Source organism: Euleptes europaea, chromosome 12 (assembly GCF_029931775.1).
Source record: "Euleptes europaea isolate rEulEur1 chromosome 12, rEulEur1.hap1, whole genome shotgun sequence".
Lineage (NCBI taxonomy): Eukaryota > Metazoa > Chordata > Lepidosauria > Squamata > Sphaerodactylidae > Euleptes > Euleptes europaea.
The window spans coordinates 52,983,376-53,560,091 of NC_079323.1; the positions used below are offsets into that span (position 1 = coordinate 52,983,376).

At 40.9% G+C, this 576,716-nt stretch overlaps 1 protein-coding gene across 1 annotated transcript; it reads left to right on the forward strand.

The window, feature by feature from the left end:
* Nucleotides 1-62,650: 62,650 nt before the first annotated feature.
* On the forward strand, nucleotides 62,651-334,148 carry NCAM2 (neural cell adhesion molecule 2). Its single transcript, XM_056858381.1, has 18 exons — nucleotides 62,651-62,717; nucleotides 186,938-187,012; nucleotides 189,848-190,054; nucleotides 191,308-191,451; nucleotides 194,045-194,182; nucleotides 198,972-199,089; nucleotides 203,592-203,752; nucleotides 205,734-205,879; nucleotides 237,045-237,195; nucleotides 252,556-252,743; nucleotides 253,944-254,040; nucleotides 259,399-259,572; nucleotides 270,336-270,455; nucleotides 272,926-273,047; nucleotides 292,093-292,273; nucleotides 327,150-327,354; nucleotides 330,704-330,823; nucleotides 333,304-334,148. The coding sequence occupies exons 1-18, from the start codon at nucleotides 62,666-62,668 to the stop codon at nucleotides 333,413-333,415; spliced, it is 2,511 nt and encodes an 836-aa protein (XP_056714359.1). The 5' UTR covers nucleotides 62,651-62,665; the 3' UTR covers nucleotides 333,416-334,148.
* The last annotated feature ends 242,568 nt before the right edge of the window (nucleotides 334,149-576,716 follow it).

Consider the following 576,716-nt stretch of genomic DNA (forward strand, 5'->3'; position numbering starts at 1 on the left):
ACAGCTGGAAACAATAGAGAGTAAATGACCCTCCCTCACATCCTTAATGAAGCGCTCCAAGCAGACACATAGAACTGATAGTCAGCACCTTAATCCCATCAGCAATCTGGGAACTATTCAGCTAACTCTGACTAGTCCTTTTGCATATCAGAATCATCCTCCAACCTCATCTAGCATGCAGAGTAGATTAAGCTAAGATATCTCCTGCCCGCTCCTCCCTTCCTGGGAAAACATCTCAAACATCTTCACACATCTGAAAATCTAAACTATAGTATTTGCCGGTACTTAATCAGGCAAACTAAGGTATTCTTCCATGTTTTCATTACCTCATACCGTTTCATACTTTAATATCCCAGCTATCGGAGAAGTAATGAAACCTTTTGACCCTGGCAAATTCCATTGTATTTCCAGTTACCTCATGCAGCCTCAGGGCCCATTTTTCCTATAAGTAGTGGCCTTTTCACCATTCAAACCTGTGTGTGTGTGTTTTCTTGGATCTGAGACCCACGCCCCTTACTTTTGTGTAAGCTCCTTTTATTCCCGAAAAATGCTACTCCATTTGGACATTGCATTCTTCAGGTAAATATCACCCTCAACTCCTCATATCCTTGTGTCCAACTCCTCTTCCCTTTTATTTCTTAGGCTGTTGTGTATATCTGGTGTGTGATTTTGTTGCTGTATGAGTGTGCATTTAAAATTATTTTCAATAAAACCATAAAACTTAGAAACAATGCTTCTTTATTTAAGAGTTTTCCAAGGAGACTTGCAGCATAAAAGCTAGTAAAAAGATCCTGTACCCCTCCCTCTTGCTAAGCTTAGTCTCCAGAACACTAATTCCCCCATATAAAAATGGAGACTGCCTACTAAGGATAACAATGGGGCCACAGAAGTCCACATCAGTGAAACCAATCCTTCACCAGGGATACCATGGTTAATCTCTGAACCCTTGGAGAGTCAGGGTAGAGGTTCAACTCCAGCAGTGGAATACCCAAGTGGCTGCTCAGGACCGCTCTTCCACCAACAAGGCTTGTGGCAATCAAGATCCATCATGAGGTTTTGCAGGATGCTGGACTATGTTGAGCAGCAAGTACCTGCAGTAGGGTTTCTAGGTACCCCCTGGCAACCAGCCCGGGGTGGTGGGGGGATTACTAGTTCCAAAGGGAGGCTGGAGGGAGGCCGGCACCAACATCACTTCCAGTGCTCTGGTATTTGGTTAAAAACATTATGGTAGAAACCGTTTTAACCATAAAGTTTTGCTCAAATACCAGAGCATCAATGGAGGATGGATGGAGGCACCCACTTTGGGGGCCCATAAAATTGGATCCCCTGACCCAATCTTTATCAAACTTGGGGGTTTCTGCAAGATCTATTCTGCAAATTGTGTGCCTCTACCTTAAAACAAAGGCCTTCCAGAGCCCTGGAAAACCCCCCCCCCTTAAAAAAATAACCAATATGGGTGTGGGAAATGGGGAATATTTGGGAATCCTGAAAATTCTTGGATTCAATACACCCAAATCCAAATTTTCCTGATTTTTTTTTTTGCACATCCTTAATTCAGGGGCTCATGGAATTCAACCCCTTGTTCCAATTCACTTGAAACTTCAGGGTTCTTTAGTAGACAGCACTCATTTAGCTGTAATTTTGGTGTCATTTGGTTGAAAACATCCACTCCAGCTCCTCCTGAAAAGTCCTCCATAGAGCAAAATGGTCTGTTGCGCTAAAACAAATGACAGGAGTGCCCATTGGAAACTATGTGAGATATCTGAAGGCCCACTGAATATAATTGGGGCCAGAAATGCCTATAATCTTGCATAGTTACAGATCACAAATGTTGCAATGAAAATGCAGAATGGGTTTTGAAAAACCTGTCCTGGGCCAGGAATGACAGCCTTTGCAGTGGAATGACTGTCCCTCCAAGTAGAATGATGGTCCATGTGGGTGTAATCAGTGCTCCAGGACTGGAATGACAGTCTCCAGAGTACTGATTCCAGTCCCAGGGACTGTCATTCCATTCCAGATGCTGCCATTCCAGGCCCACAGCAGGTTTCTTGTAATCCATTCTGCATTTTCATCACCACTTTTATGCGCTGTAATGTATTTCAGTGGAGTCTCTGCAATTCAATTAACATTCCTAGCTCCTTTTGTAGACTCCCGCATCCCTTTCTGTCAGCCTACCACTATGGAGCTGTAGAGAGGAGTGCAGATGAGCAGAGAGTCACCTACTTTGGGGGTCTGTCAAATTGAACCCCTTTGTCCAATCTGCTTGAAAATTATGGGTCTTTACAAGGAGGACTGTGTTATGTGCAAATTTGGTGCCATTATCTTTAAAAACACTGAAAATAATGGTCCCAAACTCCAGAACAAGATGGATTTGAATCTTGAACAGATAATGGCCTACTTGAAAATAAGCAATCATGGTAAAAAAAAAAAAAAAAAACCCAGCACAGATCTGAAATTCGAGCAATTTCTTTCTTAGCACACTACCTGTATGCCTTTACCAAACTGACAGTAATACCTGAAGTGTAGACTTCACCTATTCAGTTACCATACTTTCCCAGTCCAGTCACCCTTGGACTCAGACTCGGGAGATAAAGTTATCTCATCTCTTGATCTTCTCACACATTCTCAACTTACTATCTCTCTGAAATACCCTAAACAGCCTAGCACGGGATCCCTATTTCTATATCATATCTTTGTCTCTATCCTTGGCTAAGCCTTGTCTCTCCCTCTAACTCCTTTCCTCCACGCTCTCACAGAGGACCCACAGCCTCTCATTGGCTCGAGTCTCTAGGAATCTGCATATGTACCCTGGGATCAGGGATTGGCAGCAACCCCTCAAGGGTGGAACTGGAAGCCATTCATCACATTACCATATACAGACTCTTACATTACAAAATTCTGATATCAGCCACAGCTCTGGATCACTACATAACTTTGAATGAGGACTCTGGTTAAAATGCATATAGTTTCTATACTATATATATTATGTATGTATACTATTCACATATAATTTCTCTACTATGACCTAATAATGGGTGCCACTATCAGATTATCAATATGATAATTCTTGAGAACATTGCTCAATCATGACCAGAATGACTCTTATGGACAGAAATGATATAATCGCATAAAACAGGCCTGTGTGTGTGTGTGTGTCATATGACAAAGTTAAACAAAATGAAACCCAGATGAAAGATAAATTCTATAGGAGACCAATGATATGTTCTGTACTTTTTTCTCATGTTGAATTCAGAACACTATTGATATGTTTCCCTGCTGAGTGCTTTCCCCCCTGCCCTTTATAGCAGGTGGGGTATGGCCTGAGGCAAAAGTAAACTAGGGAAATCAACTAGCACTCAGAAGAAGGAAGCACAATATATTGGAAAATGTTCACATTTACAGCTTAAATCTGATTGGGTTTTTTTTAACAACTGGGACTGAAATGAATATCAGAATAAATAATTCATTTTGAAAATTCCCTGTATAAAACTGCAAGAAGCATTGTTTCCACTGTCAAAGTACAGACAATAGTTTTTTAGAGCATTGAGGTTGGTATAATGGAGATCTCATTGCCCATTGTTGCACATGTTCATTATTTCTGTCCCATGCAGGTTTTCAAAGCATCACAAAAACCTACAATACCTGTTTGACCAAGAAAAACATGTGTACATGAAGGCAATAAAGTGGAGGAAGACTCAGGATTACTCCGATTAGACATGGGCTAAAATTCATGTTAAGCTTACTCCAGGGTGGTGATGGCAGCAAATAAATACTTTACTGACACCATGCATCTGCCTGGTGTAGGCCAGCAGAGCTGTTCTGTGTGGTCAGAGGTCTGTTGGGATATGACCTGCAGGAGGAGGTGGACTTCTTGGTGGCTCACTGCAATCATATTGCTTGACATTTTGCAGATAAAATCTCTCACATCCTTACCTCCTCAGATTCTATATTACCAGTGACAGGGTCAGATTGTGTCTGGGTCCCAACTTGTGTTTGGAATACAGTCTGATGATGTGGACAGGATCCTTGGATGTTTGAGGCCTACCACCTACTTATGTGATTTTTGCCCTGGTTGTGCTGAGTAGTTGTGTCTGAGAGACAGCTGATGCCTTTTTAAGAGAGAGGGAGGGGGAGGTTGCCACAGCCTTGAGAGCTAAGGTGCATCCATTACTAAATAAATCTACTCTGGACCCAGGTGATTTCCATAACTATTGACCAGTCTCAAATGCACTATTCTTGAGCAAGGTGATTGAACAGGCGGTGCCTGTATAATGTCAAGGTTTCCTGTATAAAGTGAACTATGTGGATCCTTTCTAGTATGGCTTCAGGCCTAGATATGGAATGGAAACAGCTTTGGATACCCTGGTGGATGACTGGCGCCAAGAGATGGACAGGGGGAGTGCAATCCTGTTGATCCTCCTGGATTTCTTAGGGGGATTTGATACCATTAACCATAGTATCCTTTTGGATTACCTTTGAGGTTGGGACTGGGAGACACCATTTTGTGGTCGTTTCCATCCTCCCTCAAGCATAGGATGGGTGAATGTTGCTCAGCTCCTTGACTTTCAGCTTATGGAATCCTGCTGTGTTCCATCTTGACCCCCATGCTCTTTAATATCTGTATGAAGCTACTGGGTGATGTCATCTGAAGATCTGTTCAGGTCTATGACACCCATAGATTTGGGTGTCACCAATCTATGGATGACACCCAAACTTTATCTTCCACTTCTAGCAGATCCCAGAGAGGTCCTATGACCCATGAACAGGTGCCTGGAGGTAGTTTTGGCATGGATGAAGGTTCATAAACTAAGGCTTAATCATGTCAAGATGGAAGGGCTACTGGTGGACAAAAGGACTGACGAGGCATTTGTGGTGTCTCTTGTTCTGGGTGGTGTTGCACTCCCCTTGAAGGAGGTGGTCTATAGTTGGGGGTGCTGGTGGACCAGGGACTACTGCTGGATAGCAGATGGTGGCAGTGTCCAGGGATACCTTTTACCAGCTTTTATCAGCTTGTTAACCAACTGCAACCTTTCCTGGAAGAAAAGATCTGGTCTCTGTAGTACATGCCCTGATAGCACCTAGATTAAATTTCTGCAATGCTCAATACATAACGCTGCCCATGAAAAGTGGTTGGAAGCTTCAACTGGTACAGAATTATGCACACAAGATGCTGATCAGAGTGGGTTATAGGAACCATATCACTCCAGTCTTGGTCCATCTACACTGAACCAATTTTCTCTTTAAAGCCCTATATCGTCTGGGACCAGCATATCTTTGATTACTTTGGTGCAAACCTACCTAACCCCTACAGTTATCCTCTGAAACCCTGATCTCCAAGGTCAGATGGGTGGCAACCTGAGAAAGGACCTCCTCAGTTGTAGTGGTAAAATCATGCAACTTCCTCCCCCAGGGATATTTGTTTGTCCCCTTTGAACCCCATCTTCTGCCAATGGATGAAGACTTTTTCAAATTTGTTTGGTCTGTCATTCCCTCTGTGATCCTTCCTTCCAGCCTCATGTTTAATTTTGCTATATTTTTATCACTGTTTTTAAAATTGGTTTTATTATGTATATATTAGCATACTTTTTCAATTGTTAGTCACCTTGGTGGCCTAACCCCTGACTGTGCAGAAAGGCAAGATATAAATGTTGTAAATCAATCAATGAAAAGAAATAAAAAATAGCTTTTAACATAGTTTCTCATGGCTATGAAAGCCTATCACCTGTATCCAGCCTTACAAGCCCCCTGGGAAGTTGCCTCTTTAATCTCAAGGTAGATTCCCAGAACAGAAAGCAGAGGGGTTACACCTTATATTCTCAGCATATCGCATCTTGTCCACTCAACTTTAGCTTTTAATAGGACTAATAATCACCAGATGATGTCCATACAAATGACATTATTTTCTTCTGGGTCACAATGTCGGATATTTGTTTGTCTTCTCTTCAATTCTAGGTGGCTCCAGGAGCTCTTGTCTCCCTTGTGCCTTTTCAGGTGCAAATACAGCCCCCATGGCTTTTTCAGCACTTGGAAAGGTACTCCTGAACCCCTGGGGCTGCTGTGCACCCAATCTGGACTGGGGCCTTGTGGCAATTTTAAAGGACTACAAATGCTTTTTAAATAGTATAGGAAGCCACAGGGTGGACTTGTGCCATCAATTATAGTTTAGCCCTCAGGCCAGAACATTTCTGTTCAACCCAGTGTTATTACAGTATTTTAAAACTTTATTAATGAACTATCGAGAGGGAAGGTGGCATGGTGTAGCCCGATCTCATCAGCTCATCAGAAGCTAAGCAAAGATGGTATTTGGATGGGAGACCACTGAGGAAAGCTCTGCAGAGGAAGGTAATAGTGTAAACCAACTCTAGTCCTCACCTGCCTTGAAAGCCCCTTGCTGAGGTTGCTGTAAGTTGCTTCTGACTTGATGACACTTGCATACGTATGTAATGAACTATCATCCTTAATGCAGCAGCTAATATTCTAATGTCAGTATACAGAGCACTTTAAAATACTCTTCATGGATTCATTCTGCCAAATTCAGTTACATTAACTTAACAACAGATAGTTCTGAGATTCTTGGCTGAGAAAACTTAGACTTTGACAACTCTTTTTAATGCAGTAGTCATTTAAAAGTGTTTGGTGCATTCCAAGTGTTTCTTGTGTCCTTTAAAGCCCTTGATAGAAATTCCTCCACGGTAGTAAAGATAAGCCGGAATACAGTTGGTCTAGGACTGGGTTTAAATATCCCATTGAGATTGCCCCTTTGAAATGTGCTTCCATCCTTGGCAATCAAACAGCAACCTAGTCTATTGACCTTCAGCAAATGGTGTGCAACATATTATTTCATGTTTAACATTTGATTTTTTTACATCTGAATGCCATACTTAATTTGTATTTTAATCTTTGTAATTCAGGTTTGGGTGACATAACTGATATCAATAATAAATAGATAAAGGTTTTCTTATTTTATCATGCTTCTCCTACATATAGCAGTCAAAATTGTATATGTGGCATTAAAACAAACATTTATTTGTTAGCTAATGCATTTTTCTCAGTATCTATATGGCCCTTTTTAGTGCCTGAATATGAATTGTTCATTCCAATTTGCTTATGATTTGAAAATGCTGGCCATTTTTGAGTGCCTTGTATAGCAAGCCTTTGATGAGGAAGCTTTGAAGTTAATATAGAGGATCTCATCTTGCCCTGTGCACATGGGCAAACTTAAATCAGAAAGAAATTGCATGCCATATTTTACAGAGAAGTAGATTGGAAGGTCAAAACCAAGCTTCAGTAGTGGAAACCTCGCTGAGCTTTTGGCATCCTAAAGACTAACAAATTTATTGTGGCATAATCTTGTGTAACCAAGTACTTTGAGCCATTTTATGCTTTGACTAAAGTAGAGCTTTGCCTACAAAGACACATGCCACAGCGTATTTTTTAAAAAAATCTTTGAAGTGCCACATGATTCTTTAGGTTGAATCCTAAAGGCAGAATGGATAATTTTATAGTGTGGAGAAATGTTTCACCAAGGAAACTATATCATAACCAATCTGCAACTTCACTAGCACAAAATGTTGCACAAGAGAAAATTAGTGTTAGTGCTTGCGCATGAGTTTTAGAACAATGCAAAATTTTGATTGCATTCTTTTGGTGGTACACTGGATCCAACTCTTTGTGCAGGGGGTTGGACTTGATGGCCCTGGTGGTCCCTTCCAACTCTATGATTCTATGATTATTGTTGTTTTTTAACCAAAGGCTTACGTGGCTATTATGTACATAACATTCATTATGTACATAATCTCTGCATGGAGCGATACTTTTTTCCCAAAGTTTCATCAGTTTGGATCACTTGCCTATTCCAAGCCTAGGCAAAAAGATTATCTTAGATCTTTTTGCCTAGGCTTGGAAAAGGCAAGTGATCCAAACTGATGAAACTTTTGATTGTCTGGAAAAAAAGTATCGCTCCATGCAGAGATTATGTACATAATGAATGTTCACTTGCTGTGATATTATAGGACCAGAAATAAACAAAAGCATTTGTTACCAATGGAAGTTAGATGAAGACTGTGATCTACATTATAGTTAAATTGTTTTCTTTCTTGCAGTATTAAATGGTCATAAGTATGGTGCAAAACGCCTAGCCTTCCATAAAAAAATAATTGATTCTGAGGGGAACAACTAACAAAGAACATGCTCTTCTTGAGGGCTGGGATTGACTCTGAATGTTTACTGTCAAATCTTAGAAATATGTATGTTAACATCCCCATGATCGTGTTCTTAAGGTACAGAAGGTACATTTAAAATGAATCCAGATGCAATATTTGCAAGCTAAAATCAAGTTGTGATCGTCCAGGTGCGTGGAGAATGAGTCATCCAAATCATTTCTATATCAATCATATCAATTTGACTTGTTCTGTTGATATGATAAATTGGTAGTTCATTCCAAATTCTTTATTGGAGCATCCAGATGGATGTTATATTGATCTGTTTCATTAAGAAAAAATCATGGACAGAAAACTAGTCAGTTACAGTAGGATTGCTATCTGATTTTTCTGGTTCAGGAGCTAAAACAAAGCTGTTTGTTCTTTAGGTGAATTTGATCAGACCCAGGCAACTTTTCTAATGCTTTAGAAGCATTAGAAAAGTCTAGAGACAAAACCTTTTTTAACAAATCTTTTGTTACCATGTCTTGGTTTAGACAATGTGTTCTCCTGATGCTCCAGTTCACACATGATGATCTTCATAATCGGGGAACATGTATAATTAAGCCCCCCCCCCATGGGACAACCAATGGATCCTGCCACCTCTGAAAAGTTCATTAATGGCCACTAGGGCCAGGGATGTTGTTGCCTGGCCTCTTTGAAAGCAAAGGAGGCACAAGGCATTGATTGGCTGGAGCAATTAATGGGAGAGCATAATGTTGGTTCTCTTCCTCCTCTAATCAGGCTTTTGCCATATTCTGTTGAGAAGTTTGGTGCAAGTTCTACAGCTTTCTATTTTAATTATATGTTTAAAAACAAGAAAGAAACAGGGTGGAGAGAGAGATGATATATCTATCCCTGTGTGTGACAAATGAATTAACCTTTAAGTGCAGCACAGCAATGGCAGCAGAAGCTTGGGGTAAGACTAGGGCTGTTGGAAAAAAAAATCAGTAAAATTTGGATTTGGCAAAATTTGGCCCATTTTTATTCGGGAAATGCCGAAGTCCGGACTCCCCTGATTTGGATCCATGGAATTCGGCACTAAGTTCGGAGTTCGCGAATATATTTGGCCATTTAAAGCCATTAAAAACACATTCGTGGCTTTCTGCGGCTCCGGGGGGGGGCATTTTTGGAGGTAGAGGTCCCAAACTTTCAGTGTCGCTTGAGGGGACTCTTCTTGCATGGACCCCCAAGTTTTGTAAAGATTGGATCAGGGGGTCCCAATATATGGGGCCCGGAAGCCCCCCCCCAAATCGTCAATTGGAATAAAGCCATAAAAAACACATGCGGCTTTCCACGGCTCTGGGGGGGGGGCATTTTTGGATGTAGAGGTCCCAAACCTTCAGTGTAGTTTGGGGGGACCCTTCTTGCAAGAACCCACAAGTTTTTTAACTTGGGTCAGGGGGTCCCAAGATATCGGGCTCGGAAGAGGTCCCCCCCAAAATCGCCAATTGGAATAAAGGCATTAAAAACACATTCGCGGCTTTCCACGGCTATGGGGGGGCATTTTTGTACCTAGGACCTTGTACCTAGCCAGCCTACACAGCTGAGCTGGCTAGGTACAAGGTCCATAAGGCTTTGAGAAGGAGTGTTCTCTATTCAATCATCAGACATTATTTGCCATATCTGTGCAGGGAGTTGAGAATGTTAGTGGTCACCTCTCTTCTGAGAGCTTTGCCATCTACCTTGGTTATGCGTCTCAGGATGTTATAGTCCTCGGGTGGGGCAAGGGCCAAGGGTATTAGGCTAACCCTTTTGTGTGGCTGGAATAGGGTGGGTTGCTTATTATAGGCAGGGTGGAGTGGTCAGAACTCTGAGATATTATGTAATAATGGGAGAGGGGTAATTCCTGAACCTCCCATCATTCATTCTATGGCAGGGCAAGTTAGGAAAGAAACACATGGGTGCTGAGCAACACCAACCAAACCCTCAGTTTTCTGTGTGGCATATTGCAGGAGGGAGAGGAACCTGGGCACTCTTGGCACAGTTAACATGCAAAGGAGGATGACTAAAGCAGGCAACAAATTGCTGACTGCATTTGGAGCCAGGGTGGTGTTGCTAAAATGGGGGTAGCCATGAAAGCCATGCATTGCTTAGAGAGGTCTACCCTTAAATACGCATTATGATAGACAGGCCATTTACCCTTGTTCCTGACTAGTGCTTGCCCATCCGATAGAAGAAAAAATGGTGCAAAATCTATGGGATACTCATGCCAGCACATGAAGTGGGGCGAACATCAAATTAAACTATAGAGTTTGCCAAACAGTGTCACCTCTGACATAATGATGTCACTCACAGTTTTTGATTCTGGTGTGCTTGTCCCTACACACTCCCACTGGGGGGAGGGAGGGAGGGTTTGCAACCCTCTTTTAAGATGCTTATCAACTATTTCAGTAAATCAAGTTTAGATTTTTAGATGCCAAATTGTATCCAATCTCTATAGCTTCAAAAGGAATGATGACTGAAATACTAGTCCTCCATCTTCTAGCTTACGCCATGCATTTTACTCATATTGACTGGCTAGTGTACCATTAAAAATTATTTTCCAGTTCTGAAAATATTAAGTTAATTTTGTTTCATCTTCTCTCAAATTTACAGACAGAATTAGGAAAGAGTCTAATAAACACCACCCTTTGCTATTTTTAGAGATAAGTCATCATTTCTTACACTACCATTTTTTTGAAGAAAAAATCACAAGAAAGCATGAGATATATTTCCATAAAACTGCCTACTTTTTCAGCCCAGTAAAATCACTTGAGTCAGAAAACACAAAAAATAATTGCCAACCACTGCTGTGGCTCCATGGCAATTGGAAAGTAAAGTATTCCCTTGGGCTTCCCAAGCACGTCAGTTACAGCTTTGACTTCTGTCACTTGCTAGGAAAAAAAAGGGGGAAGGTAGAATGGCCCCATTTTCACTGCATATCTGTCTTCTCATTTTGCCTTCTGTCTCTGAATTGAGAAGGCTTAGAGGCTCAGGTTTTTTTTTTTTTTTAAATAAAACCTGGGGATCCAGGCCACTTAATAGACCAAATGTGTACAAGGTGACATAAAAAGATTCCAAATAAAACCCAGCCAACCAGACAATATGGCAACCCTTACAAAAATCCTTGTCTTGAACACTCCTGTCCCTTTGTCTATGAAAATCTTACAGATAGATATTTTTTGCCATGAGGAAAGGGTGGTTCATACATCCAGAATTAATGGTTATCGCAGTCACCATTGTTTAGATGGAACAAAAGATGAGTAATTGTAATCCTACTTATTATAATCACTTACTGTTTCCAAACTGTGGAAGAGAAGAAGCTGTTCCTGTCTCTGGGCAATAATTGAGGAACAGGCAAATGATGGTTGGGCCAACAATGGTTTGATCCCTACAGCAGCAATATTTCTGTTGAACTGTAATTCCTCAGTCAAAAGTGTGGCTCTACAGTAATAGTAATTTTGCTAAGATTAGAAACTCTTCACTTTTTGAAAGTGATTGTTGAGGTGTTCAAAAGAGGTATGGGTGCTGATATTCCATTCAAGCCACCGAAAAGTCACAGGCGCAAACTATGGGAGAAAATGCATGGTCACTTTATCCTCCTTTAATCCCTGTTTCAGCCAGGATTGAGCCAGGATTGAACGCATGCGTTTCGCCTAATGTGCTTTCGATCCTGGCTAAAGCAGGGATTAAAGGAGGATGAAGCGACCATGCATTTTCACCCTATAATAATAATAATCTTTAATATGGTCCAAGACCAGCAGATAAAAAATATATACATAGTAGCAGTATAGCAACTGTATACACCAATAAATATTTGACAAAAATAGTCGCTTACTCACGGGGGAGCCATTAAGAGCATGATTTTAAAATATGGTACATAAAATATGATACAAAATTGCAGTCAATATAAATAAAAATCGCTCATCTATTAAGTTCAACCCAAGCTTGCCTAGTCTTCATAGCTCACCATCCAAATTTGGCCACTTTAAAGGTTAGCTCCATGTCCTTATCTGAGAGCATGTTAGAGAGGCGGATTGCTCTGGATCTCCCTGGGAAGCCATCTATTACAGAGGAGAAGGCAGAAACTAAATGTGACAGTGTCTACCTATCCCACCCATGGACAGTGCTAACATTTTTGTGTGTTTGTAAAGTGCTGTCAAGTCACAGCCGATTTATAATGACCCCAGCAGGGGGCTTTCAAGGCAAATGATTAAGCGGAGGTGGTTTCCCACTACCTTCCTCTGCAGAGTCTTCCTTGGAGGTCTCCCTTCCAAGTACTGACCCTGCTTAGCTTCCGAGAGCTGATGAGATTTGTCTATACCATGCTGCTTTCCCTCCTCATACCATTTTCAAGTGATTCCTGATCATGCCCACAGACCAGTAGACTGAGGCACTCTTTCTCTCCCCAACCCGCATTTCTTTTTCAAGTGCATCCACTTTGATTCCCCACTCCTCCACATGAGTGGTGGAGGCTAATCTGGTGAACTGGATTTGTTTCCCCACTCCTACACATGAAGCCAGCTGGGTGACCTTGGGCTAGTCACACACTCTAAGCCCCACCTACCTCACAGGGTGTCTGTTGCGGGGAGGGGAAGGGAAGGTGATTGTAAGCTGGATTGATTCTTCCTTAAGTGGTAGAGAAAGTTGGCATATAAAAACCAATTCTTCTTCTTCCTCACAAACCCTATATCTTTCCCTGCTTCTGTCCTTCCCACTCACCAAACAATGGACCATTTATCTGCTCCCATCTTCACTTTGATTTATTATTACATTTATACTCTACCTTTCTCCACAAGCAGCTAACATCATTCTCCTCTCTTCCATTTTTTCCTCACAATAACCCTGTGAGGTAGATTAGGCTGAGATACAGCAACTGACCCAAGGTCACTCAGTGAGTTTCCATGGCATAGTAAGGATTAAACCTGGGTTTCCCAGATCCTAATCCAAAACTCTAACCACTAGCTTTTGAGGTACCACTGCTATTGAACAGTAGCAAGCAGCTGAACCTGGGTGAATCATGCAAGTTGTGTGGTAGGAAGTCACCTGATGGTTGCTGCCATGCCTAGCCATGTTCTTGCTCTCCGAGGCAGATTGGCCAGCTTGGGCACCAGGAAAATTCTTGGTGAGCCATTGTTCCCACCTAGCCTGGGCCAGCCCTGTGGTAGAAGGATTGTGTCCAGCCTGCCCAACTCTGCATGGTGTGGGTGAAGTGGCATCAAGTGAGGCCAGTAGTACTGCCTGCCCAAGCCCTTTATCATGTCAGGTGAGGGAAGCAGTGCCTAGCCTTCTCAAGCCTTGGACAAGAACAAGGAGGCAGCACCTGGCCAATGGTGGATATCTGGTCTTTGGGGAGTGGGGCAAACAGGCTGCCTTTTCACACTTCCTTATTTGGGGGGGGGGGGCATAGCCAAGTGGCCTGTGGTTGGGTCCCATTTCCAGGGCTGTTTTCACACTGCCCTTACCCTCTCCTTTAAATTCCAAAACAACCCTGGAAAGAACCCTTGCCTTTTCCTGACATAAACCAAGGTTTTAATACTATTGTGGTTGCCTGAGGGCATCTGTCTCTTAAAGCTACAGGAACTCATTTTGTCATTTGGGAGCTGTTGTTCCCCCATTCATTCATTGTGTTGTTTCAGGGTTTTTTGTGTTTTTATTTTTTTTTTGCAAACCTGGGATTTTTTCATGTTTGTAGTAATGTCTGAGTTGTCTGTGGCCCTGTCTCCATATTTAAGTATCCACAGATGGGACCACATTGCGAATTAGACATATTGATGAAATAGTAACATTTTATGCACCAGATGGAAATAAATGGATTCTAACTTTTCCTCTCATATGTTGAAGCTTAGCAGAAACAATTTAAGAATTAAGAATTGTTTTATTAGGTGACTACTCTGGAATGTTAATGTTTCCTTGTATGGTTCTTTAATGGCAGTTTTATATGCTTTTGTGTATCTTTGTCAGATGTTTCAGTAACGAAAAAAGATTAGACACACAGAAATCTTTGTTCAAAACAAACATTAACATGGAACATCTACAAAAATCTGTGCCTGTGGTACTTTAGTTAAGGTGAATAATTATTTGCAGTCTGGAGTTTGTTAGCAAATGAAGTACATTTGAGGGTGTGAAATGTTATAGTGCTTGAGCTGCTCATTCTGAGAAAATTGTTCCCTGTAACTGTGTTCCCTGTAACTGTGGGCCCATACATGCTGGGAAATACCTTTCATGTTTGCATATATCTTCACATTTCCATTCTGGATGAATTGAAAAGTTGGTCCATAACTAAAATTGCTAAATTAAAAAAAAAAAACAACAACACATGTTGGTTGAAATTCTGTCATGCCTGAAATTCTGTCATCAAATTCTGTCAATTCTGTCACCCTACCAGCCAAATATTTGTGTAAAAATATTCCCCAAAAACTATATCATTGCAGAATTATTTTGGTGCTAATCTTTGCCATAACAGATCAGATCGAGAGAGAGAGAGAGAGAGAGAGAGAGAGAGAGAGAGAGAGAGAGAGAGAGAGAGAGAGAGAGAGAGAGAGAGAGCCATCATTCAAACAATTAGATTTTAAAACATAAATAATACTCATCAGCTTGGAAACCCAGTCTGTTTCCAACCAGATTCTGTTGAAAGACTTTTGCCATACTGCACACATGCTGGCTTTCATTTGCAGATGGCTCTAGCGATGAAACAGGTGAGCTACAAAAGGTGCAGGAAATATTATTTCCTGAATGCCACTGGGTTTTAAAAAATTCTCTAAACCTGTGCTTTTTGAAGGAGCATCAATAATGTTAGTTTTACACTCTGTGCCATTTTGGGTGCTCAGAAAAAGCATGGTGAGAATATTCTTCTGCTAGTTATTTTGAATACCAGACACACACACCCCTCTTGTAGGGAGCTCTGTGTTCACCACCTGTGCATCTATCTCCATGGTTTAGGCTTTCAAATCTTTTTAAACAATGAGAGAAGAGAAAACACATTTGTGCTTCCTCCCTCACTCTTCTTTAGCTTGATCCAAATATGCAAGCCAATTTAAGCCTTTTGTTCCTCAGTTCCTGATGTCATGAATAAGCATTTTCTTTCCATTAGGAAATGTTACTCACTTAATATCCCACAATTACTTTCAATGCCTTAATCTGAAGATCCATAGAAGCAGGTTGGAGCTGTGTGTGTCACTGGTGTGGTAATGTCTAATCGATCCACCCAAACACATTTCGTTCTCCATACTGCACCATGCCAATTGCAACTGTACATTTCATACCCATTTTCTTTCACATAACCACATTGTTATCACATCTTGCTCCAACATCCACCCAGGCACTTAACTGTACCACCCTTCCTCCTAGAATCTCAAGCCAGTATGTATGATTCTCAAAAGAGCTAAGGGGTTTCCACTCTCTCATTCTCATAACTAGGGCTGTTGAATTTTAAAAAAATCGGTATAGTTCAGATCCGGCCGAATTCGGCCCGTTTAGATTCGGGATATGCCAAAGTCCGAACTCCCCCACTTCGGATCCGTTCAATTCGGCGGGAATTCAAAGTTCGGAAAAAAAATTTGGCCGAATAAAGCCATTAAAAACACAATCGTGCCTTTCTGCGGCTCTGGGGGGGGGCATTTTTGGGGTTAGAGGTCCCAAACTTTCAGCGAGCTTCAAAGGACATTTATTGAAAGACTCCCCAAGTTTTGTAAAGATTGGGTCAGGGGGGGCTGAGATATGGGCCCTGAAAGGGGTCCCCCCCACCCTTAATGTGCATCTCTCAGCAGAGTTTGCTGCCCACGCACAAAGCTCCCAGCCCCGACAACAGTTTGCAAAGCAACACAACCTTGTAAAACAACACCTTTGCAACAGGGAAAACCAGAAGACACACAACTGAAACCTCCCCCCTCAAACCAGGGAGCGAGAGACTCGAGGGGGAACACACACCCCAGGCAGAACCGACGAAAGCCCCCTTTGGCTTCCCCCCCACCCACAGAAACTGCTCCCTCCCCACACACACACAGACTCTGCTTTCCCCCCCCACACACACACACATACACAGGAGAAAAATTATAGATTAAAGCCCCCAAAGGGGTCTTACTGTGGCTGTCTTCTGTTCCATCAGGAGGGGCTGGGGAGCACTTGTAATCCAAGATGATTCCAATTAGGCACGGAACGTTTTGCTCTGGAGATGCACAGGATCGGCTGATCCATTCATCCCAATAGGGAAAAGGGGAAAGAGGAAAGGGGAAAGCCCATATCTCGGAACCCCCTGACCCAATGTTCACAAAACTTGGGTGGTCTCTTAAGAACACTGGTCTGAAACTCCGCTCAAAGTTTGGGATCTGCACCCCCAAAAATGCGCCCCCTGCAGCCACAGAAAGAGAAAAGGGAGGGAGGCGATATTTCTGCCCCCACTGAACCCATCTTTACAAAACTTGGGGGGTATCTTAAGAATAATTGTGTGAAGCTATGCTAAAAGTTTGGGGGCTATATCCCCAAAAAAGCGCCCCCTGCAGCCACATAAATGGAAAAAGGGGGGAGGGAAAAGGGGGAGAGCCCATATCTCGAGACCCCCTGACCCAATGTTTACAAAACTTGGGGGGTATCTTAAGAAGCTTCATCTGAAGCTCCACTGAAATTTGGGGTCTGTACCCCCAAAAATGCACCCCCTGCAGCCATGGAAAGAAAAAGGGGGGAGCCCATATCTCGGGACCCCCTGACCCAATGTTTACAAAACTTGGGGGGTATCTTAAGAAGCTTCATCTGAAGCTCCAGTGAAAGTTTTGTGTCTGTACCCCAAAATATACGCCCCCTGCAGCCACAGAAAGGAGCGAATGTGCACAAGCACCCCCCCCCCCACACACACACGAGGATTTCGCTCTCTCTCTCTCTCTCTCTCCCTGGCCGGGCCGCACATCAGCTGATTCCTCCAGTACTCAATCCTGACTGATTGGCCAGAAGAAGACCCAGCTTGGCCACCGATTGGCCGGGGGAGGAGAATGCTGCTTACTGACGGTTATGCTGCTTACTGACGGCCCCGAATTTGCCGAATTTATTCGCGAACTCCCAAACTCGCTGAATTCGGGGGCCCCGGTTGCCCGCCAGTTTTGAGTTCGGTTCCTCCCGAACTAAAAACCACCGAATCAGGGGAAATTCGGCTGATTTTCAGTTCGGGCCGAACCGAATCAACAGCCCTACTCATAACCCTGTGAAGTAAGCAGATAGGCTTACTGACGTGGCATTACAGCATGGGTCTATCCAGACCTAAGTTTATGTACAGAATTGTACATTGAGAAGGATAAGGTACAGCACAAGGGAAGAGGAGATGAAGGCTACCAAGAAAGGGAAAGAAGAAATACTGGGATAGGGGGAAATGAGAAGCCTCTTGCAAGTCCTTGTCTGTTGGGCAGAATGGAATGGGTACTACTGCCCAAGTGAGGCAGCAAACAGTCAGGATTTTGTGAGCAGTAGAATTGGCGGGGGGGAGGGGGCTGCTGCCAAGATGAGTGCTATGGATGGTGGATAGGTAGTAGGGTTGCCAACCTCCAGGTATTAGCTGGAGATCTTCTGCTATTACAACTGATCTCCAGCTGATAGAGATCAGTTCACCTGGAGAAAATGGCCACTGTGGCAATTGGACCCTATGGCACTGAAGTCCCTTCCCTCCCCAAACCCCGCCCTCCTCAGGCTCTGCCCCAAAAACCTCCCGCCCATGGCGAAGAGGGACCTGGCAACCCTAATAGGTAGACAGAGCTGCAAAGATGTAGGGGGTAGGTAGGCAGAATAGAGAGGGTGAGGATAAGGAGTCAGAGCAGCAAGAGTTGACGGGGTAAGTAGGCAGAGCAGCAAGCGTGAGGTTAGTAGGCAGAGAAGCATGGGTGGGGTAGGTAGGCAGAGCAAAAAAGGTGTGGTGTATTTTATTCTTTTTCCTTCTTTCAAAAAAACAATAAAACACAAAGAAAAAACGTAAAAAGAAAAATATGTATGCATAAAGACAAAAATATAACAACAGTGAGAGTGGATCTACACATACATTTCTATAAATATTTACAATAGTTTCCAAATATCTAAAAATAAGTCCATATGCAATTGCTATCTATATGTCATGTGTTCAAATATTGATAGAGTTCTAAGGTCCTCAATTCATGGATTTATCAGAGGTGGGCTTTTATCTTTCCAATGGTGTAAAATGAGTCTTTTAGCTGTCGTAAGGGAATAAAGAGTCCATTTTTGTTGACCATCAGTTAGCCTCTATGGGACAGGCAAATAGTTTAGAACATAAGAAAAGCCATGCTGTATCAGACCAAGGCCCATCAAGTCCAGCAGTCTGTTCACTCAGTGGCCAACCATATGCCTCTAGGAAGCCCACAAACAAGACAAGTGCAGCAGCACCATCCTGCCTGTGTTCCACAGCACCTAATATATTCGGCATGCTCCTCTGATAATGGAGATAATAGGTATGCATCATGACTAGTATCCATTTTAACCAGTAGCCATGAATACCCCTCTCCTCCATGAGCATGTCCACTCCCCTCTTAAAGCCTTCCAAGTTGGCAGCCATCACCACATCCTGGGGCAGGGAGTTCCACAATTTAACTAGTTTAAAAGTACACAGACACCCTCAACAATGAGTGAACATTGTAATACAAAATTGATATGAGTAATAACGTCTTCCCAGAAGAACCGAATGACTGGACATACCCAAAGCATATGTTTAAGGGACCCATCCTGTGAGTTACAATGCCAACAATCAGACATTTTACTCAGTCCTTCGTTGAAGAGTCACTGTGGTGTCCAGTATATCATGGACATTATTTTTTGCTGAATAAGTCTCAACTTAAGATCCATGGAGGTATGCACTTTAAGGCTATATCCCATTGCTTTGGCAAAATAGAGTAATTTAGCTCCTTATTCCATTAATTCATAAAACTCTGCATGCCATTTTTATGAATTAACATCAAATATCTATAAACAAATATTGTAGGTTTTGTTTTCTTCCTTGATTCAATTAGAGTTTCCGGGAGCAAAGGGGAATCAGACACTTAATGCCGCAGGGCCATATTTAGATACCAGCAAATGTTGCAAATGTAAGTATTGCCATTCTACATAAGGTAGCAAGTCATATCTAGACCTCAGCTCAGAAAATGACAAACATTCATCATCATAACTTATCAATTGGTCCAATGAACAAACCCAACATACATATTGGTCCAAGCCTTCTATAAAAAAAGATTTTCCCTCCAAGTTTTATGTCTGGATATTAATTCCATATGTGAAAATTGATCAAATTGATATTGTCATGCCATTATACACCATTGTACTCTAGTTGAGGAAATTGCAAGAGGAATGGGATACACTGTGGCATCAGTAGACCCTAAGGCGTGCCACTTAGAGAGGGGGCACCAGACAAGAGGCCTCCAAAAGAGCCAAAGATGGATAGTCCAACTGCAGGAAACAATCCCAATAATTAGTACAAGTTAACAAATATGCCAGATGTTATAAAACTAAGGTCAGGGAAATCAAATCCTCCTTCATTGATTGGAAGCTGCATCCTGTTTAAAGAAATCCAAGGTTGAAACAGCCAGCCAATGGGGGAGCAACAGACAGAAGATATTTATTTGCTGCATCACCCTCACATGTCAGCTTTGCTGCCTGCTGCTGACCCACCCACCCTAGAATATCATGGGATTAGCCAGTCACCATTTGGAGCCAAGCAGGAATGTTTAGGGCTTTTCTGCTGATTGGCAAAGGGGGCAGAGCCCTTTCTCATGATGTTTACATTGGTGATAATGATAATGTACAAGTAATGATGATAGTAACTAGGCTTGGTCTCTGATTGTTTAGGCCATAACTCATTTAGCAGGGATAAAGTGGGTTGCTAAGGTGAGGCAGGAAAAAGTAGCAAGCACTCTGAGACACTGGGTGTGATGGAGGGCGTGTCCTGATCAGACCATCACTGGTGAGACAGCAGACCTGGAAAAATATTAAAATGCTGAAATTCAGAAAGGTTCAGGGTAAGTTCAACTGGAGAAGGGAGTAAAATTGGAACTGCTTGTAGCCGAAGGTTCCCAGGATGATACAGGATGAAACGGTAATTGGATGCAGTAGATCAGGAAGGCCTGAGATAAGCTTTAATTGGAAAGAATGTTGATTAACACTGGCCAAACTTTAACTCTTACATGTAAATGAAGCCTCCAAACAGAACTGTTTTGAACCAAAAGATTGCTTGAAATGTAATATAACAGAACCAATGAGATCTAAGTAAAATGTTGTATAAACCAATGGGTGAAAGGTATATGTTGTATATTCAATAGAGAATAGAATTGTAGAATGAATAGATAATGCATCCTTCATTATGAATAATGAATAATAATGGACCCACTGAAAGTAGATAAAAATGACACCTGTAACGTTTAGAGGGACTCAGCTCTTTTTATGCTTACTGAAAGCAGGGTTGAGTCTACAGCTGTAATAAATTGTTTTTCTCGAACTTAGGTCTCTGGGTCACTGGGTTCCAGCCCCTATTTTTGCTGCAACACTGGCTTTCCAGTGGGATGGGGGACATGTGAAGGAGCGGCCCCTGGTGCTAAGCAACATCTCTTCAAACCTGGTAGCAGCTTTCCAGCACATCAGGGTAGGGGGCCGGACACCACTCAGCACTTTAGGTGCAGGCTGGATAAGCGAAGTTGACAAAAGCTGCTGGCCAAGTTTGGAGCTGGGGTGGATTTTCCAGAAAAAGACGTAGCCATTGGTTAGGCTACCTAATGCATAATTGATGACTGATATCAGCTGATTTAAATAAACAATTAAACCCATGACATTGTCTCGAGTATTTATTTGGTGTACTGCTACATTATCAGGGGGGTAAAACCTTTTGACCAGCAGCTTTTTCTGGCCGGCCTTATCAAGCCCTTCTGAAAGACCAAGGACACAAAGGTTAAATCCATGAGTATAACTCTTGGGCTAGGATATCTGGCAGGACAGGACATTGTACAAAGTGGAGACTGCTGTTTCATGAACCATGGTTCAATCTTCCAAAGCAGCTATGTAGGGCCCCATCTTTTGAACCCTTGCACCAATAGATTCAATTGACCCCCAAAGCTGTTGAATTGAATTGCCGATCACCTTATCGTTAGCAGAAAGTTGTTTTAGTTCTTCAGACTGCTGTTTTGGCTTTTCAGATGGGTTTTCCAACTGAGCAGCCATTGTTTTTAGCCAGACAGTTACCTCTTCTTGACCATCAGTGGCAGAAGGTTCAGCAGCTCTTAGTTTCTTTTCCTTTATGGCTCATAGTTTTGAAATTATAAGCCCATTTATTGGAAAAATAATTAGGAACAAAAGTAAAAACAAAAGTAAAATAGCCCCAATATCACACAAAACAAGTCCAAATCAAAGCATGGTATGCAAAAGAGACAGGAGTGGCACAGAGTTGCTTCTGATTATTCCACCATCTTAACTGGCAGCAAGGGTGTGGTGGTGAGTTGAGTGCCAAGGATGGGGGGCGGGTAGGTAGACATAGCAGCAAGGTGGCACTGAGAGAAAAGGGCAGAGAAAGATAGCTGGGATGTCAGAAACAAGAGGACCAAGCAGGAACCAGTAAGAGAATTTCCCCATGAGTTTCTCGGATGTCCCCAATTGTAATTACTAATTTCATAATCCTAAAACCAATTGAATTAAAGTAAGTGCACTTATATGTAAGAATTTAATTTAGTGCAAGGAATATACTTAAACCTCTTTGCTCAATGCTTTGGCAATAGCTGGGCCACATTACATGTTACATGTAGTTGTGTGTAACTTTATATTTTAGATGTGTGTGCTTTTTTAAACAAACAAACCAGTTGCTAGAGGCTGGAATCTTGAGTTGGACATTGGCTGGGCAGAGTGGGAAAGGTTTTCTTAGCACAGATATTGAGTTTTATTGCAATGAACAATTTTGGTCTTGACACATATAGCGCAATCCTAAACATATTAAATGAGAAATCCTAATGGTTCAGAGGGATGTATTTATTGGTAAGCATGCTTAGCAGTTTATTGAAGAAACAGATCCTTGAAGATTGAGGTACAAATTCTGTTACCTATAGTGTATAACCTTTATCCATGTATCTGTTGGTTTATCAGGGATTAACCTTAGATAGGAGGTCAACACTTTCCAATACAGATAGGTTGTCATGGGCTTTGGGTATCCTTTTTGCAAGAAACAAGAGATAAGGCCCAACTGCAGATTTGAAGGCTAACAACTACAGTTGTTTTCTTGTATGAAATTCTGTTGAATTATCAGGGGACAAAAACAATGAAAACAATTTATTACAGTGCTTGTTACTCAATTTTTAAAAGATTGTGTTATTCTTATTTATACGTTTCAGATAATAATTGGACATTGTAAATTTGGTGAAAGGTAATGGTATTTCCTGGTAACTGATCATTTAAATGGGTTTAACAAATTAGGATGGGCATTTTGCAGCTGGAGATAAATGATCAAATCACATAAAAAGAAATTACAAAGCTTCCTTTAGTGGAAGCCAAATAAAAAGTCGAATCAAACTGAGATCACTATGATTATTATTTATAATTCAAAGCAGTTTTTCCAGCATTACCATGTTTAAAGCAAAGAAAAATCTGTTTTTTTTCCTTTTACAAGAACATCCATTAGGTATGACATCAACATCAATTAAAATCATGATACTGTGACAGATCTTATGTAGGTGATACATATTTTTAATACCCAATGTCCTACTTTTTGCAAGTTCCTTCTCCAATATTTCCACATCCCAGGGATAAGAGACTGCAGATTTATTGTACTCTGCAAGTCACATTAGTTTAGTTAACAATATGCTGAATCAGGTTATAATTACACTGTGCTGCTTCACGAAGTACTGATTATCAATGCAAGTGATGAAAGATTAGAGCACCCAAGTCTCCAGTCAGGTGGAAGACATCCAACTAATTCCTAAGAAGGGGACATTTCAAGAGACAGAGATTGGGTATCAGAGGCTGAAAACAAGATGTCAAGTACTAATTACTGCAGATATATCAAGATTTAATCAGTGGTTCTTGGCAATTCTAATCCTAAATATTTGCACTGGCAAATATTCTTGTGATGCCGGAGTAGCATCCTTGCAGTGCCAGCATAATATCATATCAAGTGTTTATTTGCTGGGACAGAACTATCTATCCTAGGACTATTGATAGGGTTTTACTTGGCTCACTGCATCTAAGATATTTTCAGTAGCCTGGACCTATAAAGGACTCTGGCAGTGTATTTAATCTTTAATCACACTGATACTTAGTGGTAATTGTATATATGTTGTATGGAGGAATGAAAAGCAAAAAGAAAACAGTAAGGGGTCACAGAATTTCTTTTAGACACAGGGAACTGAAGACCTTGTCTCTGCTGCTCTACAGAGTCAACACTGCAAACAGACTGCAATATTAAACCCAGCAGGATATGATGACTTGAAGAGCCATTAAACTCCTATCTGTCCTTATGTAATTTCTATCCCCGGCCTGGAACCTCAGTCCAAATTTTTTCTCTGTCCGGGTACAACTACAACAGGCACTGTAACAATCATGCCTGAAACTTAGCTTCATTTTGACCTATCTCACATAGTGTTTATTTACATGGTAGTTCCTTAAAATAAAATAATTAAGATGAGGTTTCAGTCAATGAAGCATCTTACACAACAGAAACTCAGTTCCTTTTCCTCTTAAAATAGCTGTCCCTTGAATAGACCCATAACACAGCCAGGCAATATGTCCCAAGTACTGATCTGTATTTTTGGCCATGACATATTTTCATTTGGTATCCAACTAAGCCACAAATACACTTGCTTTAGGCTGCTAATTATGCAGTTTTGCATTTATCATTGTGATTAGAACGATCTTTCACATCCTTACCTCTTTTGAAGGCTAACTTTAAAATAAAAATACGGCCTTAAATGTTTGCAATTATGAATGTTCTTACTTAACTTTGTTCTTTCTGTATTAATGGTGCAGTATGTTCCAACAGAGGACTCTTTATGTAAATGTAAACTTGACTGATTGACTGATGGTTTTAAAAAATCCATAGCTAGATATTTACATAAGTAGAGGATATTGTGTCAGTGTGTACGCATTTCATTTCCTCACGGCACTGTTCTTTGCCAGAATTTTAATGTTATGTAAGTATTTTTCTTATGCTGTTTCATGTGCCAGGACTTTACATTTATTGTAAAATTAAAAGATCATGTAGTCAAGGCTAAGGGTGCCTTGCATGATGCAAAGAGGCAGAAATAGAAAATATGGAAATAACACCAGCAGCTCTTTGAATGAAAAGGAATACAAAGAGCCTTGCTGTCCAACTCCCTGCTCTGAGGCATTACAATTTATACCTAGTGTATGTATCTACATACACACACCTCTCCAGTATTTTCTTTGAAATATATAAAGCTGCCTTATATTGTCAGACTATCATCAATCTATTGCCCCTTTTCAACTCTAATTGGCAGGGGCTTTCCATTGATCTCACACAGAGTCTTTTTCCAGCTTTGACTCCTGAGATTTTTTCCCCACAGGAAAATAAACCTGGAAATGCAAACTATGTGCTTTACCACTAGGCTAAGTCACCTCCCCAAATGGCTATCAAAGTTGTCCTCATATTAGCAACTTGTTGTGTGTATGTACATGTACAGAAACAGGGAAGAATTTTTTTTTCCAAAAATCACTTTTTCTAAAAATATGGTAAGTACTGTATTGGCCCAAACTCAAATATTCTGAGCATAGACATGGATTCTTCTCTGGAAAATGATATAACAAATGAACCACACTGAATTCCCATGATAGAGTGGCTAGTATTAGACTTGCCTAACTCAAGTCATCACTCATCTGTGAAGTGTGTAGGATGTGTCTGAAGCAGCCTTACTGGACTCACAGGGTTGTTGGGATGGGAAGACACTTGCCTTGGAGGAAGGGTGGAATGCCAATGAAATAAATATACTTAGATTGTTTGAGCAGTTCCTTGACACCAGCTAATAGCAAATTTGTGTGAAACTTTCAGAATGCTTTGAAGTTGAACCAAATCTTCATGTATGTTTCCATGTAGATGATGCATGAAACACATGGAGCATGGAGGCAGTAACTGATTGCTTTCCCATGTCCATCTGATTGGGAAGGTGAAGTGAAAGAAAAGGGCAACATTAAGTTCTTCCTCCACCATCTAATTTCAGCTGGAAAGAGACAGAATTGTCAATGGAATGAAAGCAGACCTGGGAAAATACTGCATTCTCAAAACAAGGTACTACCGCCTAATTTGCCTTTAATTGACGGTATTGCCTTGGCAACACCTTAAATGAGACATGGTTAAAGTAGAGAATATAAGGTGCTTCCTAGCTCTCAGCCTGCATGGAAACTGTATTTCTTGTTTAGCATTTGAGATTATTTTAGGGTGGACTTAAGTGGTTTCTGTATTTCAGTAAGAGAACAAGGAACTAAGGGCTGATTACAGATTCCCAGAGACAATGCTCTAATTCAGATGCCTATGTACCAGTGCCCAAAGCTTAGGAAAGAAGAAGAGCTTGAGCTTCTAATGCAGACAGAGGGATACGATTTAGTAGGCCTCACAGAGGCTTGGTGGGATGATGCCCATGACTGGAATAGTAGTGGATGGATATGAGTTGTTCAATAAAAACCGAAAGGGTCGAAGTGGAGGTGGAGAGGTGCTATAATGGGAGAAGTGGGTTTGCTTGTCAGAAATACTGGAGGAGGCAGGTGACATCCCTATGGAAAGTATCTGGGTGAGGATAAGGGAAGGAAGGACAAATAGTATTGTGGTTGGAGTCTGCTATAGACTGCCTGACCAGAGTGAGAAGGTGGATGCTGCTCTCCTTGAACAGTTTGACAGTGTATCCAAGCAACATGACCTTGTAGTTATGGGTGTCTGGGAGACAAACTCTGCTAAGTGTCCAGAGTCATGCAACTTCTTGATCTGGGTGGCTGACAACATCCTTTTTCAAATGGAGGAGGAGGCTACGAGGGGCTTGACCATACTCGACTTAATATTAACCAACAGGCAAGAGTTGGGTGAAGGTGTTGGGGACCTTAGAGGGAATTGACCATGTCCTCCTATAATTCCTTTTGATGCAGGGGACCAAGAAAGATTTTAGTAGGGAAGACTTCAATGAACTCAGAGGCATGATGAGAGTCATTCCTTGGGGAAGACTGCTGGAAGGTAAAGGAGTAAGTGAAGGCTTTCCTAAAACAAGAGCTCTTGCAAGCTCAAGCCATCACTATTTCAACAAGGCAGAAACATGGTAGGGGGTTCAAGAAGCCAACATGGATGAACACAGAACTCCATGATGAGCCAAGGAAGAAAAAATGTTCAAGAAATGGAGGGAAGGACATAACTCTAATGAAGAGTATCTGCAGGTTGCTAGGCACTGTAGGTCAGCCATCAGAGGCCAAAGCTCAAATTGAACCGAGGCTGGACAGGGAGGCTCACTACAACAAGAAAAGTTACTTCAGATATGTGAGTAACAAATGCAAGGTAAAAGAGGTGATAGTCCTAATGTTGGGTGAAAATGGAGGATAGAGAGAAAGCAGAAAGGCTCAGTTTTTTTCCCTGAAGAAGAGAACAGGCTCATCCAGAGATAGTAGTAAGCAAGGCACGATGTTTTGGTTGCTGGTTGACATGGACAGAGGAGTTACTGAGAAGCACCTGGCTGCATTGGATGAGTACAACTCATTTGAGCTCGATGGTGTGCACCTGAGAGTGCTCAAATAACATTCTAGAGAGCTTCACGACCTCTTGGAGGACAGGAGATGTGCCACAAGGGAGTTAATGTTATCCCAGTCTTCAAAAAAGGGAGGAGGGATGACCCAGGAAACTACAAGCTACTCAGTCTGTCCCAAGATAGATACTGGAACAGTTTTTATAGGGGCCAATCTGTGAGCATCTAAAGGATAAGTTGGTGATGTGGGTAAGTCAGCACGGATTTGTCCCCCACAGGTCCTGCCACACCAACCTCATTTCCTTCTTTGATTGAGTGACAAGCATACTGGATTGTGGGAATGCCATCAATGTTGTTTAACTTGATTTCAAAAAAACTTTGGACAGGGTTCCCAATTATATTCTGAATCTGATAGGTAAACTGGAAGATGGCAGACTGGACTCTAGCACAGTTAGGTGGATAGGGAACTGGTTAGAGATCCACACTGTTGTGGCTCAGTCCTCGCCGGGCGAGGAATCATCAGAGGAAGAGCCATGCCAGGAAGAACTAGACCCCCCTGAACCTCAGTTGGCCAATAGTCCAGGCCAAGCTGAACCCCAACAAGAAGAACAACACACCAGTCCTGCTGAGGATGCTAGAGTAGATGCATAACCAGCTTGCTTCGATGACTCAGCCCCAGCTGTAACTAAGCAGAGCTATAACCCACCCAGCTCACCTGAAGCAGTTAAACATCATAGGCAATGAGGAAGAGCAGAGCTTCAAGCTAAAAGGTGCAGTCCCCATTTAGAAGCCCTAAGGAGAAGGCTGGAAGATTGCGAGTCATCAGAGGATAAAGGTGGCAATGAGCGGAAACCAGTTTAAAGCTTTGCCTAGGACATTCCAGCTTTGTGAAAGCAACTCTGCAAAAGAGCTATTGACATTTGCTGCTGACGCTTCCCTGAGACAACTCCCTGGACATTTGACTTTTGGACTGGATTCCTGACCTTGCTCCTGCCTGCTGACTACTGACGCTTCTCTGACTCACCACCACAGATTTCAGACTCTCGGACTGGACTCTCGACCTTGCTTCTGTGAGCCCACCTCTAACTCTGTTTCCTAGCTCCAGGCGAGCCTCAAACCGGATGCTGGTTCCAGTGTCTGCATTCAACCTCCTGTGAGCTCCAGCCTTTGGTAACCTGAGACTCTCTGACTAGGCCAAGCTAGCACACACACCTAAAGAGTAGTTGTCAATGGCATTTCATCTGATTGGAGGGAGGTGTTCAGTGGGGTGCCACAGCAGTCCGTTCTGGGCCCAGTACTTGTCAATATTTTTAAATAAATGATCTGGATGAAGACGTGGAGGAACTACTCATTAAATTTGCAGATGACACCAAACTGGGAGGAGCAGCAAATACACCAGAAGATAAAGATAGAATTTAACGAGATCTGAACACACTGGAAAAGTGTGTGGATGTGAACAAGATACAGTCTAACAAGGATAAATGCAGAGTCCTTGCAAATTTCAAGATGTCATAGTCCTGCTGTACACCTCATCAGTCAGGCTGCACCTGGCATACTGTTTGTAATTCTGGGGGGCTCACTTCAAAAAGGATGTGTACAAAATGGAGCGGGTGCAGAGAAGAGCAAGGAGGATGATCAGGGAGCTGGAGACCAAGTCCTATGAGGAAAGGCTAAGCGACTTGGGAAGGTTCAATCTGGGGAAGAGGAAATTGAAGGGAAACATGATTGCTCTATTTAAGTATTTGAAAGGCTGTCACAGAGGAAGGCAGGGGGCTGTTGCTGTTGGCAGCAGAGGATAGGAGTCACAATAATGGGTTTAAATTCTGGACAGAAAGTACCAGCTGGATATTAGGGGCAAGGTAAAAATTGGATATTATGGGTGGGATAGAAATTGAATAAAATAAATAAATAATAATAGTTATTTATTTATCTATAGAATCAGCTGCCTAGGGTGGTAGTGAGCTTCCCCTCACTGGCATTCTTCAAGGAGTGTGTAGATGAACACTTGTCAGGGAATCTTTAGGTTGATCCTTCATTGAGCACGATGTTGGACTAGATGGCCTGTATGGCCCCTTTCAACTCATTCTGTGATTTAACACCTCAGCAATACAGTTAAACTAATTGCATGCCCTCCCTCCCCCCATGGCGCAGAGTGGTAAGCTGCAGTATTGCAGTCAAAAGCTCTGCTCACGACCTGAGTTCGATCCCAACGGAAGTCAGTTTCAGGTAGCCGGATCGAGGTCAACTCAGCCTTCCATCCTTCCGAGGTCGGTAAAATGAGTACCCAGCTTGCTGGGGGTAAAGGGAAGATGACTGGGGAAGGCACTGGCAAACCACCCCATAAACAAAGTCTGCCTTGGAAACGCTGGGATGTGAAGTCACCCCATGGGTCAAGAATGACCAGGTGCTTGCACAGGGGACCTTTACCTTTTTAATTGCCTATGCTGCATCTCACAAAAGATGTAAGCAAGTTCAGACCCTAACATCATGCCCTTAAAAATCTGCCATCTACTTTTATGCCTTTTTATTGTTATTGTTTTTTTTATAATATCCAGTATGATGAAGAGTTTTGGAGAGCTCAAAAGCTTGCACAATACTTTGATTGGTCTTATTAAAAGGTATTACATGGATTTCATTTTTCTTTTTTGATTTTGCAGAACTAGGCATACATAACTGGACTTCCTTTTCAAGTTAGATAGGCAGACTTTAAATAATGATCCTTTTTCTAATAATAACCAAAAAATGCACTGGATATTAATGCAGCGATTATATATTGTCTTGTATATCACAACATTCTACCCAGGCAGAAGCTTTTCTATCTCTCTCATAATTCTAGATCTCGGGGTCACCCTATGAAATTGTTTGGCTGTAAATACAATGAAAACAGAGCTGAGTCTCTGGACAGCAGAATTCTGTACTTTGGTACTTGAGGAATAAGTTCACATTTCAGGCTTGTTACTTAGAAAATAAACAGAAGTTCTTTATTGTAAGAGAACTCCTCACTGGGTAGGGAAGGCAGAGTAAAGGCTTCTAGCTATCTATCTAAGCTAGGACAGAGAGAAATTGTAGAAAGCATGTCCGGCCCTCATGGTGGAGAAAGGGAGAGAAGAGAAGTGACCAGAAGGGAGGAACCCCTGAAGGTAGCATTCTGGATAACAAAGGGATAGCAGCAAAGTGGATAAAGGAAAGGTCAAAGAGCCCCCTATCTACCAGTGTTCTAACTCTCCACTTCCCTCCCCTGAGGCTCCAAACTCTGTGCTAGCATTAAGCAACAGAAACAGAATTCTTGGATTGTCTGGTGCTGGCAAGCAGTCAGCAAGTGAGGGGTGCTGGCAGTTTGTGGTCTTTCCTGTAACACCGGACTGGCCACTGCTGGAGACAGGAGGATGCTGGATTAAATGGTTCTAGCATGGCTACACTTATGTTCTTAGATTTTTGTCTGTGAGAAATCACTTAAGAATTTCCCTTACTTTCTCATTTATATTCCACCCACTTTATAATGAGTACATAGAAAGTTCTGCCTCTCTCTCTCTCTCTCTCTCTCATCATACTGTGTCCTTGATTTGCTTTAAAATCTGCATTCTCTGTAAAGCACATTAAAAATATGCTCCTAGTAGGTAATATTTTGCATTATTATTCCAATACCAAACATGCTACATTTTCCTTTTTCTGGTCTGAAAAGTTTTTCCTGAATAAACCTATACATATCTCACCGACATGTGGCTTCAATATGTTTTAAGACCTGTGAGCTTTATGCATATAATAGTTGTACTAACTTATTGGCCTTTTGCTTTGCTTGCGCTAACAAAGGAGCTTTCATTATTAATGTTCTTTCTGAATGCAACAACACATTTTAACAGATGGCAAAATAGAGGGTTACCCTCTGGTGTCACTGTGTATGACGGGGTACTTGGCACTATCCTTGCAACACGGAACAGATGTTCTGGAAACTGCCAGGAAATAAATGAGTAGCGTAACAAAGAGACATGTCGCAGTGCTGCATAGCACATTCTTGATTAATAAGGACCCTAGGCATATAATAATCCAAATAATAATAATAATATTTAGGCACAACATTCTGAAATAGGCATAGCATTTCATACATGGGGGGAAGGCAGGAGAAAGCAAACTGGGTGTCACTAGGCTCAGACTCCAGCAAAGGTCACAACTGCTACAGCATCTCCATTTAGGTAATTTGCCTTTGATATGAGAAAGTGACAGAATTGGACCAATCCAAAGCATAATGATGTATTCCCATAGTCCAGGTCATCAAAGTAATGGGTCATTGAAACCCAGCAGTCTCTCCTCTAACCCACACACTTACCAATTTTAAGCTGCTCAAGCCTAGTTGTGCTGTTTATATCTAATGCTGATGGTTCACAGCTCTCCAGACTAGTCCCCATTCTTCTATCTTTCCCCATAATAATCCCATCAAAAATATTCACCAATATCTGTCCTTACAGATCTAAGTTGATCCTACACTTAATTCCTCTCATTATTTCCATGAATTGAAGATGGAAGATATTGCATAGTCTGCAAAAAGATAGACAAAAACATAAAACATAACAAAAGAATAGCCCTCCTGATCAATTATGTTATTCCTTTCTTTTAGTAAAGAATGCATTGTTAAGAAAATTGCATGTATATAAAGCCATATAACTGCATGGGAATATGCAGCATGGCCTATGTGCTATTCCTGGAAATGTCATCTTGATTAGGTAGGAAGATTATGATGCTCACACTAGGGATGCGACTGCAATAACTATAGGTAAAGGCTATGTTCCTTTGCATGAGGATCTAACAAGATCAACTTCTAGCCATTGTACTTGACAAAAACAAGACTATATGAAATACAACTGCAGAGAAGTACTTACAAATCAATGCCTCTCCCCTCTAGGCATAGTCCCAACTTGCACAGTACACATCCATGACTGGCCACTGGGGATATAAACTGCATCATCAAGATAACTGTGATTAGAGTGGATACGTGTGCTGGAATCCTCTGTTTCAACCTTCAAGGCTGATCTACAGCATTTCTCTCCTTGCAGAGTTTGTTGTTAAAAGCCTTCCAAACACCCCAGGCTCCAGTAGAAGTTGATTTAATTCAGCAGGGGGCACAGAACTGAGGTGGGATGGGGAAACAGCACAAAGGACTCTCATGGGAAATGACAGATTGACAGTGCTGGAGAATGTTCTTCCATTTACAAAAAAAATTGAGAGTGCAAAAGACTGTTCCAGTTTCATCTGTGAATATGCTTCTTGTCTTTAAAGAAAGAGACACTTTGAAAGATTATGTAATTTTTGAGATGCTCAGCACTCTTGGAGTCCTCATCTTCTTTCTTAAGGGGAAGAAAGAAATAGAATCCAGTTGATGATACTGTGCAATTCCATAGAAGTAGCTCCTGCTGATGGGTGAGGGGCTTTGTCTTCTGAATCTTTGTTCCCGCTTATTTAGAGTGACCAACTCATTTTTATAGTCTGCCAGCAGCTCATTACTTCCAACAAGTAATGAATTAGGCTCTGTTCTGAGTCATGTTAAGATTCAAACCACTAATGCTATATCCCATTACGATCATCTCATGCCAGTCTTAAGGGGAAAAAAACGCTATTATATGGAGGGACAAATCTTGACTTAAACTAAGGTATGTGTAGAACAAAGGGGGAAAATTCTTTGAAGATTTTCTGTTAAGGGCTTTAATCTGAGCTGTACCAACCCAAGCTTGGGAAAAAAAATCAAAAGCAGCAACCCCCCCCCCAAAAAAAAAATAACCAGTCAGCCCGAAGCAGTACCTTTAACCAAGCAGTAGAGAGTTTGATAAACTCTAGCATCTGATGATCTAGATGAATGGAAACAAAAATGTCTTTCTAAGGTTAGGCAATTGGACTCTTACAATAATTGTGATATGCCACAAGGAAAAGTCAACCTCTTCATAAAAAATGCCTGTTGCAGAAAACTACATTACATCAGAAGAAATATCCTTTTAAAACAATATAATCACATGTACTCTATAGCCTTCAGCATGCAGATATTCTTGCTATAAATTTTTGTTATTAACAACAATTGTGATGGGCAAAGTATTTCTGTGAAAGACAGAGGGAGAGAAATGAAGGTATCATTGTGAACTTAGTGCACAAATACACATTGCACTTACTTGCAAGAATCCTCATCAGGAGGGGGGTGCAAAAAATCTTTTTTTTTTTCAGATTTGGGAATATTGGACCCCCCAAAATGGGTATTCTCATTATTCCCAGATTCCAATATCAGTATGGTATTTGGATTTGGGTTTTTTGGTAAATCTGAATTGGGGGGGGGGTCTATTTTTCCTTATGGGAAAAAATTCTGGGTAGCTGGAAGGAATGTTATTGAAGGCACAGGCACCAAAATTGCAGTGGAGCTGCTGGTGCCTGAATAACCCCCAAATTTCAAGTAGATTGGACCAAGGGCTGCCGCCAGCTGTCCTTCATTATTTCTTATGGAGACGGGGAAAGGGAGGGAACCACCAAGCTGCTTCCAGGCAAAAGCCATTCCTGCAAGCAGCATCACTGGTGAAATCATGCCTCCCATGGAAAAACCAACACAACAAACTCAACAGAACCATTACAGAGCCCAGTAATCTTAGCAGAACCATAAGCCAATGGGCCCTACCCAAACAGAACCAAAATCAAACCCGAGAATTTCTACAGTGGAAACTAAAAGTTTGCAAACCCAGTGGGCTGAATGGCAATGTACAGAATGCCCAGGTGAACCCACTACTAGTCCATCAGTGCAAGATCAACCAAAGTAATGTCAAACCAGGGAATCTCTGGAGTGGAAACTGAAGGGGGGCGGTGGATTTTGCAAGCCCAACAGAACCAATGACAATGTACAGAATGCCAAACAGAACCCCAGTGCCAGTCTGGCAGTGCAAGCTCAACAGGACTAATGTTCATCCAGACAGAGAAGAAGAAAGCCAAGCACTGAGTGGGCAACAGTGTAAATACCATGAAGGAAACACAAAGCAATGCAAAGAAGAAGAAAAAAAATACACCTGAAACTTACAAAGAAACCTGAAACTGACAGAAACAGCCCTTCAAACTCCCCAAGGTGAAAAATAAAGGCAAGGCAAGGACGAAAAAAAGGGGGGGACAGTCCCCAGGAGCCTGCAAATGCTGGGTCCCAATCATCCTGAAAATACTGAGCATTCTCAGGATTTTTCAGGACCTCCACCCCCCCCCCGCAGTTTTCTGAAAAATCCTGGTAATATGCAGGAGAGCCAAAAATGCCCCCCAAATACCAATAAGGTCTTTTCCAGATATATTTTTGACTCAGTTTCACTGGAATGCACAACCCTACTTATCAGTGTGAACTGGGTCAGCTTAGAAAGACAGGGGGAAGGCATTAATTCCATTGCAGTGGTGGTGCAGAGGGTTATTTGTCCTTATAGGTTCAAATGGCAACCATGCATTATGTGAATTGAGAAGAACAAGGGTGTATTCTGAGGTTGGATGAAACCCAGACTCTGCCCCTGGATTTCCCCAGGCTTCATTGTTTTCAACTGTTTCTTGTCATGCTAGAAAATGATAGAACCTTGAGACCTGACTTCTAAGTACATGTACAATTCTCATAGCACATTTCAAAATCTTCATAAATCCATACACAAGGTTACCATCCCTATTTTACACAATGAACTAATTGTGAACTAAGAACATGCCAAGGCCAGACAGTGATTCTATAGCACAGGTAGCTGTATGAATCTCAGGTCATTCATGTCTTTATGGAACGTGGCTCTTCTAGCTTTGCGATTTGGTGAACTTTAGAGTGCTTTCTGATCATGTGGTAGCCACATAAAATGTTTGACATTGCCATTTAAAGCATGTGGAAGAGCCCAGTGTCACCAACACCAGAATCATGTTTCGTTGGGTTGCTGACTGGCTATACAGCACTTAGGAGGATACAAGTGATGTTACTAGAGGCGTTCATGGCATTAAAGCCATAGATCAATTTGTCCCAGCCCCTCTTCAAATAAGGCCCAAGCCCCCAATTGGCCAGGTGAATGGTGGTCATCCATTGGGAAGGTCAGGGAAGGGGTTTTAAATTCAAGTCACTTCTTTCTGATAGACTTTTGCCACCTGCTGCCAACCCACTCACCCTTCCTAAATATTGTGGGAATTAGTCAGTCACTATTGCAGAGCCAAACCGAAATTTTGGAGATTTTCCCTGATTGGCCATGGGGGGAGTCCCCCCTTTTTCTGCCTGCTTCTGATACTTGGGGATAACAGTATAGTTTAAATAGGCCTGGTCTTTATTTAGGCCCTAGCTATTTTGGCAGGGATAGTTTGCTCATGATTGGTAGGGATGATCAGCAAGCACACTGCCATGGGTCAGCCTATTGACACCCCCACAGACAAGGAAAAGGCGGAGGAACTCAGTCCCAGCCCCAGGCTGTTAATAGAAGAACAGTCACAGGCAGAAGTTATAACAGAGGAGCAGTCACATGCAGAAGCTGCTGCACCTGGCCCCCAGCCCTCAAGCTCAGGAACTCAAGCTGTGCCGGAAACCCAGCAACCGTTAATCTCACCTTTAGGGTTGCCAGAACCTTTAAAACAAAGGAGGAGGCATTTACAAAGGGAACTCCAGGAGAGACAGAGAAGTGCTAGAATGCTAGATCAATCCCTGACAGCAGTGCTGAGACTATGCAGGGCTGATGAATTACACCTGGCTTGGAAGGCTAAATTAACTACAGCTGCCTTATCTGTCCCAGCAAAATAATTCCCTATTTAAGCAGCATGGGAGCAATGCATCACCACCCCTTGGGTGCCTGCCTTTGTAGCCTGACTTTTCTGGATCAGACCTGACCACACCTTTTGAATTTGCCCTCTCCTGCTTTGATGCTTTGGACTTGGAATTACCTGTGTTTGACCTTGTACTACAACCACTAACTATGTCTCCTGTCATAGCCAGCTACCTGACTCTGGACCCACCCTGAGATATTGGGAGTAATGGGAGGGGAGTATATTGAACAGCATATCACTGGCTTTACAGCATGATGAGGCTGGAGAAGGAGCATCTTTGGTGCTGAGCAACATCCTTCTGAGCTTGGCAGTGGCTTTACAGAGCAGGGAAGGGAGATGGGCTTGGCACCTCTCAGCACATTATGTTCAGGGAAGGATAAACAAAGTGTGCAGATGCTACTGGCTGAGTTTGGAGCCAGGGTGGATTTGCCAAACAAAAGGCAGCCATAGTTAGACTGTCCAGTGCAGCCTGTCCAATTGTTAGCATATTTAATGTACCGGTAGATCAGCTATTTTAATAAACTTTTAAAACCTATGTCTTTATTTGAGGTGCTGGCGCAAATAATGATATCACTATGTGACTAGGGAAGTCATAGGGTAATTTTTTGTTCAGATCCTGTCTGGCTTGTTCTTTGGAAATCTGACATGATTCTTTTCTTCTTGGGGAGTCATTACAGTTATCACCAGAAGTATTGGCAGTAGACCTTCTCTAATCTAAACTCATTGCTTTCAATCCTATGCAGGATTGGTGTTAGACACTTTAAGGAACAAGTCCTGAAGATCTCAACAGGATCCAATCTAATGTTGATGAAGGCATTCACAAGAGGGAGGAGAGCCAATAGAAAGGAAACCTTTAAAAATGTTTCACAGGAAAGGGGGGGAGGGACTGCCAACCATCACAGTTTCCATCATTGCTGCTTTAACTTCAATTTATTTAGGCACAGTCCTTAGTGATATTTCCCTGAATGCTTGTTTGTGCATACTCAATGGTATGTAAAATAGGCCCAGATATGCTTTCTCCATGGGTTGCTGCTTACTTTAAAGGTGTGTTTCCATCCTTAAAATCTGTGAGTAGTGCAATTCACCACCAGTTGTTTTTTTCTTTAAAAAGATTAATTGCCTATAACGTATTGCAACAGCAATGTCTTAAAAGAAAAAACCTCATGTTATATGTAGGTTGGCTAGAAAATAAACCTCATTAGTTTGTGAAACTGATAAAGTAACCTAACCAGATTTTCCATTTCTAATTTCTGCAATTCAGTTAACTGTGATAATGTGGCTAATTATTCCATTTTAAACTGATTATCCCATTTCAAACTGCTCACACCTGTAAACATTCTTTGATCAGTGACCTTATGTGCTCATGTATTTTACTGACAAATTTAATGGAGCAGAAGCAATTGAAAGAGGGCCAATTACTTAAATGAAATCTATTTCCATAGCTTTTGTTCCATCATTGAGGGTTTCTTTCTTGTAAGTCACAACTATATAATTTTTATATGCAAATCTCAGGGTTTGAGCAGTGGGGCATTTTTCTTCAGCTTTTAAATTCTGATAAGGTCAATAAGGGTAAATTGTCCTCATAACCAAAGAGATACTGAGAGCATAAAAAATGGGAATCTGGATCTGGATCTTCAGAACTAATGCCACATGCTATAATATGAGAAGTGAAAGCATTTCACTTTATACAGCATGGAGAGAGTGTGCCTGTATAAACCCAGACTGGAGAGGTTTTTTAAACTAAAGTTTGCTTTTATGTGTATAATTCCACTGAAATTCCAGCAGCATGCAATTTTATTGAATTGCAGTTTATGAGCAAGGCATTTACAAGAATTGCTTAGTTACTTTGTGAGGCAGAGAGAAAGCAATTGAAGATTCATTATGGAGAAGAACAAAAGGAGATCGTTTCATGTTTTGTGAAGTCCTGGGCAAGGCAACCTCCAGTGGGACTCTTGTATGTGCACATTCATGCACACTCTCACTCCTGCAGGGAAGAACAGAGTAAAGTTGCAATCTGTTCCTGCCCCCACACTCCTGCATTAGATGGACAGAGAGGGGAAATGGGGGGGGGGGATGATTAACACTATGATGTCACTTCCAGGTCATCAACAGCACCACTCTAGGAATTTCGCTTCATCACTATTGTCTTTTCCAGAGGCACAGGGGAATTCCTAGAGCAGGGGTGGGCAATGGTGATCCTTGACACTAACCCTGGGAACAAAATTCTACACTTCCAATATATGTTAGTCTGATAGCTTTCAAAAGTTGGAGAAGGTGTGTTCAAGTTCACAAGTCGCACCTTTACCCAGAAGTAAGGGCTGATGAATTGAATTTGTTTGAATATCTAATAAGTGTGTTTAGGATTGCATGTTTGAATAGAAAATGGCATTCTTTCTAAAAGTGCTTTCCAAAGCATATCTCCTTCCTGAGACAACAGGTTTCTTCACACACAGAATGAAGACTGCAAATACATTAGAAAATTCAGACCAATACATTCAGTTTGTAGTGCTGATAAAAAACATGTCCATCAAAATCCTAAACTACCTAATGAAAATTTGATTTTATTTCTTGAAATATTTGTTGCTTTGAAACAATTATCCTGAATCAATAATCTTTTGTTTGTTTAAAGTACAGTGAACAAATACACAGTAAAAATATGGATTGGTTATTCATCCTTAAACGATCAAAGTTAGTGGTAAATGCACACAAGAGTCTACAGTTCCATTGGTTGTGCGGTAATATTGTGAAGGCTATGTATAGACATAGTTGCTCTGAAAGGTAGAGAAGCTGATGGCAAGTTTGGGGGTTCACTGTTTATACATGTCCATCAATGATAGGCCTTGTTAATTTATACACATCAGGTCACAGCTTTTCTGGCTTACCCCTTGTTTGAGATCTAATCCTTGCAGGTGCATTTAACTGATTAGAGTATTGCTTTCAGGGCACACAGATAGGCAATCAACATTACCACAGGAGGACTCTTGGCCTCTACAACTGTTAACAACTTTCATCAAGGAACATTGTGGACTCAACTTTTGTTTATAGTACATCATTGGTTGGCATGTACACCTGCCCCAGATATAACAATGATCCATCCATAATATGTTAGGGCTCAATCATATGAGAGACACACCAAAGTAAAAATAATAGCTTATTTCCAAACAAACACAGTAGACTCCTAGCTTCCATGAATAGACTTCCTAGCTTCTAAGTCCTACTGCCTGTAGTTGCTCCCTCCTAGCCAGTAGGGATACTTAGTAAACTCCCATTTTCTATGTTTCTATAAGGATGTGTCTGTAAATTACAACCATCACTATACCATCTCAGTGAATATGTGGTCTGATCTGGATTAGATTATCCATGTATAAAGCAATTTTCAGTCAATTTTGCATCTGCACACTTGGTAAGAAAAATGCCATAGGCGGGAGACCAAGATGGCTGGTTGTTAGCCAAGAAAGAGATGATTCATTTGCTGCTCGGGCATTCATCATTCTGCCCTAAACTGTCCGTAGAGGATTGGATTCAGTGGACTGAGAGGGTGAGTTATTTTCCTGCAAGAAATGTAACATGATGTAAGGCCAGCGAGGAGTGGTTAGAAAACATTTTAGGAATCCTGATTGGCTTGTTCACCACAGAATATCTTGCAAAGATGAAGTGTTGCCACCAGGTATATTATGCCTTATCGTTCCCGCAAACTAGTTTACAATTTCAATTTAAAACCATACACAAGGTTCCATTCTTGGGAAAGGTGATTGAATGGGTGTTGGCTGTACAAGCCTTCCTGGATGAGGCAAATTGTTTAGATTTCTTTAAGCCTGTTTATGAGGCAGAAAGGGCAGAAAGGAAGGACATAAATTTTGTAAGTAAATAAATAAACAAATAAACAATATATGCAGTAGGCTCAAGATTATTCAGGGTTACTCATCAAATCAATATTCCAAGTTCCTCACTTGCCTTAGAGATAACCCCCTACAGGATTTCCCTGGGCATCCCAAAGCTCCCTTTAGGCCTCACTGGCTGGGTAGTCACTGCTGTACAGGGCCCATCGCAGAAGATATGATTAATAGATATCTAGGTTGCTTTCCTACTTATGTAAACATTGAAATTAACAATTCAATGTAGATTCATGCTGTAATTTATTGATAAAGTTGTGGCTGCAAGTATCCCAACAGTTTGTGTTCTCTCAGCTTCCTGGGATCCACAGGAAAGCTGTTCCTACATGAGTCATCAGACTTGCTTTTTTAGGAGAATTCTTATGCTTTTGGTTTATTAATTATGCACTGAAATGGCAGCAGCTAATATTCCTATGCAGATGGGCTTTCATATAAAAATCCTAAGAGACAGTTGAATGGGTATCGGGTATTTGTTTCAAGTATTTATAAAGCATTTCAAGAATGGAAAAAGAAAATATACTGAAAGGCCCATGTCTTCTAATCTTACAACATGATAAAAATCTTTCAATCTGATATATTGTCACTATGTTGTGTTGCATCCATTATATCTTTGCAGGGATATTTCTGGCATGCAGCAATCAACATATTTGTTTACATTTTTATGTTGGCAAGTTGTGGCTGAGATCAAATATCTTTCTTTGAGTGTCTGCAATATCATAGTAGCATGCATGTTGCTTACCGTGTACAAATATTAATGAACTTGATATGCAAACAAATTGGAGTTTGGCAGTGTTTTATGATGTTTCTCGGGCAGATCATCAATTAATAATATGAGTATCCTGCTGTGTTTAAATGGTAATCATTTAAACTACCCGTTTTATTGCCTTTTTTTTTGCTCTAGTGTATAAACTATGACTCTCATGTCACTGAGCCTCAGGATTTTCAAATGCAGTTTTCTCATTGTACTTCCTAATTAGTCTATTGATAAAATGACATATATGAACTGGCAAATGTTAAAATTGTATATCAAAATGATAAAAGGGTATAGCAGTTAAAGCATTTTTAATTAGCTGGGAGAAAATGATGTAGATGAACTATGACCAGAATGCAACCAGTCCTTAGATTTTTGGTAGTGCTGCTATTTTCTAATAAGCTAGTACAGAGCCTGCAGCAGTCCTGCAGAGATCTACAGGAGCAATGAATAATGACATTTTCTCCTGGTTTGTTTGTTTGTTCCCAAACAGTTGCCTATCTAAATAGTTCTGAACTATAGATAGTTTCGCTCTTCTGTATGGAAAGAGCCACCTTCTCAGATACTAGCAATGGGTGCCTGCATTTGGGTTGTCTTCAGATCAGTTTGAGGCTGTAGCTACTTCTAAAAGTGTGCATTTCTAAATCCAAAAACTTAAAATACCGTTGGAGAATATTGTCTACATCAATGCAAATATTGTATCACAGGGAAGTGATACCCTGGCTGCTTAACAAGCATACAAATAGTTTAGCATAGGATAACAGCTACCACTGGGAGTGATTGAAAACTAGTTCCATGTGCGAGATGCCTCATTCAAGATGGAACCAAGAGGTGAGAGCTGAGCATTCTCGCTCCCCTCTAGGAGTTTATTTCAAGTTTGTTTTGTGTTAATAAGTTGACAACACTTGATTGAATTGCCTGGGACTGTTCCAGCGTTCCAGCACACTAGCATTTAAACTGAAACACAGAACTTAAAAAACGTACCCTCCGGGAGGACTCTAATGCTCAGTTTGGACTAGTACTGTGTTTTGGAAACTACAGTGCCTCAGTGAGTGTAATTTCCATCATTTGTTATTGTCGGGCTGCGGACTTGTGGATTGTTGTGGGCCAGGGATGCAGAGGGGGACAATGAGCAAGACAGCAATGCTGGCAGAAGCATACATGAGCCCCAACAACCGAGTGAGTGACGGGAACTGGGCAGTGCAGTTCCAACACAAACCGGATAGCGGTATGCTTCAACCACCACCTGAGAGCGTCAGGCGGCTGAGTTTACAGGTGGGAGTGGGGCCGGATGGGCCCTACCACCACCGGACAAGTCTGGAGGGGGGTGAGCCTCTATCGGCTGGATCACCTAGGGAATGCCGCTGGTGTCTCTTTGAACAGCAAGGAGCCCTTTGGGCCACTTTAGACCTTCGACTTGTCACCTTGCTGACACGGCAGATGTAACTTCTACCAGAAAGAACTTGAAAGCCAACGGAGCAACCTCGTTTGGTTTCAAAAGGTTGTGGGTGGCCCGGGAACTTAAAAGATGGTGGCCCGGTTTCTACTTGATTCTGATTATTACTGCCCTCAGAGCAGGAACACCGACTGCGCCTATATCAGCAGGGACATTGGAGACCTTAAGCAGGTCTTTTTATTTCATCTTTGGTCTGCCTTATAGCCATCTTTTTTTATCAGAGTTGCTTTTATCTACCTGTGTGCTTTTGTAGTGCTGAGGTACTTATGTTTTGTTGAAAGAGCACTGGATTATACTTGCTGTTACCTTCCTAGGTTGGGGTGTTTACACCAGCAAGTTAAATTAAATTTATTTCATGCTTGGCATGTTTTAGGATATTTTAGCCTATATATCTAATATTGTGAAGATAGTTATTTAATTAGATTATAGGAGGGTTAGGATATTATTGGATTAATGTGTACCATTGCAATTATTGCAATTATTGCATAAATTCATAAAGCTGCCATAATTATTGTAATTTGTTTAAGTATTGTTGTGTTAAATATGTATGCAGGAAAGATTAGGAAGATCTAGGGAGGCCAGCATGGAGCTGGGGATCCCAGTCATCAGGGGCGTGGAAGGTATGGCGGTGGAAGCAGGTATTATAAAGGAAGGAGCCGGAGATATGGATATGCTTGGGTTCCTTCCAACCTGCGACCCATCCCAAGAGATGATGGTAGAGGTACTAGGTTTTACCTGACTCCAACATTGCTGTTGTGTAACACCAGGTCCATAAATAATAAGAGCCGCACCCTGCAGGACTATTTTACACTGCAGGGTGTGGCCCTGGCTTGCGTGACCGAGGCCTCGGATGCGGGAGGGTGAGACTGTCGCCCTGAAAGAACTGACCTTCCTAGGTTACTCAGTCCTTCACCAGTCTCAGCAGTCGGGCCGGGGAGAGGGGTGGCTATGTTGGTCCAGGAGGCTTTCTCCTTTAGGGTCCTTCCCAACCCAGAGATCCCAGGATTTGAATGTGTTGGCCTTGTGTGGGAAGCCGAGGAGAGCTTGGCTATCTGGCTGGTGTACCGGCCACCCAACACACCAGCAGATGCCCTGTCGAGCTTGTTAGAGGTAGTGGTAGGCTGAGCCTTGAGGTTCCCAAGGCTGATAGTCTTGGGAGATTTCAATGTCTATGATGATGCCAAATCTTTTCCACATGCCTCAGACCTGGTGTCATCCATGGTGGCACTAGGGCGCTCTAAATTTGTTTCGGGTCCTACACATCAGGCAGGCTGGATTTAATCTTTGGGGTTCGGATAGGTATAAATCTGATGCCCAGCAAGGAGGTCCTATGGTACGATCATGTAGTCCTTAAGGCCTGGGTCGACCTTCTGTCCTGAACCAGTTTGGGCAGTGAGGTGATTTATGCTCGGCCGTAGAGACTCATGGATCTGGCCGGATTCCAGAGGGCTCTGTGGGATCCTATTACCACTGGCGATTCCCTCTATGTGCTTGTTGGAGACTGGCATGACTGGCACTCCACTGCCATCGATGAAATTGCACCCTGGAACCCTCTTCACCCTCACTGAAATTGAGGGGTTTTGAGGGGTATACTGAGGGGCTTTGAGTTGTGAAGCGGGAGCTTAGAAGGCTAGAATGAGTCTGGCAATGAACTCACAATGAAGCTACAAGAGCATCTTATAGGACATTTATGAAAGCCTATGAAGTGGCAATGAAAGCTGCTAAGAAGGAGTTCTGTGGTTCAGCTGAAATGTGGTGTTGGAGAAGAGTTTTACCAATACCATGGACCTGCCAAAAAGACAAATAAGTAGATTCTAGATCAGATCAAGCACAAACTTTCCCTAGAAGCTAAAATGACTAAACTGAGGTTATCGTACTTGGGTCACAATATGAGAAGACCACACTCACTGGAAAAGGCAATAATGCTAGGAGAAGTTGAAGGACGCAGGAAAAGAGAAAGACCCAACATGAGATGGTTTGACCCAATAAAGGAAGCCACAGCCCTCAGTGTGCAAGATTTGAGCCATAAATTCATAAAGTTGCCATAAGTCGGAAGCAACTTAAAGGCATTTAGTTAGGAAAAGGGTTATTGAATTTGACCACACTGGCACACAGGCCTGTGCAAGGTGTATATGCTCTACCTTTTCAGTCGGGATTCCCCCCTTTGACCCTCCATCATAGCTAAGCCACCTGAATATCGTGCCAACTACAATGGTCAGAGGGCACTTCACCTGAAATCCATATTCTGACTACTACTGCTGCTGTGCATCTGGAGTAATAGACACCATAGATCATCTTCTTCTGTGATGGATGGATGTCATTCAGAGACCTCTGGATTACACCTATCCTGAGTAAATATGAGTTGCCTGTCAAATCTCACATGATCTGTTTTTGCTGGCTGACACCAATCCAGAAATTACACCTTTTGTTGCCATATTTCTAGCACTTGTGGTTTCTTTATGCCATTACAGTGTTGGGTTTTAATTTACCATGCTGTATTTTAATGCTTACTGTTTTGCATTTTATCTTGCATTTGTTTTTGACTTTGCTCAAGACTTTTGGACAGCGAAGCATAACAATAAAAGTAACTTTCCTTAAGCTTGCACTAAAACAGTACTTGTTTGGTTTGCAAAGAGTATTCCTTTGCTTCCAGTCACCTTATGAGTTAATATAGTCAGAATGTGCACATTGAATATATTGTTTCTGTTTGTTCAAAGACAGAAACTTGCAAATTTGGGTGGAAACCCCTCCTCAAATATGGAATATAAATTCATATCAACTTTTTTTAAAGTGAACTATCTTTTCTGAGTTGCATTTGCAGATTCTAGACACTGTTCCACCTTCAATGTTTCTATGTTTTGCCTCATAGTAATTATTTGTTCAGGATTATTGAAGGAACTCAATTAAAACAACCATGTTCTGTTGATTGTTTGGAATAAAAAATAGTTTCAGAGGGTAGCTGTGTCGGTCTTGTTGGCCTGTGCTGCTGGATTCAAATCCAACTGCAATAAAAATGCCCTTCAAAGACATATTTCAAGGAGGAGGGCCATCTGGGCTTTCCTCTGAATGCAGACTACTTCTGAAATTTAACGATGACTTGAGCATGATGTCTTCCCATTTGTTGGCAGCAAGATAAAAACATACTGTGCTCTGTGAAACACAGGTGGGGAATAATTATATTTAAGAGAGAATAACTTGGGAAAATCTGGACATAGTTAGAGGAAATGGAGAAATATTTCCTCATTGACCACATTGTCTTGGCCAATGACAAGCTTAAAATACCATGCCACAGTTGATTGCCTTTTGTACCATTTTTTTCTGGTATTGCTAACTGAAAAATTAGGTAACACAGTACATATGGATACCATGCCAATGCCAGTGCAGTGAAATGGCACTATTATAGCCCATTCCTGAGCTGAGGAGTACGGGGACGGCGGGGAAGAAGTGTAGCGGCGCCTCTTCCTAAGCCGCTCCCCGTATGCCGTTAAACAAACAAACAAAAAAAAAGCCATTTCATGGCTTCTTCTTTTTTTTTTTAACTGGGGCCTTTCACCCCATAGGGAATAGTGAGGCTGCATCTGATAAAACGCAGGTGCAGCACCACCATTCCCGGCGCCGGCAGAAGTGGCCAAAAGGGGTAGGGAGCCGCCTGTTTATTTTCAGCCGGTTTATTCCTGGGAATCTTCTCTTTCTCATAATGAGAAAGAATTCAGAACCCCAATATGCATCAGATATAATTTTGCCCAACAAAACATGTCTGTGTGTTTGACAGGCAAGGGGGATATTCCAAGCTTAAAGGGTTATGCACCTGGTGGCCATTTGGTTAACAGAGCCAGACTGAAAGAGATCTTGAGGCTATAGAGGGTTCCCAGCTCTGAATTGGGAAATACTTGGAAATTTGGGGGGTAGAGCCTGGGGAGGGCAAGGTTTGAGGAGGGGAGGGGCCTCAACAGGGTACAATGTCATAGAGTCCACCCTCCAGAGGAGCCATTTGATCCAGGTGATCTTTGCCACCACCTGCAGGTTGGCAACCCTAAGTGGATAACTTGATGAAACCATTCACTCAGTGTGCAGCTCTACTGAAAAAAAGGCAAATTCCATGCTGGGGATTTTAAGGAGAATATTGTTATGCCCTTATATAGAGCCACAGTGCAGCATTTGGAATATGGCATACAATTCCGGTCATTATATCTTTAAAAAGATATTGTATATCAAATAAGATATTATATCTCGGAAGAGCCGGAAACTATTCAACATGTTCTTCTTCAGTGCCCTCTGTAGCACAGATTACGATTAAAACTCTTAAATACTAGTCTGATTCAGTTGGAGGGATTTTCTAACTGTTCAAAAGTTCTCACCCTTCTTAATAACCAGGACCCTAAAATCATAGAAATTGTGGCTAATTTTTTTGTTGGTGTGATGGGAATTCGCTCTTCCTTTTAATAAGTTATGTTATGTCCTTACTGTACTTGGATGAATGTTGGATATGCCAATAAAGGTATCTGAACTGAATATTATATCTCAAAAAGTAAATAAGAGGGCAACTAAGAAAATTGAGGGGTTGGAGCACTTTTTTGATGAGGAAAGGCTAAAGAGTCTTTGACTTTTTAGTTTAGAAAAAAAAAAAGAAAGCTAAGTAAGAAGACATGATAGAGGCTTATTAAATTATACATGCAATGAAGAAAGTGGATAGAAGGAGCTTTTTCATCCTCTTCCAGAAAACTAGAACTCAAGGGGCATCCAATGAAGCTGATGGTCAATAGGTACAGGACAAATAAAAGGAAACACTTCTTTACTGAATGAGTAATTGAATTGTGAAATTAAATGCCAGTAGAAGTAATGATGGCCACTAATGTAGATGGCTTTTTAAAGGGATTAGACAGGTCTATGGAAAATAGCTCCATGTATGGCTACTACCCACAGTGACTTGAGGAAACTTCCATATTCAGTGGTAGCAAACCTCTGAATACAGGAGGCAGCATCATATATGGCCTCTATATTCCGTTTGTTACTCATTAGTTGCATGGAATCCAGAGATGTCTTCCTTCAATGAAGTCCTTCTGCAGTATGGGTTGATATCACATTTTTGAAACTGCAGTTTGGAATATGGTTGTGCAAGTGAAATGTTCATTGATCAGATAGTGCTTATATCCAACTAATCTTGCAAACTCTTTATAACTGCTTTAAAATGCGCACTGCATAGCTATTCTAGTACTCTAACAAGGATGCACTTCTATTTTTAATGGCTGTGATCACAGTCAACAGTGCAACCCTAATCAGAGCTACAGTTTACTAAGCCTATCGACTTAAAGATTATTACTTGTCCTGTATCAACACCCTGTAAGCTACTAAATGTTTATCTTTAAAAAAGAAATCATAGAATGCATAAAAATTATAATGCTGTTCCTCTTATGCTAAAACACAAATGTCCCTGGATTTTTTTAAATAGCAATACACCCTCTTTTTGCAGCAAACCATGATGTTGGGATAGGATTTTATGCTGCTAGTATGGAATCCATACTACCACAAGTATAGGGCTGAGACAAAAAGTGTGTAGATTTTTAAAAATAAAACAAAACAATCCTGAGAGACCCTTGATGTGATTGTTAGTTCTAGCAACACTCACCATACCTACAGTGCAATTTCTTCAGTAGCACAAAGAAGGACATCAAAAGACTCAAGTAGCAGAAAATCTAAAATCAATATCGCTGACAATGAAACAACAGCTGCTTTAGTTGCCAGTACTTTCTCTTAAAAGGGGAAAAAACTGCTCGTAATTATGGAAGAGCAACTATCATTACAATGTAGCAAAGTCACACCCCACAAGTGACAGTTGGGTATTTCTGATTAATGAAAGAAGCTATTCACGGATATTGAGAAACCACCCATAGTTGTGCAATGAATGAATGGATTAGAATCTTGAGATTCCTGGGGATAGCACAATCTCTGGTCTAACAATGTTCCGTTTTGTTACCAATAATGAAAGAGTTACATATTGACATTATTGATACCATGGCTCATACTTAATTGTTGGAGCAAAAGAATCAGGAGTCTAATGACATTTCTTTCCTGCAGAGTGATTTTGAGACTAGATTATTTTTTGAGATATATATAAAAAAAAGAAAATATTTTCCACGTTTCATAACTTCCTGACGAATGATCACATTACTTTACCTGCTATCATTTTGATGGACAGGTTCATATCACTACCTCCAAGCTTCGGGGGGAAAATTATTGTTTGTAAATTAAAATGTATAAAGGAACAAGTGACAAATACTTTTCATATCCTGCCAGACAACCTTTTAACGTACCAGCACCACATGGACTACAGCACTTATCAACCGATTAAATGGTTGTTGAGGTTTCATGAATTTCAAACAGACATATGCTAATTATGGTTCACAGAATCATTCTGAAGCGAACCAAATTCTGCTCCCATCATAGGCTTTGCTAAAGTTTTAATGGGAGTACAGTTGAGTTAAATATTATAATGTACAACTTGCTTGCTCCCTAACTATCTAAGGCCTGCAGTGTAGATTTTGGATTTCAGATTCACTACATTTAACCCAGTGGGAATAGGGTATCTTCAGTCTATGGACTGTGGCTGAATCAGTTTGTACATTAGGATGTAATTAATGTATTTGACTCGCATTTTAACAACAAAGATAATTATTAAAGGCCTTGTTTAGGAAAAAAATTTTTAAAGCAGTTACTAACAGATATGCATTTTGATTTCTGTTCATACAAGAATTGCACATCCACTAAATCATAGAATCATAGAGTTGAAAGGGGACATATAGGCAATCTAGTCCAACCCCCTGCTCAAATCAGGATCAGCCTAAAGCATTATTGACAAGTGTTTTTCCAACGGCTGCTTGAAGACTGCCAGTGAGGGGAAGCTCACCTCCTCCCTAAGCAGCAAATTCCACTGTTGAAATACTCTCACTAATAAAAAAAATTCCTAATGTTGAGCCAGTACCTTTCTGCCTATAATTTATAACATCCTCTAAGTGACAGCGCTTCAAATACTTAAAGAGAGCAATCATGTTTCCCCTCAACGTCCTCTACTCTAGATGGAACATTCCCAAGATCCTCTGTCTTTCCTCATAGGGCTTGGTCTCTAGGCCCCTGATCATCTTTGTCACTCTCCTCTGCACCCGCTCCATTTTGTCCACATCTTTTTTGAAGTGAGCCCCCCCAGAACTGTGCACAGTACTCCAGGTGTGGCCTGACCAATGTGGTGTACTGCAGGACTATGACATCTTGCTATTTGGATGTTGATACACCCTAATATATCATTAGCTTTTTTCTTTTGCTTCTGCATCATACCGGCTGCTGATATTTAGCTTACAGTCCAACCATACCCCAAGATCTTGTTCACACACACTGCTACACAGAAGTGTATCCCCATGTTTCTCATTTTGTATCCCCCAGCCAGTATGCATGCTGCTCGTTTTTGTTACCCAGATGTAGAACTCTGCATTTATCCTTGTTGAATTGTATCGTGTTCACATCCACCCACTTTTCCAGTGTGTTCAGATCCCACTGAATTCTATCTCTACCTTCCAGTGGGTTTGCTGCTTCTTCCAATTTGGTGTCATCTGCAGATTTAATGAGTAGTCCCTCCACAACCTCATGCAGATCGTTTATAAAAATATTGAAAAGTGCAGGGCTCAGAATCAACCCCTGGGGCACCCCACTGGATACCTCCCTCCAAACAGATGTAATGCCATTGACAACCACTCTTTGGATGCAGTTCTCCAACTAGTTCCTTATCCACCTAACTATCCTACAGTCCAGTCTACAGTGGAGTGGAAACAGGGTTATACTTGCTGCCCCTGCCTATGCCTTCTAAGCAGGGGCAGTCTGGGAGGAAAAACAGTTGTGGAAAAGGGCCCCATCCCTTGGCCCACCCAGGCTCCACCACTACAAAGGAGGGAGGGAAGGAGGGAGCGATAAGGAGCAAGATTGTCTGAGCAGAAAAAGGAGGAGGGGACAGCTAGTTGGAGAATGAGGCAGAGAGAACTGGCAGCAGTGGAGAAGGCAAGCTGGAGCTGATGGAGGAAGGTAAACTGGCAGCGTACGAAGAAGCCAGAGATGCGGCCAGTAATGAAAGGGATGCAGTAATGGGGCCCTGCAAATCTTCAAGTCTTCCTCTTGTGTGGGTATTCTTGTGGAAAGTTGCAGGGTCTATCACCACTGGGTTGGTGTGGGTGGAATAGCTGAAGAAAAAAATGGAAGCACTCTACTTTTTTATTTATTTTTTATTATTTTTATTACAAGGTACAGAAAAATGGGGAAAAGGGGAAAGGTAATCGGGCTACATTCATTTTCATTTCACCAGCGTACGGGCTTTCTTCGTCATCTCTATGTTAATCTTTATTTTTTCTATAATTACCACTATTTCATTCATACATCAGTTCTCTAATATCAATATTAATGTTTCTAATGTTTCCCTTTAATCTATTGAAGAAACAAATTTCATAAAAAACTCTAATTAAAATACTTGTTTGTTAACTACAATATGTATCATTAAAAGGTTGTCATTTCTGCTTGTGTTTTTCAATCATCTCATGATGTAGCATGCTCGAGAGTTTTGACATCATTGCATATTCATGCATTTTTGAAAAAATGGAAGCACTCTTGATAGAAGCTCAGGAGCCCAACTCTATGGCCGCTTTTACATTGCCACTCTAAACCGGTTGTTATCCATTGTTACCCAATTCCAAGTAAACAGACATTGGGATGAAGGTTTCATATAGCATATTAAAATCCATTAATGAGCCATGTCTGAAGCGCATTTAAAACCGTTAATGAGCTGTGTCTGAACTGTGCTGCTTCTTTCTCCCAGCTTTTTCGTGGCATGTTCTTTTCTGCCTTTTTTTTAAAAAAAAAATCCAACTTTTAAAAAACAACATTCCAATGAATTGTGATAGTGGTCTAGCACTATAGCGTAAAAATTGGAAAGTTACAAAAAAAAATGCTTTGTGAAAAAGGCAGGAGGGAAAGAAGCACTTCAGAAGCACTGCAGACATTTCAAACAACACACTATTCAGAAGTAGAGATTTTCAAAGATTATAATACATAGCTAGTGAGCTGATTTAGCTTGGTGGGTCTCAAATTGCCTGTTTATTGATTCTTGATTGGATGATGCCATTTAGGGCTTTGTCAAGAATACATGTAATTTAAATAATGATAATATATGGTTTATATCTAAAAGTTGCATATTACTGAAGAAAGCAAGATAAATTAAATAAAATCTACTTTTGGCTTTTTTTTAATTAGTAGGCATCTATTTCGAACCTCTCAGAACTTTCATTCTGAAATTAAAGCATGTCGATAATCAGGAAGAGTATTCAGCTATCTTCACAAAATTATATTTGGTTATGTCTGAATATAACTGTTGGGTGGCAGTAAAGTCTAGAGTTACAGAACCATACTGATGTGTCCACTCCAGGAAAACTTCCACAACTTCCATCCCCTTACATATTATTCATTATACTGTCTTGGGTTATTGCAAGCCATTGTTTTGTTGTTCATGCACCTCTGTATGCGTGCACATGTACCTGCTAATTCTTATTTTAATTAGATTCTACATCCTTCTGATTAGTTATTGCTGTTCTCTAGTACTGTGGCTATGCTTGTGAGACCGAGGCCCTCTAGGCTTTGCAGTACAAATTATGATTATATTCTGATTAGTATTTAGAGTGTCATCATCATCACTTCAATTCCAACAAAACCTGGAAGCGACGCCCTACTATCCAAGAAGACAGAAAATAAAATAATAATCATTATAATAGACCTCCGTTATAATGACAATTATACTTTGGATGTTGCCTGTGCTACATTAAACAAAATAAAAATTCAGTCTCTTCCTTGTGCTATACCAATAGAAGTTTTTTATTGTTATCGATTTCTGTGTAAATGTAGCATTAGGTTTTTTTTAATATCTAATACATTTGAAAGAGTCAATAATAACTGTATGACTAGGGTTGCCAGGTCCCCCTTGGCATGAGTTTGAATAAATGTCAGTATTTAAAATGTATCTTTGCCCTCTTTGGCAGTGCATAATGAAAACCAAAACAATTAAAATAAAACAAACTTCAGTTTCAACAATCTGCAAATCTTGACATGTGCCCAGATAATTCTGCAAGAATGCAACTTACCATGAGAATGAAGCTCTTTGTTTAAAGAATGTTTCAGCAAAGTGGGGTGAAACCTGTTTTCTGTGGAGTTTATAGTGTGTGTGTAAAGTGCCTTCAAGTTGCAGCCGACTTATGGCGACCCCTTATGGGGTTTTCACGGCAAGAGACTAACAGAGGTGGTTTACCAGTGTCTTCCTCTTCACAGCAACCCTAGTATTCCTTGGCGGTCTCCCATTCAAATACTAACCAGGGCTGACCCTGCTTAGCTTCTGAGATCTGATGAGATCAGGCTAGCCTGGGCCATCCAGGTCAGGGCGGAGTTTATAGTACACACAAGCAATTTAAATCTTTATGAAATCCTTTGCAGGATGCTGTGAGATAGAAAAAATAATTTGTTCCAATATCATACTTTGTATCATTGCTCCTGCACTGTAATGCTGTTGCTCAATGCTGGCTAATTCAAGTTGGTGCTTACTTGATTGTATTTTTAATTGTAAGAAAGCATCCCGTTTGAGATGATGACTCACTTTGGCTCATCAACATTTAGTCAAAATATTTGAAGATGACATCTTAGTAATTTCTACTTATTGTGCAAAAATTAGTACTTGTTTCATCCTGAGGTATGAGGCTGGGTGCTTTGACCTTTTCTCTTTAGCAATTATACAGAATGTTGAAGCATATAGCCTGCTCCAAAAGTGCTTTCATAGTCTGTGGAATCACCTCTAGGAAACATCAAGTACTAAATATTTAAAAGTGCCCTAGAGGTGTCAAACTGACCTGTGCTTTTAGCTTTCGGGTGGGGGCGGGAACTAATAGCAAAACTATACACATGAATTTATCCTCTAAGGTGAAGTGATCACACTTACTTTGGCTATGCATACATAATGATCAGGATAGAATAATAGTTTTTTTTTTTTTTTCATTCTCATACCCATCAAAATAATGCTGGTTGTAACTCTTGTTCAGAATATTTCTTCTTGGAGTCTGTGCATTTGTGTCTTATATCAAGTGCCTTACTTTAGAGTCAGGGTCTGCCAGACCCTGCTTTTACATTCACAGGAAACCCATGAACAATTTGTGATTACAATGGTGTTTATTAAGGTTTAACAAGATATTATATACATTGTTGGTAGGTGCACAACAATGCAAGTTCAAGCAAAGATGAGCTTACTACATCCCTCTCTGAACACTGGGGATCCCTGCCAGTCCTCTTCAGGTATCAGTCCTTGGCTCTAAATGCTGTTTGCACGTTAACACAGTTTCCAATCAGCAAACAATGTATAAGGCCTCGCGGCTTGCCTACGTGTGTGTGTAAAGTGGCAAAAAAATCATATTCAACTTAGAAATTTAGTGTGCTGGACCTGGCGGCTTCTAGGGAGTGTCAGGTTAGAGATCCTGGTCAGAGGAAAGGCTGCAGCTGGCATTTAGAAACATAGAGCTAGAAGTGATCCCAAAGGTAATCTAGTCCAACCCCCTATACAATGAAGGAAATTCACAGCCATCCCCCCACTCCCCCAGTAACCCCTGCTCTATGCCCAGAAGAAGGTAAAAACCTCCAGGGTACCTAACCAATCTGGCATGGAGGAAAATTCCTTCCTGACCCCGAAATGGTGATTGGCATTACCCTGGCCATATAAGAAAGGGCATCCCTTTCTGCCACCCCTATCACAATTGGCCTATATTCATAGTGAGTCATACAACCAGCATTGGTGTTGGATGGCCTTCTCTGTGTGTGTAAAGAGCCTTAAAGTCGCAGCTGACTTATGGCGACCCCTCTTGGGGTTTTCATGGCAAGAGACTAACAGAGGTGGTTTGCCAGTGCCTTCCTCTGCACAGCAACCCTGGTATTCCCTGGTGGTCTCCCATCCAAATACTAACCAGGGCTGACCCTGCTTAGCTTCTGAGATCTGACGAGATCAGGCTAGACTGGCCCTTCCAGGTCATGGCTGGATGACCTTCTAGCCTTTGCTTAAAAGTCTCCAAAGATGGACAGCCTAATAGGGGTGTGCATTCACATATACAGTTTTAATCTTGGAAACATTTCAGTGTTTGATGCCTTGGGGACCCCAAGTTTGGTGGAAAGGCAGCATAGAAATGTTTTCAATAAATAAATAATAAATCACATGCTGCTGTAAGGTGCTATAATGAAACCTGGTCACCCCCTATAAGGAACTCTGAAAACGTGTAGATTAAAGAACAGGGAATAAAATTTGGGTTGGCTGGATATTCTAGCCTCCAACATAGGATTCAGTGCAGAAAGGACCAGCTTGGAAGGCTTAAAACTGTATGTAAATACAGAGGGAGTAGGAGGGAAGAACCTGATGATGAGATGAGTAACCCCGGTTTATCAGAAAAAAGTTAGAGACCTGAGAATGTGATAAACCCAGGAGCCATAGCTAAGCCTCTGTTCCCCTCCCACAACAGTTACTTTGAAGTCAACTAGGAGGCGGGTATCAGCTTTGGAAACAACATTTTTTTTAACAATAAAAAAGAATCCCAATAGGTCTGGAGCATCATGCAATCAATGAACAGCATATTGTTGATCGTGCTATTTCTGCTGTACCTGCACATAATAATTTAATCAGTAAAATGCCTCACTGTGTTGCTGTCATATGACTGCATAGTACATAATTAGCCCAATAGTTCATAAATTACATTCTTTTAGTAGGTATATATAGTGCAGCATTTCCATGGATGCAAGATGCCCACACGCAGCAGCACAGAATGAACACACACACACCCAGATCTTGACCTTGGGCTGCAGCAGGAGTGTGTGTGTGTAAAGTGCCGTCAAGTCGCAGCCGACTTATGGTGACCCCTTTTGGGGTTTTCAAGGCAAGAGACTAACAGATGAGGTTTGCCAGTGCTTTCCTCTGCACAGCAACCCTGGTATTCCTTGGTGGTCTCCCATCCAAATGTGGCAGGAGTAGAGAGCTAAAAAAAGTCACGTTCTATGGGCAGAAGTCCTTGTGCTAGTGGAAACACTGTTCTGGATCCTATCAATATCTACCTGTAAAGGATTCCCCCATTCATATCAATGAAATAGACCTGCATTCACATTCCTTTTCAGGAGCTCCTTCTGCATGTGGGACTGTTGGCTAGTAGATATAGTTTGATTATAGGTACACGGCAAAATATTTAATGAGCAACATTTTCTGAACAGAAAAGAAATAATGCAAACTTTTTTCTTGTTACACTTGTTACAAAAGCATGAATTTTATAGGTGCCATTTTTTTTCTGAAGCAAAGGTCCTTCATAAAATTGCTTTGACTGTAGCAACACAAAGAGAGACTATATTCATAGCAAAGGAAAAGGTTTTTTCTCTTTGTGCTAATAAAGAAGCCCAAACCAGAAATTTCCTAGACAAGTAAATGAATAGGTATAAGGATTTGTGACACTTTCAAAACATAAGGAAACCTCCCAAATGTCCTCTTTCCTAATATTACTAAAACATTTTATCACATGAAAAGACTGGCAAGAGAAAGAAAGTAAACACAGTATTGTGCAAAAGGATGAAATGAATCATACACACACACATATACACACACGCACTTATAAAGCTTTGCAATCATATCATTCCTTCAAAAATTGTCTGATTCTGATAAACATTGGCTAGAATCCAACAGCTAAGAACTGTGAGCTCCTCAGTGAATTCTAACTCTCCTGAGGACTGGTAGCTGCCAACAAATTGAATACCAAATACCAGTTGGGGAACAGGGAACAGCTCTCCAAACAAATTTCCAACTAAGGGACTCTAATAACACTGAAAGAAATGCTTACTGAAATCCAAATGCAAACACATCTGAAAAAAAAAAATCTATTGGGAAAAACGAAACGATAGGCATCAGTGGACCTCTACAAAAAGCATAAGGGTCTTAAAACAATAAATGGAAGTGCTGGTCACTTGCATTGGAGTCCCTGAAATATTTGTAGGTGTCTATAGGTTTAGTGGAACATGCCAATAAAGCATGCCATCAAACACCATTGAGAGGATTAGCAGAAGAAGAATAGAAAATAACAAAACGTTGAGGTACAAATTCACATAGAGTATTAATAGACAAATAGTACTGTAAAATATTGATGGAATTAGGCCAGCCAGGTTGGTACGGCAGAGGTTTGCCACAAATGCTGAATCAATGACAAACATAAACTCATGGTGGATCTACCCCAAGATCCATCTAATGTCAGGCCTTTGCCTTTTAGCTGGAGCAAAGGCTCTTGACATGAGTTAGGCCAGGTTCTGGCCACACGTCAAGTCCTTGGTTCTCATGCCTCTGAACGTCTGTGTACAGTTTCACTCATCCTGTTTTTTGCAGCTGTGATAATGTTTAGTCTGCCTTCCTGGGAACTGCTTATCTCGGGGATCCCTAGCAATGTTTACTTTTCCAGTCCATAGTGTCTTAAGCATGTAACCTGCCTGTATTCACCATTACTGGCCTCACCTGCGTGTAGGCAGTCAGTTCTTAAATCTGTCTTTTTGCTCCTAATAAAGTATTACTGCTTCAAAGCTACCTGCCTGGATGAGTTTGCTTATGGGATGCTAGGGACAGATGCCTGATCCTGACATCTAGTTCAACATCATCCTGTTTCTCACAGGATGCCAGCCCATAACGATATCTTGTCATTTTGCCTCAGTCCATATAATTCATGGTTTGTTCTGTTCTGCCTAGGAACTATGGATAAGCAGCCACATTAGAAATGGACGTAGAGTAAAATCTCGATCAAAAGTCATGATGTTGTATTTGTAAAGTTGTTCTTTTAATTATGTGCACATCAAGCCTTAACTGTCACCAAATCTATGAGTTCCTTGGTGACACAGATGCAAACAGCCCAGCTTGAACATGGCTACACACTCTATTCCACATCCTCCATATACTAGTAAATTCAGATTAGGGCTGCCAAAAGCCACCATAAGCTCTCAGGCCCCTCTTCTGCCATCAGCTCAAGCACCATATGGAAACATATCACACAACATGGCCAGCTGCATGGGCTCCCAGAGAGATCAGCCCCCCTGGAATTTTGTCCTCCTTCTCTGGCCCTGATTTGGATTGCATTCTGTAAGCACAGATTTTGTGCACTGAACTGCCTCTGAAAATTCTCCCAAAGCCAATTAAAGTGTGTGAATAAAAGTTGGATCTCCATCAGGTGTTCTATTTGGCCTTTTCCATGCTGTTAAAAAAAACCCAACATTTAGTGCTTTCTAGTAATCAGATGGTAATTGTGTACAAAATTTCAGCTTTCTAGTTTAATTGTTCTTGGTATTACAATATATCACTTGAACAACCATCTCGAGTTCCTTAATTCTGTTATTGTTTCAAACCACATTGCTGTTATGAAACTTTGCTAGCCGGACTTTTAACACACACACCCCGAAGAGACAAATAAAACTATTTTAAGTTGTACTTCAAAAAGCCTCTTGAGTGCCATATATTTCTGACCTTTTATTAAATCAAATCAAATCAGACCTTTATTGGCATAAAAAATAAATAAATACATATTGAAGTTAAAAGGAGGTTTTAAAATTTGGAACATGTTTCTTCCTTAGATCATATGCGAGGTTTAATTTTTTAAAAAATAAGTCCCAAGAAGCTAGCAACCCCTGCAGTAACCTGAGGATAGCTGTCATTTAAAAGAAATCTGACTAGCTCCTTATCGGTGCCACCAGGGCAATCTTTCCAGAGGGGTTCAATGATCTGTTCCCGTAAGGGTGAGCCAAGCTTACAGTGTAGCAATACATGGGCCACGGTTTCAACTTGTCCAGCGGCACAGGAACATAGCCTTTTCTTGTAGGGGACCTTGGCATATCTGCCCATGGTCCAGGCCGTGGGGAGGAAATTTAGGCGAGCTTGCATAAAAAGGCGTCTCAAGAAAGGGGAGGTCACAGTATAAAAGTAGCCAGGTAAAGAGCTCAGGGTCATATAGATACCATAGGTTAAAGGTGAGCAAGAGCTTGTAGCTCTAGCAAAGAGCATTTGTTTCCCAATGTCGGTGATCCTTAGTTCTAAAATTCTGAAGGCTTGCGCCTCATTTAAGGGGAGTAGCGCCTCAAAGGACACCCCTATGGATTTAATTTTATCACTGATGGTCTTGCAAAGAAAATAAGGGATCTGGCATTACTAGCGACAATGGTTTCATAACAAGTTATAAGTCTCAACAGAGATAGTGTGGGTTGGTATGTGCGAGAACAAAACAAATTAAAAAAGGAGGAGTTCCATCATAGCATCCTTCTGTATGTTGTGTCAAAAACCTTTGATAGAGGCTTAATATGTGGAAGTGGGAAGCTGAAAAAGCATTTTATTAATGCTCCATTAAAGGGGCAGGACATTTTCCCCCTCCAGGCAGTTAGCAATGCTAATTCACATTATGCACTTTTTCTAGGCCCATATGCTCATATTCAAGTATAAGCAAGTTCTTCTCCCACTTGTCATTTCATTCCCATGGCTACTTTTTGTCATTAGATGCGGTGACAAATTATTTTCTCACCATCCCTCATGCTTTGATGACCTCCAGATTACACTATTGTAATGAGTTCTGTGTGGTGCCCCCCACCCCCAAGATAGTTTGATGATGCCAGCTGGTCCAGAAACTTCCTGACAGGTACATGCCAGTGGGATCATATTGCATTATACTTCTTGCCCTGTGTTTCTGGTCCTAATTCAAGGTAAAGAGCCTATTTTAGGAAACACTTCCTACATAATCTCCCAGAAAGATTGAAATCAGCCAAGGACACCCTCCTAAAAGCATTTTAGGTGGATGTTAGCATGGACTTCCCTAGAATCCACTGACCCTTTCATAGAATCATAGAGTTGGAAGGGACCACCAGGGTAATCTAGTCCAATCCCCTGCACATTGCAGGAAATTCACAACTACCACCCCCACATCCCCAGCGACCCCTACTCCATGCCTAGAAGATGGCCAAGATGCCCTCCCTCTCATCATCTACCTAAGGTCATAGAATCAGCATTGCTGACAGATGGCCATCTAGCCTCTGCTTAAAAATCTCCAGGGAAGGAGCGCTTACCATCTCCTGAGGAAGTCTGTTCCACTGAGGAACCGCTCTGTTAGAAAATTCTTCCTAATGTCTAGATGGAAACCCTTTTGATTTATTTTCAACCCATTAATTCTGGTCCGACTTTCTGGGGCAACAGAAAACAACTCAGCACCACCCTCTCTATAACAGCCCTACAAGTATTTGAGGGTGGTTATCATATCCTCTCTCAGTCTTCTCCTCTTCAGGCTAAACATACCCAGCTCCTTCAGTGACAGACCCAGTGGTGTGGAGAGCACTCAGCTAGAAACCTCACTTAGCATCATCTTTTGTTTCCTTTCAAAGGCAAGAATTTTTTTTCCTGTTCTTCCAGGCCCCTGGAAGCATCGCCTACTTATTTTTGCTGCTGTACGCACAGTTTATTGGGTTGATCATAACTTTGCAGAAATCGTTCAAACGGATTTAACAGTTTTTATCTACATGTCCTCTGTGTTGTAAAGTTGCTTGGGAAAATGCCATCTTGAATACTGACAAATAGAGAGTGCCTGGCTGGAGCGATCTTTCACAGCCTTTCAGCCCCATCCCTCCTGTTCTCTATTAGATTCCCCCCTTCAGCATTTTCTTTGGACCTATCATTCTGGTGTCATTCGTTTCCAGGCCCTTTGGATCTCATGTGTTATTCCAGACACCCCTATCCCCCTCCCTAGCCATTTTGTTTTCTGGTATTCCTTTTGCCCCCATCCAGAATATATATATGCAGTTCTACGAAGAACTCATCCCACACTTGGGGAGGGGCTGTGGCTCAGTAGTAGAGCATCTGCTTGGCATGTAGAAGGTCCCAGGTTCAATCCCCGGCATCTCCAGTTAAAGAGGCTAGCTGAGTAGGTGATGTGAAAGACTTCCGCCTGAGACTCTAGAGAGCAGCTGCCAGCCTGAGTAGACAATACTGACTTTGATGGACCTTCACACACACACACACACACACACACACACACACACACACACACACACATTCACACTCACACTCTCTCTCTCACACACACACACACATTCCTAGCATATCTTCTGGTGCAATCCAGCCTAAGCACGCAGTGCCTTCAGTATCCGCCTGCCCTGTCTACAACCTGTCGCGCTGCACATGCATGCCAGTGGGACGTACTAAAACTAGGAACAGCACTCGCCCGTAGACAATACATAACTGCCCATAGAGAATGTATGCTTGCCATTGGGAATAGTGGAAACCACGCTTGCCAATAGGGAGCAGTGAGACCATGCTTGCCAATAGGGAATAATGACACCACGCTTGCCAACCGGAAAAAGTGAGACCACGCTTGACAACAGGGAATAATGGGACGCCGCTTGCCAATAGGGAATAATGAAACCACGTTGGCATGCGTGGTCTCAATTTTCCCTATTGGCAAGCGTGGTGTCATTATTTCCTGTTGTTGTGCCTGAGTAATCACATTCAGACATGCAAGCTACACACATAAACCGTACAAACAGAACTCACAGAGGCCACTGCCCAGTGGCCCCCCGTTTCCTTTAGCAAGTAGGCATACACACACATGCCAAAGGCTGGAATCTTTCCTCTCACATAAGGGAACAGCCTCCCTCCCACCTATTCCCCCTTTCTGATACTTTTGCTTCAGCCTGCAAAAGAACACTCTGACCATTCATTAATGTAGCAAGGCTCACTCAGGCTCTGTAGAAACTTATGGCGTTGCATTAACAAGCTAACATCGTATGTTAAGTAATTGTATCAATGTTGTATTGGAATATCAAAAGTCTATAAAACCTCTTGCATTGCCCCTCCCTCGGTGTGACAGGATTGCAGAGCTGTTCGTCTGGATCCTGGCTCACCCGGTTATGCCTTCTTGGCCAATAAAGCAAGCTGTAAGCTCACACCAGCCTCCTTGCCCTCATTGCTCCATCGGACTCTACATTAATGGGGGAGCACATCACTATTAGCAAGCGAGGTGTCATTATTCCCTATTGGCAAGCATGGTCTCACTGCTCCCTATTGGCAAGCGTGGTCTCACTGTCCTCTGTTGGCAAGCATGGTTCCCACTACTCCCAATGGGTAAGCGTGCATTCTCTATGGGCAGTTCTGTATTGTCCATGGGCAAGCGCTGTTCCTAGTGCATCCCCAGGCCAACCCCCACCCCACCCCGCCCTGACCCAGCCCCAGCCCCAGCGCGTATCCCCTCCGTATCCGTGCGCCACATCCGCAGCCCCCCCCCCCCGCTGCGCTCCTCTGGAGACCAGCCACTTCCCCGCCTTTCACATCACCTACTTGCCCAGTCCCTTTGACTGGGGATGCCGGGGATTGAACCTGGGACCTTCTGCATGCCAAGTAGATGCTCTACCGCTGAGCCACAGCCCCTCCCCTAAAAGGTTGGTGTTCCATGTTGAACACATGAAGCTGTCTTATACTGAATCAGGCCCCCTTGGTCCATCCAAGTCAGTATTGTCTACTCAGGCTGGCAGCTGCTCTCCAGGGTCTCAGGCGGAGGTCTTTCACATCAGCCCACAGCCCCTCTCCTAAAAGGTCAGTGTCCCATGTCAAACACATGAAGCTGCCTTCTATTGAATCAGTCCATCAAAAGGCCATTTATTCATGGAAGGTTTTGCATTGGATTTGCCACTCTCTAGATGCACATTTTCCCCATCTGAATTCTCAAAACTCTGCATGGCGGATTATTGTTGAGTTTTGAGAATATGGATGGGGGGAAAGTGCATCTAAAGAGTGGCAAATCCAATGCAAAACTTTCCAAGGAATAAATGGAGAAAGTCAGTATTGTCTACTCAGGCTGGCAGCTGCTCTCCAGGGTCTCAGGCGGAGGTCTTTCCCATCAGCCCGGAGCCCCTCTCCTAAAAGGTCAGTGTCCCGTGTCGAACACATGAAGCTGCCTTCTACTGAATCAGTCCATCCAAGTCAGTATTGTCAACTCAGACCGGCAGCGGCTCTCCAGAGTCTCAGGTTGAAATCTTTCCCATCACCTACTTGCCCGGTCCCTTTAACTGGAGTTGCCGGGGATTGAACCGGGGACCTTCTGCATGCCAAACAGATGCTCTACCACTGAGCCACAGCCCCTCCCCTAAAAGGTCAGTGTCCCGTGTCGAACACATGAAGCCGCCTTCTACTGAACCAGTCCATCCAAGTCAGTATTGTCAACTCAGGCTGGCAGCGGCTCTCCAGGGTCTCCGGCGGAGGTCTTTCCCATCCCCGACATCATCCGGGGGGGGGGGGAGCCCCCTTCGGCGCCCCCGGGAGGCCACCCGCTTCCCCGCAGCCTCGCCTGGAGCCCCGCAGCCGCAGGCCCCCTCCCTCCCTCCCCCCCTCGCCCTCCAGCAGACCCGCGGCCAGCGGTCAGGGGCCGGAGCCTCGCCGGGGCTCCCGCAGCCAGCGCGGCGGAAGAATCCCCGCCGCCCTCCCCTCCCGCAGCAGAGCCGCAGCCGCTCCCGTGCGTTCGGGCCGGCGGAGGGATCCACCCCGTCCCTGCGCGCGTGGAGCGGCTCCTCCTCCTCCTCCGCCGCCGCCGCCTGCTGGATATAGGCAAGCGCGGAGAGGCGCCGGCGCTCACTCGGGCTCGCGGGGCTGCTGGGCTGGCCGGGGCGCGCGGCTGGCCGAAGCGCGGCTGGGGGCAGAGAGCGAGCGAGCGAGCGCGCGAGCCAGCCCGGAGCCCGGAGCCCTGCAGGGAAGGAGGCGCGGCCGCGGCGGCCGGGGAAGCAGCGGCCGGAGCGGGCTGGGCGCCCCGAACCTGGGAGCTGTCCACCGGCCGCAGGTGCTGAAAATGAACCTGCCGACTCTCTACCTGCTGGGATTGGTCCTGGGGAGCGGGCAAGGTAGGAGCCCGGCTGGCTTGGGGGTTTGGGCGCGCCTCTTGGCCGTGTTTCTCCGGCATGCAAAGGAACGGGGAAGAATTTTTTTTTTTTAAAGCAAAGATAGATAGATAGATAGATAGATAGATAGATAGATAGATAGATAGATAGATAGATAGATAGATAGATAGATAGATAGATAGATATTGATATCAAACAAATTAACATGCCAAGTCTTGGTGGGGAAGCCGTTGCTGGGGCTCCCTCTGAAATGCAAATGAACGGGAAAGATTTTTTTTCTTTTTAAAAAAGCATATATATATATATATATATATATATATATATATATATATATATATATATATATATATATATATATTGATATATATATATTGATATATATATTGATATATTGATATATATATATTGATATATATATCAAACAAATTAACCTGGCAAGTCTCGGAAGCCGTTGCTGGGTGCTGGGGCTCCCTCTGAAATCCCTCTCTCCGTGGGGAAGCAGCCCTGCCGCTATGTATTTATTTTGAATGGACCCAGAGCCGCCCGAAGGATGCTAACTGCAGTTCTCTTGGAGCTTCTCTCTCTCCTGTTATACGGAACAATGGTTGTCCTTGTTTCTTGGCGTCCGGTTCCCTCCCCCCCCCTTCGTGTGCAGTGAAGGGAAAGGGGTGAAATGTAAAATGCATTCATTAAACTTGGCGTTCCTTAAAATAAAGGTGTGTGTGTGGGGGGGGGGGAGGTGGATGGAATAGACCTGGTCCCCGAGACATTCTTGGGGGCTTTTCATCCCTGCCAGGACGGGGAATTTCTCTTCCTCTTGCTGGGTTTCTGTGTGGAGAGCTTTCTTCTGTTTGCTTCCCAAATTGCCCTGAGCGGACATTTGGTTCTGTTTTGTGTGACACGTCTGTGTGTCTACAGGCATGCATACGGCAGTTTTGATGCAAGGTGGTTCTTGGCAGGTATGGATTCTGAAAGTGAACGGCAGTTGTGTGGCAAAAAGTGATCAAAGGCAAGGGGTGCCGCTGTATGCTGGCGGTGTTCATATGTACAGTGCATGTGTGTTCAGATATATATCCGAGTAGCCCTTCGGTCAAAACAGAAACTGGGCTTGGCTTTGGATCTGCGCCTTGATCCTAGGTTACTTCAGGATTCTGGGATGTTTTGGAAGGGGGAGGGAGCTGTGCGCTCTGTGAATGTGACACGGTGACAGTACTTCTTTGTGCAAATTAATTGCAGCATTTCAAACTGTTCAGACAAGTTTTTGGCATGAAGTAGAGACTGAGTTAAATTGGTAGCGGTTCTTGCTTTCCCCTTCCAGCGGGTATTTCATTGTAACTCACTATGTTCCATTTCATTAAAAAAAAGAAGAAGAAGAAGAAGAAGAAGCAAAGGAGATGTCGCAGAGAAGAACATCTCTCTCTTTCTCTCTCACATACACATGTGTGTGCGCACACACAAACATATAATTAGAAGAAGAAAAATTCCATCAGCCGACTTGAATGCATTTTCCAGGATGCTCTTTTTACTGAGTTATTCTGTCCGGCAGGGGGTGACAGAGTTCCATTGAATCGCTAAGTTTGTTAATTTTGCGCTGTTTCAAGGCAAGGCTTTTACATAGCTGGAGAGAGAGAGAGTGTGAGTCTGTCTTCTATCATTCTTCAAGCACAGCTTGACATTTGGGATGTGACTCCTTCTATTCTCTGTTCTCATCTCAACCCCCACCCCCACCCACTAGAGGAAGTAAGCCCACACAAGAAGATGCAAATTAGGTGCGCGGGCCGTTCCCCTGCATTTTCCCTTCCCCACCCTCCAAAAATGTTACGATTTCAGAGCTGCATATGGACTGTTCAAAATAAAATATGGACTTAAAAATGCCAATTTGCATACTGTTGCATGTTTATAAACCAGTGACAAGAAGCCTTCAGGACTTCAACACTATGGAATTATTATCTATCTCAAGTCCTTGGAACACAAGCCACTGAATACTATTGTCTTATGCTGAAATGCAGCTGTGTGTTTTTGCCATCTTTGGGTGGGCTCCGGAGCAACTGCAATTAGTAATTCAGCGACAGCCGTGAGGATTTTCAGCAAAGCTACAGATAGAGCTGAGCAAAGGAGCACCATATCAGGGTATTCATCAGTCTGCATCTGCTTAATAAGCTGGTTTGTGTGGAAAATGTTGAGAATCATTAAGATTAAGATCTGTGCAATAGTGCAGCGTTGTTATTGTTCTTTTGGTGTCCAGAGAATATTGCAGTATCCTATAAACTGCATCACTGCAAGCAGCACATTATTTATTTATTTACCACACCATGCCTTGCTATTCTCTGGAGAGTTCAGAGGAGCAGCAGGTCTGGTATCCAGGACTGTATCTGGTTTGCTTCAGCAGCAGAAAAGCATTATATGCCTTCTAGACCAACCCTCTGGGCTATGTAATACTGAGAATGAAATTTACCATGAATTAACAACTCTCAAGAGAAGCTAAATGTTATTCATTTCTATAAGCCTGTTCAGTGTGCAGAGTACTTTATTCGCACAGCAATCCATTTTTATTGATTGATTGATCTTTTTATTTAAACATTTCTATTCTCCCCTTATCTCCTCAAACAAAAGACTCAAGTCATTTCATAAGGACTTAAACCTTGCCCTTCTAGCTTTAAATGCAACATGATGTTCTTATCCCAGCACCACACTACCCCTTTTAAGTGTGAATGTATGGGCATCTTCTACTCAGCATCATCTCCCATAACAACACATACAAATTGGATTTTGCCTAGTAATTTTCAAATGGTTTTTCTGGCAGTGTCAGGTTATCTATAGGTACAAGCTTCCCAAACAACGGTGTAATTAAAAGAGGTCAGGGAAGATGCATCAGGAATTGCTGTATCTCTTCTACAGCCTTCCTTGGCAAGAAAAAGGAGGAATATTCATTAGCATGAAACTAAATATGGAGAAAAAAGCATGTCTGAAAAAAGGAATTAGGAAGGAGCTGTTCTGGAAAAAATATGAAGAAAAGTGTAAGGGTTTTTTTCTGCTAACCACCACAGGGATAGGCTGTTCTGTATGCACCTTTAGCACCTTTGAATGCTTTCTCGCTCTCTTGTTATTTGAAAGGAGTGGGAGCACATGGGAAGCACAAATAAAGTAGGCAGTAATCACTGGGGTCATTTGCTTTAGATATACAAACCCCCAAGGTTCAGGTTTTATGTTAGCAATATAGTTGGTATGGAGTTTATGAAGCATGATTGAACTGTATTTCTTTAGGAAGTGTAGCATTGTTAAACTGGCAAAAAAGGAAAATGTATTTTGTTCAAAGCATCAGCAACCAACGGCTTAAAATGATAAGAGCAAAACACTGACAGACTTAAGTGCTTCCCCCCCCCCCCCCACTTATCAGTTTTCCCACTTTGACTTTCTATTAGACTGGCAATTTTATTGTACAATTCATATGTAAACTTGTAATTAAAGATTTGCGGGTTGAAGAATATTATTTTTAAGAAATTAATTAACACAAATTGTAGGCAGTGGTATTGGTCCATCCAATTCTATTGTTCTAATTACATTACTAATAGGCTGCTGTTATAATACGGTGTTGTTGCTTTTAGGTAATCAACATAATTGTAGAAAACCTCACATTTAATTGTATGTAATTCAAGTCCAGAACAGATAAGGTTAAACCATTTATGGAGGATGGTAAGATTGCACACCTAAGACCTCTTTGCAGTGCAATCTTAAACAGAGTTGTCCCCTTCTAAATTGGCTGATATCTGCTTAGAACTACATTGTTAACACCTTATCTTCAGTTACAGCAAACAATTGTTTGAGGTTTCACATTTTCCATGACGTTTTTTTTGTTTGTTTGTTTCGTGAGAGAACTGGAGTGTGGTTTCTGTAGAAAGGTGAAGCTTGTGCAGGAAGTTTGGTTTTTCTTCTGTGCCCGGTATGATATGAGTAAACCGAAGTTCGTTTACTGTTAAGTTTCCTACATAGTTATCAACACAAAATCCTTCCCTGACACTTCCCCATCTCCCCATTCAAAATTTGCTCTCTGGACATTTGTTTAAGAATTTACCAATTGGCAGTTTTCAAAGCTACACCCTTCCCCCAATATTTAACTAGGAAAAATCGATCTACACTGGAAATGACATTTAGTTAGGGTCAAAGGTGTCCTTCTGCCTTTTAAGGATTTATTCCTGAGTGGAAGGCACACCTTGAGATCCTATCCATTGTTGCTAACATCAAGAGATTAAATGTATGATTCTTATGCAGACATCTTTCCCCAAGTTAAAAGAAAGCATGTTTTCTAGTTGATTTTTCAATGAACACAGATTGGAAAAAAAGACAAAGATACATTATGGTGTAATTAAAAGAGGGCCTTTATTCCTCCTTATTACAATAATCTAAAACAACAGCCCAGGACAAGCAAATAGTCTCCCAATCAGCTTCCTGAAGAGAGAACTGGGATGCTGTTGAAAGAAAATCACAGAAAATGTTAGTGTGCCAAGTCAAGAGCACTCCTTCGGCTAGAAATAAGAACATTATGCCCTTTCTTTGAAATCAAGGAAGTGTTCACTGAGTGGCCAAAGAAAGTTCACATTTGGAAGGAGAAAGTTATATTTAAAAAATTAAACTAGCATTCAGTACCATTCCGCCCCTCTTTCCCAAACAAGTATGAAAGGATTTTCTTTACTAACTTTTAAAAACAGTATTAGAGTTGAATATTACCATGAAGTCAATGAGATTACATGGGCTTCAATTCATATACATTGGTTTAGTGGGCTTGTTTATAAAGTCTGAGAAGAAAAGATAGTATTAATTGTGTTACTTTCCTGGCTGGAATGTTTGTGCAGTTGGTAGGATTCTTTCATTGAATGCAGTGAGAGACCTACATGAAACAAAAAAACACCTCTTCAAGTGAATTCATGACAAATTGCACCATGAATCATGTTTTTGTTTATTTAAATTATTAATTAACAACATATTAATGCTGCTCTGATCCATAATTTCAGAGTGGCTCCCCCTCCTTTCTCTCTCTTTCACACACACATGAAACAGTCCAAAGAAAAATCCAAAAATGTCTAGAAATTCAGCTAGGGGGGTACACTCATGTACATGCAAAATTCAGAGTCAGAAGATACAAATCCTTATTTTATCTATGTGAGCACTTCTAAATGTTCATGGTTGTAATCTTGCATATACAGTATAGCTGCCAGTCATTTCCATAATCATAGTAACATTTTTTTCCGGTTGTGAGAGATGCAGCAGATTATATCTACAATAATTGAGGATATAGACCATGTGGAATTGTGTAATCATCAGGACTGTTCATATGAAGAAATAGGCATTGTGAGAAGTAAGCTGAACACAAGCAGGCCAGCTGTCATACCTGAGTCCCTGTGCATATTTACAAAACAGAATATGAAAACATGGACACTTACAGTAAGTCTCCCCCTTGCAAAGCCATCCAATTTCCTGAGGACCCAGATCTTTGTTGCTGTTGTTGATGATTTCTGACCACCACTGCCATTTTATATTACAAAAGTTTAGATGATATATTCACAAGGGGTGATCTGAAATACTTGTTGTTAGGCCCATATGATTTTCATATTAACTTGTCAGCATCAGCTATTTTAGATACGGTAGTTAAATGGCAGTCAAAACCAACATGGTGGGTCAAAACCAACATAGGCAGTGCCTGGAAGTCTGAACCATCCTTAAGAGAAATGAGAGTTATCGAAGTCATATTTCATGTAAACAATCCTTCTCTACACTAGAAAAAGGAGGTGTAAAACATGTGGAAAAAATGGGACACAAAATATGAGTATGGAAGCAGTAGATCTTTATTGCCAGCAGGAAAAATATTGAAGAAAGAACCATCCCCTTCAGTAGGGTTGCCAGGTCTCTTTTCTCCACCGGCAGGAGGTTTCTGGGGCAGAGCCTGAGGAGGGTGGGGTTTGGGGAGGGGAAGGACTTTAATGCCATAGAGTCCAATTGCCAAAGTAGCCATTTTCTCCAGGTGAACTGATCTCTATTAGCGGAAGATCCGTTGTAATAGCAGGAAATCTCCAGCTAGTACCTGCAGTTTGGCAACCCTACCTTCTAGTCCAGCCACTCACTTATTTTTACATAAGCCCTTGTGATGACTGGGACCAAAAGTGAAAGGTAGAAAGCTTCTAATCATTGCTGTGGCTGGAGTGCCTTGAACTGAGAAAATGAACTTAACATGCCATATTAATTACCTGAGTCCAAGACAAGCTTCCACAATGGATTTTGGGGATGAAAAGGTATTATTATTTCGTTTATTTCTATTCTGCTTTTCTTCCCAAGGGGGGACTCAGAGCAGCTAACAATACTGATAGAAAAGCTAATGGGTTCCAGAATTAACTGGAGTCCCGTTTTGCCAGGGCTAGAGGTAAGGGAAGGAGCAGCAAGCAGGCAATAAGAAAAAAGGGGGCGATTGTGCTCCTTGATGCTTGCTTGGCTGGGCTCTCCGGGGGTGGCCGCATCGCGCCCAATCAGCTCTCTCCCAGCTGGTAGAAAGGTGGGAGAGAGTGGTTGGTCATGTGCGGGAACGGCAGCGGCTCGAGCGGACTGAAAGCAGTCTCTGAGTCCGACTGCGGGGAATAAAAGGAGACCCAGCTGCCAGGTAGGTCAGTCCGTCCTTGGGATTCAAACCACCCACCCTCCTTTTAGTGGTTAGGCTAAGAAATAGTTATTATGTTAATTTTGAATGTTGTATTGAACTTTGTCACAACTTTGGCGGGATGAGCATTGGGCAGAATCCAGTCTGGTGAAAATGGTTTGGAAAGCCCCCTCCTAGGGGCAGGTAACTAAATAAGGGGTCCGGGGAGAGGCATGGGTGTAAGAGAGCCAGCGATTGAGCGGCTAAAAGGCCTCTCCCTATGTGGCAGAGGAATTTACATAGAGGCTTATGCCCGGTGATTCCCAGGCTCTGCCATCCCTAGCCACTTCAGCGGGACCACTGGAGTTGGATCAATATACAGCCGCATTGGGGTCAGCATATATTGTCAGATTCTGCCCAGATGCCATGCCAATGCTTACAGCTGTTAGCTAAATTGTAAAAAAGTTGTGGCCGTTTTATCCATAAACAAATTTTCTTCTGAACTAAGTGTGTGGTGTGGTTATTAAGTTAGAAAGGTAAAGGAGCTCCTACCCCATAATAGTCCTGCACTGGCAAACAAAATACAGCAGAAACAGGACAGAATACAACAGAAACAGAACTCCCCTACAAGAGCAAGAACCCACTACTTTTGAGCCAGAAATATACCTTGGAATGCGGCCGCTGCAGAACTTCGGTGACTAAGCTCCATGGAGCTGGCTGCATGGACAGCTGATGTCTCTGATCTCGCCTTGAGGAAAGGATCTGCAGTAGTGATGGTTGTTCTTGTATCCAGAAATCCAGGAGGCCTGGTGTCCTTCAGTTTGAGGGGCTACAGCAATGAAGATGTTCCATTGTGGTTCTGTGGAGACCTGCTGTGAAGCTCTCTTGATCAAGTAAATGAGTTTCAGTGGTTTCCCTAGAGCCGGCTCCATGGAGCCAGAAAGTATAGGTGAGAAACTGAGAAATAATTTAGAAGAAAGAAAAAATCCTCCTTGCTTGTCTCTTCCTTTACTGCACGAGGGATTTTCATAAATAATAATTTGTGATTTCCATATTAAGCAAAACGAGTGGGGAGTGAAAGTCGTTCTACACATGCTGAGATACGCTTTCTTCTTCATTATTATTATTGCACATATGCCAAGTTTCTGCCCTACCATTCAACACGGATTTTGGAATAGAGTCCAGGGGACTCCTGGCTCAGTTTATGGCCTGTGTTCTGATTTCATTTTTTTGTCGCAGAGGTCAAATTAGAAAAAGACATGCAATGATCAGCATTACAATGTTCTAAATGTTCTTTGTGTTAGCTATCCTCATAAACACATCTAAGTTTCATGCAATAACTGTATAGAAAAGTTATATTTGTGCTAACAGCCCTGCCAATTAATCTTCCAACGAATAAATTAAAATACATTTAATTATTTTCCAGTGCTGTCTTCTTTGTTGTCTAGTAGAAGCGACAAATATTACCTCAATACTACTTATATCTACTTGATTGTTAATAGTTTGGTTTGGAAAAAAAAAAAACCCCAACAACAACAACAACCCAAAAACGTTTGACATCTTTCTTCATGAAGAAGGAATGATCTTTTGACGAATATTGTGAAGCAATCAGCCCTCACTTATAGAACATATTACATAAAAGAGAAACACTCCTGTTTCCAAATGCTTCTTATCCCTCCAACTTTACACGCTCTTCTGCCATCATTTGAAGATACAATCATCTCAAGTGCACTAAATAGGAGTTATGAAATTCAGCATTAGCATTATCTTGAAGATGTCTCATGAAACTATGATCTATTTATGGTTAGTGTCATTCAGAGCTGTAGCAAGGGCCTCCTTTGCCTGGGGCGGATAAGCCTGAGGGGTGCAGAAAAATATATAAAATATGCATCTACTATCCAAAGCTGCCTTGCCATTAGAAAAGGGTACATTCCTATAAATTCAAATTGAACCAACTAAGGAGGGACATCTGGTCCATTAGAGCAAAAGAGGAAGTGCCCACCAAGCTCAGCTCCTTCCCACTTGCCTCCTTAACAGTAAAAGTAAAGTAAACCAAAAGCCTTGCTGAACTTACTACCAGTCTAGGGCGTGCAGGCTGTCAGCTCCCTCCTTAATCAATCTTTGTCTTCTCATTCGATTGTCTTTCTGGGCCTCAACCAAGTTCCTCCCTACGATCAAGCTAGAAGGCTCCATGTGGTGTAATGGTTAGAGCGGTAGTTAGGAGCGGTGGACTTTAATCTGGAGAACTGGGTTTGATTCCCCACTCCTCCACATGAGTAGTGGGCACAAACTGGTGAACCGGGTTGGTTTCCCCACTCCTACACATGAAGCCAGCTGGGTGACCTTGGGCTGGTCAAAGTTCTATTAATAACTCTCTTAGCCCCACCTACCTCACAGGGTCTCTGTTGTGGGGAGGGGAAGGGAAGGTTGGCAGCCCTAAATACATAAATGAGTGTGGTTTTGCTTTACTGTGCTTTGCTGCTCAGACAGGGCCTGACTTGGTTAGGACCTTCATTGTGACATGTTGCGCTGCTCTGAAAGGGCTGGGTTTGGCTCGGCTCATCCTCTCTCGGCCTTTGCTGTGCTGTGCTGTGCTGTGCTGGAAGGGCCTGAATCTTGGCTGTGCTGTCTGGTAATAAATAAGGGGGAAATTGAGGCCCACATCTTTAAAACTATCAAACAACATCTTTTGGATATGGAATTTCAGTGGTTACATCCCACTCAACCTTTTGTCTGTTCGTCAGCAATGCTGGGTCTCTCGACTAAAACTGAAAGTATCCCCCAATATTTCTATAATTTGGATACTCCTTCCCTTCGGAGAGCATTTTCTCTTGCCAGGATTAATGCCTTCCCATCTCAAATTTTGTATGGAAGGTTTCACCAAATTCCTATTCAGGATTGAATTTGCCCATGTGACTCTAACTCCCTGGATACGCTTGATGACATATTACTTGACTGCTCTCTATATGTATCACCACATGAGAAATGGTTAGGAAATAGGCTACATGCCAAGTCACACTTGCCTAATAAAATAAAATGCCAATTCTTAATGAATGATGTAACTCCAGAGATCACTGTGGATGTAGCCAAGGTTTTTGGTTGAAGTGACGAAAATCCAAAACCTTAAAATCTTTGATACTTATGGTTCTCAGTTTTGATCTTATTGTACCGATTTTAAGATGTATGTTTTCTATTTGTGATATTTGTCATAATGTCTATGCTATTAAAGGTTTATGGAATGGAATGGAATGGAATAAGGGGGAAATGGGAGGTTGCTGTTGTTGAAGATGATCTGCGGAGTTGATTGTTTCCTCCTGGCTCATTTGGCCTGATGAGGGAGAGAAAGATGTGATTTTTATGATAGTTGAAGATAAGGGACACTGAGTTGATGCAGGGCTTGGTTATGTGGGGCACATAAAAACAAGTGATCCATGACAGTCTATATAGGTCTGATTCCCTTTTTTGTATACTTTATCTAGAAATATGGTGAGAAGCCCAGGCTCCTGGATTCACCCGGGAGCCTGTTTTGCTGACATGGGAGGGGGAAGGTAGAAGGAAGCCGGGCGGAGAAGAGAGGAGCGGTGTGTGTGGCTTTCCGTACCGATGAAAGGCCTGACGATCAGCTGTTTGTTGGGCCTTTCATGCATGCCTTTGATAATGGCCGGGAAGGGCTTAGAACAGCCCTACCGGCCGACTTGGGGGAGGACAGTTGCTTCGGGGAATGGATGGTAAGGAGTTTTCACTCCTGTCCATTCCCTGAGCAATTAAGGGATGGATTTCCCCTGCCTCCTCAGTCTGCCTTCGCTGCTTGTCCTGCCTCCCCCCCCCCCGTTCCCTTGTTTTATGGCTCTTGTTTATTAATGTTTAGTGTTATTGTAAGCGGTGTTAGCATTGGGCAGGTACAGGTTGGAGAAAGGCAGCCTGCATGCCCCCTTTCTCAGCAATGGGGATCCCAATAAGGGTTTTTTTTGGAGGAGGCATGGGGAAAGGGCATGCCCAGCTTTGGGATGTCCAGATGCCTCCTTCCAAGTGGCAGGGAACACCTAGTGGCTCATGCCCAGGTAAATCCCATGGGCGCCATCCCTGGGCTCCTGGTGGCTGCACCGGGAGCAGGTGTGTCACATCTACCGCATTTGGGCCGGTCGATGTTCCTGTACCTGCTTCCATGCTACGCCAAGGCATCTTCAGCTTTTGCCAATGAAACTGGCCATTTCATCCAAACAGTGTGTTTAAAGTTATTTTATGGTTCATTAACACCTTCCATCTACATTCCCACATTGCCCCTGGGTCAACAAGAGGTTGGTTTTGTTTTTCTGCTGTAATCAGGCATATGTGTGTGTCCCATTTAGGGTTGCCAGGTCCAGGTTGGAAAATACAGAAGATTTTGGGGGAGGAGCCTGAGGAGGGTGGGGTTTGAAGAGGGGAGAGATTTCAATGCCATAGAGTCCAATTTCCAAAGTGGACATTTTCTCCAGGTAAACTGATCTCTATCAGCTGGAGATCAGTTGTAATAACAGGAGATCTCCAGCCACTACCCTACTTTAGCAGCCCATTCTTGGTGGGAGCTATTTAAAAAAAATTAAAATCAGCAAAAATAAAAGATTATACTAAAAACTTAATAATGATCATGAGGAAATAAATATAAACCTACTAGGCTAACTTGAATAAATCATGGGCTATATCCTCTACAATTGAGGCTGATGAAAGCTATGCTTATGGTGAAAGCGCTACAAGTATCCGGAATAGCGTTTCCTCCTTTACTCTCCAACTTTGGAGCAGTGAACCTTACATTCCAGACTTTGGGTTCATGTATCCTTACCATTGATTTGGACTTCTTTAACTTCGTCTACTTGGAGACAGCCATTGAGCCTTTTGTAATGAATTTTGTCACATTGTGGACAATTGTTGTATAGACTTTGTATGTATATTTTTGTTCCACTTGTAATGTCTTGTTGTTGCACTTTCATATAGTAATTTGAATATAGAATTTGATATTATAGAGCCTGCACTGATCTTTATTGCAACTACCTGGAGGTTGGCAACCCTAGTCCCATTACATAACTTTCTCTCCAGATGTAGTATGTAAAGGCTTCAATCCCTAAGCACCCCTCTAGTGAGTATGCCCAGTTGAGCTCAATTGGAGTTAGGACTGCATTGCAAATCTGTCTAACCTTCCCCTATTATACAGCCTGAGAGACTTTCTCTCTCTTCCCCACCTCACTTTCTATTTGCTTTTTAACAACCAGCCTGTTGAAGAATTCTGAAGCTCTTGAAAACATGTGTACTGTGCTGGATTATTTTGATTGGCATTAATAAAAAGTATTGCATGGCTTAGACTGAAGCAACTCTGCATAGGAATGTACAGTAATGACACTACATCTCCTTCCAACAATATTCCAACAAAGGAATTCAGCTTCCTTATAAACAAGTCTTTGCAGATTTTGTATTTTTGCACACACGTTTCCTGTTTCTGTAGTTGTTTAAAGAAGCCTACCATCTCATAGGCAGATAAGAAACTAATATTACTAGTGTACTATAAATGGTACTTAACAGCGTAAAACTCAGCAGACAAAATTAAAAAGTCAGGCCTCTGCCCCAAGAAACAAAGGAAGTGCATGAAAAAGAATTCAGATTTCACTGTGTGCATGGGAAAACTTTAAAATATTGCATTTAAAAATAATAAAAAAACCAAAGTCCACTGAAATTAATGGGTTTAGGGTTGGAGGGTTGGTTGTAGGTAGAAGTGGTTGGAAAGGATGGCAACAACAGCATTTCCCCCTTAATTTAATTCAATGTGACTACCAAGAGGCCTACTGAACCAAGGTAAGAGACTCTTCTTAAATTCATTTACATGTTATATATTTAGGGTTGCCAGGTCCCTCCTCTCAACTGGCAGGAGATTTTGGGGGTGGAGCCTGACGAGGGCAAGGTTTGGGGAGGGGAGGGACTTCAATGCCATAGAGTCCAATTGTCAATGCGGCCATTTTTCTCCAGGTGATCTGATCTCTATTGGCTGGAGATCAGTTGAATTAGCAGGAGATCTCCTGCTACTACCTGGCAGTTGGCAACCCTATATATATTGAGAAACTAAATACTGTTCTTGAGTGTTCTTAGTGGGCAAGGAACAAGGATTGGGACAAATTAGAGTTAATTTGCTCTGGCTCTGCCCACCATTTGCTGTTCTCTGCCTCATCAGCACCAACCACACTGTCACCAAGCATTACAAATTCCAAACTTCTCATGGTATTGTGTATTTTCATGGTTTAGGGTTGCCAGGTCCCTCTTCACCACCAGCGGGAGGTTTTGGGGGCAGAGCCTGAGGAAGGCGGGGTTGGGGGAGAGGAGGGACTTCAATGCCATAGAGTCCAATTGTCAAAGCGGCTATTTTCTCCAGGGAAACTGATCTCTATCGGCTGGAGATCAGTTGTAATAGCAGGAGATCTCCAGCTAGTACCTGGAGGTTTGGCAAACTAAAGTTAGTGTGCTGACAATAATTTGGCAAACAAAAGACAGCAACTTATGCGAAAAATACAAGTGGTATTAATTTATCATATCCACTGTTGCATAGGAAAATTAATTCTATAGAGAGGCAACCTTGCCCATTACAAAAATTAGTACAAAAATAATACAGGTATAATTATTCAAAAAGTACACTGTGCATCATACCATGTGTAGCTCATCACTTTGTCCAAGAGGAGTGTTGCAGGTTCTTTCTTCGACAGGTGTCCGGTAACCATCTGTTTCGGCTTATATCAAAGCCTTCCTCAGGGACCAACGCTTGCTGTTAGTAACTTGCTTGCACGTTGGCCTCATGTTATTGTTCCTGGTTGTCTGGCAGTAAGTAGATTTAAATTTTTTAAAATATATATATATTAATTTTGTTCAATATTATTGTCACTGGAAGGACAAAAAGTGTACAAATGTAAAAAAAAAAAGATTGTGCCTGACGTAACTTAAATTTGTATTTTTATACATTGTGTATGCAGATCTTATGGTTTTAAAAACGCTGTTATCTTGTTTCTTGTTATTTATGTATTTATCTTTTTACCAAAATAACTATTATGAACATATGGGGGGGCACAATTTTATGTTCTTGCTGCAGGCGCAAAATTAGCTAGTTACAGCTCAAGTGATATTATCTGAATGCATTTAAAATGCAGGCGCTCTCCTGAGTGTGGTTAATCAGGGCTTTTCATATCAGCATCTGAAAGCAGGATCCAAAGCTGATTTAGTAACCCCAGTTAGAGTGTGGTTTCATATGATGCAGATATCTGCTTAATCCTATCTTCTTCTATGGCAACAGCATCTCAGGCTGCATTTGTTGAGGTAATCCAGGATTTGGATGCTTGCATGTGGACAGAATCCTGGCTTCATAAACTGACAATAATTAAATCATGATTTCATATTAATTGTGAACTGAGCCACAATCTTGAATATAAGGATAATTTTGCTATTAATCATAACATTGAATTTGTTTATAAATAATTTTGATAACTTGTAATTGCTTGCAACTATCTTTTCAATATATTTCACCAGTTTTTTTTTCCTTTGGCAAGTTAAGAAAAAGTTATTTCAGAAAGAAAAAAAAACTTCTTATTAAAAAAAAAAAGAATGACTTTTTATATGTGTTAGTGAGATAATGGAGCAAACGCAGTTTCCTGTATGTAAAAATAAATGCTGCTGTAGTCCTGTAGAAATATCTTGAAGTACTTTAGTAATTGCTTATTTAACAACAGATGACTTTTGCCATAAATATCATAGAGATCACCATTTTTTTTCAGCCTGCCACCATCTCTAACAGTGATTTCTATGGATCTGCATAATCAAGTGTTTCAAATAGTGATCTGGCCTTTGGAAGTATCCTCATGATTGGTGTGTCTCTGAAATAGGACAGAAGTAGTAGCTCTATCCTATCCTATTTTCTCTATGCAGTAGCAGATGTGGCTGGCAAAGTTTCATATCATCCTTGAAGATTGTTGTAGAAAATAACTGCCACATAGGAGCCTGGGGAAAAATCTCTAGCATATCAATAGTAAAAGTATCCACTATGCTGACATTTATAGGTAGGTGAATTTCTAATCCTGGCACAAATGGTAAAGGTCAATTAAGAGGCAAGTTGATTTTGTTGCACCTACAATTTTCTTTTGTAGCACCCAGTGTGGGATTTAGAAAAGAAAGCCCTTTTAGCAATACCACCTGGCATCAAATATACAAAGGCAAACACAAGCAGCAACTGCTTCATATTTATAAACTTTTGGAAAATAACTAGCATTGCTAGTGTGGTGTAGCAATTAGACTAGAACAAGTGGGGGACCTGCAAGGACTTGAGGGGGGCATCTCATTTTCCCCTCACTCACTACATTGCCCTTCCCTTTCCTGAAAGTCCCCATAGCCTCTCCCCTTTTCCTGCTTCCTTCTCTCTTTTTCACCCACCAGCAAACCTACTTTTATCTGCCCCCCCTCTTCAGTTTTCCTTTCTTCCCCCTGGTAGCCTCTTCCCAGAAAAAAACTGTGGCCCAGTTGCACATTACCAGCTGAACTGGGCCTATTTGCATTGGGGGGGAAACCTGCAAGGACTTGTGGGGGGCATCTCATTTTGTCTAGCATCCCCTCTCTCTCATCCTAAAAACTACCATATCCTAACTTTTCCCACCCACCCACCAATCTATCTTTTACCTGCCCCCCATCTTCTTTATTTACATCATTTATATCCTGCCTTTCTCCACAATTGGGACCCAATGCAGCTAACATCATTCTCTGATTCTCCATTATATCCTCCCAACAACCTTGCATGGCTGAGAATGTTTAACTGGCCCAAAGTCAACCAGTGAGTTTCCACAGCAGAATGGGCATTCTGTACCCAGTATGCAGAGGAAGGCACTGGCAAACCACCTCTGTTAGGCTCTTGCCATGAAAACTCCAAAAAGGGGTCACCATAAGTCGGCTGCGACTTGACGGCACTTTACACACACACACACATGAAACTCTAACTACACCACCACACTGGCTTTCATGGGTTGGCTGCTGTTGAAAAGTAACAAGCAGCTAGGGCGAGTCATGCCTGTGGTGGATGCATAGCAATTGCCACTGAAGGCGTCTCTTTTTAAAGCTACAGGCACTCTTTTTATGATTTGGGGATTTTATAACTCCCATTTTTTATTTTTAGATTTCAAGTTTTTATGCAAACCTGGGGTGCTTTTCAGATTTGTCAAAAGATTTGTCTTGGCCCTTCAAGGTTTTCATCTCCAGATTTAAGAAACCTCAGATTTGGCCAACTTCGCAATTAGAGATTACAAGTGGGAACCTGCAAGGAATAGTGGGAGGCATCACATTCCCCATGCCCTCCACTATTTCTTCTTTCCTTTTCCTGAAAGCCCCAATACTCTGTTCCCTTTTCCTGCTTTGTTTTCTCCTTCTAGGGTTGCCAACCTCCAAATTGCGCCTTTGCACTGTAACTCCTTATCTCTCCTCAGACCCCTTACTATTATATATAATGCAGAAAATAATACTACTTATACACTCATGAATTCATATGCATGTTAATATTGGAGACTGACATTTTCCAGGCTGTCTTAAGCAGCACAATCATATATTGTATCCTAATCATTGTTGGTTGTGGTAGTAAACAGATGATCTACTGGCTAACTATGAATTGGAGCCTATCCCATTTCCAGGAAGGAGTTTTTAAAAACCCTGAAGGCAAGGGCATTTCTGTTTGTTCTTGGGTTGAAATTTTGTGTACCATGCCTTTCATAGTTTTGCAGCAATGATGAAATTGTTGAAATAGGAATTGTATGGGAATCAAGATAGGAATCTGTCTGACATGTACAGTCCCTGCATAATGGAACTGTTTCTGAAGTACGGCTGAGCAGAGTCTTAAATTGAAGCCAATTAAAAACTTGGCTGGAGAAAAACTTATGGAGACAAGAGCCAAGGCGGCACAGAACACAGAATGGGAGCCACTGTGGTACAGTGTTGCAACGTCTAGTTTAGACCCTGATAGAATACTTCTTCCAACTGAGATCCTTCTATGGGACAATGCAATGAAATTGGAGCAGCAGTTAGTTGTGATGGGGCTGAAATCCACATATTGATTTGACCAAACCGGCCAGGAAAACTGATCAAGGCAACTTACAGCAATATTATTAAAAACAAATACATTAAAACTATAACCAAACAGTATTCAGATTATATTTTATGGTTTTTAATTTTAATCAGACTTTCCCTTTCCCTCTTTTTGCATTTTCATTAATAGTTTTATGTGCATATGAAATAGAAACATGAGGGTTTTGCTCAATAGATGTCAGCTGTTTTAAATTTAATTAATGAACATTGTTTAGTACCCAAAAGTTTCATTTTCAGAAATGTTTAAATATATCTATTTATGTTTCAAAACTTGGAGGGGGGTTAGGTGGACCCTAATATAAAATCTTGGCTCAGTCTACACAGAAGTCAAAAGTGGCTCCCAGGGGTAATTACCTCTTAGAGACATTACTCACAATAACACTGCAGCAATTAGATTTTACTTCGTGAACAGGCTGATCCATGTATGATGTCTGTTGTTAACAAAATTAGATTCTGGAAAAGCTGTTAGTGCATAATACATGTTGTAACTTCACCTGTGAATATTTGATGCCACTCAATGACATGTGAAAGAAAGAAATGTTGGAAAGCTGATGGCAATATAATTGACCCTGGGCTTCAAGGAATATGTGAATTGCTTTGTATATGTCTGGAGTTGAAATACTTTTTTTTTTACTGTAGATTCGTGATGTGAATTAAATCTAACAATAGTTGAGTGCTAAAATTTCAGGCTACCTTCTGCATAGTGCTTTTTATTCAGCACAGGACCTCTGTGGTTTACTGTGAATAGGGTTCTCATTAAATTATCACAGTTTTGGATACATGCCCATTCTACCACAAAGTTAGATCAAAGCTTATTTTCCCCCTACTTGGTAAATTCCCTGATGAGTCAGTTGAGCTTTTGGCAAAGAAGCTCCTATTAGGAGAAGACCCTCAGCTTACGCTCCAAACTGCCAAGTTCTGTGCTGTTGCTATTAAAATACACAGAGCTTTATTAGAGAATGATTGTTAGAATATTTTACTATTTTATCAATTTTATTATGATAATTGTAACCAGGGGTTGCTTTTATTGACCTTATACCTTTATATGTACAGGCAGTCTGTGATTCTGCAGTGCAAAACTATTGTGTCTGGAAATTTTGATGTGTTGGCATGTGATTGGTCAGTCGACCATATTAATAAACTTAACCAGTTTTGGATACAAGACAAGCAACATCTTACTAAAGACAGTTTTAGATACAAGGTTGATTTTATTTATTTTAGAAATTTTTACAAAAGTGTTCTAAATTATTTTATTTTATTAAAAAGGTTGAAAATTCCCGAGTTTTGTAGTGTTTTTGTCAACATAACCAAGTGTGCAGGCAAGCACATTGGTTTGTTAGAAGAAATATTCTAAAAGTAAAAGAAGCAGAAGACCTAAGATCTGAAAACCAATATGATAAGATTGAGCAAGTATTTCCAGATACCACTGCCTCACAGCCTTCCTGTTATAATTTTATCATATACTGACTGTTCCATTTTTCTGTGAGTAATTTCAGTAATGAAGTTAACAATGTTAAAAGATGGAATAACTTCATAAAATAAATATTTATAAGGCATATTTATGAATAATAATGCAATAATATTTCAAAATAATAATGGCATGCTCGTTAACTGCCTGTCATTTCACATTATAAATAATTGTGTTTGTGTAAAGTTCCGTCAAGTCACTGCTGACTTATGACAACCCCAGCAAGGGGTTTTCAAGGCAACTGAGAAGCAGAGGTGGTTTTGCCATTGCCTTCCTCTGCAGAGTCTTCCTTAGTGGTCTCTCTTCCAAGTACTGACTCTGCTTAGCTTCTGAGATCCCACAAGTTCAGACTACACCATGCCACCTTCCCTTTCTATAAATAATTAGATTTGTATATTTCTCTTATTGTATCCTCTTTCAAGAAAATGTCTTGTTATGATAATATAAATAAATAACTCCTGTAAAAGAAGAAAATATGCAGACGGAAAAGAAATTGTTAAGTTTTCTTAGATACTCATTGAGTGATTTTTTGTTCCATCCCTTGATATAATTTCATCCTTGGAATCAGTGTTCCATTCACTGGCAAAGTACAGGCTGAATTTGTCTAAGTTATATTTGTCTCCATGTCACTTCCTTTAGCACTCCTCTGGAATGTTACTTTGCCTCTAGTGACCTATAAACAAGCTTTAAATCAATGAAAAGGAGAAATAAGATCAACTAGCTGGTACCTACAAGGCACTATTTATATATCTTATTGGATCCTTCTAATGTTCCAGAGTCTATGTAAGAGACCTAGGGTTGCCGTATCCCAGTTCTTTCAATCTTGATGGATCAGTGAGCTTTTTTTTGATTAACTCTGTCAACTCTGTCCAGATTTTTAACTCCCATACTGCAGCATGAGACCTACTGAGTTCCATGCATATGACTGGAAATCATATGGCTTCACAGTCAGATGAAAACAGAGTAATGTGACAGAAAGGAGGGGTGTAACCAGTCAGTAAGAGCTTGGATCAGCACCCATGAATGTAACTGGGACTCCTCCATAGATCCTCCAGAAGGGCTATGCATTCTTTTTATTTACTTCTTAATTGGGCCACATGTGAGCACTGGAATATTAGGAAGGTAAGTATCTCATTAATCTGGGAGGCAGAAAGGGAATCTCAAAGCAATGAAGCATATTCTCTACTTCAAAGGGAGGAAGTACGGTAATTGACAATTTGCTTGGGAAAGAACACTTTCACTTTCATCCACTCATCCCCACATCCTTCCTGAGTAATAGTGGTGTCTCAGTTAATTGATATTTTTCATTACCTCAACAGCAACAGGATCTGCCCAAGATTTAAAGGTGTCATGCAAGCACATCCATCTCCTAGGCTGATATTTTTATTCTCTTTTGAAATGTTTGCCCTGGAATTCGATCCAACTAAATGGCAGATAAGTTTGTTATCCTACTTGGGCTATAAATCTCATTAAAGAAGCCATTGGCGTTTCTAATTTTGCCCTACTTGAGAGATATTTTCCTACTAAATCATTATTTCACCCTATTTACCAATAAAGTTTGAAATTTTTGGTTCCAACCCAATCCCTTTGAGGGCCGTCTTATTTCCCTTGCTATCTTAATACTTCTGTGGTGTAAAGACAGTTGTGAGAACCCCAGCATGTTGTTCCAACTGTTGTGTCCCATTTGGGATCCAGCAACTGGCTCCACCCTTTTGTGGGTCCGTGTATTGGGAATGGTGATGTGAATCTGTAAACCTTCATGGATACCACTAGCCATACAGGCTTGTATATTTTCCTCCTCCTTCCCTTCCCTCAACTCTCTTTATATTAGTAACTTTGCTTAGGTTAGGATTTAGTAGAAATTAGGGTTTATAGACCTGGATGGCCCAGGCTAGCCTGATCTCATCAGATCTTAGAAGCTAAGCAGGGTCAGCCCTGGTTAGTATTTGGATGGGAGACCACCAAGGAATACCAGGGTTGCTGTGCAGAGGAAGGCACTGGTAAACCACCTCTGTTAGTCTCTTGCCATGAAACCCCCCCCCCCAAAAAGGGGTCACCATAAGTCGGCTTATAGGGTTTATAGGGTTCTATAAACAGGGTTTATAGAACTGTTAGTGTGTGTATGTTTGTGCATGCTCCTTTCTTTTGTATTCTTTTGGCTAATTGTCTATCTTTCTTAATAAACATTCAACTTTAAACCTATGTCTGTTCTTTTCCAAGGATCCACACATTTTGTAGAAGGCATTAAACCTGATCTTGCATCCTGGCAGAAAGTCTCAATAATAAATGACCTGGATGCCCGTGAATATGGGCTCTTAACACATTAAAGGGCTTTTAACACATTAAAGGGGGACACGTTTCTTGTCAAGGTATATAGACATGTAGGTAAGTTTGGTAACAGAGATCTTGAATTATGATATTGATTATGCCAGACAACAAGCAACAGACCAAGAGAGTCAGGGACAGGAAGTACAGGCCAACCACCAGCATAAACCACCACAAGGAATAAGCCAAGGGTCAGAACCATGGAGAAATTATCTCCTCCAATGAGTGATATTGCCTCATCCTTATGCGGCTTCTTTCAGCATATGTGGAAAGAGAAGCAGGAGGTGTCTACCCTTGTTCTCTGTATGTATACTAGCAGAAGATTCTTCCAGAAATTGGCCAAACTGTGACTGTTCTGGGGCTTTGCAGAGTAGGAGACTATGTGCTGAAGGCCACTGTTCTAAATTATTAGGCAGACTAAGCATTTGAAAAAAAGTTTTTGAAGGAGCTGAGTCTAATTCTCTAGCATTGCCTCAGTTTTGGAAATTCTGCAGCTGGTTAATGATTGAAAAAACTGATTATAGCAGTAAGTTAATGTCCTTTATTTGTAAGCATAGGCTTTACAGAGCTTCCTCAGTCTGTAGCCTTTCTTTCCTCTAAGGTCAGATGAAGTGGGTGATTCTCTTAACGGGTTCTTGATGTATCTCAAAAGTACGTTTGCCAACTGCCTGGAGGAAAAAAAAATGTCCTGCCCCATTAACAAAGAATTAATTGGATGCTATTTACCAGGTGATGTTATTTATCTCCATGCCATTAAAAGCTTCAGCTGCCCTTTTCCACACGATAAGCCTCTTTTAAAGGGGCAGGAGCCCCGTTGGTGCAGAGTGGTAAGCTGCAGTACTGCAGTCAAAAGCTCTGCTCACAACCTGAGTTCGATCCCGACGGAAGTTGGTTTCAGGTAGCCGGCTCAAGTTTGATTCAGCCTTCCATCCTTCCGAAATATAGCAGGATGCATTTCCTTATTTGAATTCTTTCTTCCCCAAGTGGGAAGCTTTTACTTGAAAAGCAGTCAGATTTAAAGGTTGGAAAGCTATGGCAGGCAAGAAACATGCGCTCACAGGCAGGAAGTGCTAGTTTCAGAGCAACACTGGTTATTTTCCAGATTCCAAATATAATCCATTTTCTTTCCCTCTTTTTCAAAACCATTGAGCCACATAGCCTGCTACTTCTGGCTTAAATGGTATCTTTTCACGTCTGCTTCTTATATACTTGGACTTCAGAACAAACTGGATTCCTTTCTGTTGTTTTTAGCTCCCGGTCTGGTAACTATAAGATTTTATATACTGTACCAGGGATCAGCAAGAGGGGCCCATGGCCTAGAACTTGTCACCAAATGTTAATCGAAGTGTGGTTGATAATTTTTGAAGCATGAAACCATGTATATTTTGTTGCATTGCTATTTCATGTTTCTTTGGGAAAGGCAAATGACAACTGCCAGGTTTCAGAAATTTTGGCTGGCCTTGATGCTAGTCATGACGTAGCTGAAGAAGCACTTTTTTTGCCTCTGATGTCAAGCTAAATGTGACCTCAGGGCTTTACCTGAAATACTTCTTAAGTTGGGTATAAACTCAGAAATCATCCCTAGTACCCTTCCAAGATCAGGAGAAGCATGAAAGACCATTCTTTGGACACTGTGTTTGGCACAAACTCTCTGAATCTCTGCACAGCATGTAGGATGCTTGATATAGGTGGACTGCTTCTGCTGCTTTCTTCCTGCCATTACATCTACTCATCATTGCTGCAGTTGCTTCCTTCTACATTCCCTGCTCATGTTTTTTGCAGCAACAGCTGATGCTGAGCCCCAAAAGCAACTCTGTATCTTCTCGGGACCTGCCAATATAAGCCACTGCAAGATGCTATTGCCCTTCCACTGGGATCAGTCTGGGTTGGAAAACTGAATTTATATGGGTAGTAGCAGTTCTTGTGCCAAGTGTTGGTGCTGGGAAGGGAAATAAAGCCAGCTGATTTTGATAAGCAGAAGGACAGAAATGGAATTGTCAAAGATCAGTATGTATAGGCATTTTGGGAGAAAGGAATCTCGTTATCAGAAAGGGAAAGATACTTGCTATGGCATGAGGAATTATGGAGTCATGATCACTACTAATTTGCCTCTCAAGAGACTATTTCAAGAAGCACATTCATTTCTAGGGTTGTGCAAAAAAAAAACAAAATTCTGTAAATTTCAGGTTTGGGTTTATTGGGCCTGAATTTTTTGGTAAACTCAAAATAATCTGAATACCCATAGCGGTAAATGGGCTTTATTTCTGGGTTTATTGAAAAAAAATTCGAGTCCATTATTATCTAAGGATATTTTTTGAAGCTCCCACGGGGGCATTTTTGGAGGTAGAGTTCCCAAATTTTCAGGTAACTTCAAGGGACTTTCCTTGCATGAACCCTGAAGTCTGGTGAAGATTGGGCCAGGGGGTCCAATTTTACTGGCCCCCATTCCCCATAGGGAATTGCAGAGTTCACAATGTTTTCCTATGGAGAACGAGGGCTACCCCTTTGGGGGCCCATAAAATTGGACTCCCCTGGCCCAGTCTTCACCAAACCTTAGGGTTCAGGCACAGAGACTCCCTTGAAGATACCCTGAAAATTTGGGAACTCTATTTCCAAAAAATGCCCCCACAGGAGCTTTGAAAATAAATTCCATCCTGTAGCCTATGGAACTTTATTGGTAAATAGTGAAATAGACTGGACCAATTGGCTTTGCAGCAATGCAAAATACATTGCTGCCATTGGCCACATGGGTAGCTCCAGTGAGCCTTCCTATTGGCCACTTCAAGATGCCTGCTGCCTCCCTGCTGCTACTCTGGAAACCAGACAAGGGGCAGGAATATGAAGAAAGGAGATAGTTCTGCTTTAAACACAACAAGGGCCGCAAAATGGAGTCTCCGCAGAAGCCAAATAGCCAAAACCCGAATAAAGCTGAATTATTAGTCAGCTTTTTGGGAATGGTGTATTCAGCTTCTGGCAGATTCCCATGTTTTGATATTCTGCCGAAACTAAACCCAAATATTGCCGAAATTGTTAATTTTGGGTTTATTTTCAATTCGGGTAGATCGATATGCAGACGACTGGGGAAGGCACTGGCAAACCGCCCCGTAAACAAAGTCTGCCTAGAAAATGTCGGGATGTGACGTCACCCCATGGGTCAGGAATGACCCGGTGCTTGCACAGGGGACCTTTACCTTTACTTTTACTGTATCAATATACACAGCCCTATATTTCTCATACTGTTCAAATACATATGATTCATTTCTGTGTGATCCTTATTGTTTGCTTATGCCAATGTTACCAAAGAGCCTCACTGTCTACGAGTGTCTGATGGTTCCAGTTGTCCCCTCTCAGCACTGTTGCGTGGATCATTTGGATCATTTTGCCATCCTGGAAGCAAATTATTACTATTTTAGATGAACTAGTCCCTGATGTCGTCTATTATAATAAAATAATAATTACTTATAAATATTCCTCTTAAAAAGCATAATATGACGTGTACACTGAAGGTTGTAACTCGCCACATACAATTTGTGTTTTGTTTCTTCTCATTGCATCGCTGTTTTTACCCCCTAGAACAAATCTGTCTTTTTGGCAAGAGGGGCTTTTTCTAGCACTTCATAGAATCTGCTGAAAAAGGCCCTTTCTAATTAGGAAAATCTTTGTTGTCATGTTGCCGCTGTTCACTGCTGACCAGAATGCCAAGTAGTTAGAATCCATATATCCCTTTTATCTGTATGAGGTTAGTTGCCAAATATATGTCAGCAATTACCTTTGGAAGATTTTAGCTATAAAAATGTGGCCAATAAATAGTTAGCTAAGAAAAGGAATTCTTTTAATAAAACATGGTTGTTATATAGTTTTGAGTTCCCAAGAATGTTCACATTGTTAAAAACATGCAAGAAAACTCCATTTTTATTAGGTCATTCTGCAGAATGATTTTGAGTAATGATTTTGAAGAATGATTTTGATTAATTCTTCAAATTACAGTAGTTGGATCATTGTCTACTAAAGATAAACTATAAAATTGTGGTAATCTTCAGGTGCTATTTACTGAAAGTGCACTGCATGAATATTCCAAGCTTTTTGATTTAAACCTTTCCCTTTCATTCCTGTAAGAAGGGTAAAACTCTTAGCTAGAGTGATTACAATAATGTTATCTGAGAGCATGAGTAGAAGGAAAGTACTATGTAATTGACATATTAAAATTATAATGGGTCTTATAAAGTATGATCTCTGACTCAAGTAGCACACCACCAGACTAACAATAATCTGTTGAAGAAAATATATCTATCTTTACTAATGTTCCCATCAAAAATCTTTGTGTAACTTTCCACAAATAAAGTATAGCATTTAAATCTCATTAATGTCTCGATTCAATATTACAGTAGATGTATGCAAAAGCAGAAAATCTGTCTGCCTCAAGGTTCAATGTTTAAAAACACATCTTAATTTCTATTAGGGGCACTTCATAGTTACTGTCCAATAACTCTCCCCCCCGCCCCATGACAGACACTAGTCTAGACAGAAGGAAGGCTTGGATTTCTGATTTCTTTTTCTTTTTATTTGAATTTGAGAGTAAGTAATGTGTTAATATGAAAGTTCCTTTTGTATTTTGAAACAGCTGTTCCTTGCCCTGATTTGAAGCAGATGATTATGTGTAATAAGATAACTTAAAAATAAATCAGTGCAGAAAATCATAATGTCCATTTAAGTCATGCAAATATATATTTGACTCAAAGGAGGAAGCTTTTTAGCTTTTTATTGTAACATATTTTATTGTTCAGATCATGCCAAATATTACAAAATGAATATACTGAGTAACTGGCTTTTTCCTATCTCTCTCTCCCCCCCCGTCCCGTGCTGTGGCAATCTTTGCATATAATCAGAAGAGCTACCAATACTGATCCATGATATGTTGAATTGATAACTGGATTTTGTAAGATCTCTACAGTGCAATCTTAAGAACACTTCGCTGGGAGTTATATTCTATCTGTTGAAGGGTGCAATGTTAAGCATAATTTGAAGTAAACATTATTGAAATGAATGGAACTTTCTTCTACATAACTGGTTGGTATTGCATTCTAGGCTGCACTCCTATTTATATATATATATATATATATATATATATATATATATATATATATATATATATATATATATATATATATATATATATTTGGGAGCAGACCCCCTGAAATCCATGGGATTTAGAAGTGGATTGTATAAGATTCTGAGGATATGCCATTTCCTCCTATCCAAGGCTAAATGCTACTAGAGGGAATGCTTTGCTTTTAGTATATGATTGCCAAGAAAGGCTTTTGGAAAAAACAAAAAGATCTTCTTATAGTTGGAACTTTTATTTCCACATAAATTGCATATCAGATATAAATAAAGATGTTTGGACACCTGTCAGTTCAGCTCACAACCTGTTGACCACTTCCGAGCAGAGAACTAATTAACCAACCAGTATTCATAATGAGTTTGTGCCATTTGGCACCAACCGTCTCGTTGCATTTGTCTTCCAGTTAACCCCTATCTGCTGGAGGTATATTGTTCTAGCAAGCTGGCCACAAAGTTCAAGGTTCACAGGCAAGCAGGTAGGCAAGAAACAAGCAGGGCAGGATATGACACAGGTGAGTCCCCTGCTCTGGGTGGTTGTAGGCACGGGGGGGGGGATCTCATCTATCTGTGACTGCTCAACCTGCTACCCTTCCACTGCCTGCTGCTTCAAGGTCCTCCTCGTCTGAGGAAGCCTCAGCAGGTTGCCCCTTGACACCAGGCAAACTGCTCCACCAAGTAAAGTAGGACAGTTGCCAGACCCCCCACCCCAAAAAAAAAATCACTGGTGAGCCTTGAAAACATTCTCCTCTCAAGTTTGCCTGGGAACTTTCCTGGGATCTTTTCCTATTGCATGACAGGGACAATGGTGCCGGGAGACCATAGCTCATGTCGTCCCTGCACGAACACAATGCTGGACTTGAGTGTGGGAAGTGGCATAAACGGGGGGGGGGTACCTGGTTTCATGCAAGGGGAATGAGGAGGCAGGTTTGAGTTCCCCACCCTTGTTTACCTGTCACTGCATGGTCAGCCCTTTGAATTGATCCTTAAGAGATGGGGTAACCATTAAGAAGATGAAGAGTTAGTTTTTATATGCCGACTTTCTTCACTTAAGGATGAGTCAAATCGGCTTACACTCACCTGCCCTTCCCCTCCCCATAACAGGCACCCTGTGAGGTAGGTGGGGTTGAGAGAGCTCTAAGAGACCTGTGACTATCCCCGGGTCACCCATCTGGCTTCATGTGTAGGATTGAGGAAACCAACCCAGTTCACCAGATTAGAGTCCACCATTCATATGGAAGAGAGGGAAATCAAACCCAGTTCTCCAGATTAGAGTCCACCACTCTTAACCACTGCGCCATGCTGGCTCTCTAGCATGGGTTCTGCAGTGAAACATGTTAGCCGCACAGTATGGACTTTACTCTCTCTCTCTTGGGTGTTAGCGCTAAGTGCTCATTCGGTAGTGCTAAGTGCCCTCTCTGTGCTTTTTTCACCACCAAAGTGCCATGCTGCTTGCTCTAATTCAGGGGTGGGGAACCTTTGGCCTGCGGGCCGTTTACGGCCCGCGGGATCATTTCATCCGGCCCCCGGCCCACCTGCAGAGGGCCACCTGCCAAGCCCCTCCCCGCTTGAACCCCCGGCTGGCGTGCGCTTCCCGAGCGGCTGCCAGAGGGCCCCCTGGCCAGCCCCTCCCCGCTGGATCTACCAGCTGGCGTGTGGTTCCTGTGCAGCAGCCAGAGGCACCCCTGCCAAGCCCCTCCCTGCTTGAACCTTCAGCTGGCATGCGCTTCCCAAGCGGCCGCCAAAGGGCCCCCTGGCCAGCCCCTCCTGGCTGGCACACGCTCTTCCTACGCGACAGCCAGACAGCCCACTGCCAAGCCCCTCCCCGCTGGATCTCCCGGCTGGTGCGCACTTCCCGTGCGGCAGCTGGAGTGGCCCCTGCCAAGCCGCTCCCTGCTTGAACCTCCGGAGGGAGTGAGCTTCCCGCTTGGCCACCGAAGAGCCCCCTGGCCACCCCCTCCCCGCTGGACCTTCCGGCTGGTGCGTGCTTCCCTTGCTGCAACCAAAGGCCCCCTGCCAAGCCCCTCCCCACTTGAACCTTCAGCTGGCGTGCGCTTCCCGTGTGCCTGCCAAAGGGCCCCCTGGCCACCCCCTCCCGGCTGGATCTCCCGGCTGGCGCACACTTCCCGCGTGGCAGCCTGAGGGCCCCTGGCCAGCCCCTCCCTGCTGGATCTCTTGGCTGGAGCTCTTCAGTAGAGCGTCTTGGCAGGGGCTGTGGATCAGTGAAAGAGCATCTGCTTGGGAGGTGCTGTGGATCAGGGGGAGAGCATCCACAGACCCTGCCAAGGAGATGCTCTCCCCCGATCCACAGCACCTCCCAAGCAGATGCTCTCCCTCTGATCCACAGCCCCTGCCAAGGAGATGCTCTGCCACTGATCCTCTGCCACTGAGCACCTCCTTGGCAGGGGCTGTGGATCAGTGGTACAGCATCTCCTTGGCAGGGGCTGTGAATCAGGGGGAGAGCATCTGCTTGGGAGGGGCTATGGATCAGGGGGAGAGCATCTCCTTGGCAGGGGCTGTGGATCAGTGGTACAGCATCTCCTTGGCAGGGGCTGTGGATCAGTGGTAGAGCATCTGCTTGGGAGGGGCTGTGGATCAGGGGGAGAGCATCTGCTTGGGAGGTGCTGTGGATCAGGGGGAGAGCATCTGCTTGGGAGGGGTTATGGATCAGTGGCAGAGCATCTCCTTGGCAGGGACTGTGGATCAGAGGTAGAGCATCTGCTTGGGAGGTGCTGTGGATTAGGGAAAGAGCATCTCCTTGGCAGGGGCTGTGGATCAGTGGTACAGCATCTGCTTGGGAGGGGCTGTGGATTAGGGGGAGAGCATCTGCTTGGGAGGTGCTGTGGATCAGGGGGAGAGCATCTCCTTGGCAGGGGCTGTGGATCAGGGGGGAGGGGGAGCATCTCCTTGGCAGGGGCTGTGGATCAGAGGGAGTTCAATCCACGGCATTGCTGGCTCGGGCAAGAAATGAACAGAGGTGGGTTGCCATTGCCTTTCTCTGCATAACGACTCTGGTATTCCTTTGTGGTCTCATATCCAAGTACTAACCAGGGCCGACCTTGCTTAGCTTTTGTGATCTGATGAGATCAGGCTGGGCTGGGCCATCCAAGTCAAGTTCCAGGCAGCATGTAAAATTTTGCATAAGATTGCACTGCTGATCACTTTTTGTTTTATATATATACATTTTATATGTATAAATTTTGTATGGCCCCCGAATAATGTCCAAGATATCCAAATGGCCCTTGGCAAAAAAAAGGTTCCCCACCCCTGCTCTAATTCCACACAGCAGGGAAGAGCCCTGTTCTGCACACCCTACCTAAGGGGTTCTGGGGCTTCCTGGCTGGTGTTTCTGTAGAGATGGAGGGGCAATGTTTGGGAGGGGTTTTTGATGCTGCTGGAGGGGAGATATTTCGGTGGTACCAATGGATGCATAAAAATGTATATGCAACCAGGATTCATTAGAAACCACTGAACATGTCCTTTTTGAGTGCACGTTATATGATCATATACGCTCAGGCCGTCTGATTCCCTTGTTTCCAGACCTCTCAGAAAACATCGTCTAGAGCTCCTTTTGTCAGACACAACACCGAATTTATGGCTAGATTTACCTGGCTGGCAACTAAAATAAGACAAAATGCACTTAAGGCCCGGGAATAACCAATCTGTGATTAGAATCTCTACTGTTTTATGCATATCTTGGAGGATTTTATCCCTTTATTCCAGTTTTTAATCTCTACTACATTTTTATCTTTTGTATTATCGGTCCATAACTATTTATGTATGTATTTATTTTCAAATTTTTAAGGATATTTGAGGGTCTATGACTGCAAATAAAGCCTGTTCTGTTCTGGTTGTACCTGTAATTGGCATCTTATGCTCCACCGGGTCTTTTGGGTGTGGCCGCACCATGGGGGGCACTCCAGTTTTTGGTTTGCATGAACAGCTATGGGCTGCACCATGTTTTTGCTGGTGTAACTTCCTGCTCCTGATGGGGGCATCCCCTGACTGAAACAGCTTAAGGAGCCAACTATCTCCCGCCATGCCCCTAGCCCACCTACTTCCACACTGGCAGTGGGACCTATGCCAATGGCCCACGGACAGAAAGATGCCTCAGGTCTGCAACGGTGGCCAAGATAAGCCAGCGTAATGAATAGCCGGCTCTTTGAGCTCTCTCTCTCCCCCCCTCCCCAGTATTGCACTGTGTATAACCTAGATCAGGGCTGTCAAACTCAATTCTTATGAGGGCCGGATACGACCATGGGCACTTTCACATATGCCAAATAACGCACTTTCAATCCACTTCAATGCACTTTGCAGTAGAATTTTACTGAGCGGAATGGCAAAATCCACTTGCAAATGATCATTAAAGTGCATTGAAAGTGAACTGAAAGTGCATTAGCAATATGTGCGATTCTTCAGTATGTGCGAAAGTGGCGACTGGGGAGACCTTGATTCAGTTCCAGACTGAAACTCACTGGACGATCATGGACCAGCCACTATCTCTCACCCTAACCAACCTCATAGAGCTGTGAGGATAAAATTTGTGGAAGTAGACCAAGTATATGTTGATGTGAGTCTTGGAAGGGAGGCAGAAATAAAAATGAATGCAAATTCTTACAATTCATTTTTTTAAAACTGTAAATGCTTATTATGGGCAATTCTCACACCAGGGGAAACCTGTTATTTGTCATATATGATAATGATTATTGCTACCAGCTGGCAGGAACATATTTGATATGAGGAATGAATTGCATTTGTAGTTTGTAATGTGATGTTTATTTGCTCTGTAAATAGCATATTCCTGTTTCTGAATATTAAAATAAATAAATTATATTTAAATATGACATTCACTTGAACAAAGAAGAAACAACAGAAAAAAACTCAATTGGGCAAAGAAAAAATGGAATTCTATTATAGTTCATTTCTATAAATATATCCATGTTTCTAATTTTGATTTGTTTTTGTAATATTGCAGATAAAGTTTTCTGATTTTTTTTTCTATTTAGTGGTAGGGGTGGTGCATTACAGCTTGTGATTAAGAAACAATTAATGAGATCACCATTTAACCAAACATCCTTATCTGAGAAGTGGGGTAAAAAAATTCTAACCATCTGGTGTGTGTGTGTGGGGGGGGAGGCAAGGTATTGTGGGGCATTTGACAGTCTCTAAGTTACACGGAAAATTGGAATCCTAATTTATACAATTTTTATTTATTTAGGGCATTTATTTAGGAAATTCAGGTACAGGAATTTATGATGCACCTAGCTGGAATCCAAATAGTTTTCTATATGCATCCTAGTCTTGTTACACACAATGACTGGGATTTGAGACTCATGGCAACATGAGAAGCTAGCTATTGTCCCTCTCTCTCATATTACTGTTGCCATATGCTGATGGGAGTGGGAGATCTGCTACTCCCAGTGGTTGTTGTCCATTAGCACTCCAGTGGCCAACAAGACAATTTTAAAAATTGTTAGCTACATGATGTAACTTTTAGGGGGGGCAGGAAGTGATGACATGCCCCTCTGGGAACCACTGGAAATTCTATGGTAAAACCACATTGTTTTTATTATTCCTAGAGAGAACCAACATCCCTTCCAGGTTTTTCCAGAAGAAACATCATGCCATTAACAATGGCCACCACCCCATTCCTACCCCCACCCCTGGCCGAGTATCCTGCTGGTTGCCAGGCTGGGACTGGCAACCCTATCCAAGGCCTTCCAGTAAAGGTGAAATCCCTTTAGATTCTGGATTGTATAAATAAGTACTACAAAGGGTGATGTTCTTGCTAAAGTCTCCATTAACAGAGCTGTATTAATAGCAGGGTCATTTCTAATTAAAATGAAACATGAGTAGCCAGTTTTGTAATCAAAAACTTTGAAGATATTTTACATTTTTAATCTGGCTATAAAATATAGATTAGGTGGCTGAAATATTGCCTAATGCAGTACCTTCAAACAATTTTGTCAATGCAAAGAACGTGAGAACACTGGAGTGTGTGATAAAAGGCTGAATGGCTGTGTTGCTCCAAGCGAAACAAGATAACAGTTCTAGACAGTGAGTGTAAGAAAATACTTTTCATAATATTTAGCACTGATATGGTACTTCTAATGTGCAAAGCACTTCTCATGTCTTTATGTAATGGCCCTTTAAAGTAGATCACTACTATTATGTATTACAGACTGGGGCAAAGACAGAGGGACTTGCTTAAGGCCACTCAGTGAGTTCTTGACAGGCAAGATTTGTACTGGGAATGCTATTGCATAAACTGTATCAATCTCTAGCTAATCTTTAGCAAGAGGTGGCTGCCAAAATGTTCACTTCTGATTACCACCTTCACTGTAGGTTTTAATGGAAGATTTTCTTTCAGTAAAGTTGTAAACACTTTTTAATGTGTTCCCTATTCCTATAAAATTTTATAATCTTATTCCTATAAAATCAGTGGTAAAACTACCTTTCTACAGAAAAAGACCTGCTGGATTAGACCAAAGGTATATCTAATCCAGCATTTAAATAGTTCATGGTCCCCTCTCAACAAAATATTAATATAAGAAATATTCTTACAGTTCTGCTGCCCTCCTTGCTCCCTCCCCTCCCCAAGTTATGCCCCTGTTTACCTGCTATTGACATTTATATGACAGTGCCATTGGGTGTCTGAATTCACTCTTGTCTACTTAAGGGGTAAAGGGAAGATGACTGGGGAAGGCACTGGCAAACCACCCCGTAAACACAGTCTGCTTAGAAAATGTCGGGATGTGACATCACCCCATGGGTCAAGAATGACCTGGTGCTTGCACAGGGGACCTTTACCTTTACCGTTACTACTTAAGGACAGATGCTCTAACATTCTAGTCGTATCTGAAGAAATTAGCTGTTACTCACAAAAGCTCATATCCTGCCAGAAATTTTGTTAGTGTTTAAGGTGCTACTGGAATCTTGCTCTTTTCTACTACTACTAGGGTTGCCAGATCCCTCTTCGCTATCGGCAGGAGATTTTTGGGGTGGAGCCTGAGGAGGCGGGGTTTAGAAGGGGAGGGACTTCAATGCCATAGAGTTCAATGGCCGAAGTGGCCATTTTCTCCAGGTGAACTGATCTCTATCAGCTGGAGATCAGTTGAATTAGCAGGAGATCTTTTGCTATTACCTAGCAGTTGGCAACCCTAACTGCTACAGACAAACTAACACAACGACCCGTCGTAACTAATTGATCTATAACTCACTTATGGTTCTTTTAAGACTCTGACGTATTGGCACCATATTGAATGCAGTAAATTTTATTCTTTTAAGGGAAAGAGCACAAGGTATTCTCACTGTTTTAAGACCTTAAGCAAGGATTAAAGTGGTTTATGGTTTCACGATAAATGGGTCAAAAATTCAATCAAAGAACTGAATATTTTGGTTTTGCCTACCTCTGTGGTATATTGGTACTGTTGCTTTAAGGACAACTCCCAGAGTCTCTGGTCTTGTGACTATAACTGGAGGAGGAGTTTAGAGTTACTGAGGCCTAGTTGTGGCCTGTTTAGTTAGTTGGCTGTTGAGAAATACATTAAACACAGTTCTTATAACCACTACTGCATCCAGCACTGATTAGGGTTACCAGGTCCCTCTTTGCCATTGGCAGGGGTTTTGGGGGGCGGAGCCTGAGGAGGGTGGGGTTTGAGGAGGGGAGGGGCTTTCAATGCCATGGAATCCAATGGCCAAAACGACCATTTTCTCCAGGTGGACTGATCTCTATCAGCTGGAGATCAGTTGTAATAGCGGGAGATCTCCTGCTAATACCTGGAGGTTGGCAACCCTAGCACTGATCCTATCTCTAAGAGGGTGTGAGATTTATTTTGTTTTATGTAGAAAACAGCTTTAGCTAATGAAGAATAGTTTTTGGCAACCTATTTATTTATTTACTTCATTTATACTCTGCCTTTGTCTCCAATGGAAACCCAAAACAGTCTACATCATTCGCCTCTCCTCCATCTTATTCTCATAACAGGATATGCTAGGCTGTGACTGGCCCAGGGTCAGCCAGCAAGCTTAATAAACATCACCCTCAATTTATGGACAAAGTTCTAAAATCTTCAAGTTGTCTTAGAGTACATGGCATTTTGAAAAGAAGCTTGCAAGTCTTCTGAAATTTGTATATCTAATTATTTCTTTCACTTACCCTCAAGAGTTTCATCTCATCATTTTTATTTTATTCATCTCCATCAGATTTTCACAAAAGGGCAAAGGGACTTTCCTTCTCAGCTGTTTTTACATATTACTATTTGTCAAATATTGGACTTCCCAGTTTTTCATCTTCAGTACTCTGCTGCTAATAAGATCCATCTGTTGGGCTGATGAGAATTTTGCAAACAAGATTAAATGAAATTGAAATCTGTTCTACAGAATTATGTTATATATTAATATGCCATGGCTGTTATTCCTTAATCATAAGCATCAAAGTCTTTGGAGCTCTCATTTTGTTTTAAGATGGCATCACTTTCCTGTATCATTAAAGATTTTATTTGTAACTAGTTGCTTCACAGAAGAGCACCTACGTAGTCACAACATATCAATTCTTCACAAATGATTTCAGAAACATCTTATTAGTTTTTGGAAGATGCGTTGGAATATAAAGTAGTGTTTTTACACAGCTTTCTACTGTAACGAAAAAGTGGTTGCCTCACCATATCCTATGTAACTGGGAAGTTTAAGAGAAGCCTTTCCTTATAAATGAGAAGAAGCCCTGGATATCTGTAGTATCTTGGTAATGCTAGCTTATCTACTAAATTCCTACAGAGCATAGTAAAACCATACATATCCCTGCTGGACACAGTAAAACTGATCACCTGCTTCAGATTCTCAAAGAGCAACTGCATACCAGGTTGTGTTAGTTTTAGATCTCCTCAAAAAAGTACCAACTTTCCATTCGGTGATGGAAATGGAGGCAAAGAGGAGCAAAGCACATTCAGGATGGGAAGAGAACTATCTCTAGGGCTGCATCTGGCAACTGGCAGGAGACTTACCAAGGAAGGCCCTTGTCGACAGCACTGTGACTTTGCTTCCAGCATTACGCAGAAGAGATGTCATGATGTTGGGTGACACTGACAGCCCATACCTGAAGATTGGACTGAAAGTGTAGTGGAGGCAATGTGACCCCACTGCCAGCGTAAGTGCCCTCTTATCACAGAATAAGAGGCACTTAGTCTGGCAGCAGGGGCTGCACGGTGCTCCTCCGACACCGCAGCCTCTCCAGGGCATAAATCCCGGAAGAGAAATGCGGGGCTGGCATGAGGAGGGCATTCCTGGGGTGTTCCCAGGGGCGGAACTGACTGTAGTCAGCTTCCTAAGTCCCTCCAGCCCAGAAAGTCCCCTCCAGCAACAACATCGCTGTTTTCAATGGGACTATTTTCCCCATTTTCGCTTTTTTGTTTTTTAAAAGGCCTTTTTTAGCCTTGCAGCAGCTGGGAAGCCTCTTTGGAATGAGCTACAAGGTATTTAAATAGAAGACAAAACAAGCAGTTTTATACCTACTTTATACAGGAGGAACAGGTCTGCTCTGCCTCTTCTTTGTTACAGTAGAAAGGCATTACTGTGATTGACCAATATTCTTCTTGCACTTTGACTTAAGTAAGTAATATTAATGAAAAGTATCTCATGCCTAATGTAAATTTCCAGATTATTCCAAAACCCAGCAGTAATATAAGTAGGCAATTATGCGGCAAATGAAGTTCAGTGTTGATAAGCAAAAGATCCTGACTTTGATATATGGTTATGGGATCTGAACTGGCTGACACTGGGATTGAAAGATCTTGGTGTTGTGGAGGAAAATTTGATGAAAATGTCGGCTCCATGAGTGGCAACAGTGAAAAAGGCAAAATATTTGCTGGGGATTATTAGGAATGGGATTCAAAACAAAACAACCAATATTGTGAAATTAATAGAGGATAGGTCCATCAATGGCTGCTAGTTATGGTGAATAAAGGGAACTTCCATTTACATAGGGTTGCCAACCTCCAGGTGGTGGCTGGATATCTCCTGCTATTACAACTGATCTCCAGGCGATAGGCCTCAGTTCCCCTGGACAAAATGGCCGCTTTGGCAATTGGACTCTATGGCATTAAAGTACCTCCTCTCTCCACACTCTGCCCTCTTCAAGCTCCGCCCCCAAAGTCTCCAGGTGTTTCCCAGCTTGGAGCTGGCAACCCTACATATGCAGAGGAAAAAAACCTCTGAATACCAGTGCTAGGAGGCGGCATCAGGGGAAGGCCTTGGCATCTCTGCCCTGTATGTTTGCCCTTCCAGTGATAATGGTTGACCACTGTGTAAGACAAGATACTGGACTAGATGGACTGCTGGTCTGATCTAGCAGGCTCTACTTCTTATGCAGTAAAAATGTAGCCTGTTCCTTTAAATATATAAAGGATTGCATTCGTCAATCCCTTTCTTAGCTCTACCTGTAATGTTAAGAGCAGCAGAAGAACAAAATGATCACTATATTTTCAAAACTGAAAAAAATAATCTTAAATGGTATGCTAGCAAATCAAAATGAGCCAGTGTCTAGTAGACTGCCTGCCTGAAATTAAGTCTAGTCTTTCAGGTGCCAAATTATGGGGATGTTTTTACCTTTGTGAGGTTGGTTGGCTTAATTAAATGTTTTTTTAAAAAAAAATCCAAATGAGTAGGGTCGTTTTTTGCATGGAGTCTGAAGATCAGCACTTTCTGTATAAAAGGTGCTAAGGCTGAATCATACTGGAAGCCCCGGTGCTAAATCCCACATCTGCAGGGCCAACATATATTTAGAGAATCCATTTCCTTCATTGCTAATTCACTTATTGCAATTCTGAGATGTGTCTGGGAACTGTGAAGATTGAAGCCAATTTTAGTATGTCTAAAATCGAAGTTATTTGCTTGTAATTGTTTTCTTTTTGCCCTGCTGAGTTTCAAACTTTTTCGGGAGGGGTGGTGGTACTTCAGTAACACTCTAATTTAGGGGTGCCCATACCTTTTTGAGCCTGCACGCACACTTGGATTCCTGACAAAGGGGGGGTGTAACCACAAAATGGCTGCCACCAGAGGCACAACCAACCACAAAACGTCAGAGGTTATGCATAAATCTAATAGTAACTCTTCAACATTTCAGGCAAATTTCTGTTCATCAGGATGCCTTTTAAAATGAACATAACGGCTCTAAAATAGTTTCTTGCATACACAAGCTTACCTTTAGTCACACAGTGAAAATCCTTGTGCTGTGGTTGCAGCTGCTTCCAAGGCAACATTATTATTATTTTATCATTATTTATACCCAGCCCTTTCCCGGCACGCCGGGCTCAGGGCGGCTTACAATAATAAACCATACACACAGTTAAAACACATAATTAAAATCCCGGTCCCAGTCTAACTAATACAATAAAATGGTGCCCTAACTACACTCCTAATGTGGCAATGGTGGGCTAAAGATGGTAAACAGGGAGCCCAAAATCTAAATTTTAAAATTTGCACAGCCATTCAGATCTCCAATGGCCAATCAGAAGCCCTGCTGAGCAAGGGGTGCCTCTGGCCCCAGCTACAGTGAGGGAAAAAAGCATTTGATCCCCTGCTGAATTTGCCCGTTTGCCCTCTGATGAAGAAATGACCAGTCCATAATTTTAATGGTAGGTCTATTGTAGCTGTGAGAGACAGAATAACAACAGGAAAAACCCCAGAAACCCAGAAGACAAAAGTCAGAGATTGATGTGCATTATAATGAGGGAAATAAGTATTTGATCCCCTATCAACCAGCCAGATTAGGGTTAGGGTTCTGCTGTCGACAGAAGCAACCAATCCATACTTCCTTAAAAAACACTTGGCAGGCATACTTGGTAGTGTGGCAATTAAAAAAGCATATTCAGGTTCTTCAAACTTCGAATGGGAATAGCAGTATAGCCTTTTCTGAATAAAAGGTCTGTGACAGAACTTCTAAGGATTCGTTTAACTTGCTGAAGTGATGGAGTGATAGATTTAAATTTTGTAATCAATTTTGTAAATGTTTGTGTAAAAAAACCCACTTAAGAGTCAATATTACTCTGTGTTGCTGAGTGATATTTAAGATGTTTAAGGTTGCAGTACTGTGCACACTTGCTTGGAAGCTAATCCCATTTATATGGATATGGTTTAGTTCTGACGGAGTTAGGGCTTGATGTAATATATAAGCATATTCACATTCCATTGACAGTATGCCTCCTGGAAACCAATGAAACCCCACTGAAATTAAGAAGGGGGGAAGTGTGCATAGAACTGCAGCCCTCATCTTAAGATGGCTATAAGGATTTCCTTTGTTTTCCCTAGGGCTAACTTCTACAACCTAATCATGTGTTTGTGTGCGTGCCTGTAGTATTTAACTGTCAAAGGTTCAAGACTTGGAAGAGTAACAATGAATAACCTTGCCACATGGCAAATTCTGCTTGAAGATTAATTGAACAGATAAAGTGCCATCTACTGCTGGAGCAATAAAATCAAATATCAAAAACCAGAGCTTGGCTTATGACAACTAAATTCTGGTTGAGATGGCATTTCAGGTCGGATTCAAATAGCCTTGTTTACCATATGCTATCCGAATCGAAATATTCCAGTTGGTTAAACCATACAGAAAGCAAAATTAAACAAATAGGAATCCCTTTGGATTCGCTGTACTGTCTCACAGAGGAAGCAGCTTATGCCCTGATCAAGCACAGATTTCTAGACATAGAACAACAGGACCTTAGGAGATTGGCAAACAGCAGGTGCTCACCTCTCTACTGGGGGCCTTCCCTCAATAGCACTTCTAAACCCCAATATTCAACATGCCTAACTGATCCTAATCAAAGAAGCGCCTATATGCTGGCTAGACTAAATGTTCTCCCTTCTGCCGAGCTGCAAGGGAGATATAATAAAGTCCGTTTTGCAGAAAGGGTATGTCCTTGTGGGGAGGGTAAAATCGAAACAGTCTCCCACATTTTAATCAACTGTCCTCTATATGCTAGAGGTCGTTTTCAATTAATAGACCCAATATTCGCGGACAAAGAATGGCTACCTGTAAGCATTAAGGCCTCCATCCTGATGAATGCGCAGGATCCACTAATAATTGATGTGGTGGCAAGATTTTTACTGAGGGCAATTAAAGTGTGTGAAAGCTTGTGCAACCCATGAGGTACTTTAGGGCTGTGAAGTAACTTCTAATGTATTTAAACCTGTTTTAGTGTCAATTTTATGGAGATGATTCTAAACTGTTTTTATCATGTTTATAGAGATGTTGTATAACTAATGCCAATAAAGGCTTCGTATTCGTATTCATAAAATCAAAGATGAGAGGGCACTACTCTGCACCATCTTTCATTCTCCTAGACAACTATTGCTGTAGTCTCAGAAAAGATCCTGAACAAAGGGAACAAAGCAAAAGGTAAATATATGTTCCATCTTCATGGCTTCTTTGGATGTCTCAGGGGCCTTGCTGATCATCTCTACCTGTCATGATCAGCCTGCCCAAACTAGTTATAGCCTATACAGTCAATGACCAAGCATATTTAACCAACCCTCTCCCTGACATCACGAAGCAGTTGAAAAAAGGCACCCCCAAAGCCAACTAGGGGGAACCCCCAAAATTCCTGCTTGGCCCCATTGGCGCTCGGCTAATCCCATGATAACTAAAGGGAGGGCAGGTTGGCAGTAGCCAGCAGCAAGAGCATGCTCTGAGGAGGCACAGCCAAAATAGAAACTGAAGACTTGCACTCCTTATTGGCTGCCAATCCTTTTCGTGCCCAGTGAGGCTTCATGCTGCCTTTGAATTCCACCTGGGCTGGGGCAAATTGCTCCCTGGCATTGATGCTAGGGTATTCTAATTTTGCAATTCTATCTTGTTCCAGCATAAGTCTTGGCTCATCTCTTCTTGCTGCTCTGATCTCCTTATTGTCAAAACTTAGCAGTCACTTAGGAATTAGCTTAATTGTTCAATTAATGCACAGTTTCCAAAATGTTCAAAGGGCTTATGCAGAGACACCATGCTGTATTATCTTGCTGCAACTCCTTCAAGTAGGCCGGTATTATAATAAAGAAAATCCCATTCCCTCTATCTGTCTGACTGCTGGCAATTCTCACTTTTAGTTCATCTTACCATTGGAGGGACCTGGCCCAAAACCTTAGTTCTGTTGCATTCAATTTCCACATAAGTTGAAAGAAATCTGAGCTGCTGCTGCCAAAGTAATGATATCCTAAACTATTATTCCAGAATTCTTAATTATACCTACATTCTATGGCAGTGTAGATTGTGGCCCAAATAACTTATTTTCTAGGATTCAGTGTTTGGAAGGCAACTGATGATCTCCCAAGGTTTAAATGCAGAAGAATTGAGAGGTAAATGTGCCCTTTTTTAAACAGGGTTTTTATTTATTCCTATACAGACTAAAATGTTAATTATGGGTACGTGTAGATGTCCTCTGTCTTCTCAGTGAATTTTCCATTCTTAGTTTTCTCTTAATATTGCTTTCTTTTTTAAATCTCTGAATTGGATAATTCCAGAAGACCCCCTTGTACCATTTGTACCCAAACGTAACCCCAGGCATTAGTCCCATCTAATTGGTTTACCATCTTCATTCAGCAGGGGGGCATACAGACATCTTCATTCAGCAGGGGGACATACAGACATCTTCATTCAGCAGGGGGACATACAGAAAAAAAGACAAAAAGACGGTATAAGCGTGAGGCTTTGCTTTGGGCAACAAATATTTTTAGCAGTCTCAAACCACACAGATCAGTTGCCCTTTACTCTCCCTATTTTGCAGGTACAATTAGCTCTGCTTTTATTTAGAGAGTGTGTAGTTTTATTTCTGGAAACTCTGCTAAGAGGAGGAAAAATTAACTTCTGACTACAGTAAGACTCCTCGTGTTCTCATTTGTAATATTGAATGTATTACCTTTTTGTTTACATAATTATTCAAATTCTACAGGCAGCATATAGAGTAGATGTAGGTGGCTTGTTTTATTATATTATTATTTAAAGAAATTTCTCACAATTTTAGTTTTCATAGACAATTGTGTGAAGTTTATTTCTCTTTCACAGCTGAATTTCTTTAAATTAATGAAAGGACAATAGCGACATCTTTGTTGTATTCTTTTTTTAAAAAATCAACATCAGTTTTATGGCCCTTATACTGGAATTTGCACAACATTAATGATACCTATCAGTACTTCTGTGTTTTTTATACGAGTGCTATCGAGTATCCTATCTTAGGGTAGAAACCATAGTATTACTACTTTTTAATTGTGTGTCTTATAGCTGAATATAGGGTTGCAAGGTTCCTCTTCACCACCGGCGGGAGGTTTTTGGGGTGGAGCCTAAGAAGGGCAGAGTTTGGGGAGGGGAGGGACTTCACTGCCATAGAGTTCAATTGCCAAAGCGGCCATGTTCTCCAGGTGAATTGATCTCTATCGGTGCTTGGAGCACTTAGTAATGCTGTATGCAGCTCTGTGAAGGAAATTGACAAGAGGAACGGATCACGGAGACTCCGATGGAGAGCACACGGAGAGCACACGGACTTCCCTAAACCATTGCAAACTGTGAATGAACTTTGGATATTGATACTGTGTAACTACAGAACAAAGTACTGTTTTTCTTTAACGTTTTTGCATTTGTTGTAGGCAATTTATATATCTCAGTATTGTGGACATGTTACGCTAACATTCCTAATTACTTGACTGTATGATTCAGTTATTGTATATTTCCTAGTCTGAACCTTAATAGATAGATTATTTGATAATTTGATATTTTGAAGGTGAAGCAGGTGTGCTGTAATTTATATAAGAATAACTATTTTAGCACCTATCGTGGGTAAATTGAAGTATACTTATTAACCTCCAGGTGATAGCAGAAGATCTCCTGCTATTACAACTGATCTCCAGCCGATATAGATCAGTTCGGCTGGAGAAAATGGCTGCTTTGGCAATGGGAGTCTATGGCATTGAAGCCCCTCCCCTCCCAAACCCCGCCCTCCTCAGGCTCTGACCCAAATATCTCCTGCCAGTTGCAAAGAGGGACCTGGGAACCCTATAGGTTGGGGACCCCCAGTCTAGAACAAGTGGAACCACACTAGTTGCAATACAACTTTCCTGGCTCTTCCCTCTGCTGCAGCCTGCTGGCCCCCCAAAACTACATCCCTGAGGCCAGTGGACCCTGTATCAGTATGGAGGTGAAATTGGAGTGTCTTGTTTGTGAAGAGCGGGGATCACCAAAAATCACAGCATAAATGGCTTTGGCAAGATAAAAAAAAGAGATTATGACTATTGCTCTGGAATTTGTCTTTATTGTATTATAGCGATAAGTCACAAAATATTTTTCTTTTACATTAAACAAAGTTGAACTACAACTTTAGGAATCAGATTATAGTTTATACTTTAAATTGCAATCTCTGTTCAGCACTATGCTTCTTTATGCCAGCAGCAGTTTGAAATGGAATTACTTGGTTCCCCGTTTTGAACTTTCATTTCTGGAATAATTGACATAAATGTATTTGTGTGGGAGAACATAGGTTCCAAGATACTAAACTTTCTTCGGTTGAGTGGTTTATAATAATAAAAATTTGATATATAGACCTGTACCATGTCATAACACTGAAACTCAAATGCACACTAAATTACAATGGAGTAGTGGTCTTCATGAGGAAGAGTGAGCTGTAATGCTATTTTTATAATTCACTTTGCTCGATTCCTATTATTTTCTGGACACTGTAGAACCTATTAAATAGCTTCCCTTTTGGTGAGCACTTTCACCAGCCCTCCTATAATCTTTCATTATTTCAGCAGGAATGCTCACCATTGTGACTAAAATGTTTAAGATTGGATACTATATTGGCACACAGCAATTTGTGACCTCCTTTTAGTCTCATTTCTAAAAACCAGGAAAAAATTGCAAAACTTAGACTTCGTATCCTATTCTTGTGTATTATATTCATAATCATTTGTATCATAACATATGATATGGGACCTATGGGTGCTAGCCTATCTTTATTTAATAATAGTCAAAAAGAACACGTAATTCCTCTGTTTATCTCTTCTTAATCTGTTTCCTATCCTCTTTATCATCTATGGATTGTAAGCTTCTTTGTTTTGCTCTAAAATGCCATGTGCATTCCTGGGGCTATATAAACTAATTATAATGTTCACATGTGCAAGGACATCTGTAAAGACAAAGCAATTTGCAAATATTATCCATGCCTGTGGACTAAGCTTCTTTCAACATGCCCAGAAATTCTCCTTAGTAAGTATTGTGGCAGTATATAATATTTGGAATTAAATAGTTTTTTTAAAAGAAGTATTTGAAATACCAAGTGTAATGCTTTCAACAGATATGATCTATCAGAACAATACACTTGTTAATATCCCGAATGAAAATACTTTGTCATCCTTTGTGTTTATTTATATCTGTTGGAGCAATAGAAAGAAAACAAAAGCTAACAGCAAAAAAAGTCTTGATGGAACATTGTCTTTTTTGAGGCATGAATTTTTCATCATATAAACTGCTGACAGAGAAAGGAAGTATTTGTATTATCCAAACGATGGTAGCTGAATGAATCCCCAAGGTAACATATCGAATATAATTGGAGTTACACTGTAGAGTGTTTTCATTTGATCACTTAGTTTGGTAGTATCATTTGAACATAACATTTTTGTACTTCTCAGCACTATTTTACATTTGTGTTAGGAAATCTGTATGTAAAATGAAGGCACCATTAAGAAAGGATAGTTGTCTCTTCCCAGTCAAACTTTGCAATGTTTCTCTATGGAGGGGAGCGACCCCATAAAATCAGACCCCTGACCCAATCGTCACCAAACATCGGGGGTCATGCAAGGAGAGTCCCTTCAAGCTCTGCTATGAATTTGGGGGCTCTACCTCAAAAAATGCCCCCCCCCGGATAATTTTTTAAAAATACTTACATTTTAGACTTGTAAGTAATGGCCACCGTCTGCCTCCTCCCTCAAGACACTAATTTTCCCATGGTTAATTGCAGGGTTACAATCAGTCATGGGAGATTGAGTTTTCCCAAGACCCTTAAGAAAGGAAGGAAGCGGCCATTACAAACGTGGCCCCCCATGGCCAATTATTTTCAGGGAACCCAAAAATAAGCCAAATGCCCATATTTACCGATATGGGTATTTGGCTTATTTCAGGTTTCCTGAAAAAATCAGGCCCAATAAACCCGAAACCGAAATTTACCATTTTTTTTTTTGCACAACTCTAGTGGGGAGGGGTGTTTGCCAGTGACGTATTGACGTGGCTGGTGATGAACTAAAGCATCCTGGTGAGGAGCTGACATCACTTCCAGGTGTACGGGGAGTGATATCAAAGTGTTGGGACACTGCCTGTTTCCCCTGATTTTCCTGCTTACTTTACTGCTAGAGCACTGTCCTGTCATGTGTAACATAAAACAGTTGCAAGGGCTCAAGTTACAAAATAGTGCAAAAGAAAAAAGAAAGATGAAATCCTTCTTTTAAAAGGGAAAAAAAGAAAATAAGAAGAATTAATGGCTGTATTTAAAAAGTGAATTTTAGAAAAAAAGAAATTCCCTTCCCCAGAACAGCAGTTTGTTCATGTACCCTTAGAACTTGAAAAAGTGACCTCCTAGCATGGCAAAAGAATTGCAGGGAGTGATAGGGGCGAAGAGCGGTGAGATGGGTAAATCTAAGCACTTTGGCTGAAGGGTTTCTTTCACCAGAGATTTGATTTAGGATGATGGATGTACTGGCTTGCAGCATTGCCTTTTTCCCTCCACTGGTGTTCTCTTTGTATATATGTAAATACTACATAGATGTTGTACTCTCCAGTGCTTTCTAATCTAATGAAGACAAATGCGATGCTTTGGGAAGTGGGGAGCATGTGACACTGATCTCAGGTGTGGGACAGTGCTTCTTAAAAATGGAGCTGTTGTGATTGAGCCATAGTGAATGCAGCAACATTCCTGAAGCACATAAAATGGCCATTGCAACAGCAAAACTAGCAAGCTTCACAACAAAGAAATAATTTGAAAGATGGTCTTGAAGACTCATGGAGACCATGTTTCTGCAGACAATATAATTTCTTAATGTAAGTCTTCTCTGAAGCAGAGTCTTGATTCCTTGTTTCAGGAGATGTTGGCTCCAAAGCTACAAGAAACAAACAATGACTTGGAAGTTCAGCAACAGAACACTCAGCCGATGTGGCCAAAATTATGAATGAGGTGAATTTAAGGGTTTACTGTGCAATCAGTATCTGAACATCATGACAGTTTGTCCATCTATAACTTTATCAGCAGTAAGAAGAGTGAAAATCGGAAGGAACAGCCCAAAATTAGAAAATATGTTGTGAAAACAGTTTGTGGGAGGTGAATGTCCATACTCACAAGCAGACGAAATTCGGCCTGCTGCCATAGAAGAGGAACTTTTTATAGTGCTCTCATGGAACAAAGAATGCAGGAGAAAAAGTTGGAATGTGTGGGCCAGAACGAGTCCAATTGCATCCTGCTGTTATGTGTAAACAAATCTATAAGCTTCTTTCAGGTTTTCCTGGAGTATATACATTGTAGTGAGAACGATCAGGTATGTACAGCTGGAATACCAAGAGGTAGTAAGAGGAATAATCTAAAAGCCTGTGAGTTATGGAGCAGGAGAGACTGTGAAACATATTTTCCCTACCGTGCCGCTGTGAAATGGTGTCCAGAAAGGGGTAAGGCAGGCACCCAACCATGGAGCCTTTTAGTCAGGCTACAAACGTAGTTCTGCAGACAATATAATATCTTAATGTAAGTCTTCTCTGAACTACAGAACTACGTTTAAGAGCTTATGGAGCATCTTTAATATGCTCTGACTTGTCTGTTTTAACTATATGTTTACTTATATGTTTCAATGATGAATTTTTAATTATTTAAACTATCCATATCACCTGCCTTGGGTCCTGACTAGGGGTGTGCAACCAAAACAAATTCGGTATTTTTCAGATTCAGGTTTAATAGACCTGACACGAACCCCCAAGTCTGGTGAATGGGGTTCAATTTTATGGGCTTGCGTTTTTTCTCCATTTGGGGGCCCATAAATTTTTAGCTTTTTTGTGATCTGCTGCTAATGTGAGGACAGTTTTATAGATTTTTTTAATGCTGCTTTATGTTTGCTTTATTTTGATGGCATTGGTTTGTATTTAATATTGATAATTAACTTGTTTATGATTTCATGGTATTGTTTTTACATTCTCTAGATCAATAATAAGGAAGCTAAGGTGGTTTATTAATTTTAGTATAAGTGAGGGAGCTGAGACAATTGTTGAAGGTGAAAATGGTAGATGTCTCTTTATGTTGATAAGAGTGTTAGGCAAATGAGTGGCGCAGTAATATTTGAACAGTCAACAATGAATAACCTTATATGTTTTTCATTTCTTCTAAACTGATCCGTTTTCCTGAGAGGGTTGCTCATCTTTTAAAGCTAGCCTGGAGACTAGATATTCCTTTTGGGTGGTCATAGTTTTGTGGTTGTGCTGTCCCTTTGCTATGAATGGCTTTCCCTAAAGGGACTGCAGACAAGGATTATGAAAAATGAACACTAATGTTACTTGATGGCTAGGGATGGTTCTCCAATATGTACTAATTATCAGGAAACTGTCTCCTTAGATCTCTGCTTCGGCACCCATTAGTGCTTGTTGAACGTGACACACGCTTTGGGGAAACACAGGAACTGTGCGTTATGTATTTAAAGAAACAGACAGTTGAGTTTAATACACTTGAGTTTAAGCAGATTAAGAGCAGCCATGAGATGTCAGAAAGTTAAGTACCTTGTAATATAGGGGTTCTGTCTCTTGGGAGCTGATATGGGAGCATTGTGCTAACTTGTATCAGGGACTTTTTAGTTCACCAGTGTTCTATATTTGTAAATAATGCAAAAATTGCAAAGAAACTATAAGTCTGTGGTGACAACCTAGCTGTGCTTTCCTAGGAATCCATCATCGCATATGGAAGAGGGGAGTGTATAAACAGAAAACTTGCTAATAGGGCTGTTGAAAAAAAAATCGGTATAGTTCGGATTCGGCAAAATTCGGCCCGTTTTGATTTGGGCCGTGCCAAAGTCCGAACTCCCCTGCTTCGGATCCCTGAAATTTGGGCGAGTTCCGGAGTTCGGGGGAAAATTCGCCCCCTGCGCACCTTCAGGGGGCTTCCCTGAAGGCGTGCGGGGGGGAGGTAGAACAGATCTGTGCCTCCCGGCTGGGACTCCCGGGAAGAGGGGTGGTGGGTTGTCAAGCCCCTCTGCGCTGTCTGCGCAGGCAGGGCAGAGGGGTTTAAAGATCCCGCCCCTCTTCCCGGGACTCCTTGGAAGAGGGGGGATGGGTTGTCAAGCCCCCCTGCACTGTTCATCATATTTCTCTGCGCTGTCTGCGCAGGCAGGGCAGAGGGGTTTAAAGACCCCAGCCCCTCTTCCCGGGACTCCGGGAATGGGTTGTTAAGCCCCTCTGCGCTGTTCATCATATTTCTCTGCGCTGTCTGCGCAGGCAGGGCAGAGGGGTTTAAAGACCCCCGCCCCTCTTCCCGAGACTTCCCTGAAGGCACGTGGGGGTCTTTAAACAGATTTGTGCGTCCCGGCTGGGAGGCACAGATTTGTTTAAAGGGCCCGAATGTGTAAGAGAACTGCTACTCTGCAACTGAATGTCCTGGAAGGTTAAAATGTTCCCCCAGTAGTTTCTGAAAGTTGTGGTTTCTGATGTCAGACTTATGTCCATTCAATCTTTGTTGCAGGAACTGGCCTGTAGAGGGTGGAATGGCATTGCTGGCAGGTGATGGCATAAATCACACTAGAAGATGAACAGTAGTATGAACCTGAGAAAGTATGGCTGACATTGCTACGTCCAGGGATGGTGTTGCTAGGATCTATATGAGAGCAAAGTTGGCACCTTTATTTGTTGCAGGCCTTGGTACCAGAGTCCATGCTACTGTTAAGTAGTTTATCATCGTGGGTGAGAAATTGTTTTAGATTTAGATTAGACAGCCTGTGGGAATACTATTTGCCTTGCTGTACCAGCATATGTGTATATGTATGGAACCCACAATGGGGCAAGTAGCACTCCCAGGGCTGTTTCAGTTGGTTAAATGGTACTGGGGGAGATAAAGGGTTGCCAATTCCAGGTTGGGAAATACCTGGAGATTGTGGGGGAGGAGCCTGAGGAGGGCGAGTTTGGGAAAGGGAAGGGAGAGAATTCAGCGGGGTATAATGCCATAGAATCCACCTTCCAAAGTGTCCATGTTGTCCAGGTGAACTGATCTGTCACCTGGAAATCCAGTGTAATAAGGGGATATCTCCAGCCACCACCTGGAGATTGGCAACCCTAGGGAGAGACAAAGATTTCCTTCTCTTCACATGCCACAGTCCTGAATCAGTTTCCTATCTACTTGGGAATTCACAAGTTCCCATGTCAGACCTGAGGACTTTGTAATGTATAGTTAGGTCACATTCACAACAGTCCTCTTTTTTAAAAAAATTAAAAACTTTATTACATACATAAAAATTACATAAATACATAAAATTGGGGGAAACAAAAAGAAACAAAAAATAACAATCAAAATTACATACCATTACAGATAAAAGTAATATTATCACAACAGACCTCTTGTGTAGGTTAGCCTAAGTGACAGACTTGCCCCAGGCCATCTAATGAACTTCACAGGTGAGCTAATGATTTGAACCAAAGTTTCCTCCTTCTAAATCCAGTACTCTAGTTATTGACTCCTACTAATTGTGAGAAAAAATATCATCCTGAATTTTTAAATGTGACCATTGGTCATAAAATATTTACGGTGTGTATATTAAATATTTACATTGGGGTAAGGTATCCCAGGTTCATGATCTCCCCTCCCCCTCCCTGTGGCTTCAGCTTGAAAATGGAGGGGGTTTACAGCAACCCTTCCATCTCTGCTTCCAGGAGCAGAAAGTTGAGTGTCTTTGTTGGCCAGCCTATCAGCCCCTTATGAATAGTGGACCACATCTTGAGCAAGAACCGTAAGGTTCCTTGGTGCCATATGAGAGTTTCCTTCCTTGTGACTGGTTGGATTCTCACAATGTGGCCAAGATGTGACTACTGTCATCCAGTTGAGGAAGTGGTGTGGCTTCAAATACTGTGACATCGTTTTCTCTGGCCCACAGCAGCTACCATTCAGGATGGATGAGTCTCTGTCCCTGAACAGTTGTGTGTTTGGTTGGAATATATTCACCGTGTTCATTTATTTCAGTCAGTCTAACTATCCTTCAGGGTAATCAGGGCAGCTAACAAAATTTAAAAACCATCCTTAAAAAAATCATGCAAACACAATATAAAACTAAAATGCAAATCGGGAGAACAACTCATAGTGAAGGAGTGAAAGTCAGCAGTCTGATTCACCCGCTTTCCAGTTTCCCCCCCTATGTAATTACAAAACAAGCTTTTGCTACTCCAAGTTGCAGTGTGTTAGCTGGTTTAATTTTTGTCTGATCATTACGGCCTGTTAATTAAAAAGGTGATGTCTGCTTATGTTCAAGGGAAATAAATAAATGCATATATAGTAAGAGCAATCAACTGTTATTTGCAGGCTTACACAGAATATCAGCCCAGAATACAGTTAAGTGCTAATCCTATTTTCAAACACCAAAGGATGAGTGAACTGAGAATTTGGTATACTCATTCCTATTTAATATTCTAAAGTAATAATGCTTACATTCAGAAGCATTTCTTATTTCCCAATGCAATTCATAGCTCAAAATCAATCTAGTAATTAAGCCTTTACTTAGGCACTTTTCACAGCATGCAATGAATAAACTTCCATTTTTAAAAGCATACCCTCTTTTTTAAAGTGTGTTATTGAAGTGGAGGCTTTGGAAACATTGGGCTCAGACTAGGGATGGCAGACTCCAGGTAGGACCTGGGGATCCCCCAGAATTACACCTTATCTCCAGACTACGAGATCAGATCTTCTGGAGAAAATGATTGTTTTGGAGGGTGAACTGTATGGCATTGTACTGCACTGAGGTCCCTGTCCTCCCCAGGCTCCATCCTCAAATCTTCAGAAGTTTCCCAACTTTGATCTGGCAATGCAACCCAGTTCCCTCACCAGTGGCCGAGGGGGGAGGGGACCTGGCAACCCATGCTCAGACACTTCTGATGGACCTGAAACTTTCCCCATCAAATTAGAAACATAAGGATTTGCAAGTCAGCACGGGTGACATCTCCATGCGTAAGTCAAAGTGCAGGACAGGGAAGCTGCAGGGGGAGGGGGTGACGTTTTCCTCACAGTAAGCACTTCAGCCAGTTACAAAGCACCATTTCAAGGGCATGGAACCCCAAGTAAGACTCCCATGCATAAGCACCCTTTATGTAGTACCTGGGATCTCTTCATTTGGGATCCGCAGCTCAAGATAATGGAAATTCTTGTCACCCAGTAGCCCAATTGTAACCTCCCAATGTTAGGGGCCAGACACTGAGAGGTCTTCTTCTTATATGAGACAGAAGGGGGGGGGAATCACCAGAGCACACTTTTCACATCACATATCAGCAATGATGGGGGGGGGGAGACTTGGAATTTCATTTTTCGGAAGTTTAATTATAACTTTTTTTCCAAGTTGAGACATTGTTGTTGTAATTTCTTTCGCTCCGTTTCCTGCTTTCTTTATTAAATGGCTTTATATTTAGAATCCTATCTTACTTTCTGTGCTACGGCTGCTTAACTTGGTCATTAATCTCTGATGTCAAATACTCTCTCCAGAAACCTTAATGTACTATAGATACTGAATTTTCCTTATTTATCATGGGAGTAATTTTTTAAAGAAAAATTCTATCAGGTTAGTTAAGCATGACCTCTTCTGCTTGAATTCATGAGGTTTGTCATTAATCAAACTACACTTTCTATGTATGTTACTATATCACTAGATAGAATTTCAAACTGAGCCTCCATACTGGTTAATATTTCTCTTTTAAAGTATGGCTAGTATTCCCTTAAGGGCCTGTGTACATGAACCAACATCATATAGAGTCCTGTGGCTGCTACTCTATACAACAAAACAAACTATTATTATTCATAATTTTGCTATGTATATACCTGATGCTGTTGTTGTTTTTGCTTTAGTAGAGATTATGGTTTTTGGTGTCATCGGTACAATCATTATATTAATATGGCAAGCCACAACATATAAACAACCTGGTATAAGGGTCATCCATAGATAGTAAATAGCAATTTCCATGATGACTAATTTTGTTTTATGTAGTAAGTTCCAGGAGCAAACATAAAAGAGCTGGTAGGCAATAAAAAATCATTGTCCTTGATTTGCATAAATACAAAGGCATTCACACAATAAGGCTGCTCCAGTTTAGTCAACTGGAATATTACAAGCTTATTCATGTACATTATCCCTATGTTTTGTCATACTGTAATCTCAGGGGTGAGGTACAAATATGGAACAAGAGACTCTTATGGACAAACTAAAAGAATTATAACTAGGGGTGTGTATTCAGATATGCCAAACCAAAAAAGTCATCTTTTTTGGATGAAAAATAAAGGGCACCATTTCAATGAGGCTGAAAAAGCCACTCTACCAAACTTGGGGGTTCTTCTAAGGTGAGTCACCTGGTATTGAGAACCAATTCATGGTGACCCTATCCATGGGGCATTCCAGGCAAGAAAGGCAATTTGCCATTGCCTTTCTCTATGCAGCAACCCCAGTCTTCCTTGCTGAGCTTCCTTCTAAGTACTGACCATTACCGCTTAGCTTTGCTTAACTCCCAGGTTCTGAGGATCCCCGGGCAACTCACCCCCCATAATAGAAGCAGTGCCTGTAGCTTTAAGAAACAATGCCCTCCTTGGCCATTGCTAGGCCAGATTTTCAAGCCTTGGCTTCTGTCAGTGAAAGGCAGGGGTGGGAGAATGGCCCTTTCCAGGGCCATTTTGGCCTTTGAAGAAGGACTTGTCAGGGCCAGACCTGCCAGCAGCAACAAGGCTACTTGCTACCACCCAACTTGCATGACTCACCCACACCCGGCTGCTTCCTAGTGTTCAATATCAGCCATTCTGTGAAAGACAGTGGTGTAGTGGGCCCAAACTCTCCAGCTTTCTGCATAAGAAAGGTGTTCCAACCCCTTAATTATCTCCATTGCCCTTATTTGTACTTTTTTCAGCTCTGCAATAGCCGTTTTGAGATACAGCAACCAGAATTGTACTATTCCAGATGTGGCTGCATCAGAGCTCTGTACAAGGACTGTACAATATTTAGTATTTCATTTTCAATATATTTCCTAATGAATCGTATTTTGGAGTTTTTCACTGTTGCCACACAATGGGTCAACGTTTTCATAAGCAACTACAACCCCAAGATCTCTTTCAATCTCAGTATCAGCAAGTTCAGACCCCATGATCATGTGTTTAAAATTATGATTTTTTTGTTCTAATATGCATCACTTTTCACTTCCCCATGTTGAACTTCATTTGTTACATTGTTGTCCACTCCACTGATTTAGAGAGATCCTTCTGAGCTTTTCACCATCCTGAATAATTTGGTATGAACTGCAGTCTTGGCAACTACACTGCTCACCCCAATTCCAAATAATTAATGATCAAATTGAATAGTATCAGTCTACATACTGATTATTGTGGGACCTTACAGCTCACTTCCCTCCTACTTTCTGCTTCCTGCCATAAGAGGACCCATCCTTTTATCCCATGATTGCTAAGCTTACTCCAGGAGTCTTTGGTGAGGTACCTTTTTGAAATCCAAGTATATGATGCCTACTGGATCACCCTTATCCACATACTTGCTAACTTGTTCAAAAAATTCTAAAAAGTTGGTGAGGCCAGACTTCTCTTTGTAGAAGTCATGATGATTTCCCCTGAACAGGTTTTATTCCTCGACATGCTTAATAATTAACTTTTTAATAACAATATTTTACACTAATCTACTAAATTACCTGGAACAGATGTTAGGCTAACTTGTAATTTCCTGGACCCCTTTTTAATAATTGGGGTGACATTTGCTACTTTCCAGTCATCTGGCACAGAGGCCAGTTTTAGCAACAAATTACATATACTTTATAATTGATCAAGAATTTCACATTTGAATTCTTTAAGAACTCTTGGGTATATTCCATCTTCACCTGCAGACTTACAAGTTTTCAGTTTGCCTAGCCGTTCTAGAACTTCATCTCTCTTCGCCCCAGTTTGACACAATTCTTCAGACACCTTTCTCCAAAACAGCAGCTCCAGTATAGAGGTGGTTACCTGGTTTTGTTCCAGTTTGGATGGAAGAAGCCCAAACTGGATAAAGTTTTCCCTGTTAATCCCATCTCACTGGTGACTTAGATCAATCGGGCACGTGAAAGTAAGTAAAATGAGTGTTGTGGAGAAGAGGATCATGACAGCAACAACCTCTTTTCCTGCTGGCATCCTCCTATGCAAGCATGCCTATGCATGCACAGAAGTTAGGATTTAATCTGTTACTGTTGTTTTTTTTTAAGCTATTGAGCTATAGTAGTATGACGTTTGATTTTAAGCAAAGCTAATTAATTTTAATGCTACAGCTCATCATCATGGTCACGAGTCTTCTGGAAGCTTCTAAACTTTCTGTGGCAGCCTTGAGCATGTGCATTAACTATGTGGGACTACAAAGGTGACCATTTGAGGAACTACAATTACCAGTAGGTGCAACCATGTTTTACTAAACCACACCTAAAACAATGACGTTTTGAGTAGACATTATCAGTATCTCACCTTTTTGACCAACCTTGTATTGTTTATATTTAGAAAGTTTTCATATATCATAAGTCTCAGGCAGATTTTTATTCTTGAAATCTCTTATACTTGACAAGTAGTAACAGTGCTGGCATACTGAAAGGAAAAGTTATTATCTTCCCCCTTTGGATCATAAAGACCTTTATATATCCTGTCCCACACCCTAGGGTAAAAAATAGGAAGAACATTAGAGTATTGGACCTTTTGCTAGATATTTTTGTTCCTCTGTGAGAGCAGATGATTAATGAAAAGGGCATAGATATTTTTATGATGACCTAATCAACAAAAGGTTATGCAAATTATATTTAGTATTTCATTTTTACAGATAGTTAATGCTAGTATGGATAAATTGGAAATATATGGCAAAACCTGATAAATTTCCAAGGCCTAGAGGAGACAGAACATTTAGTAATAGAGTTTTGTTGTTCAGTGAACAGGCCCCATAGAGTAGAGATCCAACATAGTATAGTGGCTAGAGTGTTGCATTAGGACCTAGGAGGCCTATGTTTGATTCTCTGTAGTGCCATGGAAATTCACTGGGTGACCTTGCCAGTCACTCAGTTTAACCTATAATCACAGGGTTGTCGTTTTAATGATAAAACAGAGAAGAGAATGTTGTAAGCCAATATGGATCTCCATTGGAGACAAAAGAGGAATATAAATATCTAAATAAATTAAGAAATACACATAGCTCTGTGTGTGTCCACAGCACTGTCATGATTGGACTGGAGAGGGAAAGAGGTTAATGGCACCCTAGGTCTTCCTCCTTTCTCTGTATTGCCCTCCCATGTAGCCAGTTAGCTGGTGGGAGGGTTAGCATGACATCCAGGTCTGACTCCCTGGCCCTTTTGAGGGAAACGCCATGGGTATGCTTACCCCTTTGTCTCCCTGCATCCTTGAAGGCTGCCCCACCTTGTGGGTTGATGGACCGGAGCTACTGTCAATTGAGTGTGAATTGGCTGGGCTCCAGCCTTGCCCTCCTCTTCCTTTAAATGGCTGCCCCGTCTCCCACCAGCCAGTTGATGCTGGCACAGTTAGGCTCAGTGTTTTCCCTTGTGATAGGTGTTCCTCCAGTGCCTGGCCCTGCTGGGTTAGGTTGCCACCGGCATTTGGAGCAAGCCTGGCTTTCACAGATGTACCACTAGGGCTGCCTGAGGTCTCCTGCTGGAAACTACTGTTGCCCACTGTCAATCTGAGCACTGGTGTGAAGGGAAAAATTAAAAAGCCATCAGCATCTTCTGTGCTCCAGTGTCACTTCTGGATAAAACCTGATAAAACAATAGAGTTTCTAGTGATCCCTAGGACCTACCTAATGTCACTTACAGGTTTTAACAACAACAAAAGAGGGGGGGGGGAACCAAATGAAACTCAACCAGAGTACTGATTCCAGACTGAAGAGGTTGAGCTGAAAAATGCTAAAATTACAAATATGTAAATTTTAATAATGTGCATATTCAAGTTAAAAACATAGGCCTCTAGCATAGGCAAAACTTTCACATTCAGTGTATACAAACATGAACACCTGCGATGTACAATCTTATATTGACCAAAGTAGGATCCAAAAAAGGACCAGATGTGTTTCGTCCTAAGAAGGCCTTCCTCAGTAGTCAGTAATATAGTTATAGTTTATCACACATCCTGATAATATAATTATATCATAAAGAACAGTAAAAAATGTACAAAAGCCCATCTAGTATAGTGAAGCTCCCTGTATGTTTATTTATTTCTTATATACTAGCACATGGCTTCATGTCTCACCTTTTGTTGCATGTCGTGCTCTTAAGGATGTGTATACACCAAGCAGTGTAGTAGGGCACACTTTATGATATAATTATGTTATCAGGATGTGTGCTAAACTATAACTATATTACTGACCATTGGGGAAGGCCTTCTTAGGCTGAAACATGTCTGGTCCTTTTTTGGATCCTACTTTGGTCAATATAAGATTGTACATCGCAGATGTTCATGTTTGTATACATTGAATGTGAAAGTTTTGCCTGTGCTAGAGGCCTATGTTTTTAACTTGAATTTGCACCTTATTAAAATTTACATACTTACAGGTTTTACCCAGAAGTTTAGCAATGTCACTGACGTTGCGGCTTCCCATTTTCCCACCCCAATCCAACTGCCGAGCCTGGCAACCGTACCATATGGAGGGGGCCCTCTCCCGTTCACCTCTGGTGTATGCAGGCCATTACCAGGAGGGCTTCTCCAGCTGGTCCTCTAACATTCACCTCTGGCAAGTATGGGGGTGTTGAGGCTACCCCTGGACATGTTTCCTTCAGTAGAAACATAATGAACTGAACAGCACAAACCAGTTCATTAAATATACCATTTGTTCAGATTCCAAAGAAAACTTTTATTGGCATGTTTGAGCAGTAGAGTTTGGTATATAAGTTGGACTCTAAATACATACTATCAACGTCATTTCTCATAGAATCAGTGCAAAGTAATCAGGAGAAAATTAGCTTCAAGCTTCATTTGAAAATAATTGTTGCATCTTTTCAAGTTTTTCTCCCATTTCCATATCTTTATTTAGAAAATTGTTCTTGCTTCTCTTTGGTGGGATTCAAACATGAGACTTCCATTAGCACTGATGTCTGCTTTTGCATAAATGTCATTTTGGTTCTTTTAACAGAAAAAATTAAATTCCTTACAGTCATGGTGTGATGCACAGACCTCTTAATGGGACTTTTCCTGCCCACATTAAAGAATGGTAGCATATAATAATTGATTAAAATGCAAGTGGTCAATTCTATACACTAATGGTTATGTATCGTGCTGAAGTAAATTGTTGATTATGTGAATGCAACATCTAGTTCCTCAGGTAAATTATTCTTCCTCCCTCACCACTGGTGACTCACTGGTAACAAGTTTACTGTCACTTCCGAAGAAGGATAAAAGCTTATTTTGGTTGTCAGATATTATAACTGAAAACATTTCCCAAATATTCACAGCTAATATGGATGGCAGTTTCTTTTAGAGTGTTACAGTGTGACAATACTCACAGACACACACCCAAATGACAGTCTATTTTGACCTCGTGAGAACGGGGTTTGCTTTTAAGGTACAGTCTGTTCCTTTTACTGTTGCCTTTAACCCATGAGATAAATGCCATGTGTGGACTTTATCTGTTTAGCAACCACTTCTCCCCAGTTCAGTTTATCTTAGGAAATCAGGTTAACCTGGAAATCAGGTTAACTTATTTCTGGATCCTACATTGATCGAATACCTAAAACCAAACTTCTTGTCTCCCTGAGCTAGCTTACTTTGCTTAATGCTGAATACCTAAACGTATCCTTTCCCTGTAACCCTATTTTGTATCTCTTCATCTCTTTGCTTGCCAAATATTATCTGAGGTACTGATAACCTTTCTTTGCTTCCAAAACTTCTTCCCTCCTTCCTCTCTCAGTTGTTCCACCATGTCCCGTTGGTTCGATGTCACTGGGAATTAGCATACTCCTCCTGTAGGCAGGGATTTTTTGTGATACCTGGAGGGTGAAAATAAAGGCTGGGAGTAGTCCTACATTCACATACAATAAAGAGGGAGTAGTCCTACATTCACATACAATAAAGAGGGAATAGTCCTACATTCACATACAATTTACAGTTATGTCCAGTAAGGGGAAAAAAAAAAGATGTATAACTTTTTAGGCAAGCCATCTTACATTCATTCAGTGTTATCTTACTTTCAAGTAAATATGGTAATAGCAGTGTGCCTTTTCCATAACCATTGGTAGGTACAGCTGGTCCCTATGGGACATTATGTGTGCCAGGGTTTCTTTCAGACCAAACAGTGATCACGTGTGTAGGGAGCATGGCATGTAGTGCATGCTCCCCATATGGACAGTCAGACATAGTGACTGAAAATGACTAAAATGTCTTAAACCATCTCTGAGTCGTTAGTTTTCCATGGTGAACAATAGGGTTACTAGGCTGCAGCTGGAAACCCCTGAAAAAGAAATGGGGAAATGGCATGGTGGACGTGCTAACATTTTGCAAGAACAACATGGTTTTACCATAGAGTTTTTGCAGAATTCTAGAAAGTCCTCAATATCACTTCCAGTTTTTGCCCAAAGTGATGTAAGCCTGCTGGCGTGGTGCCAGCTCACATTCATTTCCCCCAGTTTCCTCCTGCCAGCACCCAAGTTACCACTGGGCAATGAGCCAGGATGCCAGGAGGCCTAGTGAATAATCAAGCTATAATGTGAGAACTGTCATTTCTGTGTCAGAAATGTGGTATAGATTAATCAGATTATTTTGATGGAATTACAGAGGATAGTAGTGCCTAATGCTTAATTAATCACAAATCAGTGATTTATAAACTTTTCAATCCAATATTTTGATAAATTTCAATTGTTTTGATAAACTTTTTTTTCTTATTTCTTCATTCTTGCGTTTTCATTTGATACTAAAATGTAAATGTAAACATACATGTTATCAAAGATTGTCATACAATCTTTATAGTGTTTATAGTGTTTTTAGTCTACTTCTTGTAATGGCCTTTGGCCCTTTGCAATAAACTTGAACCTTGAACCTGGAGACTCACTCTGACTCTTTTTAAGAGTGATTATGAATTTGTATTTATAATCACAATGACGTTTTATGTCTCATTGACAAGGGGAATTTGTACTTGCATTCTACCATTAATACAGTTATTTACATTCTCATATAATATGCAGTTAATGAAAACAGAAAAAGAAAACCTTCTACAGCAACCTGTGTCTGACTGGCTTTTGCAACAAAGAATAAATTTCATCTTCCAATTGATACCGAATGATAGTTGGAGACCCAATAGGGTTGCCAGATCCCTTTTCACAACCTGCGGGAGGTTTTTGGGGTGGAGCCTGAGGAGGGCAGGGTTTGAGGAGGGGAGGGACTTCAATGCCATAGAGTGCAGTGGGCAAAGTGGCCATTTTCTCCAGGTGAACTGATCTCTATCAGCTGGAGATCAGTTATAATAGCAGGAGATCTCCAGCTATTACCTGGTAGTTGGCAACCCTAAGACCCAAATAACAGCAGTCTTTCCACCTCTATCTACCATCCATTAGTGCAATACATACATGATGGATATATTTAATTGGCATAGTTATGTGGGGAATTGCTCCCCCAAAAAAATAAAATCACTATTTTAGAAATAGGAATTGATGTTTCTTATTCTCTTCCCCACTCCATCAATGAAAAGTGGAACTATCCATCTGAAAAGAACAAAGATGTCTACAGGAATCAGTAACTGGTAAATATTGGAAGATACCTACATTCTCATTTATCATTAAAAGAGGAGGAAAAAAGGCTGCTTTTTCCATCTTCTTTTTTAAAGCAGATAATAGGTCCAGCAAAAAGCATTCCCATGTCTTTACTGCATAGAGATTATTTATCTCTGCAGATTAAGAGTCATAATATTGTAGTGCTTTTTTCCAGTAATGACTTCAAAAGAAAAATTTTCAAAGGCAATCTCATACTCTATTTATTCATGTAAAAGACATTATGCTGCAGACATGAGAAGATTACATTTCTGTTGCTTCAGTCCCCATGGGACTTGGTGGCACATTAACTGTTCTCTGTCATCAAATACTTCAGCAAGCAGAATGAAACCAGGTGTCATTCTGATGTGATTTGGCATTTTCATAAAGGATTTTGTTTGTGTTCCATTCTAAATTGGATTGTGCTGCTTTATAGGTTAAACTGGAGTGGTGGTAATAATCTTTTACAGTATAATAAAAGTGAGAATATTGTGTTATCGGATTTCTGTTTCCTTAAAGCCAAATTGCTTATTTGTTCCTAGGATCTACTGGGTCTCACATTAACGTGTGTTTCCTTATATACATTCTTCATCTTACAAACGATTGGTTCACTGATGCAGGGTGGAGGTGCTGTGTAAGGGAAATATCCTTTTCTAGATTGCTTATAATGATTACAAAGAAAATGTTAACCTTATATTATGGAGCAACCTTACCTCATCTGTGGAATGAAAAAGAAGTTTTTGTTAGGAATATGCTATCATAAAATTGTGTCCAGCACCATGTGATATTCCATATGCATTACATATATACAATAATATGAAGCGGAGACGGCATAGCCTGGGTATGAGCGGTACATCCTCCCTTAGACTATAGCCCCACTTTGTCACTTTTAAGATGCTTCATAAAATAATATTGGTGCTAACTAGTATCTGCTTTTCTTGTACTGATTTACTAGAAGATAATCATGATGGTAAAACTGATCACTTTTTATTGTTATTTATAATTGAACTTCAACACAAAAAATAATTCTTGCTCATCCTTATCATTGTATGTGCACATGTGTTTGGGAGAGATATGTACTTCCATTGAAAGGGGGTGTGCCCTTTTAAAAAGACAGCAGCTTGGCAACTGAACTGTTTTGTACAGCTTTGCTGCAAGTGAAGTTGTATTTAGGGCTGCTAACTTTGGGTTGGGAAATTCCTGGAGATTTGGCGTAGAGCTGTGGAGCATGGGTTTTAGAGAGGGGCGAGACCTCAGTAGGGTGTAAGGCTGTGCAGTCCCTCCTCCAAAGCAGCCATTTTCTCCAGAGGAACTGAACTCTGTCATCTGGAGATTCCGGAGGGAATTCCAGGCCCCACAAGGAGGTTGGTCATGAAATATACAATTGTATATTTGTACCATGAAATATACAGTTCTTCTCAGATGGGTAACAATGGTTGATTCTAGAAATGCATGTACAGCTGTTGAAAGGTTACTGGTTGGAACAGACAAGGAGAGTGAAACTGCTTCAGCAGTTTTATAATGATTAAGCTTTTAATACATTTGTACTAAGTAGGGAGTGAATGCATATCCACAGAAGACATGCATGGCTTTCTAAAAGGAACAAAGAAGAGAAAAACAAACACAAGGGTAGTCATTTTTCACTGGACATTGTCTATATAATAAATTTCCAGCTCACCAGCTAATAGAAAGGAGAGACAATGCATATGTGGAGCCCAGACATTGGAGTCAATCTCCTACCTTTTTTTTTTTTTTTTCAAGTCTTACTCTAAACCCAGAGATTTCCTGATGCTTTCTGTTTTGGCAGTTTATCCTTACTGTTCCGTGAATTAAAAGGTAAAGGTCCCCTGTGCAAGCACCGGGTCATTCCTGACCCATGGGGTGACATCACATCTAGGGCTGTTGAAAACAAATATTCGGTAAAGTTCGGCTTTGGCAAAATTCATCCCTTTTAAATTCGGGACGTGCCGAAGTCTGAACTCCCCTGCTTTGGATCCGCGAAATTCAGCGCGAGATCCAGAGTTCGAGGGGAAATTCTCCCACCCCCCTGTGAAGGCGTGTGTGGGGGGGAAACAGATATGCACCTTCCAGACCCACCACCCTTCTTCCTGGGAGTCCCGGGAAGAGGGGTGGTGGGTCTTTAACCCCCCCTGCACCTGCCTGGCCAGGCAGGTGCAGGGCAAACTCCAGACCCACCACCCCTCTTCCCGGGACTCCCAGGAAGAGGGGCGGTGGGTCTTTAACCCCCCCTGAGCCTGCCTGGCTAGGCAGGCGCAGGGCAAACTCCAGACTCACCACCCCTCTTCCCGGGACTCCCTGTTTAAAGGGCCCCCAGCGTGCCTTCAGGGAAGCCCCGTGAAGGCCCGCTTGGGGCGAATTTCCCCCCGAGTTCCGGATCTTGCGCCGAAGTTCACGGATCCGAAGCGGGGGAGTTCGGACTTCGGCACGTCCTGAATTTAAATGGGCTGGATTTTGCTGAAGTCAAACTTTTCCGAATTTTTTTTCAACAGCCCTAAAATAAAGATAAGGTTGGCCACTGTGTGAACAGACTGCTGGACTTGATGGGCCTTGGTCTGATCCAGCAGGGCCTTTCTTATGTTCTTATGTTCTTAAGGTGATTTTTGATGATCTGGCCTTTCAATTCCCTTCAGGCTATTTCCGGGGCTCACTCAGGAGCAGCCCTTTGGGGTGCAGTGAGAGGGATGAATTGCCCAAAAAAAAAAAATCTCCCTCTTGCTCCCATGGAAATCGAGGTAGGAGTAAACATGTCAAGTTTTACCTTTTGTTTTGGTGATGCTGTGGGGCGTCTTGAAGTAGTTTAGAGCCTCAGCATGTCCGAATCCAGCCGTTGAGATACTGGTTACTAACAAGATGACTTTTCTGATATGATTCAAGTCTTTGGTAAATGATCCCCTATAAACAGGACTCCATTACTCTATTATGGGAATGATTGCAGTAAAGCAGCAGTGCAGTATTTTATCACACACCAAAAAAGCTATAGAAATGATAGTTCCATTGTAATACCTAAGATTAACTTGAGCTTTAAGCTGACAAAGACATCAGGTCAGTAAAATGGGGCATTTTTCTGATTCATGTTAACTGTGTATATCTTACTTTAAGCTACATGTTTTAAACAGCAGTTTTATTTTGTCTCATACCAAAAAACAAACCAAAAAACCAAAAAACAGAGCATTGAATTCACAATGAAAAGTTTTATTCAATTACAAATTGAATAATACAAATTATTTAATTACAAATTCCTGGCACTGGGAACGGCGGTGCTGCACCTGCTTTTGAGCAGGCGCAGCCTCGCTGTTTTCAGTGGAGCTTTTAGCCCTGGTAAAAAAAAAAGGCACGAAACGGCTTTTTTTTTTTTTTTTAACGGCATGCACGATTTGGCTTAGGAAGAGGCGCCACCGCGCCTCTTCCATGCTGACTCCGCACGCCGTATTTTCAGGAATGGGCTGTAAGTCACAAAGTGGGTTTGTGTATGTGAGTGGGGGGGATGATTTGTGAAGATGACTAAATGATGACAGGTGCTTTTGCAGTTGAATATTTCCTTAGGTCTGGGTTTGTTCAGCAGGTTCCTAGGACTCCAAATCCCACCACAACCTACAAGTCTCCCAGAATAGTCAGGAAAGCATCATAAGTTGCTATTTTTTCCCTATAGTGAATGTTTAACTAACAGCAAAACACTGATTTGGGGTTAGATTTTATAAGATGTTTATTTTTATTTAAAATATTTATATACCCACTTTTCCTACAGGCATCCTGGTACCCAAGGAGGGTAACAATAGTGTAAAATAATATATAAACAATTCAATAAAACCAACATTAAAAACAACACATCCCAAAGTAAGGTAACTGATCCACCAACCAGCAGGTTATTCCCCCTCTGACCCAGGTCATGCTTTGCTGAAAGCTTTCTGAAGCAGCTCGGTTGTCCAGCCTTTCTGACCTCTCCTGGGATGATGTTTTAGAGGCATGGTGCAGACATTGAGAAAGCTCAGGCCTGGACTATGGTGGGAAATTCTTCAGACATTGGGTGGGGGCAGGGAGACTGGAAGATTGGAGCACCCACACAGGAGCTCATAAGGACAAATGGTCCTTCAAGTATGTTTATTCCAGGACATAAAAGGCTTTAGAGGTGAGCTATTTAAAATACTCATTTTTTTAGCTTTCTATTACTTTACTATATATATAAAAAAGGAATAAAGTGTGATACAACCTTTATAAGGAACTCCTCTAGGATTGCCAGCTCTGGGCTGGGAAATACCTGGAGATTTTGGGGGTGGAGCCTGAAGAGGGCGGGGTTTGGAGAGGGGAGTGACTTCAATTCCATAGAGTCCAATTGCCAAAGTGGCCATTTTCTCCAGGGGAACTGATCTCTGTCAGTTGTAATAGCAGGAGATCTCCAGTCACCACCTGGAGGTTGGCAACCCTAACTTCCCCATTTACAGAAGTCTTTCCAGGAGGTGGGCTTTCTGTAGTGGGTATTCACCACACAAGTGTTGGTAGGGGTACAAGGAGCAGGTCTTATAAAGAGTGAAACATTTGTGGGACGCTGATAAAATCGTTACTTTTAAAATCTAAAACTAATTTTAATTCAGAGGCTAATTATTCCCCCTTCGGTTCCCATTTTCAACCAGTTTTTCAGAACTGTTTACCTTAAAAAATAAATTATTACACTGGAACAGGTTCATAATCTGAACAGCTGGTATTGAGTCCTTTGAAATGGTTACCTGTAAATAATTGTTAAGCTGGTACCTACAATATAAAAAATGTATGCTACATGAAGAATATTAATAGTGCCACTGACAGAATGCTAGCCAAATATGTTATTTTGCGGCTTTAATTGCCTATGTCCACAATCTCCAAAGATTTGCCACTAAGGGGAGGTATAATTGTTAGCCACTTCAGAGGGCATGTGAAGCTATAAATAATATGTTGCCATCAATTTTCATTATTCTAGGCGAGCAGGGGAGGGATTCATTTTTATAAATCCTAACAATGGCATTTGCACTTTTCTTTTTTAAAAAAAGATAAACATTCCATGCTGAAACTGACTTTTGTTGTCTGCTGTTGGCTGGTAATTCTGTTATAAGCTGGTGCAAGAAAGAAAGAAAGAAAGAAAGAAAGAAAGAAAGAAAGAAAGAAAGAAAGAAAGAAAGAAAGAAAGAAAGAAAGAAAGAAAGAAAGAAAGAAAGAAAGAAAGAAAGAAAGAAAGAAAGAAAGAAAGATTGGAATGAGGTAGCATAGTTTCATTAAAGCATCTGAGGCAAAAAAAAAAAATTATCATATGAAAACATCACCAGAGAGGAAAGAGTACACAGTGTTCACATTAGAAATAGGAATGAGAACAGAATTACATCGAGAGCTGGGATGAAATGGACTGCAGTGTTATTACAAGCCACCTTAACCAAGTTTAATAGGATTTCATAAAGTAAATGGTAATCTTCTAAACCAAATGTCAGCCATTATACCTAGAAGAGAATGACTTTGGAAGAATCAAGACACTAGTGTTTGCCAGCCTTACCCATCACTTTTGTGTGTGAGTGTATGTATATGCTTTGTCTTGACCAGCTATTCTAGGATCACAGAGGCATCACGAAACCTCTTAATGGTGGTTTTAAAATACCCAGAATGGTTCACATTGTCCCCATACCACTTGTCACCTATGCTAGTGTCTCTGATCCTTGAAAAGGTGTATCTATAGTCAGTTGTTTTCAGATTATAACCTACAAAAATCCCAAGATTTAGGGTGTGTGAAAAGAAATGTAGAATCCAATAACCAGGGGAAAGAAATAATTGTAGCATCCCATAACCTTCTCACTAAATCAGCTGGCCACTAACCCTGCACATTTTAAGCCAGTTCCACATCTGTGCCTATTTAACCTTTTGAGGATAGAATGACTTGCAATGAACTGACCCTTAGGCCTCAATTTTTCATACCTTAATTGTTCTGGGGACAGATCTGAACATTCAGTACTAGCGTGGATCCATGCTTGCCCGACTGAGCCAGAATAGAAAGTCAGCATGACACCCTGTCCCACTCACGTAGAGTGCCCTCTAAAACCTCTTTCTCAGGAGTCAGGTTACAAGTGGGTCAGGTGCCACCTGTCGCTGCCTTTTCCTGTCCCCTTTTAAATATATAGAGAGCCATGACCGTTTCACATCTCAAGTCCTCTCTTTCAGTCACAGAGACATCTGAAGACAGGGTAGCTCATCCCCCTTTAATAAGAGGCCATCACTCACACAGAGTTATTGGGGTTGAGGCTCAAGCACTGTTCCATTTGCATGCTGCCACCATGTATTCATATCCTATAATACATATATAGATGGAGATATTAACGTGTGTGTGTGTTTCTTTCCCTGAGACACACAGCTCATAGGGTTAAACAACACAAGAAGTTAACTTTTATTTATGGTATTAACATAACACTGAAGGAAGTAAGGTAAAAGTTACAACATTTCACTTCCATTGAATTTTTGAACTATTACCGTAATTGGGATCTTTGGTTACAGATTGACTGTTTTCAGCCTGCTCTAAGTGTCTCCACTCATTTCCCGGTCAATCCCCAGCTGCCATCTACCAACTTCTCTCTTAACTGCTTTTTCCAGCTGTCTTTTCCCACATCCTGTCAACTCTTATTGGTCGCTCTTAGGGAGAGGCAGAACCTACCATATCCATCACAGGATATTCAGGTAGATGTGCCTAGAATGTGAAAAGCCTAGTATGGCCACTACACAACCTGCTTTTTTTTACTTTCCCCAATATCAGATGCAAACCCACCACTATCTAATAGCCACCATACAACTCACCAGAGCAACTTTCTACCACATGGCTTTTGCAACTTGGCTAGACTTTTCCCAAGTCAAGGCTGCCAAGGGAAGGGAAAGCTGAGAGACAGTGTGGTGTAGTGGTTTAAGTGTCAGACTAGGATCTGAGACCCCTGATCCAGGTTCAAATCCCCACTACTTTGACGAGGTGGGTTTTTTTTGGGGGGGGATAGTGGTGGTGGTAGTGCTATAAAAGGTAAAAAAAATTCAAAGATAACTTTGAAAGGCTTTGAAAATTATTAGGGACAATTCTTGCTGATTTATGTAATCAGAGTAGGATTTACATGTATATATATGATGTATGTATATTATGAAAAATCCCTCTTGAATAGCAGTACTTTTTTAAAAATATTGGTATTTTAAAGATGCAATATATAGAAGAGGTATTCCTGCGTTCTTTGTAAAAGGTCAAATGCATTACAAAGTTTGAATGATTATGTTTCTACAATGACAGAAACGTCATCATTTACAATTATACGACAAATGCACTGCCTTGCTCAATGACAAAAGGAGAGGTGAAGAGCAAGCTGTTGAGCCTCTGTTTTCAGTGGCTTCTGTTTTTGAGATTACTCCTCAACAGGAACAAAGGTTATAATCAATTGTCATTCTATGCAGGGAGAACTCAGGCTAGGAAATACAATAATAGAGCATATCAGTGCATGTTTAAGTAGCTGACAAAGAGTGCAAACCTTTCTTCCACAAATTAAAAAACAACAACGAGGAATCGGATTAAGACATGCAAAGTTAAGCCTTGTAATGAACAACACCAATGGCTGTTGCCTGAAGATTGAATTATTCAGTTCATGTACCCTACCAGCCATGACTGATGATTCTCAAACAGTTTTTGACAAGAAACACGAACCAGGAGCTGAGGATAGGCCAGCGTACCAACGAAAGAGTCATGCTCAGCATCCCAATAAAGGGAAATGATAAGTAAAGAAACAAAGAAAGTATAATGTGACAGAGTTAACAATGGTAAGTGTCAGTGGGAAGGACATACGATATGAACTCCATTTCAGAACTGGGCAAAGTGGACAAAGACAAATAGATTTGCATATGGACTGATGAAAGCGAATGTGGCTTTCATCACATTCAAAATTATTTGCTGAAACAAAGCTGCATCTTTTATATCATGGTACATCTGGGCATATCAAATTCAGATCCAAAAAAGGAGAATTTTGTTAATGAATCTATCATTGGTTCCACTAACTTTATTGAAGGGCAGATTTAAGAAATATGTAATAATAATATTAATGCAGAATAAATAAGGCCCCTCTTCAATACTTCATTAAGGACAGGTAATTTTTGAGCACTGAAATCTGCAGGTTTATAGGTCTGATTCAGTTAATCTTCACTCTTAAAATAATTCTGGAGAGCCAGTGTGGTGTAGTGGTTAAGAGTGGTAGTTTGGAGTGGTGGACTCTGATCTGGAGAACCAGGTTTGATTCCCTACTCCTCCACATGAGCGGTGGAGGCTAATCTGGTGAACTGGATTTGTATCCCCACTCCTACACGTGAAGCCAGCTGGGTGACCTAGGGCTAGTCACACTCTCTCAGCCTCACCTACCTCAAAAGATGTCTATTGTGGGGAGGGGAAAGGAAGGTGATTGTAAGCCAGTTTGATTCTTCCTTAAGTGGGAGAGAAAGTCAGCATATAAAAACCAACTCTTCTTCTCCTCCTCCTCCCCCTTCTTCTTTTTAAAAAGTTTTAAAAATATTCTAATTCCAAAGGGATTTTCTCACAAGTAATTTTTCTGATTAAATTTTTCTGATTTTTTTCTCATACTTTTTCTGATTAAAAAAAAGTTTAATAGTTTTTTGTTGTAAAATAGGGTGCTATGTAGAGCTGTCATTGAGGAAATTTATATGTCTGTTTCTCAGCAATTCAACACTGCTGTTAAAAGAGGTAAAACAATTAAATTAATTAATTAAATAAATAATTAAAATACAGACACAGCTAAAAAAAAACACCTATGTTTGTGGCTGATATTTTAATTCAGACACACTCTTCTCACTTGAACCAAATTGCCCTAAGAAAGAGCAGCCATTTCAGTGAATGGCAAGAATTAACATCTGCTTATGGAAATGACATCGATCCTTAGGTGCATGATGTCTGCAGATCATGTGGTTTGAACTATGGCATAGAGGTGCTTGTGTTACAGGAAAGATCATAGATGCCAAAAGACAGTTTTGTTTTATTACTTTGCCATTAAGAGAGGGTAAGCTTATTTATAAAACTTCATGCTGTCTCTGCAGAGAAGAGACAATACTAACAGTACAATGTGATATCTACTGCTATAACACCAATATTACAGTGGTAATGAACTGTGACTGTATACATGTGCTGATCTATGTTTAGTCTACCTCATGCCATAATATGAAGCACAAGTAATCCTTATCTAATTTGTCTAGAGAGCTCTTATAGCCCATTTCTGAGCTGACAGCAGCGGCGCCTTCTTCTAAGCCGATTCACGCAGACGGGGGAAACAAAAAAAAGCCGTTTTGTGGCTTTTTTGTTTTCAAAGGGGCCAAAAGCCCCATTGAAACCAGCGAGGCTGCGCCATTCTGGTCGCTGGTGCAAGTGGCCGAAAGGGGATAGGGAGCCACCTAGCCAGCAGCTCCTCCCCTTGGCCCTCCCCCCCGCGCCGGCGTGGCTTCTCCACGCCGTTGCCGGCACCACGGAGAGGCCGCGCCAGCAGATAGGGGAGGCGTGGTCCCACGGCGCTCTGCCGCCGGCGGGACCAGCCTCGCTGCCAGCATAAGTGCATGTAAACACGCGTTTACATGCACTTACGCTGGCGGCGAGGTCACACCACCTCCACAAAGCCTTCGGCCCAATTCTCAGGAATGGGCTGTTAGTCTGCCTTTCTCCACTTGAATTCTACACTTGGGTTTTCCTGCACATCTGTTCCACGTCATTGACAAGCATAGGCATGAAACACAGAAAGTCTCAACATCAGGACATAAATAGGTTGTATTGGACATTACAGAAGCAGAGCTAGGCATAAACATTATTTTCAGTTTCAACCACATGTATATTGTCACTTTGGATTCTGGCCTAATATCACATTTAGATACATCAGTACTTAGGATGAAGGTTTTGCAAAAATATAGATTGTATTCGTTTTAAATGTTTAGGAGAGAAATATTGACCATGGTAGGATGCTAATGCAAAGGATTCTAGTGTTTGGAGCTTTGGGGACAGACCACTGCAAGTACTGTGTTTTAATTAGCATAACCTCTTTGTCACAGGGAACAAAATGAAAAGTATAACAAACATAATCCATATGTATAATGTGCCTAAATATTTATACTTTTTGTGAGTTTCCCAGAGCATAGCAAAACAATGTAATTAATAAATAATATCAGAATTGGCACAATCAAAAGGAGTAGGTTGCTACATTATCCAGCTGGACTACTTAGCAAAGAAAAAACACTGATCTCAATGCAGATATTATATGTGTATGTGGTCAACAAACTATATAAACACTATGCACCAAGCTGTCCTATTTCCTCAAACTCTCCTCTTTTTATGTATTCCCAAAAGGTACAATATTTTTATTGATGTCCTATCTTGAACCCTCATGGCTGGGTTCACAGTCCAGGAATATAAGGTATATCTTGCCAAAGAGCTTCTGCTCTGTGTGTGTGTAAAGTGCCATTCATAGATGGTTTATGGCAACCCAGCAGGGTTTGCAAGTCAACAGACTAACAGAGGTTGTTTGCCATTCCCGTCCTCTGCATAGTGACACTGATATTCCTTGGTGGTTTCCCATTCAAGTACTAACCAGGGCTGACCCTGCTTAGCTTCTGAGATCTGATGAGATCAGGATAGCCTGGGCCATCCAGGTCAGGGCAGCTTCTGATATAGCTATATGTTATTCCTTGTCACCGAGAGTTAAGTAGCTGCCTACTCACCATCACTGTAATCCTACTTTAGGCCAGGACATAATAGAATTTAGGTGCTATTGACCACACTTCAGGTAATCAGCTCATGGACACTAATCCTAGTTAAACTGACATCCATGTTGATGTATTCTTCTAATTCTCTTAATTTGTACAATTGAAAACTGATTGTCGCTGTGGTGATGTGGAGTCTGCTCTTTTTCTAGTCACTACACAGTCCAGATGATTCAGCCACTGTGCTTATGTGTGTTTTAATTTCCTGTGCTCTGTGATTGACAGAAAAAAATGATAAAAAATTATATATACTGAAAATATCAGTAATGAATCCAGATTCCAGACAATGCAAAATACCAGCAAAACAAAACAATGGTTTGCATCCCTTTCAAATTCTCAATAAAGATGGGAGTTTGTACACTTCATCAGCTAGCTAGATAATCCCAAAGAGGGGCCATAAATAAAACCATTAAGATGGCTGCCACCAATTTTATCTGATATAATACTGACACCACCAACAGATCACAGATATGACCTTAGAAAAATAAAGGGGGCTAAAAAGGAATTAATCAGTGAGATGCCCAGAAGAATGACCACTAGTCAACATCAATTAACCTAGACTCTGCTGACCTGTGAGCTCTGTTTTGGCATCAATGGATCATTCATTCATTCATTCATTCATTCATTCATTCATTCATTCATTCATTCATTCATTTCAGTTCATTTATACCCTGCCTTTGTCCCCTAATGGGGACCCAAAGCTCCTTCCATTCTTCTTCTTTCCTCCATTTAATCCTCACAACAACTCCCATGAGGTAGGGTAGGCTGAGACAGTGTGATTGGCCTAAGGTCACCCAGCGAGTTTTCATGGCATGAGTGGGGATTTGAACCTGGGTCTCCCAGCTACTAGTCAGATGCTGGTCAGACACTATACCACATTGTCCTGTATAAGAGACATGTAGAAAATGCTATTTCTCCAGAGAACCTGCTCAAATTACAGCATTAGCAACATGCTTTTATACATTTGTAAGAAATTCTAATTATGAATACTGCTTTTAAGGAAGCTTTAAACATTTTAACATGTTGTTAGAATTTGAGAGAATAGAAATGCAACGTGGAAGAGAAACCATAAAGTTAAAATGCAAAGAAATGCTTTAAAAATAACTTGTTTCAAACTTTTCACACTATTGGTAGTTGGGTATATTTTGTTTATGGAAGATTGATGGCTGTCTTGCTTTCATGGCAGCTTGTGACAGCTGCCCATGGAAAAGTATCTTCTTCAACACCAGCCCTTGTATTTTATGTTTGCCATATCAGCAGAAATTAGATGATGGGAGGGGGGGAGCAAAGGCTGTACAGATTGAATTTGTATACATTGTTGTCATCTTGTAGATGAGTGGCTTTCAAATTGTTCTACCCCCACATACATAAGTAATAGGGAAAGAGAACAGCTAGGATGCTCATTGATTTCAATGTCAAGATTGAATCAGATAAAGTGTTTCTTCTAAATGTTTTACATGTATTACAGTTGGCTATAGAATACACATAATTGCATGCAGTATTAAATTACACAGGGCTTTCAAATGGAATAGAATGCCTTATCAGATGTGAAAAAAAATTGTTTTAGAATATGTTCAGTGCATTCCTAAGAAGAGTTACTCCAGTCTAAGCCCATTCATTTCATTGGGTTTAGACTGGAGTAACTCTCTTTAGGAATGCACTGGTTGTCTATTAAAAATATTGGATTTTATTAATTTTGGGAAAAGGATGAAGCGTAGAGTCCTAAGTGGTCATCCTGTTTCTTTAACTGTAGAATTTAAAACTCATACATAATATCCATATGCATTTCTGAGGACACAATATACGTGCCACAGCCCAAACTCTTATGTATATTGGATTTTTATAGATTAAGGCAGTCCTCATGATTCAGATATTTATTGGGAAAGTGTTTCATTAAGTAGCTGAAACATGTCTCCTCTGAATAGTTATCCAGAACACACAGATTCCGTTAGAATTTTTACATAGTTGCTCGTTTCAAAATCCATAATGCTGATTTACATCTGTTTTCAAATACCGATGCACTGTTGGGATGAGTGGTAAATCATATTTTGGCCTTTCATCTTTTTGCTTCTTGTATTCCTTCCATTTTTATCTGCTCAAATTCTAGGAACACTGTTTTATGGAAGGTGAATACAGGCCACATAATAGAATCCAACTTGTGTGTATAGAGGACATTGTACAAGTTTGCACATCTTTGGCACAATCCAGTCCTAGTGCATTCACACACATTCACAACATGGGGGAGAATTGTGTGTTGTGCTGTGGGGTAGGTATTTCACTTGCCACCTTTCCATAGCTGAGCCTTATAGTGCCCACATACTCAGAAAAGAATATACCACTGGGAAATAAACACATGAAACCTGCTTCTTCCCAGAACATCTAACAGCCCAACTGTCACTCAGGATATCATCAGTGCAGACTGGGGGAAGGGAGGAGAGACACAAACAAACTATCGAACTATAAACAGACAACATCATGCTGGGTACCTCTCTTATGGTCTACCATCTCCCATGAAAAGTGGTAAGATTAAAAGGTCTCTGTATACTCTTTACATTATTTAGTGTCCATTGGTTATGAAGTTTGGCCTCTTCTCCTTCACAATAGCTGTCTAACTCTCCCAGTACACACAGACCTTGGTTGTGTCTAAGATGACCATTTGTATGATTTTATTTTGCCATTTATTACAGCAGCTGTTTATATAAATACTTTTCTGATGTTTTGAAGGGCACTTTGTAATATAAATGCAGTTCACAGCAAAGGACACATTTCTAACAAATTGAAGTGACATACATATTCATTGCATATTAATTTCATGAAAAATAAAATGACTGAAGAAAGTAATGCGCCTGTTGACACTGAATATCTGTAGTAGAGAAAGCATAATCCCAAAACAGCAGACAGCAAATCTAAATTCAGCAGAGAGCAGCTCAAATGATATCCATTTTTAAAGATGTTGATGTCTTGGTAGAACAGAAAATAGAACAGTGCAAGAGTAGGCAGAGCGGAGAGAGGAAAGTGGTCCACATATGCTAGGAAAGATTTTTCAAATGCATGGAGAACATATTTAATATTTAGCAAATAATTAAGTAAATACTAATAGGATTAAGGGGGGGAAAACTGGATTAACCACAAGAAAAAATATATTACCCAAATCTCTTTATCTGGAAAAAAATAAATGGAACACACACACACATGCATATTGATGAGAGAATTGCTGGAGACTCGTGCGAAACAAAGTAAAAATGTATATCCACCTACTACAGAAACAGGATTCTGGTTAGAGCTTCTTATTGCTCAAGGAAAAGGGAAGAAGTAATCACATTTTGCCCAATACCCAGAATTGCTCAGATAAATCATGCCTAGCTCACACAGAATGAGAACAATCACCTAGCTAGTGAACCAGCAATGTGATTAGGGACAAGTTACACTGTGCACAAAAATGGGAATGGTGCTGTGTGCACAAAACTGGTCTAGGTTTCTAGTCGTGTATGCTACTTGGGCACATATTTGCTGAATCTTTCTCCCTTACCTGAGCTTCTATTACCCAAACTGCTCCCTTAGGAAGGGAATTAGCTACAGAAGGGGTTCCAAAAAGGGATAACACACACACAAAAAAAATTTAAGTATTTTTTTAAATTTTCTAATGTCTAGATGGAAACTTTTCTGATTTAATTTTAACCCATTGGTTCTGGTCCGACCTTCTGGGTCAACAGAAAACAACTCAGCACCATCCTCTATATGACAGCCCTTCAAGTACTTGAAGATGGTTATCATATCCCCTCTCAGTCTGCTCCTTTTCAGGCTAAACATACCCAGCTCCTTCAACCTTTCCTCATAGGACTTGGTCTCCAGACCCCTCACCATCTTTGTTACCCTCCTCTGGACACGTTCCAGCTTATCTACATCTTTCTTAAATTGTGGTGCCCAAAACTGAACAGAATAGGTGAGGTCTAACCAGAGCAGAGTAAAGCGATACCATCACTTAATGTGATCTGGACACTACTGTTAATGCAGCCCAAGATCGCATCACACTGCTGACTCATGTTCAGTGTTTGGTCTACTAAGACCCCAAGGTCCTTTTCACACACACTACTGCTAAGACAAGTCTCCCCCATCCTATAATTATGCATTTGATTTTTCCTACCTAAATGCAGAACTTTACATTTATCTCTGTTGAAATGCATTTTATTAGTTTTAGCCCAATTCACTAGCCTGTCAAGATCATCCTGTATCCTGGCTCTGTCTTCTACTGTATTAGCTACCCCTCCCAATTTAGTATCATATGCAAATCTATTAAGCATCCCCTCTATTCCTTCATCCAAATCATTTATAAAGATATTGAACAACATAGGGCCCAGGACAGATCCCTGAGGCACTCCACTAGTCACTCCTCTCCAAGTGGATGAGGAACCATTAACAAGAACTCTTTGGGTGAGATCTGTCAACCAATTACAGATCCACCTAACAGTAACAGGATCTAAATCACATTTTCCCAATTTGTCAAAAAGAATACTATGGGGAACCTTATAAAAAGCCTTACTGAAATCTAAGTAAACTATGTCTACAGCACTCCCCTGATCCAGCAAGGTAGTAATTTTCTCAAAAAAGGAGTTTAGTCTTACATGACTTGTTCTTGAGAAACCCGTGCTGGCTCTTAATAATCAGATCCATCCTTTCTAAATGCTGAAGGACTGACTGTTTGATTATTTGTTCAAAAACATTTCCCGGTATAGAAGTCAAGCTGATGGGTCGGTAGTTACCCGGATCCTCCTTTTCCCCCTTCTTAAGGATGGGAACAACATTTGCCCGCCTCCAATCTTCTGGCACCTTGTATCTGAGCCTTTTCATTTCTATGTGTACTTTGCACTTGCATAGTAAATCAAACCAAGATTGAATATTGTCTCACTTATAATCACATATAAGCTTATTTATAACTAAGTTCTGTAATAAATGTTTCCAGTACAACCTTATAGCTAAGCATTTTCATTTCTATTTATACATATTTTACGAGACATATGATTAGTACAATATCCAATTTTTGAAACTCTTTGCTGGGTTTTTTATTCACTTGGTTTGTCAGCTTGGCCATTACTGCATACTCTGCTAGTTTATCCAGTCTTCTACATCTGGACAGTCTTCTGACTTCTACTTTGTTGCTAGCACAACTCTTGCAGCCATAATCATGTTCTAAACAGCTGTTCCAAGGACTTCACAATAGTGGACGGTAAAATTCATAACAACGTAGTTTTAGGATCCATTGCAAATATGACTTTTAAGATTTTTTGAATTTCAGAATGAACTTAACTCCAAAACTTGTTTATCTTCTTACATGGCCACCATATATGGTAGAAGGTCCCATCTATCTCCTTACATTTCCAACAGTGTCCACTCATTTCCTTATTCATCTATCAAATGTATTTTGGTATTTAGAGCCCTATATAGGGTCAGAAAGAGGCGGGGTTTGCCAGGGCGGAAGGAGGGGTTGAGAAGAGAGGCTGCAAAGCTGTGACAAAGCTAGTTAGGCTTTGCAAGCTAGAGGGGAACTGAGTCTCTTGCCTGGAGAGGCCAACCCTCACTGAGGCCAAGGAAGATATAGGCCTTAGGGTTATGAAATGGGTGATTCCCCACCCCCTGCTGGTTTACGCTCACCTTCCCTCCCCCTCCCCACCACAGATACCCTGTGAGCTAGGTGGGGCTGAAAAAACTCTAAGTGAGCTGTGACTAGCCCAAGGTCACTCAGTTGGCTTCATGTGTAGGAGTGGGAAAACCAACCTTGTTCACCAGATTAGCATCCACCACTCATGTGGAGGAATGGGTAATCAAACCCTGTTCTCCAGATTAGAGTCCACCGCTCCAAACCACCGCTCTTAATCACTACTCCACGCTGGCTCTCTGAAAGGATACTTAAAATTTGTGGTGTGAAAAAATGTCAGTTTAGTTTTCCAATGAGAATAAATGTAGTCAGTGTTAATAATTAAATCCAAATAGTTCTCTATGAAAGAAAGGCACTTTTGTAAAAATAATATTTAGGATTTAAACCTTTAATTCTGGATCCTTTGTCAATCAAGATACCAAACAAATAAATTAGCAGTATTAAGCCAGCATGCCTGCACTAGTTCAGTTTCCCCAGACCAGGCAAAAGTGAAGAACTTGTCTCTTGTTTCTAGAATACATTTGGGGGGGGGGGCTTAAGCTATTTACATTCAGTACAACACTTCATTTGACAATTAAATAAACATATACATTCACCTTTTGTCCCTCAGAAGTTATGCTGGTGTAAAAGTCAGCAAATTTTTAAACAAATTTGAAAGTACTGAAATTAGATTTGTCAAGGAGAAATTAAATGTTCCCATGCACTTCTAAAGCTTTACAGGGATAAGTAAGATCTATGAGTCTGTCGTCCTCTTGTTCATAAAATCCCTTGCAAGATTTATGGATAGATTTTTTTTAAGATAGTTTGTCTTTGCAATAACTTCCTGTCACTGATTGCCTGTCTGATTTAATGACATGAGAATCTATATTGCACTTAAATAGTAATACAATTTTAGAAGTGGCCTGCTGCACAACTAATCCACCAGAATGATTCTGGTGGTGGAAAAAAGGAATGCAACTTCTTTGTATTGTTATGTTTGTTTAAAATGTCATATTCTTTCAGAGATAGAGTTGTCAATTCTGGCTCAAGAAATTCCTGGGAGTAGTGACTTGGGAGAGCAGTGTTTAGGGAGAGAAGGCAGCTCAGTGGGGATGGAATGACATAGAATCTTCCTTTGAAGAAGCAATTTCCTCTTGGGATATTGATCTCTGTAGTCTGGAGATCAACTGTAGTTCCGGAAGAAATCTAGGCCCCTCCTAGGAGTTGTTAACCTTTTTTGGAACTATTGTAGGTCTGGCATAGTGGATAGGCTGTTTGGCTTCAACTATTGAATTTATGCTCAGCCATTCTATAGGTTTTATGCAAGTGAGTATCCCTCAATCCAATCTACCTTTCAGAGTTGTTGGAAGAATAGAAGTGGCATTCTCACTTCCTTGAGCTCCTTGCAGAAATCATAGGATATAGATGAAACATACATATTTTTAATCCATATAGCTTGAAAAATAAAATTACTAGTTAAATTAATACTATTCTTCTAGAAGTACAAGTCCTTTCTAACCTTTGTATGGGTATTAGGTTACCAGATCCTCCTGACCATCGCCAGTGGATAGGGGTGGTAGAGTTGCCAGATATAGGTAGGGAAATTTTTGGAGATTCAGGAATGGAGCCTAGGGAGGGCAGGGACCTCAGTGGAGTACAATGCCATAGAGTCACCCTCCATGTTCTCCAGGGGAACTGATCTCTGTAGTCTGTAGATGAGTTGTAATTCTGGGGGATCCCCAGGTCCCACCTGGAGGCTGGCATCCCTAAATGAGTATGGTCTGAAATAACAGTTTTTGAATTTTATCTGAAAAAAGTATGTTCAAGTAGTCCAAACACAGCTGGTTGGGGATTTAGCCAAAGAAATAGAAACAAACAGTTCTTGGTCTGATTTAATTGTGATGCTGGCAGGACAAAACTGTGTCTCTTTGCATGCAAGGTGGCTATGGTGCAGCTATAGTACAGCTATTGGATCTGAGCTTTGGATCTTCAGTGTGTTAATGTTGCACACATAGCCATTTTGTACTCACAGTGACCTGAAATGATGGATGAATGCAAGGTTATTTGGATAATTTCTTCTGCCCTGCCAGTATCATACCTGAGTACAGCTGAAGTCTTTGAATCTTGCAGACCAGTAGGGTTCTCCCACTGTCATGCTGATCAGTGGCAGTAAAGGGTAGCTGGGGGTGAGGAACCATAGGCCAAAGTAGACTGACAATTTCAGTGTATCTTTGAGTCTAGTGTTTTGGAACTAGTAATGTCTGTCGTGGTTGCCAGCTTCCTCCTCAGTCTATAAATTTGTATCTGAACAAATATTACCAAAGCACACTTATAGTGCTGTCTTTGTCTCTTCTAAAGGAACTGACCCAGTCAAGGTGCCCTTGAACTTGCACACTTCCTTGATCATGGTGTATGTGTGCATGTGTGTGACACACACACACACACACACAGATGGAGGCTATAAAACTTTGGTATGTTTGACAATTAGCTGGAAAATAATATTATCAGATTGTATCTTCCTGAATGGAAGTGGTTTCAGAACACTTCCTTTTCTGTACTGACCTCCATTTCAACATTCTTTTGGTGGAAGTTATGGAAATTGGACAAAATTGTATAAAAGGCACTCATAAGCGCTATTTTATGTGGTCCCAGGGCTAGGCTTCAGAACAACCTGAGTGAACTAATTCTGAGGCAAAATCAAATTGTATCTAAACTCATGTGATGAGTAAATTCCTTGCAATAGATGTTATTTCAGTGACATAGACTGACTGAAGGGTTTATATCAAGAACTTAGTTTAATCTTTAGTTCATTTACAGCCCATTCCTGAGATGGAGGGCTACATCAGTGACTGGAGGCAGTGCAGCTGTGCTGTCTCCCAAGGAGGTTTTGCCTCCCCACTGAGGCCGAAACCTTTCCCTTCCCTGGAAAACCCGTGCAACCGCTCCATAGGAGATGGTGAAATCTTATTGTCATTTCTCTGTTCCTATAAACTTCTCTCTTTTCATCTCCTCCCTCTACTTCCTAGCTAGAATAGGATTAATTGTAAGCATGTAATGTCTTGTCTAGCAACTGTTCTACTGACTTCCCCTAGCATTTGTTTAGGATTCCTGTTCTCTTCCTGTGTTCTTGCCTCCTGTGGGTAAAACAAGACAGGAAGTCGAAGAGAGAGGAAGATACACTAAGAAATTCACCTACTTCTTCCATTTTGTGCACACTTACATGCTTCCACAGTTATTTAACATATCTTAAGTAGCATGCAAAGTGAGAGTTTTGTAGTTAAAATTGAGAACAAAGTTTTTGAACAAGGCAGGTGATCCACAGCCCATTCCTGAGAGGGGGGCGAATCCCCTCAGGAGGCGGTGTGACCTCGCCGCTGGCATGTAATCTTGTGATTACACATACTTGTGCCAGCGGGGAGGCCAGGGCCGCCAGCAGACAAGCGCCGCGGGGCTGTGCCTTGCTTCTCCGCCGGCATGGCCTCTCCGTGGCACCGGCCATGGTGTAGAGAGGCCGCACTGGCGCAGTGGGGCATTCCAGGGGCAGGACGGGGGGAGGAGACGCCAGCTAGGTGGCTCCCTAACTCATTTCGGCCCGGTACGCTGGTGCCGGGAATGGCGGTGCTGCGCCTGCTTTTTAGTAGGAGCAGCCTCGCTGTTCCCTATGGGGCAAAAAGCCCCACTTGAAGGGGGAAAAGCCATTTAACAGCATAGGCGAAACGGCTTAGGAAGAGGCGCCACTGCGCCTCTTCCCCGCCGTTCCCCTACGCCGTCAGCTCAGGAATGGGCTGTGCAAGTCTCTTAATATACAGGTGATGATTCTATCAGTCCATTTTGTGTAAAGGAAAATGCTTGATCAGAAATTGACATACTGGTGAGAATATATATGTTGCACATAGTAATATCCCCAGGGATTTATTTACTTTGGTCAGGTTTGATAAGGGAGCATGCATTCATCCCTCTGGCCAGACTGCGGGTTGGAGAAGATGTAGCTCTTTTTAAAATTAAAAGGAGCTATGGATTTAGCTGTTTGTCATGAAGAATAAAAGCTACACACCACTGGTAGAAAAAAAACTGCCTAGGGATTTGTGAGGTTTCCTGTAGGTTTAGGTAGGCATTTGGTGGGAGAACATTAGCCATGTATTATTTTTGTTGCTGTTGCAGGGTGCCTGGTGGGAGTGTAAGACAGATAATCCATTTGGTGTTTCCTAAACTTATGCCCCAAAATAAATCAAGCCATTTCACACTTCCTTACTTAATGTCAGCTGTCCCTTCTTTTCATTCGTTCAAACAGATATATGAAATTTAGCCCATCACAAACAGATCCTTTTTGTCTCTGTTTCTTCAGAGCCTACCAAGCTCCTTTTGCCTGTTCGTTCATATTGCCAAAAGAGAATAATTGATACGTGGCTCTAAGATCACTGTGGCCCACTTTTCACGGAAGATTTTGATGCTCTCTTGCCATGGAGCAAAAAAAAAAAAGCGATTTAAATTTATTTTTCATGGATGCGATTTAAATTCATGTTTTTATATCCCCGTCAATCCAGAAGTAGTTTTGGTTATTGATGGGAACAAAGCAAGCAGTATTCTACAACAGTTTGGTCTGTCCCCTTCTGAAAAGCTCATGGTTTATGCCTGCCCCCAACTCTGCCCCAACTTTGCCCAGCGGATTACCCAGTGGAGTTCATCTCTGTGGACACAGCCCCAGCCAAAAAAAGCACCAGTCCCTCCGGTTTCCTTATATAACTTTTCTATTTACCATGCTCCCCATCCCCCCTTATTTGGCCACCCCCCCTTTCCCAGTCTCTGACAGACGGTCATCATTGTGCCCCCCCCCGTAGAGCTCCGGCCATCCATTGCCAGGAACTTCCATCCAGATAGAGAAGGGAGACCCAGAGAAGACTGGCTGCCCCTCTTCAGAAGGGTGATGGGAGTTTTGGCTTGGATTTGCCACTCTCAGGATGCCCCCCCAACACACACACACAGGATCGCACGGCAGGAGGGAGACCCAGAGCAGACTGGCTGCCCCTCTTCAGAAGGGTCACGGGAGTTTTGGCTTGGATTTGCAGGAGGGAGATCTGTCCTGCCTTGGAGGGAGGCTGTCCCCCGGGCTTGAAACTCTCCCAGCTAATTGCCGTTCACAGGGGAGGAGAAATTAGCCGACATGGGTGGGGACAATTGGTCCAAACCCAGGAATGTTTTTAATGGAGCAAAAAAACCCGCATAGCAACCACAAAGAGCGGACCAACACATGTTTGAGAAGACACAGAGTTGACGTGGTTTTTCTTCTAAAGCTCGAAGCGTTCATGAAAAATCAAAAATTTGAAGCGGGCCAAAACAAAGGCAAAACGGTGCCAAACCTCTGTGAAAAAATGACCTGTGAGAGGGATTTCTCCAAACTCCTGTCCTCACTGTCTCTCATTTTCTTAGCTGCTTCTTTAGCATCTGGCATGGTGTAGAGGCTAAGAAGATGAGGCGTGATCCAGAAGCTCCATGTGTAGCTTGTCTGTGCTCAAATCTGCTACTGACCTTAAGCAACTCCGTCTTTCTAAACTTCAGCTTCTCCCCACTGAATAATCATAATCCAGTCATCCTTCTCTTAGGTCCTGTTCCTCCAACTACAGACTGCTTTGTCCATTTGCCTCAGTACAACCCCAAATGATGACACCAAACAACAGAACATGGGTTCAACTAGTTTTCTTTATTTAAAATGTTATAAGTAAATTAAATGGCTGATCTACATCACTCCTGGTTTCAATAAGCTTACAATTTTCAAGGGAGGGCTGCACTAGGCATCTGCCTGGCCTGCCCTTTAGACTCGTACACCCTGGCTCCAAACTCAGCCAGAGCTTCTGCCGGCCTTGCTTATCACTACCTGCCTAACTGTATGTACAGAGAGGTGCCCAGCTTCATCCCTCTCCCCTGATATGCCACAAGGCTCCTACCAAGATCAAAATATGTCACTCAGCACCTGGGAGCACTCCTTCACAGTGCACTCAGCTGCAAGTCACGTGATGGCCTGTTCCAGACACCCCCCATCATGCAGATGTCTCGGGGTGATTTCCTTTTAACCCTATCAATACTGAGCACCAAACCCTATTCCAGCCACACAAGGGGGTTACCCTAGCTTAACACCCCTTGTCCTACCAGTTGATGATATTGTCATAAGACCTTGATGAAGATCAGCCAGGTAAATATCACATCCTTGTTAAGATAAGTGGACCCCATTGTTTCTGTACAGATGGCATATAGAAGGATGGCATATAGAAGGATGGGAGATGCAAGCCCTTTCCATCTCCAAAATGACCTTTCTAATGGCTATATTGTGGCATATAGAAGGATGGGAGATGCAAGCCCTTTCCATCTCCAAAATGATCTTTCTAATGGCTATGCTGGTATTACCCTTAGCGTTTTCAATGGTCTTGGGTTTGAAGGCCTCCAAATGCATCTCCAGAGGAATTCCATCCAAACATTCCAGGGCAATCTCAATTTTCTTTGCATTCCAAATAACTCTTATTACAAGTGCAGCACCCTTGGCCTTATACTGAATCAGACCCATGGTCCATCAAAGTCAGTACTGAATACTCATACTGGCAGCGGCTCTTCAGGGTCTCAGGTGGAGGTCCTTCCCATCACCTACTGCCAGATCCTTTAAGTGGAGATGGCAGGGATTGAACATGGGACCTTCTGCATGCCAGACAGATGCTCTACCATTGAGCCATGGCCTGTCCCCTCTTTCAAGCACATGACATTCTACACTTGCCCTGCCATTGGATGCTTGCAATTGGCGGAAGGTCCAGCTGTGTCCCTCCAGCACTGACCTTCACCTTTTTTGCCCAGAACATAATGGAGTGGCCCAAGATAAGGACCCTGATTGGGCTGTGCAGGAAATCAATCAAACTGCATTATCTAATGTAACTGGTAAAGGCTCTGGACTTCCATCAGCTGATCTACTGCATGTCTTACAGGCCCAGGTTGGCTTCCATTGAAGCAGCTCCAGTATTAAATGAGTACATCCCAAAGTCTGTAGCCCCTTCTCTTGTGGAGATATTCCTGTTCCTTATATCTCCACAAGAGAAGGAGCTAGAGGCTTACTTTTTAAAAAAAATCAGAGTTGGGAATTCAGAGAACCTGCTAAGACCATTGTTTTAATGCTCCAGCTATCTACCAATATGTTATTGCAATTTATAAAAAAAAACTGACCAGAAAGACTTGCAACTATGAAAGTGACCAGATCTCAGAGGAGAAAGTGGAAAAACAAACCCTCTGCTATAGACTTCTGGTCAGTTTCATGGTCACATGGCTTTCTGGTCAGTTTCATAGAAGCCGAGGCTGACCGGAAGAGCCTTGTTGTGTGCAGGGAATGAAACAGAACATTTCCACATGTTGAGTGAAGCTGATTCAGAACTGACTTAAAAAACAAAAACAAAAAAACCTTATGGTAAAAGTGATAATAAAAAAGCCAGAGAAAAGCTGATGAAAAATCAAAGCTACTTCCTTAGGGGGCAAAACATGTGCAGTAAAGAAAAGAAAATGTTGAAGTAGTTCAGGGCCAAAACTGATAAAAATCACACATGTAGAATAGTCCAGAAACGTCAGGCACATGTGGAATAGTCCAGAGACTTTAAGCACACTAGAACCTGGCAAAAAAAAAAGGTGCCAAAAGGCCTAATGCTTCCTCTCTCTCAGCTGCATCAGAAATATTGTAGAGGAGAAGGTGCAGTTGAATAAAGTGGCCTGCCTCCCTCTCCTGATTGGCTACTCAGTTTTGCTGTAAGCCACTCACATCTGGTTCCTCATTTGAAGTTAATGGGGCCAAGGCAAATTGATCCACAGCACGATTTGGTATTCTCTTCTTCAGTAACCTAATTATTAACCACCATCTTAATTCTTGTTAACAGCTTATGCTCCCTCCTATCACTGGTTTGCAAGTCAGAAATCTTGGTTCACCATATCTAAACAAGATATGCATTAATAAAAGATGTAGCTTTACTCTCAGAGGACTCAACACCTCCAAAGATTGGGTACTAATTTAAACTGCAATGGAATGAATTGCCATCATAATTCTGTTTATAAATTAGTTTCCAGTTTGGTGATGAGTTTAGTTTGTTTTGCCACTTTTCCTTTGCAAAGAATTCAATAAGCAATATTCTTCTCCTTCTTTATAATCAGTGGAAACCACAGAGCATATATACAGTGCAGAGTTTATCCAGTCTGTCAGAATCAATAGACTTACATTGGAGCAACTGCATGAGATTGCCCTGATAATCATATAAATGGAGGAGAGCTAAATGTTGGAGGGGGCTTCATTTGGACTGTGTTAAGTCTAATTTCAGTGTTAAATTTCCACCTTCTTGTTCCTCTCCTGTATAATTATCCAGATTTATAAAGACTCTCTCTCCCTGTCTTTCTCTGCTGGTACAATCCACTTGATTTCATGGACACATGAACTATATAAAAAGTAGTCACCGATGATAATGACTTCTAAATTTGCTAGAAATCAGTTTACAGTATTGAAATCCACAGCCAATCACCTTTTGTTTTTATTGCTTGCAATTGTAAATTAGAACAAAATATTTATAAAAATCTCTAGAGTAGGAAGAGCAAGATTGGACAAATTGATTCTGTTAATTTTTATCAAAATTAATTACTTCAGCTTGATGTTAGGGGGAGAAATGAATGAAAAAAGAGATATGTTCACTGATCTGAAAACTGGTGGTAAAAGGTAGAAATACTGATAATTCATACTGCTCTTGATGAAAACAGTTTTATGTCTTTCTTATGGAGAGGGGGAGAAGGGGTGAAATAAATGATTGTGCTTAATATGTAAGGGCATACTTACTTGTATGAACATGGCAGAATATAAAATCTTCAAAAAATATTATCTCAAGATCTTTTCACTTTTAGCAAGCACTGCTGATGAAGAGCCCCTAATCAGGAAGAATGGCCAAAGCATTTGGGCTGTTGATTCGGTTCGGGCTAAACCGAAAAACAGCTGAATTTCCCCGATTCGTCTGTTTTTCGGTTCGGACGAACCAAACTCAAAAAAGGCGGGAAACGGGGGAGCCGAATTTGCCGAATTCAGGGGTTCGGCGAATAAATTCGGCAGACTCACCCCCCCGTGCTTTCATGGGGCTTCCATGAAGGCGCGGGGAGGGGCCCTTTAAACAGGTCTGCGCCTCCCAGCTGGGAGGCGCAGATCTGTTTAAAGGGCCCCTCGCGCAGAGAGCGCAGAGGGGCTTGACAACCCCCCGCCAGCCCTGCCGGGAGTCCCGGCAGGGCTGGGGGGGTCTGGAAACCCTCTGCGCTGCCTGCGCAGACAGCGCAGAGGGGCTTGCCAGCCCCCGCCAGCCTTGCCGGGAGTCCCGGCAGGGCTGGGGGGGGGGTCTGGAAACCCTCTGCGCTGCCCGCGCAGACAGCGCAGAGGGGCTTGCCAGCCCCCCCGCCAGCCTTGCCGGGAGTCCCGGCAGGGCTGGGGGGCGGTCTGGAAACCCTCTGCACTCTCCGCGCAGACAGCGCAGAGGGGCTTGACAACCCCCCGCCAGCCCTGCCGGGAGTCCCGGCAAGGCTGGGGGGTGGTCTGGAAACCCTCTGGACTTCCCCTCGCAGACAGCACAGAGGGGCTTGCCGAATTTTTTTTCCAACAGCCCTACAAAGCATTATAGCTGATACAGTAGAGTATCCAAAACACCAGTGTCCTGATTGGGGACCCTAGGGGGAAAATCCTACTATTCCATTAATCATAAGGCAGCTGAAGCACCTGAGAAAAGAAGAGTAATGGGGTGAATGCCAATAATGGGTGAGAAGAAGGAAGGCTGAACTATGAATGGACTCTTTCCTGGATGGGAACTCTAAAAATTTTCTCTCCTGTGGCCCATGCTTAAAGATCTGCCTACCCTAGAACCATAGAAACATAGAGTTGGAAGGTACCTTCAGGGTCATCTATTCCAACCCCCTGCACAATGCAGGAAATTCACAACTCTCCCCCCCACACACACACAGCCCAGTGACAGTCCCTACTCCATGCCCATAAGATGGCCAAAACAAAAACAAAAAGCCCTCCAGGATCCCTGCCCAATCTAGCCTGGAAGAAAATTGCTTCCTCACCCCAAAGTAGCAATCAACATTGCCCTGGGCATATAAGAAAGGCCTACGAGAGCCAAGCACTGACGCAACCCTTCCTGCCCTCTTTCTCATGATCTGCCTAAGTTCACAGAATCAGCATTGATAGGCTTAGTGATAAAGTAAGATAGTAAGTAAAGTTGTGCTAAAAGCCCAAAGCCAAATGATCTGGCTACTCCATTACCATGTATGTACAATCCTGCTCCCATGGAAAGGCAGGAAGTTGGCTTGTATTAGTGTGCACCGCTTATCTACAAATATATTTGAGTTTTTATGCAGAAAATGTTTCTGTCATGTGAATTATTCCAGTTGGATCAGAAAAGTTGGCTTGTATTTGTGTTTACCACTTATCTAGAAATATGTTGGTGTTTGTGTGCAGAGCCAGTTTCTGTATGTGAATCATTCCAGTTGGATCAGAAAATTTGATTTATTAATATTACATATATACCTTTTTTAATGACGTCTGTGTGTGTGTGTGTGTGTGTGTGTGTGTGTGTGTGTGTAAAGTGCCGTCAAGTCACACCCGACTCATGTCGACCCCTTATGGGGTTTTCAAGGCAAGAGACTAACAGAGGTGGTTTGCCAGTTCCTTCCTCTGTATAGCAACCCTAGGCCAACTGAAATACAATGAGTAAGGTGATATCTTCAAACATTAGTGTATCACAGTAAAAACAGAGATTTAAAAAATAATAATTGTGAAGCTATCAAATACAATGTACCCATAATTATAGAACAAGCAAAATAAGTTGACTTTTAATTGCATGGCAGTTCTAAAGGAAATGTACTTCTAATTCTTTTCCCCCATATTATGTCTGCTGGGCATAACAAACAAGCCCATTGGGAAGGAAGTGAAAAGTTAAACAAGGATTCTGCCTTAGGATAAATAATTTAAAATGCCAGATGCTTCTTCCTGCAGCCTTTTACATTGCTAAATTGCCGGTACATACTTTCTCCCTGTGTCTTGATCATGTTCTCTTTAACGTGGAAATGTTGCCAGGTCTCCTCTGGCCACTTGCAGGAACTTCATGGGGCAGGGCTAGGGGTGGAAATCCATGCGCATGGCACAATGACATCACCTCCAGGTTTACCCCGGAAGCGCCAGCATCGCATGGGATAGATTTTTAGGGGAGAGTGCTAGAGCATCCCCATTGCCATGCCGGTGCTTCCAGTTTAAATCCAGAACAGCGAATTCCTGAACTGGCAGCAGTCGGGGACAGCAGGGAGGAGGCACTGCTGTGCCACCTCCTAAGTCATTCCATGGCCACCGAAAGACCCCCCAAAAATCCTTTTAGAGGCTTTTTTTGTCGAACAGGGCCTTTTCGCCTCGCTCCTCTCGCTGCCAGCGTACCCAAGGCGAATGGGGGACAGGAGGCTGCCTAATGGCAGCTCAACGCCCCAGGAACACCTCCTGGGATGCTGGAACACCCCCTGGAATGCCAGCGCGGGCCTTTACGCCGGCGGGATGCTGGCAGAAGGCCCTTCCGGTGTTCCAGAGCAGCCTTGCCATGGCAGCGTCCAGAGACCGCCATCCAGGCCACCACGCTGGCGCAATGCCTTCCTGGCCTCCTAAGGGCTTTCTCCCTTAAAGGTCAGGGATGGGCTGGAAGTGTTATGTCGCCTGCACAGATCGTTGCCCCCTTCAGCTGGCCTGCTTCCACGCACCAATCAGCTGAAGGTTGGCAAGCAGCCTGGTTAATTGGCGGGCAGTTGCCCACCATAACCGAGCAAATGGGAACCCTAGAAATAAGCCTGAGCCTTTTGAAGAAAGTGGATATTTTTTTCTGTAGGAAATAAATTCTTTTACTTCTCCGTAACCTTCTTTGGAAGTACATTGTTGCTAAGAGGAGTGAAGAATAATTGCTGTCACAACTGATTTGAATTTCCTCACCCTTTGTAATCCCTACCTTGCAGGGTAAGTACACACTTTCTTCCACCTAAGGAGGAGTACTGTGAGGAAACTACATTGGGTCAACGGCCTATAAGCTGTATAGGTGCAACTGCTAATAAATGGAAATAAATCAGGGCAGGATAGATAAACCTTTTTTACCAAAATTGTTGCACTCTATTCATTTTGAAGTGAAATTTCTCTACCTCTATCTTTTTTGTTGTTTGAATTTCTAGATGTTCTTCAGCACTTCTATATTTCATTCCCATATTGTCTTCTTTATGCATTTTCTTATATGGATGCAGCACCTAAAAGTTGTAAAAACCTTGTTCTGTTTTGAAATAATGCTGAGATCAAGTATAGGGAAATCAGTTAAGCCCAGCTGTGCTTTAAGCACTATTCAGCACAGAAGTAATTAAGCATTCATAAAAATATTTTCCACTTAACATCCATTTAGAATTCAAGGGAAGCAAAACTATCTCCCATTGTGCTTCATGCTATATCTTTTTCTGGAAAATTAGATAACACATAATTATTGGTATGAAAAAGAATATATTTCAAGCATTGGGTACCTTTTTAACAATCACACTTGGCTCAAGTTACATATTATATTTCAAAATCATCATTATCGTAGTTCTGGAAGAAGAAGAAAAATTCCTATATGTTTTAATGGTACTTCCGTACAGTTAATAATGTTTTTCACACACTGACTGCAATTGTAGAAACATGGACAGAGCATAAAATATACATGCACATGCTGCGTTAACAAAAGCATTTACATTTGATACATAAGTAGCTTTCAATGTGTACATCACATTTAACTTGACTCATCAATAATATATTTTGTCGTGCTTTGCAGCTGGCAGGTAGGTAACACTGGTCAAGGCAAGCTGATAGGCAAGAGTAAGGGCAAGCCAGAGGCAGGCAGGATTTGAGGTGGGCAGGCAAGAGGCAGGGCAGGTGAGAGGCAGGTACAAAAGGGAGGGTGGGTGCAAGGCACAGTATATAAATAAGCCAGTATCAAGTAGGCAGGTGCCAAGGCAACAACAGCAAGCCATATGGGTACTGTTGAACAAGCAAAGTTTCCAAGCTTCTGCAGGCTTATAGAACAGGTTGGTGTTACTCTGAGTAGGCAGTCTTCACTTAGGTTGGGGAGATTAGCTGGAGACAGAGAGAGAGAGAGGGTAACTGGGATCTATAACCTATATATACCAGGATAGTCCTGGGTGAAAACTCTTAAATAAACAGGCAGTAATAAAACAAGAAATATATTTTATGCAGTGGACCTACACATACAAAGCATACAAGAGCTGATTAAGAGAAAGGGGATGAAGTTGATATGGTTTCAGGGATGGGTGATAGTTACCTGTCTTGAAGGGATGTCGAGGGAAAAATGAACTGAAAAATGACCGGCAAAGGAAAGAGGCCACACGCAAGTGAGTGTGTGTGCACAGATCCAGAACACACACACTCCATGAATGGCCGAAGGACCAATATTTATGTTCAAAAATGGGTCCTGAGGTGGCATGAGGCAAGCTGGCAGGAAAGCAAGAGACAAAGAATGGATTGCTTTTCCACGGACCCAACAAAAAGATAGGAACGGTTTGATGAGTCATCCGGACCCAAGAGAATGCCCTGGCTAATATCATGAATACTAATTGATTGCTGGGATAGGTGCAGGTAGAGTAAGTAATGGTCTGCTCGGAGTGCTGATTAAATCACCTTAGGGTGACACAATAGGGATTAGCTAGCTACTCTTAAATCTGCAACAGAATGTCCTGGAAGGTTGAAATGTTCTCCCACTGGTTTTTGAATATTGTGGTTTCTGATGTCAGACTTATGTCCATTTAATCTTTGTCTAAGAGACTGACCTGTTTGTCCAATGTAGATTGTGGAAGGGCATTGCTGGCATGTTGCAGATTTAAGAGTAGCAGTTCTCTTACAGGAATTTCAAAGGGAGATTGGAAAGAGAAACTGCTGAATTACAGTTGATATTCAAACTAAAGACAATGCATTTACCTGGGCTGAATAAAGACCTTGCATTCATGGCTCATTACCAATGCTGATTTCTCAACACCCATCTCTCCCCTGGACATCACAGACTCTTCTGCATACCTCCCATCACGCCTGCTATTCACATTTACATACTGTTAATATTTACATACTAATGCTTGTCTGAATTCACTCTCCTCTACTTAAAGACAGATGGATTCATATTCTAGCTGTATCTGAAGAAGTGAGCTGTGGCTCACGAAAGCTCATACCCTGCCAGAAAATATTTTTGTTAGTCTTTAAGGTGCTACTGGACTCTTGCTCAGTTTTAGAATAGTAATTTCAATATTTTTTCTTATTCACAATATTGCTATAAAAACCTAACTATATTATGGTTAAGTACTGAAAAATATATACAGTTTCTGTTCTACAAATACAATTATCCATAATTTAATCTTAGTTAGCCAAACCATCACCACAATATTATACATATTGTGGTGATGGTTTGGCTAACTAAGATTAGTCCAAATCCTCACAGGGAGTATCACAATTGCACTGATTTGACAGTTCATAGCTCTAGTTTTGATAGCTTCTGACACCATTGGCTTTTTTTCTTATTTAAAGTAATATGAAGTCTTCTATGATAAAATGTGAATAACCACAATTCAGTGCAAAACAAACAAAACCAGATTACTTAATCTTTTTTGTGATAGCCTTGATATTATCAATGAGAAATTTACAAACCACAGAATTGTTTTACGGTTTTACTGAACGTCAAGAAATTAACGAGTTTTACAGGGAGGAAAACAAAACAAAAACGAAACACCTACAACATCCCATTTTCTTTTCCCATTGGGTCTTAAAAATGGACACTGTCAAGCTTATGAGACTCTTATTGTACTACAAAAGGTTCAATTTTATGGTTGTCAGTCTATATACTGAATAGGCTAGAGGAGAAGAGAAGAATGACTGCAGTGAAGCTCATTCAGGTGTTTGGGTTCATTCTGTCTCAGCCTTTAGACATTAAAAAAAATTATTCCCCTGCTCCAGGATCTGGTGCAATAATGGATAGTGCTATGCTTTTGTTGTTGTTTTGTTCCATATGAGTGAGCAATATCATGGAACAGCTGAAAGTCTTGTGTTGATTCACATGAATAGATTTCTCAGTAGCTCTAGACAGTAACTTGCAATTTAGCTGCAACAGAGCAAAAAGATTGGCATTAAGCAATTTATGAAAAAGAGCAGTATGAAGATCAGGCCACAGAGGTTTCAAAAGGGTATTTAATTATTATAGTAAAAGCTCAAGTCACACAGCCAAAAGTTATTGCAGCCCTCGAAAAGGATTTTTGGCAGCAATTAAATGTATCCTCCATTATGTGCGGGGAGGAATTATGTGATAAGAATTGGCAATATATTTTTTCCAGAAGCATTTTAAATTCAACATTTCTTAATGACATCTGGCCAGCTACTTGGGGGGAGGGAACAAACACACAGGATAAGAATTTGAAATCCCTTAGAGATGCTGTTTCAACTTGCAAGCTTGACAACAATGATGCTGTAACCTTTCTGTGAAGAGGTTGCTAAAGACTTGCCTTGGGATAAGGATAAGGAGTTAAATGTTTAAACCGCAGAAAGGGTATGTTCTTCTTGAAGGAAGGGTTGTCTACTCAGGCGAGCCAGAATAAAAACTATAATATCCACAGAACTAATCCTGTGCAAGCTTTTATTTATTGAACAGCAACCTCCACCACTATTGTGCTACATAACAACAAATGGCTGAAATAATTTGACGGTTTAGCATAGACACTAATTCTAAACCATTCCCTGTCTTTATGTGCAATTAGTGACAATCCCATCTATTTTGCTAGAAATTTCCATTTGCTAGATGAGTGAGAAAGACATGTTGGTCTGCAGTAGATTCAAGTCCAGTAGAACCCTTAGAGACCAACAAGAGTTTCAGGGTATAAGCTTTCGAGAGTCAAAGGTCCCTTCATCAGATGAGAGTCAGTAGGAAGTAGACCAGAGTTTTTTTAATCCCAGTCAGAAGGTGAGAGGGGTATTGTAAAGAATGCAAAGGTACAATTGCATATTGTAACCAGCTCCTTTAGAATTGAGGGGAAATGCTTGGGGGCAGAAAATTAGCATCTGTCCTGAGACAAGAATCCTATGTCCTCATTCACCCTCTGTGTATGTGTGTGTTAAGTGCCATCAAGTCGCTGCAGACTCATGGCGACCCTATGAATCAATGTTCTCCAAAATGTCCTATCTTTGACAGCCTTGCTCAGATCTTGCAAAGTGAGGGCTGTGGCTTCCTTTAATAAGTCAATCCATCTCTTGTTGGGTCTTCCTCTTTTCCTGTTGCCCTCCACTTTTCCTAGCATGACTGTCTTTTTTAGTGACTCTTGTCTTCTCATAATGTGACCAAAATGCGATAGCCTCAGTTTAGTAATTTTAGCTTATAGAGTCAGTTCAGGCTAGCTTTGATGTATAACCCACTGATTTGTTTTTTTTGGCAATCCATGGTATCCGTAACACTCTCCAACACCACATTTCAAAGGAATCTGCTTCCTATCAGCTTTCTTCAATGTCCAGCTTTCACACCCATACATAGTAATAGGGAATATGATATCATGAATTAACTTAATCTCAGTGGCCAGTGACACATCCTTACACTTCAGAATCTTTTCTAGCTCCTTCATGGCTGCCCTTCCCAGTCTTAATCTCCTTCTGATTTCTTGGCTGGAGTTTCCCTTTTGATTGATGATGGAGCCAAGGAATAGAGTGTCTTCAACAATTTCAATTTCCTCATTGTCAACCGTAAAGTTGTGTAATTCTCCTGTAGTCATTACTTTTGTCTTCTTGGTGTTCAGCTGTAGTCCTGCTTTGGCACTTTCTCTTTTAACTTTCAGCAGTAGTTGTTTCAAGTCTTTGCTATTTTCTGCCAGTAATGTAGTATCATCAGCATATCTCAAATTGTTAATATTCTTCCCTCCAGTTTTCACTCCACCTTCATCTAAATCTAATCCAGTTTTCCTAATTATATGTTCTGCATATAGATTGAAGAGATAGGAAGATAAAATACATCCTTGTCTAACATCTTTGCCAATTGGAAACCATTCTGTGTCTCCATATTCTGTCCCAACTGTGGCCTCTTGCCCAGAGTAGAGGTTGCACATCACAATGATCAGATGTAGTGGCACACCCATTTCCTTTAAAACCACCCACAGCTTTTCATGATCCACAGTCAAAAACTTTGCTATAATCTATGAAACACAAGCTGATTTTCTTCTGAAATTATCCCGTGTGCTGCAGTACTATGTTCGTTGGGGAGGGGGGTCCATTGTTCTGAATTTGTAAATGAGCTCAAGTTCAGCAGTCTTGTATTGTAATTTCCCCTTGAGGTTTCTTTGTGTGAATACTGCCAATGGAGTGACCTGGAAGATTAAAATGTTCTTCCACTGGTTTTTGAGCATTGCGGTTTTTAATGTCGGGTTTATATCCATTTATTCTTTGAGGTAGTCTCTATCCTTGTCTTAACAAGTTGAAAAGGGTCCATGTAATAGGCTTGTTTCTTCCAAGAAAGCAGAATTTGTATGGCCAACATCTGCTCAAGTACTTTGCTAAAATTATAACAACAACAACAACAATAATAATTTTCTATTGGTTGTATAAATCATTTGGGTCAAAGAAGGAATTATAAAGGAAAGGTCTTGCAACTGCTTTCTTTGAAACAGTCAGAATGACTTGTTCTTTCAACAAAATATTCACCATTCCCACAACCTAATCAGGAAATCCTATCCAGCTCCCTTGTTATAAACCAAGATTAGCATATAAGTGGTAGGATGTTTAGGATGGTAGGGTACGCATAGTTGCTTGCCAGCTCTTTAATCACTTTCTTTATCTTCATTCTGTTCCGCTTCTCCAAATGCCAGCAGTTTACTCAAAATATGGATCTGCTATATAGCTGTAGACAGTGAATCCTATATTGGAAAGCACCCATATCTCTTTCTCCTGGCTTGAAATGCACTAAGCAAAATGCATGAAATATATCACATTAATACAACATTCAGCATGTGCTTTGTTGACTCCTGCTGTGATGTAATCTGCATCCTTAAATACAAATTGCTGGTATGTTTTCATCCTCCCCCCACATATGTAAGTGTTATGTGAAAGAATCAGTGATAATAAACTATAGTTGCTGTTATTCATCCAGATCCTCAAAAATAAGACTGATTTGGAAAGGGGAAAAAGTGAACACCATGCAAAAGTCATGTACATGGGAATTATACAATATACTTTCAACATTTATTAGATTTTTCCACTACTAACACGCTTCACTAAATTAATAACAAGAGTGTAGTAGATTATAACAACTCCCCATGAAGTTAATGAAATAAGTAAAATAAGTTAAAGGTAAGGCCGAAACTCTATGGAAACCCTGAATAGACGTAGGTGCGTCACGTGTGAGTGCACCTGGTACCCGCTGGCCCTCAACTGGTCGGTGGGCAGCCCGGTGGATTGGCAGGATTTTACCCACCACCACTGGGCACTTGGCAACTCTCACCCAAACCCATTTAGGATTAAACTGGTGAAGTGATTTTAGTAGTTCCTTACTCAAGAAACTGAAATAACCGTGTGCTCCAAGTAATCTTAAGTGAAATCAAAACAAGAAACTGTCAAATTTAAGCAAGCCTCTCAAGTATCTAGAATTTTTGAAGAGAATTGAGTTACCATCTGAAATAACCAAACCGTTCTTTTGTACATATATTTAGTGTGAAGTGCCCTTCTATTTATTAGTTTACCTTTCTGAAGTCCCAATTACCTGTCTAAACCCTCATCCTGCCTTTCTGTTTTAAATAAATTCCTGTTGCTTTTAACTTTGACCTCAAGCCTCTCTGCCATCTAATTTCGGACAGACCTAATTTTCCCTAAACAAAAATCCAAAGTCTCCCTTCAATTCGTCACACAGGGCTTTGTGAGAACGTGCCCACAGGGAAGGAAGACCTAATTCCGCTCTGGGGAATTTGGGGGTAGAGCTAGAATCTCTTACACAAAGAGAGTTTGGATTTTCTCCAGATTAGCTACGAGAGCACCGTTCCTTCCCCAAACCTCAACACCATTTAAAAGTCGTGCAGTCACCTTGCTCTGGAAAAGCTTTATTGCTGGATCTATCAGAAAGTCCTTTAGTGTGGTAAAATTTTAGGATGGTACCCATTGCCCAGAGGGCTGTTGCTTTCGTGATTTCTAACTGGGCCTTCCAAGAAAGTGTGTCGCTGAATGTGATACCCAAGTATTTAAAGGTCCAGCATTGATCTACTGGGAAATCATCTATGGACCATCTGGAAATACACTGCCATTTTCCAAAAACCATCTCCTTGGCCATAGAATAATTGATGGTTAGCAGTTCTTTTTTACAATAGTTACTCAATCTAGACAACAACCTTCTCAGCCCAATACCTGTTATGGACAACAAGACCATATTGTCAGCATACGCATAATACAATGGTTATGGAAATACTATCATACTGGTCACTGGATGAAAAAGTTATTCTATTGATGTTACTATTCTGGAATGCTAGGATCGGCAACATGATTCACATCTCAATTATTGATGATGTTATCTTCACTTTGCTCCCAGTGTCCATTATTTCTTGAGTTAAAAACCTAATGTTATCACTAGGGTTGCCAACTGCTAGGTGCTGACTTGCTAGATTCACGACAAAATTTACAACCTCCTACCCACTTCCTACTCAATCTTTTGGATATTGTAATGGAAAGGAATTACTTTATGTATGACAGCGGAGTTGCCATGGGGAGCGCATGTGCGCCCTCGCTGGCCAATATCTATATGGTGGCATTTGAGCACACGCATATATTGGCAAATAATCCCTTTAGTGATCAGATATTTTTTTTATGTCAGATATGTTGATGTTTGCCTAGCGATGCAAAATGAACAATGCTTTATTCAGTTCAACCAATGGATCAACCAACAAGATCCAAACATTCAACTCAGTGGGACATGTGATTCCAATGAAATTCCATTCTTAGATGTAACTGTGTATAAGAAACATGACTGTACTCTGGGAGTCCGCCCTTATAAAAATTCTTTGGCACAAAATGCTTTATTGCACTATGACTCCTTCCATCTGTCCCACTTAAAGGATAATCTACCATATAGCCAGCTGCTTCGCTTAAAAAGAAATTCTACAGAGCAGTCTGACTTCATACAAGCAGCTCAGAGACTTAATTATGATTTTCAACAACGTGGCTACCCAAAGCACATTATTCAAAATGCTATGATAAAAACTAAAAGCAAACCTAGACATGAATTATTTACTGAATCACCAGTACAACCAGAAACACGGATCACATGTGTCCTGCAGTATACTTCAATGTCTTTTTTAATTAGTAAAATCCTTCGGAAACACTGGCACTTAGTGCAACAGTTACCTGGTTGCCAAATACCACTGCGCATTGCGTATAAGCGCACGAGGTCTTTTAGAGATATTCTGGTACATAACATTCCACGTCCGCTGTCATCCTCACACCTACCAAAGGATAATTTTAAATGTGGATCATGTCAAAGTTGTAAATTCATGCTGACAGTCCATGAGATTACCAATCCCGTGACTGGTCAAACTTTCACCATTGATAGCTTTAACAACTGTGATTCTCGGTGCCTGATTTATGTAATTAGATGTGCCTGCCCTCTTTGGTACATTGGCAAAACCCAAAGGCCAATTAAATATTGCATTAGTGAGCACAGGTCCAGGGTTCGGAACCGGACCTTAGAAGCTCCTCTGACACCACACTTCTTAGAAAAGAACCATACTGACGAAGAGTTGTCATTTTTTGTTCGATGGCGTTTTACTAGTGTCAACAGGTATGATAAGTCTGATGTAGAACTTATACTAAGACGCCAAGAATCTAAATACATCCATTTATTTGACTCTGTATATCCCAAGGGACTCAATACATCACTGGACTTAGCATGCTATCTGTAATATACTGTAATCAATGTGTGTATTATTATGGCTCTCTGTACCTTTAAACCACAATGCTTCTGCCTAGGCGGATCATGTGACCTAGCTCTTAACAAAGAGATTGTAACATGGCTACTTTGCCAACGCGAAAGTCAGTTACTAACAGCTCGCGTGTAAGTACTTTACAAATTTACATTATATTTTATTATTTTGGTACTTTATAACCTGTTAATTTTGGTTCCTCTGTAAGCCGCTTTTGCACTGTATAAGTTTATGATTTGTCTCATGTAGTGGTCGCTGAGGAAGGCTTTTTATAAGCCGAAACAGAAAGACTACCGGACTTCTGTATAAATGGAAACATAATCAACCATACCTCTTGAACCTCCTCAACCTATGGGACTTACAGTCAAAAGGACTTTGAACTTTGACTCAATGGACTCTGATTTTTTGTTACTGTTTGCTTAAAATAGCTTATTTGTTAAGTGAATTTGATGTTGCTAATAGTGTATATGGGAATTGAATAACACTATTTCAATTATTTAAGTTTTGCAATTGTTGCTGTGTTTCATAGTTGCTAACTGCTAGGTAGTAGCAGGAAATCTCCTGCTAATTCAACTGATCTCCAGCCGATAGAGGTCAGATCACCTGGAGAAAAATGGCTGCTTTGGCAATTGAACTCTATGGCATTGAAGTCCCTCCCCTCCCCAAACCCCACCCTCTTCAGACTCCGCCCCCAAAATCTCCCGCCGGTTGAGAAGAGGGACCTGGCAACCCAAGTTATCACATTGATTATTTGTTTTCAATTTGAAACAAACAATATTTTGAATGTATTTGTATCAGCACAGATGATAGTTTCCATCCTCACATAAGTACATGCTCTAAACTTCCTGGCTGATGGGTAGTGTCGCTTTCTTGGCTTTCTGATTTAATCTTTTAGCAGTAAAAACTACAGCTTCAGGCATTCTGGCAGGAAGACATGCTGGGGATGACTGGGAATAATAATCTACAGGGCAGTCCCTAGTCAGAGTCTATGCTGTGTTTAAAGACTGTTACCCTATGGATGGTTACTTCAATCTCCTTTAGAAAGATAATTTTTCTTTGGGCAAAGGAGGAACTGGTGGAAGCAGCGTGAACTCTTAAAAATAAGAAAGAGTGTGAAAGAGAAAGCGTGAGAAAGAATGCACCCATTTTACTAACACCCCCTTGTGCTGTTACCCAAGATCTTTTTTATATCCAAGTTGGATTACTGTAATTTGTTAAATGTGGGGTTGCCTTTGCAGTCCGTTTCGAAGTTTCAGTACGCGCAAAATGCAGCAAGATTGCCAACTCATGTAGTGTACCAGCAATATGTCTGTCAGTTTTTAAAGAACTACAAAGTTTACTAGTTTTCTTCTTGGAAAAGGTAGTACTCATTACTTTTAAAACGTTAAATGGTCTGGAATCAGAGTGTTCCCATCTGATCTTATCTGTTAACTTGGGTGGCAATCAGTGAGAGTGGGTCCGGTGGGGACATTGGGGGGGGGGCAGTTGTCAGTGTTGCTGCATGACTGTGCTGGGGGGGAGGGATCAGACAGGAACCAACGAATGCTGGGCATAGTGATCCCTGACATCTTGTTGTTTCAAGGGCATTGGGAGTGTGGAGGCTATGGTGGGTTTGATTTAATCTGGTGAACTGGGTTGGTTTCCCCGCTCCTACACATAACTCATCTCTAGGCAACAGAGGTCACATAGAGAAAAAGACCACTTTAGAAGGTAGACTGTATGGCATTATATCCCACTGTGTCATTACTCAACAACACAAGGTCTATGTAACATGTAAACACTGATTGTTCAGTCGCCATTTTCATATTAAACCAGGGCACTGCTGTCTAGTAGTTCAGTAGTAGAAAACATCTATGAACTGTGCACATATTTATTTTCTTTTTGAATTTAAATCTTTCACTTTTGTGCTAAATAGATTTTTTTTCTTTAAAAAAATCCTTTAGCCACATGCAGAAACACCCACCCACACACAATATTAGAATAAGATTTGCACTTCTTTGCTTCAGGCCGTATCTCTCTTCCTTGTAATGGCTCCAGAAAAGTGGTTTTATTTATTTATTTTTTAAAGGAGGGGGGAGATTTCATAGATACTTGTATTCAACCCACTAGAACTTTCCTATGACTGGGACAGACAATAGGAAATCATAGAATCATAGAGTTGGAAGGGGCCATATAGGCCATTTATTCCAACCCCCTGCTCAATGCAGGATCAGCCTAGACCATCCCTGACAAGTGTTTGTCCACCCTCTGTTTAAAGACTGCCAATGAGGGGGAGCTCACCACCTCCCTAGGTAGTAGGGTTGCCAACCTCCAGGTACTGGAGAAGAAAAAAGCACCTCTATACTAATACCAATTAGGTTAGGAAAACAGTACAGGGGCAACAGTCATGTACAAAAAGGTGCAATTTATATAAGCTACTGAAGTGAAAACATGTACAATATTGTACTCAACAAGGTAACCACACAACAAACTAACAATCAATATGTACAATATATACAGCAAGGAGCCACAATAATTTTCCAAGAGTCTCAACAGAGTAACAGTAGCAATCCTCTTGGAAAATTATTGTGGCTCCTTGCTGTATATATTGTACATATTGATTGTTAGTTTGTTGTGTGGTTACCTTGTTGAGTACAATATTGTACATGTTTTCACTTCAGTAGCTTATATAAATTGCACCTTTTTGTACATGACTGTTGCCCCTGTACTGTTTTCCTAACCTCCAGGTACTAGCTGGAGATCTCCTGCTATTACAACTGATCTCCTGATGATAGAGATCAGTTCACCTGGAGAAAATGGCTGCTTTGGCCATTGGACTTGATGGCAGTAAAGTCCCTCCCCCCCCCAACCCCACCCTCCTCAGGCTCTGCCTCAAAAACCTCCCGCCGGTTGCAAAGAGGAACCTGGCAACCCTACTAGGTAGCTGATTCCACTGTCAAACAACTCTTACTGTAATTTTCCCCCTAATATCCACCATTCTGCTCTCAGTTTAAACCCATTATTGTGAGTCTGATCCTCAGCTGCCAAAAGGAACAGCTCCCTGCCCTCCTCTAAGTGAAAGCCTTTCAAATACTTAAAGAGAGCAATCATGTCCTCCTTCAGCCTCCTCTTCTCCAGACAAAACATTCCCAACTCCATTAGCGTTTCCTCATAGGGCTTGGTCTCCAGGCCCCTGGTCATCCTCGTTGCTCTCCTCTGCGCCCACTTGATTCTGTCCACATCTTTTTTGAACTGAGGCCTACAGAACTGCAAGCAATACTCCAGATGTGGCCTGACCAATGCAGTGTACAGTGGAACTATGACAGCTTGAGATTTGGATGTTATGCCCCTGTTGATGCACCCCAATATGGCATTAGCCTTTTTTGTCGCTGCATCAAAATCCTTTAGCCAAGGGCATGTGTGAGTCAGGAGGGGGGGGGATAAGGTTCCCCTCTAAGTCTTATTCAAGTCAAGGCTCCCACCCAAGTCTTATTGTGTCATTACTCAAAAAGCACAAGGTCTATGTAACATGTAAAGACTGATTGTTCAGTCACCATTTTCATATTAAACCAGACCTTACCCAGATCGTCTCTGCTTATACAATATGGGTGAAATTGAAACTTTGGACCACTTGATGCTCCATTGTCCTTGCTGGTCTCAGGACAGAGAGGTTTTTATTGCTCCAATTCTTACTAGCTTGAACCTCCTTTCACATGCCTGGGTGTTGCCATTTTTGCTTGGCGATTTAAACAATGGTTTGGTAACATCGGATGTGGCTCGTTTTTTGGCCCAAGTGGTTGCACTTAAGAAGAAAGAATTTCAATGCCAACCTCTGGCAACTTTTAGTCAGTTCGCTCCGCCCCTAGTTTATTTTAGCTAGGAATTTTATCTATAGGGCAGACACCTGGTTTTTAGCACTGTTAATTTAATATTGTCTTATGTTTACTATGTTGACTACGTTTTATGTTTCCTATCATTCCTTTGTGTTCCCCTCCCTCCCGCTTTCCTTGGTCCAAGACTGCGGTCATAGACCTAATAAAGTATTATATTAAACCAGAACACTGCTGTGTAGTGGTTTAGTAGTAGAAAACATCCATGAACTGTGCACACATTTTCTTTTTGTATTTAAACCTTTCACTTTTTCTGCTAAATAGATTTTTTTCTTCAAAAAAAAACCCTTTAGCCACATGCAGAAACACACACACACACACACACACACACACACACACACAATATTAGAATAATAATGATTTGCACTTCTTTGCTTCAGGCTGTATCTCCCTTCCTTTTAATGGTTCCAGAAAAGTTAAAAAAAAGGGAGGGGGGGATCATGGATTGCTTGTGTAGGCAAAACTGTTCAACTAAATCCTTTATTCCTTTTTTTGTTTTTTAAGGCAGTGTTCTAAATTCCTGTAAGTGTACAGCTCTGGGGAATGGTGACAATGGTACTTCTAAATATTTGATATGTTTGCTACAATCCATGGTGGAAAAAAGAAGAAGTCCCAGTATTGTGAAGTTTCAATTATTTAATCATACCTTTTAGGGAAAGAAAGTGCTATAGTTAAATTACTATAGCACATAATTGTCCTAAATCTGATATTCCTACTGGGTTAACATATTTGAAAGGTTTAAAGCGCATTTCAAGGAAAAATGGAAAATATCCATCTTGGAATATCATACAATTTGTTGATAAAATATAACTCCTGAGATTCTCAATATTATGCATTGAAAAGAAATATTTTGAAAATGACCTTTTTAATATGCACACTGAGACAAACTATAAGGGCTTGAGGAGGGGTCTGGGTATATTTATTTGTATGCCCATCTGTTTACATGTCAAGTGGAAGTAGGGGTGGGGAATGCTTACAGGAAATAATGTGTGTGTAATGGAAACCAAAATTTAGCCCCCCCCCCCCTTTCTTTCACTATATCCTGTTGCTTTAAGCATTGTTCTTTAAGCATGATTTTCCAGCCAAGTTCAGTTCTGGTACCAGAGCTGGCATGTAAGAAAAATGTTTTGAACAAAGTTTCACAGTGAGATAAGGAAGGAGAAGGGTCAGGTGGAACTCCTCTCTCCCACCTACTCCATTTTCTATCATGTATAGCTTCTCACCCCCAACTTTACTTATGAATGCACAAGATTGAGACTAAATACATATGGATCCAATTTCCACCTCTAGTTTGGATTGTGTGTGTGTAAAGTGCTGTCAAGTCACAGCCAACTTATGGGGAACCCTTTTGGGGTTTTCATGGCAAGAGACTAACAGAGGTGGTTTGCCAGTGCCTTCCTCTGCACAACAACCCTGGTATTCCTTGGTGGTCTCCCATCCAAATACTAACCAGGGCTGACCCTGCTTAGCTTCTGAGATCTGACGAGATCAGGCTAGCCTGGGCCATCCAGGTCAGGGCCTAGTTTGGATTAGTAAGGTTTAAATATCACCTTTAAATTTATTGTATTTTATTCTCAACTGCATCCCCCCAACCTGAGCAGTAGCTATCCAAAATAATTAAAGGGATTCATTTGGACAGGTTAGGGTTTAGCTTAAGCCAAAAACATATAGCTTGATGCCAACGATGAGCTTCAGTTGACATCTGTACCGATTCAATTCTAAGAATTGCATTTGGAGGAACACCAAATGTGCACCTATAGAATTTAGACTTAACTGCTTCTAAGGGATGGAAGTCTTTGTATTAACAGCTTTATGAATCGTACAACAGTTGAGGTGTCACTTTACCTTGAAAAAGTTTAATTTTGTAGGGAATATACGAGTCCTTTTTCGAGTAGCAAAATCTCAGAATTGCTGATGCCAGCCTTTGGGCACTCTCGGTAACCTCGGTCATTTGACCCCTCCACAAACCTGTCAACTGAAACAGTACACCTAGGTATTTGAAGTTCTCTGCCTGTTCTGTGTTGTATCCATCGATCTGCCATCTGTGTTTAACATATCTCCTAGTGAAGACTAGAATATCGGTCTTTAGGAAATTTATTATTAGTTGTTCCTCTTTGCAGTATATAATAAGGGCTCTTATAAGCCCTATTTAGCCTGAAGGGCTCTTCCAATCCCTACTTCAGAATAGGATAGAATGGCTGTGTCATCTGTATATAGTAAGGCGGGTATTGGTCTGTTTGCTAAATTTGGTGGAAGAAAATCTGGATTTGTCAGAGCTTGAACCCTTGAATTAATATAAATGTTGGGCCAGAATACAGCCTTGCTTCACTCCCTTCTTGATAGGGACTCTGGAAGATAAGTGGCCCTATTGGCTACATCTTACAGTCAAGAAATTGTTTTGTGCAACATACAAATGAGAATGAGTTGCCTGTGATCTACTGAGGATGCTTCTAAATTAGCCCATAATCTATCCTGGGCAATACTATCAAAAGCCAGTAACCTATAAAAGCCACATAGAATGAAATGCCCATAGGGACTGGTACTATATTTCATTGCTAGATGATATAAAATCAGGCATCGATCCAAAGTAGAGAAACTGGGCCTAAAGCCTGCTTGTTCTTCAGCTTAAAATAGTATAATGTTGAACAAGGCTACACATTTTTTTAAAGGAGGTATCCCTTTTAGATGCCCAACCTGCAATGTTCAAAGTAAGAAATCTGATGTTATCCTGAGTCAACAAATGCCAATCTGAGGGAGTCAAGGGTGCCTCATCATTTGAAAGATAATGCAGGATGGCTTCCATGGCATCTAGCAGCAGATCTTGATGCATAGGAATAATTTGGTCCTTATTTACAAGGATAGAAGATTCCAAGATGATCTGTTGAAATCCCAATGAAGTAATTATCTTGGGATCTATTATACAGACAGAAGAGGATGCCTGGGCCTTTTCTCTTGTCTGATGGATAGGGTCAAACTGTATGATGACATCAACAGGGTCAGATTCTACTTTGGCAGTGCTCACCCTGCTGGCCTTTATTTGGGATGTTCTGGTGCCAGCCATGGGTTTCCTCTTTGATACATCAGCTTTATAGGCAGTTGACAGGGTTTGGCTTGGTACATTTGTCAAAGCAGAGATAGTATTCAGTTTGGCAGAGTCATGGGAAATTTGTAAACCATTATCATTTTCTGAGATGGGGTGGGTCTTATCAATGTCATGGACTTGGATCATTGACTTAGCCTTGGGCATTTACCTCACAGGGGTAAATAAATTAGGTGGCTCAGTGATGGAATGAAGATTCCGCAGTGAGTTCTTCAAGTTCTCCAACGTAGAGGCCATATTTGTTTGTTTTACCAAAAAGGTTATTCCCAAGGGGTTAATGTGTTGCACCTACACAACCTTATCTGGTGTCTTTGGCATGCCCAGAGTGTTTTCTAATTTAGGAAGTGTTTAGTCAGCTTTTTGAGATAAGGTTGAAGCTTTGTCTGTTGTGCTAGCAGGTACTTCGAATTCAGGGCCAGGGAGGGAGGCATTTGACCCAACTCCCTGGGATTGATGGCCAGACAATCTGTCAGTGAAGACCCTAGTTACACAAATTTCAAAGGAAGTAAGAAACCTTGGTATTTTTAGAAACACTGTGGGGATTGTTGGGCCAGAAATTAGAAGGATTCTCAGACCAAACTGTGCATTTGACAGCCTTTCTTCTCTCTCAGTACAACACATTTAAGAACATAGGAGTTCGCCAAGGGAATACAAAGTAGCTCTTTTATTTATTCAGCAGCCCTGGTTCAGATGGTTATGTGTTATATGTAATACAACTTGCTGTCTTCATGTGGAACCCATTATTTCTCCTTTCTGGCTGTCTCTCCCCCCTGCATCAACATCTGAAGCCTCATTTGTTCTTAAGCAGGGAGGCTTAGAATTTATCATAGGAGCAATTGAAACCCCTCCCTTGTACATTTGGGGCGGGATTTGATTTCTTTGCATTAAAGGCATTAAAGTCACAGCTGAGCCACTCATATTTATCATCCATACATAGGCTTACCAAGTCCCCCTTCTTCTTTGGCGGGAGGTTTTTGGAGTGGAGGTTGGGGGGGGGGGTCACACGTGCCCAGAAGTGCTTCATCACTTCCAGTTTACACTGGCTTTACACTCCCAGTTTGAGTGGAAAACATCCCCTTGTGATGCATTTTACACTGGGAAGTGCTGCATTGCAACAGGCCTTTACCACTCAAACTGGGAGTTTGAGTGGAAACCGGCCCTTGGCAATGCAGCACTTCCGGATGTAATCCGGAAATGATGTCTCGCCATGTGCACAGGTTGCACGCCGATCCTCAGCTGGTCAGCAGGCAGCCAGGTGGATTGGCGGGGGATTGCCCGCCACCACCTAGCACTTGGCAACCCTATCCATACAGTTCAGTTGTTGGCAAATAGCCACAACAGTTTTGCCGATGAGGAGACAATGGTCTCCTAACAATTTGAGCAGAGAGTCTCTTTGAGAGTCTTGGTCACACCACCCACTCTTGAAAAGATTGCCTTCTGACCTTGGGGGGATGGCTGAGTGTCTATCATTCCACTCTCCTCAGCGGGTTCATCTCTGTGTGTGTGTGTGTTGGGGAGAGACGGGGACAGTTGCCTAATTGGTTCCTTGTCTGAATCCAGAGCCTTGTACTTGTTAGGGGAGAATTAGCAAACTCAGTTAGTAGTTCTTTCATTAGCATGTCATCAATGCCCAGCTGTTTAGTCAATTTTAATGGAGAGTACATATCCAAATTACTTCCTTGACTTTTTTCTTTCCCATGTTTAGATGCCGAAAGTTGTTTCTCTGTAAGGCAGGGAGAGACTCCTGGCTCGCATAGACGAAGTAACACAGGGAGGGCACATGCACAGACAATGCTCTTTCAAAGTGGCAGTGGCCACCACCACAGAAAGTCAGGGTCAGTGACCAGACCAGGATGTGGTGGCAGCCACAAATGCTGGGAGTGGCTCCCAGGTTGTTCGGCCACATCTGTGGACTCCTCAGTCTTCTCTGGGGATGGCCACTGCCACCATAGAGAGCTGAGTCTGACTGTGTTAGCCACCAGGGCAGACTAGGCTACTGCAGCAGCAGCAGACACTGACAGTACATTCCTGACCTCTGAGGATAAAAGTCCTCAGGAGGCAAGGAAGGGGCTGCACTGGTGTTGGGGCCCCCCACACCTGCGTCCGGGCTACCTATGGCGCTGTAAGTAGCCCCAATGCTGGCAGGGAGGCCCGGATGCCAGGCAGCAGTGCCACCCCAGGACACTGACAGAGCCTTCTGCTGCTGGCCCACTGGCTTAAAGTCCCATGCTGGCATTCTGGAGGGCATTCCGGCATTCCGGGGGGCATTCCAGGGGTGTGCTAGGAGAAGGCAACTCCCTGTCCCCTTTCAGCCCATCATGCTAGCAGTGAGAATGGTGGTGCTGCACCTGCTTTTTTAGCAGGCGCAGCCCCACTGTTCTCTATGGGGCGAAAAGCCCCATTTAAAATTTAAAAAGCCTTTAAAAGGCTTTTTTAAAATCTGTCAGCACCCAGGAAACAGGTTAGGAGGCGCCTCCTCCCCGCCATCCCCGGCCGCTGACAGCTCAGGAATGGGCTGTGAGAGGCTCTCCTGTACTGCACTGCCACCACAGGAGACACCAGTGCTGTGTTGAAAGCATTCCATTGAAAGCATGTTCAATGGAATATTCAAAGTATTCCATTGTTAACACCTTAAGTTCTCTATCAGCCATCCTTGGTCTTTTGCTCTTTTCCCAGCACCTCTCTTTTTATTTGCTCTGCTTAGAAGCAAGCTAATCACAGACAAGAGAAAGATGCTGCTGAGAAATGTTGTTCCTACATACATTACAGCTTAATTCCAGATTTATTTTCAATATAGTCTCTTGAAATGTATGTTTTCAGCTTGTTCAATTTCATGTCCCTTAATTTTCCATCAGCGGCTCCTCCAAGTTTTAGAAAAGACCAGAATCTTTGATTTGCCAAAATGTAAGGATAGCAAATTAAAATTGCAGTAGCTCACAAACACAGACAGCAGAGGTCTTGGACCCTTCTCTGTGAGTGATAATACTACATTGTCATCAGTGTAAAGTAATAAAGGAATGGGAGAAGAGCCCAATTTAGGGAAATGATCCTCTACTGTTTTTAAAGTTAATGTGAGATTGTTTATAAAAAGACTAAAGAGATGAGGGGCCAATATACTTCCCTGTTTTATTCCGCAGTTTATGGCATTTATGGCAATCTCTCTATTTAGTTCACCTTGAGGGCCATATCGAACTTGGCAACTGGTCGAGAGATGCAACTTTTGTATGAGAAAAAGCAATCTTTTATCAATTGAAGACTTGTTTAGTTTCTCCCATGGATGATTTCTTGGAATAGAATTGAATGCAATTGTCAGATCAAGGAAGGCTGCAAACAATTTCTATCCACCAGAACCTCCAAATTTCTCGGCGAGGTGAGCTAGGGTAACACAACGATCTAGGGTAGACCTAATGGCTCAGAACCCGATCTGTTCCCAATCCCTACCCAGGATGTTTTCAGCTTGCTGCTGGCATACAATGGCACTGTAAAAGAATTGCTAATGACCTAAGTGAAATACATTAACCAATATGTTATAGTTGCCTGTGATTCCAAAATGCTTTCTAAAAGAGGTGTCTGCCTCCTTTCAATTAGTCTTCTGTGGGTAAAGTAATTCTACATTATTTCTGTCAGTTGTAATATACTATACCTGGGGTAGCCCTTGAAGATTACTAGAATGCCTCAGTTGGTACAGAATGTCACATCGCACTTGATATTATAAATTTGTCATTAAGTTGCTATTATCATTAAGTTTGAATTGGCTGCTAATATTTGTTTATTTTTTTACATTATTTATTTATTTTACGTTTATTTAAAACATTTCTATGCTCCCTTTCCACCCAAAGAGCGTCACCAAGGTGGTGAACATCAAATATTAAAACATTTCAACATTAAAGATGTTTTAAATAATGTGTATATACAATCAGTCAATTAAAAACACATAAACAGACATAACATACATACAAAAAATCAAGGAGGAGGCCAATAACAGTTATTGGGGGTATGCCAAACATAAAAGTCTAAGAGGTTCAGCTAAAGACAACAAAAATAGCAAATACAGAAAATATACAGAAAATATGTGTTTAGTGGTCACAAATGTACAAACTTAAAACTCACATCCCAATGGTATACATTATAATATATTTTAAGAAACCTGACCAGGAGGTTATTTACTTTCTATTGTGTGTTGCTTAAAATAGATCTCGAAAACAAACCATGGATCCTATATTTCAGTTGTAATGTAGACACAAATAATGCAGTGTTTTACATACCCTGGTACAGATTTACAATTCTTGTGGTGTCATCAACCAGAAATCTTTTAAAGCCACTATTACAAAAAAAAAAAAAAAAAAAAAAAAACATTTATTTCCCCATCTCCAATCTGCCCTTCCTAGACAAAGTGATTGAGATACCAACTCCAGGCCTTCCTGGATAACTCATGTGCTCTGGACATTTTTCAGTCTGTTTTCAGTCGGGACTATGAGACAGAGATGGCCCTGGTGCCTTCATTTGATGAAATCCATCTGGTGCAGAATGTCACAGCTTTGTTATTATGGGGAGTTAGGCAGAACCTGCAATTTATACCCATTCTTTAGTCACTCCATTGGCTGCCCATCAGTAACTGAGCTCAGTTAAGGAACTGGCCTGTGGCATACTATGTCTTTCATGGTCTTGGGCCCTTATATCTTCAAGACTGCCTTATATCTTCAAGACTGCCTCTGCACCTATGCCCCACCATGACAACTTTGCTTATCTTAGCATGGCTTTTGTAGGTGCTAGCCTGCACATGAGCAAGACCAACAACTGCCTGTATGTGTGCCTTATCTGCAGTGGTCCCTACCCCGTGGAATGGCCTGCCTGAGGAGGTCAGGAAGGCTTCCACACTCCTGGCATTTTGCAGAACAGAACTGTCCAGGAGGAAATAAGTGTAAAGGAAATAGGGCTACATCATAACAGACAGGTATAGGGCAATGTACTGTGTTTCTACTGAGGCAATACTGTTCTGTTTTTTATAAAATGTAATGTTTAATGCATATGCTTTGTTCAGATGACAACTCCATTTCAAATTACTGCAATTCCTGATCCTATTACATTATTAGATGTATCATCCCGTTGATTGCATTAATTTACGTTGTGAAATCTGCCTTGAGTCTCAGCAAGAAAGGTGGGCTATAAAATAAGTAAATTAATAAATAAATAATGTAAAGGAAACTCCCTGTGCAAGCACCAGGTGACGTTAAATCCAGACTTTTACTAGGCAGACTATGTCTTGCCATTGCCTTCCCCAGTCATCTATAATTTACCCCCAGCAAGCTGGGTACTCATTTTACTGACCTCGGAAGGATGGAAGGCTGAGTCAACCTTGAGCCGGCTACCTGAAACTGACTTCCATCAAGATCAAACTCAGGTCGTGAGCAGAGCTTTTGACTGCAGCAATGCAGCTTACCACTGTGCGCCACGGGGCCCTCCAATAAATAATGCATCTGTAATAATTCAAGGGTTCGATCCAGACTATGATGGGCTTTAACTGTTTGCTAGGTTGGCATGACTCTATCTAACTATAAAGTGGTAGCCCCTCCCCCTTTATAGATAGTGAAATCTGCGCAGTACAGCCAACAACAACTTATAGAGTTGCCAACTGCAATTTGGAAAAAATACTTGGATTCTGGGGAGGAGAAGGAGCTCAGTGAGGATGTGATGCCATAAAGCCCCATTTCCAAAGCTGCTGTTTCTTCCAGGAAAGTTGATCTCTGCAGTGTGGAAATCAGTACTAATTACAGGGGAATTTTATGAGGGTTGTGTTAATCCAAGAGAACCTTCAGGATTTCAAAAACCTAAATTTGCAACAACGACAAAAAAAAAACCACCCAACTTTGGTCTCAATGGGGGGAGGGGACTTGGCCAGAGTTTGGCCACAATTTTGGGCTGCCACAGTAGCCACAATGTATGTTGAGGCTGCCAAGATTTGGTACAGGGCCCCAGAGGTGGCCTTAAGGTGACAAACAGGAGGAAGTGACAATGAGGGGGGGCAGTTATGGTGACAGTGAGGAACTGTAAACAGTGGCAAAGTAGCAATGAAAGAATGCCCTACACTTTGGTCCCCCCATTTGTAATTATATTGCCTTTACAAAGCAATATTGTTACTAACCTTCTTATTAATTGTTTTCAGTTATGCAGTGCTTAAGGGTGACCTCCATTTATTCTTATAATCCTTTCAAAGGTGTCTTAATATTATTATTATTAAACCCCATGGTGCACATAAACCTACCAGTGAATTTATGACAGAAGAGAGGTTTGACAAATGGAGTGTGAGAAGCACGAATCAAGATTGAGCTTGAATTTGTAAACCGCTTAGACGGTTCATTCCTGGGAGTATACTCCCAGAAGAGAGGTTTGAACCATGGATTAATACCACTTTCTCTTAAACTGCACCTTCTTCTACCTACCCTGATGAATTGTTCTGTTCATTTTTTTACATCTTGTTTTTATCCATATACCTCAGTGGTGGAAGTAATGTTTTGCTTGCATAGAATTCAAGATTTAATCTGTGGCATCTCCATTTGAAGAATTCTAGACTTGCAGGGTTACTAAAAAAAGAAAGGAAATAGTTTAATTTACTTTTATTTATTTATTTAATTATTTATACCCTACCTTTCTTCTAAATGGGGACCTAAAGCAGCTGAGAGTGTGTGACTGGCCCAGGTCACCCAGCAAGCTTTTATGTCAGAGTGGGAATTCAAAGCTGGATATACCAGATGCTAGTCCAACATTAATGCTTCACATTGACTGGCTGTCAATGTGAAAGGGAGTTATGAAAGCCAATAGTATCCTATCAAACGTACAATATCTCTATCACAGTACAATTTCCTTTTGGTTTATTCGTTCATGCTTGATATGTAATCCAATTTTTCTTCAGGCATGTGTGCTTTATTCTGCAGAGAAATGCACTAAAATAATGTAACTCCTAATAAGCATGACTACCTAATTCCTTAATCCTCTTCATTAGTCAACCTTCTTACGGTCTATAATTTTGAATTGGAGTGAGTCCCTGTGGACTTTCATACATTCTTCTGTGAAAATTACCAATTTTGAGTGTTTGTAATAATAATAGCTAAATCTATGGAAAAATATTATATTAAAATTGCACTGAAATTGTAGAAGCTTATCCTATCTTTCCTTGCATATGTGACATGAAAAGCCCATGCATATGCAAAGAGATCTTAGAAAGAAGACTTTAAAAAAAACCTGCTACTCATAATTAGTAGAACTTTAAAATCCTATTTTTGCTACTGGTTAGAGTTGCCTGGCAATGAGCAGGGTGGCGGGAGGTAAGCAGGGGCATGGGAAGGCAGCCATTGGTGACAGCATGAGATCACTTCCAGGTTTTCTTCTAGGTAAACTCATAGAGTTTCTGGCAATTCCCAGAAAGGACTGATGTCACTTCTGGGTTTCCCCTGGAAGTGACATCACACCATTGGCCTGACATCTCTGGGGGAATGACACCCCTGCTCCTGCTTTATTAGACCATAAACTCTACTTGTCCTGTCTGATTTTTAGGAAGGGGGAAGAGGGCTTATGGTTTTGGTTCACTTGAATAGAAGTAGACGAGCATGGAAAACCTACACATTCCCTATACAGTGATTGCATGAATCACACTCCTGAAATGTACTCTGCATGAATGGAATGCCAGCTTAATCCTGTAGAGAACTAATCTGGAACAGTGGTTTAGTTGTGTAGTAAGTGACTGTCAAGTGGTCATTGCTAGGCCTGTCCCTGGTCCATTGGAGAATTGGCAGAGATCATGATCCCCCTTTCTCATCCCGTGCTGAGGGAGAGACTACTTGTTTGCCAGAATGTTGATTTGGAGTTTTAATTTTTCCCCTTAGTCCCCTTTGCTTATTTTATCTCAGAAGAAATGAGACACCAGAGGCTTTTTCAAGTTAACTACCAAGAATCAGAGATTTATTAAACACTGTACAAGGGATAGTTTTGGAGGGAAAACTGTGGTTAGGAGAAGCATAGAACCAGAGCTATTTTATAAGTTTCACTTCAAAGAAGGCATAGATCTTAGATGGTTTAGTTGGTACAGAATTACAGTTCTTAGATTAAGTTCACTATTTCAGTTCAGTTCCCAGAACTTCTTAAAGGTATTTATATTCAGACTCTGCTGCCTAGCTATCAGGGAAGTCGGAGACCATACAATGTCTCTTCCCCAGAGAAACACAGAAGTATGGAGATTTCTCCTCAAATCTCTCTTCCAGTTCTCACTATAGATATACCCCACTTTTGCGGCAGTAATCCCTAAACACCACCCTGTATTTGGAATATCTCCTTCCCAGAGCCTATTCCCTTCCAGTGACCTGAGAAAGGGTCTCTTTCCTCCCAATCGCTGCCTGTCACTCTACAGGACTTGTTTTACACCAGTTTAGGCAAATCTGAACCCTCAGGTTCCCACAGTCAAACACAGCTACTGAACACACAGGTTGCCGAAATTAGAATCAGTTCCTTTCTTCAGAACAGAGAGAGTGAGCTCCTTAGCTCTTCCCACTCCCTTTCTCTGAGCTTCTCTCAAAGATTAACTCTTTGTTCGTCACAGTAGAGTAAGGGGTGGGGCCTTTTTCAGGGATTTTTTTTTATTAACAAATTTATATCCCACCTTTCTGCCCTCATTAGGGTCACCAAGACAGGATAACATTTTTAATAAAACACGTATTAAAAACCATTTAAACCAAACAAAAACCCATGGGCTGTTACCGCACTAGGTATTCCCAGCGATGTATTAGGAGTTTGAAACTGTTATAAAAAATACTGTTTGCACTTTGTTTGGCCCCTTTAGCTGTGAAGACGTCTTCCAACCATTTTTTAGCCGTGGCATCCAAAAACCCTTTTAAAGCGATGTTTTTTATAACATTTCCAAACTCTTGATACATTGCTGGGAATACCTAGTGCGGTAACAGCCATTGTTAAAACAATTAAAACCATTGCTAAAATGCACATACAAAAACTCAATTGAATATAGGGTAGGAAGGAGAGATAATGAAGGGAATGCCAGATGAAACAAACAAACAAACAAAAAGTCTTCACCCACTGACAGAAGATGACAACAGTTTTTGCCTCCAAGACCAACACCCCCACCACCATCATGGGTTTGCTTTACAGAAACCAAGGAATGGGAGGTTCAGTAATATTGTGGTTGCCACGCAACCTCCAAAATAGCCACTGAAAACTCAGTCCGGCATTCTTTTCTTAATGCTACAGGCATTGTTTCTATTGTTGGGGAGAGTTATAATTCCTGACTTTTTTTCCCTTTAAGATTTCAGATTTTTCGGCAAATCTAGGTTCTCTTTCAGGCTTGTAGAGAAATCTCCCTATCTGTCCCTAGCTCCATTGTGCTGCTCTATTGATCATCTGCTATGTGGTATAGTTCAGAATTAGCTTATGCACACACACACACATAAAAGATTGGCAACCACATTTTACCAAACGTTAATGCTATCGTCTGTAATAATATGCATACCTATGCATTACTTTGAAGATGCATGGTAAAACTGTAAGGTAGGTGATGTGCGAGAGCAAGCTAGGGTTTCAGTACCGTTAGGGTTGCCAATAAGCCTGATGAAAAAAACCCTGTACCTTTAATAGGGGCTTACTGTGTGGAAATGGGCAGCTGAATCTTTTTATAGCATGGCAGTCAATAACACCACATGGCAAATAACATCCCATTAAACTGCTATTAAATGGGCAGGCCATTTTTTGTCTGAGCAGGAAGTTGGCAACCATAAATACTGTGCACAGAGTACTAACTGTGATGTATTGGGTCCTTTAAATTCAGTAACATTTATTTCCAAGTAAGCACTAATGGATCTGCTGCATGCCCTAGGAAAAAGCCTAAGTACAAATAACTTATTTTATGCTTCAACTAAAGTTATTTTATTGTTAAACAATTTAATAAAATTTAATTTTAAATAAAGACACTGCATGAATGTTATCCTGAGATCTTTGTGCTTAGCCTAAACTCAATAAGGTAGGAAATGTTTTGTCCAATCTGAAAACTTGATTAAGATGGTACATCCAAGCTCATAAGCAAAATATATATTTCCTACAAAAGCATAACCTTTTATATTTTCCTACAAAAGCATAACCTACAAGAGCATAACCCTTTTTTTTTTTTTTTTTTGTAAAGCATGAGAATTACTTCAGGATTACTTGGAGACAGTTTTGGAAGGAGAATGAATATATCTATGCCATGGGAGTAACTTCAGCCATCCAAAACCACAAGGAAAGATAATAAGTCTTACGGCCCATTCCTGACTTTTGAGGATGAAAGTCCTCAGAAGGCCAGGAAGGGGCTGTGCTGGTGTTGGAGCCCCCTGAGCCGGCACCTGAGCTACTTATGTTAACGTGAGTAGCCCCAATGCCAGCAGGGAGGTGTTTGGGGGGTCATTTAAGTTAAGCACTGTGGTAACATGAATCCCACCCACACCTCATGATATTATGGAGGATGTGGAATTTACTCATTAGGCTCAGGTTTCAAAGAGCTAGTACTCAGTGAGTTAATTTCTCCAGATTTACTCTCCCATGCACACACATATCTAAAATTCATTTTCACTGCCACCAGAAAGACGCGAGTTAGAGATATTGTGGTCTAGTAATCTGCAACTGAGACACTGTATTTCTGCAACTGAGACATACACCAAACATCAATGGATGTAAGGAAAGCTTTTGAAATCTGACACGTTATTCCTACCCAGGCAGGCATCTCCTTATCTTCTTTTTGTACCTTGATAGTGTTGTCCAAATAGGCTCTTGGCCTGGTATGTGTATCACTCCCAATTTACACAACCGGTTAGACTCCAGAAATAGAGAAAAGAAGATTTATTGCATTATTTGAATAAAGGTTAAACACCCGAATACCAATGCACACCCCATCCTCTTTGGTCTTTTATACAACATTCACAAAAGGATCACATGTTTTACTAAGTCCACCTTCTTTTAGCCTTATTTGTTTATTTCATTATAAGCACACACACACATCCTTATGTCCATATTTGAGCAGTGATCACACATTGTCCAGATGATTTTAAGCTAACAATAAGCAATTGTAAATTGTAACTTCTTCCATGAACTGTATGTTATTGCCAACTCAGTCCTAGCACACTGTGTGCTTTTCTCTAAACTTGCTAAATTTAAGATATGCATGCCAGCCAGAACATATTTTCCCAGCAAGCAAGGAAGAAAGACAGAAAGTGCTAAGGTTGTACTAATTTAACCTTTAACCCAAGATGGCTGTAATCTGGCCTCTTCACTACAATAGTGTGGGGCAAGTACGGTTTTTGTGTGGGTGCAGAGACCACCTAACCACCCTGAACCACAAGAAAAGGCCTGTTGTAAATGTTTGAATTCATAAATGCATAAATAACATTAATTTCAGGGGGAAAAGAACAAGAAATAACTTTACTTGAATAAGCAGTCCCTGGTTACAAAAAGAAAAGAAAAAAAAGTATACAGTTAAGTAACAATTGACTAACAACATTCAAACAGAGGAAAATGACATGAGTAATACACATATTCTCTCGCACACTTGGTCTAAAAAGTACCCCCCTCCTTTGAATCTGAATTAGGAGGAAGACAGAAGAATGCCAAGATTTCAGTTCAAGTTCTGTTCAAGCTCTGTCTGCCTCCTTTTCTTCCTTTGCCATTTTGTCAGCCTCCTTTCTCTTCTCAGGTCTGTCTCATCTCTCTCCCCCTAAAGAATTGTAAATTCTGTTTCTCTGACTTGTGCTCCCCCACAAATGTTAGGGATGCTGCTGTATATCACATAAGACCCTTATTACCTACTAGAATCTAGTTGTCTTCATTGCCTACAACTCCTGGTGTTTCAGGAAAGGTTCTTTTTATTTGTTCTAACTCCCTCACCATATGAGTTGATGCCCTTCTACCCTAGAATTAATTAAAACACACACAAACATGTTTGACAACCTTTTGTCTTCCTTTGAATAAAAGTAGCCTTAGTTTAGCTTCTGAGTGTTCCCAGTGTGCAATCTCAACATTTACATTGAAAAAGTTGTAAACTTTTTGTGCAGATTTCTGGGATGAAGCTTTATTTCACCATACGAATAACTGAATATCACTGAAACAAGGTTATACACATGCTTAATTTTCCTAATGAAATTAATGGAAATGTTTATATTTCTCTGGATTTTGTCCAGAGTGTTTAACCTCACTAACTTCAGTGGTAAATTATCTGGCTTGCCTTTGTATTTCTACTGTACATGCAAGGATAAGGTACTTGCATCACCCTTTTCACACTTTATCCATCTTGGGTGTCCCAGGGGCTGTATGAACTTTGTATGACTTCTAGATCAATCTCAGATGGGAAAAACTAAGCTTACTTTAAATGATGTGGAGGATAACACAAAGGTGACCGTAACATACAGTGTCTGTGCATGCTTACGAACTAGGAACATAAAATATTGGTATAATTATATTAATTGGTGGACATGACAGAATCAATGTTAGGTACCTAGATTTCATTCTATATTGATAAATCCTTAACATATATAATGAATGATAAGCAAATGCAAGGAAAATAATCTCAAGCAATTAAAATGCAACCATCTTCTCTTGTTACCTTAGTACTCCTGAGAATGATGTTTGCCAGATTTGTGAGATGGAAAAACTAAATGGCCTCAACAGAGTTCATAGTACTGTTTGTTGAAATCAACAGGTACACCTTACATGATCTTTGTACATTTGCACAATCTAAACAAAACTGGAACCTTTTTTTTATTATTATACAGACTTCTAGGTGATATCATAATTTACTGTCTCATGAAAGCATTAATTGTACAATAGTTATTCTAGTACATTTTCAGAAAATGTATGTTTTTTTTGTTGTGGATAAGTATTAAAATGGTCAACCACCACTAAATTGCATTTTTCTAAATAAACTTAGTTTCACAAATAAAAATGCATCCAAGTATGGGGTTTGAGTGACCTGTGTCTCAAATTCTGTTCAGATTCTACCTAAGAATATTAAAATATTTGAGTTTTCTTTTAAAGCAGATTTGTTACTAAAAGCTAGAAACACAGACAAGCCTTTAAAGCAGCATTCAGATTTCACAAACAAAACAAAAAATTCCTTGTTATGTAGTGCAGAGACTAAATATTTCCACATGCAATGAAAGGGGGAAGAGAAAGAAATATGTGAACTGAGAATTCAATGTATATTCATATCATAAACTGAAGTTTTGTGAAATCTGAATGCACTTCAGAGGTTACTTAGAATACTGTCACTGGATGGTGCTGTGAATACCTTAAATGTTATGTGACATGTTTTATGGTAATTTGATCACTGTTGTATCTCATGATTCTCAGTATGTATGCCCAATAAAAGGGATTGTACTTGTGTTATTTTCCCATTTGTGCTACCTATGTGGGAAATGGCTATAAATATTTAGATGTGGGGGCAACTCCAGTCAAATGACTGAGTTAATTGCAATCCATTTTACAAAACTACAAGCCAAATGTGGGGAAATCTCCATGGCAGCATTGTGGATTGGGATAGCCTCTAGACCTATGAGGAAAACTACCATATGACTGGTCAGTCATACAATGGTTCATCCCTATTATGCCCTATTGTATGATGTGTCTATTATGACAAAGCATTTCTAGTGGATCCCACATCACAGTCTAATATGAAAATAAGCAGAGTAGGATTTGCCTCTTAGCTTTTAAGGCCATTATGTTTTCTACATCTACATATTTCAAATAATATTTAAATTGGCCTTTTTTGCTGAATAATCCAAACTGTAATACTGGTCTCATTGTGTTATAAGATTCTGTTAACAGAATGATCTATCCTACCTTTTGTTTTGTTTAATATGGTTTAATGATCAGTGTACAATATGAAAACAACTTTACTAAATTTCTATAATACTAAGCAAAGTAAATGTTCTGCTTCAAAATTAAGGAACTCATTTTAAGTATGTGAGCTACTGTGTTCACTCACATGGTGTTTAATGAGTATAGAAGAAAATTATATTGTTAAGTACAGTTTCCCTTCCTATTTACCAGTCAAAGTTTACTAAATAACAGTAGGTGGCATATCATCATTCTATGTGCAGAAGGTCTTATTTTCCCCACATTCCTCTGCATTACTAGAGGTCTTTCTAACCTCAGGAGGATTTTTAATAGCTTTATTACATCTTACATAACAGTACATTTCAATATACTATTTATCTTGCATTCTTGAAGTACGTTAACTCTAAAATGTAACTTTAAAATTAAATACAAAAGGTGAATAAGGATACAAGGGTGTGGAGAAAGCTTTACAGAAAATAGTTTCATGGGAGAAGGGGGAGGGGAAGGGGATTTTTAAAAATGTTGTATGTATGTATGTATGTATGTATGTATGTATGTATGTATGTATGTATGTATTTACAAATGTCATTCCAGGCCTAAAAACAGCACATTATAAACAAAATGTTGCATAGGGAAACAAGGAGGAATACCAGAGTGGAGAAAACCACAGCCATAACAATGGGAAGAGATATTTTAATACACAGACAGAGGAAAAAAGTTTGACAGAACAATTTTACTATTCAAAAACTGTTTACGGTTTTCTTTCTGTCAGAATTTTCTTTCTTTCCCATTTTCAAAAACCAGCTTAAATGTATAGAGGGCTGTCTGATATTCCCCTTTCTTCCACACCCCAGAATCAAATCTACAGCAAAAGCTGAAAAGGGAACCCAACAGGCAACAAGGCTGCAAAAATAAACCAGAATCCAACAGGCAACAAGGCTGAAAAAATAAACCAGAACAATCACCACACTGAAAACAAAAATATCCACAGTCAACACTGATCAACCATACCAAATATACACCAAACTGGTGGCCAACAAGAAACCAGGCATCCTGCAAAAGAAGTAACAGGACCAAGGCAAAAAACACACCACCACAACCATCAGAAAAAAGCACTGTTTCAACTCCACACCATACCCCCAAGCCCCAAAAAACAGCCCCTGTTGTTCCAATGGACAACCAAATGGAAACACAGCATCCAAGGGAAAAAGACATCACCCCCACATACACACACACAGAACTCAAGGAGCCAAGGATGAGAGACCACCATCCCCAGGGCCAGCATTCATCGAAGAGCCTCAAGGTTTGCTGCACTGGAAACCTGTTTAGCCTTTCTGTATTTCCTTCCTGATATCATGCCTTTCTGCTAGCAGATCCCATCTCTTCTCTTTTCTGCTTCAGCGCTCTTTATCATCAGGCTCTTCTATATGATTCAACTTCTTGTGTGAAATCTCAAGCTGATCATTAGGGTGTACTCAATTAGGTTGAGATCTGTTTTCACACTTTGATTTTTAAGGGCTCAGGGAGCAAGGCACTAGTTCCTGCATTTCCATCGGACGTGGAGTGTCTTTTTGAAATTCCAGGGAAATTATCTTCATGATCTTGGTCCAGTTATCCTCCTTGGGAGATGACAAGTCAAGCAATGGTTCCATCGAAAAAGAGGTGGTGTTTAAAGATTTCTCAAACTCAGTCAGCCTTTGTTCATCTGCTGTAACATGCCAGGGTCTCCAATGACTGCTCAGAGTTGTTGTCCACCTGGAATCTTGTCTGCAGACAGGAGAGTTGTATCTAACGTATCTGTCATTTGAACAGATGTATAATCATATTTGGCAGAGGATGTTTTAGCAGGAGCCCTTGTCTGAGACATCCCCTTAATAGCAAGCATAGTGACCAGAATCAAAGGTCAGGCAGATGAATTTCTAAAGACTCTTACAAGTAGAATTTGGTAGGTGGAGATAAAGGATTTCATTTTAAACATCATAGCTGGAACTGTAGCATGTTTAAATGTCAATAGCACTCTCTTGAAAACTCAAGAACTTGGTAGCCAGTTGACAGTAGATAGCTCAATAGAATGGGGGCAGATACACAGTAATTTACTCAAGGAAATAATAATAACTTTCCGAGGTTCCCATCACCTTTGATTTACTCTTACTAGGGTGACCTGCAACGTAATTTGGTTAACTTGTAAAACTTTTTTAATTACCTTTTCTTCTGATTGGATTAAGTGATTGTTTGTTATAAGCTCTGTATTGCAATTGTCACTCATTCCCAGTATTTCTCTCATAAATTAATGACTGTCTCCTTAAATTCCAATAAAAGTTATCAAAAGAGTATTTAAGGGAGTCTAGTGATTCAATAATTTTTATCAGTTGCTCAAAAATTGAAATGATTGTGTGGGCAGTCAGCAGACATTGATTTCCCAAGAGGTCTAAGGGGTTATTGCGATTTTTTTTGTTGATTGGAAACAATATGGTTATCTGCTAGAGGATCAGAAAGAGAACTTACATTCTTGAGCAGCTTTTTGAAGTTTGTATCCTCAGCGAAGGATATATTCTGAGCAAACTTGCAGTCAGCTGAAGATTGCAATGTGGGAGGTTCCCCTGGGGAGGTAAACCTTTTAACTGTAGATATACATATAAGAGAGACTCCACTTAAATTCTCGCTCCTCTTATAATTATATAGCTCATCCATCTTCGCCCACTCAGATGTTATTGTGTAGTCTTCTGAGTTTGACCTTCAGCATTTTCTTAAACTTGTTTGAACCAACTGTTCATCTGGTGCCATAATTCTTCCAAAGAGTGTTAAAAAAAAGCCTTGGAAGGCTGCAGTTTTTCCCTTGCAGCTTTGAATTTACAATACACACCAGCTGTGCCTTATCAAGACTCAGTGCTCAAAAGAAATATTTTAAGACTGCAAAATTAAAAAAAAAAAGACTGGAGCAGCATGCTGAGATATCTGCTCAAGATCTAACCTCAGGAAGATTATTCCCAGGGTTAAGGGACCCACATGGAAAAATTGCTGTGCAGGTTGAGGGGTGGGGCTGGAATGAGTAAGAAGAAGGAGTTGAAATTACTCTTCCTTTCTCTTTTTCAAGTGCAGCTCCATTAAGGGGATGGAGCAATTTCATCAGCTTGTCCCTCACTTCAGCCTGCCATTCCTAACAGATGTTCTGCAGGCATCCTGCAACTCCTGGGAATCAAAAAGATCTTCAGTAAATTCAGACATGTAAAAATTGTGTGAGCATTCAACACATGGATTATTGGATAGTGCCCAATTAAGTAGTCAGTCATTTATTAATATGGCACCTAGCCAGTCATATACAAAAGAACAGAATTGTCAACAGTTGACTAAAATCCCATCAATATTAAAACCAGAAATTCCAAATATAAAAAGTATAAAATACATAAATACAAGTATAAAAAGTATAAAAAACATAAAATCCTAAGAGGGCGTTACTATGTATATAGGTAGTAAGACATGTCATCCTAGCAATTTGCGCCTAATTTTGGACGCAGCAGCACAAAATTTAGCAGTGCCTATGGTAACCCTTGGATTTTCATCCAAGAGCAGCTTCCTTGCCTTCTATGCCTCTGAGAGAGCCTTTTAGTACACGGCTGGATAAATTTACCAATGATCTCTTCATAGTAAGGGCAGAGGATGAGAATATGCTCTATGGTTTCTACATCCCCTATACCACACGGGCATAATCTCTCTGAGAGGGGAAGGTAGAGCATCTGGCTTGTGACAAGCCCCTTCTATGGCTATTTAGTTCCAGAGTGAAAAGATGTGCTGCAGGGGCAACAATGTATCTGGATTTATCCAGGGCTATGAAGGTGGGAGTTCTTGCTAGGTCCATCTGCCGCTCAGCGTCCCTCACTCTTTCTTTCACCATTTTCTTAGCCTGATCAGCCCCAAGCTCCAGAAGTGAAAAGGGTGAAAAGCCCATCTGTTCTAGCTTTCCAAGCAGTAATGTCCTACCAGGAAACAAATTTGATGAAGGTATGACTCAAGCAAAGCATGTTAGGCAGTTATAAAGTGCAACTGCTGTCAAGATATTTTAGTGAATCAACCTTGTATTCAAATTCTGTGGGTATTTTTTAGTTTAAATAATATATTGTGCTACAACTAAAACATTTGAATACCACAGCTGACTAAATGTTATTATTAAAATATTTATTATTTTTTAATCCTTTCTGGGGGGGAAACTGTATTAAATTAAGGGAAGTATTTTATTGCTGTATGTAAGGTTTTGCTAAATTAGGTGAACATCATGAAGTTTTTTTATTGTTGTGCAATGAAAATAATTTTGTGATGCAAATGTAAAAATGACAGTGATTAGGCTGTTATTTTGAATTATGAATGCCTCTTCTGCATTACCAATCTCGTAGTCACCTAAATATAAGAACACTTGTGCAATGTAAGCCCTTATTTAGTCAGATGTAAGCAACTCTGATTTCAGTAAGTAATTTTGGTTCTTATATTCTTTTGACTTTTACATACGGTAAGCCCTTTTCAGGCTTCATTTTGGGAAAGAGTGAACATATATAAGGGGTTGGGGAAGAATACTGGAATCATGACAGTGAGATGAGCAAGAACCTAACATCTTGTTTGGGAAGGTGCGCTATGCATACATCCTGCACATGCATGGGTGCCACTTGCTGAAAGAAAAAGGGCTCATAATCATCTCTAGATGCATGTGTTTCTCCATGTATGGTCATCTTCCACTGAATATGTGTAAGATATGGGCAGAGCTTTCCTTCATAATCTCTTATGCAATTTCAGCTCCCTGAAAATATCATCTGAAAAGTCTTTACTATTTCTTTTATACTGATTATATAGAAACTTGAGAATATGATTCCACAGCCATATAATATTAATATATCTAATTCTCAACGTGGGCTTATGTGTGGATACTTACGGTAAATCCAGAGATGGGAGCCATACACAGACAAGACAGATCTTTCCACAATCCTGGGGAAAAAAGTTTCCAGGGAAAAAAATGGGATGGTTAAAACCCACAAAAATTATAAAAGGAGTGCCTGTAGTTTTAAGAAACATATGCCCTCAGTGGCCATTAGGGATATGTGTTTAGATATATCCAGTCCAAAAATATACCCAAAAATACCTTATTGGTATTTGTCAATTGTACTCTGTATCTAGATACATATTAAAAAATCCCAAATTGGTATCCCAATCGTGAATATTGTGGAAATATTCAGGAATATCCAGGAATATATGAGACCTGTGTTTTAAAGTGCCAAGCTTGAGGTTATTTTGTTTTTGCAGGTTTCCCAGGCATCAGGAGGGAGGGTGGAGAGAGGCAGGTCTCACAGGCAAATGTGATCACAAATTGCTTCATCTGATAATCTGGAACCTAGGTCTCCTAGTCTGAAACTCTAACCACTATACTACGCTGGATTTCATGGATTGCTTGCTGTGGAACAGTAGCAAGCAGCCAGACCTGAGTGAGTCATGCAGGTCAGGTGGCAGCCAGTCGTTTGGTGGTTGCTCTGATGCCTGGCCCTTATAAGTCCTCCTTCAAAATCCAAAACACACCTGGAAAGGGCCCACCCCCTGACTTTTTGCTAACAGAAACCAAGACTTAAGAACATACATAAAAACATAAGAAAGGTCCTGCTGGATCAGACCAAGGCCCATCAAGTCCAACGGTCTGTTCACACAGTGGCCAACCAGGTGCCTCTAGGAAGCCACAAACAAGACGACTGCAGCAGCACCATCCTGCCCGTGTTCCACAGCACCTAATATAATAGGCATGTTCCTCTGATACTAGAGAGAATAGAAATGCAGCATGACTAGTATCCATTTTAACTAAGGTTGGAATACTCTTGTAGTTACCTAGCAATGGCCACTGAGGGCATTCGTTTCTTAACGCTACAGGTGCTGCTTATATTATTTTAACCCTTGGTTGTTTTTCTATGATTTCAGATTTTTCTGCAAACATGCAGTGTTTTTTTCAAGTTTTTCATAAATTCTGTATTGTCTGTTCATTGCCCCAATCTCTGGATTTACATATCCACAGATTTGGCCACATTGAGAATTAGATGTGTTAATTTACACACACACACACACACACACACACACACACACACACACACACACACATTGGTTCACTGGAGTTCTAGCAACTGTATGGTTTTCAGCTTTTCTGAAGCACAGATCAGGAAAGAGGTTGCAGGGAGAGGAAATAATTGTGTGTGTGTGTAATATATGAGATGCATGTGAATGTAAACACTCTTATTTTAAAACTTGCTGATGTTTTGTTTCCGTTTTTGTTACCTTACGAAGTCCAACCATATACAATATTGTTTCTGCTTGAGTCTTTTCTTGTTCTTGGGTGAAAATATAGAACTTGTTTGGTTGTGCGTGTATAAGAATTTTGCAGTTTGCAATGCAATGCCTAACCTCTGCATGGTGAGTTGTAAATGTAAGAGAAAGAACACAATTCTACCAGAGCAAAAACAGCAACAGTAACATTCCATATAAGGATTAAACTTTGAAGAAGGCTGAGGCTTCCTTTCAGTTGTTGAGGTTCAAGTAGGGTTGCCATCAGCCAGGTGAGGCCTGGAGACCTGGAACTACATCAGAGATAAACTCCTTTTGGAGGGTGGCCTTTATGGCATTAGACTTCGTTGAGGTCCCTCCAGAAACGTCAAACACCACCCCCAAATCTCTAGGAATTTCCCAACTCAAGAGTTGGCAACTCTACATTCAAATGTCTTCTTATTTAATGTATGGTGTTCTCCAAATGCTCTCTCGCTTTCACAGCAGCTTTGAAATTCTGAAAAGTATAATACTAAACTAATGACGGGCTGGAGACAACAGATTAGCTCTCCTCATATTTCATCTACCATGCAGTGTCTGCATGGACCTACCCATTATCATGTTTTATGAAGAATAAAAATGTGAAGAGTTTGTGCATATTTTTCTACATACTGTTTAGTAATTCTGTTATCACAGATAAAGGCTGGGTATTTCATGCTTAGTTATTGTGGAATTCAGAAAAACACGTGTGAAACAGAGCAGAGCAGACCGAACCTCTATGTTTTGATTTTATGAATGGGTGAACCTCTGATCTCTGAACATGGCTTCTGAACTATAGACATCTATAGTTCTGCTACTTTGAACTATTCCACAAAACCATGGACAGCCTGTTATTTCGCTATTGGGAGTCCAGTTTCTAGATAGAAGGTTTTATATACATTATGTATGGGAGAGGCTTTAAAAATTTTTTAACCAATATATAATATTGTGCTTTAAAATCTGTCTCAATTATATTTTACAGCACTTCTACAAGTGTCAATTTCCCTCAGTAAAGCAGAAGTCAGTGTGGGTGTATCCAAATTCTTCACATGTACAGGTATACATATTTATTTAATTTCAATGTGTTTATTTACATTTGTTGCAAATGCCTTGCTTAGTTGTCTCTGTGTATAATATACCACGAGGGGACCTGTGAGGAGTTATGGAGGTAGGGACCTCATTCTCCTCTCCCTTGCCAGCACCTAGCCCCATGCTGTATGGCTCTGAATGACAGATGATCACTGCCAGTAGCTTGGGGTTGACAGTGTATTGTGTACTAGAGGCTTGGGGATGAAAGCGTGCAAGTTACTGCTGATCACCTGATCAGCATGGGTTTAAACCACCCCTAGGCACCCTCCATCTCTTCTCCGCTCTGGATTTTCCTCTCTCACCTTCCATCCATCTCAGTCCTGTTACACAAACAGCTCCACTCATTCTTTCTTCTCCCTTTCACCATCTCTTCTTTTCCACCCATGTTGTTTTTTGCTCCTCTTTCCCATCTGTACTTTTGCTTTCTGCCTCTACTTACCTATTTTCATTATCCAATGCCATTTGAGGTTTGTATAGAATCCTCAAAGGGCTCCTGAATTAATTTTTTTTTCTCATCAAGATCTGTGGACATGCAGACTTCACACAGGTGTAAGGACAAGAGAACTTTAGGTCAACATATGTACAATGAGGATTGTAAAGCTCTTGGGATTGGGATTGAGATACTCTGTGGGAAAATTCCCCAGGAAGTATGGAAGCAAAGAAGAAAGGATCCAAGATGCAGGCTAGTTGGATAAAGGGGGAAGAAAAGACAAATGCTCTTAATTGGTATCTTCTCTGTATTTTACTACACATTTGTTTGTTAAAATATGCACTTTTTATCATTCATCACTATGACAGAGGGGGGAAAGCACCTGATAAAATTTCCCAGCGTTGCAAGTATTAATAGTGCCAATGTCTTCTCAGGAACTGAACTTAGCACATTTAAGGAGTCAAAATGTCCACTAGGCAAAGACAGGGTGGGTAATTGTTTACACTGAATTGAATTAGCCCTCTTGAGCATGATGAGGGAAGAGTAGGGTTGCCAACTGCCAGGTAGTAGCAGGAGATCTCCTGCTAATTCAACTGATCTCCAGCCAATAGAGATCAGTTCACCTGGAGAAAATGGCTGCTTTGGCAATTGAACTCTATGGCATTGAAGTCCCTCTCCTCCCCAAACCCCGCCGTCTTCAGGCTCCACCCCCAAAATCTCCCTCCGGTTGCAAAGAGGAACCTGGTAATCCTAGAGAAGAGAGGAAACTCTTGTTTGACAGTTACAGGTAGGCCTTCTGAGTTGGCAACAGTAATGGGACTGGTCTTTTGTTCTCCTCACTTCCAACATGGCAGTTAAGGATTCAGCCAAGGAGAAAGTATAACTGCAGTATGGTTGCTATCTGTTCTTCTGTACCAGCTCATGAGCTGTTAATATTAACCTGACATACAGAAATGTAGGAGGAAAAACTTTTTCTGCCATGGTAAGCAGTATAAAATAATCATTAAAAAACCCTCTCCACCTGCTTCATGAATGCTTTACAAAGTGTTGGAAGCATAATTTTATAAAATAGCTTTACAATGTCCTTTTATTAAACATTCATAACTGCACTATTAATGCCAGTGGCGCAAGAGGCACATGTGGTTTTTTCACATGCCTCTTCCAGCTCTTCTTCTAGTTTTGGTCTCTGAAAATTTGCTTCGCATACAACAATTGTGGCATTTGTGTTGCATTGAAAATTTATTTGATTATATTTATAGTTATGCATTCCATATTAATAGTTAAATTTGATATTATTGTGTGTGTGTTTGTGTGTTGGGGTGGTGAAGAAAGCATACAGTTATCATGTGGCTGTTTTGATTGATGACATTTGTAAGCCACAGCTAGGAGACATGGAGGTATCCCTTTGGAATTCCGATGTATGTTATGAAGTCTGTAAAGCATGAGGTCAGAATGCAGCACTGACTTCATTACATATAATAATTTTAATTAATCTTTATTCCAACTAATTATATTTTAAATTTATACTAGATTATTAAAAATGACTACCAAAAATAAATACAATAAAACCCCAAGTAAACAAAGATCAATGTTCCAGGAGTAACTTGGTGTAGAAAAGTGTTTAGTGTATTTGTTTCAAATACAAGCTGTTTTAATTTTGGAGGTAGTTCAATACTTGCAACTCTAAAGATGAGTTAAATCCATATGTCCTTCTTTCCTTTGAAATGAAAAGATGAAAGCATTTATTTAAGTGACATTCTTGTATTATATGTAAGCCACTTTTAAGAGAGCACATCTAGGACCAGGAACCATCTCTCAAGTAGGTGACTTCTATATTTGGAAGGACAAGAAAACACACACTGACACACCCAAAAGGAGATGAATTTCCTCTTTGTGAATGGTTGCTGCAGTGTATGAACATGGCCTTATGTGTTTGAGTATCCAGAGCAAGTTCCCTTTCTTACTATTATAGATGTCACAGGAAAAGATTGTTTTCCTTCTTCCTCATGCTTCTGTATTTAGATCCTTCATGTATCACTGATCTTGTTAATCAATTTGCAGTACAATCCAAAATGGTCATGGGTTTAGAAGGGTGCGATGGTGTTTAGGACTGTGCTATTGGTATATTAATTTAGCATGTTTGTCACAAAAGCCATGTTAAAAAAAAGCAACCTCATCATTAAACATATAGCCAAAATGTCATGGGAATTTTCCATATTGTTGTCTTGAATTATTGAACTGAAGTGGTACACATACATATTTATAAGGCATGTTTAAATTCTTCTGAAAGATATTTTCAGGTAGGAAAAGTTAGCCATTGGAATAAAATTATATATACGTTATTACATGTGGTGTTTGTATTATTCTTTTTAGTGATTGGTGAAGCTGAGAGTATAGATTGGTATAATCCTCAAGGAGAAAAGATTGTTTCCAGTCAAAGAATAGTGGTTCAGAAAGAAGGTGTTAGATCACGGCTAACCATTTACAACGCAAATGTGGAAGATGCTGGAATATACAGGTGTCAAGCTACAGATTCTAGAGGACAAACGCAAGAAGCCACTGTTGTTTTGGAAATTTTCCGTAAGTAAAATATAAAGGGTAAAATGAACCAAGTAACTAAGCTTTGTCTTTCTATCTGTTAGGCAGAAAATGGATTATTGAAAATACTGTGTAAACTTTATCTTGAAATAAATTGATTTATTTTTATGTAAAATGTAAAACATGGTAAAATATAAGAATAGAAAAAAAGCTTCAATAGAGTATGACATCCCAGGCACACCAACTTCACTCTCCTACCTTATGTGAGATGAATGCAGAACCTTATTGAGGATCCACAATAAAAAGGTTGCATTGAGAAGAGATGACTACGGGAACTAATTTATGTTACTACAACTGCTATTCTGAAATTTATTTCAGATGGAAACTTGTTTAAATTCTTCAGGGATGTTGGTTTTCTATATCACACCTATTATAAATTCATCTGTCACGATCTTACTGAAACAGTGAATTTCCTGCAGATGGCCTGTCTTATGTGCAGGTCCCAGTATCTAGGCTGATGATGTATTGTCATTCAATCCTAGTTCCCTGTTGTCTTATTTTTTTATTGTACAATTAATGGAAGGCTTCAACTACCGATTAACATTAATTGCATGTGGATATGACTGTTGAAAACAAATTAGAGGACATATAAGTTCAACTTTCTAGATCTGAATTCAGGGAGAAAAGGAGGGAAATTAAAGGCATATAAATCAACACTGAAAGGAGGTTGGGAAAGTGTTGTTTGGATCCTATGAATTTGTTCCACTAATGGTAGCACCTTCCTCCATGCAATGCTTTCCCCTACTAGCAGAAGAGATCCAACCCTGTATTGGTAGTGCAAATTATTTCTTAGTTACCAGACGTTTCTTACAAAAAATACTGGAAAGGTTTTTTATGTTATTATGATATATAATTTCTACAGTACATTTTCAATGAAGAGAGTACCTTATATTAAGTGATGATGTTCCAGAAATATTCATACATTACACAGGTATATAATATTGGCTATGCAGCTAAGCGGGGGGGGGGGGGAATCAAGAAATTTTTAGTGAATATTCAACACTGGGTGATCTTAAAGCATTCTGTTTCAACATTGGGTACCTCCCTATATGGGGATAAAAGAGCTAACTCTCCTTTATAGTGTTGATGAAAATATTGCAATATTGTAATGAATAGTAGGCATTAAGAGTGTTCTACAGAAATAACAATAGTAATTAATGGATTTTTAATGTATATATATTGGAATTCTCAACAAAAAGCTGAAGAAGCTATTAATGGATTTCATTCTTTCTTAGAAAAGCTTACATTCCAAGATATCTCATCGCCACAAGAATTTGTTCAGGGAGAAGATGCACAAGTCATTTGTCGAGTTACTAGTTCACCTGCACCCATTGTCAGCTGGTTGTATCAAAATGAGGAAGTCTCAAATATTGCTGACAGTTAGTATTTTGGTAACTCTTTCAATTATATGTTTTATTTAAAATTCAACTGATTTAAAGGTTATATTCCAATGTTCTGATAAAAATATAGAAGAATCAGCCATGTTGGGTGCCCAAGAAACTAATAAAATATGGTCAATTTCAGTCTATAATTCGTATCTCAGAGGCAGAGGTTTGCAGAGGGTGATGTTACAGCTACTGGACTTGCTGGCTGGCCACTTTCAGTCCTCATCCATTGCCTGATATTAATCCCACATCTGTTGCCAGGTTACTTTTACTACCCATCTCCTCCCTCTCTTCACCAGAGCCAGAAGCTGCAGAGTCAGATGGCTCTAGTGTCCCCAAGGAGATGTGCCTTGGCCATTCAGAAAATTCCCAAAGACTTAGTGAAGTAAATGCCTATGTATTTGCAGAATAGAGAACACTTCAAACAGAGATGTTAAAGGACTTATATTTGCTAGGTATAAAAATGTTCAAACTAAATCTGCTATCCAACATTAATGCTATGTAACTCCTGTCTTAACTCCATTTTTCTGTGGTAGTTAACAGCTAGCTTTCCAGCTAACAGTAGACAGATCTTTGTGTGTAGCTCCAGACTTCTGTTTCTGTTGTAATTGTCTAGTAAGCACCTTCATCCAAGTTCCAGAAACTTCATTATTATGGTTGCCAACCTCCAGGTAGTAGCTGGAGATCTCCAGCTGATAAAGATCAGTTCACCTGGAGAAAATAGCCGCTTTGGCAATTGGACTCTATGGCATTGAAGTCCCTCTCCAAACCCCACCCTCCTCAGGCTCTGCCTCAGCAACCTCCTGCCAGTGGCAAAAAGGACCTGGCAACCCTATTCATTATCCAGCAGTAAGCCAGTACATCTTAGGAGTTTCCATCTTGAATTTGCTTCAGTCTCAACCCCCCTAAAGCACAGCTAAGAGTCTGAATGGAGATTGAGAGGACAGAATGTTAATGGAACAATCTGCTCAATCTTTGGCTGTAGGCTTGCAGTAGTTGTTGACCTTGGCAGGTATTTGGATGGGAAACCTCTAAGGAATACCAGGGTAATGATGTCAGGCAGGCAATGGCAAACCACCTCTGAATGTATCTTGCCTTGAAATCCCTTCGGTGTCACTGAAAGTCAGTTGTGACTTGATGGCAAAAAAAAAATCAGCAATAGGAAGGAATTAATGGATTTTTTCAGGCTTTCACCTTTATTAACAATCACAGTGCATTCCTGAGCCTGAAGGGTGAAAGCTCTTAGGAGGCCAGGAAGGCATTGCACTGGCTTTTGGGGGCCCCACACCAGGGTCTGGGCAATTTATGCTGGCATTAGTGGCCCCAACGTCAGAGGGAAGGCCCGGATGCTGGGCGCTGGGCGCTGCCCTGGCAGTGCCACCCTGGGATGCTGACGGGGCATACGCCAGTGTCCCACCGGTGTAAAGGCCCATGCCAGCGTCCCGGGAGGCATCCCAGAAGGTGTTCAAGTGGCAGGACGGAGGGAGGAGCTGCTGTTAGGCAGCTTCCTGTCCCCTTTGGCCCCATGAATGCCGACACGGAGAAGAGCGAGGTTGTGCCTGCTTTTCTCTATGGGGCGAAAAGGCCCCGTTCCGGCATGCAGGGAACGGTTTTAGGAGGCGGTGCAGCAGCGCCTCCTCCCTGTTGTCCATGCACGCCGAATCTCAGGAATGTGCTGTTAGATTAATTATTGTTGTCCATGCACGCCGAATCTCAGGAATGTGCTGTTAGATTAATTATGGATAGCCATGACTTTAAGAACTATCAGACCAATTCCTATTAGTTGACTTAGAATGCCAAAATCATATTTTCCTCCAACATGGCTTTAAACTGTACTGTGGTCTCTTTCTATCAATATTATTTAGAAATCTGAGACAAGATTGTGTGAACATTATCCAAACTACAAAAGTAAATTGACTGAATGCTAACAAAGTTGTAAAAAGATACTGGAGCTACCCTGTTCTTTTATTTTTGATATAAAGTGGACCATTGTGTACATCTTACTTCATCTTCATGTGTTTGATTTTTCTTTAATAATTTTAGTTCTGAGTTATATTAAGTTCTTACAAGTATGTTCTAAAGATGATACATTCTGGGCTGGACATGTTTTCTTTTCTTTGATGGCAAACAACTATTTCCTTTGTTGAACAATGAACACACATGCACACTGAGGGAGGGGGAGAGAGATGAGAACAAAAAGTGCTGATCATAAACAATTTCTTATTAATGAATATTTTTTGCACTTTGATTAACACAAATGCTTCAGTCTCAGATAGATTGCCAGCCTCCAGGTAGAATCTGGGGATCTCCCAGAATTTCTACTAATTTCCATACTATAGCAGTCAGTTCCCCTTAAGAAAAGGGATGCTTTGGAGGGTGGACTCTATGGCCTTGTACCCCACTGATGTCTTAGTCTTCCCCAGACTCCATCCCCAAATCTCCAGGAGTTAACTAATGGAAACTGGCAACCCTGCCCCCCATCCCCCTCCAGGAGGGAGCTGGCAACTCTAGTCTTAAAAATTCAAACAGTGTTCACAGCAGTGCTTTTACTTACTGATGCTACTTTATCTATTACATGCCTTTCCAGATAGATTTGCTGTGTTACCCAACAATAATCTTCAGATCTTTAAAATCAACAAAAGTCATGAAGGAGTTTATAGATGTGAAGGAAGAGTTGAAGCCAGAGGAGAAATTGACTTCCGTGATATCATTGTCATTGTGAATGGTAAGAAGCTAAACTGAAATATACAACTAATGTTTTGTGTTGCTTTATTGAAATAATGTAAATTGGTACTTTAGTATATACCCATGAAAAATCATAGAGGAATGTACTTCCTAAGTACCAAACAAAGGTGTGCAGTCATTCAACTCCAGCATGTGAGCCTTGAAAAAAGAGGTTGTGGCCTTGAGAGTTTGCTGTCCTTCCCATACAATGCTTACTTTAACCTTGGTGGCATCAAAAAACGTAGTGTGGTTGAGACAGGCAGCACAAACATAAGACCCAGGAGTGCCACTGCAGCCAGCCACGGCACAACAAGACACCGCTGGGCCACTCCCTTTGGGTAGAGTTCAGTGGTGGCCAGCAGTAAAAAGGTGCCTTTAAAAGTTAAAATTGTGCCCTTTACTGCACCAGCAGCAGTGGTCTGCTGTAGTGGGGGGCAGTGGCAGGGCCCTGACCGACAGGATGACTGCAGCCAATGAGGGGTTAATGGTTTAAGAGTTATGGTAGTTGTGCATTGTATCAGATTTTATAATTATAATTATATAATATCAATGTTAACATTGAACCACTAGGCTCATATTAGTATATCTTCCCATTTATTATTTAAACTGGGGAAGATATTTTGGGGATGATAGTGCTCTTTTTTCTATTTCAGAATTTGGTAAAACCTTCACTAATAAAGCAAATCATAAGCAGTAATTCAATCTATGCAAAATATACAATTCCTTACTCTGTCATGATTAGATATTCAGCTGCACTACAATATATGACAGAGTTGTTTTCAATATCTTATGAAAAGCCATCAACATATTTATTTTAATTATAGAATAATGGCAGATTTAGCTGGATATACTGCAGAGCCTCTCAGCTTTTAAGTCATTGTAACATTTAATAGTGTAATCAACAATATTTATGAAAATATTTGACTGTGGGGCTTAAATTTAGCACTTGCTTGACTTCATATTTAAAAGTCAGTGTCAGTTCATTAAAGCAGAAGCTGTGATCCAGTAAGATTTGCTGCTTGGAAGTTTGTTTTTCTTTTTCCTGAGTTACTTAAGTAGTTTTATTCTAGATGGGTAAATTTTTATTAGTTTGTACTAGGAAAATAAAACTGGAGTCCAGTGGTACCTTATTTACATCATTTATATCCCACCTTTCCAACTGGGATCCAAAGTGGTTTACATTGTTCTCCTGTACTCCTGCAAGGTAGATTAGGATGTGTGACTATCCCAAGATCAGCTTCAATAGCAGAGTGGGGATTCAAAGCAAGGACTCTCGGATACTAGTATTGAGATTCTAACCATTATACAATGCTGGCTCGTATTTCTTATTAGCGACGGTCCAAATTTACTCCACAATAAACTTTTGTGAGTCAAAGCTCACATCATGAGATGCATGCAGTGAGATGCATTTGATGAAGCAAGTTCAGACTCACAAAAGCTTAAATCGGAGTAAACCTTTTTAGTCTCTAAAATGCCACTGGACTCCTGTTTTTCTTTTTATATCATTTATAGTACAATCCTTCTAGGCCCATTGACTTAAATGGACTCAGGAGGGTGCAACTCTACTCAGGGTTGCACTGTTTCTTGTACCATGCTCATTCTGGGCATTGTGCCAGACTTCACTAGGAAGGAAGGATGCAAACTCAGCCCTTCTTTTGTCCTCTTTCTGTTATGTACTGGGAACAAGAACGTTCCCTGTTGAAGCCCCTTTTTCGTTCTGTCAGAATTTTGTCCTACTTTCTAATTAAAACATGTTATATTTTATGACTACAGAGATTTATGTGTTTTTTTAAAAAAAGAAATCATGAAAATCACTAAAACTGCACTGAAAATGTTAGGGTACATTTTTCTTTTTGTTTTGGGATCAGGCTACCACAATGTACAAAATTCAGTTAGGCAATCATATGGTTCTGCTTTTGTTTCAGATTTTACCTCGTAAGCATTAAGGTTCACCCTTTTAATTTGTGAAGAAAAACAGTGCTGTACGGATGTCTGTCCAGACTATTAAGCTGGAATTGTAGTTTCAGTACTGTGAGAATATGTTTCCATGTCCAGTCACAAGTGTGCTATAGTAATAAGCATGGTTTCCTATTATTATTGCACCTTGTGACAATCTCATTTCAAGGGGCTGAAGCTGGGGAAAATATAGTTGTTCCTTCTCAATTTAAAAATGAAAACAAAAATTGTACCCTTAAAATTTACATGTGATAGAAATTTTAAGGGTACAATTTTTGTTTTTGTTTTTAAATTGAGAAGGAACAACTATATTTTCCCCAGCTTCAGCCCCTTGAAATGAGATCATCACAAGGTACAATAGTAACAGGAACCCTTGCATTGGAAAAGTGGCTGTGTTCAGATTCTTTAATGTGATGTTTGCAATGTATCTGAATGGAGAAGCTGGGCTTTAAATGGTGGGTAAGTTCACCCCACACCTCCATAGAGACAAAGTGTATCGCATTGTATCTCGATGAAGGCACTGGGCGAACTTTCCCACCCACCGTTTAAAGCCCAGCTTCTCCATTCAGATACATTGGTAAGAGTCTGCCAATGCATTTGAATGGAGGAAGATAGGGCGACCCCTTCCAGACCCCATACCTCCGGATCCCCTGACCCAATCTTTACCAAACTTGGGGGTTCTTGCAAAGAGAGTCCCTTCTAGCTACCCTGGAAATGTGGGACTTCTACTTGTAAAAATGTCCCCGCACGAGCCGCGGAAATCCAGATATTTGGGAATGGCAAAGTGGATTTTGTGGACTCAGTAAACCCGAACCAGAAATTTACCAAATTTGCATTTATTCGGTATTTTTCCAGTTCGGTTTTGTACCGAATTAACAGCCCTAGTCCTGAGAGGTGTTCCTGGGGCGTTCTGGTTCTGGGCTGGGGACGGTCCCACCTTTAGGCAGCCAGCAAAACCCTTTCAGCCCAGGAAGACCCCTTTTTGGTTTGGTGAGATACACCACCAGATTTCTGGCGCCCGGAGGAGGTAGTGCAGCCATGTTGCCTCCTAAGCCCGGCACAGGCATTTATCTCAGGAATGCACTGTAAGTATATTGTCTTCCAGCACAATCCTGTTAATATTTAAAGCAGCATAAAGTTCCTGCTTCTTTTTTTCCCTGCAACAATCTAACACTGCTGTACCTTTGGGACTATTACTAATAAATATTGATTAAAAAATTTAAAACATACATTTTAAACGTATGATAGAATTGATGTTTTCCCCATGGTATACAAGTAAAAACTGATGTAATTCAAGTGCTGAAAGTGAACTGTAGTTTGTTTAGAGGAACTAATGTGTAGGTGTAATGAAAACGAATGGTGCTGACAGCCAATTTGAAACTACTGTTTTACATCAGTGCACAGCTGAAGTTCAACTACATAGCTGTGTCAGAGATTGTGTGCTGGGGTACAGTTTCACTTAAACTAGGTAAATTAACATTACTCAGAATCATTGCACTGACATACACAAGTAAGTTCTAGTTCTAAATTTCTTCTTAAATCTTATTAATTCAGGCACTGGTGCCTGAACTGCAAGAGTTGTGTGTTGACCCTTCCATTAGACAGGTATTTGGTGTGATCTTTGAGAAGGTTTTGATTATACATGTGTCAAGTGTCTGGGGTTCCTTTGTAGAGTTTTATGAGTAGAACCACGATTATTAGATTTTGTTGCCTTGCATTTTGTCTGAGGTTTTGTATGGCAGTGTTTTAAAGATGTACACATCATTCCCTGTTTCCAGCAGACACATTCCCTGTTTCCAGTAGACACTTCCAGTAGACACACTATGGGCTTTATCTGCAACATTTTCTTGGGACTCCCTAAATGATTTCTACATCGGTAATACCTTGATAATGTGTTTGCTGCAATCAGCTGCTAATGTTTAAACTGCAGAACTCCTGAGGATGGCAAATTTTTATTTCCGGAACAGATCCTTAGGAAGGACTGTAGCACTGAATTCTTTACCTTTTTTTTCTTGGAAGCCCGCATGTGATGTACTTACTTATGGGCCTTTTCATGTGCTCAGTTGGTCTTGATTGAAAAGTTGGTGTGAGGTGATGTGGAGTTTGGATGTGCATCAAGAAGATAAAGAAGATATTCTGCAGTTTAGGAAATCATGAAGAGCATGCAGTGTTACTCACATTTCTTACTGCCTCAGACCTACACTGATAATCCAACCCAGGCCAGTCACTTCAGATGCTTTAATCTAAACTGTATAGTTTCAGCAATTAATATAAATGTAAAGCCCCGTGGCACAGAGCGTTAAGCTGCAGTACTGCAGTCAAAAGCTCTGTTCACGCTTAAACAAAGTCTGCCTTGGAAATGTCAGGATGTGACATCAGCCCATGGGTCAGGAATGACCCGGTGCTTGCACAGGGGACATTTACCTTTTTTAAACTCATTTACCAGGAGCCCCGTGGCACAGAGTGGTAAGCTGCAGTACTGCAGTCCAAGCCCTGCTCACGACCTGAGTTCAATCCCGACGGAAGTGGGTTTCAGGTAGCTGGCTCAAGGTTGACTCAGCCTTCCATCCTTCCAAGGTTGGTAAAATGAGTACCCAGCTTTCTGGGGGTAAAGTCCTGAAGCCAATATTGTCAGAAAAGATTTAAAGAAAAATATTACTAGAATTAAAACTCCCCCTCCACCTCAGCCTCGTGCCATAACATTGTGATACTGTGTTTGCAAATTATATTACTAAAGATGAATTATTTTAGACCATGTGAGAATTTTGTTTTAAATTATCTGAGCTCATACATATATATAAATATATATATATATATTTCACATTTTTGCCCAGTTCCTCCAGCTATTACATTGCTGCAGAAGTCATTTAATGCCACAGCAGATCGAGGAGAGGCAGTTACTTTATTCTGTAGAGCCAGTGGTTCACCTGAACCTGAAATCAGCTGGTATAGGTAAGTAAAGTTCAAATCTCTGTAGCAGTGAAATTTAAGATCCAACATATCTAAATATTATGGAATAGATGTGGGGGCCCTCAAGAAACTTGTGGGGAGGGTACTTCTCATCCCCCCTTGCTTCCTTCCCTCTCCCTGCTTCTCAAACAATCTTCCACCCTTCTTTCTCCCCCTCCCCTTGTCTGACAATCTCCCCTTCTCTTTCTCCCCCTTCCCCTTCTCTGACGATTTCCCTCTCTGTTTCTCCCCCTTCCCTCCCTCACAATCTCCCCCTTCTCGTTCTTCCCCCTTCCCTTCTCTGACAATCTTACCCCTCCCTTTCTGTCCCCTTCCTTGGTCAATCTCCCCCCTCTATTTATACCCTGACAATCTTACCTCCCCGTTTTATCACCCACTTCTTCTTCAGTCTCCACTTCTCTTCCCCCTCTTCTTCTCTGTCAATATTCCCCCCATCCCTCTTTCTCTCCCCTCCCCTCCTTACTTTGACCTTGTCTTCAGCTGCAGCTTTGTTAGCAGGGCTCCAGCAACTAGCAAGGGCCCTCCGGAACCACCATGTTGGCTGCAGGGCCACTGGCAACCAGCATTTTTCAATGGTAACTCTGGACCCTTTGGCGCAGAGTGGTAAGCTGCAGTACTGCAGTCCAAGCTCTGCTCACTACCTGAGTTCGATCCGTTGGTTTCAGGTAGCCGGCTCAAGGTTGACTCATTCCATCCTTCCGAGGTCGGTAAAATGAGTACCCAGCTTGCTGGGGGTAAAGGGAAGACGACTGGGGAAGGCACTGGCAAACCACCCCTTGAACAAAAGTCTGCCTAGAAAACGTCGGGATGTGAAGTCACCCCCGGGTCAGGAATGACCCGGTCCTTGCACAGGGGACCTTTACCTTTTTAACTGTGAGAACAGCCTTTTAATAAGTTGTACATTCCATTCTTTTCTGTTCTGTTCATATTTAAATAATAATAATAATGATAATGATAATGATGATGATGATGATGATGATGATGATAATAATAGGTTGTACAATCCAGTTGAGTAAGCTATAAAAACATGGGCACTATATTTAAAGTATACATTGAGACCTAATTGTTCACTACAACTGTTAATTTCATTGAGTAATTCTGGATTTTATAGACATTACTACATTAAACTTGCAGTCCAGTGGGGTGAGGGGTTGATATCTAGTTTAAGAGATATCTAGTTTAAGAGAGTGATCTCTATATTGTTCCATGCATATTTCAGTGTGCTTAGAGGTGTAATCCTGTGCAGAGTTACTCCAGTCTAAAACAATAAATTCAATGCATGTACACTAGGGTGTTGGTTCATAAAATTGCACAGTTAGTGTGTTCCTCACTGGTTTTCCTTTTGCAATGGTAGTCTTGAGAAAGCTGTATGGTTTCCTCTTGCTGCTCTTATCCCCCAAATGTCATGTGCTTCATGAAGCACTAGGGTTACCAGGTCCCTCTTCGCCACTGGCAGGAGGTTTTTGGGGTGGTGTCTGAGGAGGGCGGGGTTTGGGGAGGGGAGGACTTCAATGTTATAGAGTCCAATTACCAAAGCAGCCATTTTCTCCAGGTGGACTGATCTCTAACGGCTGGAGATGTTGTAATAGCAGGAGATCTCCAGCTAGTACCTGGAGGTTGGCAACCCTGTGAAGCACACAGAACCCAGCTGTATTTTTAATGAATTGCATAGTAACTCAAATAGCCACAGGCAAAAGTAGTTGATATCAGGCAGTTTTTGAAGTCATCAATTTACATTTATTTTCAAGGGAACTTTTTTGGTCAATTCTTTTTGTTAGACTAGGCACCCCACCCCAGTTATTCAGAAACTGAATATGATAAACTGTTTCTCCCAAGAGTAAAAATACAATATCTACCCTCCCCCAGCCGTGGCCTTTTCTTAGCTTAGTTGTTTCCTTTATTGCATCTGACCTTGATCAGACCTTCCAATTAGAACAAGAGTCCAAGTGCAGTTATATTGGGGTACAGGGGAAAAATCTTGGTAATTTTTTTTAAACAAAGACTGTAAATAATGCAGCCAATTATCAGATTTTACTTTAGTCAGATCTTCACTTCTCACTTGCACCTCTCAGCTAACTTCAGATTTAAAACAAAACATCAAAACACCTAGAAATCTCACTAGTTATTTCTGAAGTACAGGAAGATGATAAAGTCTATTTGTTCAAAATGTGAACAACTAGCAGCCCATTCCTGAACTCCGAGGATGAAAGTCCTCAGGAGGCCCCCCACACCGGCACCCAGGCTACTTATGCCACCCTGAGTGGCCCCAATGCCAGCGGGGAGGCCCGGAGGCTGGTCTCCTGGCGCTGCTGCAGCAACGCCGCCCAGGTACGCTGGCTGGGTCTTCTGCTGGTGTCCCACCTGTGCAAATCCCCGCACTGGTATGCCGAGGGGGGGCGTTCCGGCATTCCAGGGGGCGTCCCTGGGGTGTGCCAGGGGCAGAGCTGCCTGTAGGCAGCTTCCTGTCCCCATTCAGCCTGGAACGTCGACATATAGAGTGGCATTGCTGCGACTGCTTTTTAGCAGGTGCAGCATCGCTGTTCTCTATGGAGCGAAAAGCCCCATTTTTAAAAAAATATTTAAAAGGCTTTTTTAACCTTTCGGCGGCCATGAAATGGCTTTGCAGGTGCTGCGGTGGCACCTTGGCCACGCCATCCCCAGCTACCGAAAGCTCAGAAATGGAATGTATGTACAAATTAGGGTTGCCAGCTCTAGGATGGAAAATTCCTGAAGACTTTCAGGTGGCGCCTGGGCAGGGAGGGAACTCAGCAGGGAACTCAAACTTGCCAAAACAGCCATTTTCTCCAGAGGAATTTATCTATGTAGCCTGGGGAATAGTTGTAATACCAGGAGAACTCCAGGGCCAAGTACAAGTAATTCTGATTGTCCTATGGTGCAGTACATTCAGTCACAAAATGTTACCCTCTACATTTTTGTATGCTAAAAATCAAATGTGAATGCTTATTATGTTGCACAATATCCTGAATAGTTATTAAAAAGACAACTAGGGTTGATCTTAGGGAACCTATTTTACCAAGTAGGCTTCCTATTTAAATAGCATTTGGAGTACAGCATAGTTCATCTTTCAATAAATAACTCCAGCGCAATCAATCAATCAATCAACCTTTATTGACATATACAATAATTCCAGTGCTTTGTCTTGGAAGGAAGCATTTTATGTGGATTTTTGTAGTAGAAAGTTTGGTTCTCATGGCACAATCCAGATCATAGACTCCCTTACAGGGATGTTTAGGGTCGCTCCCACGTTCCTGAGTTGTTGGATGATGTCTCTCCCCCCCCCCACACACACACACACACCGTCTGTTCTTTCATTCAGCTTGCATTTACTGGGCAGAAACAAGATTCTTCATTGAACACTGCAGTTGTTTTCATAAAACTGGTTGAAGTGGGGTCTTCAATGTAAATGTCTAGTGATATAAAAAAAAAAACTATGTTCCCCTTACAGGCATTTTAAATATACATTTTTAAGGAAATTTTTTCTTTCAAAAATGGAAAATACAGTCTTCTGTTGCTCTGTTTCATTGCACAGTCTCTTTAATTATTCATATGTCAAAGAATTCTCAGCAGTCTCTGTTGTGAATGTTCATATGCTTGAATCCAGATAGAAGCGAAATTTTCTGTTGCCTCAGAAAGATTCCCCCCTCCCCATTTGTGCAGGCTGCATAGTCTGCATCATTTGGAGTATAAACCTTGGTTTTGTTCAGATGAAAAGGCAGTTTATTTAAGAAAGAAAGGAGTTATTTCAAATGTACTTTTTACTTCTCAAAAATATTGCTCAAGAGAGGAGACAAGTTGCATGTGGTTTAAGCAAGATACACTCTACAAAAAATTAAACGAGATAATCATTAATACATTATAAGGTTTCTGTTCCACTTGGATCAGTTTCTGCCGAATTTTGTTTTCTGTTGCATTCCTGAACTTTGTCAGCTAGTGTATTGAAGAGAGTATGGGGGAAAATATAACCTGATTTTAAAATGTCTCCATCTTGAAAGTACATCTTTGATTAAAATTGTGGCAGTCATGAGTGATGGATGGAAGGAATACTGTAGTAGTAGTAGTAGTAGTAGTAGTAGTAGTAGTAGTAGTAGTAGTTCAATATTACCAGGAGACTATATTTGAACTCTCACACTGGATCTGTGCATCTAGTGGGCAGATAAGGATGCATAATAAGCTAAATTAGGTGTTGCTGTTTTTAAAATCAATTAAACTAATTTATTGAATGAAACATTCATCAAGTGTTTCTTATCCTGATTATACAGTGTGCCCTATGAAAAATGAGCTGTCCTGCAACAATGAAAAAATAACTGCATATTTTGAATGAACTACCCTGGTTACATTTTAATGGCATAAGCTACACTCTCAGGTAGAAGTAACATTGAGAAACAGAACAGTCCAGATCAGGAATATGAACTTTTAAATACTAAAATATGTTTTGTAGCATACAAATCTGTTTTATTTCTTAGAAAAGGAAAACGTATTGAAGAAAATGACAAATATACATTGAGAGGAAGCAACACAGGACTAACCATCAGAGATATCAAAAACATTGATGCTGGTCCTTATAACTGTGAAGCAAAAAATAAAGCAGGAAAGGTGACAAATCAGACATTCCTTCAAGTTTTTGGTAAGTATTCTCCTTGAATTACAAGTATTGTCCTTGAATTACATTTATCTGAGAGCTACTGAGGTTCTTAATGTACATCATCATTTATTGCCACTTAAATGTCACTTAAACTAAGAAACTCTTGGAGTGTTGCTTTTGGATAGTTGAGATGGGGACTCACATGTGTCTGAGTTTCCATCATATTTCACCTAAACTAAAATTTGTGGAAAATTTGAATGCTGAGTATAATGTATCAGGGATTTCAAGATAAGTGTGAAACCTACGATATCAAGGTTTCCCTATACATCACACCTATCTGATTGATGGGCTTTTCAGTAATTTGATAATAGACCCTTATGACAAAATATTGCATATATTTCCTTTAAATCCATTCTGTGACATATGAAGTCTTAAGAAGATTTTGAAACAACAGTACTGATTACCCTAGCTGGTTAAATATTAGTGAACTAAAACATTTGTGATGAAACATCTTGTTCTTCAGAAAAAGAAAAAGGAAGGGCAGAGAAAAACAAACAGGCCTGGCTTGGAATATGTGCATGTAAGAGCATTGCCAGGATAATAGGCAAAATCAGCACCACAGTGCTATGGCTTTGACATTTATTAGCATTTGCCTTCTCTGTGCACACTTGTGCACAATAAACATGGGCTTGCATTCAACAATATACAAACGGAAACACAGACTTGGCACTGTTCTGCTTTCTCAGGATCTTGAGCAGCACTTACTGCTTCTGTCACTGTACATTATAGTGCCCAAAAACTGTTTGCACAAGATCTTGCAAACAGAAATACAGGTGAGGATACACGGAGCTTTGTGTTTAAAAAGAGGTGCTCGTACTCATCTAGAAGGTTGTACCAATTTCCCCCAATTTCCCCCTCCGGACTTGGGAGAGCCCCCCAAAAGGTGTTGGTACTGAGTACCAGAGAGTACCACCACACACACACAAAACAAACCAACAAACCAACAACAACGACAACAAAACCTTGAGGATACAATAAGTTTAACTTAGATCAAGCAGCTGCCATGGTCTTTTTCTTGCTTTCCACTATCGTTTGGACTCTAATGTAAGTAGAAATTTTACACTGCATCAAACCAAAGGTTTCTTCAAGTTCTTTTTGATGTCCATGAAATATACAAGTGCCAACCCCACAGCACCCTCCATTGTGGCAAAACACTTGAAATTGAACTCTGCTTCCCTACAAACACACCATGAAAGAAGAGATAGTTTTAGATCTGGATGGCGAAAACAACCACATAAAATGCCTTCAAGGTTAGATTTTACCCTTGTTGGCTATTTAGAAATGACCCATTGAAGGAACCTTGGGTGCATGAGCACTGGTCCCGAAATAACCAGATCTAACTTTGTTTCGCTGTACTAATCCACATGATTAGCACAAAATATCTGAGTTTTTTAAATCACCAGGTATGAAAATGATTTGATTTATTGGTATTCCAGCAGTTAATTTGATATATATGCCTACTGAATATTTTCAAACTTGGAATAGCTGCCAAATGTTTGTTCTTATCATTTTGTAATTTATATGCCATGTCAGAAATTCATATAGCTTCATAGCAAATGACAACTTCTTACTTTTACTGGACAGCTTACTATTAAAGCATTTCTGTGTTTGCATCTGTAAAGCCATCTGAATAGTGGACATGCATATGCAGAATCCTGCTTAATGTTCCAAGCTAAAGAAAACCTTATGGGGACAATGGTATTCAATTCATAAATCAGCCCAATAATTTTAAAAACACATAATGATGAACCAGGTGCAATCATATTGTAGATTTTTCAGGGGCATTTTATGCCTTTTCAAAACCTTTTCACTCTGCACTTTTCAATGGGTTTTAAAACTTTTGCTCAGCCACAAGAGATGTTTGTGCTTATTCAAAACAAAGAACATTCTCAAAACTATGAGTACCTCGTGTTCTTTATATTTTTTAAGCAAGAGTAAGTTATATAATTTGTACTCCTAACAGTACAGCCTCAAATAATACAACTCAAAAATGAAACCACCTTTGAAAATGGTCAAGCAACTCTCATCTGTGAGGCAGAAGGAGAACCTGCCCCTGAAATTACTTGGAAAAGAGCCATTGATGGAATAACGTTCTCTGAAGGTGATAAGGTAAATCAATTTATCTTGATTTTTTTTTGTAGGAAACAGGATTATATCGAATAAAATCTGAACTTATGTTTCTTGCTCATTAAAAACTAAACTGAGAAATGTTTTAAGTATGACTTTGAACTGGAGGTCATATTCTGTTTACAAGATAATTGTACTGTAGCATGAAAATCCAGGTGCAGTGAAAAATGAAATGTGCTGCCAAATTACAAAAGATAAATATTTAGAGGAGAAGGGTAAACTGTTCAAAATTGTTTCTTATTCTGGATCCTCTGGTTACAATCCAGAAATGAACTGCAAGGAGGATATTTTTTTTCTTTATGTCTTGGAAAGTCTCCAGAAAAAGTTTTATTTGTTTGTTTTTGGTGTGTGTAGAAGAGGTACAGTATCTTAGCTTGAAGGGACAATGAGTTCTTATTGTCTTCAGATTTGAAATATTTGAAATATTGGTTGGTATGGCAGTGTTCAGGTCTAGTGAATCCAGGCTTTCAGTTTAAGAAGGGGCAGGGTAACAGCCCATCCAACTATGATAAAGTACTGCAAAGGCAAGTCATGTTTTTGACTGAAGTCTCCAACACAAGACAAGAGGAAGAAAAGTGGGCAGGTCTCCCAGTCATAGCTCTTCCTTCTTTGACTGCTAATATCCCACAGTTCCCATTCTCTTTTATTTTTGTTCTACATTTAGCAGAAAACATTTGGCCATTTTTTGTTTGCTTTGTTAACTTGTATTTTATGAGTTTTATTGTATTTGCTTTTTTCCGACAATAACTAACTTTGAGAGCCTAGTGTTAAAATAATTAAGTGGAATATAAATGCAAAAGTCAGTCTCTACCTTTAATGGTATATTAGACTGAAATTGTCATAACCTAGGACATTTCCACACTGGTGATTTGCCCCAGGTTGAATGTTTTTGCAAAGTTTGTCCATCCATCCCCTGCTTCCCCACAGTGTTATGGTGTGTCTATCCTGATTTTAATCTTTGCTGTTAGCCACACTGAGCCTATCAGGAAAGAAGGATAAACCCTTGACCAAAGAACAGTACACTCCTTTTATCTGGGATGGCTGTTCTCTTCCATCGAGTGTGCAGCTTTGGGAGGGACACACATGGAGTGGGGAGGGAGATAGGGGACACCTGCCTAGACAGCCAGATCAGCTGTATCAAACCTGGCAATAATGGGGTGACAGATTTCGCAGCCAGATTGCCCTCACATCCAGGAAGGATATACATATTTTAAACAAATTACATAAATTTTGGAATTAATTATCTTCCCAAAAGAGTGCATTGGTCTTTTGTTCTTCATCCTAAATTCAGGATCCAGGATCAAGGGGGCTACATGAATTAATTCAATTACTTGATAAAGACTAAAAGACTGATTTTACCTCCATTTTTTTTCTCTGGCAGGTAGGTAAGTAACATACATATAGTGTTGTCAGGTCCCTCCTTGCAACTGGCAGGGGATGGAGGGGACTTACAAGAAGTGAGGGAAGGTGTCAGCTAATGTTGCAGCGACATCGTCAGCAATACGGCAGTGTAATTCTGGTGTGCACCAGAAGTGACATCATCATGTCTCTGGTGTCATGGGGACACTGTGGTATTTGGACAAAAATTCTATGGTAGATGCCATTTTTACCATAAAGGTATTACCCATATACCAGAGCATTCCACATCACTAGCAACAGAATGATATCACTTCAGGTGCATGCTGGAAGTGACATCACCACATTGCTGGTGACATCACTGAGATGCCAGCCCAGACCTCCCCTACTGGTCAGCTGATAGGGGGCAAGGGATGCCCTACCCTCAGTGGGGTCCTGGCAACTCTGCATACATGGACAAATGGGCTTTGTGGTACAATGTACAGCACTGGAATAGTATCATACTGATTGTTGTTTCCAGTGCTTGTAAGGCCACATATGGCTTATTGTGTCCTTTATGCCTTCAAATCTCTTATTTGTTTACAGTTGTTGGTCTTCTGTTTTCTAATACAGTGGGAGACTATCACTGAGATTGTACTTTCTCAAGCAGGACTGTTTGTGGGTGTTGCTAATTTTGAGTAATTTGAGTAATTTGCTAATTTTGAGTAATTTGAAGCCCTTCTGTATCATGGTATAGTTGTATGTAATATTCCGGATTTCTTGGACTGTTCTGTCCCTTAGTCAGGCTGCTGTGGATATTCTGTGAAATGGGTATAATTGTAATTGCACCTTCTTTCTGTTCTGTGAACCAGAAGAAATGCAGGCTGTGTTCTCATAATCTCATTGTTCTTATCCTGTGCTAGTCATGTGGGCAAGTGGCTCACATTAGCCATTAAGTGTAGAAATAAACAGCTGATTGATCATTGGAAACGATTCACTATATGGAAGCAGTAAAGGAATATTTATGACTTTTCATATTGGGTATGCATTCCTTGCTTTGCAGCTATGGTTGACTGTGTTCTTAAAGTTTACTGTGTGTCTTGTGCAAGTGATATTGTTATCCTGATTATCAAAGACCACCAGAGTGAGATAGCTCATTTGATCGCTGTAGATACTGTTGTACTGTGTGTATGTGTGTTAAGTGCCGTCAAGTCGCTTCCAACACATGGTGACCCTATGAATGAAAGTCCTCCAAAATGTCCTATCTTTGACAGCCTTGCTCAGATCTTGCAAATTGAAGGCTGTGGCTTCCTTTATTGAGTCACTCCATCTCTTGTTGGGTCTTCCTCTTTTCCTGCTGCCCTCAACTTTTCCTAGCATGACTGTCTTTTCCAGTGACTCTTGTCGTCTCATGACATGACCAAAATACAACAGCCTCAGTCTAGTCATTTTAGCTTATAGGGTCAGTTTAGGGTTGATTTGATCTATAACCCACTGATTTGTTTTTTTGACAGTCCACAGAATCCGTAACACTCTCCTCCAACACCACATTTCAAAGGAATCTATTTTCTTCCTATCAGCTTTCTTCACTGTCCAGCTTTCACACTCATACATAGTAATAGGGAATACGATGGCATGAATTAATCTAGTCTTGGTGGCGAGTGACACATCCTTACACTTCAAAATATTTTCTAGCTCCTTCATGGCTGCCCTTCCCAGTCTCAATCTCCTTCTGATTTCTTGGCTACAGTCTCCCTTTTGGTTGATGGTGGAGCCAAGGAATAGAAAGTCTTGTACAATTTCAATTTCCTCATTGTCACCCTTAAAGATGTGTAATTCTCCTGTAGTCATTACTTTCGTTTTCTTGATGTTCAGCTGTAGTCCTAATTTGGCACTTTCTCTTTTAACTTTCAGCAGTAGTCATTTCAAATCTTCACTATTTTCTGCCAATACTGTTGTACTACACCTTGTGTTATTCAGCTGCTCTTTTTTTGCCCTGCCTTTCCTGCTTAATGTAGTTTTTGAGTAAAAGTCATAGTTTATTTTCACCGTTACCAAAAATGATAAATGCTCTGAAAGGTAATTGTGCAAGAAAATGCTGAAATAACAAATTATTTAATCTAGAAAAAGTTTAAGGGGAAAGATGTTAACAATTTTTAATTTCCCTAATATAACATAGAGGCTGACCAGGTGAGAGCAGTTTAAAATGATGTAAATCTATTCTGAAAACAATAATTCAAGTAATATCCAATGGGATATTTTCAACACTGGAATTGAAGTAGATAGTACAACTTTGTTGAACATTGTTTGAATTGTTGTTTTCAGTAGGAATAAAACTAAGAATTACTTGCAAATACTGTGATGGTGACCTGGAAAGTATTTCAGTAAGTATTTGTTTCTGTGCACTGAATAAATTATTATAAGGTCATGATTAACACATGAAATATGAGGAAATTAGTAGAATACAAGTGGGAAATGGCAAGGGAGGCATCTCATCCCCCCCCACTATTTCCTCTTTCCCTTTCCTGAAAGCTCTCATAGCCTCTCCCCTTTTCCTTCCTCCTTCTCTCGTTCCCCCCCAACAGCCAACAATCCTGGAGCCATTCCAGGCATCTGTGCTGACTTCTGAGCTCCTGCACAGAGTATTCCTCTTCTGAGGGTCTATTAATTATAGCAAATCCTAAGTGATGCAGTTCTCTAGGTCCTCATGTCAACAGAGACATCTTTGTCGTGTTAATGATAATTTTATTGAATAAATTACCCAGTTTAAATATCTTGGGATTTATTATTGGTCTAATTTGCTCTGGACAACCCATATTAGAAATGCAGGAAACCAAAGCATTTATTGCTGTGAAGGCAATAATTCTTTTCTTTTCTTTTTAATCTAAAGTTGGTCAATACATCCCAGCTGCTGTCACTGTATTTTACAGTAAAGTAGGATTGCAATTTATGTACGCAGCCCCCTTGTGGGTGGAAGCCTGTGGAGAATTGATTGATTCCCTTCTGAACTATTTTCTCCATAAAATTACTGGTGCTCCTAACTGCATTGCAAGAGTCTCTCTGTGTGAAGAACTAGTCCTTAGATCTCTTGAAACTCAGATTTAGGCCACAGTTTTTAGACTCTGGGTTAAGATTTTATTCAGTGGTCAAATTATACAAAACTTGATTATTCAAAAACACATCCAGAAATGCAGTTTACAAGGGATTTTATCTGAAATTTGTAATCCTTATATCCTGTGTGGCTGGATGTGAATTAATAACACCAATTTTAAGTCTTTCAACATGTTAATTTGCTCATACAAGTATCTGGTGCAAAAAAACTGTATGTCTCCGGATGTGTTTTAACATCAACAAGTGACAAGATCTATTAGCATCAACAGACGGATGATTGGTGTTATTAATTCACATCTAGCCACACAGGATATAAGGTTTACAAATTTCAGATAAAATACTTTGTCAAGAGCATTGTCGGATGTGTTTTTGAATAATCATGTTTTGTATAATTTGACTACTGAGGAAGGCCCAAGAGGCAGAAACATGTATCATCTATTAGTCATTTATAGTTTACATATCATCAATGGTGTTGATTATTTTTGTAACGGTTTATACTTGTGAGTTTATATGTAGCCTGCAGTCCAGGCCCAGTGTTTCTATCCATTATATTGTGTACACCTAATATATAAATATATATTAAAGTATTTTTAGTTCTCAGCTCAACCCTTAGGTTCCCTGGACTATTTTTGGTTGAATTTGTTTCCTCCCCCCCCCCTTTTTTTGTTGTCTATTAAGATTTTATTCTCCATGGAGTCAAATGGATACTTACATCTACTGCAAGCTGATTCTTATTAAAGTTTATGGAGTAAATTGGTTGAAAGTCATATCCAGATTTCAGGAATGTCTCTTCATTATTTAAAAGACCTTGGACCATCAGCAGCCCTTTCTTGAATCTTGAGCGGCCTGCAAAAACTGCATTTTAGAAGCACCATGAGAAAAAGGAGGAGAAGGAAGATGAGATTTTTATACCCCGATTTTCTCTACTTTTAAGAAGTCTTTCCTAAAGGCATGTAAGAGACATGTGACCTGAGCACTGACTCATCTCTTCCTGCCCTCCCTCACATGAGCTGCCTGAGTTCACAGAAGTCTGACTCAAGGTCATAGGGCTTTTCTGCAAGGGTCCCCACCCCCAAATCAGTTCTGGTCCCATACTGCTTTGGTTTATCCCCGATTTCCTCATGCATTTTGTTCCTTCGGTTTTCACTTTTTTTTGTTGATATTTTTTTGCCCTGATTTCCCCCCCCCCTCACCAACCCAGTTCTTTTGAGACCACTTTTACCTAGATGTTGATTTGAGTTGGTTTTCTTTGTGCATAATGTTTCTGTAGGTTTTCTTTGTCCTTACAACTCCCACCCACCTCCATCACACTTTTTGATTATAGGTCTGTTATGGTCAAACCACTCTATTCCCCCCGCCCCGGAAGATGAGTGGTTTCATTTTCTTTCTTTTTTTCTTTTTTCTTTGTTATGGCACTAAAATATGGATATATCGCTAGGGCATTGTAACAATAGGCTTAGCAGGTTCTCTGAGTTTCCAGCTTTCTTTCTTTCTCTTTCTTTCTTTCTTTCTTTCTTTCTTTCTTTCTTTCTTTCTTTCTTTCTTTCTTTCTTTCTTTCTTTCTTTCTTTCTTTCTTTCTTTCTTTTTTTCCTTATATCTCTGCAAGGGAAGGCGTTAGACTCTTACTTTTTATTAAAAAACAAACAACCAAAGAAATGAGACGTCAGAGAACCTGATAAGCCTATTGTTCAATTCTCTAGTGATATATCCACATTTCGTGCCTTTTTTTAAAAGGGGGTGTTTATCAAAGCATTCAATGTGAAATTGTCAGTGAGAACCCTTAAATATATTGAGCATTGCATACAAAGAGAGTGCTACTGGGAATAGTGTTACAAGTTCCCCATTGCAAGATGCATGAAGAGCAGCTTGCAATGAGGGCCCTCTAATGCACTTAGCATCGTGAGCACAACAAGTTCTCCCTGTTGGTTATATCACAATAGATTTCATGTTAAGCAATCAGCAGGTTGTAGAAAGACATTTTTTACATAATGAATGCAATGTGCAAAGAGAGCCCTGCTAGTAATGGTATCTTCCATTACTTGATACTTTTGGAATGATAGAGATCACAGTAAGATCCAGCCACACATTTGTAGGCTACTATTTGAAAAGTGCTGGCACTACTACAATTGACTCTCCCTGTATGTGGTATTAATTGTATAAAGGAAGCAGACGTACTTGAAACTCGTCTGTCCTTGTATGGTAGCCATCCTGCTGCCTGAAATCAATCCATAAATAGTATTGTGGACCGCTGCAATCTCAAGATCTCTTTCCCTCTCAGTCTCAGCAAGTTAGCATATACTTGAAGTTGGGATTTTATATTCCCATATGCATCACTTACTATTACATTCCACTAGGCATCAATATGCATAATTCCACTAATGTTACAGTATGCATCACTTACTAACATTGTTTCATTTGCCACATTGTCACCCACTCACCCAATTTGTAGAAGTCCTCCTGGAACTCTTCACAATTGGCCTTGGTTTTCACCATCCTGAATCATTTTGTGCCATCTACAAACTTGGCCAGTTGGCACATTACCCAATAACAGAACTGAAGGTAAACTGGACTAAGGAGGCGGTTACAATACATGCTGACAGGCAACAAAAATTTCTAAGTGATAGAAACAAGTAAGTAATAGAAACAATAGAAAGGAAGTAATAGAAACAAGTACAGTATTTATGAGAAACTATTGCTGAACACAATTTAGTATTTCACTGAAATACTATTAGTATTTCACTGAAACACATGAGCAGTGCTATGAAAAATCATGTGACTGTGCTCCAAGATCAAAAAAAAAAGTTTTAATTTCAGAGCCAGGATTTGAAGGGGTGGGGTTCTACAGTGATAGCTGATTTTGGGGTAGGATGTTACAGGTTCGGGATTCAACTCCATGTGATTTTTGGGGTTCCAGAATTTCGGGACTTTTATTTTCAGTAGGGTAACAGTAATGTCCATGTATATTTTCAGCTCAGGAATTTTGTAATGCACATCCCTATTGACTACTTAGTAAGACCGCTCTGTCGATAATCAAGCGAATAAGCTAGCTATCATGATAACCCTAAAGTTACAGCTTTTTAGAACATGACCTTATTATGCATTACCTTTCAGTTTGATTACTGCAATGGCAGTTATGCCTTCATCTAAAAAAACATTAGTGGGTTGTGAACGGGTTGAAAGATGGTATGGATGGGAAAAAAGAGCATTCACTCTTTTCCAGTTTCAAAGAGACTCTTTTTGAATAAGCTTTATTTCAAAGACATCTGGAGAATGTTGCCAAGGACATTTCCACAAGAGATGCTTTGTGTGAGGAACATAGTGAAAGTGTTTCACAATTCACTCTCATTCAGCATTCATTCTCGCTAGAAACAAATGAATTTAAATGCAGCAAATATATATCCAAATCTTATTCCACACTTTGAAATGAATGATTGCCTTTTCCTCTTTGCGCACTGGTCTAAAGTATTAAATATGAACATATATATGCTTCCTGGTGTCTTTAAGTGTGGGAGACCAAGTCTTAAGAAGAGATTCTAGATGCTGTATTTATTATTGCTAAAATAGAAAACATGCTATCAAATGGTCATAAGAATATAAGAACATAAGAAAAGCCATGCTGAATCAGACCAAGGCCCATCTAGTCCAGCAGTCTGGTCACACAGTGGCCAACCAGGTGCCTCTATGAAACCCACAAACTAGATGACTGCAGCAGCATCCTGCCTGTATTCCACAGCACCTAATATAATAGGCATGCTCCTCTAATACTAGAGAGAATAGGTATGCATCAAGACTAGTATTCATTTTGACTAGTAGCCATGGATAGCCCTATCCTCCATAAGCATGTCCACTCCCCCCTTAAAGCCTTCCAAGTTGGCAGCCATCACAACATTCTCAACAATTTAACTAAGTGTTGTGTAAAGAAATACTTCCATTTATATGTTTTGAATCTCTCACCCTCCAATTTCAACAATGACCCCATGTTCTAGTATTATGAGAGGGAGAAAGGTTTTTCCCTGTCCACTCTCTCCATACCATGCATAATTTTATAGACCTCTATCAAATCTCCCCTTAACCACTCTCTTCAAGCTAAACAGCCCCAAGCATTTTAACCGCTCTTCATAGGGTAGTTGCTCTAGCCCCTGATCATTTTGATTGCTCTTTTCTGCATCTTCTTAAGCTCTGCAGTATCATTTTTTAAGTGTGGTGAACAGAACTGTACACAGTATTCCAAGAGTGGTCTCACCATAGACTTATACAAGGGCAGTATTCTCTATTCCTTGTCTAATTATGGCCAGCATGGAATTTGCCCTTTTCACAGCAGCCGCACACTGGGTTGACAACGTCATCGAGCTACCACACTGAGATCCCTTTCTTGATCTGTCATTGCCAGCACAGATCCCACCAGTGTATATGTGAAGTTGGGGTTAGTTTATTGTTGTTACAGCCAATTGCCAGCATAGAATACAGCTACATATATAACATTATAACATTAAATAAAAAAAGAGAAAATAAAATAAGATATCCTAAAATGGACAGGTTAAAATACATTTATCAGCATATTAAAATACCAAGTACCCAAAGGAAAAAAAAACATTATACCTTGCTTCACCCATCACTTGTCATCTGATGCATCACAAATAATATAACCCTTTTTGCTTTAAGCATTCCTTTTGGTAATGGCCTTCCAACAAAATTTAGCTACATGATAAGATCCAGCAGAATTTTGACCGGGGCAGGCATTCCTCTCAGGAATGCGCTGTTAAAGGTTAGTGGGACAGGACCAACCTTTACAGAAGCCATGTTGGGTTTTGCTCAGCAGGGCTTGCCCTTCTATATGCTTTGCAATTCTCCCTTTAATAATGCTTTCCATCAATTTACCTGGAACAGACATTAAGTTAACTAGCCTGTAATTTCCTGGGTCCCCCCGGATCCTTTTTTATAAATGGGTGTTATATTGTCCATTCTCCAGTCCTGTGGTACAGAGGCCGATCTAAGGTCCTTTCCCAATAACTAGAATATGTTTCCCAATCATATCATATAAATTGAATAACCAGATGTTAATATATAAATTGCAAAATACTGTCTTTCTACAGTGAAAAAAACTGTGACATACTCAAAGTTAATCATCCAATTTCCACTTCAACATTAAGATCAAAAATGTATTATTCACATGTTCTGTGAAAATTCCCCATGGCTTTGCACTCAGCTCTGACTCTCCTGATACAGCACCCAGGAACTGAGACAGATACCCGCTCTTCCACTAGACACCTCCCCACCGCTCTTCTAAGAAATTGAGTCTGCCTGCTGCATTGGCTGCCCTAGCCATTGACTCTGGGGACCCTGCGAGCCCTTGCCTCCTCAGTGATACCCCCCAAATGTCAGCCCCCCAAGGTAACAGCACTCCCTTCTTAGAGTAAGCGCACATGAGCGACGGAGGCTAATCTGGTGAACTGAATCCCCCCCCCCACTCCTGCACACAAAGCCAGCTGGGTGACCTTGGGCAAGTTACACTCTTTCTGCCTCACTTACCTCACGGGATGTCTGTTGTGGGGAGGGGAAGGTAAGGTGATTGTAAGCCAGTTTGAATCTCCCTTAAGTGGTAGAGGAAGTCGGCATATAAAAACCAACTCTTCTTCTTCTCCTCCTCCTTCCTCCTCCTCCTCCTCTTACTTTATTTATATTCTACCTTTCTCCCCAGTAGGGACACAAAGTAGCTTACATCATTCTCCTATCCTTCATTTTATCCTCACAACAACCTGTGAGGTAGATTAGACTGAGAGTGTGTGACTGACCCACAGTCACCCAGCGACCTTCCATGGCAAATTGAACCTGGGGCTCCAAATCCTTGTCCATCCTTCAACCATGACAACACTATGGCTCAATCACCTGCATGAAGGCTAGTCAGCTCCCTTACTGTTCCCCTCCCCTTTGGATTGCACTGATAATTGCTGATTATTTTCTTTGCTCTGTTAATAAAGATGTTAAAATTTTATAATCATAGTTATGAAAACCTGAGGGTGCATATGATCTAATGTCTGTTAAGCCTTTGTTTGGTTAAGAGATAACTATCATTTTCAACTTTGTCCAAGATCTTGGAATCTTCTTGTCTTTAAAAATATAGTTTATTGTTGATAGTAAAGGTTGCATAATGGTTTGTGTGAAGGTTTGGTAGACTTAGGGTGTCAGCCAATCAGAGCATGGGGCGTTGTTTTTCTTTAGTTTACCTTTTGCTGTTTTCAGTCCATGAAGGGTAATTTGACTTTCTAAGGTTAATTTGTCAATTTATTTTAATCTTGGGGGCTTTATTTTCTAAAAAAGCTTCAATCTCTTGATCAGAAGGTATCTGTGATAAATGTAACTTTTTCTGTTATTGCATAAATGCATTTGTTGTTGATGGAGAATGTGTTACTCTATTTCCTTTTTTCATCTTGGATTAGAGTTATAATATTGTTAACTTTCTTCTTTCTCAGTTTGTATGATAAAACATTGCCAGCCTTGTCTCCATGTTCAAAGTAATTTTGCTTCGTATAAAGCATATTTTATATATTTTCTACTTCCATCACTTCCAGTTTTTCCTTTGCTTCTTTAAGTTTGTTATATGTTATATTGCTTTGATCTTTTTTATGTTCCCACTCTAATTGCCTTATTTGATCTAACCTTGCCATATGATCTGCCTCACATTTCTTTCTAAAATATGATGTGCTAATGGCAAGGCCCCTAAAAAAGGACTTACCCGCTTCCCATATAGTAATTGGTGATATATCATTATGACTATCATACAGTTCACCATTAAATTTGTTCTTAATTTCATGGCAGTTTAATAAGCTGTTATCTAAGCACCAAGAGTGGGAAATTTTCCTTTTTGGACTGAACTCCAAAGTTACTGGGAAATGGTCAGTGAAAGAGGTAGCTTCTGTCTTTGTTTTAAACACAGATTTTACAAGTAAAGAAGATATCAAAAACATGTCTATTTGCAAATATGACTTGTGAGCCGTGAATTAGTATAGTCTCTTTCTCTTTAGTTACACAATCTCCAAATATCTATTAACTTAAATACCTTGGACTTTTTACTAAACATATAAAGCAAAGTAGGAGTATTTGATTTCTCAATTGACCTATCCATCCCTTTAATCATAACCCTATTGACGTCACCTGCTAGAACAATGTCTTCTGCAAAATGTATAAGATTCTCCTGCAAAGTTTCATAAAAGGCCCTTTTGGTTAAAGTTTGGCGCATAAATGTTCCTAAAAGAAATTTATTATTATTGAATGAAGCCATTTAATAACAAATATCTTGCATTACTATCTCATACCATATATTTTTTTTTACATTTGAGTTCTCAATGTAGATAGTGACTCCCTTGTTCTTTTGTGTGCTAGCTGCTATATACAACTTTCTTAGTTTTGATTGTTCTACTAGTGTGATCTGTGAAGCTTGAATATGTGTTTGTGCCAAGCATCATTGTGTTTGCCCCAAGCATCCTTCAATGAAGACACAAGGCAATAGCATGGGTATAACTAGTTTATTTATATATTTAAACTGATCTGCATCATAATTAAATGTGCTAATATATTAAAAATTTTGGGCTGTGCTAGGCAGCCTGCTAGTGGCCACCTTTGTTGGCAGACACATCCTTGACTCCAAAAACAGCTGGCGTCTTCTGCCATCTTTATCACCACCTGCACACAATGTGCTGCAAGGTGCCCAGCCTCAGCCACTCACTTGATGTGCCATGCAGCCATACTAAGTTTGGTAAAATGTTGCTCAGCACCAAGGGCCACTCCTTCCCAGCCACACCCCACCACACAGCCACTGATGTGTTGATCTGGATGCAACCCTCCACCGCTAGGGTGGCCAACCTCCAGGTACTAGCTAGAGATGTCCTGCTATTACAACTGATCTCCAGCTGATAGAGATCTGTTCACCTGGAGAAAAATGGTCCCTTTGGCCATTGGACTCTATGGCATTGATGTCCCTCCCATCTCCAGACTCTACCCCAAAAACCTCCCGCTGGTGGCAAAGAGGGACCTGCAACACTATCCACCACTTTGGATGTCTCCGGGTGCTTGCTGAACATCCCTACCTATCCTGATCAGTCCACCCAATCCCTGCTAAACTTGTTATGGCCTACACATTAATGACCTACAGGGTTGCCAACTTCCAGGTAGTAACTGGAGATCCCCCACTATTACAACTGATCTCCAGCTGATAGAGATCAGTTCACCTGGAGAAAATGGCCACTTTGGCAACTGGACTCTATGGAATCGAAGTCCTTCCCTCCCAAAACCCCACCCTCATCAGGCTCTACCCCAAAAATCTCCAGGTATTTCCCAACTCAGAGCTGGCAACCCTAACCAGCTCCCATATCCATACCTTTCCCTGCTTCCTTCCTGCTTCCCTTCCTTCCCAGCCCTAATAACCCAGCCTATTTAACCAACCTCCACCATGACATCACAAAGCAGGTGAAAAGAGACACTCTTAATTTGGGGGAAAACAAAAATTTCTGCTTGGCCCCAATGGCAACTGGCTAATCCTGTGATGACTAAAAGGAAGGTAGGTGGTTCAGCAGCCAGCAGCCAAGCCTGCTCAGGGGAGGCATGGCTAAAATATGGCTTGGACATCCACACCTCCATAGTGGCTGCTGCTCTTTTAATTACCCAATAGGGCCTCGTGTTTTCCTTGAATCTGAATAGGCTGGGACATACTGCTCCCCAGCTTTAATTCTGGGAATTCCACTTCTTGTAGAAAGATTGCATCTGCTTTTTCTTTATACAATATGTGTGTGTGTGCGCGCATATATATATATATCATATATTCTCTTATGCTGCTCTTTGTCTTTTGCTGATCGTAGCATTTGTTGTATTTTCTTGGTGGGTTTAAACATTCTTGATCAGAATGCTAGTTTTCCTGGTAATTTTGCAAGTTGGATCTCGTTTTAGTTTTTTGTATGTGTATGTGCATTCTGATCAAGAATTCCACTCTTCATCCCGACACACACAGAAAACTATGCAAGACTGAAGCACAACCACCACGATTATATGGACTACCTAAAATTCATAAGGATTCCGTTCCACTCCGACCCATCGTGAGTGCCATTGGTTCCCCAACATATGAATTATGACAAAAGAGATCCCCTCACCTCTGCAGGAGTATATCGTATACCTTGCAGCTGTGGAGAAGTTTACATCGGGACCACAAAACGCAGCATACAAACAAGGATAAAAGAACATGAAAGATACTGCAGACTTGGCCAACCTGAGAAATCAGCAGTGGCTGAACATGGACTGACACAAACAGGACACAGGGTCTTATTCCAAGACACTGAAAGACTGGACAATTCTACCAACTATTTTGTCAGATTGAACAGAGAAGCCATTGAAATTCATAAACATCAGCACAACTTTAACAGAAAAGAGGAGAGTTTAAGAATGAATAAGGCTTGGCTTCTTGCCCTGAAAAACCTCCAGAAAAAGACAACATTCAACAATAGCCATACAGATTAGTTTTGGATTACACACATTAACAGATCACTTCAGGATACAATGGTTCCATATTAACATACCATACCCTCATTAGCACATTATCTTGATACTTACAGGACAATACTTTTGCAGGACAATACTCAGCTCAAACCCAACCCCTTTCTGACTATATATTACTCTTCCTACACCCTTGACACTGAGAGACACTGTCCTTCAGTGTTACTACTCTGAAGATGCCTGCCACAGTTGCTGGCGAAACGTCAGGAAAGAAAATTCCAAGACCACGGTTACACAGCCCGGATAACCTACAAGAACCAATGAACTCTGACCGTGAAAGCCTTCGACAATATTCTCTGCTCAGTTTAATCTTCAATCTGTGCCTGAGGGCTGAGCAAAAGGGCTTTGCAGACTGTACCCACAAGAAAAGTAATGCTCTAGCCCCTTCTGCAGCCACAACAGAAAAGTTCAGAGAATTTATTTTTTAATGATTTTTTAGGGAATTCTGGGAATTTAGAGAAACGGTTACATGTATTGTTATAATGTATATTGATATAATTATAATGATATTGAACTGGTAATTTTTGACCCTTGGTCCATCACAGTCAGTATTGTCTACTCAGACCGGCAGTGGGTCTCCAGGGTTTCAGGCAGGGGTCTTTCACATCATCTCCTTGCCTGGTTCCTTTAACCGGAGATACTGGGGATTGAACCAGGGACCTTCGGCATGCCAAGCTGATGCTCTACCACTGAGCCATGGCCCCTCCCCACTCAGACCAGCAGCGGCTCTCCAGGGTCTCAGGCTGAGGTCTTTCACATCCCCTTCTTGCCTGGTCCCTTTAACTGGAGATACCCGGGATTGAACCTGGGGCCTTCGGCATGCCAAGCAGATGCTCTACCCGAGCATCTCTACCCCTCCCCTCCCCCAGACGTTCGCTGCAACTTGAAACCGGCAGCAGCAGCTGGGCGCTAGGGGGTTGGGTGTCAGGGTGGGTGAGATTTTTGGAGTGGAGCCTGAGGAGGGTGGGGTTTAGAGAGGGGAGGGACTTCAATGCCATCGAGTCCAATTGCCAAAGCAGCCATTTTCTCCAGGTGGACTGATCTCTATCGGCTGGAGATCAGTTGTAATAGCAGGAGAGTGCCTGGAGGTTGGCAGCCCTAGTAGCTGTAATGAGGAAACCACACAAGTAATGGGGAGACCACACAAGCCAGCCACCTTGCAGAAACCACCATTGAAATATTTCTTTGATAGAAAGTTTTTGTAATGTGGGTAATATTGTTGAGCAGAGTTCCAGAGGGATAGCTGTGTTAGTCTATTGTAACAAACTAAAACAGAAATCCAGTGCCATCTTAAAGGCTAACAATCTTTGTTCCAGCATGATTATTTTGTGAGTCAGGGCTCACTTCTTCAGATGCTTTGTGGCATGCCTAATCTTGCAAAGAGAGAGAAGATCCCACTGAGCGCATAATTTAAATCAGCTTTGGATAAGGGGCTGCCTTTTGGATATCTTGTCCCAAAGTTCACTATAACTTACACAGATTTACTTCCTCGCTGAGTGGGTTTGTGAAAGGAGCCCAGAATCTTTACTGCTGTGTGCTCAAACAGAATGTCGATCACAGTCAGATTCTGCAGAACGGTGCGTATCCAGTCCTGCAGCATCCTCAAGTTTTTGCAAGTGGGACAGGAACAACAGAAATTAGCAACATTTTCCCCACTCCAGGACAACATACTTTTTGCTAGCCTTTCTTTGTTTTTGCCATTCTCAAATGTCCACAGTGCAGTACCATGTGAAAGACCTCAAAACGTCTGCCTGTATGCCTTTGGCACAAACAGTTGACAGCTGGGTTTCCACAAGGCTTGGTGGCACTGTACAATTTGGGAGTCTTCATTGTAATTTTTTAAACAAACTGATGTAATCATCAGCGATTAAAAAGCTATTATAACACGATAAGATACACTGTAGAAACAAAAGAGGAGACAAGATGCCTCTTGGGGGCAAAAGTGGAGAGCAGCAATAGTGGGGAGCAGCTAAAATTATCCTTTCCCTCTTCTGTGAACAGAAGTACTATGAGTGGAAAGGGAAAATAGGATGCAGCCCTCCTAATTCATCATCCCTGGTTCTCCTGCTTCCTTTTCAATCGGCTTACTTCCCCACAATATGTTCCAGAAGCCAAAACCTCCAACATGACCAAAGAGTAGGGTTGCCAGGTCCCTCTTCACCACCGGCAGAAGGTTTTTGGGGCGGAGCCTGAGGAGGTATGGTTTGGGGAGGGGAGGGACTTCAATGCCATAGAGTCCAATTGCCAAAGCGGTCATTTTCTCCAGGGGAACTGATCTCTGTCGGCTGGAGATCAGTTGTAATAGCAGGAGATCTCCAACCACCAAAGAGAGCGAGAGAGAAACAAAAGTGTTGGTGCAATACTGTTCCATGTTATAGTCAGAAAAGTGCAGCTGACTAAAATATTCTTTGTCACATACTCCAGTTGTATATTCCCCAATATGACTCTCAGTATTCATAAAGTTTTCATTCATTCCATCAGTGGCATTACAATTTTAAAATAAAAATCATAAAAATTAAACCTCTGAGGAGACATTTGTGGGACAGATGTGAGGGAAAACAGGAAACAAGTTGAAAACAGCATTTTAAAATCCTGAACTAAACCAACCTCTCCTCCCTCTGCCTCTTCCACACAAGGTACAGTGGAAGAGCTGATCCACAAGTGAGCGGAGTAGTGTCTTGTAGTCCTTCTGCTGATGGCAACTTGTAATGTTGTCTTTGTCTTCCTGTTTTGTGATGAACTGTATACCCTCTTCAGTTAGGATACTTAATGGCAATTTTTAGTTAAACGCCATCAGCTAGCCAGTCTCATCATAAAATATTGACTGATTTTCCCCATTGTTGGACTGATTCTTGGTGCCACTTCATTGTTACTAGAAAACTAAAAAAAAATAGTGTTCATAGCTTAATTTGAGGTGATTTATGGCAAACAATTAAAGTATTCTTTACTTTCATTATTTTCTTTTTTTTCCTTTTTTTCTTTTCTTTTCTTTTCTTCTTTTCTTTCCTTTTTTTTGCCTTCCAGTAATTACAGGTGAATCAATTCCAGCTCTTTCAAGAAATGAAGAAGTAGTGTTGGTTTTGGTATGTACAATGCCCTGTGTCACCTCTTTATATAACCAATCAAAATGTTGCATGAAAACACTAGCATAAGGCAGTAATTAATCATGTCTCATATTGCTACCATTTCTTAAATTATGTTTGGCATTCTCAGGAGTTTTGGCATCTTTATGTAATGATAATTATCAAGTTATTTTTAATATATACAAAATGTCATTTCCACTTTAAAATTAGATGTTAGGATGGACAGAAAGCCAAAGCAACAAAATATCTTTACTGTAGGATTGTTTTTTTGTGTGTGGTGGTGGCTTAAACACTGATTTAACATCTGTTAAATGAGCTAGTGCAAATAACTTCTTCCCCTGAGGGAAAAAAATCAACCCATTAAAGAAACTGTAGCATGTTGCATTGGTTAGTACCTGTGTGAAATACATTAATTTGTAGTATCCTTCCAAGGTCTTCCATTTTTTAGAGGTGCAAAACTCAGGTATAACATGATTCTGAATCAGTGGAAAATAAGGCATATACACATGGCAATACTCTGGAATTTTCTGCTGTTTCCAACAGGTGCATGGATAGAATACATTTTCCTGAAGAATGTGGGGATTGTTGTGAATGTTGCATCCATAATCCAGAAGGGAGCTTCCATCAGCTTCTGCACATTGGTGGCTGTTGTGAATAACAGCCCTTGCTCATCAAAGGTAGCTTTTCAGCCTAGGAAATCTTGGCCTAATGTTTCAACCTCTGGAAGTTTCACAATATGTTCAGTTCAGATAGCATTTTTTTTTGTCTACATTGCTTTTTCACTACTTGAGGAGCTGGCTTGCTGTGCAGAGCTGATCTACCTTGCATCCGACATTGAAGCCTGACTGACTTGCAAATGTCTGTACAGATTTCTTTATTTCTCCTGTGGATGCTAGTTCATCAACCATAAAACATGCAGTATATATTTTTTTATATTTTATTTGGCAAATGGATATATTTCATGGACATCAAAGAATCTGCATCCTTTAGAAATTTAATGCTATCTCTCTTGAAAACAGGGATAAAACTTGACTTTCACAGCTACCTACTTTCTGCTTGCTGAACTGAGCAGGTGCTGAACTGCATAGACCAGTAATAACTTAAGTTAAAAGTTAAGACATCATCTTGCTTTGGCTCTCCTACCATCTGAACATTTGGCAATTATTTCTTTATTGCATTCTCTGATTATAGGTAACAAATTTTACCTTTTGAGAGGTATGATCTATAAGAATTATCAAAGGAACAGTATTGATGTATACATCATACATTTGAGAAATGGCGGTGTTATTCATACTAGAGCTTTATTTAGTAATTATGGGTGGTGACACATGGCATTCTTTAGATCTCAACCAAATGAACTTGATAATAATAAACGGATGTGGTCTTGGAGGGATGCATCATGGTTATGAACAGTGACAAACAAAATCACCCTATGGTAGAAGAACAGCATGATTGCTATATGAGAATTTTAGAACTCATTCAATGATCAATTTAGGTTTTTTTTTTTTAAAAAAAAATTAATTTCTTTATAAAGCATTTCTGTACTTATCCCTGGACCATATAATATAATTGACTGCAGAATTCAGCTCACAGGCTGAGATATACAGAAGAGAAAGAAAAGCTTCACAAAGTGATTGTAATCCAAACACAAAATGATTGTTACTGCTTGTTGCTTTTTGTGCATTGCACATTATCTTCCATCCTAGTCAAAACAAAACACAATCTGGCAACTGTACAGCTTCACCTCATTTGCTGCAACATCTCCCCTCCCAAACAAAACACTACAAGAGTATCAAGGAAGACTCTGATAAATTAAATTGAGTTACACAATTATGCAAATTGTAGTAGACTGTAATTGGGTATCAACAGAAAATGGTAATTCCAGCCTAGGACTGAATTACATACAGATGGTCAACAACAATTAAAACAAAAGCCTTACTCTTATGCTAGGATGAAGTCATTATTTCCATAGTTTGTAAGGGAGTTCTTGTTAAAAACCCCAGGAAGGTGGTTTTTGTCCCACAGAGTCTTTTTATCAGTTGGAAATATTGGTGGTCTGTAATTCATTCGCTTTAATGTGCTGTGTTCACCTGTGGATGTGCAAGATTTTGGAAGTATTATTGGGAATATTATGTAGCCAGGTCCTAGACCAGTATTGTGTGGCACATTTTGAATTACAGAAGAATCATTTATTTAAAGCTAGCTGTGCAGAATTTCATTTTCATAGAAATGTGCTTTTTCCTCCCAGAGGCTAGACCACATATGGTATGGGGTGGGGTGGGGACGACATTAACCTTGCTGCTAGTTGAAACGTATCTTTGAATTCAAAATGTTGCTTTGATCCTTCTATCTGCAAGACCTGATGAGGGACTGGACAGTTGTCAGGTTTTATATTCGGGCTTCCTTCCACCTGTATAGAAGGCTGCTTACTTGCTGTTTTTAAAGGTCTCCACTGTGAAAAGGGGAGAGGGTTTGAGATTCACCCCATCATCCTCATTTCCCCCAGCTGGCTCCTCTTCTTCCTGGAAACCAGATTGGTCTGTCCTCATTGGTGTCTCCCTGACTTTCAAGTCAGCCTGTCAGAGCCACCTTCCTGGCTTTCTTGGGAGGATGAATCTTTCTGCAAGAGTTGGAGAGCTGATGGGTTGACAGCACCAGTCTCATACTTCCCTATTTTAACCCCTTACTTTTAACTCCATAATTACCCTCCTGATCACTGTCCTCCTCTTGGGCCATGTCTGTGATGTTGACTCCTGGCCAAGTAGCCAATGGGGTTCCCACCATGGCAGAAACACTACTGTCTAGTTGGATGACACAGCTGCCTAGCTTGATGACCCCTAATGGCTTAGCTCTGCCTCTAATGGAAGATGGGGTACCTCCAACCCCCAGCAACGATCTTGACAATTATATCTTTTTGTACATAATTTACACCTTTTATTGAAATGAATTGTGGAGTTCTTCTTTGTCAAAAATAGCAATAAAATTGCCAAACATATTTAGCCAAAGATATTTGTACATCCCTTGGAATGTTACATATTTATTAAAAATGGGATTTGAAATTTCTTTGAAGATTTATGTGATTAACAAGTAAAATTCCCAATGTATCCCCATATATGTGTGTTGCATAATCTTCTGCAAGTATCAGGGACAGTTTTCACTAAGATTTCATTCACGGGTAGCCCAATCCTGAAGAGGGGGCACCTACAAGGAGCCTGGAGATGGCACAGTTGTGCCACCTCCTGGGTGACTTCCAGCAGCGTAGAAGGTGGAGGAAGCGATTTCCCCCCAAACCCCATGAATGTCAGCTCCACCCCTGGGAACATCCCTCCTGGACACCAGCACAAACATTTATGATAGAAGAATGTTGCTGGTGAGGTAGCACTGGCGCCTGAGCCTCATGCTGCCAAGCAGCACCCCTACACCAATGTAGGTGCACTTGTGCCAGCATCTGTGCCACTATGGATGGTGCAAGTGGTACTTACACCAGTGTAGAGGTCTGCTGAGAAGCTCTGCCCCCCCTTCAGGATTGTGCAGTCATTCTTATTGATTGACATTTGTACTAAGCCTAATTATTTTGTTCTATGTGAGTACATGCATATGTGTATGCCCATGTCCATGTATTATATGCAGATATGTAGGCAGGAATATAAAATTGTAAAGTTCCAGGTTTCACTACTGGAAAACTATGTCTTATATCTATGTAATATGCCAAAAATTTGTAGTATTTGGAAGCACCCAATGAAGTCGGTGGGAAGTAAATTCAGGAGACATAAAGTAAAATATTTCTATACCTGACATATAATTAGCATGCAAAACTTACTGTCAGCAGATGTAGTGACAATCATTGCTTTAGATGTCTGAAAATGGGATTGGATAAATTCATTAGATCTATCAATAGGTCTGTCCATGATGGCTTTTTGTTCAGAAGCAGTATAAACTTGAATGTCAGTTTCTGGGTCAGGAGAGACAATAAGAATGTTGTTGTTTCTGGGCCCTTTCAGTTGGCCACCATTGGAAAAATGATGCCGGACTAGGGGAACTGATGGCAGGACCCAATGAAAATCTGTAACATGGGTGTAACACACATATAATGTGTGTTATATTGACCAGGCTGGTCAATATATTGACCAGGCTGGACTCAGATGCATGGTGCTGAACCCATGAGGACTTGCAGGGGGCATCTTATTTTCCCCTATATTCCCTTCCCCATACTATTTTTGCTTTCCCTCCTCCCAGCAACCACCATATGCTCACCTCCATATTCATGGAGGAGAGGGGTATTCATGGCTGTTAGTTAGAATGGATACTAGTCATGCTGCTTACTTATTCTCTCTAGTATCAGAGGAGCATGCCTATTATTTTGGGTGCGGTGGAGCACAGGCAGGATGGTGGTGCTGCACTCATCTTGTTTGTGGCTTCCTAGAGGCACCTGGTTGGCCACTGTGTGAACAGACTGCTGGACTTGATGGGCCTTGGTCTGATCCAGCAGGGCCTTTCTTATGTTCTTATAATAATTCTATCCTATACCTGTATATTATCTCCTGTCATAAAATTAAAAAAATCTTTTTTTTTATTTTTTATTTTTGTGAAATTATGGCATGGCCCAGACTGATCCTTCCCTTCCATGCCCTCCAAACAACCTTTGTGCTGTTTTTGTTGCACATTTTTAATGACTTCTAACATACTGAAACATCTTCCGCTTCTGCAACAATCACAGGCAATATGCAAAAAAAAAACCAAGATAAATGAAGGTTCCAAAAAGAGTACAATATTTTGTTTTGTTTTCCCCACTAATCCAGCATTTCACCGTGAAAATTCTCAGACATTTCCTTTCCCTCCACTATTTATCTACCCCCATTTCCAGATTTTCCTCCCTTTGGTAGCCTCTACCTGAGAAAAACATGGCCCACTTTTGTGGTATTGACTGCTGGGCCCAGTCCAGGCATGGTGCTGAGCCCATATTGACCAGGCTGGACCCAGATGCATGGTGCTGAACCCATAAGGACTTGCAGGGGGCATCTTATTTTCCCCTATATTCCCTTCCCCATACTATTTTTGCTTTCCCTCCTCCCAGCAACCACCATATGCTCACCTTTCCCCTCTTCCTTCCCATCCACCAGCCAGCCTACCTTTTATCTCCACTCATAACTGAGATAAGTATTTAGTATTTTTTTTTAAGTTCAAGTATTGGTTTAATAGAAAACAGAACAATGTTGTTGTGTGCATAGAACTTAGGAAGCAGTCAGCTTTTTTACCCATCTACCTGAGTAATTGCATTCAGTTGTCTGTAATTGACACAAAACCACACAGGGCCATCTGGCTTCTTGACTAGAATGATGGGGTGGTCACTCCCGATTCTAGCATCTCTTTGATCTCTTTCTCTACACACTCTGCCTGCTCCCCTGTAGCTATAAGGTACAGAAGCAATGGGCGGATGTTTCCCCCTGTCTCAACAGCATGCTCCCAGGCTTGTCGGAGAAATGTGGGGCAAATTTGACCCTTGCATCTGAGCCCTTTGAGCAGCAGTCAGACCAGAATAGAATGAGAAGTCTTGGATCCCTCCCTCCCCTTTGCTCTCTTCACACAGATCAAGTGGCCAGCCCCCTTCACTCTCCGTCTTTCCCAACCCCATGCAGCTTTGTTCCTGGGAGGGAGTCTTAGCATCCCTCCTCCTTAGGGCTGCCAGATCCTTCTTTGCCACCGGTGGGAGATTTGGGGGGTGGATCCTGAGGAGGGTGGGGTTTGGGGATGTTTCCATGTATGTCCTCCAGTGTAATCTTTAGTAATAAAGCTTATTTCCTGTTTAAGAAGCAGACTGTGTCTGAAATCCCACTCATATGCTAAGCCTGTTTATACACGCTAAGGACGTGCACCCATGGGGGGAGCTAAAGTACTTGGAAGCTCTGCCCTTTGTACTTGCTCAGAGGCAGCCTTACCAGTGTACTACAAGGTGCTGGTTACTGAGGGACTGGGGTTTATATCTTGGGGGTGGTGGCAAGAAGAGGAAATGTGTTTTTACATGCAGACAAACACACAACGTGCAAGTGAGTGTCATATTCCCACACTAGATCTGTGAGTTCCTTAGGAAATTAATAGTTTGCTACAGGGTAGTATTGCATTGTCATATTGGGAGAAGAGGTCGGGATTCCACAGCTGCAGAGACAGCTTGTCATTGCTTGGATAGGCACTGTTAAATCAAGTGCTGACTGCATGTCTTGTTTGGCTGGGCAGCAACAGCAGCAAAAAAACCTCAGATTAATGCATTCCAATATTGTCTCATATCTTTCTGCTTTGAGAAAGGTGGTTTGCCATTGCCTACCTCTGTGTCACACCACACCCCTGGTATTCCTTGGAGGTCTCCCATCCAAATACTTGCCAGGGTTGAAGCTGAGATAGGGTTGCCAAGTGCCAGGTGATGGTGGGTAAACTACCGCCAATCCACTGGGCTGCCTGCCTGCTGACGTGATTGATGTGTGACGCGGCTACGTCAATTCAGGGTTTACTCTGAGGTGACGTGGACGCTCTAGCAAATTCAGCCGAAACTCTATGGTTTCCATAGAGTTTCAGCTGAGATTGAGAGAACATCCCCATCACTTCTGAGTAAACCGGAAGTGATGTAGGCGCGTTGGTGCGCGGGCATGCGGGCACATTGAGCCAGGTGTGCGCCTGCACCTCGCACCCCAGAAAACCTCCCGCCGATTGACCCACGGAACCTGGTAAGGCTAAGGTGAGAGTATGTGACTGGCTGGCCCAAGGTTACCCAGCAAGTTTCCATGGCAGAGTGGGGACTCGAACCTGGGTTTCCCAGATCTTGTTCCCAGCTCGTAGCTATTACACCATGCTGGTTCTCTAAAATCACCTTTACACACAACCAATGAGTAGAAAGCAAGGTAATGCCTACTGTTCGGTTTAATTTGGATGTATAAATTGTTATTTGGTTTCAGGATTTTTTATTTTTTTTGCTGTAAACACTGTCAAAGTTGATATATGCTAGGGATGCAGAAGAATTTTGTTGGTTCTACTTGTCCTTTGGTGGCTGAATGTGTGCTTTAAAAAAAAAAAGAGAGAGACAAAATGTCCAATGCTGTCTTTGATCAATTTACAGGCAAACTTTGATAGAAAAACAGCCGGCAATATTGATGCTTGTTGTTCAGGGGTTTGGGATTAAGTAGTTTTTGTTTTGTTTTGTTCTGCCTCTCCCCAAAGGCAGCTCTAATGTTGGATCATTCTTTTCTTATGCTGATTACTCAGTGATTGGTTAATGTGTCTTCGGTTGTAAATTAGGTGATAAGAAGAGCTCAAGGCTATAGGAAGAGAGGGGAATTTTTCTCTGAAGAGCCAGCATTTCCCTTGTAGGAAAAAAAAAAGATGCCGTCAGTTGGGGTTTTTACATCTTACATTTCCGACAGGAAAAGAGAAAAGATAGAAAAGCTCCTACAAGGAGATAATCCCTCAATCACCTCTCAAGTAGCAAAATTTTGTATGGCTGCAATGAAAATTCATTGCCACAGAGTAGTCTCTTAGTCCAAATGGCAGATGTAACTTGGATGTTATTTATTTTATTATTTTTATTTTTTTAAGTGACTTAAGACTCGGACTGTAAACCTTTTTCGGTAAGACCATTTTAGTCCATGTATCTTGTTTTATCTGGCCAAGGGCCACAAATTATCTATCTATCATCTTCTGAATAAGTTGTAGTCATCTGCAAGCTTTTCTACCTCACTGTTTCACCTGAAATTTATCCTCCATTACTAAGTATTCTTATGTGCCTTTATAAGGAGAGTTTTGCTTCACTATTCTTTTAGTTTATTTATTACTTTACTTTTATTAACAGAGCTCCTTCAATGTGAGATCTTGAGCCGTACAATAAGATTAAAATTACACAGTGTTTAAACCATACTCGAAGATGCATAAAACATAAACATAAAACATAATAATAACTTTAAAGATATTGTGTGTGTGGGTGTGTGTGTGTTAAGTGTGGTCAAGTCGCTTCTGATTCATGGTGACCCTATGAATCAAAGTCCTCCAAAATGTCCTATCTTTGACAGCCTTGCTCAGGTCTTGCAAATTGAGGGCTGTGGCTTCCTTTATTGAATCAATCCATCTCTTGTTGGGTTGTCCATTAAAGATATTACATTAAAGATATTACAGCAGACAAAAAGATCAGTTACTGATCTCATAGTTTCCTGACAAATATCAGCTAACAGAAAGGAGACTGCCTTTGATTCAGGAGCAAGTTGATTCTTTCTCAGAATAGCAGTAATCCACAATTCTCTAAATGAGGCCCAATGCATACAGAATAATAGCACATGGTTGATAGTCTCAATCTTACCAGTAAAACAGAATAATAATAGGTGATCAAGATTGGAATTCCCCTATAGTGCCCATTCAGTTCTGCTGTAGGTAGAGTATTCAATCTACCCAACATGAATGCACAGCAGCTGCTTGGGACGATAAGGTATTTTAGATATAATGGGAGGTGAACAGGTGGGGATATTCCAAGAGCCAAAATAAAACAAACATGCTGAGCACCTACTTCAGTACTAATTTTATCAAATTGAAATAGCCTCCTCTTCCCCTCTCTCTGCCTGTCATGATGACTTTTATCTTGAATTATGGTAAGAGAGAGGTCCAGGTATTCCAACTTACTGTCCACCAGCTTCATCTAGGTACTATTGTAGGTATCTACCCTCAGACAATGCAAAATACTTGTTTGGGTGTTGGGTGTTGGAAAAAGAGATGTTAGTCTTAATTTAAAGGCACACAGCCAGGCCCTGGATTTTAATGAGTGCTGGGTGAATTCCATTCTCAGTGCTGTTCCTGCAACACAACACAGTACACCAGCAATGCAACGGAGATATGTTAAAAGTATGTGATCAATGTATTCTGAAACCCTGCTTATCTAAATTCCTGCGCCAAATAAGATTTGTGGAAGTATCTTACCATTAAAGGCTTCAACGGCAGCAGGTACATACTGTGTGCTTCAGAGTTTAAAAAGCATACTAAAGCATTTATATCCACTTCAGCAATTTTTTGAGCCAGATATGTAAGTTTTTCAAGTTAAATTGTGGCTAAAAGTAATATACAGGTATTTAAAGTGGGTTACTTGAGTACCCAGTTTGCTGGGGGTAAAGGGAAGATGACTGGGGAAGGCACTGGCAAACCATCCCGTAAACAAAGTCTGCCTAGAAAACTTGAGGATGTGACATCACCTCATGGGTCAGGAATGACCCGGTACTTGCTCAGGGGACCTTTACCTTTTTTACTTGCTCTATTTTGCTTCCATTGATACTCCAAGACCTATGTTTCATTTTCCTGTTTTTTGAAAATACCAAGACTTTTGACTTTCCATTTTGACCCTCCACATTGCAGTAGTTTGTAAACAATTTTAGTGCTTTCCTAAGGCCTACTTCAGTTCTTGACAGTAACAGAGTGTCATCTGCATATAAAAGAACTGGTATATTGCAGTTGGCTAGCATTGGTGGATGGCACAGTGGATGCTGTAGACAAGCAATCGTATGGTTCACAAAAAGATTTAAAAAGTAAAAGTGCTAGAAGACAGCTTTGCTTAACTCCTTTAGAGAGATGAATGGTATCTGACAATTTATAGTCTAAATTGCAGCGCACTTGGGTTATAGGATTCTCATATAAATAACTAACAACTACAGGTTGTTGTTTTTTTGTCAATTGTAGATTTAGCCCAGAGTTGGTGCCTTGGTAGTATATTTATTTAAATTATGTTTACCCTCCTTCTCCAGAATGCTTAGAAAGCATATAGATAATAAGCAGAACTTTTTCTAGCCTACATATTTGCTGGCCTATCTTTCTTTTTTATAAATTAGGAGGCAAGAGGCTACAGAAAGAGAAGAAATTAATTCCATTCTTTGGAAATGTTTGGTTTAAAGAAAAGCACTTTAGCAGTCAGCTGGCAATTGTAACATGCAATTTTCAATGGATTTAATCAGTCAGTTGGAAAAGCACTGACCATTAAAAAATATGAATGCAAAATGGTCAGCTAAAATTTGTTGAAACTTCCAATCTCAGAGTTTATGGGGAAAACCTCAGGAGCAAAAGAATTTGGCCACTGTGCACATTAAATATCTTCCCCAAGACAAGAAATACAGGTTCAAATATCTTTTATCTGGTGTAGCATGCTGTAGTGGTTAAGAGCAGTGGTTTGGAGTGGTGGACTTTAATCTGGAGAACCAGGTTTGATTCCCCATTCCTCCACAGGAGCAGCAAATGCTAATCTGGTGAACCAGGTTTTTTCCCCACTCCAACACACAAAGCCAGCTGGGTGACCTTGGGCTAGTCACATACTCTCAGCTCCACCTACCTCACAGGGTGTCTGTAGTGGGGAAGGGAAGGGAAGGGAAGGTGATTGTAGGCCAGTTTGATTCTCCCTTAAGTGGCAGAGAACGTTGGCATATAAAAACCAACTCTTCTTCTTCTTTAGTATATACATTATTTTCTGTAACCAAATGTAACAATTAACTAAAATATTCATTGTTGATTCAAATAAGCTTTTCCTTAAATTATAGATACTGATAAAACAGGCAGGGCAGAGCAGTTTAACCTCCCCCGCTTCCCGGTCCAAGGCTCAGCTGTTGGACGGGGCCCCGCCCAACAGCTGAGCCTGGGGACCGGGAAGTGCGGGGGGGGTGCGGAGGTTAAACTGCGCTGCCTGGGCAGGCAGCGCAGAGCAGTTTAAACCACCACCGCCCCTCTTCCCGGGAGTCCCGGGAAGGGGGGCAGTGGGGAAAGAGAAGGAAAAAGGAGGAAAAAGAAGACCCGGTGGGTCTTTAAAATTTTCTTTCTTTCTTCTTTTTCCTCCTCTAAAAACTAGGTGCGTCTTATGGAGCAGTGCGTCCTATAGAGCAAAAAATACGGTAGTTTCCAAAACATGAGAATTGTATTAGATTTTCAGGCTCAATTCTTCAAACTTGTTTGAACATGACAGTATGCAGGATTCCTAGCAACAAGAATTCAAAATAAGTAATTGATTATGTATTACAAGTTAAAGAATTGCCAGCAATACCTAGGGGGTCTCCTGTCTCTGTTTTGCACGCTATTAAAAATGGTGCTTAGAGCAGAATTGACTCTTAAAACAAAGGTCACTAGAGTAATCTGCTAAGATAAAATTTAGGAGGTCTGATATCAAATCTTGTAGTGGTGTATACATATCACTTTACAAAGATAAAAACTGGAAAATAGTTAAGCATGTGTAAACACTGCATGTTTCAAATGCTTCAGACGTAGGGGATACTTCTAATCAGGTCTAAACAGAAGTAAGTCCCATATTATTTAGTGGAGCTTAATCCCACTATAGGCCTTTAGGATAGCACTCTAAGTATCATTAATGAGTGTTTGGTCTGTTTAACTTTTATACAATTGTATCTATTGTCTTTTGTTTAATTCCAACAATATTGTCCCTTTATAATGATATGAATGTACAAGATAGTAAAATGAACTGTGTGTATGCTGTGTTTCCAAAACTTGGTGGTGGCAATATAGTAAGACTGTAAAATGTGAATGATATAAACAGTAGTCTCATGGCAAATGCCTTACAATGTTTGTTGCTTAAAAAATGGCACTTTTCTTCAGGAAATCATGCATTGCTGTTATTATTGTGATCTTTTTTTCCTTCTGTTTGTACCTTTGCAGTATGTTAGACGGTTTAGCTGCTATTTATTTTGAGCATTTGATAAATACAGGTCAGCAGGGTTTGGTTTTACAGCCACATTTCCATAGGCATCTTAAACATAATTGATATTAGAAGTTTAAAACTGCTCTCAAAATGTGGGTTTTTCTAAAAAAGAGAAAATTGTAAGGAACCCAGTTTAATACCTTTGTGACAGCCCCACTTTAACTTTTCCATTATATTACATCTGTGACACAGAGCTTGCATTTATAGTGAGTAAATTTATTTGTATATGGCCATAGGCCTTTTCAAAACATCATCAACAAATTATAATGCATTATAATGTAGATAAACATAGTAAAATAATAAAATCTATAAAAGGAATGTACAATAATATGATCAATCTTATAACGATAAGTATTAATAAAACAAGTTTGTAATCCGCAAATAAAATCATTTTTGGAAATCTGCTCTTGAAATATCAGCTCTGGACCTTATTTTCCTTGCTGTCAAGGCATACATGTTCTATGGGATATATATCATCAGAATCTGATAGCAAGAATATGACTTTCTCCTTCTCAGAATGGAAATTTATACCAAATAATATCCCACCGAGAAACTTAGTCCTAAGCTGCATGTTAAGTGGGCAATAAAGTATGTAGTGGGGTAAATCCTCCTACTCTTGCATGTCACAGATACGTAGGCATTGGTACTTAGGAATTTGTTTATGCCGACCAAAACGTCCATTGGCATTGTTTAGAAGTATAAAGATAGAGAAGCTGCTCTGGTTAGAAATCTTATCTAAGTAATGGGATCTAAAGTGGTCATTTTTAAATTATTTAAACCACTGCAAACTGTGATTTCAGAATTAATGTTCTATCAAAGCATTGCACTTGTAGACCCAGTCTCTAAGTTGCAAGTTATCTACCGATGAACTTAGAAGGTCATGGGGGATGGAATATTGTGATAGTAAGTTATTAAGAAAGCCAGATTGTGTCGAGTCCCTAGAAAGCATAGACTCAAATGATAGTTTGCTAAATGAATTTGATATATCCATTCTCCCACCCACCCCCCACCCCAATAATTTTAAGACAGCAAGATGGACACGGGCCCTGAGAGAAGATATGCCAGTTTCAGCTCTCATCAGGGCGTCTGCAGGCCCTTTAGGAAGAACCAGGATGCACCTTAAAAATAAGTTTTGAATTGTTTCTATGCTGGAAATATTGTCCTCTTTCCATCCCCATACTTCGGTTCCATAAAGGGGATGAGAGATAACCTTACTTGCAAATAATTTTAGAACCAGATCTATAAGAAAGCCTCTATTTGTATAGCAGAACCTCAGTATGGACCCTACGATCCTTGTCGCAGAAGACCTTATAGTTGCCAAGTGGAGATTCCAATTTAGAGTCTCTCTAAATGTAAGTCAAAGGTATTTAAAGGAACTACACTGCTTAATTGGGTTTCTGAGTATACTCCACAGAGATGTTTTTGCCCTTTTTCTAAAAAGCAACACTTTTGGGGTTTTTTTGTTTTTGTTTTTCGTTTTTTTCCATATCTTTTCAAGAGCCTCCTCCTTACAGTGTGTTACTAATTGCTGTGACAACCTTCTCAACCCAATTTTTGTAAGGGAGATCACTTGCATTTATATTTCATATGCATATAAACTTAAACAACACAACTTCTTCCTGCCAAAGATGCTGTAAACATGCAAGAAGCCCTGTGCGGGTACAGACATATGCAAGTGGGTCTTACATCACATGTGATGCTTGCTGTTACCATGCTATGGAATAAAGAGTTCTTGTGAGCTACCTATACCCAAGGTATGCGCCAGAATCTCATTGCATGTAAACTGTAAGTATAGGGATTCTGGATAACAGTGTGAGATGAGAACTGAGTTATTTGGAAACTAACAATTTATACCATGTTATTCCATGGCAGTGATCTTATGTTCTTATGTTCTTATGATATTACTTAGTTCTGTAAAATCTTCCTTAAGACATTGTAAAAACACAAAGTTGGTTCAGTGGTCTTTGTATTATTTCTACACAAACAACTAATATTGCCATCTTCCAGGTGGGTCCTGGTGTTCGCCTGGAATTACAGGTGATCTCCAGATTACAGAGTTCAATTTCCCCTGGAGGAAATGGCAGCTTCAGAGGGAGGACTCTATGGAATCACATCCCCACTGAGCTCTTTCTCCTCCCCAAATTCCACCCTTCCTAGGCTCCACCCACAAATCTCTAGGACTATCACAAGCCAGAGTTGGAAACCATAAAACAATGCTCATTTTTGTATTAAAAATATGTAAAACGTGTTCAAAAAACAACAACTTTCAATACCAGGATCTTGTATTTGGATTTAATTGTCAGTGATGTCTAACATACAAGACAAAACAAATAAAATACTTTCTTTTTCCTGAATCACTGCCAACAGAGCCCAGATGGCCGTATAGAAGTCAAAGGGCAGCATGGAAGGTCGTCACTGCACATTAAAGATGTGAAGTTGTCAGATTCAGGGAGATATGACTGTGAAGCTGCAAGTAGAATTGGTGGGCATCAAAAGAGCATGTACCTTGATATTGAATGTAAGTTCTATTTTTTGTCTTTTTTTCAAATTATTGCAAAAAGAAAGAGTAATTATTAATGGCAAAATAATAATAATGTAAAGTAGTATTTTGTATTTAACTGCTTAAGGTAAAAAAAAGTGGCTTTCTGGATTAAACCAGTTAAGGACTCAATCTTAGAATCACAGAGTTGGAAGGGACCACCAGGGTCATCTAGTTCAACTCCCTGCACAATGCAGGAAATTCACAACTACCTCCCCTTCACACCCCCAGTGACCCCTTGCCCAGAAGAGGGCACATAAATTTTCTGCTTTTGCATACATCTTACGTGATACTGAGACATTAATGAGGTTTAAATGCTGTATTTTATTTACGGAAAATTACACAAAGATTTTTGATGGGAGCATTAGTAAAGTTAGATATAAATTGTCGAAGGCTTTCACGGTCAGAGTTCATTGGTTCTTGTAGGTTATCTGGGCTGTGTAACCCTGGTCTTGGTATTCAGAGGAGTAACACTGAAGGACAGTGTCCTGCCACAGCTGCTGGCGAAACGTCAGGAAAGAAAATACCAAGACCACGGTTACACAGCCCGGATAACCTACAAGAACCAATTAGATATAAATTCTTCAACAGTTTGTTTTAACCCTCATTTTTCCATCCAATATAAAGTGCTTAAAATGAAGAAAGCACACAAAAGACTATCACATTTCACAATAACTATTTGCCATTAACAAACTACTTTATAAGGCAAAGCAGCAGGTAGCAACTCTGCCCATGAAAAAGCAAGCTCTCCCCAGGGAGGCAGGCAGGCAGGCAGGCAGTACTTCCTTCCCTTCTCTTCTGGAAGGCAGCTCTCTTTATAGTCCGAAGAGCTGGTGGGAAAAGACAGAGCAGGTAGTGACAACTCTGCCCTTGATGAGTCTCTCCCCAGACAGGCAGGCAGGAGTCATAGGAGTCCATGTGGTCCAATCTGTAATAATATTTTTGGTGGCAACTGTTCATTATGGTATATTATGTGATTTGATCCATTCTTTAAGACATTATGTGAATGAAATAAGATTAATACTACAAGAAAAAGAAAATTTGAATAGAACTGAATTTAAGACTATGTATGTAAATGTTTGCCCTGACCTGGATGGCCCAGGCTAGCCCGATCTCGTCAGATCTCAGAAGCTAGGCAGGGTCAGCCCTGGTTAGTATTTGGATGGGAGACCACCAAGGAATACCAGGGTTGCTGTGCAGAGGAAGGCACTGGCAAACCACCTCTGTTAGTCTCTTGCCATGAAAACCCCCAAAAAGGGGTCGCCATAAGTCGGCTGCGACTTGACGACACTTTACACACACACAATGATTTGAGAACAACTGGTTTTATGGAAGATGAATTAATTGATATAAAATTTGCTGGAAAAAAGTGTTTCCATAGAAACCTAAGTACATTTAATTGCTTAGTATTGGATGGGAGACCACCAAGGAATACCAGGGTTGCTGTGCAGAGGAAGGCACTGGCAAACCACCTCTGTTAGTCTCTTGCCATGAAAACCCCAAAAGGGGTCACCATAGGTCGGCTGCGAATTGACGGCACTTTACACACACACACGTGTAAAGGTTCAGGAAATATTTTTTGTTTCGTAGGACTGGGTTAAGAAAACTCATGAACAGCATATACAGCTGTAATGGAGATGTTTTGGAATGCGAGTAATACTTGAAATGAAGGAATACGAATGGCTCACAACGTTATCAGCAGATCTCTAGAGAAGCAGCATATACATTTCCTAAGTAAATAACTGAAAGAATCACATATTTTCCTTAGCAATGTTTGAAGTGTTTCTCTAGCCTAAGGACCTTTTCTCACAGCCTAAGGACCTTCCTCAAGAATCTCTTCTTGTGGTAGAAGGGCCACTTAAATAAAGGGAAGGTTGTGAGGTTGGAGGAAGGCTTCAGACTTTGCTGAAAAAGTGTTACAGATACACTCCACTATATTTTCAGATATGTCTTTTAAAAACTGCTATTTGTCTGGGTTTTCTTCCTGAAAATATTTCTATAGCTATCAGTAATGAGGGCCCATAAAATTAGACTCAATCTTTACCAAACTTGGGGGTTCTTCTAAGGAGAGGCCCTAGCAGCTACATTGAAAATGTGGTGCCTCTGCCTTAAAAACACCTACCCCAGAGCCCCAGAAAGATTCCCCATAGGGTATAATGGACCCAGTTTCTTTCTTTCTTTCTTTCTTTCTTTCTTTCTTTCTTTCTTTCTTTCTTTCTTTCTTTCTTTCTTTCCTTCCTTCCTTCCTTCCTTCCTTCCTTCCTTCCTTCCTTCCTTCCTTCCTTCCTTCCTTCCTTCCTTCCTTCCTTCCTTCCTTCCTTCCTGAAAAAAACATGAAAAAAAAACCCCATACCAGTATGGGAATTTGAGATTTCTTGGGAATTTTTAAATTTTTTAGGTCCAATATACCCAAATACGAATTTTACCAATCTTTTTTGATGCACACCCCTAAATTAGATTACTTTTTTCAGGCTTTAGCTTTTGTGGCACACTAATGACCAGAAGATGCTTGTTCAAATGAGTATTGACTATTTCGGTTGGATGGGAAAACACCATTTGGCAATATAAATGTACCTAATGGTTGCTATAGCATTGGGTAGAGGGGCTGCAGGGATCTAATCTTTGCTTTTGATGGAACTGAAGCTGATTTAAAGACAAGCATTCTCTAGCTGGGTACTTCCTATGCTCAAAAAGAAACAAAACAATACTAGAATAACAGTTTTGTTCCATTCAGCAAGATAGATTGACATGCATAAGTAGTCTTCTGCACACATTCCTGATATGGATAAACATCTGGATATGCATATATCTTCATCATAACCTTAATTCAAGTACTACTAACTAGGGCTGTTGATTCGGTTCGGCCCGAACTGAAAATCAGCCGAATTTCCCCTGATTCGGTGGTTTTTAGTTCGGGAGGAACCGAACTCAAAACTGGCGGGCAACCGGGGAGCCGAATTCAGTGAGTTCGGGAGTTCGCGAATAAATTCAGCAAATTCGGGGCCGTCAGTAAGCAGCATAACCGTCAGTAAGCAGCATTCTCCTCCCCCGGCCAATCGGTGGCCAAGCTGGGTCTTCTTCTGGCCAATCAGTCAGGATTGAGTACTGGAGGAATCAGCTGATGTGCGGCCCGGCCAGGGAGAGAGAGCGAGAGAGCGAAATCCTCGTGTGTGTGTGTGGGGGGGTGCTTGTGCACATTCGCTCCTTTCTGTGGCTGCAGGGGGTGCATTTTTTGGGGTACAGACACAAAACTTTCACTGGAGCTTCAGATGAAGCTTCTTAAGATACCCCCCAAGTTTTGTAAACATTGGGTCAGGGGGCCCGAGATATGGGCTCCCCCCTTTTTCTTTCCATGGCTGCAGGGGGCGCATTTTTGGGGGTACAGATCCCAAACTTTGAGCGGAGTTTCAGACCAGTGTTCTTAAGATACCCCCCAAGTTTTGTAAACATTGGGTCAGGGGGTCTCAAGATATGGGCTCTCCCCCTTTTCCCTCCCCCCTTTTTCCATTTATGTGGCTGCAGGGGGCGCTTTTTTGGGGATATAGCCCCCAAACTTTTAGCATAGCTTCAGTCAATTATTCTTAAGATACTACCCAAGTTTTGTAAAGATGGGTTCAGTGGGGGCAGAAATATCGGCTCCCCCCTTTTCTCTTTCCATGGCTGCAGGGGGCGCATTTTTGGGGGTGCAGATCCCAAACTTTGAGCAGAGTTTCAGACCAGTGTTCTTAAGGTACCCCCCAAGTTTTGTGAACATTGGGTCAGGGGGTCTCGAGATATGGGCTTTCCCCTTTCCCCTATTGAGATGAATGGATCAGCCGATCCTGTGCATCTCCAGAGCAAAACGTCCCGTGCCTAATTTGAATCATCTTGGATTACAAGTCCTCTTCAGCCCCTCTTGATGGAACAGAAGACAGCCACAGTAAGACCCCTTTGGGGGCTTTAATCTATAATTTTTCTCCTGTGTATGTGTGCGTGGGGGGGAAAGCAGAGTCTGTGTGTGTGTGGGGAGGGAGCAGTTTCTGTGGGTGGGGGGGAAGCCAAAGGGGGCTTTCGTCGGTTCTGCCTGGGGTGTGTGTTCCCCCTCGAGTCTCTCGCTCCCTGGTTTGAGGGGGGAGGTTTCAGTTATGTGTTGCAAAGGTGTTTAACAAGGTTGTGTTGTTTTGCAGTTGTTTTGCAAATTTCTCAGCTGTTGTCGGGGCTGGGAGCTTTGTGCATGGGCGGCAAGCTCTGCTGAGAGATGCACATTAAGGGTGGGGGGGACCCCTTTCAGGGCCCATATCCCAGCCCCCCCTGACCCAATCTTTACAAAACTTGTGTAGTCTTTCAATAAACGTCCTTTGAAGCTCTGCCAAAAGTTTGGGACCTCTAACCCCAAAAATGCCCCCCTCCCAGAGCCGCGGAAAGGCACGATTGTGTTTTTAATGGCTGTATTCGGCCGAATTTTTTCCCGAACTTTGAATTCCCGCCGAATTGAACGGATCCGAAGCGGGGGAGTTCGGACTTCGGCATATCCCGAATCTAAATGGGCTGAATTCGGCCAAATCCGAACTATACCGAATTTTTTTTAATTCAACAGCCCTATTACTAACATGTGTGGGTGTGCCTTTCAAAATTTGAAAGCTGTCAACTGTAAAATGTGGCCTGCTGCATCAGACTGTTGCTAGATTAGTACTGCTACATCTACGGTATTCTTTCATTCCCTCAAAATTAAATCTGCTATGTCTTGGGAATAGGATAGGATCCTATGAGTGCGCTGGTAGCAGCAGCAGCAGCTGCTCCTTGATGCTCTACTGTCAGCAAATCTGAGTATCAAGTAGAACAAGGAGCAGTAGGAGTGCCAAGCCACAATGTAAAGGTGTACCAGCCCTGACATGAACCAACGAATAGCTTCAAAATCCTTAGAGGTGTAAACTGCTGGGCTTATTAAAAGCCAGTCATTAAAATGTGTATTAAAATAGTTTTCTGTTCTCCTGCTAGTATAAGGTAATTTAAATATAAATAATTAACCATTAGGAAGATCACGAAGGACTGAATTTCTGAATAACATCTCAGGGGGAATTCTGACCAATTCCGTCCAATTGTTGCCTTGGTAACAGACATGAAGATGCACACTTCTCCAGAACTGATTGCTTTCTGGCAGTCTCCTAAAATGGAATTTAAACATAAATGGCACCTAGTCAGTTATAATGGTCAACATAGATCACATTAATCATAGAGACAATGTTACATGCTTTAGCGTGTAATGTGTAGTTTTGCCTTTCTCCCTCAGATTTAAAAGTAGTTGTGAATGCAAGGCACAGAAGGTCTCTATGCATCCACATTGCTGCACTCTTCCTGATCCCTTTCAGCCTTGAGAAGCACTCAGTAAACTCTGGATCTTCACTGATCACTTTGAATTGTGTCTTGACAAAGGCTAACCCTTCCTCTAGGTGAACTCTACATGGGAAGGGGAATAATTGCACACCTGTATTACTGCAGTCATGTACTGTATCAAGATAGAAACCCATTTCCAATCGTTCTTATTCCCAGTGAGTTGAAGCATTTGCAGAGCTTCCATATAGCATGCACCTTCATGGATTCGGTATTGTGTCCTGAGTCTTTGTAAAGAAATTAGTAAAATATTCACCAGTAAGTAAAACCTTCTCTGCATTTCTAAATCAAAATCCCAATGCAAACATAATCACACATCGCAGACGCAAGACAGATTAGTTGTTTAAAAATGTTCAGGGTTTTTTTGCTGCATTGTATTGGAAATTATGCAAATGTTTAGCTTTTTGCTGTTTTAGTTCAAAGCTTTCCAAGAGCACACTGTTCTTCTGTAAAGCAGAAATGGAAATAGTGTCGAGCCTACAGGGGCCGTCTTAGCCACGAAGCAACCAGGGAAACTGCCCTGGGCTCCACACAGAGGGGCAACTGCCCCCAGCTCCTCGTGATGCTACTAGCCGAGCCACACACAAACCTGAAGCTGCAGCACCACCCTGATGACCCTATCAGCCAGCAATGGGTGTTCCTGGGTGCTGGGGGACATGCCTACTGCATCTGTGTAGCCAGCCATCTGGTGATGTTAGGCAGTATGTGGCAGCAGCCAGATCCAGTTACCCTAGTTGCCACCAGGAGCGGGCTCCACCTGAAACAGGGCCCCCTGGCCCTGTCCTGGCCTCATTGGCCCTTGGTGGGATGGGCTGCCCCCTTCTCCTGCAGACACATGCACACGTACCACTCTCCACACTAGACTGACAGCAAGCACCCAAACTGAAAACTCCAAGTCTCTTTCACAGCTCTGAGCCTCTGCACACACTCTCCTTTGCCAGCAGCTGGCAAAAGCCTGAAGTGAAAAGGTGAGGCTTGTTATATCATCCTGCCTTCCTTTGGATGGCTAGCATTTATTACAGCCAGCCACATACTCGTGCCTCATTTGTAGAGGGACTGAGGCAAATCACTCCATGGCTTAGGGGCCGTGAATGCTTCATTGTCTCAGTGATGACCCTTCAATAGTTTATTTGTTCTTCTGTGGATTGGTCAAGAGAGTGATTATCAAGGAATGCTGAAACCTCTGCCTGACAATCTATATATTCTTTACACCTATATTCTCTCTATATAGAATCTATTCTATTGTCCATAAGAACATAAGAAAGGCCCTGCTGGATCAGACCAAGGCCCATCAAGTCCAGCAGTCTGTTCACACAGTGGCCAACCAGGTGCCTCTAGGAAGCCACAAACAAGACGAGTGCAGCAGCACCATCCTGCCTGTGCTCCACAGCACCCAAAACAACAGGCATGCTCCTCTGATACTAGAGAGAATAGGCATGCAGCATAACTAGTATCCATTCTAACTAATAACCATGAATACCCCTCTCTTCCATGAATATGTCCACTCCCCTCTTAAAGTCCTCCAAGCTGGCAGCCATCACCACATCCTGGGGCAGGGAATTCCACAATTTAACTATGTGTTGTGTGAAAAAATATTTCCTTTTATCTGTTTTGAATCTCTCGCTCTCCAGCTTTAGCAAATGACCCCGCATTCTAGTATTATGGGAGAGGGAGAAAGACTTCTCCCTCTCCACTCTCTCCAAACCATGCATAATTTTATAGACCTCTATCATGTCTCCCCTTAGCCGCCTTCTTTCCAATCTAAACAGCCCTAAGCGTCCTAACCCCTCCCCATAGGACAGTTGCTCTAGTCCCTTAATCATTTTGGTTGCTCTTTTCTGCACCTTCTCAAGCTCTGTAATATCCTTTTTTAGGTGTGGTGACCAGAACTGTACACAGTATTCCAAGTGTGATCTCACCATAGATTTGTACAAGGGCAGTATGATATCAGCAGTTTTATTCTCTATTCCTCGTCTAATTATGGCCAGCATGGAATTTGCCTTTTTTACAGCAGCCGCACACTGGGTTGACATCTTCATTGAGCTATCCACTACCACCCCAAGATCCCTTTCTTGGTCTGTCACTGCCAGCACAGATCCCATCAGTGTATATGAGAAGTTGGGATTTTTTGCCCCAATATGCATCACTTTACACTTGCTCACATTGAATCTCATTTGCCATTTTAATGCCCATTCTTCCAGTACGCAGAGATCCTTCTGGAGCTCTTCACAGTCTGATTTTGTTTTAACCACTCTAAATAATTTGGTGTCATCTGCAAACTTGGCTACTTCACTGTTTAATCCCAACTCCAGGTCATTGATGAACAGGTTGAAAAGGACCGGTCCCAACACAGATCCCTGAGGCATCCCACTGCTCATATCCCGCCATTGTGAGAACTGACCATTGATTCCTACTCTCTGCTTCCTATTTTTCAGCCAGCTCTCAATCCATAAGAGGACTTGTCCTCTTATCCCATGACTATGAAGTTTTGGGGACTTTGTCAAAAGCTTTTTGGAAATCCAAATAAACAATATCCACAGGCTCATTCCTGTCCACATGCTTATTGACGCTATCAAAAAACTCTAATAGGTTAGTGAGACAGGACCTACCCTTACAGAAGCCATGTTGGGTTTTGCCCAGCAGACCTTGCCCTTCTATATGCTTGACAATTCTATCTTTAATAATGCTTTCCACTAATTTACCCGGAACAGACGTTAAGCTAACTGGTCTGTAATTTCCTGGATCACCCCTGGAACCTTTTTTTATAAATGGGTGTTGCATTGGCCATTCTCTAGTCCTCTGGTACAGAGGCTGATGGAAGGGACAAATTACATATATTTGTTAGAAGTTCAGCAATTTCCCATCTGAGTTCTTGAAGAACTCTAGGATGAATACCGTCTGGTCTCTGTGACTTGTTAGCTTGCAGTTTGTCTAGACATTCAAGGACTTCCTGCCTTGTTACCACTATTTGCCTCAGTTACTCATTTTCTCCTCTCCAAAATCTCTGTTCAGGAGAAGGAATCTGCCCTGTATCTTCAACAGTGAAGACAGATGAGAAGAATTCATTTAGTTTTTCAGCAATCGCTTTATCCTCCCTTAGAGTTCCTTTACTCCCATTGCCATCCAATGGTCCAACCGCTTCCCTAGCTGGTTTCCTACTCCTAATAAACTTAAAGAATTTCTTATTGTTTGTTTTGATGTGTTTAGCAATATGCTCCTCAAAATCTTTTTTTGCATCTCTAATTATCTGCTTGCATTTCCTTTGTGCAAGTTTGTGTTTGTTTCTGTTTACCTCGTTTGGGCAAACCTTCCAGTCTCTGGAGGAAGACTTTTTTTCTCTGATTGCTTCCTTCACTTTACCCGTTAGCCATGGTGGTGATGCATGGTGTAGCATCTATATGCATCTGATAAGTAAAACATTTGTAGCTGTGGTTTTGGATACTAAGGATCTTTGAAGAACCTACTGGTATAAATGGCCTAGATAAGCTGAAACTGAACCCATACAAGGTGGTAGTGCTCTAGATAGGAAAGTGACTTAGGAAGAACTGAAAATATTTCAGATTGATAGCCAATGCGTTTGTCAATGAGTATAGAGTTGGAATTTGTTAAGATCTGATTGTTTTATTTTGGTGGGTTGTTGTTTGTTTCTTTTTGAAAAGCACATGACCACAGTTATGAAGCTCCAAAACCCAATGGAAGCAGTTGGCAGCTGCCTACCCTATATCTGGGGATGGCTTCTGAAATTATATGTAATCGGTGTTACTGTGCTGACTACCTATCTGATTTTGGGTTCAGTTCAGAGTTCAGGTATTAATCTTTAGAGGCTTTCATATCCTGGGATCCACATAATTGAAGTATCACCTCCTTCCATAAAAGTCCAACCACCTTGCAATATTAGCTTAACAGTTTTCATTGGTGGACCCTCCTACCATCACATCGTATTTGAGTCTGTGAGGCTTGGCCTTTTGGTGGTTGTCCCAGACTTATAAAATTGATTTCCTAAGCAGATTAGGCAGGCAAGTTTCTCACTGAGCTTTCATAAAGGTATAAGAACTTCCTTTTAAAGTGGGCTTTAAATTTCTGAAGAAGTGTGTTTATGACAGGTTCTTCTTATCTGTATTTGTATGGGGTTCTTTGTTTGTTTTATATGTACACATTGCAGTTTTACTTTGCTGCTCTGTTCAAATTGTTGAATCTTTCTCAAAATCTTTATTTTATTGTTGTGCTACACAAATACAAGTATTTTAAATAAAATAAAATGAATATACCGAACATATATTATTTTAAGTCAAGGTTAACAAAATGTCCATCATTATGACCAATGCAGTTAATCCAATACATGAGTGCACATATGAATGCATATGGGAGCCTATATACTACAGGGACTCCTGAACAATTGTACAGAATACATAGTGCCTTGGTGTCAAAGAATGCCGCCACAGAGCTGCGGCTCAAGGGGTACCTTGTGGTTATTTCTGAAGGCAGACGACCGGGTTTAACAAAAACCCCGAACCAGGTTCACCCAGTTTGCTCGGTAGCTGCCACCACTCTTGCGAGGGTTACCCCAGACTGGGGCCAAGAGCACCCCAGTCTGCCCCTTCACGGTTGCACAACCAAAGGCACCGACCCTGCAGGGAAACATGCCTGCAAGGTGGGGTTGCAAATACAGAAGTCTGATTAGGTAAACGTGTCATTATAACCCAGGCCAACTAGATTTAGCTTGAAGCCCTCGAAGTTAAGAAGCCAGTCAAAGATTATAGTTTAGTAATTTATTAAGGTTTGTACTAAGTTCCAGTTAAACATATACGTAAGCATAGCAAAACAAAACAGTAAAGCTAAAACAAATATCTGACTACACAGTAGAAGTCTGGCATAGCAGAGTTTTGGCACGCAAAACAAGTTACCAGTTTACATCCCGTCCCCACAGGTTTCACCAGTCCAAAGTGCAAAGCAACCGGAGTCCTTCCTGCAGAGTAAAGGCAACATGGTGGTAGTCTCTTGTGAGGGTTAGCATGCTGAGAACCACATACCAACCAGCCAAAAGGCACGAGTTGTTATCCTTGAAGAGTCAGATTGGGGCGAGCTCATTAGCTAATCTGACTCCACCACGTCGGTGGCCAGGTGGTGTTCATTTTGCTGAGCAAGCAGCTTACACTAGCCTTTTGGAATGTGGTTGTGACGAATGGTGGCCATCCATCCATCACCCCCCATCTTCCAAGTAACAGGTGAAACGTGTGAAGTTATTTCACTAATTGCTCTCTGGCCTTGAAGCCGGAAGGAGGATGGTTTTGCATTCCTCCCAGCTGGATGTCATCTCAGAGGTGCGAAGCATTCTCAGGACTTCAAAAACACCCCTTGCATACCTAAGCGTTTCTGAAATAGAAACCAAACAGGCCCAAATCCAGGCCTGAACCAAAGAGTTTATCATGCAAGGAATTGTGGGTGAGCACAATTCCTTGACACTTGGTCATCCGATATCAGGATTTTGTTCCCAGTAGAATATAGGGATGGTGAAATATACCATCATTTTTTGGTTCTAGAAGTTATGGTTTTAATCTGCCCCCTTTTGTTGATACTGTTGTTTTAATGCAATTTTATATGTATAATATATGTAAAACATATAATCCTGTTTTACTGGCACATACATAATATTAAAATGCATATATTTTAATAGGAAAATGGTGAAAAATGGAATAAAATAAGAACTTGCAGGTTTGAGTTGAATGAAAAAGAAGTAGAACTGAAATGAGGCTATTCGAACTGAACAAACTTGTAAAATTCGATAGCATTTCTAGCATAATAGTGTTCTAATATGCAGTTATTCACATGTATGAGAAAGTTATTATTATTGAGATGGGGTCTAAACCTCCAAAAAAATTAATATTTAGAGAAAGCAGGAGTCCCCCCTCCATGTTTGCTATACTAATGTTTATCTTTTCTCATGTGATTTAATGGGAGGCTGTTCTGTCTGTGTACTCAACAGCCCTAGTCTACTTTTTAAATGGGTTGTTTATGGTTATCATTTGTTTTCTCTATCCTAAGAGATGGGGTGGGGGGGGTTAAGCAAAATGCAATTAATAAACTGAACAGAAAGATTTAGAAGGTTTGCATGTGTGAGAAGCCTCAGTCTACAAGTAAAGCGCATAAAATGTCCACCCAGTAGGGAAGGAAATAGTCACTAAATTTCAAAACCTTTGGCCATCTGTTAGCAAGTAAAAACTGTGCTTGAGTATGCTACATGGTCATTATAGTTCCCTAGGCACCTGTTGAATCAGATAAATTTCCATTTCTAATTTTGCATATGACTCTGAACATACACTGTGGTTGGAGCTATGAAATCTTTAATTGAATTACCTGCTGTATCTGACAAATGATTTATTATTCAGCACTCTGCTAAGAGTTTCTGAGGCATTAAACATAATGGAAATATTCAAATGTATGGACATAGTTTCCAGTGAATTTTTTGCTGTTCTGCATCATTCCTTTATCGATTTTATGCGCAGCCCACCTCTTATAGTCATAATCATGCCCTAAGTGGGTCAGTATCCTCTCTGAAAAGCACTGGAAGGATGAATTATTTTCTGTTCAGTTTCTGAACTTGCCTTTCTGGATAGGTATATCTTTTCTAAAAGAGCCAAAAATAATGTCTTCTTTCAAATTACATTCTTCAGCAATTATTGTATTTATATCAAGGTCTTCTTTCATCTATATGCCAGATTTTTTGCAAAAGGTACTCTTCATTCAGTTGTATCAAGACTAGCTTTTTAACTATGCTCTAGTTAAAGCTATGTATTTATTTGGGGATGCTAGGGCAATATACAACAGTATGGCATTAATTAACTTTATTTAAATCTATGTCATAATCAGGGTTGCCAGGCCAACCAGCAGGTGACCGGGGGGCATAATGACATGGAGGAATGGCCATTGTTAATGGTGTCATGTCACTTCTGGGGAAAACTTGGAAATGATGTCAGTCCATTCTAGGAATTGCCAAAACCTCTATGGTAGAACCTTAGAGATTTTGTATGTCTGACTGTGAGGCTGGTCACATGACTGTGACCCATCATCATCATCATCATCGATTTATTGAGCAAATATCAGACATTCTGTTTTAATTATTATGATATCTCTTTTTGTAAAAACTGGTCTTTGACCGTAATAAACAAATGATGATGATGATGATGATGGTGATGACTGTGACCCCACATGTGTTGTCCATATTGTGTAGCCTGGCCCTAAGTATGACTTCAAACCAATCACCACGTAAGTGCCTTAGCTGCAGTTCTTAAATCAAAATAATAGGTTCTGTTCTAACTTACTAGATACAAGGGTCTGTGTTCTTTCACTGATTTTACAGCTGACGCTGTATAACACAAACCCTATAGAAATGAATGGGAATTATTGGTGCTTAGAAAGCACCAAGTATCAAAAGCCAAATGGTATTGAAATGGCTCTAAATTTACCCCCCCCCCCAATTTAAAAAACATATCAAGCATATTTTCTTTTTGTTCTTGTTTATTGCCTCCATTTTAAAATTACCTGACATAATAGGTGCTGTTGACAACACAGCAATTTCACTGTCATAATAGTACATCACATGCCAAGAATGACAATAATTAAATTTACTACTATTCTTGAGCTTTCCAGTGAACTGTATTCTGTCATTTTTAACTCTTGAGTCAATGATTTGAGCATTGTTTGCTTTTACTAATTCTTAAAGAAATGAACCATATTCAGACCTTATCCCTTGTCCTACAGTCTGCAAATCATTCCTTTGAAGCTTTAAGATATTTTGTGTCCCCTTTTTAGCTTTACATTTGTACTTGTCACAAGTTATAAAGTTTGAGGGAATGAGTGTGTGTGTGTATGTAGATAGATAGATAGATAGATAGATAGATAGATAGATAGATAGATAGATAGATATAAATAATGTATGTGTATGTATGTATGTATGTATGTATATGTATATGTTTATGTATATATGTATATATAAAATGTGCATACCATACCGGCTATGATTACTTTCATTTAGAGTTGTGATTCACGTTCCCTTTATTTTTCATTGAACTTCAAATTAAAAAAACAAACACCGAAAACTAATTTCCAATTGTTACTTACTGTGTGTTATTAATTATCAGATGTTTAATTGGGAAACTACTCTACCATCAAGAGATGCCACAAGGCACTCACCAAGTATCCTATTTTAACCCACAGTACTCCAGACTAGGGCCTATCCAGTCCTAAAACCAAACCTACTTAAATTAATCATGCAAGAAGAATGCCGTCTGAAGCAGTAGATAAAAGGCCATTTCAACAACAACAAAAAATCCCTTTGAACATTCAGTCAGAAAGGACCTAAAAACCTGCCCGTTACACAGAGGCAGGTAATGGCAAATCACCTCTGTTAGTCTCTTTGCCCTGAAAACTTTACAGAATCTCCATAAATCCACTGTGACTTGAAGACTTTCCACCACGAAGGAAATAGGATTGTAGTCTATTAAAGTGTTAATTGTGCGTCTCACTGTGTTTTTACTGAATTGTTGTCTGCCCTGTAACCCAGTTTCTGCATTATGGTATGTCATGCCCTAGATAGATTTTTTTGGGTGGGGGGACTGCATTGTTTTCCAATTCTGTAATCCTAGTCTGACTGTATTTTTTATTTCAAGGGTTCCCAATGTAGTGTGCATGGGTGCCATGGTGCCTGACCAACACTTTTTCTGGTGCTTGCCAAGTGTTGGTAGAAGGTTTGTGGAGCCATGTAGGGCTTTTGCCTAGCAAGGCTTCTGATCAACTATTGGAGATGTGATTGGCTGTACAGATTTCTTTTTTAATGTTGCTTTGGCATCAGCTTCTACCACAGCACAAGGATCTACACTGTGTTACTGAAGTTAAGCTGTGGCAATCATTTCGTGGCTGGCTCCACCTCCTGTGGCAGTCATAATGTGGCAGCTATTTTGTTGCTGCTCCCACCATGCTGTGTCAAAATTCAAATCTGCCTGCAGGCTCAAAAAGGTCAGGGACCCATGGTTTATAGGACATCTTATACTGTCTGGTTTTATTTATTTATTTTTGTAATGCACCTTGAGTCTTAGCAAGAAAGACAAGATAGAAATGAAGTAAATAAATAAATCATTGTTAAGAAAAGAGGGGGTAGGATGGAATAGCTCCAAATAGCAAGTGCTGAGTGGTGGTTGGGGCACATATATGGATTTTCCCCCCACCAAAATTTTGATTGGCTGGAGCAAAATGATCCCTTGGCTTAACCCATCGATGAATGGGAAACAGCTTCCACACCACAGCAGTGCAGGAACTGAGCTTGTGACTGATTTCAGTTTAATTTCAGTGGCATTTAAATGCATAATTGTACAATATTTGGGATAATTGACCACAGAATAGAGACCCTTTCTAGACAGACAAACAAACACAAAGGTTGCTTGCATAGTGAGAATTTTATTTATTTATTTTTATTTAGTTAGTGATAGATAACAAGCAGATTTCTATACTGAAATTCAATCTACTTCCATAAACTTTCAGTTTGTTTTGAAGCCTAAGTGAGATTGCATGGTAGGGTTCCCCCCACCCCACCCCAGAAAAACATGCTCATGAGGCTAGTCATACAGTTCCTGCACTACAGGAATTGGCTTCAGTCCAGTACATAATTAAGTGCTCTTACTGCCATTTGACTACCATATGAAATTAATGGGGGGGGGGTTGTAATCAGGGCCACTTATTATCATATGATATTTAAAAATGGGGTAAAAGGTCTTACTGCTTTCTTCAGGAGAAGAATGATTACTATTGGTATACAACTTTAAAGGTAGTTTCAGAGGAGAAATTGTGGTATGTATTTGGAATATGCAAGTCTTAATCAAATATTATGCACCAATTGATATTGAAGTTTCCGTGACAACTTGAGTATTGTGATTGAATGGTAAAGAAATAAAATGCTTATATAATCATATTTTGCAGATGCTCCAATCTTTGTGTCAAATCAAACAACATATTATTCATGGGAAGGAAATCCCATCAATATAAGCTGTGATGTTATATCTAATCCATCAGCTTCTATTCAGTGGAGACGGGGAAAATTGGTTTTACCTGGACGAGATTCAACTCATTTAAAGATTCACAATGCTGGAAACAAACTGTTATTAGAGGTAAGAGTTTGAATGTAGGTAAATAACTTCCATCCTACTTTGTTGAAGTTGTAACTTCTTTACCACCATATCAATCTGACTACAATTAGTACTAAAACTAACCATTATACATTTTATTACTAGTCATTATCAATCATTTTGCTTCTTTTTTCTCAGCTGTTCAAAATTAATAAAGTATTTAAACGTACAAAAGTTCAGAACCCGATCCACTCAACAGCAGGGAACAGAGAATTCCTTCCTTTTGGTACCACTTAACATGCATTTATTTATTCATGTAGATATTTATACCTGGCTTTTCTCCTCAATGAGAATCTAAAGCACCTTGCAACATCCTTCATTTAATCCTTATAACTACAACCCTGTGAAGTAGTTTACGATTATGGACAGTGACTGGTCCAGCAAGCTTTCATAACAGAGTAAGGATTCAAACCTGGGTCCTCAAATCCTAGTCTGAAACTATAACCACTACACCACACTGGCTCTCTTCTGCAGGCCATTGTAGAGTGGGTAGGGTTACCAGAACAAGGCTGTCAACAAGCAGAAGACTGACCTATTGGAAAAGGGCTCACTGGTGATGTAATGAAACCCTATTCTGTTCCATGGTTTAACCATAGAGGTTTGACGGAATGACCCAGCATTACTGATAATGCAGGGACGTCACTTCTGGTTACTCTGTAAGCAACATCATTGCATCAGGATGCCAGCAATTGCCCCCACCCCCAGTTTTCTTCTGCTACCCAGCAGAGAGGTGGAGAGAAGGACCAGGAAAGAGCAGGAGATTCCCTGCCCGAAGCAGGAATTTGGCAACCCTAGGAGATTGTGGTTTAGGCTTCTCCTTTTACTTGCTCCAAATGACTTATTTTCTGGACCCTGATGTACACGGGGAGATCTGGACTGGAATTTAGGAAAGGGTCACTGACCTCCCGTTTCTTTCCAGGGCTCATGCAAATGACCGTGCAGATACATAGAAAGATGAAAGTAGACCATGAAAATAGTGTTCTGTTTTGCTTTAGGAAGGTGATAAGCTCCCAGTCAGAGCATAGACTGTTTCTTAAAACTTCCACTGCTATTAATCATGACAAATTATTATTCTTAACAATTTCACATTTTTAAAATGCATTCATTAAAATAAAAATAGTAATAGCTCATAAAAATATTGTTGTGTTTTCACATCTAATTTGTATTATCTCTTTTCTTAAGATTGCTCCCACATCTGACAATGACTTTGGGCGGTACAACTGCACAGCCACAAACCGAATAGGAACACGATCTCAAGAATATATACTAGACTTAGCTGGTAAGAATCTATTTTTAGTTTTTTCTTTAACAATTTAATAATGATGTCTTGCCATAAAGCACAAAATTAATTTTCAAATTAATTTACAAATAAGGGAATCATAGTAGAAATAAAGCAGATTACTCCAACAAAGTAAATAACTAAGATTAGTACACACAAAAACATAAATAGTCTCAGCAAAATCAACACTGTTTTCTATACTGTGTTTTAATCTGAAAATGTCAGGAAAATGAACTTTTGCCCCATCTCTAGTAATGAGCATTGCATGTTTCTTGAGCACGTTACTACAATGGCTCTAAGTAATTTTTAAAAGTCCAATGGGATAAACCTAGTAGTCTGTGGCAGCAGGAAAAACAACATGTAGCATCTTAAAAACTAACAGGTTTACTGTTGCACAAACTTTCATGGGCTAGAACCCAGTTCATCAGATGAATTAAACTGAACTCTTTGTATATAGACAGTGATATATACAGAGGGAAAGAAAGAAAATGTGAATGGTAGAGTTAAAAAGTTATAGCTCACAAGGGGTATGATCTGATAATTTTGATTGTCTTTGGCATTGATATTTCTCTAATTAAACCTCTAGCATGTTACAGCCTTTTAACCTCATAGTTCACATTTTCTTTTCTTTCCTTCTGTGTACACATATCTGTGTACTGGGGTTTCATTTCATGCTTCTAATGAGGTGGGCCCTATCCTGAGAAAGCCTGTTTTCGGCCAGGGTGAGCGGGCTACAATTCGCAAAAATAAATAAATAAAGCTTACGCTACAATAAATTTGTTAACCTTTATGACTGGAACAGAATTTATCATTATTTCTCCATGATTTTGGGTCAAATTGACATTTTTGGAGGCAAAGTAAAATTGTATCAGAAGATGCAGGCTGGTAACAAGAATTTGCATGCACAAACCACAATAAAGCACAGTGATTAGTGCATAATTTACAAAACTATATGAAATAAGAAAGCTGACAAGCCATGCAGATAGGCTATCAAAGCATTATTTGCTGCTGTTATTCAATAGTTTGTAAAGTGTTGTATTATAGAACAAAAATTGAGGTGCTCATTTGGTGTATAAAGGGAATGATTGGAACTGCACTGATTTATTCCAGCAAAGGATGTGAATGAAAGGCAAAGATTTCAACACAACACCAAGCTATTGCGACGTGATGATTATGTACCTCTCTGTCTGGCTTCATTTGCTCTAATTGTTCTTCAGTTCTTAAAGGTTAATTATGCTGGCTAAATGTCACTGTGTTTCCTTCATAAGCAATTAACATTTTCTTTATCAGTTTCTTTATCAGTTTTATGAGAATGACCCTTAATATATATTGTAAAATAGCACGTTCAAAAGAGGAAGAATTAGAGAATTTTCTTTGTTGTAGGGCATTTTTGTGTGAGAAATAATAGGAAAGCAACAACAATAATTGTCCTTAATATCTTAGAAAAAGGTTGTTTGCCAAGAAATACTAAAGACCATCACAAATGTATATTGGTGGTGGTTTATACAAGATACTTCAAGATAAAGATGCTAACAGTAGTTTTAAGAACACACTATCATCTTATGACCATGGCATGCAATATGTTTAGCATTTATTATTTATATCAAGTATTAGAAAATATATGCCTGGAAACCTTGTAGGCCACTCAATATGTCTGCCGATCAATATGTTTAAAATGTAGTAGAAGTCATTTTCTGCTAGTAACAGTGGTTCTAATTTGGAATAAATAAAGTTATTGAACAGTTGAATCTGAGGCAAATGGTATGATTCTTTCCTGTTCCCAGAGTTTCTCACATGCTTACTGACCTGTGTGAATTCTCAACAAGAGCAAGAAGTAGCGTTGCCAGGCCTGGCCCGGAAATAGGGTTGCCAGGTCCCTCTTTGCCACTGGCGGGAGGTTTTTGGAATGGAGCCTGAGGACGGCAGGGTTTGGGGAGGGGAGGGACTTCAATGCCATAGAGTCCAATTGACAAAGTGGCCATTTTCTCCAGTTAATTGATCTCTGTCGGCTGGAGATCAGTTGTAATAGCATGAGATCTCCAGCTAGTACCTGGAAGTTGGCAACCCTACCCAGCAACCAGTGAGAGTAGGGTTACCAGTTTTGGGTTGGGGAAAACCTGGAGATTTTGGGGGTGGAGCCAGAAGAGGGTGGAAGTTGGGGAGGGACTTCAATGGGGTATAGTGCCATATAATCAATCTTCCAAAGTGGCCATTTTCTCCAGGTGAACTGATCTCTGTCGCCTGGAGATCAGTTGTAATAGCAGGAGATCTCCAGCCTCCACCTAGAGATTGGCATCCCTCTGTGGACAGGGACATGGAAGCGGCCATCAGTGACAGTGTGATGCCACTTTTGGGAAAACTGGAAGTGACATCACACCTCTTTAGGAATTGCTGGAAGCTATATAATAAAACCATATAGTTTTGGGTGCCAGTCTCAGAGTCTGAAATCAGAGGCCTGATTGCCTCATTGTCACCCCTAGGGAGGACATGATCATCCCTGAACTATATAAAGCTTTCCTAAACTGGTGGTCTCCTGTTCTAGCCAGAGTCTTTACACGTATCAACAAAACAGGTTTAATTCCCTCTGGCTGGAAACTAAGCATTGTCGTCCCCATCCATAAGAAGGGGAGCAAGACAGAGCCATAGAACTATAGACACATAAGCCTGCTTGATATTGCAGCAAAGCTATATAGCAAACATCCGCTGCATAAATTGGAAGAGTGGGTGACCGAGAACCACATTCTGCACCCACACCAAGCAGGATTCAGAAAGTGATTCGGCACAGTAGATCAGTGCCAAACACTCTACCAACTTGCTTTTTCAGGTGTAAATGGCCCAACCAAAGCGCTATTTGTAGCATTTGTAGACCTGGCCGCCGCATTAGATTCCATCGATAGGGACCGTCTGTGGTCAAAATTATTAACGAAAAACATTGATAAATGGCTACTCTTTTTGTTGTGTGCGTTACATACGGACATCTATGCCCAAATTAGGGTGGCTATAACTGGCTCTTTAACCAACAAAATTCCAATCTGTAAGGGAGTGAAACAGGGGTGTGTTTTGGCCCTCTTGTTTTTAAATTTGTTTATATAGTTTTGGGAGATTCCTAGCGAAGACGAGCATCACTTCTGGTTTTTCCAAGAATTGATGGCAGGTGATCAGCCAGATGGCCATATTTTATTTTATTTTTCTCCCACTACCACTCAGAATGGTGGTGGGAAAGGAGAGTTGGGGATGGGAAATCTTCTGCCCTGACTGGGAAGTTGGCAACCCTAGCAAGAGCATATTCCCTCTCCTTCCAAAAATGGACTGGTTTGTATTTTGCTTTACTGCATATTTGCAGTGATACTAATTTAAACATTACATCTCTTTCCTGCCTTCAGCCTAAGCATATTTTAGTGGTTTATCTGCTGTGCATGAAATAAGTAATGAAGCCTACTTTTTTATTTAGACCTCCTTTAAATATTGAAGTGATATGTACCTTTAAAAAGATACTGTTTATCTGCAGAACAGATTGTCTTGATGTATGACTTGCTGGTGCATGTTGATCTCATTAAGAACTATTAAGGATCTTCAGGGAATTATTTTTTATTTAGAGTGCTTCTACACCACTTTGTTCTCCACTTTAAGCTCACATGGAAAAGCCATTGAAGTGTATCATTTTTTAGAGTTGAATCCTACATCTTTCTTAGAAAATTCATTAAAAATATATATGTTGCATTTTCCAGATAATGTGTAGTCACCTGCATGACAAAATGAAAAACTCAGTACAGAATTCTTAGAACAAATGCAAGATTCAGATAACAACTGTCATAATAATCCAGCGCAAAGGTGGATGGCTGCCCTTGGCTCCTCCCCACTTGGCCTCTGACAGCCTTATTGTACAGCTGTTACAGCAAATGCAGAACTTCGCTGTTTCTGCATTCTCACTATGCTCTTCAAGTTTTTTCTGTAAGCAGTTGTGAGACTCACACAAGAACCTGTCACAGCCCATTTATGCTTTCACCCTTGTCCCTTTGTGAATGCATATGATTTTATTTGCCAGGTAGGTCTTCTGAGGAGCATACCAAGTGACATCCATCCCTTGAGTGGAGTTGGCTTCAAGTCTATGTCCTTTCCATCTACTGGTGCTACTGTATAGGGCTCTGATCCAATATGTGATAGGTGCCATAACTGTACGGCCAACAATACCACAGAATACTCTGGGGAAGCGGTTAGTCATCCCAACTCCTGTTGTGCCCGCTATCCCCCACTTGGGGGGGGGAAGGGCCATCTTGGCAAGGGACTGTGCTAACAGCTTGGTATGTGGCTGCCAGCATCCCTTCTGTTCCTCCACATAAGGCTGCACTCATAGGTTCAGTTTCCCAGAAGTCATCCCCCTCTCATGGCATGGGTCATTCTGCTGGGTAGACCTGCCCTAGGTTGCCCAATATGCACATACGACTAGCCTCAGCTACGGGAGCTTCCCTTTTTGAGGCAGAGCCCAGGGTGTGTGCAAAGGGGGAAGAGGGAAGTGGGTACCAACTCCCAGGCTAAGGCAACTGGATCCCTACCCTTGCTTATCAGTACAAGCATGGCAAACCCCTTCATTGTGTGGGGATGGGGTACCTGTACCCATACTAGTTCTGAAATGAGTCACACAGCAAATACATTTGCTCTCCCCCTTGGGTTTAACTGCTTTGTGCTCCCACTGTGGTGTTATATGCCATCTCTGCATTTTCTTCTATCAAAGGATCTGAAGCTGCATGTCCTATTATGTAAGTTAAGTTGCATCGTGGCTGGGGTTTATATAGTGCAAAAGGAAGCTGTGATTGGGGGAGGGGTTGGCTGCTTCTGGGAAGGGGTGTGATTGGCTACTGGCATAGTTGGCATCCTATCCTATGCAAGGACTTGTGGGTGGGACAACCGCTGCAGAGTGGATGCACTTTGCCTATAGGCTATACCATGATTTTTGCTGGCATACCTTTCTGTTAATTCAGAGGACGGGGGATGTCACTGATTCACCCAACAACTTAGCATGGCAGAGTAGAGATTCGAACCAGGTCTCCCACATCCTAGTCTAACACTCTAATCACTACACAGCACTTCTACGGATGAGAAAACAATGAGTAGAGGTGCAATGGCAGATGTGAACTTCACACACAGCTCAGTATTATTTTCATCATAAAAATTATAGCTAAAGAGTGAACTAGCATTTAAAGGCATCTTGACACAGGTACCAGTGATACAGTGTGGGAAGAACAATGCAGAGCCTCTCCCATTTCCCCATTATTTTTTTCTGACTATAGTATTATTGATGTACTGTTAAACAGTATGTTAAAGAGTTACTTATTTCTAATTATATTATCTTTTCTATAGATGTACCATCTAGTCCACATGGAGTGAAAATTATAGAAGTATCGCAGACAACTGCTGAAGTCTCTTTCAACAGACCAGATTCACATGGAGGTGTTCCTATTCATCATTACCAAGTAGATGTGAAAGAAATCACTTCAGAAACATGGAAGGTTGTGCTTTCCCATGGAGATCAGAGTGAGTCTGCAAAGAGAGAATACCATTAATGGAGTGAATGTGAAACAAGGGTTAAGTGCCTTAGTATTTATTTGCTATTGTTGCCCAATAATGTTGCTTTTCAGAGCACATTCTCTAAAGGTGAACTAAACTATTTTAGGAGATATTCACTAGTATAAACTTGTTTCATACTTGTAAAAGTTCCACAAGTATCACAACAGTCTTGGAGTGTCATGGGCAATATCATGTTAGATTCAGACACTCAAAGAAATCACTAGTAATCTAATGTACTATTTCCAAAATTATAGAAGGGTATTATTGCTTGACATTCCTAGCCCTCTGGTGCTGTTTCCCCTTCTCTCCTCTCTCTTCCACTGTCAGACTTACCACTTTGGGACCAGGGAGGAACAGTACAGTTCCCAGAGTTCCACTGGTGAAAAAAGACTCTGAGCATGGTCAGAATCCTTCACTACAGCTTGGAATCATGGGATGCTTGAATAAGGCTTACTTAGAAATAAATACAGTTAACATTATGGGACATAATGCTGAATAAATCATGGTCAGGATCATGCTTTTAAAATAAATTGATTTACTTTGCTTTGAATGAAGCTAGTGGGTTGCTCTGTAGTTGTTGAGAATAGGGCTGTTGAAAAAAATTCGGTACAGTTCGGCTTCGGCAAAATTCGGCCCTTTTAAATTCAGGCCGTGCCGAAGTTTGAACTCCCCCACTTCGGATCCCCGAAATTCGGGCGAGATCCGGAGTTCGGGGGAAATTTGCCCCCCCCCCCGCGGGCCTTCATGGGGCTTCCCTGAAGGCACGCAGGGGGGACAGATCTGCGCCTTCTGGCTGGGAGGCGCAGATCTGTTTAAAGTGCCCCCCGCGCGCGCCTTCATGGAAGCTCTGTGAAGGCGCGGGGGGGGGACCCTGAATCTGCCAAATTTATTCGCCGAACCCCCAAAGTCGGCAAATTCAGCTCCCCCGTTTCCCGCCTTTTTTGAGTTTGGTTCGTCCTGAACTAAAAACTGCGGAATCGGGGAAAATTCAGCTGTTTTTCGGTTCGGGATGAACCGAATCGACAGCCCTACAGGGGACCTTTACCTTTAAGCAATTTTTAGGGGGCAGGAACATGCACAAGTTCTGGATTTTGTTTTCAGTGTTGATGGTTGGTCTTTATATTTTCAGAGCTATGCCATGTGATTTATTCAACAGTTTTTTTGTATTAATGTTTATCTTTATTAAAAATGGTATAGGTGTTGAACTAGAGTTATCTGCCTTGCAAACTTCCTTTTCAAAGAAAGAGTTTTCTTCCAAATAATATAAATCATCGGTCACTGAAACTGATGTATGGTTATGGTTGTTTATTTTAATAGGAATGAATTTAGACACAAAGAAAACCCACTGATTTCAGTAGAGTTAATTACAAGTCAGTTTGCATGTGATAAAAGTCCAAGTGATCTATATTTGGAAAAGCATCTTGTAATTCTGTTAAATATGGTTTTCAAGCACCAGACTTGATTAGTAACCATTTTAGAACATTTTCACATAATAGCTGCAGCACTCTATGCAATGTATTCATTGAAATGTTCAAAAACTAAATCATAATCTCCTGTGCTTTAAGCATAGGCATCAATCATCAAATCTGCCCTTTTTTAATGTTCTTCAAATACATTAACAGTTTACCGGTAGGCAATGTGTTCATATTTGTAGCACATCAACTTCTGTTTACAAAGTCATGAAATGGTAATTTTAAAATTAATACTTATAGCCAAAAATAAAAGGTACAATATCATCTATTATCAAATACCGAATATTACCAGTTAAGATTGCCATATAGTTTCAACAAAAATACTGGATGCACTTGATATAAATTGTTCACCCCACACACAAAAATTTACACGATATGGGAAGTTTATCCATAACAATCTATGTTACATCTTAATTAGATCATGTCGCTTTTATCAGTTTTTTAGCTGTGAAATGCTGAGTTCAAAAACAGCTAAATACAATTTTACCTTACAAACAAAGGGTAGGGTTTCCAACAACTTGGAGAAAACATGTCCTGTTCCTTTAACAGAGGCTTAATGGGATGTTAATTACCTCCCTGCCATGAAAAGCTTCAACTGCCCATTGCCATGCATTAATGCTCTGCTAAAGGGCAGGACACTGATCCTGAGGTTTTTAGTAACCCTACTGAGAAGAGAGTGCTGTTTGCATTTGATTGTTGGCTAGTAAGTATAATTCCACCATTAGCACAACACAGAAGATTTAAAACAGGGATAGCAGCTTAAATTGGCATTTACCAATACTTAAGCAAAGCAAATAATTGTTTTGCATGACCAAAAGCCAGTGTTCCTGTTGGACATAATCCTGACTCTGTTTTTGTCTACAAATGTGCCAGGATTGTTTGACACAAGACATTTCCTCCAAAGCACCAATTTCAGTGAAGACACAAGACAACAACTTGGGTTTAACTAGTGTATTTAATCAACTGAACTGTTTTATAGTTAAATACGTGAACATAGTTAAATATGCAAATATGGCTGCCTTTTGGGGCACACCCAACCTGATTCCAAACACAGCCAGCACAATGTGCTGAGACATGCCCAGACCTCACCTGATGCTCCTCACCTGATGCTCCCCTCACCTGATGCTCCACACAACCGCTACCAGGTTTGAAAGATGTTGATCAGCACCAAGGGCCACTCCTTTCCAGCCACACCCTGTCACACTATCAGTGGTGTGCTGTTCTGGACACGCTGTCCACCACTTTGGATGTCTCAGGGTGCTTGCCAATCATCCCTAACTATTGTGATCATTGGTTCTTGTAGGTTATCCGGGCTGTGTAACCATGGTCTTGGAATTTTCTTTCCTGACGTTTCGCCAGCAGCTGTGGCAGGCATCTTCAGAAGATGCCTGCCACAGCTGCTGGCGAAACGTCAGGAAAGAAAATTCCAAGACCACGGTTACACAGCCCGGATAACCTACAAGAACCAATGAACTCTGACCGTGAAAGCCTTCGACAATATATTGTGATCATCCCTGCCTTGCCAGGGGGTTAGCCTGGCTTAATACTCCTTGCCCCACCTGCTGACTATAATGCATTTCAGACACTGATACAGGTCAGCTCAATAGGCATTGCATCCCTTGAGAGAGAGAGAAATGCACACCATCACCCCTATACAAATGTGGCATATCATGTTTGATAGAATCATGTGGTATACATACCTTCCTCCATCCCAAACTACCATGCGAATTTCAGCATTCACCTTGGCCCCAGCTCACTCTGTGAGAGCTGGTTTCCAGGCTTCCCTCCTAATTCTTCTATGCAGAAAATCTGACCACACTACAGTTGTCCCTGGAAGAAGATCTTTTACCCTTTTTAGGTCCCTAATGATCCTCCAGGTTAAATCTATTCCTTTTGTCCGCACCATGTCATTCTCACTCATATGTGGGTTGAAGACATTGGGATGACTGCCATCTCTCAAGAACTGGTGGGGAGATGGCAGGAGCTGGCTCACAGCATTCCACACAGGGCCCATCGCAGCACACAGGCCCAACTGTGTCCCTGCTTCAGAGGCAGCAGCTCTCTTGCTTGCCCGGAAGACTACAGGGATTCCCTTTACATGTCTGAAGAAATGAGATCTAGCTTACAAAAGCTCATATTGAAATAAATGGTGTTAATCTTTAAGGTGCCACAGACTAACAGAGCTACTCCTTTGCAATCACTTCAGTTCTAAACAGAATTGGAGGCTGCTTTATGTGGTTAGATGTTTATCCCAAAAGGATATATAAGGGGAAAGTGTTATTTATCAGTATCTCTGTTTAATCTGTCCCTGACATATTTTAGATTGTATTCTTATATTGCATTATAATTATGATGATAAATTTTGAGCTGACTTATTACTAGATGAGAGCATTAAGTGGAATCTGTGTTAGTAGTCTCAGGAATGAACTCCATTCCTAAAAGAACTAGAAAAATGAAGAAATTAATAATTTGACTTCCAGTGGTTATGTGGCACCAGCATTAACTGATTCATTGTAATGAATAATCTCATTTTCACTTCCCAGAGGCTAACTTTCCAAGAACAGATGTTAAATTTAAACTTCATGCTGGTTGCACATCTATTTATATAACATGCATTTAATTATAATTGCAATGTCTAGTCCTTTTTTGGTTTGATTCTTCACACAATAATTACAATATCTTTTTAACAAAATGGTGAACATTACAGAGTAAAATAACAGAAGTAACAGAAGGTATTATTTAAAGCCACAAACACACTAGTTTACGACACTTTTAAAAGTGCAATTACCATAAAGAACAATAAAATCAAGTCATACAACTGGGTGTGAAAGCTACTTTTCTAAAGAAGCCAACCATTGGACATCTGGTCCAGGATAATGTAGTTACATCACTTAACTTAACACAATAACTGGGCAACACATGACATCCCTTACCCTCTTCCCTATCTCCACTGCTTTTCTTCCTCCCTAGATCCTTTCCCCAGGCTCCTTTTCTAAAACCTTCCTTTCTACCTTTAAATGTTAGTTGGGAATGAGAGTTGAGAAGTCAGGGTGTCAGAAGAAATGTGCCTAGATCATACAAAAGAAGGAGCACAATGGAATAGTGGTATAGTTGAGTTCTGTGACCTTTTGCTCCAAGTTTGTGATCTCAAAAGAGGAGTTCTGCATTTACTCCTGATTAATTTTGGAGTGTATTTTAAAGCTCAATACTTGTTTTCCCAATTTTTGCCAGTTCTTAAAAAGAGGAAAAACCCACATTTATTTCATCCTTTCTCTGAATTGCATGAGAACTTTAAAGTTGATTCAGAGTAAAATGGAATTAAATATTTAATTATATTAGCATGTATGTCTTACCTTTTTAGTACTAAAATATTATTAAATTGCAAGTGTCAAATATTATCAAAATGCAAATTGGTATTTCAGTTATTTTGTGTCATTTAAAGTGATTTGTCAGAGTAATAGAATCTAACCACTATCCCTGTTTGCCAACAGTACCACAAAGCCATATGCTATTAGCTGAAATTGTCCATCCATTCAGACAGATAGCATTTTCTTTCTTCACCTACTTGATACAGAATTTTCAAAGATTTCTTGAGGGGAAAAAATCACATGAATTATTTATGGAGCATCATGTTTTATTCCTGTTAGTCTTTAGGATCTGGTCCTGTTATCACATTAGAAACATTTCACATTGAACTGGGGCTAGGGTGCCAGATGGGAGTGATTGAGGGGTGGAGCATTTTTGGGGAGGAGCCTGGGGAAAAAAGTATCACAGTGATATCATTTCAGAGTGAGTACCTGGAAGTGATGTCATAGTATTAGGTGAATTCCTAGAGTGGTGCATGCTGCCATGACATGACTTCTGGGTACTCACCCAGAAGTCATGTCATGATGTTGCACATCTTTATTTGGGCTTCCACTGAATGAGGATGGGGGCCAGAGGGAACCTGGTATGGCAGCTTGTGTTTTTATACCCCCTTAGTAATTACAAAATGACAAAATTCAGTTAGTTAACTTTTATATATTTTCCAGATATTTGTTCTGAGATAGAACTATAAAGATTTTAAGAGACCTCATAGGGCGAAAACGCATGGTCACTTTATCCTTCTTTAATCTCTGTTTCAGCCAGGATTCAGCCTGGATCGAACGCATGCGTTTCGCTTAATGTGCGTTCGATCCTGGCTAAATCAGGGATTAAAGGAGGATAAAGTGACCATGCATTTTCGCCCATAGTAACGTATTCAGAATATCCACATTACATTAGTATTTATTTTTCTTGTTTTATATTGTATCACCTTGTGTTTGTGTGTGTGTGTCTATTAGTACTTATACCACTTTTTATTTGTAGCAGAGAGCAGGAAGAAATTTGATATAAATGTGTCTTGTTTAAATACATTACCAGGATTTTTTTTAAAAATAAATAAATAAATAGTATAACTGCCAGAATTCAACCTTACTTCACTGAAACTCACTTCCATATTACTGCTGTAATTCAAAATCTTCAAGTTCCCTGTATGTTTTTTGGAGAGAAAAATAGGCCACATGCATAATTTCTTGCAGAACAAAATATTTGTTTATCCCTCAAAAGGCCAAGCTCCTGGAGCTGATTAGAGCATAATACACAGGAGGGAGGAACCATCTAGTTCTGTTCCGCAGTTTCATTGGAAGCTGGAATAAAAAATTTCCACTTTGCCAAAACTATGAACTGAATGGTGAGAGCTGGAACAGCTTGCGAGGTACACAAAGGGCATTGAAAGTATTTGTTCCAAAAATGGAATGGGGAGGGACCTACAACTTTGATTAGAGGGCTATAAAGAAAATGGGAGGGTGCATTGCATTTCCTTTTCATCCCAAAGCTTCCAAACACATCCCAAAGCTGATGTTTTCATCCAGCCCCTCCCCCCAAGACTCCAAGACCAGCCCTAACCCCACCTCCAAGACTGAAGACTTTGCTGTTACATTCCACATTCCATGATTGCAAGAGGTCCGAATCCTGGAAAGAAAGTAAAAACTGCAAGTAGGATACAGCATAGCCTCAAGGGGTAATACCCTGCCTCGGATGTCCCAAGGGCCCTGACAAAGAGGGAGAAAAAAAAGAAACTCTTCTACCTGAATCTGGGACTCTGCTTCTATTTTCAGAAAGCATTGGTTCCTATTAGGTATTATTTTCTAAAATAATGGAAGATATATTTAAAAAATATTTTTCAAGACTTTTGGAATATTCAGCTTTCATGTTTGTTTCTGCTCACTGTCCTTCTCTTCAGATTCCTCTTCCTTACCAAGATATGCTCTACCCCCAAAAATCATCAGTTCATATAATCTCCTTGAAAGTGTGCTTCTGGATATACCTGCCTGAATCTGTAAACAAACTGCCAGAGAGAAAATAGGGGTGATCATGTCTGTAATCTCCATATAATGCTATTGTTAATATTATCTTTGGAGATTCAAATACCATTAGAGATGTTTAGAAGAAGAGTTGGTTTTTATATGCCGAATTTCTCTACCTTTTAAGGAGAATCAAACCGGCTTACAATCTCCTTCCCTTCCTCTCCCCTTGTGAGGTATGTGGGGCTGAGAGAATTCAGAGAGAACTATGACTAGCCCAAGGCCACCCAGCTGACTTCATGTGTGGGGAAACCAACCCGGTTCACCAGATTAGAGTCTGCTACTCATGTGGAGGAATGGGGAATCAAACCCGGTTTTCCAGATTAGAGTTCACTGCTCCTAACCACTATACCATGCTGGCTCTCTCTCCATTTCTTCTAGACTGCACTGAGTCCTAATGGGCGGGTTAATATTTCTAAATAGTCTCTAGAAGAATCTTCAGGAATCCCATAAGATTGGGCCTCTAGTACAGTCCATGACCTATTGTGAACTATTAATAAACCTTTACAAAAAGGTTACATGAAAAAAAGATGTCTATCGTATTTAGGGTTGCCAACCTCCAGTTAGGGCAAACACAAGCAATGGATTAGCCTGCTGTAATGGGAAGTCCAGCAAAAAAAAGCAGCAGAGTTGGCTAAGAAATCACAATATTACAACGTTATACTTATAATGTCTATTGGTTGCAAACTAGTATAGCCATAGTGTAGCCAAGAACACGGGGTCATCTGCTAAACCTGGAGGGTGAGAGATTCAAAACAGATAAAAGAAGTATTTTTTCACACAACGCATAGTTAAATTGTGGAACTCCCTGCTCCAGGATGTGGTGATAGCTGCCAGCTTGGAGGGCTTTAAGAGGGGAGTGGACATATTCATGGAGGAGAGGGGTATTCATGGCTGTTAGTTAGAATGGATACTAGTCATGCGGCATACCTATTCTCTCTAGTATCAGAGGAGCATGCCTATTATTTTGGGTGTGGTGGAACACAGGCAGGATGGTGCTGCTGCAGTCGTCTTGTTAGTGGCTTCCTAGAGGCACCTGGTTGGCCACTGTGTGAACAGACTGCTGGACTTGATGGGCCTTGGTCTGATCCAGCAGGGCCTTTCTTATGTTCTTATGTATCATCCAAACCATCAATACTATACAAATCTATACGTCAGATAACTACAATTGATACAGAAAACATTTTCCCAAACACCATATGCCGGGATCATTTAGTCCAAGTCCATACACACAACTCCTTGAGACTGGTGGGTGTGGTGATTCCCAAACTCCCCGGAGTGTAATGCAGGACTTCTTCAATGGATGAAGACTGGTTTATGAACCCATCAAAGGGACAGGGATCCGGTATTCAACCTGTTTCCAGTTGGGGCCTGGGGATACCCTGGAATTATAACTGATCTCCAGACTACAAAGATCAGCTTCCTGAAAATGGCTACTCTGGAAGATGGACTGTGTGGCACTGTATCCTGCTTCAGGTCCCCTCTCTGCAAACCCCAGGGATCAACCCCAAATATCCAGGAATTTCCCAAGCTGGAGTTGGCAACCCTAAGTAGAATGTAATCTGGAGTGTTGTTGTAATTCTGGGAAATCTCCAGATCCCATCCAGATATTGGCAACCATGGTCCTGCAAACAACCTCTAGGTGACCTGCATGACAAACTAGGCCTAGCTGCTTGCTACTGTTCAACAGCAGCCACCCTTCTTAGCTTCTGAGATCTGACAAGTAAGGCTGTTGAATTTAAAAAAATTCGGTATAGTTCGGATTCGGCTGAATTCGGCCCGTTTAAATTCGGGATATGCCGAAGTCCAAACTCCCCCACTTCGGGTCCGTGCAATTCGGCGGGAATTCAAAGTTCGAGAAAAAAATTTGGCCGAATAAAGCCATTAAAAACACAACTGCATCTTTCCGCGGCTCTGGGGGGGCATTTTGGAGGGTAGAGGTCCCAAACTTTCAGCGGAGCTTCAAAGGACGTTTCTTGAAAGACCCCCCAAGCTTTGTAAAGATTGGGTCAGGGGGGGCTGAGATAAGGGCCCCGAAAGGGGTCCCCCCACCCTTAATGTGCATGTCTGAGCAGAGCTTGCCGCCCACGCACAAAGCTCCCAGCCCCGAAAAACAGCTGAGAAGTTTGCAAAGCATTGCAACACGACTGCAGAACAACACAACCTTGTAAGCAACACCTTTGCAACTGTGCAAAGCAACACCTGACACCTGGGAGTTTGCAAACCATGGAAAGGGACAGAGGCAGCTAGCTATGCATAATGAGCAGAAGGGGTGGAATTTCCCCTTTTGCATGGGACTCCAAATACATTCTTTAAGTCACCATTTGAAAACCAGTTTTGAGCAAGCATCCAAATAGACTTAACCACTCTTATGAATGAGGGAAAACCTGAAGACACACAACTGAAACCCCCCCTCAAACCAGGGAGAGAGAGACTCGAGGGGGAACACACCCCCAGGCAGAACCGGCAAAAGCCCCCTTTGGGTTCCCCCCACCCACCCACAGAAACTGCTCCCTCCCCACACACACACAGACTCTGCTTCCCCACACACACACACACACAGGAGAAAAATTATAGATTAAAGCCCCCAAAGGGGTCTTTCTGTGGCTGTCTTCTGTTCCATCAGGAGGGGCTGGGGAGGACTTGTAATCCAAGACGATTCCAATTAGGCACGGATCGTTTTGCTCTGGAGATGCATACAGGATCAGCTGATCCATTCATCCCAATAGGGGAAAGGGGAAAGCCCATATCTCGGGACCCCCTGACCCAATGTTTACAAAACTTGGCTGGTCTCTTAAGAAGGCTCATCTGAAGCTCCACTGAAAGTTTGGGGTCTGTACCCCCAAAAATGCGCCCCCTGCAGCCATGGAAAGAAAAAGGGGGGAGCCCATATCTCGGGACCCCCTGACCCAAAGTTTACAAAACTTGGGTGGTCTCTTAAGAAGGCTTGTCTGAATCTCTGCTGAAAGTTTGGGGTCTGTAACCCAAAAAATACGACCCCTGCAGCCACAGAAAGGAGCGAATGTGCACAAGCACCCCCCCACACACACACACACACGAGGATTTCCCTCTCTCTCTCCCCGGCCAGGCCGCACATCAGCTGATTCCTCCAGTACTCAATCCTGACTGATTGGCCAGAAGAAGACCCAGCTTGGCCACCGATTGGCCGGGGAAGGAGAATGCTGCTTACTGACGGTTATGCTGCTTACTGATGCCCCGAATTGGCCGGATTTATTCATGAACTCCCGAACTCGCTGAATTCGGCTCCCCCGGTTGCCCTCCATTTTTGAGTTCGGTTCGTCCCGAACTAAAAACCAGGGGAAATTCGGCTGTTTTTCAGTTTGGGCCGAATTGAATCAACAGCCCTACTGACAAGATCAGGCTGGCCTGAGCCATCCAGGTCAGGCCATGGGAGTTGCCAAGATGAAGGAAAGAGGAAATAGTGTGGAGAGGGAATGCAGGAGAAAGTGAGGTGCCCCCTGCAAATTTTAGGAGGTTCCTTCAAGCTTAACTGGTACCGTAAAGCTGGATCATAGTTTTCCTGGGGAGAGGCTGCCAGGGGTGAGGGAAGCAAGGGAAACTGGAGATAGGGAGGCAGATATTGGTAGGTCAGCTGGTGGTTGGAAAAGAAAGAAGGAAGCAGGAAAGGGGGAGGAACCCTGGGGGCTTTCTGGAAAAGGAAAGATGACATAGTGACAGAAAGAAAATGAGTTGCGCCCCCGCCCCCAAGTCCTTGTAGTCCTCTTACTTGTAGATACGTGTGTGTATGTATATGTGTGTGTGTGTGTGTGTGTATGTGTGTGTGTGTGTATAGTAATTTTATTGTGTCGAAAGCTACAAGAACCGATAATTTTATTTTGTTTTTGTTTTTTAGCAATGGTTATTCTCAACAACCTGGAACCAAACACAACATATGAAATCAAGGTTTCTGCTGTAAATGGAAAAGGGCAAGGAGAATATAGCAAAACTGAAGCATTTCAGACTTTACCAGTTCGTAAGTAACATCATTTATTTTAATTTAAAAAAATCATTTTAAATCAGTTTAGCAATAAGAGGCCATCACCTGTTGTACATTTGGTGCTTCTTTGCTTGTGATGCTACAGTCCTTCAGGCATGTATGGTGAAGCCTATCAAGGCTTAGAATCATCCTAGGCCCCTGTTTTACATGTTTGGTATTTTCCAATACAATGAAATTATGTCGCTTTTAGTTTCTACATTGGAGGTCTGCATTCCAGTTTCTGCAATCAACTCCACAGTTTTAGAAGAATGAAATATACTGTATCCTACCACTTGGCTCAGCCTATGGAGCCTTCCGCCAATTTAGGATTGCCATGTCTCCCTGGCCATTGGCAGGGGAGGGGGATGGAGGAATCTTACCAGGCTTAAAATGAAGTCTAGGCCTTGATATCTCCTGCATGATGATGTCACTTCTGGAAGAGACGTCTTCATATCGGTGGTGGTGGTGATGGTGATGGTGATGATGATGATGATGATGGAGGAGGAGGTTTTTATATGCTGATTTTCTCTACCACTTAAGGGAGAATCAAACCAGCTTACAATCACCTTCCCTTCCCCTCCCCACAACAGACACCCTGTGAGGTAGGTGGGGCTGAGTGTGACTAGCCCAAGGTCACCCAGCTGGCTTCAAGTGAAGGAGTGGGGAAACTAATCCAGTCCACCAAATTAGTCTCCGCCGCTCATGTGGAAGAGTGGGTAATCAAAGCCAGTTCTCCAGATCAGACTCCACCACTCCAAACCACTGCTCTTAACCACTACACCACACTGGCTGATGAGGGAAACACTCTGGTATCTGTGCACAAACTTTATTGTAGAAGTTCATTGGTTCTTGTAGGTTATCCGGGCTGTGTGACCGTGGTCTTGGTATTTTCTTTCCTGACGTTTCGCCAGCAGTTGTGGCAGGCATCTTCAGAGGAGTAACACTGAAGGACAGTGTCTCTCAGTGTCAATTGTGTAGGAAGAGTAATATATAGTCAGAAGGGGGTTGGGTTTGAGCTGAGTCATTGTCCTGCAATGTATTAAAGGGAATGTGCAAATCATTGTCCTGTAAGAATCAAGATAATGTGTACTCTTCCTACACACTTTTCACTGAGAGACACTGTCCTTCAGTGTTACTCCTCTGAAGATGCCTGTCACAGCTGCTGGTGAAACGTCAGGAAAGAAAATTCCAAGACCACGGTCACACAGCCCGGATAACCTAAAAGAACCAATGAACTCTGACCGTGAAAGCCTTCGACAATATCTTATTGTAGAAGCTTTTTTACCATAGAGTTTTGCCAAAATTTCAGAGTGTCTCCCCTGTCTTTGCCTGTGGGATGATGTTACTTCTGGACATTACATCATCATGCAGGAGATGTTGAGGCCTGGGCCTCATTTTAAGCTTGGTAAGACCCCCCCCCCACTAGCCAGCTGGATGGTGCCAGGGAGAGAAGGCCCAAAGCAGCGGATTCCCTGTCCCCAGTGGGCGTCTGGTAACCAACCTAAGTGGCTCTTCCTCCAGAGAAAGATAATCTTCAGATGAAAGCAAGTTCCTTAGGCTGATAGGATTATGTGGAATAGTAGGATACAGACTAGTACCTCAGTTTCATGGCGTGCCAAAAACTTTTCAGGACAGAACCAGTGCTGAGTGCAACTTATTGGTTTTAATTATGCTTCACTTATTAATTAAATAATGTTTTTGGAATTCCATTTGGAAAGCTACTAAATCATTTTTTTAAAATACTAATGGATATGTCTACTATATTTCATTAATATACAGATGGAAGCATTGTGCAACTTACACAAATATTTTTCTTTGCATTGTATTTTCATTACCCTGAAATAATAAACCAAACCTTGATGAAGCTATAGACAGAAAAATCCAGTCACATTAACATTGATGAAATGTGTTTCTTTCCCCCAATATCATAAAATTCCTTTACACGTAGCTAGTTCTTTTTTGTTTAAAAAAATGCTGATGCTCTTATATAAAGTGGCACCAGTTTCCACTAATTCACCCCTCAGAGCTTTGAAGGCGCTCCCCCCCAATACTTGCTGAATACACAACAACAAAAATTCTGCATATAATAGTAAAAATGTATTCAGCTTTGATAGATTTTCCATATCAGCAATATTCGGGTTATTTTAGTCTACTCTGAACCATTTCAACCAAACATTTTAGAATGGGGCGGGGAATCTGCATGTGATTGCAGAGTTAAAACACAGGCAAGCACATTAGCAGAGAAACAAAAAAACTGCACAGCTAGTTGAGTGTGCCCAGAAGTCCTATTATTTCACTGATATTTATTCCCAAGTAAGAGTATTTGGCATAGGTGAGACATGCACTTTTGTACTGTTGATCAATTAGCTTAGTTTAAACTCCTATCTGTACTCATAACTCCCATAAATCATGGTATTGCTATATGGCTCAGCAAAAAAGAAATGATTTTTCTCCTCTTGTCTTTTAGGTGAGCCCAGCCCCCCGACTATTCATGGACAAGCAGGCATTGGGAAGAGCTATAAACTTATCATAACAAAACAAGATGATGGAGGAGCTCCTATTTTGGAATACATTGTAAAATACAGAAGCGTAAGTATTTTATAATTCATAAAAAGAAAACCTTGGTCATGGCATTTTTTGAATTTACACACACAAAATTACTAGAATAACTCATGAAATCTTGTTCATTTATTACATTTGTATTACACCTTTCTCCCATCATGAAACTAAAGGCAGCATACATAGGGTTCCCAGGTGATCTTCTCTATAGTCACTGACCATAGCTGAGCAAGATTGATGCTTCATGTGTTTTCATGTGCTAAACCATGGCTTGAGATCAATCCAACAATAAATTCATCCTGCTTTAACATGCCATAAAGCTCATTTTTTTCCTGCAACAGATTAACATGATTTCCCCCCCCCTCGAATAATTCTTAATAGTAAATTGGCGGGTTCCTGTGATGATCAGAAAAGCAGCACAAAGAAGGGGAAGATGGAGATTAAATTATAATTTACTATTACAAGAGGACGTGGTTAAAAAATGCTGGAAAGATACAGAAAGTTTTTTTTTTTATTAAACAATACAGTTGATATTCCCATTGCAATCATCTGGGAAACCAACAAGGTATATATGAGAGGGAACTTAATAGCCATAGCTTCAAAAAGAAGAAAGAAAAATTGGAGCAAACTAAGAAAATAATGGATAGAATCAAGATATTGAAAATCAGCATAAAAATCGCCTTGATAAAGAAAACTTAACGGAGATTTAACAAGAAACCAACTAGAAATGCTTGAAACAAAAGCATTTTGAACATGTGAATAAACCTGGGAGCTACTTGGCACATTGTTTAAGGAAAGAGATTGAAAGAAGAATGATAACAGGAATGAAGAAGGGTGATTGAATTACTCATCTAGAAAAAGAGATACAGGAGCAATTTACTCTTTCTTTTTTGGAATTGTACAAAAAGGATCCAGCAATTGAAGGAGGAACAGAAGAATATATAAAAGGAATAGAGATGCAGAAATTTACATCTGAACACAGGGATATATTGAACCAAACTATTACTATTCAAGAAATATCACAAGCAATATCACAAACAAACTAAAGAAATATCACAAGCAAACTGAAAAAAGATGAAGTGCAGGCCAAGATGGACTAACAGCAATGTATTATGAATGTTTGGAAGAAAACCTAATATTACCTTTACAGAAAGCTAGGAATGAAATAAGAGAAAATGTTGTCATTGTGGCAAGAAGCACACATGACATTGATACATAAAAAAGGCAATGATCCAACATTACCACAATCTTATAGACCCATTTCAGTATTGAATGTGGATTATAAACATTTTACCTCAATAATGGTGGAGAGATTAAGAAGATGCATAGGAAAACTAACTGTGCAATCTTGGGGGGGCGTGAAGCTCCATAGGACCTGGTGTGACCCTGTGGCAGCATCCGTGCCACTTTGCGCCGTGATAAAGTGGCACAAATGGTGGTGCAAGGGAACTTAGGCATGTGCCACAGAGTGGTGCTGCAAAATGACACAGGGGTGGTGGCACAACCCCCAACAGCATGGGAACGCCCACTTTTTCCAGCGTAAAGTTATGCCAGGTGAAATCATGGCTCCATTTCCCAAAGTGGCCCCCCTCAGTGCAGCCACACCTCTGAGCCTGTGGCAGCTGTGGACTCCAACCAAGTGGCTGGCCAATGGGACTCGCCTAGAAGGGGGCCAAGCCCCCATGGTGGTGCCCAATAGCAAAGCCCCACTCCCTTCATAAGTGCTGGTCCATCAGGTAAGGTGCGCGCATCTCAAGATGCTGTCACTCAGCTCTCCACTGTGGGAACTTAAAGCGACTGTCACTCCACTCATGCTGGTGGCAACAGCAGATGGAGAGCACTTTGCACAACAGGGCTGGCACTGAGCATGAAAACCCACCCAGGAAAGCAAAGTTCATGCACCCTGTGGCTGAGCTCTCCCACTCAAGTTACATTTCAGGTACAACAAATGCGCAGGCAGGACCCAACGGGGCAGCCGGGCCATCACAGGTAAGCTGGGCATTGCATCCTCAAACCATCTTCTCGTCCCCCTTCCCCTCTCCCAGGGTCGGCAGCCCTAACAAGCCAGGGAGCTCTGGTGCTCTTCAGTGCCATGCAGCAGCAAGAGCCCTTGAGCCCACCTATTGCTCTTGCCCCCTGTCCCTGCCAATGAGGAGGATTCATGCTCTGGGGCAAGGGCAGAAGGGGGAGTTTGGCCCCAGAGCAAGGGTGGTGGGGTAATCAGCAGCACCCTATCACCCAGAGGGGAACATTTTCCCAAAGCCAACTCACCACCTTAATGTTTCAGAGGCGCTCAGCCCCCCTGGAAAGGATGGAAAGCATGATCCACAAACAAGAGGTGGTGGTGGCAGCAACACCAGGCAGGTTTTGGAGGCTCCAATGTTGACATGGCGAGGCCAGAGGGGGTGGGGCCAGTGCTGCCACTGGCACTGACCCCACACCCAAGGGCCAAGGCTGGACCAGTTGAGCATCCCAGAGGTTCCGTCATGCATCAACCAGTATGCCTTTGCCATCCTTCTGTGGCCATGCATTGTTTTCCCCTCAACAGACTGCTGCAGAAAGCCATCCAACAGGTCAGAAATGGCATGCCACTGGCAAACTGCTGCCCCTCCCACAGGCTCACCCCCTAACCCTGCCTGCACTCCCAGCAGAACTGACCCTGTCAGGCAGCTTCCCCTGCTGGAGACCAGCCTCTGCAAAAACCCACTGTGGGAGTGTGTGGAACACACACTCCCAGCCAACCCAGCAGTAGCTGCAGAGGTCCTACACTCCCATGTCTGTTTCCCCCAATCCCAGTAAAGTTTAATCTCTGACAACAACCATGTCTGTTTGTCTCTATTAGGGCGGGTGGGCAAATGGGTGTGTGGAGAGGCTGGGCATGGGACTATCTAAGGCCTCTATTTAAATAATACTCAGCAGCCTGTCCACAGAATTCCCCCCATAATGGCTTCGGGGTGGTATAGCCACTCCCCATGATCCCAAGCCCTCACCCAGGAGTGGCCAACTCCAGCCCAGAAAATACTTAGAGGAGAGGAACCTTAGCGGGATGTGCGCCTGTGCTGTTGATGGCGCTAGGAGGCAATGCAAAGCTGGAGGGCTTTCCGGCCAGGAGATCTACAGGCTGCATGCACGCGCCTGAGGTGGTCGCACGCCCGCAGCTACTCTATCAGATCTCCAAAGTCCGTCACCCTCCCAGCAATCACCTGGGGATTTTCATGACCCCTGGTCATCCTGAGGGACTGCAGGCTGGGCCAGGCAGGGCTGGACACCAGGAGGAGGAAGGAGGCCATCTGAGGTTGGTGTTCAATGGTGGCCATGGTAGGGGTATTGGGCCACCATCTTCTATGGGGGGCTCAGGATGGGCTGCCAGGGATGGCCACACAGGGAAAGCCTCATCAGGGGTTTCAGCGGCATCCAAGCTTGGTTGTCTCATGCCATTAGAGTTGGGACCCCCAGGGCTGGCGCAGGCACAGGAGCAGCCATCTGATCAGATGAGCCATTCCTGTGTCCTGGTTTGGTGGCTGGATTTTTTAAATGTCACTGGCCCAGGCCAGGGTGGCAACAGGAACCACTGCCCATATCCCAGTCTTTTGCACCCAAGCCGAGAGAGCATGGCACATCCAAGCTCAGATGAAGCTGGACCCCTCTCCCCTCCTCAGAGGAGTACCTGTACAGTTAAAGACAGATTGCCTTCCAGGAGGGCATTGATGTTTTGTGAGGTGCATGGCCCTCACAATGATGCCTAGCCAGGGGGAGGCCAGTCTGTGTGACTGTAACCACCTGGGCAGGGGTCGGGTTGCACCCAAGCTGAGAGAGACGGGATGCCCAAGCTCAGATGATGCTGGACCCCTAATCTCCTTTTCAGGGGAGTCCACTCTGCACCACTTAGAAGTCCACTCTTGTGGGCAAGGTGCCCTGGCAGGTCCTGCCCGCCATCCCTCACATCCTTGTGGGGACCCCACACACCATGCCACCTCATGTGGGTCCAGGACAAGGAGCGGAAGGCATTTGCGGGTCATAATGTTTTGCAGCATCACACACATTGCAAATAGCTTGTCGACTCGGTAAGATCTCATCACCCGGCGTCCCCCTGTGTGGTACAGGCAGCGGAACCTCATCTTGAGCTGTATGAAGGCTCCCTCGATTATGATACGTGTCCAACAATGGCCTCGTTGTACACAGCTTGGTCAGCCGGATTGTTTCTGGTGTAGGACGTGAGGAGATATGGCTTCAGCAGGTATCCATGGTCACATGGGGGAAGCGTTATCAGCAGTCAGACCATACCTCCAAGAACTCACCCAGGAGCCACCCTTTGTCCTCTGGACATTGCACAAGGAGGCATCGGAGTCTGGAGGTGGCGAAGATTTGGGTGTCATGGACGCTTCCTGGGAACTTCACCACAAGGTCTGTGATGATGCCACAATGGCCGCACACCTCCTGGACGTTGAGGCTGAAAAATTAGTGTTGGTTGTGGTAGATATGGGCCACCTTGTGGGGGGCTAGTAGGGTGATATCTGTGCCATCTACGGTGCCCACGATATTTGGGAAGAAGAAGAGTCGGTTTTTATACCCTGATTTTCTGTACCGAAAGGAGTCTCAGACTGGCTTACAACCACCTTCCCTTCCTCTTCCCACAATAAACATCTTGTGAGGTAGGTGGGGCTGAGAGGGGGGATCATTCACCCCAGGCAGACTCAGCCTCCTCAGAAGGTCAAGTCCCCCCAGTGGGTCAGGACTGTGGCCCCCAGTGCGGTCCCCAAGCCCTGGACTGCCTCGCCCAAGGGCTGGGTCTCTTGCTGAGGATGCCACCGCCGGACAAGCACCCAGAGCAGGGGCACAGGGACCCCACCCTACCCATCCCATCCCACCGACTGTCATCCATGTGAGCTGCCACTGAGAAGGAGTGACTGGAGAGCCCTTGTGAGTGGTGGGAGACTACCTTTCTGGCTGAATACTGGATGGATGCGCTGTCTGCCAACATCGTCACAAGCATGGGCCATCTGGAGAATCTTCTTGGCTTGACATGGAATCTCATCAAGGGACAGGTGTAGCTCCAGGGCTCTTTTGATTATCTTTCCCGCACTCTGCAGGAGCTCCCAACGCCCGCTCCAGCTTCCCCTGGCTGCCACCTCCTGGGGATCCCCCAAGAGTGCATGGACTTCCATAGGAATGCCCTTCTGTCTGGTGGGGCAGCTGTTAGCCCCCCTCACACCACCTGACCCCCTCATCATCCCTCCACTCTGTGGGTGCCCAAAATGCAACCCTCTGTGACCAGCAGGACTATTGGGGACAACATTGGGCTTGTGGGCTCGCTCTTGTTGTGATACATGGGATCAGGATGGTCACCATCACTTATGCCACTGCCCCAGCCAGCAATGGCTGCAGACCCGAGCGGATCAACTCTTGCTGGCCCACCTCAGAGGGGTCGGGTGGTGGGCACTGAGCCAGCATCCCCAATCTCCCGCCCCTTGGCTGGCCGTGCTGTCTTCCCTCTGCCGCTTGGTTGGACAAGGCAGGGCTGCCCCTCAGCCTCCTTTACCTAGTCCTGCCCATTCTCCATGCCTTTCCCCAGCATGGTCTATCTCCCCCCTGGTGGTAGACTGTCTTCACGGCAGCCTGGTCCTCTACTCAGCCCCTCTCTGCCTGGTGCACCCATGCCATCATCTGCTCATGGTTTGAATTAAATGCCATATTTGCAGAGCTGGCCATGGTGTAGCAATCCTCTTAGGAGGTGGCTCAGCTGTGCTGCTGCTGTGCCATCCATGGCCGCAGCACAAGCCCCCCCCCCCCCCCGGTTAGGATTGAGCTGTAATTCATATAGATCAGACTGGCTTTATACCTAAGAGATTTATGAAAGACAATGTACAATTTGTGATTAGTGTAATAGAATAGAATAATGTAATAGAATAGAAAAAAAGAGAAAAAGCAGCATTTATATTTTTAGATGCTGAAGAAGCATTTGATAATATTTCTTGGCCATTTTTGCTGAAAACACTAGAAAATTTAAAATGTGGTTCAAGATTTATGAACTAGATACAAAGCATTTATTCAAAACAAAGTGCAAATATTTTAATAAATGGAGTTCTAACTGATGGATTTCAAATTGAAAAAAGGAACACAATAAGGATGTCCACTGTTGCCACTTTTATTTATTCTTGTATTAGAAGTGTTAGCTACTAAGATAAGACAAGATTTAAAGGGTTGAAAGTGGATGGAGAAGAGTTTAAAATGAAAAGTTATGCTGATGATGTAATGTTGACAATTTCAAACCTGCAATTGATGATAGAACAAATTGATGAATTTGGATCTTTTTTGGGATATAAAATCAATAGGAAAGAGATGAAAATAATGTTAATTTTTTTAAAGAAGCAAGAAAGAGAAGATATCAGAAAGTCTACAAGATGTACAGTAACGTCAGATCCAATTAAATACTTGGGAATAAATTTGACTGGCAAAATGATACACTATTTAAAGATAACTATAAAGCAGTGTGGAAGAAGATACAGAAAGATGGACCAAACTGAAAATTTCATGCTTAGGAAGAATTTCTAGAATAAAAATGAATTACTGACAAAATTAAATTTCCTACGGAAGACATTACCAATTTATATACAAGAAAAAAACATGATAGAATGGTAGAAACAGATAAATAAGTTTGTGGAGAACAGCAAAAAGCCAATAATTAGATTCAACGTCTTACAAGATGAGAAAACAAAAGAGAAGGACTAGCAGTACCGAATATCAAATTGTGAAGCAGCTGGCCTGGTTTGGATCGCAAACTGGATTAAAAATCAAGAGCAAAGAGTAATAAAATTAGAAATGGCATGTTTGGAAGAAGGCTAACATAACTACCTATGGATATCCATTTTAAAAAATACAATACAAAATAGCAGCTATGCAATAACAGATGGATTATTTAGAACCTGGGGATTTACCCAAAAAAGAATTAGTCCTTCAATATCACCATTAATGTCTCCTATAGAAGTATATTATGATAAATATATGAAGAAAATAATAATTATGTAACATATGGAGATATGATAAATTCTCAAGGAGAAATAAATCCTGGCAAAAGATAAGGACGAAAGCAAAAATATGCAGTGGTTGTTATATTTTCAACTAGTTTCAAGACTACAAAAGGATATTCACATGGCAGGAGGAACAATAAGGGAATCAATTGAATTTAAAATGGTGATGATGCAACAAAAAGATCACTTATTAGGACAAATTTATAAGTTATTACTTCAGTTTGATGCAGAAACAGAACAAGTTAAGACATATATGGTTTAATGAATTCAACATTTCAAGGAAGAAATATCCTTCCCACAATCATAATTGTTATGGACAAAAGACATAAAATGTACAGCCAGTGAATCATTAAGAGAAAACTGGTATAAGATGTTTTATTGGTGGTATATTATTCCAAAGGATATTGAGAAGATGAACAAGAACTATAAAAAGAAATGTTGGAAATTTACAGAAGCAGACGGTACTTTTTACCACGTGGTGGACATGCAAGAAGACAAAAACAAAAAACAAAACCAGAAATACATTTATGCAGAAATTCAGAAAATTTTAAAGATGGGCTGAACAATCCTGAAGGGGTGGACAAAAGGGGATAGGAGCCACCATGACCCCTGCACTGGTGTCAGTGCCACTCAGGCTGGCTAAACTGGAACTAACTCTGGTGCAGGGCCACTTAGCCAGCTCCAGGAAGCAGCACAGCAGCGCAAGCCACGGGCATCGGTGCAGCCTCACTGGCAGCATTTCCCTAGTGCCAAAAGGAGATATTCAGGGTGGGGCTGACTTTAGTCAGCTTCCTGAGCCCTTTCATTCTGGGAATGATCCATCTTGCCAGTGCTAACTTGCTCCTGCAAAAGGGAGGCACAGCCCTATTAAACTACATGGAGGCAGCAAGCTGCTCAGAAGGCACCATCTCCAGGCCCGTCCCAACTACCCTTCCCACTCAGAATTACACTTTAAATTTGCTATGAAAGGAAAAAAGTATGTTATTGGGCATTTTACAAAAAAAAAAAAAAAACCAAAAATTCTGAAAGATTTATGATAAATGTAGCTAGAGTCACATTAGTAGCAAAATGGAAAGCAACAGAGTGTCCTTCCAGAGAGGGTTGGGAAAGCCAACCAGCAGAATATGCAACAATGGCAAAATGGAAAAATTACATGAGCAAAAAACCAATTAAAGAATTCCAAGACAAATAGAAAGTATATAATTCACACTAGTCTTAAAATTTTGTCTTGACATTGTTTATAGAAAAAAATGTTTAAAAATAAATAAAAAATGGGGGAGTAGTTTTAGAAATATATGACAATTACTATTCTTGAGTTATTTGTATTTTATCTATTAAATTTTATAAATCATTTTATAATATTGCTTAATTTTAACTTCATGTTTAATAAGTATACTGCAGAATGCTTAAGGTTTAAACTAAGATCAGTAAAATGATCACTGTTTAACTGTTATCATTACAATATTATATATTGCTTATAACCACTAGTGATGTTTTACGGTACACTGCTTATAATATTACCACCTGTTATACTTTTAACTTGTCTTCTGATGTAATGGGTGCAATTATAATTGCTGTGAAGTTTTGGGTTTTTAATTTTTCTTTCCTTTTTCTTTGTATCCTATTTGTATATATATCTATAAAAGTACTTTTAAAAAAAAGCACAACAGGGCCACCAACAGACAAATACATACCAGGCACACAGAGAAAAAAAATGATGCTATAAATGAAAATATATAGGAATATATTGGTATTACTTTGGGGAAGAAGGCTGTAGTAGCAGCCATGTAGCATTGGCAACAGAAGGATAGGTACTGCTGTTTAATTGGTGAGAGGGTATGTCTTTCATACCAAAGAAATAGTTTATTGACAATACATGGGGGTTGTAGAGCATAATGACCGAAGTGACAAGCAATAGCCAAGCAATGAGACTGTAAAAACAAAACAAATGGGTTTTCAAAATAATTTTCCCAATTAACTGTCACACCAGGTGTGGCAATGAGGCAGGATATAAAACACATGATGTATATTTAAATCAATAAACAAATTAACATTTGTTCCATTGTGTTTTTATTATTTTTGAGTAATATGCCCAAAGCATCAAGAGAATATAACCAATTTATTGTACAATCCAAAGACCACTTTCCTGGTAGTAAGCCCTATTGAACAGACCTGAGTAGGGTTCTGAGTAGAAGTGCTTAGGATTTCTCTCTTAGTTGTGATTCATTTTGTTACACGGCGGTTACACTGACTAAAACTTTTTCTCCATCTTGTTCTATGCCAGTGATATCATATGAAAAGTTGTACTTCAGTCAGTGACTGAACAAACCTTTATACATGTTTATCATTAACTAATGAGGCATTATGGCATTTTTGGGTTCACATGTCAAATCTCTTTAGGATCTTTTGCATCCAATATGTAACAAAACAGTGAAGATCACATAGACTTGAGCGAGATGTTTCCCAAAACTGCTCTGAACTCCTTTGCATAAATTCTTTCTCAGTATTAGAAATAAGAGGAATGTTTTACTCTTAGAGGCTGGACCATTTGCCTGATGAGGACTTCCACGTGGACATCTAATACAGATTTGGTGCATCAGCTATTTCTAGATAAATGTCTTTAAGTTTCTACTCCTGTAGCACTGTACAAAGATAAGCTTTTTTACTAAATTGGAAAGGAATTGATCATAAGAACATAAGAAAGGCCCTGCTGGATCAGACCAAGACCCATCAAGTCCAGCAGTCTGTTCACACAGTGGCCAACCAGGTGCCTCTAGGAAGCCACAAACAAGATGATCTTTCACATTATTCATTAAGTAATATTTACCAATAGAGAAGACTATTCCTGTACCCATCCTTATGACATGGAAATTAAGCTCACATCCAAATTCTCATAAGTATCTTCTCCTAACAGAATAAGATGTTATTTAAAGACAATTACAAAGCAATTACAAAGTAAGGAAACACAACAATTATATAACCTATCAAGATATGATTAATGCACAAGGAGATATTAAGACATGGCAGATGATCAAAGAAGAGAATAAAAACATACAATGGCTTATATACTTTCAATTAGTATCAAGATTAAGAAACGACAGTCACCCTACAGGAGGAAAAATAAGAGACTTCACCAGGTTCGAAAATCTGATAGTGAAACATAAAGATCATCTTTTGGGAACAATTTATACATTGTTACTCAAATACAATACAGAATCTGAACAAGTTAAACCATGCATGGTGAAATGGATGCAGAATTTAGGAGAGATCTATGCAACAGTGGGAAATGTTATGGTCAAAAGCAATAAAATTTACAGCCAGCCAATCGTTGAGAGAAAATTGGTCCAAATTTTTTTTATCATTGGTATGTAACGCTGACAGATATGCAGAAAATGAAGAAGGAAAAGAACAAAGGGACATTTTTTTTCATATGTTGTAGTCTTGCAAAAATGTTAAGTAATTTCGGAAGGAAATTCATGCAGAAATGCAAATAATTTTAAAAACTATATTTGCCATGGACTCAAACAATATGCTATTGGGAATTGTACCAAAAGGCATCGCAAGATCATCAGAACTGTTTAGATATATAACAACAGTTGCAATAGTTGTATTGGCTACAAAATGGAAAGCAAAGGAATGCCCAGGTGTAGAGGATTGGAAGAGTAAATTAACAGAATATGCAGTGATGGCTAAATTGACAAACTATGTGAATAAAAGGCTAAGTAAAGAATTCCAAGATCAATGGAAACCTTATTACCTGTACTCCTCTCAAAATCTGATTTGAAGGCAAAGATGAGTATTAAGAGAAATTTGTTGAAATTTTATATCAATTAAGATTAATGTCATAAATACTGCTTAGAAATTGTAAACAAGATATTACAGAAAAACTTGATGTGAAGGTAATGAAGAAAAATGTAGAGGATTGTAAATATAATGTAGTACTCTCTTAGATGTATAAAATGTAAAGAAGTAAGCTGGATCTACTAAAGATTGTACAGATGGTGGTGGTTAGATAATGTGAGTTTAGCAGGTTAGTTTAACGGAATATATAGTAGTAATATTAATATGCTAGATTGACTGTATGTATCACTGGAACCTCAGTTTGATCTCATTTATAGGTTTATTTAATAACCTTCATATTCTTTCTTTTCTTGGTAAGTTTTGTATCTTATATATTTCTTTGTATCATTCTATAGCTATAATAAAATAATAAAAACATTATACTAAACAAGTATCTTCTCCTTAAAAAGTATGGTATCCCTGCAGATAGTCTATGCTTTCCTAACGTACAGTCACAGACCCAAACTGTGCATTGAATCAGTAGTTGTCATTTGTATTAGTTATTTATTTAGAATACTTAACCTCGAGCTTTTTCCTGATCAATAGGACTGGAAATGGTTCATCAGTCATCACTTTCTGATAAAAAAATGTATATATACAAAAAGTAACTTGTGTTGCATTCTGCCTTTTTGCAGCTGTCAGCTTTGAGATGTATTACTAAAAACCAATGTCCTTCTATATATTTTTGCTCCTTGAAGGCAGGAAAAAGAGGTTGTGTCTCATTGCATATATTACAACTAAATAGGCCATTACAATAAAGAGCAGGGCCGATATATGAACTCCTAAATTCTGATCCCACCTCCTTGCAGAATTCCCAATATCAAAGAATTAGTTGTTGTTTTTTAAAAAAACTGAATTTGAGTCACTATTTTTATCATCTGATCTTGGCACAGGTGAGAAAATGTTTAAAAGATTAGCACATTTTAAGCAATAATATTATAAAGTGGTTGTTACAGCACTGTTAGCAACCTAGTAATATACAATGCAGACCTCTTCTGTCACTATGAATCATGACTTTTTTATTGCTGTTGTCTCAAAAAATGCTATTAACAAACTACTGAGTCGTCTACCGAGGTACAGTGTAGTTTCAGTGACAAATATTTGCTTTTTTATATCTATTTTAATGAAAGATTGTGTATATATTCTTATAACCCCTCTGTTAATATATGTTTTATTCTGCTGGTCCATTACTGTAATGATTGATTGATTGATTGATTGACTGACTTTTGGAAATAAACATGATGTGGATTCACTAAGAACCTTTTTTTGCCATCAAGTCAGATATCTCCAAGGCAAGAGACACTCAGAGGTGATTTGTTATTGCCTGCCTCTCCATAGCAACCCTGGACTCCCAGCTCTTGGCTATCTCCCATCCAAATACTAACCAAGACTAACCCTGCTTAGCTTCTGAGACCCAACAAGATCAGGCTAGCCTGGGCTATCCAGGTCAGGGCAGGAAGCACTGCATGCTTTTCTTTCTTTCTTTTTTCCATCTACCATTTTTCAATGCCTTCTCAACTTTTATTTTATTATGCTACCTAGATTATACTCTAAATATGGACATACCACCTGTGTGAGGAAACTGGATATTTCAATAGTGATGCAATCTGTTGTGGCATCAGAGAAGGTTGATTGAGAGTTGATGAGAGTTGGGTTGCCTTGTCTGATGGGCTGAATGTCAGTTCTGGAGAAGATAGGGTCTATTTTTTTCTAAGCAACTTCCTAGGATGCCTATTCAGTTCCAGCGAATATGATTAGATGTGGTCCTATTTCCCCTACTTCCTTTTGTTTTGTGCTACCGAAAGACTTGTTTGTTTGCTCTAATGCAAAACATGTGCAAGCAGATCTCAGCACTAAGTCTGTGACAGGAACACAGTATATGCGGCATAGCAATAATTATTTCACTGATTTATTAAATTACTTAATTATTATCTAGACAAGTGCTATTATGTAGGTGTATAATACTTTATTTTGGGAGTAGTTCAGTAATTTTATTTTCTTTATTTGGGAATTTTAGTACAAAAAAGTAGCTACTAAACTATGTATTTCATCAAAATTTTGAAGCAAAAAGATATCATATGCACTTAGGAAAAATATACAGAAGTACTCCTGTATATTAATTCAATTTATTCTCTGTAACTTTTATTGCCTTAAAATTCAAATGTTAACTTCAGGATTTTCATCACTTGAAATGTGTCTGTGTCCTGATTTAGCAAGACTTCCCCAGAGAAGCAAGCCTCTATGTGTGAATTGTTTAAATGGATGTGGGTTTGCGCATATAAAGCATAGAAGACCAAAACAAAGAGAAAAATCTGCATCTAGTACCACACAATGTTTTTAAATCTATGGAATAAAGCTGTAGCTCCTATTATTTCTATGTCTAATTTATAAGTCAGAGTGTGTAGACAAAGGTGTTAAATTGGAGTGTTAACAAGAATATGTCAACAAGTATGAAAAGCAAAAGGACAAAATAAAACAGTGGCCCACAGACTGGAAACATTCGATCTGTATTCCAATTCGGGGGGGGGGGGAGATGCCAAAGATTACCGCAACTATCTGACCATCTCGTTAATTTCCCATGCAAGAAAAATTTTACAATGAAGACTCTAACCATATATGGAATAAAAAATTCCAGAATTTCAAACTGGATTCAGGTACTAGAGGGCCTATTGCAATTTTGCGTTGGTTACTGGAGCATATGAGAGAATTTCAGAAGAAAATCATTTTGTATTTTATAAACAAGAGCAAAGGTTTTGACTATGTGGATCATGAAAAGCTATAGATGATTTAAAAAGAAATGGATGTGCCTCGGCATCTAATTGTTTTGATGTGTAACCTATACTCTGGACAAGATGTTACTGTTTGGACAGAATTTGGGGGAACAAATGGTTTCCAATTGGCAAAGGTGTCAGACAAGGATGTATGTTATTTCCTTGTCTTTTCAATCTATATGCAGAACATATAATAAGGAAAGCTGGATTAAATTTAGATTAAGGTAGAGTGAAAATTGGTGAAAGGAACATTAACAATTTGAGGTATGTGGATGACACCACATTACTGGCATGAAATAGTGAAGACTTGAAACTACTACTGATGAAAGTTGAATCAGAAAGTGCCAAAGCAGGATTACAGCTGAACATCAAGTACACAAAAGTAATGAGCACTGGGGAATTATACAACTTCAAGGGTGACTATGAAGAAATTGAAATTGTAAAAGATTTTCTAATATTTGACTCAATCATCAGCCAAAAGGGGGACTACAACCAAAAAATCAGAAGAAAGTTGAGACTTGGAAGGACAGCAATGAAGGAATTATAGAAAAGATCCTTTAGTGTAAGGAAGAACCACTGGAGACAATAAGCAAGATAATTCACACTGTGATATTTCTCATTACTATGTATGGGTGTGAAAGTTGGACAATAAAGAAATCTGGCAGGAAGCAAATTGATTGAATTGATTCATTTGAAATGTATTACAGATACCATGGGCCACCCAAAAGATGAATAAGTAGGTTCTACATAAAATAAAGCCTGAATTCTCCCTAGAAGCTAAACTGAGGTTATTGTACTTTGGTCACATCATGAGAAGACAGGGAAAGACAATAGTGCTGGAAAAATATGAAGGCAGAAGGAAAAGAGGAAGACCTAAAATGAGTTGGATTAACTCAATGAAGAAATCCGTGGCCTGCAGTTTGCAAGACCTGATCAAGGCTGTTAATTAGAGGACATTTTGAAGGCCATTCATTCATAGAGTCACCATAAGTTAGAAGTGACTTGATGGCACATAACACAGAGAAAAATAACTATAATCCACATTGCTCTTGGATATACTGATATCGTATCTACAATTTAAATTGTAGAATTTCTCCTGATGAATTAATTGATGGAAAAAATTGTGATTAGGCATTCTAACAGTGGGGAAATAGTTCCTTCTGGAGAGTAATAGAACATTGTCAGTGGTCTTTCTGGTTTTTGTCATAGTCTGTTCTTTAAAAATGATTTTCATGCATGCAAAATATTATGTTCACTTCTCCTGAACCCTAGCTCAATGGAAAATATTTAGATATACAGGTATTAGATGGCTGAGATGCAATATATACTCATTTGCAACATACACTTATATTTGCAACATACACTTGTATGTATCATATTGGCCAAACCCTGTGAATCTGTTCCACCAGTGCAAACTTTTCTTCTGGAACAAGGAGTTTTGCCATAGCAGAAGGTCCATGTTCCATTGTGACAGTTTTGTGGATGGCTTCTTTGGCTGAAAGAAGATTCTGTTATAAGTACAATAGATGAACCCAAGCAGCAGACACTCTCCTTTCTCCCACTATTTCTTTTCCTCTTTGCTGTAGCATCCCCCCTTTTCCTCTTCCTTCTCTCCTTCACACTCACCAGCCAACCTGCTATTATAAGCACCCTTGTCTTCACCTTTCCCTCCCTTTCCCTGGCAGCCTCTCCCAGGGTGAATTCCAGCCACTGGGTCTGGCTAGGCCTAGTTGTGCAGTTCTAGCCTCCAGGCTGGTCCCAGTTGCATGGTGCCAGCCAATAGGCGAGGCCCAGTTGTGCAGTGTCAGCCCCCAGGCTCGGCCCAGTTGTGCAGTGGAGACCTTGTAAAGACTTGTGAGGAGCATTTCACTTTTCTTGGGGACCCAAAGCAGCGTATATCATTCTTCTCTCCTCCATTTTGTCCTCACAACAAGCTGTGAGGTGAATTAGGCTGACAATAATAACTGACCCAAGGGTACCCAGTAAGCTTCCATGGTGACCTGGGTGTCCCAGACCCTAGTCTAAAATTCTAACCACTACCCCACACTGGCTTTCATAGGCAGGCTGCTGTTGAATAGTAGCAAGCAGCTAGGCCTGGGTAAATAATGCAAGTCATTTGGTTTAGTGATTGCTCCTGGCCCTGGTCCTGCTAAATTCCAAGCAGATCTGGAATAGGACGCTGCCACCACCCTCTGCCTTTTACTGTCAGGAACCAAGGCTGGAAGACTGACAATTCTGTTGTGGTTTCCTAGTGATGACCACTGAGGGCATTTGTTCTTAAAGGTACAGGTGCCACTTCTATCATTGCCTCAGCACCCCAATAAGGACATGAGACAGCAGCACCGATTTAACTGGTTATATTTAAATTGCTCATCTATGTCATCCATATTAAAATATGCTAACATTTTAAAAGAACGACTGCATGAGGCAGCATAACTGTAGCTCCCATTAATAGGCAGATCCACCCTGGCTCCAAAGTTGGCCAAAGACTTCCACCAGCCTTGTTCATCCTTGTCTACACATAAAATGTGCCAAGAGGTTCCAAGTTGCATCCCCTTATATGCCTCAAGGCCCCTGCCAGGTTTGGAAAACTGTTGTCCAGCATCAAATGTGCTTTTCAAATCCACCCCACCATAAGGCCTATGATGGGCTGTTCCAGACACATCTTTTATCACAACTCATGCTTCAGGGTGCTTGCCAAGCAACTTGCCCTATCCCCACCAAAACTATTTCCGGTCTAAACAATCAAAGACCAGGCCCATTTAACATCTTTCTAATGACATTGCAAGGCAGGAGAAAAAAGTCTTCCCCAAAGCCAATCAGCAAACCCCCAAAAAGTCCTGCTTGCCCTGCAGTTTGTTACAGACTAATCCTGTGATAACCACAGGGTGAGTTGGTCAGCAGATGGCATGAAAAACCTAGCTGGAGGGGGCACAGCATACACAGTATTGCTTCTCAACTGTGCCTCTCCATTGGCTGGCCCATTTCAGCCCCACTAATGTTGTCTTATGCCTCATTTAGACAGAAGGGCTGGGGTAAACAGATCCCAGTTTATACTGCTGTAAATGTTTGTTTTGGGTTGTTGTTTTTAAACACCCCTCTTTTTTTTAGATTTCAGATTTTTCTGAAAACCTGGGCCTTTTTGGGGGGAGGGGGTTGTAGAAATATGTCTTATCTGTCCTTTGCTCCAGGCTTTTGATTTAAGTACCCACTGGTTTGGCCATATTGAAAATTGGATACATTAATTATCGAGAAAAAATTCCACTAGTTCTACTGTTCTTACCCATGTGGAAACACAAGAACAAGACTGTGGTAGCCACTTGCCCTGTGAACCATATTGTATCCCCACTTGCATTTCTGCTTACCTAAGAACTTGCACAACCAATTTCTGTGCATTTCAATAAGTACAGGTAAGAGTGCTAGATATTTCACAAGACCTTGCACCAGAGGAACTGCACTAAGTCTGTATATTTTTTCCTTTGTAAATTGCTGAATACAAGCCATTTACTCTAAATAATATCAATGCTTGAGGTGGGTAGACAGTTTATTTAGCACATAAGTACATCACATGCTTTTATCCCAGTAACCTTTCCTACGATCATGTTAGCCAAGATGTTACCCAAAATCTTAGGCTGTGTAGGTATCCCTACAACTGTACACTGTCCAGAGATTGCTTTAGGCCTCTTTATACTCTGGCTGACTTTGGCACACCCTTTCACCAAAAGAGTTTTATCTCTAATAAGGAATAGAAAGCTTTATTAACTAATAAGTGGACAGATCAAAGAAGGAAACAAAATACATCAATTAATCATCAATGCAATATTTTCAATGCTTGTGTGATAAATCCTTATTTTAAAGTATTGTTCCGCCCTCTTCTGATTTACTTTTTTGGAAGACCCAACTGAGAGAGGGTGTTAGGTCCTGGCAGGAACCATGACAAAGAGCTGCCATAATAACAGAGAGAGAAAGCACAACAAACAGACAAGCAGGCAGCAGATGATGGGGGCTAGAAATTGTGTAGGGATAAATCCATGGGGCTGTGTGGAGGATGGGAGTGAGATAAAGTTGCTGGGTTGTCTGGAGAGGGAGAGAGATATGGGGCTCTGGTGGTGAAAATGAAGGATAGAAAGAGTGAAGATAGAGCAGGATGATGCGGTGGGATGGTACTTACAGGTAGCTGGTAGGAAGTTCTTGGACCAGATGCAGTGGCCCAGAAGAGAGGGAGAGATATTGAGAATACACAAGGAAGAGATATTAAATCATATTTAGGAAGATATATTAAATCATATTTTCCTGATTCTGTTGTCCTGTTGTTGGAGTAGTGAAGGAGGTCAATCTGGAGGAGAAGCTGAACCCATTTTGTGTCTAAAATCCCAGTCATCATACACATAAAATTCCCTTTCCTTTAGCAGAGTACTGTGATAATTTAAATTAAATTAACTTTATTTGCTAGTTTCCTTGTTCAAAGAAAATTATTTCCTTTATTAGTTTTTGTGGCAAAAGCAGATTTTGACATAATTAACATAATTTGATATAATTAACTCAAATACAATAGATGAATACTCAGGAAATTTGTTTTTGTGCCCTTATAGTTAACTCAGGAAGGAGACTACATTGCTCTCTTTGATATGTTCAGTTTAAGAAAATTTGGTTTAAGAAAACCTCTTTATGTATTCTGTAATTTTTGTCATTGGAGGTCACAAACATTCACCATTTTTGTGGCTAGGATCTGAAATAATCTCAGCTCTTCAAGGAGTTTGTTTTTAAGACGAACGTTCTTGCAAAAGGGTGCCTACGTTTTAAATCACTTTAACTGACTCTTGATTTCTTTGTGAGGGTCAGGGTCTGATCAATGTTTCTTATTCCCCTTTTGGCATCTGTACTCTGGGTATAAAAGTGAATGGGGATGACTTTAGCTGCCTTCAGTTGCTCCTTTTTTCTATGTTCTGGGGTGGCGGGAGGTCCTAGAAAATGATCAGAGCTCTGGTGTAACATGCTGATTATCCTCATGTTGCCTATAGCTTGTCAGAGTGAGTTTGAGGCTGAGGTGATATTTGAATTAAAGATTTCCTAGCTCACTGTTCACTTATTTACTCACTGTGTTATTGTATCTAAATTATGCTTTTAAATTCTTATCCTTATAGTAAAAACATATGTATTTAGTTTATATCTCTGCTTTCTTACATCATGGAATGCAAGATGGATTGTTTAGAATTTCCCAAGCCATTTGCCACCCAAGCAAGACTGTGTATCATATGCCATAGTTTGAAAATTTATTTTCTGAAGATTTCAAGACAATAGCATCTTGTATGCTCCACAGGATAGCGCAGTCACATATCAAAAGCCAAATTTACGATTACTGGACCTAATTGTGATAATATTGGCCTTAAAAGAACAGTTCATCGCTATTTAAACTGTTATTTCTATTTTTTACAGAAAGACAAGGAAGATCAGTGGCAAGAGAACAGGGTTCATGGTAATAAAGACCACATTATTCTAGAGCCTTTGCAGTGGACAGTGGGTTATGAAGTGCAAATTACTGCTGCCAACAGGCTGGGATATTCAGAACCAACAATATATGAGTTTACCATGCCACCAAAGCCTAATATTATTACAGGTAAGTTATTTCCAATATGTTACCTGGCTTTGATCTTTGCTCCTATTTAATATTAGTGTGGGTTCTGGGCTTGCTATATCCTCCAGAATAGGTCTTACTTATCATCACATCAATTATATATCATCCGTATAGTCCTAATATTAGATTTCTGACCTGGCATGTGCCAAGAAATAGGTATTACTAAAGGAAAGGTATTCTGTATTTCTGCAATGTGTCTGTTGTGTTTATTAGTTATACCCAATCATTCAGTTTAGTTACTATCAGAAGTCTCTGTCCACACAGATATATTACATAAAGTAAAGCGATTCTATAGAAATACAATTATTAAGGTGATGTAGTGCTCTTTCCTTTGGATCACAGGTTACTTCAAAAAAAGTGAGTTAGGCATCTGTGAATGTATACTCTTTCATATGATTCTTTTTTAGCTTCCATGACACAAGTTTCTAAACCATAGTTGTTTAAAGCAGAAAGAGATGGCAAGGTTGTTTAATAGTTAGCAGTCTTGTTTTATTAAAAAAAAAAGTTAAACAGTAATGATAACTTTTTTTTAGTTACCAGCTATATTTAAAGAGAATCGTTGGTCTGTTAAATTTACTGTGAATTTTTGTCAAAATTTATTTTCAGCTGTAGTGCAATGAATATTTATAATTGTATTAGTTGTATTACAACTTTATTGCTACTTCTAATTGTTCCCCACATTGAAAGAATAGTTAGCAGTGTTCTGTGCAGATATATTGTGAAGGACAAAGCTATTAATTCCATATAGCCATATTACGGTGTCACAAACAAAAGTTATAAAATCCATACAGGTCCAGAAAGAATGATGATTCAGGAGATATGCTTTCTGATCAGCAGATCTGCAGCAGTTAATAAAATAGAAACATAGATTTGGATTTTAACTGAAATCGATTTTTGCTGACTTCACCCACTGATGATTACATCAGCTCCCCTTTCATGCTGTTTCTGAGAGTCCTGGGCCCCCCAGGAGCAGCATTTAGGGGGTTATTTTGGGCTTCAGCAGGAGGGGAGAAGGGAAATTCCCTTCTCTATAATTCGTGGGTTTCGCACTTTTGTCTCCTTAAAACAGTGATAGATTTGTACATCTATATTGCTATAAACTTTCATGTACACACACATAGTTTAAATTTTTCATCTTTGTCCCCTGCACAAAGGAAGAAGGTGAGAAATTTTGAGCAGTATAATGAAAAGGATGCACAAGATGACAAAAAACCCACTCTCCATAACATAAATTATTAAATGAAACCGAGTAGTAATGTATCTTAAGCATTTCCTTAAAGGGGGGAAACGAAATTAAGGGAGCAGGGTTGATATTTGGCCTCCGGTATAATCCCTCAGGATTTCATCATCTGCTATAACCACCTTAGTAGGAACGATCAGTTCCACAAATGCCCACTAGGTCTCTTAGTGAGCAATCCTAAGCATTTCTATGCAGAAATGAGTTTAGTGTTTTATTCACTGGAATTTACAAGAAAGTTTTTTTTTTTTTTAAGGATTGCAGCCTTACAGTGCAACCACGTATGCTCGAGAGTAAATTGCAATTACGTGCACACCCTAGTAAGTGAGCACAGGACTGCAGCCTTAGTCACCAATAAATCATGATCAGTTTTATCATAAACAAACTGGCAGGAATTCAGAAAGCTGCTAACATCAAGATTGCTATACTCCAGTAACTACTTACTTTATTATCCTACATAACAGAGGTCTCTCTGGGTGGCATCTAAATTGGGTTTCTGATTGATGAATCATATATAATAAGATTTGAAGTTGTCAGGCATCTATCTTCCCTAGAGCTTTACATAGACTGAAAACTATGAAGGATTTCGTTTCGTTAATGTTTTGGATGGATAGCCACTATTTCTAAGAACATTCCTTCAATTAAAAGGTTGAATTTTCTTGACTTCATCCTCGAATTAATGGTTTTAAGGAAATATACCTATCAGTCACTGTTTATAGGGATATTCAAATTTTGAAGACCTTTACTGTCCCTGCTTGGAATATCTGCATACTGTTTTGAACTAAGTCCTGTCATTTGTCCTGAAACATCTTCAATATTCCTAACCATACCTGCTTAATCATGGGCAAAGATGATGGATAATCTATTTATTGTGATAATTTATCTGGTCATGTTGGCTCTAGATTCACAAAAATGTCAACATTATGAGCGTTACAAGAATGTGAACTGCAATTATTTTCATTTACACAAAATATGTTTGCATTAAAATGTTTGAATGCATAAAACAACTATGGTATAGGTGAATATTGCATGCAGTTGTGAAACCTTTTTCAGTTCATTTTTAGACAGTGTTCTTGTTTCATAGTTTGCTTTGGCTAAAACTTTGCTAGACTCTATTTCGGACTTTTATTTTCTCTTATTACATATTTATTTCACTTTCCTTCAAGGAACTCAGGGCCCACATGCCATTTTCTCCTTACAACAAGACTGTGAGGTAGAGTTGACTGAGAGACAGAAACAAGCTCACAATTGAGTGTTGTAAATATATGCAGAATTTTTTTTAACTGTTCCTAAAAGTACCAAGGTACTTTTACCGCTGCAGGAGGAGGAAGTAATCATATATCTAATTTTAAACAGGGCCATAGTGTGTGGCTCAGTAGATCTGCAAAATGGAGCTAGGGAGAGAGGAGGGATTTCTCTACAAACTTGAAGGAATGCCTAGGTTTGTCGAACAATCCAAAATCTAAACAAAAATTAATAGAAACAACATCTGTAGCTTTAAGAAAGAATGCCCACTGAGCTCGCAGTGGTTATTTTGCTAAGCAACCACAACAGTATTGCTGAGCCTTCTAAGCCTTGCTTTCTGTAAAGCAATGCCTGACACCTGGCACTGTGCAACTGGGCCCTTGCCTAACCTGGCCCTGCAAAGCAGCAACTGATACCACGCAACTGTGCCCAGTCCAGTAGAGGCCAGCACCACACAGTTAGACCCAGCCTGGTGATTGGCCAGCACCACGGTAAAATGCAAGATAACACAAGCCAATTCACACCAGCACTATAAACAACAAAGGCCTGAGTGGTTTTAGTGGTGTGGGCGATCTTTCCCTAGTTTGTTTTATATACTTTTCTTCCTTATTGGTGGCTCATTGTCTAACTTACAAGAAGTACTTGGGATGTTGTGATAATGTTCAGACTATAGAAATGTAACACTACCTCGTCTTTTACCTCGTTGGTGGATATAACATAGACGACTGATGGTGCTGACCTAAACCTACTGACTTCAATGGACCTAGAAAGGTGTAACTCCCTTTAGGATTGCACTGTTAGTCTGCACCGGACACTCATTATGCTATTCCAAATGTACTATGACTGAAAATAGTATTTGAAGCCACAGACACAAATGAAACAGGTCCATAAATATTGACTGGGGTCTCTGACCAAGGGCTTTCTGTTGGAATAGGCTGTCTGGTGTACAAAGAAGACCCTGCAAGGGGCAGCAAGAGGGCACTTAGATAGGATAGTGAGGTCAGCGCCTTCTCTTCTGTTAAGTGTCATTCCTTGTCTGTCTCCAGATTACTATTCTTACTATTACTGTTACTACATATTATTATTCTTACTGAAGTATCCTCCTCCTTCTCCAAAGTTCCATACTTGATCTCTCTCAGTTAGTGATTAGTAAGTATCTCTGTCTCTCCTCTTTACTATCAAGTATGTTAGTTCCCGAATAAAGCTTTATGCACACTTTAATCAGGTTGTGCACCTTTGCTGTATTTATTACTCTGCCAACAGGAGTTATAGTTGCCCAGATTAAGCATGTCTCTGATTAAAGGTAGAAAAATTGCCGCAAGCTCTTCGGTGCCAGAGAAGCACAAGCAGGTGAGAACAAAGGAACAAACATGGCAACCTCCTGTAGTGCACAGCGTGGTCACTGGATAGGCTCATGGAGAGCAACTATCAGATTTGGAAAGAATAAAGAACCACATAATCGAAAAAGGCTTGTGGATGGTTGCACAGGCTGAGCATCCCACTGAAGGTGCAGAGCAACTGGCTACATGGGATTTACAAGAAAATCAGGCAAGAGGTGTGATTATCTCTGGCTTTACAGAATAGACAGAAAGCTATTAAGGGTCATTAAGATGCCAACTGCCAAGTTTGTATGGGTAGAATTACCGTGGTTGCATGTAAAATCCCTGTTAATGAGCCAGATTTATCTTCAGAAACTGTTGTTTAGCATAAGAATGTAGCAAGGTACAAACCTCCAAGAACATCTTGACAGAATGTTAGAATTAGCTGAGCAGTTCAGAGCTGCAGGAAAGGAAATTCCAGATGAGGATATGCTTGTGTTAATTTTAATCAGCCTGCCAGAATCATAAGAGAATATTGTCCATGTGATTGAAGCCAAAGACAGTTTGTTGCTGCAAAGTGTTATCAATCAATTGGAGGAGAAGTTCTCTAGAGGGAATTTAAAAGTCCTGAATATAAATGACAAAGGCGAGATCAAGCACCACTCTTGAGGGAAACAAGGACACATCAGGAGAAATTGTCCTTCAGGAGTTAACCAGAAGAAATCCTTTCCCAAAGGAGGAAAGGGCTACAAAAAGGTTCCAATTAAAGTTAAGGAGCAACCAATAAAGAAATGATTTATAATATCACCAGGAGGCACAAAAAGTGATATATGGTTTATTGATTCCAGGGCTAGTGTGCGTAATATGTGGTGACTGAGATTTTTTTAAAAAAAATGCTAGATGAACGAAAGAAAGAAAAAATAAATATTGCAGATGGAAACACCGTCTAAAGGCTTAGGCTCTGGGACACTATAATGCAACCTTCCCAGAGGTGAAATCCAAGAAAGCCTTGTCACTAACTGTATATGCCGAAACTAGCGAATAACCTTATATCTGTACAAGTATTGGCAAAGAAAGGAATGATAGCATCTTTTGGAAACAAATATTTTATTAGACAGAGAGGCAAATTAATTTCAACTGGGATTGTGAACCACCATTTGTACTCTCTTGAAGTTTATATGCAAAAAGCAAACTTTGCAAAGCAATGCAATGGATTTAGTTGCTCTAAACTAGGAGTGTCAAATATAAGGCCCGTGGGCCAGATCCGGTCCCTTGACAGCTCTTATCTGGCTTGCGAGGCAGCCCCCCCCCTCTCTCAATCTGGGCTGGCAAGGCATGGCCCGGCCCAAACAAGTGACATGTCATATCCGGCCCTCATAACAATTGAGTTTGTCACCCCTGCTCTAAACTGTATCACCACAGATTGGGGCACAGAGACAATTATTAAATTAATCAACCTGAAAGCCAGGATTTAACTAAAGGCATGCAAATGAGCAAATGTGCTAATAAAGTGAAGGATGTGTGGTGCCTCCGAGCAAAGGGAACTAGGCCTAGCTTTAACAAGCAGCATGGCACAAGCCAAATGCAACCCCCTAGAGCTGACACACAGTGATATTTGTGGACCAGTGAAAACTCAAACTCATAGTGGAAATAAATATGTGCTAACCATTATTGATGACTTCTCAAAATACACAGTGACCTATGTAATTAAAGAGAAATGTCAAGTACTGGAAAATTCTAAAGCATATGTGGCAATGGTCAGGAACAGATTCAGAAGAAAGCCACTAGCAATCCACACTGATAATGGAGGGGAACACATGGGACATGAGATGAGAAATTATCTGATTGAACAAGAAATAAAGCATCAGCATACAGTCCCATACATTCCACAGCAAAATGGTGTAGCAGAAAGAAAAAACTATTATCTCACTGAAATGTCTAGGAGTATTCTCCTTGAGGCACAGCTACCTGGTAAGAGTCAGCTCTCATTCACTGGGAGCTGGATTTGCGGGCCCGTGCCAGGGCTGGATGTCTGGTCATCTGTGGCTGTACGGGGTGGGGGGAGCGTTGGGGTGATGGGCCGCTGGCAGTGCCCCTCACCCCTTCCCAGGGGCTGGCTATGGGCCAGAGGCCTTCTGCTTCGCTCTTGTGCAGAGCATGGGGGAAATGGCAGCGGCTTTGGCGCTGCCCACTTTTTCAAATGGGCCAATTGGGGCTCGTGGGTGGTGGTGGCTTCCCCAGCCAGCTGCAAGGGACCGGAGGTTTTTCACTCAGGTCCGCTGGCTGAGTATTTATTGCCACACCTTGCTCCGCTCGACCAGTTCACATCCTTCCGGCCTCCTCTTGTGGTGGTTTGGGCATGGGGTCAGATCTTGTTTGGGGAAAAGTCGGCCTGCGTGCCCCCTTTTCCCATTCTGGGGACCCCAATAAGGGGTTTTGGAGGAGGCCTGAAGTTGGACATGCCCAGTCAGGGGCTGTGGTGGATGGCTTCCTCCCAAGTGGCAGCGGTCCACACAGTGGCTGCCGTCCAAATGGGTCCTGCATGCTGCCATCTCAGGCTGCATCCAGCAGGTGGGCTGGGCACAGGATCCATCAGCTGGCAGTTGGGTCACCTGATGTCAGGATACCGCCTCCGTGCTTGCCAATGCTTAATGCTGTAACCAATAAATTTGTGGCCTATTTCCATCCAGCTATGCTTCTACTTGCATTCATTGTGTACTGCTTAACTTCGGGTTTGCCCAGGTGGTTCTGTGCAGAACAGCAAGGAATCCATAAGGGATGGGGTAGGGAGTCCCCAGGGTGGCCGGACATCTGGATCCGCATTTGGCCTGGGTCTGCAAGTACAGTGGAGGAGCAATCAACACTGCTACCTACCTGCAGAACAGATTACCTACTAAAGGTGCAAGTACCACCATTTGAACTATAGTATAGGCACAAACCCATCCTCAGACATCTAAGAGTTTTTGGGATCAAAAGTATACACTTATATTCCTAAACAAAAGAACCCCATAATGGATCTTAGAACAGAAGAAGGCATTTTTGTTGGCTGTGCACTGGGATGCAAAGGATACAAAATCCTCAACCCAGAGACAGAAACAATCAAGATCTGCAATGTGCTCTGCATGGATGAAAGGGAGAAATCAAGCAATATGGAAAAGGGCCATAGCTCAGTGGTAGAGCATCTGCTTGGCATGCAGAAGGTCCCAGGTTTGATGCCCGGCATCTCCAGTTAAAAAGACTAGGCAGTTGGGTGATGTGAAAGACCTCTACCTGAGACCCTGGAGAGCTGCTGCCGGTCTGAGTAGACAGTACTGATTTTGATGGACCAAGGGTCTGGTTCAGTATAAGGCAGCTTCATGTGTTCATGTGTGGAGAAAGTAGTGAATCTATCCCAACAGAGGAAAATGAAGCACAGCAAATAGAAACAGTGCATCTGAGCATGATGGACAACACGCAGAAGTTTTACCTGAGCCTTCCATATGGGAAGCCATATCAAGAATGACTGCAAAAGAAGCAGCAAAGGGGGAAAAGCTGCAGAAGAAGAGATTGAATCTTTGATCAGGAACCAAGCATGGATACTTACAGGACTACCGCCAGGGATGGAGGCAGAATGATGCAAAAGCGTGTAGGCAACTGAAATTGATACTGCAACTAATGCAAGATTTTGGGATAGACAAACTCAAACCAATATGACTCTTTGATGACAATCAAGGATTCATAAAACTTGCACAGACAAAGAAGATCAACTCAAGAACTAAACACATGGATGTGAAGCATCACCTAGTAAGAATAATGCAAGAAGAAGGGCTAGTTGAATTGCAATACTGTCCTACCCAAGAAATTAGGTAAGCAACAAATTAACCAGGAGACCATTCCAAAGGTGAGGCGCCACCAGTATTCCACAGAATAGGCAGAAATCCAGGCAAGGACCACAGCTACATCAGAGAGAACAGAGAGCCAGTGTTGTGTAGTGGTGTAGTGTTAGACTAGGATCTGGGAGACCCAGATTCAAATCATTTTTCTGCTGTGGAAGCAGTATGATCTTGGGCCAGTCACAAACTCTCAACCTATTTTATAGGGTTACCGTGAGCATAAAATGGTGCAGAGGAGAATAATATAACCCATATTGGTTGGAAAGGTAGGGTAAAAAAAAGAAATAAAAAAAGAGAGATGAAACTGTGATATCCATTTTCTTGCATGCTGTGGGGCAAGAAGCTTTAGATGCTAGCAATATTTTCCGATTGTTTGAAGGTCAAAGATTTGTGCTTGTGTTTGTTGTTACAATCCTGTTTCCTGCTGCTAGTTTCAGTTAAAAAGAACTTGTCAGTTCAATTGCCAGGTGGAGCTTTAGAACAAGTTTGAAAAGCTGATGTGGTGTTGGGTTAGGTTCTTGGACAAGGATTGGAGATACAGCTTAAAATGGGCCAGATAAAAGGTAGGTTATTTGATGGGTGGGAAGGAGAGAAAGAAGCAGGGGAAGAGGAGAGGATATTGGAGCTGCTTACGGGAGGGTAAGAAGAAATATTGTTATATGGGAAATGAGCTGCCCCTCCAAGTTCTTGTGGATCCCCCGCTTCTATTTCTTAACTGTCGACTGCTTGTAAAATGTTTATCCTTAAACTCCCAATAAATCTGTTAATTAAAAATCTACTGTTTCCACATTTACTTTTAAATTAGCACTTTATCATTTTCATATAGAAAGCTGCTTACAGCGCATTCCTGAGCTGGTGGCATGTGGGGAGATACCACCGCGGCATCTCCTAAGCAGTTCCCCGCATGCCAAAAACATTTGAAAAGCCTTTTTTTGCAACTTTTATATTTTTAAATGGGGCTTTTCGCCCCATAGAGAATAGCGAAGCTGCACCTGCTAAAAAGCAGGCGCAGCAACGCCATTCTCAGCACCGGTGTCCAGGGCCAAAAGGGTACAGGAAGCCGCCTACCGGCAGCTCCTCCCCCCAGAACGCCCTGGGAATGCCTCCCGGGACACTGGAAGTCCCCCCAGAATGCCGGTGGGATGCCAACAGAAGGCCCTGCTGGCATCCTGGGGTGGCACTGCCGTGGCAGCGCCCAGAAACCAGCATCCGGGCCTCCCTGCCAGTGTTGGGGCCACTTATGGCGGCGTAAGTAGCCCAGACTTCAGCATGGATGGTTCTAATGCTGGCACAGTGCCTTCCTGGCCTTCTGAGGACTTTCTTTCTCAGACGTTAGGAATGCACTGTTAGAGTAACAAAATGTTAACAATTTGATGTAGAATTCTGTTTTTATGTAAATAAGCAAAGTAGTTGATAGTACACTGTGTTGTATTAGCTACATTTAATCTAGCTCCAAGCTATTTCAGCACAAGTAATTTCTTTGAAAGTAAGTTCCTTTGAATTCAACAGTCCTTACATTTTGAGTTAGGATACATAACACAGTGCTGTTACTAGTCCACTAATTCTGTACATGGTACAGGCCACATATGCACCCACATACATATACATTCACATTTGTACATATGGGGCAGCCCAATCCTAAAGGGGGGGGGGCAATTCTGCCGCAGCCTTTTTTCAGGCATAACTCAGTGCTTGCAAAAAGAAGCATTCTGGGCTGAAAGGGCTTTGGGAGCTGACTAATGTCAGCTCCACCCCTGAGCTCTTGAGCAGCTCCAGCCTCCCCCTTTAGGATTGCTCAGCAAATGCATACATAGGGAAATGTATAGCCATAATCAGAAAAGCCAAGTTGATTTAGACTCCAGAACTGACCCAGAATACCAAGCAAAAGGGTCTCGTGTGCTGTTTTGTGGCATGAATGCCTGCGGTTGATCCAGACAGTATTTTGGTAGGCTTTGTACCCAACAATTTTTAAAAAATTCTTATTAATTGAAGAATTTATTATCTGCTTTATGGCCATAAAAGCACTTAATAAGCGAAACTTTAAGAATAAGATAAGGATACTGTACCATAGTAAATGTTGAGTTTATCTCGTCATTCTGAAGCAAATTCCACATGGCCCTGCAATGCTTGGAAAAACTGAACAGAGAGGTTTCCAACCAACTGATGTTGTAGAGCAGGTCAGCTGAAGGAACAAAATGGCTGCACTCAGATGTCACAGACTTGGCTTACTCCAGTGATGAGCACTTCATATCTCTTCTCTCCTGTCTGAAAATGGGGTGAAATTGAAGGCATTCTGGTTTCGCTCAACACTACTGTACTCTGATGTCCAAGTGTAAGCACCTGGGCAAACTGGAATTTCTTCCACCAAAAACTGGGATTTTAAACCAACATTCAACTGTGGTTTAGAATCCCAGTGTGGGGTAAAAAGACAAATTCCAATTTGCACAGGTCTCTGCATTTAGGTGTCATGACAAAATAGAGCATAGTTCAAGACTTCCAAAAATTAAGACACCAACATGGTTTATTGATTAGAGTGTCAGATTAGGATCTGGGAGATCCAGGGTTGGAATCCTTACTCTGCTATCAAAGTTCACTGTGCAACCAGTGGACCAATTATTATTTTTCAGCCTAATCTTCCTTACAGGTATCTTACAAAGGGAGCTTTGACTTTCGAAAGCTCATACCTTGAACATCTTGTCAGTGCTACTGGACTTGAATCTAGCTCTTCCTTACAGGATTATTGTGATGATAAAATAAAGGAGGGGAGGACATGTAGTAAGCTGTTTTGGGTTCAGAGAAAAGCAGGTTATAAACCACTAAAGAAATTTGAATCCTTTAATTGTGCTCCACTTTGTTGTCCTAGAGTCTCATGAAATTATGCTGATTTTGGCATGACTGGAAATCACTTCAGTCTAACTTGTTAATTCCTGCTACTTCAGAAGCACTTAGTTTCACTCTATACATTTTTGACATTTGATATTTAAAAATGGTTGAAGAAATTAACTTGGGCATTGTGTAAATATTGCATTAATTATTTTCTCTCTCTTTTCTTTCTCACTGTCACTGTTTCCTTTTAATTTTCTTTTCCCACATAATTTATAATATTTTCCATGTTTTTCTCAATTTTTTTTTTTTTGGATTTTTATCTCAATTTTCATCAAAGCAGATACCTGCTGTGAAGCCCGTACAGGTGGAAATGGAAGCCAGTCATGGCATTTGAGCGCTGCTGGTTTTGTTTTCTTCACAGTCATAAGTCTACTGTGTGTATTTTAATGTTAGTGGAAAGCCAAACCAATTACTTTCCCCTTTTTTTAATGTGTTTTTTTTATTTAACAGCCCTGCATAAATACTGAATTTTCCTGGCACTCCTTTTAACTATTTGTTATGCTACATCATCGTGAAAATAATTGAAGGAACTATGCATGAATATTCCTTGCAAGTGGCTTTTTTGTCAAGGAAACCTAAGACAATTTTCACAAGTGATACTTAAATAATTTATTTCATTTCCTGCATTAGTAATTTCAATGCAGAAACCTCCTTGACTAGAATATTAATTTTATTTAAAATACAGAAATGATATCTTTCAAACTAAGGAGAAATAAAAGGGCCGCACCAGTCACAGGAGACTAAAAAAACAAGCCCAAGGTCAATGGTGCAAGATAAGATAAAAATATATTTTATTTCTCAGTTAAAATTCCCTACGCATTTCACCAAGAGGCTTCTTCAGTGAAATCTGTTAGTTTTGCAGTGATTTCCCAAAAAGAATACAATATCATGGGGATCCTTATCTGCTTTCAAGATGACAACCACAGTACTTTCCGACCAAGAATCGGGGAATTCCCCCTTTTTAAAAATATCCTTGATTGCATTCAATAATGGATTTCTAATTAGATGGGAAAAAAACTTTATAAAACTCTGAAATAAAGCCATCCAGGCCCAGAGCTTTATTTGGCTTTAATTTATTAACCAGATTCCAATTCCTGCATACTTATATCTTTATCCATTATTTCTCTATCTTCCTTTGATAGGAGGAGCTGCCTTTAGGCAGATTCCAAAGCCCTTTCAGGCTGGGAACGTCCCTTTTTTATTTTCTCAAGATACACCACCTTTTTGGGTGGTGTATCCTCTCAGGAATGCACTGTAACAGATTTCCCTGAAGAAGCCTTATGGTGAAACACGTTGGGAATTTTGGGAATTTTAACTGCATAATAAAATATATTTTTACCTTGTTTTGCACCATTGGCCTTGGCCTTATTTTTTTTATCACCTTTCAAATTAAAACATTTTTTTAGAATCACTTGTAGAAATTAATTCAACCTGATAATTATCATACAGCTTTTGATTGGCTGCTTGCAGCTTGGTTTGGAGTGCAGTGTTCCCACTTTGTCTCCATAATGTTTCTTTGCAAATGCGTAGGAGCTATGGTTCACTCAAAGATCATTTTTAGCATCTCACCAGAGTCCTCAATTAGACTTTTTTTGTTTTGTATATACCACTATGCATATTGCTGTGCCTTTACTGAAATATACTTATATGCTCTTTGGTTTCCCCACCCCTACAATTTATTAAAATCTGACAGTTCAGCCCTGCCGAAGGGCCCTTCCTTACATGTCAAAGCTGTAATGCATATTGAAACTTGTTGCGTGCTCACAACAACTTCTCCATTCACTTATTATCAAGGAGAGCTTTTATATTATCCATGCTCCAGATACGAAATCTCTGATATTAAAGTCAATAACAAAGCCTGTCCATGTGAGAGGATTGTGTGCATTTCAGAATGGACATGGATGGACCTTTGGATTGTAGCATTTTGCATGATGTATCTTTAAAAATGATATTTATATTTTTTAAAATCAAGCAACCATTTCGTACCTCTATAAATTTTGTAGTAGTTTGGTGATTTCTCCCTGCTTTTCCTTCCTAACATAATTGAAATATCCCTCAGAATGCTGTCCCAAAGTCGATAGCAAAATATATTTCTTGTCATTGAAATATAAGTCATGCCTTAAATAATATTCTTCATAGTGCCCCCATGAAACCCTATCATTTTCAGTTTCACCCCAAATGTTGTTACGTTTTAAAAGCGCTAAAAGTAGTTATTGGCAAAATGATTTGCATTCCATTAGCTCAGTGAAAAGGTAATGCTTCATATTATTGACCTTATTAGAATGTAAATTTTTGATAGATGGGAAAAACAAGCAGCAAAGGGCTACATGTACTCAGTACCTTACTCTTCATCCATTAAATATAAAAATGTATTCTTTGACATAAGTAATTGGAATGGCAGTTGATATTACTGCCAGCTAATATAGTGCACTCATATATTTGTTATGTGATTGTAGTATAGTGGTTGGCAGGAGAAAAAGAAACCCTATTATTACAGAGAAGTAGTCTTCTCAAGTGTCCTACATTTGAAACTGGAAGAAGACCCCAAATATAGACAGCAAACCTCTAAGATGCAGCAAATCTCTTGATCCATGCCATTTCTTAAACCTATTTGTGCATAATAGTTGCATATAAGCCAAATGCCACAAAGACATTTCTGTAGTTATTTTACTTATTACTGTCACTGATCTTGATAGCTTGCACAGCTTTTGATCTAAATGGAGAGGTTCTTAACTTTCTGTGTTCTATCCTTTCTGAAATGCTGGGCAAGAAATGCAATATGTCTATTTTGCCTTTACCAAAATAGAAGTTAGTGGTTGCTTCTTATTTTAATAGTCTGTTAAAGCTCCCTTGTGGTTTCCAGTGCTTTATATATTTTGAGGTTATATTATGTTGTAGCTTTCCTGTTATATATTCTTTGGTCTGAAACAGTTCAATAGAAAGCTGGCTATTCTGGTTCTCTGCACCCAGACATTCCTCTTCAGCAGAGGAATTCCTTTACAATGAAGGGAGTTAGTTCTTTAAAAATCAAAAACAAGGCCCTGGCTTAGTATTTCTTGATGGAAACATGGTTGTACTTCTTCTAACATTTGCAAAGCAAAATGGAAGAAAACTGAATTATGCAGCTATCATGACCTAGCCATTTAACACTATGGTTTGTATACATCGCAAAAGAAAATCTCAGATTTTGGTAAGTCACCCCTTCCATATAACAGTTAAAGGCTGTTCTGAAAGGTTCTCTGACTCTAAAAAGAAGATTTTCAGAAAGTGCAGGGGCACAGAGTAATAAGGAAAAGGCAGTGAAAGCCCAGTTGCTGCCAACAGTTAAAAGAACCGGAGAAAGGCCTCTGTCTAAAATCCTTAGAGCCAATTCAGTAGTATACTGTTCAGTGAAAAATGACTCTGAATAAGACAGCTTCTTATACAATCATGGCTTTCTTTATATAATTTCTCATTGACATCAGTTGCAAAAGAACAGAAGAATAAAGAGCTAATTTATGTAAATGCTGAAGAAAGGAAGTTTGGGTTGGATCCAGGCATTCTATAAATAGAGCAAATTTGTGGGAATGAGTTTTACTGTCTTCTCTTTTCCTGCAAACATCCCTGTACTTCTCCCCAAGTCACTCCTGAAGGTTGGGGGGGGGGTTGTTACAGCTAGAAGGAAGAATCAGCAGAAACTTCCCCCTTCACAGTTCATGTAAGTAGAACAAATCCCACAAGTGGAGCAAAAAGCTCATGCAAGAGGGGATGGAGCAATTTTTGCTGATTCTGCCTTCTTGCTGAAGTTCTGTATAATGCATCGCACACATTTTGTGGGATTTTTCTAAACCCCAGAAACAGCTTCTGGGAGGGTTTCATTGAGAAAGGGAACACAGTATAAATTCCTGTCACAAACTTGTTCTCTTTGTGGAAGAATGAGATAGGGTTTTCTATACTTTCATTAGAATAAATTGTGTTATTAAATTATCCCATAATATCATAACTATAGATCACACTTAAAATCTTTCCTTCATTATTTCTATTGTGTGGTGGAAAGTGCCATCAAGTCATAGCTGACTTATGTTAGGTTTCCTAATATTGACTATATATGCTTAAATCAACATGTGTGCATATGTGCATATATAGTCTGCAAATAAATAAAAGACCAAGTAACTGATGGTTACTCAGTTTTTTTAGGGTGGTTTTCCCTAACGTTGAACTGTCAGTGTCTTTTTGTCCTAAAGAGGTTAACTTATGTTCATTATGTTTCCATAGTGGGTTTTAAATGGCATTAATATTTATAAGGATAGAAAAAGGGTTTATAGGAAATTTGTTTCCTATAAAAGGAATTATTTTTTTCACACAACGCTTAGTTAAATTGTGGAACTCCCTGCCCCAGGATGTGGTGATGGCTGCCAGCTTGGAGGGCTTTAAGAGGGGAGTGGACATATTCATGGAGGAGAGGGGTATTCATGGCTGTTAGTTAGAATGGATACTAGCCATGCTGCATACCTATTCTCTCTAGTATCAGAGGATCATGCCTATTATCTTGGGTGCTGTGGAACACAGGCAGGATGGTGCTGCTGCACTCGCTTGTTAGTGGCTTCCTAGAGGCACCTGGTTGGCCACTGTGTGAACAGACTGCTGGACTTGATGGGCCTTGGTCTGATCCAGCAGGGCCTTTCTTATGGTCTTATGTTCTTATGTTTGCCTATTGCAATGTTGGTTTTATGCCAACTTCTACAATATTTGGATTTAGGAGCATAGCCACCACATATGTAGCTAAATCATACATCTTCCAACATCTCTCCATTTGACTTTTGTTATTGTAAACATCTAATCATAGTTATTATTTTATTCATACTTAATCATGTAGATTTAAAACTAGAATTTGGTTCAAATTCACTACGATTTTGCTCAAATATTTGTTCCAGACCTTTTTGTGTGTTATTTGTAATTCATTTATTTCTCTGCAGTAGGCTAAATATAAGTTGGTCAAAAACAATAATGTTTCTGCTAATGTTATTAAATGTATGTGATCTTCAGATAAAATGGTGTACTCACAAGTGTTCTATATAGGATATTTCTTGATATCTCATCCAATTCACATTTATTTCATTTTAATTCAATACCAAACCATTGTGTACATCAGTAAATGTATCCCTAGAAGGCCACCCACTGTAATAATTGTATAGGAACTTCAGATGAAATAACGGATGGAAAACAAAAGTAGCTGGTAAAGTAGTTTGGAACATTACAATGACTTGTGTTTGCCCATTTCTCTTCATGTAGTTACCGAAAATAGGTAATTATTTGCAACACCCATACACATGAAGCTGCCTTATCACAGTCAGAACATTGGTTTATCAAGGGGAGTCTCCAACTACCTGTTTAAATTGGAGATCCCTGGGACTGAAACTGGGACCTTCTGCATGCAAAACAGATACTGTACCGTTAAGCCATGGTTCTTTCCCAAGACAGTGAATACCATTATAATAATTTAGATACTCAGATTCTTCCCATTAAATGGTGTGACAATTTCATATAAACCCTCAAACTTGTAAAAATATAAGCAAGAGCTGGTGCTGTCAATCCATTCTTATTGTGGTGACAGTATGCTTCTACCTTAGCTCTCTAGTTAAGCCACGTAAAGCTATTTATTTTAGTGGGATAATAAACATAGGTCACATTTATGAACAGTGTATGACAGAAGAACACTAGAAAAGTGGCCATTTTTAGAACTGATACTTTACTCACACAATATAATCCACATCTCATTTTGAGACTTCCCCCCCTAAAGAGTAGTTTATACCCATGCAGACCAGATAATGTCCTTCCATTTTTCTTTTTAATGTACTCAATTTGTTGAAACCCATACAAATTGTAATTTGAACGTAATCTCTTTTGATTCATAATGATAATAACACTAGCAATTTCTCTAAATTTTCCATCTCTCTAACAGACTACTGATATTGGTGTTTCTAGTTCTCAAAGGAAAAACACAGAGTTGTGTGGTCTAATCACATAACATTTATTCCTTTAATTTTTATATTCAGACTCATGGAGCATGATAATGGCTCCAGTATACAAACAAGAGTATCATCAAGCAAATGAGCTTAAGTTTTCAAATGAATTTGACAATCTCATAATTTCAGTACCTATGAAGTGAAGTGATTCCTCCAAATCTGTCACTTTAAAAACTGTTCAGGTAGTCAGCTTTAGATAGGCATTATATAGCCAATCTATTTTCATTAGATGTTTTTAGAAAGCTGGGAGAAACTAATGAAAATTATGTCTCATAAATAGGAGTGTACCTGGATTGTAGATAGAGCTGCTAATTGCTTTTTATACATGGGACTTTTTTTCTAAATATGCAAAGAAAAACATATTACTATCCATGTAACTGTGGAATAGTAAATGCGTGTGATTTGTGTAATACTAATAATCTTGTCACTGAATCTGTTAAAAATATACATGAGACTGAAATCTCACAATTCTAGCTTGTACTTTTTATTTAGCAATGTAAAAAAAAAGTCTTATTTCATTTTCTTTTGCATAGGTGAGATTTAAGATGTGGTTTAAGATTCATATGTCAGATTAACTATCCTCCAGCCAGTTTAGAATTTATTGAAGTCAAATCATAATAATAACTTTGTAACTTTGTAAACATTTAGCTATGACCGAATGTAACTATATAAGTTTCTCTTTCCCAAAAGCTTTAAGAATGAAAATATTGTTGTGAAATAGCACTAGACAAATATTCTTAAAACATATAAGATGTGTGCATTCTCGCTGTTTATTATCATGCTTCATTAGCTGAACGTTCAATGCTAAATTAAACAGTACTAAAGAGAAGAAGCTAGAGAATGAAGCTAGCTGAGAGAGGAGGGAAACCTGAATTAAGGTGGGAAAGGAGCTGGGCTGATCAGAGGGTGATGTAAGAGAGAGAGAAGAGAGGACCAAGAGAAGAGTAATTAAAGGGATAAATTACCCTTTACAGCTCCCCCACTCTGCCTATTACGCTTTACAGATTTTAAGTAGGTTTCAAGTAGTTTTATGGGGGGTTCAACCATTTTTCCACTGGAGGAGGTCATTTCCACAAACGGAAAAGTGGTGGATATCTTTGGCCAACCCCCCCCTCCTCCCTTTGCAGACTCCCACTTTGCACATCATACTTTTCTCACAGGTCCACTGTGCCCTTAGGACATGATTTCAGGAGTTACAGAACGCTGTAGCAGAAGGAGAAGCAGGAAAGTTTACTTAATGAATGCCACATTTCACACTAGATGGGGCTGAGTTACAGTCTGATCCTCTATAGGAACACAATACTTTTATGGTCTTTATTTATTGAATGAATGTAGGTCAAAAGTAGAGACCACTCTTAGAGGTCTACAGTTTTCACAACTGCTGTAATGTGTATTGTTAAAGTATTTCAGTTCCTTAAAGACTGAATAAGTTTCAGACTGCAGTACCTTATAATGCTTGCTAACACCCACTAATTCACAAAGTATACATTAATTACTCACCAAATTAATGGTATTACTTTAGAATTAGTAAATATGCAGTTTACATTTAACGTTTTCTTTACTCTTTTGGTCAGTCATATTTAAAAGAACTGCCAACACATTTATTTAGCATCCCCCCCCCTTTTAAGCAAAGCTCAGGATACAGAAATGTGTGATTGGTTTAATATTTATTTTAACTAATCAAATACTGGGACATGCATACTGGATATTTTTGTAATGGTATTTTTTTAAGTTCTTCTCATTTGAATTGTTAACACAAACAAAAGAAAGCTTACCAAATGTATGTCTGTTTCATTATATGGCCTATAAATTTTGACCATTTGTGTGTGTGTGGATATATATAAACATTGCAAACATTGCATATATTCTTTTAAATGGTAGTTCAGAGTATAATCTCATACAATTGGAGAAAGTGAGAGAGTTTTAAATAATTTACAATTCATTCTGTAAGAGTTTATTCATTCTGTCCTTGTCCCATTGACATTCTGTTTCAATGGCTGTGAGTCTACACTGATGCTCTGTCATGTATCAGACCCTTTCTTTAAAAAGTGTGCACATTGTAATTGTAATGTCCCACAAAACCTTCCCAACTGTATTGTCAAAAACATATGTAACCTTATGCACGTCTTTCATTATGTTTAGTGTCCATTTTATTTTATGTAATATTTGCTCCATTTTCATAATAAAGAAAAGTGATTTAACCTCCTTTAGCAGGATTTTTAATTTCTCAGGCTAATGTTGTTCTGCACTTTTTATATATCAGTTAATATACACATTTCTTAAGAGCATAAAATGTCAAAGATCAACACTAATCAGAAAAATAAAGATAACATTATTTTTATAATGTTCTTGATGTAAATTTGTGCTCTGCTCTGTGCTGAAATTCATTTAGCCCTTCCTACATAACGAAATTGTAGGAAGGAAGGCAGCATGTTATAGCCCAATTTTGTCTGATCTCAGAAACTAAGCAGGGTTCATACTTGGAAAGGAGACCTCCAAGGAAGACCCCTGAGGAAGGCAACGACAAACCACCTCTGCATTTTACTTGCATTGAAAGCTCCTCGCTGAGGTCATCATAAGTCAGCTGCAACTTGATGGCACTTTACACACACATAACCAAATTCCTTTTATCTAAATACTTCAGTGGATTAATTTTATGGATTGATGTGCAAACATTGCAATTCATAAGTGCCTTCACTGCTACCTGTGCTGTGTCACTCCTTGATGCACTTTGCTTTTACTGTGGCAATAATCATGCTACACAGCAGTGTCTGTCCAGAGAATATATTTATACTAGGGCTGTGCATATCAATAAACCCAAACTGAAAATAAACCCGAAATTAGCTGTTTTAGCAATATTTGGGTTTCATTTCAGCCAAATACCCAAACCTGGGGACCTACCTGAAGCCAAATAGTTGATTCTTGAAAAGCCACATAGATATTTGGCTTTTTGCATTTATTTGCCTTTGCTCCGATGCATGGGAGAAGACAGCCTTCTCCCACTTTTCTATCTTTTTCTGGTTTAGTTAGGATCACATAGTTAGTCCCCTTTTGAGGTAGGGGTTGTGTAACCAGAGCCAAGTTGGTCATACCAAACTATCCATCACCATTCAGTAGATTAATCTGGATAGCATAAGGGGCATTTAAAAGTCGGGGCTCACCCTGTCCTGTCTGGAGGAATATACCCTCCAACTAAAAGCCCCAGCTTCAACAGCTGCTGATCAGGCTTCTGAGAAAGACTCCTTGATTGTGATTTCCCCACCCCCCATAAAAACCTGCTCTATAACTGAAGCTTGCCCTGAGTAGTGGCTTCATCCCCCTGTACTGTGACCATCTCTTGAAATCAGATTTTTGATTATTGTATTAAAGGACAGTTCACAGGAAGTCATTTGCCACCAAAAGAAATGTTTTCTGTGCCTTTTTCTTGCATAAAAGCTGTTTGGAAGCTAATTTACATAGGCATCAGGCAAAGCGATCCAGATACCTTATAGTAAGTCATACCAGACACTTAGGTGCCAGCTTGCCAGTCAGCTCTTTCCGCCAGTCCTTGGCAACACTGACCTTCTGAACCTGAAAACTAATTGACAGCTGGGTTCACAAATGCCTGGAGGATGGGGGCAACCCCTTTGTGGGCCAATAAAATTGGACCCCCTTTCCCAAACTTCACCAAACTTTGGTGTCCATCTAAGGAGAGTCCCTTGCAGCTATGCTGCAAATTTGGTGACTCTACCTCTAAAAATACCCCCACAGGAGCTTTGGAAAAAAACCCATAGACTATAAAGGATCCGAATTTTTTCAGGAAACCCGGAAATAAACCCGAAATACCCATCAGTATGAGTGTTTGGCTTATTTCAGGTTTACTGAAAAAAAATCACACCCAATAAACTCGAATCCAAAATTTACCAAAATATTTTTTGCACACCCCTAATTTATACAGAAAGCAAGACTTTCACTGTCATTGAACATATGAAGCCTTGTAGTAAGTCATACCATTGGTCAGTCTAGCTCAGTATTGTGTACTTTGGCAGTGTCTCCAAATGTCAATAAATGTCTTTCCAGATGTCCTTTTAACAGGCATTGAAGCAAGGACCTTATGCATTAAAAGCATATACTCTACTAGTCTACTATTTAAACATGGCCCTACTCCATTTCCAATCTGAAATCTCCATTGTGTTACACTAAAAGAGACTTTTTAATACTTAAGGGACAGCAGATTGTAATATAGCTCAGGGACTACTGTGATATGAGTGACAGTAAAAGATTCACTACATGTATACAACTCATACCATATCTGTGTGTCTCTCCATCAGGGCAAGAAGAAATTTTAATAATTAGTGAGCAGTGAGTTTTTTCTAAGTAATCTCTGACTCCCTCTTATAATATCCCATAGGCCTTTGTTTGGATCTGCACTGCTTTACTCTTTCCTACATAGTTGTACTTCCTACTATGCTGTTGGGGCCATTTGAAAGAAGATTGTGAATGTTACTATCATCCTTTTGTACAATCTTCACATCACAACGCATACGTATATATAAGTTAGAACTGGTTCATAGCATTAAGAAGTAACTTGCAAGAGTATGACAATATAGGATGACATACGTTCCTACACCTTTAACCCTATGTTTTTCAGTAGAGTGAAGTTGCTTCACAAATTCATTTATTTATTTCCTCATATTCATATCCCGCCGTCATTCCTGGCAAGCCGGGCTCAGAGCAGGTCACATTTTAACATGAAAACAGATTAAAACGTCACACTCTCCAGCAATAAAATAGAACAAGATGGCAATCATAGAATCCAGGAAGAGAGCTGCTGAGAAAACCAGGCCAGGCAGTAGCCCCCAACTAAGTTGGGGTGGGGAGAGGATGGGCAGTCCAGCAAACTATGGTATTGGGAAAAAAAACTTGTGGCTGCCCTCATTCATAAGCCTGGTGGAACAGCTCCATTTTACAGGCCCTGTGGAACTTGTTTAGGTCCCATAGGGCCCTGATATTATTAGGGAGACTATTCCACCCAACTAGGGCCAGTACCAAGAAAGCCCTGGCCCTCGTAGAGGAGAATCGCACACTCCTCGGGCTGGGGACCACCAGCAGATTACTATTCATCAAACATAGTGCTTTCTGGGGGGCATAACAGGAGAGGCGGTCCCGCAGGTATGAAGATCCCAGGCTGTGTAAGGCTTTAAACGTGGAAAAAGGCCGCCTTGACCATGGCTGTGATCTGGGCCTCCATCAATAAGGAGGCATCCAAGGTCACACCCAGACATACTGATGACAACCCAGTCCAAAACTCCTGACAAGCTGGGCAAGAGGGCACATATAGATTTCAAACAACATAGGGGAGAGGATCGCACCCTGGCAGCCCACACATCAAAGGGTGTCACTGTGAAACATCTTCCCCTAGCGCCACTCTCTGTCCCTAACCCTGGATAAAAGAGCACAGCCATCGAAGGGCTACTCCCTGGATCCCAATATTGACAAGGCAGTGATCTAAAAGATCGTGGTCGACCATGTTGAAGGCTACCGATAGGTCCAACAGCACCAGCAACCCCGACCCACCTCTATCCAGCTGTTGATGGGGATCATCTGTGAGGGCAACCAGAGGGCAACCATCTCTATCCCATGGCCAGGGCAGAAACCCAACTGGAATGAGTCCAACACCAATGTGTCATCCAGGAATCTCTGCTTGGTGACAGCTCTTTCAATTACCTTGCCCAGGAATGAAAATTCAAAACCAGGCGGTAGTTGGCTAGATCCCCAGGATCTAGTGATGGTTTCTTTAAGAGCGGTCATACCACATCCTCCTTCAACGTCTCCGGGAACATTCCAGAACTAAAGGACAAGTTAATAATCTCTCCCAGAGGAGCCCACACCACTTCCCTACTGGCCTTAACCAGCCAGGAAGGGCATGGGTCTAGGAGTCATGTGGTAGGACTAACAGCCAACAGGATCCTGTCAACATCAGCCTGTTAAAACTGGCTGAAGTGGTCCAAAAATGGACCAGAAGACAGACAAGGGGCCTCTAGTTTCCTAACTGTATCAAAGTTAGCAGGGAGGTCACAGTGGAGCGACAAGACTTTATCTGCAAAGAAGCTTGCAAATGCCTCACAGCTAAGAGTTAATTTAACAGTTAAATTTGGTTGTTCATTCAAGGACGTTAATAACCTAATTACTCTAAACAATTGTGCCAGGCAAGAGCTAGCGTATGCAATTTCAGCTGCCATCTCATAGGCTTTTATAAATGTCTTATAAGATGTTCTTGTGGCCTCGTCGCGAGTTCGACACCAAACTCGCTTTAGCCATCTAAGCTCCCGCTTCATTACCTGGAGATCCTTAGTATTCAAGTGCAAGTCATGAAGTGTAGCTGTATGATGAGTTATTCAGAGTTTTTGAACTGCAGAATTTATGTGGGAAGGTGGAATAAATAAATTAACTGAATAATATGCATAGTGTACATGAACAGGCCCAACATTAAATAACCAAATTCTTAATCCTACTGTAGAAATTCTAAGTAGCTACTACGTCAAGTCTACTCTGCTTTGACCTTTGCATTTCAGAGGCATGTAGAAGGACTGGTAAGCAACTATTTTCAATTTGCTTGAAGGATGTTTTCACTTAAAAATAGAAACACCTTGCAGGCAGTTGTAAAGTTCTCATGCCAGTTAGCACTGAAATGACATGTTTCATTGTTGGTTCAAAAAATTGCCAGCAAAAAGATGCTGTATGTGAGTAAGACATTGGGAGCCACACAATGCATCTGAAATAATGTACAATTCAGTGTTTGAGTACAATCATGGACTCTGGCACACACGCCCAATGTCAGACTTCATTGTACACATAGTGGCAGTAGGACATGGTGGTGGTGATATTATGTCAGACTTAATGTATACAATTTCAGGGCTGTTATTATGTGAACCAGATTCTAGGAGCATTTATTATAACAAAAGGTCTCATTGATCGTAAGACTAATTAAACAAAAATGTAGCATCAGCTGAATCCTTCATGCATCCTACAAAGAGATCTCTGGCTCACAAACTCTGATGCCACAGTCTTCACCATGCCCCAAAACTGTGGCTTTGGTCAGAGGAATCTAATACAGCCACACATATAGAATTCTTCATGAACCAAGCCATATGTAGCCCACGGGATCTACTTGCTTCTTCTTCAATCATATGTATTATACTCTGGGAAAACTCCCATTGCTTTTTTCACCTCTCAGTGGGTTTATTACCATAGGGCAAATGTAGAGCTAATGAGCTAGAAGAAAAGCCTTGAAAAAATTATCCTGGTCTATTAGCACTCCATTGTCTAACATTATTATATAACTGTTCAAGATAGGGTTGCCAACTGATGGTTGGCACCAGGTAGGAGATGGGGGGACAGGGTCATGGAGATGCTGGCATTGCACGCTACCTGATGTCACTTCCAGGGATGTCATGTTACTCTAGGAATTGCTTGGAACTCTGTGGTAAAACTGGCTTTTCCCCAGAAGTGATATCATGGTGTGCATAACACTGGTGAAGGAGTGGCAGTGAGAAGACCAAACGAGAGACCTGATAACCCTCATTGAAGTCTATCTAAGTATAGCCTAGGGCCAGTTTACATGTTATAGCTCTCTTAAAGATCTTTGTGTGGCCCCTTAGTGAGCTATTCATGTGTGCTCTGCTGTATCATGATGCAGTTTATTGCATGCTATTGCAGATCTCCATCTTGCTCCTGGCTCCATCTGGTCAGCAAGGGAAGCCATTTCTTACAAATAGCTTGTGGTCAACAGAACTTTTGAAATGCTGACGGGAAACATATACATACATACATACATACATACATACATACATACATACATACATAAAAAAAAAAAACCTTACTAAGAATTCAAAGAGCCCTGGGTTTCTTGATATTTAAGCAGAGGTTAAGTGAATGTACTTTCAAACAAATCGTTGCCATGTAAAACTATACACCTTTCAGATAGCCTTGGTCAGGACATAATTGTCATTCAATTTAATAATACCTCTGTTCCTTTTTGATTTTCCTTTCACCACATTCTTATAAATACTATTTGATCCATGATGACTAATGCTTACAGGAGGCTTATTGTCTCTTGTCTATTTCCATTCATAAAGATGCATATTCAAATGTCTGTGTTGTGGCTGTTCAGGACACATTCAGAAAGTGACATGGGCTTATTCATATAAGCAAATATGTAGAACATATGCAATGAGCAGCAGTGTAAACATCTGACGATTTCCCCCCCCCCCGTTGTAAAGAGGAAAACTGCCAAGTTAGTGGTCGTTTTGAACATAAGGGAAGATATTTTTAAAATTGGCACAAAGAATTCTAATACAACATAATTGAAATGGATTGTGTGTAAAGCGTCAAGTCGCAGCCGACTTATAGCGACCCCTGGTGGGGTTTTCAAGGCAAGTGATTAACCAGAGGTAGTTTGCCTTTGCCTTCCTGGGCAAAGTCATCCTTGGAGGTCTCCTTTCCATGCTTAGCTTCTGAGATCTGATGAGATCAGGCGATACCATGCTGCCTTCTCTCTTGAAATGCATTACACTCAATTAAATACATTTCCAGATATGCCCCAATCGAGCAAAGATATCCTCATGAGGAAGCTATATTCTCCAGCTACAGTAGGTGATGTACACCACATCCATCTCATAACGAGCCACTGGTTGCATGTGAGACAGGTCCCTTTTATGAATCTCAAGTCATTACATGTAATTGAAGTTGGATCATTACTAGAGAAGAACCAATATGGACATTTCTATTTTTATCTTTTTATTTTGTATGTTGTCACTGTCATTGGTTATAGTTTGCCTCAATTTCATCATCACTGATGTTTTTTTTTTTTTAATGTCATTCTTGGATCATTTATACAATAGCACTTGTATTTTTGCAATTGATGAAAAAATAATGTTGAAATGTGCGTTCGTTTTAATTCAGAGGTACAGCCCATGGTTTGATAAGGACTGCAGGACTATGCAAAAACTAATACAAATTAAACATCAACGGTTTAGGAAATGATGTAATTCCCTATTACTTTGGGACCTTCTCCAGTTAAAAGAAAAAAAATGATGTGAAGAAACCGCCGCCGCAGAGCAGAAGGCGCAATCGGGTGGGGTGGGGGTGGGGGGGAAGAAAGGGGAGAAGAAACAGCCGCTGCGCAGAAGGCACAATCGGGTGGGGTGGGGGGTAGAAGGCGGGACATCCCGCCTATCAGCTGGTCGGCGGGAGCGCACTGGGAGAGGCCCGGCAGGCGAATTACCGTATTGACCCGAGTATAAGCCGAGGTGAGTTTTTTAAGCCAAAAATCATGGCTAAAAACTCAGCTTATACTCGAGTATATATGGTATCTTTTAGTGGGGTTGACTTTTCATATTGGCAGTTGCCAAGTTTTCCCCAGTTGATTAAGATTAACGATTACTAAAGATTACACACACATAAATATATATTTTCCCTTTCTTTTCGTCTTAGAGCCCATTCCTGAAGGGGGGGGACGAAGCTCCTTAGGAGCCAGCATGACCCTGCCGTCAGCACAGCCATGCCAGCAGGGCTTTTCTGGAAGGGAAAGCCTGTACTGGTGTGAGGGGGGCTTTCCCAGGGGTGGAGTTGCCTTTAGGCAGCTTCCACAGCCCTTTCATCCTGGGAATGCCCCCTTGAGAGGCTGCAGGGCTGTGCCTCCTTTTTGGGGGGCGCAGCCTTGCTGTTTGCTATGGGGCATTTTCCCCCTTTTCCCTTTATTTTATTTTTTAAAGTGCTTTTATTTTTCTTCCGCAGTGGCCAGGAAGTCTCTGGGGAGGCTGTTTGGTTGCACCGCTCCCAGCCACCGCAGATCCATTCCACCCTTCAAGAATTGGCTGTTAGTCTTAGTGTGACACTGTTCAGAGCCAAATTGAGCAGTGTCATAAAAGTCAAAATTTAATTCACTGAAAGGGAAGAAAAATATGGGAAAATAGACTCAAGTGGTTTCTCACAAGGGAAAAAAATAAAACTTGGATATTCAAATTAAACTAGACAACTTTTGAAATTTAGTCACATACCTAATTGGGATCATAGTTTATAGTATATATTAAGATGGGTAGTAAGCACTACTATTCCAGTATAATGTGATATGCTGATTGCCTCCTGAATTCATTTCAAAAGCGAGGTGTCAGAATCTGCAAATCTGTAATTGAAAGGCTAAGAATTTTTTTAAAAAATGTTGATAAGTTATTTGAAGAACTCTTATTGGAGAACAAAAAATGATTTTTGTAATCTGGTATAGAATAGCAAGCAGTTCTTTCATTAACATGACAGTGATGTAGCTCAGGCATTCAATGGTGAGTTATTCATATTTAGTAGTATAAAAAATAAAATTAGTATGGATGTGACAAGTGACTATCAAAACTCAAAGAAGAGCCAGAACTGGTCATTTTGCAGCTGTCCACAATTTTAAAACTGTGATTAACTTGTAAAAAAATAGTGTTAAATAAGCTTCCAATTGACAAGTTTAAGCCCAATTCATTCAAGTTAAATCTGAATTAAAATGTGACATAAATATTCATTAAGAAGAGAGTTGCCAATCCCACCAAATAAAATGTTTGGTTTTCTTAGAATTCAAGAATTGTATAATTAATGGTATGCTTTAATGGAGAAGGGTCATGGCTCAGTGGTAGAGCAACACCTTTGTGTAGAGAAAGTCCCAGGTTCAATCACCAGCCTCTCCAGCTAAAATGATCAGGTAGTAGATGATGTCAAAGACCTATCCCTGATATCCTGAAATCCATCATGGCCCCATCTATAGAGATTAAAATCTGGAGATCAGGGCCATGAATGTATATGATAGGTCTTCCTAAAAACCTGACAAAAGCCCTAGGGATGCAGTAAAATCTGAAATTAAAAAAGGAAAAGAAATTAACCCCCCCCCCCATAATAGGAACAGTGCCTGTAGCTTTAAGAAACAAATGGTCTCTCAATGGTTTGCTGTGCCTGTTGCTAGGGAATCACAACAGTATTGCCAGTCTTCAAGTCTTGTTTTTTATCATTAAAAGGCAAGGGGAAAGGGCAGGACCCTTTCCAGGACTATTTTGGCCTTTGAAGGAGGACTCATTGAGGCCAGGCCCACCAGCAACCACCAGGCTACCTGCTATCACCTGACTAGCATGACTCACCTAGACCCAGGTGTGCTCATTTTCAAGAACATACACACCACAAAAGCCAGTGTGTTGTAATTGTTTGAGTTTCAGACTAGATTCTGGGAGACCCATGTTCAAATCCCTACTCTGACATTGTGGTAATGAAGTGACCCTAGGCCAGTCACACACTTTCAGCCTAACCCAACTCACATGGTTGTTGGGAGGATAGAATGGAGGAGAGGAGCATGAAGGTAAGCTCCTTGGGTCCTCTTTGGGGAGAAAGTTAAAAAAATATAGTTGAAGATGGGAGGCAGATAAAAGGGAAGTTGGTGAATGGCTGAGAAGGAAAGAATGAGTCGGGGAAAGGGGGAGATGATATGAATGTTTCCAGGGGGAGGGGGAAAGGGGAAAGTGAGGTGCCCACAAGTCCTTGAGGGTTCCCTGCCATGCAAGTGGGTTTGACCCAGTTGTCGGCTCCACACAACTGGGCTACATTTTTCCTAGGCAGACGCTGCCAGAGGGAGGGGGGAGAAGGAAACATAAGATAGAGGAGCAGATAAATGTAGGTTGAATGTTGGGTGGAAAAGAAATGGCATTACCAACCCTAGGTTTGTAAATACTTGGAGATTTGGGGAGTAGAGCTTAGGTAGGGTTGAGCTTGAAGAAGGGAGGGACCTCAGAAAGCTGTAATGCCATAGACTTCATTCTTCAAAGCAGTCATTTCCTCCAAGGGAAGTGGGGTTGCCAACCTCCAGGCAATTACAACTGCTCTCCAGCAGAATTACAACTGCTCTCCAGATGACCGTGATCATTTGCCTTGGAGAAAGTGGCTTCATTGTATGGTGGGCTCTATGGCATTATACCCTGCTGAGGCCACTTCTCTCCCCAAACCTTCCCATCCAAGGCTCTTCCTTCAAATCTCCAGCAATTTCCCAACTTGGAGCTGGCAACCCTAAGGTAAGAAGGAAGCAGGAAAGGGGGATTTCAGGAAATGGAGAGAGGAAATAGTGGATGAGGGAAAAGTGAGATGCCCCCCTGCAAGTCCTTGAGGGTTCCCTACCATGTGGGCCTGGTCCAGTGGCTGGCACCACACATTTGGGCCATAGTTTCACTAGGTAGAGGCTGCTGGGAAGGGGGCGGGCAAGCAGAAGACAGGAAGGCATAGAAATACAGGGTGGGTGTTGGGTGGGAAGGAGAGGAGGCAGGAAAAGGGAGAGACTATAGAGGCTTTCCGGAAAGTGAATGAGGAAATAGTTTGGGAGGGAGGAGTGAAATGCCTCCTTGCAGGCTTCTCATTTGTTTTAATGCCTGTTGAGAAAATGTGCTTTAAAATGAAGTGTGGTATTTTAATAGCTTGTCAAATAGTAATATAAGCAGGAATGTCAATCCATTAGCATTAGTAGTGGATGGATCATGGAGTCAAGTGTGTATGTGTAAAAGGATATGCCTATTGCACTGTGCCCTGACGTGGATGGCCCAGGCTAGCCTGATCTCGTCAGATCTCAGAAGCTAGGCAGGGTCAGCCCTGGTTAGTATTTGCATGGGAGACCACCAAGGAAGTCCCGGGTTGCTGTGCAGAGGAAGGCACTGGCAAACCACCTTTGTTAGTCTCTTGCCATGAAAACCCCAAAAGGGGGTGCCATAAGTCAGCTGCGACTTGAAGGCACTTTACACACATTGCACTGTACCCCATTTTATACAGAACTTCTGCTTGGCGGGTCTTTGAGTGAGGTCTATAACATTTTTATCCCACTCTTTTTATCCCTTAAATAGTTCTCCCCTCAACCTTTACTCTTACATAACCTTATGAGATAAATTAGGTTGGAGAGAGTGACTGGATAAGGTCACCCAACAAGCTCCATCTCTTAGTGATACCCTGAACATGGGTCAGCCAATTTCTAGTTGAACATTGTAAGCAGTATGCCACACAAGTTCTATAGGGCTATATGAAAAACTAGCATTGTGTTTTCAGAATAATTCTTTCATCCTCTTGGAATCTCTGGGCTTGATTTAATCTTCATGTCACTTTGCAAGATAATCTTAGTATGAATAAAAACCATGGTAGAATGAACACAGACTTCAAAATAAATCCTGCTTCTGTGAGAGAGCCAGCATGGTGTAATGGTTAAGAGCCATGGACTCTAATCTGGTGAACTGGGTTTGTTTCCCCACTCCTACACATGAAGCCTGCTAGGAAACTTTGGGCTAGTCACAGTTCTTTTAGAGCTCTTTCAGCCCCACCTACCTCACAAGGTGCCTGTTGTGGGGAGAGAGGAAGGCGATTATAAGCCAGTTTGAGACTCCTTAAGGGTAGAGAAAATCGGCATATAAAAACCAGCTCTTCTACTTGCATCAAGATGAGTCATTTGAATGGGGTGATATACCTTTGGTTCGATAACTCAGGCATGATAGGCTGTTATCTTCTACATATTACATATAAACACTCATCTGGAATCCTACAAGGGGAAAAGCATGTTGAATTGGGTCAAATTAAAATACAAAAATGGTTTGTGAGGAAAGTCTCATGAGTTCTTCATTCAGAACCTCCCCCTCCCAGAAACAAAATTGTTCTGTGTTGCAAATATGCCTGTAATTTGTAGTCTGGTTCTTACTATTATGGTTACACACATTCTTACCCCATGTTCTGTAGAATGGATCAAACTTTTCGGGTGGCGTCCATCTTTGATTATCTGGAACTACCTCAAAACAACCCTTTTACATGCTTCTAAATAGCTACTCCTTTTGCAAGCAACCAAACACTGTGAAGTTAAGCCAAATACTACAGTGATGACCCAAACAAGCAATGTATATTTTACACACAGGACCATTACACAAACTATGCTTTATTTAGAAGCAAGCATCCATCAAATGATGCTTTGCATATTTGATCCACCAATATGGATCAAACATAAGAGAGAGAACTATCATTATGCATTACTTCACATTCTGTGGTAAGAACAATGATATTTGGGTAGTAGAGATCTGGGTAAAAGTGAGAGGTCAGAATCACAGTAATGAAAGACCAGAGAGGAAGAAATTGAAATATTCAAGGTGAGAAATAACCAGAATTTTCACCTAGGAGGCAAAGAAAGGCCATGTATTTGAAGTGTTGTAAATGGAAAACGGACACGACCTGGCAAAAAAATGAATATGGGAGTAAAACAGATATGTGTGAAAGATAAAACTATAGTGCATGTTCTATAAGCTATAAGTTCTTGCATGCTTGATTAACCCATTTTCTGTCCTCCCTCCTTTTTAACTGACTTGTCTTCATAGTCTTTCAGCTGTTGTAAACATTTCACCGTTAACCAGCATTTCAACATTAACACAGCATTTAAAATAAGTATATATATTTTTTAAAATGCAAACATATAACACACATAACACCAAAACCAGGGAGGAGGGCCAGTAAGAGCTCCAGGGGTATGCTAAACAAACAAACAAAAAAATCTTCATCACTGGCAAAAGACAACAATAGAAGGAGACCGATGAATCTCACTGAAAAAGGAGTGAGATTTTTAAAGTTTTTACCCAACAACTGAGAAGGCCCCTTTCTTGGATTGCCACCCATCTAGCCTCAGATGGTGAGGGCACCCAAAGCAGGGCCTTCAAAGATGAATGGAGTGGATGGGTAGGTTCATAAGGGAGGAGGTGATCCTTAAGTTCTGTTGGCTTCAAGCCAAATAGGGGTTTAAAGGTCAATATTGGCACCTTGAATTGAGCATGAAAGCAAATTGGGAGCCAGTGTAGATGGAACTGGAGTAATATGGTCTCCATGACCCCACTCCAGCCAACATCCTGGCTGCAGCATTCTGTACCAACTATAACATCCTTAGGAGTGCAGGGGCCCACGCCGGCATCTGTGCCCCTTGCACCAGTGCCCATGCCCCTTGTGCCAGCAAGACTGGCACGGACACTGGTGTTGGGCCTCTTACTCTGCCATGCCTGCTCTGCCACAGCAGTGTGGCCCTGGGACACTGGTTCAGCCTCCCGCTGGTGTCCTGATGGCACTCTTCTGTGCACCGTCTTCCTGGGGCGCATTCCTGGGGGGTTCCTGGGGCTGTCCAGGAGAGGAGCTGCTTTTAGGTTGGCTCCTAAGCCCTTTCAGGCCAGAATGTACGCCACCTTGATGTACGCCACCTTTTTAGGTGGCGTATCCCGTGGAACCCTATGGAGTGGTTCCACAGGCCACGAGGGTGAGGGCAGCATTTTGGCTTTGGTGGGAGGGGGCTGAATCCTCCTTTGGAGGCAGCGTGGTGGTGGCACCTCCAGCCACCAGTTCAGCCTTTCCCCTTAGGAATGGTCTGCCCGACAACAAAGAGGGAGTCTATGACCTATTGTGTCAATTGCCTAGGTCAGTTCCTCATTTCAGGGCATCGACAGGAATGCTGACCATATCAGCAGGAAAATCCTCTAATACAATCTGAAACCAGTTGGATCCAGTAGGCATTCCAGGAGAGAAAGAGCAGGAACAACCAGGCCCCACTATCACAGAACTATGTTTGTGTGTGGACATTCGCACACTTACGTCGCCTGCTTGGACAGGGAACTAGCTTGCCGGTACCCATTTGCAGCATTGTGACTCATCCAACCCATACAGGCTTGCAAGATAGCCACTGCTAAATGACTTAGTCGGCAATGCTGTAGCCAAGCTGTGTTCCTAGCATGACTCACCTGGGCTAGCTATCCTTCTATGATGGGGTGGTGCCCTATCTAGATCTTCTTTGGCTTCCCAGTATGCCTCTGGAGACAGCTGACCCCCTGCCTCCAATATTCACAGATTTCACCATCCATGGTGATTTCAGGACTGGAACTCTTAAAAATGGCAAGGGACGACTGTAATATAAATAAATTTCAGATAATGCTGTTATACAGGCTAAATGAGGTTTTTCCCCCACCGGTAGGTAATGCAAGTATTGTATATTAGTATGGGTAAATTGTATTTACAAACTAGAAATGCCAGTGAAATTTTGACCTGGCTGCTCAGAATAAGTTAGGATTTTATTTATTTAAAACAGTTCTATCCTTTCTTATCTCTCTCAGACTCAAGGGAAGTAGATATTAATTCCTGTTCTCCCATTATCCTCCATCATGATATGCAATCTCACTTCTTTCGCTGTTGCCTTACTGTGGCTCCTCCTCCTCCTGATCATCTTGCCCTGTTCTTCCACTTTATCCCTTCCTGTTTTGTCTACTGTCCTCCTTTAAAGGTCTTAAATCATAGGATAGGACCCAATATTACTGCAAATGAAAAAAGTTCACAGAATAGATTTTTGCTTCAGGACCTTCAGGAATATTATGGAATAAGGGAAGGCAGCTAGGGCCAGAGGAAGAAATATTTGCTTGGGAAATTTAAACCCATTTTAAAATTCTATACATTAGCTTAACTTCTCATTTTGTGTTAGTTAATTAGCAAAACTGACACCATCTATGAGAGTGTTGGGTTTTACTAACTAAAGATAGCATCACCTAAATATATCCTCATGAAATATGCAAAATTTCAGTGAGCAAGTCAAGTGTGTGTTAGATTACACAGTTATATGAAATAAAACTCAAATGTTTTACAAGTAGCCTCCTAATTATTTAGCCAGATAGACAGACTCATTAATCAAATCAGGTATGCTTTACATTTAGACCGAAAAGTATGTACTTACCAATGACTAATGCCCTAGAATTAAAAAGGCATTCTCAGTATCTCACTCAACAGTCCACACGTCATTGCATCTATATGTTTCATAAAGAAATAAAAGTAAAGAAAAAAAAATATCTCAATTTCATTAAAACTTCTCCAAATCATGATACGTGATGGGGAAATCTCAGCTGAACCAAAAAACAGAAATCTCTTACCTGAATACATTCATCTTCCCATCAGATTTCAACAGATATTTTGCTTCAAGAGTACCGAGTTGAGGAGGAGGCAGTGGGTGAGGAAGATAAACAAATGAAAAAAGAGGGATTGAAAAAAGGGCAAAGGGCAGCAAAGGGGCTGGGGGCTAAAAGGGAAGGAGTGAGGAAAGCAGGAGCTGAAAGGGTGGAGAGGGCTCCTGGGAGAAGAGAATCAAGGAAAAAGGATGGGATGGAATTTTCCCCAACCTGCAAGTCTTCTGCAGCCCCTGTGCAAAGAGAGAGAGAAAGGGAAGAGTGACAGAGTAGGGGTGGGGAGAGGAAGAGTAACAGAGAAGGGGATGGAAGAGAGGGGAGGAAGCAAAAGCAGAGAGGATGGGATACTCCCTCCTCACAGGTTCCTTACAGGTCCCCATCTTGTATGTATTAAGTATATATAATAAATACAAGGTGGGGACCTGCAAGAAATCTGTGAGGAGGGAACATCCCATCCCCTCTGCCTTTGCTTCCTCCCCTCTGTTCCATCACTTCTGTGTTACTCTTCCTCTCCCCACCCCTACTCTGTCACTTTTGCAGCCAATGCATAGTATTTGCTGCATGAAGAGGTTCATCTGGTTGTTGCCCTTTTCACCTTTGTTTATACATATAAAGGTAAAAAGGACAACAACCAGATGAACCTCTTCATGCAGCAAATACTATACATTGGGTGCAAAAGGTGAAAAAAAATATGTCTTATGTGTCTAGCAATCTCACCTCTGTCAGTGCAGACATTTACAGCAAGGCCCAGAAGAAGCTCACTATTCACAGAAATCCCCTCGATTAGCTTCCCTTTGGGATCAAGGCAACATTTAAATTCATGATAAAACAGGTTCCTGATAACGCAGTACAATTGCGCAGCAGCTGCAAAGTAACTTCTGAAGGTTGTTGGAACAATCATGATTGAATCTGTGGCTAATTTTTTTTGATGAAATTGTTAAGAGGCAGAGGTTAAATGATGTTTAGAGGGTTGGTTTTATTTGATCGACTGCTTGATGGCATGCCAATAAAGGTATTGAAATCTGAATGATCCAAATGAAGCCCCGAAGCAGTCCCACAGGGATCACTAGGCTAAGTACTCAAGCATAAATGGCCTTAGCCTTGTTATTAGCCACATAATTTTTGTCTTTTAATGCATTTTATGTATTATGTATTTTACCTATATTGTCAGCTGCCTAGAAATCCACAAGATAGAAAGGTAATTAATAAATATTTTAAAGAAAGAAAATATGTCCACTTGTGAACTGTAAATAACAATCAATTAATTATGGATCCATTGTCTATTTTGTTTGTTTTCTAGACACACTATTTCATGGGCTTGGACTTGGTGCGGTCATTGGACTGGGTGTAGCGGCACTTTTATTAATCCTGGTTGTCACTGATGTCAGCTGCTTCTTTGTACGGCAATGTGGATTGCTAATGTGCATTACCAGAAGGATCTGTGGGAAGAAAAATGGCTCCAGTGGGAAGAGTAAAGAGCTAGAAGAGGGAAAGGCTGCATATCTGTGAGTATGAGCTAAAATACTCAGAGGATTTTAAAAAAGGGTCTAGCAAGCATTAAACTGGAACAACTTCGTAAATTGTCTTTAGCTGGAAGAATGCAGGGTGTCAAATGTATTGTAAAGATTGCTGTTGAAAGAAAATGTCATCTTCGTATTGTTCAAAACATTTTTATTTCATGTTCTGGTTCAATGGTTTGACTGAAACGTCTTGAAAACAATCAGCAGAGTAGCACTTATGTAAATGTTGGGCTTAAATCCATATAAGTCACTGAGGTCTTTGTAACTCTTGGTGCTCAACCCTAAGCGTATTTACTCTGAAGTAAATGCCTCTGAATCCAATGGTATTTACTTCCAAATAAATGCCGATGAAAGGATTACAGCCTGACAGTCTAATTCTATGCTTGTTTACTCTTAAGTAAGTGACAGTGTGGTGTAGTAGTTAGGAGCAGTGGAGTCTAATCTGGAGAACCAGGTTTGATTCCCCACTCCTCCATATGAACAACAGACTCTAATCAGGTGAACCTGGTTTGTTTCCCCACTACTTCACATGAAGCCTGCTGGGTGATCTTGGGCTAGTCACAGTTCTCTGAGAACTCTCTCAGCCCTACCTACTTCACAAGGTGTCTGTTGTGGAGAGGGGAAGGGAAGGTGATTGTATACCGGTATGAGACTCCTTAAGGTAGAGAAAATCCGAGTATAAAAACTACCTCTTCTTCTTCTCAAATAAAGTGTTCACAGGATTGTGTGTGTGTGTAAAGTGCCATCACGTCGCAGCCGACTTATGGCGACCCCTTTTGGGGTTTTCACGGCAAGAGACTAACAGAGGTGGTTTGCCAGTGCCTTCCTCTGCACAGCAACCCTGGTATTCCTTGGTGGTCTCACATCCAATACTAAGCAATTAAATGTACTTAGGTTTCTATGGAAACACTTTTTTCCAGCAAATTTTGTATCAATTAATTCATCTTCCATAAAACCAGTTGTTCTCAAATCATTGTGTGTGTGTAAAGTGCCGTCAAGTCGCAGCCGACTTATGGCGACCCCTTTTTGGGGCAAGAGACTAACAGAGGTGGTTTGCCAGTGCCTTCCTCTGCACAGCAACCCTGGTATTCCTTGGTGGTCTCCCATCCAAATACTAACCAGGGCTGACCCTGCTTAGCTTCTGAGATCTGACGAGATCAGGCTAGCCTGAGCCATCCAGGTTAGGGCTCATAGGATTGTAGCTTGGGGCAAATAAAATATAAAACTGGAGAATGGGGTTGAGCAGTTTCCCCAGATTCATTCTAATATCTTAAGTATGGCTTGCATCCAGCAGAACATTTCTGCAGGCAGAAGGATTTTTGGATATGGTTTTCTCCTCTCCCCACCCACTGTAGCTCCCTTTCCACATTTCCAAAAACAGCAGGAGGGAGAGACTAGAAAGTAATACTCTATGGGAAGAAGTCATTTCACCCACAGAAACACCTCCAATGAATCCAATCTTCTACCTTTGTTTTTATAAAGGCTTCTAAGAGCTACTACACCCTGATCTGGTTGGCTCAGGTTAGCCTGATCTCATTAGATCTCAGAAGCTAAGCAGGGTCAGTCCTGGCTAGTACTTGGATGGGTGACCACCAAGGAATACCAGGGTTGCTGTGCGGGGAAGGCACTGGCAAACCAGCTCTGTAGTCACTTGCCTTAAAAACCATACCTGTTGGATGCAAGAAATCGACAAAAAATTACAACTTTTTGGTTGGTCTAAGGTTACCCTACTAAATCCGGGAGAAAAAAAATTATACTAACTATTAAGGGATGCATAAAAGAATTAGACCACTATAGCTCCACAATGCATGCCCACAATGCATGCCCAGTATGTTCAACTCAATTATTTGGCATCCCTCCCCCTTTGCTAACTCCACTATACTTTTACAACCTGACGGACCCTTCCTTCTGAAGAGCCTTTATGCTCATCCATTTAAATACTGCACCCTCAACAGTATTAAATGGAAGATACAGAAATCTATCATATCCCCCTCTTTAAACACCACCAAGATAAATGGATTACTCCCATATTGGCAAGAATTCCTGCCCCCATAACTAGAGACAAAACAGTACCCTTTTTGCTGATGGATAGAGATCCGAATATAACATTGGCCATGGCAAAATATCTCTCCATTATATTTTCCTCTAGGAAATAACTGCTCAGGACCTATGGGTCACAGGAGCAAAGAAGGAAAGAAAACCCTACTGGGTTGCAATAAGTCAGCTGCAACTTGATGGCACTATACACACACCAAAGAGCCACTATAAGCTCACAAATAAAGGTTTCATTTTTCCCTCTCCAGCATCATCCAAATCCAATAAAAGTGTCATATGAAAACAAAGGTCTTGACTTTTCCACTCCATGGTCTCCCAGGGTGATCAAGGCCCTTCGAGTTTCATCCCCCTCAACTCTCATGTTGGCAGCCCTGGTGCCACTGGTTTTCTGTTGAATTTTGTTGAATTTTGAAAAGCTGACCCAATGAATATGGAGAAAGTATTCCTCTACATTTCCCCAATGTCAGCAGAGATCAAGACAAAAACAAACAAACACACAAAAAACACCCTGTTTTAAATACTCTGGGTTTACTTTTCTATGACTCCCTCCCCAAATCTGGAATCTCAGGAAAAATATACCCAGATGTTGCAACATAAAAAAGAAGACACTAATGAAAATCCTTCAAAAGCAAGCCCTTTTAAAAAAAAAACATGCAAAGGACTAATTTTGAAAGAGTATAATTATACTTTTCTTCAGTACAGCAAAAATGCAAACCTCTTGCATGCCAAAAAGCATTTTAAAATAGGATTTTTTTAAAAAAAACTTTCTTCAGAACACACAGCCAGGGTTTTTCCCTCTTAAAAAAGTTCTGATTTTTGTTTGTGTGGTAACTGCTCTCCTCTGCAACATAGAAATGAAACAATATTGCAAAAAGGGTTTAATTTCTTTTAACTGTACCTGTCATGAAGAGGTTACCACAGGTTTATAGGGTGTTAAGTAGCTTCATTTATTCATATAAATTGTGATTTCCATGCTGAACAGGACTATTAGTTCTTTTGTTCATTACTTTAAATTTTATATTGAAATTTGCTTTCAAATGTTAGTTTTGTGTTAAAAGGAATAGTAACTAAACAACAATAATTCAAACATGTCTAGGTCCAATGTACTTGGAGGAAGAGTCAAAAGAGAAGATGACAATTCTGCTGAACGTATTTAATCATAATTAATTGAAATTCAATGTTTTCGTCCATAATTTTCAAAGTAGAATCCTGGCAATTAATATAATATAATTCATTTTGATAACAGCATTTGAGGCTAAGAAACTTTTAATATTTTTAGGAAAGATGGATCAAAAGAACCAATCGTTGAAATGAGAACAGAGGATGAAAGAATTACCAACCATGAAGATGGAAGCCCAGTAAATGAACCCAATGAAACAACACCATTAACAGAACCAGAGTATGTATTCTGATGTTGCTCGTAAATCCAAAGTTACTTTTACTTGTAATTAGTATATTTCCTTTGCAGTGAGAAAATAACAGTAGTGAAGTTCCATTATACATTACATAATATGCTGATCAATGTGATATGACACTATTACGTATATCACCCCTTGCCAAGACCCAGAGTTATTGTAGATGCACCCAAGGCATCCAAGGGTATTCCTAGTTGCATTTTTTTATTTTTGTACTTTGAACAGCAGACTCCAATGATTTATTGCAAACTGCTTACAGAATTTCCTTCAGCTTCTAAGATTTTCCATATATCATGTGGGCTGCTATTTGAGAAATATAAGTCACAATTTCCTTTGGGTGTGCAAAACAAGGCTCATGGTTCTCAGTGTGAAGGCTAATATGTTAATTCTGAGAATCATATCAGACATACTGTGTGATACCACTCAAAGTGCACTTTCATCTGGTTAGTTTTAATTGTGTGAAACATTTTTGTATCTACAGAGGACTTCCTGCAGTTTCTGTTTAAGGGAGCTGATAGCCTGAACTTGCTAGCTGGAACTAACTATGTCAAGCTGAAACTCTTGGCTTCACAGAAATTCACCACTAGTTACAGAAGCTACTATCTCTCCAAAATTTCATCACCAGCATTTAAAATGATTGCATTAATTATATAATTATATATAAATTATTTGCATTGAATTGCAAACAACAGGAACATATGATATTACTTTCACATTTATTTTTGTTTCTGGAAAATTATAATAAAGGACATGGGCAGTCTATTCTATAATAATTAAGTCACACTAATGGCCCAGTCTAGCCTGATCTTGTCAGATGTCAGAAGCTAAGCAGGGGTCAGCCCTGGTTAGTATTTGGATGGGAGACCACCAAGGAATACCAGGGTTGCTGTGCAGAGGAAGGCACTGGCAAACCACCACTGTTAGTCTCTTGCCATGAAAATCCCCAAAAAGGGGTCGCCATAAGTCGGCTGCGACTTGACGGCACTTTACACACACACAATGATTTGAGAACAACTGGTTTTATGGAAGATTAATTAATTGATACAAAATTTGCTGGAAAAAAGTGTTTCCATAGAAACCTAAGTACATTTAATTGCTTCCATACAATCTTAGTGCTATGGAACAATAAATCTATCATGTTTTCCAGCCTTAGTACCAGTATCAGCTGATGTCAACTTGGAAATATACAGATATTTTATGACTAATTTTATGTCAATAAAGAGAAACCTCCTCTTTCCATAGTTTTGAAACTACCGAACATAGTATATGGAATGGTTCTACATGTTTCTGTAATCTGGGTCCCTGTGACAAAGTTTTGGTACAACTCTTTGTCTTGGATCTTTTGACATGGTTACCCTTGTACTTCCCTCTGACCACTACATAAGTTTTCCTCTTGTGCAGTGCTCTCTTCTTCTGTGGTGCTCACTTCCTTTGCCACTAGCACATCTGTATTCATAAGGCCTCCTTAAAAAAACATTGATCTTGCACATGCAGAAAGGTTAGTGGAAGATGAAGCACTGCAGTGGATGAAAGCTTCCACAGTGGCCAGAGAGAACATAAGAACATAAACCATGCTGGATCAAGCAGTCTAGTCACACAGTGGCCAACCAGGTGCCTCTAGGAAGTCCACAAACAAGGACTGCAGCAGCATCCTGCCTGTGTTCCACAGCACAATAGGCATGCTCCTCTGATACTAGAGAGAATGGGTATATGTCATGACTGGTATTCATTTGGACTAGTAGCCATGGATAGCCTTATCTTTCATGAACATGTCCACTCCCCTCTTAAAGCCTTCCAGGTTGGCAGCCATCACCACATCCTGGGTCAGGGGGTTCCACAGTTTAACTATGCATTGTGAAGTGTGACAGGATCCACTCTTTACTCCCTGATAGGATAAGTGATAAATAAAGATAAGCAGCGTTCAGCATTCTGGATAAGAAACAGTGGCTTAAATCAGAATTGTATGAAAATGAGTACTGAGGAGTGCATATTTGAGGATAGATGCTTTCTACCCACACTGCATTATTTTCATGGGAATTGAATGTACATCTTTTCCCACTTGATGGTAACATGTAAACGTATTATTGAAGCATGACTAAGGTTGATTCAGGGCATTAAGAATTTTCATATGTGTAAAAACAATTTATGTTCATGAAATGGATAAAATAGTGTGTGTGGAGGGAGTTGTGGCATTTGTCACTAGTGACGGTACAGAAAGTACTCGATCGGATCCTATGATATTGAAGAACTATAGTATATTGCAAACAACATTCTCAATCTCAGCAGGTATAATAGCTGATTGGGGTCAAGGGAGAATAACTCCAAAAACAATGTCTGTCCTAAGATGGCACAAATCAGTACCAATTACATATTTATAGCTCAAAAATAATCTAAAATAACCTATGTACTTGAAATGCATGGTTTTTAATAAATAGTATTTTCATCCTTCTCATTTTTTCCACAGAAAACTGCCATTAAAGGAAGAAAATGGAAAAGAAGTTTTAAATTCAGATACTATAGAAATCAAAGTTTCTAATGACATCATCCAGTCAAAAGAAGATGATAGCAAAGCATAATACAACAACTACAGCTGTCTAAAGGGGAAAAGAAGAATTTGGATTTGACTAAATCTGTGACCAAAACTTTACAGCTGACTTTAGTTTCTTGGGCAACTTAAAATGGAAGAATGCAAAGAACTAAATCAAGCTACTCCTGCCGACTGTCTATTTTTTCTTTTATTTCTGTAGTTTTAGTCTGTAGTCCTGGCTGACATCAGTCCCATGGTCTCAGTTTGGCAATTTGGTCAATATAAATAGTGTAATTTATTTTATTGATAAAGAGATCTATTTATAAAACATCAAGATACCCCTTAGCCACAGACTTTACATAAGACAGCTGCACCTCTTATAAAGGAAATTAAACCCATGAGAGAAAGTGCCATATACATTTATATTTGTTTGTATTTGCAATTTTGAAAGATTTTGGTTGCCTTTAAAAGAAATATATATATATATATAAAATATATATATTATATATAATATATCAGTCTCCATTAGAAATTAGACTATGTGGCTGGCAAAGGCTAAATAATGACCTTGGCTGCAGTTGAGACAAGACTAGACGGAACTTCTGCATGGTAATAGCCCTGCACTTTCACACTGGCTCTTAAATATAATGAATGGTACATAGGTTTGATGTACAGGTTTTAACAAAGTGGTGAACTATTTTGATGAAGATGTTGATCACAACCTAATTATCAAAGTCCACAAAATTTCAGTGCTTTCAGATATTTTGTATTTATGTTTGGAGGATTGTAAGCTACAAATATCAAAACATATTTTGTGTGAAAAGGAAATCTGAAATTTGACCACAGTAGTCAACCTCAAAGGGAATCTTACAACAATAAATGCTGGCTCAATTGAGTTGTCTCAATGTACTCATGAAACACAATAGTGTATTTCTGTTACTTTCATCTGGTTAATATTTTAAAAAAAGAATCTCAAGTCTTTATCCAAATACCAGGATCCAGAAGTCTACAATAGGAACATCCAATGGCTTTGCTCACTTTTACCTTTGAAAAACTGACACACACACCCCCACTTTATCACAATCTGCTTTGGAAATTATCTTGCATTTCAAAAGAATTTGTCATATACTGTGGGTGCTAATATTAAAAAAAAATGTTCAGAGCTTCTTCAGACATGTGAAACTACTCAGATGAGTAGTTGGATCCAGGCTCACATATTTACTGTATAATATGAATGATTTGATTGAATTTCTACAGTCTTTTCTGGTTTTAGTTTAAGAATGATAATAGCCAATAATTGCTATTGGAAACAGCCATCAGAAAAAAATAAAACATTCATGTTCTCTCCTGATGTCTGAAACAATCTTTTATTTTTGTTAAAGAAGTTAAATAATCTCTTTCATATCCCTTTCTGTTTTTGTAGCTCCATCACTAATTTCAAATTCTTATTAAAATAAAGAATAACAGACCAATTCTAACAAATATATACCACCTCTTTTCAAAAGAACAGGTACAAATATGACTGGCCAGAAAAGACTAGTTCCACTTGAATTCATTTTTGGTATAGGAATGAATAATATAATATATAAGTCCCATCTTATTCACAGGTTTCCAGTTTACATAAGAGATTCATTCTTCTACATAGCATTATGCTAACCTTTGGTAGAGCTACTGACATTGTAGGAGAGAAACTATATGGCTTTTGCCTGGCTAGGCTAAAAGATGTTAATAATTTCTTATTCATTTTGATAAGTTTTTGTGAGTCACAGATGGATAAGGTTAATGTTAATAATTTATTGATGTCTTTTACGTCATGGATCTGAAAAGTGATTTGTTAAATAAATGTCTACTGTATGTGATGTTTTATTTCTGAATTTTAAACTCAGTCTGTTAGCTTGACTTGACAAGACAAGTTAAGATTGTTTAGGTTTTAAAAATACAAATCAAGAGGTATGACTGTGTTAGAGGCCTGTGCATAGAATTGCAAGAGCAACTAAATTAAATTAAATTAAATTGTGACTGAAAACACTATTGTTGATCAGGACAACAAAATGGCACTGTAACAAAATGGTCAACTTTTGTTTCAGTGAATGAATCAGAACAATTAGCATGCCATCATAAGATCATTCTTTTATTCATTTTTCCTGACACTGATTATTTATTTGAAATATACTGTATGCTTTATTGGGCTGTACTCATGACAACTTCATATATCTGTAAGTTTACCCATATATTAAAAACTGGTTTACGACAAACTTCCCCATCCACAAGAGTAAAGGCACTTCTGCTCACATACAGGAGGGGAGCCTACCCACTGCAGATACCAATGGTGCATCCCACACTGTTCTCTACTGACTCTTGGTTGGCTTTTTGAGGGTACACAGGAGGCTGCAGTGGAAAAGAAGAGATGGAAAAGTTCCATTCAGTGAGTAGAGCTCTGCTTGTGGTTCTTTCAATATAACACAATAGAAAGCCAATAGAAATAGAAAAATATAAGAGATATGGGAGTTCCAGGCAATTCTTTGTAAATAACACAAGGCAGGAGGACCAAGAAACCAGCTGCTAGTTTCGCTGTTTTGTTTTATACAACATTTGGGAGGGTTTTTTTTAATAACCATACATTTTTGTTGTCTGCTTTCATAAGCTTATGATCCCAAATAAAGATGTAAACATAGATATCTCCCATCCCATTCCTCCCAGATATGTCTTGGATTTCTGGATATCACTGGAAAGGAAAAGCAGAAGCAGACCAGTTTATGGATCATGTACATCTACTTTTTAGTCAACTTGTAATAAATGTCAATATTTGCTCTTAGAATTGGTTTAAAGAGCAGAAAACCAAATACAGAAGAGATTTTTACTTAACAAAATGGCAAAGCTTTCACACATGAGGCTGCCATGTGGCTATTTATAAGTCGTATGTGGAACTGAAATCACATTCTTTTTTTCTTATCTAGATAAAAAAGACCCAATTTCTCTAAAAATGTAAACATCACATTTCACTATCTGATATTAATTGTGTTAGTATAAAATGTCAGAAAAAATATACAAGCACAAAAGTCAGTAAAAATAGTACTAGTTGTTCTGTATGTTAATTTAGGGCCCTTTACATGTTTGATACCTCTTGACACAATATAAAGAGTAGGAATGCCGCAAGGGGGGAAGTTGAATGCACATTATACACATTGCAGATGCCACACCGTGAAAGGGCACACAATACACATTGTGGGTGAAATACATTATTGCCCTGAAACCCTGTCCCTTTTTCATGCACTTTAAATTATATAATGGAGTGTAAGTTAGATAACAGAAACGGGAATTGATCTTTTGATGCTCATTCCAGAGGCCACATAATTCATGTATCTAGGCCTTAATCTATGGGGCGCCATTGCCAAATGTAATTGCCTGATGTTCCTTATTTGAAGATAATTTCCCTTAGTCCAGAATATCACAACATTTTTGAATGTAAGTGAGAAACACATCCTCACAGCTGTTGAACTGTCTGTGAGCCAGGACCCCAAGTGGGATCGTATTTCCTACTTGCACTATTGGTTTAGGTACTCTGAATCTAAGGAATATTTAGTTGTCCAAGTTCTGAATCAGAAAAAAAAACAAATAAATGAAAAACATGTAGGTCCATACAGCAGCTTATAAAGTGCAGTCAAGTACCTATTTTCCATTGAGTCATACAGATAGAGCACACAATAAAAAAGCTTAGATGAAGATTGCTTTAACACATACAATCAATGCCACTAAATATGTTCAGGCTTTGAGCTGATTGTGTGTCAGAAACCTGTTTTTTCTCTCTCTTTTAGTAGTGATAATACATGGTTGTATTATCAAGACACATTAAACAACAAAAAGCCCAAACCTACCTAAAATGAGGTAAAATAGCCATTTTGTTCTCATTTGTTTAGTATGTTGATAAATATTCTTACATGTATATCGAATTTTGTGATCAACGTTCAATTAGGAAAATAATATTCCGCGAGTGAAAAACACTTTTCAAGAGAAAGTTTCAAAGATAAGAACTGTAGCTCGGTGCCACAATTTACAAATCAATAAGAGAAATAAATGTCCAGTTGCCATCTGGGCCTATGAAGCATTTCTTTATATAACCAAATCATCATGACTGAGAGCCCATTCCTGAGGTGGAGGGCTGAAACTGCTCAGGCGTTACCCTACCACCAGCATAAGTGCCTCTTATTCCATTCTAAGAGGCACTTACGCTGGTGGTGGGGCCGTTCTGTTGGCGCCTGGGCACCGCGGAGCTGTACACCACTGCCCCAGGGACAGTCTGGGATGAAAATCCCAGAAGAGGCATGCGGTGCCAGCATGGGGGGGGGATACCCGGGGCGGAGCTGTTGTTAGTCAGCTTCCAATGCCCCTCCAGGCTGGGTTTTTCCTGGTGCAGCCTCGCTGTTCTCAATGGGGGGAAATGCCCCATTTTGACATTTTACATTTAAAAAGGCTTCTTTAAGCCTTTCGGCAGCCGGGGAACCTCTTTGGAGGTGCCACGGCAGTGCCTCGGCCATGCTGTTCCTGGCCACCGAAAGGCTCAGGAATGGGCTGCCCGGGGTTTCTAGAACATTCTTAATACTAGTGTACTTCCCCATCATTATTCATGAAAAATAAAAACATCAGTGTTGCCTGTAAAGCTAGTATTGAATTCACTGCCTTTGCTTCAACTGTCACATGGAATTACTTACCCAGAGTTCCTACTGAAACACTCAGTTCAATTATTATTTTTCCTGAGCACAGAGTGTCCACTAGACCTGTGTATGAATTAAAACCACAGGTTAAAACAGTCACCCAACAAACACAATGGAAGAAAATGTAGCACTGTTCACACAACAATACTACTTCAAAGTAGCTCTGGAGTTATCTGGAAATATGATAGGCTGTACTGTCTTGTAGAAGCAGAGTCTAGGGCTACATGCCATATGAGAGTATTTTATCATCAAGTTATATCACAGTCACCACACTGAATCCTAAATCTTGGTGTCTATTGGAAGTTAAAATGGAGCTAGATCATGTGTTTGTCTAACCCATGGTGATAGTGTGATCTTTGTCTAAACATACAAGATATACATAATATGTGTGCTTTTGTTACTTGCTTCAAGTTCATTTTTTTCAAGTGACTACAGTATAGAAAACATTTGTAGTTTATCTCAAAATTATTGGTTAGATCCTATCCGTTTGCTGTTCAATCTCATCTGATTACACTTCTCACTGCAGCCACATCCGATGTGCCTCTTGTCCACGTGAGTTTAATGATTCCTGACATACTCATTTTTGGTAGTCAAAAGGGACCTCTCTTCTTCCTTTTTCCTTTAAAAAAGCTGGTAGGATCCAACTCAATATACTCTCTAAATAAGCTACAATTAATTAAGATGTTTATTTACACTACACGAACTGTACAAACAACTGGGGCTGTAAAGAACCATATAAAAATGACCCCTGAAATAGAACAAACTATTGAATTTGTAGCAATGTAATTTTTAAGAACACTTTCCTAAATCTCACTGAATAAAATTGGGGTTACTTCTGCGTATACTTGTTTAGGGTTGTACCCTTACTGATGCAATTGGGAGTCTTCGTAACAGGCTTTGGATTGATTGTGGTTTGTCAGGCATCTTTCCGCCTTTAAAGGGGCAATGCTGGTCCCATTCTGTTTTAATTTTGAAGTTGGAAACTAGCCTTTTTTAGTTTAGGGAAATGAAATAAAATTATTATAATCCAGCCAAACTTCAAAACTTGAAATCCCATTTATTTCAATTGGAAAAGTTTAAGAAGGTTCTTTGCCACTTAATTCTATGAGATATAAGAGGGCTGAACTTTGGCTGCATGTACCTTGCCAAATTTGTATTGGCAGAGTTGTTTTTTTAATTGTGGAACTGAGAGTATTGTAGTAATGCTCTATATATATTGAGAGAGAAATGCTAAAAATGTGAAGAGTGAAATTAGCATGTGCAGAAGACTGAGCTGTAAGCCAAAGAGGGTGCCATGGAGGTAACAGATGGAGAACTACTAGGAGAGCCATGACTGAACAAATACATAGAAAAGTATGCTTTGAAGAGTAAAACTAAGGAGTCCATCACTGAAACTGATCTTTAAAGCATGCAGTTAAATTAGGTTATGATCGCAAGAACTTCTGAATGTATATCAGCTAGTTACAAAAAGGATTAAAAAAATTAACCCTTCTGAAAAATGTCAGTGTTCATGCCAGATATATAGCCTACTTAGACAAGGTTAGCTTTCCTGCTACAATGGCCATTTATTTGGTATGTATTTTGGATTCTGTGTACAGCGTAAGCTTAAAAAAATCCATTTTGTTAACTTGTTGTTTCAGCAGTCTGTATATGGTATCTGCCATCTCAGTTAGTTACTGATGAGTTAGGTACCACTGGGACGAGTTCGTATGTCGTTTCAAATTTTTATGTCCCAATGAAATGCTGTATATATCTGAACTGTTTAAAAAGATAATGCAAATGCTGAAGTTTTGTATTTATGAAAGACATTAAAAGTATGGATTGTATCAATTATTTGTCACTCTCAACCATTTGTATATTAATAGTAAAGAGACTTTTACTTTAATGAAGTGTTTTGTTGTTGTTTTTACCTTGCTGCTTTATTAAATGCCAGAAATAAGATGATTCCAAAAGAATATTGTTTTACAATCACTATTGATTTAAACACTTAGAACGGTAGTATTTTAGAACTACTGTAAATGAAAATCTTATCAAAATATTTAAAATATTCTGCTGCAGAACAACCTTTTATGGTATATTCATGTACCGTGTTCTTGCAAGCCTTCAGATACAGTAACAATGAAAATAAGATATATTGGGTGCTGAAAAGGACAATCAAAGATTTTAATTCTCCAATAATCATCAGGAATATACTCCTAAACTCAGCCACCTAAGATCTTGCAGTCTTGATCCTATATTGGTATGTAAGGAAAAGGCACAGGATTTTTAAAACATACACTTGAACCAAATGCCTAGGTACATCAATCTTTTTTTAAAAAAATCTGGTTCCTAAAACCTACGCTAGGCCCCAGGCAAAGCTGGGCTTACCACAGCTGAGACACCACCACAGAGAAAATCCTACCTCTGGTTACCCTTTGCCTAACTTCTGAAGGTGGGGGCCCAAAGAGCAAAGCCTTCAATGACAATCTTAAATGTCTGACAGGCTCATATTTATTCAGAGAACTGGATACAAATTTATGAAAGAACTTCAGATACCATCTGAATATAGATGAAAATGGAGGGGGCCAATAAAAGGTAGGTTGGTGGGTAGGTAGGTGGGTGGGAAGGAGAGAAGGAATCAGGGAAACATGACAATATGGGGTGCAAGGAGGAGGGAAAGAGGAAATAGTGTGAGAAGTGGGACATAGGGAAACACGAAGTGCTCTTTACAAGTCCTCGTGGGTACCCTGCCATACAACTGAGCCCAACCTGGTGGATGACAGTGCACAACTTGGTCAGACTTTTCCCAGGGGAATGTTGCCAGGGGGAGGGAAAAAGGATAACTGAATGGGGGTATAAAAGTAGGTTGGCTTGTGGGTGGATAGGGCAGAAGGAAACAGGAAAAGGAGAGGCTAATGGTGCTTTCAGGGAAGGGAAAGAGGAAATAGCAGGGAGGGAGAAAATGAGGTGCCCCCACAAGTCCTTTTGCCTCCCCACCATTTGTACTATTATATTCTCTGTTAAAATAATTTGTATGATGTTGAATATGTTTTATGCTGGTTTTATGCATCTGGTGGGCTCTTTGCTGGTTTTGTTGCTGGTTTTAATATTGTTTATTTTATATTATTTTGTTTATGATGCTATTGTTATACTAGGTACCATCCAGTGCTTCCTTTATTGCCAACCCTATAGCTCACTATGTTTGCAATATTATTTCATAAGGGATATGCTCCTGTAGTCCACATGCTAATGCTGAAAGCAGCATTTGATCCTATTTTTATCCTTTAATAATAAGTATTTTAATAGTTTTTTACAACAAATAAGAACACCTGAATGCAAAACACACAGCATTTGGTTTAAATATTTTTTTAATAAAGAAATCAGCACATTGTACCCATGTGCTTTTTCTCAAGTAGTGTTTTCTCAAGTAGCCTGGACAACCACTGATAAAGGAAGAAGAACATAGTCACAGAGAAAGGAGATGTTTTTGATGTGTAGCTCAGAAGTTGTTAAGTATACATTTGTTTTGTAAAGGAGTGGATAGTTTCTACCCTCTCCCAGCCTGTTCTGCCTCCACCTTCCTGGTTTCTAGAAGAAGAAGAGTTGGTTTTTATATGCTAACTTTCTGTACCTTTTAAGGAGAATCATACTGGCTTACAATCTCCTTCCCTTCCTTCCTTTCCTCACAACAGACAGAGAGAACTGTGACTGGCCCAGATCACCCAGCAGGCTTCATGTGTAGGAGTGGGGAAACCACTTATGTGGAAGAGTGGGGAATCAATCCCGGTTCTCCAGATTAGAGTCCATCACTCTTAACCACTACACCACACTGGCTCTTCTAGAGAGTAAGCCATCAGTTACATTTAGGGTTGCCTGGTCCCTTTTCACCACCGGCGGGAGGTTTTTGGGGTGAAGCCTGAGGAGGGCGGGGTTTTGGGAGGGACTTCAATGTCATTGAGTCCAATTGCCAAAGTGGCCATTTTCTCCAAGTGAACTGATCTCTATTGGCTGGAGATCAGTTGTAATAGCAGGAGATCTCCAGCTTGTACCTGGAGGTTACATTCAAATGCTCACAGAAGGGCACACAAATAGTAACTAAATGTGAAATGCTTAGCATTTAGTTACTATTTGTGTGCCCTTCTGTGCGCATTTGGATGTAATTACTATTTACACAGAGGTGTCTGTATTCAGTACCTGGAGGTTGGCAACCCCAGTTACATTGCAAATAGTAGAGAGAAATGCTGGAGATAATCTGGGCCTGGATTGTTAGGTTCCCTTAATTTTGGAACTGCAACTTCATCCTGAAACAATTATGAAACTTCTAGCTTTCTTTTCTGATAAATTATGCCTGCCTTAAACAGACAACTCTTGCTCCCATTGGAAATAGCATGGGGAAAGGGGGATGGTTCCAGGAGATTTTGGCATTATAACTCCCATGATCATCCTGAAGCTGAAAGTGCAATTTACAAAATTATTCAATTTTAAAACTCATACCTTTATTTTTTCTGATGAGTTATGTCTCCCACAAATGGACAGATGTACTGGCATATATTATTTTTACCTTGTGAACTCCTGGTTTCTAAGGAGATATTATATAAATTTTCTAAATAAATAATATTTTCAAAAAGATATTCAGACAGATTGTCCTTAAAATAAAAAAAGCAAAATATATACTGAATCATGAGAAAGGTTCTGCCTCAGTTTCCCTACACCAGCACAACACTTTATTGGAAAATTATTATTAGCCAAGTAATTGTTTTCTTTGTGGAGAAGATAGTTATCTGTAGATTCATAAAATAAAATGAAGGTGTGATGTTTCAGCAATAGAACCACCTAAAATCAAAATCTTCAAAAGTCATGAAAATTCTTTATAGTTTTTTTTTAATCAGTGTATTAAATAACTTCATATCTAGATCTTTATATTCTTATCTGGGTCTTGTCTGGTCACTAAGTCGACTAAGAAGGATATAACATAATATTTATACTATTCCCGTACTGATATATAATGAGAGTATATAATGAGAGTGATATATAATGAGAGTATATATATTGTCAATTTGCAGAAGGAAAGGAATATAGACAAAGTACTGGAAAGTAACATGATACTGTTTATATAAACCTGAAAAAACTGGGCAATTAGCTATGTGCATTCTACTAACTAAAGCTTTTCTCCTGTGTATCATATACCTTTGATTTGAGAGGTCAATAACTGATGACAAAATGAGGTCACTAATCATGGCTTTAAATATTTTGGGATGATTTGCTGGGAGCCTAGGACTAACTTAACGGCTGCCTTCTCCCATATGAACCTACTCATCCACTCCAGTCATCTTTGGAAGACCTGCTTCGGGTGCTACAACCATCTGAGGCAAGACTAGCGGCAACCCAAGAAAGAGCCTTCTCAATCATGGCACCAAAATTCTGGAACTTCCTCCTAGGGAAATTCATCTGTCTCCCTCTTCCAACATTGTCTCCCAACAGCAGGAGACCCCTTTTCTGCTTTGTTTGGTTTACCTCCAATATACTCTTATTGGCCCTTCTCCCTGTTTGTGCTGTGTTTGTACATCTTTGTGTTTTCATTGTATTTTCATTGTATTTTAAAATATTTTACATATACATTTTAAATACTGTTTTAATATTTTAAATGCTTAATGTTTTGATTTTTGCTGCCTTGGGGACCCTAGCTGAAATGAAATGTAGCATAGGAATTGGTTCTTGTAGGTTATCCGGGCTGTTACACAGGGTCATATTCCAAGACACTGAAATACTGGACAATTCTACCAACTATTTTGTCAGATTGCACAGAGAAGCCATTGAAATTCATAAACATCAGCACAACTTTAACAGAAAAGAAGAGAGTTTAAGAATGCCCATTACTTTTAATACTTTGTAGGACAATGACTCAGCTCAAACCCAACCCCCTTCTGACTATATATTACTCTTCCTACACACTTGACACTGAGAGACAATGTCCTTCAGTGTTACTCCTCTGAAGATGCCTGGGTAGTAGTGACCATGTAATTTTGGAATTTAAGATCTTGGGGAAGGGAAAAGCTGTACATAATCAGACATATAGTTTGGACTTTAGCAAAGCTAAGTTACACTGACTAGAATACCATGGTCAGAAATACTTCTGGAGAAGGAAGTTCAATAAAAATGGGAGTTTCATAAAAGTGAAATAAAAGACACAATCACAAACAGTTCCAATGAGAAGGAAAAATACATTAACATTAAAATTTTCAGTCATCCATGTTTCCTGTAAACAGATGCAATCGTAGTACCTAATATAATTAATAAAATCAGAATCTTGTTTTTTACTATTCCAGCCAGAAATATTCCAAGACACCAATTTGACATATCTATCTGGGGTCTTAGAAGCTAGTCAGTCGGTTTCTTCAATTAGATCAAGCCTCTTATGTGTATCTTTAAAAATACACCCATTTGATTCTGGAAGGCAAACAGGCAAGGATGGAGCTTCTATAGATTCCAAAGGTGCTGGAATAATTTGAATCAGAGAGGGAGAAGGGATTCTTCCAATACTTATAGGAGTCAGAGAATCTTGGGTAGAAAGGGCTGGTCCTACAGACAAACTGGCCCCTGTAGAAAGTGCGGGAATAGGTACAGATGGGGATATTTTGTGTGCTTGAAGACGTTGGACTGTACTTTCCAGTTTTCCAATAACCCCCTGTTGTTCCAAGGGTGACAGTTTTTCAAATGAGAGAAGAAAAGAGTCTTCAAGGGAATTGCAGTCCAATGGTGAAGCTACATCCTTCGGTGTCTCATAGTTGTTCATTGATGGTGGGTCCAGCTTGGGATTAAGTGGCTCTCTAAGAGGAAGTTGCGAAGGAATAAAAGAGTCAATCAGAGACTCTGTTCTGCCTGCCTCAGATGGAACTCCAACTACTGAAGCCCACATTTTTAAAATTATTAAACAACGTCTCTTAGATATGGAGCTTCAAAAGATGCACCCAATCCAACCTTATGTTTGCTCTTCAGCAATGTTGGGTCTTATGAATAAAATTGACAGTATCCCCCACTACTTTTACAATCTGGATATCCCTATCCTCCGTAGAGCATTCTCTCTTGCTAGAGTCAATGCCTTTCCATCAAGGATGCTGTATGGAAGGTACCACCAAATCCCAATACAGGAACAGATTTGTCCCTGTGGTTCCAACTCCCTGGATACAATTGAACACATACTGTTTGACTGTTCTCTATACAAAACATCCCATGGGAAATGGTTAAAAACTTGGTTATATTCAAAACATCACCTGTCTAATAAAGTAAAATGTCAATTTTTATTGAACGATTCAGTACCGGAAATTACTGAGGGTGTTGCCAATTTTATAGTGGATGTGATGAAGTGCAAAAACTTGAAGCTCTGATGTTTGATTATATTGTTCTTTGTTTTATTTCACTGATTTTATGTTTTATGATCCCTTTTTGTAACAATTGTAATAATTTTTATGCCATTGAAGGTTTATGATGATGATATTGATGAGAAGGAAAAATTGGAGAATCTAAAGAAGCCAGGGTGGCTCCATAAACAGAGTTCTAAAGCACCAGCAACTCATAAATCCAACGCTAGCTTATACAGCAGCTGAGAGATCCAGGCTAGCTAGCCGATCCAGCAAGCGGGATTTCAGCTACGTGATTGGCTAGGACCAACCAGCTGATTGCAACTTCGTGTGCATCTTTCCATCGCAACAGGGCAATCTTTGCTAGAACATATGAAAATCTTCTCTCCGGAAGGTTCAACTTGTTACCAATAGTGTTTTCTGATTTCAGGATCACCTTGAATTGAACTTATAACCTTAGATAGGTTAATTGAATTTGATAAGTTGGTAACTTTTGTATACATTGATGTTTATGTTGTAATTGTAGTATTGAATACACTTGTAATCATTAGTGGCTGTGTACTGAGAATTATTTCCTTTAGGATTGCAAACCTTATATCAGTACACATTGCGTTTATAGTACCTGGAGGTTGGCAACCCTACTTGGCCAAGATATAGAAAAGTGAAGAAAAGTAAAATTATAGCAATATAAGACAGCAAAACAAAACTCTTCAGTGATAAAAGAGAGCAGCAATTTCCTTGTGTCAAACAATGATTCATTTACTTTGCAAGATCCTAGTTTCTAATTGTAGTTACTCAAAATGAGTGCTCAATTATAGCTTAGCTCAAAAATGTGCTTCTCCCTTGTGGATGTTCTGAAGAAACAATCCATCCAGGGAAAAGAGAAAGGTGTAGGGATTGTCCCCGAAAGGATCAAAAAATGCCAAGTACAGGAGAGGAAGGTAGTCTAAACAGAAAGAGAATCCCTAAACAGGGGGAAGCCAGAAGGATTCTAAGACAGAAGAATATAAACCAGATCTGTTCCATGGATGTTGGGGCTGTAAGCAGAAACAATAACAATTTGGAAAGGCTTGGCAGACCCTTTTTATGCCCCGTGTACTTGCCTTCTAAAAGTTAGGTGGGTCAGGAAGTTCTCAGATCCCCTGAGGGGGTACCTGCGGTCTGATTCTATTGGCTAGAGTCCCTTGCAATGTTGTTGTGATTGGAAGATTTTATTATTTTTCTTTGCGGGAGATTTTATTATTTTTCTTTGTGGGATATAGTAATGGGGAAACTACCCAGGTGTTGTAATGGGCCTGGGAGATTGGCCTGGCTGAGATTATTGAAGCACTTGAGTGGCAGGTACTGCTAATGCTTGAAAATAATGGATTAGGAGATGGGCTGATGGCCCTTCCAGGGTGCTTGAGTGAATTTTCAGAGAAGTCTACATTGTGAGGGCAATTCTGAGACAATAGTTATTGTCCTGCAAGCAAGGGTTATTGTTAGGAAGGCCACAAAAAAGAACATGAATAATGTCCTCCTGAAGTTCTCATGACAGCCTCTGGAAAGTGCATGGGGTAATACATGCTTAAGTGAGAGACACTTCCCTGCTATCAAAATATCATCCAAGCCTTTGACTTTACAAGGCAGAGGATCTTTGGGGTAGAAAAGAACATATGTCTCAGTTGGGAGGTTGTGGGGCAACAGAACCATCCATACAATAAAAGGGCTGGACCTCCCACCACAAAAGCCCATGATTTAACAGCCTAAGAGAAGGCTGTTTGCTGAAAGTAGCTGTTATATGAGAAAATACTAGGAGATACCATTCAATACGCATGAGGGCCTTGGACGATGAAGGGTTTTAAAAGTAATAATGAGCTCTTTGAATTGGTCCCAGAAGCAAATTAACGCTACTCCGGAGCTGTCCCAATCACGTGGTTTTGGGCCGTTTATCGATGCTTTCGATCATCGAACAACAAGGTGGTTTCCAATCTCTGGATCCGCCCCCATGTTCCGCCAATGCTCCAATCTGTTGTAATCAATAAAGCTGTGTCCATTTATTACCCAAAAAGTACATTGTGTGAGTATTATTGGGTTTAACCTTCCCCCGGGGAGACTTTTGCCCGTGGGGCCACAAGGGACACAACATGATTTAATGAGGCACGCGTTGTAGCCTCCCAGGCGACTCCAGAGGGGAAGCGAGGTCTCTCGGGAGGGGCGAAGTCTTGGTCTCACCCTTCTGCACAAGATCTGCCGCAACCTCCCATGATCCCAGCTATGGGAGACTGCGCGGGAGAGGGACGTCAGGGGGCTGCCGGCATCCTGCGTCCTGCCCTGAGTCTATTTAAAGTTGTGCTGCCTAGCAGTGGCCCCCTTTTCATGGCCGGACGGTGAGGAGACCCACCCGCCCTTCCCTTCATGTTATGTTTTATGCTCTTTTCCATCACAGCTGTGGGCGGTTTGGCATGGAGACTGATCCAGCTGGGAAGAGGTGCTTTTCCTTCCCGTTTTTGGGGGATCCCCATAAGGGATCTTGGGAGGGAGCACATCATTGTTACCCAGCTAGGGAGCTGGTTTTGGGTGCTCCACTCCCAGGTAGCGTTGGCCTCACACAGAGATCTGTGTCCTGGAGGGGCCCTTTAACGCTACTCCAGAGCTGTCCCAATCACGTGGTTTTGGGTCGTTTATCGATGCTTTTGATCATCGGACATCAGGGTGGTTTCCAATCTCTGGATCCGCCCCCATGTTCCGCCAATGCTCCAATCTGTTGTAATCCATAAAGCTGCATCCATTTATTACCCAAAAAGTACATTGTGTGAGTATTATTGGGTTTAACCTTCCCCCGGGGAGCCTTTTGCCCATGGGGCCACAATGAGCTCTTTGAATTGGTCCCAGAAGCAAATAGGTAACCAAAGCCATTGATATAGCACTGAAGTTATATGTTTCAAGTGACTTATCTGAGACAGGAGACTTGTCTGCTCATTTTGTAATGAAGCTTCTGAGGCATCTCCAAAGGCAATCTGGAAGTCACAGTAGCATGGATCAATGTGGTTGGGATAGCATACTAAGTAAGGGCCTGTTTTCAAACTAGATGCCATTGAAAGAAGGTGCTCCTAGCAACAGCACATGTAGGGCTGGATTCTTGCATGAGTAAATGGGAAGAAATTTACTTAGGGTAGTTTCATCTGCAGAAGGGATGGAACTCTCTTCCTATTTTGCTCATATGCATAATGACATAACGAATGTAAGATCTTGTGCAACAATCTCTCCTTCTCCCATATTGTACTTCAAGGAGACATTGTTTCTTATGATGAAGCGGCAAGGTTCACTTCCTGCAGCCCTAAGATTGGTTGTACAAGATCTTATGGAAGTGGAAATGCAAGTGAGGATGCAATAAATTGCTATTGCAAATTGCTATTGTGGTCTTTTTCTTGCTTTTCTGTTTTCTCAAGAATTCCAGTGCAAGTGGAAATTTTGCACTGGATCCAACCTGTAGATTATAGAAACAATGGTCGTGACTCCTCTAATATATTCTCTGGTGCTCTGTGACTTCCCTTTGTAATAGCTGCGGTATCTGACATAGGCAGTCTCCTAGTTATGCTGACAGATGTATGGATTGATGGGGGCCTGTCAGGATACATAAGAGCAGCTTCCGATTGTATTTTAGTGATGCAGGTTTCAGATTGCAGCACAACAAAAAACTGTTACATGCTGAATGATGGCTTTTCTATTCTTTAGAAAGAGAAAACGAGGGAAGGCATCATAGTATAGCCCAATCTCATCCGATATTGGATGCTAAGCAGGGTTGGTATGCGGATAGGAGACAGCAAGGAAGACTGCAGAGGAAGGCAATGGCAAACCACCTCTGCTTCTCACTTGCCTTGAAACCCCCTTGCTGGGGTTGCCATAAGTCAGTTGTGGCTGGATGGAACTTGCATATGTAGAAACAGAAAAAGAACCTTTTCAAAAATAGCAATAATGTATTCAAATAATAGTTCAAATATGTTTTTTAAACTGAGTAAATAAAAATAACAAAATAAAAATAATAAAAGTAATAAAAACTAATAGTCTTAGAACTGATTCACTGAGATAACAAATAACCTGTTTAATTACATTTGGGGCTAGATTTTTAGGTACTGTAATTCTAGATTCTTCATTTTGAGAGCTATACTCCAGTTCAGTATCACCAGTTATTCAAGGGAACTACAGGGGCTGGAGGCAGAAACCTGGGTGATAGATCTATTGTCTTTTCTGCCTGCCCTAGACAGAGATGTTACATATTACTTACAGATTGTCTACTGGATTTTTGGCTTGATGATAATTCCTCATTCCACTAGCCAGGTCAACCTTCTGCCATTATTCCTCTTTCTGGTATGATCTTTGACCATTTATTCCTGCCTGTTCCAGTCTTAGCCTTTCCTGCTCCTGCTTGAGTTGACAATAAGATGACAAAATTTGAGAAGAAAATAGGCGAAAAAAATTAAAATAAATTTTAAAAAATAAGACAATCAATAAGCATTTATTCAATTATATCAGGATTGAGAAACTGGCCGAGAATGTGTTTTGGTTACTAGATGATGATGAGTATAATAATTGCTTAAGGAAGATGGGGAGATGGCATAGATACAATTGTTTTCACTGTGTATAATGTGGGACCCATGTTCAAGTCACTTTTTGGAGAAAGGGGTTTCTAAAAAACTGAGTCGAGGTAATGAGAGATGAGTGTAATAAATAAGTGTAATAAAATATAAGAAGAGCAGGCAAATTGCAAATAAATCTCTCTGGGTCTGGATAGTGTACTTTTCTAAAAGGACTCAAAGATAAAATTGTTGCTCTTATAGCCAGTATATGCAACCAGCTAGCCTGCTTACTGGAGGACTGGAATATAACAAATGTTACATCATTTTTTAAAGGAGGTCTAGGAGAGAGCTATGAAATTACATGTCAGTTAGCCTAGCATCTGTTCAGGGCACATTAGTGGAAGCTATTATTAACAAAACAATTGCTAAGCACACAGTGGATGAAAGCCTACAAAGGGCAGGCTTTTGCAAATGAAAGTTCTGCCTCATCAAGCTTTTGGATAATTTTAACAAGCCTATATGGATAAAGGTGATTCAGTAGACATTATATATTTGGATCTCCAGAATGCTTTCCTAAGATTAATCAGAATCCTGAATAACTTAGCTGTCAGGGGATAAAATGACATGTCCATTTACAGAAAACAGGAATTGAGGGGTAGTTCTCTCAACAGTGGTAAGTAAGCAGCGGGGTCCCACAAGGATTGGTGGGCTGGTGATATTCAATGTGTTCATAAATGATTTTGAATTGGAGCTAAGAAATGTAGTAGATGATACCAAATACTCCAGGATGGTGCAAACTAGAGCAGGTGGTGAAAGACTCCAACAGCCTCTCTCAAAATTTGGTGAGTGGGCGCGTGCCAAATTAAATTAACTTTAGGTTTGTGATTAGAGCGTTGTAGAAATGAATTAATTTCCAAAAATGAAGAGTTTTAATGTCCAGTGAACTACATAAGCCTGGCATTTGGGGGTATTTTTGCTCATTCAAGGATGGAGGTTGAGTCTCCACAGGGCAGCAGTGAGTCAAGAATGAGACAGGGGAATGCATGTGCATTTCAGATAAGGCAGTATGAGACTTAAGTAAGTATCTTGTGGTATGCAGCCAGCCCCGTTTGCCACAGTGATATGCCTACTATCTTGATCTATACATCTTCAGCCTACTCTTCCTTCAAGGAGCTCAGAGAACATGATCCCACCTCATAGCAACCCTGTGTGGTAGGCTAGTCTGAGAGGGAGTGACTGGCTTAAGGTCTGGCAGCGGGCATCCTGTCTGTGAGGAACTGAAGCAGGAACACCCAGACTCTATCCATTTCTACAAGCTGGCTTTCTATCAGGTAAAAGGACAACATGAAACAAGGTGACCGTTTCTGGGCCAAACAAATTTGAGGGGGACACTTACCTGCTCAGATGATAATAGACCTTTTCATCCATCTTACTTTGCCTGAGATGGGAAGGGATGAACGTATAAAATATAATACTTGTCATGGAATTTGTTGGATATGGTCTGAAGCATTGCACATTTTGGGGTGAAAAGTATGGTGAGCATTTTGAGGCAATCGAAGACAAAGGAAGTTTACCCAATGCAACTTCTCTTAGCTAACTGGCTAGAGGGAATGGGGGAGAGAACTCCTTGAGGGCAAACAGTATGACTGATTCTTGTGTCAATTCCAATGGTCTTTCCCATCTCAATGCACAATTGTGTTGTGCTGTGAAAATGCATCTTATATGCCATCAAGTCCCTTCCAACTTATGGTAACCCTATTAATTAATAACCTCCAACACATCCTATCTTTAACAGCCTTGCTCAGGTCTTGCAAACTGATGGCCTGGCTTCCTTTATTGAATCAGTCGATCTCGTGTTCGTCTTCCTCTTTTCTTGCTGCTTTCAACTTTTCCTAGCATTATTGTCTTTTCCAGTGACTCTTCTGATAATGTGACCAAAGTATGATAGCCTCATTTTAGCTTTTAGGGAGAGTTTAGGCTTGAAAACTACTCTACTGTAGTCTGAGCCAGGGTAGATTTACCCTAATGTTGTTAGCCTAAATGGTTTCTCTCTGTTAGGATACCCACATTGAAAAGGGAAGAATGAAGTTGTCAGTAAGTTAGGGTTGCGTATCAACCATTAATAAATCCCCCATTTAACCCACTTGCTTGCATCTCACTTCTTCATTCTAAGGTGCAGGGGCAATTTTGAATTGCCACTAGATTTTATTTCAAGCACACTGTAAAATAAATTAGGTTCAGCTAAAATATTTGAAGCCGAATGGATTTCTAAGCATACAGATGCATTTTGAGATCTAGAATTTTTTTTCCTACTGTGACTTTTTCAAACTGTGAAAAACTCCTCATTTCAAAATGCAGGAGCAAAAAAGAATGGAAGAAATCATTGGCTGTCTTGGGGAAAAGTGAAAGCAAATTGAAGTAGGAAATTCAGTTTCTATCCAGACTTAATTTTGACTGCTATTCTTTGTATGTGACTGCATGCCATAGTGTCTGAATTTCAATTATGAACTCTGGTTGGTTTGAAATGAAAGTGACAGAATAATTAAAGCATGGGTTTGGCCCTGTAGATGTAGCAATGAATACATTTCTGGTATTTATGCATATGGGTTCAGTGTTAATATCTACTTAGGTAGTATTATGAGACACAAGATATAATAGCATGTATGCCACAGAAAGGAATTAAATGCATTTTTCCTGAATATAGCATTGTAAGGCATAAAAATGCATTTTTGTTTTATTTCTCCAGCCAGAAAATCCACACTTGCATATGAATGAACCCAGATGTGCTATAATTAGTAAATAATAATATCCTAGAAACAAATGTTATTCATCCGAATATTATGCCCATTTAAAAATCTTTGCCAAACAAACTTAAAACCTAGCTGCGTGGTTTCAAAGCGAGCTTGTTTGTCATCAGTGGACAGGGATAAGAATTTGTTTCTAGGATAGGATTATCTCAAGAGACAGGACAGTTATCCTTAAATTTGTTAATGGGGTTGCTCAAATCTCATCCAAGAATAATAAGTCATCAGGATCATAGCCTATAAGTTGGATGATGTAAATTTATGGGGGGGGGGGGGAAGCACTGGATGCTTGTAGATAAATTACAAGTATCTGTATAAGGAAGGTAACACAGGTCAGGTAAGCTTATTTTCATGTAAGTATGTGAAGGATGCTTACCTTATAAAACTTGCATTCACATGCATCATATGACCTGTTCAATTCTATCCATCCTCATGGATTAAATTCAGCTTTGGAATTGTCTAGTTGTTTATGAAGAACAAATTGTACAACAAGTAATCACAATACTCACCTTACTCAGGAATCATGTTCTCAGCATTTGTAAAAGGTAGGCAACACAGGTCAAGTTAGTAAAATGTAGTTGTCTTAGCTTATTTTCATGTAAGTATATGAAGGATGCTTACCTTATAAAACTTGCATTCACATGCATCAAATGACAACACCTGTAAAAAATATACTTAAAGAATGTAATATGTGTTCATAAATCAAATGACTAGGTGTCATTCTTATGAACTGCAAATCTGCAGTCAGGTAAGATGATTTTAATACAAGAGGGGTTTTAAGGGTGGTATAAATATGTAACTATAGTTAGGATAGCACATTATTTTGTTTCGTCAATATTATAGAATAAATTGCCCAGTCTGAGGTAGCAAGCTGAACTTCAGTTGAACTTCACCGCGAAACAAGAAAACAACCGGGATCTTGTAATTTTTGTGCATAACATCATACTAATTGCTAGTACAAACAACGCTAGCTTATCCAGCAGCCGGAAGGTTTGGGCTTGCCAGCTTGCTAATCCAGCAGCCGAGAGAATCAGGCTCGTCAGCCTGCCCAGCAACCGCGGGATTCAAGAGGCGTGATTGGCCAGCACTGGTCAGCTGACCGTAACATTGAGTGCATCCTTTAGCACAGCATGCAGGATTTTGCTGCCGGACGTTTAAACATTTTTCCCTGGGGGTTTTGCTTGTTACCAAAGGTGTTTTTTCTGTATAACAGGGCCACCTTGTATCATTTATACTTAATAAGAAAGTGTAAAGAATTGTTCTTTATAATTGGTAACAGTTGAAAAGTCTTGTATACGTTGATGTTGATGTCCTAGTGTTTGATATTATTGAATACATTTAAGGATACAGTGGCTGTGTACTGAGATTTTTTTCCTTAGGGATTTGAACTACCTCATACAACTACCAGGTAATAGCTGGAGATCTCCTGCTATTATAACTGATGTGCAGCCAATAGACATCAGTTCACCTGGGGAAAATGGCCGCTTTGGCCATTTCACTCTAAGGCATTGAAGTCCCTCCCCTCCTCAAACCCCACCCTTCCAGGCTCCACCCCAAAAACCTCCCACCAGTTGTGAAAAGGGACCTGGCAACCCTATGCATAAAGGACAGTAATGCATTGCTTAAACTGGAAAAAGTTACAGGGTTTTTCTAAATGCTACATGTATTGGTTCTTGTAGGTTATCCGGGCTGTGTGACCGTGGTCTTGGTATTTTCTTTCCTGACGTTTCGCCAGCAGCCGTGGCAGGCATCTTCAGAGGAGTAACACTGACGTAACACAGTGTCTCTCAGTGTCAAGTGTGTAGGAAGAGTAATATATAGTCAGAAAGGGGTTGGGTTTGAGCTGAATCATTGTCCTGCAAAAAGTATCAATCATTGTCCTGTAAGTATCAAGATAATGTGCTAATGAGGGTGTGGTATGTTAATATGGAACCATGTATTATACAGCCACCTTACACATACCTAATATATGGACTGATGTTTCCAAGAAGAAAAACAATATCCAAACCATCTCAATATCCAAACCACCTCAATAAAGGCTAAACTATACATATTACAAGGTTGTAGATTCTGCTGCTACTGAATGAGGCAGACAACCAATTCTTAATGCGTAGGGAGCTACTAAGGGCCAAGGATAGAAGTGGCTGCCATAAGTAGTGGCTACCTGTTGAAGCCTACCTTCCAGGTACCGACAAAACCACCATAGAACATTGCCTCCCAACTAGCCTAGTGTCATTACTTTTGACTGACAATAATTGTTGTAGGCCGAGGAAGAGATATTCTGAAGATGCTCAATTACTGTTATCAGTGACTAAAATTATAGGATTTATACCTCACTGAAAGGTATGCTTCCTTATTAAAGATAGCCACACAAGTAATGAGGCAATCTATTTGAATTAGTTAATCCTTTTTATTGCTATGCTTCAGAATTATTAGTATTAAATCAGTATATATGCAATAAGTGTAATAAAATGTAAGAAGAGCAGAACAAGCTAATTTACAAAGTTTCACAGATCTAAGTATCACAGTAAAAATATATATCAGCAATACATACCAATAAGGAACATGCCATCCAGGAAGCTCAGTCTGAGAATTTTCCCAGTGGTGCCTCCAACTGAAGCGGTCATTTACGGTGATAGGTAACTAGATTACCTCATGATATCTAAGACATAAGAACATAAGAAAGGCCCTGCTGGATCAGACCAAGGCCCATCAAGTCCAGCAGTCTGTTCACACAGTGGCCAACCAGGTGCCTCTAGGAAGCCACAAACAAGACGACTGTCAAAGAATTTCCAGTAGTTTCACCAAACTACACTTCTCAGGATTGTTTGTGGTAAATCATGATAAGTAAACTAGAGTTAATAAGTCAGAAGTGCAGACAGGGCTGATTATCTGACCTAGCAGGAACGATACTTGCATGGAAGCAGACTTCTGCAACTACAGCCAATATCGATGGAGATGCACATCTAGATGTACATTCACGTTGCAGTGTTCACCCAAACACTAGCTTTGTTGCACAAGGGGTTGTGTGCCCCCAGACTAGACAGGGTGCATGACTAGAATTAGATCAAGGCCTGTATCTAATCCATAAAGCTGTTTTTAATGCTATGTTAATTATGCAGATACTAATACATTATCCTCTGTTTATCTTGGATGGCCTTTATCTTTACAAACCCAACTACGGAAATTACATGGCAAAATGCACTTTCATAGAAAATGAAAAAGGCCTTCAGAGATTCTAAAAGTATTGCATGGACACATCAAAGCAGAAACATGAAAAAGAAGTGAAATGCTATCTGTTCCTTGAGTGAGTTTGGATGACTAAACAGAAATGAATTATTCATTTGGTGGATGTTATTTCCCTGCTTTATGATCGAGTGTTTAGAATTCAAAAACCTGTAGCAAATGACTTCTGAAAATAATTCTTAGTCTGTAGTTTGCTTACAAACACTTTGTAACAATCACTGCATGTTTTAGAATTTGTGTTGCACTGAACTCACAGTATTGATGTTGAAGTAGTTAATAAATACTTGGTACATCACAAATTTGCTATGAATCTACAAAATGTGGGTTTTCTCTTAGGCCATGCATTCATGGTAAAATAGGTGAAAGCACATTTGACTAGTAAGCTAGACACCCACAACAATTTTCAAGTTTCTATTGGGAATGATCATATTTCCCCAGTTCTATCCCAGTTATGATTTGATCCCTCTTTATTCTGATAGATACACTCCAATGACCACCATCAACATTCACAAACTGTGAGGCACAGAACTTCTAAAGAAAGAATTTTTCTCTCCTCTCCTCAGTTTTTTCCCTTTCAAGTATCAAAATTCAAATTCAAATTCAAAACCTTTAATGGCATATAATATCAACCAACACAGTATAGCGATTAAAATATTGAACATAAAATACAGGCAAAATTAGGAACAGCAATTTATCCCCAGTTCCCTTTTTGGCGATTCCTTATAGCATTATTAAGAAATTTGGCAACCTCCTCCATTATATCAGGAGAAGTATCTTTCAATATATGATGTTCTTTAGCTTGATCAGACAGGCCCATCAGATTTGTGAAGATGGAATCAATATATTCAAGCCGTACCTCTGAATAAAATGGGCAGTGATAAAGGATATGCCAAATTGATTCAACATTTTTCAGTTCACATGGGCAGAGTCTGTCATCATAGGCCACTTTTTGGAATCTGCCATGTAAGACCGCTGATGGGATAACATTAAACCTAGCCAGGGAAAAAGCTCTATGCAGTTGTGGATTTTTTAAAAGGAGAAGATACAAAGCAATACCACCAACATTAAGTAAAGGCCCATGCCTTACGGGGGAACAACTTTTATCAGCTGCTCTACCATGACCTTTCAAGTATCCATCCAAACTACATATCATACTGAGGAGTTTTTATGAAAGTGTATAGGTGCATGTTTTCACAGTCCTGTACTTTAGGAATGTGTTCTTATTGAATCCATAGTTTTGCCTTCTGGAGATGACTGAGGGTGTAGTTCTGCTGGTAATCTGTTTAGGGTGCCAACTACACCCTACATATGCATAATTCAGAGGTATGCTGGCATAATTTGGATTTATAATCACATACACAGTGATATGTCAGTGCAATGCTGGCATTGGTGCAGCACTGCCAACATAGGGACCAGAAATAGGCATTGCTTGGGAAATAGCAGGGGAGGACCCGGGCTCAGTTAGTATCCTAAGCGCCTCAGCCCACTACCTACCTCAGCAATAGTGAAGCACTGCATAAAAAGATTCTGCATAAAAAGTCTTTAGATACACCCAATAACATTGTTTTGTAAATAAAAGGTATTCTTCACATGCTTGGAAGCTCTTTGTTATTAGACCTTTATAAGCTGAGATGTAGCAAAGTACAAATTTGGGGTCTTTAAGGGTTTATTTAAGTTCACATAATATATATACTCTCCTCCTAACTACTTCTTTAAATATAGTGAGTTTCCTTTAAGGACTATAAATAACTGTTTGATGGCCGTAGAAAAGAGCAAGATTCCAGTAGCACCTTAAAGACTAACAAAATTTCTGGCAGGGTATGAGCTTTTGTATCTAAGAAGTGAGCTGTGACTCACAAAAGCTCATATCCTGCTAGGGCTGTTGATTCGGTTCGGCCCGAACTGAAAATCAGCCGAATTTCCCTTGATTCAGTGAGTTTGGGAGTTCACTAATAAATCCGGCAAATTCGGCCATCAGTAAGCAGCATAACCTTCAGTAAGCAGCATTCTCCTCCCCCGGCCAATCGGTGGCCAAGCTGGGTTTTCTTCTGGCCAATCAGTCAGGATTGAGTACTGGAGGAATCAGCTGATGTGCGGCCTGGCCGGGGAAAGAGAGAGAGAGGGAAATCCTCCTGTGTGTGTGTGCGGGGGTGCTTGTGCACATTCGCTCCTTTCCGTGGCTGCAGGGGGTGCATTTTTGGGGGTACAGACCCCAAACTTTCAGGGGATATTCAGACAAGTCTTCTTAAGAGACCCCCCAAGTTTTGTAAACACTGGGTCAGGGGGTCCCGAGATATGGGCTCCCCCCTTTTTCTTTCCATGGCTGCAGGGGGCGCATTTTTGGGTGTGCCGACCCCAAACTTTCAGCGGAGCATCAGACAAGGCTTCTTAAGAGACCCCCCCAAGTTTTGTAAACATTGGGTCAGGGGCCCCCGAGATATGGGCTTTCCCCTTTTCCCTATTGGGATGAATGGATCACCCTCGAGAGATGCATACATATGGATCTCATATTGGATACAAATGGAATCATATTGGATTACCCAGCCTCCCAGCCCCTCCTGATGGAACAGAAGACAGCCACAGTAAGACTCCTTTGGGGGCTTTAATCTGTAATTTTTCTTTTCTGTGTGTGTGTGTGTGGGGGGGGAAGCAGAGTCTGTGTGTGTGGGGGGAGGGAGCAGTTTCTGTGGGTGGGTGGGTGGGGGGAAGCCAAAGGGGGCTTTTGCCGGTTCTGCCTGGGGTGTGTGTTCCCCCTCCAGTCTCTCTCTCCCTGGTTTGAGGGGATGCTTCATTTTTATGTCTTCAGGTTTTCCCTCATTCATAAGATCAGTTAGGTTATTTTGATGCTTGCTCAAAACTGGTTTTCAAATGGTGACTTAAAGAATGCATCTGCCTGGTCCCAAGTCCAATGCAAAAGGAGAAATTCCACCCCCTCCTGCTCATTATGCATCCCGAACTTTGAATTCCCGCCGAATTACACAGACCCGAAGTGGGGGAGTTCGGACTTCGGCATATACCGAATCTAAACGGGCCGAATTCAGCCGAATCCGAACTATACCGAATTTTTTTAAATTCAACAGCCCTATATCCTGCCAGAAATTGTGGTAGTCTTTAAGGTGCTAAGGGACTCTTGCTCTTTTCTACTGCTACTGACAGACTAACATGGCTACCCTTCTGGCTACCCTTTCTTTTTTAATGAATGTTTAACTTCTCGGTGACACATAACCTTTCAATACTAGAACAGGAGGTCATCTGTTGAAGCTAAAGGGTGAGAGATTCAAAACAGATAAAAGGATGTACTTTTTCACACAATGCATAGTTAAATTGTGGAACTCCCTGTCCCAGGATTTGGTGATGGCTGCCAACTTGGAAGGCTTTAAGAGGGGAGTGGACATATTCATGGAGGAAAGGGGTATTCATGGCTATTAGTTAGAATGGATACTAGTCATGCTGCATACCTAATATCTCGTATCAGAGGGGCATGCCTATTATATTAGGTGCTGTGGAACACAGGCAGGATGGTGCTGCTGCAGTTGTCTTGTTTGTGGGCTTCCTAGAGGCACCTGGCTGGCCACTGTGTGAACGGACTGCTGGACTTGATGGGCCTTGGTCTGATCCAGCAGGGCCTTTCTTATGTTCTTAATAACAAATGATGGGTAATTTACCCCTTTTCCTGCCATTCTTATCCAATTACTCTAATTGTTCAAACCTCTGAGTCATCTCAATCATTAGCAGAACAGTTGCTATTTTAAAAAGATCAGTTCCTGATTTAATCGACATGTTTTGTGTTTAAGGTTCTCAGGACAAGGCATGTGGTTCCCCATATGCAGGATAAAGCCATGCAATTTTTTCAAGGTTTAAATAAATATGCATTTATCTCACAGCAATTTCCATCTGCCTCTTTCTCTGTCTTCCAAGCTAAACCTGCTGTTCTGCTCAGCTGGAAGAAGTCACCTCTGCAACTTCTAACGGACACTTAACAAAGCTTGCAGAAAATAATTTCCTAACACTAATTCAGAAAACAACCTGAGTTATTAACATAAAAATAAGATTAAAACAACATACACATTTTTAAAAAGCTAGTTGAACTTCCAAACCTGGAAAAACATGCATCAATACTGCAATCAATTTAAATCAATCTCTTGATAGACTAGATTTCCTGCTGTGATTTCAGTCCACAGATTAAAAGATCCCATGAAACCCCTGATATCTGACACAAAGCTGTGAATCCCCACATTTTATGTAGGTAAAAGGTAAAGGTCCCCATGCAAGCACCGGGTCATTCCTGACCCATGGGGTTATGTCACATCCCGACGTTTCCTAAGCAGACTTTGTTTACGGGGTAGTTCGCCAGTGCCTTCCCCAGTCATCTTCCCTTTACCCCCAGCAAGCTGGGTATTCATTTTACCGACCTCGGAAGGATGGGAGGCTGAGTCAACCTGAACAGTAATCCTGCTGTGTTTCGTTACAAATTTCCTTTACAATCCTTCTATTTAAAGATCAGATCTGTGACACATGAGATGGTGGGGTGATCTGAAAACTTCGAGGTAGGGATGAAAGGTCAGAAGAAGGAAGATTTCCCTTATTGTGTTCATTTCATTTTCCCCATCAAACTCCCTCAAATGATTAACTAGTTGCATCAATCATGCATGGTATAAAGAAAAGAGATAGAAATTATTTTTTGCCTCCCATAATACTAAGTTCTAAGGCAGGGATACCCAACCTTTCTGAGTCTGTGGGCACCTTTGGAATTCTGACACAGCATGGCAGGCACAGCCAAAAAACAGCTGCCATAAAATAGCTGCCACAGAAGGCGGAGACAGCCATTAAATGGCTGCTGCAGTTTAGTTCCAGTCACCAGTGGAGATCCTTGAGTTGTGGTGGCAGCTGCTGCCAAAGCAACATTTTAAAAAATCTGCAGAGCCAATCAAATATCCATTGACCAATCGGAACTTTTGTTGGGCAAAAGCCCCACCTGGCCAAGCCCACTTTCTAAAAACACTTGGGCACCAGGAAAGATGTCAGCGGGCACCTTGGCACCCATGGGCACCACATTGGGGACCCTTGTTTTAAGGTGATGTACGCTAGATTTGTGACAGATGAATTATTGGTGCCATAGCACATTTCCCAGTATTCTACAGGACCTACACTCCACTGAATATTTCACTGTCTTGTGTCCAAATGAAAATCCAGGAGGCCGGAGTGTAGACTTCTCAATTTCCTGGGGGAGGGGTCATCGGCCGAACCCAACCCAAGCCCATACTTAGTCATCTGTATTAAATTATTTCAATATGAAATATTTATATTTCCAAAATCCATATGCCATCAACATTTGATCATATGGTTTTAATATAGATCTATCTATCTATCTATCTATCTATCTATCTATCTATCTATCTATCTATCTATCCATCCATCCATCCATCCATCCATCCATCCATCCATCCATCCATCCATCCATCCATCTATCTATTCTCTTAAATAGCCGTAGTATTCTGAATTACAGTCAAAGAAAGAGGAGGGGGAAGATATGAACTCTTTAGAGTAAATATTACATTTAAGTATGAAAGGAAATATTTCCTCCCCCTGTCTCTTTTCCTCACAATTACCCCGAGGAGTAGGTTAGGCTGAGTATGTGTGACTGGCCCAAGGCCACATAGTGTGCTTCAGGGCTAAGTGGGGATTAGAACTCTGGTCTCTCCAATCGTAGACCAAGTTGGATTCTCTAATTTGACATTTGTTTTGTTGGGTGTGTCACATTGGCCCATGTTCTGTGGGATTCTCTGGTTTCATGTTGGTTTGGTTTGCATGGTTGGTTCTGCTTGCATCTGGAGGCTTTTGACCAGTGGCTGCTTTTGTGTGTTTAGCTATTGGCTTCTTGGCCCTAGAAAAAGCATAGAACTTTTCCTCATAGAAAGTCATGGAGATCAGTAGGGGCCTGGAGGCACCAATTTACTTAAAACCTGTGGTGAATGTGTCTTTACTACCCAGGCAAGACTACGTTTTCTGCAATTATTGGTGTCATTTACTTGAAAAACTGCCACTTCAGCCTCCCATCGGGAATAATGGACCCCTGAAATTTTAGAATCCCCCCAAACCCAAATCTGACTTCCAAAATAGTATTGGGGACCCAAATAATCAAGATTAGTGGTATGGGTACACTTCTCAAAATCCAGATCTGAACAATTTTGCATTTTTTTCAAGTCCACATCCCTAATAAATGTATGAGAAGTAATTTAAAAACTAAGGTTCAAACAGATGGCTTAGATTACTTCCCACCCTATTTTGGCCTTCTTCCTGAACTTAACAGTCCTTATTAAGTGGTCTATGTTTTTAAATTTATTGCTGTTCTTGTTTTCTTTGTTACCCATGAAATAAAATAGTGCTTCCCGGTTATGACAACAAGAGAACAGATGAGTTACTGTAGGGTTTGTCTCTTGAAGCTGTTAGTAAACAAGATACTCAATGATTCTACCAGATGTCTCTGATTTGAGCCCTTTTACTGCTTTCCATCAGAGCACATGCCAGGGGGTGAACAAATCTGGCCATGAGCCCATCCATACCAGGAACAATGTGTTGACATGGCCAGAAGCCCTAGGAACCTAGCCATCATTCCCAGTGGCTTAATTTTTTTGATCAACCATCCGGATCATATGCTCTCTCTAAATAGAATATTCTGTCATTTTCTCTCTCCTGGGTCATTGCATTCACTTGGCCTATTATTTATTTATATTTTAATCCATGTTTTCCTCAGTTAAATCTTATGTTATCAGTTGTCTTCGAGACGGCTCTGCTTACCAAGCACATCTGTTGGTTCTGATTTGCCAGAAGTTTAGTGCTGCTGTTTAGTCCTTCTTTACTCTTTCTTCCAATAGAATCAACAATATGCCTACATTATTTCTGAACACTGAAGGTGTGGGCTGTTTCTATCCACAGAATTACCTAAACATTACTGTCCATTATTTAAACAGTATATATTGCAATCCTACACTCTATTAAATTACTTTCATCCCATTTATTTCAATGGAATTTAAACAGTGTATGAGTAGGAATGTAGCCTTAATCCTAAGCATTTTTACCTGGAAGCAAGTCCCATTTAAATCCACAGGATTTACTTCCAAATACATAGACTTAAAATTGGGGTATTATGTTATGTCCTCTATTGAAAGAAGGGTGGGAGGTGAATTCTCAAAATAGTGAATGCAGATGACTGTGAAAACATAAATATCATATAGCTGATGATTTTTATATAGAATCTCAACTGGTTTTGTGTTGCTTTGAGCTGTCAATGTCAAATAGTCTCAGGAGAGTATAGTTATCTCTTATAACAGCCACTGCAGTTATTTGTTTTTTTAAAATTTATATTCTGCCCAAATCACAGTGCATATAGCAACAGTTTTAAAAATACAAACATGCAAATAATGGCCTGATATATAAATACATAACAAAAGTTTAACACATAAAAGTTGGTTCAATTAATCAAAAATCATCAAAGTTTTTTTTTAAAAAAAACTTACAGTGTTTTGGGAAAAAATGCTCTGGCTGGGGATATGATGTATCTTAGAAGGATCAAATGGCAGCTCCTCCCCCAGGAATGCCCACCATGCCACCACAGGCTTTCCCTTCCCTGCATTGATGTAGGTGCCACCTTATTAGTTGCACCTATGCTGGTGCAGGGTCACTCCGGCTCCTAAGGAGCTTCAGGGGCCCCCTTCAGGAATGGGCTCTAAAACACAAATATATGACATAAGTTAAAAACACACAATTTAAAACAATAAATAACAATTTAGCTTAAAGTATGGCATTCTAAATTACCGTACATACATACATACATACATACATACATACATACATACATACATACATACATACATACATACATAGGAAGAAAAGAGGAGAAAAGGAGGAAAAGGGAAAGGAAGGGGAGGGGAGGGGAGAAGAAAGGGGAAGAACAAAGGGGGAAGAGGGGAGGCAAGGGGAGGGAGGCCAGGTGATCTACTGAACTGTTGCTGCCTCAACCATATGTCTGGTGGAATATCTCTTACAGGCCCTGTGGAACTGAGCTAAGTCCCACAGGACACCGGTCTCATTAGACAGACATATTCATGTTGCAGCTGATAAAGGAAGTTGTTGTCCCCCCCTCCCAAGAGCATGATAAGGGAAATTGTGATCTACCCTGTCACAGATAACTTTTGGCAGACAAAATGGTGCAGATAAGGTGGACTTTGGGATGCCACAGCACCCATGGTGGTCTCTAAAACCACACATGCTTGTTATTCTTAAAACTATCTCTCCTTCTTTAAATGGGAGCTCAAATTAAAAGCCTTCAATACATTATCAAATGCAACACTACATGTATAAGCTATTTTTTTGGGGGGGGGAGGCAAACAATCTTGAACAGCTAAGTTTTAATGAAATACGTTATTATTTAGTTAAGTCCCGTAGAAAGATATCTAGGAATAGAAAACTGGCTACCACATTATTTCAATTTCTTTTGGATCAGATTGGAATTGGGTATAGGCTTTTTATGCATGGGTTGTTTTCATCTTGGTCACCCCCAACTACACCAGGGCTTCATTCAAATTATGCATGTATATTCTGACCTTCAGAAGTCACTTGGCTCTCCCCTCATGTTTTCCCAGTGTTTTCAGGGTGCTGTTTTACCCTGCGTTTAAAGGCTACCTTAATCCCAAATTGAAAGCTGGTCCTGTGCATACCTGTAACTTTGGGTTTTTCTCCCCACACCCATTCTCACTTCTCCCTCTCAGGTGTCTGTTCCCTTCATCCAGCCTCTCCACTCGAAGCCATCACTGAGTGCACTAGCAAGAGAATAATGCTGGAATACCATGAGGCTGCTTATTTGGTCAGTTTCACAGTGAATGTGGGTCAGTTTCAGATCAAACAGTTGAGAGACTGCTGAAATAATGGCAAATGACATACGCAGGTGCTTATTTTGGTCAGTTTCTCAGTGAGTATGGGTCAGTTTCAGTTCTCAGCAGGATGGGACAGAGCTGGGATGATTTGTTGCCTTTCCCTTATGTGTGTCCTCTTGTAGGCATGAAAGCCTTTTTTTTTTTGCGAGTGCAAGACTACTGATGGAACTAGGCATATCACAAATAACCATGCAAGTGTTTTATGTTCTTATGACACCTACACTGAGTTATATAGAAACAATTTGGTTTGTGGGGGGAGGGTTGTCTGGACTGGACCCTTCTCAGCTTTGGCTGTAAAATGGCCTCTTGGTTCAGATCAAATGAAAGAATGCTGCCAATTACAAAGCAGAGTTTTCAGGGAGGAGGGACTCATGTGGTTCAGAAGCTCCACATTTTCACTGGGGATCACAAGGTACACCTGGAATTTCTTTGGGGCAAAAGGCCCCTGTGCATAGTGTTTTGAGAATTCGACTGCAAACACTGTGCAGTTAGAGAGCCGCAGATCCAGTGGAAAATGTGCCAACTGAGAGGCTTTGATTGGAAGTTGGAAGCTTTTTTTTAAAGGACATATTGGCAATCTAGGCTAGCAGTGTGATATCAGGCTGCAATTATAAGACTGGATAGTGGTTGAGGAAAATAGTTTGAATTTTCCTATGTGTTAAGGGTATCGTCGCTCCATTGTGGAGACATTTGGTTTGGGAAACAATCTGTAAAGTTCTTCAATGTGAAAACATTCTAATCATTACAGAGTGCACTATGGTTTCCTAATTAATTCATAGTGATGAATGAACCACAATGAACCACCACAAGGATTTGAACCTAACTTGCATTGCAGGTTGTATATCAAAAGTGGCTCCATGAGCCGAGTTGAAAATTTTCCCTTAAGACTTTCCCTTAAGACTGCTAAAAATCTAATGATGTGAAACTGAATTATTCAAGATATCACAGGAAGGATAAAGACATTTCTAATTTCCACATCGATATACCTCAGAAGAAAGATAGCAAAAAAATAGAGCAGTTAAAAGAGCTGTGAAAAAGTATACTTTATCTAAGATGGGCATGTTTGAAAAGGGAGTGGGGCTAAATATATATCATTGGCAAATATAAATAGGAATAATATTCTGAAAAATTATACCAAATGTTTTTCTTCCCTTTAAGAATGACAGTAATTGTATTTTAGTACCTACTGACATAAATGTGAGAGCTAAGCGCATGATTATATTTTTTCCCTCAGTGAGATTGGAAGTCTGTGGAAAATTTGATTGTATCCTCATAAGAATATAAGAAAAGCCATTCTGGATCAAACCAAGGCCAGTCAAGTCCAGCAGTCTGTTCACACATTGGCCAACCAGGTGCCTCTAGGAAGCCCACAAACAAGACGACTGCAGCAGCATCCTGCCTGTGTTCCACAGTACCTAATATAATAGGCATGCTCCTCTGATATTAGAGAGAATAGGTATATATCATGACTAGCATTCATTTTGACTAGTAGCCATGGATAGCCCCATCCTCCATGATTATGTCCACTCTCCTCTTACAGCCTTCCAAATTGGCAGCCATCACCACATCCTGGGGCAGGGAGATCTGCAACTTAACTATGTGTTGTGTAAAGAAATACGTCCTTTTATCTGTTTTGTATCTCTCACCTTCCAGCTTCAGCAGACGACCCTGCTTTCTAGTATTACGAGAACCTTTCTCCCTGTCGACTCTCTCCATACCATGCAGTATTTGATAGACCTCTATCATGTCTCCCTTTAACCACCTTCTTTGCAAGCTAAACAGCCCTAAGCGTTTTAACCACTCCTCATAGGGCAGTAGCTCTAGCCCCTGATCATTTTGCTTGCACTTTTCGGCACCTTCTCAAGCTCTGCAATATCCTTTTTTAGGTGTGGTGACCAGAACTGCACACAGTATTCCAGGTGTGGTCTCTCCATAGATTTGTACAAGTACAGTATGATAGCAGCAGTTTTATTCTCTATTCCTTGTCTAATTATGGCCAGCATGGAATTTGCCTTTTTTTTATAGCAGCCACACACTGGGTTGACATCCTCACTGAGCTATCCACTACCACCCCAAGATCATTTTCTTGGTCTGTCGCTGCAAGCACAGATCCCATCACTGTATATGTGAAGTTGGGATTTTTTGCCTCAATATGCATCACTTTACACTTGCTCACATTGAATCTCATTTGCCATTTTAATGTCCATTCCTCCAGTTTGAAGAGATTATTTTGGAGCTCTTCACAGTCCTATTTTGTTTTAACCACCATAAATAATTTGGTGTCATCTGCAAACTTGGCCACCTTGCTGTTCACCCCCAACTCCAGGTCATTGATGAACAGGTTGAAAGGCACTGGTCCCAACACGATTCATGAGGGACCCCACTGCTCACATCCCTCCATTGTGAAAACTGGCCATTTATTCCTACTCTTTGCTTCCTATTCTTCAGCCAGCTCTCAGTCCATAAGAGGACTTGTCATCCTATCCCATGAATATGAAGTTTGCTTAGCAGTCTTTGGTGGGAGACTTTGTCAAAAGCCTTTTAGAAATCCAAATACACAATGTCCACAGGCTCATTCCTGACCACATACAGTGAGGGAAAAAAGTATTTGATCCCCTATCAACCAGCCAGATTAGGGTTAGGGTTAGGTTTAGGGTTCTGCTGTCGACAGAAGCAATGAATCCATCAGATTCCAAACTAGCCACCATGACCAAGACCAAAGAGCTGTCCAAGGATGTCAGGGACAAGATTGTAGACCTGCACAAGGCTGGACTGGGCTACAAGACTATTGCCAAGCAGCTTGGTGAGAAGGTGACAACCCTAACCCTAACCCTAACTGTCAACCTCCCTCGGTCTAGGGCTCCATGCAAGATCTCATCTTGTGGAGTTGCAATGATCATGAGAACGGTGATGAAGCAGCACAGAACTACACGGGGGGAACTTGTAAGTGATCTCAGGGCAGCTGGGACCATAGTCACCATGAAAACAGTTGGTAACACACTACGCCGTGAAGGACTGAGATCTTGCAGAGCCCGCAAGGTCCCCTTGCTCAAGACAGCACATGTACAGGCCCGTCTGCAGTTTGCCAATGCACATCTGAATGACCCAGAGGAGAACTGGGTGAAAGTGTCATGGTCAGAAGAGACCAAAATCGAGCTCTTTGGCATCAACTCAACTCGCTGTGTTTGGAGGAGGAGGAATGCTGCCTACAACCCCAAGAACACCATCCCCACCGTCAAACATGGAGGGGGACATATTATGCTTTGGGGGTGTTTTTCTGCTAAGGGGACAGGACACCTTCACCGCATCGAAGGGACGATGGACGGGACCATGTATCGTCAAATCTTGGGTGAGCACCTCCTTCCCTCAGCCAGGGCATTGAAAATGGGTCGAGGATGGGTATTCCAGCATGACAATGACCCAAAACACAGGGCCAAGACAACAAAAGAGTGGCTCAAGAAGAAGCACATTAAGGTCCTGGCCTAGCCAGTCTCCAGACCTTAATCCCATCGAAAATCTGTGGAGGGAGCTGAAGGTTTGAGTAGCTACACATCAGCCTCGAAATCTTACTGCCTTGGAGAGGATCTGCAAAGAGGAGTGGGACAAAATACCTCCTGAGATGTGTGCAAACCTGGTGGCCACCTACAAGAAACATCTGACCTCTGTACTTATTGACACTTCCAAAAAGGTTAGTGAGACAGGATCTACCTTTACAAAAGCCATGTTGGGTTTTGCTCAGCAGGCCTTGCCCTTCTATGCTTCACAATTCTATCTTTAATAATGCTTTCCATCTATTTACCTGGAACAGACATTAAGCTAACTGGCCTGTAATTTCCTGGGTCTCTCCGGGACCTTTCTATAAATGGGTGTTACATTGGCCAATCTCCAGTCATCTGGTACAGAGGCTGATGTAAGAGACATGTTATATATCATTGTGAGAAGTCCAGCAATTCCCCATTTGAGTTCTTGAAGAACTCTAGGGTGAATACCCTCTGGTCCCTGTAACTTGATAGTTTATAGTTTGTCTAGATGTTCTTGGACTTCCTGCCTTGTTACCAGTATTTGCCCCAGTTCCTCATTCTCCCCTTTCCAAAACATCTGTTCAGGAAATAGTATCTGCCCTATATCTTCAACAGCGAAGACAGATGAGAAGAATTCATTTAGCTTCTCAGCAACCACTTCATCCTCCCTTATTGTTCTTTTACTCCCATTGTCAGCCAATGATCCAACTGCTTCCTTTGCTGGTTTCCTGCTCCTAATGTACTTAAAGAATTTCTTGTGGTTGGTCTTGATGTTTTTAGCGATATGTCCCTCAAATCTTTTTCTTTCTTTCTTTCTTTCTTTCTTTCTTTCTTTCTTTCTTTCTTTCTTTCTTTCTTTCTTTCTTTCTTTCTTTCTTTCTTTCTTTCTTTCTTTCTTTCTTTCTTTTTTTCTTTCTTTCTTTCTTTCTTTCTTCCTTCCTTCCTTCCTTCCTTCCTTCCTTCCTTCCTTCCTTCCTTCCTTCCTTCCTTCCTTCCTTCCTTCCTTCCTTCCTTCCTTCCCTTATTGTTTGTTTGCATTTCCTTTGTGCAAGTTTGGGTTTGCTTTTGTTTGCCTTGTCTGGACAATTCTTCCAGTGTCTGAAGGAAGCATTTTTCTTTAATAGCTTCCTTCACCTTACCCATTAGCCATGGTGGTGACCTCTTGGACTTAATACCACCTTCCTTTCCCCCTCCATTGGGACAGGGCCTTTTCTAGAGTTGTTTCATCTCCAAGCCCACCCCTGCTGTCACCTCTAAAGAGGGAATCTCTGAGCTATTCTCAGTGGATGTATGTGAGTGTGTAAAGTGCCTTCAGGTCACAGCTGACATATGGCAACCCCAGCAAGGGGCTTTCAAGACAAGTGATTAAGCAGCGGTGGTTTGCCATTGCCTTCCTCTGCCAGTGGATGTGTACTACCTGTTTATTTTATAAGTCTGTTACCCAGAAGCTAGACTGTGACTAACAGGCTGTTGCAGCATGGACACTCTATGGAGGTCACATTGGCTTTTGTGGCAGAAGTATGTATACTGAGTGCTAAAAGGAATAGTACATACTGAGGAAGAATCAGCTTCTGCAAAGGGTAATTCTGATCACCAATCATTTTGTCTGCTTCATGAGTGTAACAAGCATATAGATAAGGGTTATCGGATAGCTTAAAAAAAAAAACTTTTGACAAAGTCCCTTTGCCAAAACCTCCTGAGTAAACTTAGCAGTTATAGGATAAGAAGGCAGGTCCTCCTCTCATGGCTTCGAGACTGTTTAAACAACATCTTATTTATCTGGATTCATCTTCCCATTGCAGACCCCAGGTATTAGATTTTATCCCCTAAGGCTCAGTAGCAGCTTTCTGGGAAGAGTAGGCATCCAGAAAAGAAACGGAAAGAACCCTTATTTCCCAAGTGGAACTGCACTCATGATTTATTGTGCCAAGCTGTATTTTCCATCAGCCATCCATTCAACCTGACAAGTTTCTTGCTCTGAATTCCTGCAATGCTCAAAAATTCACTTACCCCTTCTGTTAACTGTTTGCAGAATAAACAGCACAAAAAGGAGCAGCTTAAATGTGATGAATAACTAATTTGCATTGTTGACATTTGTATTCCCAAGGCTACATCCAAGAAATAATTAAAAATAATAATAATGTGAGTTCACTTATTTACTGGTATTGTGGATTTGTAAGCAGCTAACAGAAATCTGATAGTGCTTAGATCTATATACATGAAACAACCTCTGTGAACTTCCTAAAGCTTTTTAAAGTACCAAAAACATACATTTTTCTTAGAATAATATTAATGCACACCTTTCATCTTTTGTATATTGAACAATTTCCTATTAAAAGGAAAGACAGTCACAGCAGTGGCCTAACACCCCTTCAGTTATTTTGCACACATCATGCCTTGGTTTTTGGGGAAAATCCTTTTAATATTTAGTCAAACTGAAAATGAAATAAAAGGAAAAAATCATTAAAAGAAGAGGAACCCACTGGAAGCAGAAATCGTTGATAATTAGAAATTCTACTTTTAACTGGCTTATCATGGCACTTTTATTAAATAAATAATAAAGTGGATTCTATAAAAATAAATCCTTAAAATGAAATATATTTTAAAGAGTGAACAAAACAAACTTATTTTGTTTGTTTGCACATATATCCTTTGGGATAGCTTCAAAGAACTGGGAATAGAGTTCATATAAAAGATTCAATCATTTGGTACTGCTTTCTCCAGGCCAAGGCCCTCTCAGGAACTGTGGGGATAAAGTAAGAAGACTGCAGCTTAAGTGGGAAATCCACTGAAATAGTGTGCTGCTCCTGTTTGAGCAGCAATGCCATCCAGTTGCCTAAGAACATCTTTGAGTCCAACCATATATGATCAAAGGTTGGAAAAGAAGTTTTTCTACTTAAGGAACGACTAATACTCTTTCAAAGAACCCTAGGACTTCCTGGGACAACGTTTGGAAATGGACGTTTTATGCATGTGCTCCTCAGTGAACAATTAAAACACAGCAGTAGTTTTATACTTGGTTTCACATACCGGTAGCTTTGTTACAAGAGACTACAGACTATATTGTGTGTTCCTGACTGTATTAGGGCCAAACTGCACATTTTGTTGTTGACAACTTTGACATGTGGGTTTGCAGCGAAACACTAGCTGCGAGCTTCCCACACGAACTCTATAGAAGCCTTGCAGGGTCCCAATGCTGGTTATGACTGTAGTACGGAAGGAGGAGATCCTGCCTTCCCCTCTCTGCCATTTCCACAACCCAACATGGTGCTGGGCTGTGTCCCCTGGTGCCATTTTGGGTCAGGGAAATGGTTCCAACCAGAAACATGCTCCTATGAAGCTTCTACTTTGGGGAACATGCAGATAGAATTTGGCTACAGATCCCCATGGCAAACTCATTGACAACATGTTCATCTTCAAGTACTTGAAGGGCTGTCATATGGAGCATGGTGACGAGTTGTTTTCTGTTGCCCCAGAAAGTCAGACCAGAACCAACGGGTTGAAATTAAATCAAAAGAGTTTCCGTCTTGACATTAGGAAGACATTTCTAACAGTTAGAGAGGTTCCTCAGTGGAATAGACTTCCTCATGAGGTGGTAAGTGCTCCTTCCCTGGAGGTTTTTAAGCTGAGGCTAGATGGCCATCTGTCAACAATGCTGATTCTATGACCTTGGGCAGTTCATGGGAAGGAGGGCATCTTGGCCATCTTCAAGGGATGGAGTAGGGGTCACTGGGGTGTGTGTGGGAGGTAGTTGTGAGTTTCCTGCATGTGCAGGGGGTTGGACTAGATGACCCTGGTGGTCCCTTCCAACTCTATGATTCCATTATTCTAGTTTGGCCTTATCAGAGTGTGTATCATTAGGATCTGCATTGGCTTCTTCAGAGTGGTTATACTTATCTGAATTTTTAAATCTGTGCACTGAATGATGAATATGGTAATTTAGTTTGGTGCTCCTTATTACAACTATTATTATTCATTTCCATTGTTTCATTGCTGTTTCATCTGTCACAGTTATTAATATATTGATGTTCAATCTCTATATTTTATTTGTTCCAGGACTTCTGATGCTTTTTATTTTGTTTGATAAATTGTTCCTTTTATTATTTTATTGTAAGCTGCCTTTGTATATTGTTCTGAAAAGTGATATAGGATTTTTAAACCAATCAATCAATAATTACATAAATCTTCATATAATAGCCAACCTGGCCAAATCAGAAGATATTTAAATCTGGGAAATTGGAGTGGGGAACAGACAGGATGGATCAAGAAACTGAACAACACCTCAAGTTTGCATAAAATTCTGAAATCCAAAACAAAACAAAAAACTACAAAATAATAAAAGGAGCACCTGTAGCTTTAAGAAATGGATGCCCCAGTGGCCATTTCTAGACAACCACAGCAGTCGCTAGCCAATTTTAGCCTTGGTTTCTGCCAGTAAAAGAGAGCAGGAGGTGACAGGGATCTTTCCATGGATATTTTAGCCATTAAGGGAGGATTTGGGTCCCCATTGTAAAGCAACGTGGTTATAAATGAAATAATAAGAGGCTATGGGAGCTTTGAAGGAAGAGAAAGATGAAATAGTAGGGGGAAGGGAAATGAGATGCACCTTGCAAATCCTTGTGAGTTTGCCTTGCGATATCTATTTACTAAACTATTTATTCCTCTGAGGATCTCAAAAAAGCTTTTATGTGGTTTCCAGGCAATCACATATCATTCAGATTTGAAGCAGCAGAATACCATGTGCCTCCAAACCTTTGCCTGGGCATTTTCTTATAAATGGATGTCAAGAGACTGATAGGCCTCATCTATCAATGAAAGATAGGTTCCATTAGGAACAAATGGAACACTAATCCATTTTCATTTTGTATGCTAAGGTAGGTTTATGGGTGATTATCAATGTTAGGATTGCCACATGGTGAGCTACATGGTGGCATGATTACTATAGGAAACATCTATATTTTTAATTATCTTTACTTTTGAGTAAAGTGAATTAAACCATGCAATAGATATACCATAGAAGTGTCGTTCGCCATATCACAAGGGTATAATCTCTTGGCAACACAGTCAAGCTCGAGCCCCCAGTGAGATTTCCCAGTGAAAGAAGCAACCCTAGGCTGCTAGGTAGGTGGCTTTTCATTGCCGTTAGCAATGGCCCTACCCTTTATATGCATGGCAGCTTACACTGAGATTTATTAGTATGTTTCTTCTATGCCCAGCCATAGAAATTTCCCAGTACTTTATTTTTCTATAGAAATGTTTCTGTTTCTAAAGATACATTGTTTCATAAAAATTCTGGCTGTAGACTTGTGACCTCTACTAACACAGGGTCCTTATTTTTCTCTTTTTCTCTCCCCTCTCCCTCCTCTCCGCTCCAGCACAGGGCTATGACAGTTATTGCTGTTTGAACTTGACAGTCTAGACACATTAGACACAACTCTTTAAAAAAAAACAAAAAACTATACCTATATCTAGCAGATTTTTTTTCTTTTTCTTTTTCTCCTGCCAAGATTGTGGAATTGTGGAATTGTTTTGAACACTTTTGGTCAAATACCCCATGGCAGGAAAAAAGGAATGGGCAGCCCATTCCTGAGGGGGTGTGTGTGTTTCTGTGGTGGCCAGGAGCAGCGCACCGAAGCCTCCTCCACAAAGGCTTCCCAGCTGCCGCAGAGGTAAAAGAAGGTATTTAAAAAAAAAAAAAGAAAAAAAAAGGAAAAGATGCCCCATTCAGAAAAGTGAGGCTACGACACCCAAAAAGGTGTCATAGCAATACCATTGTGCGAGGGGGCATTCCGAGGTGAAAGGGGTTAGGAGGCTGACTAGCATCAGCTCCACCTCAGGAACACCCTGGGATGCCTCCCCCATGCCGAGGCATGCTTTCTCTTCCGGGATTTAGTTCCTGGAGTGGCCGCACTGCCGGGGGAGGCCAGCACAGCTCCATGGGGCCCAGGCACCGCTGTAAATACCCTCCCAGTTATCATGGGATAACTGGCCACTTACACTGCCACGGGGTCACGCCAGCTGCTAACAAGCTTCGCCCCCACCCTCAGCAATGCTCTGCTAGAGTCCAATTTCCCCTATTCCCAAAAAAACCCTCAACATGATGAGTGTAAGTGTGAGCTTCTCCAGTTGCAATATTATAAAGAGTTCTACAGATTTTTTTTTTAAAAATAAAATCATCAGTGACATCAGGAGCAGTTTATATAATAGCTCTCCCCCAAATGTGCCAACACACAGGAGCAGAATTGAACTTTTGCCTTAGGTGAGGGTGATACCACATGAATTGTATGCTTTTCCACAACTGACTTGGATGCTTCGGCAGTACGGTGGGATGAATCCTATCCCTATGCTCCCATTTTGCTGAGCACAGTTTGTTGCCTTCCTCCAGCCTAAGGACCCTTTCTCCAATGTAAGTTCCTCTTCCACGGAAGAGGAAGGCTCCTTGGAGGACAATTGGATCCACTTCATTACCACTGTGGTGTGTAGATTCATGCTGTCCTTAAGAACTATCAAGTCAGTTGTGCAAAAACTTGCAGGGTATGTGCTATTGCCCTACCTATGGCAAACACAAGGAAGCAGAAAATTAAACTTTCTTCAGGATGTAGTCAATCTTATGAGAAAGAACAAGGTACCCATGTGGTGCAAGCTACTACTAGAATTGTCAAAACTGGCCAAAAGAGAGCTTACTATATCAATTTCATCCTATTTTATTATTGTTCAGCTGTTTTGTTGCATCTTGTTCTTTGGTCTTTGTGGATGCAGGTTATATAATATAAGGCTACAAGGACTCTGATCTGGAGAATCAGGTTTGATTCCCTACTCCTCCACATAAGCGGTGGAGGCTAATCTGGTGAACTGGGTTTGTTTCCCCACTCCTAGCCAGCTGGGTTACCTTGGGCTAGTCACACTCTCTCAGCCCCACCTACCTCACAGGGTGCCTGTTGTGGGGAGGGGAAGGTGATTGTAAGCCAGTTTGATTCTTCCTTAAGTGGTAGAGAAAGTTGGCATATAAAAATCAACTTCTTATTTTCTTAAGTTGGTCTTGCCTCAGCCCCCTCTAGAAAACATGTCATGTAGTTTGCTCTGATTCTGTAGAGTGCCCTGCATGTGGAAACACTGCTGTTCATCCATATTCTTGGTAATAGTTGGCCACTATTGCGGAGTATCCCCACAAAATGGGCCATATGTAGTCAATTGTTGTCAGGTGTAAGAAACGACCGCTATGTCATGTTGTTTCCAGAGACATTAAAATTGGAAAAATCCTGTAACCATAAGTAGTGTAAATACCCAGGAATGGAAGGAAATATTTGAAGTCAGGATTAGAGTTTCTAAGGCTTTAGAAAAGACTACACTAATAGAATTGCTCTGGGAATATAAATTTTAAAATTAACATAACAAGTATCAGATTACTTTAAAAGTGCGAAGGTTATTATTTTCATTTTATCTTATTGAATGCACAGTGCAGGGCACATCATCATTTCCCTTTAAATGTCAGTAGCACGTCTATCGTGCAGATGAAAAAAGTGCCTACATAAAGAAAAATAAGGAAGCACCAATCAAACACATTTCTTTCTTGCAAAGCTGCTTATCTTACTTTCCAATCTTCATAAACCAGATTTTGTGTGATGGCACCTTGCTGTAAGCTATGGAAGACCTCAACATTTCCTTACTGTTTTTTTCCTCCAGAAATGGCAGCACAGATGCACGATGCCAGTTCTACTCTGCCAAGTGAGTGTTATTGAGACTGAAAGTTAAGTTGACGATCTGGCAATGTTCACAGTTCAGTCAGCCACATCATGTGAGTCGCCTGGATCTCCTTGTAGAAAAGATTAATATAAACTGACCAATTAAATACATACCTTTATTAAGATTAAGATTTTAAATTTAGATAATACATTTAAAAATATGATATTTTCTCCATTAAAATAAATAGTTAACATTTAAGACATTGTTTCTTTATGCAATGATTATGTGTCTGGTTTCACTAAAATTTGATTAAACTTTTTTATTTGTATCTGTTTTTTCTAACAAACTCTGACTCTTTAGAGATTTTCATAACTTTTTATTAATTGTACATAGCATTTCAGAATTTTTGTATTATGCATATGCTACTATAATTACTGATTATATCAATCTATCCGTTCAACTACAAGATATTGCACAACTGTACAGAGAGCTCAGTTGTGATGGATGGGTCTACCTCAAAAAAATATTGTATGCAAGCGTTTCAGGGGGGGGAAGCACCCAAACAATTTCCTCTCTCATTTTCAATCATTACACCTTCGGTCACATATTCTATACCTGCCACACTCAATAAGATCAGGACTTGGGCAAATGAAATTTGTAAGTAGTCTAGCATTGCTTGAGGGGACTGAATGCATATGATTCAAAATAGCACCAAACTCTTACCTACAGAGAGCTGAGTTGTCAAGTCATTTCACATTGGCATCAATAACAAAATAAAGGCTTTGATCAGGACATTCTCTGTAAAAGCTCTGGGGGCTGTACTTTATATGTAAATGTTGAGGTCTACCGCAGTCAGTGGTTAAAGCCAAGAATTGAAATTAAAAGGAAACATCCCAGAAAGAGAACTGCAATGGAAAAACATGTGTTACTTGACCAAATGGCAAGAAAAGATGCTGAATGACTTCTGACCCTGAAGATGTTTACCTAGTGGTTCCTGCTTAATTTGAAGAAGAAAGGAAGGAAGCCAAACTTTGCACTGTATCCTAAAATATATATTTATCCTATTATGTTATCTGTACCATGTGGTTGATGCTTTCTGCATAATAATGTAGGGAACACCATGTGACTGCTGCATGATGTGGTCACTTGCCTAACCATGCATGGAGAGTGTTTGTGTGGGAGTAACTGTGTCATCCAACAGATATTCCACAGAGTTCTGTATTTCAAACTTTAATAGTGCAACATGGGATCCTTGGCAGTGGCAACCATGACACAAAACTAATGAAATATAGTACAGTTGCCGCCAACATGGTTCCTGTGGATGCCATGGGACACAATGGTGTGTCTTTTGGCATGCACTTGCTTCTTCCTCAAAGCATGGCCTCATAGAACCAAAGAGCTACCACTTTATTGGAGTAAGGAGGTAATTTAAAGGACCTCGGGAGGCATCATCTCTGTGTCTACAGGTAGCATACACTTTGAAACAAATGCCTCCATGAGAAGAGGATGCTTGGCTTGGATGCCATTTTGTTGTGGTGCCCATTACCTGTTAAAAATTACAAAATGCCTACAGGTTCAACAGGGTTGTGAACACCTGATATAGCAGATCAACAGGTAACTCAGTAGTTGTTTTGGAACTCTTGGGCAGTGGGCACTATTATATGTGAATCAGAAGCTGAACCATAGACACATCCACAATCTCAACTGTACATTTTGGAGACACTATACTATGAACAGAACAATCTGTGAAGGAAGAAACTGGCAGAAAACAATGTGTGAACCATCCAAGGAATCATGGTACTAACCTCATATTATTATTATTTTTTCCTATTTGAATTTTTAATCCCAAGAATAGATTCTACAATACATTCTACTGGGGATTCCCCTTGATAACCATGTGAAGACTATGATATAGATCACTTAAACAGTATTTACAGTGGTTAACATGTCATTCTAGCATCGGAGAGGATTGGATTAAAATTCCCAGTCTGCCATTAAGGCACTGTCTCTTAGTGTCACCCAACTCTCAGCACTGTTTTGAGAATAAAATGGAGAGAGGAGAAACATGTACACAACCTGCAGCTCCCTGGAGGAAAGACAGGATAAGGCAGGATGAAATGAACTGGCTCCTGGTAAGATGGGACACCAGAATACTATTACGGCAGTATCCACCAACCTGCCGCAGCTCCTAATACCTTTCTGTGAAAAGTTCAAGATACTAAGAATAACTTCCAAGGCACTACAAGGCTTGTTGTGAGACAAATCCTTCTTCTGTGGACTACAGCAATTTCTAAGATTCTCCTGAGTGAACTATTCACATTAAAATTACTCCTATTAATAGAAGTGAAAATAACAACTTTGTACTGTATATAAAACTATTGGCTAATATGAAGAGATTGCATTGAGAGATTGTTATACATTTGTTACTTTTTCTACAGTACATGTCACACAGTTTTGCATCAAAAAATAAAAACCTAATGGGCAATGGGCACCGATTCAGAGTTAGTCCAGTTTAAACATCCTGAGGGATTTTAAAACCCTTCCTCCAATGCCAGATTTGTGTAAAACATCATTCCATATGTACTTTTACTACCACACCTATTCATATTCATATTTTGACTCTGCCTGCTGTGTTCTTATCAGAATTGCATGCCATGAACAGAGATGACAATGCATCACAATCTTGCTAAATGTGGTGGTCAATGGAATTTGGTTTTGTTTTTTAATTATCTGCTTTGGAATTTGCTTCACCAGTTGGCAATATGCCTTTCTTCTGTGTCTATAACATGGGTGCTATTTTCCTCTCTTTCTGAAAACTGTCAGGAATGATATATCTCGAGTGAGAATAGTACAGTCCCTGAGATGATACAATCCCAGTTGGAATGAGGGGGGGGGGGTAATTTATGGGTTTTTTCTTCAACAGAAACAGATTGCTAGAAATTAGACAAAATATGTCTGGGGTGCAATTTTTGCACCTGCTGAAAAAGAAAACTCCCTTTTTTATTACTTTTCAGATGATTCAAAAGAGACGAAACTAAGTATTTTAAGTGGGAAAGAAGATGTTAGTCCCCTACTAAGGCAACCAGGTTTATGTTCCCTGTTTTCCACTGTGTCATTCCAGTGGCCCTAGCAAGATGGACCTGCTCCTTCTTATCTTTAGCATTCAAAGTCAGAGGAATGTGGAAGCTTTGTTTCCCCTGAAATCTGATTGACTATGAAGTGCTGCAGGATCAAGTCCCCAATATAATCTCTGATTGACCAAATATTAGGTCGCATATGAGGATTATTTCCTGCCAAATGGATAAAATGATACTAGTACAGATGCTGAGAGCCACCACAGATCCCTGAGCAAAGATTTTCCCCACCCACACTGCTTTTAAAGAAACACAAAACTGAGAAGGATAGGAAAATAGGGCTGTGCATGTAGTAATACAAATAAACAAGTCCCATTGAACACATTAAAAATGAATTATTGTACAATACTCATTCTCAGCATAGCAAACTAGACTCACAGATAGGGTTGTGCATATCGATAAATCCGAACCAAAAATAAACCCAAAATTAGCCGTTTTGGTAATTTTCGGGATTCAGGTTTACCGAACACAAAAACCTGGGGATGAAGCCAAAGCCTAATAGGTGATTCCTGAAAAAGCCAAATGGGTATTTGACTTTTCAGGTTTGCCTATTCGCCTTTGCTCAGAGGAATGACTCTGTGCTTTCTCCCCTTTTTTATTTCTATCTTTTGGCTTGTTTTGTTAGTGCCCCATGGTTGGGGCCCTTTTGAGTTAAGGGTCATGTAATCGGAGCCAACTTGGTCTGACCAACTGACAACATTGAGCTGACCTGATCTGTACTTTAAAAGACGGCACTTACCCAGTCCAGAGAACATTAGTTTCCATCAGCCGTTCATGGCCTTTCTGAAGAAGACTCTCTCACCTGTGTGGATGAACAATCTCCTTAACATGAGCTTCCCTGGTCATGACTTTGGCTGGCTCCGATATCGTTTCCTCGCAAGGTGACCATCCCTTGGAATCTGATTTTTCATGACCCCAATAAAGGATTGCTGACAGGATGACATTTGCCACCAAAAGAAATGTTTTCTGTGCCTTATTTCTCTTGCATTTATGTCTATCTCCAAAAATGACCCCCAGGAGCATTGAAAAAATCCCCATTGACTCTAATGGGTCCAAATATTTCAGGATACCTGAAAATAAACCGAATACCCATATTTACTGGTATGGATATTCAGCTTATTTTGTGTTCCCCCCCCCAAAAAAAAAACAGGCTGAAAAACCCGAAATTAACCATTTTTTTTATTTGCACAACCTTACTCATAGACAGTGCATGAAAAATCACCCACACAGACATGCACACACGTATGAACACAGGCTGGAAAAGAGAGGAAAGAGACAAATCAATACCCAGGGGAGAAAGGCTCTCTGGGAATCCAGATAGAGTTTAACATTTAACAATATTCTATTTCTGCACAAAAGGGCTTGCTTTAAGCTTTGCTCAAGCAAAGATTAAAGTTAGTGATTTGTGGATTTCTAGACATCACTGAAGCTGGAAAACTGAGCTATCAACCCAGCCCAATAGGCACCATGCTGGCTGTTTCCTTGACCTCCCATTATCAGTAAAATTGATTGCCTGTTTTCCTAGGCCCTCTGAGCAATTCTAGCCCCAAGAAATTCTTAGCACATGCCCCCCCCCAGCCTAGCACAGCAGCGATTAATCTGCAAACAGGTGTCCCTTTCTCAAAACTCAAGGCATGACTTGGGAGGGGGGGGACTTAAAAATTTAATTTGCTTCACAATGTTCTGCAGAGACCTGTAGTGCAGTACTTAATCTTTGTTTTGTGTGTGAAGATGGGGAAAGTAAACTATCATAAACATTCTTTAATGACATGCAATGCGTTTATGTGCAGTAGAAAACTGCTGAAAAGGGGCAAAAAGGCATGTTCACAAAAAGCAGTAGAGAACATCTGTATGCTATTGTATTCAATAAAGAAAGTCAATTAAAAATCCTACAGAGTTATGTTTGAGGTTTATTTCGCGTTTAATGGAAGTATGGCAGGGTCAAGCGTTAAAATCATCCACTGCCTAAAGGAAATAAAACAAACTCTGTGATTTCGGTTGCCAAGCATAGTTTAACATGATTGTTTATGGAAATTGTATGACATTAATTGAAATTTTATATAATAAAACTGGAGAAGAGAAAGAGTCATGTAAAAAGATTCCTTATAATGGCAAGCCACGGCAGAACTGTTGTGTGTCTTTCATGAAATTAGTTTCCTGTGGGATTAGGCAACTGGGATGTCTAATTGAAATTTAGCATGCAAGTTCTTGGTCTGCAAATGTCTTTGGTAAATTATGTGGATGTGATTATTTTTAATCAAAGGTTTCTCATCATCTCTTCCTTGAAACACATCCTATGCAGCCTGATCTCATTCAGTAGCATTTCCTTCTGAAATGATGAATCTATCACCACAATTCAATGGGAGTGAATCATCCGATGAAATGGATTTCTACTTATGGATTGTCACTGCCAGGAATTCAAAATATTGCTGCAGGTTTGTGGGGGTGGAAAAATATTCTAAGGCCTTGGGGCACACTGCTCTACCACTCGTGGAGCCTAAGAGCCATGAGATGAAGCCTGATGATGACACAAGGCTGATAACTTAGGAAAGACACAAAATCTGGAATTTGGGTAGTGAAGCAGGAGAGCCCAGCATTAAACATTTTGTCCATTTGACATGTACAGTTTAAACTTCCCCTGCCACCAAGCTATGAATATAATACATGACATAATCCACCCCATGTTGTTACAAGCAGCTGGTATTCAATAGTCTTTCCATGCATCATAGGTTTATCCATAACCATTAGTTGTTATCATGAGTTTGCCTAATTCTCTTTTAAAGCAGTAAGTCTGTGGTGATCGCCATATCTTGCGGTATGGAATTTCAGTCATTATATATAGGCTTAAAGATATACTTTTTTCTTGGTTCAGTACTAAATACACTGCATTCATTTTCATTGGGTGAAGGGAGTTCTTAGGCTCCAGGTTCTGCACACCATATATATTTTATCATCTCCAGTCATGTTTCCCATTATTTTCCTCCCCCCTCCCAATTAAAAAAAAAGACTTTTTAGTGCAGGGCAAAAATAACCAAAGGTTATAAGAACATAACAAAGGCTTATTATCTTTCATATGGAGAAAGCAGATAGAATAAAAAGATGTTTTTTTTTCTCCCCAAATACTAAACCTTGGAGGCACCCAATGAAGATGATGGTTGCAGATGATTCAAGACAGGCCAAAGACAACATATAACGAAGTTGAGCAACTCCTTGTCACAATATGTGCCCATGCAGCCAGTTTAAATGGCTTTACAATGGCATTTGATAAATTTATGAAGGATAGGACTATCAACAGCTACTGGCCATAACAGCTAAATGGAAACTCAAATTTGAGAGACCCAAAATACCTTTGCTGGAGGGAAACAACTGGCAGTACCTCTTTGTCAGCATTGGGGCTATTGATTGGCTACCACGGGAAATAAGATGCTAGATGAACCCTTGGTCTGAACCAGCAGGATTCATATGTTGCTGATAGTACAAAAGGTTCAGCAACAAAACCTGGAATTGCAATTTGCTTTTCTGGGAAAAAATACTCTGATGCTACATTAAACAGAATACACTGGGAAGCATAAATGTTTCAAGGCAACTGATGGAGGGCATGGTTGTACAGTACTGCCTGAAGTTCCAGTCAGAGGTCTTTCTTAAGGTAGCAGCACTGATGCTCTGTCTCAGCTATGACTGCAGGCCGAACGATAGCTACCCCGGGAAAACAAGAAAGAAGGAGCAGCAACAGAACTCCTTCGAGAGCAGGAAGAAGTCCCTTTAAGAATCCACATGGTCTTACACTGTAACCCTCAAATGACTGAAAGGAACAAGTGCTCTTTTGCTGCCATTAACTTTTGTTGAAAGCAGCAGATGCCTACAGTCGGGGCAGGTCTGGAAACATCACCTCAAAGTCCCACCCAGAGGCCACCACTTTGGACCAAAAAACACAAGGATGAGCAATTCTGGCTTAATTCAAAGTGCTTGCCTTTACCTTTTAAGTCAGGGGTGTCAAACATGAGGCCCGGGGGCCAGATCCAGCCCCTTGCGAGCTCTTATCCAGCCTCTCCTCCCTTCTGACATAAGGTGAGAATGTGGGGTACAAATATTTTAAATAACTGTTCTGCCTAGAGTGAAATTTGAAATAAAATGAATTTATAGCTTCCTATAAGGAAACTATAAGGGAAGGCAAAAGAGTTTATAAAAAAAAAACAACCCACACAATTCTTTTCTTGAGGATATAAGAATCACTATATAGTGCATTTTCTGCAAAACAAACAAACAAATACATGAGGGTGCCAAGCAAGACATGGCAAACTATTTTAATATAAAGAAAATAACTACACTGGCATGTAAGACAGGTTGATCCATCTTCCTTTGTAGAACTTGGCAGCAGCAAATCTTACTGTGAAACACAATAGAATTAATAGCAAATACAAATTATATCTCAAGCTGGAGCACCAAGAAAACATTAATTTCTTAAGCTTTCCATTTTACTTATGAAGTGACTAGCAATAATAAAATTATCAGCTGCATTGTAAGGCAAAATGGTTGCTAGTTATTATGCATAATCATCCTCTTACCTGGAAATTTCTATTATGTTTTGAAGATCACACTGAGAATAATAAAACTCCAAAATGCTACAAGATTATACTTAAATATTTAATAGCTAATCATTAAAAAGTCATTCAATGTGTTTGCATTAAATATTTTCTCATCTATGCAATCTTATTATAGTACTGCACTTTTAGATGTGGGGCCAAACTGTGAACTGGAATAATCATATGCATTCCTTTCCCATGCAATTTTATTTGGTAAGTCCAATTTTCATGATAGAGGGATGAACACAGTAATGAACAGTTCCTACATTCACTAGGTGATGTTTTTGATACCTCTTCAACAACTCGAAAAGGAGAGACACCAGACTCTGTGTTGCCAGGATAGCATGGTGCTGCACAGCCAAGCAGGGGGCACGGGGGCTAGCTGTTTAATGTCAGAAGTCTGGTGTGGTTCTGTGGTGGCTGCTCCTAAGCTGTTTAATTACTACATCAACAACCTAGTTAGCAACTTAAAAGACCCTGCTTTACACCCTCCAAAGCTAGCTCATTGCGATATCTCTGTCTTACTCTATGCTGACAATGCGGTCCTGCTATCCTGGACCTCGGTGGGCCTTAAAAGAGCCATGCAGAGGCTATTGCAATGTTGTTCTGTTGAACAACTAGACATTAATTACTCAAATAAAAAAGTTATGGCCTTTGGTGAACGCCCTAAAGTATGAACATGGAGCATTAATGGCCACAAAATAGACCAGGTACTCAAGTTTAAATACTTAGGAGTAGTCTTACAAGCCTCTGGTTCTAGAAAAGCTCACAGCAATTATGCAGCAGAGAAAGGGCAAAAATCTGCCTTAAACATCATTAAATTTTCAGGAACTAAGGGAGGGCATTACTTTCCAGCCACTCTTAAGATTTACCAAGCAAAAACACTGGCACAACTGACATATGGGACTTTACTTGGGCCACCTTCATCTACCTTTGTCCCACTGGAGCAGGTTCAGTCTAAATTCTTGAGAGAAGCCCTCCATTTACCTTGTTGCATATCAAATGCTACTGCTGGACTGGAGGCAGGACTGGCGAGGGTGGAGGCAAAGGTTTGTACTGCTTCCATTATTCTTTGGCTTAAATTAAATCTTAACCCTCAAGGTCTACTACCCCTGCTTCTACAGGATACGTTCCAGTCAACATGGCTAAAGATGGCCCTTAATAAAATAGCCTGCCTGGGCCTTTCTCCATCTTCCCTGTTAGCCATGGGCATAGACCAAGCATCAAGTTTCTTGAAGCAAAGGGTGGAAGACATTCAACGCCAGACAGACCTTGGAAAATCACAATTTTTCCTAGTACCTGATAAGTCTAGATACTTAGTCTCACCTGCGACTTATTTTTCTCATCTTGAGCCTATTAATTATAGGAAGGCCTTTACCCTTGCCAGATGCCAAGCCCTACCATTGGCTCTTTTAGAAGGGAAATATAAGATCCCTAGATCAGAAAGGTTTTGTCCATGTGAGACAGGGGACATTGAAACCATCAAACATGCACCGATATGTTGCCCATTCTACCACGAAGTTAGATCAAAGCTTATTTCCCCCCTGCTTGGTAAATTCCCTGAAGAGTCAGTTGAGCTTTTGGCAAAGAGGCTCCTATTAGGAGAAGATCCTCAGCTTATGCTCCAAACTGCCAAGTTCTGCACTGTTGCTATTAAAATACGCAGAACTTTATTAGAGAATAATCGTTAAAATATTTTACAATTTTATCAATTTGAAGGTGATAATTTTAATCAGGGGTTGTTTTTATTGATCTTACACCTTTATTTGTATGGGCACTCTGTTTCTGCGGTGCAAAACTACTGAGTCGAGAAATTCTGATGTGTTGGCATGTGATTGGTCAGTTGACCATATTAATAAATTTGATTAAATATGATCTGTGGTGGCCAGATCTGCCAGATCATTGTAGGGAGCATTCTTATGAGCTAGGCTGTTGGAAGACAAGAGTTTTTGCAGCTGCCTTAACTTTCTTCTTCAGCAATAACATTTGGTCTACTGTAACCCCCAGGCACTTAACTGAGTCAGCAAGGGTTAGCTGAACTCCATCAAAAGTGGGACGCACAATGTCATTCAAGACCTCTGCCTTACCAACCAGCATTACCTCTTCTTTTTAGGGTTTAGTTTCAATTTGTTCACTCTTAGCCAATTTATCACAGGCAGTTTTTAAGGACCTCTACCACATCACCAGGAGATTTGGAAAAGGATATACAGAGCTGGGTGTTATCTGCAAACTAATGACAACCAGCCCCAAAGTTACAAATGATTTGTCCTAAGGGCTTTACATAGACATTGAAAAGCATGATGTGTTCTGAATCAGCTGCAGTTTCCAAGTTGTTGTCAAGTGTTGCTCAATGAAAAGTCCATTATACTAATCCAACCATGAGGTTATAAAAACATGGATTGATGTGGCCAAATTTGCTGAATCTCAGAAAAGAGAGTTTTTAAGAACAGATACAACTGAGCTGATAGAAAGCACTCTTGGCCACTATGCCCACCTGTTTTTCAAACAGCGAGACTGGGTCTGTAAGCACCTCCAAGCTCTTAACCTGGTCTCCATTTTCTGACTGCAGTCCAAAGTGTTATGACTCAGAAGTCTGTGCCGTGTGCTTTTTTTCTTTATATGTACATTGGTTCATCCAAAGAATCAACCCATGACTAATCCTTTGAAATTCAACCACAGGGAAAGGTCGCATTTGTATAGCACAGAGAGGGAAGTAACATATGGTGGAAAGACATGTTAAATTTGGGATGTTGTTATGGGCATGGTTACTGGCTCTTAGAAAATATAGTTGGATCTTATTTGGATTTTTTTCTTGTCTCCTGATTGACAAGTTTAAAGTTTACTGAGTTTTTAAAAAAACAGTATTTTAGATTGCATTTGTTAATGTAAACTATTTTGTGTGCAGTTTCTGCTGGAAAATGGGATAAAGTATTTTAATTAATTAATGAACAAATAATCTCAGATCTCAATGTCAAAGCTTAATTTCTTAGAGGTACTCTAGTTATAATACATGTATCTAGATCCAAAAGCACATGGTTAGGCATTCAAAATTATCCCAATTTGCATGAGTCTGTCCTTGTCACCATAGTATGTAGGCACATCTAAAACCAGATTCAGGCCTATGGGTTTGAGACAGAAATGGCCTTGGTCACCCTAACTGTTGACCTTCCCTGGGATGTGGAATTTGCTTCTAGAGGATGACCCAGGCATACACAGCTTTAAAAAGGCATTCATGGAAGACTTATGCATGGATGATATGGATATCAGTAGCTACTAGCTATGGTGACTAAAGAGAACCTTCACATTTAGAAGTAGTAATCTATTGAAAATCAGTTGCAGGAGTCAACATCTGGGAAAGGTCTTGGCCTCTTTGCCCTGCTGTTGTACCACCAGAAAAACATGTATGTGTACTATGGGGTCCCTCAGAGTCCCATGCTATTTAACATCTACATGAAATTTCTGGGAGAGAACATCAAGGGATTTGGAATTTGCATGTCACCAATATGACACCCAGCTCTGTTTCTCCTTAACAACTGAACCAGTAGAAACAAGACTGAGGTATGGTTGATCAATGGGGAAGCTGCTCAATGATTAATGAGTCAGCCTGTTGTAGAGGGCATTGTACTCCCCCTGAAGGATCTGTGACAGTACCCTTTCATATATGGACTATTGGCACACCTGGACTATCTACTGGACTTAATGGGATGCAGAGAGAGCCACAGCATCGCACTCCAAGGCATAGGAGCACCTCAGACACCCCACTGTATGGAGCCAGCAGGACCCTGCAGATGGCAAGCAGCACCTTGAATCAAGGAAAGGAAGTTGCCTGAACTCCATCTTGGATGTGGTTGCACAGCAGAGCAATGACCTTTGGACTCTCCTCCTGCATCCCCCCTGCCTGTGACTCGCCTCTGGAAAGGTTGCCTTCATGTACACTTTTGCATAACCAAGAAGGTGGCCAGCATATCAAGATCTGCCTAACGACTTCAGCCTCTGAACAATGGCGTTTCCCCTTCCACACTTTGCATTCTTTCTGTGAGATAGTCCGGGCGCAGGCTGATCCCATCTCCCCATTCATTCTCCTTCCCCTCTTTCCTCCCAGTTTTTGCCAGCTGTCAATATCACAATCAATCAGTACTTGACAGCCATCAATAATCCCTTCACTTTCCAATCACCCTGGCACCCATCCTTTCACCTGCCAATTTTTTTCCACCTAAGAAGCATTTTTGCCTTTGTGCCCTCTCACTCACATGCTTAGTGAGTCAGCCTGCCCCAAGGCAGAATTTTTCTATAAATATTGATAACCTGGCATAAGCCAGTTGCTTCTTCTGGATCCATTGAACGTGCCGTGACTCTTCACGGCTCCTCAGACTACTAAACGCTGGTTGCGGTGTGGTCTTCCCCCTTCCCTTCATCGGCAGCCTCTCTTGCTGGGACCTCGCGGATAGGTAGCTATTGCTTGTGTGTGTGCGTGTTGTGTGTGTTTTGTACCCCCTTAATTTCCCTAAACAAATCCTGTTTGTTTTATTTCAATTTGGCTTCTCATAGAGTTTGTTCCCTCCCGGTTTGCTCATCCTTATGTATACACAGGAAAAAGATTCCGCCTGCTAAGCCTCTCATTAGTGCTCGAAATTAATCTCCAATTGACTAATTCCCCCATTAAATATTGGAGACCCCTGCATTCCCTGTAACAGATTAGGTTCATGGCTTAGGGTTGCTACTGGATCCTGGCCTACAGTTGGAGGCCTAGGATTCCTCTGTGGCATGCAGTACATTTTATCATCTTTGGCTGATATACCAGCTATGACCATTCCTCAGAAAGCATGAACTGGCCACAATTATCTATGCTGTGGCTATGTCCAGGTTAAATTACTGTAATGAGCTCTATGTGTGACTGCTTTTGAATATTGACCATAAACTTCAGTGAGTTTGTATTACTCCACTGGCTGCTCATTTGTGCCTGAGCAAAATTCAAAGTGTTCATTCTTACTTTAAAGACCTAAATGGTTTAGGGCCAGAGTATTTGGAAGGATTGCCTTCTCCCACATTGTCCAGCCCACCAGTTAAGATCTGCCCCTGCTCTGCATCCTCCATCTTCAGAGATGAGATGGGTGGAACTCAGAGATGGCTTTTTCAGATGTGACACCTCGCTTATGGAATGCCCCTCCCCATTGGAAAGAAAAGTGTGCTACAAGTGTGTGTATGTGTGTGTGGCTAAAATTGACCCGCTTGGTGAGAGCCAGCTTGGTGTAGTGGTTAAGTGCAGTGGTTTGGAGCAGTGGACTCTAATCTGAAGAACCTGAGTTTGATTCCCCACTCCTCCACATGAGTGGCAGACGCTAATCTGGTGAACTACTAATCTGGTGCACATACCCTGCAAGTTTTTGCACAACTGGCCTGGATAGTTCTTAAGTACAGCTTCACCATGGTGTGCTGTTAGATCAACTCACCACAGTGGTAATGGAGTGGATCCAATCATCCTGCAAGAGAGCCTGTGTGGTGTAGTAGTTAAGAGCGGTGGACTCTAATCTGGAGAACCTGGCTTGATTCCACACTCCTCCACATGAGTGGTGGGCTCTAATCTGGTGAACTGGATTTGTTTCCCCACTCCTACACATGAAGCCAGCTGGGTGACCTTGGGCTAGTCACACCCTCTCAGCCTCACTTACCTCACAGGGTGTCTGTTGTGGGGAGGGGGAGGGAAGGTGATTGTAAGCTGGTTTGATTCTTCCTTAAGTGGCACATAAAGAAAGTGGCATTTAAAAACCAACTCTTCTTCTTCTTCATTATTTCTCCCATGCAGCTACTGTGACAGGGTCATGACAGTTGGGGTATTTTAGAATGTCTGGACCAGTGCTTTGCCTCTAGTATTTTCTATTCCATAAGGAATGCATGCTATGTTGGTCTTCCTGGTGGATTCAGGTTTTATGAGGTATGTATCAGAAAGCACTGATGTCTGTGGCTCAGAACTGGAAGAATGGGAGAAATACAGCAACTTCACAAGTATTTCACTTTGGCAGTATGTGATTAATCATCTTTCTGATTGAACATCAGTATGTTGCAATCAACTAAATAATTAACATTTAAAATTAATATTATTATGTGTTATTTATACAGCAGCGCTACAAATCCGTTGAAAATCAAGGCACCATTGTGCTTCTGTATATTTTAATATATTCATATAATTAGAGCAAAACAACTTCCTTCATCTTCTTCTTCACTACCACTTGCTCCTTCACTGCAAATGCATACTATTTGACTACCCTCTTTGTCTTTGACATAATAGCTAGGAAATCAGAAAATTACAGAGCTACATTGGCTAGGCCCATAGTCATGGGACCAGCATGCATATTAGATGATTAACCTAATATCCTGTGAGACTCAACAAGCACAGTAGGTGATAGAACCAGAACCAGAAGCCTTGATCTTGGTGTTATTTCTATCACTGGTTGCCTGAGAAAATTGAACCTATTCCCCAATGCTAATACCATCCACTATTGCCCCAGTATCACAATTTTGAACAAGTGCACTCAAGGATAATTTGTGGAGAAGGCACACCCTACTAGGAGAGCACAGAAAATTCAAAATATCTGAATAAATTACCCCCCTCTAAAATTAGTTTGATGAATATTTGCATTTCTTTGATGCTATTTAGTATATCTTTTCACCCCAGATGCTTCTGTTCCTTGCTAGCATTTCTTCCCTTGTCAGCAAGAGATTTGCCTTCTCTTTCTTCAACTTCATTTGTATATACTAAATTAAATTTAGTTTACATTTGGCTTTGATATCTTATTAGCTGTGATGAGCTCCTGAGCTCCTATTAGAAGTGTAGTGCCATGATATTACTGACAAAATCATGTGGGTTCCCACAGCCAATCAAATTAAATACAGCAAATTAAGCCAAGCACATAGAAGTCAAAGAAAAAGGACAACGAAACCAAGAGGATAGCATCCAGTAACACAAATATGTTCTCAATTGGTATAAAAAGTCCCACACAAACCAGTAAGTCTTATTATACTTACAAAAACTTGAACCTCTATGGTATGTTATCATAACAACTGTATATTAATGCTCTAGAGGCTGGTGCAGCCAACTGACACATTTATTTGTAATGCTATTATTTAACATAGGTAAGCAAACCTTGTTGAAACTGCTTCGTACATATTATCTTGTCCCTTGTAACTTCTAAGTAACGTCTCTGTTGTCATAAGTAATGTTTCTGTTGCTCATATCTTTGGCAGTACCACATTGAAATCAGCTCTAGGATGTGAGAGAGCCCTTCTGCTCCAGTGGTACTTATCATATGTGCAAACGCAAGACTCATTAAATTCAGTGGAACTTACTTCCAAATAAAAATGTAGTGTTACATCTTTCATGTATTCTTACACAGTACACATTGCAATGACCCTTGAGTGTTTTCCACCTTTCTGTGTGAGTAAAAATGTAAAGTTAAAATTATATGGGCTTTCAGGATATTGAGTCATGCAACACAGTGTGTCCACTGCCTAACAGACATGTACAGGGGAACAATTTATTCAAGAAAAACCCTGTGTGCTTTGGAAATTTTCTGAGCAACAGGGATTTTAAAATGAATACCACCTGTTACTTAATGGGTTGACTTTGTTTTCTACTTTCCAAATTGCAGAAATCAGATTAACAAAGAACAAGGACAATTTTGTGTGTGTCAAATAGGAGGCAGTTGAAAGACATGCCTCCTCCCAGAAGTGATGATATATAATTAGTGCCAATCATTCACAGGAACAACAATTAGGCACTGTATTTGGCAACCCAAAGGAAAACTCAATGTGATCACTGCTGACTACTTTAATAAAGAGAAACTGTGATTAACTTCCAGTGTCACTTAAAGAACTTCAAATATTGACGGACAGGAAACATTGTTTCATTTGAAGAGAAGGAGACAAATAGTCTGGGGTTGTTTTTTGTTTTTTTGTCATATGCTTTCTAGTGTCTTGTACCCATGTCAAAATTGATTACTTCAGCTTGTCATGTTTTTTATTAAAGTTAAAAATAATAGTTCTAAAACCTTGTAGTATGAGCAAGAATCAGAGAAGCTGTGTAACTGAAATTAGCCCTGGTGTGATGGCAAGATAATGCTATATTTTTGTCAGGGGTAACAAAATATACTGATATGATGTAGCAAAGAGGTTCCAGACACAAGCAATCTAATTCAGTAGAATCTTTCCCTTTGTTCTTTTGTAACTGAGCATACAGACCATACCCATGGCTATCAACCTTTACCCAAATCTGTGTATAGCACACATAGATGTAAAAAATATGTGTGTTTGATCCATGCCTGTGATTGAGGCATGTTGCTCTTTGAACATTCCTAGTCACAGGGATGAAGCCAACACAGGAAGAATGCATACATGAATAGGCATCGTGTCCATATTTGAGAAAACACACAGGGCCAGTATGCTCTGTTGTGAGTATGTTCTGAAAACACATTCCATCTAATTAACAAAGATGAGATCATGAGAAGCTGAACCTATGAGAGATGGGCTAGACTTAGCTGCAGATAAATTTAGTCATGCAATCACACTTCTGACCCCCCCCTTGGTCACATGGCTACGTAGTCCATTGACATCACCAACCAAGTATCTAATTGGTCAACTTAGACCCTCACCCATATAGTTTAGCATTTTCATTCTAGTTTTGTTCTTGGTTCCTTGTTCATGGTTCCTTGATCCAACTTTGGACCTTTGATTTTGTGCCTGTCTTATGGGTCAGACTTGCTGTCTATCCATGCTTGCCCTTAGACAAGAGTGGACTTTCAATGCTGAAGGTGGAAGGGTAACATCTGGTAAACTGAATCAGTGTTATTACTGTGTAGTTAGTCTTATTCAATTAGCTTTATTATTGTAATCCTTACTGGTCACTGTTCTTTTAGTAATGTTCTTGCACAATTTTAATGAATCACTTTAATTATAAATTTGTGTTTTGCCTTCAGGAGGATTCAATCTAATTCTAGTACCTAGGTCATACTGGCTGCACCTACCAAGTTAACTGTTTTATTGTGGAACTCACTTTGCAGGTGGTTTACCTTGCAGGGGTGACTTTCTTGACTTTAATCCCATGAAGGTTAGAAACTTGCCCGTTGGCTTCTGGCTGATTGGGTAGAGAAAGGGGCTGGTGGCAGCAACCAAGACTGAAGAGTGAGGATTCAGACCGCAGGGTTTTATCATTTGCATGTTAACTGCCCATACCAAGAATCCCTTAGACTAGGGGTTCTTGACACCCCTCCTCATGCATTGATGCCATATAATAAGATGCCTATGAAATATAAAAATGTCCCTGAACAGAATTCCCCCCTTACTATAAATGCCCTCTCAGTCTCATTTAGCCATACATGTTCAACAGCTAGATTTTTAAAAAGTTTAAGGGTGGGGGGAAACTTACCTTCAACATCATACCAGTAAATAATATCTATTCAAGACATTAAAAAAATGCTTTCTCTCTGAAGTACTGTACATTTCTCCTGGAAAATAAATCAATAGAAAATTTAATTAGGGGAAAAATTAGGATGTGGGTGAAGTAGCAGCTGTTACATTGACATCAAAGCTCAACATATACACTTCAAAGATATGTAAAAATGAGTTCAGATATGAGCCTGTGAGGTGATATTAGGCATGATTTGTGCTTTCTAATCCTATTCTGGCAGGCAACAGAGATTTGAATGCAAAATAACACCTGCATGTACACCATCTACTAGAAAGGAATTAAAATTTACCACTTATCCATGAACAGACTGATGGAAAAGTCAGTTTTAAGAGGAAAATAATTTTTTTAATAAAATAAAAACCTATTACATGAGATTCTAAAGCAGCTCTCGATCCTTCTCATAGAGAAATTTTCTCAGCTGGCATTCTGCCTTCCCAACGAAAAGTTTATAGGATAACTTAGAAGAACATTGCTTGTACCCAATTAATAGTTGCAACTGTCTACCTGATATACAGCTAGTTGGTTTAATGGTGAAACTCGAGTCCTCTTCCATTTATCTTTCACATGGTTTTCAAAATGTCACCTCAGCCTCTAGCTCTTTGTTACACATTATTATGTTTTCCCAAACTATTCATACTATTTGTCTATGAGAGTGTTTATTGCCAGTTATCTCTCAGATGTCCATGGGGTTAGAAAGAGTTCTCAATTATAGCAGATGTTTCAATAACAAACGTAATAGCTTTGATCCCACAGAAACTATATGAAGCAGCAGGCTGTAAGGGAAACAACTTCATATGTGCATCTGCTTTCAAATAGGTGACATGGTCTATTTGACATTTCTGATTTATTCTTGGAGGAGGAGGAGGAAAGGAAGAGACTCATTCCCTCTACCCTCTCCAATCAAAGTTAAGTGCTTAACCAGGCACTGAAGTATACTTTGAGGAAATTTGCTCAAGACTGCCGAAGCCAATAGAACCACTTCTTGGACCCATTCCTCTTTGCTGTCCTGAAGATCCCACAAGCTTCAACTGGGTTTAGCCTGCTTGAATTGTTGTGTGGATAGCATCCACAGGGGATTCTGGCCCTAGTGGGGAGTAAATGGGTGGGCCCAGTCTCCACTAAAGTGTTGCTCCCAGATACCTACATACACCAGTTGTGGAAGAAGTTGGAATGGGCCAGAACTGAGGCCCAACGGTGTCTGACTGCAGCCCAACAACAACAGAAGTCTTGTTCTGACCAAGAAGCGTGGTTGAGACAGTTTGCAACAGCATCCTCATACACTGACTTGCCTCTCCACGTGCCTCTCCGTGGGAAGGGGAACAACCTCTGACAGGGGCCCTTCTCTGGTGCTGGGATGGTCAGCCCTCTTAGCTATGATAACCAGTGGAGTTCATACTCCCAGGATATCTGATGCCTCCACATGAACCATCTGTAACAATGGTATATGCATGGCCTAAATGTTGGCAGAAGAACCCACAGAGCTGGAAGGGGGAGACCTACATTGGTGATTGGATGTACCCATGGGAATATACCCAAAGATTGACCCCAACCCCAGTCCTAGTTAAGGTGAAAGCCCTCCTCAGGAGAGTCCCTGAGGTGTTCTCTCAGTAGCCTAGGGAAACCAGGGTGATTCAGAATGTGATTCCTACAGACCCAAAACAGGTGGCCTGTGAATCCAGGTTGTTCATCCCACAAAAATGCTGGGAGGCAGTGACAAAGGAGTGACAAAAGAGATGGTGAGATTGGGGGTCATTGATCCCTATTGCAGCACATGACACAGTCTTATTATACTAGTCCCAAAGCCAGATTGGACTACATGGTTTTGCGTTACAGAGAACTGAACAAGGTATCTCGTTTCAACACCTACCCCATGACCCAAGCCAATATCTTGATTGAGCAATTGGTGATAGGCCACTTCATCACTGCTTTGGACTTACCAAAGGGTTATTAGCAGGTGCCCACATGCCCTAAAGACTAGGAGAAGATGGTCTTGGCGATACCCCAGGGACTTCTTTGGTTCCAGAAGATGCCATTTGGGATGCATATGGCTGCCACAATGTTCCAGTGGTTGGTTGATAAGGTTTAAGGTTCCAAAGAGTGCAAGGTCAGAATTGTATGCAATAGAAGGCAGAACTTTATTTTGCAATCATGTCAATAATAATAATAATAATATCCTACTTTTTGCTTTTGTTTTTAAATAATTTTTTTTCCACATAAAAATGTAAGGCACTAACACATAGAAGACAGAAACAGCGGTGTAGTCAGGAATGCAAACATTTCATTAGCCCTCCTGTTTATTTGACGAATGCCCCACAGGTGATGGATAGGTTTAGCAGGACTCTGAAGCAGTGGCACAGAATATTCTAAATTCTAGATAAATAGCAAGTTAATGAATACTTAAAGAGAGGCATTCCTGTCCTTAGCTAGGCATTCCTTGTGGAGATAAAATTCCATGGTGACAAATTTGCTAATGGATTCCAGTTTGGCACTTTTGCGTTGTGGTCTCCTAATGAAATGTGTGAGTGGGATATGATGACTTGAAGGTCTGTTGAATAATCTCCTAAAATAATTAAATCCTGTAAACTTATTTCTAGCTATAGGGTTAAACACAATGTTAAAAGTAATGTGAACCAACAATGAATATATACTAGCCTTCCATTGAGTTCCCCCAATGAACCAACGCTGAGTTTACATAAAGTATAGCTACAGTATCCAATTTTCTTTTCCACAAACAATTTATAGCAGAAAATGTTGCCTTTCTACTTGACAAGTAAAACTTTTCACCCAGCTGAAACTGAAATTAACATAATTGCTTTTTGCTACTTCTGTTAACCTCCTCCAAAGGTCTCTGGATATAAACACTTTAAACGCAAGACTCATCTGAGCAGGTGTCAGACATAAAGTGCCCCCTTAACTCCCATCACCATCCTGATTAATGACTTTCTCACACAGAGAATTGTTCAAGCATGGAAAAGGTGGGTATTCCACCTGGTCTCAAGCTTCTGTTGAGCTGCTGTTAAGGCAAGTGAGTAGCAATTTCTATAAAGCATGATGGAGACTTGAAGGGCTCGAAAAGGTGAAGAAAATGCTAGCCAGTTTCTGCACACTGGTCAAGCATGGTTTGCTCACTAAATTATTCTGTCATTTCTTTGTAATAACCAGAGTGAATTAATGTAAATTAAAATGGAAAACAGAGAACATGGAAAATGCCTTGCTTCTCTTCCTACACGTTCCCTTTAGCCTCATTTTGATGTCCACTGAACCCAGGAGAGTAGATGATAAAGGGCACATTTCTGAGCAATTGTATCATGCTATCTGTCCCACAGATACTTGGTTATCTCTGTCGCTTTCCTCCTGTAGGCTCTATCAACTTTTCTCAAAAAGACAAGCAATGTAAAACAACAAGCACCCTTCCCATATGGGATGTACATTATGGGGGTGGGGGGAGTTTGCTTTACATTACCAAAGACAGGAACCACTGAAGAAGCCTGGAAACAAATTTATGATCTGTCAAAGGTAGATGGTGAAACTGTGATTCACTGCCTTTTAGGGATGAGAGCAGACATTTTATTTGGGTTATATTCATATTTTCTTGTTCTTTAGTATTATTATTCATTTCATTATTAAGGTTGTTATACTTTAATAAAGTCAGAGACTTTATTTAATGAGAAACAAATCTGTGGCTGTAACATTTTTGTTTTCCATCAATTGTGTCGACATTTTCAGGATTGTACTAGTTACAAGGAATCCTTCCTGGCAGATTTCAGGCAGATAGGTGAAAGCATTTTTAGAGGCAATTAAATGTTTTGTTTGCATGAGGCACAAAGAGCAGTGAATTGCAGTATGAGTAAGCCTTTTCTCCTTTCCTGACAATATTGTGGGGATGAGTGTGTCTGATTTTAACCAATAATGGAGCATTTATACTTGGGGAACTAAGCATCCCCATCTAACCTCATTGTGTTGGTTTGATTTCTGCCTTTCTGCCTCATCTTAGCATATGCTGTTCACCAGCATAGTGGTAAGAGCTTTTATTTTTTAAAATAGAAATTATAATCAATCTCTGATTGTAATCTGTAGTCGCTGTTTATACCGCACAATGCTATACACATTACTTCGAAAGGAGCCTGGCTCCTCTAGTAAGTGGTATTTTCACTATTAAGACAAATCTTATCTATGTTTAGGAGCCCCGTGGCGCAGAGTGTTAAGCTGCAGTACTGCAGTCAAAAGGTCTGCAGACCTTTTGGCCAGCACTAGGACAGTGACCACTACCTGCAGAAGAACATCAGACTTCATTTGTTTACTTCATTTGTGCCTCCAAAGCTCTTCATATCCATAGCCATAAGCAATAGCTTATGCTTGCCAAACAATACTCAAATCTCTCAGAATCTCACATACAATACAAACTTCCCTGGTGACTCAGTCAAGAGTCCAGGAAGGTTAATCATCCCATCCATAGTCAACAAGTATGTTCTGCTCTTCACAACCATTTTATGAAATTATCAATAAACCAATGTATCTGAGGCCTCCATTTCCTCTCCCTGGTACTCTTCTCTGGTGTCCCTTCCACCCACAACAGAAAGTTTGAACTGTCTTATGACAGCTCAAATTCTAACCCTGCTACAGTGACATTTCTACAGAAGGATCTTTACTTTTTAAATGGGATTATGGGTATTTTCAGCCATCCTTTGGATAGAACTGTCACTTTACAAAAATAAAAGCCTGCTTAGAACTTTTCAATCCTGCTTAGAACTGTTATATTTAGCATTGAATATTCACATCATTTGGAAGAATGCTTCCATAAAAACCCTTTATGATATACTTACCCAATTTTGCCTACATCTGCTACCTTTTCAAACTCTTTTTGTGAATTAGAATTTGCACTCTAAAACATTTTCCTGTATAATTATTTTATTTTCCCCCATTGGGACTGTACTTTTCATCTTGAGGTTATAAACTTTAGAAATAGCTGAAGCATCTCTTCTTCACCAGAATGGTAAAAGTTTCACTTGTCTGATTTAATGGATAGGAGCACTTCTCTCGAAGTGATGTTGTAAAAAATATTCATTAACATTAATGGAGAGTGTTACACAGAACAGCAAAAAAAAAATCTAGCATAAAACTTTATCAAAATTCAGAACAAAATATCCTGGACATCAAAACGAGGTCAAAAACCTCAGTAAAATGCATCTATTTTATGGCAAAGTGCTGCAAAATATGCACTGCCCAAGCCAGGGGCAATACTGATTAATTTCTGATTGCAGACTGAGGTGTTTGGTAAAAGAGGTAAAGGTAAAGGTCCCCTGTGCAAGCACTGGGTCATTCCTGATCCATGTCAATATGATGATCTATGAGACAAACTGAGAATCCTGTCTGGCAGAGGAGGCAAAACAAACAAGTAGGCTAGAGGCCACGCCACTAACTCTGTGCTATGAAATATTTAGAGGTCTATATATCTCAGATAGAAAAGCAGAAAGATGTGAAAGTTTATGCATCTATGCTAGTTTCCCCGCCCCCTTGGCCCAATTCCCAGTGCATCACACCCCCTTGTGAACAAGGGCAGGGGGGAGGGCAACGTGTCAGGTCTCCAGCTGTTGACTCTGCCTACCAGCCAAAAGCACAAGAGGTATCTGGCCCACAAAGGCAGCTGACTCCATAAGAGGGAAAGAGAGGATGGAAAGGTGATTTGGGGGTGCAGTGCCCAGTTTACCAGTCATTGCATGTTTCTCCCACGGGCTCCTGGCTATGCAGTTGTTGTACCTGAAAAGGTACTTACGTGGGAGAGCTATTTAGAAGATGACAGGAATGCTTTCTGTGAACCCCCTTTGCCCAGGAAAAGGTTTGTGATCCATAGTTTCCTGCCTGCCCCAAAAACTAAACACGTTAGAGAGGTTTTTGGTGTTCTCTCATGGTTGTTTCTACCAAGTGACCCATAGTGGTATTTGGGTAATAAGGTCTGAGTGGCCATGCTTCTGCTCTGTGTCTGCCTATCTAAAGGGAACATAGTTAAGGAGAAGATTCAGGTTTTGTTTTTTTTCTGCAGAGCTTCATCAATTATCAATTGTGGTTGTCCCAAGGCTCCTAATAGTTGCTCCACAGTCTACTTTACCAGGGTTTGTTTTTGCTTCCTCCTTGGTTGTGCTCTGATTGAGACAAGCTGTCAGAAGGACAAACCTGCACTGACATGCAGCGGTTTGCTGCTTTGAACTAGGCAGTCATAGGGGATTGTTGGCTTGCTTCTCTGTGATTGATGGGTAGTGACAGGTTTGATATAGATCTTAGTGCAATTGCGATACACCTTAGAACTACATCTCTTTTGTATATTGTTCCTTCTACTTAGCAAGCAGCAATACACTGACCACCCCCCCAATCTTAGGTTTCAGCCATTAATCACATTGATGCTTTGTTCTTTATTATCAATTATAAATGTATCGATAAATTATAAATATCAATATTTACTATCAAATATCAACTGCATATAAGCAAGGATCGCTTTAGTTCAAATTTGAAATGCTATGATCATGTTCTTTTATCTAGTATTTGACGATAGATGCCTCAGTCAAATCTCGCTGGGCAAATAGGAGCAAATTCAATTATTGCAGCACTAGGGTCAAGTAATTTAATGTCTTCAAAATGTTTAGCTCTACCATTATAATGGTCAGGAAGACTTGGCTCTCAATTACTTCATATCAAAACTCTTATCCATTCAATCAGGTCCATCTAACATTCTGGAAAAATCACAAAATTCAAATAGACAATTTCTTTTTGAATAAAATGGTTAAACTGCAATATTCTGACCTTTATCACAATAGAGAGGTTAGGTGATAAATATTTAACCTTTCATAAGCTGTAAGATTCTTTTGAACTTCATAAATCAGCTGAAAATCAATACATTCAATTGTGCCTCAGTTTAGTCTGATGTATTCAGCGCAAAAGAACTTCCAAGAACATTACATTGTTTTAGGGATGCGAAAATCAATCTTTAATTTCTTTGGAATTTTATGTACTGTTTTGGATATCCTTAGAAAGCCAGAGAAGTGTATATTTTATAGTCTTTGTTTTCCAAACAACTAACGCATTAGTATTTTTTTTCACTCCCCAAAATCCATTGCACAAATAGATTTATTTTATAGCAATGGAATGGGATATGTATGTGTTCTTTTATTATGGAAATGTATGCACGATATCATTAGTTGCTTGCACTACAATCAAATCTTTCAGCATGAGTTGCACATTTTCTAGTTCCTTTTTAGATCTGTAATGCTGTACTACTGTTGTGCTGTTACTCAGCTATGGCAATTCAAAATTTCAGTTTTGCATGTGTTTTCCAGTGCTATAATTAACTCAGAAGGGGGCAATCACTCATCGTCTCCTGCCCACTGCAGAAATGCAGCAAACTCAGGAGAGAACTTGTGCATTAAGGGAGAAAAGAGATACACGATAATAGTCAGGCAAATACAAGGACAAGAAGGCTTCAGGTTTTGAGTTATTCCTGTGCAGCCAACAGAGGGAGGGGTTGATGATAATGCAAGCATGATGTGAAAGAGAAAACACAGCTAATACTGGATTACACTGTGCTGTGAGGAGTCTCCATTGCAAGTGTAAAATTGTATTCCAGAAGGGGGGGGCGAATGGTCATTGGAGGCAGTGTGACCCCTACGTCAGCATCCATGCCACTTGTGCGGTGCAATGTGTCATTGACGCCAGCATAAGGGCACTTATGCTGGTCCCCCTGGACCACAGCAGATGCTTATCGAGCCATTCTAAGCTTTAAAAAAAACAACACCTCACTGTCCCCTTCAATTGCAATCGATTTAAGTATCTGGTTAGCGTATCTACCAATCCTAGGAATCTCAATCTCCCCTAAACCTTGGAGTGCAGAGTAGGCAAAAGGAAAATAGACATATTTGAACACCAACCAGTTTGGGTCAGCTGATTGTTGATGATGGGTTTGCTTGTTTGCTACTTGTTAGCAATTGTATGAAGGGTTGCTGTACTCTTTCCCAAGGTAGAACGGTATAGCCTGAATGGCTTTCATGCATATGTATTGCCAAACAACCCTCAGGAGCTTCCTCATCACCACCCCCTAGTCATTGTTGCAAACTGCTTTGCTCCACAGCCAAAATAGAGTTAAATCAATCATTAAGCATATAAACTGCTGTCACAACAGTGCTGTGTTCACTGCTCCTTGCTGTATCCCATAGCAATACAGATGTTGCAATCCTCGCTATGAATGAATTTGCCAGAAGAACTGGCTGTATTTGGTAACATGTTCATTTACTTCAGTGGCGGGGATGGACTGGCCATCAAGAGTCCCAGGATGTCACCTGCATTGGGCCATGCAAGGTGGGGGAGGCAGTGCCAAGCCCACCTGAGGTGAGGTGGGGGAGGTCACAGATATGAAAACCAACCCTGCATTTTTTAAGCCATTTCCCTGCCGTTTCTGAGAGTTTTCTACACTTTAGCTAAGCCCTTTATTGACCAGAGTTTAGAAGCATCCAGGCCTCTCTGTCTTTCTAAGAAGCCAAGAGGCTGCCCGTCTCTCCCAGAAACAAGTGTATCTTATTGTGACAGCTAGAGATAGCCAGAGGGCTGGCTTATCGCCCTTGAAGGTCAGTTGTTTGTTACAAGAGAACAGGACCCTATGAGCATATACAGTTACCAAGGTCCAGATAAGACTCTCGAAGGGTCTGTCCTGTTCTATCACCAGAACACCTGCAATATGTACAGAACATGCAGATCATGTAGTCATGTACATGATTAAGTATGTACAGGGTGGCGTGATGCAGCCATCGCAGGCCACAAGTTTGAACACCCTGTAAAAGAGAGATCTTTAGAGCAGAAAAGGATCAACCCTCCTCTTGGTAGAGGGGATTCTGCCCGCCTGTCATTGAACCTCGGGACATCTGAGCATGCCTTCTCTCTGTGTTGTTTTGTTCTCTTGCTTTTGAGAGGTTGAAGGAGACTTGCTAACAGTACACTGCCCATCTTTCTATTGCTGAATAAATTCTGCTTGACTGATAACTTGCTTCTGTGAATGGTTGGGTGGGAAAGGATAATGGGAATTTATTTCCTGACAGTGCATGATCCTGTTGCTCTCAGAGAGGGCCCTGATCCTTCCCTCTTTGACAGGGGCACTGTGTAATCTGACCTCTATTTCCCCTTGGGAATAGTGTTACCTGGTGGGGCTTCTTGCTGCAGGTCCTCAGGACAGCGCCAAGAAACACTCAGATCCAAATTTATACCTAACAGAGGCAGCACCCAGCCCACCCAAAGTGAACATATATACAAGGCCTGTGTGAGGTGAGGTGGAGGGCAGCACATGGCCCACCCAAGGTCTACCCAAAGTGAGGTAAGGGAGGTGGCACCTGACCTGCCTGAGGTGAGTAAGGTTGCCAACCTCCAGGTACTAGTTGGAGATCTCCTGCTATTACAACTGATCTCCAGCTGATAGAGATCAGTTCACCTGAAGAAAATGGTTGCTTTGGCAATTGGTATTGAAGTCACTCCCCTCTCCAAATCCAGCTCTCCTCAGGCTCTGCCCCCAAAACCTCCAGGTATTTCCCAACCCAGAGCTGGCAACCCTAGAGGTGAGAGAGGCAGCATCTGACCCACCAGAGCCCTACTGTCAGGTCTTGCTACTTTGGAGTTGGGGTTTGGCAGGCAAGTGTGGGCCAGAGGCCCTGGCTGAGCTCCTTCCACTGTTAAGTTTTAACATCTGCAGACCAGATGCTGGCCTCCTCTCAAGGCCAGGTGCTGGCTGCTGGTCAGAGTTACGATCTCATGCTGAATCCTGTTTATTCTGTTTGGTTATGGCTTTGAGGCTGTGAAAATCGTTATCTTCTAAACGAAGGTTCACTTTGTATTGCTGCTTTCACTTTGAATGCTTTTTAACTGTAAACCCATCTGCTCCACATTTATTAATGCCCTTACTTGCGTGAGGGGCAGTCACCTTCTGTAAATCTGTCTTTTTGCTCCTAATAAATTAGCATTGCTTAGGATCCTGCCTGAGCATGTCTGTTTATGGGAAGCTAGGGATGGACGCCTGAGTCTGAAACCTACCTGAGGCCTGCCCAAGACAAGGGAGGCAGCACCACTGAAAGCCTGCCTGAGATGAAGGAGGCAGCGCCTACTGAAGGCTTACCCATTCCACCCTAAGATAAGGAAGGCAGCATCCAACTTGGCCCACATGAGAAGGCGGAGGAAGTGCTTGGCTCAGCTCATGGGAGATAAGAGAGGTAGTTTCTCACCAGCTGGTTAGGCAGGCGGAGTCTCCCTTCCTCCCTTCGGTATGGAGGGCCAGGGTCAGGTAGACTGCATCTTCTTCTTTCCCTTTCTCTTTCCTTTGGGAGGGGCAAGCCAGGTTAGGCTGGGGCAGAGACCTTTTCCGAGTGTTTTTCCCTCCCAGTCTTCCCCTGCTCATGGGGTTGTTCTGAAGATAAAATGGAAGAGATGAGAATGGTAGAAGCTGAATTTGATCCCCATGGTGGATCAAGGGGAAGTACAAGTAAACTAAATAAATAATAAATATCGCTGAAGATGGAAGGCAGATAAAATGTGGGTTAAAGGGAGAAAGAAGCAGCAAAAGGTGAGGCTATGAGGGAAGCCAAGAGGAAGAAATATAGGAAATAGTGTGAGGAAGGTGATGCAGGGGCAAACGAGGTTCACCTCACAAGTCCTTGAAGGTTTTGGGCTGTGTGACCTGGCTCAGCTTAGCGACTGGCACCATGCAACTGGGCCACAGTTTTCCCAGTTAGAGGTTGCCAGGTTGGCTGGTGGGTGGGAAGAAGAGAAAAATTCAGGAAAAGGGGAAAGGATATGGGGGCTTACAAGAAAGAAAAAAATAGATATTGAGAGGGAGAATGAGATGTCCCCACAAGTCCTTGTGGGTTCCTGCTTGTATTAATAGGAATGCCAGATGCCTGCTAATGATGGGAAATTGCCTGCCAATTAATAGGCCTGTCCACTGTGCCTCAGCTGGCCAACAGGGGAAACAGGCCAGCTAAAGGGGAGATGATCCACACATGTGCGCAGTGGCACATGGCACAATAAAGTCCCTTCCAGGTTTGACGGGCAAACTCTAGCATGTTTCTTCCAAAACTCTATGGTTTCCATAGAGACTTTTGAGGGATGTGCTAGAATGTCCCCATCGCTTCTGGGCTTATCCCCAGAAGGGACACAATTGCATGTGCATGTTGCGTGCTTGTGAATTGCCCCCCATCCCCCACTGAAGCTCCCGCCAGTGGCAAGGGGGGACCTGGAAACCCTATGTATTAATAGGGTTGTCATGTCCCTCTTCAATGCCTTAGAGTCCAATTGCCAAAGCAGCCATTTTCTCCAGGTGAACTCACCTCTTTCGGCTGGAGATCAATTGTAATAGGAGGAGATCTCCAGCTACTACCTGGAGGTTCTCACAAAAAAAAACAGTAATAGGCTCACAACGTATTGCAAAAATGCACAAAATTATAATATATACCGATCAATTGCACAACAAAGTGACAAATGATGCAATGTAGAACAAGACACTGTACATACATACATGAGCAATAACACAATTAGACTCTATTAGAGGTTCGAAAGAACTCAATATCCAGTTTTATCGATGTTACAATTTTTGGTGAGTCTTTCATTAACCTAACTACCTGGAGGTTGGCAACCCCATGTATTAACTATGTTGTTCACATGCTGTAGGAGCTACAGGAAAATGGTTCTATTTTAAAAGTCTGGTTTTGTATTCACTCCTGCTGTTGTATTAATGTACAAACAACCTAATCCTTCACAAATTTAATTCTAGAACATGTGTCAATCTCCTAGATTCCTTAATCAAAAGTATTAGTGGAGGTCAATGGGCTTCTAAGGATGTAACTCAGCTTAGGATGCACTGTATGTATATTGGAAGTTTCCTAAGCAGCCTCAAATCAATATTTTACAAAATTGGAAAGCTGCATTAATATTAAAAATGAATTATGGATTGACATTTAGCTGTCATGACATCATCCCTTGGGTCAGTAATGACCCGGTGCTTGCACAGGAAACTACCTTTACCTTCGCCTATTTAGCTGTCAAAGGAAAAATAGCATACAATAGAATAAACTGTCAAAATTAAAATGACAATATAGTAACTACTCTTAAATGTTTATGTAAAATAGCCAAGTGGGTTTTATTATCTACTCTTTGAAGTTTATTTTTCTGTTTTTATTTTTATTATTATTATTGTTGTTGTTTTCGCCTTTAATTTATTTTTGTCAAGGAAACAGCCATCTGTACAGATGTGCAGTTCCCTCAATGTCCCCCATTGGCTGGACTCTCAGGAAGAATTCTTGCTCTGCTAATGTCCTGTACCTGCAGGAACAGATCCATGTCCTGGAAAGGCATAATGCACACTACTCATAGTATGTGGGAGTTCCTAGCTCTGAAGTCACTAAAGCCCCTTCCCCTTTTCAGGGGGACCTAACAAAGTTCAAATGCAGAACTAAATACTCTGGAGGGAGCCTTGCAAAGGACCTCTTCCTTCCTCCAGGAGATACCCATGGACATTGATACTTGTCATTTGTGCAGCGTGTCAGCAGGAGACATGTGGCAGCTCTGCAGTATGCTCTTTGTGGCTTGAAGGCCACATCCCTGGACTCCGCACCCATCCCCCTCCTCAGCCAGGGGACAACAGTTAGGAGGAGCTGATGGGGGGGGTTCTTTCAAAGTTCCCCACCCTTTACAAGGGGTCCATCGCACAGTGATCAGGATGCAGTGCTGTGTGACATGGGGGGTGGAGGGGTGACAGGTGGTCTCTTCAGACAGATGTGGAAAGGAGCATGGTTAGCAGTCATCTAGCACCCTCCCACATCGTCCTTCCCAACAACGTTGGGGAAGGCAGCAACTGCCGCACACCCTGCCCTTATTGGGTTCCAGCTCCATCTCTTCTGTGGGGAAATGTGCATGCTTCTGTAGGCTGGACAGCATGGCATCCAGAAAATTGTGGAGGCAGTGGCTCATTGAATACTGAGACACTTCTGGGACCTCAGCCTTGCCTCCTCCCCCTTAGGCTTCTTCAAATGTAGGAAGAAGAACCGACAGCTGTTATAATAATAGATGTTACTGAGCAGTATAGCCACATAAACCTATATCATTGTGAAAATAGCCATCTTATAGGCAAGATAATTGTTATAATTTGGCACTAAAATTGCTTTTTAGCCAAGCTCTTTAAAATTGACTTCTTCTGAGAAATATATTTAAGATAAGCCTAAATTAATTTCTGTCACAATTCTTAAGATTCATGGCAGATTTCACAAGTAAGACTTCACACTGAGCCATTGCTAATATTATGATTATTTTATATCGCTCTCTTGAGATATGTATTAATGATGGCACTACAATAAATCTTTCAAACAGGAATATGAGGATATATACGAGACTTCTTGAAAGTGTACTTGATATTAGATGGATTCTTCCTAAATTAGAATTTTTCAATCCTGTCTCCATTTACTTTTATGTAATGGCTAGTTCAAATGCAGCTTAATCTATCTTCTTTAAAGCATGGGAAAATACTTCTAAAAATAGCCCACTGTTACCCTATGTAATTATTTGTTTTATTAAATATAAAATGTTGCTTCTTTATAAAACATGACAATGTATTCAAATTCTTACCATCTTTCAGATAGGCTAAAAAGATCAGATTTAGCACATGTAGTTCATCTTGGCTGGATTTAACACTGGAGATTGAAGGGTGAGATTCATGCTCAGGAATTATGAATTTTGGAGGGAATTATGAAGTTTAAAAATGTTGGTGTGCTCCAGGCTACAGGAGGATATAAATCTTTCTAAAATGTGACAATTCCTACTTTTGTAATATCAAATTTAGTACAATGTAACACAGCCTGCATTGGAATATACTTAATTACTATACTATAAGTATAGTATATATAGTATACTTAATTACTATCTTTTGTTACAAGTTACAAGTGGTGGCCTGAAGAGCAGTCCTTCAATGTTGCTTCATTCTACCCTCACTCCAAAAACTGAAACCAATGGGCATACACATACTTTTCTCTAGTTGCAGCCCTATTGTGTTAAACTGAGATTATCTTGTCGTGAAATTTTAATCTGGCAATTTTAATGGATATTCATGGGAATTGTTTATCTGAAAAACATGACATGATTGTGTAAAACTTTAATACCACTGCTCCAGCTCTAAATCTAATAATTGATTCAAACACATACAGGCATTACAAAGAATTTTATACCATGCCTGTATTCAACATCATGAAATGATTAACCTTTCATTCAGACAATTTGAGTTCAGTTTCTTGGTTACTGTCTTGGGTAATAAAAACACATATACTATCTGTTAATGTAGTTAGATTTCTTCAGTCAGAAAGCAATTCATTAACCTTTGTGTATATGTGCATAAGTCCAGAAATCCATAAATTTGCATCCCAGGATGCATTGGAGAGCTGTTGGAAGATAAAATTGTAAATTCTTGAGCATACATTGAAGAATTTAGCAAGCACATGTGAGCTTCTCTTCATTCCAGCCCATGTGTTGAAGACTATGGAATACCCAAGTATTTTAATAAACTGTAAATGTATTTGTGGTATCAGGTTAATCTCCTAATTTAGATCACCTGATTTTTTTCTGGATGCTCTGCATAGGCACTATGTTGCAGTGTCCGTAATACAGTGAGTTACTGACAGTGCAGTCCAGACCTTTTGGTGTGGGGGAACGGCGGGGAGGAGGCACCACTGCGGCACATCCTAACCCATTTCCCCAGTGCCAAAAGCTCCAAAAAAGCCTTTTAAAGGCTTGTTAAATTTTCAATGGGGCTTTTCACCCCATAGAGAAAAGTGAGGTTACGCCTGCTAAAAAGCAGGTGGAGTCTTGCTCTTCTTGCTGCCGGCATACCTGGGGTGAAAGGGGATAGGAGGCTGCCTAATGCTAACTCCTCCCCCTGGGCCACCCCAGGAATGCCTCCCTGGACGCCGGGACGCCCCCCGGAACACCGACACTGACCTCCCCACTGGGGTTGGGGCCACTAACGCCGGCATAAGTAGCCTGGACGCCGGTGCAGGGGGCCCTAATGCCGGTGCAGTGCCTTCCTGGCCTCCTAAGGGCTTTCGCCCTTAAAGCTCAGGAATGTGCTATGAGTGTAGTTGAACTATGTTAAAAAAATAATCAATTCAAATATACCGTGAGAACAAGCTCAAGTATATGTAGTATACATATGTGTATATACAATATTGTATATACAAAATTGTATATAATCCACAGTATATAATCCACAGATGTTTTTAACATTTGTTTTCAACAGTATCAGCTTAATAGTTTATTTCTGTTCAGGTGGAATCTTCTAATTAAAAAAAAATCTCAGAGATACACAAGTATTGACACACCTGCTAACTCTGAAGCTGTCCAATAATAATAAAAAAACCCCTCTAATCTCACTATCAAATTTCTTTGTTCCCTTCTGATGATATCAGGGCCTTGAAAGGTTTTTTGCCCCCTTATGCTGTTCATAAGAATAAGTTTCTTAGGAAATTTCCATTAGCCAGGGCAGCAGATGGCTTTCACAAGCAAGGATCACATAAGAACAAATACATGCTGATGTAGCTAATTAATGTTTTATTTTAAAATGCATTTGTGTATTTTTCTGTGAAAAGACATCTGTTCAGTTCTGAACTTGCCAATTTATTTCTTCTATATACATGAGAATGTTCTTGTATATGGTCTTCTTAATAGGATTTACACAGAAATTTTATTTGGGTTTTGGGTCCAGTTGTTTGTTCATTAATATTTTTGTCCTGTTTCCTGCAACATGTTTGATTATTTAGCCAAATCAGAAGTAATTCCCACTGGTCTCAGTCATATTCAATCACTCATGTTTGGCTTCTATTCTGCTCAACAGTCATGACAGGAATCCTATTGTTTGGTGAGCAGTTTAGATGCATCCAAACTAATTCAGATGCATCCTAGTTGCACAACTACACCACTTCATTACATCCCAGATAGTTTTTTGCAACTATCACTTGCCACCCTACTGCCACTGCCTACCATTTTTTTAAAAAGTACACAGTAAAACAATAAAAATAGAGATTTTTGATTTGAGGCTTGCTACTTGTTATGCCTTTTGTGTCTGTCCACAAACCTAGCTAATCTTGAAGTGAGTTCTTGCAATCATCCCGCCATTGTGAGAACTGACCATTGATTCCAACTCTCTGCTTCCTATTTTTCAGCCAGCTCTCAATCCATAAGAGGACTTGTCCTCTTATCCCATGACTATGAAGTTTGCTTAGCAGTCTTTGGTGGAGGACTTTAACAAAAGCTTTTTGGAAATCCAAATAAACAATATCCACAGGCTCATTCCTGTCCACATGCTTATTGACACTATCAAAAAAACTGTAATAGGTTAATGAGACAGGACCTACCTTTACAGAAGCCATGTTGGGTTTTGCTCAGCAGACCTTGCCCTTCTATATGCTTGATAATTCTATCTTTAATAATGCTTTCCATCAGTTTACCCGGAACAGACGTTATGCTAACTGGCCTGTAATTTCCTGGGTCCCCCCTGGAACCTTTTTTTTTAAAATGAGTGCTACACTGGCCATTCTTCAGTCCTCTGGTACAGAGGCTGATCGAAGGGACATATTACATATCTTTGTTAGAGGTTCAGCAATTTCCCATTTGAGTTCTGGAAGAACTCTAGGATGAATACCCTATGGTCCCTGTGACTTGTTAATTTGCAGTTTGTCTAGACGTTCTAGGACTTCCTGCCTTGTTACCCTTATTTGCCTCAGTTCCTCATTCTCCCCTTTCCAAAATCTCCATTCAGGAGAAGGAATCTGCCTTGTATCTTCAACAGTGAAGACAGATGAGAAGAATTCATTTAGTTTTTCAGCAATCGCTTTATCCTCCCTTAGAGTTCCTTTCCTCCCATTGTCACCCGGTGGTCCAACTGCTTCCCTAGCTGGTTTCCTACTCCTAATATACTTTTAAAAATTCTTATTGTTTGTTTTGATGTGTTTAGCAATATGCCCCTCAAAATCTTTTTTTTTTTTGCATCTCTAATTATCTGCTTGCATTTCTTTCGTGCAAGTTTGTATTTGCTTCTGTTCGCTTCATTTGGGCAAACCTTCCAGTCTCTGAAGGAAGACTTTTTTTCTCTAATTGCTTCTTTCACCTTACCGTTAGCCATGGTGGTGACCTCTTGGGTTTGTTAGTACTTTTCTTGACCTGCGGTATACAATCTAGCTGAGCTTCTAGTAATGTGGACTTGAGTAACCCCCAAGCCTTTTCCAGAGATTTAACCCTCCTAACTGTTCCTTTCAACTTCCTCTTTTACCACCTGGGCTTGCAGGGAAAAAAGGCACTGCAGGATGTACCTACCAGACTCTGACCCCCTCCCCAGGTCAGAGACTGACAACTTCCCTAAATGCTTCCAAATTTGCAATGGTAGTTTCATTAATTACCCTTCTGAGGTAAACAAAGTGTATTTAGGTCAAATATTTTTTATTATTTTCTGAATTCAGAGTTTTGTTTTAAAAGTGTAAAATGTTCTAAGTAGGCATGCTTTTTCCATTTTGAATCCAATGTAGTTTTATACTGTTAATTTGTGACTGATAGATACATCAATGTGGTTAAAAATGAACAGAATGATGAAGAAACGTTTCAGTATGAAGGCAACTTGCATTCAGTGTTTGGAAAAATATTGTGGAACTGCTTTCAGACATCAGCAGTTTAGAAAGTCTGTTATTTCACACAATCCAACTGGCTTCATAAAATATGAGTCTGTGAACTTTTTTACTGTTATAATGGCCATCTGCTCTCTTATACTTTTGTCCAATTGCTAGAAGATATTGGTTTTATGAAAATAATTATTGGAGGAAATTGAGATGTCTTTTTGTAAACTCCTATTAGCAAACAGCTTTGTAATTAGTAACCTTGTGGGGAAATATTTTAAAAGTGAAGACGATTTGTAGTGCATGGAGAGACACAATCTATAATCCAGAGTCATCTGATACATGGAGCTGTAATCCCCAAGGCTAGCTGCAACAAATATAGTATTTTTTTTTCACTTTCATACATTGGCAGCTTCCAACTTGTACCAAACATGCCTTATGAGCCCAGGTCCACACAACACCAAAAAGATATAGGAGAAATAATTTGTACTGAAACAAGGACCTAGCATTGACCTTTGATTAAATAAAAAATGCCATCCCACAGGGAGGTAATCGGTTTTCCATGAGAACCTGTGCAATTCAGCTCAAGTACTTGTCTTGTGATGACACTAAAACTTTGGAATTAAAGGATTACTGGTGCTTGAACACATGAAGCTGCCTGATACTTGTGTCCTTGTGTCCTTGTGTTAGGCATCAAAATAAGGAGGCAGCTTGGTTTCCAACAGGAGTAGGGTCATGCAAAAAAAAACAAATTCGTAAATTTCGGGTTTGGATTTATTGGGCCCAATTTTTTGGTAAACCCAGAATAAGCCGAATACCCACACTGGTAAATATGAGTACTCAGTTTATTTCCAGGTTTACCCAAAAGATTCGGGCCCATTATAATCTATGGGGATTTTTTAAAAATACCTGTAAGGGTATTTTTGGAGGTAGAGTCCCCAAATTTGCAGCGAGGCTGCAAGGGACTCTCCTTAGATGGACACCAAAGTTTGGTGAACTTTGGGACAGGGGGTCTAATTTTATGGGCCAGCAAATGGGTCACCTCCTTCCTCCAGGCATTTGCAAGCCAAGCTGTCCATCAGTTTTCAGGTTCAGAATGTCAGTGTTGCCGAGGACTGGTGGAAAGAGCCGATTGGCAGGCTGGTTAAATCAGAAAGTGCTAAAGAAGGATTACAGCTGAACATCAAGAAGACAAAAATAATGACTACCGACGAATTACACAAATTTACTGTTGACAATGAAGGAACTAAAATTGTTCAAGACTTTCTATTCCTTGGCTTCTTCACTTTGGTCACATTATAAGAGGACAAAAGTCATGAGAAAAGACAAGAATGCTAGGAAAAGTTGAGCAGCAGGAAAAGAGGAAGACCCAACATGAGATGGATAGATTCAGTCAAGGAAGCCACGGCCCACAGTTTGCAAGACCTGAGCAAGGCTGTCAAGAAGGGCTGTGCATATTGATAAACCAGAACCAAAAATAAACCCAAAAAGACCTTTTCGGCTTCTTTTGGGTTTAATGTAACCTGAATATTAAAACTGGGAATAAAGCCGAAGCTGGATAGCCGATCACCGAATCAGCCGAATAGGTATTTGGCTTTTTCCAAGCTTTTCCCTATGGGAATTTTTTTAATGAGTTCTGGGGGAGGAATTTTTGGAGGTAGAGTTTTCAGATTTTCAGGGTAGCTTCAAGGGACTTCCCCTGCATGAACCCCAAAGTCTGGTAAACTTTACCATGCTGTTCTATGGAGGAGGGGGTGACCCCTTCAGGACCCCATAAAATTAGACCCCCTGACCCAATCTTCACTAAACATTGAGGTTCATGGAAGGAGAGTCCCTTGAAGGTACTCTGAAAATTTGGGAACTCTACCTCCAAAAATGCTTCGGGAAAAAATCCCCACACACTAAAACGGGCCTGAAATTAAAGCCAAATACCCCTTTACTGGTATAGGTATTTGGCTTTTCTGGTTTGCCAAAAAAAAAAAAAAAAAAAAAAAAATGTCAGGCACAACTCTACTTTTAACATTATGATGTTTTGGAGGTCCTTAATTCGTAGGGGCGCCATAAAGTGGAAGTGACCTGGTGGCACTTAACACACACGAAAACCTATTAATGTGATTGAAGTATCATCAGAGGTTATAATCCAATATTCCACCACACACACTGAAATAATTCCATTGAGTTCAATAACATGATGTGGTCAACCTTGCTGTCTCAACATTTACTTCAGAATATGTTGTGTGGCACTCTTACTGGTCTCTCTAGCACCCCTGGTGGGTCAGGTGGCCCTGTAGACATGTTCGTGCTGGTGGTGCAAGCCCCAACCCCCCCTTTAGTAGGCCCTTTTCCTCAACTGGCAGGTAAAGGAAGGGTTTGCAGAGGGGAGACTAGGCAGGCCTCAGATGTGGTGGGGGAAGTTAAGCAGCACTCCCCTTCAACACTGGCAGTTTCTAGCTTGTCCTCCTCTCTCTCTCTGGCATGGACGCTACTGGCTGCTCTTCCTCCCTACCCAGTGCCTTTACCTCTATATTATAGGGGAAGTCCCACCTCCTCCAGCGTCCCTTGCCCCTCCCCCTCCTGAGGGCACAAAGGAAAGGCCGCATGATGCTGCTGGCTCCGCCTTCCTTTACCTCCCACTTCCTCCCCCCAGTCCCCTTGAGGCTCAGGGCACTGGCCCCCACCTGTTCCTTCTGGGCAGGTGGCAATCGGGCAGTCAGGCGTCTCAGCACCTGGTGGCTGCCTCTCGGAGCAGCCCCCGCACCATTGGGCTGCACCAAGCCCCACTTCCCCGTGCCACCCTCCCCTGCTTCCTAGAAGACATCTGAGAGGTAAGGAGCTTGTGGTGGGGCCCACCTCTGCGGCTCAGGGTTTGCAGCCTGTCTTTTCCTTCCTCTCTGTGGCTGGTCCCAGGAGTGGGACAAGGGCAGCATTGGGTTGTGCTACAGCTGCCACTAGTCCTGACATGGGCAGCTGCCCCGGCATCTCAGGTCGTGTTGCTTCAAAATCACTGGCTGAATGACATACATTTTTAGTATGCCTTTGATGTCATCAATAGGGTCGAAATATGTGCTACTGCAAATATTAGAAAAATAGTTTCCAGCAAATAAATGTTTATTATTGTTGTTGAGTACAATCTTGCAAAACTCAGACAAGCTATCCTTTAAGCAAGGAATACTGCTTATAATTGTATTTATTTATTTATTTATTGTAGATTGTATCACTCTATGCAAAACTGATGCACGTTTCCTGTATACCAAAAAGAAATCAGGCAGACCTCATGCTTGTTTGCAAATTGAGGTTCTTCTGTTCTCTCCTGACTCTATTGTTAAATGTCAGGAATTTGCATTTAACACTGAGGCCCAGAGAAATATACCTCAAGACATATAATGAGCTGAAGTAAAACCTTTCCAGGGAAATAAATCTAATGGATCAATCTATATCTCATTATGTGAAAATTCTTTCTTCAGTTTTCACCCACACATTGCCTTTGTGAAATGACTTAACCTCAGTAGGACAACCGCATGGGCTGAACAATTTATCAGGATTGTACCCATGTGCCACTGCTCCCCAAACAATGCAGTTCTGCAAAGTGAACCAAATTACTACATCAGGAATTGCAGTGATGTATGCTGCTGTCATCCTGCAATACAGTCAGCAGTTATGGCCTGTATTAGATAGCCCAAAATGTCTCACGAGCTTTGCCCAAAAGAACATTGATTTGCTGAACTTGCTTGGGAGAATATGATTTCATTTAAAAAACTGATGTGGGATTGGGACAATAGCTTACTTTTACCCTCAAGTTATTCTGTGCATGTGTGTTTGTGTGTGTGTGTGTGGGGGGGGGTTGTGTGATACTAGATATCCATCCTAGAAAGCCCCTATATCTTATATTATTTCCATCTTCAGTTAGTACAACACTGAACCTAATTTCTGAATAGACTATCAGAACCATATGATATTAGTCCGGTAAGGTTCCAGTTAACACTGGCACAATGAGAGCCAGTCTGGTATAGGGGTTAGCAGCATGTCAGATTAGAACCGGGAAGATTTGATTATCAAATTTGGCTCAGTCGTGAAGCTCACTGTGCCAGTCATGATATCTCAGCCTAATATGCCTCAAAGGGTTAGGGTAAGAATAAAATGGTCCAACTGAATACTATATATGTTACCCTTAGTTCCTTGAATGAAGGTTAGGAGACGCTGTTCTAAACTTTTACTACAATCTTGGAAAAGTGCCCAGGTATAAGCAGTCAGACCCCTCCTCCCGCTAAGGGACAAAGACAGGCCCCAACAAAATGAATGCCTCTCAGAGAGTTTTGGGATCTATCTTGTGTGTCAAGCCTGGGCAATAAGGAGGTTGGCCGCTGAACTTTTCCTCTGGCCTTAAGGTGTGCCTGGTTGGATAATGGGGCTAGCTAATCCCCATTGTGTCCCCCTAAAGTGATTTAATTAGCGCTCCATTACTTACCCTATCTGCAACCATCCCAGCGCTAATTAAATCACCCCATTAGCTAGCCCCATTATCCAGCCAGGCACACCTTAAGGCCAGGTGTTCTCTTGCATCCTGATGACTCATTAAACCTCTTTTTGGATCCCGGGAAAATTCTTTGTCCCTGGCTTTCCTGCCAGCTTACCTCATGCTGCCTCAGGACAAATTTTGGAGAATAAATATTGGTATTTTGGGCATTCAAAGAGTGTGTGTGTTCTGGATCTGTGTGAGCACCCCCACTTTCCTTTGCTCCTGGAAATGCTTGTCCTTTTTCTCTTCAGTACTGCTTTCCCTAGACACCCCTTCAAGGCTGGTAACTATCGCCTATCACTGAAACCCTATCCAACTTTCTCCCTTTTCTCTTAGTAAGCTCTTGTATGCTTTGTGGGTGTGTGTTCATTACTTAAAATATATTCTTGTTCTACTGTTTTTATTCTTTAGTAAAACCCCATTTTAATTATACAACTGCCTGCTCATTTGAGAGTTTTCACCCAGTACTATCCTAGTACACATAGGTTATCGATCCCCATTACTCACTCTCTGTCTCCAGCTGATTCCACCAACTAAAGTGGAGACTGCCAGTTTAGGGTAACACAGGTGCCACCGCTTTGGATGCCAAATCCAACGGATTATCAAAGATGATGAGGATGCCTTTGATGTCATGGATCCTTGAATATCCCTCCCATTTGAAATTTACAATTATCCATCTTTATCAACATTTAGGGGGGGGAAATCCAAATTTTTTGTTCCAAATTGATTCTAATGTCCATTTCCCCAGTTTTATTATTTTACAATGTGTCACTTGCTTTCCAAGCATTGTTCTTCTGCTTTGGGTGACTGTTTAACATAAGTATATTTCAAATAAACATTTCCCACATTGAGCCTGTTCTGTGGGCCAGCATGAGTACTACAGAATGAAAAGAATGGCAAAAGTGAACCCTAGTGCCAACTACTAGAACAGAAAAGTACTCTGCTTGTGATGAAAGCAAGGAAGTTAGCTCAATGACTATCAGAGAAGGGTAATTGTTTAAAGGGTGTTATTTTGAGCCATCTGAGCTCACCATTATGGGGGGGGGATATCCTGCAACTGGGATATGAGCTGTACAATGCTGATTAATTCATGTTAGTTCACTTTTCCCTCCCCTCCTCAATGTCTCTCTTAGAAAACAATACAGGATTAGAACATGAAATGGTCTTTTGCTGGCATATTTCTGCTTAAATCCCCATAAGGAGACACATGAGGAACATAGCGCAGAGACTCGAGTGGTCTACAATTAACTTTGCAATGGCATATCTGAACTCAGTGGTCATTACATTCACATACAGAGCATGATAAATGTGTCTGTGAGAATAGGAAATCACAATTCTTGAAATTTCTTGATCTTCTGGTTCCCAGTTTTGTTTCAGCAGGAAGGATTTGTGTCTTCCAATAGGGGCCTTAGTGAAAACACTGTTTTAGATGATGATGCAGAAAAGAATAACACTTGTAGTTGCTACCCTCTCTACATGTCTGTTACATCCAAATCTGCTCTTGTTTAGTGTTAGACATTAGACTCAGTCACATAGGGTAAAGATTAGCACAGAAACTATTTGAACATAACTAATGTTCTCTACCCTGAAAGTGAGCGCCTCAGAATGGTGTGAATGCATACTTTTAACAGTGGTTGCTGTCAAAGTTCACACTACATTTGCTCAGAGAATGAGCTTCAGCTGTTCCCATTATGTCCACTTGCAGTCGGAGGCAAGTCCTTACAGTCCCCAGAAATCTCTTGCAGCTCAGACTGTTTGGCCTCACCTCTCCAACATAACTGCTGGTGGTGATTTGAAGTGTTGGTGGTGGATCAACCAGTTGGTCAGCCACAAGGACTGAAGAGTCTCCCCTTCCTACTTCTTCCTGATTCATCATTGACTGAGATGGCTTTTGCATACTAGTAAATTAAGATAACAGACATCCAAGGGATTATGTTTCCAAGTATGGACAGGACACCTAAGTTAATGATGGACTAGGTGAGGCATCTGGGTAGGAAGAAAGAGGGAACCTCTTCCACCTGTCCATGTGGCTAACTGGCTAGCCAGCCTAGCACCCAATCACCACTGCCTCTACCTCTGCAGCAGAAGAAGGGCAGCTGATGAATTAATTTGAGGGCCTTCATAACCCCAGGGTGCTATGGATGATATAATTAGGATTGTTATGGAGCTCCAACTCACCATCCCCAAAACGCTCAACACAACCTGAGTTCTGTAGCTATTTTTCATACATTGCTTGGTTTATTGCTAGTTCTCAAATCATGTGTGTCTATGCTATAATTTACATTGAGAAAGCTTTTGAAATTAAGGGAAAGTGCAATGTATGAGGTCAATTACCTCATCACATCCTCCTTTCCCCTGCTGCATGATATTCTAGATCTCTCAACATCTCTTCAAGCTTTTCTATAATTGGATAGGAAGTTTAGCTGGATGTCTTGCAAAGTCAGGCAAATTTAAAACAGATTGGATAATTATTGCTTAAAAATGTGATTGCATAGTAGCACCATATGCACTTTTATTTGCCATAGAAAAACACATTGAAAAGGGCCCATTTCCCCAGTTGTTATGAGTCACCGAGGCTGCAAATATTTGTGGCCTGATTTCAATCAAACCCTAAATGTGCTACGTTCAATTTAAGAATTCTTATCAACATATGGAATTAGGCAGTTTACTACTTGAATAGGGATTACTTTTCTTTAAAATTATACTTGTTTCTTGAGGCTAAACACTATTTCGATTGATATATTTGTTCTGTATTTGACCCAGTTACATGGGGTCAGATAAGTAAAGTACCGGCAGAATTAGTGGTAATTCTCCTCCACACATTTTTTTCCTTGCCTCTATGTTACAACTAGCAACAGCTGATGTGTCATTGAGCTCCTTGTGAATTACCCGACAGCATGTGGCTGAAGATTATTGCTTCTTTTAATTTCACATTTGTTTTCATTTTGCGAGACATGAGAATAAATCGGACTGAGAATGTCTTGCATTGCTTGTTGTGAATATGGTGTTCAAAGGGATGCTGTGCTAGCTAGCCTAAGGAGGCTTAACATCATCTACTCAATGGTAGCCATCACTCTATAAAATGGAAATGCACAGTTGGTTTTCAGTAGATGGCAAACTATGTAGCTCAAGCTGTTTTCAGTAGATGGCAAACTATGTAGCTCAATGATTTCACACTATAACATCTGTGTATTGGGGAAAAGGACAAATTGTTCACCTCTAGTTTTAGGGAAAAAATAGCTGCTGTGCAAAGAATCCAGTCCAGGTTTGGATTCTGTGTGGTGTACTTCTTGAGGGACACCTGTGTTACAAGTCACCATAATAGTTTATAGAATAATTTTTAGACAATATGTAACAAAAAGGAAACAGATCTGGGTCAGAATATTTTTGATATACTATATAACAGTACTCATCTCTGTATGGCTAGACATGATTAGAACACACAACAGTTTCATTAACCCACTAAACCACTGGCAAAGGGGCATGTTATCGCTGATGGTAGGATAATGAATGGGCCTTCTTCAGAGTTTATTGGATGTAACCAACAGCAAACTTTACATCCTTGAAACAGCCTTTAATGTAGGTTTTTCCTGACACCCAACACACACACCATTCTGCCTATCCTGGATTTCTTTACCATCTGTTTTCTGTTTCTTGCCTTTCTGCTTGACTGTGTCCTTAGATGTAGTTCCCCATTCTGGTCTGGCAGCTCAGATCCTTGCAGCTCCTGGAAATGTGCTATGTGCTATTTAAATTACAGGGGAAAGGATATGTGGCCCCTCGCCCAGCTAGTAAAAAGTTTCAAGCTGGGTTGTCATCAATATGCAGATGACACCCAGCTGTATCTGTTGATGGATGGCCAGCCGGATTCCATCCCAAGTACATTGGCCAGGTGCCTGGCGGCTGTGGTGAAATGGTTGAAGCAGAGTCGGCTGAAACTGAATCCATTGAAGATGGCAGTCTTGTGGCTGGGCTGGGGAGATCTGAGATTTGGACATCAGCTTCCGACTCTGGATGGGGTGCAATTAGCACCAGCACCAACTGTCAGGAGCCTGGATGTGATTCTGGATGCCTCCTTCTCAATCGAAGCCCAGGTCACAAATGTTGCCAGAGTGACATTTTTCTACTTTTGCCAGACCAGGGAGCTGTTGTCCTACCTGTCTCACCACAGTGATCCATGTAATGGTCACCTTCAGGTTAGACTACTGCAACTTGCTCTGTGCAGGGCTACCCTTGAGTCTGCTCCAGAAACTTCAGCTGAACCAGAATGCAGCGGTGAGGGTCCTTACGGTCCAACTGGTGCTGCATCAGCTGCACTGGTGGAAACTTGAGTACTGGGTCAGGTTAAAGGTCTTGGTATTAACCTTTAAAACCCTGAACAGTCTGGGACCATCATACCTGCAAGACTGCCTCTCCTGATACACCCCCCCCCCAAAAAAAAGAGTGTTATGCAGCTCAGCTAGTAACAACCTCCTGGTGATCTCTGGCCCAAGAAGCATCTGGTTGTCCTCAACGAGAGCCAGAGCTTTTCCAGCTCTGGCCCCAGTCTGTGGCTAGAGACACTTGGTCCCTGTAGGACCTGGCTCAGTTCTGCAGGGCCTGCGAAGAAGAAGAAGAAGAAGAAGAAGAAGAAGAAGAAGAAGAAGAGAGAGAAAGGTGGAGTATAAATAAAATATAGATAGGGACAGAGACAGACATAAAAACAGATACTGTTCCTTTGACCTCTGGCCACTGTATTTCACATCATTCATGTCTATACCATATAACATGTCAAGATGTGATATAAGCATAATATTAGAATCAATATCTGAAAATCAGATAGATATTGTTTCTTTTGCTGCTTTCTTCTCCTGTAATGGAATGGCGTTCATGTGCTAGTAAGAGTGTGCCATGTGTTTTCTATTAACACAATGATAACGCCCCATTTCCACCACTCCCAGTTTTTGTTGAACATTATTTGTACTGTTCACTAACCGTTGTTGGTGAATGATCATACCATCTCTATAAATTTCAAAAAAATGTGTGGAATGCAATAAATTATACGTTTTGAATTGTGGTTTTCAACATATTCAAAACAGTGTAGCAGCCATGGACGCTAAATCTGGAAAAAGTAGAAATTCCAGCATTAATGCTGGGGAACAGCTTGCCCCATCCCACTGGAATTCAAGTAAGGCACGGGGCCTTATTGGGTGTTCAAATATGAAGCAGAAATCATGGCATAAACTGGAGTAAATATGAGTAGTCTCAAAAATGACACTTGATATATATTGCACTTTGGTATAACAGATTAACATGGCTATCCTTTTGGCATTATACTTAGGGATACGTTTTGGATTAAGGCATTTGATGAACAAATTGCTCATGCTACTGCACAATGATGGCTGTTTCTGAACATAAATATGGAAATGTTATTTTTCTCAACTCTTCCTATGCAGACTGTTGTTATAATGTACCATATTTCCCCAGCAATTATTAAATTTAATTTGAGGCTTTCCTGCTGACATTTTCTACTATCAAAAATCGTGCAGCTGAATCTCAGCTGTTTCATGCATTGACCTAACATACACAGCAAATTTTTTTGATTTTTTCCTTATCTGAACTTTGTCATTTATTTGCACATCAAAGAGAGCACCTTAACAAACAAACATGACTCACATAAGCCTCTAAGCAGCAGTGTGCAACAAAAGCTCAAAGCCATTTGATGGGGCCTGAGCAATTATATAGCAAATGTCCAATTTAAATATTTCTATTGCTGGGTCTTTGTGTCATCCGGCTATTTAAAACCTATTAGATTTGCCCTTCTTCCTCACAAAAGATAACAACAGACAAAGTGTGAAATGAAACCTAATATTCAGGATGCAATACTTTAGAGTAATGCTCTATTTTAAAGACAAGTAAAGACTGCAAATATTCACTAGGACCCTCATATAAAAATGATGTAAAGTCCACAGGTGACAGTTTAATGGGATCTGGCAAGAGGAAGGGGCTATATAATATGAAGACAGATAGTTGCATCCCAGGGATAGATTCAGTTACTGACTTTACTGATCAATAATGGCAATCCTGATGGAGATTTACTACGAAGGAAACATATTTTGGTACTGTCTCAAGCTTGTCAGTCAATGCATATTTAAAAGACTGATTGGATGCCCCAAAGTGTTAACCTTGTCGGTTAAGATTTTAGTGCATATTTATATGCACTACATTTCATTATCTTTGGTTGTTTGTTCCTTTTCCTCCTGAAAATTATTGCTTGAAACAAAAATATCCATTTCCTTTCAGTGGACACTGGGTCTATTTACAGCACCAGTAAGAAACTGCGAGCTTCTGGAATATTTCCATTTGAATTTGATGACTTCCTGTTAACAAGAACTTGTTCATATTATCCGGGGGGGGGGGGTGGCGGCGGTGGGAGTGCTCTGAAGCTTGTTCAGTGTAAAGTTTTCAGTTGTTACCTGACAACTTTACCTTGGAAATAAATAGACATTCAGACATAGATTAGCAGATGCATAGATCTACATCTCTTTGTCTGCAGTATCTGATTACTTTCATGTTCATAAGATGCTCACTCCATCTACTTATTTTAAATATTTGTACATAGTGAATTTTAGTATTTAGTGGAATTTTAGTGGAAAACAGATCCATGATTACTCTATAAACTGTCAGACATCAGGCAACTTTGTGCAATTCTACAATAAAAGATGAAGGGACAAAGAAAAAAAATCAACAATGTAAAGAAGGCAAAAAAAAAGCATTAGAATTTCATTAGTTAATTTCTTCAAAAGGCATAAGGGACAGTGGAACGCATTCCATAAATGAAAAACTGTAACAGAGATGGCCCTACACTTACTGGTCACCAAGTATACCTCTTAGATCAGGGGCTACAAATTGAAGCAGGTTTACTGTTACACATCTTAACTGCTGAGGAAGTTTGTATGGGAGAGAGTGGTCCTTTAGCTACTCTGGTCTTGGACTAAGTAGGGCTGAAGAAGTGAGCTGTGACTCACAAAAGCTTGTACCCTGCCAGAAATGTTGTTAGTCTTTAAGGTGCTGCTGGACTCTTGCTCTTTTCTAGGGCTTGAAACATAAGACCGGCACCTTGAATTCAATTGAGAAACTGGAAACCCATTAATTTTTAAAAGCACTGTCATAATATGTTTGTTGTAGTTGGTATCTGCTGGCAACCTTGATGCAGGATTTTGAACTATCTGGATCTTCCAAGTAACTTTAAAAATCAGTCCTATATAAATAAGGTTAAATAATCTTTCTTTGAAACAGCCAATTTTGGAAACAACTCTTTTGTGAACAATTAATCCAAGAGCATTTGCTTAAGTTTTGCAGGGTGTTCCTGGATCATCCCAGTTGAAGAGAGGGAAGGGTTTCTTGCTGTATGGTACTTAATAGTAATATCTAGCAAGTGGTTTTAAGTCCTGCTGACTTCAGTGGTAAACACTTAGATCTCCAGTCAGAATCAATAGGACTTTACAACAACTAACTTGGAAGAACTGTGCCGTAATATTTTATAAACTTGTAAACTTTTTATAAAATAAAAAATGATATGACTTGTTCTCATACAGTTTTATTTCTCTCATCACTTTTCACTATGAAAAAAGAGTGTGGCTTGAATCTTGGACTTCTTGAAAGGATTCTTTTGTTGTAATTTAAAAAAAAAACGGATTATATTTCCTTAGATAAAGTGTCTTTGAGGTTCTGAAAGAAAAGAGTTAAGGTGAAAGTTCTTTAAAGAACCTCCATAGATCAATTAACTTCAGTGTTGACAGGAAAAGATGGATGATTTTACTGATCTTATACATTTCTCTGGAGACAGAAAATGGATTTATCTAGCATAGAATTAACAATTTAACTTTAATCTCTTTTCAAAATAAAAGGTCCTGGGAAATCTGCCAGGATTAGAAATATTCTGTGAAAGTAGTCATATGAATTAAATCTTGAACTGAATAAAATAAGTTATGTAGCGTGGAGAATACTGGCCATTACATGATCAAAATATACTATGCCTGTCTGTTTTATTCTTTCAATGTATTTTATGCTAAATGGTTTGCAGGTCAAAAAGTGCAATATGGGCAGCCCAATCCTGAAGGGGGGGGCAGTTAGGCAGAACCCGGGAGCGGCACAGCTGCACCGCCTTCTCTGAGTCTTTCCAGTCACCATGGAGGGAAAAAGAACAGTTCAAAATAAATAAAAAACAAAAAAATGGGGAAAATGCCCCACTGAAAAAAGCGAGGCTGCACTACCAAAAGAAGGGGTGTTCCTGGAGTGAACGGGGTTAGGAAGCTGGCCAATAGCAGCTCCACCTCCGGGAACACCCCAGGAATGCCTACCGCACGCCAGTGTGGGTGTTCTCTTCTGGGATTTGCTTCCCGAAATTGCTGAACTGGCGGTCGGGGCCAGTGGAACTTCATGACTCCTGGATGCCGGCCTGTTTGCCCCTGCGCCAGCGTAGGTACCACTTTATTCCATGATAAAGTGGCACCAATGCCAGTGTGGTTTCATACCAGCTCATAAGGAGGTTTGTCCCCCTTTCAGGAGCCTAACGGTGTGTGTGTGTGTGTGTGTGTGTGTGTGTGTGTGTGTGCGTGTGTGTGTGAAAGCGTTTCAGGAGCAGACTAAGTGTTACACTAGCATTTCCCAGATTTATACCAGTTATGTCAGTGCAGCCCCCTAGCACTGCTCCGCTGGTCTCGGGCACTGTTGCAGCCCCACTGCAGCCATTCATTGGTTAAACGGAGGCATAGGTACCTGAGCCAGCATGGTTGTGAGTGGGTGTGGGTGCATGGCTGCATTGAGTCACCTTCCAAAGCTTTTTCAGCCTGGGAATACCCCCTCTCAAAGGTGTAAAGTGACACCACTAAAAACCATGATGTAGCACATAGGTTTCCATGGAAATGAAAAACAAAGTGCCTCCCACTGGTGCAGACATGCATAAGGCTCAGAGCTTCTCAGGATGCTGACTAAGGGAATGACCAATTGTCTCCGTCCCCTGTAGTGGCCAAGCCTCCTCCTTGCACCCAGTAGTGTCCCCCCATTCCTACACAACCCCCACTTAGGACACAGCACAACTCACGAGGTAGGGCATGTGGCAAATTACTAATTGTTATTATTCTAGTGGGGAGAAAATCCCCAGGAACCAAGTCAAAGCTACTGTGAACGATCAGAATAATCATTTATGTAAAATGTTCTTTGACCAGCCAATTCACTAGATGATGGCTTTGTTTCTAATCCACTAACAAGAAAGGTTTTCTTGTAAAGCCAGAAATAATGTTTTTCTTGATATCTATCAAGTTAACATATGCTTTAAGTTGTTGGTTATGACGGCGACCAAAATTCTTTTTGCAAACAAAAGTGCTATCTGATCCCCCCCAACAGTTTTTAAAAGGAAATTATGTTTGAAGCTGATGATCAGATGAAAGAACTATGAGATCTATGATGCATTACTCTTGTCATTAGTGATATGGTAATTGTGATAATTTTCATACTAGCTCTGTTAAATTTGCATTAAAGACGGCAATTTACTAGCTGCAATATCTACATTGGCCAGGACCCAAAAAGCAACTTTGGCATTGCCAAAGACTCAGGCACCCCCTGTAGGGGTTTTGATACCCTCTCTCAATAGCAGTTTTGTATGCTAAAGCACAATCTGATTATGGAAAAAATGTCTCCAGTTTCAAAAAGCAATTTCCTAGTCAACAAGTAGGAAGTGGAAATAATTTGCTGTCCAAGAAATACGTTCTGAAAGACCCAGTAGGTGCACAGTAGCTGTACAGTTCTTTGGATCTCAAATTTTAAAACTTTATTTACTGTTAAAATGCCAGTAGGTAAGTAAGGGGGGCAGGAGGAGCAGAAATGGCAGTGGGACCAAAGCGGCCCCAAATATAATGCCCCAAAAATTGACATTATTTGGGATCCGATTTTTTTGGCTCCCTTTCATTGTCACCATTTTTTCCATCAGTAAACCTCCCCCTGAAAAATACCGAAAAGTTTTTTCGGTTGAGCTTTAGCCGAATGAACACCCTTGCAGTGTTCTCTTGCCTTTGGGAGGTGGAAGGGGACTTGTGAACAGTGCTCTATCTTTCTTTCTCCTGCTAATAAACTATACTTGAACTGTGAACTTGCTTCTGTGAATCTCTGGGTGGAGTGGGGGAGTGCGCATTTCCTGACAGTGCATAATCCTGCTGTAATAGGGGCCTGATTCCCCTTCCCCCCCCCTGATATAGGCACTATGTAATTTGATGTCAAAAAGAATTCCTCTTGTGTTAGATGGTTGGCTACCCCTGCTGCAGGCTACCCCTGCAAGGTAGGTCAGCTCCAAGAAATTCTCAGACCCAAAATTATGCCTAGCAGAGTCTAATGTCAAAAGGGTCTCGCAGATTCTAATCAAATGCTCTAGCCATCAAACCATACTCCCATATTGACACATTATAAGTTTTGTACAATAGATTATAAAAGTCAACCACAGTCAGGTATTTGGATTGGAGATGCTATACAGGTTCTTAATATTATTGTATAGTTTGATGACTGCCTTACATCCTGATCCTAAAATCAGTCATAACACTATACGAGCAAGATGTAGAGTGCCAACTACTACACCGTCATTTCACCAGTCATAAAACACATTGAAGCTATGTGTCAATGGCAGTGTAAAATTGGTTCTTGTAGGTTATCCGGGCTGTGTGACCGTGGTCTTGATATATTCTTTCCTGACGTTTCGCCAGCAGCTGTGGCAGGCATCTTCAGAGGAGTAACACTGAAGGACAGTGTCTCTCAGTGTCAAGTGTGTAGGAAGAGTAATATATAGTCAGAAAGGGGGTGGGTTTGAGCTGAATCATTGTCCTGCAAAAAGTATCAAAGGTAATGTGCTAATCATTGTCCTGTAAGTATCAAGATAATGTGCTAATGAGGGTGTGGTATGTTAATATGGAACCATTGTATCCTGAAGTGATCTGTTAATATGTGAAATCCAAAGCTAATCTGCATGGCTATTGTGGACTGTAGTGTTACAAACTCCCTAGTGTTACAAAATGTTACAAACTCCCTAAACTTTTACACTTATTGTGGACTGTAGTCCACAATAAGTGTAAAAGTTTAGGGAGTTTGTAACATTTTTATGCTACTTCTTTATTTAAAGTTTGTTTTTATGCAGAAGTACACAAGCTGCCTTGGAAATAAGATGTCTTCATGACCCAGAACTAATTGTTCAGGAAATTATTTTTATTTATGTTTTAATAATATAGTTTTAAATGTTAATAGTGATGCTGTTGGTTATGGAGGCAAGGACACAGGATGGACAGTGCAAAAAAAATCACAGCTGTGCTTATGTTATTCACGTACTTGACTGCAACTTCATGTTTACAATGAATGTAGCATGTCATGCATAGGATCAGTGAGACCATTCTCCGTTGCTGTTTATTACTTCTTTACAGGATGCCATCTGTGTAATCGAGCACCAGCAACAATTCAAAATGACAAGCCTGATCAGCATGTCACACCAAATGCAGGCAAGATCAGGTTCTAAGATCACAACCTGAAAAATCTGTTGTTTTTTTCCCTTCAAAATGTGTATATTTCATAACATCTGGCCTGATGAAATCAAAGGTTTGTGCAATATTTGGTGCCCTTTTGCTTGGCCCCAATAAAAAAAAAAACTTTACTCGGGTTTACTTTTGTTTTGGATTTTGTGTGGGCCAAGAGGGCTGGTTACAACTTTTTTCTAATAATTTGGGTACCATCCCTTTTTAGCCCTTTGTCAAACTGCCTAGAACCTTTCTTCCATATAAGGAAGGTGCTTCCCAGTTATGGAGGTCCCAAAAGATCTGGGAGGAGACTGTCTTTTCTAGAAGCTGGGATAGTCAGGCACCAGTGGAGAGGCACAGACCAACCTTATCAGAGACATGTCTGTGATCTTCCAGTCATGGATATCAAATGTCTTAGTTGCAGCAGTGAAAGCAAAGCACAAAAGAATTATGAATCTCCTACCTCTTCCAGAGACCTACTCTCACTGAGAAAATAATAATTGTCCTAAAGGCTGCGATGACATAAAAAAGACCTATAGGGCAATCCCCCCCCCTTTTTTTTTTTTTTTTTTTGCTGTGATGTGCACCGGAGGAGGTGGAGTAATTCCTCATAAGCTAAAAGGAGCATGAGAGAATTGCACTTCCATCAGCAAATATGCAATTGAATGGAAAGAAGAAAGGAGATGCAATGGAAGGGGAACAGAGACGCTGTGCTTGAGGGTCCACAAACTAATGCATCTAGCCTTGGTATTATTCCTAGAAGATTTTCCTTCTTAGCCTGGAGTCCCTGAAATGATGTTGCTGGTAAGGCCTGGTATGTAATTTAAAAACCTAGATAAAAAGGGATCACAGTCATGTGAGATATAGCATTTCTCTGTTGGAGATGAAGTGAAATCAAGCTTATAATCATATTTATTTGCTCCTTGATGATCTTATAGTTTCCGGAGAAGAATGCATGTTTTTAAAAGAACAGATGTTTATGACCTAGTTAAAAATGGAGTTGATTTTCTGCTCTCTTAATGGCTTTCAGATTTTCCTGTTCCCCAAATACTTTTTTTGTAAAGTTCTTCGCTAAACTCAGCAGGGAATGTATCAACAACAAGGGTAAAAGGCTATGGATCACTTTTAAACCGTGTTTCTGCATATTCAGTAGCAAGAAAACAATACAAAACCAACCTTAAACTCTGTTAAAGCAGAATTAAGACCAACAGCTCATTCCTGAGCCTTGCGGCGACCGGGAATAGCGTAACCAAGGTGCTGCTGCAGTGCTTCCAAAGAGGTTCCCCGGCTTCTGAAAGACTTCAAAAAGCCTTTTTAGAAGTTTAAAACAGAAAATGTCCCCCCCCCCCCGTAGAAAAGCTGTTGCTGGGCAGGGCATTGCCAGGCTGGAGGGGCTTTGGAAGCTGACTACCATCAGCTCCGCCCCTGGGAATCTCCCCCCCCCCCATGCCAGCGCCGCATATCTCTTTCAGGATTTAGGTCCCGGAGAGACTGCGGCATCGGGGGTGGCATGCAGCTTTGCAGTGTCCAGGTGCCAATGGAACTGGTCCCCCCCCCCCATGATAAGAGGCCACTTACACCACTTACATGGTGGGGTCATGCTGGCTCCAGAAAACTCCCCCCCCCCACCTCAGGAATGCATTGAATGTAATGGACACTAAATATTACAAAGTAGTGAAATGTAGTGTTGCATCAGCCTTACAGCTGCTAAGTTTTGACCCAAGCTAGGAAGTAGCTAAATACAATTGATGGGAAAGTATAGATTGAAATCTGTACTCCCCTCCAAACCTTGTCGAGGTATTTGTGGAAGGTATAGTTTGTTTTTACATAGTTTTGAGAACATGGCCCAATTTTAACATGCAGAACAGGTTTTTACATAGTTTTGAGAACATGGCCCAATTTTAACATGCAGAAACAACCAGAATTCCACAAAGTAAAATATGAGGAAGTTTGGTCACTCCTCAAATGTTTGCTAAGTGTTTCAATATGATCTATATTGATCTTTGGTTGCTGTTATGCCTCCTATAGTTACTTACTCTATGGAGTAAAGACCTAGCCCATCATGTATTTTTCCAGTGCTTTGTCACAGATTTCTCTTTCTTTTTTACAGATTTACATGGTTGGAGTGGAGGTTAAAATAAGGCTGACCTGTATATAACTTAATTAACCACAGTTATTCTCAAGTAAACATCACTTAAAAACAACAACAACTAGTGCCTTGTGCACACCAAGGCCATAGGGTAGGACTGATCCCTATGCTGGCATATCTGACAGATACATTGACACAGGGGCCATTTACACTGGCGCAGAACCCTAGCTCTGGTCACTGAAGCCCCTTCCCCTTTTTAGGGGGACATGTCAGTGGTCAAAAGCAGAACAAAACACTCTAGAGGGAGCCTGGAAAGCTCCTCTTTCTGCCTCTATGGGTCCTCATGGCCATCCCCTTTGGTCATCTGGCTTTCCTGTCACAGGGGTCAGTGCTGCAGGGGTCAGTGCCTCAGATCACGGTTTCTCCCCTCCAAACCTTGTCTAGGTGGCTGTGGCCAGGCTGTGTGGATGTCAGTTTGAGGGGATGTGGATGGTGGTGTGTGCCCACATGAAACCCACCTTCCCTGTGGTCGCTCCTGGGTGCAGCACTTGTCCAGGCTTGTGAAGGAGGAAAAAGTGGTGCTGGGGGGAGGGCTTCTTTGCCACATCTCATGGGGGCCACTCCATGGGCCACCACACTTCCAGAGGCTGCAGAATCATCCCTCCTCAAGGGTGTTTGAATGTCCTTGAAGGCTAACGGCGCCCTGGGTGGGAGGGCACCTCCAGCACCACATGTGCTCCCATTCCTGCTCACCCTCTATATTCAGGAGAGCCATTTGGGGTGGGTGAAATTGAGGGCCATGCTAATACTGGTAAGCGTCCAGGGTCATGGGACTGCACTGGGTCTAGGGTTGCCAGCCCCCCCAGCCACCAGCAGGGGGTCGGGGGGGAAGGGTTTACAGCTTCAGGTTGAGGAACTCCTGGAGATTTGGGAATTGAGCCTAGGGAAGGGGGATACCTCAGTGGGGTCTGTTGGCATAGAGTCCACCATCTGAAGTGGCCATGGTCTCCAGGGAAACAGATTTCTGTCATCTGGACATGGGATGCCTTGGTAGGGGATCACCAGGTCCCACCAGGAGGCTCCCATCCCTGCCATGGTTCCTATAAGAGGGCGGGGACAGGACACTGACTAACAGCTCATTTGCCTTGTCCCACCATTCTCCTTCCCTTGGGTGTTTCAGCCTCCTCATTCCACCCCCTGCCTTCACACCCCTGATTGGCTGTGGGTGCCCTGTCCAAAAGAAAATGGACTGTTGATGGGAAAGAGAACAAGGTTAAAAAGGAACAGAGGCAATTTGCAGGGAAGAGGGAGTGAATTAGAGAGGAACAGAGTGGTTTGAAGAAACAGAGAATGGAATGAGGGAAAGGGAGGGCTTACAGACATTAATCTGATCTTGATGCATGAATGATGCCAAAACCCAGGTACCAAAAAATGGTGTTTATCTCCTGGATCAACTAGGTGTAAATCTGACAGGACTATACACAACCTGATTTGCACAGGCTTTCTAGTTGTGTGTTTTGGGGTGGATGAAGGGTCATAAGGGGTTGTGAGATAGCATTTCTCCTTGTTAATTTAATAGAAAAAGAAGTGTACTTGTATTATCTATTAGGACTGTATGTCTCTGGAGTGGTTTTTAGTTGTCACAGTCACCAATCATTCTGGGTTATTGTTTGACAGACATGATCCCAGTGGTCACAGTCTTAGAATAGGATTCACAACTGTTCTCTAGGCAAGATAATTTTCCAGATGCAACTCAGGTATCTTACCATGGAGTTTAACTTCAGAGCTTGCAGAAAAGATGGAGTCTTACCATTCTGACTTCCTACACACGTATAGTTATGCCAGAGAGGTGCGTTTTTGTGAACACTGCTGCTTCCCTGATCTTCTCCTTTGTTTCATGCTTAGACTTTTTATACTTTTGATTGAGGTCAACTCACTTTTTACACCACCAGCACGGCATCATGTCACTTCCGGTTTAGTTGCTGGCACCACTTGTTGAATGATGCCAACACTGAACCCACTTCCCAGTGCCTCTTGATTTACTGATAGAAATGATACTGATAGAAATGATACAATAGTATTGGTAATTTATTACTTCAAGATGAAAGAATTCTAATGGAATGGAATGTTGAGTAAATAAAAGACGACCCAAATCTATTTATCGGCTGAACAGAAACCAAGTAAAAAAGATATAAAGATAATGTTTAAAAGTTTCCCAGAAGTATATAAAAATTGAAATAGAAAAATCATAAATATGCTAGTTCTCTAAATTAATGGTTGAAGAGTATTATATTATTCCAGATGAAATTTAACAGTTTTAGAGCTATGACCTCTAGAGTTATGTGTAGGAGAATCTCAGACCTTCTTATCTGCTGCTATGAATTTTGAGCTGGAATCCATTCTATTTGCTACCATAAAAAAGCAAATGTTAAGAAATCTAGTTGCTTCATCAAGCATGCTTGCTACTGAACCTTAAAATTTCTCATTATAAAAGTCAGTAACAAGAAAAAGTCTTTTACACTGTGATGAGATAAAATTCTAAATATATGGATAGATGTGCACCATAGGAAAGAAAGACTGCCCACTTTCTTTAGTATGATGTGAAAGGTTTTAGTATAGTAATAAAGCTGTAGGGTTTTGAACCAACACTAATAGCCATGGTTAAAGAGATGTCAGCAAACTCCGAGCTGCTTTAATTTTTGCTATACATTTAACTATAGAATGGCAGTCTATCTAAATGTGAAAAAATGTGTATTCATTCATGTTTATTGTCAATTGAAATAATGACATTATAAGGATCTATACATACAATTGCAAGTTGGGAATGGAATGTCTTAGCTATGCAGAGCTCCTTCAAACACACTTGATATCTGTAAATATATTTCCCTCAACAAAAAGAAAACGCTACAAAACTGGATCCACAGTTGTATGTATGGATCCTTATAATGTCATTATTTCAATAGACAATAAACATGAATGAATACACATTTTTTCACATTTAGATAGATTGCCATTCTATAGTTAAATGTATAGCCAAAATTAAAGCAGCTCGGAGTTTGCTGACATCTCTTGCAATACAGATATACCATATAGCATATGTGCTATCTCTGGAATATGTGGGGAAGTTAGGAATGCAGGATAATACACAAGACTTTGTGCCTGATCTAATTAGAACCAAACAGATGGCACTTTAGCAAGTGAGGGAACAACCTACCACATTCCTTTACATTACATTACATTAAACATTGGTATGCATTGATATTTTATCATTGCATTCATTTCTTGTTTGTTTATGTTTTCTGGACCTTATCCATATGGGTCATCCAGTAGTGACCTCTGAAAGGAGTGTTTTGAAGGTGAGAAAGGAATCTAGAAACCAGAAAGGGTACAGTGGTGGTAATTTTCAGCCTCCCTTTTTGGACTATTTCCTGTGACAATATATTTAATAGGATCAGTCGATACCAGCCTGATATTAGGGACAGCTTGAAATCATTCTCTCTGTGTTTTACTCATTACAGCAAAAACCAAAAACCAAACTCCTAACTAAGACTGGGCAGCTACCTACTGTGGAAACATGTTACATGCTGTGTTTTACCCCATATGTAAATCCTGTTGAAGTCACTGATCCTTATCTTAAAGTAACCATTTGTAGGACTCAACTATGAATTCTATATCTATAATGGCCTTCCAAATGAAGTAGAAATTACTCCAGGATTACAAGGAAAAAGTGCAAGAGCTTTCACATAGTTGTAAGACACTAAGGAGAAAGAGTGATAAATTACCAACAGTACAGTAATCAGGTCTCCTACATTTTAATATAATGTTTCCCAGTCCCACTAGATCCCCCATTTGTCACAGTATTCTGCAGTCTGTTGATCTCAAAGGAAATAAATCATCAGTTTATCATGTTCCCCTCATCCATCTAAGCGTCACCGTGCATTGGACACTGTGGAGAACAGGCATGATGGGAATTCTGAATCAAAGTGCTGTGGAGGTTATGCTTTCTGAGCTAGTGTTCCGATTGCTGATACCATGGCTGATGTAGGAATAGTATTTGTTTTTATTCAGTTCTATGAGGCAGAGTCTTGCAGCTTCAGTGGGGAAGCTGGTATCTAACAATGCCATTCCTTCTAATACAGCATCTTCTTTCCCACTGTGCCCAACCAGATGCTTCCAGGAAGTCCTCAAATAGAGCACAAATGCAATAATCAACACCACTGTTGTTGCCCAGCAACTAGGGTTGCCAACCTCCAGGTAGTGGCTGGAGATCTATTGCTATTACAACTGATCTCCAGCCGGTAGAGATCAGTTCACTTGGAGAAAATGGCCGCTTTGGCAATTGGACTCTATGGCATTGAAGTCCTCCCCGGTCCCCGTCCTGCTTCTAAACTTTCCGTGCAGGTCTCATGGGGTATATTCATGGCTATTAGAGGTAGGGCTGTCAAAAAAAAAATTCGGTACAGTTCGGATTCGGCCGAATTTGGCCCTTGTGGGTTCGGTACGTGCCAAAGTCCGAACTCCCCCACTTCGGATCCGTTCAATTCGGCGGGAATTCAAAGTTCGGGAAAAAAAATTTGGCCGAATAAAGCCATTAAAAACACAATCGTGCCTTTCTGCGGCTCTGGGGGGCATTTTTGGGCTTAGAGGTCCCAAACTTTCAGCAGAGCTTCAAAGGACGTATATTCAAAGACTCCCCAAGTTTTGTAAAGATTGGGTCGGGGGGCTGAGATATGGGCCCTGAAAGGGGTCCCCCCACCCTTAATGTGTATCTCTCAGCAGAGCTTGCCGCCCACGCACAAAGCTCCCAGCCCCGACAAACAGCTGATGAGAGCAAGGGCGGGGCAGGTGCTAAGAACTTTGCAAAGCAAGACAACTGAAAAGCAACACCTTTGCAAACATGCAAAGGGCGGGGCAGGTGTGAAGAATTTTGCAAAACAATACAACTGCAAAGCAACACAAGCACGCAATGCAACACCTTTGCAACAGTGCAAAGCAACACCTGACACCTGGGAGTTTGCATACCATGGAAAGGGACAGAGGCAGCTAGCTATGCATAATGAGCAGGAGGGGGTGGAATTTCTTTTTTTGCATTGGACTTGGGACCAGGCAGATGCATTCTTTAAGTCACCATTTGAAAACCAGTTTTGAGCAAGCATCAAAAGAACCTAACTGATCTTATGAAGGAGGAAAAACCTGAAGAATAAAAAAGGAAGCCCCCCCCTCAAACCAGGGTGAGAGAGACTGGAGGGGAACACACACCCCAGGCAGAACCAGCAAAAGCCCCCTTTGGCTTCCCCCCCACCCACAGAAACTGCTCCCTCCCCACACACACACACAGACTCTGCTTTCCCCCCCACACACACACAGAAAAGAAAAATTATAGATTAAAGCTCCCAAAGGGGTCTTACTGTGGCTGTCTTCTGTTCCAGCAGGAGGGGCTGGGAGGCTGGGTAATCCAATATGATTCCATTTGTATCCAATATAAGATCCATATGTATGCATCTCTCGAGGGTGATCCATTCATCCCAATAGGGAAAAGGGGAAAGCCCATATCTCAGGGGGCCCTGACCCAATGTTTACAAAACTTGGGTGGTCTCTTAAAAAGCCTTGTCTGAAGCTCCGCTGAAAGTTTGAGGTCGGCACACCCAAAAATGCGCCCCCTGCAGCCACGGAAAGAGAAAAGGGGGGGAGCCGATATTTAAAAAACTTGGGTGGTCTCTTAAGAGGGATTCTCTGAAGCTATGATAAAAGTTTGGGGGCTGCACCCCCAAAAAAGCACCCCCTGCAGCCACAAAAATGGAAAAGGGGGGAGAGGAAAAAGGGGTGGAGCCCATATCTCGGGACCCCCTGACCCAATGTTTACAAAACTTGGGGAGTATCTTAAGAAGCCTTGTCTGATGCTCCGCTGAAAGTTTGGGGTCGGCACACCCAAAAATGCGCCCTCTGCAGCCATGGAAAGAAAAAAGGGGGGAGCCCATATCTCGGGACCCCCTGACCCAATGTTTACAAAACTTGGGTGGTCTCTTAAGAAAACTTGTCTGAATATCCCCTGAAAGTTTGGGGTCTGTACCCCAAAGAATGCGCCCCCTGCAGCCACGGAAATGAGCGAATGTGCACAAGCACCCCCTCACACACACATGAGGATTTCCCTCTCTCTATCTCTTTCCCCGGCCGGCCGCACATCAGCTGATTCCTCCAGTACTCAATCCTGACTGATTGGCCAGAGGAAGACCCAGCTTGGCCACCGATTGGCCGGGGGAGGAGAATGCTGCTTACTGAAGGTTATGCTGCTTACTGACGGCCCCAAATTGGCCGAATTTATTCGCGAACTCCCGAACTCGCTGAATTCGCCCCCCCCCCCGGTTGCCCGCCAGTTTTGAGTTCGGTTCCTCCCGAACTAAAAACCGCCGAATCAAGGGAAATTCGGCTGATTTTCAGTTCGGGCCGAACCGAATTGGCAGCCCTAATTAGATGTCTTCCATGAGTTTGGCTAATTTTCGCTCTCACCATGACCCCATACCGAATTGCACAAATTAATGATGCATGGACTGAAATCATACTGTTTTTTGGCCAGGTCTTTCCTCAGTCTACTACCAATTTGTTTCATTGTGTGATGTGGGAAAAGTGGATTGAGAGATCTGTTTTCCACTTTCTGAAAATACTAGACTTTGGAGATGCCCAAGGAAGTTGATAAGCAGTAAATTCAAGACAGAGAAAACAACAACAACATATAACAAACTTGTGGAATTCACTGTCACAATTTGTGATGATCCTGTCAGCTTGGATGGCTTTAAAATGGAAGGATGAAATCATGATGGATAGGTCTATCACAGACTACTAGTCATAATGTCTAAAGGGAACCTCCATTTTCAGAGACTGTATCTCTCTGAAATCACTAGTAAGAAATAATAGGCAGAGGCTTTGGCTTCTCTGTCCATTTTTTAGCCTTCCCCTGCATCTGTTTGGCTACTATGGCAATATGGATGCTGAATGGAACTTCAGTGTACTCCAGCAGTGTTGGCTAGATGCTTATTTATATAGAAAATATATATTTTCTAGCATAAGAGTCCTGTTCAAGGCACTTTGCAAATAAAAAATCAATAAATTTATAAAAACAACAAATATATAAAGGCCAATAGAAGCCACAAACCATAAAATGTCCCTCAAGCTAGAACCAGACCATAAAAATAGCTTTAAAAGATGCAACACTTCAGTTAAAAGCCTAGGTAAAGAGAAGTGTTTTGTCTTGGTGTTTAAAAGACAATAAGTCAAAGAGTCAAGCTAGCCTTATGGGTATAGAATGCTGCAATTGGTACAGAATGCTGCAGCGGGGATGTTGACTGAACTGGGTCATAGGGAGCATATCACTCTAGTCTTGGCCCTCCTACACTAGCTCCCAATTTGCTTCCAGGCACAATTCAAGGTGCAGTATTGACCTTCAAAGCCCTATATGGTCTGGGGCCAATATACCTGAAGGACTGCCTACTCTCTTATGAACCCACCCAACAACTATGGTCATTTTTAGAGACCCTGGTTTGGGTGCCCCCACCTTCTGAGATTAGGTGGGTGGAAACCTGGGAGAGGGCCTTCTCAGTCATGGCATCAAAGTTCTGGAATCTATGTCCCCAAGGATATACATCTGCCATCTTCCATTGCCATCTTCCATCAGCGGGTGAAGATTTTTTTGTTTTGTTTGAAATTCATTATCCCTTCTTCCTGTCCAATTTTTAAAAATGTCTTTGTATGTATTTTAGTTCTGGTTTTAACTGTAATAATTTGTGCACACTTTGGGGGGTTGGTTTTAATAGTTTTAAAATGTGATTTTATTATGTAGGTTTTTGTTTGTTAGCTGCCTTAGTGGGGCCAGAAAGAGGGCAGAAAGATGGGATATAAATTTTGAAAAATAAATAAAGACATTGCCTGTTACATGGAAACACCTCCTTGCATGATAACTGAACACATGTAAAGCCATGCACTCCTGCAATAACAAAACGAGACCCCATATTGTACAGGCCCTTGTTCCATGGTTCTGTCTCCCAGACTTTGCTTTTATCTCAGAAGAAATCCAGAACAACATGATATAATTAAGACCAAATAAAGTGGTTTTCTGTGCTTCTTTCTCAATGTTTTTGATGCAGTTAACAGTATTGGGGTAATTAACCTGCCCTGAGCTAGGCCTGGCTGGGAATGATGGGCTATAAATTTGAAAAATAAATAAAATAAATTTACAGGAGGAAATACAAAGTGTATTGGAAGATAATACTCCCAATTTACTTGTTGGACATTTCACAAACAATGAACATACTATGTATATTAGGAAATTTGAATATGTCAGCTGTATCCTTAGAAGACTCCCAAGCAATCTAAGTGGATCCATGACAAACCACCATGCACAAACCCCTTAGCTCATAAAATTATATGTATCTGATCCGTCTACGGTGTCACTTTGGATGCAGTCCATTTTCAAGATGTTATTACAGAGCTTACTGATCTGTTTGGTTAGGCAAATTTTATTTATCACAAATCCAGCAAAGTTGAAAAGATGTTTTGAGATGTGCAACTTACCATCTGCCTACTCAATCTTGCATTTCTTGGTTGATAACTTCTAATTGGGAGAGAATGAGTGATTTGTTTATGATTGTCCCAGTTGATTGATTCTGAGAATTATATGAACTCTGCTCTTCTGTTTTCAAAAGGAGAGACTTTATTTATTTGTTTATTTGCTTGATTTTTTTAAATCCCAGAATCCTTTGGTGTATATTGAATGTTTCTTACATACACCATTATATAATGTAATTAAGAGTGAAATACCTTCTGGTCTCCATTTAAGAAGTCTACAAACTTTGGGCACTCTGACCTGGTTGGCCTAGGCTAGCCTGATCTTGTCAGCTCCTGGCTGCTAATCTGGGTGGGCCATGGTCAGTATTTGGATGAGAGACCACCAAGGAAGTTCTCTGTTTGTCTCTTCCCCTGAAAACCCTGCAGGGTTGCCATAAGTCCGGTACGACCTGATGACATTTTCCACCACCACAAAATTTGGGCTCTACCTTCATGCCCCCCTACACATGGTTTTTAAAATAACAAAATGACAACCAACAGTGTTAAGAGTTCTGGGAAACCGACACAGTCATGTTTTTAAACTGTAGCCAAATATGCCCCTAAAAGATATTCAGAAATAACATTTTGATTGTGAAACTTTACTACAATATAACCAAGATGAATGACAACAATGATATTTAAAATATTTACAACATTTAATGACCGATAAAGAGACAGATGGCTCGAACAAGACTCAGAGAATTAATAAAATACTAAAATTAGATCAAGGAATGGGATGCAAAATGTAACTACAGAATATGAACAAATTATTAAGTGTGCACAGACTGTCAATTTTTTGCTCCTGCTTCATCCTTCCATTAGCTCTTTCACCCAAATCCATGTTTGTCTTTTACCCCCCCCAGGTTGTCATCCAGTGGCTGGCAACAGGTGGGAGACTGGGAGATGGGGACTTGGGTAGGGTTGCCAACCTCCAGGTACTAGTTGGAGATCTCCTGCTACTACAGCTGATCTCCAGCCGATAAAGATCAGTACACCTGGAGAAAATGGCCGCTTTGCTAATCGGACTCTATGGCATTGAAGTCCCTCCCCTCCCCAAACCCTGCCCTCCTCAGGCTCATTCCCAAAAACCTCCTGCCAGTGGCCAAGAGGAAACTGGCAACCCTAGACATGGGGTGGCACTGCACTGATGGCATTAACCTAACTTTCAGGGGAAACCTAGATACCAAACTGTTTGCCTGTCAGTGATATGGTAGCTTATATTTCTTCTTCCAGCCAACAGAGAGGTGGCAGGCAGCAGAGGTTGTCAGGGGGAGGTCTCTCACCATAGCAGTAGACTTGGCAATCCATTCCCCCCCTCAATAAATACACAAATATGAGCAAATGGGTTTAACTGGGTTTCTTTATTATTATATAGCTGATCTGAGCAAAATTATAACCCTAACCCCCAATGCAGGCACCTTAGCTACTGAGCTGCCAAAGTCATTCCAGCATTACAGGCAGTCCTACCCTAGTTTCAAGAACAGAGCAGCATTAATCCCCCATTGATTTTCCTTGCCTGAATACAATGGTTTGCGGCCCCAGCCCTATGGGGGAATGGGGCGGGGGAGCGGGAGGGACACCCATCCCAGGGGATGCCCTCTCCCTGTTGTGCGTCCTATTGGCCCGTGGGGGGGGGGGCGTGACCCTGGCAGAGCCCTCCGGAGCCTGGCGAGGGGGCGGCCGGGAGCTGGCGGCCGCCATTGACCCTCCGGGCCGTCGCACGCAGGACCCTTGCTACCTCCCCCCGCCCCACCCGGTGCCGGCCTGGTCCACCCCCCCTGAGGGCGGCCCCTGAGCTGCCGAGGACGGCGCGGCCGCCCGGATCAGCCGCAGCTGCGGTGAGTGGGCTCCGGCCCCGGCTCCCCCCGACCCTCACCCCCCGCGGGCCTGCAAACCCGGACCCCCGCCTCCTGAGCGGGATCCGCCGCATTCTGAGAGAAGCTGTTACTCCACCACCATCATGTTGGAAATGACATTGCAGCATTGGAGTGCTGCCAATTTACATACCTCCTACTTTCAAAAGGCTGTCAGTTGCCAGTGATGGACTGGCAATCCTACACCTTGCCAAATATTGGGATGGGTGGCTGAGCAGCTATAAGTGGCGAGTGCTAATCCCAAGGAGGAGCAATCCTACAAAGTTTACTTGCTCCCTCCCCTTGAATGCATGAAGAATCCAATGTTCTTAAAAGTCCACCCACAAGTTCTGGAAAAGGAAGATGGGCAAAGACAGAAGCCAATAGGGGCAGGAGTTGGATTTTTCTACCTTTCATTTTCACATTTTTGGCACATAATATACACTAAAGTTCAGACTTGGATGTGGCCCTTATATCCAATATTTCTCTTTCACATGTTTATGGGAGTATTGGGACAAGACTACAGATAATTATGCACCGGGGTGAAGTATGAAAAATTGAGGCCAAGGACCTCATTTTTTTTTATAATTCCACAGAACCTGAAATGATTTTCAGAACCCACGAATTTCAACTTACTTAAATAGGTCAGAGCTTGCTAGAAAATCAACACCGAATATCTGTGCTAGCTACGTCACGAAGGAGAAAGGATTCCTCTTTGTGATCTAAACATTTCAAGCTTTCTAATGTGGACTCATGCTCATTGTGTTGCTGTTGTTTTTGCTATTGTTTTATGCCTATTTATTTATTTATTTATTTATTTATTTATTTATTTATTTGGAGTTGTTTTCACATCACAGCATGAAGGGAAGCAACTAACAAAGTTAGTTCCTCTTCCCCTTCTCCTCCCTCTCCCCTTTCCCCTCCCACCTCTTTTCCCTTCTCCCATCCCTTCCCTCTCCCCCTCTCTTTTTCCCTTCCGCTCCTTTCCCTGTTCCCCTTCCTGTTCCTCATTTGTCTGTTATGCCCTCCTTTGATTTGTTCAATACAGCCTTGCAAGGATTCTTGAATCTTGTGCATAGAGGAGGCACTGTATGCACTTCCTCTGGCAAACCATTCAGAAAGTGAGGGTGACTGCAAAGAACACAGTAACGCGAACAGAGAACAGACATATCTATTGAAAAGAAATACACAGCAATGAGGAAGATATTTTCAGAGTGTAACTGTGTTGGTCTGCAATAGAAGAGCTAGATTCTTGTCCAGTAGCTCCTTGGAGACCAATAAGATTTTCTGGGTATAAGTAAGGGGTCCCCACCGTCCCCAATGGGTGTCATCGTGCCTGCTGACACCTTTCCTGGCACCAACCACGTGTTTTAGAAAGTAGCTGGGGCCAGCTGGGGCTTTTGCCCCGCAGTGCTTCTGATTGGGAATTGGAAATTTGATGGGATGTGCAGATTTTTAAACCACAGCACAATGATCTTCATTGTATGATTGAAGGCAAGCTGTGGCAGCTATTTTGTGGCTATGCCCACCACACTGTGTCAGAATTCCATAGGTGACTGCTGGCTGGAAAAAGTTGGGAACCCCTGGTATAAGGTTTTGAGAGCCAAAACTCCCTTTCTCAGTTAAGAAGATGTTAATTCAAGCTGATCTCTTCATTCTCAGTATTAAGCTTGCATAAGCAGGCTTAATACTAAAAGTTTCTAAGTGCTTGGCTGTGCTGAATTCTGTAGTCTTTTAATGTGGCTTTTTGTATTCAATTCTATAAATTGTGGTTATCCTTAATGAAAAACACCTCATTAAAATAAACTGTAGGACAATGTGTTATTATTTCACAGGTTAGTAATTCTGAAGTAGCTCTTTGTTTTATAGCATATTTACACTATCGCTGAAAGCATTCAAGACACAATGTGCAGTGCTGTTCATTCTCTGACTAAAATATTTAATTGTGGCTTTGTAAGACCACCAGTTCTATTGATTTAATAGCTAGGAAACTAAGCAACCACTGACAGCAATTAAGAACTAAGGCATTACATAAACCAAAGCTTTTTCTTCTAAATGTTGGCTTTGCATTCACAAACTATGTGCGGAAATCAATTTCTCAAGATTGGTAATGAAGAACAACCTCTTGGATCTATATTTTTTATATCACACTTTAGGCTCCAGCACTTCATAGGCAAGGGGAAAAAATGACAGCTACAGCTTGCCAGTGGGAAGAGAAGAAGAATGTCAAATTTGAGCAGCTCCCATTTGTTTAACTGTTATCACCTGAAGCAATACAATCTCAGCAAAGGCAGATACTCGTTTCTCCTCATGAAATATTCAGCACTGAAGCATTCTTCCATCTTACATAGTACAGTGAGCTTTAAACTTTGATTCATTTGTTGAAATTAACTCTGAACAGTTAATGAAGAAGTCTGGCCATAATCACAAATGATAGATCTCATTAGTGCTATTACCAATCATACATTACTGAAAGATTCTCATGGGCTTCGAACTGTACCCCCCCCCCCATTCACAGTTTTTAGTATACATCTAACTTTCTGTTGCTAACTACAGTCTGGTACTTCAACTGAAAGACTTGAGGTTTGTGCTATCGACATTCTGTGGTATCATATAGCCTGCTTTACTATAAGCTTGTTATTCATTTTGTTGTGATAACATGTCACGAAGATTATCAAATTCAGCCCAGGGTAAATGTGGTGACACACAACTTTGATTTCCATTTTTGCTTCTTCTTTATTAATGAAACATATATTTGTGATATCAAATGTGTGATCATTCTGTTGGCTTATGAATCATTAGATATTTGCTCAATAGACTGGTAGTGTTTATGGAGAAGAGATTTTGCATAAGATAAATAGCAAAGCTGAATGAGCAAATAACGTAAATACCACTCATGGGGAGGGACCACCAACGTTCCCAGAACTACTGAAATAATTGGTAAATTTCATTACACATGTCACAGGGCAGAAAAAGTTACAAAAGCAACATCACTTAAGCATGTTTTGTTATAAACTATAGATTGTGTGTGCTGCATCCAAAGACTGAGAGACCTCCCTGAAGATTTCTGCTAGTCTTACTGAAGCTGTGGTAGTTTCACTTGAAATTCTCCAGATATTTCATCTTCAGGAGAAACCTCCAAATTCATTTCACATTTCAATTTAAATGTGATCCAGTGCCAAAATAGGAGCCTTTTTGAGCCCAAGTATTTTACTTGAAGAGGAATTAATACATGAAGTCTGTTTTTCACTTCAAAGAAAATTGTTATGGAAATCCCAGCTATATTTTATAGGACAACCTCCTTCAGGGATCTGCAACATGGTGCTCATGAATGTCAAGGTGCCCATAGACTCCTTTCCTGGGTCCCACCAAGTGTTATTAGAATGTGGGTGGGGCCAGGTCAGAAACTTGCCAATCAGGGGTTCTGATCAGCCACTGGTGTGTGTGTGTGTGTGTAAAGTGCCGTCAAGTCACAGCCGACTTACGGCGACCCCTTATGGGATTTTCATAGCAAGAGACTAACAGAGGTGGTTTGCCAGTGCCTTCCTCTGCATTGCAACCCTGGTATTCCTTGGTGGTCTCCCATCCAAATACTAACCAGGGCTGACCCAGAGATCCAATTAGCTGGATTAAAATCATTGCTTGGTTTTATTCTCTCAGTACACTTTCCCAGTGTATTTTTAAATTACTCCCCTTTCCCCTGCAGTTGGGCTTCCTCACTGTGTGGCTCCACCTCCTGCAACAGCCATTTTGTGGTTGGCTCCCCCTCCCGTGGCAGTCATTTTGTGGTTGTGCCCACCATCCTGTGTCAGAATTCCAATGGTGTCCACAGGCTCAAAATGTTTGGATACCCCTAACCTATTCCCATGTGACCCTGCTGAGTAGTTGAGTTAATGCAGTGTAGAGGTTAAAATGCTGAAGCAAGACCAGGGAAACCACAGTTCAGTCCTCCGTTCCATCATGAAGATCACTGGATAACTTTTGGCCACTCACTTTCTCTCAGCCTAATGTGTCTCATTGAGATGTTGTGGAGATAAAAATGAGGGGGGGACAACAAGTACTCAATGAGCCTTGACTATCTCTGAAGAACACAGGGAGAAGGTGTGGATAAGAGAGAAAGAGAATGAAAGCTAATGCTAGGAGAATGCTTGCAGTTCTGAGAGGGAGAGGTATGCCAGAGACATGGAAAAACAGGGATGTAGGTGTCTGGTAGGGCTGTTGATTAGGTTCGTCCTAAACCAAAAAAGCCAAATTTTCCCCGATTCGGTGGTTTTCAGTTCGGATGGAACCGAATTCAAAAAAAGGCAGGAAAATTACGAGCTGAATTCAGCGAGTCCGGGGCGCGCCAAATAAATTCGGCAAATTCGGGGGCTTAGAAAAAGCAGCATAAGTAAGTTAGTAAGCAGCATTCTCCTCTGGCCAATCAGTGGCCAAGTTGGGTCTTCTTCTGGCCAATCATTCGCGGTTGAGTGCGTGAGCCCAGCTGCTGCATGGTCCGAGGAAAGAGAGAGTGTCTGTTTGTGTGAGAGATATCCCCGTGGGGTGTGTGTGTGTGTGTGTGTGTGTGTGTGTGCACATTTGCGCCTTTCCATGGCTCCGGGGAGCATTTTTGGAGGTAGAGGTCTGAAAATTTCAGTGTCGCTTGAGGGGACCCTTCTTGCGAGAACCCCAAAGTTTTGTAAAGATTGGGTCAGGGGGTCCCGAGATATGGGGCCCGGAAACTGTCTCCCTAAAAATTGCCCATTGGAATAAAGTGAATAAGAACACATTCGCACCTTTCCACGGCTCCGGGGGGGGGGCATTGTTGGAGGTAGAGGTCCCAAAATTTCTCACAGTGAGCACTGTGAAGTAAGCCAATTACAGAGCAGCCTTTAAAGAGGCGGGACTTGATTTGAGCTTAGAGACTGCTGGTGCATAGATTCCCAACAGAAAAGTGTGAGTATAGCCAGCAACGAACCTCAGGTAAAGCTCCCATGCATAAATGACCTTTGTCTCCTTAGGTGGGAAAACCCAGACCTTATATATCTGCATGAGAAACTAGATGTGATGGTGTCCATGGGTCCAACCAGTGGACCACACTGCTACCATTTTAAAGTATTTTTAAAATGCTGTGAGGACCTGATCGTGATAGGGCCTGCAGTGTGAGAGGTTGAGGTGCACTTGTCGTCCCCCCCCCATGCCTTTCCAAGTGTCGAATGGCCACACTCCCGGTGGGTGTTTCAGCAATTGAATAGGCTGGGGGGGGGGGGAGAGCGCTTCAGCCCACCATGCTCCACAGCATTTTTAAATTGCTTTAAAATAGTAGCAGCATCTACAGATCAGACCAGTAGATGCCATCACATCTACTTTGTGTGCCCTGTGATAGTTCTTGCAGTCAAATTATCTACTAGTTTCAAGGATTAAAGACAATTACTTCATCTACTGGAACTGTTTGAGCTAAAGTTAACTTGTGGCAGGGTCATTACTTCAAGATGTGTTGGGGCTCCAATACAGGGGACTAGATTGCTCTCATCGATATGCTGGGTATCACCTTAAAAATCCCCTTAAGTCTTGTGAATATTTGTCTTTTGCTGTTACAAACAATAGCCATTGTAGTCAGAATCTGAAATGATTTTAGCTAGTTGGGATGTTTGTATTTTAGATGAACATTCTTGCAAATGATACCTGAAAACCTCACTTTGCATTCTACCAATTTTATTTGACATTTTATTTCTTTATCAGACTCTAACTTGTTCTCCCCTTTTGGCATCTGTGGTATAGGGTTGAAAGTGAGGTCTCTGTGTGTGTGCATGTGGTCTTTATATGGTCCTCTCCCCAGCTTCTAGGATATCATAAGACACTAGATAGCTATAGGAATCCTCCCTGATCTTTCTGATGTTCACTCAATCATTCTGTTTGGTATATGTTGTTTTTAATCTTGATTGTAGCTGTTTACATTTGTCCTATAGTGTTTCATCTGCTGTTACTATTCTGAATCTGACTTGACTATTTATCATAATGTTTTTGTCTGTTGCATTGAATTGTTTTAAATGCTGCTACATGTTATATGTTAACCAGTTATATGTGCAGCCTTGTGCATTTTCAACAAACAGCACAGCCTTAAAATACTTCTAACAAAAACAAAAAACAAATATTGTAGTCATATAAATACTGAGACCCAGATCCTGGGCACAAACAACAGAGAACTGCAATTGCCTTCATGCATCTAGAGGCTTTAGAAATGATAGAATGCTAGAAGGACCTTCGGTCTGATCCAGCAAGGCAATTTTTATGTTCCTATTAACTGCTTCAACCTGCCCTATGGGCTATAATTTGATTTCCGAAATATATGTATGTTCTGCAGTGTGAAGGTTAAATTGCTGCTGGCTACTTGAAATGTGAAGAGCAATGGAAAATTTACTAGTTGGAAATCTAGATTTATTGAGATCAGTGGTGTCAAAGTCCCTCAAAGGCTTGAAGATTTTGCTGCTACTGCTGCCACCACCAGAAGCATAATTTACTTGAAGGCATTCCAAAAATATGCATTTAACACAGTGTTGTTGCTGGTGTGCTAATGATGTCTGAACTAACCTACTTTCTTCAGAAGCTTTGTAATCAGCTGTATACAAAGTAGAACCACACAAGTAGCCTCTTTATGAAAGGAGAATCTGGTGGCCATCCTAGTTTCATGATCATAGATTATCATACGGGCATATTCAAAATAAAACAATTTCAAGAAATAAGAATATATCATCATGTATAGTATGGATAAGAGGTCAACTTTTGTTTTAAAATGTGTGTCATCTGTAGTTTCTAAAATCCTACAAAAAATGCTGCTCAATAATATATATATTTATTAGTAAGACGTGAAAGAGGGGTAGTATTTAACAATATTATCTTCAGGAAGGGCTTCAAGGCCTGCCTGTTTGCCAGGGCTTTGGAGGGGGTTTGAACAGCACGGATCTTGTAAAGGGAGGAGAGGAGATATTGGGGGTTTTCTATTTTATTTTTGGTATTTAATTATTACAGTAAGCCATCTGGAACCACGAGGAAAGGTGGAATATAAATGTTTTAATATATAAAGACTAAGCCCTTAGTGTGCTTTTATTTGACACATCTGACATTGATTTTTTTTAAAGAGGATTTTATATTATTCATGGCATGTGTACACTACAATGGATTCCAAAAGAATCCTTCCCATTAAGGGTGAGAGGCGTTTTGGAAAGTGAGGTCTCTAATAGAAAGGAAATCAATGTTGCTTGAAGTAGGCTTACCAAGCCCCTGCTGGTGGGGAGGGAATCCTCTGCCACCAGTGGGAACTTCCTGCTGCCACTCAGCTGGCCAGCAGGGGGGGGAATGGTGGAGCAACCCAGAAGTGATGTCAACAGCACGCTGACATCATTCACTGTGCTGCTGGAAGTAACGTTAGCATGTTACTTGCAATGCCATTACATTGCCAGCAAGGCATCCCCACAGCAAGGTAAGTCGCCCACCAGTTTTCAGGGGAGACCTGGAAACCCTGATTTGAAGTAGTAAAATCTAACTTTTTTTTTAGCATAAATACACCCAAATTCTCTAAATTGTAAGAAGCTGATTTTGCTATTAACTTAGAAAGGGGTGGTAATTCACCTCAATAGTGATCACTAATAACCAGTTGCATTGTCCGAAGGTGATTTTGGGGCCTGGTTGACTGCTTTCAAGTTTCTGAACCACAGTTGATACACAAGTTGCTAATCTGAATATGTGCCAGAGTGGCCATTGTTAATTTAGGAATGTACTGATTATTCTGAAAGAGATTGCATTAACAGCCTCAGTGGCTGTTGTTTCTGGTGACAACTTTGTATAGGTGGTATTGTACAGGTGGAGCACAGGTATTGTCTGGGCTATTTAAAGCTGAAGCAGATTTGTGACTGTTGGTGCTGCTTGTCCTGTCAGGCACAACTAGGAGAGTGGTTATTGTGACACTAAGAGTGTACAGCACCTCTCAGCACCCCTTAGTCTTCAAAGTACCAAACTCTGGGATACACATAATCCAAGCAGGCCAGCATTTGTTATGCATCAACAGCAGCTACCCAGTAAACCACTGTGAATAGCAACATCATTGCAGATGCAAACCTGTTTGAAATGCTGTTCATTTTGAACGGTGAATGGATCATCTGAGGTGATTGGCTTGACAAAAGATAGGCATTGTGTACAGAATAATTATGAATTTTTGATCTCCTTATCTGCAGACAATAGATTATATTATTGAAGAAAATTGTACGTCTCCTAACATCCATATCTGGTGTTTCTCGCTCTGTCCCCACCATCTTTAAGAAACGACTAGGACATCTTCCCCAATGTGCCAATGTGCCACTTTACTAAGAGAAAAGTGTTGGATTTCTCATAGTATTTCTGGCTGATTTCTGATTCAAGGCAATATCTGATCCAGCCATCCCCCCCCCCTTTATACCAGTATTGCTTAATGTCACCAGATTCTGTTGGGTTAGATCCTACATATCCATTCTGCCAACGGGTGCTTTTCTACAGCTCAAGAAGCTGACAGCGCATTCTGCCGAAGAGCCTCTCACTGAAAGACTTCTTGAACCGAATGAAAGCACCCTGTTAGCAGAACGTATCCATAAGATCCAAAATATGTTTTTTCAACCCATCATTTATTTTGCCAACAAATTGCTGCAGTATGTTGATACACTCCAATTTGTTTAAATATACTTCCTTTAAGAAATTTGAGCTTGTACGTCAGATTTCTTTTTAGAAGTATTTTAAATATTAAATCCTTTAGTAGATTAATGTTGTGAAAATACATGCCAATTCGCCTGTTGGGTGTTCATGGCTATCTTTCTCCCAGAGTGGCTAATTACTGCAGATAACTGTTCATTAAATATTCTCTCCACTAGCTATCTTCTCTTCCTGTGGGTTTGTATTAAGAAGATTCTTTGCTGTAATCCACTGTTTGCGCTATTGCAAATTGTTGTTATGGAAATAGGTAGGCTTCTCAAAGCACATGCTAGGACTGTACAGAAATAAGGAAAGGTCATTTCATTAAAATGTCATCCTCTGTGCTAAAGAGATGCCAGTTTGTTTTTTGTGCTAGCAGTTCCTGCAGTGTAATGCTGCTGTTGTTGGTTTTATGCTTTTAATTTTTAATTTAAAGAATATTTCTTCACAGGATTATGTAGACTTATTGTTTCAAAGAGACCAGCCACCAATGCAATAAAGGCCACAGTGATGCACATTTATGTCTTACTGAAACCAAAGTGCATTCTGCATTTAGGCTCTTACATATATTTTGGAGATATATTATTAGACGTAGTAAAAACTTCATCACTGAATCAATTTTTCATATATGCTTCTGAAAAATTTGCTTCATTTAAAGATAAAAAGACTTCCTTTGTGTTTCTGAAGTTCCCTTACCATTATCATCCTCTTATGGTTATAATTCAAATAGTATTCATTTGCTAGGAATGGTGGTTCATGTTTTCTCAATTGGCCCTAGTTGTTCAGAGACAACTATCCATGGGAGCCTGGAGAAGGTGAACCCTCCAAGCTGAAGAGATAGAGCGGTTGTGCGTGTGTGAAGAAACAACAGTTTTGAGTTTGTTTTAAATTGTGCTGTTCTATAATATGCCAACTAGATTACTGAATAGCATGGACAATGGTTTCACAAATCAAAACAGATCCTACAGAGTTTTAACATGGGCAGAAGAATTTTAATTCACAAAGGGAACATTTCTTACCTCCTCTCTTCTGCAGCAGCCTGAAATGCCCCCCCCCCCAACACACACTTTTGTTTGGAGGTATACATTTTTTAGTCGCCTACGGAATCTAAATAGGACTGGTTCAAGGTTTTCATGGACCCTGCCTCTCTTCCTGCCTTGGTATAGCCCCTTTCTCCTAACTATGGCCCCTCCCATTTGGCTCTTCTTTATCCACACTCTTCCATTTCAGTTTAGTCACGCTGGTAATAGGAAACCATACAATTTTTTTGCTCAGGATGAGGAAAAGACAGATGCAACACACAAACACATATATGTGCTTTGTTCCCAGCTGCAATCTCTCCCTACCCTACAGACAGTTGATTTTCTCCCCCAGCCTTTCTCCTTTAGAAGCCATTCTTCAACCTCCCTAGCCCAAACATCTAGTCCTGAGGTTTGGTTCCTACTTAATTTGCTGGTGTGCCAGAGTGGTGTCATGGTTAGAGTGTCAGAATAGAATCTGGGCAAACCAGGTTCAAACCCCCCTCTGCTTATTTATTTGCTTTTAAAAAAATATATATCTTGCTTTTCTCCTTAATCAGGACTCAAAGGTCATTAACACATGGCTTGTTTTTCCTCTTTTTGTTCCTGTTCAGTTGCACTCTTTTTCCTCCCAAAACAAAACAATTAAATGCATGTTGGAGCGCCCGGCGGCAGCCGCTGCCACTCGGTGCTCTTTCACTCCGCTGTCCCCCGGGGGGAGGAGGAGGAAGCTGGCAGCAGGTGGAAGGAGCCTATAGAGAATAAAACTGCTGATATCATACTGCTGATCTCATACTGTCCTTGTACAAATCTATGGTGAGACCACACTTGGAATACTGTGTAGAGTTCTGGCCACCACACCTAAAAAAGGATGTTACAGAGCTTGAGAAGGTGCAGAAAAGAGCAACCAAAATGATTAGGGGACTAGAGCAACTGCCCTATGGGGAGCGGTTAAGACCCTTAGGGCTGTTTAGCTTGGAAAGAAGGCGGCTAAGGGGAGACATGATAGAGGTCTATAAAATTATGCCTGGTTTGGAGAGAGTGGACAGGGAGAGGTTTTTCTCCCTCTCCCATAATACTAGAATGCGGGGTCATCTGCTGAAGCTGGAGGGTGACAGATTCAAAACAGATAAAAGAAAGTATTTTTTCATACAACGCATAGTTAAATTGTGGAACTCCCTGCCCCAGGATGTGGTGATGGCTGCCAGCTTGGAGGGCTTTAAGAGGGGAGTGGACATATTCATGGAGGAAAGGGGTATTCATGGCTGTTAGTTAGAATGGATACTAGTCATGCTGCATACCTATTCTCTCTAGTATCAGAGGAGCATTGGGTGCTGTGGAACACAGGCAGGATGGTGCTGCTGCAGTCGTCTTGTTTGTGGCTTCCTAGAGGCACCTGGCTGACCACTGTGTGAACAGACTGCTGGACTCGGTGGGTCTTGGTCTGATCCAGCAGGGCCTTTCTTATGTTCTTATGTTCTTATAACTGCTCCGCCATACCCTGGGTGGAGAAGGGGGGAAGCCGGCAGCAGGTGGAGGCGCGGGAGAGGGGGAGAGAGAGGGTGTGGGGTCTGGGAGGAGGAAAGGTGCTGCTGCTGCCGCTGCCACTGAGCCGAGCAGTCTGCCAGTGGGGAGTTGACCCGGGACACTGAAATGCACCAGCAAGCTCTCAGTTGCTGCGAGGCTTACATTTAAATCAGGAAAAACAAGGAATGGAATAACCTGGGGAAGTTCCAGAAGTTGGTGGGTTCGTCATGCAGCCAGGAGATGGCCATGCATGTTGACAGGGGAGAGTCACTACTTTTGTGGGATAGTCATAGGACAAAACAGCCATGCGTTTTCAACCAAAGTGGCTTTGCACATTGTTACCCCCTCCTCCACTTAATCATTACAACAGCATATTTGTGAGGGAGGTGACTGAGAGTGTGTGAAAGACCTAAGGTTACCTGGCAGGCTTCCGTGGTTAAGTGAGGGAATCGAACCCGGTAGTCCAGATCCCAGTTCAGCACTGTAAGCACTGCATCATACCAGCCTTCTGCCATGGAATCTTTTTTTTTCCCATAAATTTTTTATTATTTTTAAAATATTTTACTGTCTGGTACTTTTCAACAACACATTCATTTCATAAATCATACAATAAAAAACTTTAACAGCGTCATCGAAAAGCATATTCATCTATTAATGAAAAGATATTCAAATAAGAGACTTCCCCCTCACCTTCCTCCATCTTGCTATAAATTTATCTATTCTTTTGCAAAGAAGTTCTAATCCAGAAAAATACATCAAGCTTGATTACTAAGTTAATTCTAAATTATTCAATTCATTTACAATTAGTACGTGTTTATTATTGATTTCATATATAGTAACAGATTTTATTTCAAAACCGTTCTTAAGATAAAAGGATTAGATCAGTAAATACAAAATTCCCTAGTCATCATTTAAATCCCTGTTTAGCCCTCTGTTTCTCTCTATCACCCATAAACTGCATGTTTTCTTTTAGTTTTGTTCTTGCTGTGAATTTTTGTTTTTCCAACACTTCTGTTATTTTTGATGTCCTGTCTTTTTTGTCCAGATGTCAAGGCCAACTCCTTTTTCTCCTCTTCTTGTTTATGTTGTGGCTCCTGGTTAAGGCAAGCTAGATCTTTTTCATAATTCTTCAAAAAGTTTTTTACTTCCTCCTGTGAAGTGATAGTAAATCTGACCTCTTTGTAGGTAAAAGTGAGTCCCTGTGGGAAGATCCAGCAGAATCTTATTCCATTCTTCTTCAATGTCCCAGTAAATTCTTTGTAAATATTTCTCTTCATCATCAAATGTCGTGGGATATCCTTAAGAATGATAAGTGGATTTCCATTCACAGACAAAGGATTATCATAGAGGGTTTGCATAATATAATCTTTCATCCTTATATCATAAAAGGAAATCATAATATCTCTTGCCTTTGTCTTCTCCAGACTGGTGGGTAAAGGAATTCTATATACTTTGTTTATTGCATAATCCAGATCTTGTTCACTTATATGAATCAGGTCAGCCAATGATTTTATGATAGTTATTCTGGTACATCCCATTGCTTCTGGAAAATTGCGAAGACGTACGTTCGATTGTCTTAATTTTAACTCCATAGTAGCCAGTTGGTCTAAAACATTTTCTTGTTGGAAATGTATAGCTTGAATTTGATTACCTTGAAGTATCTGTTTATTTTTAATATCTTTCTGTTCTTCAATTGCCTTTTTAATTGAAGTATCCATTTTTCCCAGTTTTCATTGTAGATATTTGAGATTTCATATTTGTAATTTCGCTTGCCAAAATGTCCAATTTCTGACTAGTCTGGTTGGTAGTTTGAGTTAGACTAGTCAATATGTTTGTTAGCTGAGCCAGACGTTGAGATTGTTGCTCATATTGTTTAGTAAAGGCATCCATGTGTTTTGTTAACATTTCCTGTATTTTCTCGTCGGCCTTTCCCATGTTTATTTCTGAAAATAGTTCTAATAATTCACCAATATCAAGAAGTGCTGTTCTAAATATATTGGCAGGGTCCAAGACCTTGTAGTGGTTGTATTCATCAATTATACAGGTCCCGGGATTAAATGGCTGTAAATTCTTCTCTCCGCTGTAAAACAATTAGTGTTGTTGTAAAGGGCCATCAAGTTTTATTGACACTCTGCTCGATTGTAAAAGAAGGGGGTGAGCTGGGCATTATTTAAATCGCGGACCTTCGGCTGTCTTGTTTTCCAGTAGTAGGAATATGTTGCGTGTTGCACAATAAAGACACACTTGGAGCCCTGCGATTTTCCTGTATGATCTTTCCCTTTCAGTCTCGATGGTTTTCTTTGATGAATCGGAAAGACGTCATTTCCAAAGGAATTTAGCCCATTCGCTCCCACCCCTTTTAACACCTCGGCTTCTAATTGGTAGCTAGAGTGTCTGTCAGCCGTCCCATTTGTTATGCCAAAGTGGAGATCGAATAGATAAGGCTCCTGCCATTCAACTATAGTCTTTTTAAACAAACAAAGTCACTTATATTCTGGACAGAGAGATGCAGATTGCATTGATGATTGTTACGATCTTCCAGAGCTTCAATTTCAAGGTAACGACAAAAGAATTCTTGCAACTTACTCAGATGTTGGATGATAAGGTTACGGTGATGATAATTTTCTTAGATGGTGATTGAAGGGGGAGGACTGAACCTTGATTACCCATGAAATGTTCCGGCGATGACTTTCCCTTGCCCGCAGGACCGGCATCAAAACTTCCGAGGGGCTTATAAGCCTCCCTCGGAGAGTTCTGGAGGTCAAACCGCATAAGTGGCTGCAGGGAATTCCTGCTTCCCAAGTCCACTGTTTAGGACCGGGTTGAGGTGCTATTTAGCACCCCAATTTGAACATTTCTTGGATTGTTCCTGGAGAGTCCAGGAAACATGGCGCTCAGCCCAGCTGCCCCAGCAGGAAGTCCTTTCTGCCATGGAATCTTGTTGGTGAAACTTGGGCCAGTCACTAGGGTTGCCAACCTCCAGGTACTAGCTGGAGATCTTCTGCTATTGCAACTGATCTCCAGCCGATAGAGATCAGTTCACCTAGAGAAAATGGCCACTTTGGCAATTGGACTCTATGGCGTTGAAGTCCCTCCCCTCCCCAAACCCCGCCCTTCTCAGGATCCACCCCAAAAACCTCCCTCCAGTGGCAAAGAGGGATCTGGCAACCCTACAAGTCACACACTCTTAGCCTAACCTGCCTCACAGGGTTGTTGTGAAGAAAAAATGGAGGAGAGGAGAAGAATGCTTTGGATTCCCAGTGGAAGGGAAGATGACGTATAAATTAACTTGCTGCAGCCACAGAGAAGAGCAGCCGCCATACTGAAATATCTTAGGACCAAAGGTGGCCACTGCATCCCAGCTGCCCTCAAATTGTTTGAAGCCAAGTCGATTGTGCAGCTTCTTTATGGCACTCAACTAGGTCCTTATGCCAATTTATCATCATTAGAACGTGTGCAATCTAAGTTCTTGAGATCAGCCCTGCAAGTTCCAAAATTTGTTTCTAACGCCACTCTACGCCTTGAAACAGGCTTCATACGAGTTGAAGCCATAGTATGGATAGTCGCAGTTAATAACTGGCTTAGGCTATCCTGTCTTCTATGAGGTCTCGCTCCCTTAACTATAAAGGATGAGTTTCAATCGGCATGGAAACGAGCAGTGATGGATAAAATGTCAACATTGGGCTTCACACCGCAGGCATTAATTGACATGGTCTATGCTCAGTCCAATCCATCAGGTATTTTACTACTCCTATGGAGTATCTAACCAATCTTGACATTCCAAAACACTGAAGAGCCTTTACCTTGGCCAGATGTCAGCCCCTCCACTCAGCCATTCAGGAAGGCCCGTTCAGGAAGATACCATACGAGGAGAGAAAATGTCCCTGTGGTTCTGGATCCATAGAAACTTTTGAACATGTTCTGCTCTACTGTCAATACTATACAGCTATCCGAGAAAGGTTCATCTCTCCATTAATTTACAAATTCTCTGGTCATAGGGGACACCTCCATATTCCGTCTCTGTTACAAGACGCAAACGCCGATACAACATATTCAGTGGCTAGATTTTGTGCTGCGGCAATTGATTTACGACGGAGGAGAGTTTGCGCTAATCAACAGTCCTGAAAAGGAGGGGCGACAGTTCTAATTATATGTGTTCCCCTCTTTCTCGAAATTTTATTTATGCCAACAAATGAACCAGCATTTTTTATTCTGATGTGTAGTGTATTGTATACTTGTGTAAATTGCTGCTTTTATATGTCTACCTGTGCTGGTCACTGACTGTAATAAAGATCTAATCTAATCTAAAAAATCTAATCTAATCTTGCTGGAGGAGGATTGAAGGATGGATGGGACTGGGCAGCTGAAGAAGCTTAGAGGCAGAGGAAGAGCAATACACCCCAACCTCTTTTCCAACTGCAACCTACCTCTACCCTACAGACAGCTGACAGCCCACCCAGCCTCCCTCACTCCCTTTCTCAAAACCCAACTAAACCTGTGGCCACCACGAGTTTGCCTTTGCCATTTTACAGTGATTTTAAAATGCTGCAAGGCCCTGATCCATCAAGGGATTGTGGTGTGGGGCTCTATCCCCCAGCCCAATTCTTTTCAAGTGCCAAAACAGCCATGGGGGACTCCCCCTCCACCTGAGGTTGTTTGGGCCCTTGAAAAGGTCTTGGTGGGGGAAGAGCTCCTTACTACAAGCCCATGCCAAATTGGAGCTTCACAACATGTTAAAATCACTGTAAAATGGCAAGAGCAAATTTGTGGTGGCTTCAGAATTGGATCTAAACCACTGAAGGCAATTTGCAACATCTATAATGGCTGATTTTTGTTTAAAGATACCTGCATCGTGTTAATAACATAAAATCTTTTGTTCCTGCTTTGGAAAGAAAGATCACACAAAAATGTAAAAAAAAAAAAATGAGCGGAGTTTACTTCTAAATATAAACGGGTAGTTTACTAAAGATAAAAAGTTGCCTGGAAACATTATTTTTTTTTAGCTGAGGGGTGCTCATTTTGCATGATGAAATGTTATGATTGGCAGTGAGAGTTGAGCGACATAGATAAAAACTGCACATTGGGGGGAAAGCCTAGTTTGTCCTACGAGGAGATAATGACAGCACATTCACACTTTTGGAAAGGTGAAAAAGATACTCAATTGATTTTACACTTCATATAAAAGAGCACATTTTAGTTGATTAAAACTGATGTCTTAAATAGATGCTAAAAATAGAAAACAAAAATCAAGCATTAAAGAGACACTGGGGTATGCACTTTTTCATAATTAGATTTAAGAGACTTTAAGAGATTAAAGGCTTCCTGGTTTAGAACCCAAATGTAACATGTCGAGACATTCAAAATGGGCAGTTTGTGACCTATGAATGAAGCAAATAAAATAAAATAAAATTTCTTGCATACACAATTAAATTATGGTTCAAAATCCTAATTTATCAGAAGAAAACAAACCAAAATTTGTTAAATTCAAATGTCACTCCCCACTGGAATTAGTTATAAACTAATTACTCTTTGATCTTGGCATGCTATGCAAGGAAGAGCATAACATCCGGATTGCAAGATCTCATAGTGTAATGCCCAGATATAAGCGCTGGTTTAGAACACTATGTATTCATACGCACACACATGGAAGCTTTGGGAAGTTGGCATCCGGGAGCCATGAACCAACAAATCATGCTCTCTGCGCCTGGTACGGCCTTTCACCAGTAGAAAGCTCTAAATTACCTTCATCCTTAGGAATGTGTTTTCTACTTCCAAGATCACAAGACCTACTTCCAAGATCACTTGCTTAGAGACGCCTTCGGGCAATATCTATAGGCTATGCTAATTAGAGTGGAGTAGACACCTAATGTCATTGGTGCTTTTCTGTATCAATCTGCTTGTCAGCAGCCATGGGCCTGCCCCATGCGAATGCATAAATGATACTAAGCTTCCTTTGTTTCTCTGGTGAGTAACTCTGCATCTTATTTGTGGGTTATTTCACCCCAGGGTCTCTGTTTAGTTAAATAAAGAACTGTTTTGCTTTTAACCTCCTCCTACTTGTCTTTATTGGACTCTATGAGACAACCAGGCACTTCAATAGTCTCTGGGTGTACACCACATTGGTCAGGCCGCACCTGGCTGTGTGCTGTTCTAGAGGCCTTACTTCAAAAAGGATGTGGACAGAATGGATGCAGAGGACAACATTGAGGCCTGATCAGGGTTGCATTGCCAAGTCCCTCTATGCCACCAAAGGGAGGTTTTTGGGGCGGAGCCTGAGGAGGGTGGGGTTTGGGGAGGGGAGGGGTTTGGGGAGGGGAGGGACTTCACTGCCATAGAGTCCCATTGCCAAAGCAGCTATTTTCTCCAGGTGAACTGATCTCTATCGGCTGGAGATCAGTTGTAATAGCAGGAGATCTCCAGCTAGCACCTGGAGGTTGGCAACCGTAGATCAGGGGCCTGGAGGAAAGGCTGAGGGACTTGGGAATTTTCAGTCTGGAAAAGAGGAGATTGGGGGGAGGTATGACTTCTTTCTTGAAGTATTTGAAAGTCTGTCACTTAGAGAAGGGCAGGGAGCTGTTCCTGTTGGCAGTAGAGGTTGCAATAATGGGTATATATTACAGGTGGAAAGATACCAGCTGAATACTAGGAAAACATTCTTTTTTACAGTAAGAGTGGTTCAGCAATGGGACTGACTACCTAAGGTGGTGATGAGCTCCCCTTCACTGGCAGTCTTCAAGCAGCAGCTGGACAATCACTTGTCAGGGATGCTTTTAGGCTAATCCTGCATTGAGCAGGGGGTTGGACTAGATGGCCTATAGGACCCCTTCCAATTCTATGATTCTACGAAGGAGAAAATGCACAAGTTCAAAATCTTTCTGTGCTTCCTGGAACAGTTTCTGATGTCTTATTTTCAACACATTAGAATATTGTGAATACTGTTGGGTGGATCCAGAAACCTATCCGTGGAAGATACTGATGGTCATGGACCTTACCACTTCCCTTTCTACCAGCAGTCCTTTCTAACTCCAGGGAAATTATTTCCCTGGGCTGAGCCCTGCATGGAATAATAGCCGTGTGGGTCACTGGGCTGCAATGAGGGGGTGGGGAGTAGTGAAATCCAGCTTCTTCTGTCAGTTGAACAATGCTGATGAAGGAGATAGAAGTGAAAGATTTCTCCATCTTCCCCTCCTCACTGCAGCCCATCAACCCATGCGACTGTTAGAAGAATAACCTTTTCTGAGGTTAGAATGGACTGTTGGGGAGGACAGGAAAGTATGGGTGATCCACGATTCTTGCTTAAACAGATCACTGGATTCAACCCATTAATTTTACATTTGGGCAAACAGCAGAGGATATTCATGTTCCAGTGAGTTTTCCACTTTAAACATCATTGTAAAAATGCTCCAGCCTCCCTTTCCAAACTGCATGCCAGATTGGGACTGTAAAAGAAGAGGTTTCTCCCTGATACTGAGCTCCTCCACATCAAGCCTGCTGGGTGATCTTAGGCTAGTCACAGTTCTCTCAGAACTCTTTTAACCCCACTACCTCATAAGGTGTCTGTTGGGGGGAGGGGAAGGGAAAACCACTTTGATACTCCTTAAAGGTAGATAAAAGTGGGATATAAAAACCAACTCTTTTTCTTCTTCATAAATCTGAAACCCATGTTAGATAGTCCGCAAGTGTTTAAGGATACACAGGAAAGGCAGCACATGTGGCAAAAACAAGTCCCTTCTAAGAAGAAGCTCCCAATCAATCCAGACTGCCTTATTTATAGTTTTAAAAAAAATAAAAAAAAATCTCCTAACAATAGCTAGCTGTTCCACTTGACAAGGTTACATTCTTGGCTAATTATCTTATAACTTCAAAACCAAGCAAATGTATCTATATCTATAAAATATATTAAAACTGTTAGTTCATTCTGTTTTTATTATAAGAAAGTCTATTTAACAATAATGATTACAAGTTTCCCATACATATGAATATCTGTTGGCCTTCATACAATAGCCCATCTTTGAACAATATCTTCACTTCTGTGAAGTTTGGATATTCTTGCTATTCTCAGATGCTTCTTTCACTTGGGCCCCAACATATATTATCTCTTGATATCAGTTATATATTTTTCTAATCTACAAAAAGCCATGTTATTGTGTTACTCATTGTTTCTTACCCCTCTCCCAGGCTATTATCTTCTGGGTCTATAAACTCCCTTTTTGGCATGTTTAGCTGAATAACCTGGCCAGCTCATTCTGGATTTAATTGATACATACGTTTTAACAAGAATTTTACCTTCCTTTAATTTCATGAGAAATATTCCAGAATGCATGCAAGAACAGAACGATTCTCAGAGGATACAACTTAATTTAACCTAGCTGCTAATTTCTATACAGCACAATTAATCATGAAAACAGTAATCTCACTAATCTGTCAGGAAAAAGCAGCAAAGCACACATGCAAGTAGTCAAGGAGCTGCTCATTGTGAAGGTCTGTTTCTTCAGCAAGTTGGTCCCCTTCAGGTCTGTATCTGAAAACTAAATAGTGCTTTTGTATGATGTTATATTTTTTATGTTCTTTTATTTTATTGTTAACTTTTTTTCTTCTTTTTTGTTTGTATTGTAGTATGTCTTTATTGTTGTTTATTATTTGTTTAATTATAAAAAAGCAATAAAAAACTATTGTCAAACTAAACAGGAACTCCACATCTCCCGCATTTTCTGTTTACCTGGATCGATTTGCACACAGTTTCATGCCTGCTCATTCAAGGTAATGTGTAGTTTCCTCCCCCCCCCCCAGCCCGGGTAAATTTGATCCTGGCTGAAACGGGGAATAAAGTGGGTTAAGGGACCATGTGTTTTTGACCATAATGTCCGCTAAAGTGGGAAGGGAGAAAAATAGAAGGGGCAGGATAAAATGAAACCCCTAAGATCTTATTGTATCTGGTAAGGGAGGTGTGGGTTGGGGGGACATTTCAAAATTGTTCGTCACCTCTGTGAATCTGTGTGGGCCTCCAGTTTACAATCACTGAATGTTCAGTTCCTATAAGTACCCTTTCAGAGTAGCAAAACTGGCCCACTTACTAACTATACTCACTAACATTCACTATACTCGCTAACACTAATTCTTGCATGGATGAATTCCCAGAGTAAGCATATATATATATATAAAAGAAATAATCTCCCTTTCCAATTATGCAACATGCAGTGAACATGCTAATTGGCTCCTTGCAGTCATTGAATATTGACTTCAATTGAATATCAGTTAAAGAGAAAATGAAGGGGAAGGTGATTGGTCTGCTCAGGCTGCTAATGCCTAATAGCATCCTGCAGGAGATTAAGCTCAGGGCTACTCACCGCAATGCATACAGGCTCTGATCCTAATGCCTTTTCCCAGCATATCCAGGGTGCTTTAAGCTTTTATGGACTCTGATTACTTTGAAGCTAAAAGAGTCCTTGTGGGAGGATTAATTGGGATTGGATATAGACTATGGGCTCTTAGCCTAATGAATCATGCCCCTCGAGGCCTCTTTAAACTGTAATATGTTGAAAAAAGAAGTGAATCATGGACAAGCATTGCCCAACCCTAATTCCCCCAATTCCCCTCATACAGCATAGGAAGGGAGAGGTTTAAAAATAGGTATACAAATACACCCTTTTATTTCCTTTTGCTTTCAAATATTGTCATTGAGTCTCTTTTCATTTCACCCATTTTCATTTTGGGTGATCTCAATTCCTTGGCTTCTTTTTCTTGTACGTCATTTGTAATTAATATACTGCTTATTTGCCATTTGAATGCAACTGACACAAAATAGCACTATACAGTGTGTACATATAATGGGGAAAATGGCACAATAGTGCAAAAATAAAGACACACAGCTTTCATCCACACAAGGGAAAAGCAAATGCAAAATGGAGAGTCTCCAATCAAAACAAGTGAGGCTGTAATATTCAGTAAACCTAAATGATGTAGTGGTTAACAGAGTGGACCCTAATCTGGAGAACCAGGTTTGATTCCCCACTCCTCCACATGAAACCTGCTGGGTGACCTTGGGCTAGTCACAGTTATCTTTGCATTCTCCCAGCCCCAACTACCTCACAAGGTGTCTGTTGTGCGGAGAGGAAGGGAAAGTGATTGTAAGCTGGTTTGAGACTCCTTAAAGGTAGAGAAAATCGGGGTATAAAAACCAACTCTTCTTTTTCTTCCAATCTCCTCATGTTCTATACTGCTCAAGTTTAGGACTACATAAGCAGCTTCCTTTTCAATTTATCTGTAACCTCAGCAGATAATGTATAAGTACATGGTGCCATTATGGTAGAGTGCTGCGGTTCAGGGCTATATGAGCAGGAAGCTCATCTATCTGAGCATCTAGCCCCCAAGCTCAGCAGTGTCCTATTTCTGAGCTGTTGGGTGGGGGTCCTAATAATTTATTTCTCATCCTAGGATTCTTCATGGGCCCCCAACTTGTAAGTTAATATTCTTGGCTCAATTCTACTGTGGTGGGAGAACAAGATACTGTTTAAAAGCATTTTCCTTTTTCAGTTTGCAAAGTTGCCTTGCTTCTGAACTCTGTGAAGAGATTATGTGCATTCCATTGTTCCAAGATACCAAGTCCATGTGAACACTCTGCAAAGGGAAGAGGGTAGAATTCCCGGTGATAAACCAGTAAAGAAAAGTTGAAATAATGCTGCCTTGCTGTGGGATAGGCGTGTGTGTGTGTTTTAAATGATACACATAGGTGAGAGATCAGAGCCAGGAAGATGGTACCACCTGTGACGTACTGCCTGAAGCACCTGCTTTATGCTATTTTATGCCAAGGCAGATCATGTGGAAGAAATTATTTTTGTGTTTTCATTCTCTGATGAAAAGTAGTTCTGGATACTCAGTAAGTGAATTAACTTAACTTTGAGGGATTAGATTTCAAGGAAACATGTCAGTAGATTCTGCAATGTGAGAATTTTTATACTGTCCCCTCCCAGAACCAAAGCATCCTTTCAGTTTCCATCTTCAGTTAATGACACCAAAGATTCTTCCATAGGAGCACAGGTAACTTGCATTATAGAAATCACTTGTATCTTCCCACATGGAGCTTCATAGAGAGCTATTTGAGCCTATATTCACGCAACCATATATTGCATATAGTTGTCTAACCTGGTAAGGTAAAATTGCAGTAACATCTTTCTGTCGTCGAATGAGACCCATTGCATGTTCGAATATTTGGGTGCGAGGGAGGTCAGATTTATAACAGAAATTAAATGTATGTTGGAAACAGTGGTTAAGACATGTGTTGCCAATTAAGGCCTTTTATGCAAGGCTGTTTCCCTTGCAGTCACCCCCCCTCCCCCAACTGCTTTGGGGCTTTGCTTTGAGTATGCATGCATTTTCCAACCGTCAGAGGTTGCCCCACTCCCCCTGTGCATTTCTGTGTTTTTTGCCCTTGTTTTCTGGATGCTGTTTCAGCCAGCATCCAGAAAATGTGGCAAAAGGCTCAGAAATGCCCGGGAGAGCGAGGCGACCTCTGATGGTTGGAAAAGGTATGCATAATCAAAGCAAAGCCCTGAAGCAGTTGGGGGAAGGGTTGACCACGAGGAAACAGCCATGCATAAAAGACAGAAGTTGCCAATGAAATTTCACTGAAGACTGAATGTAAAGCAAATTTGTGGTTTCATCACAAGAGGTACGTGAAATCAATTCTAAGTTAAGTCAAAGAGTTCCAATAAGACTAACAATATTTCTCAGGGGATGATGGTATGTATATCCTTAAGCTGTGGTCAGGTTTTCTCTAAAGAAATTTTTGAGAGGCACTCAGAGATTCCTGCTCAGGCAAACAATTTAAGAAAATTCAAAAGAAGTCCAAATTTCACTTGGAAGTGGAGAAGTTCTACGTTGAACATCCTTGTCAGTGAGACCTAAGGTGTTGGAGATTATTTCAAGGATCTTTAAAACTACTTTTTATATATGAGGAATGTCTTTTTGAAAAATACACACATGCACTTCTACTTGGAAATTCAATAACCCAATGAGATCAAGCAAAAGTATAGATTTGACCCTTAGAGAGAATCTAGTGAAAAAAGCTATGCAGTTTACCCCCAGAAAACCAGCCTGGAGATAATAAAGCAGCAAGGGTATTCTGCAAGTTATATTTAGCAAATGGGAAAAGAAAGTATCCTTGGAGTATAATTACAAGTAACTTCTAATTGGTTACAAGTTTTATGACTTCTAGTGAGATGGGATTTTCACTGGAGATAAATGGTGTTCTAGAATGCTCCCAAGAGAAGCATTTGAAAAGAGTATGTGACTCTCTACTACTGGGACAGCATACTTTACTACAGACCCCCTTCCCCAACTCTCCACATTAATCAACTACATAAAAACAAAGTTTATGTCTCAAGGAACTGGGAGAATTAAAGGAACTACTAATGTGGATATTATTGAAGTGAAAATATCTGTTCCTATATTTTCGCACTGTTACTGAAGAAGACTCAATCTGCTGTTTCAGGAAAGCATGAATATATTCAAATAGGCTAGTAAAATGAATTATATCTCAGAAAAAGTCTGACCCTTGAAATGGACTTTGGAATACTTAAAAACTAGCACCAGCCCAGAATATCCTTGTTGTTCATTACCTGGGATGGTGGGGTGGTTATACTTAAAAACAAACAGCAAGTTGTACTGTAGTACTTGGTATTTTTCCTTGCACAGTATTTTTGGACCTTCTTCAAATGTATGACAATTTAATGCAGGCCTGCAACTTACCAGATTTAGTCCCTTGTGGAATAAAAAGGTATTCTGGAAGTCCTCAGCTAATAAAACAGTCACTGCTCTCATAGTTATATCTTCACAATTCCTGCAATGCGCATTCCAAAACTTCAAACACAGCCTTGTGAGATATAGTACACTCATCCCATACTATGAGTGTACATTCTTGTACAATTGTAGCTTTTGTTCTTCTTTTGTTCTTCTTCTACAATATTGCAAGTTGGTTGCTCAATGCTGGCGTATTTAATGGTAGTTGCTGGCCCAGGGCTAAGTGGGGAAAGGAGGCCGAGGCCAGCAGCCATTACCCAAGGTGCCTACAATACTCAGTAACCAAACTAACACTTATTTGGAGAGAAATAGCCACAACCTTTATTGGAAACAGCTGAATGTTGCATTGGCGCAGCATATGGGCTGGATCAAGGACATTGGCCAACCCCATGCGGCCCAATGTGACGTCCTACTCCCGGGTGCCAGCTGGGAGTAGCCTAGGGATGGCAGTACTGGCATTTCACCTGGACGTGACCCACTTGGTGGTTCCCCCGCCACTTGTGAGGAGGCTGTTCCTACAGCCCCCGAGCTGGGCGTGTCCTACTGGAAGCCTCCTCCCAAAATCCCTTATTGGGATCCCCCATGCAGGGGGAGGAAAGGGGCACGCAGGTGTTCCAATGCCTTTCATTTTTGGCACGGCAATTCCCATGATCATTCTAAACTTGATGGACAATTCTGAAACTACTAGCTTTATTTTCTGCTGAGTTATACCTGCCACAAGCTAACAACAGTTGTTTCCATTGCAAATAGCAGAGGGATGTTCTAGAGATACTCTGAGCCAGGGTGCTCCAAATTCCTTCACCTTAGGCACTCCCATGATCATCTTGAAGCTGGTGGCCAACTTTGAAACTTCTAGCTTTATTTTTGGATGAGTTCTGTCTGCTACAGACAGATAGATAGACTTACACATCCTTTTATTATTATAGTTACAAACCAAGTTGATTTGCGTCAACATCAATCCCTTCCCCACTTTCCTTCTGGAGAAAGAAAACTAAACAAAGCATCATGTTTTACCATATTTGGAAAATAGTTCAGAAACTTATTGGCTCCAATAGCCAATTCAACAACAAACTACAATATACAATTGTGAGAAACATGGTGTCATAGACCATTAGGTTCAGAAACATTGTATTTCCTTTGGAAAGTGGAAGATTCACTCACCATGGAACTTAGGGTGCTTTTCATATCAGTAGTATGTAGTCGGAAAACAGAATTAGAATAATGAATGAGCTAAAGAAGGTGAACTTTTACAACATCCCATAATATCCAGTACCCTTCACAATGGCTATTTGCCTTTCCTTTTCTTTATCCCTTAGAAGCTCCTTGATCCATTGATCTTGATCAGCATAGGTTTGAATCTAATGTTTGGGGAATATAAGGACTGAGAATGGCTATTTGGATGACAACAACAAAGTTATGAAGCCATTTTCCTTGTGGTCTGTGGGCTGAACTACTCATTATATCTGTGGCAAGCCAGGTTGGGGTTCCCACAGCAGCTGCAGGTAAATACATTTCTAAGTTAGAAGCTTAACTCTGCTTGGAACTGTGGCAGGAGGGGAGAGGAGGCTTCTGCCTTCTCTTCCCTAATCAGCCCTGGAGTAGATTAGCCCATGAGGGTGCCTTTATAATGGAATAGGGTTGTAGTCTACTGCTATAATTACTCCAAATATTATCTTGCTTTTATTGCCTTTGTAACTCCACTCATTGCATTGTTTATAGCATACCTTGCCTTTGATAGAGGGTTATTCACTTTTTCTTCTAATTTTGTAATCTTAGTCCTAATGTCTTCTTTAAAATGCTGTAATCTTCCTTGAGTCTCAGAGAGAAAGATAGGCTATAAATAAAGTAAGCAAACATTTGGACTTAACCTCCCTGGGAGCTATCAACTGTCTAATTAATTTAAATAATGTGCTGCATGGGATTCAGGAAGATTCCTTTGCTTCCAACACCTCACAGACTTGCTATTGGACTCTAAAATATACTCTATTTGGCCCAAATTTTTCTGCAGGGCAAAAGTTAAATCCCTCAAAAACTCTGATTAGGTGGTTGGGTAGGTCCAGGGCTCAGGAGTGGCCAACTTTACCTGCACTTGATGGAATCCAGCTTTCTGCAGTGGCCCATTTATCTACCACCAGGGCAAGGGCATTTTCAGTGGTTGCCCCTTCCCTCTGGAATCAGCTTCTTGGGGAAGTTTGTGCCCTGCGGGATCCTTCAGCATTCTGCAGGATATGTAAGGCTGTTTTAATTGGGTGGCCTTTGGCTAATGTTATGAACTGGGGAGCTGGCTAGTTGTTTTATTTTCAAAGCAAGTTTTGTAGCTGACATTTTAATTCGTTTTATTGTTCCTTTTTTGCCTTTAATTCCGTTTTATTTGTATTTATTGTGTTACAAAAGTATTTTTAAATGTCGTAAGCAGCCCTGAGTCCCCTGTGGGGAGAGGGTGTAAACAAATAAATAAATATTGCTGCATCCATTTATTATATGCTGTTTGAAAGATGAGGGCTGTTGAAACTGCATGATTTCTTATGTAATAATAGTGGTGAGAGAAAGAATGCAAACTAATTAATATATAATTGTATATATGAACTGAATATATAACGGCAGAAATATCAGAGCAGTCTTACTTTGTTATAAAAACATGTCAGGAAAAATGCTTTATCTTTCAGACTTTGCTGTGCAGATGACACATAAAAAGGGAAAGAAAATGGATCATATAATTAAATGTGCTTCTCACAGAGAAAATATATGCCAAGGTCTTTTAATTCTGAATACCTTTAGTTCTTGATAGAACAAGTGTTTTTTATGGCAATAGGAATGGAAATTACCCTGTTTAGACTATGGCCAGTATAACACTTCATGAAAGAATATTTGCACCATCATGATGACATGTAGAACTAGCAAAAGGGTGCAGGAGCCTCTATATGCTTTATTGATTGACTGATTTATTGATTGATTTATAGCCCACCTCTCTCATTTAGGTCCATTATTCATAAGTACTTTCACACAGGTTCTCCCCTGGACTGTCTTGGAGTTATGCATGAGTTTTCCATCCATTAGAGTTGTCCTTGCGTCCAGCACCTGCAAATCCCGGGTCTTCCCATTCCTGTTATAACCCAATTCTTTGATCTCCACTGAGATCAGCCCGGGCGAAATCACCATGCATAAGCCAAAGCATGGGACAGGGGAGCTGGTGTGTGTGTGTGTGTGACATTTTTCTCTCAGTAAGCACTACAGCAGCGTTTCAAGGGGCGGAGACTTGAATGCTTCCTGCTTTTTGTGTCCCACCCAGAGTTCCATTTTTTGAACAGACATTGTTACATAAAAATGGGTTTTAAAACGACGCTTGGGTTTCTCCCCCCATCCCATTCTTTTTAAAGAGCTCTGTTGGTTTTTAAAATGGCATTTGGGTTTCCACTGGAGGGAGAGGGGAACTGGATTTTTCTTTCAGAGTAAGCACTACAGCCAATTACAAAGATTCATTTCAAGGGGCAGGGGCTCAAACGTTTCTTGATTTGAGCTTGGTGACTTTGCTGATGCATAGTATTTTTTGGATTTACAACAGAAAAGTGTGGGTCGAGTGAGATTCAAACCCATTGTGCAGGCCCATTGCAAGCATCAATGGGAAACTGAGTTTCCCCACAATTCTTGGGTGAGTAAACAGGTGGCCATTACAAACTGTGAAAAGTGAGTACTTTTAAAATTCTGGGGGGGGGGCATTTTTCAAGGTAGAGTCACCAAATATGCAGTGTAGCTGCAAGGGACTCTCCTTGCATGGACCCCAAAGTTTGGTAAAGTTTGGAACAGCATTTGCTTCTCTATGGAGGAGAGGGTGACCCCGTCAGGACCCCATAAAATCAGACCCCCTGACCCAATCATCACCAAACTTTGGGGTTCATGCAAGAAGAGTCCCTTGAAGCTACCCTGAAAAACTGGAAACTCTACCTCCAAAAATGTCCCCACAGGATCTTTGAAATCCCCACAGATTATAATGGGCCCAATTTTTTTTATAAACCTGGAAATAAAGCTGAAATACCCCTTTACCGGTATGGGTATTTGGCTTATTCCAGGTTTACCAAAAAAATATCAGGCCCAATAAACCTGACCTCGAAATTTACCAAATTGTGTTGTTGTTTTTTGCACAACCCTATTATGCATGCCTTATCTGCCTGTCAGAGTTTGCCTTGCTTGCTCCGTGCGTTTTGCCTGCATTTTCCAGATTTTGGCAAAAACAGCATCTGGAAAACACAGGCAAAATGTGCGGGGAAAGTGAGGTGACCTCTGATGGGTGGAAAAGGCATGCATAATCAAAAGGAAGCTCTGAAGCAGTCGGTGGGGGTGACTGCGGGGAAAAGGTCACAGTCCATGTCATTTGAGAAATCACATCACTTGGTAAATACAATGCAGTCGCATCAATTAATGCCTTTTGGGGGGGACTACAACATTGCATTGATTTACCATAACCTCACCCTCATCTGGATGGCCCAGCTTAGGCCGATCTTGTCAGATCTCAGAAGCCATGCAGGGTTGTTCATAGTTTTTGGATGGGAGTCCACCAAAGAAGTGCAAGGTTGCTACACATAGGCAGGCAATGGCAAATCCCCTCTAAACGTCTCTTGCCTTGAAATCCCTACAGGTCACCATAAGTCAGCTGCAACTTGATGGCATTTTCCACCTCCACCATAAATTCAATTGAGATCATTCGTGAACATTTGTTGTTAAACATTCTCAAAATTCTCAAGACCAAATCCAATGACATTAAGTGTTCTTCAGATCATTAATTCCAAAAGCTTTAAACGTAATTCTTTGTGTTGGATTGTATCCCCACAATATAACAGAAAAATAGCTGGAAAGCAGAAGCAGGGGATTCTTTTTTTTGGGGGGGGGGGCTGTATAGAATGAACTTCTGGACACTTTATTAGAATATTTCTTACAAGAGTATTTAAATAAGAAATGTTTGCATTACTTCAAACTGTTAAAATTCTTAATATAGTCAGCTATAAATTTCAATGCTGAATTTTTACTTACTTTCCCCTTGAAGCTCATTTAAAAAGCATCAAAATATTTTTGTTTGAGGTATCATCTGTTTGGAAATGCTAAAATAAAGGACATCCGTTCCCTGAATTTTGATAAGCTGTGATGCTGTAAAAAATTTCCAGATGACAGTAATCAAGTGGGGAACAAAATGTATGAGATGGGAAATATTTTTTAAAGCGCACTTTATTCAGGGAAAAAATTGATTTGGCAAAAATTTGCCACAGCAGGAATGCTATTGAATAAATTATATAAAATCACTGCCAATGTCAAATACTTCTGTTGCCAGCAAGAATGTATTAGAAGTCCATCTTATTCTGTTTTTAGTAGCATTTCATGGTGGACATTTGCTACTTGAAAATGTTGAGCTTGATGTTCAATAGCCATGAACCATCATCCTACGTGTCATGCTTTCTATACTTTCCGCATATACTTGCCAATCAGAAAGCCTTTTGCATCTGACTCAGAACCATTAGTTAAAAAAAAAATTCTTTCAAATATTTCTTGCCTGAGAACTCTCCCCTCTCCTCTTCTCCCCCATGTGGGTATTAAACCGGGATCCCTGGCCATGCTACCCCAGTGCCTTTCCGCCGAACCACGCCTGTCGGTGCAATAATCTCTGCCTGGGTCAATGTGGCTAGTGGTGATGTCAGGGCTGTAGAGGATCATCTAATGCCTGCTGACATGCCTCCGAACATTGGCCCAGTGGTTAGAATGCTGGTCTTGAGTGTGGGGGCTGTAGGTTCATACACGGCCGCTGTCTTTTCTTGTCTTTCTTTTTTTTACTTTTTCAGGAGAAGGGTGTGTGTGGCTCAGACTGGGGGTGGCTGTGTTAGGGCAGCACACTTGCTGCCATTTTGGCCCTTGCCAGGGAATCATAGAATCATAGAGTTTGAGGGGACCACCAGGGTCATCTAGTCCAACCCCCTGCACAATGCAGGAAATTCACAACTACCTTCCCCCCCACCACTCAGACCGTCAGCGGCTCTCCAGGGTCTCAGGCAGAGGTCTTTCACATCACCTACTCACCTAGTCCCTTTAACTGGAGATGCCGGGGATTGAACCTGGGACCTTCTACATACCAAGCAGATGCTCTATCACTGAGCCACAGCCCCTATACTGCAGACTCTGTATAGTGGGAAGAAATGCTATATTCTAAATGATTTGGGACCAGTGTATCCTTAGATATTCTGATGATATGGTAGTGTTACATTAACATTACTTCAAGATAGGTACACTGGCACAAATATTTAGGAGCAGAGCATAACTAACTTCAAAAGCTCTAGAAGTAGAAGTAACTGATTTTTATTCTGGCATTTCTAATTATTTTCCTGTGCTCAGCTTTCTCTTATGCTGTCTTTGTGGATAAGTAATTCATATTATAATAACAGAATAATTCATATTATAATAGCAGAACAAAGTATAGCAGAGTTATGAAAATCAACCAAAGAGCTCAAATATTTTATGTGCATGCAGCATTCTGATATAATACTATTACAAATAGCAAAATAAAACTTGAACCAACTCAGTGTTCTCTTTATTCTATACAAAGTGGCTCATAAATGGAAACTACTCAGACTTTGCATATTGTCATTAATCAATATTTGCCCTTTCCAAAGCAAAACTGATAGGCCTATTATCATTTTCCTGAGGGTATGCAAGAGAAAAAAGTTATTAAATCAAATGAAAAATGCTTATTTTACTCAGAGCATAAAATAAAACCAAGCAGCAGTTAAAGCTGCTATTGTATAAAGAACAATGCTTAAAAAACATTTTTCAACACAAACTGTTGAAACAATAGCAATGTAAAATTGCTACATACAGAAAATACAAGTTAGGCAAAATTAAAGGCCTCCTTTTAAATAGGAAATAGATGCATGGCACACATAAATGTTCCACACAAGGAATGGTAGTATGAATTACTGATACAAGTAAATGTGAAGCGTTGGTTAACAACCTAATATGTCTTACAACTTGCTTGACTACTTTTATGGATTCATATCCAATTCACATGGACTGAATGGGCATGTGGTGAAATGTTCCTGGCTGCCAAGCCAGGAACTAAGATTCTCATACAAAAAATAGCCATAGCCAATTTTTTGAGTCTACACTTGGACTACACTGACATATAGGGTATAATGTCCTCTAAGGTCTGGTGTTAGGATTAAGTTTACCTGTCCATTTAGCGCCCTGACCTGGATGGCCCAGGCTAGCCTGATCTCGTCAGATCTCAGAAGCTAACCAGGGTCAGTCCTGGTTAGTATTTGGATGGGAGACCACCAAGGAATACCAGGGTTGCTGTGCAGAGGAAGGCACTGGCAAACCACCTCTGTTAGTCTCTTGCTATGAAACCCCCGAAAGGGGTCGCCATAAGTTGGCTGTGACTTAACGGCACTTTACACACACACACATCCAGTTAGCACAGGAAGAAAGGCAGCATGATATAACCCAATCTCATCAGATCTTGGAAGCTAAACAGGGTTGGTATTTGGAAGGGAGACCACCAAGGAAGACTCAGCAGAGGAAGGCAATGGCAAACCACCTCTGCTTCTCATATACTTGGGTCATGATTTCCTTGCCTCTAAAAGACAGGTGTGGGTAAGGGCATGGAGTTCGGCTGCTTGAGCACTGAAGGAAGATGGCAAAGGTTCAGCTTCAATAACCCAATCAGTTGAGACTACAGCATAACCTGAGCGGCACATGCCATTTACCATGTAGGATGAACCATCCTCAAAGAAAATATAGTCAGTATTGACAAGAGGAACATTATTGAGATCAGAACGTCCCCCCCCCCACACACACACACACACAAATTCAACAAGCTGGCAACTGTCATGGTGTTGAAGCTTTCCTGTCTAGGTGCCAGTTTCCAGCCTCCTGCACCTGAACGGTGGAAAGACCTGTGGCCCACAGCCAAGACCTTGAAGGCAAGGAACTCATGTTGGTGTGCTTGCTTCACACTTATCCTTGTGCTGCTGAGTAAACCAGTGTTAGACTCTGCTCAACACAGTATCTCTGTTGCTGTGACTGAAGCCAGAGGCCAAGCACCGCTATCTGGTCCCTGCCTGCACACAACACAAAGATAGTTACAAATATTGCCAACTAATAACAGTTGATGTTACTACATAAAATGAACAAAAACTGACCAGATGCATTTCGGCCTTTTGAGGGCCTTCCTCAGTGCCCATACATATACAATTTTACAATACACATCCTGACACATACGTTGTACAAGGTAATATATATATAAAAGCCTTATATTCTGTGTGGCTTTATGTTAAAATAGTTCTTCCATGTGCCTTAAAACATGGCTAATGGCTCACACCTTGTATATGGTGTCCAGCATTTCAGGATGTGTATAACATCAACAAATGTGAAGAACAGAGTGGCATAATCTCTTCTCCATTCAGCTAATACATCTTAATTGATGTTGATGAAGGCATTCAACAGACCAATCCTTTGTGGAGATCAGACTCAAATAAAGTTGGTGCTGGCAAACATCCACTAGGGATGGATCCCTATTATGCCCCTCAGAGTGTGCCTCCTAGCTGGCTCACCAAATTGTCCTGGAATTTCTTTTGGGCATGTTGGGTCACCCTAAAGGTTGCCCCTGGAAATAACCACACCCAAACCAGAGACTCCTTAAACAGAAAACAGAATTTATTTAACATGCCCGGGTCCAAGAACAGAAGGCTCAAGGATCCCTGCTGGAGTTTACATATTGCATTTATAGTAACTGGGAAAAGGTACTTTGTTTCAACCTGCAACGTACACTTTTGGAGGGCTAACAAATGACCAGTTTAACGACTTGTGGCCTCATAGGCCTGTACTATTGCTATGAGGCATACATGACTTGCCTGCTTCACCGAATGGTGTAACAGCCATTTCGGGACTTAACTTTAATACTAATGACCCACACACAACTTTATCCTTGAAGGAGCAGAGGACATATTTCTAACACCTTCCCAGAAAAGGAGCACAAAGACCAAATAACTAATTGATATGGATGTAAGAGTGTAAAAAAAAAATGTTTTCCATATGACAACAAAAATACTTTTGCTAAATCAAAGGGGAACAGGTAGAAAAGAACAGCACCTTCAACTACTGTCACACCATCATGTTCAAACTATGAACATTCAAGTGAGGCTGTTGAAGAAATTGTACCTCATAAATAAAAATTCACAACAGGACTGGTTGGTAGTACTACTTTGATTCTGAGCCTTAATTCCAACATGAATAACTAAACAACTATAAGTATGTTCATACTGTGTGTGTGTAAAGTGCCGTCAAGTCACAGCCGACTTTTGGGGAAAAACCCCTTTTGGGGTTTTCATGGCAAGAGACTAACAGAGGTGGTTTGCCAGTGCCTTCCTCTGCACAGCAACCTTGGTGTTCCTTGGTGGTCTCCCATCCAAATACTAACCAGGGCTGACCCTGCTTAGCTTCTGAGATCTGACGAGATCAGGCTAGCCTGGGCCATCCAAGTCAGGGCTATGTTCACACTACTGAGTATATATGGCAGGACTTCATAATGTGTTTTTGTTGGTTCCCCCCATTTGCCTATATGATACTTAAAATATTTCATATTTTATTTATTTGGGATTCATTGCCTTCAGTCTTCAACAAGAGGTAAATTGTTACAATCAATCAGACAAATGCACCAATGTTGATGCATATATATTGCCTGGACAGCCTCTGATCCTTCACAGTGCAAACTTTCACTTCAGTAATTAGCATAAAAATGAACTGGAGGGGTTTCTGCAGATTGCATTTCATCTCACATTTCTTAGTGGGTCATTGCCTCATCAGCTTTCATTTAAACTTTTTGCTTGGTGAAACTGGAATTCATGAATAGTCATACTCATGTCAGGTAGACAGTGCATCACCTGGAGAATTACTGGCAGAATGGCATAAATCAAGTTTAGACATCTTGAGTCGTTCATGAAGTAGCAGCATTACTTTTTGATGGCAAAGTTATCATCACCTTCCTTTCCACTTTGTGCTTGGAAGTGTCTTCTTCGATTTCTTGTCTTAAGTGTGACTTGAATACAATTATTTAGCAAAAGAAGACTTCTTTATACACTATACAGTTTGTGGCATAGCACATTCACTAACATGCCTCTCGGACCTCTATAAAAATTCAAAAATAAATAATTCAGAAATAATATGTGCAATTGATTGGTTTTCTTTGAGTATTTCAATGTGTTTAGATTTATGTATTAATTATCCAACTGCTAGAGAAGGCACCCAAGGCAATATACTGTCAAACCTATATAGTAAAACAGATGTGGACAGAATACAGATCATTGACTACTCCCGGAAAACTGACCAGTTTCTGGTGGATCATCAGCTGGTTACAGGTGCCAGTCCTCTGAAAAAACAAATGCTGGAGAAAGTGGACTTTGAGGTGATTAAAAAAAAAAAAACCTTAAAATATTCTGAAACTTAAGTGCACTGTTGGGCTGCAACCACACATAGCTGGTTATTGTGCTATTGCTCTGCTTTAATAATAATTTGCAACTGGGTTTTCCTGTATGGACAACACAATCATGGTGTGAACAATTGCTATAGTGCAACAACAGCACAATAGCCAGCAGTGTGTGTTTTGTACATTTGTACTGTTTTGTACATTTACACTGTTGGACCAAGATGATTCTAGAAAAAAAGATAATGAAAAAGAAGCAGACCATTGAAAGTCCACACAAGTTTTAAAAACAGCTGTTTAAATAGTATAAGACAGTTCAATATGCTACTCTTTAATAGAGAGCTGGCCTGATTGGGCAAATGGAAGCTGATTCCAGTTCTTTAGTGCTATCACAGAGAATGCTTGCCCAAATTCTGACAAAATCCAATTTAATGTAGAGAACAAAATGAAAGCCAGCCCTCTCCCACTGCCTTTAAATAATGGGGAAATTCTTAAGGGTCATCATCATTCATGGGTTGAAATGTTAGATTTCCATAGGGAAGAATTTTGTTTCATTAAATCATATCTACATTTCCTGTACTTTGAGCCATTTTCCATACTAAAACGGTTCATCATACCTATTAATCCTTCAAATCATGCTTAGAAAACTCCATGGTGCCAGTGAGGCTTTTCATTGTTCCTTCTCTCCCCCCCCCCCCCGCCTCATGTTCTCATGTACAAAGTACAAAGAGAGTTTAATACGGTCCAAGACCAGCATAAAAACATACCAGATATACATACATACATGTTCTCATGTAATAATTGTCATTATTACAAGCTTTGCTGCCAATGTTTATATATAGTGGCACTGTCTTGACCTAAGAGTAAATCACCCTACTGCAGCCAAATGTAATTTAAATCCCTAAATTCTTTTTTTAGATGAAAACTTTGTTTTTTCCAGTTGTTTCCTTCTTTAATGTGTCACATATAGTTTTCTGTGTATGGAGCTCTTAGGTCTCCCAAAGGCAGTACTGAAGTTATTTTGAAGGTCGTCTGCTCCTCTGCACACACTCATTTGATTGTATATTAAAACTATTTGTAAGACTGATGGATGCACGCTGACCTCCAGGAGGATATATACAACGTTAGCATTTCTTTGCTGTCCTTAGGCTGCCTAGAGGGCAACACTTCCACATCCCTTTGAGTGTAAAAAACTGGTCCAGACTATCTTCTCTCATGTTTGCATAAAGCCACTTGCACATTTGTCTTGTTCGAAGTTTCTTTTAGAGAAAAAACAAATCCCCTCAAAACAAAATTGGGCCTTCCACTTTCCTTTGTTACTAAACTGATACACATTGCCAGATAAGGGAACTCAAAGATAGGCCATTTCCGCATGGGTTCAATGCTGCTGGGAAGTGGGTTATTTCCTGTTTCTTCAAAGCATCATTGTGCATTCAAATACCTCCCAGGGTTTCCCCAGAGTTTATATTATCTTTCACAAACCTGCTTTGCTTCAAAGTTTTGGGAAAGACCTCAGTAAAGGCTGGATGGCTGCTGTTGTGGGTGGAATAATTCAGACTTTCCTACCTATAGGGCAACCATTTTCCCTGACAGTGTTCCTGCAGCAGTCGTTCGCTCTCCCCACCATAGGGTTGCCAACTGCCAGGTAGTTAGGAAAACTCTAGTTCCAGGCTCACCAAACAAAATAAATAATTACACAAGCAAACTATGCAAACATGTATTGTGAACGTAAACATCTACAAACAAGTGCAAACATCAAAGAGAATATATACAAGTGAATCCACAAGGGAGAATTGGAAAGTCTCTTTCAAGGTAGGTCTCTATCAGAGTAAGTGAAAGTCTTATCTCAAGGTAGTTTCTTCAGATAATAACCCCAAGTGGAACAAAGGGGAGAAGGTCCACAGTAACGCCGTCCGGATGTTCACGAGCGTTTTCACTGCGTAATTGCAGCTTCATCAGCTAATATCTTCTTAATATATATCATTTATCTTAGTAGATGCAATAATAGCAGTTTAATACAAGTATTCAGTCTAAATGCACCAGAAGGCTGCTCAAAATGGCCTTCAACTGTAGCCATTTTGAGCAGCCTTCTGGTGCATTTAGACTGAATACTTGTATTAAACTGCTATTATTGCATCTACTAAGATAAATGATATATATTAAGAAGATATTAGCTGATGAAGCTGCAATTACGCAGTGAAAACGCTCGTGAACATCCGGACGGCGTTACTGTGGACCTTCTCCCCTTTGTTCCACTTGGGGTTATTATCTGAAGAAACTACCTTGAGATAAGACTTTCACTTACTCTGATAGAGACCTACCTTGAAAGAGACTTTCCAATTCTCCCTTGTGGATTCACTTGTATATATTCTCTTTGATGTTTGCACTTGTTTGTAGATGTTTACGTTCACAATACATGTTTGCATAGTTTGCTTGTGTAATTATTTATTTTGTTTGGTGAGCCTGGAACTAGAGTTTTCCTAACTATCCTGTTAGTACTAGTGCATATTTGCCTTAAACTGCCAGTTAGTAGCAGGAGATCTCCTGGTAATTCAACTGATCTCCAGCCGATAGAGATCAGTTCACCTGGAGAAAAATGGCCGCTTTGGCAATTGAACTCTATGGCATTGAAGTCCCTCCCCTCCCCAAACCCCGCCCTCTTCAGGCTCCGCCCCCAAAATCTCCCTCCAGTTGAGAAGAGGGACCTGGCAACCCTACCCCACTACTATATGGCTTTTTTAAAAATGGCACCATAAGATTGTTACATTTATTTTCACAATGATATATCAATATAACAGGCTCTCTAAATTCTCAGCTTTCATTTTTTTAAAAACTATGACTCTATACCTTTCCTTCATGGGGGTATAAAAAGAAAGCCATATCTCCACAATGTGAGGCGCTTTATTTTATCGTTTAAGTTGCAAAATCTCCAGTGGCCTAGGGAAGTGGGAGGGATGGCCGCAGCACAAAAATTTTATTTACCAGATTACTGGTCAGTAAAATGTAAACCTTCAGAAAACGTGAGGGAAATGCATCTTGTTCCTTGTTATTGTATAATTTGTCATACAGTTTCATTGCTTTCTTTCGCTTAGTGTATTTAGTATGTTTTGACATTATGTTACTCATAATACAAATCTGTTCCACACAAATAAATCAGACCTAAATTTTTCAACTTTGTTGCCCCCACTTTGTGTGAAAGAGCTGCCACTTTTTTTTATCTGACCTGTTTTTTTCATGGTAAATATAAAATTTCATAAAATATTGTTATCATTAAAAACAGGTCAAAATGCAATAAAACCACAGCAATTCGATGTTTATCTGTTCAAAGGCCTTCTATAATAGAACAGTTTTAACCATCCACTGGGAAGACTGCACAGATGGCATCATGTTGGGATGTTCCTCAGTGTGGTGTAGTGGTTAAGAGGAGTGTGTTTGATTCCTTGCTCCTCCGCATGAGTGGCAGACACTAATCTGGAGAACCAGGTTTGAATCCTCGCTCCTCAACAATTAGCCTGCTGGGCGACCATGGGCTAGTCACAGTTCTCTCAGAAATCTCTCAACCCCACCTACCTCACAAGGTGCCTGTTGTAGACAGGGGGTGGGGAAGGGAAGGCGATTGTAAGCCGCTTTGAGACTCCTTTTGATAGAGAAAAGCGGGGTATAAAATTAACTCCTCTTCTTCAGACAGCTGGGGTTACCATGCATGGAAGCTTGCTCCTACACAGTAGATCTTGAGGGCATTACTTATGGGTATTCTAAAAAGGAAAACAACTTCTGGAAAGCCATCACTTTTTTATTCAATGGAAAATTTCCCTTTTGCTTTAATTTTACTTATATTTTTATTCCTAATAAGTAGAATATGGGTAATGTCACCTCTACAGAAAAACTCCTTGTGCCAAGCATGGAGAGAAGCTGCTCTGGTAATAGTAGATGCTGAAGTGGGGAAATCCTGACACTCTAAAACAGGCAGGAAACAGGAGGACAGTGTCTGGAATATCCCTCACCCATCAGGTGGATTGGTTTCACAGCAGTGGAGCCCACAGAATGAAGTTGGCCACACTGGATGAATTGTACTATTTGATGAGGTGGGTTCCACTTTACCATAGATGGGAAAAAATCCTTTCACCTCTCTGGGGGGACAAAATACTTTGCTGCAATACAGCTGTGTCCTTTGAAATGTTCATGAGGATGTAAAAATACACATACTTACTGGGCCCTTCATATGTATAATTTCACGTGGAATTATTAATATGTTGGAACAGCCCAAGCCAAACCCGTTTGGGAATGGAAGTGAGAAATTGTCTGAAATAACCTTCTGCTATAATTAACTTTACAGAATAAATTATATTACACAATGTATTATTTTAGTGTGTTGCTGTGTCACAAGGGCTGGAAAATAGCATTAAAGATTCATAATTATGTTGGGGTTTTTTTTGAATATTTTCCCAAAGACAACATATCAGTAGCATTAAAATCATTCATTAATATATCAAAATTACTCTTGTCTGTTAAAAGATCTTTTCTCTGAAGCCGAAATGTTACATTACTTTTACTTAAACAAAGAGCCCATTCCAAAAGGGGGGGTGAAGCTCCTTTGGAGCGGGTATACTGCGCACTGGCATAGGTACCACCTTAGAATAGGGTGCCACCTATGTCGGTGCGGGGGCGAAGCCACTGGCATTCAGGTACCACTGGCCCTTGCCACCAGCGCAGCCACGCCAGCAGGGCTTTCCTGGATGGGAAAGCCCACACCAGTGTGGGGGAGGCATTCCTGGGGCATTCCCAGGAGTGGAGCTGCCTTTAGGCAGCTTCCACAGCCCTTTTGCCCTGGGAACACCCCCTTGAGGGGCAGCAAGGCTGCGCCACCTTTCCCAGTGGCACAGCCCCATTGTATGCAATGGGAGATTTCCCCCCCCTTATTATTTTTTTAATTTTTTATCATCTCTTTTTGCCTCCGCGGTGGCTGGGAATCCTCTGAGGAGGAGGCATAGATGCACTGCTCCCAGCCACCGTGGATCTGCTCCCCCTTCAGGATTGGGCTGTTAGTGACATATTAAATCAGTGTTGTGTTCCAAGAGAGAAGTTTGATGATATTTTGGTAAATTAAGGAATAGATTAGAAAATGACAAATATTCCATATTTTATTTTTTTACATATTCATTTATGTTCTTGTCAACAGTTCCAGTTTTCAATTTTTCACTGCAAATTTTGTTTGTATTATTTATGAATCCTGAAGGGTTTTTATATGCAGTGGATAGAGTAGTAATATTTTAATGTGTATCATTTATACATATACCTATAATACTGATTTATTAATGCACAAATAGCATTTATAGGGAATAGTTGAAGTGAGGAAATAGAAATGATGTTAAAATAAAAAATCTTGGATTTGATCTGGCCCAGGGAGTTATTAAATTGAACAAGGTATTTTCTGGTTGAAACAGCAGGGATGAGACATTCAAAAGCATTTCTTGCATGGAATCTAAATCTAGGGTTTGGCTCAGGGTAGTGAAGGATGAGTTATATACGAAAGAATTAATGGTAGCTAGTAAATTTGGGCATGGGAGTTTGCTTCATTTCTTTATTTTTTTGTTATTAATTCCAAGAAGGACTGTTTTGTTATTGGGTTATTTCATACGGTTTTGTTTCATCATTGTTTATTTAATAACAGTTTTTTTCATTATTATGTCCCATTGGTTTTCATAGAAACTCCACTCCACCCAGTTTCTCTGTACCTTTATGGTTTCCCATTCAATTTGGACAAAACTCAGGGGAGCAGTAGTATTCCTAAACTGCCAACTTTCAGACAGAATAAATCTTTCCCATAGGGCTGTGCAAAAAAAAAAAAGTTATTCTTCAGATTCAGGTATATTGAACCTAAAAAATATCAGTATTTCCAATATTCATGAATACCAAAATACTGGTTTGGTATTCAGATTAGGTTTTTCCCCCAGGTTTCAGGAAAATTGCAGCAGAACTGCTGGTGGATGTCCTTTAAATACCCCCAAATTTCAAGTAGATTGAACCAAGGAGTCCAGTTCTATGGGTCCCTGAAGAGGATGCCCCCAGCTGTCTTCCATTATTTTCTATGGAGTGGAAAAAATTGCATCTAAACTGCTTTCGGGGCAAAAGCCATGCCTGCAAGCAGCAATCACTGGTCAAATGTCTCCCATGGAAAAACCAACAAGCCCAACAGAACCATTTCAGAACCCAGTAATTCCAGTAGTACCACAAGCAATGTGCAAAGCCAAACAAAACCAAAATCAAACCAGAGAACCTCTGCAGTGAAAACTCTAGGGGGGCACTTTTGGAAGCCCAACAGAACCAATTGCAATCTGCAGAAATCCAGCAAAACCCCAAGCCACTGTGGCAGTGCAAGCCCAAAAGAACTAGTGTCAAACCAGGAATCTCCACAGTAGAAACTGAAGGTGGGGATACACTTTTGCAAGCTCAGCAGAACCAATGACAATGTACAAATGCCCAGCGTAACACAGGTCACTCTGGCAGTGCAAGCCCAACAAAAGTAATGTCAAACCAGAGAATCTCTGCAGTGGAAACTGGTTCTGCTGGGCTTGCAAAAGTCCTCTCCTACATCCAATGTCAAACCAGAGAATCTCTACAGCAGAAACTAGTGATGGGGTACTTTTGCAAGCCCAGAAGAACCAATTGTAATGTGCAGGAGCCCAGCAGAACCCAATGCCACTCTGGCAGTGTATGCTCAATAGGACCAATGTTAAACCACAGAATCGTTGCAGTGGAAACTCCAGGTTGGGGGGGGGGAGGTTGCAAACCCAACAGAACCTATGGTAATGTATGCCCAGCAGAATCCAGTGCTATTGTGGCAGGTCAAGCCCAACAGAAGTAATGTCAAACTGGAGAATCACAGGCAAACAAATCCAAGCAAATGGGGAGGGACTCAAAGCAACTCTGGCAAACAAAAATAAAAACTCTTGCAGCTAACAAACAGACTTGAAGTAGATGGAAGTGGCCTGGCAAGCTGGACCTTGAGAAAGATTTGCTTGAATGCGGGATAAGATTGTGACAGCAGTAGACAAACTGGGGAGGGCTGATTGCAAGGGAAATTTGACATAGCAAAGCAGGCATTGGGAGGAGAGAGGAAGGCAAAGTCCCCCTCCCATATCCTTCCAGATTGGAATACCTCACACATGTATGTAATCATAGTGGCGACAGCTTGCAGTCAATCAAGAAAGGCCATACAATTCTTACAACACCCAATCTTGAATAAGGACACAAAGCCACATTAACTGGTTTTCAGTAGTCCTCTTGTGGATCCCCTGTGTTTAAAAGAAAATGGGAGCATTTATAGTCCTGTTCACATTCTACAGTTAATGCATACTGCCTATATGTGTGTACATGTCTGTAAAGCATTGTTCACAAGTAACAGTGAACATGTATGAAATCCTGGTACAGTGTACACTTGGTTTTTTAATATACATGTTTAGTAATTTTCATGTTACAGTGAATGCATGTACAACTGAATTTATGATTGAACCTGTATATTTACTGAAATGCTGGTATTTGTAAAGTGAACACATGTTTGCTCTTTCTTAAAAACAGATGTGTACATGAACATGCAGGATGTACATGCATTCATTGTAACATGTGAATAGAACTACTCTGTATGTGTAATTTGTGAACAGGGCTTATGTTTCTGTTTCTACACACTGGTTGACCATTATGCAATTAAAAAATCAACCTTTGTGTTATATGCATACAAAATACACAAATTTCTATGCTTAAGAAGGATGACTATTTGACCTGCTTTGATAATTGTTTCAGTTATAATGAGATTTTAAAAGTTACCAAAAATGTTGTTCTTAAGACAAACTGAAGGGTGGATTGCAATTCAGTGATGAAAAGAAGAGCTTTAACTTGCTATTTCTCCCCTCCCTTCCATATTACACACACACACACACACACACACACACACACACACACACACACATTGAAATAATATTTTTAATAGAAATATTCTAATCCCCTAAACCCAGTGGCCTATCAATTGTGTTAGACTCCTTGGATGTAATGATAGTGTCATGTGCATTTGCATTGTGAACAGAACTCTGGGCAAGATATACCCTACAGCCTATCTAATGCTTAACCAATCCTGACAACAATAGCTCATAGCTCTGTGATTTGTCTCTGTTGCTTTATTGTTTAACTTTGTGGAATCTCATGTGCTCTGATGGAGCTGTGGTGCTCTGCCATGGCACTTCCTGGTGTCGTCGGGTCCACAGTCCCTCCCCCAATCCTAGGCTATGGCTTCCTCAGCCTGAGAAGGGGGAGGGCCTCTTTTTTAAATGAGGCTTTTGATGCCCTAAGGCTGCAGAGTCTGATGTTTGCCCTCACTTCTCCAGCCACTCCTCACTGGCCTCGGCATCAGCCTGTTTTATAGGGGTTCCTCCACCCTCTAAAACCTTCCAAAAGCATATAGGCTTCCAGAGTGTAAGTTTGGTCCTCTCAATTAGCTGGGCCTGCCTCACCCTTGGCCACAGTGCTGGAAACATCTCCAAGTGGCCTTGTGGCAGGGCAGAGACACCTGAGGGTCCCAGCCATGCTGGGGGTCTCAGTTGATGGTCCCGGGACGAAGGTGCCCAGCAAGGCCTCGGGTCTATGGCTAGGGTTGTCAGGTCCCTCTTTGCCACTGGTGGGAGGTTTTTGGGGTGGAGCTTGAGAAGGAAGAAGTTTGGGGAGGGAGGGGCTTCAATGCCATAGAGTCCAATTGCCAAAGCGGCCATTTAAACCAGGGGAACTGACCTCTGTTGGCTGGAGATAAGTTGTAATAGCAGGATATCTCCAGCTAGTACCTGGAGTTTGGCAACCCTATCTGGAGGTTGAGAGCCAGCATGGTGTAGTGGTTAAGAGCGGTGGCTTGAAGTGGTGACGTCTGATCTGGAGAACAGGGTTTGATTCCCCATTCCTCCACATGAGTGGCGGAGGCTAATCTGGTGAACTGGATTTGTTTCCCCACTCCACACATGAAGCCAGCTGGGTGACCTAGGGCGAGTCACACTCTCTCAGCCCCACCTACCTCACAGGGTGTCTGTTGTGTGGAGGGGAGGGGAAGGTGATTGTAAGCCAGTTTGATTCTCCCTTAAGTGGTAGAGAAAGTCGACATATAAAAACCAATTCTTCTTCTTCTCCTCCTCCTCCTCCTCCTCATCTATGGGGAGTCTTGGTCCTGGTCGTGCCCTCCTTCCTCTCGAGGTCTCGGCCAGACTCAGGGGTCAGACTCTCGAGGGAATGGTCTGAGGATGAGGTTCTCGAATCTCAGAGGTTATGGCATTGTCCAGCAGCTTGGTGGCCTCAGCCAGGTCTGTGGGTTTGTTGTACGTGAGCCATTCTCGTACCTTTGGAAGGATCACAGAGATGAGCTGCTCCAGCCCTACTTGGTCCACCACTTTTTTGGCTTCAGCAGACTTTGGTGTCAGCCACCTATAGGCAGCATTGTGGAGGGCTGTTACAAACCCCCTATGTGGCCCCACCCTCTTCTAAAGGCATATAGGCCTCTGGAGTGTAAGGTCAGCCCTCTCAATTAGCAAGGCCCATCCCGCCCTTGGCAGCAGCACTGGGAATGTTTCCGCATGGCCTTTCGGTAGGGCGGAGACGCCTGAGGGCCCCAGCTGAGTGGCGGCAGATGAGCAGCATCCATGTGGTTCTGGAGCTGCTCTGCTGCCAGCTTCTGCTGACCTGGGACTCCTTCCCATGGCACCTCAATGGGTAAGGTGACGGGAGGCATATGGACTCAGATGGTGGTGTCTCATTGCTGTCTTCTCCAGCTCGTCTGTTGGCTGCCTGTTGTTTCCTGCCCAGGGATTGGGGTGGTATCAGTCCCAAGACGCGAGAGCAAGGCCACAGATTGGGACTGGAATTTAAGCCAAATATAACTAGATTTCATCAAGCTTATACAAGGCCATGTGGATGTAAAGGCTGGTTCAAAAGAAAGTGGTTGGTGTTAATCATATATTGTGAACAGAAGCCAGTTCTGTAGCCTCAGTTTCAAGGGATAGTGTGCCGCAAAGGAGTTCTTGGTAGGCATGTAGGCAGCTTTGTATTCTGTCTCTAGCTAACCTGAATTAGAGAAGGCCCAGACAGACTAAATTGTCCCTTGGAAACACATTCTGTTTTTATATTTAGATGTTGATAAAAGTCAAAACTTCAAAAAATACAAAGCTAGATTCTTTAGATTTTACTTTTTCTCTCTCTCTCAAAAGATTTGTGCCTTCAATGATGTATCTGCATGGAAGTTAATTTGGGAACTAGATTAAAAATGCTAAATGGTCCAAAATGTGAATACCAGGACTGCTTGTACCTTTTAAGGAATATATCTTGCCAGTTTTAGAAACTCTACACTAGCTGCCAGTTTGCTTCCAAGCCAATTTCAAAGTTCTGCTGCAGATGTATAAAACCCTATAAAGGGCCTTCTCCTGCTAACCTGCTAACCCACTGAGATCTCAACTTTGGAGGTCATGCTCTGTGCATTCCCATATATTGAATGCAGCAGAGGCAGGGCCATCTCTATAGTGATACCTGTATTATGAATTTCCCATCCTATAGAGGTTCCTCTGGTGCCAAGTCTACATTCTCTTTTTTTGCCAAGGATTTTTTAAAGCACTTTAGATCCTGCATGCCTGTTGTATCATGTTCTACTATAGCTCTGTATGTCTAATGCAGAAGTTTAAAGTCTAACATAGTATACCCTGATGTGCAGCTCTTTTTTAAGGCTCTTCCTTTTAGGCTCTTCCATCCCCATATTGGGATGAGGTAGTGTTATTTTTAGGGTTAGCATTTTAAAGATTTTATAAGTTTAATATGCTGTAACCTACCTTGGTTATAAGTCATAATATTACTATGCAGTAACCTCTACCTTGTTGAGAGGTAGGATATAAATATTTCAAATAACTGTATAAGTAAATAAAAATAAACTAAATGCTCATGGTTCTTGTGTGTATTGGACAGTTTCAAGTTCCACCCGCCAAGATCCTCAGTCAATCATTTTCAAATGGTGGAATGTAAAATCGAAAAGGAAAACAAAGGAGGGGTTTACAGGTTAACTTGTGGCTGAAGGACAGAGTTGGCGTTTGTTGGGTTTTAGTGGGAGAAGGGTTAGGAGGTCTGCTGGTTAGACAAGGCATCCAGTAGGGATTTTGAAGATAGCATATGGATACTATTCCTGTTAAAAACAGTTTAAAAGGGGGAGCTATCTGCTCTGTGTTAAAAGGATTTTGATGTTTCTGTCAAAAACACAAGTTAAAAGCCTTTCTGTTCTACGTAACAAGTCTGTATTAGTCAGACAAGAAACCTACTTGGTAGCTGTTATACTTTTCAGGCTCCGGTTCTCCAGTAACTTTGTTATTGTAATACCGAGAGGGCTGGAGAAAAGGAAACCAAACAACTCAGCCACATACACCACTAAAATAAACTTGTTTCTTAGTTGTTTTCATCAGACCCAATGTGTGGCTCCTTCAAGCTCCTCAGGGAGCATTAACATAGGAAGGAGGAGTTACACCTCCATTGCTAAACACTGTGGTCCTGATCCATATCTCCACACCTCAAACTTATAGCTGACTGTAAATGTCAAACTTCACATGATGGTGAAGTTCTCTGAGTGAATTTCTGTGAAGTTGTATGATTTATTTTAAATGGGGATGGGGAGAGAACACGTTAAAGTAACCACATGGAGAGTTTGTTTTCTCCTTAGGTGCATCTCTCCATCATATCCATTAAGCTGTTAGTGTTCCCTATGGTGGTGAGGGAAAATTCATCCAACAAGTGGAATTGGGCATGGCTTGAGGAGAATAGGTAAAGATGAATCCATCTTCCATAAAGACAAAATTGAAAGAAAACCCATTCAATCTTATACATATTTGGATGAGTGACCAGATCTCCCAGCAGGCAATTAAAAAAAGAGAATACTCCAGAATTCATCAGATGATAAATTGGTGAAATAAATTATATATAGGAGTTAGACAACAGAGAAGAAAGAGTTGAGCCTACAGCAACACTTGGTGATTTCATCGGTTCTTGTCTTGGTATTTTCTTTCCTGACGTTTCGCCAGCAGCTGTGGCAGGCATCTTCAGAGGAGTAACACTGAAGGACAGTGTCTCTCAGTGTCAAGTGTGTAGGAAGAGTAATATATAGTCAGAAGGGGGTTTGGTTTGAGCTGAGTCATTGTCCTGCAAAGTATTGAAGGTAATGTGCTAACAATTGTCCTGTAAGTATCAAGATAATGTGCTAATGAGGGTGTGGTATGTTAATGTGGAACCATTGTATCCCGAAGTGATCTGTTAACATGTGTAATCCAATGCTAAACCGCATGGCTATTGTGGACTGAAGTCTTTGTTAGTCTGGAGGTTTTCAGGACAGGAAGCCAAGCAATATAATGCAATATAAAAGCAATATAATGCAACCAAACAATTCTACAAAAAAAGGGCTAATCAGCATTACCACCATCACCATCAGTAGCTTCCTGCTTTCCCTAGGAACAAAAAGCAAATCATCCCAAATAACGAACTGTGCTGCTCTGCCACTGGTAGAACGTATAAGACTTTGGCTTCTTGACCTATTTTCAAATGACCCATTATGTTGTTCACTTTCTGAGACAGTTTATACAAAATTCAGCTGCATGAACATCTCTTTCATTAAGACCAGAGCAACAGCTGTTGCTGGAGGGAGGCCAATCAGATAAAAGAAGTGTATTGTCAAGTCTTAGCTTAATATGCGACAGTATGAGACAAATCAAGTCTAACCAATAAAGCAGCCATACTTGACAACATCCATTTGGGCTCTTAATTTACTTTGCCATTTGGGCTCTTAATTTACTTTACTAAGCTAGCACATGAGGTAAAATAGCAGGTGACAAGATCTGTCTTGTAAGAGCCATACTTCCTAAAGACAAAACATAAGGGAATAAGTTTGTGCCTGAGAAGGCATATGTTTTCAGGCTTCACAGAACTTTTTTCCTGCAAGCAAATATAGTTTCCTAGGCAGAATAAAATCAGTGAGGGGGAGGGAAAGGGCTGGAACAGTTTCTGCCTTTGTTTCCCCAGGTATTGTCAGTTTTCATTATGAGCCGGAACACTAATTTGACTTCTTTGCACTTAATATTTTATGCAGGGCCCTCTTCTCACCCCTGGCAATTCACAGAGCAGTATTTCAACAAATGCTTTTAAGGTTATTGCACCTCCTTGTTTACTCGCTGATCTAGAAACAGAACCAAGTGTGTAGAAATGATATTCACACAATTTAATTGGTATCGTTAATAGCTTCTCACATACAACAGAAGCAGTCATTTCAGTGCTCAAAGGAACACTGAGTAATTGAGAATGCAACACACATTTGCTCTTCAGCCAAGAGAAGTCAGTACGTGCTTACAACAGTTCAGATCCATTCTGAATGGTGTCTCTTCCCTTTAATGCAGCATAGGTGATTTCCCCCTTCAAAGGAACCTTGCGATGGACCTCATTAGACATATCAAATTTATAAGGGATGCAAGCATCGGGGGAGTTCTACTCAGTATGAGATTTCTCAGACACCTATAGAAAGTATCATAGGTGGGTGTAGTGAGCTTTTAACAGCAAGAATTAGCCTGTGATTAGATTTCTGGGGCAAAAATAATTTTCAGGAACCCTATTGCAGTGAAGTTGACCCCCCAATATCTATCTATTAAACCATCATAAATCTAAGATCATGATCTTCACTAAGAGGAGAAAAATGCCTCTTTTTCGCTGGGTATTAGATGGCTTTGAGGTTGACCAAGTCAAGGAGTTTGTTTACCTTGGCATTCTGTTTTCCCATAACCTAAATTGGAATGCCCATCAAAAAGCAGTGTCCAACAAAATTAAACCTGGGGTTGGTGCTATTGTCAATTTTTTTCACACCAAAGGTGGCAAATATATTCCAGGGGCTATTCAGGTTTTTAACCTGAAAATTACCCCAATTATCCTCTTTGGTGTTGCCATCTGGATTACAGCCATCAATGAATCTATAGATCGTCCACTGCTTCAGTTCTTACGAAAACTCCTAAATGCCCCTCGATGTGTTGCTGGCGTTACTCTTCGTTCCGAGTTTGGCCAAATGTCACTTGAAGCTAGGGCGTGGTTGGCCGCCTTTAAACTCCACCTTAAACTGTGCTTTAGCACTGAGGGGTTCCTAGCTTCTCTGAAGCATGACCCTTTCAAATCCTCATGGCAAAAAATCTTAGATGAGAAACTGGCATTGCTGGGCTTCTCGCAGGATATGTTATCAGATCTTGGGAAAACTGAAGCTTTTGCCAAAATTAAAAAGCGCATTAAAGAGCTCGATTATAACAGCACTACTTTTCGTGCTCATCGCGTCTGTTCATCCCAGTTCTTCGGAATACCCCCTCCACGTGGTCCGCCTGCCTATACATATTATCTGACAACTCCTCGTCTCTGTAGAGCTTTTTGCTTGGCTAGGTTGAATGCTAACCCTTCTATGGTAATGCAGGGCAGAATTCTGAATATACCATACTCAGACAGGATCTGCCCTTGCTCTTCTGGCTCTATTGACACATTAGCCCATGCCCTTTTGGAATGCCGCTTTTACGAGGAACTTCGATCGCACTATATTTCCCCCCTTTTAATATACAAATCCAATGCCTCTGTGACTGACATAATGCCTTTTTTACTAAGCGACAGGGACCCCGGCTACATTGTTAATGGCAAGATTTGTTTCAGTCCTTATATCCCTCCAACACTAGATATATGCTGCTCAAGATCAATTGATCAAGGAGCTTCTAAGGGATAAAAGGAATATCTATCTATCTATCTATCTATCTATCTATCTATCTATCTATCTATCTATCTATCTATCTATCTATCTATCTAATTTCATACTGTCTATAATGGATGCATCACACTGTAAGCAAAGTATATCTGCTTTGTTCCTTAGCTGTGCTTCTGAATACAAATGTTTTAATAATCTGAGACTCTCATTACATTGTGCATACTGATTTAAACATGACATTTGAGTCTGAGATGTTCCAAGAAAGCTGAAGTTCAACTACTTTAGCTCATAGTGAGTCTGTGGAAAGGTCATCATTTTATCAGCTAGGTAGGTCTTTTTTTTTCCTGTCAGAATTATTTGTCAAAATATTATCAATAACTTGAAGTAAATCAGAGAGTGCTCTGTAAATGTTCTTCCTTAATACTAATTAGCAGAACTGTCACACGACCCAGCACAAACTGTGACTTTTCTGTATTTTCAAAGACATAAGTAGGGGATGAGATGGCCAGCCTCAGAAGCAAATGTGCCCTGTTAAATGCAAATTCTGAGATAAAAGGAATGTACCGTTGAAATTTTATTCACTGTGATTTGACCTGAACCATTCAGAAATACCTTCCAAAAATAAATAATCAGAAATTTGGGAACAGTTGGAAGCTTTCTGATCTGACATTGTGGGGTTTTGTTGTTTGGTTTCATTTTCCTGGGCAGCTGAATGTAGGAGAGGCCGAAATAGGAAAGTGATTCAGAAGGTGATGGGGTATGGTCCCAGCTAGGGTTGCCAACCTCCAGGTACTAGCTGAAGATCTCCTGCTATTACCACTGATCTCCAGCCAATAGAGATCAGTTCACATGGAGAAAATGGCCTTTTTGGCAATTGGACTCTATGGCATTGAAGTCCCTCCCTCCCCAAACCCCGCTCTCCTCAGGCTCCACCCCAAAAACCTCCCGCTGGTGGCGAAGTGGGACCTGGCAACCCTAGTCCCAACAGAACTGGACTAAACAAGAATGTCTCCAGCGAAACAAGAATGTCTCCAAAAAAAATTTGGGCATACAACATTTCTACTTTCCATGAATCACTGCACTGTCTCACAGGCTGAGGGACTGCTTTCAGATTCTAGATAAGCATGTATGGTTTTCTTGTACATGTTTTCTGGAGATGTGCATCTATACACAGGAAGTAAGGCAGGGATGTATGTAGGGAATTTACTCGTAATCGCTAGCAGACAAGCAGGGCTGCACAAGCTGCAGGAGGAAAATGGTGGCAGAGGCCCTGTTTTTATTCCTCCTGGTGTTAGGCACCCTGCCTGCCCTGTGATAGGTCTGGGAGACAAAGGCAGAAGCTTTGGAGGCACCCCAATAGTAAACAGTAAATAGTAAAATACATCAAACCAAATGAGATGCAAGATATCAATGATATCACGGATTTAATCTCTGAATGTCCAACTGTGAACATCTCTTGCCTTGAAAATCCCACAGGGTTGCCGTAAATCAGCATTAAATGGACACAGTTATCACATCATACAAATCCCCCATAGTGTCTATTAGCCATGGTACAGGACAGGGAGAGACAGACAATGTCTCCTATGCATGCACTATTAAAGTGAGGATTCTGAAAAATTCAGCCCAAACATGATCACCATGTGAACTTACCTTGATTGACCTTTAGCAGTTATGTGAAGAAAACTCCTGATCAGATTGCCTTTATGTTTTCTATAAAAATTGTCTCAAGCACCTAGCCAAGTAGCATTGCTCCTGTATAATGGTTACTGGATTACCAGAGAAGGGGTTTGTATTCCTGAGGTCATGTTCAACACATTAAAATGACCTGCTTGTCAAGCATGAAATCACTGGTACTTTATGCTGACTTTGCACTGGATAGTTAGATCCATTATTTCAATGACTGACTTTAAATATATTGCCTGCATATCATTAACATCTATTGGATAAACGATGGCAGATATGTTTGCAAGGTTAGCTAAGTTTGTGGACCTACACCAAAGATACACAGAAACATCTAAGTAGTAAGTCTCAGCTCAATGTTATAATGGTTAGAGTAACAGATGAGGATCTGGGAGGCCCAGGTTCAAATCCCCACTCAGCCACGGAAGCTTGCTGGATGGTCTTGGACCAGTCACACACTCAGCCTAACCTACCTCACAGGGTGGGTGCTGTGAGGATAAAATGGAGAACAAGGTAAGTCACTTTGGGTCCCCGTTCAGGAGAAATGCAAGGTACAAATAAAGAAAAGAAAAGAAAAGAAAAGGAAAGAAAAGGAAAGAAAGAAAGAAAGAAAGATCTAAACTTTCAAATAGATTTTTTTTTCTGTTCAATGATGTGCTTTTTAAGAAGAGAGGGAGATGGTAAAAGCAGACATGGCAGAGTGACAGCTATGAGAAAGCAGTTAAACCATGCAAACAAACACATTCAAATTTGTTCAGACACATCCAAACAGCTCAGTGAATGATCAAATAGACTGCAAGTTGTACCAGCAAGTGTTTGAATATTCCTGAAATAAAGCTGTAGGAGTTTGTGTGGGAAATTTTTGCTATAATTTTGGGTCCAAGATTAGAGAAAGACACCTTTACTGTTTATTCGTGATTTTCCAGGTAAGACTGTACCAGTTTTGGATTCAAATCTATGGGTCTTTTTTGGAGGGGTGGGGGTTCCAGAAGTTTGTTACAATTGTTTTCAGTGGGAGAACAAATTCAAGGTTCTTGTGCAGATGTTTTTTTTAAAAAAAAACAATGACACCAAATTTGCACAGACTATAGACCTCCCTCTAATCTAAAGTCCACTGAAGTTTCAAGAAGAATGGACAAAGGGCAGATCCCCTAAGTAGGTTCCCCTCAGGACACATCTCTGCACTGTTTCCTGGGGTGGGGGTAGGGTTGCCAGGTCCCTCTTTGCTACCAGTAGGAGATTTTTGAGGTGGAGCCTGAGGAAGGCAGGGTTTGGGGAGGGGAGGGACTTCAATGCCATAGAGTCCAATGGCCAACACTGCCATTTTTTCCAGGCAAACTGATCTCTATCAGCTAGAGATCAGCTGTAATAGCAGGAGATCTCCTGCCACTAGGGCTGTTGAAAAAAAAATTCAGTAAAATTCGGATTCAGCAAAATTCGGCCCGTTTTTATTTGGGAAATGCTGAAGTCTGAACTCCCCCACTTCGGGTCCATGAAATTCGGCATGAGGTCCGGAGTTCGGGGAAAAATTCGGCCGAATAAAGCCATTAAAATCACAACTGCACCTTTCCACAGCTCCAGGGGGCATTTTGGGGGGTAGAGGTCCCAAACTTTCAACGTAGCTTCAAAGGACCCTTCTTGCAATAACCCCCAAGTTTTGTAAAGATTGGATCAGCAGGGGCTGAGATATGGGCCCCGAAAGGGTCGCCCCTCCTTAATGTCCATTTGCAATTAGCAGAACTTGCTGCCCACTCAAAGCTCCCAGCCCCGACAAACAGCTGAGCTGCGGGGAGCAAGGGCGGGGCAGGTGCGAAGAAGTTTGCAAACCATGAAAAACAACACAACCATGCAAACCATCACATTTGCAACCATGCAAAGCAACACCTGACGCCTGGGAGTTTGCAAACCATGGAAAGGGACAGAAGAAGTTTGCAAACCATGCAAAGCAACAAAACCTTGCAAAGCAACACCTGACGCCTGGGAGTTTGCAAACCATGGAAAGGGATAGAGGCATGCTAGCTAAGCATCAGGAGCAGGAGGGGGTGGAATTCCCCCTTTCGCATCGGACTCGGGACCAGGCAAATGCATTCTTTAAGTCACAATTTGAAAACAATTTTTGAGCAAGCATCAAAATAGACCTAACCGATCTTATGAATGAGGGAAAACCTGAGGACACACAACTGAAGCCCCCCTCAAACCAGAGAGAGAGAGAGACTCAAGGGGGCACCCCCCAGACAGAACAGAAAGCCCTCTTTGGCTTCCCCCCCACATAAAATGCTTCCTCCCCACACACACAGAGACTCTGCTTCCCCCCCACACACACACACACAGGAGAAAAATTATAGATTAAAGCCCCAAAAGGGGTCTTACTGTGGATGTCTTCTGTTCCATCAGGAGGGACTGGGAGGACTGGATAATCCAATACGATTCCATTTAAACACGGGAGGTTTTGCCTTGGATTTGCCGCTCTCAAGATGCACACAGATTGGCTGATCCCATTCATCCCAATAGGGAAAAGGGGGGGACCCCATATCTCAGGACCCCCTGACCCAATATTTACAAAACTTGGGGGTCTCGCAAGAAGGGTCCTTTGAAGCTCCGCTGAAAGTTTGAGGTTTCTACCCCCCAAAATGGGCCCCCTGCAGCCACGGAAAGGAGCGAAAGTGTGCTTTAAATGGAATAAAAATGCACATTAAGGGGAGGACCTCTTTCGGGCCCCATATCTCGCCCCCCCCGACCCAATGTTTACAAAACTTGGGGTGTCTCGCAAGAAGGGTCCTTTGAAGCTCCGCTGAAAGTTTGGGGTCTCTACCCCCAAAAATGTGCCCCCTGCAGCCACGAAAAGGAGCAAATGTGTGCTTTAAATGGAATAAAAATGTACATTAAGGGGAGGACCCCTTTCGGGCCCCATATCTCGGGACCCCCTGACCCAATGTTTACAAAACTTGGGGGTCTTGCAAAAAGGGTACTTTGAAGCTTTGCTGAAAGTTTGGGGTCTCTACCTCAAAAAATGCGCCCCCTGCAGCCACGGGAAGGAGCGAATGTGAACAAGCACCCACCCACGGGGATTTCTCTCTCACACACAAACAGATACTCTCTCTTTCTTTTCCCGGGCCGCGCAGCAGCTGGGCTCATGCACTCAATCACTCAAACTGATCGGCCAGAAGAAGACCCAGCTTGGCCACCGATTGGCTGCAGGAGAATGCTGCTTACTAACTGACGGTTATGCTGCTGCGCCGAACCCCGAATTTGCCGAATTTATTCACAGAACACCACGAATTCACTGAATTCGGCTCCCCATTTTCCCACCTTTTTTGAGTTCGGTTCCATCCGAACTAAAAACCGCCGAATCAGGGGAAATTCGGCTGTTTTTCGGTTCAGGACAAACCGAATCGACAGCTCTACCTGCCACCACCTGGAGGTTGGCAACCCTAGGTGGGGGGAGGAGGAAGGCAGCAGCTTGCAGGAGAGTTCTGGCTGCTGGCTTAAAAAAAAAAATCCCGGCACACATGGTTTCTTTATGTAATCTTACAGTGACTATTTTATATATTCTGTAGCCTTTCCACTGAAAACTCTACATTTAACATCCTTCTTTGTTGCGGCCCATTGGCTTCTTTCATAAAGTAAGGAAAGCTTCCTTTGTAGACCCCCACCTCATTACTGCAACCTTTCAAAATAGTTCAATTTAAAAAAGAAATAAGTGTTGTATGATTGCATATGATTAATTAATCATCCAATTACTATGAGGCACTTGTCTTCACGCTGGACATCCATTGTATGGATACCTTAATTACTACTACTATGGAAGGAGTTCCTGGTGAGTGTGGTCTGTCGTTCCTCCAAAAATTAATGACTGGCTCAGAGCAGCAACTGTGGGCCTTAAAAAAAAAAAAAAAGCCTTCTCTGGCATTTTTCTTGAATGGTGATTGATTTGGAGTGCTATCCTGATCCCTTCCAAGGAACCAGTTGGAAGGGGGAATTGCCACTGCCTGGGAAATCAAGAGAATCAAAGAAAACAAGGCCATCTGCTGCTAGTGATGATGGTAAGCACCTGAATATGGCAAACAACACAGATTTTTTTGAAGGGGGGGACTTTTTTTTTTAATGCCCAACAATCCCAGATTTATGTTTTATTGTTCCAGAAATCACAGCAATGACCTGAAGCTGCAGTTTTCTTGTATGTTTTTTGTTCAGGAATTTCAAGATGCACACCCGAAATATAGAGTGACTCTTTTAAAATTAATGTGAGTTGTGTAGTTCAGGGATGTTAGGCAATACCCCCATCCCATGTCTTCTCCTGGTGCTTTCAGCATTTTTGTCCAGCTTAACTAATTTACTAATGCACAGCTAAAATTTTCTGCTCTAAAAGTGAAAAAAAGAGAAAAGAATAGCAATTAGAACTGGGAAACATTCTTCTATCTCCTTGAAAGTTTGGAGGGAAGATCCCCTAGGCAAATGGTACAAACAAGGAAGTAAATTCTATTATAAACATCAGTGTATAACCAGTGCTTCTTTTGCACCTGTTTTTATAGATTAACAATTGACGTTTCTTTAAACCTCCTGTTTCTCCTGCCTTCAAAGAATACGTTATAAAATGAACACATAAATATTGTCTCTGAGGAAGAGAAACCATGAACTACTTCAGAGGTCAGAGGTCAAGTACCATGATGATGATGAAAGTTTAAAACCTTAATAAAACAAATGACCCTTTGCAAGGATGTGCAAAAACCTAGCCCTTTAACATCTGTTCAGATCTCTTGGTAAATGACAATATAAGTCTTCCTTGGTAATCTATGAAACCCAATACATAGTTCAAATAATTGGTGATAAAATGTTGCTACACACTTAAAAATATATTGATGTGACACTGAAAGTGCTTACTCTCATACATCATGCAAACAGGGTTGTGCTGACACAGATGCTCCCAGGTAACACTAATGCCCTTAGGACCATATGTTGGTGATTTGTCAACTATCCTACACATATCTTGCCTCTACCAGGTTCTGTATTAATGATTATTTATGGACTTCATAGTAGCTCTGCACAATAAGCAGTGAGTGACACTTGGGGTTGCTTTTAACAGCATAGAGGCAATAGCACATGTTGGATTACAGGCTTTGATTTATAATAATGGTGTAGCATTTTTACAATGGTATGAAGGTCATCATGCAAAATCCTGAATAATTTTTCAGTGAGGTGAAGCTATAAGCCAACATTTACTAGTGGTAAAGATATGAACTATCAGACAGTAGAGTTCCCTATAAGGTGCTCTTAAAGCCAGTCCATCAGTAGTGTTACGTCATCCTCAGCAGAGAGATATAGCATATTAGCTATGCTAATACATAATATGATACATAGTATTGTACTGATTTTCCTTGTTCTGTTTCATTAATCGTCCCTGTATGTGATTTGCAAAGTGCAACAGAGCTCAGTTCCACTGGAGCAAATGGCTACTTAGGAGAGCAGATTAGATGGTATGGCGATATAAGCAACTGGGGTCCCTTTTGCCCCAAACCCTGCCCTCCTCAGCCTCCACCCCCAAATCTTCAAGAATTTCACAAACCAGGCTTGGCAACCCTGGCTGGAACATTTCTAGCCCTGACCAATGGTGCCCCTACCTCATTTGATAGAAGTGGCCAGGGCAAATGAATCCTCTGCTGCTAATGCCATGAACACCCCTTCCTCACTGTAGTTCGGGTTCATGGGGTTTGTGGTCCCCATTCAATTGTCATCAAATCTATCACTCCCATATGGAGGGGAGGGCAAGTGCATGCACATCACTGATGCAGTAGGACATCAGTAAGTGACTAAAGTATGTCAGAAAGAGGAAAGCAAAACAAGAATCCCACCATAATCAGCTAAAAAATCATACTGAATATAACATGTACGCTAAATCAATCATATACCGTACATTGAATGTCTCCAGGCTGTCACAATTAATAGCAATGTCATGCCTTAGGGCAAGAGGGAGTCAAGGCAAAACAGATAAGAGAAGGTCAAACTCTGTGTACAATTATGCTAATAAAGTATTTTCCTTTCTGCTCCCCACCTTTGTACCTTTCCGGTGTGAAGTAAAAATGAAAGGATGTTGTTTAACATAATTTAATAAACCATTCGAGTAATGTAAGATTTCAGTTTGTTTGGATGGTGACATTACAGGGCAAGTTACTGAAAGCATTTGAAAGTGTTGCATTTTTATTCAAGAGCCAAAATATTATAATGCTAAAGCTTAAGTCTGCAAGTAATATTCTGCAAGGAAATGTCACATCTTTTTATACTGAATGCTCAAAATAATTGAACTTTGAAAATGGAAGTGAAAAATCGTATTGAGATAGGAGAATCCTTTCTATCTACTTCCACCTAAGCTTTTCCTCTCTTCTGATGCTGTATTCAGGGAAGTAATCTGAACTACACAATTTGAAGTTTCATATATTGGAACATTTTTAAAACTACATTCTGTACTGTATATTTTATGCTAGATTTACAATTGTTGATAAGTGTCTCCTGGCATTTTGTGAGCTATAAAAAACCATGGCATTTCATATATAAATATACTGTGATATGAAGTGACTTTCAGATGAGAAGGAACACCATTGAGCCCTTTGAAACTTTACAATGCTAAGTAGCCTTGCAAACTTTCTAAAATGTTTCTAGTGTTCCTAAAACTTTACTCCTTTGCCTTCAAAGAATACAGATATTTATTATTAAAATAAGGATGCATTTTCTGTACATGACAACAAAGCCTAGGGTGTTGGTGTTTTTTTTTACAATAACATTATTTCTACATGTCCCCAAACTGGAGGTGCTGAATCATTCTTTCACTGTAGACCTGTAGTTGCTCTCAAGAACTCCTAATTGACCCTGACAAAAAGATTATTAGAGTTGCTAGCTCTAACAGTGTTGATAAAAAATCATGTAGTAGTAGGAGTCTAAGATATTACTACAGCTCACCCGTCCCCACAGTGTATGTGTGGGTAGCATCCTTTTATGCTCCCAGCATGGGAATTCTGAGCAGAAAACAATTTTGTGCTCAGTAACTACCCTTACTGCAGCATATCACTTGTTTTCACTCTTAAGGTGTGCCAGTCTTGTGGCACATAAACACGAGATTAAATTAAAAGTCATGGAAGGGTATGGCATGGTGTTTGAATTATGACATAATGTGAAATGTGATCCTAACAATGTAGAACAGAATTGCTCCTGTAACATTTATTATTCTGGAAGTGAAGGAAAAGCTACAATCAAACAATTTTCTTCACTCATAGTTCTTCTTCTGGAGCTTATTCTAATGATTTGTAAATGAATGTCCAAACTCATTTTAGCTTCTCTGATAAAGTCCCGCAAATCTATCTTTAGAGCAACCAGATACCAGCCAATCCACACAGATGGATCATGTAGACATATGTGTCATTCACCATACTTTTTGGTGGAAAAAAAAATACAGACAAGCAAATAGGTGGCCATTAAAGGTGCACAACAACCTTTTGAATGTTATCCATAATAAAATGAATATTGAAGAAAAATTACTTGTTTTCAGGTAGAAAATATAACATATCCAGTGCTGGGAAAACAAAATATTGTTTAATATCCCAGGCACCCATCCAAAGAAGACATGAAACAACAGCTTGAGTTTAACTAGTTTATTTAATTAAATGTATCTGCATAATATTTAAATTTGCTAAATATTTAAATTTAAAGAACCAGTGTTGTGTAGTGATTAAGAACATCAGACTCTGGTAAACCAGGTTTGTTTCCCCACTCATGTGGAGACAGCTGCTGGGTGACCTTGGGCTAATCACAGTTCTCTCAGAACTCTCTCAACCCCACCTACCTCACAAGGTGTCCACTGTGGGGAGAGGAAGGGAAGGAGATTGTAAGCCAGTTTGATTCTCTTTAAAGATAGAGAAAAGTGGGGTATAAAAATCAACTCTTGTTCTTCAAACATCCATAAATGGGCAGGTTGTGCTAACACAGCCTGTCCATGGCTACTTTTACTGGCTGACCTGCCATAACTCCAAATACAGCTAGCATCCTCTGCCAGCTGTATCATCATCTGCATACCATGTGCTCAAAGGTGCCCACTCCCACCCCCTCAACTGATGCGCCACAAAGTCACTACCAGGTTCAGAAAGATGTCTACAGCTGCATCTAATGAAGCATAATATGTCGATCATAACTCATCTGGTTTCCTATCATTGACTGATTCACTTCTAGGGTACAACAGATGATGAATAATCCTGTACATCCTAGAGGGTCTTCTTGGGGACAACACCCAAAGGAGGTACCCTGAAGTTCTTCATAGGAACCAATAAAAATGGTCCACTATCCTGCCCTCTCTTTGTTCCTCCTCTAATTTCTCCCAAACCCTATGCTATAGACCTGCCACATTGAAACCCCTCCCCTCACACGCACCATCCTCCCCAGGTTCCACCCCCCAAATCTCCAGGTATTTCCAAGCTGGAACTGGCAATCCTACCAATGAGGCTTTGTGCCTCCTTTGAATCCATACGGGGAATTCAACTATTTACAAGAATGCCAGCAAGAGAAATGCATCCTTAAAAGAATACAATAATCAGAAAGCAGTGAACGAATATGTCAATCTAATTGTATGGAAGGGTTTTTTGGAGTGTCCAAGTTTTATTTGGCAATGTAGAAACTGAAACTATATATAAGCTTAATATAACCAAAATATATTTTAAGCTTAATAAAAACAAAATGGGCAATTTTAAAATGTGTTTTTTTTCTCTCCGCAAAACCTTCATTTAACTGAGGGGAAGTGAGTTGAGAGAGGCTCTTTATACATCTTGGGATGAGGGCATTCCAGCGGTTTATTTTCAATGTCCTTTACATTTATCTGCATGATTTTGTTTCTCCAGTTTTCCACTACAAACTCTCCCATCAAAACTTAAGAAGAGCCCTGCTAGCTGTCCATCTAGTCCAGTATCCTATTTCACACCAGGGCAAACCAATTAATCTGAAGAGCAGACAAACTGGGGATAGAGAGCAAGACCTTCCCTGATAGTGCCTCCTGGCATCTGCAGCCCCACAATCTCTACCTCACTGCTTCTGTATCTGGAGGTTCCCATAGTAATCTATCCACCCACCAGGGCTAATTGCCACTGGTGGGCTCACGTTGATATATCACATTTAGTCCAAATGGCAGATGTAACTTGGATGTTATTTATTTTATTTATTTTATTTTTTTAAAGTGACTTAAGACTCGGACTGTAAACCTTTGTCGGTAATACCATTTTAGTCCATATATCTTGTTTTATCTGGCCAAGGGCCGCAAATAAACTAACTATCTATCTATCTGTCTGTCTGCCTGTCTGTCTGTCACATTTATTTTCATTAATTCTGTCAAAAGACACAATGCTACAGTGTGTGTGTGTAAAGTGCCTTCAAGTCGCAGCCGACTTACGGCGACCCCTTTTGGGGTTTTCATGGCAAGAGACTAACAGAGGTGGTTTGCCAGTGCCTTCCTCTGCACAGCAACCCTGGTATTCCTTGGTGGTCTCCCATCCAAATACTAACCAGGGCTGGCCCTGGTTAGCTTCTGAGATCTGATGAGATCAGGCTAGCCTGGGCCATCCAGGTCAGGGCAATGCTACAGTAAGGAATCAAAATTTTCAAATGACATAAAATCTTTACACGAATAATAAGTTTGCTTGAGGTCTTTTAAAAATATGAGCTTTCTTCATGGTTTAAGCACCTTTAATGCGAGGGTTTTGGATTAATTTAAATCTTTTTTTTAGTTTCTTTCCCGTTTTTCATTTCTCACTCTTGCTCTTGGAGTGGTTTGAATGCTCATGCATACTGAAATTAGAAAACTGGTAGAGTGGACCCAAGAGAACCACAAACCAATTTTTAATATCACACACTGAATGTCAAGAAATTTCAGCTACGAAGACTACTGTGACTTTCCGTGGGAAGTGAAAAGCAAAAAAATGACTCATTGCACTGATTGATCTCAAAGAAGCTTTAATTCACTTTCATTTGTCATTGCTTTCCTGCTTGTTTCACACAGTCAGGCTCTTTAGATGACAAGGGCTGTATTCAGAGGTTCGAACAGCAGTTAAGAGACAATGACAGAAATGCTTGGGTTCCTGTTTGATTGCTCGATGGTATGCCAATAAAGGTATTGCAATTGTAATTGAAATGCGTGGGTTGCCCTACCTCATTTGATTTATGATCCCAAAAATCTGATTTGTAATTAATATTATTTATTAACTGAAAATATTTGCCCTTCTTGGGTTAGTGGAGAGGGTGTGTGTGTCTGATGATGACCTCAGTGAATGGAAGGGGTCAGGTAGGACCTATGTAAGGCTTACAACTTCTTACCCTTCAGATGAGTCGCCCGAAAAATCCAAAATAGAAACCTTTTGTTTTCATTCTGGGATTCATACAATGTCAAATGGAGTTGGTTCTCTTATGATACTGGTAGAAAATATTGATAACAAAACATGTACGCAGGCTTTTCTCCAGGCACATTTTCCCTGGTGCTTCCAGTTTAAAAGAAACAGAAAATGGCTTACCTATTTTACCTGAGGCCGAGCTCAGTTGCTATTACTGAGTACTGTTGTTACAGCTACCATCTTATCAGTACCAATAATTGCTCACACAAGTGGTTAATGTGTACAGTATGGTAGGAGGGAAGTTCATGGATAATCTACCGTATATACTCGTGTATAAGCCGAGTTTTTCAGCCCAAAAAAAGGGCTGAAAAAGCCGAACTCGGCTTATACACGGGTCCATACGGTAGGAGAGGGGAGGGAGGAGGGAGGAGGGAGGAGGGAGGAGGGAGGGAGGAACTTACCGATCGCCGCCTCGCCCGGGAGCCTTTCTCCTGCTGGCAGGGGCCTGGAGGGGCCGGCAGGAGGTGCCTGCCGGCCGCTCCGCCGCCGCCCAGGCGCCCGGGCGCCTTTCTCCTGCCGGCAGAGTCCTTCCTTGGCCGGCAGAAGGTCCCTGCCGGCCGCTCTGCCGCCGCCCAGGAGCCTTTCTCCTGCCGGCAGGGGCCTGGAGGGGCCAGCAGGCGGTCCCTGCCGGCCGCTCAGCCGGCGCACGGGCGCCTTTCTCCTGCCGGCAGGGTCCTTCCTTGGCCGGCAGGAGGCGCCTGCCGGCTGCGCCGCCGCCACCCACGCGCCTTCCTCCGGCCGGCAGGGGCCTGGAAAGGCCTCCTGCTGGCCCAGGAAGGCCGCGCCGCCGATTCGCCGCGTCTCCCGGTAAGTAGGGGGTTCAGGGGCTCTTCCCCCTCCCCCCTTGGATGGAACTGGGGGTGGGGTGGGGTGGGGTGGGGCGGGATGGCCCAGGAGGCTGGTGGGAGGGCGACCTGGGGCAGGGGCCCTGCGCTCTAAAATGGCGGCCGCCATTTTAGAGCGCAGCATTGCCGGTAAAGGGAATTTCTTATTGACCCTCGGCTTATACGTGGGTCAATAAGAAATTCCCTTTTCTGGCCTCAAATTTGGGGGGTCGGCTTATACTCGGGTCGGCTTATACCCGAGTATATACGGTATGTCATTTTTTTAAAAAAAAAATTATGGCTGAAGAGCCCAATCTTCTTTGATATCATACTGATCATCAAACAGACCACTCAGACAGAACAGCTGTTGGAATATTTGTACCAACTCTTAAGAACGGCACTCTTCCTGTGTAGCTTCCATTCGCTCTATGAGGGGAATTTCATATTGTCTCAGTAAACATTTATTCCCAAAGTCATGTTTGCTTAAATAATGTGAATGCAGGGGTGTGGTAGGACTTCAGAACAAAGATATGGCAGATGGGAAGATAGTAAGCTTGGTGCTTCTCTACAAGTTCAGTTAAACTGAGATGGGCTGACTGGCCCAAAATCAACCAGTGAGCTTCATGAATCCACATCTCTGCATTACACAGTATAATTCTAACTACTTCATTCAGCATTCTTCAACTGGGTAGCAATAATTAGTGGAGAACCTTCTCTCTCTCTGTGTGTGTGTGTGGGCATGTGTGAGAGAGAAGGGGAGGGGAAATCTGTAGGATTACATTCGCATTTTGTTTCAGTTTGGCATTTAGATTTGTTTGTGACTGAAGTTCACATAGAAGAATTGAATAAAGAGAAGTACTTGCCTTCATGCCTCTATTTCTTAACTTCAGCATTCCTGGATATAAAATGGAATAAAACACTGCATGTGCATGTGATTTGACTAGCAGTCAATTTCCTAAAACTGACTTGGATAGCCCAGGCTAGCTTGTCAGATCTTGGAAGGTAAGCAGGGTCAGCTCTGGTCAGTGTTTGGATGAAAGAGCACTAAGGAATACCAGGGTCGCTATGCAGAGGCACGCAGTGGCAAACCACATCTGAACGTTGCTTGCCTTGAAAGCCCTATGGGGTCCCCATAGGACAGCTGCAACTTGACAGCAAAACAAAACAAAACAAAACACTATCTTCTGGAATATCCTCAAAGTGGAAGTGAAAATACAAGAGATCTGTGTCCCCTGTTGCCAACAGAAAAACCACAAGGATTAGTGGTAACAAAAACTGCAGACAGATCCAACAGGAGAATTAATTTCTCCCTCTGTCTCTCTTCCAAGACATATCATCATTAAGAGCAACCAAGGGTATTTAGTGATGGTGATGTGTGCTAGTTCATCTTCCTTGAAGTATCTGTTTTGTAAGATGCTACATTCTATCACCTGTCAGTTCAATGTGTTTATACTTCTCTTTCTCCTCAACCTTACTTTGGTAATTCAATTTTCACCCAGTTTTTAGCCACTTGTCATTGTTGGGGTTAAATGTTGAAAAGATTATTGAGCTGAATTCAGTCAAAATCAAAATAATTATTATTTGCAGCTGAAAATACCGGTGGCTCTAGTAGAGTGTTATTTTAAGTAGGCTGAAATGAATACAATAAGCGGTAGCTACTTTAAGTTTGGATATACCTGCTTTTCAAATTATGTTTAAGGTAACATATCTTTAAAACTTGGTAAATGACTTTTGATGGGGCTGTTAATAGATTTATTAATTAGACAATCTGTATTTATTGATGTGATATGAATTTACATGTTGTCAAAGCATAATACACAATTTAGAATTCTTTAAAGGAATGGAAGCTTGAATTTAAAATAATAAAAATCAATTAAAATAAAATTAATTGAGCAAGTATTGACTGAGTTATTCAGACAATGAAATGTGTACTTATATAATAACTGAACTTAAAAAAAAAGAAAGTAAAATTTTGTTACTAGGATCATATCTCTGAATTTTATTTGCAGTTAATTTCAACTCTTCATACAATCCACTTAAAAATAAAATGATGATACAATATTAAATTGCCACTGGAACAGTTGCATAAAGACTGAATTGCTCATCATAAAGATTAATCTTCATTGTACTGTGGCAAGTAGCAATGATCTGGCAATCCATCTGTTCTTGCATTCTTCAAATATTAGGATTTATTACTGCTGAAAATAATAGCTACTAATTTTCCAGCCAACCACCTGTAAAGAACAAGTCATTGAACAGATAAGACATGAGATTTTTTCATGTACTGCACCTTCAGCTAACTTCATTACTTCTATTTGAATGAGAGTATATTTCAAGAACAGGGCAATTATATGGTTCTATGCCTTGTATAACTTGCTAAAAACAGTAATTTTCTGACATTAGATTAATTCTGTGCTCAGTTTACAGATGTAACAACCCAGAATATATTTATCTTATTTTTACAGGCTCTTACGTATGGTTTCCCCTTTTATATGTCTTTCTTTAATGTTCACAATTTGCTTACATTATGCAGTCCACAATCATAATTCCTAGCTGTCATGCAGCACATTCCTGAGCCTTGCAGTGGCCGGGGACAGCGTAGCCAAGGTGCTGTACCAGCCCCTCCGAAAAAGTTCCCCGACTGCTGCAAGACTTCAAAAAGCCTTTTAAAAAGTTTTTAAAAGAAAAATGGGATTTCCCTCCATAGAAAATAGTGATGCTGCACCAGGTAAAACCATCAGTTCTGCTCCTGGGGAACCCCCCCCCCCCACATGCTGGTGCCGCATATCTCTTCCAGGATTTAGGTCCTGGAGAGATTGAGGCATTGGAGGGGTGGTGTGCAGCTCCGCGGTGCCCAGGCACCGATGGAACTGGCCCCGCTGCCAGTGTAGTGCCTCTTATTCTGTGATAAGAGGCCACTTACACTGGTGGTGGGATCATGCCACCTCCACCTCAGGAATGCACTGAGAGTCTTTACCCACCTTGGTTTATGGCAATTTCCCATAAGTTTCCAGATGGTTCTTTCTGCCAACACCAGATTTTAGCCATTAGTGGGCTATCTAGTAGTTCTAAGTGGAAATTACATCAGGATTCAATGCATTTTAGGTTTCCTTATACCACTTTTCTTTCACATGTAACTCTAAAGACATTGCAAGGTATCACCTCACCAAAACATACATGCCCACTAACTAGATAAAGGCAAATCTTTTTGTTGCACATGCTGGCATATAGGCAGTCAGCACTACAGTTGGGAAAGATGGGATGGGAATGAAGACAAATGCCAACCTCACCTACTCTCCTCCAGCAACAAGTGCCTGCCATGATGTTTTAATGAATGTATACTACAGTCAGTAACATAGAGCAAGAGAGAGACAGACCAGGGCAGAAGCAAGCAAGATGTATGAGATGAGAAGGGACCTGAGCTACCTCGATTTTTTTAATGTTCAGTTCGTTATTTCTTCTATTTGACCTCTTTTTTCACTCACTTATACTCTGCTTCTATTAAGGAGGGGGGAAAAGATAGGCAACCTCCTCTTTATATGTAAAGAAAGTGTATGTGGGGATCTTTTAAAAACCAAAAGGAAGCACAAGGTTGAGGAGAATGTCACCTTTCTCCTTTCTGTGTCTTGCCGTACTGTGCTCCAATGCTTGAAGTATTATTCTCCCAGCTCAGCTTACTTTCCAGCCAGTATGGTGCAGTGGTTAAGAGTGGTGGACTCTAATCTGGAGAATCGGGTTGGTTTCCCCATGTCTACACATGCAGCAAAAGTCGGCTAATGGAAAATTGCCACAATAGCAAACAAAGGGGATTCTTTGCAAAGCTCCTGTAGGGGCATTTTGGGGGGTAGAGGTTTCCAAAATTTCAGGGTAGCTTTCAGAGACTCTTCTTGTACGAACCCCAAAGTTCGGTGAAGATTGGATCAGGAGGTCCAATGTTGTGGACTCTGGAGAGGTTGTCCCCTCCCTCCTCCATAAGACAAACATTAGCCAATTAGCGAACAGAGAATCTGACTCTTTCCTGCTTCTGTATGGAGGCCGGAGGGGGCGATCCAGACCCCATAACTTTGGACCCCCTAACCCAATGGCTTTTTTCTGGCTTTTTTCTGGTTCAGGTTTATCGATATGTGCAGCCCTAGATAGTCATCAAGGGATCATTAATGTGGTCCTTACATGGTTTTAGTAATCAAAATTGATAAGGGTTCAGAGTACAAGTAGTGGCTATAGATCCAAGGATCCTGTCAATATCCATCAAGGTAACTGAGTAAAAATGGTCCATAAGCAGATCAGATAATGTAGTAAGCATTTCTTCTGCCTGGACTATATTACAGCTGGCATTCAGGAGTCAGCTCAGCAGCAATAAAAAAGCAACAAGTACAACAGGTACAGACACTTTGGATACAACTATTTTGTGTGGGAGCAAATAGAAAGAGGTCATAATGGCAAATTCTACATCCACATGCATATAGGGCTCTCTTAACTTGATTGAAAAGCTAATAAGGTAAAGAAAACTATACACATATACAAGTGAACTTTCACTGTATGTGCTTAGAATGTCTGAAAGTCTCAAGATATCATGTGGAACCAAGAATTTCCTAATTATCTACAGGTCATTCTATAACCAGGCAAATAACATATCACCACCTCTTGCATACCTCTACCTCTATCACATATGCAGGATTAAATGCATGTCTTCCATCTGGACATCTCTGGATATGTAAGCAAACCCATAGTACATAAAAGTATATACAAGACCAAAGTCATGTGATACAGCCAACTAACAACAGTTTAACAATACTGGCACAGTAGCCTTCATAGATAGTTGCAATAAAAGCTGTCTTGTTTATGTACGTTTCATCAAGTTGCAGTGGACGTATGGCAACCACAGCAAGTGAGAAGCAGAGGTGGTTTGCCATTGCATTTTCTGCAGAGTCTTCCTTGGAGAACCCCCATCCAAGTACAGACATGGCTTCGAAGATCTGACAAGTTCAGGCTATACCATAACATTCCACATCCCCATCTTGTTTTGTAGAGACGATAAATTATCTATATTATTTGAAAATATTGAGAAAAACATCCATTCTATTTGGGTCATAAATAACCTAGGGGCTACTTTTCTGTAGAGTTCATGGAACATTTAATTTCTAGTAGGATAAATTTGATGGCTAATTGGGATAGCTTTAATGTGCCAATGAGGTAGATTGAATCATCTATCTTCAACATAGTTTCTTTTATTAGGATAAAATGTTACTGCTGGAAATATGGGCTTAGCAGCAATGTTGGAAATCTGGCATTTCAGCAATTAAATTTACTGAAGTGGAAAGAAAGAACCTAGTGTATTTACTATTAACATGGTTTCTATGTAATACAAAGCACCCCAACGATTACCTTGGATAACACATCTATATTGCATATTACAGAATACATGAAAAGATTGTGTTGCTCACAAATCATTGGTAACAGTTCCTATAGTGTTCTGTGTAGAGTTCTGCAAAAAGAAAAAAATCAGTAAATTTCGGGTTCAGGTTTATTGGATGCATTTTTTTCAGTAAACTCAGAATAAGCTGAATACCCATACCATTAAGGTGTATTTCGGCTTTATTTCCAAGTTTACCAAAAAATTCAGGCCCATTATAGTCTAGGAGGATTTTTTTCAAGGATTCTGTGGAAGCATTTTTGAAGGTAGAGTCCCCATATTTGCAGCATAGCTGAAAGGGACTCTCCTTAGACAGACACCAAAGTTTGGTGAAGGTTTTGACAGGGTGTCCAATTTTATGGGCCCACAAAGGGGTCACCCCCATCCTACAGGCATTTGCGAGCTGAGCTGTCCATCGGTTTTCAGGTTCAAAAGTTCAATGTTGCTGAGGACTGGTGGAAAAAGCCAATTGGCAGGCTAGCACCTCAGAGTCTGGGGGCTCTGTCCGTATTTGGGGAACATAGTCTCATGTCCATTCAAATTAACTTCCAAACTGAGGGAAAGGGCTTAAATGCAAGAAAAATAAGGCACAGAAAACATTTCTTTGGGTGGCAAATGACATCCTGTGAACAGTCCTTTATTGTGGTCATCAAAATCTGATTCCAAGAGGTGGTCATGGTGCGGGGAAACGAAGCCTCTACTTGGGGCAACCTTCAGTTTGAGTTCAGGTTTTCAGGGGGGCGGGGTGATATCAGAGCCAACTGAAGTCATGACCAAAGCAGCTCTTGTGAAGAAGATTGCTCATCCATGTGGGTGAGGAGTCTCCTTTGGAAGCCAGTTGGTGTGAGCAGCTGTTGAAGGTGATTGTTTTTAGTTGGAGGGTATATCCCTCCGGATGGGACTTGGTGAGCCCCATCTTTTAAACAACCCTTGTGCTTTATACAGATTAACCTACTGAATGGTGATGGATGGATGGTTGTGTGGTTGGATGGTTGGTCAGACCAAGTTGACTGTAATTACACAATCCCTAACAAAACCAGTCAAAAAAAGATGGAAAAATTGGAGGAAGCAACTGAGCAAAGGCGAATAGCTTTTTCGGGAGTCACCTATTCAGCTTTGGGAAGATCCCCATGTTTTGGCATTTGGTAAACCTGAAAATTACCAAAATGGTTAATTTCAGGTTTATTTTCGGTTTGGGTATATCGAAATGCACAACCCTAGTTCTGTGGTGGTAAATGTTGCCTCTGTTCCCTGTTACACATGTCATCAAATAATATTCCTAGAGTGTCACTGTCTCTGACATAATTATGATATTTTGTGTACATGTGCAGAATTAATTCCATATAAATTCCATATGTAAAGCTTGTAAACTGAACTATAAAGCTGCAAAGGTTTGTGAAATGAAAAGCCTGTGTAATGTGAATGTTCCTAGAACAGGCAGACAGAACACTCTATCTGCTAGAAAATGTTAAATGTAAGCTGTCAGTTGAAATCTCAAAGGCAGAACAGTTTTTCCCTTCTCAGTGCAGTAATAGCTAAAAGATTCCTGCAGTCCTATCAAAGGTAAAAATAATATGTTTTCTTGCTTTCTGTAATCTGGCAAAAGGCTATGTGCTACTGACAGATGGTCACAAAGTGACAATGTAAGCAATAATTGTGTTTTATGAGTTATACAGTTAAATATTGTGCTACAGATTTCTAAGTAGTCTCATTTAATGCGTATTGTATTAACAATGAAGATGGTATAAAAATTAAGTATATAATGTGATCCTGAAACTCAGAAATGATTGTTTATACTTTAAGCAAACTAGACTGAAAGGAAAGGAAGCCCATATATGGTCATGGGGAGCTGAGCAGCTGCTACTAAAACATTACTGAAATGATATCTGATAGAGGGAATGTAAAGTGTAAAAAGTATTCCTCCTGTTGGATGAATAAGTTGTCTAACAGTGGGGGGGGGGAGAATCTCTCTTTACTCTTAATGAGTATAGAAACAGTATAAATACAGCTACAGTTAGCCCAGAGATTTAGAACCTTCCTAAAGGCTCTCAGAAAAGGCTGATTGGTATGTATGGCTTAAATACTTCACTCTAGACTTTGTGAATTAGATACTTTGAACTGAATCAGAATAATTTGACTGTTATATTTTATAAGTTGGATTTTATAACTGAATAGTATGTAAGACTTGCTTTTACTGCATACATTGCTTTCACTGCATACATTGTAATAGTTGAAAACAGAACCTTTATTGGTGTTTACAGTAACAAAACAAACAGGAAAAGCAGCTACATTGTAATACATACATTGTACTTTGACAAGAGTTTTTATAGAAGTATTAAAGACTTGATAATCTGCATTTATACATATTTTACTAGAAGTATTTCAATAAAAAGACTTGCTTTTTAAAAGTAGGTAAAGTCGTTGAGTCCTGCTTACTCGATGATCGGCTGAATAAGATACCTTCACTTCAGTAAGTGAAACATTCTAAGAGCCTATCATCTGAACAGCACGACACGCTTCAAGAGTATCTTTACATTGTTAATCACAAAATGGAATACAAAGTGCTCCACACATGGTTTTCAGCACTTCCCCAAATGTATCAAGTTTCTTGATCTACTTTTCCACTGTGCTTCTTTACACTGCATCAGAAGATTTTATTTTATTTCATTTCTATCTGCCCCCCTCTCCTTTGAAGTTGCAACAAAATGACAATAAGGAAACACTTTTATATTTTGTCCACTCACTTGGTGGGATCCAGGGGATCACTTCCTCACCATAAATAAGGAAAACTTATACATAAGGGATCCCTTTTTCAATACATCCAAGGAAGATTTCCACAACGTCTCTAGGCAGCTAATGCAAATGTAATACTACTGATTTATACTGGCATCAAACAGCCACAGTTTTTCAGATGATGCATCAAATAGCCACAACCTTCCAGTTCATTCCTGTTTTCAAGTATAAAGGACTGATTAAAAATTAATTATCTTTTGAAATATAATGCACTTGCTCTTCCTGGTCATTGTAGTAACTGGATTGTTCTTTCATTTCTTTTGAAATAGAGAAATATCTATGCATATATCAAATATTTTTTGACTATGAGATTCTACATTTGAAAACTTTCTAAAAAATAGCTGCTGATAGTAGTGTGATCTTCAGGAGTTCTTTGTTTTGCGTCTCTTTTGAAAAGTGAGTAGAGTTGACATTTTATTACAGAAAGCATTGGAATTCTCTTGCTAATAAATTGTTGTGTGAGTTGCATTTGCCCATCAACTGAAGGAAAATAAGTTAAGAGAAGATTGATTTATCCAAGAAATTTTCAAAATAGTCCTACAGTTAATATTTTGAATAACAAGGAAACCAGATCTTGAAAGAAATAAGAAAAATGTGTTAGAAACAGGTTCTTTCTTCTGTGCTTTAGTTTCCCAACTGTGTTTTTTGTTGCAGTTGCAAAGAAGCTTCCCAATTTTTTTAAAAAAACACTTCTTTTTAGAGGATGTCTTTAAAATACCTTGTTTTGCAAAATAACAAATGAGGATATGTTTTTCATGTATTTGACTCCCAATTGTAATAAATATATACAAATGCACAAATGAAGAGGAAAAGGGGTTATTCAAGTATTACTTTATGTTCATTTCTTTACTCATATAAAGGCTTCATATAATCACCAATTCCTACCTACACATTGTGCAGTTCATTTAGCTTCAGGGTTGGTTGTAGGTTTGGGGCAAAATGACAACTGGTGCCTCTGAAATAAGTATGCTGCCACTGGTCTGCCATACTTCCTCTTTTATACACCTGCATACAAACATATACTCTGCCCCTCCTGTAGGAGTAACTAGTCAGTACCTATTTCATGCTTCATAAAGCCCTCCTGTGCCACCAAAACTGCAAGCTGCATCAGAGAGTAATAATCCACTCCCTTGACCACTCACCCACATGAAACTGAGATATCTGCAGGGGTCTTGAAGGCAATCTTCCATTTCATCTAGAATGGGTTCCTGGGAAGGCCCTACAATGCGAGTCTTTCATTATCATTCTAGTCTTGTAACGTCTTTCTTCAGGTGCCTGTCTGAATGGAAACTGAAACATCATCTTAAAAGATCCTGCAGTGATCTTCAATTTTCTGGTCAGAGAGGCACCTCAGGGTTCTTTCAGCACATAGTGGTTTTGAAAAAACTTTCACACTTTCCTTTCAGTTTATACTAATTGGGTTTATATAATAAATGTGACATTTCAACTATTCATGTTTATGGGCTATTTAATTTTTCACAGGTTTGTATCATCATAGATTTTAAGTATATTGATAATCTTACATACCCATGATATACTTATATGAAAACTACTTTGACTTCCTGCCTGCCAGGTCTTTTCAGGTCAGTTCATTCCTGTTTTTCAAGTATAAAGGAGATTCCTCCCCCCTTTCTTCTTTTTCAGCTTAAGATGAAACATCTTTAATGTATTTCTGTCATAGTAATGGCAAAAGGTAATGTATCATGCAGAAATAGACTTATGATGATATATTGCTTACTTAGTGCACTGTGAATGGCTAGTATTAATACTTCTATGAAATACTTCTATGAAAATATGTTTAGTATGTTAATACTTTAAAGAGTTTGAATATTACTTTATTAATAACTTAATATTTTACAGTGTTTGGATATTATTTTATTGATCATAATTGCGATAAACAAATATGAACATAAGAACAGCCCTGTTGAATCAGACCAGTGGTGCACTTAGTCCAGCATCCTATCAAACACAGTGGCTTACTAGTTCCTCTAGAGGTCCAGCAAGAGGACATTGAGGCTGAGGCCTTGCCTTGATGTTGCCTTGAGGCATTGCCATTCAGATTTTTACTGCCTCTGAACATGGAGGTTCTTTAGTCACCATGACTAGTAGCCACTGATAGCCCTGTCCTCCATGAATCTGTATAATCTTATTTTAAAGTCATCTGCTAGGGGTGTGCATATCAGTTTATCAAATTATAAAAAAAAACCTGAAAAATACCTTTTCGGTATTTTTTTTTTTTTTTTACTGACATGCAATTTGGCAGCAATAATGGGAGCTGAAAAAAGCAGATCCCAAATAATGCCAAGTTTCTTCAGCATTATTCGGGCCACTTTGACCCTGCTGCCATTTTCTGACAGAAACCTGGAGAAGCAGCAGTGGGTAGATTGCTTTCAGATTTGTCCTGCTGGTGAGGAAGATCTAAAAAGTTTGGATTGGGGGGGGGGGATATTTTTCACTTTTGGGTTTATTAACCCAAACATTTCCTGACATTTTTGAAAATGTCCGGTTTTTATAAACTTTAAGTCAAAAAATACCAAAAAATTATATTGCTGCACAGCCCTACCATTTGCACTTGTGGCCATCACTTCATCCTTTGACAGTGAATTGTACATTTTAATCACTCAACGAGTAAAGAAGTATTTCCTTCTGTCTGTCCTGATTCTACTGCCCATCAACTTCTTTGGGTGCCACTGAATTCTTCTCTCTGTCCACTCTCTGTACCCCATACACAATTTCATAAACCTCTTTCATGTCCCCCCATCTCTATTCTAAATGGAAAGTCCCAGACTCCTCAGGCTTTCCTCATAGGCACGGTGCTTCAAACCCTTGGTTGTCCCCTTCAGTACTTTTGCAGCTCTGCAGTGTCCTTTTTTGAGATACAGTGACCAGAACTGCACACAGTATTCCAAATGAACCTGTACCATAGATGTATACAGGGCATTAAAATATTGGCTGTTTTATTTTCAATACCTTTCCAAGTAATCCCTTGCATGTAGCTTGCCTTTTTCATTGATGCAACACAATAGGTTGACATTTTCCATGAGATATCCACTACATCCCAGTGCAAGAGACAATAAGGTTTATTCTCCTCTCAGTCCCAACAAGTTCATGCCCCATTGAGATATACTTAAAGTTGGTATTTTTGTTCTAGTGTGCATCTCCTTATACTTATCTACACTAATCTTCATTTGCCACATTGTTGCCCACTCACCCAATCTGTAGGGATCCTCCTGGAGCTCCTCACAGTCAGCCTTGGTTTTGACCATCCTGAATAATTTTGTGTCATCTGCAAACCTGGCCACAACACTGGTCACCTGGATAATTTGTGAACAAATTAAATAGCTCTGCCCCCAATGCTGATGCTTGTGGGACCCAATTGCTTACTTCCCTCCATTGTGAGAACTGTCCATTTATTCCTACTCTCTTTCTGTCATTTAACCAATTTTTATACATAAGAATATATGTCCTATTATCCTCTGACTGTTAAGCTTACTCCGAAGGCGTCATTGGTGAGCAAAAAGCATTTTGAAAGTCCAAAAGTATTTAAAAGCATTTTGAAAGTGCAAATACAAGTCATTTTAGCTTCTAGCAGCATAATTACCTCCCTACCTCCTAGCAGCAGCCTAATCGGGCGAACAGGGTATGCGTGCTAAAGAATGAGCCATCTCTTCCGGGCAAATAAGTCTCCTCCTCCTCCTGACACCACTCCCTCTCTGCCTGCCCCCTGGGACACCTGCCCCCTTGCCCTCCTAGATCCAGCCCTGGTTCTTAACTGTGTAGGCTTTTCTCCTTCCCGTCAGGCAGTATTGTTTGCCAGTTGCTGCTCTCCCTTCCTCTCTATTTATTCAATCTACTTTTAAAGTTGTTGTTTTTTTTGGGGGGGGAACTCAGGGGAAACTTTTAAAAAGAAATAAAACAGGAGAGCAAACAAACAATACTTGTCTGGAAGGAAGGGAAAAGCTGACACCGTTAACAATCCAAGCTGCATTAGAAATCTGGGGGGGGGGACACACTCTTTGTCTGCTGTACCATTCATCTTGTTTCTTCTCCCTTTCCCTTCAGTCCTCTTCGGTTTGGTGATGTTTTTAATATGTCCACAACGTTCTCCAAATATTGGAGAATGTGTCCAGGTTCTGCAACCTGTTACTCTGTTATATTCCAGACACTAGATCTGCAAGTTGTAGCTCTTTTCTATATTTGTTCTTCAGCATTTTTTTTTTGGGGGGGGGGAGGGACTGAGGGACTATCTTCACCCCTTCCTTGGTAGAAATTGTGCTGGTTGCTTTGTGAGCAAATGGTGACGGAAACGGGTGTGTTTATCGAGCTTAACGGTGCAACGTGTGATGCCATTTTCATTTCCTGCTGTACTGTTCTTTTAAAACTAAATGTTCTATGCTTGTTTTTTTTCCCTCACGGTAAGAAAGAAGGGGTCACAAAAGCTGCTGAAATATCTGGTGGGCTCATGGGGAAATCTAATTGGGTTTTGTAAGACAAAAAAAGTTTTGGGTCGTATAATTCTTGGACCTTACATCACTAACTGACCTTATCTATTATACTTTCTACAGCATATGCCTCAGGCATTCTATATAATCCATTGCTTTTCAAGTCATGATTGTCTCTCTCACCTTTCTGCATTATGAATGCAAAGCACATAGTACTAATCTCTTCATCATGATACACTGCTAATCCACTGAGAACTCTACTGACTATTTTTATATCAGCTATATATCCCTTCTAGGCACATGGAATTGACTCGAATACAGATCTGCTCCCACATCAGAAACAGTAAAATGTGGCCTATCTGCCTTCACTATTTGTGAGTAAAAGAAGTTTTGAACTTTCTGTTAAAGTAATAATCAAGAAAAGAGACACTAAAAAGGACTGTCAGCATTAATGGATGCATTCTAGGTTCACAGAAAAGACAGCATGTCAGTTTAAAATATTTGGTTTGGAGAACTTAGATGAAGGTAAACTTTTGAACAGTATCTTAAGAAACATAGATGAAAAATATACACGTTTCAATATTACATGACAATGTTACATAATGTGCACACACAATTCTTATGGAATAAAGTACTTCACAGAATTGTCTCAGACATATAGAAGGCAAGTAGAAAATAGCATTGCTGGTACCCAAATTGGCATGCACATGAAAGGAGCATAGTGTGCAATACTGTTCTGTTGGTAGCATGGAGCAAACATGTGTATTTTGGTACTTCAATACCTAGGATATAGCCTGTGTATATCAGGGTCCAGTGTATATCAGGGTCCAGATTCAGACCAACACTCAAAAAAACAATGGGAAATCTCATATTTTAATAGTGAAGTGGGTCAAATCTTTGTATACTGAAATACGGTGACTTTAGCTGTGAGCAGACAAGAGGGATCTTTCTGTAAACCTGAAAAGGGTCCCAGGTTTGCAGAAAAATTCAATAGATTGAGGAGTTTATAAAAAATCCACAATAGATAAAAGGAGCACCTGTAGCTGTAAACAACAGCTTCCCTCAATGTCTATTGCTAGGCATCCACAGATTCTATGCTTCATTTTCCGTCAGTAAATGGCAGGGGGAAAGCCAGAGCCCTTTCCAGGCTTGTTTTGGCCTTTGAGGGAGGATCCACTGGGCCAGGGCTGGGTAGGGTTGCCAGCTCCAGTCTGGGAAATTCCTGGAAATTTTGTGGTGGAGTCTGAGGAGGACCAGGTTTGGGGAGGGTAGAGGCCCCAGCTGAATATAATGCCATACAGTTCACCCTCCAAAGCAGCCATTTTCTCCAGGGGGACTAGGGTTGCCAACCTCCAGGTACTAGCTGGAGTAGTACCTCTAAATAAAGTAGCATTGCTTAGGATGCCTGCCTGAGCGCGTTTGCTTAGGGGATGCAGAGGATGGACTTCTGAGCCTGACAGGTTGCCAGGTCCCTCTTCTCCACCGGCAGGAGGTTTTGAGGGTGGGGCCTGAGGAGGGGAGGGTTTGGGGAGGGGAGGGACTTCAATGCCATAGAGTCCAATTGCCAAAGTGGCCATTTTCTCCCGGTGAACTGATTTCTAAAGGCTGGAGATCAGTAGTAATAGCATGAGATCTCCAGATAGTACCTGGAGATTGGCAACCCTAAGGGGGACAGATCAGTTGTAATTACAGGGGATCTCCAGGTCCCTCCTGAAGGTTGGCAAATTTGGCCTGGAAGAAATCTCTATGTGACTCTGTTGAGGAAATGAAGAAAAGGAATTTAAAATCAAGTACAAAATGGAATAAATCAGACTTCTCTGTCTCTCTTAAGTCACATATTAGCTGCCATTTTGCTATCAGCAACTTTTGGCACACATACAGTATCTTCTAAAGTAGCTTCTAAACTGCAAAATGAAGGACACAGCTTGCTTCCATGTTTACATAATGGCTAATTAGTATATGGCTTACAGTGCACTTTGTTCTGTAAACCTCTTCAGTAAATACTAAAGTTTGCTCATCTGTTTAAACACTGGAAACTACCGAAATTACAGAACTGAAGTTTTTATGCCAAAAAATATCATACCATGTTCTGTAAGCTATTGAGAGAATGCCACGTCTACTTTAGCTCTCTAAAGAAACAATATGAATTCTTTCTGTAAACTGAGATGTCATCTTTCTAGCTCCCCTGCTAGATTGCCTGACCTCTCCATCATACCAGTATGCTTAATAAATTCTTTTTGCTCAAAGGATTTTCTTTCTGCATCTTGCTGGTGTGGCTCCAGCTCAGTCGGATCTAGGTAAACCATGAATTCTCTTTCAATTCAATACCACCTGACTTTCTTGACTCAACTGATCTCCAGATGATAGAGATCAGTTCCCCTGGAGAAAATGGCCACTTTGGAGGGGGGACTGTATGGCATACTCTGCTGAGGTTGCTTCCCTCCCCAAACCTTGCCCTTCCAAGGCTTCACCCCCAAATCTCCAGGAATTTCCCAACCTGGAACTGGAAAGCCTAAGCACTGGGAGATCTGTTGTTCCAGGCAACCCTGGAAGGAGAGAAGGAAGCAGGAAAAGGAGAGAGGCTATGGGGAGCTTTCAGGAAAAGGGGGAGATGCCTCTTGCAAGTCCATGTGGGTTCCCACTTGTGAGCTTCACAAACACAAATGATTTTTTAAAAATTTAAATAACAGAAAAGAGGCCAAATTAAGTTAAGCAATTTTCAGAGCAAAAGGGGAAATATGGAAAGAAAAATACAACATAGAACCTTTCCCTAGAAAAGAACTACCTGCCTCTTGGGGGATAAATCTAAAAAGAGGGAAAACAAAACCTATAATCCTGGTCCTGGTCAGAAGGAGTGTGGGTTGTCCTCAGCATCCACGAAGCTTTGAATTTGGGGATGAAACTGGCCAGGCAAGGGAAGGAGACACAGGATGTTAACGCATGGCCAGGTTCCCATTTGTTTGTCCCTGTTCTATCTCACGTTTTGTAATCCCGTGTTCATAAAATTGAACACATGGGAACAGGGACAAAAAAACCTGACGAAGGAGCACCTTCCCCGCTGGGAGACGCCACTGCCTGGCCCCGGTGGCAGCAACAGCATTAGCTGCTTTCCCTTCCCTGACCACGCGGCCCTCTCTCCCTCTCCCCCTGCTCCCACGCCTCTCCCAGCACTAACTGGGAGTTTCAGCCCACCTTACAGAAGCCTGCTGCTCGGATCCCCACTGTCAAAGATGGAGGTGGGGTGGCTGCTTCTTCTGGCACCAATGATGCAAAATTCCACCTGCCACCTCCATCCGTCGCCTTTGAATTACAACTGCAGGCGGTTGTAAATCAAAGGCTTCCTGTCCAGTCAAAAGCAACGGGTGGAGGCCGTGGCTGGAAGGGTGCATCGTTGGCGCTGGAAGAAGCTGCCACACCTCCACCCCTGACAGTGGGGCTTCAGGCAGCAGGTTTCTGTAAGGTGGGTGGGAACCCCCAGCTGTTGCTGGGGGGAAGCGGAGGAGGGCATGGGAGCAGGTGGAGGGGAGAGAGAGGTGGGGGTCACAGAGGGAAAAGGAGCTGAGTTTAATTCAGGCTTCTTCTATCAATCTTAGGCCTGTACTGAGGTGTATACATGTACAAAATGGAGGAATAAGCACATGTCTAGGAAGGCGGTCCCCAGTAACAGCTTGATTAGGAATACCACTGTATTCCTAATACAAACTGATCTTTGAAAAATCAGGTCCCTGTTTGCAACTAGTGAAAAGTATGTCAGCCAAACATGCAGACTAGTATTGAATATGCAAAAAAATTAAATATCATTACTATGCAAAAGAATTCAGAATTACTTGCATTTCCAAAAAGCCCAATTTCCTCTCTATTCTGACCAAAGTGCAGCATAGCTTTTATGATGGAGGTAGGCTCAAACAGCCAGAGAAATGCAAGAATCCAGTGGTGTGTAAGGTGTCTAGTAATTGGGTCAATAAATTCTGTATTTCACTATTTCTGTGAGTTTAGGGAAACAGTATGTCTGTTAACAGTGTGCCTGCAATGACACAGAACTCATCAAAGCTGGATTAGTTTTGTTTTCATTGCTGCCTCATCACATAGTATTAATTATAAGCACTTCCCTTAATGTCAGTGCATATACTCATAATACACAATGCTGTATGTGTCCTCCCACTCACACCAGTATCTCTATAGAATTCCTTTGAAATTTCAGAGTTTTGCCTGATGGACTTCAATTATTAAACAAGGCACTAGAGAGAATGAAACAAATCCCCTCAGGATACACAGGTTTTAAGCAGTGTCTAAAAATTATTTCTCTGTGTTCAGTGGAAACTTACATCTTAATCTATTGATAGTGTTACTATATTGTTGGAACTAGGGTTGTGCATATCGATATACTTGAACCGAAAATAAACCTTAAATTAGCCATTTCAGCAATATTCGGGTTTCGGGTTGACCAATATTTGGGTTTCGGGTTGACCTAGGAATCTGCCTGAAGCCGAATAGGCGCTTTCCAAAAAAGCTAAATCATTATAGACTAATTATATAGTCTATAATTATAGACTAATTATATAGTCTAAGGGGATTTTTTTCGAAGTTCCTGTGGGGGAATGATTATTCGGCTTTTTTGGGTTTGGCTATTCTTCTTTGCTCAGATGCACAACTATGTGCTTTCTCCCATTTTTTCTATCTTTGGTTTTGTTAGGACCCTATAGTTGGGGCCCTTTTGAGGTGGGGGTCGTGTAGTCAGAGCCCACTTGGTGACAACTAATCAGTGGGTTGATCTTCAATTCTGCAGTTCTGCATCAAGCATAAGGGTTATTTAAAAGATGGGGCTCACTCAGTCCCGTCCAGAGGGATATACCCTCCAACTAAAAAACACCAGCTTCTACAGCTGCTGACCACCAGTCTTCTGAAGAAGACTCTTCACCCACACAGATAAGCAATCTTCCTCATATGAACTGCCTTGGTCATGACTTTGACTGGCTGCAAACCCCCTCTCCGAAAACCTGCTCTCAAACTGAAGGTACCCCAAGTAGTGGCTTTATTTCCCCACACCATGACCATCTCTTGAAATCAGATTTTTGATGACTATAAAAAAGGACTGTTCAGTTTTCCTCAGTTCTGAAGCTAATTTGCATGGACATCATGCAATGTGCCCCAGATATGAAGGGAGCCCCCAAACTTTGAGGCACCAGCCTGCCAACTAGCTCTTTCTTCCAGTCCTCAGCAATGCTGAACTTCTGAACCTGAAAACCGATGGATAGCTCAGTTCGCAATTGCCTAGAGGATGGAGGTGACCACTTTGCAGGCCCATAAAATTGGACCCTTGTCCCAAAGTTCACCAAAATCTAAGGAATTCATCTAAGGAGAGTCCCTTGCAGCCACACTGCAAATTTGGTGACTCTACCTCCAAAAATGCCCTCACAGGAGCTTCAAAAAAAAATCCCCATAGACTATAATGGACCCAATTTTTTGGGGTAAACCCAAAATTGAAGTTGAAATACCCTTTTACTTGTATGGTTTTTTCTGGGTTTACTGACAAAAAACTGGCCCAATAAACCCAAACCCAAAATTTACTTTTTTTTTTTTTTGCACAACCCTAGTTGGAACTCTCTCATTTGAGAAGGAATTCAGGAAAATTATGTCCACCTACATCTTTCTGCATAACTTTATTAGCTTGAACATTTCTTGAAAAGTCTGAACACCAGACTAAACAAGGCTTCAATGAACAGAACCTTTCAGGCTTTTAGGCTATATCCCCAAATGCATATATAAAGCCTACAATAGCATTCAATGACACTGTTCCCTGTCTCTCATCTCTAGTGCCAGTTATTTGACTCAAAGCGATGATGACTTCTCTTGTACCACTTTCACAAGCTAAATTGTTTCCACAATTTCTATTTATTCTGTTGTGGGAGGCATATTGGTACCCATATAGTTCCAACATGTTCATAAGAGCATAAGAACATAAGAAAGGCCCTACTAGATCAGACCAAGGCCCATCAAGTCCAGCAGTCTGTTCATACAGTGGCCAACCAGGTGCCTCTAGGAAGCCACAACAAGATGACTGTAGCAGCCCCATCCTGCCTGTGTTCCACAGCACCTCATATAATAGGCATGCTCCTCTGATACTAGCCACATCATGCTCCTCTGATACTAGCCACATGTTAACCCACTGAGCCAGCTGTAGTTCGAGAGAGCCAAATAAATTTGAGAAAATGGTATATGGGAAATCATTGTCATCCTTCCCCATTGTGATGATAGTCAGCAGAGGTTTGGTAAATAGCCTGTTGTTCATGCAATATTGAAAATAACACAATAGCCATGGGTTCTCTTGTGGTTGCTACTTTAATACTTGCAGGAGAACTGTCCAAGGATTGTGAACCACAGTATATGGGGGTTTACATAATGCATCAGAAGTTAAAGAATTATCCCTTCATTTAATACATTAAAAGTGGCAAGGTAAATTCAAGTTCAGTCTCTTAGAAAACTATATTAAGCATTTCTCTGCAGTGGTCTGTTCATTCAGCTTTCAACCCTTAACCCTCGTGTAAGAATATTGATCTAGGATGTTCCCTTACTCTGAAAGAGATTTGAGGAATCCCTTGGAGGCCAGCATGCTGCAAATGTTACTTTGTCAATCAGACAAAGAGAATCCTCTAGAGTGGTAAAAGATACCGGTGTCCCAGGAGAACAGCCAGCATTTACTTATTTCTATTGCCTGGGGAGTTTGGTGTGTTAAAAGGAAGGTGTAAGATATTTTTATCACCAATTCCACTCATCTTAAAATGCAAACAGCTTTTATAGTGAAGATGTCTCTGTGCTGAAAATTACTTTGGCATCTGGAAGAGGTTTTGTTTTGGGAGCTTTTTAATTCAAAAGACCTTTTTCTTATTTACACAGTCTCATTTTTAAAAAAAAAATAAACATAGAACAAAAACATAAGTTTAAGATTAGTAGAAGAAAACACCTATAAGACAAAGTGTTATACTGAAAGCTCTGACAAATGTTTCTCTTTAGAGATACCACTGTCTCTTTAGAGATACCACATGATGTCTGAACTGCAGGAAAGGGCCATGTTTGATATTAAAGCCAGGACATTAAGATCAAGGGACACACAATTAAGACTAGGGCAAGAAGCAGCAGTTTAGTTCCCACTCTGACCTACCCTTATCAGTAAGTGCCCTCCCTCTTCCACCACTCTTAATTGCACATAACCTGATGAAATTTTGACTATGATTAATGATTGGGGCTTGAAAGACAATAACTTGCCTCTCTCACACAGGTTCCGGGATATAAATAGGTTAGGCAATCACAGTTGGCTACCCATCTTGTCTTTTTAAAAATCAACATACAGAGAGCCCTGCCTCTTTCACACACCCGGTCCTCTCTTTCACTCCCAGAGACACTACCAGACAGGGCAGCCCAGTCCACTTATCAACCACCCCTCAGTCAGACACTGCTTCAATCTTATGCTGCCACAATTTATTCATGTGTATATATAGAGAGAGTCCAAGGCCTGATATACATATAGAGAGGCCAAGGCCTATGTGTGCATTTCTTTTTATGAGACAGTACACATTTAATCAGTAGGGTTAACCACAAAAGAGTTAACATTTACTGAAGGCTTAAAACAACATTGAAGGGATTCAGGTAAGCAGATATAACATTTCTTAACACTTGAACTTTTCATCCCTAACTCAGTTCATGTTACAAATTATCTTCCTTTGAGCCAGCTTCAGGTTACTATTTTCTCACTCACTGGCTCAAGAGGTCAGCACTCTTCTACTCTTCTACAAAGCTCTAGTTCTCCCTCCAACTGATTTAACAGCTCTAACTGTCAGTCCTTCTCCAAACATTTCATCAGCAATCATTGATTGCTCACAGAGAGACCGAACTGGGCCGGTTGGTCACTATCTCCCACAAAGAAATTTTCAAACTTTGTAGTAACAGCTCAGGTTCTTACATTTCCCCCAATGACAGGACATATTCTAATATTTCTCCAATTATAGAGCAACCCCAAATTTCCCAGATCCAAGAGTTTGATCTGATAGCAGAGATGATCCTAACTTGTAATCAGTGACATTTGGCACCAATAGTAAATGCCCTGGTAAAAAGAATATAAGAATGCCCCACTCCTGAACTTGGTAAATTAGGTTCAGTTTCCAACTCATGAGAATATGAGATAAGGGTTAATGGTATGAGGTTCAGTCTCATCGCCTGGGGGCCAATTCAAGGTGTTGGTTTCATTATTTAAAGCCCTACATGGCTTGCGACTGGGGTATCTGAAACACCATCTTCTCCCATACGTTCTTGCCTGGGAATTGCGGAGAGATGTCCTCCCGACTGTCCTATCAATTAAAGGTGCTTGTTTGGTGGGTGCATGTGATAGGATCTTGTCCATGGCAGCCCTACCATTATGGAACAACACCTTCATTGTTAATGTTTAGGAGGCAGTTAAAGACAGTTTTATTTAAGACTACATTTTGATTGATTTAGCTTCTATTATTGGCTGTACTAATTGGAGTTGTCAAACTGTGACTTTTATAGGTTCAATAATTTTTGTTTTTATTGTGTTTTTATAATGTTTTATTTATATTGTAAGCTGCTTTGGGTTCTACAAGGGAGAAAGGTGGCTCATAACCTTTTTAAATAAATAAATATAATAAAATGCTCCATCAGGGTAAGAAAATTCCCACCTAGATTGATTTCTGGCTGCTATGGAACTCTAAGACTACATTCAAGCTGCAGGATCAGGTGATGTATCTAAGTGTTCACCTTACTTCTTCAATCTGCTCCCACTTCTCAACTCCCCTGCTATTTGCTCCAGTTTCCACATTCTCTCTCTCTCTCTCTCTCTCTCTCTCTCTCTCTCTCTCTCTCTCTCTCTCTCTCTCTCTCTCTCTCTCTCTCTCTCTCTGTGTGTGTGTGTGTGTGTGTGGAGACACTGTGTGGAGACACTGTGTGGAGACAAACAAAAGGAGGGTTCCCAACTCTAGGATTAGATAGGGTGAAACATGTAGCTAGAAAGGTACAGCTTCAAATAGCTGATAATTGCTTTGCATGTTGATGACTTATTCCCCAAATGTTTTGTGATTTTGCATTTGTCCTGCTTGGCAGCTGGCAGGCAGGTGGCAGGAGTCAAGGGAAGCATGCAGGCAAAAGTCATGGCAGGCAGGAGGCAAGATTTGCATGCAAGCAGGAGGAGCCCAACAGCAAATTTTACGTGAGCTGTTGAATCCAGATTATTCCAGATTATTCTGGTTTATATGAGAGGCTAGAATCCTCACCATTACTGATAGCTTGGTTAAAGTTCTGGCTTGTTTCAAGAACTAGTACACCTTATCCCTTCATGGGAGGGGCTGGAGTGAGGCAGGCCTCATTGTGGGTTCCTTTGTTGGGTACCTGCTACCACCTTGTTCCTCCAGTGTCTCTGGTCCCAGTGCTTTTAGAAAGACTCTGTGGGTGCAGGACCCCAGCAGGGCTCTTGCAATGCCTCTACATTATCAGGAGGTGCTGATGGGGTGCAGGTCTCCCTAAGAAGACACCTGGTCTGTTTGTCCTCTGGGGATGAAGTCCAGACCTGATTGCTGGAGAAGGATTACACGGTCTACCTGTGGAACATTCAGAGGGGCTTATGCCACAAGCAACCTCAAGGCCTGAAAGGGACTCCTCAGTCTGCCAAAGTGGAACTGGGGTGGGTCATAACAAAATAGTCTATTCCACAAATCATGTGCATCTAGAAGTCTGCGTTTTATTATCTGGAAGGCTTCAACATCAGAAAGCATGAGTAGGGAATCAAAATTAAGGCCAATAGATTTGATTTTGCTTTCAATGTGTGAGAAGCGTACGACTCCATGAGCATATGATGACTAACAGAAGAGGAGTCTGCCTTAAAGTGGATACATACATACATACATACATGCATGCATGCATACACACACACACACACACACACACACCATTCCTGATGAATCAGACCAAAAAGCACAATGAATAAAAACTAAGTTCTTATGATGGTTGCTCACTGACCATTAATAAATCACGTATTAGTAACAGAGAGTGACTCATAGACCATGATGTAACCCAGTTTAGTTCGGGAACAGTGTAAGGTTGTTGGAGGAAAGACTAACAATAGCGGAACTGCTCAACAAAAATGATAGCTTAAAATTACTATTAAAAGTCACAGACAGACTCACTGTAGCTTCATAAAGAACCCAATTTAAAGCATTAACTCAGGTAGACCAGAATGATTCATTCTGTCAGCCACTAGAAGGGATTGTCAGCATGTGAGAGAACACTGTCCTCTGTCTGTCACTTTTGATACTGTCTATAAAGTGATTCAGTACTAACTTATAAAGTGCAAAGCACATGAAAACAGTTGGTTCCTTATCCCTACTTAATGTATGCCAGAAATGCATACTGTGGATTGCAGAAATATGACCATTAAGGCACTCTGCATGTCATGTGCTGAGAAGCTACTTCTTTATCTATGTTTCAGGTGATATGAAAACTTCTCCATATACAACTGGAACATATAAACAGGCGACAAGACTATTTTAGCCACCATGGTACATTGTAGAATCTAAGAACAGAGCACACTGCCATTTTCTTGAAAAAGATCTTATACTGGAATTATGCTCTCATGAAGAGTGGTGTATTTTTTTCTGTTACACATAGATGCCAGTCATGCATCTATGATGAGGATGCTGTCATGAAGCACATTGTTATGCCAAGAGCAGATTTTCTCTTAAAGCCCTTGTGCTTTCTTCTTTCAGGAATTCTGAAGAAGCATTCTTTGATTTCAGATTAAGGGGGAAAACGGGCTGGAAAAAGAATAATTGGTTGCATCAAGGAAATAAGGCAGACACAAGATGTCAGATTCTCCTTTGATGATGTGATCCTGGAGATTAGCAATCTAATATAACTAATTCAGACTCACAGAAATTTCAGTCAGTTTTCCCAAGAAGAAATGATAGTGCCAACACCTCAATTGCTCAATAGGTCACTGCAGGAGGGAAAGAATAAAGAGCCGGACACAAGTGAAAGATAGAAAAGAAACAGCCCACAACTTTATTGATAAAACCTGGGAAAATATGCATCTGTTAAAACCAGCATAAAAGAGATAGGCTAACCATTTCCATCAAAATTCCCACAGAGACTGGCATGGATAATTAGTGGTTATATCTGTAACAACAGCTCACCTTTGGACCATACCTGATGAATTGTAATCTGTTTCTCTTACAGAGGGAGATAGATAAAAGCTTTCATCTGCTGTTTGTTCTTCGTCTTCACTACAGTAGACAGCTGCCCCACGATTTAAGTTTTCACAGCTATATGAGTAACTCCTACTTAAGTTTCTCCTGCCAGACATTCTTTGTCTGGTGGCATTCCATCAGAACATAAACTCTTTCAGCGTAAGCAGTTGGACCCCTCTTCCCATTAAGGGGTTCCATGAAGGCACAGGGGCCAAAGACTGGCGAGACAATGCTCCCCATGAAATGGATGCCTCTCAGAGGGTTTTGGGATCCATCTTGTGTGTCAAGCCTGGGCAGGAAGGAGGTTTGGCTGCTGAACTTTCCCCCTGGCCCTGAGGTGTTCCTGGCTGGTCAATGGGGCTACCTAATCTCCTTTGTGTCACCCTAAGATGATTTAGTCAGAGCTCCGAGCAGACCATTACTTACCCTATCTGCACCCATCCCAGCAATCAATCAGTGTTCAGGAGAGTAGCCCAGGCATTCTCTTGGGTCCTGACAACTGATCAAGCCTCTCCTATCTTTTTTGTTGGATACCTGGAAAAGCAATCAATTCTTTGTCTCTGGCTTTCCTGCCAGCTTACCTCATACTACCTTAGGACCCATTTTGGGGTATAAATATTGGTCCTTTGGCCATTCATAGTGTGTATGTTCTGCACCTCCACTTGGAGGACAGCATTGATGAACCACCTGCGGCTGCCCTCAGTTGAAGGCCTGGTGTAAAAGCTCTGTCTTACAGGCCCTATGAAACTTTTTCAGGTCCCTCAAGGCCCTGATATCACTAGGCAGAGCATTCCACCAGACTGAATTGTGTTTGTTGATGTGGATTCCACTGGTCAAGGGACCATCTTTCCCAAGACCAAAATAGACTGTTGGAAAAAGGGAATATGGGAAAATCCTTGCATCAACACCTGGCTGAATACACCTATGGGGTTGAAAAGAATCCATAGTGGAAAAAGAAGGAGCATTTGAGGCATTAGCAGCCATAAATTCATCTGCCTTGGCCCCTTCTATCAAATGAGGCACTGGGCAGCATTGCACAGGGCTGGAAATGTTCCAGCCAAGGTGGGTGGGTGGCAAGGTAGCTACTTAAACAGATCGTGCTTCTCCCAAGCAGGTATTTGGTGCATGCTTTTGACCCTCACACCCTCATTTGGGATATCATGAGATTAGCTGGTCACTTGTCAAAATTCAAGCAAGAATCTTGGGGTCCCCCAGATTGGCTATTGTAGGGGGCTTTTTTACTGTTTCATAATGTCACTAAAAGGGGGAGGCAATGTGGTAAACATTTATTTATTTAGACTATTTCTATGTCACCGCTTCAGATTTCTGCTCGAAGTGGCTTACAATTTTTTAAAAGTATAAAAAACAAGCCATTAGACATCAGCAACATAAAAACTGTCCATAAAACAGAACAGACCATTAAAAAGCTGATAAAATGAAGCCCTTAATTCAACACCTGAGTAAAAAAAGTTAGTATCTAAAAGAAATTAAAGTAGATGCTAGGAGACCCTCAAAGGGGAGGCATTCCAAAGGTAAGGTGCCACCACAGAAAATACCCTTTCTGGTCACCACCCCACCTCACCTCTAAAGATGGAAGCACAGAGAGTTGGGCTTGAGAGAAAGATCTTAACTGGGGGGCTGATTAATATGGGAGGAGACAGCCCTTCGGGTACCCTGGCCCCGAGCGATTTACGGACTGAAAGGTAAGACCCAACACTTTGAATTGTGCTTGGAAAAATGGGTAACCAGTGCAGATCCTTCAGCCCAGGGGTTATATGATCCCCATAACCAACCCCTGACAGTACCTGGCTGCTGCAATTTGAACCAATTGTAGTTTTTGAACCATTTTCAAAGGCAGCTTCATGTAGAGCACATTATGGTAATCTAACTTGGATGTGACCAGAGCATGGGTCACTGTGGCCAAATCATTGTGGCCTTAGCTGTTGAACCAACTGGAACTGATAAGCAGGGGTTTCAGGGCTTACCTGGAGCCTGTTTTGCTGGTGCGGGCTGGGAGGAGGCTGAGGACCATGGGCGTGGGCCAGCAGCTTTTCTGCTGGAGCAATGGGGCTTGTTGGCCACATAGCTGCTGTTCAGCCCTACTGCAGGGACAAGCTTCATTCCTTTCCTGGCTTGGCTAATCAGCTCCTGCCCAGATATTTGAATGAGCCTATTGGGAGCTTGGTTGGCCGGGGGGAGGCATGGCCTTTGGGTGGACGGGGAGCTAGTTTTCCCTCAGGTCCGCCCGCATGGAATAAAAGTTGGCATTTTCCCTGCTGATCTGCAGTCCGTCTTCGGCTTTGTCCCAACCCTCCCTCCCTTGTTTTGATTGCATTATGTTATCTTTGTCACAACTTGGGTGATTGGAGCATGAGACTGGATTCGGTTTGTTGGGGAAAGCAGCCTGTGTGCCCCTTTCCTCTGCCTTGGGGGATCCCAATGAGGGATTTTGGGGGAGGCTTGGATAGGACATACCTGTCTCGGGAGCGGTCTGAATTGCCTGCTACCAAGTGGCAGGGAAACCACCAAGTGGCTTATGTTCAGGTGAATTCCAATGCACTGTCATCGCTGGGAGAAGGTTGGACACCTCGAATGCATGGGGTCGTACAATGTCACTGATCCAGCCCTCATGCTGTGCCAAGGTAGCTAACAGCTGTTGCCAATAAAGAAGTTGTGGCCGTTTCTCTCCAAGTTTGAGTTCATGTTGTTATTATGACACATTAGTTAATGAGGTTTTGGGGCTGAAGCCTCCTCACTAATTAGACCTGTTCCGGCAAAAGATGTTGCAGGCTATTTGAATAAAATTGACCTAAATTTTACTGCACAGAGTTTAATAACTACCATGAAAATAAAAGAATGAGCAATCTAACATTTGTTGTTGGAAAATATGATGATGTCAATAGTGTCAATAATAAATTCAAATATTATGTGTGCTAAAATATCGAAAAGGTTTTCGAATAGACAGTCTTGCTTGTTTAGTCAATATAATGTATACATAATACACAGCATTTTCCAAAATCCTTTCTTGCTTAGTCATAAGAAAATGAAAAGCTGCACTTCCTTAGGTATACTCCCTCGTGATAGGATTAATTTCATTAGCATATTTCTTACCTTGCTTCACAGTGGTACACCGAAATCTGAGAAAAGACCGAAACCTCACAATGCAACACTCTGAAATAGAGAATGATTATCAAGCCACAAAAAGTGTGTTTCCCCCCCCCTTTAGAGTGCTAAAAACTACTGAATGCAAATTCTTTTTCTTTGGCAGCCCTCTTGTCTCTATTCCTGCTTTCTGTATTAAGCAAAGAATACATTAGAAATCCTCTCCAAAAGCATGAACATAGGTTAGATTTCTCTGCAAAGGGGAAAAAAAAACACATTCTTGGGCATGATATGTTATGCTAATGGTAGAGACAAGAAAGCAAATGAAAGGTTTATGTGTTAGCACATTGAGCATCGGGAGCTAGGTAAACAACTCTTGTTATTTATGTACAAGGATGTGCTGTTGATTCCCTATGCAATATATTGTAAGCACACTTCATTTTTTTATGTTTTCATATAAAGGCAACTCTCAGGGTTGTCCCCCCCCCCTTGTAATGTGTAGCAGAGAAAATGCTTTAGCATACTTAAAATATTCTTCACATCATTAACTTTCCATGGCATTATTTTACAGTGAGCCTTCCAGCAGTAAACTTTAGGAGGTTCAGATCCTACTTTGGGAGAAATGTTTGGCACTCTGTGCCACAACTCAGGAGGGAGCTTACAGAGCACAACGACATTTCTGTAAATGCTGATATATTGAAGGGTGGGAAACATAAGATTGCTCAAACATCCTGAACTAAATTCTTATTATTGGATTAAACTATAGTCAAGGTTATCAACAGCTGATTTGCAGCAACAAAATATGTTTAATAGCCTTCTTCCTAAATGTCAGGGTGGATAGTCTTAAAATGGCTGCTATAGAGATTGTCATTCCAAGTACATCCTTTTAAGTCCATTGAATTCAATAAGCATAGAAAGGCAAAACTCTGTTTAGGATGGCACTCCATCTCTCCAATGGCTTTGAATGCTGAACAAACCCAACCAGGCCCAATGCTAATCACAAGCCATGTCTTCACTTCACCTTTCACTGTCTCCAGAGCAAGGTATGTGCCAATCCTTTAGGGAAATCCTTTTGGTTACACTTGATGTTGTGTCACTTTGCACCAAAACTCTTCAGAGAGAAGCATTATCAATTATAGAAGAAACCTGAAACTAGAACAATAATAGGAATTTAACCATTTTGTTCCGGCCGCCTTACAGATTTTCCAAGCCACTGTGATCCCGCAACTTTTGTATGGAATCCCAGTTTGGATCCAGGGTTTTAATAAAGAAGTGGAGCGTCTCAGGGCAGTTTTTTTGAGACGCATCCTTGGCGTCACAAACTCTGTTTGTTATTTCTCTCTGTGCGCTGAGCTGGGACTGCACACGATAGAATCTGGTGCTTGGATCACTACAATCAAATACTGGTTACGCTCTCATTTTCGATCCCCCCCAAATAGTTTATTGGCAGCTTTACATACTGACTCAACTGTTTCTAGATGGTCTCGGCTTATCTTAAATAGGATCAGATCACTCGGGATTGATCTTGATTCCTTGTCCAATTCCAGTGAATTATATATTTTTAGGACAATCCAAAAAAGGATATGGGACAGTGATTCCCAAATAATAAAAGCCGGTGCTGAAGGTATCTGCTCCCCTCGTTTTTTAGGCCTTTCTTATCAAACAAATTCTATGGCCCAGTATTTTTTTAACTTAACTATACCCTCTCACCGTAGAGCATTTTTGTTGGCCAGATTTAATATATTCCCTTCAGCTGTTGTTAGTGGTAGATACAAGGGAATACCACGTGAAGCAAGATGTTGTAGGTGTCAATGCAAAGAACCTGACACAATACAACACATTCTCTTGTACTGTCCACTTTTCACACAGCTTCGATGCAGCTTAATTAGCTCCCTTCCTCAATTTACTATTGCAATGACTACTGGAAACATAGCCCATTTATTGGATGACAAAAGCTTTGAAGTTACCACTCAAGTAGCCGAGTTCCTGGCCAAGGTCCTAAAGGAGGGAGAAAGAAGGAGGGGAACCCTCATTTAATTGTTTATTATAATATTTGCCGATGAAGTGTGTATTTATTCTTTTTGGATCCATGTCTAGCTGCTTTGCATGTTTGCTTTGTTAATGTTAATGCCAATAAAGGTTCTGTTTTCTGTTCTGTTAATAGGAATCTCCCAACTCATTTCTTGTTATCTCCAGCTGAAATAGTGTTCACAAACAACCCTTTTCATGTAATGACACATTATATTTGCAAATTAAAGACATTGCAATGGGATCCTCAGTGGCCTCAGAAATTGCCAATTTATATATGGGCAATTTTGAAGATAAGTTTATTTATTCTGCTAATAACTCTTTCCATAATTGTATCATTAAAGAGTGGTGATATGTAGATATCTTTTTATTATGGAATTTTTATATAACATAAAACTCCCTTTTGAGACATGATAGCCACCACCCCAAACATATAAGAAATAATTTCCAATTCAGCAAATTCTTATGGTTTAGAGGATGCTCAAAAATTTATGACTTCAAAAGGGAGGCTTCTATTCTTTAACAGAATTTATCTAGTAGGGGTTATCCAAATCGTATACTACAGTCCGCTTATTTAAAAGTCTTGGCAGCAGATAGGAAGAAATTACTCATGAACAAGGGGGAAATGACTTGTGATCAGATTGTATGTAGTCTTTCTTATAATAATGTAAGTGTGAGACTTAAAAAGAGTATTTGTAAAAACAGATATTTGCTAAAGAATATTCTTTTTATATGACAAGAAAATATAATTGCTTTTAGGAGAACAGGAGAACAATCTAAAGGGGGGTAGTTGAGGTGTGCTTGGGGACAGTGCTGCCGCACCACCCTTTAAGCAGCTTGCTGGCCCGGTGCAGCAAGCCAAAAATATAATTCCTCTCAAGTGCTGTGGAACTGCTGTATGCTGCACCATTTTTGGTGGCGTAACTTTGTGCTGGCAAAAATGGATGTTCCTGGGGCAAAAAGGTTTAGGGAGCTGACTAATGTCTGCTCGACCCCTGGGAATGCCTCCTTTGGTGCCAGTGCAAGCCCTTGCGCTGGAGCAGCTGTGCTGGTGCCCATGCCTTGAGCTGCTGCACTGCTCCCCAGTGCGGTGTAAGTGCCCATGTGGATGGTGCAAGTGGCACTTATGCCAGCACAGTGGTCATTCCACTGCCAAAGGCTTCCCTTCTTTCAGGATTGCACTGTAAGAATCTGAGGGAACATCTAGTCCATAGCAACACTTATAAATGTGTTAATCATCAAATAATCCTCCCCAGGAACATTTTTTCCCTGTGAAAATTGTAACTATTGTAAGCTAACATGTGATATGAAACACTTTATCAACTCTATAGATAAGAAAAATGTATACTAACAGGTGTTCTATATCATCAAATGTCCTTGTAATAAACCTTAAGTTGGAGAAACAACAAGGAACCTAAGAACACATATACAAAACACAAGAGTAATATTAAATTGAAGAGAACCAGTGCCCCATTGACTAAACACTTTATTGAAAACAAACATGATCCCTCTGGCTTTATTTTTTGAGTGGTGCAGAAATTAAATGAAAGGATGCTATTGAAAAAAAAGAAGCAGATAGGATTGTTAGACTCCAGACACTAACCTCTAAAGAATTAAATTTTTCTCCTGAATTGTGTCTGTTTCTGTAAAATAGAGGGATATTGCTTTAACTCAGGGGTGGGGAACATCAGGCCCGGGGGCCATTTAAGATCCGCAAAATCATTTGGTCTGGCCCTTCATGGGTCCTGGCAGATCTCTAGGTAAGAAGGATCTAAGACTGGCAATCCGCCCCCTCCCGCAGACAGGAATAGCCTCCAATCAATCCAGATGAGTTTGTTTTGCTGAGAAAAGGAACCTTTTTTCCCTTGCAGAAGAGTCATTAGCTATGGAGCTGCTAGGACCATCCAAGAAAGTGTGTTAACCCTTTCCCACCTGGGCCATGGGGAAACATATTCCCTCTGTACTACAAGAGGGCTGGGGGCGGAAGTGGTGACAAAGGAGGGGTTAAAGGAGGCAGGGCCAGAATGCATGGGGGGGAGTTCTTAGCCAGTGTGTTCTCATTTCATCCCTGCAGGCAGAGGTAGCAGGAGCCAGCTGTAGAATCTGGCCCCGACCATGCGAAGGAGGACCAACTCCAGCTTGCACTCCCCTTAAAGAAGCAGGTCCATAGTCAAGGGGTGCTCCTGTGTATCCCCATGTGTGCCATCTCCCGGACTGGATATATGGCTAATTTCCCCATAGAAACATTCATAACCGAGCAATTTGGCTAACACCTGGACCCAGGCCTACTGCTGGATAAGCAGGTGACAGCGGTGCCCAAGAGTGTTTAGCCAGCTGCGGCCTTTCCTGGACAGAAAAGAATTGGCCACTGTGGTGAAATTCCTGGTTACTTCAAGATTAGACTATACTACCATGCAGCCTGTCTATCTTGGATAACCGAATGGATAAAACAACCTAACAGTCGGCATGTTACTTTAGAACGGGCGGATTTGGGACAGGGTTTTCATAATGTTCTGTGGGACCCTAAATCAAAAATTCAAAAAGATAAAGCACAAGAAGACTGCGATGTCAAAACAGTGTTACTGAAAGTCTGGAAAAGATATAAAAAGAGAATAAGTCCCTCTCCACCATCTTTAATGTCACCAACTGAAGCTTATCACGATAATGTTAAACTAAAACCTGGTGTTCACTTCACCTACAATGATATGATAGAGCCTACTGGAGAAATCAAAGATATGATTAAACTTCAAGAAAAATTCCAAAAGTTGAATTGGCTAACTTTTTTACAACTGAGATCCAATTTGAAGAAAGACTGCTTATATCCACAACCATTCCGTGAACTAACCGAATTCGAGCAGTTAATATCTAAAAATGACTCACACATATTAGGAAAAATATACAAACTTCTTTTGAAATACGATACAGAAGAAGAACAAGTGAAAACAAACATGATAAAGTGGATGCAAAATTTTGGAGAAATGATTAATATGGACTCATGGGAAAAACTCTGTTCCTCCGAATTGAAATATACAGTCTCCCAAGAAGTGAAAGAAAATTGGTATAAGACGTTCTACAGATGGTACCTGACTCCCAATATGCTTTCCCAAATGACAAATCCAGGGAAAAAAGGTGCATGTTGGAAATGTCAAGAATCAGACGGTTCTTATTTTCATGTTTGGTGGACGTGTCCAAAATTACAACTATACTGGAAAAAAGTTCATCGTGAATTACAATTGATGTTAGATATGAAGTTTACGTTCGATCCAAAATTTTATTTACTCAGTATAATACCGCCAAATTTACCTCAAAAATTGCATGACGTTTTTAAATATGCCACAACAGCTGCCAGAATAATCTTAGCAAGAACATGGAAACAACCCCACACACCCGAAATTGATGATTGGAAAGAAAAACTACTGGAATATGCAGCAATGGCTAAAATGACTGACGAATTAAATCCTAAACTCAGTGAATTTCCCGAGCAATTTCAGGAAAAGTGGACATCTTTCTACACATATATGAAATCCAACTAACATAAACAATTTATGCTAAAATACCGTAATACTCTGTTGTATATTCTTTATCTCAAATAATTGTTAAACAAGAATAAGAATTTTTAAAATATAAAAGACTACTATGAAGTAAGAATAACAAACTAAAAGCATTTTGTAACCTTATTCTACTCAGAAAGCATTTTATAATACTGTATTGTTTTTACAATGTTAACATTTGCCCCTTTCCCTTTTTCCTTTCCTGTATCCCTTAAACTCTTAAAAGAAAATAAATAATAAAAAAAAAGATTAGATTACTACAATGCACTCTTTATGGGGCTGCACTTGAAAAGTGTTTGGAAACTTTTGGTTGGTACAGAATGCTGCAGCCAGGATGTTGACTATTGGGACCAAATAACTCCATTCTTTGCCCACCTACACTTGCTTCCAACTTGTTTCCAGACTCAATTCAAGGTGCTGGTCTTGACCTTCAAATTCTCATATGGTTTGACACTAAGATGTCTGAAGACTGCCTAATCCCTTTTGAAACTGCCTGACTATTATGGTCATCTTCAGAGGCCCTGCTACAGGTGCCTCAGCCTTCTGAGATTAGGTGGATGGCAACCCAGGAAAGGGTCTTCTTGGTCATGGCACCAAAGCTCTGGAACTCTCTCCCCAGGGAAATTCATCTGTTCCTTTCTATTGCAGTCTTCCGTCAGCAAGTGAAGACTTTTTAAATTTTGTTTGGCATTCCCTCCTACCTAACCAATGTTATAATATATGTGTTTTAACTCTGTTTTAAAACTCTTTTTAAAACTCTTGTAGGTTATCCGGGCTGTGTAACCATGGTCTTGGTATTTTCTTTCCTAACGTTTCGCCAGCAGCTGTGGCAGGCATCTTCAGAGGAGTAACACTGAAGGACAGTGTCTCTCAGTGTCAAGTGTGTAGGAAGAGTACACATTATCTTGATTCTTACAGGACAATGATTTGCACATTCCCTTTAATACATTGCAGGACAATGACTCAGCTCAAACCCAACCCCCTTCTGACTATATATTACTCTTCCTACACACTTGACACTGAGAGACACTGTCCTTCAGTGTTACTCCTCTGAAGATGCCTGCCACAGCTGCTGGCGAAATGTCAGGAAAGAAAATACCAAGACCACGGTTACACAGCCCGGATAACCTACAAGAACCAATGAACTCTGACTGTGAAAGCCTTCGACAATATCTTTTTAAAGCTGTTTTAATTATGCATATTTGGGAGGGGTTTTGATTTTAATGTTTTTATAACATATTTTTATCATGTATGTTTTAAAATCTGGGTGCTTTGGCAGCCCTTTTAAGGGCAGAAAGGTGGAATATAAATTTTGCAAACAAACAAACAAATAAATAAATGTGATCTAATTTACTTACTTGAAGCAAATCTGTATGTTTTCGCTTTTACATCAGTATACATTAATAGGGAATCATTTTCTTCTTTGTTTTTGAATATAAAAGAATGATTTTCACTGCCTAAAGTGATGCTTTCATTGATAAAGCACTTCTTGGCTTAATTGATGGAAAACATAGGGAAACTGCTTAACTGAGGTGTCTTTCATTTGTCCTGCACCAGACTGTTATTCCACCTGGTAGTATTAGCTCTGCATGGTTTGCTTCGAATGCACAGAGGGAACTATAAATCCATCAAAACACAATAAGGGAAGATGATGAGATTGCAATTAAAGCTTTAATTTATAACACAGGAGGGTATTCTCAGGAAGCCTTCTACTAGACTGAAAGACTTTTTATACCCAATGAGTACATGTAGATTACTGCAGGGGGGGGGGTTAAAAAAGAGAAGCTTTTCCTGTGAAGTTTGAGGCTTTGTGAAGCTAGCAACCACCACTTTTCCAAACAATTTTCAGAGAATTAAAAGTACAGTATTTCACAAAAGAAACAAAGACATTATCCCATACCAGCACAGGAGAAAACAGTAAGCAACAATTATTTTGTTACTAAATTGAATACATTGGGCTGCCCTGAAAGAAGTGATTTTTGCCTTATGAAGAGTTTGGCCCCACCATTTCTTGGCCCAAAAGTTCTTAATGTCCTGTCTTTCACACAAATACTAACTCAACATGTTTCTGCATTCAATTAAAATGTATTCTCTTTGCTATCTTAACAAGGAGATACCTATCCCCCCCACAAATCTTAGTACTGGGACGCTCGTCTTTGACCGCAACCTCCCCCACTTCAAACCTGACCACATTGTCAGTAAAACTGTTCTGTTTACTGATGATATGTCTTTATGAACCTAGAAATGATAGATGGATAGATTACAGGAGTTGGGCACATGTTACTTCACTTGATACCCTGAAGCTTCAACATCACCTCTGCTGTGTTCAATGACATGCTTCACAGTCACATGTATACCCAGAGGGATGAACAAGATCGGGAGAGGTCAGAGGGTCGGCAACCCTCTGCCAATCTCACATACAAGCTTCAGGAAATCTCATCTTCACACTTCTTCCTTTTAATGAGCTTCATAGAGAATTCTATTGTGCACAAGCATATGTATCATTCCTGTGAAATATGCATCACCATTTATGTGTTCTTATACATAGTTGCAAATAAGTGATGTGATATTGAACTATTAAATTTATTATGCATATGTGTGTGTGTGTGTGTGCTTGGCTGTTTCACTCACCATCAATCCTCCAACAACTTTGGGTCTTTTTATGTTGATTATGCATAATGTTTTCGACCATCAGGGGTTGTCTCGCTCTCCCCCTGTGTTTCCCCGCATTTTGCCTGCATTTTCAGAGACCTGTTTCATCTCAAATTTGAAAACGCAGGCAAAATGCAGGGAAATGCAGGGGGAGAGTCTCTCTCTCTCTCTCTCTCTCTCTCTCTCTCTCTCTCTCTCTCTCTCTCTCTCTCTCTCTCTCTCTCTCTCTCTCTCTCTCTTTATCTATCTATCTATCTATCTATCTATCTATCTATCTATCTATCTATCTATTAATCTATCTATCTATCTATCTATCTATCTGTCTATCTATCTATCTATCTAGTGGGCTCTCTGTCCAGTGGGCACTCAGACCTGTTGGTGTGGAGGTAGGTGGGGAGGAAATCAAGGCAGCACAACAACTTCTAGTTGCCATCTACTGCTTACCCCAGTAAGTGAACCATAATGGTGTCTATGAGTAGCTGCTGTTGCCACTCAGGGAGAGGAAAGAGACAAGATTGAACAGCAGTAACAGTGGCTTCTAGCTGGGAGCCTATGAGCCAGAATGGCGGCAAACAGCTGCATCTGCTTTTTTTGAAAAAGGAAACGCCACAGCAATATGAACACACTGAAGAAGGGGAAAGGGATAGTCTAGTTCTGAGTATCTCTGTCTGAATCTCATGCTATTTTATAACAAACCCATTTCTCTCACTGTTAATGATATTAATGCTTCCTAAACATCTGCTTTGGATACCAAAATATATATCCTTTGTTCTGCAACAGTTTCAGTCGGGTATCTTGCCAAATAGAAAATGTCTTTCTTTATACTAAAACGTTTCAAGCTTTTATTTCAACAACTGTTGTTATTTTCCTGCTGCATGCAAGAAAGATATGTTTTCCACACATTTGACAAGTATAACAAACAAAAGTACCTTTTCTAGAACAATTTCTTTTCTCTCCTGAGGTATCATGGCATGACATGGGTAAGTTTATAGTATCTTGACAAAATTAAGTGGGATATATTATTTTGGATAAAGCAGCTATATATTTGCAGCGCTGTCTATAATACTGACATTGTTTATTTGCCCAGTATCACAAAATATCCTATAATGCATACCAAAATATATTATTTGCTAATGTCCATACAATCAGTTGCTCAGCGGCAGATAATGAAGGCATCATTGCATAAAGCCGAATGTTTCCTAATTTCTGGGTTTAATGTAACAGAAAGATGCTATTTCTGATCCTTATTTTGTTTTCTGCTGTGCCTTTTTTAAAATGTCAAAATTGTGTTGACTTGATTCTGAAATGCTTGATGGCCTCAGTTACAGCTGAAGCTCTAAAACTATAAACCAGGTAGAAGTAAGACTGAAGAGAATGCTGCTGTCCCAATCAAGAAATCATAAGATGAAGACCATGTTTCAAGTTGAATTAGAACTATCCAAGGAAGCTAAGAAAGTTAAAATCCCCCAGACTATGAAATTAATGCTAGAAAAAATGGAAGGAGCAAAAACAAGGCTAAAAGCAAGGCTATGGTTCCAAATAGTTAAGTCCAATGCCTTTAGTTTTAGGTCAATGCATTAAGCCATATGGTGTAGTGGTTAGATGTTGGACAAGGATCTAGGAGATTGAGGTTCAAATGCGTACTGTACTGTAATGGGAACTTAGAGTCCAAGAACCCCATTCCTATCCCAGAATCATAAGAACTTCACTAAAGAATTACAAGCTCAGAGACAAAATGGAAGATTTCCAGTTATAAAAATGAGACCTATCAGTTAAGGTTGCCAACTCCTAGTTGGGAAATTCCTGGAGATTTGGGGGTGGAGCCTGGGAACGGCTTCACCCCCTCTTTTTTTTGGGGGGGGGCGCCTCAGCCAGATATAATGCCATAGAGTTCACCTTCCAAAGCAGCCACTTTTTTCCAGGGAAACTCACTTATATGGTCCTGGGAGATCTCCAAGCACTGTCTGCAGATTGGCAACCCTATTACCAGTTGAGAAAGTAATTTGCTAAGTTGTAGTTAAGAACACACACACACACACAACTTTGAAGTGACTGGCTGGTTATCCTGTAGCTACAGCTGATATCCTTAATTCCCAGTGGGTGAGATAACATGATGTGTTTCATACTCTTTTACTTATTTGCTATTGCTTGAGTTTTGTGCTGGTTTGATTCATAACTGGTTTGATCAATAAATCTAACCTGGTGTATGTGTGTGGCTGAATTCTGAAAAGAACCTGTAGCACCATGGCATACTCAGCAGACTTGAGCTTAGTACAGCTCTAGGAGATAAAGGTTCAAATGCGTACTGTACTGTAATGGGAACTTAGAGTCCAAGAACCCCATTCCTATCTCAGAAGCATAAGAACTTCACTAAAGAATTACAAGCTCAGAGACAAAATGGAAGATTTCCAGAGAAAATGGCTGCTTTGGCAATTGGACTCCATGGCACTGAAGTCCCTCCCCAAACCCCACCCTCCTCAGGCTCCAACCAAAAAACCTCCCGCCGATGGCGAAGAGGGACCCGGCAACCCTATACCCTGGGCTCCTTGGAGAAAGCGTGAGATACAAAGATAATAAGTAGAATGACCTTCAAAATTAGCATGGTCAGTAATCTAATTTACCTGGCTCAAAATGTCCATTATCTCTTCAGCTGAGTATACGTAGTATACTCATAATAACAATTTGTTCAAAATTTTAAAAGAGCAGTACTTGGAATATACTTGCATTGGTGCAGTTTGTGGAATGTACCATCATACAGGTATCCACTGTTGAAATACAGGTGGTTACCTAGTATCCTTCAATTTGCAAGATCTGAGCAAGGCTGTCAAAGATAGGACATTTTGGAGGACTTTCATTCATAGGGTCACCATGAGTCCGAAGCGACTTGACGGCACTTAATATACACACACACCTGGTATCCACTGGGTGGCTGGGGTTTTTGGAACTTTTCATCTCCTCTGCCCTCATATTTGATTTGGAAAACTGAAAATTACAATCCCAAACAAACCAAACAGGAAGTCACATTAGGAAATATTCGGAAAAGGTAATTTACAGGCCTTTCTTGGACCGTTTCCTCTGTTTAAAGACATGCTTCCCACGGAAGACTATTTTCCCACCCCTCAAAAAGGCAAGAGTTGTTGATTGGGATGTAGATAACAGGCACAGAAGAGGTTGGTCACGGTGTGTACAAACATGTGTATGCATTTTTCAAGTGTCCGATTTAATACAAAGATGCCCATTTAATATTATAAGATATTCAACAGGAATATTTGGACAAATGCAGGCAAGATTTATGTTAAGTACAAGGTTGCTCACACATCATTAATCCTTATATATGTCTGAAACCCCAGCTGGAATTCTAGTTGTAAATAGACAAACATGCCTTTATTGTATATGACCACGTGTGAAGTTTAGTCAGCAAATACTATCGGTACAGTGGGAGACCTGGCAGTCCTTATATATGATCCAGACTAGACACATTTAAGCATTTTTAGTCCTTTTCTTAGTGAGAGATGATTCAGAACCTGCTTAGCTTCTTCTATTGAAATCATAACAAAGGCTGAATGTGTGTGTAAAGTGCCATCCAGTATGGCAACCCAGTAGGGTTTTCAAAGCAAGGGACTAACAGAGGTGGTTTGCCATTGCCTTCCTCTGCATAGCAACTAACAGAGGTGGTTTGCCATTGCCTTCCTCTGCATAGCAACCCTGGTATTCCTTGGTAGTCTCCCATTCAAATACTAACCAGGGCCAACTCTGCTTAGCTTCTGAGATCTCTCAAGATCAGCCTAGCCTGGGCAATTCAGGTCAGGGCAAAGGCTGAATAACACCCACAAATAAAATATTTTAACGTCTTTCATTCTATACATGAAGGAACAGAGCTGAGCAATTATCAGATACATAGTTCCTGATCAATTTGTAAAGGACAAAAAAACTCTGTGACTCACACAGAGAACCCAGTCAGAACAGTAATAGAGAGAGCTTTAAAAGCTGAATGTGTGTTTATCTTTTTCTCTGAATTTCTGAAATAATTCACACTATAAGGCCAAAGCCATTTATAAGATATACATTCTGCATGGAAATTATAGTGCCTTCACATTAGTTATTAGGTAGCAAAATGGAAATCCTAAGTGCTTTTAAACTGCTTCTAACATCTGAAATAAAATACATTGTAAATGCTAATATCCATGCAGTGCCATTAGAATGGTATGTATGCATATGCATCTATATTGGTATGGTTATATCCATATATATGGACCACACCAAAATGAAAGCACAATGAAAATACAAAATGAGAAAACTAGCTCCCTACATAGTCACACTATAATTAAATCACTGGTTTGCAAAAGCCTTTTTTTATTATACACAGTTACATTTTATTACTCTAACAGCAAGATAAATTGCCTCTTAAATTACTATGAAAAAGCTATTATTAAGTAGAATAATACCACTGAAGCAATTTAAAAACCACAACTACCAAATAATATTTCTTCCCATGGTTAATAGCACTCTCTGTTTATGCTGTGCTCAGCATTAAAATGATGTAATACAAACAAATTGAAATGCAAATATTGCATAACTCCAAGCAGAAGATATTAATTGAGCAGAGAATAATGATAAGCTTTTCTGTGATTTAGATATTTTAATTTTGTCTTGCAAAAATAAGACAAAAGTTATGCAGATCATATTTGCATAGATTGTGAAAGTGAAGCTGCAGTTCTTACCGTTATTAGGGAAAGTTCTGATGTCATGGGGGAATGAATCTCAAACTGGTGCTCTGGGTGATGAATTCAAGATCAAATTAGTACAGGAGCAGTGTGGTTATCTGAATATATTCAGATTACAAAAAGTGAAAATCCACCCTGCAGATTTTCCTTTCAGACAGAGTTTCACCAGATTTGTGGCTGGGCTTAGTTTGGGGAAATAAAACAATATGGAAGCACAAGAAGGAGATCCACAGGGTTGCCAGCTCTGGGTTGGGAAATACCTGGAGATTTTGGGTGTGGAGCCTGATTAGGGTGGGTTTTGGGGAGGGGAGGGACTTCAATGGGGTAGAATGCCATAGAGTCCATCTTCAAAAGTGGCCATTTTCTCCAGGTGAACTGATCTCTATCACCTGGAGATCAGATGTAATAGCTGGAGATCTCCAGCCTCAACCTGGAGGTTACAATTTACAAGTAGAACTCGGATTGCAATATGTAGTTAATCAATGCAGGGCAATCACAATGGCTATTAATCAAAACCAATGATAACAATATTCTTAAAGGTTTAGTTTCTTAATCGTCCTTTGTTCCTTCACAAAGATACAAAATATACATAAATAGTACAACAGAAAATCAAAACAGGCTTCCGGTAATTCTCCTGTTTCATATAAACTTTCATCAGTTGGTAAGTATGATTTCATAAATTATAGTTCATTAATTCTTTGTTTCTTCTTTTTTTCAGATACTTTGCTGAAGAGTTATTGAGGATTGTTCGTGCACAATGGCGATCCCACGTTGTATCTAGACTACTTTTCCACGTCTTTCATATGTTTAATTCTACCATTCTTATGGTGAGTACTCTTGTATCATGGTGGGATACAAGAGTACTCACCATAAGAATGGGATCGCCATTGTGCACGAACAATCCTCAATAACTCTTCAGCAAAGTATCTGAAAAAAAGAAGAAACAAAGAATTAATGAACTATAATTTATGAAATCATACTTACCAACTGATGAAAGTTTATATGAAACAGGAGAATTACCGGAAGCCTGTTTTGATTTTCTGTTGTACTATTTATGTATATTTTGTATCTTTGTGAAGGAACAAAGGACGATTAAGAAACTAAACCTTTAAGAATATTGTTATCATTGGTTTTGATTAATAGCCATTGTGATCAACCTGGAGGTTGGCAACCTGAGGGATCCATGATGACTCACAAGAAAGGAAAATCTCATTGTTCACACTGGTCCTTTTTCCAGTGCTGTCTTCACTTAACCAGGTAGTTGTGAAATTCCTGCATTGTGCAGGTGGTTCCACTGGATGACCCTGGTGGTCCCTTCCAACTCTATGATTCTATGCTTCGCCCTTCTTTGTTTGCTCTGGAGTTTTACTCTTACTAGACCCCATTTTTCCTTTTATCTGTAATTCCTTCCTGTTGTTGTTGTAAAGTGTAACTTACCCGGTGATTCTTTTGCCTATTGCATTATTAAAAAGAATGCAACAGCAATAACCAAATCCTTGTGTGCCGGTGTCACAGCTGCCTACTAGTAATTATCCTGGCTAACACAAAAGGTTCTTCCTGAGGGGAATACTGACAAGTCTAATTATTTGTGGCTGTTGGACATCTAGCAATGTCAGCCAGAGTTTTGAACTCTGAGTTATCATAGACTGTATAGTTGTTTCCATTATGGGGCCTGTTGTTTTGAGACTCAAACTTTTAACATACTTGACTATGATGCGAGATAGCAAATGCATTAAAAATAAGTGCAAGAAATACTTTTAACTTCGACATGCTCTACTTTAAAAAGTTAAAGGTAAAGGACCCCTGTGCAAGCACCAGGTCGTTCTTGACCCATGGGGTGACGTCACATCCCAACATTTACTAGGCAGACTTTGTTTATGGGGTGGTTTGCCAGTGCCTTCCCCAGTCATCTTCCCTTTACCCCCCAGCAAGCTGGGTATTCATTTTACCAACCTCTGAAGGATGGAAAGCTGAGTCAACCTTGAGCCGGCTACCTGCAACTGACTCCCGTCGCGATCGAACTCAGGTCATGAGCAGAGCTTGGACTGCAGTACTGCAGCTTACCACTCTGCACCACGGGGCTCATATACTCTACTTTACATGATAGCAAATACATTAGATTCAGCAATATTCAATGTGTAATGTAATTAACGTCTTCCATTGCTTTTATTATGAGTTCTTTTCTTTTAAACATTGGCTGCATAATAACCGTAGGAACCTAAGTTACTTTCATTAGTCCTTTTATATTTTTGAAACAATACTAAGAATCTGAAAAGAATGAAAAGAGAAGTAAAGTTTATGAAGGGAAATCACACAAATGTGAGGGCTGGAAATTAATATCAAGCACTCAAAATAATAGCAAGCCTTCAGCAAATTCTAGAAGCCCATATTGCTCCAAACATCAAAAGACTGTACATGTTATTCAAAACAAAAAGAGAGGCAAGAGACCAAAAGGGGGGAGGGGAGGGGGTATAATGGGCTCCATCTACCAATTTGCTCAGGCAAGGGCCCCAGTTATAAGGTGGGGTTTGAGCATACCAGCAGGAAATAGTCCAAATTAATCCATAAAGCAGCTTGATCCATATGACATCACAAACTTTAGGAATCTGGATCCAATATAAAGTGCTTGGTGGGTTAGATTCTGGGACCACTGGTAGAACAGACAGCCAGGTCCAAAAAGTGTGTTGTATTTGTTGTATATATCACAATGGAATAGTCTGTTTTCTCCTTCTGCTATTTGTATGAGTTGGTTTAGTCTCATGGGGTGGATTCCTTGCTTAGAAGGTGAGAGTTTGCGAATGCAGACTCACGCAGAATAGGTACCAGCATCAGTCAACTGGGGGGGGGGGGAACTGTACCATATTCTTATACAGTGGACACACTAAGCAGAAAAATATATTGCAGGATAGGAGGCATCTGATAAAAGATCATTCCGGAGTATCTGCAGTCCTTGTTGCAGCAACAGAGGAGAAAATCTCCAGATAGATCTCTGATGAAGTTCTAACCAGCAAGAATATGAAGGAGGTTACACTCCAAGCATCCTTCCAAAGTCTGTTCACACTCCACCTGAAGTTCTACAGACTAAGAGTGAGCAGATGGTCAAGTTGCCCACAAAGTTCAAAGACTCTGTGATGGGCTAGAGCAGGTGTCAAACTCATTTGTTACGAGGTCCACATATGACATAAATGTCACTTGTTTGAATTTTGGCTTTAGTCATTAAGAGTAGCGCTATTTCTAGTTGTCCTTAGCTCTTCCCCAGTAGCTGATTGAGTGCCATCCTACCTTGGGATACTGCCTTCCAGCACTATATGTTTTTTTTTTTTTCCATTTTGGGTTGTCTCAACACAGGGTTTTCAAGTTAAGAGGTGATCAGAAGTAGTTTACCATTGCCTTCTTCTGCGCAGTACTAGCCAGGGTTAGCTGTAGTGGCACTGCCATTGTCTACAAAAGATCAGTGTCACCTTCCACTACTATTGCTGCCCAGTAGCTACACTTCAAAGATTCCTCCACTCCATCACCACTGGAACTGTCCTTTCTTTTCCGCTGATGTGGCCCTTGTTTCCTGAAGGGATTCTATGTCAGCATGGGTTGTGGTTTCCATGTAACTAACTTGTGCATCTCTATGTAAGTAACTGATGTATTTATGTTTATGTCAGCATGGGTTCTGTTTTCCATGTAAGCAACTGGTGTATCTCTTCCCCTCTCCACTCATTGAATATAGTGTCTGGGCCCTGGCTCTGTGCTTACGGCCAACTTGATGTTATGGCATCCACAGGTCTGACCCATGGATGCCAGTGCTGTTGGGCAGCCCATTCCTGAAAGGGGGGGTAGATATGCAGTGGTTGGGAGTGGCACAGCCATGCCGCCTCCTCAGAGGTTTCCTAGCCACCACTGAGGGGAAAAAAACTTTTAAAAAATAGGGGAAAAAGGAGAAAATGCCTGGTTGCAAACAGGGGGGCTGCACCATTGAAAAAGGTGGAACAGCCCCACCGCAGCTCAAGGGGACATTCCCGGGGTGACCACCCCTTGGAGCACCCCAGGAAAAAACCCCGAACACCCCCGAACACCAGTGTGGCCTGCCACTTCCGGTATTTAAATCCTGGTGCAGCGGCTGTGGCAGCTGAGGCCCATGTCACTCCGCGCCACCCAGACGCCGGTGTGTGTGCCCCCCGGGATGGCATAAATGTCCATTATCCCATGTTAAATGGGTACTTACGTTGGCATGAGGTCACCCGGCTCCTATCGAGCTTGCCCCCCCCCCAGGAATGTGCTCTTAGAGATGAATTCAGCCACTTTCAAATGCTGTCTGTGGCGAGGCATGACTGAGTGATCTTGTTTCCCCCTCATGGGGGCTGTTTCAATACTTGAAAAGGCACATGGGGTAACAAGGCCTCCTGGTCTTGCTGTGTAATGGGCCTGATCAGGACTGGGCCCTGATCTCTCTGACTTAGTCTCTGACATGGTGTCAGCTTCCACAGGTCAGACTCAAGGACACCCTAATTTCTAGTTTAGTCCTGAGTCATGGTAGCACATGTCAAATTGCTATTATTAAAATAAAATTAAGCTGAAACTGGCTTTCCAAGTACGTGATTAAAATATGATTTTTTAAAAAAAATCAAAAACCCATACAAAGTAATCAACATCTGTGCATTTCTAAAAGTTTAGCATGTTTAACGTCTTGACATTGAAATCTCATATAAAGCCAAAAATTAAAATGTACATTTTTTTTTTCAGGGAAGCAATTAATCATTATTTACTAAGGTCTGTTTGTTCCCTGGGGCCCTCTATCTACCAGCTTTTTTATTGGGTTCTTTTCAAAATGTGAACTGGTAGCATCATAAACATTTTTTTTTAATTATCAATTGCTTTCCCAGACCCAGGATATCTCAAGAATGTTCATAACCAATAAAACAGTGACACAATATCTGTAAAATGAGCAAACATACTAAGCATCAAGAAAACGCTAGTTTCAGGGAGTAGCATGTCAGTCTGCAGTTTAAGAACTTGATTTGAGACCAGAAGCCCCTTATAGACCAACAAGATTTTCAGCATATAAGCCTTCAAGAGTCAAAGCTCCCCTCATCATATCTTCATATCTAATGAAGAGCGATTTGACTCTTGAAGGCTTATACCCTGAAAATCTTGTTGGTCTATAAGGGGCTACTGGACGCGAATCTAAGGAAAAGCTGATTTGCTTACTAGCACACAGGGCTATCCAACTGTCTAGTACCCAGGGCTATCAAACACACAGGGCTATCAAACATACAAGAAAACACAGAGAGTCTATATGTTATAAATAAAGCTTGGCCAGAGAGTTTACTACAGAGAATAGGAAATGAAGAAAGTATCTGCCATTTTTACAGACTTGTATATTCTACAATATTACAAAGTGATGCAAATCAGTGGTTTTGATCCAGACTAGTGCCTTTGCAGATGCAGCAATTTCTGATTATGAAGCATGTCTTTCTCACCTGCCCCATCCCTGTTAGCTTAACCTCCATCCTGTTCCTAGAGGACAGAGGATGGCCAGGAACAGGAATGAGGGGTTATTTTGGGCTGCTGTGGGAGGGGATAAAAATGCTCCATGGGTGGAAATCCTTGCATCCACAGAAACACTAGCTTTGATCCAAGCCACTACTTCAATTGACACAGAGGTTTCATATGACATAAAATGTGTAGCAACTGATCAAAATCTGACACAAAGTATTCAGCTATTTACCTAAAGCAAGCTATGGTATGCATGGACTCAGTAACCCCAACTTTGAATTCCTAAATTTATTGTTCCTGAAATCATATCAAGTAGCTGGCTTTCACAAAACAGGAATAATGTAGGTTGCTATGACAAAAATAGTGATAACTACAAAGTACCCTAACCCAACATCTAAAGATTAAAGGAAGTTTACCCAATCCAGCTATTCATTAGCTGTCAGGCTGGGAATGTTGGGAAAGGGACTTGGTTTGAACAGCAGCACCTGAATCCTAATTGTTAAATAGCATAGGGGAAGGGGATGAGGCTTGGCATCTCACAGCACAGGTACAGGCAAGAATAAATGAGGCATGACATCAATTAAATTTGGAGGAGGTGCTGGTGATGATCCTAGCTGTAATCAAAGCTTGCCCATAAGAGGAAAAGAGGAGGGAACTATTTTCTAATAATTTGAATCAGCCATTAATAAGCCTAGTTTAACCAGTGTACTAGGATATGGTGATGGTACCCTAATAAGTTATCCGGGCTGTGTGACCGTGGTCTTGGTATTTTCTTTCCTGACATTTCACCAGCAGCTGTGGCAGGCATCTTCAGAGGAGTAACATTGTTACCTGCAGGACAATGATTCAGCTCAAACCCAACCCCTTTCTGACTAGATATTACTCTTCCTACACACTTAACGCTGAGAGACACTGTCCTTCAGTGTTAATCCTCTGAAGATGCCTGCCACAGCTGCTGGCAAAACATCAGGAAAGAAAATACCAAGACCATGGTCACACAGCCCGGATAACCTACAAGAACCAATGAACTCTGACCGTGAAAGCCTTCGACAATATTTTGTACCCTAATAAGTTCTATGAAAGTCTCTCAGAAAGTAAGAAAACCTCTGGGTGTAAGCCAATTCCACTGCTACAGCTCAAATATTTTGGGGGGTTCATAAGGTATTATTATTGTTCTTAGATTCATCTCCAGATGATAGCCCATGAATACCCAAGCTCTTTAGGCTAAAATATAACACATCTCAAGTTTAATTATCCTAAACTCTGAATATTGTTTGATACACACATGATACTCTTATGGGGTTTCTCATTCATTTGAACTGAAGGGCACACTTGGCACTATTGCAATTCTTTGTCCTCTTTTGAAGTGAATTGGGAAAATCATGTGGATGAAGGAATTTTGTGTGTGTACAGTTACTCCTATGCCTATAAAGAATCACTGGATCAATGATATTACTTGGAAAGCAAAGTTGACCCAGTTAAGAAATATGAGATTTTTTGGGTAGTCTTCTAATGATGTATGTGACTTTATCATGTACCTGCTAGTGCCTCCCATTTTTCTTTTATGGACCTTCTTATATTCACCAGATAACAATCCCTTTTTCAGCATTACTTTTGGTGAGCAGCAGTGGAAACTCTTGTCTTCCCCTGCATAAGTCAAATACATTGTTCCATACTTCAGCCCAAGCAAGGGTATATTTATCCTGTTATCATATGCACAATGAACCCAGCAGAATATTTTGACAACAGTAGGAGGCATTGAATTGTTGAAATTGTGAATAAAGGCTTTGAAGCTTTTCAAGTGTCGAGAGGAACTGCTATTGAAACTGTTATTTGTATTTTTCCTTAGTCAATGCTATCATTTAGAAATCCTACCAAAGACAGGTATATAATCTTATGGAACTGTATTCTAGAAGTAGGAAAGTAGGAAAGTTTACTTAAGCTTCATAGGCCTACTTAAGATGGAGCCAACTCAAAGTATTCTATGCAAAGTGAAGCAATATATCTATAGAAATGAAAACTTTTGAAATGGGTAGCAGTAATTCTAAAAACATGGCTTATAGTCTTCCCAGGGGAGGTAATATCATATCTCCAGCTTGACTATTAGGCACCACTAATATTTCCTACATTACATCATGAGTAGGAGACTCCTATATTACTATACTATAGACCAGCGGTTCTCAACCTGTGGGTCGCGACCCCTTTGGGGGTCGAACGACCCTTTCACAGGGGTCGCCTGAGCCGCGCTAAACCGCCTGCCGCTCTGGCACCTCCCAGTGCGCTCCCCCCTCTACCGGCCAGCTGATGGGCGGGCTGTTTGGCCTTTCCCCGGGGACCCGGCTGGCTGGCCAGCCTGGGGGCTGGGTAATGTCGCGGCCGCTGCAGCGCCCTGTCGTCCGGGTGTGGTCCGCCCGGGCCGGTTCTCCCGCTCGCCAGCTGATGAGCAGGCCTGTCGGCGGTTGTGGGGGCTTCTGGCTCGCCCCCCCTGGATGCTGGGAGGAGGCTCTAGCCGACTGCCATTCGCCACCTCTCCCGACTGCTCTCCCGGTGAGTGGAGGCTCGCGGGCTCTTCCCTCTTCTCCTGCCTGGGGCACTGGGGTCAAGGTTGGTTCTGGGCCCAGGAGCCCAGGCGGGAGGGCGACCCGGGATGGGGTTATTGGCCATTTATGAATGGGAGGTTTTGCCTTGGATTTGCCACTCAGATGCACATTTTCCCCAGCCAGATTCTCAAAACTCAACAGTAAGCCCCCCTGCAGAGTTTGGAGAATGCAGATGGGGAAAATGTTCATCTAGAGAGCGGCAAATCCAAGGCAAAACCTCCCCTGCATGAATGGTTGTTAAAAGGCGTTGAGGAAAGGGGGGGAATGAATGATCCAAGTCAGCGTGTGTATTATTAAGTTTATTAAGTTAATAAACAGTGTACCTGTAAAATTACAGGTATGAAGTAGCAATGAAAATAATTTTATGGTTGGGGGTCACCACAACATGAGGAACTGTATTAAAGGGTCACGGCATTAGGAAGGTTGAGAACCACTGCTATAGACTAAAGGAAATTCCATAAATTAGGCTATTAGCAGAAAACTGACAGTTGATGTATCTGAAAACTCTGAGTGAAAAAACAACTTTTGAAAACCACCAGAAAATTCTGGGTATTCATAATGCCTGGCTTGAAAATAATTGCAGGAAGTACTTGAGCTCCCCCCCGCCAAATCCTATAATTATAGTTGCTCAGAAATTCCAGTTCAATGCAAGTAAGCTTTAATGCCCTGCCCCAACCCATGGATGAAAAGTACACATTAAGAATAAGACCCAGTCTTTATTAGACCCAGTCTCCGTGAATGTGCATTAATGGAGGAGAGGGTATGTAACTGTTGATCCAACATAGAGGTCAATGGGTTTTCTCTTACTGATGACATTACTTTATGTTGGATTTTTTTCCTGTCACTTCAGGCAGACATGGTAAACATACATTTGTTTATTACGGTCAAAGACCAGCTTGCACAAAAAGAAATATCATAAGTAATTAAAAACAAAATGTCTAAATTTTGCTCAATAAAATGTAAATTTAGTTACATCAACTCTTGGTAAAGTAGTGTGTTTAACATGAAAAGTCATTATAACAGCTTCTTCTGCCTTATAGCGCATGCCCTGGCACAAAATCTCGCAACCTGATAGGTAATATCTTTAACAGAATCATCTAATAATAAAGTAGTATAGCTAACTCTGTCTCTATCTGGAAAGCTAGACAAAATTGGATCAATGAGCATTTTACGTATGTCTTGATAAAATGGGCAGTGTAATAGAACATGTTCAACTGTTTCCACCATTCCAGATTGACATGGACAGAGGCGGAATTCGTAAGGGAGACGGGCATATCTCCCATCAAGAAGAGAAGATGGAAGGGCATTAAAACGGGCTAAAGTGAAGGCTCTCCGATATTTAGGGTGATCTAAGGCATAAAGATAATTTGGGGGAACCAAAAATTTAATATGGTTCTCCACTACTGGGACCGAGTGAGCCCTTGATCTATAATCTTGAAGGGCAATGTCCCAAAGCCTCTGTTTTGGCTTCTCGGCCTTTTGGCTAAGATCATGGTAAACATACTGAGAGATATTTTCCTATCAAATACCATTATGTACCGTATGGAACCTATAGTTACATTTATTTATTTAAAACATTTCTATCCCACCTTACTCTTTAGACTCAAGATAGCTAACAATGCAGAAACCAGGTTGAAAGATCACAAAATATAACAGTCCAATTAACACAGATTAGTTTTTGTTTTAAAAAGAACACAGCCATGTTAGCTGAAACAATTTATGCTCCACTAAAGGCTCTCTGAACAGTCTTCCATGCCTTTCTAAACATAGTGAGTGAAAGCACCCTCCACACACACTATGGTAGACTATTTCAAACAACTTGACCGACAATGGAAAAAGTTGTATCTGTCATGAACCTTACCCCCCCCCCCCGACTTAAGAGCCTTACCCCCTCCTCGTAACTTTAACTGACAGAACCAAGCCTTGGAATTCTATGGTTGCCTAGCAACGGCCACTGAGGGAATTTGTTGCTTAGAGCTACAGGCTCTCTTTTATCAATTTTGGGTCAATGTACTTTTTTCTATTTCACATTTTTCTGAAAACCTAGGGCATGTTTCAGGTTCGTAGGAAAATCTGTCTTTCCTGTTCACAGCACCAGTCACTGGATTTTTTCGTGAGGGGAACTGTAAGTCATGTAAACCCTAATTTGCAGGCTAAAGTAGTACATCCCCAAACTCTTTCAAATTATCCGTGACTTATATGGCAGGTTTTGAAAGCTAGCACGAAATAAGTTTAAATTCATCATATATCTTTATTGTGTATTATCTATGCTCAAGAGTCCTGTATATTTGGATATGTTATAGAAGAGACATTTAATCTTCACATTTTTTTCTGCACATGTTTATGCTGTATGACAGGTGAAGTAACTTTCAAAAAGAACTGAAAATGAAATGCCAGATTGCATTATGAATTAGGACATAATATGACATACTCCCTCTCTTACTCCCAGGATACTCTGTCATTATTAATCATTTTATTGTAAATTAGGAGAAACGGACACTAATAAAGAATGATGCATAAAGATCAGGGAGTAGTGGCTGCTCTAGCTATGATGCAGTTTTTGTCCAGCCACATGGTATCCCAAAGTTAGCACATTGTTTCCTCTATAGTCTTCTGGAGATTCACTTGAATTAGTCTCACAGATATTAAATAACACTGTAAAATATAAAGGGATACACATTTGCTCTGATGGATGGTATTAGACTTGTGCTGCTCAGACTCTGTACAGTAGAAAGTCAAACAATTCCATATGTCTATTTCTCAAGTGTGCCTCCTATCTGAGGATATCTAAATCCATGGATTTGGGGTAGACTTACCCAAAAGAGATGTGTCAACAAACTTGGGGGACACCCTATGTTTGCAGAAAAATAATAAATCTTAAAAAATAATTCACTGGGGGAGGTAATTCCTCCAAAAGTAAAATAGTCTGCACATGTGCAGTCAATGCATTTAACTTTAAAAGTCCTGGTTGGATGAAAGACTTGGTGGGTGCACCCGGTGCAGCTGTAGATGAGCTGCCAATACTGAGGCCATGGAGAAGAAGCCTTGGTGTGATTCCATGGAGCAGTCTGGGGAGTCATCAAGAGCAGGGCTGTGGGGGAAAACATTGGCATGCTTGCCTAGAGCAGTCTGTGGGGGGTGGAAGCAAGAGAGAGCTGGGATAGGTGGGCAGAAAGAGAGAGTAAGAGAGATCTGGTAGAGGGGCAGAAAGAGAGAGAAGAGTAAGAGAAGAGGTGGCGGACAGAGAAAGAGTGAGAGGCAGAGACACAGGGGGAGAGGGGAGGTAAACGAAGGTGGGGGGAATGGGGGAATGCCCCCTCCCTGCAAATTTCTTGTGGGTCCCCACTTGTCTATACACTAATATCCAAGTTGGCTCAATCTGAGGATACTTAAACCATGTGACTGGAGCTGTGAATGGGCAAGATGGACTTTTCCACAAAACTGAAAAGGGGCCCAGGTTTGCAGTCCTGGTTGGTAAAAGGCAGCAGGATGGGCCAAGGCCCTTTCCAAGCCTATTTTAAGCTTTGGGAGAGGACTCATTGGGGCCAGGCCTGGCTAGGGATGCCAGCTCCAGGTTGAAAAATTGTTAGAAATTTTATGGTAGACTCTGAGGAGGGCAGGGTTTTGAGTGGGGAGACGCCTCCACCAAATATAATGCCATAGAGCCAAAACAGTCATTTTCTCCAGGGGAACAGATCTCTGTGGTCAGGAGTTCAATTGTAATTCTGGGGGATCTCCCAGTCTCACCTGGAAGTTGGCATCCCTAGGCCTTGAAGCAACATCTGGGCGACTTGCCTCAACTAGGCATGACTGTTACTGTTCAACAGCAGTCACCCTATGAAAGCCGGTGTGGTGTAGTGGCTAGAGTTTCAGAGCAGGGTCTGTAAGACCCAGTTCAAACCCCCATCGTGCTGTGGAACACCACTGGGTGATCTTGGAAAGTCATGTACTTTCGCCCTAAACTAGCTCATAGGGTTGTTGTGTGGATAAGAAGGAGGAGAAGAGAATAATGTAAGCTGCTTTGTGTGAGTCCCCATTGTGGAGAAAGACTGTCGTTTTCCATGGTACAGGATGGGGGGTGGGGTGGAGGGAAAGTAGAAGACAGAAGGGCAGGAAAAGGTAGGTTGACTGTTGGGTGGGAATAAAATAGGGTTTCCAGCTCCAAGTTGGAAAATTACTGGAGATTTGAGGGATGGAGCCTGGAGAAGGTGGGGTTTGAAGAACAGAGGCTCATCGGAAAGGTATAATGCCATAGACTCACCCTCCGAAGCAGCCATTTCCTACAGGGAAACTAGCGCTGGAGGTCACTTGGAATGACAGAGATCAATTCCCTTGGATAAAATTGATGGTTTGGAGGTTTGGAGGTTGGCCTCTATGGAAGGGCTGTCAATTCGGTTCGGCCCGAACTGAAAATCAACCGAATTTCCCCTGATTCGGTGCTTTTCTGTTCGGACGGATCCGAACTCAAAACTGGCGGGCAACCGGGGGCCCCGAATTCAGCGAGTTTGGGAGTTCGCGAATAAATTCGGCAAATTCGGCCATCAGTAAGCAGCATAACCGTCAGTAAGCAGCATTCTCCTCCCCCGGCCAATCGGTGGGCAAACTGGGTCTTCTTCTGGCCAATCAGTCAGGATTGAGTACTGGAGGAATCAGCTGATGTGCGGCCCGGCCAGGGAGAGAGAGAGCGAGCGAGCGAAATCCTTGTGTGTGTGGGGGGGGTATGCTTGTGCACATTCGCTCCTTTCTGTGGCTGCAGGGGGCGCATTTTTTGGGGTACAGACACAAAACTTTCATTGGAACTTCAGATGAAGCTTCTTAAGGTACCCCCCAAGTTTTGTAAACATTGGGTCAGGGGGTACCGAGATATGGGCTCCCCCCTTTTTCTTTCCATGGCTGCAGGGGGCGCATTTTTGGGGGTACAGATCCCAAACTTTGAGCGGAGTTTCAGACCAGTGTTCTTAAGATACCCCCCAAGTTTTGTGAACATTGGGTCAGGGGGTCCCGAGATATGGGCTTCCCCCTTTTTCTTTCCATGGCTGCAGGGGGCGCATTTTTGGGGGTGCAGATCCCAAACTTTGAGCGGAATTTCAGACCAGTGTTCTTAAGATACCCCCCAAGGTTTGTAAACATTGGGTCAGGGGGTCTCGAGATATGGGCTCTCCCCCTTTTCCCTCCCCCCTTTTTCCATTTATGTGGCTGCAGGGGGCGCTTTTTTGGGGATATAGCCCCCAAACTTTTAGCATAGCTTCAGTGAATTATTCTTAAGATACTACCCAACTTTTGTAAAGATGGGGTTCAGTGGGGGCAGAAATATCGCCTCCCCCCTTTTCTCTTTCCATGGCTGCAGGGGGCGCATTTTTGGGGGTGCAGATCCCAAACTTTGAGCAGAGTTTCAGACCAGTGTTCTTAAGATACCCCCCAAGTTTTGTGAACATTGTGTCAGGGGGTCCCGAGATATGGGTTCCCCCCTTTTTCTTTCCATGGCTGCAGGGGGCGCATTTTTGGGGGTACAGATCCCAAACTTTGAGCGGAGTTTCAGACCAGTGTTCTTAAGATACCCCCCAAGTTTTTTAAACATTGGGTCAGGGGGTCTCGAGATATGGGCTCTCCCCCTTTTCCCTCCCCCCTTTTTCCATTTATGTGGCTGCAGGGGGCGCTTTTTTGGGGATATAGCCCCCAAACCTTTAGCATAGCTTCAGTGAATTATTCTTAAGATACTACCCAAGTTTTGTAAAGATGGGTTCAGTGGGGGCAGAAATATCGCCTCCCTCCCTTTTCTCTTTCCATGGCTGCAGGGGACGCATTTTTGGGGGCGCAGATCCCAAACTTTGAGCGGAGTTTCAGACCAGTGTTCTTAAGATACCCCCCAAGTTTTGTGAACATTGGGTCAGGGGGTCCCGAGATATGGGCTTTCCCCTTTCCCCTTTCCCCTTTTCCCTATTGGGATGAATGGAGCAGCCGATCCTGTGTGTGTGCATCTCCTCTCCAGAGCAAAACGTTCCGTGCCTAATTGGAATCATCTTGGATTACAGCCCCTCTTGATGGAACAGAAGACAGCCACAGTAAGACCCCTTTAGGGGCTTTAATCTATATTTTTTCTCCTGTGTATGTGTGTGTGTGTGGGGGAAAGCAGAGTCTATGTGTGTGTGGGGAGGGAGCAGTTTCTGTGGGTGGGGGGGAAGCCAAAGGGGGCTTTCGTCGGTTTTGCCTGGGGTGTGTGTTCCCCCTCGAGTCTCTCGCTCCCTGGTTTGAGGGGGGAGGTTTCAGTTGTGTGTTGCAAAGGTGTTGTTTAACAAGGTTGTGTTTGCAGTTGTTTTGCTATTTTCTCCGCTGTTGTCGGGGCTGGGAGCTTTGTGCGTGGGCGGCAAGCTCTGCTGAGAGATGCACATTAAGGGTGGGGGGACCCCTTTCAGGGCCCATATCTCAGCCCCCCATGACCCAATCTTTACAAAACTTGGGGAGTCTCTCAATAAACGTCCTTTGAAGCTCTGCCAAAAGTTTGGGACCTCTAAGCCCAAAAATGCCCCACCAGAGCCGCGGAAAGGCGCGGTTGTGTTTTTAATGGCTTTATTCGGCCGAACTTGTTTCCGAACTTTGAATTCCTGCCGAATTGAACGGATCCGAAGTGGGGGAGTTCGGACTTCGGCACGTACCGAACCCACAAAGGCCAAATTCGGCCGAATCCGAACTGTACCGATTTTTTTTTTTGACAGCCCTACTCTATGGCATTATACCCTGCAGAGGTTGCTTCCCTCCCCAAACCTCACCCTCCCAAGGCTCCAACCGGGAGCTGGCAACCTTAAGGGGAACTGATCTCTGTAGTAGGGAGATCCACTGTAATTCCAGGAATGCTGCTGCCACCACTGCTGCTTTAGGGGGTGGGGAGGAAGCAGGTGGGAGGCTTGGGGGGTGACGGGGGCAGAAAGAGAGAGTAATGACATGGGGGCAGAAAATATGGTTGCCAGGTCCCTCTTCACCACAGGTGGGAGGTTTTTGGGGCCGGGCTTGAGGAGGGCTGGGTTTGGGGAGGGGAGGGACTTCAATGCCATAGAGTCCAATTGCCAAAGCAGCCATGTTCTCCAGGGGAATGGATCTCTATCAGCTGGAGATCAGTTGTAATAGCAGGAGATCTCCAGCTAGTACCTGGAGGTTAAGGAAAGTAGTGCAGGAATCTTAGGCTATAATTACTACAGCACAAATGAGTGAAACATCAAAGTGTAACCAATGCATACAATAGTGGAAAGGGACAAACATACAACAATATACAATGGAGGTTGGCAACCCTAGCAGAAAGAGAAAGAAAACGTGATGGCTGGGGAGCAGAAAGAAAGAGAAAGTAACAGGCATAGAGGAGAGAGAAACCAAGAAAAAGGGTTGCAGGAGTGAGAAAGAGCAAGAGTTTGAGAGAAGTAAAGGAAGTGAGAAGGAAGCAATGGTGGTGCTGTCTGGCTCCAGCCTGGGAGAACTCTGTCAAATGAGACCCAGGCCCTGCGGGACTTAGCTCAATTCCTGTAAGACAGAGATATTTCGCCAGGCCTATGGTTGAGGGCAGCAACAGTTCATCATGGTTGCCCTCCCATCTTTGCATCCACCTGCTCCCCCTTTTTCACCTGACTGTGACTCTACCAGTACTGAGACTAATGGCACCATTGGATCTCTGGGTCTTAATTTGTTAAGCTACGAGGATGCACTAGAGGTTTTTAATTGATTCTATGTATTATTATTTATTGTTACGATACTCTGTATTTTAATTGAATTGTTATTTAGCTTAAGATGTAAGCCGCCCTGAGCCTGACCTCTAGCAACATTTCAAACTTTAATGCATGTTTGAGTTTATGTGTTGGTTTTGTTCCAGAGCAGTCAGCACTTTAGGATCCAGAGCATGGTAGCTGTTGTAGGCACATGCTCAGAGCATTATTATTTCATCTCCTTACTTAGTTTTAAGGAAATTGATAGCTGAAATGGTTTTGATATTTGGAAACTGGAATTATATTTTATAGAGCAATACAATATCTTGAGTTGAGTGTCTTGGAGCCAGCTACTTACTGCAGCCCCCCAACCCAGGCCACCCTTGGCATGCAATAACCACCCCATGATCCTTATACTATGATGACCTTAGCATACAATTAAACACACGAAGACAGTAGCTGAAATGGAAATGGCCACAATTTTATTGGTTACAGTATCAGGCATTGGTGTTGCATAGGGGCTGGATCCAAGGCATCAGCCAGACTTGTCTGCCGACCAATGCATCCTTGTCCCAGCCCGCCAGCTGGGAGTAACCTGAGATGGCAGTAAACGTGACCCACTTGGGCGGAAGCCTGCTGTGTGGTCCCCTGCCACTTGGCAGGAGGCCACTACCCAGACAGCCCCTGACTGGGCATGTCCCTATTCCAGCCCCCCCAAAAAACCTCTTATTGGGGTCCCCAAAATGGATCTGGCCCTGTGCCAAAACCTCCAAAAGTTATGACAAATTAACATGCAGTTGGCATAACAACAAAACAGCCCAAGTATAGGGAGGGCGGGGCAAATAAGGAAGCAGACTCAACTGGGCAAGGGGAACGGCTTTTTAAATACCTTGCTGGAGGTACCGAGTGCAAAAGCTCAGGTCTGAGCTTCCCTGCCGGCCCTGCCCCTGTTGAGCCAGGGCCTGATTGGTCCATTTGAAATATTGGTCAGGCCAGGAAGGTATGCAGCAGGGCAGGAAAAGTTCCAGCTGAATGACAAAACTATATTACTGAAAATGAAATCTTCTAAATGTGCAGCTTCCAATTTGTACAGCTCTCCATCCAACATTTAGGCAGAATATATTGCTCTTCTTGCTATTTTGATAGCCTTTCTGCAACACTTCATTGATGGTATTTTGGCAAGTTGTCAGGAGAAGGCTAGGTTTATTGCTAGATAGGTTGCCATAAATAGATCCTTGTGTGCAGCAACACTGCTGCATGCAAAAACCTTTGGGTTGGGACACAACATTCTTGTTTTTATCATATGTCTCATATTTGTTGCCACTTAATGGACAAATGGCCCATTTATTCGTTTAGAAAGGAAACTGAACATACTTCTGGGAGGAGAGGAAATGCAAACGTTCCCCTCTTTTCCCAAATGGATGTCAGGACATATTACACGTACCACTTCCTTGGATATTGATGTGATATGTGACACAAGTACTTGCCATAGAGTTGCCAGGTCTGTCTTCAGCACCGGCAGGAGGTATTTTGGGTGGAGTCTGAGGAAAGCGAGATTCGGGGAGAAAGGGACTTCAATGCCATAGAGTCCAATTGCCAAAGCGGCTGTTTTCTCCAGGTGAACTGATCTCTGTTGGCTGGAGATCCGTTGTAACAGCAGGAGATCTCCAGCTAGTATCTGGAGGTTGACAACCCTAACTTGCCATGGGTTTTGATTGGCGCAGATGATGTCAGGACAGTATTCTTCCTGGTTGCTTGCTTGATACTTCCGTATTTTTTTTCATCTTCCTTGAATACTGATTCTGTATGTAGCATAGAAAAGAGTGTAAAGAACAAACCAAATTTAACATTAAGCCTTTTTTCAATATTTTAAAATTATTTTATGTCTTTAATTGTATTGTACATCCATAAAAGACAAGAGTCACATGTAGAACATGTAGTCAAAACTAGCAGAACATGCAGCCAGAATTAGTAAAGTCGCTTCCAGTGCAAGGCGGATGCTAATACATGAAGCTCCATCCCGAAAAACATCTAACACATGTTGCAGTGATTCAGTAATCAATTCCAATCAATTATTTAAGACACATTTGTGGTCAGTGAATAACAAATTAAGATAATCTGGAGGGGGACCCTCACATTAGCAGTGTAGGCTTCAAAGTATATCTCAGGGACACATGAGAGATTGTTGGGCATAAGAGCTTCTGTAGAAAATCCTCTTATAATCAATTGCTTCATCAATATTTTAAGTGTGAATGTAATAGTCACTTATCCAAATGCTGCTCAGCTACCCAAAACACTTAAAGCTATCATAAAAGATGGAATATACAGAGATGTATTAGAGGAACACTGTCAGCATAGAATACAGATTCAATTTCTGAAAGAAATCTTTCTTCCCTTGTAAAGTTACTGCTAAGGTATTATGCACACAGTGTTCTTTTCTCAGAACCCACATTTGATGTATTTTAGGTGCTATAAAAAAGCTACATTAAAACAACAACACGGTAACAGCAGCTCTTTAATTCTGTTGAATAATGTGATGTAAATAACCTGTGGTTAGCTCAGGCAGAGCACACCTAAGAAAAAGAACTAAAGCTGGCATCTATTCTCTGCATTCCTGATTACGGGTTCTTCTGGTGGGGAAATTGATCAGATCCTTCCTTTCCATCCTTTGAGCTTCAGTGAAGATTCCTTGAGATATAAGCACCATTTTACATCTCATTCCTAGAGATATATGCGATAAAGCTTAAAGTTTTCTACTCAGCTATTGGGCACTAGCAATGTGAGAATTAGAAAACAGTTTGAGGATTAGAGTGGGAGGAATGTCCTAATTTCAGATGTTGTCCCTTCTGGAAGGTTTAATCAATGCTCTTTTTAAAATAAGAGCTAGATTAACATTTTACCTTAGAACTGGTAAGATATGATATTGCCGTAACGCTCAAAGATATTGAAGTTTCAGCTTCTTGCAAATAAATGAGCACTGGATTATTCATCATTATAAAATCTTACAGTGCAATCCTATGCAGAGTTACTCATTTCTAAGCCCACTGAAATAAATGGATTTCAACTGGAGTAACCCTGCATAGGATTGCACTGTTAATCTTCATTTATTTATGAACTTCTGTTGCTTGAGGTGCACGCCCTAAAAAGGAGGCCAAATCTTCCAAAATCATTGGAATTTATTTCCATTTCCACAAAAACTGGCCATATCCCTACAGTTTCAAACAATGCCAGCAGCTGTATTGACGAGGCGTTATTGCTGAATTCCAAAAGATCAACATTTTTGCATCTGTGGAACATCTGCTCTGGAGGACTTATACCACTACTTATTTGAGTCCCCTTTATATGTAAAACCCAGGGCTAAATTGCACATCTGATGACTGAATATGCTTGCTTCTCATTGTAGGTCCACCCCAGTCACATCTAACTTTGTGGGGGAATAGAAGGCATAAAACATAAACATGGCAGAGCTGGGGAGAAAGAAAACAGGAATGTTCTGTTGAACTTTAACCAATCATCTTTTTCTTCCACTCCCTCTACATTTTTTTAGTGCCAAAATCATTCCTGGATCTCACTTAGGTGGAAGTGAATGTACCTCTGTTGAACAACTACAGGGGTATAGTGGTTGGTGGGAACCTGTCACCTATATGCTCTTTGGTGGTTTAAATGGTATCTCCCACTTTACATGTGATTGGAGTAGACTACTTTTGAAATATATGGGTCTGCCCTAGGGTTGCCAGGTCCCTCTTCACCATTGGCGGGAGGTTTTTGTGGCAGAGCCTGAGGAGGGCAGGGTTTGGGGAGGGGAGGGACTTCAATGCAATAGAGTCCAATGGCTAAAGCAGCCATTTTCTCCAGGTGAACTGATCTCTATCAGCCGGAGATCAGTTGTAATAGCAGGAGATCTCCAGCTAGTACTTGGAGGATGGCAACCCTAGTCTGCCCTTATCAGGTAAAGTTTAGATCTTAGGAAGGAAGTGAATGCCTTCTCCATAAGTAGGGATGGGGGGTGTATTCTTATGATGACAGAGTTCAAATCATATCCTTAATTTCTGGGTTAACTTTCAGCCAATATTTTATATATAGTTTCTCCACACACACAAAAGCAATCAACAAAATTGACATAATTTAAAAGTATCATTTGAGTATGTCTGCTTTGCCACTCTTCCAAGATATCGCATATTGAAGCTGTGACTCTATTTTATTCATAATTTATACTGCTGTTTGACTTGGATAAACCTTGTAATACCATGATATCTATGTATTAACTATACACACACAATACATATAATAGCATTCAGCTAACCATAATATTTGCTTTTAAAACTGGCCTTTGAGACATTAAAATAGATTGATTACTTGGAAGTAAATTCTATTGATCTGTGTAGGTGTTACTTTCATTCAGTGACCCTTATCTCAAAAAGCTGTATTATCTATTTATCTATTCAGGCTCCATACCTGCGAATGAAACCTTTCTCAGCCTATCTATTATCATTATATGAACAGACACTGCTTTTCACCCAGTAACATGGAAGTGATGTGCCTGGACTGAGTATGGTACCAGTTCTTTCACCTTGCCTAAGAGGTAATATTTTGATCCTGTCCCTGTCTCCTAATCTGGAAAAAAAAATCAAACAATAAAGCCCTATGAAACAACCTCTTATCTTCAAGGAAGAAAGTATAAAGAGAACTGACAGAATTCAAAAGCATGTTCTCTCTTGAGTATTGTCCTACATGAAAATGTAATTGTTTCAGAGATGTTAAGTTAAAGTGCAGTTCTCCCCACACATCCCCATCTTGTAGTTGCCAGCATATGGTACTGAGACACAGATGTTCTAGGTTGTCATTCATGTATGCTACAATGTAAAAAATAGTGGAACCTGCTGTTTCCGAATGTGGTCTATCTCTTTTCCTTTGCCAATGAAAGATGTAGTAGTAAGGAAGAAAAATTTGGCAAGGATCCTGCAAAGAGACACTTTCCAAGGCAGATGGCTGGAATCATGATGGCAGTGACTCCTATCACATAAAAATACTTACTTTCAAAATCAAATATGCATACATGACTTATGTTTGGTTTATTTTTATTTAGTAATTAACATTTGAATCACCAATACTGATCTGCTATTATTTTAACCAAGGTTAAAATAGCAGATCAGAGATACAGGAGTAATGAAGTGAAATGCAAATTTCTTTTGAGTGATCATGATCCTCAATAGTCTTTACTTTTCTTGATGTTCAGCTATAATACATGTTCTACTTTAACCTTCATCAGGAGTCATTTCAAATCTTCGCTATTTCTTGCTAATAATGGGGTATCATCTGTACATCTAAATTTTTTAATGTTCGGACCACCAATTTTCACTCCACCTTCATTTAAATCTAATCCTGCTTTCCTTATGATATGTTCTGCATGCAGACTGAATTGATAAGGAGTTAAAATAATCCTTGTCTGACACCTTTGCCCACTGGAAACCATTCAGTTATTTCACATACCGTCCTAACAGTAACCTTTCGTCCAGAGTTTAGGATGTGCATCAAAAAAAAAAAAAAAAACCCGGATGTAGTGGCAAACCCATTCCTTTTAAATCCAGCCATAGTATTTCATGATCCACACAGTCAAAAGCTTTGCTGCAGTCCATGAAACACAAGATGATTTTCTTCTGAAACTCTCTTGTATGCTCCAATGACCAATGCAAATTTGCAATATGATCTCTAATGCATCTTCCTTTTCTCTGAACATCTGGCATTTCTCATTCCATATATATCTTTGTTGTAACAGTCTTTTGTCATAAGATTTTGAGCAACACTCAAAAGAGATGTTACTCAAAAATGTTAAAGAAATAGGTAAAATATCTTAATGATTCCAAGTTTGCTAGGGAGGCTCTTAGTATTACCATCTTCCTCCATCTGGCAGATTACCTGTTTTCAGACGCCGTACCAGTGTATGTCTTATTTAGAGTTTCCATTAAGTATTTATGTTTCTCAAGCATGATTTCCCCACATCAGAATGGCTGCCTCTCTCATCCAAGGTAGACACCCCACCCCCCAGAAACTCAAAATCACCATTATCTCCTGTAAATTCATCAGGGAAGGAATAAGAAATTACAGCCATTTGGTCACCCTGACTTGGGAAGGTTTCCACTGTGTACATGCACAAAGCCCACACATCCTATCTCTTGGGTTGCCTTCATTATCATCCTAATGGGTTTAGTTCCCCAAACTCTGCAACTTGGAATCTGAAAGAAATTGAGTGGGGAGGGGGAAGCTTTTTCTTTTGACTAGACTACCCATAAAGGCACTTTGAGCATAACCACTGAGCATACACAGAGTGTAAACTCAACATTAATGAAACAAAGTAGAGAACTCTGACTCAGATACTTGGATGAAGCATCAGATCATCAGTTAAGACATCCCCAAACTCTATCAAATTATCTGTGACATGACAAAAGCTATATTGGGGGGTGGGGCTTGTGAATATATAAGGGAAGCCAGAGAGAATGGGAGAGAATTAGATATAAGTGAATTTTCCCCTTCTGTTATTCTCATTCACAAAACTACTCTCTTGGGATGATGACAGTAGTCATGATTTATCTGTGATACACTTGAATACATTTACACATAGATAGTATTCAGGAAGCCCAAATCATTATCTCCACATTTGAAAAGAACTAATCCTCCATGCTTCTCCACCATCTCCAGCTTGTTCATCCCCAACTCTACTATGTATTAATTACCCCTTGAGAAGTCAGTAGCAAATTAAATCTCTGATTATATACATCATTTTCATACACACTATTTTTTTTTAATAAAACCAGTTCATCTTTCCCTACCAATTTCTTGTGCAAGAATACTTAAAAAAAATTCCTGCAGGAATCCTAATGAATATTTAGCATGAAGTTCAGTTGTGCCACCCACATCTCCTGCAAGTAGAACTTTAAGAATGAATTTAAAGGATGACAGAGGGATCAAATTATGCACCTGTAAAAGCGATGAGTTTCACTTAAAAAGATATATACTCAAGCTGCCAGGGATGTGTTGATTAATGCGGCACCTCAGTGAATTTATTGTTTCCCTCTAAGTAGCACCAAGCAATATTTTATACCAAAAACTACAACTGGATTGATCCTCCTGTTAAAAAAAAAAGAAAGAAAGAAAAAAAAGAAAGAAAAAAACATGCCAAGGCTAACCTTTTGATCCTGTCAGAAAAAATGTATTTACCTTATTCCTGGGTGAGGGGGGATGTGTAGAAACCAGGGGGAACCTCTCAACAATAAAGCGGAAAATATTTTTGCATAGTTATATAATTATATTACTATTAAAAGCATACCATTAAGGACAATAATCTGCATAATTATGATAATGTTATGAAGCTGAGACATGTATTCCGGATATACGGCCAGGTAAAATCACATCTTGATTCTCATCATATGGGGGGGGGGGGGAATCACAGCAAATACAGCTTTTCATCTTTTTTGATATTGTGTATTTCATCAGGCACACTTGATTTATCATGTGAGAACACCAGCAAATGCTGTTGAAAAATGAAATCTGTAAAATACTATAACATCCTCCCAGTTAGCCCAGCAATCATGAAAGCATTTTAAATTTTCACTGCAGTTATTTCCCCCTCTTTTCCATACAAGAATACGTGGACAAAAATAAGTGGACCCACTCCCAGTCGGACTAGTTAATGTTGCGCTATAAGAGTGTAAGAACATAAGAAAAGCCCTGCTGGATCAGACCAAGGCCCATCAAGGCCAGCAGTCTGTTTACAGAGTGGTCAATCAGGTGCTTCTAGGAAGCCCACAAACAAGACTGCAGCAGCATCCTGCCTGTGTTCTACAGCACCTAATATAATGGGCATGCTCCTCTGATACTGCAAAGATTAGGTATGCATCATGACTAGTATTCATTTTGACTAGTAGCCATGGATAGCCCTATCCTCCATGAACATGCTCACTATATTGGCTTATAGGTTCTGTTGGTATATGGCAGATTTCTTAGTATACGGGGGACTGTTCATATATTCAGTATGAGTTCAATAAGTATAAATGGGAAGGGAATTAATTTGGAATATGTGAGCCAACTGAGTAAGACCTGAACTGAGCATTTGTCCTCTTTCAGCGCATTCCTGAGAGGAATGTGTGCACCAAGCTTAGGAGGCAACGGCACCGCCGAAACCTCCGACCGGCACCAAAAATCCGTGCAACCCTCATAGGCTAAAAAAAGGAGGGTGTTCCCAAGCCGAAAAGGCTCAGGAGGCCGCCTAATGGCAGCCCCGCCCCCCGGCCGGGGCCGTAACACCTCGGGAATGCCTTCTGGGGTGCCGTTATGCCTCGGGAACGCCTCCCGAGACGCCGGGACACCTCCCGGGTCGCCACTGCGGCCTGTGCCGCAGTGTCTGGATGCCAGCAGGAGGCTCTGGCGGCGTCTGGGCCCAATGCTGCCGCGGCAGCAGCTGGGGACCGGCATCTGGGCCTGCATGCCAGTGCTGGGGCCACCAATGCTGGCAAGCGCCTTCCAGGCACCGGCACTGTGGGCCCTTGTGCCTGCATGGGCCGGCGCAGCTCAGGAATGGGCTGTTAGTGGATAGCAAAGCCTTGGTCAGATGCATAAGCCTTATGCTCATAGTAGTTTTGGTAAAGAGACTGGTGCTCACATAGGATGTGAGCTATTCATTGTTAGGAATGCTAGAACACCTGCTGCTTCAGCTTATGTCCTGTTTGCCAGTCAGGATCAAGAATCTGATTTTTCCACAATTGTCAACCTGTTTGTCAGTATTCAGCATGTTGCTTCACTGTATTTCTTCATGATGTTCCTTCCTAACTATGCAGTCCAAAGCAGTTGGCTTTTTACACATGCATGTTCTCATATAGCCAGATTGAGTTCTACTACCGGCCCTACCCTAGCTGCTTAACTGCTTTGCTCAGCAAGCAATAAACTATTAGATCATTCCCAAATCATATAAATCAGCCATAAATAAATACTATGCTTCAATAAAATCTTACCCTCCAGCATTCATCTAAGTAGTCTAAGTAGTCTTTCGTGACAGATAGTCTCTGGTGCATTTGTCTTTGTGTGTGCACAATTTTGTGAAAACCCAATAAAAACCAGCTCAGCAGGCACTCTTGGCTGTTTGACATGAACCAAACAGATTGGGTGATCAACTCAAATCTGATTGGCACTTTCAAGTACAGTATGTTTGACTGTCAAATGTGTTTGTGGCAAAATTAACAGCATCCCTATTCATTATGGGAGCCACCCATAACTATATAAATATCTATTTTGTGAGGTGGAAAGGGGAGGCAGATGCCCTACCCTATTATGGAGGACAGTTCTGCTTACTAGAATGTTCCAACACTCAGACATGTTCTTCTATCATGTCTTCCTTCAAATATTATATTTTGAGATCCCCCCAAAATATATTATATTCAATATGCTTATTAAGATTAAAAGGCTTTGCAGGCGATAACTTAGATGCAAAGGATGTCTCTCCCTGCCACCTCATAGAATGGGAATTAATAGTGAAGCCAAATGTCTTTTTTATGTAAAGTGGCCATTTTAACCCTTGTGAAAAGTTTTTCAATTTGTTTCACTGCCTTAGTACTAATTCTCAACAAAAACAAATGGAACCAGAACTTTAATGCCAATGGGTGAAAATAGACAAACAAAGTATGTGTCAGGAATAGTTTTGAGTAACATCTGGTGCATTCTGAGGCATTTTTTTGAGAGCACAGACGAGTGCTCAACCACTTTGATGACACATAGAATTTCATCTTCCTTTCTTCACCATATTTCTCAAAAGCCTACATTATATAACTGATCTCAGAATCTGACTAATGTCAGGAGTGTGTGTATGCAAGCCTCTGGACACAGAAACAAATATGGCTATCATTGGCTACTGTGATTGGCCAGCAGTATGGTTACTGCTGGATTGTAGATTAGCTAGAATTGGTATTACTATTACATTAATTTAATTTAAATATTAATTTAATATTAGTCACCCACCTTCTGTCTTTATGTGGTCAACAGAAGCATATTTTATATGGATTTATGTAGTATATCTTAGGCGCCCCTCCTTACCAGTCTGAATTTCTTTTTAAAGTTTGAAAAATTTGGCTGGTTAGTTTAACATCTATATGCCCTTTGACCTTTATGCTTTACCTCTTTAGAACAGTACCCCAAGTACTTTAAAAGCCCATTCCTGAGCTTTCGGTGTGTGGGGACAGTGAGTATGAGGCACCACCACGTCGCCACCTACAAAGTTCTTCACATGCTGAAAGCATGAAAAAAGCCTTTACCTGGCTTTTTTCATGTAAAATGGGGCAAAAAGCCCCATAGAGAATAGCAAGCTGCACCTGCAAAAAGCAGGTGTAGCAACGCCATTCTCAGCGTCCAGGGCTTAAAGGGGACAGGAGGATGCTTAATGGCAGCTCTTCCCCCCGGAACACCCCGGTAATGCCTCCCGGGGTGCTGGAACACCCCCCACCCCAGACTCAGGCAATGGGCACACCATGCAGGAGCACAGGGAGCCCTTATGGGGAAGTAAACAGTGCAGATGCGGTGACCAAGCTATGGAGGCAGCAGCTTGCCTAGGATTGGTACATCCTCCAGTGCCTTAACCATGACCACCTGTAACAAGCCTGCAGAAAGGAAGTGCAGGGATAGCAGCACCTTCTGCAGGACGGGGATAGCCTTAGCAGTGAGCACCTGCCCCTGCAATGCTGGGTCAGCTTCTCACAGAGAGCTTGGATGGCCACTCTGTCCCAGCAGAACTGCTCCAGGAAAGTGCCAGCAAGGTGCTGATGTGCTCATGGTAGCATCTGGCAAGAAACCTCCTGTGGCACCACCCAAATATACAGTTCAGGCAGTAGGTGGATCAGCTGGATCCCTGGCAGGGTTGGCAAGAGGAAGGGTTACCATCTGGATGTTGGCTGTCCAGTGTCTCATGCAATCTTCTCCAGGTAGATCAGCAGCTGCTATGTGGAGTATTACAACTCACAACAAAGAAAGGCACACAGCTCATGTTGCCACATGTAGCAGAAACAACATTGTGCTAGATAGATTCCATATGGCATGTGGTCTTCCACTTTCAAATAAGTACTCAATGAAGTCAAAGTGGCCAACCACTGGCTTTGTTTTCCTAGCTGACTGCCAGAAGGAAGAAGCAACTGTTCCTTATCTGCCTTCTGTTCCTGCCCAGAATACATGTATAAACTACATTCATTAGGCATGGATGTGTTCCACTGCTACATGGTACATGCCATTTGTACTCTTTGGGGTGCACACCCTCTTCTGCACCCAGGTGCTTGCACTTTCTTTCTTTTCCTGGTAGAAGGATGAGATAAAATTTCTTGATAATTATCTGTGGGTATTGGCTGGGTCTATACAAGCAATAGTTAGTGCAAATAGTTTTTCAGTGATATCTGTCGATGAGATGAACAGCCCATTCCTTAGTTGTGTGTGTGTGTGTGTGTGTGGGAAGGGGGTGTTTCTGTGGCAGTTCTGGAGCCAGCGCAGCAAGCCAAACAAAGAAATAAAATTTATTTTATTTTTAAAACCCTGTGGAAATCCCCATTCAGTCCCACAGGGCTGTGCCACGACTTTGCAGGCATATCTTGACACCTGCAAAATGGTGCCTTTAGAGCCCAAAAGCATTTAGGAAGCTGCCTAAAGGCAGCTCCACCCCTGGGCACCCCCCCCCCCCGGACTGTGGGGAGATGTGCCGGGGAAATGCCAGCAGGAGGCTGCGCTGGCATACGAGAGCCGTGCTGCCGCAGCAGTCCAAAGGGGCCACTGTAAGTCGCCCTACACTTGCATCCATGCCAATTTGCACGGCGCAATGACATGGATGCCGGCATAGGGGGTCACCCTGGCCCCTATGGGTATCCCCCCCCTTTAGAAATGTGCTGCCCATGTTCTGTTTGATTTTAAACTTCATTAAAATAATATATTTTTCCTGAACCAAATGAAAGGAAAATTTGTGTAGATTTCATCCAGGTTTTCCTCAGATATTCAATACATGAGTTTTGTCCAAAGGGGTCCTACAATCTAATATCACTGGTGCTTTGCTTGTGCAAATACCCACTTGGCACCTTTTACACAAAGAAATATTAGGATAGGTATTCATGAAATGCTGGCTGGCCCAGGCTAGCCTGATGTCATCAGATCTCAGAAGCTAAGCAGGGTCAGCCCTGGTTAGTATTTGGATGGGAGACCACCAAGGAAAACCAGGGTTGCTGTGCAGAGGAAGGCACTGGCAAAACCACCTCTGTTAGTCTCTTGCCATGAAAACCCCAAAAAGGGGTCGCCATAAGTCGGCTGCGACTTGACGGAATTTCACACACATTCATGAAATACTGAATGGCACCAGCACCCAGAGTAAGTTCTCCAGTTTCCCAAACTGTGCCTTGATTTATGTCTGCTGATATAACTGTAGAATGTGAATGTTGACATTTTAAGGTATAATGTGCTCTAAAATCCTACCTTGCCCTAAGAAGAAGGTCTTCTGTATATGTCATTTGGGTCAGCTGGACAGTGAGTTATTCAAAAGTATTCTTTAGTCAAAAGAACAACCATTTCTCTGTTTCTTTAGCTAGCCGCACACTTCACAAATCTTTAATATTGCAACAGCCTTGATAAATGCTTCTGACTGCTTTCATCACTTAATTGAAAACAATAGCAGCCATTTTTTCCTGAACTGAGCACTAAAGTAATCAGCAATTTTGTTTTAATTATGGAGACTTGCACTTTTTAAATGAGGAAACCATTCCAGTTCAGCTGCACTATAAATAACAACCTCTTAATTTTAGTTGCATTGCAGACTTGTGTTTTTTTAAGCACCACTGGCTTGTTAAATTAGAGGGAAAAAACATTTTAGTCACACTAAAAAGAATTATAAAAGTGAATTTAATACTGGTGATGGTTAGATACTGAATACTGCAGTTTAGGCAGATAGAACCCAAAGCCCAAATTTCAAGAATCTTGTTTGAAGAACTATGATTTAAATTTGGTCCTATTCAACTGCATTCACATGAAAAGGATAGGCTGTAATGGTTCCTATACGGTGTTTTGGTTGCAAGGAGAAAGCAGGGTAGTAAATTCACACACAACCCACTCTAGTTCCATACATCTGACTGGTATTATTTACTATCAATTAACTCACCAGAGGTTGTATGAGAAATACTCAGTTTTATTCATAATTCCTCACCCATTTGTTAGACTATGTTCTCCCCTATAGTTCACCATTATTTCTATAGAAGAATGAACTGCCAACACTATTCTATATATAATCAAACTGTCTGAAAATTTGGGAAGTACTTAAGTCAGCCTACATTTTCATCAGGACTTCTTTCAGCACTTGAAGCACAGCCAACAAGATATTCCCTGAAGTACTGAATTCCCTTAAGTGTAAAACCCAGTTCCATAAGCTAAATTATTTTCATTCTGTAGATGGTCCTGCTATTGAAGCGATTAGATCATAAATCCAAATATATTCAGAATTCAAAGGAAAGACTGAATTTACACTAACCTTTTCTTTTTTTACTGGAAGCTGTTGCTATTAATACAAGGGGGTAATTTCCCTTTTCTTCAGAAGTCACTCATTCTTATAAATGTGTGCTTGGGCATAAAGTAGAAGCACAAAGATGTTCCGTTTTTCCATCAGGAGTGAATGTAGAAAATAGAAGCATTGTCCTGCACATCTTCCTTAACTTGTTGGTTTGTTCTGCTAAAGCACTAGATTAAAAACAGACAAAATAAATGGATTTCCCATTTCTTGATACCCTTGTCATCCGTAAAATAAACTTTCAGTTAGGTCACAAGGTCTACCGGAAACCAACTCACACAGATCGCTACTTACACAAAAACTCCAACCACCACCCCCGACAGAAAAGAGGAATAATCAAAACATTAATGGACCATGCAAGACGGATCTGTGAACCACAGTTTCTCAAGGAAGAAACTAATCATCTAAATCACGCACTGCTAGCAAACGGCTACTCCAAGAATGAAATCAGAAGGGCCATTAAACCAAACAAAAATCTGAAAACTCAGGAAAAACAGTCTCCCATAGGAAAGGTATTCTTGCCATTTATTAAAGGAGTCACTGATAGGATGGAGAAACTTTTGAAAAAACATAACCTACAAACAGTGTTTAAACCCACCAAGAAAATACAACAAATGCTACGATCAGCAAAAGACAAAAGAGACCCCCTCACCTCTGCAGGAGTATATCGTATACCTTGCAGCTGTGGAGAAGTTTACATCGGGACCACAAAACGCAGCATACAAACAAGGATAAAAGAACATGAAAGATACTGCAGACTTGGCCAACCTGAGAAATCAGCAGTGGCTGAACATGGACTGACACAAACAGGACACAGGGTCTTATTCCAAGACACTGAAAGACTGGACAATTCTACCAACTATTTTGTCAGATTGCACAGAGAAGCCATTGAAATTCATAAACATCAGCACAACTTTAACAGAAAAGAGGAGAGTTTAAGAATGAATAAGGCTTGGCTTCCTGTTCTAAAAAACCTCCAGACTAACAAAGACAACATTCAACAATAGCCATGCAGATTAGCTTTGGATTACACACATTAACAGATCACTTCAGGATACAATGGTTCCATATTAACATACCATACCATCATTAGCACATTATCTTGATACTTACAGGACAATGATTAGCACATTACTTTTGCAGGACAATACTCAGCTCAAACCCAACCCCTTTCTGACTATATATTACTCTTCCTACACCCTTGACACTGAGAGACACTGTCCTTCAGTGTTACTACTCTGAAGATGCCTGCCACAGTTGCTGGCGAAACGTCAGGAAAGAAAATTCCAAGACCATGGTTACACAGCCCGGATAACCTACAAGAACCAACAGCTACTACTGCTACTACAAATAATCTGAGCCTAAAAATTACATATTACATGTGACCCCCTTAATATTTTGAATAATAAAGTATTTCGGCTACTCTTATCCTGTCAGGGTACAACGTATTTTAATAGCTGCAGCACAGAATTTATCAGTCAAGAGTGTAAACTGTGATTTTTCATCAGTTAGGAGCTTCTTAGCCAGAAACTCATCTGGTTGGTCAGAGCAAGTGTTAAGCAAAGGGGAAAGAACCCCTGTGTGGACTTCTTGGTAGAATGAACAGCGGATCAAGACATGTTCTGAAGTTTCTATATCCCCTGACCCACAAGGGCAACGCCTTTCCGCTAAAGGGACCTTCTTATATCTTCCCTCCAATACCGCTGATGGTAAGACCTGGCACCTAGCGAGGGTGAAAGCTTTCCTATGATTGATAAGCTCTAATTGGGAAAGATATGCTGCGGGGGAGACTATGTACCTAGATTTTTCAGATGATAGGAAAAGCGGTGATATCCCGAGATCTGCCTGACGTTCTATGCCATTCAGCCTTTGCTTCAGAAGGCATATTGCCTGACCTTTATGCTGCGCCAACAAGGAAAGTGGAGAGAAGCCCAGCCTTTCTATTTTGTTGTAAACTGCCTTAAGCCATAAGGACTGGAAGTTGTCCTGAAAGATCAAAGGTGACAGGCCTTAAGGGTTAAGATTTAATTTGAGCCACAGGGTAATGGAAGCAAGACATACCTTTGCCTCCACCTTCACTGTTCCTATCTCCAGTCGTACAGTTGCGTTGGATACGCAACGGGGTAAGTGGAGGGCCACTCTCAAAAATTTTGATTGGATCTGTGCTCAACTGGGGCAAAACAGGATGATGGTGTTCTGAGTATGGTCCTATATAACAGTTGGGCCAGCGTTTTTGCTTGGTATAGCTTGAGAGCAGCTGGAAAGAAATGCCCTCCCTTGGTTCTTAAAAATTTAATTATATTAAAAGCGGATTTGTGCCCTAACTCAGCTGCATAGTCACTGTGGAGGCCCTGTCAGAATATTGGGTTTTCTCCAGGCGAGTCAGTTCTACATGCTCAGAGAAAGCTCGGCTTTGCTTCATTGCTTTGTCTGGTGTCCACTACAAAGCCTGCTTTGCACTGCTTTTTGGTCTTCCTGGTCAGCTGTACAAATAGCTTTTATATGTACTTCTATATGCTCCTTTCCAACAAAGAGGTCTGGAAGTTTTGAAGCATCCTTTGAGCCTTAACTTCCCTCAAAAGATGTGGTAATGCTTGTCAAGTAGCCACTTGTGGTTACCCACAATATTAATAATTTAAATCCTTGTGCATTACCACTTGTGTTATATAACCATTTTTTAAAAACCCACAGTGTCCATTATTTTATGCCACTAGGGAAATTCCAGTCATTAACTAGAGTAATAGAAAGAGAATTTGTGGTTGGTATGCCTTCAAATGGGTGCAGTGTCTTTCTCCAATCTGCACGTTGAGACAAACTATATCCCACAGAGGAGAGTAAAGCCAGGGGTGAGGTGGGCAGGTATCCTGCATAATGGAATCCCCAAGAATAGTTCTTTACAGTTTCCATTAGGCCAGCGGTTCTCAACCTGTGGGTCACGACCCCTTTGGGGGTCGAACGACCCTTTCACAGGGGTCGCCTAAGATCATCGGAAAACACATATTTCCGATGGTCTTAGGAACCGAGACACCGCTCCTCTATCCGTCTCCAGGCGGGTCCGCCCACAAGCAGATACGCCCACATACGAGCTTCGGGAGCCCCTCCGCACAAAGCGCCGCGACTCAGAGATGAGCTCCCGGCGCCGGTTCCGGGGTGGCGTTTGGGGCGGGAGGCGCTGCTGTGTTTGTGGGCGGGCTGGTTGCTGGTGCCGCCGCTGCTGCTGGCCCCTACTACCATACTAATATTCCCACTACCATACTAATATTCCTTCCTTTATTCCCCCTACCTTCCCTAATTGAAACCTGACCTTCTCAGATGGCTCCTTTTGTTAAGGAACTGAGGATTACACATTTCCACTTCGACATTAGTGTAATTCCTCCAACTGTTTAGAGACCTCCAATGTCACCAAATGAAATATTATTACTGCCACTAATGACATTGTAGCTTTCTGTTTTTGCAGCACAATAATTGTTTAGTCAGGTAAGGCTATATTGGCCAATGTTGTGAATAAAATATCAGGCAGTGATCATCCTCTAAGTGCTGGACCTACATGGGCACTTGGGTAAGTGGAATGGAAAATCAATTTCAATTTCAGTTAATAAATTAAGTAACCTTTAAACATATTGAATTTGCTTAGGTTTTGCTATTTCAAATTGAGTTATGATACCCACCCAGTTTTGTTTTTGTTTTTAGTATGGCGCATACTCCGTCTCCTCAGAGGAAGGCCTGCCAGCAGCGGCAGGAGAATGACCTGCTGTACATTCAGAACTACCAACCCCTGTTTCTGTTTGTCCACCTATCATATTGTTTTATTTTGTTAGATAATGGAGTCCTTGCACTCCTACCTGTGCTTCATGATACTGCTTCAAGTGAGAACCTATGAGAACCTCATGGAGATGTTATGCTACTGGCCATCCTGCTTTTCTCTCTGGCTTCTAATTCCATCCCCCATTGCTGCCTTGTTACTTGATTTGTTACAGGAGAGCAAAGGGGGTTGGGGTTTCTTTCTTTCTTTCTTTCTTTCTTTCTTTCTTTCTTTCTTTCTTTCTTTCTTTCTTTCTTTCTCACTGGTAGATGTTCTACTTTTTTCCTGAGAAAGAGGTTAATCAGAAAGGTCTTAGCAATTTAAAGGTGAAGAGTTCTTTGTAGCTTTGGCCAGTCCCAATCTTAGTGAAAGGAGACAGAGAATTACACATCCACTCAGGGTCAATGTACATGATACGGTTTCTAGAAAATTAAGTCCTGGTTCCTTCTACTCCCCCCAGCTGAAACATGGCCTCTTCTCAGGTGGCTCTTTTTGTGAAGAAAATTAGGATTACATATTTCCACTTCTACATTCATGTTAACCTTTTAAAAAGATTTTTTAAATAGAAATCATTAGCTAAGTATGAGATGAAGGTTCCAAAAAAGGTATACAGAATCTTAGACTGAATAAGGTACAGCTGGATGACATTCACCAGCACCATACTAATCCCTGTCTTATGCCTTATGCCCCTGGATTTTATTAACTGAAACCTTAGCTCTTTTCAGATTTGTATTTTTGGGGAGGGGATTAAAATCTCCCTTAATAGAGAAGTGTTGTTGGCACTTGTACAGACAAAGTAAAAGTAAGAGAATCTTTTGACACTCCTGGCTGTTGCATAACCACCCTCTAAAAAACAGTTTGGGACAAGAGCGGGTGTAAATGAGGCCAAGTTGAGAACAGCTGTCATATATCTTCATCACTGCAGCACAGTGAGGACACAACAATAATGAAATGCTTCTTTCAACCAGTTGGGTAGGCAAAACAGACACCTAGTGGCTGGATTACAGAGTAGTGTTTCTCTCTCCACTCCTGAAAAAAAGGCCTGACAATTATTTCTGGCATGCCTAGACCCCAATGGGCACCGGAACACTGGCTTTCCTATGTATTAGAATTTCAAAGGGGTCTAAAAATGAAAGAAAATTCAGTTTGTGTGTACTTTGAACTTCCAGCTATTAGCTTCTAAGTAGGCCATTGTAATTACATAAGAGGCTGTTAAGCAGCTAAGAAATTAAAGTAAGGTTCAGTATCTTTGACTTGTGGGTCAGCTTTCCAGACTCCCATATGTACCTGCCAGTATTGACAATAGGTTAAAGTAACAGGAACAGTGGAGACAGCATAAAATAAATTGCTGCTGGAAGTAGGACAGGTCTGCTCATCTCATGGTGGGGCTTGCAAAACAGTGATGGAAAATTACTGAAGTTATAAGTGACATGTGGTAATTTCTTAGGAATAAAAACTCTGCAAGAAGACCCAGGCAGAACAAGATAAGAGGTTCTAACTACTCTTGAGTCAGTATGACTCAAAATATCACAAATGGATCTAGATCTCCTACAGCCTACCTTGGGAAATACCTCACATCTAGGAATCTGTTGTACAATATGCCAGTGCTGATGTATAATCCTTCTAATTTTTTTCTGATAGATGAGAATTCCATAGAAAAAATAATGAATTATAATTTACAGATTTTGTATGTGTAGTCAATAAGTCCTGCTGTGCTCTGGAATCTGCTCTCTTTCATGCATCCTTAATGATACTCTGTGAATAATTCCTAGCTAGCAATTTAGAACACAATTTATCCCCATCAGCTATATAATTATTGTACTTGGATGAATTAGGTTTAATGCGAA

What these genes read in the sequence shown, in the direction of transcription:
- NCAM2 (XM_056858381.1), top strand. Translation starts at nt 62,666, where the DNA reads ATGAACCTGCCGACTCTCTACCTGCTGGGATTGGTCCTGGGGAGCGGG. An exon ending in GCTTTCCCATGGAGATCAGA is followed by an intron (nt 259,573 to 270,335) that starts GTGAGTCTGCAA and finishes TTTGTTTTTTAG; the next exon opens with CAATGGTTATTCTCAACAAC. An exon ending in AAAGCCTAATATTATTACAG is followed by an intron (nt 292,274 to 327,149) that starts GTAAGTTATTTC and finishes TTTGTTTTCTAG; the next exon opens with ACACACTATTTCATGGGCTT.